At 48.2% G+C, this 539,351-nt stretch overlaps 8 protein-coding genes across 28 annotated transcripts; 6 read left to right on the forward strand and 2 right to left on the reverse strand.

The window, feature by feature from the left end:
- The first annotated feature begins 9,867 nt into the window (after positions 1 to 9,867).
- SF3B2 (splicing factor 3b subunit 2) lies at positions 9,868 to 25,879 on the forward strand. 2 transcript variants are annotated; one of them, XM_075938965.2, is made up of 22 exons: positions 9,868 to 10,177; positions 10,362 to 10,408; positions 11,836 to 11,913; positions 12,308 to 12,559; positions 13,503 to 13,562; positions 14,084 to 14,210; positions 14,395 to 14,495; positions 14,720 to 14,825; positions 16,652 to 16,737; positions 18,101 to 18,295; positions 19,074 to 19,211; positions 19,357 to 19,437; positions 19,982 to 20,209; positions 20,596 to 20,745; positions 21,068 to 21,157; positions 21,509 to 21,616; positions 22,711 to 22,818; positions 23,347 to 23,489; positions 23,608 to 23,709; positions 24,117 to 24,216; positions 25,213 to 25,398; positions 25,625 to 25,879. In XM_075938965.2, the coding sequence occupies exons 1-22, from the start codon at positions 10,063 to 10,065 to the stop codon at positions 25,694 to 25,696; spliced, it is 2,673 nt and encodes an 890-aa protein (XP_075795080.1). In that variant the 5' UTR covers positions 9,868 to 10,062; the 3' UTR covers positions 25,697 to 25,879. The 2 variants fall into 2 exon arrangements, with proteins under 2 accessions (XP_075795080.1, XP_075795081.1); XM_075938966.2 differs by lacking the exon at positions 13,503 to 13,562 and having other exon boundaries at positions 9,869 to 10,177.
- A 2,235-nt stretch (positions 25,880 to 28,114) lies between these two features.
- On the forward strand, positions 28,115 to 149,170 carry PACS1 (phosphofurin acidic cluster sorting protein 1). Of its 4 annotated transcripts, none has more exons than XM_075938962.2 (24): positions 28,115 to 28,574; positions 93,681 to 93,768; positions 102,641 to 102,730; positions 107,001 to 107,126; positions 107,415 to 107,559; positions 113,943 to 114,034; positions 114,628 to 114,708; positions 115,723 to 115,779; positions 116,776 to 116,936; positions 123,137 to 123,230; positions 125,644 to 125,724; positions 126,097 to 126,212; positions 128,622 to 128,760; positions 129,940 to 130,044; positions 131,122 to 131,228; positions 139,236 to 139,390; positions 139,964 to 140,074; positions 140,645 to 140,747; positions 141,238 to 141,280; positions 142,747 to 142,789; positions 143,578 to 143,713; positions 144,215 to 144,441; positions 145,804 to 145,923; positions 146,340 to 149,170. In XM_075938962.2, exons 1-24 carry the CDS (start codon positions 28,315 to 28,317, stop codon positions 146,450 to 146,452), a joined length of 2,793 nt encoding a protein of 930 aa, XP_075795077.1. In that variant the 5' UTR covers positions 28,115 to 28,314; the 3' UTR covers positions 146,453 to 149,170. The 4 variants fall into 4 exon arrangements, with proteins under 4 accessions (XP_075795077.1, XP_075795076.1, XP_075795079.1 ...); XM_075938961.2 differs by having other exon boundaries at positions 28,124 to 28,574; positions 115,720 to 115,779; XM_075938964.2 differs by lacking the exon at positions 28,115 to 28,574 and adding an exon at positions 58,723 to 60,936 and having other exon boundaries at positions 115,720 to 115,779.
- Positions 149,171 to 153,279: 4,109 nt separating this feature from the next.
- On the forward strand, positions 153,280 to 168,575 carry KLC2 (kinesin light chain 2). 3 transcript variants are annotated; one of them, XM_075938958.2, is made up of 16 exons: positions 153,280 to 153,408; positions 157,138 to 157,387; positions 157,901 to 158,131; positions 158,380 to 158,452; positions 158,530 to 158,752; positions 159,830 to 159,917; positions 162,234 to 162,335; positions 163,352 to 163,525; positions 163,970 to 164,069; positions 164,268 to 164,317; positions 164,419 to 164,486; positions 165,293 to 165,401; positions 165,800 to 165,955; positions 166,293 to 166,417; positions 166,642 to 166,699; positions 167,267 to 168,575. In XM_075938958.2, the coding sequence occupies exons 2-16, from the start codon at positions 157,148 to 157,150 to the stop codon at positions 167,348 to 167,350; spliced, it is 1,881 nt and encodes a 626-aa protein (XP_075795073.2). In that variant the 5' UTR covers positions 153,280 to 153,408; positions 157,138 to 157,147; the 3' UTR covers positions 167,351 to 168,575. The 3 variants fall into 3 exon arrangements, with proteins under 3 accessions (XP_075795073.2, XP_075795074.2, XP_075795075.2); XM_075938959.2 differs by lacking the exon at positions 153,280 to 153,408 and adding an exon at positions 153,442 to 153,568; XM_075938960.2 differs by lacking the exon at positions 153,280 to 153,408 and adding an exon at positions 153,842 to 154,045.
- A 5,387-nt stretch (positions 168,576 to 173,962) lies between these two features.
- RAB1B (RAB1B, member RAS oncogene family) lies at positions 173,963 to 198,518 on the forward strand. Its single transcript, XM_075938954.2, has 6 exons — positions 173,963 to 174,115; positions 193,787 to 193,859; positions 194,894 to 194,989; positions 195,550 to 195,645; positions 196,439 to 196,570; positions 196,971 to 198,518. The coding sequence occupies exons 1-6, from the start codon at positions 174,102 to 174,104 to the stop codon at positions 197,163 to 197,165; spliced, it is 606 nt and encodes a 201-aa protein (XP_075795069.1). The 5' UTR covers positions 173,963 to 174,101; the 3' UTR covers positions 197,166 to 198,518.
- A 9,332-nt stretch (positions 198,519 to 207,850) lies between these two features.
- Positions 207,851 to 228,567, forward strand: CNIH2 (cornichon family AMPA receptor auxiliary protein 2). Its single transcript, XM_075938955.2, has 6 exons — positions 207,851 to 208,101; positions 214,515 to 214,583; positions 224,422 to 224,469; positions 225,488 to 225,600; positions 226,839 to 226,982; positions 227,153 to 228,567. The coding sequence occupies exons 1-6, from the start codon at positions 208,021 to 208,023 to the stop codon at positions 227,178 to 227,180; spliced, it is 483 nt and encodes a 160-aa protein (XP_075795070.1). The 5' UTR covers positions 207,851 to 208,020; the 3' UTR covers positions 227,181 to 228,567.
- A 3,691-nt stretch (positions 228,568 to 232,258) lies between these two features.
- On the reverse strand, positions 232,259 to 240,270 carry YIF1A (Yip1 interacting factor homolog A, membrane trafficking protein). Its single transcript, XM_075938953.2, has 8 exons — positions 240,076 to 240,270; positions 237,164 to 237,381; positions 236,469 to 236,573; positions 235,893 to 235,971; positions 235,202 to 235,259; positions 234,593 to 234,748; positions 234,386 to 234,479; positions 232,259 to 233,808 (listed from the first exon to the last, which is right to left on the reverse strand). Exons 1-8 carry the CDS (start codon positions 240,104 to 240,106, stop codon positions 233,653 to 233,655), a joined length of 897 nt encoding a protein of 298 aa, XP_075795068.2. The 5' UTR covers positions 240,107 to 240,270; the 3' UTR covers positions 232,259 to 233,652.
- Positions 240,271 to 243,704: 3,434 nt separating this feature from the next.
- On the forward strand, positions 243,705 to 247,663 carry TMEM151A (transmembrane protein 151A). Its single transcript, XM_075938952.2, has 2 exons — positions 243,705 to 243,986; positions 245,715 to 247,663. The coding sequence occupies exons 1-2, from the start codon at positions 243,927 to 243,929 to the stop codon at positions 247,029 to 247,031; spliced, it is 1,377 nt and encodes a 458-aa protein (XP_075795067.1). The 5' UTR covers positions 243,705 to 243,926; the 3' UTR covers positions 247,032 to 247,663.
- Positions 247,664 to 259,132: 11,469 nt separating this feature from the next.
- Positions 259,133 to 457,353, reverse strand: WNK2 (WNK lysine deficient protein kinase 2). Of its 15 annotated transcripts, none has more exons than XM_075938942.2 (30): positions 457,072 to 457,342; positions 455,734 to 456,486; positions 397,485 to 397,657; positions 396,252 to 396,472; positions 392,716 to 392,873; positions 373,105 to 373,193; positions 371,810 to 372,029; positions 367,854 to 368,142; positions 357,511 to 357,707; positions 353,324 to 353,476; positions 346,609 to 346,800; positions 344,494 to 345,033; positions 337,416 to 337,721; positions 331,557 to 331,606; positions 329,154 to 329,319; positions 328,953 to 329,069; positions 326,699 to 326,866; positions 326,441 to 326,486; positions 324,994 to 325,107; positions 322,637 to 323,847; positions 317,643 to 317,694; positions 309,794 to 309,849; positions 309,039 to 309,715; positions 303,661 to 303,875; positions 294,692 to 294,907; positions 293,725 to 293,823; positions 286,259 to 286,303; positions 284,712 to 284,971; positions 268,903 to 269,014; positions 259,153 to 259,381 (listed from the first exon to the last, which is right to left on the reverse strand). In XM_075938942.2, exons 2-30 carry the CDS (start codon positions 456,391 to 456,393, stop codon positions 259,353 to 259,355), a joined length of 6,831 nt encoding a protein of 2,276 aa, XP_075795057.2. In that variant the 5' UTR covers positions 456,394 to 456,486; positions 457,072 to 457,342; the 3' UTR covers positions 259,153 to 259,352. The 15 variants fall into 15 exon arrangements, with proteins under 15 accessions (XP_075795058.2, XP_075795057.2, XP_089637310.1 ...); XM_089781184.1 differs by lacking the exon at positions 259,153 to 259,381 and adding an exon at positions 355,823 to 356,836 and having other exon boundaries at positions 267,152 to 269,014; positions 457,072 to 457,353; XM_075938943.2 differs by lacking the exon at positions 268,903 to 269,014 and having other exon boundaries at positions 259,133 to 259,381.
- Between the last annotated feature and the right edge of the window lie 81,998 nt (positions 457,354 to 539,351).

Here is a 539,351-nt window from a genome sequence, read left to right on the forward strand (position 1 = left end):
CACTCAGGAGAGATTAGCAAAGCACCCACAGCTAAGGTTTGGTTTCTATTGGGAGTGCTTAATGGCCACACAATTGCCCTTGCATCATGCCCATGCCCATGCCTCGCAGGAGGGGCATGGACACCACCCAGCCCCCACTCCACAATGCAGCCATCAAATTGCAGAGGGAGCCACCAAATGACAGGAGGAGAGGGAGGAAAAAAACCACCATCTGCCACCAGAGCCATTCCCAGCATTAGGGAGCCAGCCATTGAGGGTCACTGTGAGAGAAAACACTCCCTCCCCCACTGCAAATCTGTATGGTATTCCCATCTCACTGAGTAATTGGTACAGATCTACACCAGGGAACAGCCCAGAAACCCCAGCCCCAACCACTAGGCACGACTCCCCTCCCTATGCTAAAGATCGAACCCAGGAGTCCTGACTCCCAATTCTTCCTGCTAAACCCCACTCACCTCCTCTTGCAAGGCACAGGCTAAGCACACCTCACTTGCAGGGGCAGAAGCCGAAGGCTCGCTGCCACGGGATATGATAATGCTGTGCATGTACTGCCCTCTGGTGGGAGCTTTCAGACCGCAGTAGCATTGGCATAAAAACCTGCTCCCTGTGTGTACAGAAGTCGGAGGCAAGACAGAGGAGGTAATATCTTCCATTGGAATAACTTCTGTCGGTGAGAGAAGCTTTTGGGCCACATAGCCCTCTTCTTCAGGCCTGGGAAAGGTACGCCAAGGGTCACAGACAAATGCAAGGTGGAACAAGGTGTTTAGCATGATAGCACATATTCCAAGGGACCATTCAAGGTTGAATACCTGTAAAAGCTCTGCAGTCATAAATCAAAAAGGGGGGTTAGTGGGTGGCAGATTGTTGTAATAAGCCATAAATCCAGTGTCTCTGTTCAGACCTTGAGTTTAGATTTTGCCCACACTACAGAGTTTTATCAACACAAGTTACTCTGATGGTCAAACCCTGGTATAATTGCATTGCTTGTGCGTGTTCACACAATGCTCCTTCTGTACACAGTCATAGAATCATAGAGCTGGAAGAGACACCAGGAGGTCATCAAGTCCAGCCCCCTGTCCAAGGCTGGACCAATCCCAACTAAATCAATTCAGCCAGGGTTTTGTCAAGCCGAGGCTTAAAAATCTCTAGAGATGGAGACTCCACCACCTCCCTAGGTAACCCATTCCAGTGCTTCAACACCCTTCTAGTGAAATAGTTTTTCCTAATATCCAACCTAGACCTCTCCCACTGTAACTTGAGACCACTGCTCCTTGTTCTGGCATCTGTCACTACTGTGAACAGCCTCTCTCCATCCTCTTTGGAACCTCTCTTCAGGAAGTTGAAGGCTGCTATCAAATCCCCCTCACTCTTCTCTTCTGCAGACTAAACAAACCCAAATCCTACAGTCTCTACTCATAGGTCATGCGCGCCAGCCCCATAATCATTTTGGTCACCCTCCATTGGATCCTCTCCAATGCATCCACATCCTTTCTGTAGTGGGAGGTCCAGAATGTGGTCCAGATGTGGCCTCACCAGAGCCGAATAAAGGGGGATAATGACATCTCTGGATCTGCTGGCAATGCTCCTCCTAATGCACCCCAATATACCATTAGCCTTCTTGGCTACAAGGGCACACTGTTGACTCATATCCAGCTTCTCATTCACTATAATCCCCAGGTCCTTTTCTGCAGAACTGCTACTTAGCCATTCAGTCCACAGCCTGTAACAATGCTTGGGATTCTTCTGTGCCAAGTGCAGGACTCTACACTTGTCCTTGTTGAACCTCATCAGATTTCTTTTGGCCCAATCCTCTAATCTGTCCAGGTTACTCTGGACCCTATCCCTGCCCTTCAGCGTATCTACCTCTCTTCCTAGCTTAGTGTCATCTTTGAACTTGCTGAGGGTGCAATCCATCCCCTCATCCAGGTCATTAATAAAGATGTTGAACAAAACTGGCCCAAGAACAGATCCTTGGGGCACTCTGCTAGAAACCAACCGCCAACCTGACATCGAGCCGTTGATCACTATCCGTTGGGCCCGACAGTCTAGCCAGTTTTCTATCCATCTTACAGTCCATTTATCCAATCCATATTCCTTTAACTAGCAAGAATATTGTGGGAGACTGTATCAAAAGCTTTGCTAAAGTCAAGGTACATCACATTCACCGACTATCCCATATCTACAGAGCCAGTTACCTCATCATAGAAGCTAATCAGATTGGTCAGGCATGACTTGCTCTTCGTGAATCCATGTAGACTATTCCTGATCACTTTCCCCTCTTTCAAGTGCTTCAAAATGGATTCAAAACAGTGTGTGTCCACAGCTCTGAGTCTAGCATCCACAGAAAGAGCTGTGGTCTCTCTGGCTGTGTCCAGACTCCATGCCTCCGTCGACGGAGGCATGTAGATTAGCCAGATCGGAAGAGGGAAATGAAGCCGCGATTAAAATAATCGCGGCTTCATTTAAATTTAAATGGCTGCCCCGATCTGCCGATCAGCTGTTTGTCGGCAGATCGGGAGAGTCTGGACGCGATGCCCCGACAAAGAAGCCTTTCTTCATCGACACAGGTAAGCCTCGTGAAACCAGGTTTACCTGTGTCGATGAAGAAAGGCTTCTTTGTCGGGGCATCGCGTCCAGACTCTCCCGATCTGCCGACAAACAGCTGATCGGCAGATCGGGGCAGCCATTTAAATTTAAATGAAGCCGCGATTATTTTAATCGCGGCTTCATTTCCCTCTTCCGATCTGGCTAATCTACATGCCTCCGTCGACGGAGGCATGGAGTCTGGACACAGCCTCTGTGGGGTGATAGATGACATGCAGATCCCAATTTTGGCCCCAGATCACTGTAGGCAGAGGGACCAACAGAGTTGTCAGGCCCTTAGGAAAAGTGGTGAGGGTGACTCCGTGCTCCTGGAAAGGGTGGGGACTCAGGTGGAAGGGGAGGGGTTGGGACAGCCTGCACTCAGAGCTGCCTGGAGTGCAATGCACAGTGCTTCAGTAGTAGTTTAAAGGGCATGGGACTCTGGCTGGGACCCTGGGACTTTTAGAGTCACGAGGTCCTAGAGCAGTTGCCCTCTTTGCCCCTCCTGTCTGTCTGTGAATATCTATTCCACTATGCTACTCACCACCTACTGCAGCTAGGCATTTTGGGAAGGCAGAATGGATTGCAGTACATCATGCGGGCTCAATGTCCCATGGTGCAGTTTTTTCTATCCCATCTTTCCTTGGGCTTTCAGCTGTGATTTGTGGCATTTTTCAATGGCCCATGTACGGTGCACCCAATGTCTCTGTCTGAATGGATGGATCCTGCACTGCTCTCCATTGTTGTGGTCACTTTTATGAATACAGTAATTCCTCATTTAACACTGTAGATATGTTTCAGAAAATGATCGTGTTAAGTGAAAACATGTTATGCGGGGTCAATTTTTGCATTGAAAATAATGGAAAAGGTGGGGGTTGCATTTCAAGTGGTGGTGTCTGTTGGAAATGGGACATAAAGTTGGGGGAGAAAGGGGACTGGGTTACATCAGGGAGGGGAGGTGTTTGGCTCTGGGGAAGGGAAGGGGAGGGGGATTGGGCTGGGAGTATGCCCCTGTGATGGGTCTGCTGGGACCCGCACTATGTCTGGTGGGGGGGAGGGTCGCTGGGGAATGGCATGGCGAGCAGCGAACCCTTCGCCACTTTGCAGGGAGGGGAGGAAGCCCCGCACAGCCGCCGGCGACGGACCGGCTGGGGAAACCCAGCCACCGGCCTGCAAGTGGGGGCAGAGGAGAGGGGCCAATGTGTTCGGCGAGGGGGAGTCAGCAGGAAACGGTGCAACAAGCAGCAAATCCTCCGCCACTTTGCAGAGAGGCAGGGGAAGCCCCGCGCAGCTGCCATCAATGGGCCGGCTGGGGAAATCATGTTATACCGGGGACGGTCGTGTAATTCAAAAAACGTTCCAAAAAAAAATAGTGTTGTTGCGAAAACGTGTTTAGCGGGCACGTGTTAAATGAGGAATGACTGTACATCATGGATGGACATGCAGTGTATCCTGAGCTCCTAGTCTGAACAGGCATCCGAGGTGCCTGACCCCCTGTGTGCTGTGGAAAGAAACAACACCAGATTACTTTTGGCATTTACAGAGCATCTGCACATGGTGGAGCATCACTTTTGGGCTCAGGAAACAAGCACTGAGTTATGGGAACGAGTCCTTAGGCAGGTCTGGGATGACCAGTGGCTGCAGAACTGTCAGATGCAGGCAGCCACCTTCCTGGAACTGCATGGAGCTTGCCCCAGCACTCGGCACGAGGACACCAAAATGAGGGCTGCTCTCTTGGCGGAGAATCACGTGGAGTTTCCTGTGTGGGATCTGGTGCCTCCAGACTGCTACTGGTCTGTTGTGAATTGGTTTGGAGCCAGGGAGTCCAGGGTTCAGCTGCTTTAACTCAAGTGTGTAGGGCTGTTAATCAAATCAGCATCGTGCTACAGAGGATTGTGACTCTGGGCAATGTGTGGGAAATAGTGGATGGCTTTGCGGCAATGGGATTCCCTATCTGCAGTGGGGTGATAGATGGCACCCAGATCCCAATTTTGGCCCTGGATAATTTTGCAATGGAGCATGTGAATAGAATGGGGGTACTGCTCTATGGTACTTCAGGTGCTTGTGGATCACTGTGACCATTTCACTGACATCAACGTGTGCGGGGGCTGTCTGTCTGGGAAGGTGCATGATGCACACATCTTCATGAACACCAGCCCATACAGAAAGCTGCATGCAGGGACTTCCTTTCTAGACCAAAAGATTCCAGTGGGGAATGTTGGAAAGCTCATAGTGATCCCAGGAGACCAGGCGTATCCCTTGATCCCACAGCTCCTGAAACCTTACAGAGGAAACCTGGACAGCAGCAAGGAGCATTTCAGCAATGGCCTGAGCAGGTGCTGAATGACCATGGAATGTGCCTTTGGCAGATTAAAAACTCACTGGAGCTGCCTTTCTGGCAGGTTAGACCTAAATGAGGAAAATATTCCCATGGTCCCAGCAGCCTTGTGAAGCTCAGGGTGAAATGTTTCCCCCGGGGTGGGACACTGAGGCAGTCAGATATTAGGGCTACTAGAAGGGTACAATGGGTGGCTACTTGAATCAGGGAGGCTTTGACAATGAGCTCCAGTAATATGTATTTCTATCCAGCAGTCTGCCATGCTTTGTTAACTCGCCACCTTGCATGAGAATTTTGATTATTTCTGACCATTATTTGTACTTAGCAAATGATTAAATTGCCACTGTGTATTAATTCCAGCAGCAACCACTGTGTGCAGGCAACAAATAAAGGTTGGTTATCTTTCAGAGAGTATGTTTTTATTAAATACTAATTAACAACACACACAAAAGGCTTAGTGGAAAGGGAGATAACAGTGCTGGGCAGTGTAAGCTTTTATAGCTGTGTGTATCATTCTGGAAGCTGCCCAAAGGGGTGGAGTGAAGAGGTACTGTGCTGGGCTAGGAAGTTGCAAGGAACGTGTGGGAGGAGTTTGGGGAGGGCAGGGAAAACAATTCTGTATTGGCTGCTGCATCTGTTTGCTTGCTTCTGCATCACTTTTATTATCTGTTTCTGGCTCATTAAAATTAGCTCCTGGATCTCCTTTCTGTCCCATCTGTCTTGTTTATAGTTTTCTTTTAAAGTCTCTCTCCACACCCTATGTTCTTAGAATCATAGACTCATAGAGCTGGAAGAGACCTCAGGAGGTCATCAAGTCCAGCCCCCTGCCCAAGGCAGGACCAATCCCAACTAAATCAATACAGCCAGGGATTTGTCAAGCAGAGACTTAAAAACCTCTAGAATAGTGATAGAGATGCAGCCGTGTTAGTCTGGCGTAGCTGAAACAAAAGACAGAACTATGTAGCACTTTAAAGACTAACAAGATGGTTTATTAGGTGATGAGCTTTCATGGGCCCATCTTGTTAGTCTTTAAAGTGCTACATAGTTCTGTCTTTTGTTTTAAAAACCTCTAGGGATGGAGATTCCACCACCTCCCTAGGTAACCCATTCCAGTGCTTCACCACCCTCCTAGTGAAATAGTTTTTCCTAATATCCAACTTAGACCTCTCCTACTGTAACTTGAGACCATTGCTCCTGGTTCTGCCATCCGTCACTACTGTGAACAGCCTTTCTCCAGCCTCTTTGGAACCTCCCTTCAGGCAGTTGAAGGTTGCTATCAAATCCCCCCTCACTCTTCTCTTCTGCAGACTATACAAACCCAAATCCCTCTGTCACTCCTTATAGGTCATGCACTCCAGCCCCCTAATCATTTTGGTCGCCCTCCGCTGGACCCTCTCCAATGCATCCACATCCTTTCTTGTTTTATTCCTCTGAGGATTGGAGCACCTTGTGAAACATATCCTCCTTGGTTGCTTCCAAGGCACCCCACTAGTGTGTAGGTGTGACAGTGTTCCCAAGGGGCAACCTGAACAGTGATGTTGCTGAGCCCTCTGCCCTATCAACCTGGGCTCTCTCTTATACTGTGATGCCGTTTGCAAGCCACAAACCTCTGGTAGGTACTGCATGTACACAGACTTCCATGGACAGGACCATACCCACGCTGAGTTACATGAATGCTCCTGTCAGTCACTCAGGAACCAACAATAGACAGGTTCCAGCCAATTCCCCACAACTTTCCAGCTTCGAACACCATCTGTACCATCTTGCTCCGGTAGCCTTGTTCAGCCAAACCGCACTGTTGTAGGTTTATTAACTACAGTAAGGTAGATTTTCAGTGATCATAAGTGGTAGGCACGAGAGATCAGAGCTAGTTATCAAAGGAAAGAAAAGAAAACAAAACAAAACAAAAGAAAAGGGCACAAGCTAAAGCTTAACCCTGAACACACTAGGCAGTATTTAGATCTAGCAGTTTATAGGGATGTAAAATCCTGATTAATTGGTTAACTGGTTAAATGCGATGTTTAGCCAGTTAAAGGGGGCTGGGCTGAGCCCGTGCAGCCCCTGCTGCAGGCAGGAGCAGCCCCTGCCTGTGATGAACCTGGGCCTGCCGCAGACAAGAGCTGCTCTAGCTGGGCTGGAGCTACCCCTATCTGTGTGGGCCCTATTGGGGTGGAGCAGCCCCTGCCCACAGCAGGCAGGAAGCTGTTGCAGTCCCCACTGGTTAACTGGAGCCAGTAAGCATCAACTGTTAAGGGTTAACATTTTGGGTGCTTAGCAGTTTACTCGCCCACGGATGCTACACAGCTCTTAATACACAGGCTTCCCTCTCACTCCCAGAGCAGTCCCACATAGGATTGCCAGGTATCCGGTTTTGAACCGGACAGTCCAGTATATGAGCTTTCTATTCAATAAACAAATTGAGAAAATATAAAATTTGGAAAATCATGGAAGATGGGAGAGATTCCAGAAGACTGGAAAAGGGCAAATATAGTGCCCATCTATGAAAGGGAAATGAGAACAACCCGGGAAACTATAGACCAGTCAGCTTAACTTCTGTGCCAGGAAAGATAATGCAGCAAGTAAGTAAGGAATTCATCTGCAAATATCTAGAAGATAATAAGGTGATATGGAACAGCCAGCATGGATTTGTAAAGAACAAATCATGTCAAACCAATCTGATAGCTTTCTTTGATAGGATAATAAATCTTGTGGATAAGAGAGAAGTGCTGGACAAGTATACCTAGACTTCAGCAAGGCATTTGATACGGTCTCGCATTATATTCTTATCAATAAACTAGGCAAATACAACTTAGATGGGGCTACTATAAGGTGGGTGCATAACTGGCTGGATCACCATTCTCAGAGAGTAGTTATTAACAGTTCACAATCCTGCTTGAAAGCTATAACAAGTGGGGTTCCGCAGAGGTCTGTTTTGGGACCGGTTCTGTTCAATATCTTCATCGACGATTTAGATATTGGCATAGAAAGTATGCTTATTAAGATTGCAGATGATACCAAGCTGGGAGGGGCTGCAACTGCTTTGGAGGATAGGGTCATCATCCAAAATGATCTGGACAAATTGGAGAAATGGTCTCGGGTAAACAGGATGAAGTTAAATAAGGACAAATACAAAGTGCTCCACTTAGGAAGGAACAATCAGTTTCACACATATAGAATGGGAAGTGACTGTCTAGGAAGGAATACGGCAGAAAGAGATCTAGGGGTTATAGTGGACCACAAGCTAAATATGTGTCAAGAGTGTGACGCTGTTGCAAAAAAAGCAAACATGATTCTAGGATGCATTAACAGGTGTGTTGTGAGCAAGACATGAGAAGTCATTCTTCCTCTCTACTCTTCACTGATTAGGCCTCAGTTGGAGTATTGTGTCCAGTTCTGGGCACCACATTTCAGGAAAGATGTGGAGAAATTGGAGAAGGTCCAGAGAAGAGCAACAAGAATGATTAAAGGTCCAGAGAACATGACCTATGAAGGAAGACTGAAAGAATTGGGCTTGTTTAGTTTGGAAAGATGAAGACTGAGGGGGGACATGATAGCAGTTTTCAGATATCTAAAAGGGTGTCACAAGGAGGAAGGAGAAAAATTGTTCTTCCTGGCCTCTGAGAATAGAACAAGAAGCAATGGGCTTAAACTGCAGCAAGGGAGGTTTAGGTTGGACATTAGAAAAACTTCCTAACTGTCAGGGTGGTGAAACACTGGAATAAATTGCCTAGGGTCGTTGTGGAATCTCCATCTCTGGAAATATTTAAGAGTAGGATAGATACATTCTATCAGGGATGGTCTAGACCAGTGGTCTCCAACCTTTTTAAGCACGAGATCACTTTTTTAATTTAAGTGCAATCCAAGATCTACATCACACCCAAATACCCTTGCCCCGCCTCCTTTGTGCCCCTTCTCTGAGGCCCCGCCCTCTCCGCTCACTTTCACCCTCACTTTCACCAGTCTGGGGCAGAGGGTAGGGGTGTAGGCTCTGGACTTGAATTAAGGGATTTGGAGTGTGACAGGGGCTCTGAGCTGAGCTTGGGGCAGGCAGTTGGGATGCTGGAAAGGGTTCTAGGTGCAGGCTCCGGCAGGGCATTTGGATGCAGTGCTCCGGGCTAGGGCAGGGGCTTAAGGTGTAGGAGGGGGTTCATGACTGGGGCAGGGTTTCAGGATGTGGGCTCCAGCTGGGCTCTGCTTACCTCAGGTGGCTCCTGGGTGGTGGTGCAGTGGGTATAAGGCAAGCTCACCCCTGCCCTGACCCTGCTCGGCCAGCAAACTCCATTCCAAGCAAAAGCAGCCGGCAAACTCCATCCCAAGACTTGTTGTGCCCCCTCTATGCCCTTGGAGATAGGACACAGAGTGGGAGAGGGGGCTCCCTGACATAAGCATCCTCCTTTCCCTCCCCTGCCCAGTAAGCAGGAGGCTCCTGAGGAGACAGCTCCAAGACAAACGGCAGGAGAAGGGCAGCAGTGGGTGGAGGGCTGCTGAAGTGCCGGCACTTGATAGCTTCTTGCCCAAACCAGTCAGGATCCCCTGTCCGAGGCTCCAAGATCTACCAGTAGATCCGGATCTACTGGTTGGTGACCACTGGTCTAGACAGTAGTCGGGGACTGGACTCGATGACTCTCGAGATCCCTTCCAGTCCTAGTATTCTATGATTCTATGAGATGAGAAAATATAAATGTCTGGTATTTTCTAAAGAAGATGTAATGTAGAGTGTGGTGTAATGTAAAATGTGTCCGGTATTTTTGTTGAAACCATCTGGAAAATGGCTAGTCCCACACTGGCCACTCCATCTCTTCAGAACTACAATTCCCAGCATGCAAAGCTCTTTGAGGTGGGCGGGGTCAGCGCCTCCTTGCCTTAGAACTACAACTCCCAGAGGACAGCGCGGTAACTCGTTTCTTTTTACTGGCCACGTGCGCGCTGATGCTGCTTGCTGCGGAGGCGCTAAGGTCTACGATACCGAGAAGGCGGCGCGCGAGGCTGTGCGTGTTGACGTTCGTTACGCTGGATGCGCCGCCGCGGCGTACATTGCCGGAACGCAGCGCTTCTTCTGTTTAGCGGCGGGCCGCCCGCCGCGTGGTGACGTATGACGACGTCGCCTACGGCGGCTGTTCAGGGTCCGACCGGGCGGGAAGATGGCGACCGAGCACCCGGAGCCGCCGAAGGGGGAGCTGCCGCTGCCGGCCTACGGGGCTTGGGCGCCCGCCGAGCTGCAGGCCAAGCTGGCGGAGATCGGGGCCCCGGTTCAAGGTGCAGCCCCGCGGGGGGCGCTCAGGCGAGGGCGGTGCTTAGGAATGGGGCGGGAGATACCGGGGGGTCCGGCGGGGGTGCGGGGGGGGGGGCGTTGCTTGGCGCTGCCGGGGGGCAGGGGCGGGCGGGGCAAACGGCTGGTGGTGGCTCAGGGTGGCTCTGACGCTTCATCTGTATCCTCCAGGCAGCCGCGAGGAGCTGGTGGAGAGGCTGCAGACCTACACGCTGCAGGTGAGTTACTCGCATGGGGGAGGAGACCCGCTCTGCCGCCAGACATGGCCTCCCCTTGGCCGGGCCATTAGCGCCAGCCCTAACTCCCCCACCCCTCTCCTCTAGCTGAAAGGGATCTAAAGGGAGCCCCGAACCTAGGGCTGGCAACCTGCAGTGGGAGACTTTACTGCCTGGCGTGCACTGCGGTGTCACACGACCAGTGGGTATGGTAGAGGGGTCTTCCACCTTCACTGCCCCAAAGCCACATGCACAGTGTGAGCAGTAAACACACTCCACAGCCTTGTGATTAGTGACATTGACTAGGAACCAAGAGGCAAGCAGCCTGCATTCCCTGGCATTAGAGCAAATGAGCAGCATTAGGTAGTGAAACTGATGCAGTGGTTAGGGCATCAGCTGCGGCTCAGGAGACCTGGGCTCTAGTCCCTACTCTGCTACAGACTCCCTGGGAGACCTTAGGTGAATCACCCAGAGTCTTTGGCCCTTAGTTTGGCATTTGTATCATGGGGCTAATAGTGCTGCCATCCTGTAAGAAGAAACAAATTAACAAGTGGAAGGTGTTCAGATAGTGTGTTAACAAGGGCCAGAGAGGTACCACTCAGCTTCAACTGTAAGCTGGGTTGTGACCATCCCCTGATTGAACCATCATGGGTGCTAATGACTTGAGAAAGGAAATTGTGAATTTCCTCATAAGACTGGAACATGTGGGTGCTATAGCTGTGTGAGGTGGAGGACGTCAGTGACATAGACATCACTGTTCAGATGCCACGAGGGTGCTCTGTCCTAGTGAGGGTCCTTAAGGCTCCATCTGGGCTACTATATTCCTTCCTGTCACATGGTACAGCAGGGTTTGACTAGCCCACTCTCCCGCCCAACAGCAGAGAGATAATGGCAAGTGCTCTGTTGTGGCCTCTGCTCTCCACCCCAGTATGTCTGTGGATGTTGATAGTAATCAGCAGGGCTCACCGAGCTGCAGATCGCCCGAATCCAGCTCTTCCGGGATGTAATCTACTCGCCCATGACGAGTAGATTACATAGATAGTCGAGCCCTGGTAATCAGGACAACTATTCTGCACATTGGTGAGAGATGGGCTGCTGATGTTTGGACTACTGGGGGTGGTTTTATTTCTATCCCCATCTCTGAGTCACATGGCCCTGGGCCTTCTTGGCATCAGTATCCCCATCTGGATTTCTGTCTTGGTTGTGGTATTTTGTGTTGTGAAGGTCTTTGTGCAGCATCTGCAGGTTCCATCTTGCTTGGAGAGCTCCACCTTATTGTCTGTCCTTGTGGTGATGGAGAGTTGGTCTCCCCAGGGCCTGGATTTCCTTTCCTGACCCAGAGCATGTCAGTGAGGCCTCTAAGAGAAGCTCCCCAATGGACAGACTTTCACTTGCTTTGCAGCTATATTTATTGTGTCCTCCCTCCACAGACTGGCATCGTGCTGAGCAGGCCGTCTCTCAGGGGAGATGACGGTGACAAACCCACCCCGCCACCAATACCCGGACAGGTGAGTGAAGGGGTCATAGAGAGGAGGAATCTTGGCCTGGCTAAGCCACAAGGGCTTCCCTAGGGACTGGCTGTCTTGCTGTAGATTTCCTATGTTGAGAGGAGGCTGTCTGGGTGACTGACTTCAGTTGGTACTTCCTGCCAGGAGCTGTTGCTAACCCCAGCATCCTGAAGAGCAATACTGTTCTACTTTCATAAATCCATCCCACTCTTTCTGGGATCCAGGAGCTTCCTGCTCATGCTCACCAGTGCTGAGTGGCTCTTGAGCTGGTACTGCTGCATTTGCATTCGGGTGCAACAACTCGGTGCCGGGTGATGGATCTTGGTTTAAATAATCTGTGATACTTCACACTCTGTGTTGGTCTTTACCTCGTCATCTCTTCTCTCATTTATAGCTCTCTGGGATCCCCTTGCCCCCACCCCCCATGGGGATGCCACCCATGCAGCCTCCACCACCCCCACCGCCTCCCCCTGGCATCAGCCTCAACTTCCCTATGGCCGTGGGGCCCCCTCCACCTCCCCCAGGTATGGGGCCCCCCCTCCGCATGCAGAGCGTGGACCCTTCAGCGCTCTCAGAGGAAGATCGTCTGAAGCTGGCGCAGCAGCAGGCTGCCATGCTAATGCAGCAAGAAGAGAGGGCTAAACAGGTAAGAGCTGTACTGCAGGCAGTGGGGTAGTGGTTTTGTCCTTCAGTGCTGGCTCCAGGGTGGCTTATGGGGTGCTGTGCTGTAGAGGTTCCGTCTTTCGCTCTCCCCTGTCTCAGTGCTGACCTAAGTGCCCTTGTGTGGTGTGAGCAGGTGCTGTGCTGCAGAGACCTGGGGGGCAGTGAGTGCTGCAGTGTGGTTAGCCTTGTGCTGCAGGATATCTGCTAGGTTATGTAGAACAGCCACTTTGTTTGTCAAGAGCCTGGGCTTTTTAATCCTGGCATCTTGGTTGCATCTTAGCTACTGTTTTGCCATTTGGCCTCCTTGAATCCCCCCTTCCCAAGTGTGATTTTAGTTGTATGTGGAATCCTTCACATCTTGTCCTAAATTGTTGTGAAGCGCTAATGCTAAGTGGCCTACCCCAGAGGTGGCCATTTCTCAGCACTAGGTAAAGGATCCCAGTATATGTAACCTTGCGCCCCACCCTGGAGGCAGCTGTTTTTCAGCGCTGAGTGAGGGGGAAGTTCACTTTTAAACTCTGGTTTGTGTGATCTGTTCTGTCTGCCCATAGCCAGAGAATAGGGCGGGTGTTGTGAGTGAAATCAGGTATCAGAGCAGTGGGGTCTGTGTGTTCTGTTGGGGCCTGAAGGATCCTGATCCATTTCCTTCCCCCATCAAGTTGCGGAAGAGATGCTGCCTTCTCCTCTCTGACATTGAACCGAATTGGACCCGATTGCTCTCCTGTTCTGGCAGAGGACAGATACTGTGATCCATTCAGTGCCCTATGTCTCTCCCCCCGCCCTCCCCCTTATCCCCCCATTCCACACTCCCCATTCCCAGGTTGCTGCCTCTTTAGCTGGCCCTTTCCCAATGAGCTGTTAGGGGAAGGGTGCCACTTGGTCACAGCTGGTTCCCAGCACTCTGGCCTCCCCCTCACTCCTTGCAGGGGGAGCACGCATTCGGGGAGAAGCTGAAGGAGCAGGAGTTGCTGGAACAGCAGAAGCGGGTAAAGCCCCCTGCGGCGGCATCTCACTAGGCGTTCGGGGCCAGGATGTAGGTGTGGTGGACTAACCGGCGAGGCTTCTGCTTACCGGTGCTGTCTCCCTTGTCTGCACTGGTCCACCACACAGTAGGCCCCACCAGCTCTGGGGAGCCCTCCTAGCCTCCCCTCTCCAGCCCACTCTCTCTTCCAGTAACCTTCAGTGTCAGTGGCCCTATCGAGCAGCTCCTTTCAGCCACGTATCTGCTCTCCCCCTGCAAATCTCCACCAGGCCCCCCCCCAGTCCAGAATCTGCCCCCCTCCATCACTAAATGGGCCTATCTGGCCTGATATCTCCCCCACCAAAAGGCTCGTGGCCTCATGTCTCCTGGCATCCCTGTCCGTGATTATGGGGTGAGCCTCCAATGCTCTCATGCATGGCAGGGATGTTGCCTTCCCACCCTGAGGACCTCTTGTGGTGAGGAGAAGGGCTGCTGATCTTCCACACTCACCCATCTGTGACCTCTCCCCATATGTTCTTCTCTCAGGCTGCAGTTCTACTGGAACAGGAGCGACAGAAAGAGATGGCTAAACTGGCCTCCCCAGTGCCCAGACCCCCTCTGGATGTGGGCCCCGTAAGACCCATGGGGCCAAGGCCTCCAATGGTACCACGAGGTGAGACTATTTCCCCAGCTGGGATATGAAATCTGGGGTCTTTTTGCCTCTAGTGGGCTCTGGCTCTGATCCAGCCCCTGCCTGCTGCCTCCGCTTTGGGAGCAGGGCTTCAGGGAGATGGTTACTTCAGATCCATTCCTTGTGGGAACTCACCCCTTTGTATGTATGTCTCCTGCTCACCTAGGTAGTGCCCCTGTGGGACCCCCACTGCCTGGAGTTCCTATTGGTCCCTCTGGCCCAAGGCCACGGGGGCCGCCGCCGCCTCCTGGGGAAGAAGGCCGAGAGGTAAGGTTGCTAAAGGGGTGGCTGGAGGGTGGCCTGTTGGTGGGCAGCTTTCTGAGACATGTTGGAGGTAGAGGTGAAAATTCCTATCCCCACACATAGGCTGGGTTCGGTTCTATTGCTAGCTCTGTGAGTAGAGGGGAGTGGGGAGGTTGTTCCCACTGCCTGGCATGAACAGGACCTGTTGTGGTGCATCTCCTTGCTTAAGAAGTGCCTTCGTTTTGTAGACAGATGACTCCACCATTGGCCCCAAGATCCCTCAGGCCCTGGAGAAGATCCTGCAACTCAAGGAGATCCGGCAGGAGGAGCTCATAACAGTGCCTGGCACCACAGGTAACTAGCTCCTTCCATTCTGTTCCAGTGACGTTTGGGGCAGTTGCTCTGACTGCAGGCAAAACTCTGGCCTTTCGCAGCAGGAGATGCTGAAGGGAGCAAGGGCAGAAGCTCTGTAGGGTCAGGATCAACACCTGGGGTGAGGAGGAGAATAGCGTGTCAGCTAGGGTGGGAGGGGAGGGGGGGTTGGGACGCCTGGATTCCAATCCTGGCTTGTGCAGGAGTGGGGCCTAGAGATTAAGGAGGAAATTGCTTGCCTATTATCTGTACCCATCATTCTCAATCCTCTTGCTTCCCCTGCCCTGCTTTTTGGTTGTCCCTGGGCATAGGTGCCTGCTGCTGAGATTTGCCCAAGAGCTGGGTAAGGATGTTAAATTTAATCAACTAATCGACTAGTTGATGGAATTTCCCTCAACCAGTCAGTAAGCAGGGGAGCCCGCAGTGAGGTCAGCTCCTGGGGCCAGGCGCTAACCCCACTGTGGCTCTACCTTTTACATTTATTAAGAGCCAGCAGGCTCTATACATTTAAAAAGCAGAGGTGCAGTGTCTGGGCTTTTAAGTTGGATCCCCCCAGCACCAGCTCCTGCTCCCGCTGCTTGCTGCCTTTGACAGAAGCAGCAAGGGGTGGGGGAGCAACTAGTCAAAGGACTATTCAATAAGCTTATGGTTATTGCATTGTCGACTAGTCACTTACATCCCTACGGCTAGGTGCTATCTGTGTTGCACTTAGAGAAATGGAACTAGCAGGACGTTGTTTGGGGGATAAGGCAATATGCTGCATTTGTTTTGAATCTAGATTCATGTGTTGTCCCTAGCTACTAAAGTTATGCACCACACATTCATGCACATCATTCTACGGGTGGGATATAATTACTGGCCTCGGTTGTTCATGCAAATCCATTGGCTAGGTGGTCTAGACATGAGGAGGAGAGCTGGGTTGTGTCAGTGCGCACTGATGCTCCTGGAGGATGATCGTAGAACCGAAAGACCCAATCCAATAGTTTTGCACCCATCTTTTTACATGCTTTAATCCATAGATCCAGTCCTATCCCACTGCCCCAGGGTACTATATGACCATGAGTTCTCAGTTAACAGTAGGGATATAACTGATAAGCATCACCCTTACTGGGTGACGCTTACTGGTAACTGGTTAACTGGTGACACCCACTGCATTATGCCACAGTAGGTGGTGGGCCTGGCCTGAGCAGCCCCTGCCTGTGATGTGGTGGGCCCAGCCTGCCGCACTGGGGATGGGGGGCTGCTCCAGCCTGGCCAGGCCTGCCGTGCCATGAGATCTTGGGTAAGCGGTTAGCTGGTTAAATGGGGTTTTACATCCCTAGTTAACAGCAGATGCAACATTGATCTGTTTCTCGATGGGGCTTTTGTGTCTCTTCCTTGGATGGGTTATTCTGTATTGCATTGTATTTTGGCCATCCAAGTGGTGCTGGTAGCTGGTCACTGAGACTTGCTGGCTTCGGGGACTGATCCCATTACACGCACATCTACGTTCACACTTTTAAATACCACAGAGCAGAGACAACTAAGCCACCTGCATTGTTCTATATGCTTCATCGCCGCCCCCCCCCCCAAGTTACTTATGCATTGGGACAAAGATGGAGGCATTGATTGCCATGTGTTTACAGGAGGATTCAGGGGAACTGGCTTCTCCTGGAATAACTTAAAAATATGATTGGTTGCTCTTGCTCCCAGCACGTGGCGGAGGGGTCAGAGGGCTGTCCCCTCCTTCTCTGCCTTAGAGCTGCTGCAGTGGGTCTGACCTCCCTTGTCCCCCCTGCCGTCTTGCTGATCTCCCTGTATTTCTGTAGATGACGATATGGAGACAGATTTGAAGGCATTGGCTGCTATTTCTGCTTCTGAGACAGAGGAGGACATGGCTTTGTCAAAGAAAGAGGTGAGCTGGGTGTGTGCCATGCTTTAGCCCCCAGCTCCAGCAGGGGGTGCAAGTGGCTTAGAGCAGAGAGTTTGGGAGCCAGGATGCTTGGTTCCATTCCCAGTCTGTAGGCTTGCTGGGTAAGGTCTGTTCAACCACTTCATCTCCCTGTGCTTTGGTTTTCCCTTCTGTTAAATGAGCCTTGTTTATTTTCAGGGGCTGAGAGCTCTGATAGAGGCTGAAGTGGACACATCCCCCTAGTCTAACCTCAGTTTGGCTAGCGACTTGTAGATTTAAAGTGAGCACAGGCCCTGATGCTGAGGCTGAAAACTTTGGCCTGGAATGTAATAAATTCCTATGAATCATGTTTTCAGTGAGGGCATGTTTTTGCTGCCAGTGTGGGGAGGAATGGGAGTGAAACTGACTGCGAGCAACCCGTGAAATTCACCAGAACCTCTATGCATCAGAGATGCTAGGGGGGAAAGGAGGTGGGAGACCTTTCCCTTTGCATTCAGGGTAAAAGAGACTAGAAGCACTTCATAGTAGCTGGCAGGGCAGAGCCATCCCATCTATAGGACAGTCCGGGGCAGCTACCCCAAGTCCAGTGTTTTGGGGGGCCTCATGGTGGCCACCTCAACTGTCTTATGGATAGTGTCCTGGGGGATTACAGGGGTGCCTGGCACAGGGCGGCAGCAGGAGTCACCTCCCCGCTCCTCCACACTCACTACGGCAGCAGGTGCTCGAGTAGAGCTCCCAGCCCTGTGGCAGCAGGAAGCGATGCACCCTGGCTCCAGGGTGCTCCGCTTCTCGCCGCCACGGTAAAACAGCACGCAGCAGGCTGGGAGAGGGGGACGTGGTGTGGAGTAGGCTGCTGGGAGGGAGCAGAGCAGGCTGCAAGGTTGTTCTGATGCTCACCGTTCTGGTGAATGTGGTGGTGGACTCTCTGCTGCCATGCCAGCCCCCCACTCCTGCCCTCCGGGTAATCCCCTGGCTTGCATTGCTCTGGGGAAGGGGCTTGTGGAAAGGGTGGGGCCTGCAGGCAGTTGTCCCATACCCTGTAGCCCCATTGGGTTGGTCCTGGCTGCTGGGAGCTGCCGTGTAAAGCTGAGGCCCTGGCCAAGGGTGGCAGGTCTCAGAAGAGCTTCTGTGCCGAGTCCTGCATCCTGCGAGATGACTGTCAGAATTTTAGGGTGACAGCATGAAATGATCCTTTCTCCAGGATTCTTCTTCACATCCCCTGTGTATGGTGCAGCACTGGGGTGTGACTGCGTCTCCGCGCTGGGGAGGGTTCTCCGTATAAAAAGCCTCTGTGCTCTGCCCCAGAGGTGACAGCGTCTCACGTCAGGGGAGGGATGTGTAGGTCTTAACCCCCTTCTCTCGGCAGAGGAACCGTAAGCGCCGTAACCGGAAGAAGAAAAAGAAGGCGCGTGTGGCAGCAGAGGGCAAAGGGGAGAAGGAGTCTCCACGTGCTGAGCCCAAAGACGCCGAATCAGTAGTGGAGATTGAGTATGTCACTGAGGAGCCAGAGATCTATGATCCCAACTTCATCTTCTTCAAGAGGATCTTTGATGCCTTCAAGGTGAGCCCAGCGGCGGTGCTGTCCTTTCCTTGTGGTAAAAGGACCTCCAGCTTTTCAAGTGTCAGCATCTGGCCGAAGAGTGGGATCTAGCGGTTAAGCATAGGAAGGTGCCAAGACTCCTGGGTTCTGTCTCCAGCTCTGTTAGATCCCTCTCTTTAGTGGGACATGGAGAGTCTGTGTGTTCTCACTGGACAGCACTGAGCTCCAAATCCTGTGGTGGGTGGTCTGTTTGCAGTGGGCAAGGGAAGTATCTGCAAGCTGGATCTGCCATGGCCCTGGGGGCAGTGCTTTCTGCTGATTAGGCTACAGATCAGTGTCTGCCCTCTAGCATCATGCTCCCTGCAGTTTGGGAGGGGGTGCAAGTTGGGTTCCTATGTCTGCTGCTGAGTTGGGAGCCTTGGGTGACACCTGAGGTGGTGGATACCTGGTGGTGAGAGGAGGGGGGACTCTCCCTCCATAGATAAGTCCTTCCTCTTCTGTACGGGCCTGGCTTGCAAATCTTCATTCCCCAGGGCAGGAGCACCCCCATGAGGCCTGTATCCACTACCTGCTCTCTCTAGGGTTGTGCAAAGGAAGCATATACTCCCTAGCTCCTCTGGAGATGGGACAGGAGCTCCCTTTCCCCCAAGTCTTGTGCCTCTCCTGCTGTGGGGTCCCCAGCTATTCTTTGGGAGACATTGGCTCAGGCTCATGCACTCCTGCTCAAACCCCCCTTCCCCTCCCCCCCGGAATAGAGTCTCCAGCCTCAACCGCTGCTCATACTCCCTTACCCTCACAGCTGACAGATGATGTAAAGAAAGACAAGGAGAAGGAGCCGGACAAGGCAGACAAGCCGGAGAGCGCAGCCGTCCCCAAGAAGAAGGGCTTTGAGGAGGACCGGAAGGGCAGTGACGATGACAGTAGTGATGATGAGCAGGTGAGTTGGGGGTGAGCCCTGTTACTACAGTGGCCTACAGCTCAGGAGACTGGGGGTGGTGGGGGCACTGGGTCCAGGGGGCTGGAGTGGGGGATTTGGGCTGGATATGAAAGACCCATTGTGTGTGTTTATTTCTTGGGTCCAGGAAAAGAAACCCGAGGCCCCAAAACTGTCCAAGAAGAAGCTGAGACGCATGAATCGCTTCACGGTGGCAGAGCTCAAACAGGTGAGATGGTTGGTCACTCCCAGCACTGTGTGGGTGGCGGGGTCACAGCTCCTCCGAAGGGACATGGCCTTGGGGAACAGAGCTGGCCCTGCTCACGATGCTAAGGGAGGGATGGAACCAAATGGCTCCTCTCTGTTCAGCTGCTCATTCACAGGATTCTGTATCTGGATTGGTGCCTTCTGGGTTCATTGCCCAGCTTGACTAGTTGTGTGTTTGTTGTGTTTAGGCAGCAAGAGTGAAACTGACCAGGCTGACAAAGCTGTGACCCAGCTGGGTGCTGGGGCATGTTTTCTCTCTCTTAGGGGACACTGTACCAGCAAGGGGTCTCCCAAGATGAGCTTGGTTTGAGACATGCTGATCTCTGCTGTCTGGCTGGGATGGGGCGGATAAAGCAGGGGCAATTGGATGCAGTGACTGGGGATGGCAAGAGGGAAAAAAAGATGTTGGTGCTCTAAAAACTAAGCTTTTGGTCTGGGGCAGGAGGCAGTTGGTGGGTGGTGAACTCTGGTGCTTGGAAGGTTTAGCCTGTGCTGTCCTGTCCTAGCTGGTGGCGCGTCCAGACGTGGTGGAGATGCATGATGTGACGGCCCAGGATCCCAAATTGCTGGTTCACCTCAAGGCCACCCGCAACTCTGTGCCTGTGCCCCGGCACTGGTGCTTCAAGCGCAAGTATTTGCAGGGCAAGCGAGGCATCGAGAAGCCGCCCTTTGAGTTGCCTGAATTCATCAAGCGCACGGGCATCCAGGAGATGCGAGAGGCACTGCAGGAGAAGGTACCACACACATGCCCCAAACCTCAAAGATAGCTGCATCTCGGTGCCAGTCAAGGGATCCCTGAGTAAACAGTTTTGACACCCCGCTCCTCTGCAATCTCCATGGGTTTGTGTGATGCCTTTGAGGGGCTGGTGCAGTATGCCCCGGCCAGGACTGCAAGACTTGGTCCTGTTATATATTGCCATGCCCCTGCCTCTTGGTAGATGAGGTTTGTCCTGGCTGCCTCTTGGGGAAGGGTTTATAGTCTATGCCTTCCAAAGAGTGACATGAGGCTGTATGGGGCAGCACTGTGTGTCCGGGGTGGCCCTGTCTGTCCCTGCAGCCCGTCGGGGACCATGGCATGACTGAGTTGTCCCCCCTCACCTCTCATTCCTCTCTCCCCCAGGAGGAGCAGAAGACAATGAAGTCCAAGATGCGGGAGAAGGTTCGCCCCAAGATGGGCAAGATCGACATTGACTACCAGAAGCTGCACGATGCCTTCTTCAAGTGGCAGACCAAGCCCAAGCTCACCATCCACGGAGACCTCTACTATGAGGTGGGTGGGCTTGGGAAAGCCCTCTCCCCAAGAGACCCCCTTCAGATGGGGCAGTGGCTTTGTCTGGTCTGTGCCCAGGTCGTGTCCCATGTTGGGATTCAGGAGGGCAACCTCCCTCTCTGGATGCCTGGGGATTGTGGACTAGGAAGGAAAACTCAAGTCCTGGCCTGGCTGTGTATGACCCCGGATTTGTGATTGCTGGGAGCCTCTCCCCCAGCTGGGCGCTAGGCGGTGATCAGCCCATGTGGGGTACTGTCAGACCCCCTTGCATTGGGGCACCTTTTTGTGATTGCTCTGATCCCAAGACTCCCCTCTCCTCTAGGGCAAGGAGTTTGAGACGCGGCTAAAGGAGAAGAAGCCCGGGGACCTGTCGGACGAGCTGCGCATTGCCTTGGGGATGCCTGTTGGCCCAGTAAGTGCTCTTGGAAGATGCTTGTCAGAGGAGGGGAGTTGGCGGGACCCTCACCTGTTATCCTGTAGCCAGCCTTTGGGGAGCAGCTAGCCACGGTCACTGCACGGCTGGGCACCTCAGGGCCAGAACAGCAGGGCAGCTCTCGAGTGGGATTGTTAGGTACTGGCTGAGCTGTGGTGGAGAGGCAGATAGCAGGGGGCTGTGGGTTGGGATGGGGGCACCTGTGTTTGAGAGAAGTGTTTCTGCCACCTCCTTCCGGGATTCCCCACCAATGATCCTAGGAGGAGGTTAGCCTGGTCTGTGCAAGCAAGTCTGTCCTGTAGGCTAACACTATGTTTCTCCTGGCTCCAGAATGCCCACAAAGTGCCACCCCCGTGGTTGATCGCCATGCAGCGCTACGGCCCACCCCCCTCCTACCCTAACCTGAAGATCCCAGGCCTCAATTCACCCATCCCAGAGGTGAGTGTCTGTGTGTCCAGCAAGGGGCTGGGGAATGGTCCTTCACCCCAGCATGTACTCTGGTGGGGTGTCCGCAGGGCTCTCAAACTCATGGCCCACAGGTCATCTACGGCCCAAGCAGTTTCACAGTTTGGCCTGTGAGCCCCTGTGGCCATGGGGAGTGTGTCTGTGTCCATACCCTTCCCCAATGCAGTCCTTGCTCTGGTCCCACCCTGCCTTTTCCCTCCTCTGCTCCTTCCTTTCCTCCCCCCCATTGCACCCCTTTCCTCATGCTGCCTCCATTCCCCCCCTCCCCCCCGAGGGACGCAACCTCAGAGATTACCAAGGGCCTGGCATGGGGCAGTAGCAGGGGTCCCCCACCCCACTTTCACCGTGACTGCAGGAGCCATGGGAATGCTCAGTGATGTAGCAGCCTCTGTTCTGCTCTGCTCCCATCTCCCAGGCCAGCCTGGTTGCTGTGCTTCCCCCAGGCTCCCATTGGCCCACAAGGAGAATTTGAGGACTGGCCTAAAGTAAATTGAGTCTGAGACCCCTACTCTCAGGGTTGGGAGCCTACTACACTGGGGGCCTGGGAGTCATCACTCAGGCTTGAGCCTCTCCCTGTTTGGCACTTTTTCACTGGGAGGGAAAAAGGGGGCTCAACTTGGGGCAATGCTAGTGCAGCTGAGCCACTGGGCATCCCACAAATTCAACCTGCCAGTGCAGTGACTCTGTCCCTGGGACTCCCCTTTCGTAGCAAAGTCCAAGCTGGAGCACTGGCCTCTTTCCTACTCCTGAAGCCCCCCCGCTGTCAATCACTTTCATCCGCCACTCCATGTTGTTCCTTATGCCTGTGTTCCTCCATCACACCATCCAGAGCCCTGCACTCACCAGCCTGGGGTGAAATCTCCCCTTTCTTCCTAGACTGTAGAGTACTGGCAAGGGGTGTCCAGAGCATCAGCTTTGCTTCTCAACTGGAAGGTCAAGGCCCACAGATGGATGGTGACTTGGCCAGTGGCTGGATCAGGAGCAGAGCCCGGAAATGCAGCCTTCGTCACGCCGTGTCCCACTCCACTGTCCTCTGCAGCCTGACTAATCCTTTCCTCTTGTCCCAGGGCTGCTCGTTTGGGTACCATGCCGGGGGCTGGGGGAAGCCCCCTGTTGATGAGACCGGGAAGCCTCTTTATGGAGACGTCTTTGGAACCAACGCTACTGAGTTCCAGGTAGGCAGCCAAGTGGTCATGGCCTTGGAGAGCCTGCGTGGGGTGGGGTTGGGCACAGCCATGCCTGGGGGACTGGAGCTTCATGCCACTCTTGTAGCCTTTAGGCACAATAGGATGAGCTAAGGGCCACTCACTGGCTGGCATTCCCCCTCATTGGTCCTGCCAAGCAAGCCAGGGCTCTTCCCAGGTGGCAGCAGCCAAGATGAACATGCAGCCTGCATTGACCCATTACCTCCCATTGGGTGTCAGAAGGACGCCTGGAACTCAGTGGGGCTGTTGAACTGAGGCACAGCCAGGGGGCAGCAATGCTGGTGCTGGGGCAAAGATTGGTCCCCTGAACCTTACATATTGAACCCCCTGTTCCTACCCTCTACTGGGGCTGGAAGGGTGCCCCCCGGACGGGGAAGGCCCATTCCGTGCTCCTCTGTTTCCCTGCTTGGGGGCCGAGTCAGAGCCAGCACCGTCCAGAGGAGAGAGGCTGCTTAGCCCTACTCCTTCTTTTGTCCAACCCATCTGCCCTCATTTCAGGCCAAGGCAGAAGAAGAGGAAATCGACCGGACACCGTGGGGAGAGCTGGAGCCATCAGATGAAGAATCCTCGGAGGAGGAGGAGGAGGAGGAGAGTGATGAGGAGAAGCCAGATGAGACTGGCTTCATAACCCCCGCTGACAGGTTGGTGCCTACTTGAGGGAGGGAATGGGCTGGTGAGTGAGTCGTATGGGGCTCCTTCCTCCCTGCCAGCCATGTGGCTCAGCTGCCATGTCTCTAACCACTTGCCCTTCCTCACCAGTGGCCTGATCACGCCAGGTGGCTTCTCCTCTGTCCCTGCCGGCATGGAGACCCCCGAGCTCATTGAGCTGAGGAAGAAGAAGATAGAGGAGGCCATGGATGGGTAAGTCAGGCTTGTGCCATTCTACTTCTTCAAAAAGAGCAGGGGTAGCTAGGATGCTGTAGGATCACAAGGGGCACTGTCGTGTGGCACTAGGGTCTTAGTAAGGAGTGCTGACCCTTGTGCTCTAGTGTAAGCCTAGTGGTGCTGTTCATGCTGTTGTCGGTAATGCTGTTATTTAGGAGTGCTCTGTCATTCACCTTCCCAACTGGGGCTTTTAGCTCAATCTCAGCCTCGCTGTTTCCATTCTGCTTCCCAAATCCTGCTGCTCTTTTGTTAGTCAGACTCTCTTCTCCAGTTCCTGTCCCAAACTGCTTCTGGCAGCTAAACATCCTGGATGCTGCATCCCTGTCCCTTGGCAGTAGTGGCCTGTTGTGCTGATACTTTGTCTCTGCTCCCCTTCCCCACAGCAGTGAGACGCCCCAGCTCTTCACAGTGCTGCCAGAGAAGCGAACAGCTACTGTTGGGGGCGCTATGATGGGTTCCACTCACATCTATGACATGTCCACGGTGAGTGACTCAGGCCAGCCAGCTGTGAGCTTTGGGTCACTGATTGGTTTTAATCCAAGGGCTTGGCAGGATGGGGGCCGACACTGGTAGAACCCACCTGTGCCCTCTGGGTCCTGAAGTAGCAGTCCAGGAGCGGTTGTGGTGACAGGGCTTCCCCGCGTGGGAGGGGCAGTGGGGCGGGACTTCCTGTCCTTGGCATGAGGGTGGTTCTGTATTAACTAGTGGTCTGGAGCAGGGAGAGATCCAGCTGGGCAGAGAGTCAGGTACTGGGGCAGTAGGAGCTGGAAATCCATGGTGTGAGGAGAAAGGCAGGACTCAGTTGGCTTGACTGTGGGAAGGGGTTGAGCCCTTGGCAGCTGCTGAAGGTCCAGGCTGGAACTGTAGCTGGCTCCCTTGGATGCAGGGAGCCATTGGAGCATCCCATTAGAAATGGAGGTGGGGCTGGCATTCGAGTCTAGACAATCCCTGCTTCTGAGGGGAGAATGGCTCAGGCCTGGGATTAGAATGACCTGGGAAGAATGGCTCCAGTTGGGTGCTGCTGAGAGGGGCTGGAAGGGACATGCACCTGGGGAGTGTACAGGAAGGGCTCAACTGGGGCGGAGTGGTGGGATTCAAAGGTCCACTCTGAGGGGAGTGGTTATGCCAGCGCTCTATCACATCAACCCCCACAGTAAGGGGAGTTCAGTGAGACAAGTACAAGGCCCTGGCCTTCCTCACTCACTGCCCACAGGGTCTCATGGTGGCTGGGAGCCAAGCAGGGTGTTTCTGTGGGTACCCAGGCATTTGAAGCGAGAACACTAATGCTCAGCATGGGAGAGATTCTCCCGCCCCCCCCCCCCCCCCCCAAGTTTTCAGGAAAGGGATCTTACCTTGGGCACAGTCGGTGCTGTTTGGAGGCAAGATATATTGAACTAGCTGGGCCCTGGCTACGGGGCCCTGAGGGCAGGGGCTCCCTCTCCCACACTGTACTTGTCTCACTCTTCTCCTCCCCTACAGGTGATGAGCAGGAAGGGGCCAGTGCCAGAGATCCAGGGGGTGGAAGTGGCACTGGCCCCTGAGGAGTTGGAGCTTGACCCAATGGCCATGACCCAGAAGTATGAGGAGCATGTGCGGGAGCAGCAGGCCCAGGTGGAGAAGGAGGACTTCAGTGACATGGTGGCTGAGCATGCAGCTAAGCAGAAGGTGAGGGGGGGGCAGGGCTGGGGGAAGAGGCTTGAGGGTGGGATATGGGATGCCTTCTCCTATCTGGTCCCACACAACAGGGGCATCGATGGTTTTGGGGTCAGCAAATGGGATATGGAGCCTGTCCCCTCAAGGTGCTCCTGTCCAGTCCCAGGGTGGAGGGACAGGCTGGGTTGAGAGTAGTTTGCTGGCTGAACTTTCTCTCTCTCTCTCTCTCTCTCTGCAGCAGAAGAAGCGGAAAGCACAGCCCCAGGACACGCGTGGGGGTGGCAAGAAGTATAAAGAGTTCAAGTTCTAGCCCCATCCCCTTGTTCTGCATCTATTTTTAACCTATTCATTCCTGTCCCTGTGCTGTGGGAAGGAGCAGCTTGTTGGTGCCCCCTGCTGCTCTGCTTCCTCCAACTGTGTTTTGTGAGTTTTTTTTGTAAATAAAATCCTGGGTGCTGGGGCAATGCTCCTGCCTCAGCTTTGGCTCTGTGGATCCTGTCTCTGAGGTAAACACTCCCTTTGCCACTGGCTGTGGTTGCTGTTTTAGGAGCCCAATCAACTTTCCCTCATTGGCCAAGTGGAGACAAGGGGCTGTGCAGAGGGGCTCCTGGGAATCTTGACCCTCATGCAGTAAGCCATGCTGTGGAGGTTTGGGCAGTTTTCTCTTTCGTGGCTTTGGAGTGCGGTGGTTTCTCTGTACTGTGCTTCCAGTTCACTGCTGGCTCAGCCCCCTGGGCTCTGTGTGGGGCTCTGCCAGTTAGGTCAGGCTCTAGGTCTATTGTAAAAAGCCAAGGGGAATCAAAGGGGTAGGTTGCCTAGGAAGGCTGTGGTTTGAGGCCCTTCTGTGTTGTAGGAAAGCTGTGCTGTTAGCTGTGTTACTGACCTTACCCTTGCTGCTTTGGGACAAGGAGAGAAGGGGCAACTGCATATAAGCAGCTCTGCTGTCCAGACATCGCCCTGTGCTTGCTGACTCCTCCCCATGCAGCAGGCGCTGTCTTGCCATTGCAATACTGTGTGACTATGGCTAGGACTGGGGATCGAACGCAGGCGCCCTGCTAGACAGCCTTTGTGCCATAGCTGCAGGCTGATGGCCACCAGCTGGCAATCTAGGTGGTACTAGCAGTCCTAGAGCAGCATTGGCTGTGGCTAGTTGATAGAGGAGTCTTTTTTTTTTTTCAGGCCTCAGTACAGGTGATCTGTGTCCCCAGCCCTGCTGTGAAGTCTGTAGAGGGCTAGCTTCCCTCAGAGCCATGGGCCCCTCTGCCCAGCATTTCCCACTATAGCTCAAAGCCATGACCTTGTCCTCTGAAGAGGCTGGTGAGATGAGATCCAAAATCCAGTCCTTTCTGCTCTGAAGCCTGCACTTAGCTTCCCAGGGTTAGTCCTGGCAGCTGCAGCAGTGACTGACCCTGACTTGCTCATTACAATGCAGAGTAGTGGGCACAGCACAGCCCTGGCACAGGGTGGAATTCTGTTCAGATGGGAGCTTTTGGGCATGGGGGGGGGTGGTGGCAGAGTCCATTTCCTGCTGTCTGTCACCTTGATGGTGGTGGGGGGATGTGGAGGTTGGGAGTATTTCTCTAAAGGTGCTCAGGGTAAGGGGTGCTGCCTCCCTCCCTCCCCCCCCCCATCTCCAGTAAGAATGCAGCTCTGGACTGGCTGCCTGGGAGGTGGGCTGCCCCCTGGCATTTGAGAACAGAGCAAGGAGAGGTGCCACTTGACTGTCCCACCTACTTGCAGTAAGCCATGCTGCTAGCTGCAGCCTAGAGCTGGTGCTCAGGTGGCAGAAGCAGGTTGCAGGCTGGAGCTCTACCGATGTCATTCACATCTGCTCCCAGAGCTGGAGACAGGAGAGCTGAAGTCAGATAATCACCTTTCCTAAGTGCTGCCCTATGGTGTTAACTGGGCCCTGTGCAGTAGACTTGCTGCACAGGCAGGTGGGGTTCCCACAACTCAGCTAGGAGCCCTTCCCATGTCTTCTCTTCTGCTCTACATGGGGAAAGATGATGGAAAAGGGGCTAGAGTTGACCTCCAGCCTCCTGTCTCTAGTGGCTGCTTCCTTTTCACTCTTCAAGCTTCCTGGGAGGCCAGGGGCTGGGACATGTGCTTGGATCCCAAGCTGCTTTGGGCAGGGCCACTGGACCAGTTTAAACGGTGGAGGTGATGTGGTCTGGAAGCAAGCTAAAGCACGAATATACCAACCACTTCATGGCCGGGGGTGCAGGAGCTCCCCTAGTCCCAACAGCTCTGGCAGTGGGAGAAGTGCCCCCTGGGCCTCTTCCCTTGCTGCCATGGAGAGGTTGTGGCGCTTGGCAGGGCATTGTCCAAGCCAGCAGCAGCCTGGCCTCCCTGCACTACACAGTGGGGTACCAGAGGGGGCCAGTAGGGGGCGGCTGGTACAGGGGTCCTGATTAGCCCGGGTTCGTGGTTGGCGTGAGGCCGGGCATTGTGAGTAGAAGGGAGGGTGGGGTGGGGGCTGGGCAGAGAAGCGGGGGGGGTGTGTGAAGGGATGGGGCTGTGGGAGGGGGTTGGGGGCAGGATCAGAGGGAGGGGGGTTGGCCGGGGCAGTGGGGGGGGGGAGAAGATTGAGGGGACACTGGGGGGGGGGGTGAGGGCGGGGACTGGCCGAGAGAGGTGGGGGGGTCTGCACCTTTAAGCGGCGGGCAGGAATCGGGGGCGCGCGCCCCCATGCGGGTTCCCGCGGACCCAGCGCCCCCTCCTTCCGTTTCCCGCCCCTCCTCCCCGCGCGGGCACGAGCCCGGCCCTCCAGCGGGGTGACCAATCAGCTCGGCGCGCGCTCCCCCGTGCCACGCCCCCTGCCCTGAGGAGAGAGCAGCGGCGGCGGCGGCAGCGGTGAGGCTGGCGGGAGCGCGCTCAGGGCAACAGGCAGGGCCAGGCAGCGGCGCGGGTCCGGCTCGGCTCGGCTCCATGGCGGAGCGCGGGGGTCCCAGCGCGGGGGGGCAGCGCGCCCCCGCCCCGTCCGCCCTACAGCCCGTGACGGCCGCGCTCCCCCCGCAGCCTGCCTCGGGGCAGCCCCCAGCCCAGCCCTCGGGCACGGCGCCCCCGCCCCCTAAGCCGGGCTCCGGGCCCCTCACCCCCGGCGGGGCGGCCCCGGGTGGGCGCCCGGTGCAGATGAACCTGTACGCGACCTGGGAGGTGGATCGGAGCTCGCCCAGCTGCGTGCCCAGGTGAGAGGCTGGCGGGGCGCGGACCGGACCCCTGTCTCCCCTCCCCCCAGAGACCCCCGTGTCCCGCGTCTCCTTTCTAACGGGGGCCTCTGCCCTGCTGGCCCGTTTCCTCCCACCGGCGCTGCCACCTTTTGCGCTTCCATGTCCCCTGGACCCTGCTCAGCTTCGCAGCAGCCGGCCCCTTGGGGTAACCTCTGGGCCCTCCTATCGCGTGGTGGGCTCTGTAGGATACCAGCCTCCCCTGGAGTGGGGGCCCAGCTGAACCCCATTACCTGCTTGGGCACCTTTGTCTGCTTCTGAGCCCAGAGGAAGCAGCAGGGGAACCACCACCCCCATACTCACCGAGCAGCCAGCCATCCATCCCCATGGGAACCACCCCTTGCTGAGCAAGGTGAAACCTAAACTGTTCCCTCCCCCAAGTATCGAGGAAAGAGACCAACTTCCCTTGCCCCACATATCCCTGCTTGCCCCATCTTCTGGGTGTGAAATACCACAGGGGAAAGCACCCCTCTGTCTGCCAGGTGTGTGTCCAGTGCCCACCCTGTTCTTTCTTCTTGTGCCTGGACCGAGGACACACCCCCTTCATACCCTGGTTATGAAAGACCCGTTAGTGCTGTTGGGTAGGGGGCTGCTTACTGCCTGGCTAGGGAGAGGTGTGAAAGGAGTGTGTGGCTGCTGGGAGATAAGCAGCCCTCTCAGTTCATTGATTGTTTATTTTTAGCGCCGTTCCTTCAATACTGCCAGAGTCCAGGTGACTTGTCATTCTGCTCCCGTGCTGCTGCTGTTGTGACGGGGATCGTAATTGCCGTGCTCATCTGTTGTTCAAGATATTTTTCTGCTACCACCAGCACATCCGGCTCTTGCTGTGTTGTGGCAATTTGTGGTCATGGAGGCAGCTTCCTACATGTTCAAGTACACCCCGATTTCAAATAGGGTGACAGCAGAACATGTTAACATGCAGATTTCTCAGCACACAGAACATTTGCCTCAGACTTGCCTCCAACTGGTGTGTTGTGTTTTTTTTTTTAAGCCGGTTATTATTCATTTCTAGGATGTTTTGATAAAAAACAAAAAACCTGATTTCTTGTTTTTTGTTTTTGGTCCAGTGCATTTAGGGTCTGCTGTATATTCAAATGTATTCAACAGCTTTTTAAGAATTATGTGTAGCCCACAGATCCAAACCTGTTCTGAGATCCACCTCCAGTAAGCAATCCTGATTCTCTAGCGAACATTTTGCAGTGCAACCTCCAAGTTTCCCTGTCTAAATAGGTAACTGATTTACATTTTTTGCATTGTTTGCTCAAGACACTAATTCACTTGTATTTTATTCACTGGCAAACCACACAGTTAGTGATGAGTGAGGCTCACTGTAGAATGACAGGCTCCCTCAGGTAGCTTGTAGTCTGCCTTGGATAGGGCATGTAATGTTTGTTGTTTCACTGCCACCTTATGGGGTTTCATTTCTGAGGAGTGGCTGGCTATGTGACAGATATGCACAGTTTGGTGGTTCTAGGTGAAAACTACTACTAAAGAATAACAGGTAAAAGGTATTTTGTGAATATTTCAAGCTAAATTGTGCTTACTTGAGAACATAATTCAGTCCTGGGCTAGTGCCTTCGGAGATATGAGTTCAGTTCTTGTCCCCCCACAGATTTCTGACGTGTCCTTGGGCAATTCCCCTAATCTCTTTGGGCCTCAGTTTCCCATTCCCAATGTAGGGAATTACACATCCTAGCCCACCATATGTTGAAGACAAGTAATGTTTGAGGCTCTTAAATGTGATGGTCAGAAGGGCTGTATAATGGTTACTCAAGTAACAAAATTAGAACTGTAAGACTAAACTCAGTCTGTGCAGTGTTGTTGTAGCCATGTTGGACCCAGGATACTGAAGAGGCAAGGTGGGTAAGGTGATACTTTTTATTGGACCAACTTCAGTTGGGGGGCGGGGGAAGAGGGGAGAATACGCTTTTGAGCTACCCAGAGCTCTTCTTCAAGACAAAAGAGCTCTGTGAATCTAGAAACCATTTTCCTCTTACCAATAGAAGTTAGTCCAATAAAAGATTACCTCATCCACTTTGTCTCTCTTAACTGAGTCTTGACATTCCATAAGAGGTAGTAAAGTGCGTTTTCTTTTTAAGAGCTAACTACTGCTCTTTGCAAAGGATATTCCTGATACCTGTATGCCTTGAGATCTATAGATAGAAAGTTGTATATGAGAGCTATGTATTAGTATTGAGGAAGGGATTTTTATTTTTGCGAGGAGAGTCGGGGGACAAACACAGCTATTTTATTTTCTGACTCTGTCCCTCCCAGTGCCCCTATGAATACAAAATCATGGGTTCTAAATTAGCTGGTACCGCTCAAAAGAGATCTTGGAGTGATCAGGGATAGTTCTCAGTAACTCTGCTTGGTATAAAGCAGCAGTCAAAAATGTTAATGCTATTAGGAACCATTAGGATAAGACAAAATATAATAATGCCACTTATAAATCTATAGTATGCCCATACCTTGAATACCCTCTGTATTTCTGGTTACACCATCTCAAAAAAAAGAAAATTGAAAAAGGTGCCAAGATGGGCAACAAAAATAATTGAAGGATGGAGCAACTTCCATGTGAGGAGAGATTTAAAAGGGCTCAGACTGTTTGGCTTTTAAAAAAAGAGACTGCTAAGGAGAGAGATTTTAGAGGTCTATAAAATGATGACTGATACAGAGAAAGTGAATAAGGAAGTGTTATTTACTCAGTCTCATCACACAAGAACCAGGGGTCACCCAATGAAATTAAGAGGCATGGCAACAGCAGTTTTAAACAAAGAAAAGGAAGTATTGCTTCATTCAATGCACCGTCAACCAGTGGCACTTGTTGCCAGGAGGTGTTGTAAAGGCCAAAAGTGTAACAAGGTTCAGAAAAGAATTAGGTAAGTTCATGGAGGCTAGGTCTATCAATGGCTATTAGCTAAAATGCTTAGGGATGCAACCAATGTTCCTTCTACTCTTTTTCCATCCATGTTTTATGTGCACTGGGCATGTGCAAATGTGCACCACCACTAGAAACCAAGCATAGCTGTGGGCGCTCTGTTAATCAGCTGAGGGACAATTGAATTTCTCCTGAGCAGCTGCACAAGTTCACAGTTTACAGGAAATAAGGGATGCAGCCTGATGCTTAGGGTATTCCTAACCCTCTGGATGTCAGAAGCTGAGACTAACCAATGGGGAATGGCTCACTTGATAATTATCCTGTTCTCTTCATTCCCATTGAATCATCTGGCACTGGTCACTGTCGAAAGATGGGATAATAGAGCTCGATGGACTGTTGGTTTGAACCAGTGTGGTTGTTATGTTCATTTCAGCAAAGGTGTGTCCTTTACTGATAAACTCAAGTCTCCATGACTATTCCATCTTTGATGGCTTTGCTGCTGTGCCCTTTAGTCAAAGCCTGTCTAATTGCATATCCACTAGGTGTTCGGCCAACCCCACTTACTAATTGATATGAGGCCAACAGCCATATAGTACTGTTTGTTTATACAAGTGCTCAAAAGTGTACTGTGCGTTTTGTGTGCCAGTTCCTACCCCTTTGTAATTTAAATGTTGTTGAGTTCAGGTTCACGTCGGATTGTAGTGGTCCGGGTCCTATCTGGCCAAGATCAGGATTGTTCTAGCTGCAATGCTGTAGTCAGAACCTTGACATGGCTGCAGCTAGAATGACCTTTTGAGGGTGAGGGTTGTTTGTTATCCTAAACTGTTGCACACCAACAGGCCCACCGACAGGGAAGGCAAAAGGGACAGTTGTCTGGGGTCTTGTGATTCAAAAGGGCCTGGGGATTCCAGCCACTGCAAGAGTAATGGCCACTGGAGCCCTGGGCCCTTTACGTTGCTGTTGGAGCGCCATGCGGTTGTGCTCCACTGAGTTCTTGGGGCTGCCTGAGGTGGGAGGGGGAGCGAGGTGCAGCTAAGGTCAGTCATGCTTGCACCATGTACCCCCCTCCCCCAAAAAAAATCTGGCTGTTACATTGTTTCATCATGTGTACAAAAAGGAAGAAGATTTAGGACCTGTTTTTTTTTTTCCCAGGGGTTCCGAGCCACTGCTCCCATTCGCTTAAGGGGTGCTTACTGCTGCTGAAAAGCAGCCTCTTAGTGGAGGCCTTTCCAGTGCCCACAGACTGTTGATGGTTTGGTCCTAGTGTGTTGGAAAGGAGACTATGGAGCCCTGTTCTGTACTGAGTTTCAGCATGCTGATTGGCCTGTGCAGGATGAAAATGGACCATCCCTTTGTTGGAATCTTGGCTGTCTGAAATCTAAACGTCCTGGTTCAGCTTTGTGGCTGAACACTGAGTGCCTGTCCAAGTGGCTTCCCTTCTTCTCCCTTCACTGGGAGCTGTCTGCAGTGGAGAGCCCACTGTAATCTGCCCTCTCTTGAGTGACATTGCTAGATTATAAAGCCAGCAAGGACCCTTGTGATCACTTGCTCTGATCTCCTGTCTGTCGCAGGCCATATGACTTCCCTGGATGAGGGAGCCTTAAATGAGTGAGGATACCACAGGGATTAATTTAGCTTTCCACGTAAAGAGCAAATTGAAAACCTCCAGTCTGAATAAGGACTCTGAGTCACTGCTGACTGAGCTAGCCAAGCTTCTAGGGGCGCGCGCAGGAATGGGCCATGAACTCCTGGTTTCTTTGTCTCCTGGAGGGTGTCCATCTAAATCAGGCTTGCGGTATGTTGGCTAGGGGTGGTGCACACTCAGGGCCATGTGGCTAAACTGGGGACTTATTCTACAGGGCTATCAGTCAGCACTTGGCCATTCTGGTTGTTTTTAATCATTTCTGGTGAGAGTACTCCAGAATTGCTTTTACATTGATCCATAGATTCATAGACTTTAAGGTCAGAAGGGACCATTATGATCATCTAGTCTGACCCCCTGCACAGTGCAGGCCACAGAATCTCAACCACCCCTCTTAGAATAATCCTCTCACCTATATCAAAGATATTGAAGCATTCAAATACTTTGAAGGACCCAACATGCAGAGAGTCCTTCAGCTGTGATCTGTACTCCATGCTACAGAGGAAGGTGAAAAACCTCCAGGGCCTCTGCCAATCTACCCTGGAGGAAAATTCCTTCCCGACACCAAATATGGCGATCAACTAAACCCTGAGCATGTGGGCAAGACTCACCAGCCAGACACCCAGAAAGTTCCCTATAGCAACTCCTATCATCCCTCCATTGACCTATTTCCAACTGATAATGAATGGTCAATTAGTTACCAAGATCATGTTATTTCATCCAACCATCCCCTTATGATAGAATCATAGAACTGGAAGAGACCCCAGAAGGTCGTCAAGTCCAGCCCCCCGCTCTAGGCAGGACCAATCCCATCTAAATCAACCCGGCCAGGGCTTTGTCAAGCCGAGACTTAAATACCTCTAGGGATGGAGACTCCACTACTTCCCTAGGTAACCCATTCCAATGCTTCACTACCCTTCTAGTAAAAAAGTTTTTCCTAATATCCAATCTGGACCTCTCCCACCACAACTTGAGACCATTGCTCCTTGTTCTGCCATCTGTCACTACTGAGAACAGCCTCTCTCCATCCTCTTTGGAACCTCCCTTCAGGAAGTTGAAGGCTGCTATCAAATCCCCCCTCACTCTTCGCTTCTGCAGACTAAACAGACCCAAGTCCCTCAGCCTCTCCTCGTAGGTCATATGCTCCAGCCCCCTAATCATTTTGGTTGCCCTCCGCTGGACCCTCTCCAGTGCTTCCACATCCTTTTTGTAGTGGGGGGCCCAGAACTGGACACAGTACTCCAGATGTGGCCTCACCAAAGCCGAATAAAGGGGAATAATGACATCTCTGGATCTGCTGGCAATGCTCCTCTTAATGCATCCTAATATGCCATTAGCCTTCTTGGCTACAAGGGCACACTGTTGACTCATATCTAGCTTCTCATCCACTGTAACCCCCAGGTCCTTTTCTGCAGAACTACTACTTAACTGGTTGGTCCCCAGCCTGTAACTATGCTTGGGATTCTTCCGTCCCAAGTGCAGGACTCTACACTTGTCTTTGTTGAATCTCATGAGATTTCTAGTGGCCCAATCCTCCAATTTGTCTAAGTCACTCTGGATCCTATCTCTGCCCTTAAGCGTATCTACCTCTCCCCCCAGCTTAGTGTCATCTGCAAACTTGCTGAGGGTGCAATCTATCCCCACAACCCATGTTATAACTTCTTCCTTTCTTGCCTCATGGACTCCGGAATGATGGGTGCATTCCATTTTGATGGCCTTGCTATTTACTGTACATCAGTGTATCTTGGGCCCACCAATACAAAAGGGCTCAGACCTACTGGCCCTTTAAATTGCTACTGGAGTGTCATGTGGTGCGCTCCAAGCAGCACTAAGGACTGGCTTGGGAGAGTGGGGGCAGCACGCTCCAGCTCTTCCCGTTCCATCTGAGGCCCTGCCCCTTCTGGGAGCATGAAGGCTTCTCCCCCCGCCCCCCTAATTTGGCAAGGCTGTTGGCCCCACCTCTGTAGCTAATGTGATAATGAGTAAGAGGCTGACTTCTGTGTCTAGTGTGATTCTGGGTGAGAGGCTGGCTTCTGTGTCTCTCCTCTCACAAGACCCGAATGCCGCTTGGGTGTGTTTGTCTCTTACATCTCATCCATCTGCGAATCCCTGGTGTTTGGTAGATGTAACTGGAATGCAGAGAGTTCTGAGGAAATGCAGCAGGCCAAGCCTTCTCTTGTTGGCTGCTGCTGCTGTTAGAGTCCTGAGTTAGTTTTGAAACAGCTGTAGCAGAGATACCTTTAGGTGATCTGTTATATCTGCTGTGCAGAGCTCTGCTCACCTCGAGGAAGGGGTGTGTGTGTATAAATCCAAGAAATGTTTTTTCCCCATTATCCTCAATTATTGCAGTGAAGGGCAAAATCAGAAAATGTGCCAGCGTTGGAAAGTGTCCATGGTGATTTGTCATGGTTGTGTTTAGAAATAAAGACACTCAAGGATTTATCAATCTTGGTGGTTCTCTTCTCCCTCCCTTCCTTAATCTTATAACAAGAAAGCCTCCAGGGTTTTGTAACCTGTTTCTGTGTTTTGGTGGTAATTTGTTTCACATTTCATACCATCTGGAGGTGGCATTATGAGAGGAGCTCTCTGCTGTCTGTGAGCAACTTAACCATTTTTGTGACATGCTGTATGTATTGATGCCTGTGTGTGGATGGGGGAATTGAAGCCCTAAGAAGTAAAATGAAACAGGATTCCTAAGTTCCCTGCTCAAACCCTTCCCCTCAGAGTTGCAAACAGAACCCAGGAGTCCTGGCTGCCTCCTGCTAGTGCATGTTCATATTGCACAGTGTCTCAGATTTGCCAGCAAGGGAGGTTATAGCGGTATACTAGAAAACCTTTAATTTAACCTGTGCCTTACTTAATTATCATTTTAAAACTGCAGCATGGCTGATCATATTTCAGACTAGGAACAAAGTCTGAAAATAGCGTGGGAAAAGCAGTAGTCGTCAAGTCTTCAGCCTAGTGTGCAAGCAGCATGTTTCGGAATTAATTGGTAGAACACCAGTGGACTAAGAAGCAGAGGAAAGGAGGCCAGGATTTCGAGTCTTAACCCAGCCCTGCCACTAATTGTCACCTGAGGTAAGTCACTTTGAGTATGTCTACACTTGCACCCTCTTTTGAAAGAGGGATGCAAATGTAGAGAATAGAAATTGTAAATGAAGCGGGGATTTAAATATCCCACGCTTCATTTGCATAATCGCGGCCTGCCGCTTTTCCGCAATAGCGCTATTTTGGGACATCAAACTCGGTCCCCGCAGGGTTATTTCAAGAGAAAACCCTTCCCTCGAAATAACTGGTAAACCTCATTTTTTGAGGAGTAAGGGTTATTTCGAGGGAAGGGTTTTCGCTCGAAATAACCCTGCGGGGACCGAGTTTGATGTCCCGAAATAGTGCTATTGCGGAAAAGTAGCAGTCCGTGATTATGCAAATGAAGCATGGGATATTTAAATTCCTGCTTCATTTGCAGTTTCAATTCTCTACATTTGCATCCCTCTCTTGAAAGAGGGTGCAAGTGTAGACATACCCTTTGTGTCTGTTTCTCTGGCTTTGAAGTGGGATAACTTCTATATTTACCAGAGATTGTGAGGAGTAATGTTTATGAAGAGCTGGGGAAGTATTGTTGCTAAAGGATGCCATGAAAGTCCTTCTCTCCTGTGATGACAAGATACGCAGAATCTGAGCACGCTTTTAACCAGAGCAGAATCCTTTTATTTTTGTTGTTGTCCTGCTGCTCCATAAGACAGGAGCAGATGAGAAAAACACTTGCCTGGAAAAGCATTCTTCTAAGCATATTAATCTTAACAAATGTCCCATTTCAGCTGCTAACTCTCTCTCTACCCCACATGTTGCCTGGTGTAAATTGAAGAATAATATTGCTGTTCTCGGTCACACTTCTTTTTTTAAATCCCATGGAACATAGATAACATGCAAACTCAACCTCAGGCTCCAGGTATCTTTAGTTAGCAAACCTGAACAAGCTTTGGTTTCAAAGAAAACACATTTCTCAAACTTGAACTCTTCAAAAAATTGGGAAAAAATAGATCTTTGTGTTTAAAAAGAACTCAAAGTCCTCCAAAATCTTGTGCTTTGGGTAGATAAGTGACATTTAAAAAGGCCTATTAATGAAGGAAGATAACCAAGTATATTTTTCTTTGGGCAATGTATAGTGAGTTGTATATCGTCAATTTCATTATTTCCCTGCCTACTTTATTGGCTAGTCAGTTTCTTCTTTCCTGAAAGCATTAATAAGCAGAAAATTAAAAATCTGCAATGATTTCTCTCTGCCTTTAAGGTTCTGCTCTTGAAGGATAGAGAATAAGGGGAGAAACAGGCTGTATTCCTTTAAATGTGGCCCAAAATGTAAATTTAATTTTCAGATTGAGAACAGCCTCTTTTAATAATTGACACTTGTATATAATTTATAATTCTAAGATTTGTATTCCCTTAAGGTCTCAACTTTTAAATCAATATTGTTCCCAATAACTTTACAGAAGTATTTAAACAAATATTTGATCTTGTATTTAACAGCTGAAATGTTCAGAGAGCTGCTTTTCTTGCATTGTTTTGTGGCTAGTGAAGCTATCAGCTGTGAAATTCAGAAGCCTGAGCATGGATATTGGTATGATGGAAAAATATTTCAGTGGTAAAGTACTGATTGAGATTTAATGAAGCATTGTGAAAGTGCAACACTAACTTTGATGGCTTCTAGATTAATTGTAACCATTCAGAAAAGGATCAGAGTGTTCTGGTGAAAGGCTCAATAAAAACCTCTTACTGTGCGAGGAAGATTAAACCACCTGACAAGATCTTAGGACATATGGAAAGACAGATAATGTCAGAGCCCTGAGAGAGGTCTGGCTCACAAGGATAAGTAAGAGAAGACGCAACTGAAGTGAATAAAATTAATGGTGTTGAAAAGTTCAGTTATGCTCCTAATTTACCCTTTCTAATACAAGAAGAAAATACTGAATTAAATGAAAAGGTGGCAAATTAAAGCCGATAGGAGTAATAACTTTTAGTGCAGTGTATAATTAACCTGTGGAACATGCTGTCACATGATGTTGAGATAAAGATCTTAAGAGGGTTTGAGATGCTTATTTGAATACCACCCAAAGCTACGTTCGAGGGGATGAAGTAAGCCAATCTCCCACTGATCTAGACTTATCATGGGGCTGTTACTATTGACAGGAGCAGGTATTTATTTCATCTTCCACTGAAGTATTTGGTACTGGAGACAGGAATTTAGAGCAGATGGGCTGTTGGTTGGATCCAGTGTGGCAACTCCTTGATTTTTTTTCAAAATAATCAAATGCACTGATGGGGTCTGAGTGATGCAAAACACACTAATTTGGTTGCTACATCCCTGCTTAATAGGCTTGTTGTTCCTTTGATGAATTAGTTCTGTGGGTGCTAGAAAAGTAACCAGTGTGTTTTTTGAAACTTAATATTAAACTGCCACCCAAATATGTTCTCGCTAGAATACTTACCAGTTTTGCCCAGATCCTTCGGGGCTGGGAACTGGGTGTGATGGATGCAGGAGTCAGGTCAGGGGGTGGAGGTGGCCAGTGGCTGCTCCCCTGGGGCAGTGGAGTCCATGCAGCCCACCCACTGGTTGTTCCCTGGGGCTGGAGCACTTGCTGCCTCTCTTGTGGTCATTTGGGAGTATAACTGTCCCTGCTATCACACCCCTCCCTTTCCATCTGATGAGAAACAATCGCATTTCACACACATCCCATTGTCCTGGAACAACAAACTCTTATCTTGCTTTAAGTTATGAGGAAGTTGCATACTAAATGTGGTGGTCCTAGCTCTTACCATTTAGGAGGAGTTCTTGAACAAACAGATGGATGGACACACAGACAGATGCACAAACTCTCTCAAATATATAATAGATTACAGTAAACGTTTCATGCCTCTTGGGCAGTACCTCCCTGCCTTCCGTTGCTTGCTGTGTGACATCATTATAATGGTTCTGCCTTGAGGTGGCACCTCTTAATGAAAGGAACAGCAGAATGGATATTGGTCTGGTTGAGCTGCTTAAGGAATGGTGCAGGAATGACACTTTGTGTTTAAAAACATGCAGCATGTAGAATTTATGAGCAAGGTCATTTCAAGGGAAAAGCTGACAATGTAGAGGTCTCTGGTGTTAATGTGGGGAATATTTCCATTTAGTTTCACTTTGGACTGATCAGCACGTCTGTGCTTCCACTGTTACACGGGGAAATTGTAAATACAGCTCCTGCAGTTGCTATAAAATCACTTTGTGAGACAGTTCAGTGTTTGAAAATATGTATCCTGCAAATGTGAAACAACCTGGGTTAGTGCCTTATTAATAATTCATTTAAAAGCCTTCAGTGTTTTCTCTCTACTTGCCTTTATTTAACAACTATCAGGAATGTAAAGTCTGCACTAAGTGGGGTTTTCTGGAGGATGCTTGCGAGGTCTGACGTGAATTGTGAGGTTTCTCAGGTGTCAGATCTGTGACCAAGTTCCTTCTTTGCTGGATGTTCATGAGAAGCCCAGACAAAAACAATGTTTTCAATATTCTGGATGAAGTTGCTCCCTGTTATCTGAGAGATCCTACTTTTCCTTACAGCTTCCAGGACAAAAGACTAGAAGAGACTTGAATTTTTAATGTGTGGAACAATTTTGAGCCCTTTCTACATTATAAAGAGGACAAAACTCCTTTCATTTTACCTCTTGAGTACAGTTTAGGGACACACATTGATGCTGAAATTATAGCACTGTGGGTAGAGGTGGACTGATTTTGTTTGAAGAGAAGCTTTGTTTCTGTATTTCATGTATTTGCTGGGATAGGCTATGCCTCAGTGCATATTCCTAAGTGGCTCAAGTTGTTTTTCCACATGGTGAGCGAGAGAGAGAGCATGGGGTGAGGGGAAATCATGCCCGAAGTGCTGCAGTGCATCATATCTATCCCGGAGATTCTGATTCTTAAGCTATTTCTGTCCTTTATGAGGCCATGAGTAGTTGCAGTTACCTGGTTTTAGCTGTAGACACTGCAGAGGCCCACCCCCAATTATGTTCTTTGTGTTATGTTAGTGCCAGAACGAGTATCCCCTGAGATGAAGGGGTTAGCTTGCTGCTCTTGGAGAGCTGTTAAAAGCTCTGATGCTCAGGTTCTATTCAGAAGGCATTTAACAAGAAAGGTTCATTTTCTGAGCCTGAGCCTATGTCAGCCTGAATTTGAATCTGTCATAGGGCCTAGATAGATACCTCAGGTGGGCTAGGAAGTTAACCCCTAAGGTAGGCAGTAGAAGGGGCAAAAGGGGGAGCAATGGTGTCTTGAGGGACAGGCTGAACTCCTCTTCGTTCTCTGCCTATGTTCCCTTCACCGTCTTGCATTCCTCTTCTTGTAACTGGACAGCCTGCGTAATTAATGATTCATTCCAGGCAATGGCTTTTCTGATAAGATTCTGTGCGTTCAAAGGGAAGGAGTAATGCTAGACAGCTACTCCACAAGCTTTCTATTGACAGGACTTGATTTAACCCAGGGTGTTTGAAGGTAAACTCTGGCACAGATTGGACTGATCTTGTTAATGCCGTATGTTCTGTTAATTATTTTTATCGCATGGAGAAAAATGCCAGCCCTGTACTTGCAAGCTAAGCAGTGATCAGATCACTCTGGGGAGGAGGGAACCTGTATGGATATACAGAGTGGGTGACATAATAGGTAGTGTTTCTCCTAGGTCAATGGGTGTTGAAAAGGAGCACCCTGTGTTACTATGTGACTTTAAAAAAAGGTGGGGAATCCCATTTTCAAAGGGTAGAATGTTAACTCCATTATCCTAAACAAGTTTGTTCTTGCTCTTTCCACTGGAAATTTTTATTGAGCGTTTGTGTCCATTTGTAAATTATCATCAATGTGTTGTAGGCATCAATAAGTTACCCTGTGGAGTCTTAAAGAGCCTTAGTGGATGTTATGATTGGAAGCTATGATGAACTCATTCAAATGATTTTCTGTTAATGTATGTAAATGGAGGTACACACAACAACATATGAGAGTCCTTATCCGAAGCTCAGCACAAGATACTAGCCAAAGCAAGCCATTGGATTTCTTGGCCTGTGTGATTTAAAAAATGTCTGGGCCTGAACTTATTAGCCTTGTCACAAGGCTAACTAATTCGCACACTGAGATTTGCAAAGGAGAACTGGTAGGATCTTAGCTCCAAGGTCAAGCCCCAGGAATGGGTCTGCCAGGAATCCCCATCAGGTGGAAGATGCAGAATGAAGTCTGATTGGTGTGAATCAGTTATTAATTTCTTACTGGGCTACTGTTCCTCTTCCTCCACTCCAAAGTTTATTTATGTGATCTTATTTTTACTGCAATACATGGAAAAGAATAGCAAACCTTGCATTTGACAGTGAACTGACACCTAGAGGACAATCAGAGATAATACTCCATCTATCTTAAGTTTTCCATAGTGCTTCAATCTCTGTAGTGATGGGTCATATGTATATGCATCATGACAGTCTTGTCTTGCATCACAGAGAAGTTTATGGCACAGTCAGAAGTAGAATCAGCTGTCCTGGGTTCCAAACTAGTGTCTTAATCACACCATTGCTCTGGTACTACTCTTCATTTCCTGCAGCCCTCTGCCTTATTCCCTCTTCATCCTGTGCCCTGAAGCAGAGGTCCTGCAGAACAAATAGCGTGTGTATGTCATTGAAGACTGTTTTGCATCCTTGCTAAGGGGCCCATGAAGGTTGCTTGTACAACCTTCATTCTGTCACTTCCTAAAATCTGAGTCCATGATTTTGCAGCTTTAATGTGCTTTCAGTGTCTTTTCTTACAAATTTTTTTTTCCTAGGTTTGTTTTTTTAAAAACTCATCCTCAAGAACTATATTGATCCCTGCATGGATCAGCAGCAGGATTTGAACCTAGGACCTATTGCTTCACAGCATGGACCTCTGCCACCTGAGCTAAAGGACTAACTACTCTCACTAGTAGCTTGGACTCCAATGTGTTGATCCTCCCTTGTCAGTAGCAGACCTTGTCAGCATGAGTCCTGAATCGTAGGTTCTAATACTGTCTTTGAAGGGGAACATGGCTTGATGACAACACAGACAGATTGGAAGTGTGAGGTCTGACAGGCAACGTGACTGTTGATGAGATGTGGGTCTGATCTAATAGAGGCAGGATTGTGTTCCTATTTTGGCCTGAAGTGACCTTGTGTACGACCTTTCAGCTTCTCCATCGGTAACATGGGCTGAACAGTAGCTGCTTTGCTCGCTAATAAGAGCTGAGACATACACATAACTATTATCAGCAAGAGGAGAAGCTGCGATTAGATCTTATGGCATCCTGTTGGGGCTCACTCCACTTATTCTCACTGACCGTGGGCTGCTCAGGGTGGGGCCAGGAGCATGGTCAGGGAGGGTGGAAAGTTCAGAGATCTTAGCTGCAAGCTTCTGGCAAGCTGTACAGAGCATGTGCAAAAAGTGGGTTTTTTTTGTTTTTTTTTTTCCTTTCAGTTGCTTGTTGCTCTTCCAGATCTGGGTAGATGTTCTTGGAGCAGCAAAGGACACCTTGGAGTTCAGCACTGCCCCCCTCTGAGATGATCAGTTCCTGCTTCAAACCCTAGCTGTGCTAGAGCTCTTTTCAAAGGAGTGATGCTGGGAGGAAGTTTAACCTGGGCAAACCTACCTGTTACTTACTCCCTAACCTCATAGAATCATAGAACTGGAAGAGACCTCAGAAGGTCATCAAGTCCAGCCCCCTGCTCTAGGCAGGAGCAATTCCAACTAAATCAACCCGGCCAGGGCTTTGTCAAGCTGAGACTTAAACACCTCTAGGGATGGAGACTCCACTACTTCCCTAGGTAATCCATTCCAGTGCTTCACCACCCTCCTAGTGAAATAGTTTTTCCTAATATACAACCTGGACCTCTCCCACCACAACTTGAGACCATTGCTCCTTGTTCTGCCATCTGTCACTAATGAGAACAGCCTCTCTCCATCCTCTTTGGAACCTCCCTTCAGGAAGTTGAAGGCTGCTATCAAATCCCCCCTCACTCTTCGCTTCTGCAGACTAAACAGACCCAAGTCCCTCAGCCTCTCCTCGTAGGTCATATGCTCCAGCCCCCTAATCATTTTGGTTGCCCTCTGCTGGACCCTCTCCAATGCGTCCACATCCTTTTTGTAGTGGGGGGCCCAGAACTGGACACAATACTCCAGATGCGGCCTCACCAAAGCCGAATAAAGGGGAATGATGACATCTCTGGATCTGCTGGCAATGCTCCTCTTAATGCAACCTAATATGCCATTAGCCTTCTTGGCTACAAGGGCACACTGTTGACTCATATCTAGCTTCTCATCCACTGTAACCCCCAGGTCCTTTTCTGCAGAACTACTACTTAACCGGTTGGTCCCCAGCTTGTAACTATGCTTGGGATTCTTCCGTCCCAAGTTCAGGACTCTACACTTGTCCTTGTTGAACCTCATCATATTTCTTGTGGCCCAATCCTCCAATTTGTCTAAGTCATTCTGTACCCTATCTCTACCCTTAAGCGTATCTGCCTCTCCCCCCAGCTTAGTGTCATCCGCAAACTTGCTGAGGGTGCAATCCATCCCCTCATCCAGATCATTAAGAAAGATATTGAACAAAACGGGTCCTAGAACCGAACCTTGGGGCACTCCGCTAGAAACCGACCGCCATCCTGACATCAAGCCATTGATCACTACCCGCGGGGCCCGGCCTTCTAGCCATCTTTCTATCCATCTTACCGTCCATTTATCCAATCCACAATCCCTTAACTTGCTGGCAAGAATATTGTGGGAGATCGTATCAAAAGCCTTTCTAAAGTCAAGGTATATAACATCCACTGACTTCCCCATGTCCACTGAGCCAGTTACCTCATCATAGAAGCTAATCGGATTGGTCAGGCACGACGTGCCCTTTGTGAATCCATGCTGACTATTCCTAATCACTTTCCTCTCAGCCAAGTGCCTCAGTATGGATTCCTTAAGGATCCCTTCCATGATTTTTCCAGGAACCGAGGTAAGACTGACCGGCCTATAGTTCCCTGGATCATCCTTCTTCCCTTTTTTGAAGATGGGCACTACATTTGCCTTTTTCCAGTCATCTGGGATTTCTCCCGATCTCCACGACTTTTCAAAGATAATAGCCAAAGGCTCCACAATGACATTTGCCAACTCCCTCAGTACCCTCGGATGCACTAAGTCCGGACCCACGGATTTGTGTACATTTAGCTTTTCTAAATAGTTCCTAACCTGTTCTTTACCCACCACGGGCTGTCCATCTTCATCCCATCTTGCGTCACTTGGCGCAGAAGTCCCGGAGCCGACCTTGTCCGTGAATACAGAGGCAAAGAAAGCATTGAGTACTTCAGCTTTCCCCACATCATCTGTCACTAGGTTACCTCCTTCGTCCATTAGGGGCCGCACACCCTCTCTGATCACCTTCTTCTTGTTGACATGCCTGTAGAAACCTTTCTTGTTATCCTTCACATCCTTAGCCAGTCGCAATTCCATTTGCGCTTTCGCCTTCCTGATAACCCCCCGGCATTCTTGAGCTATACATTTAAACTCCTCCCTGGTCATTTGTCCAAGTTTCCACTCTTTGTAAGCTTCCTTTTTGTGCTTAAGTTCACCAAGGATTTCCCCTGTAAGCCAGTCCGGTCTCCTACCATGTTTGCCTCTCTTGCTACGTGTCGGGATGGTTTCTTTCTGTGCCTTCAATAAGGCTTCTTTAAAATACTGCCAGCTGTCCTGGACTCCTTTCCCCTTCATGTTAACATCCCAGGGGATTCTGCCCATCAGATCTCGGAGAGAGTCAAAATCTGCTTTTTTTTGAAGTCCAAGGTGTGTATTTTACTACTCTCTTTTCTTCCTTTGGTCAGGATCCTGAAATCTACCATCTCATGATCACTGCTTCCCAGGTTGTCACCCACCTCCACTTCCCCTATTAGTTCCTCCCTGTTTGTGAGCAGAAGGTCAAGCTGCGCACGGCCCCTGGTCGGATCCTTCAGCACCTGTGTCAAGAAGTTATCCCCAACATTCTCCAAAAACTTCCTGGATTGCCTGTGTACTGCCGTATAGGTTTCCCAGCAGATGTCAGGGTGATTAAAGTCCCCTCACGAGAACCAGGGCCTGCGATCTGGGAGCTTCGCTCAGTTGTCCGAAGAAAGCCTCAACTACCTCATCCACCTGATTCGGTGACCTGTAGCAAACACCAACCACAACATCAATGCTGTTGTTTGCTCCTTTAAACTTAACCCATAGACTCTCAACAGGTTTTTCTCCCTCTTTATACTGGAGTTCAGAGCAATCGTAGTGCTCTCTTACATATAGTGCAACTCATCCTCCTTTTCTCCCCTGCCTGTTGTTCCTGAACAGTCTATACCCTTCCATGACAGCGCTCCAGTCACGCAAGTCATCCCACCAAGTCTCTGTTATCCCAATTAAATCATATTTCTTGGTCTGGGTCAGGGCCTCCAGTTCTTCCTGTTTGTTGCCCAGGCTTCTCGCATTAGTGTACAAACACTTCAGGTAACCAATTGATCGTCCTATCTTCTCCATTCGAAACATGGGTCCTCCTTTCTTGCCCCTTCCTCTCTGCATTTCTTCCCGGTATCCGACTTTCCCATTCCCCTCAGGGTTTTGGTCACCGTCCCCCGACGAACCTAGTTTAAAGCCCTCCTCACTAGGTTTGCAAGCCTGCCCGCGAAGATGCTCCTTCCTCTCTTCGTTAGGTGTATCCCATCTCTTCCTAACAATCCTTGCGCCTGGAACAGAGTCCCATGGTCGAAGAAACTAAAGCCCTCTCTGTGACACCATCTGCGCAACCACACATTTACGTCCTCAATTCGACGATCCCTGCCCAGTCCTTTCCCTTCAACAGGGAGGATGGAGGAGAATACCACTTGCGCTCCAAATTCTTGGATCCTTCTTCCTAGCGCTACATAATCTGCAGTAACACGCTCAAGATCATTCTTGGCCGTATCATTAGTTCCCACGTGGAGAAGCAGGAAGGGGTAGCGATCCGAAGGTTTGATCAGCTTGGTAAGCCTCTCAGTGACATCCTGAATGCGAGCTCCCGGTAAGTAGCACACCTCTCGAGATTCCAGGTCTGGACGGCAGAGGGATGGCTCAGTCCCTCTTAGGAGGGAGTCCCCGACCACCACCACCCGTCGTTTCCTTTTGGGGGTGGTGGCCGTGGAACCCCCATCCGTAGGACTACGCATCCCATGCCTTCCAGTAGATGGTGTTCCCTTCTGGTTTCTTCCTTGTGAGGTCCCTTCCAGGGCTTTCAGCACTGCAGAGCCTGTGGAGAGAGCTTGAAAGTGATTGCTTACCTCTATAGCATCGGGGGATTCCTGTGCTGGCCTTTTTCTCCTTCTAGAAGTTACATGCTGCCAGTTCTCTTCTTGGTCATGTACTGCCCTTTCTGGCTCTTCTGCCTGCCGTGTTTGAAGGATTAAATGCTGTCTTCTATCGAGGAAGTCTTCATCCTCTCTGATCAACCATAGGGTCGACACTTGGGCCTCCAGTCCTCTAATTTTTTCTTCCAAAATGTCGAACAGCTTGCACTTGGTGCTGATGAAATCCGTTCTTTCTTCCGGGAGGAAGACAAACATGGCACACGCTGTGCAGGTAACAACAGCAGACCCATCACCAACCATCGCTGCTGTCCTGGTAAAGGGATTTAAAAAGAAAGGCAAGTGAACCTCCCGCCCTTCCCTCTCCCCTTCCAAACTCCCTCTCAGAACTCCCTGTTAGCACTCACCTGTTTGCAAGCTCATCTGTGCTCGTACTTACTCTTTCCCTCCCCTGCCCCCTTGCAGCAGAGAGCAAATATGGAAAGCATCAGTGGTGAAAGTTTGGCAAAGTTAGAAGTGGCGGAAAGCAAGAGCTTATATTGGAAATTGACAATATAGTTTCAGTACCAGTTCTGCATGTTGTGTGAAAAATTACAGTGCATAGGCCTGGGGTTTATCTTACTAAGGGGGAATGTGTGTGTGTCTGTCTGACTCTTATGTGTGTACATACATGGCAAGAGACTCCCTCTGGATCCTGAATGTGCTGCACCCCTGGTGTTATTCTGTAACAACCATGCTGTCAGGACAGATATTCCTCATTTCCCAACTGCCACATCTAGCAGTATGGTGTCTCCATGCTCCCACACCACCGTAAGCTTAATCTCCAACCTTATTAGCACCAATATACAGCCTGCCTGTAATAAGGTTTGCTGTCAAATAAAGCGGTATTTGTCCTAGTGTGTATTTGAGGGAGTCACACTCCTATGCAATACACCAGTCTGATTTCTTTTCTTATGAACTGGCAGAGTGTAAGCAGCATTCTGTCCTCCTGTGACAGGCACTTTGTCCTTGTGTGCCTAAAGGAGCAGTGTGTATGTGTCTCCTTCCTGTACTCTGCCTCAGCAGCTCCCCTGGAAGGGAAAGGAAGACTAATACAGCTAACTGAAACTGCTAGGGAATGTAATTTAGCAAAATAAGCCTGGACTAGGGAGAGGGGCAGACTCTTCCCTTTTCAGACACCGAAAATGATTCTAATTATATTCAGAGATCTTTGGGCTTCACTGTCAGTTACATTTTATGGCACTTTCCTCTGCCTGCTAATGAGACTGGGGAGCTGAATCCCTCGCAGCACTAACAGTGCCCCCAGCCTGTAACAGCCCAGAGCGCTGTTGATTGGGAGGGACTTTCTGGGACTTACTGAGTGTCCGTATCAGGGCAGAGTCAGTGTAATCTCCTTTAAGCCACCCTCGATGAATGGTGGATGTCTAGTTGGAGCTTTCACTCTGCAGTTCTGGCTACTCTACAGGTGTCCTTGGTAGCTGGTCCCTCTACCCCAAAACAAAGCAACTCCATGCCAGGCATTTTTATTATGGTATCTACTACAAACAAGGCTCAGCCGTGGCAGGTGCTAAGGGCTCTGGCTCCAATCCAGCAATGCACACAAGGATTCCATTGCCTCTAGTGGGATTTCTCGAGCTGTTAAAGTTGAGCATGTGCTTAAGCGCTTTGCTATAGGCATAATAATAAAGCAGTGATTTTCCTGTTGTGTTTGTCTCAATAACCACAAGACTTGTGTCATCATTGCAAAATCAATGTGAAAACTTATCTGCTGGGCTGCATGTCTAACCTAAATCTCCTCTGCTGCTCCTAGGCACTCATTTAGTCCTCCCTGGCGAATCAGAATAACCTCTCCCTCTTTTTCTCTCTAGCATCCTCTTGGCAGCATGTTGGCCTACATTTACCATGCTTCCCTAGCTGCAGATTCCATTATCTGTCACGGCAAAGGTGTGCTCAGCTGAAGAACTCTCCAGCCATGAATAAATGATGGGGTAGATCTCCCGCCAGCCTTAATGCACTGTTTATGAAACTGCAATTACTAAAATGTTTTATGAAATTATTATTACTGGATAGCAAGACTGACTCTGCGGAACTGGGCTCCTGAGAATTGGAAATGAGAAATAAAGCAAGATTTCAGCATTCTTTGTATACTTTGTGTAGTTTGTTGGGCTCCACGCTAAGTTGCTTCTGATAATCTTGCTTTCCCATATGTAGGGTAAATAGAACAACAAATTGGCTTTAGTTTCAAAAGCAGGAAGTGAGTGTTGATTTTTCTTCCTTGTAACTGTTTCACTTGAGGAGAAGGAAAGGGCCCTTAATCCCTAACTCTTCTGGAGCGGTTTTCATCAGTAGAGCTCAAAGCAGGGATGCAATAGTGTAGTCGATTAACCGATAAGCAATACTATATTTCCCTCCCCCTACCCTTGCCAGTAAATTTTTTAGCAGGTTGGCCAGCAGCCCAGCTCAGTTCCGGCTCTTGCCAAGTCCAGAACCTACTCCTGCTGCAGCTCTGCATTTAAAGTGTATTAGGAGCCAGGTGGGCAGGCAGCCCTGCTTAGTTCTAGCACGTACTGGGTCCAGGAGCTCAGACCCCCCGCCCTCCCTTAGACAGGGGCTGCTGCCCCCTGTGCTGCTGCCTCTTTATCAGTGTCAGCAGCATTGGATGACAGGCAGCTGGTCCACAAGGGGAGCTGGTTTTTAAACTGGCTCCCCTGGTGGTCCAGCTCCTGCCTGACATCCTGCGCTGCTGCCTCTGATATAGTGGCTGCCAGCCCCGCCCCTGGGTACTATAGACTAAGGATGTTAAAATGCGGTTAATTAACTAGTTGACTAGTTGTTAGGCACTTCCACATTTCTCCTTTGAAATGTACAAGAGTCCCTGTTGGGGCTCTTGTACATTTCAAAGAAGGAATGCGAAACTCCGCGTACAGCCAGGGGCCAGTGGAAAATCCCACTGCTGCCTGCTTTGAAATGCATAAGACTCCCCAGCTGACCCCAGGTTCCGGAGAAGTGCTGCACGGAGCCTGGGATCAGCCGGGGAGTCCCCAGCTGATCCTGGGCTCCAATGTGCCTTTGAAAGGTGCAGAGGCGGTAGTTTCAAAGGGGAAAGTGCCGCACAGCTGGGACTAGAACAAGCATCTCCAGAGTCCTAGATTAGCGCTCTAGCCAGTTAAATATAATTGTTCCCACTATGGCTCCAAATTGAACATGCAATTGGAGCTCTGGGCTGGGGTTTAAACTACCTACCTGCCCTGCCATAGACTCTGTAACCCTCGGCAAGTCACTTAATATCTGTGTTGTGTTTTCTCCATCTGTAAATGGGGATAATGGTTTGTCACTTTCCTCCTACGTTGCCTGTCTTGTGCATTTGGACTGTGAGCCCGTGGGACAGGGGTGCTCTGTACAGACATGACTTTGGTGCAGTTTCTTTGCTTGCCTCTTCAGCCATGAATATTTCCATCTCGCATGCTATGTTGCTGCCAGGAAAACCCAAATTTGAGTAATTAATCTTTCAGTCAGTCCTGGCCCCTCTCTCTGTTCCTGTGCCCTCTCCCCAGCACTCTGAGTATCAAGATAACAGACAGCAGGCAGTACCTACAGGGATAGGGATTTTGACCTTACATTACTGTGAAGGCTGAGACAAGGCTGGTATCTCTGAGATTAGATACTGTGACTCAGCTAATCTTTGTAGAGCTAACTGCATTCCCTAGGACCTAGGGAAACAGCAACTCTGCTACTAGTTTGGGTGGCCGAGCTTGTGCCTCCTCTTTGGCGGTGTCTACACTAGCATAAGCAGGACCTGTAATTCACCTCTGTGCCTGCTTCCCCCAGCCAGATGTGGTGTCAGTGGGGCTTGTGCATTTTTACTCTCCTGTCCTCTCACCAGGCTTAGTAAATTGCAGTTAGATTTGTAACACCCTTGAGATCATCTTGGCCAGTCTGCTTGTCAGTGCCTTGCAGTTTGCCTGTATTTTGTCTAGCCGGGTGTGGCATGGGCAAACACTGGTGCGCCTCTCAAGAAGGAGCCCCAGGCTCTGGTTTGGGCAGGCTGCAGTAAAAATAAAAATTGTGACTGGTTATTTGGTCTACCTGGGCCTGCCTTGCTCTCTTTTTGTAAAGCAGGGAGTGAGCTTGGCCTATAAGACTGCTGTGTAAGCACAGAGTACTATTAAACATGCTGTGCAGTAGGCCTCCCCAGGAGACGACACACTAGAACCCACGCCCCTGGCTAGGACGGCCGGCAGCCGAAGGAGGAAGCTGTAATTAATCCTCCTGGGGCTGCTTCGCTGATGTCTGTCCCTTTTGGTGATGGGAACTTCCTCCCTAGAGGCCTTCTGCTGGACTTGCTTTGGCTGGTAGAGAGGGGAGCCAGGCCACTGGCCAGCCTGTGTTAGGGCAATGCAAATCGAGCCCTGGGGCTCTTGTGTGTAAGCCCTCCCCCTGCTAACAACGCAATTTCACACTTCTTTCCTAAAATATTCGGGGGTTAGGGTACCAGGCAGGCGGTGGGTGAGAGCGGTTTTCTGGTGGGAAGGTGCCAGGAAGGCAGTGAGCCCACTTCAAGACCTTTTCCCTGACCTTGCGTCCCCTGCAGGGGGTGCTCTCCTGCCTGCAGCTCTCCCTTTCCTGCCTTTTGTGTCTCCAGCTAGGAGGCAGCAGATCAGTTGCACGGGAACTAAAGCCTTAAAGCTTTGTCACCCAGTGGTTGAAGGTGCCCTGCCTATTTCAGCAGCCCCATGCTGAGGTCTCTGGCTCAGTTGATGGTAGTCCAGCCTGTGTGCACTGCCTCCTGCAGAATGCCATCTGCTCCAGGAATGAGCTGGCATTGAAAAGAAACAACTGTGCTAGCCACACAGCTACAAAGAACACCTTTAAAAATGCCAGCAGAGCATAACCGGTGCAATGGTGTGAAACCTCAGCACCTGAAAGAGCTGGGAACTGCTCCTGCCTCTTGGCAGAGCTAAACTCTAAACCCTAACGCTGAGTTTAGATGCCAACATCTCACTGCTGATCAAAGCTCCACAGGAAGGGAGGGGCAATCAAATCAGGAAAGTCTGTTGTGAGCAGAGTATTAGTTTGCCATCAGGTGAGTAGAGGGCTGGTTTGTGAGAGCTGCTCAGGAGAGTATTTTAAATCCAGTTTGCCCCTTTCCCGCTCCCAGTACCAACCTCATAGACTCACAGACTTTAATGTCAGAAGGGACCATTATGATTATCTAGTCTGACCCCCTGCACAGTGCAGGCCACAAAATCTCACCCACCCCTCCTAGAATAATCCTCTCACCTATATCTCAGATATTGAAGCCTTCAAATACTTTGAAGACCCCAAGATGCAGAGAATCCTCTAGCTGTGATCTGTACCCCATGCTACAGAGGAAGGCGAAAAACCTCCAGGGCCTCTGCCAATCTACCCTGGAGGAAAATTCCTTCCCGACCCCAAATATGGCGATCAGCTAAACCCTGAGCATGTGGACAAGACTCATCAGCCAGACACCCAGAAAGTTCTCTATAGTAACTCCTATCATCCCTCCATTGACCTATTTCCCACTGATTAATGAATGGTCAATTAGTTACCAAGATCATGTTATCTCATCAAACCATCCCTTCATAAACCCATCATAAACCTGGTCCTCTTGAGCTTTGTGTGTCTCAACCATGGCAGGTGGGCATCCCTTATTCAAAGTCAAATGGTTTCAGAGCTGTCATACAAAACATCAAAAATAGCCACAGCGAGGGTTCTGCTCCCAGCCCTGCCACTGGCATGCTGGGTGACCTTTCGGTGCCTCAGTTTCCTCCTGTAAGGGGAGCAGTAATAATACTGATCTCCTTTCTAGAGCACGTTGAGATGTACTGGGCAGTGGTATGTGGCTTTTTATATCGTTATTTTAATATTTCTATAAATGTTTTGATGGCATTGCTCTAGAAGTGTAATAAAAATTCCAGTATCTTGTGACCCTTCTGATTGCCTTTCATGAGCTGCTTGAGAGCTGCCACCCACCAATTGAGACATACTGCCGTAGAGGAGGATAACCCCATATGCCTCTGGGCCACTAATGCAACACTGTGTGTGGTTCACGAGGATGATACTCCTTCCTAACCTATTGGCAGTCAGCTGTTGTCCTGAAGCATAATAATTTGATTGCTTCTCTATCAGGGAGCCCAGCTACCAACCAGGATGCAACAAACAACTTCCTGGCAGTAACTCAGTATGACTAATCTTGAGTTCATCAAACGTGTATGATGTTTGATGGCATGGAGCGGAACTTGCTGGGGTAATGAATTTGCAAGTGGTGAAAAGTGAAAGTCCTGATCAGTTGAGTTGCATTGCAAGGTGCATGGCACAGGTCTTGCTAGTGAGGCAATGATGTTGCTGGATGAGGGTCTTGCTGCCTCTGTTCAGAGAATCCATGTTTTTCAGGAAAGAGCCATGGGCCTGATCTCTCTGAGGTGCTGAGCACCCAAAGCTCCTATTGACATCAGCTGGATAAGTGGGTGTTCAACTCCTCTGAAAATTAATGTCAAAGGGCATTATCTTAGGCATGTGGCAACTGCCAGTGACCTGTGGCCATCTGAGTGGAGCAGGGCTTGAACAGACCATTGAAGAGTCAGATTAGCTCAGAAATCCGAGGCTTGTCAATCTCTGTTCACCACTTACTTAGGCGCAGAAGGGGTCTTTTGATTTCAAAAAGACCCTCTGGACTAGGGATGTTAAAATTAGGTTAATTTACTAATCGAGTAGTCAATAGAATTTTTATCTACTTCGATTAGTCGATAGGGGAAGGCAACCAGCTTAGTCCCTGCTCACACGAGGACCAAACCCCACTGCGGCTCTGCAATTTAAAAGGCAGTAGGAGCCGGGCAGTCTGCCCCCCCAGCTCCTGCTGCCTTTTACATTGCAGAGCTGCAGTGGGATTTGGTCCCAGCACAAGCCGGGGCTGAGCCAGGCTACCTGCCCAGACAGTAGCAGCCCCTGTCCTCAGGCAGTCCAAGTGGGGAGTTGGGACCCTCCGCAGACAGGGCTGCTGCCGGAGCAGCCTCTGCCTACGGCGAGCGTGGGCCCACCATGGGCAGAGGCTGCTTCATGATAGCTTCCCCTGGGCTGCTGCTCCCCGCACTTTGTCTCTGATAGAGGCAGCAGCGAGGGGTGAGGCCAGGCAGCACCATGGAGCTTTTAAACTGGCTCCCCCCAGCACTGGCTCCTGCTTCCCACATCCTGCTGCCTGCAGCAAATTGGGGGGGGGGGGGGGGGTAGGGAGAATTGTGAGTAGTCAACTACTTAGTCGACTACTTGCTTACATGCCTGCTCTGGATTTGAAAATCCCTCTTTGCTGCAGACTTTGCACCTCCTCCCATTATAAGTAACACAACAGCTTGAATTTCTCTGATGTTCGTTTATTATCAGTTTCTTCACATTACTCATGGGACTGTGTGGTTGCATAAATTCGTGGCTCCTTTATTGCATTCTTAGGGGACGGAAGATAGGTAGGCTCTTCTATGGAGGAACACTATGGTGGAATGGCATTCACACCACAGGACAGATGGAAGATCTAATTCTATAATAGGGTACGGTCAGTGCTAATTCCTGTGTTCATCTCCCTTCCCTTTAATTTTGCAATCCCCTCTTTTTGCACAGAAAATTTTTAGACTTCAGGAAGCTTGCAGTGAAATGCCCAAACTGCTGTATGCCTTTTAGATTCTAGTGAAGTGACTGTAATGCATTTCTGCGCAGTCTCTCCTGAATAACTCTAACCTTCAGCTTCAAGGTTGCCATGTCCTTAGATTTTTCAGAAGAGCCAGTGCAGAAGATAACTTCTGAACATAATTGATTGACAAACAAATTCAGCTCCCACACTAGTTAATAGCAGCAGAGAACAGGGCATACTTAGTCATCCACAACTTCATGACTAAATATTGCCAGAGGCAATTGCATCTAAATATTTAGTCTTTGTCTAATTAGTAGTGAAATATTTAGACGTCAGTTAATTAAACTAATTGACAGTTCTAATATGTCAGTATGTATGAAGACCAATGGTGATGTCAGAGGTACTCTTTAGCAGCAGCTGAAGGATTTAATTTTTATCTGATTCAGTGACAAATACCTGGAGCCTTATAAGGCAAGTTGTTCAGACAGGTGTGTATGAAAGACATCCTGCACTGGCTTATCAAGAATGACCTAACATTCATGATGAGCCACTGATGTTAGGTCGTTCCTGATGAGCTCACTTATTCCATTGTCCTTGGGGATGTGATCTTTGAGAGACTGGGATAAGACCCATTATTTTGTAAAAGGTATTCCCCAAGTTTGACTGTTAGCAATTGTCCCCTTCTTAAAGCTCTGAAAGGTTATTTCTGCAAAATTTCACTGAGAATTTCTAACAGCTAGTTTGAGTGGGGAGCAACTAAAGCTTTCTGTTCAGGGAACATACTGTAGAATTCTTATAACAGGGAAAGGACCTCCAGCGTTTGCTTTTGGCAAGAGGCAGAAGACAGAAAAATGGAACCTTGGGTAGAATTTTCAAAGGAGCCTAAGTCCCGTTTGCAGAAGTGATAGGTATTTGTGAGCCTTGAGACTTAGGCTGCTACATCATTGGGTTGAAGAGCTCTGTGTAAATACTATGGCTTGTTTCTCTCACCATCCCACGTTGGTCCAATAAGAGAGAGTGACTCATTCACTTTCTCTTTAATATCCTGGAACCAACATTGCTACATCACCACCCTGCACTGAGATCACTTGAGTACTTGTGAAGATCGTCCCTTATGCCTCTTGATCAGCTCACTCAGCTGAGAGCTAAAAATCTTGTGTGTTCTGACCCCATCTCTATTAGTGACTTGCTCATGTCTTAGTTGAGACCCTTAATCCATTTTCTTCAGCATCCCCAGGGATAACACACAGCTGTTTCCCAGGGGAGTGATTAGGACAAAAGCTGGTCTGCTCTGAAAATGGAAAAAGCACCAAGTGTTTGAATCCCCCAAATGGGTCAAATTCCTAGATGAAGAAGTGGGTTGTGCCCACAAGCTCATGATACTATCTACATTTTTTGTTAGTCTCTAAGGTGCTGCAGGACCATTCATTGTGTAAGGTTTTTTTTTTTTCCCCAGTTATAGACTAACATGACTACTCCTCTGAGACATTCCCACCCTGCGTGAGCTGCTCAGTTCTGACAGCTCTCGTTTAATTGCAGCTTGTGTCCTGCTGGAGTCATAGAATCGTAGAGCTAGACGAGACATCAGGAGGTCATCAAATCCAGCTCCCAACCCAAAGCAGGACCAACCCCAACTAAATCAACCCAGCCAGGGCTTTGTCAAGCCGAGACTTAAACACCTCTAGGGATGGAGATTCCACGACCTCCCTAGATAACCCATTCCAGTGCTTCACCACCCTCCTAGTGAAATAGTTTTTCCTAATATCCAACCTAGATCTCCCCCACTGTAACTTGAGACCATTGCTCCTTGTTCTGCCATCCATCACTACTGCCTCTCTCCATCCTCTTCGGAACCTCCCTTCAGGAAGTTGAAGGCTGCTGTCAAATCCCCTCTCACTCTTCTCTTCTGCAGACTAAACAAACCCAAGTCCCTCAGTCTCTCCTCATAGGTCATGTGCTCCAGCCCCCTAATCATTTTGGTCGCCCTCCGTTGGACCCTCTCCAATGCGTCCACATCCTTTCTATAGTGGGGGGCCCAGAACTGGACAGAGTATTCTAGATGTGGCCTCACCAGAGCCAAATAAAGGGGAATAATCACTTCTCTGGATCTGCTGGCAGTGCTCCTCCTAATGCATCCTAATATGCCATTAGCCTTTTTGGATACTAGGGTACACTGTTGACTCATATCCAGCTTCTCATCCACTGTAATCCCCAGGTCCTTTTCTGCAGAACTGCTACTTAGCCATTCAGTCTCCAGCCTATAACAATGCTTGGGATTCTTCCATGCCAAGTGCAGGGCTCTACTCTTGTCCTTGTTGAACCTCATCAGATTTCTTTTGGCCCAATCCTCTAATCTGTCCAGGTCACACTGGACCCTATCGTAGCCCTTCAGAGTATCTACCTCTCCCCTAGCTTAGTGTCATCTGCAAACTTGCTGAGGGTGCAATCCATCCCTTCATCCTGGTCATTAATAAAGATGTTGAACAAAACCGGCCCAAGAACAGATCCTTGGGGCACTCTGCTAGAAACCAACCGCCAACCTGCCATCGAGCCGTTGATCGCTACCCATTGGGCCCGACAGTCTAGCCAGCTTTCTATCCATCTTACAGTCCATTTATCCAATCCATACTCCCTTAACTTGCTCTCAAGAATATTGTGGGAGACTGTATCAAAAGCTTTGCTAAAGTCAAGGTACATCACATTCACTGACTTTCCCATATCTATAGAGCCAGTTACCTCATCATAGAAGCTAATCAGATTGGTCAGGCATGATTTATCCTTTGTGAATCCATGTTGACTATTCCTGATCGCGTTCCTCTCTTTCAAGTGCTTCAAAATGGATTCCTTGAGGATCCCCTCCATGATTTTTCTGGGGACTGAGGTAAGGCAGACTGGTCTGTAGTTCCCTGGATAGTCCTCTTTCCCTTTTTTAAAGATGGGCACTACATTTGCCTTTTTCCAATTATCTGGGATCTCTCCCGATCTCCACGGGTTTTCAAAGATAATGGCCCAAGGCTCCTCAATGACATTTGCCAACTCCCTCAGTACCCTCGAATGAATTAAATCTGGGCCCATGGATTTGTATATGTTTAGCTTTTCTAAATAGTTCCTAACTTGTTCTTTCTCCACCAAGGGCTGTCCACCTCCTTCTCATACTGTGTTGCCTAGTGCATTTGTCTGGGAGCTGATTTTGTCCGTGAAGACAGAGACAAAGAAAGTATTGAGTACTTCAGCTTTCCCCCACATCATCTGTCACTAGGTGACCTCCCTCCTCCAGTAAGGGCCCCACACCCTCTCTGATCACCCTCTTACTGCTAACATGCCTGTAGAAACCTTTCTTGTTACCCTTCACATCCCTTGCCAGCTGCAATTCTAATTGCGCTTTCGCCTTCCCGATAACTCCCCTGCATTCTCGAGCAATATATTTATACTCCGCCCTAGTCATCTGTCCAAATTTCCACTTCTTGTAAGCTTCCTTTTTGTGTTTAAGCTCACCAAGGATTTCCCTGGTAAGCCAAATCTGGTTGCCTAACATAGTTGCTTTTCTTGCTGCGCATCGGGATGTGTTTTTTCTGTGCCTTTAATAAGGCTTCTTTAAAATACTGCCAGGTCTCCTGGACTCCTTTCCCCTTCATGTAAGCATCCCAGGGAATCCTGCCCATCAGTTCCCTGAGGGAGTCAAAGTCTGCTCTTCTGAATCCAGGGTTTGTATTTTGCTACTCTCCTTTCTTCCTTTGGTCAGGATCCTGAAATCTACCATCTCATGATTACTGCTTCCCAGGTTGTCACCCACCTCTACTTCCCCTACTAGTTCCTCCCTGTTTGTGAGCAGCAGGCCAGGCTGTGCATTGCCCCTGGTCGGTTCCTTCAGCACTTGTACCAAGAAGTTATTCCAGCATTCTCAAAAACTTCCTGGATTGTCTGTGTACTGCTGTATTGGTCTCCCAACAGATATCGGGGTGATTAAAGTGGCCCATGAGAACCAGGGCCTGCGATCTGGAAGCTTCTCTCAGTTGTCCAAAGAAAGCGGCATCTACCTCATCCACCTGATCCGGCGGACTGTAGCAGACACCAACCACAACATTGCCCCTGTTACTTCTACCTCTAAATGTAACCTATAGACTCTCAACAGTCTTTTCTCCCTCTAAGTACTGGAGCTCTGAGCAATCATACTGCTCTCTTACATACAATGCAACTCCTCCTTTTCTCCCCCGCCTGTTCTTCCTGAACAGTTTATACCCTTCCATGACAGTGCTCCAGTCATGCGAGGCATCCCACCAGGTCTCCGTTATTCCAGTCAAATCATAGTTCTTCGACTGGGCCAGGGCTTCTAATTCTTCCTGTTTGTTTCCCAGGCTGCATTGGTGTACAAATACCTTTAGATAACCAGAACAGTGATAGAGATGCAGCCGTGTTAGTCTGGTCTAGCTGAAACAAAAGACAGGACTATGCAGCACTTTAAAGACTAACAAGATGGTTTATTAGGTGCTGAGCTTTTGTGGGCCAGACCCACTTCCTTAGATGAATTTGTGGGAGAAAATTGGCACGACCATATATATCAAAGTGATACAATACAAAAAAAGTGAACACATATGTTCTAAAAGCAGATTTGTCAATTTTATATGTGTAAAATTGACAAATCTGATTTGCAGGTCTGGATGGCAGATGGATGACTCAGTCCCTCTTAGGAGGGAGTCCCCAACCACCACCACCCATCTTCTTTTGGGGGTAGTGGTCGTGGAACCCTCATCTCTAGGAGTACGCATTCCATGCCTTCCGGTAGATGGTGTTCCCTTCTGATTTCTTCCCTGAGAGGTCCTGCCAAAGCATTCTCCACGGCAGTGCCTGTGGAGAGAGCCTGAAAGCGATTACTTACCTCTACAGGAATGGGGGATACCTGAGTTGGCCACCTTCTCCTTCTAGAGGTTACATGCTGCCAGTTTTCTTCCTTGTCCTGTACTGCCCTGACTGGCTATTCAGCCTGCTGTGCCTGCAGGATTAAACGCTGCCTTCTATCGAGGAAGTCTTCATCCTTTCTGATAGCATGCAGGGTTGATACTTGAGCCTCCAGTCCTCTGATTTTTTTCTTCCAAAATGGTGACCAGCTTGCACTTAGTGCAGATGAAATCCCTTCTTTCTTCTGGGAGGAAGACAAACATGGCACATTGTGTGCAGGTAACAAGAGCCGAGCTATCAACATCCATACCTTCCTTCCTTCTGAGAGTTCCTCGGTTATTATTAAATGCCTCCTTGAAGGGAAGGAGTGTAGTGAAAAGATGTTAAGGAACGGCAAGTGTATCTCACCCCCTTCCCAACTCCCTCTCCAAACTCCCTGTTAACAGCCCCTGGTCACTGACTCTTTCCTTTATAAAGCCCTAGGCTGCCTGATAGCCCCTTCCCCTGATTAAGGCTCAACCAATGAGCCAGAGTCTTCTAGATTTCAAACCCTGATTGGAGGCTCACAGTTTCCACCTGCCAGCCGCAGCACTCACTCAGGAGGAATGGAAAGGGGGGGGAACCCCCACCAATCAACCAAACACAAGCTCAGCACACAGCAAGAAAACCTCAAACACAAACACACACTACAGACAGACCACTTCCCTCAAGGGTCCTGTATTAGCTTCCTCCTTTATCTGGAGAACTCCCTCTCCAAACTCCCTGTTCGCAAGCCCCCACGGCCCAGGGAATGCTGCACCCACCACAAACTGCCACCACTGCCTCATTCCACTTGGCAGGGCAACTGTAGGGGGTTTTGGAACTTCACACATGGCTGAAGCCACAAAGCCTATGGCTTCCTCCCGCTAGTCAGCATCTGAGGCATGCCGTGATCTTGTCGTGCTGTATTGCTTAAATCTCATTAGCCTCTTAATTGCAGTAAATTTAAGATGATTCACAAAGTGCTTCAGCTTCTCACAGAGATGTGAGGGATCTTGGCTTGTTGGGATGTGCATGTCATGCCAGAAGCATGCAATGAGTTGAATGTGCACTACAGATCTACCCCGTAGAGTTTGCAGGGTGTGGATGGTGCTTTTTCCAGCTGGGATGCTGCCACTGGAGAACTGAATTTTCCCAGCTGAAACATTGTCAGTGGAATATTGGATAGTCTTGGTAGCTGGAGTATTTCTTGGCCCAACTGGGTCGCCGCAAATCCATTGGAGAAACCTCACGGTCTTTGGAAAGCAATCGGGAGACTGGTTTGGCAGAAAGGAATAGTGTGAAAGAAGGCACGAAGCTGAGAGCTGGTGAAGGAAACACAGGAAGCATGTGGGATGTTGGAAGATGCAGTTGGAAATGAGAGCTGCTGTGTTCCACTCTCAAGGTTTCTGCCCTGGGTGAAGCATTCGTTGTGTGTGCAAATTTAACACCGCTTTGGGCGGCAAGACAGTGAAACACATGGAGATGGGTTCTCTTTTGCTTAGGCTCTTGCATTCCTGCATCAAGGCAGCTTCCTTTGCTCTCCAATTGATGTCTGTTTAGTATTGCTGATGCTGCAGCTACTTGTGCTAACTACTCAGCTGATGAGAACTGAATCTATTGGTGCCTGCATGTACAAATCCTAATCTCTCAGGCAGGTGTGGTTTGGGATGGCTGCCAGGCCACTCCTTAGTGGAAATGCTGGCAGTCGAATTCCAGAATTCAGAGCTGGCCTCTCAATCATGCGAGACATATGAGAGCTTCTTAGTGCTGAGGAAAACGTGGTTTGATTTTTTTTTTTTTAAGAGCACCACATGGTATTTCTGTGTCAGTGAAGCTGTGTTCATATGAAGAGCCACTGAAGCTACTCACACAGAGGTTACTTGGCAATGTGAGTCCAGGGGAGTTATGGGAAATGGAGGATTAATGAAATTAACAGGGCACTGGGCATGGTTTAGAGTTCTCTGGGTGTACATAATGTCTCATTGCAAAGCCTGTGTCTTGATATAGACCTGGCAAGAGAAGTGATCTAAACTAGTAACTGGATTACTGGCAGGAAATGGCTTTCTAATCAAAAGTTAATATGAGTCTGGGACCAGAGGAGAAAACAAACCTTTGTATTCTGGTGGGGTGTGGGGGTTGTGTGTTGGGAAGGCAGCGTAAGGTCTTTTGTGATTCAAGATCTTTTCTGAAATCATTTGCACTAGTTCATAGAACTTGTATAACTCACTTGTACCTTCAAATAGTGATATGCTTTGGCTTTTCCCCTCCAGTGCAGCCTTATAAGAAGTTGAGGGGACTGTTTCACTCTGTTTTGCGGTATTGTGCTGGGCTATCTGGATCAGTCTTGGAGAGCCATTACTAATGCCCTTCCCTTTGGAAGAAATCCTGGAATGGATGAGACTCTTCTGTTCGGGAATGATGAGTGTAGACTCTCGCACTGTCTGAAATGGTCAGGGCTTGAAAACTTGCCAAGTATCAGTAGCCAGAGCAGGACTAAGCCTGCTAGATAGAGCTAGGTAAAAGGCCATATGGTGAATATTGTTCTTCATATTCTGCCTCCCAGAATTGGGTGTTCATTCATACGTCGATAAAAGGATGATACGGGTCTGGGATCAAGTCCTGCCTTTGTCCTAAACTGTCTGTGTGTCCTTGGACAAGTCACTTGGACTTTGTCTCCGTTTTCCATTTGTCAGATTGGGTTATGCTGCCTTATCGCCCAGCAGCGCTGGGAGGATACATTTATCAGTGTTTGGGAGCCATTCAGATCTGTGTGGGACCAGGGCCAGGAGAGGAGCTGTGTAGTTGGAAGGCTCTTAGCAAACGTTAGGGTTCAAAATGTAATTTTTTAAAAAAAATGGTAGCTGAAATTTACTAGCCAGCTGCTGGAACGTGGAGCAGGAGAGGTTCAGACTAGAAATAAGGGGCACACTTTTAATAGCAAAGGTAATTAACCATTGGAACAATTTACCTGCAGATGTGGTGATGATGCCATCACTCACCTGTCTTTAGCTCAAGGTTGGATAGCTCCATATCCCAGCCAGAAGTGCTGGTCTTGACTCAGGAATCTCGGGGGGATATTCTCTGGCCTCTGTTATGCAGGAGGCCAGACTAGATGGTTATAATCCTTTCTGAGATTATACCTCAAAACCTATGTATCTGTTAATTCTGGACTATAATGCACATCTGATAAGGAGAGCAGGAGCCATATCTTTGATTCTGTATCTGTGCATCAGAGAATATTAACTCCCCCATGCTCCCAAGCGTGGTGTAGCCTATCAGAGCTAAAATGGCTGCCAGATAAAGTGCTTGCGAGATCATCCTCCGGTTAGTTACTGCCGTGTCTGTACTTTTTGTACCATCGGGTGACTGTCCATAGAGCAGAGCTCCTCAAACCCTTGAAAAGGAAGGAGGAAGCTTTGTTGGATTGTTGAGCAATGACAGGCTTCCTGTTACCCTTGACTGTTGGCAGCCACTGAAAATAATCCTGTGGGGTATCAAGACATCACTTTTTCTGATGTCAGAACACGCAAGTCTCAACAAAGCTTCCATCTAGTATCTTGACGTGTGAATTTCCTGTTGCTGCTCAGAGCAGGTTTGGACTTGAGTCAATGTGGCTAACTGCCTCTGGCAGAGCTTGGAACACGGTCCGTTGCATTCAGCAGGAGACTTCTGCAATGGGCGGAAGAGTCCTTGAGACAACCTTGACTGACAGCTGTACTGAGTAAACCTTGCTTGGCTTTGAACAGATCCATGCTAGGGAGGAAAGGAGAGGGGATATGTTCTGTTGATGCTTAGCAGCCTGGGCATAAATTGGATACTTGTCATGATCGCTGTAAAGGAGTGATAGGAATACAGTTAGCATCAAACCCAAGTATATGCCTGGCAGATGGAACACTAACCTAAGGCTCCGACATTTCACAACTGTAGAATTTAGCTTTTCTGAATGGCTGAATGAATGGCTGGCCATCAGAGCCTTCTATGCTGTTAGGAGGGGATGGTTCCTTATGTGTAATTCTCCCTAAATTTTCAGTAACGCTAATCTACAGGCATAAACTTTTAGGAACTATGCCTGTTCCTCAGGAACTCAGGGAGTTCCATGAGTGGGATATAAAGCAGGATCCCACAACGTGTTACAGTGAGGATGCATATGTCTCACTTGGATGGATGACCTTCATAATAATGGCCTTCTGCATGCAGCTTAAATGAATTACTCCTTTTGCTGAAGTGATATGGACTCATGCATCTGGCGTTGAAGATTGAGTTGCCAGACTTAGATGTCTGGGGTGCTTTTATTGGCAGCCACAGTCAGGGCCAATAAAATTGTATAATTTTTGGTGGTGCCCAGAACGGGTCTAAGTCCTGCCCAGGGTTGTCATTTGTCAATACATTCATATAAAGTCTGTTTCTTTTTTTTTTTAAAGCTAAAATTGGACCTGTCTGTAAAATCCATAAAATATTAAGATTAGGAATGTAATAATATAGTTGATTAACCAATAAGCTTTTATTTATTGGTTAATGCTATAGATTACATGCATTTCTCCCTCCCTCCTTGCCAGTAAATTTTTAGCAGGCTGGCCAGCAACCCAGCTCAGTTCCAGCTTGCGCCAGGTCTGGGACATAACCCTGCTGCGGGTCTGCATTTAAAGTGTATTAGGAGCCAGGCAGGCAGGCAGCCTGGCTTAATTCTGGCTCGCACTGGGTCTGTGAGCTCAGACACGCCCCTGGACAGGGGCTGCTGCCACTCTATGCTTCTGCCTTTATCAGAGGCAGCAGCACAGGGCGACAGGCAGCTGGTCTGTGAGGTGAGTTGTTTTTTAAACGGGCTTCCCTCGCAGACCTGCTCCCACCTGGCACCCCATGCTACTGCCTAATTTAACATCCCTAATTTAGATATCAGTAAACAAAGAAAAAGTGAGCTTTGCAGTGGAGCTGAGGAGTCATTTCCACCCCCCTCCTCCTCCTTGGCCCTGGGGTAAGCTCCACACTGCAGGACAGCTCCAGGGAGTCTACAATTTCTGGGGCTGGGGCAGAGTCAGAGAGGATAATTTTTTTGGCTGGGGCTCCCTGTTGCTGCCAGGCAGGGGCTACTTTTGCCATCTCCAGCTTTGAAATGTTCAGCGTCACCACCTCAGCACAGCAGCAACCTTGCGGGGGTATGCATGCAGCACAATTTCCTGCTGGGCTTCTCGCGGCTACAGAGGGTGGGGTACAGCGGGCCAGGCACAGCAACCTCCCTGCCCACCAATAAGATATCATAGAGTGGTCACTGGTGGTGGCCCCCAGGCCCAGGGGGATGAGCGGCTCCTGTGCCTCTCCTCCCAAGGTGGGAAGGGGGATGGTTTGGGCCGGCGGGGGGTTGTAATAGGAATAGGATTGTGTCCACATGCCTTGTCAACATGTTGCGGGTCCAGCTGCCTGTGTTATGGGCTTCTCCCTGCCGCCAACCACCTGCTTGCTGCCCAGTTCAGTTTTCTGGCTGGAGTTTCACAGATACTATCCCTGTCAGCTCAGCTGAGAGGCAGGAGCGTTGTGATGTACGAATAAACACATTGAAAATTGTTCACTTTTGTCCCTTTACGCCATCTTTATATTCCATGATGCTGTGCCTGCAAAAATGTTTCATCATCTGTAATTTTTTGTCCATAAAAATCATTTTCCAGAGTTGGCAACCCTCGTTCTTCCCTCCTACCCCTACTTGCCTAAGGCTTTAGGAAGGAATCTGGGTTAGGGAGGGGTGCAGGTTCTGGGAGGGGGTTTGGGTGTGGGCTCTGGATTTGGACAGGAGATTTGGGTTCAGGAGGGGGTTTGGGTGCAGGCTCTGGCATGAGATATGAATTTGGAATGTGGGAGGAATTGAGGGGTGTAGTGCTTACTAAGGGTGGCAGGAGGTCTGGGGGAATGTGTCTCTGTGCACCACTGTCTATAGACACTGCCCCCACGGTTCTTAGCCAATGGGAGCAGTGTAGTCGACAGAGCTGAGGAAGTGCACAGACAGACTCTCATTCTCCTTTCCCCTCTTCCCTCTAAGGGCTTCAGGGACATGCCAGCTGCTTCCAGGTGTAACGCAGAGAAAAGGTGGGTGGGAAGCTGCCTTAGTGTTGCTGTACTACCAAAGGACTCTGGGCCCTTTTAAATTATCTGAGGACATCAGGCAGGGCCAGGAGATGCTCCAAGGGCCGCATTGTGCGGGAGAGACCTGGCCCTGAACATTGGTGGAGCCCTGAGTTTTGTTGGAGCATGGACACAATGGGCTCATATAACTCACTGCTCCTGCCCGCAGTTCATTAAAGTAACACTTTAATTAAAATAGCATTACTATCTTGGGTGTCAGCCTGTGTTGGTGTATCTGAACCCAGGGAAATCTGTTGAATGGAATTTGTATCGTCTCAGGTAGCTAGAGTTTCAATAAATCCATTATAACTAGCTACCTGTGTGGTTAGATTTAAAACTTCTTAGGCCTTGCCTATACTAGGAATATTGATGGAGATAGATTTATAATTGCTCTTGTAAGGATCTTTCCTTACTCTCTAATTTAAACAATTCCTTGCATAAAAACACAAGAACGGCCATATTGGGTCAGACCAACGGTCCAGCCAGTCCAGTATCCTGTCTGCTGACAGTGGCCAACACCAAATGCCCCAGAGGGAGGGAACACAACAGGTAATCCTCACATGATACCTGCCCTGTCAGAGAAACAGAGGCTAGGGACACCATTCCTACCCATCCTGCTTAATAGCCTTTGATGGACCTAACCTCTATGAGACTATCTAGCTCTTTTTTGAACCCCGTTAAAATCCTAGCCTTCACCACATCCTCTGGCAAGGAGTTCCAGAGGTTGTCTCTGCGCTGAATGAAGAAAAACTTCCTTTTGTTTGTTTTAAACCTGCTGCCTATTAATTTCATCAGGTGACTCCTAGTTCTTATATTGGGAGAATAAGTAAATAACTTTTCCTTATTCACTTTTTCCACACTAGTCATGATTTTATAGACCTCTATCATATTTCCCCCTTAGTCTCCTCTTTTCTAAGTTGAAAAGTCCCAGTCTTTTTAATCTCTGTTCATATGGGATTCGTTCCAAACCCCCTAATCATTTTTGTTGCCATTTTCTGAACCTTTTCCAATGCCAATATATCTTTTTTGAAATGAGGCGACCACATCTGTATGCAGTATTCAAGATACATGCATCTGACGAAGGGAGTCTTTGCCCACGAAAGCTTATGCTCCAACACTTCAGTTAGTCTATAAGGTGCCACAGGACTCCTTGCTGTTTTTGCAGTATTCAAGATGTGGGCGTAGCATAGTTTTATATAAGATATTCTCTGTTTTATTCTCTGTCCCTTTTTAATGATTCTTAACATTCTATACCTTCAGGCTAGTTCTGAACTCTTTCAAGCTTGAATAATTACCTTTCTCTGGCTTGGTACAGGTGACCATTAAAATGCTAAAGCTTTGAAACTGTGGGTACCTTCCTTTTTGATGCATGGAAACACTGCTTTCAAACTTTATTGCTGGAGCAATTGCATCAGCACAAATAGGAAAGCTCCACTTCCGTTGGATCAGCGTGGAGAAAAACTGTTTCATCATCTCTGCTTTGAAGACGGCTGGCTTCTATCTAAGGGTTTTTAAAGCTGCATATATTTGCAACATTAATCTTCATTTGAGCTTGTATCTCTCCGAGTGTGGCAGAATCCAAGCTGTGCTGTCTCAAATTTCCTTGCACTGAATATTTTCAGTGAAGTGAAAAATCAAGTGAGAAGGGCCCAAAGTGGGCAGTGAAAGCTGATTAGAAGCATAGAAAGGCTTCAGTGCAAGGAATGATATAAAAAAATAGGATTTACAATAACCTACCTCAGATGTGAATAAGAGAGGACGTAGGAGAGATGAACAAATACAGTAATATCAAAGTGAAAGTTGCAAGTTCCTAGGAAACTTTTCTTTGAATAAATCAACATTAACTTTAGCAATGCCTCTGCTCACAAGAATAGATCAGCGTGACAGTGGCCTCACTAGTAGATTGCGAAAATGGCTCAGTGAGGTTACCTGATCGTTCTTTCTCAGCGATGTTACATTCATTGCGACTGGCTGATCACTTTCTGTCTTAACTGGCTTTTATCAGAAAACTGGGCTTTCAGATAAACACAGTATTTTGCAGAAAGGACCTGCTTTGGGCCAAACAGATGCCCCAAACTCAAAATGTTATGATTCAAAATTGCGCCACCATGCATCCATTCTATTCTGAGCCAGACACCTTAGCCAGACTACATGTCCCATGATTCCAGTGAAACTATCCAACATCCCTCACCAAGAGGGGAGAAATAGGTGCATCATGGGAAGTGAAGTTCAGCCACAAAGCTGTGCCCATAGAAGAAAATGGGAGAACAAGGCACCTAAACTACAACTCTCATGAGGGACAGCAGTGCCATTTTGAAATGAAATTTTTTGGGGTTTTCAACAAAAATATTTGGTGTTAAATATTTCTCCAAAGTCATTTTTTTCCACAAGACTTTTCCCTCTGCCCCTTCATTTTCCTACAAACTGTAATCTTGTGCTCACTTTAATACAGCCAAAGGATTTGAACATATATCTGTCTTCACTCCCTTGGTAGTGATGTCCCCTAATCTCCAGTTATGGTCAAACTGGATGCTCAAGCTAGCTGTATTGCCTCACATAGGGCTCCTGTGAGCAAACTTTTCTCAGGAAACCTAGAGATATGACTTAAGACACAGGGTGCTGAGATATTCAGGAAAAAAGTGCCAATCTTTGCACAGTAATTTTCTGGCATCAAACACTTAAAATTGCTATTTTTGTTTAACAAACAGATGGAGCAGAGAAATAACTATTCAAACTTTCCATCTCTGGCACAGTCTTGCTGTGTAGCCTTTTAATCCATCTCCAGATTTGTGTGATTTGTCGTCTTCCTGCATCAGAATTGGAGTTTCATTTCTTTCTAGGGCATTAAATACTGGTGATTCCAAAGTACTGCCCAGTTCTTAGCCCAGCTGTCTCTGTTTAGTATTTCCTGCTTGATCCTCAGCTTACAGTGACTGAGGAAGAACTCTGATCAAACCCAGATTTTCTACCTGGGGCCACCATGTTTTATTTTTACAATCCTCAAAGGAGAAGAAATGAACAAGGATTCCAGTCTGGGCATGGTAGCTGGGCTGATTTAATTTGTTTAGCTGAAGAGACCATCTGTTTCAAGGACCCTTGCGGAGCTATTGCTGCTAAAGGGTTTTTATTAGTTAGGTGGCAATTAATTTAATCAGGGATAGTATAACGAGAGGTGGCCAGTCTGTGATGAGCATATGGGAGCATATGAGAATAAGCCATTTGAAAATATTGTATAGGTGTAGCTATTAATGGGCCTGGTGCTTTTTTTGTTTTGAAAGCACCTTTTCATGGAAGATTTTCAAAGAACCCGAAACATAACTGGGAGTGCTGATTTCCAGAGCCACTACTCCAACCTAAGACACCAGATATTAAATTGTAGTTCTAATCAATGTCAATCCAACACTGACTGCAACCTGGGGAAACAAAAGTTAACATGATGATGTGACCGGAGCTGTGGGTAAGGGTGCTGCGTTCATCCTGGCCTCATGCACTCTCAACTCCATCTGCCAACTAAGTGCCTCCCTTGTAGAATTTTTTCCTGATCTGTAAGCTGGAGGCAATTCAGCTCTCAGATCCCAGGCTGATGTGTAGGACTTCGGGTTACAAAATAAAGGAAAATAATTGTTCAGCCATACAGACTTGATCAGGAGCAACTGACAAAATTAACTGGGATCCCCTGATGCTGCTTTCCAAGTGAGGTGGCTGTTAATGATAAGGGATCTAGATATACTGTTGGGCTAGGTTCACTCCATAAGCTAGAAGAGCAAAGCTTGGGTGGGCCTGTAACTCCCTGAAGAGCAAAGATATCAAGAGGGTATTTTAGTGCCTGGAAAAGAGAGTTTATTTTCTTTTGAGCTCCCCACCCCCACTGTGAAGCACAGTTTACCATGCTGTAGAGGGGTGGAATGGCCGCCCTCTGAGCCGGAAGCAGAAGAAACCCTCTGGGAGCCATTTTGGGGCCAGCCTAGCTCCGCCCCCTCACCTGACCGGAAGTCAAAGGGCGGGGCTAGGACTATAAGAAGGCTGCCTGGGAGCTCAGTCAGAGGCCAGCCTCCGAGGGAGCCAGAGGCCTGGCTGGAGCTCCTGCCTGGGGAGGCTAAGACCCGGGGTAGGCCGCCCTCAGCCACCTTCCCAGAGGCGGGCCAGAGACTCCCTGCCCCGGCTAGTAAGGCCTGGCCCGGCCCGTCAGCTGAACCACTCGCGGACCCAGAGGACGGGACCGCACCGCTGGACCAGCTGGACCCCTGGTGGGTACGGGAACGCCGGGCTGGACAAGCCCCACGGGACACGACAAAGCTCCAACCTCTTAACCCCTGGATTGGGCCGCCAGCCCCTGCGGAGACGACGTGGGCCTCAACTCCCCGACAGGCCGCTGAGGCTACAGGTACTGGGGAAGGGGGGGGGGAGACGAGGAGAGGCCCAGGGGGTAGCATGGGCTGAGGACAGCCCTAGGCCAGCAAGTTGCGGGCTGGAGCCCCTGCTGAGCCCGTAGCAGCGGAACGGCTGCATCCAGGGCCCCTGGGCCGGGGCGCAGTGGAGTGGGTGGGCCTGCGCCCCCTGCCACCCACTAACCGGGTGGCAGTCTCCCACCCCCCTTGCCACTGCGACAGCTGCACTGCCGGCCCCGCTCTTGAACTAGGAGCTCCTACAGACCTGTGGGTTTGTTTGCGGCCCCGCCTTGCGTTGGGGTCTGGCCAGCAGTTGCTGCCCTGCCCTGCTCGAGGGCCTGGGCATCTGTATAAGGGTTTTGGCACCCGGCCAGCACCCGGACCGGACCTTTTTAAAGGGCCAGGGCTCGGACTACTCTACGGCACGGAAGGGCCATAGGACGGACTAGCCATCCAGTATACCAAGGCGGAGGATCCGCCTGCTAAAGGCCGGCTGGCCTATAACGAACCTTCCCCCGGAAGGGGGAAAAGCTCAGGCTATTGTGGACATTGCCGGAGGGCAGTGTCCCGAAGAGACCGCGCCACCTGCCGGCAGATATAATTCCCCGAGCAGACGGCAGGGGCGCTGTGGTGGAGCGGAAAGCCCGCTACACATGCCCTTCTGCATGTAGCACAGCTGCCCAACTCTGCTGCTGCTAGTTAGAAATATTGGAGCATAATGCATTGACATCTAAGCTATAGCTGAAAGAGCAAAACGTGAGAGGCCCAGAAGCATTGGAGAGTGAATGAATTGGATGATAAATATGTGTAAATGAAGAAAACATGGTGACACAGTGACACAGAAGAGACACTTTAATTACACCCATAGCTCTCCTTTGGCTTTTTGAGATCCACCCAAGTAACTGGCTGAATGACAGAAGGGGCCATGATGGTTGGAGAACGAAAGGCAAGTTCTATCCTTGGCCTGATCAAAGGAGACCCCTTCTGTGCTCCAGTTACTCCTTTTTTCATTTCCCCAGAATGATTCTGTTGCAGTGCAAAGGTGTTTGCTGCAGTTAAAAGGATCCTGTGAAATTTCCTGTGGGAGTTGTACCTGTGCATGTTTTGATTCCCATGGTCCTTGGGGGTGGAGGGAGCTGCATTTATCAAGGAATCTACAAAGACTTGAATGTGTGAGAAGCAGGAGAGGACAGTTTAGATTTTGGGGTGGCCAAACTGCAGCATTTCTAGCAGCATGTCCTGCCAGCTTCCAGACACCTTACTGTTGTATCCCAGATGGTCAGGTGATCCCTACAGCGCTACAGATGGTGGTGATACATCCCAGCCAAGAGGGCACTGAATCTAGTGCCCAGAGGCTGTGCTGGTTTGCAGGGAGCAGTGGGAGTAATTGGTAGGGCCATTGTCCTCAGGGTGGCAGTAGGGGATGCTATGCTGGTGGAGCACTCATCTTTGCGGTGAGGTGTAAGATATACATGCTGATTGCTTGGGTCAGGAGGGCATCTGGTGTTTTTGTAAGAGATGGGTACTAGGGGTGTCAATAAGCCTAGGATTATTGGTCAATCTTGTCGATCACACGCATTCCCCTTTCCCCCCTGCTGCTATCAGAGGCAGCAAGGGGGAGGAGCAGAAGCTGGTGCCCATGATGAGCTGGCTTTAAGCAGGCTCCCCATGAGCACCATATCTGCCTGCCCCTGTCTTACTCCTGTGCTGCTGTGTCTGATGGAGAGGCAGCAGCGCAGAGGGTGAGGGGGGCAGGCTGGAGCTGATATGTGCACAGAGCCAGCTTTCAAGCAGGCTTCCCATGCATGCCAGCTCCACAAACCCTCTTGCCCCCACCTTGCTGCCTCCTAAAAAGGCGTTAGGAGCTGGTGCTGGGCGATGGGGCAGCTTAAAAGCCAGGTCCCATAGAACCAGCTCTGCGGTGCCTTCTGTGCCCTATCAGAGGCATCAGCGTGGGGCTGGGGCAAGGGAGGCGGCCGTGAAGCAGACCTGTCTGTGGAGCGTCTGAGCTCCCCGTGTACAGGGATTGCTACCACCCTGCGCTACTGCCTCTGTATCAGAGGAAGCAGCGCGGGGCAGGAGGCAGCAGGCTTGCAAGAGGAGCTGGTTTTTAAACTGGCTCCCCTCAAGGACTGGTTCCCCACGCTGATGCCTCTGATACAGGAGCAGCAGCATGGGATGCCAAGGGGCTTCGTGGGAATGGGGCTGGGAGCACACTGGCTGCCAGCTTTGTTCCCGGGAACTATTGAGTAGTCATGTAGCCTCTAAGATTGCATGCGGTTATAGGACTATTTAATTACACAATATCTAACATCCCTAATGAGCACCAGGGCCTGAACCCAGCCAAATTCCAGTGTATGATTGCACTTGGCTTGGTCTTCCCCTTCAACCCACATGCAATTCTATATACAGAATGGTACTGCACTTCTGTCCTGCCCATGGGTGCTGTCAAGGAGGAGGATGCCCTGCAGAGTTGACCAGAGAGGGGGCAACATGGCCTAGAGGAGTGACGAAGTCTCCACTATAGGCAACTTACCCCATGATTGTCAGTGGTATGTGTTTAAGCTTCCTCTTGAAGCATCTGGTACTGGCCATTGTCAGTTTGCAAGACCAGATGGCCAACTGGCCTCGTCGCCCCCCGGACTATGAGGATTAAACAGCCATGCAGTATGTAAGTGGCTTTAGTATAACTTCAGGCTTACCATGAATGTTGTGAATAGTGCTCATGGCAGCTGGCAGTGTGTGGGAAGGCAGCCGGGGTATGTGTTGCTTTAAAAGGCTCAACTTCTAGATTGAATCTTGCTGATTCTTTCTGAACATCTCTGAGCTGACCTCTCCTATGCACCTGCACAGCTAAAACTGCTCTCTGGGGCAGGTGATCACTGCACCGTTCTCTGCTCTTTCCATCTTACCCTGCTTGAGACCATTCAAAATGCTGCTGCAAAGGTTCTGTTGCTCTGACAATGTCCCCCTATTAGCACATCCCTCCACTGGCGGCGGCTCCTCTATCATGTCAAACCTCAGCTACTTGTCTTCATTTCCATGCCCCTTGCAGCCCATCCCCACTCCACTGTCATCTCCCTTGCTACTGAGAGCTTGGGTCCAGTCTCCCTCACCTGTCCTCATTGCCCACTTGTAAAATCTCCCTTGATGCTTTCTCCCTGCTGTTCCTCACGCTGGAGATGCACTGCCACGCTGCCTCATTATATACCTTCAAATCCCTCCTTTGCTATGAAGCCTACAAGAAGCTTGACAAGGGTTAGACAGCTGGGCTGTGTCTACACTGGCCCCTTCTTCGGAATAGCCATGCTAATTTAGAACTTTGGAATAGGGAAATGCGCGGGGGATTTAAATAGCCCCCGCAGGATTTAAATAAACATGGCCGCCGTTTTTTTTCCGGCTTGGGGAAAAGCCGGGAAAGAGCGTCCAGACTGGCGCGATCCTCCGGAATAAAGCCCTATTCCGGAGGATCTCTTAGTCCTACTTTCAAGTGACTCGCAGGTGTGTTCGGTCCCTCTCTGTGCTGCATGCCCATCCCCACTGATCACAAAGCTCTGCTACCTGGCCAGGCCGGTCCATTTCAGTGGAGCATTGCTGTACTTTCCCGAATCCCTGAGCTGAGGCACAGGAGGGTGTGAAATGATTTCAGAAATGTCCAGTCCTTCCAAGCCATAATGGGAAGAGAGTTTGGAGGCGTGCCCAGCTCATCAAGAGTAGCAGAAGACAATAGTGTGTGTTGTGGGCACATTGAAGCAGTGTGGCAGTTAGTTCCTTTCATCTGGCCTAGTAATGTCCAATTAAGGAATCCCCGAAGCCCAAACACTCTGATTTGTAATTGCAATACTCAGCTTGGCTGCCTAATTGTTCAACACATTTTGGGCTTGGGCTTCCTTTTCAGCTGTGCTGAAAATACTCAGTGTTCTGCTGGATTGGCAGCCTCCACAGACCAGTCTTCTAGCTTCGGAACAGGTGATGCAGGGTATGGCTCAGTAGCATCGGAGTGTGCTGCTTAAAGCCCTGGCCTATTGGGAATTGGGGACACTCGGGCTGCGTCTACACTGGCACCCTTTTCCGGAAATGCTTAAAACGGAACAGTTTTCCGTTATAAGTATTTCCGGAAAAAGCATGTCTACATTGGCAGGATGCTTTTCCGGAAAAGCACTTTTTCCGGAAAAGCGTCCGTGGCCAATGTAGACGCGCTTTTCCGGAAAAAAGCCCCGATCGTCATTTTCGCGATCGGGGCGTTTTTGCGGAAAAGACTACTGTGCTGTCTACACTGGCCCTTTTCCGGAACAGTTTTTCCGGAAAAGGACTTTTGCCCGAATGGGAGTAGCATAGTTTTTCCGGAAAAACACTGACAATTTTACAGTAGATCGTCATTGCTTTTCCGGAAAAGCAAGCGGCCAGTGTAGACAGCTGGCAAGTTATTCCGGAGAAGTGGCTGCTTTTCCGGAATAAGTGGCTCAGTGTAGACACAGCCTCGAAGTATAACCCAAATCATAGGTGACTCCTGGTAGAACTCAGGAGGTGCCAAAATTTTAATTGCTAAATGGGGTGCCCTCACATGCCCCTTCCCTGCCACTCTGGGTGTCTGTCCTGGCAGGCACAAGTAATCCCTGACCAAAATGTTCAGTGAAAATATATCATTTACTTCGTGTGCCCTGTAGGAAGAGAGACCAGCTTCTGAGCCACCCAGCATGTCTGATCTGGGAAATGTCCTAAGTGTGTCACTGCTAAATACAAGCTCGAAAGGCTGGTTTAGCATAAATAGTTAAGTGCCCATGCACCATTCAAAGTGAAGTGGCCCATTGACATGTATAGTTATGGGGGAAAAAAGTGGGTTACAAATTGGGGTAATAAGCCATGAATCCGGGGTCTCTGTTCAGTCTGTGCTTGTTAGTGTCTAGCAGAGCAATGAGTTTAAGCTCCCAGGCTTGTCTTTTGAATGTGTCATGCAGATTTCCTTTATGAGTACCAATAGATGATGATGTTTTTTTTTAAAAAAAACGGCGAGGAGTCCTGTGGCACCTTATAGACTAACTGAAGTGTTGGAGCATAAGCTTTCGTGGGCAAAGACCCACTTCGTCAGATGCATGTTGTTGTTTAAGTTTTTCCTGTTACAGACTAACTTAGCTACTCCTCTAAAACTTTTTATCTACGTTAGTGTTAGTCTCTAAGATGCTGCAGGACTATTGTTGTTTTTTTAAGTGCTACGTCAGTCTCTCAAGGTGTGGCAAGCTGCATATTCATTAATGATGGACCATGCCACTATGACAGCCCTCACAAATTAACTCATTGTTACTTTCCTGGCAGCAAGCTAATGAGATTTCCATAATGAACCCCTTACCTATTCCATGGGTTGTCAGGCAGGCTAAGGGAGGCCTGCAGATTGGTACTTTTCACAGTCTTGCTGTCTCCCAAATCCTGCAGCACTTGATATGCTACTAGATGGAGGCAGCAAAGATCCAGGTTTACAAGGTGCACAGAGTCTTTGAGAGGGTTTGAGATATTGATGAACTTGGTGGGAAGGCTGAGCTGTGTTTCCATCCTGAACTGTGGCCTAAGTATCTGTAGCATGAAGCTGCCTTTTTTTGTCTGACTTCTTGGTCCTTTTTCATACTCTTGCTCTGGAATTGCTGCCAGGAGGCAAACTACTGAACTTCCTGAAACCATAAAGCAAGACTTTTGTGCTTTAGTGTCTTCAGACAGGCCAGAAGCACAAGGCCAGAAAGGGCCATGAGATCAATCTGACACCAGAACATCACAGACCAGAGAGAAGTGTACTCAATTACCTTGAGCCCAGTCACTTGTCTGACTAAAGCAAATACTTCCATAAAGGAAGCCAGGCTGGATGTGAAGAGAATAAGAGATGGTACAGTCGCTCCTTCCCTCAGGATTTTGTTCTAGTAGTTAAACACTTTCCCTGGGAGAAACATGTACCTTCTTTCTAGCTTGACTTTGTCTAGCCTGCTCCCGGCTATTGGATCTCAGTTTGAGAGCCCTCTGCTACTGGAAATCTTGTTAGATACTTACAGCCTGAAATCTGGTCACCACCTCATATTTGGTGAGGAGGTTGAGGCTGTAAATATACCATTGCTGTTGCTGAGTAAATGTAAACAAACAAAACTCTTCCTGTGTGGATAGGGTCATGCAAAATCCAGAATTTTAGTCTTGAGCTTGCTTTTTTGGTGCTCTGGCAACATCTGAGTAACACAAACTAAGGCCATGTCTACACTAGAGAATTTACAGTGGTGCAACTGGTTTGATACAGCTGCACTGTGGCGAAATCAGTCATGTAGCTGCACAATGCCGACAGGAACAGGCTGTCTTGTCAACATCATAAAACCACCTCTGTAAGTGGTGGTAGCCATGCCATGTTGGTGGGAGAAGTTCTCCCACTGACTAAGAGCTGTGCACTCCACCACTTACTCCGATAACACTTATGTCACTTGAGTGGGTGGCTTTTTCACACCACTGAACGATGTAATTTTTGCCAACATCAGTGGTAGTGTTGACGTAGCTTAACGCTTGTCTGTATGCACAAGGTTTGACAACACTGGTATTCCCTCTTGTGGGGATGCACCTAAAGTTGTATTCTGAAGGTAGCTATTCCTGTACAGGAAGAGGAATAAACGACACGGGTGTTAGGCTCTTTGATCCCGGTGTCACTGTCTCCAAACTAGGGGTTGTACTTATTTACATCAGTGGGAAATTAGTCACAGCCCTAATAGGCAGATTCCCATTAGTAGAAAATCTGCAAGCAGGCCCATACCCCTTTCACAGACTAGAATGAGCTGGTGGGGCTGTGGGGCAGCTTTGAGATGCAAACATTTGGTGCTAATTGGTGCAGGTTTGTTAGAGGTGCTAAAGGCTGACTCGTATCTGCTTCCTGTAGGCTGGCGGTGGGGTAGGTGGTAAGTGTGGCTGCTACCTTCGCTGTGTCTGTTCTGTGAATGGTGCCTGCACTTCACAGTGGTTATTGATCAGGCACCTTGTGGGTATAGCTACAAAAAGTCCTGCGTGAACAATTGCTTGGCTGCACAGTGCTGGGCTGTCATTCCTGTGAAGCCAGTCAGGGGATTTCTGCTTGTATTTACCTTTCCTGGTTTCGAAAGGAAAACATTAGATCAGTGGCTTTCAACCTTTTCAGCCTTTTTTTTTTCCATTTGGGGACCCCCTAAATATTTTTGAAAGGAGAAACAGACCTTTTTGACATGATCTGCAGACCCCCAAGGGTCGGCGGACCACTGATTGAAAACTACAGCATTAATCGATATGCACAAAACACCCCTCATACAAAGACTGTAGTCTGTCTTTGAGCAAAGTGAATCAGCAAGCCCAGCTGGTTGGGTAATAATGCTGCAGCCTGTGAAGGCTTTCTCCCAGCACAGTATTGATCTGGGGCTCCATTCTACATTTCTGACACTGGCATTTGAAAAGCTGCATGCCTTCAAAAATAATAGATGGGGAACATTTGTCAACTTGGAATCCTGGTGGAGATCCTTTGAGCAAAGCGGGACAGCGGTGGTATGCATTTCGTGGCTACGAGAGAAATAGTAAATCAGTTACATAATCATATGTATACGCACGCGCGCACATACACACAGATGAGGTATCCCCTTTCTAGTTCTGTATGTATTTTCATTCTGCAAAAATCCACAGTGAAACACATTGGAAATGCAAGAGAACCTCATCGCTGGTGAGGCTAAGTGTCTGCTAGAGAAAGCAGCTTTATTTGGAATAATTATCTCTCTCCCCCACCCCTCCCAACCATCTAGAGCCTCAATACGTCCCGGTGTCCAAAGGACGTGAATCTTGTTTCTAGCAAATACTCTCTCTTGAGCTCTTTCCTCCGGCTGCTAGAGTTAATGCAGCTATTAAAACTGCTTCTTTTGAAGAGCTCGTTGCTGCTGCCGCCCTTCAAGAGTTTGAAGTTTTACAAGATAATTGGACTGTAATTTTCCTTTTAGATAAAAGCTTCCTTCAGCAGTCTTAAAAAATAATGTTTTTCCCTTTGTTAAACACTTGTCAGAGTTAGCCTGAGTCTGATAACTGCTTTAACCTTAGACAAAGACCAAGTGTGTCATCATACCCCTCCCACTCCAGTCTGATCAGTGTAAAACCTCATACCCCTGCCTTCTCGTGCAATGCTGCCATGTTAGGTAAAAGGGGTTTTGATCAAGTTATTAGTTAATTCTTGCTGCCAGGAAAGTTTTTTTCCTTGGCGAGTACTGTGGTTTTGCAGGCTTTCTCCATGTACGTCAAAGGCAAGGAGATGAAGTGGTTTAGTTGCTGTATGAATTCTTTGCCAATTTCCTTTCTTCTGTGGGAGTGGTAGAGGGCAGATTTCCTGTTATCAAGGCGTGCAGCACTTCCTCTGACTCCTCCCAGTACTGAGTAGTTGATTGCAGACGGGGCACATTGTCTGGCAAGTGAGTAGATGGTTCATTCGAGCTGCCTCTGTTATAAAAAAGAAAAGCAGCTTTTGCAAGTGTTTAAAACACCAGCAGGTGCCTTTACTCACGAGGGGTACCCCCTGCAGCTATGTATTTAAATGCTCACATTGCAAACAGACGTTCAACACAGTTTCCCTACCTTTAGGGGTGGGGATTCTCCTCCCCACTGCCCCTACTGTGCTAGAAAAACCATGACACTGCCAGCCCTCCTATATATCTGACTCTTGAGTAAAACTTCACTAGGAAGTTGGGGTGTGTGTATGATATTAGGGGGCCCTTTAGTTGTTCTGTACTGAATAAATTCCAGGAACTACATTGTACTTGCCCCCATTTGTCCTGCAGTTGAATTGTGTGATACCGTGGCCTAAACTGTTGTATAGTGTTGCTGTGAGCTATTACGCAGCTGCCATGTTCCACCTCAGAGTTGGCTGTTTTCCAGTGTTGAAAGGGTTCCTGTTTCATAAGCCCCTTGTACCTGGAGCAATATAAATATAAGGCTGTTATTCCAGGCATCTCTTAAGGTGGAGTTCTTCCAGAATTTTTGTAGTTTACAAAATTGATTTTCAGAGAAATTTAAGCTGTAAAAAGCTGATTAGTTCATCTTTATCTACACAAGGCAGAGGCAGACTATAAATAAATTCATTGTCTCTGTGTATATCACGTATTTATAGTTTTATAACCACCTAAGAGAGATTGTGACCATCTAGTTTGAGCTCTTATGTAAAACAGAGCAGAGAACTTCACTGAATCAATGCCTGTTTGAACTAGAGCAGAATCTTTTAGAATTCTTGATTTCAAAATTGCCAGTAATGGAGAATGCACCAGAACCCTTGCAAAGCTGGTCCAATGGTTCATGTTAAAAATGTGCACATTGTTTCTAGCTTGAGCTTGTCTAGCTGCTTCTTCCAGCCATTGGACCTGTGTAGAATTTTGTCTGCTGCCATATTGCCTTAACTGCAACCACCCACCAAACTAGACTACAGCTGATAGAACAATAAAAATAATATTTCTTATGTACAGGTTTAACTGTAAGCTCTTCTGGTCAGGGGCTGCCTTTGTTCTGATCTAGCACAGTGGAATCCTGGTCCATGAGTGAGTTGCCTGGGCACAACCACAGTGTCGATAAATAATACTAAAGCACCAAGCCAGGTGTGTCTGCGACACTTCCATAAACATATTACAGTTGCAGCTTATTTTCCCCTCCATCTGCGAAATAGCTAACTGCTATTCAAATGGGTGGTGCTAAATTCTGGGGTGGTTTCAAATGGGACTAAAAGCTGAGAGTTAATTAAATTCCATCCCAGTGGTGGATATGTGTATCTATTGCTCCTAGTATTAGTTTGTGTGGGTGCTGCCATATAGGTCTACAAGGCAAAAGGGCTCTGTGAATAGTGAGTGTCCTCATTAGCTGATGAAGCTTCTCTGTGGGTCCCTGGAAGCTTCTCTGTGGGTACCTTCTTCACATGTGATTAAACACTATTTAATAAAAGGGAATTGCAAAGTAGGGATGCAAGCAACTACACAACTAGTTGATTCCCCCCCTTTGCTGCCTCTATGAGAGGCAGCAAGTGGGGGAGCAGGTGCTGAGGGGAGCCTGCTTAAAAGCCAGTCTTCCCCCCCCCCCATCATCTCTGGGGTAGGGGGCAGAGGAGGCAGAAGTGCAGCGGGGGACCAGGCGTGAGCCAGGAATCAGATGTCCTGACTCGTGCCCAGTCCCAGAAGCTGTGCCTCTTCTTTTGAAATGTAGCTAGAGTCATGGGAGGCTCTTGCTATATTTCAAAGGCAGAGGCACAGCTATCAGGACCCGGCACAAGAGGGGACTGAAGCAGTCTCTGCTTGCCCTAGGTTCCTCACTGTGCCTCTGCCTCCTGTGTTGGGTTCCCCGCTGTGCCTCTGAAATGTCGCAAGAGCTGTGGGTGCAGGCTCTTGCTACATTTCAGAGGTAGAGGCGCAGTGGGTATAGGGAGTGCCCCCTCCCTCCTTATTGACTAATCAAGTAGTCTGATATTTTATCTGATCTGTGTCTAACAGCTTCTTTCCTGATTAGAGTTCTTTTCTTTCCAGGTTCTTTCATGTGTTCTCTTGAGGTGGGAAGTAATTTGTGAAACCAGTTGAAGACAATCGTTGTTTGCTTCCCGTTCATTAAATAGAATTTCCCCAGGATGAGAAGTTTTTATTCCATTCCCACCCCTCCCCAAGCGCCAGGTGGCCTTCTTATGTGTCTTGGTAGACCCAATCACAATCCAGGCTTACTGGGAAAACAAAACTATTCACTGGTCGTTGCCTTGAGCACCAGGCCATTAAGTTCCTTACGTACCACTGATGACTTTCATTAGAAGACCTGATTCAATAAACAGATTTACACTTTATACTTCTAACTTCACATACAAGAAAGATACATGCACACAAATATGCAGCTAGAATATACACAGGGGATTACAGACTCTTGCATGATACATTATTTGCCCCATTTTACATAAAGCATATTCAAGTTATGCATATTCATATTTGAAATCTATATTTGAAAATATATCTTCATAAAAATATGGGGGCATAGTGTCACACATGGTCCTTTTTGTACATCTGCCTTGATTGTCAGTCCACATGCCACTTAATCTGCATTCAGTGTGGCTGTTTCTTACCATACCAGGCATTTCTGTGCATTTGACTTTTTGAGCAGTGTTTGTCTTCCTGTGGGATTGTACAGCAGCTCACGCAGTGGGGTGCTGATCTAGAGTGGGAGCTCAGTGCACTTCCACAGCACTGCTAATCCCAAGCATTCAAAGATCAGAACCCAAGCTCCCCAAATGCCTGAGGTTTTTTACAGTTCATGTTAGGCTCTCTTTTGACACCCAGGTTTCTGAGTCGTCAGGCCACTTGTTCCCAAACTGTACCAAGGCAACCCACCGACTGCATTTTGTCATTTTTGCAACACACTAGTCCAGATATGCACCCTCCGCTCTGAACTGCAGCCTGATGTGTAGGGAAGGCCGAGGGGCATGATGGGGTTCAGAGATGACCCAGGCCTTTCAATAATGAAGGGACAGAGTGAGGGCAGCCAACTTCAGTGGTGTTAATGAGCATGCTCTGTACAAGCCAAACAGCAAATCAGGGGAGGCTTGTGACCCTGTATGACACATGCGCGCACACACACACACACATCACCTCCTGTGGGAATGGAAAGTGAGTGTGTGCCATAGCGGTAGCTCTTGCCCTGCAAAACCAGTCCCAGCCTTCTGCTCTGGGCTTTATGACCTGGTGCGTGGGATCACAGTGCCACTAGGTTTGTCCTGAGTGGCCCTTCAATCCTGTGTACTAGGTCATAATATCCAGAGCTGGGACCCTGGACCAACTGCTGCTGCAGGGTGAATACAGGATGGACTTGCTCTCTAGCTCCCCTGCATTTTACTGGACTGGGACAAATGTACATTTGCCTCAGCCAGGGGCCAGTGATAGGTTAATCTGGCCTTGCACATGGCAACCCAAGTACAACCTTCCTGTAACTTGGTGGGTCGGGGCCCACTGTTTGGGAAACCCTGCATTAGGGTGTCATAGTCTTTGAGCTTTTCTCACCTTGCTTTTTGAAAGCCGAAATTATCACAAAGTAACATGACTCCAGGACATTGAAAAATAGTATGATGAGACCAGAGGTTGGCAACACTATGCAAAAGAACTGTGCTGCTGATCTGCAGATGTGCTTTCTAAACGGGAGATAACTACCGTGACTGCAAGCTCGGGAGGATTTCTTTTCTGGGAAGACAGTTGGCATAATTTTTAATAAAGCCAGAGATGACAGCAAGTGATGCCTCTTCTTATCCTTCACTTCATTACCGTTAGCTGGAAACAGATGAGATACACCATTTCTGTGATCCGAGGGCTCCTTTACAACCGTTTTGGAGGAAACTGAACAGCCCCAAGCAAACACTTCCATAGCAGTATGGTCACTCACATACACAATAAGATTTGCCTGGCAGAATCACCACAACAGGGGAACAGGCCCGGTGACGGGGACGGCTCTCTATTTCCTCTCTGTCTCAGGGGCTTTATATGGGATGATCTTTCTGTGATGTTTGTGACATTGTGTGTTTAAAGAATGTGCACCAATAATGCGGAGATTTCTTTGTTTAGTTGCTACTGGAGAGCATAGCAGCAGAAGGCAGCTAAGACCATAAGGGATGGGCTGGAGAAAATAAGGATAATAGTAGCATGAATGGAAGGTGTGCAAGAATCATGGAATATTCTTGCCATGGAGCAGAGCAGGTGTGATATCTCAGAGCAGTCCGATCTCTGGATGGGTAGCTTCATCTGCAGCTTTCGTAGGGAGACTCTTGAACAGGCATATCCAACATTGCTAAGCCTCTTGTTGGCTCTGGAGATGCAGGCTTGCAGGGTGGCCAACTGTCAGTCAGTTCACGAACAGCCCATAAAAAAGAGCTAAAATTGGACCAGTCTGTAAAATCTGTAAAAGCATTTAGGTATCAGTAAAAACCAGTGAGTTTTGCAGTGGAGCAGAGAAATCCATCCCTTTTGGCCCTGAGGCAAGATCAGCGCCACGGGGCAGTTCCAGGCAGTCTACAGTTCCCTGGGCGGGGGCAGAGTGGGGAATTCTCCTGGCTCCCTCCAGCCTGCTGCTGGATGCCAAAAGCTTCTCTTCTCCAGCTTTGAATTCTACTTCAGCTTCACTAGCCTTAGCACAGCAGTAACTTTTGGTTGGCTCTTTGGGCGTGGGGGCAGGGTATAGTGGGTTGGATATAGTAGCCTCCCACAGGCTCCCTGCAGGTAAATCACAGCGGAGTGGTCATAGGTGTCAGCACCTCATCCCAGCTGAGCGAGCAGCTTCTGGGTGTCCTTGGGAGGTGGGAGGCAAGCCCACAGGGGGATGGGGATAGCTCAGTGGTTTGAGCATTGGCCTGCTAAACCCAGGGTTGTGAGTTCAGCCTTTGAGGGGGCCATTTAGAGATCTCGGGCAAATCTGTCAGGGATGGCACTTGGTCTTGCCATGAGGTCAGGGGACTGGACTCAATGACCTCTCAAGGTCCCTTCCAGTTCTATGAGAAAGGTATATCTCCATATATTATATGTATTATTATTTATATTATTTGGGCTGGCAGGAGGCTGGAATAGGATTGTGTCCACATGCCTGGCCAATGTGCCCCAGATTAACATACTCCCTATAGTATCTTTGCACAGATGCTCTTCTGCCAGTGTAAGAATGACATATATTGATTTAGCTGAGCTCAATCCCTGATGTGCTTAAGGTAAATGTTTCCAGGTACCAAAGTGACTTAGGAGCCTAGATCTCATTGCCTGGAGCTTCTAGTTGCTACTGTTGTACAAGTCACTACTAAGGTGTAGTATTTTAATGTTGGTATAAGAATAGAAGTATAATGATAGTAATAAGTCCTATATAACGATTTTCTTATCAGTTCTGTATGCTCTGTTTCACCCTGCCTCTCACAATTAGACGATGTTTGCTATAAGGTCTTGCTTCTTAGCATTAGAAATCAAGTTGTTTTTCTTAAGCATAACAAAGAGAGTGTTCAGGTCCCTTCTATTGCGGTATCTGTGAATGCTTTCCAAACAGCAGTATTGACTTGATCTGGCTGAGTCATATTGGTAGCATCTTGCAGTTCTCCCTAGTTTTTGAAAAAAAAAAAGCAGCAGCCCCCCCTTGTAGTCACTGGCCTCTCATACTTGCTGACATGAATGTAGCAGAACATGATGGCTTCTTGTGTCTTTTGTCCTTGAGCAGTGCTCTGTTTACACTGCCAGCACGCGCAGCTGAGCATCCCTGCAGAGGAACAGTATGTTTCTCTTTGTGCTCTTCTTGCATTTTCAGATAATCCCCAGTGAGTTTGTGTGTGCCCTGCTCAGCCGCTTTCTCTAGGAAGAACTGAATCTGTCTCCCTCCTGCTGACACCAGATAATGATCAAGCTGGGGAAGATTTATTTTAACGCAGCCTATTGCAGAGCTAAAGCTGAAACCTGTAGCTCCTCTTATAAACTGTAACATTTTAACTGTGTTAAATCAACATAAAAGGAAGAGCCATGTGGAATTATTATAGCAAACATATTGTTTTTGTTGTCTTTACTAGCCGCTGAAACATTGGAGGACTGGATAAAAAGCAATTGGAATAAAGATAGGGCCCTTCACAGTGGGGTGTTGTTTCTATATGACAGTCATATATCTTTATATGCGCAACCTATGTCAGCATCCATATCAGTACTGAGGAAGTGATGGCCCACGGGTCCCTACTCTGCCACACAGTAGATGATCACCATGAGAAAGCAAGGATTTTAACTCAAGGCATTATTTTGTTTTGCCCATCTGACCTCCTTTCTTCATGTAAATGGCACCAAAAAGGCTGTTAGCTGCCAGCAACACAGTGCGTGAAGACTTGTCGCATCCAGCCAGCTGAGGAAATCCACAGAGCTGACTGCAGTACTTTAGCACTGCTCCCACCAGTGCCATGTCCAAATATAGCTCTTTCCCTGCTCTAGATCACAGTGGCCCTCCTTGCTAAGCATCTCCCAGGGAGCTCATGCTAAGTTGTGTGTCCATCTAAGTATTCTGGGATAGTGGGCAGATCTGGGTATCACCACTTCCCCTATACCCAAGCTCCATAGATTTCTCCTATCCAAGCCTGAACATTTGTTTGCTCCATGCACCCTGCATGATTGTTGTTCACTGTGGTGTAATAATGTAGCCTGTGAAATTTCTTTGTCTGAAGCTTCCTTCTGGTTATCCTTTTTACATCAATATTTAACTTGTTTGTCATAGAGAGTGGATGTTTTCTGAAACTCTTTTCTGATTTGCTTCTGCTCTGTTTAACTTTCAGCTGCCCTTAAACATTACTGGCTGAATTCCAGGCCTTCCATATTCATGTACCAGTTTCACCATTTTCAAAGGAAAATAGCTGGCGTGCCAAGATTGTCCCCAGCTAGTGTCCTAATGAAGTGTGAAGACAAGTATGTTGCTTACATATTTTTTAGGTCAAAGCTGAACTTGGTCTGTTTTTATATTTGTTTCTCTAAACACAAGAAAGGATGGCTGGCTGATCTTTCAGTTAAAAGACAGGACTTGTGAGGTTTGGGCTCCATTCCCAGCCCCACCAGTTATGTCCTTGCTTTGTTTCCATAAAGTGTAAAACAAGAAGAGACCCTTCCTTATTTCAGGAGTGGTGGGTTACTTAGGTCAGGTCTACACTGTAACCGGAAGGTTGGGAAAAGGTACGCAATTCCAGCTATGTAAAATACCATCTTCACAGCAGGAGGCCAATGGAAGCAAATGCTCCCGTTGTCTCCCCTTGCACCTCGCAACTGCAAGGAGTGCCAGGCAACCAGGCTGGATTTGAAGATAGTCCACCACTTCCCATGGTAGGCTGCTCCAATGACTAATCACCTGGGCTTTTAAGCATTTGTGCCGTATCTCCAGTTTGAATTTGTCTGGCTTCATCTTCCAGCCATTGGTTCTTGTTCTGCCTTTCTCCCTGGCTGGTGATATACAGCATTTTCGCCCCATAAAGAGACTTTGATACCATGAGCGAATCACCCCTTGATCTTATTTTGGTTCAGTGCCTCCTTTCTATACCACCTCCCATTTTTCAACATCTGTTTTAAGATGTGGCCCCCTGAACTGGCTGGGCTGTTCCAGAATGGGTCTCCCCAGTGCTGAATACAGGAGTGATATCCCCTCCCTATGCCTACTCTCTTCCCCCTTGTTTACACAGCCACGGGTGATATTAGCCCTTTTTAGCGAACATGGCACTGGGAACTCACAGCCAGTTATTTGTCCACCATGACCCCTGAATTCTGTCCAGGCTCACTGCTCTCCATAGTACAGGCCCTGCTTTGTAGGCATGGCCTGTATTCCTTTGCATTTGGCTGTATTAAATACCATGCAGGAAATAGATTGGCCAGAAGAGTGCGTTAGCGGAAGTCCTGACCAAAGAGGCAGCTGGGGATATTTTGGCTCATCCCCTCTTTTTCCCCCATGAAGAATAAAAGCCTGCTGCTTAGCCATAGTAAGCAAAGGGATTCCATTAGCTCAGGGCAGAAGCTGGTGCTGAAGATCTGGGGTTCAGTTCTACTATAGATGAAAAAGCCCAGTGTGCTACATGTTGTTCCCATGCCTCTGAGCACCAGAGGATTGTAATTATCAAGCGTCTCTCTAATATTTTATTGTGCTAGCAGCAATGTAACTTTCACTCCAGAATCTTGGGGAGTTTGACAGTCAGCAATTGCTCCAGCCTGGTGGTGCTCCGATGAGATGGATGTTATCTAGCTGAAAGCTGGGGAAATTGAGGCACAGGTGGGATTTTCTAAGCATTGGAATGTGAAAATCGCAGCTGGAGTGACTTTCCCATGGTCAAAGTGAAAGTTGGTAGTAGCACAGATAGAAATAGAACCCAGGTATCCAGTCTCTCATGCCACTACTCACAGTTATTAGGAGGAGGAGGAGGCTTTATCTTGTGGCGAGGGCAATGGCCTGGGTACTAAGGCGTGCATTGCATTCCCACCTTGGTCCCAGACTTGAGAGCTTGAGAAGCTGCTTATCCCTTCAGACTTCAGTTTTGTCTCCTTAACATGGAAACAGCCCCTCCCTCCCAGGGATGCTGAGTTCCTTAGTGCTGTAATAAGGATCTGTAGGGAAAGGACAGGTGATGCTGGACGAAGCTGGTAAAGAGCTAACTGCATTATCCTTGTGACCTGCATTTCCAACTCTTGTAGCTTTCAGGGGGGTTGTTCATGGGGATCGAGTGCAGACCAGTCCCGTGTGGGCCTGCTGTCTCACTCCTGACCCACGTGATTAAGTTGTGAAAGCTTCAGTGATGCTGACTGGAGCTTTCTCAGGAACTCCATCATAAGTTTTCTGCCTGACAAAGCTATATGCTTTCCCAAAAGATTTCACAGTGATGGATTCCAACAACAGCCCCCAGTACATCAGGAACTCCCGAGTTTGCAACATATCCTAGATCGTCCTTTAGAAATCTTATCTCTGATTCTAGGTAATTCTTTCCCCCTGTGGTGCATGTAGGGTTATTACTGACAGCTGGCTGCTAAACTTAGCAGGGTGGGGAGGGCATTCTGAATGATCACAGTTCATGTTTGCAGTCCTTCCTGGCTGATGTGGGGCAGCTTGCTGGCTGCCATAGGCCAGAGAAGTGCAATGCATGAGGTGGCCTGGATGATGTCACCTGAGTAATAATTTTTCCTGAATTTGCAATTACCGGTATGTCTTGGAAATGGCCTGTGACTTTCTCCAGGGTCCTCTTAGGTATCGCTTAGCATTGTGGCAATAAAACTTGTTCTGTATCTGTCATGGCTCCTTCCCCACGTTGGCACGATATATGCAATAGTGGGGGCCAGCAAAAGTACCCCAAAAACCTTATCTACCAGGCTTTGATATAAAACTTACCCCCAAAATCTTAACCTAGATTTTGGGGGTAGAATCTCTGCTGCCACCACCCAAGTATTGATATAAAAATCAGGGGAGAGATCACTTGGGCAATTTCACCCCTAAAGTACAAACCAGGACACAAGAATTAACCAATACCAGATTAATAAAAATAAAAGAGAGAGAACTTTTATTATCACCACAATATTCCTGTTGCAAGCATAATAACTAGATGGAAAAGTAACAAAATAATATACTCATGGAGGAAAATTTTACCATGGGCCAGGAACTTAGTTACAAAGGAGAGCAAAACCCATTTTTAAATACATAGACATCAGATCCCATTTCCCAAACCATAAAACCTAACAGATTTATCTAAACTTCCCCCTTACAAAGGGAAGAATGGTTTCTTGGAGAGAGAGACATGTCTGTCTGTCTGTCTCTCTCAGTAGCTGGAGAGGAACTGCCCCAGAGACAAAAGAGGGAAAAACCCAAAAATTCCTTTGTCCCAGTTTGAAATTGCTACCTACATTTCTATTTGTTGACCTTGATCTTTATCTGCTTAGGTTTAAGTACCCATTCTCCAGATACTTAATGATGCCTTCTCCCCCTCCCCTCCACTTCCCCCTTCCTTTTTCCTGTCTCTTTCCCTCTCCTATTTATTTCCGGTTTTCATATCCCCTACTCATAACTCCAGTCATCTGAAGAAGTGGACTGTGCCTACGAAAGCTCATGATACCATCTACATGTTTTGTTAGTCTATAAAGTGCTACCAGACCGTTTGTTGTACATTTCTATTGGCTGCCTGCCACCTGGTTTAGGTAAGGGACATAGGGACATAGGGACATGCTGGCTAACCCTCATGATCATGGCTGAATCTAAACACGGCTCCTGTGAAGGAACAGTCTGCCTGTGACTCTCGGATGGAAAAAGAGGAGCTGCAGAAAGATGCAGGTTGAACCTCAGACTTAGGAGGGGTGACTGGGACAAGTCAAGCCTAGGTGAAAGGGCAAGGAAAGGATACAGACTGGGTGAGAGAAGATGTGTCTAGGTGCTTATTGCTTTAACCCTGTCTCAGCTTCAGTTTCTCTGGCCCAGTAAATCATACTTGGTTTTGAAGATGCTGTCCTGGGTCACTGCAGATTCTTACTGGCCACAGGCTCCCATAGAGAGGTCTATAGCTAAACCCACACCCAGTTGGGCTAGCTGAGGTAATCTGGTTGGTGAACAAGAGGTGTTGTAGCCTGGTGATCTTATCTAAAGTGAGGTGAACCACAGGGGTTCCCATTCGGGAGAAGGACAGGTAGAAGCACTTGAAAGACATGGCCAAGGAGAGAGCAAGGGAGAGGCACAGCCCATTTCAAGCTGTCGCGTGGGAGTTAATGGTAGCTGGGCAACTCTGAAAACCAGGCCACTTCTAAGCTGGCTAACTAGAGACATCCAAATCTGCAGATTTTATCCTTTGTTTCTAAAAACAAAAACAATGATTCCCTCATCCTGCTTGATCTGTTTGGTGACAGCACTGATCATTATTCTGACTAAAATGTCTTCAGTTAGCTCTCCATGTGCTGGGAGCTCAAGGACAGTATAGGATAAAGGTGGGGGTGTGGTATCTGCGCACCCTAATCTCCCTTTTAACAGAGGTTTTTTCCTGGGAACTGCCTTTTGTGTATGAAGTTTTTCCAGAGCATGTGGAAATCCAATTGCCAGCAGCTCCATGCAAGCAGAGAATACATGTAACTGTACTGAGCATCTGTGAGGTTCCACATTGTGCAAAGAAGCTTCTGGCTTAGAGTTCCCTTGTGCTGGTCTCTTATCTGTCACAGCAGCTATGCAGATAACAACAGATATTCCCACATGGGGCTCCACTTAGCCCCTGTGGCTCTCAAAAGGTCATACTGCTTGAAAGAGATAGTTGTTTAGGAAGTGGAAGCAGCAATGTTTCTTCAGTAAGCACCTGTTACGTATTTGCTATAAGCTGGCAGCAGGGCCTTACCCAGTTTTTCTCACCAATGCCTCCCTGAGTCCCCGGTACTTGCCTGGCTCCTTCCAGAGCTCTGGCATTTGCTACTGTTACAGGCGCGTTCATCCGTGCAGATGAACAATGAGCCATGGATGACTTACCATGTGCCTGGTACACATGCTGCATCTCAAGAGGTTTCTCTTTGCAATTAACCAGTTCTGGCTCCATCTGCCTTTTATTCTTCTTCTGCTTCTTGATTTCCAACTGCTAGAGATTGGGATGGGCTTGGTGGTAAAGTACCAGACTTTTCTTGGGAAATCTGGGTTCAGTTCCTGGCTCTGCTACAGATTCCCTGACTGACTGAAACATTAGGGCCTTGATACAGCTTTCCCCTAAGTCCCAAGCTCTGATGACTTCCTCCTCCCTCCCCCCCGACCTTTCTTAATAGACCATGGCAACCTGATGCGTGTTTGTCTGGCCTGGCCTCCTTAGTTTGTCCACAAACAGCACAGAGCTGACCTATTAAACTAGTCCTGGCCAAAAAGTTACTGGGGTGTTGGCGCTGACGTCAGGTCAAAGCGTGATCTGGAGAAAACTTTGTTTTCAGAGGCTGCATGCTACTCCCAGAGTTTTCACAAGGGGCTTGCTGTGGAAGGAACCCTGGGCAGGAAGACATCTCCATCTACTGCCTCTTGGGCTGCCACAGTGGGAGACCATTGAGAGGCAGCAGTGGCAGATACTCACCAAGAGGTTCATATTGAGGAGTTACTGCTGTGGGCTGATCACAAGAGTCTAATGGCACTTCCAGTGCTTCCCAGTAGGAGGGACTTTTCTGCCGTCACCTCTCTGGTGGCTGAGGAGTGATAGATCCTCAAATGGCCTTCTCATATGCAAGCTGGAGAGCACCTGCTGGTGCCATCCAAAGATTGTAGCTTCCACCTGAGGGGAGTGACCAGTCCTGAGGCTTGATCCTGGGAGAGGAGGCAGGGTAGAGTTGAGTTATAGGATTTTAAAAATAATAATATTATTTTAGCTCTTTATATCTGAAATTTCATGGTGTTGTAATTTTAGGGGTCCTGACCAAAAAGAGTTGATGGGTCATGAGCTTATTGTAAGGGTGGTTGTAGTACCCTTACTTCTGCACTGCTGTTATTGCCAGCTGTGCTGCCTTCAGAGCTGAGCAGCTGAAGAGCGGTGGCTGCTGGTCGGAGCCCAGCTCTGAAGGCAGAGCTACCACTAGCAGCAGCTCAGAAATAAACATGGCATGATATGCTATTGCCACTGTTACATCTGTGCTGCTGCCTGAAGAGCTGGGCCCTCAGTCAGCAGCTGCCCAGCTCTGAAGGCAGCAGTGCAGAAGTAAGGATGGCATGGTATGGTATTGTCATCCTTATGTGCTTCTGCTGGGCACCTGGTCAACAGTTGCCACTCTCTGGCCACACACTTCCGAAGGCAGCACAGAACCACCCTAAAATAACATTGTAACCCCTCTGCAAATATCTTTTGGAACAGGACCCCCAATCTGAGAAATGTTGATCTTCCCTATAAAATCTGTATAGAAGAGGGTAAAAGCACAGACCAGACCAGATTCATAGTCTGTGATGCATTTTTGATGGTTTTGAATTTGGTAGGGCTCTAAGTTATGTGGCTAATCCCAGATCTCACTGCCCGGAGACAGTGGCGATATATAATTGGAGGAAAATCGCATGTGTGCTAGGGGGTGATTTACAGAATGTTTTCTCCCTTTGCTCCAGTCTCTGTTCCCTCCATTACAAAGAATGGAATTATTGGCCATGCACCTAAGTGATATGCTATTGAAATGGGACTTGTGCTCCTAAGTCACTTCAGCACTTTTGGGAACCCTGCTCAGTCTCTGTACATAGGCAGTCTCCCTCCCTGGGTCCATACTGCCTTTACAGTCCCACAGGAATGAATATTAGCACTTTAATGGGAAGGAAAGTAGGAGAGTGTGTCTGAGCGACCTGAACATTTCCTTTGTGTAGTGAGGTCCACAAATCCAGAAGGTTGCTGCAGGATCTGGTGCACGGTTTGAGTCAGCAGGAAAACAAGTCGGTTTCTGTTGAGCTCAGTACAGGCAGTCCCCGGGTTACGTACAAGATAGGGACTGTAGGTTTGTTCTTAAGTTGAATCTGTATGTAAGTCGGAACTGGCATCCAGATTCAGCCGCTGCTGAGATCAGTTTCAACAGTGGCTGAATCTGGACACCAGTTCTGACTTACATACAGATTCAGCTTAAGAACCCCAGGCGTCCCCAAGTCAGCTGCTGCTGAAACTGATCAGCAGCTGATTCCAGGAAGCCCCGGGGCAGAGCAACTCTGCCTCGGGCTTCCTGTAGTCAGCCGCTGGTCAGTTTCAGCAGCGGCTAACTTGGGGACGCCTGGGACAGAGCAGCTGGGGTGCTGCTGGGTTGGTCCAGTAGCGCGGCTGCTCCTCGGCACTACTGGACCAACCCAGCAGCACCCCAGCTGCTCTGCCCCAGGTGTCCTGATTCAGCCACTGCTGAAACTGATCAGCAGCAGCTGAATCAGGACTCCTGAGGCAGAGCAGTTGGGGTGCTGCCGGGTTGGTCCAGTAGCGCCAAGGAGCGGTGCTGCGGGACCAACCGGCAGCGCCCCACCTGCTCTACCACAGGCCCCGGGCTTTGCTCCATGTCTCCCTGGTCTGCTGGGGGGGTAGGGGGCACTAGCTGCGTTCCCCCCCAGCAGACCAGGGAGACGCGGAGCAAAGCGGCGGAGGACCCGGGCCGGACCCGCGGCCGCTTCCAGATCAGCTGGAAGCGCCGCTGCTCCGGCCGGGTCCTCCGCGGCTTTGCTCCCCGTCTCCCTGGTCTTCTGGCTCCCCCAGCAGACCAGGGAGACGGGGAGCAGCTTTTCTCGCCCCGGAGGAGGCGGGCGGCGGGACCAGGCGTCCCACCGCTCCAGTCCTCCGGGGCGAGAAAATCTCCGTTCGTAACTGCGGATCCGACGTAAGTCAGATCCGCGTAACTCGGGGACTGCCTGTAGTTTGTAGCTGTTGTATCTGCCTAGAGTTTTCTTGGAAGCAAATTCTGGGGGTCTTGCCCATCAGCCAAGCAGGTAACTTCCACAGAGTGGGAAGGTCTTCGGCGCCTGGGCTGCCTGATTCCTGGTAATGACTGGGAGGTCAAGTTTGGTTCCCCCCAAAGCTGTAGAGCCATTGTAATGGGAGTGCAGAAGTGGCTGCTCAGTGAAAGAGCATCTCCCAATTTCTCTGGGGCAGGTCTGGCTGTTGGCAAAGTACAAAGTGTCTCTCAGGATGGGCATCCTTTGAAAATCACTTTTGAAAAATCCTTTAATGGATGGCTTGCATTTCCCCATTCCCTGCTCACGATAGGACACAGGCAGTGCAAGCCAGTGAAGATCACTGGTAGCCAAAAGCCGCATTATTGAAGGGTTTGGCATGGCCCTCTGAGACCACTGGCTAATTGGGGCTTTACAGTGTGTTGGTCTGTGTGCCTTCCACGCATTCACTGCATTTCATAGATATGATGGCCAGAAGGGCCTGTTCTTTTCTCTTCTGATCTCTTGTTACCTATCACAGTCCATAGCACCTTGCCCTGTAACTTCTTCTCCAGGCTCTGGCTGAATGGAACAGGTTTGAGTTGCCTTCAAAGTCTGTAAGTTCAAAGCAGGTCATCTGCAATGTTCTTCGACTCCCACCCCAGCTTCCTTTCCTTTTTCCTGAGTGCTCTTTGTTTTGCAGGAGGCTGGCCGGGCCAGGCACGTGTCTTGGAAAAGATTTGCACCACAGAAATGCACAAGAGCATGTAGACAGTCTTGGGGAGTGTCTGCTCCAACCTGCTTGTAGCCCGAAGAAGCACAAAGCTCTGGGGAATTGGACTAGGAAGCCAGGAGTAGATTGCATCAGTTAGGGAGGGGAACCTTTTTTGGGTCTGGGGCCTCTGACCCACAGAAAAATCAGTTGGGCCACACACAAGCGAGAAGCAAAAAAACCTCCTCGTTGAAGTGGCCCCCAACTGAGGAGAAAGATGCTTCCCACATTTCCCTTGCCCACCAGAGTCTAGCAGGGCCCAGCCTAGTAGATTTTGGATGCTCCGGTCCTATAATGAGGCAGCATAGGGACTGGAACACCAATTCAGTCTCCCCAATGCTGGGGGTGCTGAGCCTTGGAGGGCTGGATGCAGGTAAGCCAGGAGCTGCATCCGGCCCCCAAACCTGAAGTTCCCACCCCTGATTCCTTGTTTAGCTTCAGGAATGCTTCATCTCTCTCTGCATCTCCCCACTGCTCTGAGTCCAATTTCTGACTTTCTCCCTACAGGTTGTTCAGCTTGACCCTGAAGAAGCTCATCATGTTGAAGGAGATGGACAAGGATCTAAATTCAGTGGTGATAGCTGTGAAGCTGCAGGTCAGTGTGCTGAGTCAACAGCCTGAAGTTGGTGTGCATTGCACGTGAGCGCAGGATGGAGGGCTCCAAGCTAGTCACCACTGCTGCCTGCCTGGGTTCTCACTTCTCACGCTGATTTTTCCCTCCCCCCCCCCCCCCCCCCCCCCCCCCCCCGCCTGGTGCCTGTTTCCTTACCTGAAAATGAGGTGAATTATTCCCACCTGTGTAAAGCACATGGAGAGTGACAGATGAAGAGCTCTATGCAAGAGCTAGGTAGAGGTTTCCCCTCTATTGTATGTAATGTTCTGGGTCCTTACCATCCGGAACAGCAGTTATTTTGCCAGTCAATCTATCCTGCCCCCAACGGGGAAGTGCTGACAAGGGGCTGCTATCGTGAGGAGGTGGGAGAGGGGGTAACAAAGCAGAAGGGGGGTGATTGACTCGTCATGCATTGAGGCGCAACCCTGCAAGGCACGGATGTAAATCAAACAGGAATGTCTAAAAAGGAAGGTCTCTAAGGTGTCATGAAGGAGGCAGGCCTTAGGAGGGACGTGACTGCTGGGAGGAGGAATGGCCTGGACGAGGAGCCCCTTGCAGACCTAGGGGAGGGGACTTGGTTAGACAGGCTGTTGACAAGCAGGCAGGTGACAAAAGTGACTGAGTGAGCGATGGTGGCGTTCTGTAGAGTCAGAGCCATGGAGAAAGAGGAGCCAGTGGCAGGGTCAGATGACTCGTGACCCTAGCAGCTGCATTTTGCCAGGCGTTCAGTGGATCCTGGGTGTGTCGGGGAGCCCAGAAGAGAGAAGGTTATGGCTGCCATGCCAGAAGATGAGAACTGGAGGGAGAGCTGGGCTCCCTGACTGCTGGCCCTGGGGATAGGGTATCTGCTGCAGAAGGCCAAGAGGTCAATGTTGTCCCTGCTCCAGTTAGGTGGATGCTGGTACAGATGTAACATGCGGTGGTCTTTCTGGTAATCCTCTTGCATTGGGCACATGAGGAACCAACATTGACCGTCCACTGCTTTCTGATCTGCTAATGTGCCGGAAGCCCTGTGCGGTCACTGACATGTATAACCCAGGCTGTCGTCTTGCATCTTTTCTCTGCAGCTTTGTGAGGTGATGCCTGGGAGCTCTTCCTCCCTGCTCCCCCAGCTGTAATGAGTCTCGCTGAAAGCTGTTGCTCTTGCCTGCAGTTCAGGTTGTTAGTTTTGCAAGAGATCATTGGCATGCTCGACACGCATCGCCTACCGCTGTCTCTCCACTGTTGTCTGGAAGAGCCAGCCTCCTCCAGATCGCTGGTTGAGGTGCCCAGTGGGGATTCCCTGCAGCACTTGGAGAGGAGGTTGAGGGCTGAATCACTTTGGGTTAATAAGTGCAGCTATTTCTGCACTTGAAAGGGCAGGAAGAAATTAATCTCCCCTTTCAGGAGCTCAGGGGGGTTAATTCAGGCAGTGTCACTGTGACTGCAGCCCTTTAGTTAGAACGCTTGTGTCGTTAATTATGCGGGGAGACAGGCTCACTCAGAATTTCCATTACATGGTGCACCCGGTACAGGGAACCTCTGGCCTGCTGCCTAATTTCATCCGGCCTGCGGCAAATCATTGCACCCCAGGCCACAAGCCCCAGTATGTCCCAGCATCTCCTATGTACAGGGGACATAAGAGAAGCTCCCCTGTACTGCCCCGTTGTTGACTCCACAGCTCCCATTGGCCAGAAACCGCAGCCAATGGTAATGGCATGGAGGGTGCCTGTGGGTGTGGACAATGCACACCATGCAAAGTCACCTGGCTCCTCCACCTAAGGGCTGGACATAGCAGTCACTTCCAGGAGCAGTGTGGAGTCAGGGCAGGCAGAGAGCCTGCCTTAGCCCTGCTGCACCGCTGACCAGGAGCTTCCAGAGGTAAGTGCCAGCTGGCAGGAACCTGAACCCCCTGCCTCAGGTCAGAACTTCCTCCCACATCCCAACTTCCTCCCAAACCCTGCACCCGAACTCCCTGCCCCAGCCCACTCCTGTTCTCCAAAACCTTGGCCCAGCGTGGAGCCCCCTCTTGCTCTCCAAGCCCCTCATCACCAGCCCTACCCCAGAGCATGCACCCCCCTTCAGAGCGCTCACCCCCTGCAACATCCTACCTCAGGCCAGAGCCCCCTTTTGCATCTTGAACCCCTCATTCTGCCTTCACCCCAAGCCTTTGTGCCCCCCTCCCTGCAGGACTGGAGCCATGAGCATCAGCTTGCCCTGCTGCAGGGTGAAGCTTCGAGCCTCTGCACCCCTCTGCAGGACTAAATGTGGTCCATGATTGACTTTTTCTGTCAGTGGCTCTGTTTAAAAAAAAAAAAAAAAAAAAAGGGTTCCCCACCCCTTCATTATACTCCACATGTGTAAGCCATCAAAACGAGAATCCAATCACAGTATATTGTCCAGATTTTCAAAATCAAACTGTTCCTCTACATTAGTGGTGGTGTTAGGACCCAGAGTTAACATTCCACTCGATGAAAAGTAGGGCAGAGTCTCACCTCATATAGCTGTTGTTTTAGGCTGTTGCCAAGCTTGTGTAGCGTAGACTCTTCTGACTCCTGCTGCGCTCACACTCTGAACTTAGCCTACAGCCAGTAAGAACTGGAGGATCTGGTTTCTGTTCCCACTTTGGATCCTGCCCTTTGAGGCCTTCTGCTGATCATTTATTTCACCTTTTTGTGCCTTACGTCCCCATTGTCAAAGGGGCTCCTGACTGCCCCCCTTTGCAAACTGCTCCGAGATCTTTGGGTGCAAAGCCTGTAGAACAACAGGCAAACTACAAGTTGTCTCCTTAGCTTTCCCTTTGATCTGACCTACGCTCCCAGGGTTCCTCTGCAGGATCATGGTAGCAATCATATTAGCTTTAGGGAAGAAGAAGAAAATTCACGTCATCTTTTCCTGGACAGCTTTTCTGTACTGGGAGAAAGCTGAAGCAAACGTGCAAGGGGTGTGGTTCCTGGCAAGTCATGGCTTCTGGACAAATGCAGAGCCCTGGTATTGGGAAAGTCAATCATAAGCTAGATCTTGGGATCAGTACTAGAGGTACACGGTCTGCTCACAGAAGATGAATGATGCTGGCCATCCAGGAAAACAAGTGGGGTATCAGAGAAATTATCCAATTCTTATTGGAGCCTACGGAGAATTTTGATCTCATAGACAGACATGCATCAGTGATTCTGGCTTCATGTGGAGTCATTCTGGTATCCCCTCCACAACTCATCCTTTCCCCAATCTTGCTCCAATTGTATATTCTCCCCATCCACAACTGGAGAATGCAGAAATCAGGAAAAAAAAATGTAGGGGATCTTCCTCATTCAGTTCAGGGCACAGGAAACATCATGCGAGTAGTGCATATTTCAGCTGGAACAGAGTGATTCATTGAGGTCTCTGAGCTTCCAGGCCTGTTCTGGTTGTGACAATCAGTGTGTATGAAAATCCCCTCTGCCCTTCCCCAGAGAGAAACTCTCCTGTGCTGGGCAGTGCAAAGTTTACTATCTGTATGTACATTGCCTACCCAAGGGGAGATGAAGTGGCAGAAGTCAGATTAGTAGAGTAACTCCTACACCCAGAAATATCCCGAGTTGTAAAGCTGTTTGGTGGGCTGGTGATTGACTGCCTTGTCTCTGGAAGCTGTAAATCAAGTGCCCTGCAGCCTCTGTGTGGGAATGTAAGGTGGTGAATGGCATCTTGCAAACCTGGGCAAGAGCCCTGCTTTGTTTTCCCACCTCTGCCACTGCTCCCCAGGGCATTACAAAAGCTTGTGAGGAGATAGAGATCCTGATTCTCTTTTTTTTGCCTTTCTGGCTGAAGACACAATGGCACTCAAGCTTGATTAACTGAGTGCTGGCTATTGTCTTCAGTGCAGAGGGGAGGTCTGCTTTTGCAAGACCAATCCCCCATCCAAGACCAAGCCGGTTAGAATGAACCCAGGCTGGAGTGATCACTGTTCCTGTGGACCCCGAAGGGCAATTCAGCAAATAAAATTTATTCCAAGTTCCTGGCTTAGCTGCCATGCTAAAGTGGTGAAATGTAAGCATGAGAACCTGCAGGAGAAGGGTATCCGTGTGCAAACAGGAAGGTCAAGTCTCTGCAGTGCAATCTTCTCACCATGCTCCAGGAAAGGATGTTTTGTGCAAATCCCAATATTAAATGCTTGTTAGGGTGTTAGCTTTAGTCCAACCTGATAGGTCACAGGGCACGGCCTGGGAGCCGCCTCCTGCTCCTGACAACGCTGCCCAGGCTGGATCCCGGTGGGAGATGTCATCATATTTCCTGTCCAGTAGAGCAGGCCTCCTGTTAGCTGCTATCTCTAATCAGATGACATTTTTATCTGAAGCCAAGAGCTTTCTCTAACCTGTTTTAGACCCTGTGGTGTTCTTTTAATGTAGACAAGTAATTTCATTCCTTAAGTAAATCAAGAAACAGCCCTCCTTTGGGTAAGCATCCAAATCCAGTTCCCAGGAGAGCAGATGGCAGAGCAGTGATTCCTCCTGAATTGAGACTGGCTAGACAGCCACATGACCAATACATAAGTTCACCAAGTTCTGCATCTTAGCCGGTGCTAACTCTTCTTTCTGTCTTAACACCCTGGGGACGACTGAGGAAATATAATTTCTCTCTTCTTGGGTATCTGTACTGAAAGGATGATTCTGCTTCCCACTCGGAGGGGCACACTGCTCTGAGAAGCCCAGTATAACAGATCTTGTGTCTGGATCGTTGATCGTAGCCTCAGCATGAAGAATAAGAAAATGCATCCTTGTTGACCTGAGAAGTTCCTTTCTCCAGGAATGGATCCACCGATCCAGCCCACCCAAAAGACACATGCATGGCTTATTCGGGCTAGAGATGGAAATTGACATCCAAGGATTTGGGTTTGTTGTCATTGAAATTTTCCATGCTATGTAGTAGGAGAAATTGTGCTGTGTCCTCGGGGTATATTTACCACTGTCTGCAATTTAGGAAACTAGATCTGAATTATCCTGGCTGTGAAAGCTCTCAGCTGGAGGAGACTTGATGTAGTGTGGCATTCTGCTGCCAGTGCTGGTTCTGGAAGCAGATAAAAGCCCCCACTGTAATGGAACTGGGCACTTGATGCTGATTAAAAGGGGATTTTCAGGTAAGCATAGATACTTTTTTTTTGTTTCATCTTCCAAATTCTTTGCAAACAATAATTCTCTCATCCCCATCCCACCCCTCAGCCACAGCCAGCCCCAAGAATCTCATCCCCTGCTCCCACTGAGGCATAGAGATTGAAGGCCAAAGACTTGGGGAGAGCCAGGATTGGAACTGGAATTGCTGCTCCTAGTTCTGTGGCATTTTCCTCGCAGCAATAAGCTTCCTAATGGTGAGGTCTGCTAGGCTGGGGAGTCATCTGTCCTAAGAAACATCCCAGGAGATGGGGTAAAACCTTAGGAATTTGTTCCATCGTTCACAGTATCTTCACCATCTTGTTAGTCTTTAAAGTGCTACATTGTCCTGCATTTTGCTTCAGTATCTTCACCTGTACTTCACTCCCTATCTGCCCCTTCTCCCCTGCACTGTGCCCCCTTCCCGTCAGTGCCCCTTCTCCCTTCACTTTCCATTTAGCAGATCCCCTCTGAACTAAACCCACCTCCAAAAAGAAAGAAAGAAAAAAAATTGTGGCACTAACATCCTGTTTGCTGCCATCCTATAGTTCCCTCTGCTTGTGTGTTACATCCCTTCCCACCCTGGGTCTGTCTGGTCTGTTTAGAATGTCAGCTTACCAGGGGAGGGCCGCTTGCTACTCTGTACAGTGCCTAGCACCACGGGACTCCACTCTTGGCTGGCCCTTCATCACAATGGCAATAAACATCATAATCAAAGTGGGAGCCCCTTTGTGTTGCTGGGGGCACATGGAGCTAATCTAGCAGGTGTAACTAGCATGACTGTGAAAGAAGAACTCGTTTTCCTCCATCAGCCTAGCCGTGTCTGGGAGAGAGACCTGGAGATAGCAGAGCCCTGCAGTAAGGTGCAAACCAGTGTTGCACTGGGGGCATTTCCAGCAGCTCCTGTTGGACCAGACAACTCTTCAGTTCATTCAGGCCACGTTTCTTGTGTAAGGCAAAGAGAAAACAAATATGTCAGGCTGAGAGCTCATCTGTCTAATCACAGGAGTGAGGGCATGACCCGCTCCATCCTCGCTCCTGCCAGAGAGCCCTGCGCATTTAATTAAAAATTTATCCCAGTGTGAATTAGTTACAGCTGAGACGATGGGCTTTTATTACCAACTGACTGCTGGGGTTTGGGCTTTCCACAGACTCTACGAATGGTCCCATGTCATAGAAATGCCCTCCCTTCCCCTTTCTCTTTCTTCTTCTCTCCCCCCCCCCCCCCCCCCCCCCCCCCCCCCCCCCGCCTCCACATCTCACAGAAAGTCCTTACCAACCAAGGCTAGGGGGGTTAAATCAGTATTTTGTGACCAGCTACAGGGCGAGCTGTTACCAAGACAAAATTTCCTTGTATTGCTGTCTGCTTCCTGCTGTTTCCCTACCATGTTCTGCATTGTTAGTAACTTGGGCTTATTACGTTTTCATCCAGAAGAATTTCAAAGTGCTTTGGGGACTATAAATAGTTCGCTCTGCCCCTGCTGAGATGCAGCCACCTCCACAGCACGCGCAGCCATTTACCAGTGCGGATCACAGCGCACGGCAAGTCGGGGGTTAGGTAGCCTGCTTTTGATTGCAAGCGCTTAGGGGCAGGTGGGCACATCCCCCATAAACTCTGCTCCCTTGGAGGTCCAGAGAAGAGCTTCCAGAGGAACTCTCACCTCAGGCCAAGTCTGGGGACGTTCCCTCGGGGGACATGTATGCAAATTATTGTATGAGCTAATTAGTATATAACTGTAAACCTCACCTTGAAAACCTTTGTGTGAATTGAATTCAACTCCTGCCTGCCCTCAGAGAGGAAGCATTATGGGTCTGGGGGTTCCTGGCTCTGGTGCCGTGTGGGATTGCTCCTGATGGCGAAGCCAAGAGCACACACCTGCATATTCACTCGGAAAAGCTGCATGGCTCAGGCAGACCAGGATTCGGGTCTTTCCTGTTAGAGATCTGGCTTCTGTTCCCAGAGAGCAGTGCAGGCAGCCTGCAGAAATAGTAACAGGAGGCCATGGAAGTGGCAAGTCTCAGACTCATGGTCTCCTGGCTTGCAACCTTGTGCACCTTCCCCTAAGCCTAAGAGTGTCAGCTGAGGTGTGACAAGCCTGCTAAGGTGCAGGTAGGTGCTTGATGAGATGCAGGATTCATGGCAGGTCTCTGTACAGGAGACTGTCTGAGCGAGGCCTTGAACATCTAAGCATCGCTTACTTGGAGGCCTCACATATGGACCCCTCTGCTTCTCTCACAAGCACCATCTCAGACTTGGTTGCCACTGCCTGCCCATTGCAGGGTTCTTACGTCTTTTTCTTTGCAGCACCTGGTGCTGGCCCCTGTCAAAGGTGAGGTTCTGGGGTAGACAAGCTGTGGATCCAACGAGTCTGGGTGCTCCTATGTTTGCTCATTTTAGGCAGCATCAGTCTGAGTCTTACCACAGGTCATCAGTGGGAATAGATGCTGCAAACCCCCCCCCCCCCCCCCCGCAGTAAAAGCACATTGGATCATCTGGTCTGACCACCTTGATGGCCCAGGCCAGAGACTGTCACCCTGTTCCCCCTGCTCGGAGCCCAGATGTTTGGGTCTGACTAAAGCATCTTCTCGAAAGGCAGCCAGGCTGGATTTGAGACAGAGATGGGGAATCCCCCTTCCCTTGGCAGGCTGTTCAATGCTTGTGCCTTGTTTTAGTTTCAATTTTTCTGGCTGCAGCTTCTAGGCATTGGCTCCTGTTACCTCTTTCTCTGCTAGAGATAGTCTTATTTTGCTGTGTGGATCAGCTCCCAGAGCGGGACCTGCCACATGTAACCATCATCTTCCACCATCTGTAGTAAGAGCAGGGGGCAGCTGAAGGCAGGATTCCTGTGGGGCACAGTGACAACAGACTTGGGGGTTTCGAAGGCGAGGCTCTCCCACTGAGTGGGTCTGTGTGCTGTGGGAGGAGTGGTTGGAGCAGAGGATTCTGGCTCCTGGCTCTGCCACTGTAGCGGGTGACTTCCTCTCTGCCACGACAGGGAGAATCCCCAGAGCCTGCCTCTGTCAAAGCAGTTTGAGACCAGAGGAGGGGGCTGCTCCCATGGCTGGGGTGCTAGCTTGGGACTGGGAGACCCAGGCTCAGCTCCCTGCTCTGACAGACTGGGTGTGTGACCACGGGCCAGTACAGCGGAGATAATGCTTCCCTAGCTCCCAGCAGAGATTGTGAGGTGCCCAGATGCTGCAGAGCAAGGGGCTGGGTCAGTGCTAAGAGATCTCGGCTGAGCGGCACCAGGAAAGTGTCCGTGTGCTTGGGCTGTGGAAGTTACTTCTTATGTGTGTGCTTGTGTCCGTCGGGGTCTCCCTCGGAGCGCTCTGCCTGCCGTTGGATCCACAGCTCAGTACCTGGGGGATTTCAAGTGGTGCTGAAAGAGAAACAGCAGCAGGGGAAAGCTGCTTCTTACAGGGCACATGCAGGTGTGGTGCCACACTCCCTCAGAGATCAGTGCCTTGGAGAGCTGGCCCCTGTGACAGGAGCTGAAGGCTGGATTTCAATCTGTCCTTGCCGCCAAGGTCTCTTCGCAGCTGTGTCCAAGGAGCAGCATGAGTAGGAGGAGGCTGTGATACTTTTGCTCCCTTTAGCTGGACCCTCCAAAGCAGAGTTGGTGCAGGATGATGGGGGCAGGGCGTGCTGGGCAAGGTTGCCCTGCTGGTGCTGCTTTGGGTGCTACCTTACACCTACCCTGATCCTGAACGTGGATACACATGTAACACTGTCTGCTCTGTACTGATTACAGGGCTCAAAGAGGATCCTGAGATCCAATGAGATTGTCCTGCCGGTCAGCGGGACTGCTGAAACGGAGCTTCAGCTGACCTTCTCACTCCAGGTGAGTGCGCTGTACTGGAGCAGCCTTTTCCTTGACAGGTGAGAGCGCCTGCCTGGCACCTGCCCATGGGTATGTGTCTTCTCACACACCTGAGCTGGCTTTTAGAGAGAAACTTCCAATTCCAATTGGAATCCCTCAGCAGCTCAAATAGCCTCTGCACGCTTTCAGGGCCCTCTCTGCCCACAGGCTCTTAGCAAACTGAACACTTAACACCGGTTTCCTTGAAACTCCCAGCAATGACAATTCCATCACCTCCTGTTTGACATTCCCCTGCCTAACCTCTGCTTACCAGGCTAACAGTTGGAAAACTAAAATTATTTTCCTGCTGTGATGCTGGGCAGCTCTGTACATCAGTCCTCATCTGTAAAATGGGAACATGCTTAGGAACGCTGGATTGGACTGAATTGCCTGGGTCAGTGAGTCCATTCCCGTGATGTTGCAGCTGTCCCTGCCATTATTGAGGGAGGGTTCAGATACTCCAGTGCTGAGACCATACAAGTACCTAGATCAGTGATGGGCAGCCTGTGGCCAAATTGGGGTTCTGTGTGTGCCCCACAAGACCTTTTACTTACCATTTCCCATGCCCAGGGTTGCCAGATTCTGCTGGTTTCTCTCTGTGTAGTTTTTTCCTTCCGGTGTTACTAAAGTGACACGCACGTAAAACAAGGGTGCATGTGAAGTGAGATGTGTGCTGGTTGCACACAACATTGACTGTGAGCACTGTGTGCTCCCTCTGCATCCAATCAGAGTGCTGCTACAGTTCAGTCAGCACAGCCTGAAAATTCGAGGCAAATCACAAATGCCGTTAGCAAAACAACCCTCTTGTGGGAGACCATCTTCGTTACGGCAGTCTTGCAGCCATCTGAGATAGAGGGCCACTTGTGCGGCCCGCTCGTTAGCCTAGGTTGCCCGTCACTGACCTAGATTGAGTAAGGCAGCAGTGCCAAAATCAGTGGCTTATGCTACGCTCTCCACACGTTTCTTCCCTGCTGCTTGACCCCTTTGACAACTCTCTCCGCCTTTGTTAGATCTTGGCATCAGAGAAGCAACCATGTGATAGTTTGAGCCCCAAATATCAGCCTTGTACAATAGGACTTGTGTTTTTCCTGATATGCTTTCTATCTATTTTTGGGAGTGACCCTTCCCCTTTCATGTGGGGAACCGACCAGCATCTCTAGAGTACACGAACCACTATCGTTGATTACAAAGTGTAACACTCCAGCCTACTGTAACTGTCTAAGCTGAGTGATATGCACAAAGCAGACTATCTTCTCCCGCATCACCAGCTTTTTGCTCTCCAAATACACCCAAATGTTGCTGGTAACACAGCATAAGGGGATTTCCAAATGACTTCTAATCCCGCAGGGAAATGTGCAGTTGGTAGTAATAAGAATTGATTAATTAAACTGTTTGGCAGTTTCCATCTCTCTTAGCAAATGGGAAACATTTGCAGCCTGTCCTGGCCTCGGACAGTTCTGAATGGCCCTTTCTTCCCTGCGCTCAGCCAAGAGAGTGACATAGAAAGAGCCTGGTTGTTTCTGTTCTTCTAAATACGGGCTCAAAAGGGCAAGGAGGTGTTTGCCCCACCTCATTTGCTGGTGAATGTAAAGTGCTGCCCTGGGCTGGAGCCCTGGGGTGTGCTCAGATATTGAGCATAGCACATTTGTCATCGTGAGTGTTCATGACCTGTCTGGTCCCTTCCTTGAAGTGCCTCTTGTGTCATGTACAATAATGGCTCTTTTGGGAGCTGCGGAGTGCTCAGGATGGCAGCCAGGATACAGCCCCTTTCAACGATAGGCTCCTGGTGTCACCAAAAGGTTTGGGGGAGTCACTGGGCCCTGCATTCCCATCTGCAGTTAGATGTTACTCTCAGCCAGCAGGTGGAACAGAAGGTTTATTAATGACAGGGACACAGTGTACAATAGACTTGTCAGCACAGTAACCAGAAGCAAGTCCGTACTATCCATCTTTGGGAGAGAGGGCCCAGGCCCTTACCCTCCTCCTGTACCCCAAGCCAGCCAAGACTGACCCTTTCCCAACTCCTGGTCCCAGGCTCCTCCTCCTTTGTCCTGCTTCCCCTGCAAAATGTGTCAGCTGATCGCCACCTTTCCCCGGGGCACGTGGGGTATTGGGCCATTGTGTGCATGCAAGCCTCCCTCAGTAGGAGTCACATCTGAAATTCTCACCATCTAGGTATTGGTGCAGTGCCCTGGAAAACTGAGGCACATATTTGGGGTTACAATAGGACAGGAGATAAGGCAAAAGAACCCCCTACTTTGTCACACTCAGCACTTCTTGAAATTAACTTGTTTTCTTTCAGGGAAAAAATATAATCAGTGGGGGACATGGGAGGGCAAAGAACTATCAGGCAGGACTCCTGGGTTCCCTCTTTGGTTTTTGGAAGGAAGTGTGAGCAAATGGGTAGAACAGGGACTGAAATCCAGGAGCCCTGGACTCTAGTCCCAGCTCTGCTATTCCCTGTTTGTCCATGGCTAAAGGGTAAAATCACTGGCACTAACAATGCCATTCTAAAGACCATTTTCAAAAGTGATTTAGGGTCCCAAGTATGAGTCACTGAGGGATTTAGGCTCCTTAGTCTAATGCTTTTGAAAATGTCGTCCTCCAGTACTGCCATTTTGCCTTGTGTAAGATGGAGACAACTCACCCGCCTCCCCGGGGGAGAGGGTTAGGATTGGGATTCCTGGAGGAAGAACACTACAAGGGGGCAGAATGATGTTCCCCCTCCCTCTGCTTGGTCTCCCTGCACACTGCTAGTTCCTGTCTGCAAACTGAGCTTTCCACTGCTGCTCCCACTGTTTCTCATGCAGGTGCTGGGCTTAGATTTCCCCACCCTCTTTCCCTGCCAGGGAGCTGCAGCCACCCTGCCCCTGACAGGATGCTCACCCTCTGTGCCTGACTCTCTGCTGAGCTGCACAGATCCCTGCGTCCCAGGCCAGGCAGTTGGGAGCTCTGGGATTGTACATGGATGTGCCTTTGGCCACGCAAGCTGGATCCCACTAGCAGGCTTATCACCAAACAGGTGTGGATGGGCTCTTCGATCCCATTTCCATGGCTTTGCCATACCAGTCCACATAGCCTGGCTGCTTGCCTTTCTGTGCCTGGAAGGCTGCTGTTTGGCACCTGGAAGGAAGATGTGTGAGGCTTTGCTGCCCAGAGTTGTCCATGGAGGAGGGACGGGATAGAGAGATGTCTCCCTGAGCACCACAGCTCTCCTCTTCCATCCATCATAGCATGGCTAATGGCAGGGTCTCTCCGGAGCCTCAGAGGCTTCCCAGGACCTGACAGCTCGTCCTCCAGTGAAAGCCAGAGAGTGTATTGCTTACCCTCTGCATGTCTGCCGTCAGCAGGGCCGTCCCTAGGAGGGTGCAGGGCCCATGGCAGCTCTGCCCCAAGCCCAGCCCTGCCTCTTCCTACCCTTGCTCTGCCCCCACCCTATTACGCTCTTCCCCCAAGCCCTGCCCCTGCTGCCCCCATCCTTCCCCCATTGCATGTCTTCCCTGAAGCCCCCTTCCCCCAAGCGACATGACCTGGGGGATTCCAGGGGACCTGGTGTGGGGTACCAGTTGGGGTCGGTCACTATGCTCACTGCAGTGGTGGGAAGCAGAGTGACCCACTGGCCGAGCCTGGGTCGCTCGGGGGAGCAGAGTGGGCTGGGTCCGTGGCGCTCAGCTTCTCACTTCCACAGTGAACCCAGAGACATGGCTGGGAGATGGCGGCAGAGAGGAGCAGGCTGCTCAATCACCCCACTTTCTGCAGCTCCCGCCGCCACCACCAGGGAGTGCCGGGGGGGTGACCCCTGCTGCTGCCTCACACCAGGCCCCCCAGGTAATCCCCTGGGCCCCTTGGCTAACATCAATATGGAGGACAGTCCCACCCATAGAATGGTTGAGGCAGCCACTGCGGGGTCCCCCAAAGCAGGGAGGCCAGGGTGACCACCCCAACCATCCTGTGGATGGGATAGCAATGGCTGTCAGCAGGGCACCATGTGTCCTCCTGACTCCCTGCTGGCCAGGGCCAGCCAGGGCCTGGTAGGCCAGTCTTCAGCAGCATGCCTGCACTTGCCATCACCACATGAGGCGCCTTGGGAGAGTCTCTCCCTAGCATGGATGAACATGGGATTTTTGGCAGCCTTCCTGAGCACCCCAACCAGATCTCTGTCGCTCACACCTTCACAGGCCACCTGGAACCCCAAATGTGCTGGGCTCTCGCGCTGCCCCATGTCGCTCTTGACTGTCATTTGCCCTTGCAGTACCCCCACTTCCTGAAGCGAGATGCCAACAAGCTGCAGATCATGCTGCAGAGAAGGAAGAGGTACAAAAACCGAACCATCCTGGGCTACAAGACTCTGGCTGTTGGGCTCATCAACATGGCTGAGGTAAGGAGGGAGGTGCCAGCCTCCTGGTCGTATGGCCATGGGGAAGAAGTGGGTAAATGTAACCTCTCCCCGCTTCAGCTCAGCCCAAGACAGGGCACTGTGTGCCTAGGCTGGGACCTAGCCAGAGGCACCTGGACAATCCTGTGTCAGCTTGGGTCCTCAGGTTAGAGCTCCTTCCTTGGTCCATGTGGGGCCCAGGCTTCAGTGCTATTGACTGGCTTGGTGTTCTCAGCAACCTCCCGTGGGGCACGGTGGGAGCATACGCCGTGTGGTGTCTCCCCTGCACAGGTCATGCAGCACCCCAGCGAAGGGGCTCTGGTGCTTGGACTCCACAATAACGTGAAGGACGTCTCTGTGCCCGTTGCTGAGATTAAAATCTACTCCCTGTCCAGCCAGCCAATTGACCACGAAGGGCTCAAGTCGAAACTGTCTGGTAAGGAGGGGACTAGGTCGGGTGGGGACTGGGGTGTGGGGTCTCCAGAGGGGGGAACCTCATTGGCTGCCCTGGAGTCCACATCACTAGGCAGGTGCATAGCTCAATAATACTGTAGCGATTGTGAAGATGGAGCAGAGCTGGAGGGCTCAGGTGCTTCTGTCAGAAGCAAAAACCTTCCAAAGTGCATCTGTCCCCTTCCATCCCCGCTGTGGGTGGGGTGGGAGGCTCCCTGGTTGGGGACAATGCGCTGGAGGCAGTGCCTCCTTCAGCTGAAACAAAACCAGCACCCTCATCACCATGGTTTTCACAGTTCCTGCATCATTGGCCATTTGCTAGAATCAGGGTGTTGCAGCTGGTGTCCTGCCATATTCCACTGGGGGGCAATTATGTGTCACCTCCCTAAATTCCCTCCCTCCTTTGTCTTTTCCCTATCACCGAGAATTTTTTCCTTCCTATGCTGAGCCATTTAGAGTGTGGCTGTGTGCTGACACACGGTTGCCACGTTCCTCCCCAGAGGGAGCTGCATTCCCACACTGTGGCAAAGCCATTTTTCTCCAGAGACTTGGCTTGACTAGTTTCAGAAGCAGAACAGATTTTTCTTTGTCCCTGAAACCTACCAGCTGTAAAAGCCACATGCCTGCTGGTTCCACTCGGCATTGTACAGCTCTGCTTGTGTCTTGTATGCATGGCTGGAGGCAGTGCCTGAGAGAGCACACGGAGCCTCGTCAGCTACGTTCTATCCCAGCACCGCTGCATGTGCTCCTGGTGCTTCTGTGCAGGAGCCCAAGTGAGAACAGAAGCCAGCTGGGTGTCAGCCCCCTCTTGGTTGTTGCCTGTAGGGTGATTTGATCTTGGTTTTAATGCATTAATCTGCAGGAATGGAGGCAAAATTTTGTTCTGGGCCCAGTTTCATCACATCCATTCTCATCAGCTCTTGTTTGGACAGTGGAAGCTTATTCCTTCCAACACGGCTATATTTAGCTCCACGTCTTGGAATCCTTCCGTTTATGATACGGTCGCGGATGGCTGCCGAGGCAGTAAATCTTGTTGCCAGGGAAACCGATGGAGATGCAGGCTTTGTGTTGGATTTATTTTCATATTTGAGTTTATTACCAGTAACTGCGTGACCTGACAAGGAAAGGCAGCAGGGTGCTGACAGGAGACACCGGTTGATCTGGAAATATGCACCTTTTCCATTCTGGCATGTTGAGGCAAATAGAAATCAGTCCAGGTCTCTCATAGACAGAGCCTATGTTCCTCTGTAGTGGCAAAATATAGTCCTTGCCGTACAATTGTACTTTTTTATCTAGCTTTCATGAAAAACAAATCTATGCAGCTTTTAGGGTTGCTAAGTAAACCCTATGTTTGAGGGATGTAGTAGTGTCTGTCTGAGTCTGCAGGGAGACTGAAACAAGCATCATCAAATGGAACTTTATTCATCTCAACATTATGTTAACGCTGAAGCATACTGATGGTTATTTCATGTCAATATGATTAACTGTTTAGCTAAGGAGCATATAGTGGAAATGCCCCCTAGTGTGTATGAGATGTGTGGGCTATGCCCACTGGCCCTCTCTTCTAGGAAGCCTGGGGGGTGTCCATACTTGCAAAGTGCTTCAGAGCTTCCAACGAAAGGCACTAAAGAGGAGTCCAGGCATGTCGTAAAGGGAGAGGTGGTTCTACTATGCTAAATTCCATGAGGAAACAGGAATGTAAATATTTTGAACCATGAAATCCTCTCTCTTCAACTCCAGCACCAGCTGATCTTTGTCTCTGAGTGGGAATTTAAGCAATGATTTTATTTTAATGAACTGGCCAAGGATAACTCCCAACCCCACAAAGATTCTAACCAGATACAAACAATTGTCTGCCAAATGACAGGAAATACCAGATGGTCCCAAAGGGAGAGCAGGGAGTGGTTTGCAGCCCAGTTCCCAGGTTCGTCCATCCGTTCACGGCCAGCTCATTGCAGATGTTGGGCCTGCTCCATGTTCCACACTCCTCCATGCCCTGCATAGGGCGACGGTTCTCCAGTCATTGGATGCAGGCAGTGCTGTGTTCTGCAGGCCCAGGAGCTGCTATGGGGAGGCTGACTTTGGACATAGCTGAAGAAGAGGGGCAGAGGATAATTGATGGGGCCTGTGCTAGTTTATTTGCTCCCTTGGGGCATTTGAAAGGATTATTCCGCTGTTTATGTTAGATATGTCAGGGATGGCTCTTCCCTGGGGCATAGAGACCCCTGAGAACTGCCTGGGAGCTTTTTCAGCACTTAAATAAAGGGGGGGGGGCACGTCAACAGATTTGATTTACTACCAGCTGTTCATCCAGCTGAAGACTGGCCTTGCGGCCCAGCACTTGCCTAGAACTGAGAAGACGTGGCAAGTCCCTTAGGGTAACTGTGCCTAAGGCTCATATTCGCATGTGACTCATGAGCTTGACTCTCACTGAAAGTTGCTGGGATTGAGGTGCCCGAGTTACTGTGAAAAGAAGGCCTTGTATTCTGAAATAAAGGGTTTGGGTACAGGCCTTATAGTAAGTCTCCAGGAGCTCAAGCTATTTAGCTTAACACAGGGAAGGTTCAGGGGTGACTTGGTCTGTAAGTACCTATGCAGGGAACAGAAATGTGCTAATTAGCCCGTCAGTCTCACAGACAATGGTCTCACGAGACCCAGTGGCTGCAAGATGAAACTAGATGAATTCAGCCTAGAACTAAGGCATAAACTATTCCTAGGGAGGGTAATTAAATCTCAGAACAATCAGCCTCAGGCTGTGGTGGATTCTCCATCTCTGGTAATTGTTAAACTGAGGTTGCCTGTTTTTCTAAGAGCCTCTTCCCTAATCCAGCCAGTGGTTAATGCAGGGAGGCCCTGGGGCCTGTGCTGTGCAGAAGCTCAGACTGAATGACCACAATGGTTCTTTCTGCCACTCAGATGTGGCCCTACACCCCCGGTTGGGTCACTGCTGCGGCTGGCTTTCCTTCGGCCTCTTGCCTGTGGACTGTAAGCTTCCCCGGCTGCCTGGGCCAGTAGAGCAGGGCATGGAGGCACACTGCAGTGCTACCCAGCTTCCAAAAAAGTCTGCACAAAAGCAGGCCTGTTGTGGTGGGTCCTTCTGTTCTCCAGTCACCCAGCACAGTCAGGTCTGAATTTCTAAAAGAAACCCAGGCCATTACAGCCTCTCTCGCCTATATTGTGCCTGACTAAAAAGGGGACAAGCTTCTTTTTTGGCTCCCACCATTAAAGCCGAGTCCTGACTGCTCTGTGGCTACATATGACTCATGAGCTTGACTCTTGGAAATAGTGACCATAATGTAATAAAATTTAACATCCCTGTGATGGGGAAAACACCTCAGCAGCCCAGCACTGTGTCATTTAATTTCAGAAAGGGGAACTACACAAAAATGAGGAAATTAGTTAAACAGAAATTAAAAGGTACAGTGACAAAAGTAAAACCTCTGCATGGAAACTTTTCAAAGACAACATATTAAATGTATACCCCATCTTAAATGTATACCCCAAAAAAACGTAAACTCAGTAAGAGAATCAAAAAAGTGCCACCATGGTTTAACAATCAGGTAAAAGAAGCCGTGACAGATAAAAAGTTATCTTTTAAAAAGTGGAAGTCAAATCCTAGTGAGGAAAATAGAAAGGACCATAAACTTTGTCAAATTAAGTGTAAAAATATAATAAGAAAAGCCAAAAAGGAGTTTGAAGAACAGCTAGCCAAAAATTCAAAAAGTAATAGAAAAATGTTTAAGTACAATGATCGAGATGCTAAAGGAGCACTCAAAGATAATAAAGTCATAGCGGAGAAGCTAAATGAATTCTTTGTTTCAGGATATTGGGGAAATTCCCAAACCCGAGCCATTATTTTTAGGTGACAAATCTGAGGTATTGTCCCAGGTTGAGGTATCATTAGAGGAGGTTTTGGAACAAATTGATAAACCTAACAGTAACTAGTCACTGGGATGAGATGGCATTCACCCAAGAATTCTAAAAGAACTGAAATGGGAAATTGCAGAACTATTAACTGTGGTTTGTAACCTATCCTTTAAATCAGCTTCCATACTTAATGACTGAAAGATAGCTAACGTGACGCCAATATTTAAAAAGGGCTCTAGAGGTGATCCTGGCAATTACAGACTGGTACATCTGACATCAGTACCAGGCAAATTAGTTGCACCTATAGTAAAAAATAAAATTGTCAGACACATGGATGACACATAGGGAAAGTCAACATGGTTTCTGTAAAGGGAAATCATGCCTTACTAATCTGCTAGAGTTCTTTGAGGGGGGTCAACAAACATGTGGACAAGGGGGATCCAGTGGATATAATATACTTAGATTTCCAGAAAGCCTTTGACAAGGTCCCTCACCAAAGGCTCTTAAGTAAAGTAAGTTGTCATGGGATAAGAGGGAAGGTCCTTTCATGGATTGGTAACTGGTTAAAAGACAGGAAACAAAGGGTAGGAATAAATGGTAAGTTTTCCGAGCGGAGAGCGGTAACTTGGGGTCCCCCAAGGGTCTGTCCTGGGACCCATCCTATTCAACTTATTTATAAATAATCTAGTGAAAAGGATAAACAGTGAGGTGGCAAAATTTGCAGATGATACCAAACTGCTCAGGATAGTTAAGACCAAAGCAGACTCTGAAGAGCTTCAAGAAGATCTCACCAAACTAAGTGATTGGGCAACAAAATGGCAAATGAAATTTAATGTTGATAAATATAAAGTAATGCACATTGGAAAAAAGAATCCCAACTATATATACAATATGATGGAAACTAATTTGGCTACAACTACTCAAGAGAGATCTTGGAGTCATTGTGGATAGTTCTCTGAAAACATCCACTCAGTGTGCAGCGGCAGTCAAAAAAGCAAATAGAATGTTAGGAATCATTAAAAAGGAGGTGAGTGAGGTTCTGGAACGGCCTTCCAAGGGAAGCAATGGGGGCAAAAGATCTATCTGGCTTCAAGATTAAACTAGATGGGTTTATGAAGGGGATGGTTTGATGAGATAACATGATCTTGTTAACTAATTGACCATTCATTATCAGTGGGAAATAGGTCAGTGGAGGGATGATAGGAGTTGCTATAGGGAACTTTCTGGGTGTCTGGCTGATGAGTCTTGCCCACATGCTCAGGGTTTAGCTGATCGCCATATTTGGGGTCGGGAAGGAATTTTCCTCCAGGGTAGATTGGCAGAGGCCCTGGAGGTTTTTCGCCTTCCTCTGTAGCATGGGGTACAGGTCACAGTTAGAGGATTCTCTGCATCTTGGGGTCTTCAAAGTATTTGAAGGCTTCAATATCTGAGATATAGGTGAGAGGATTATTCTAGGAGGGGTGGGTGAGATTTTGTGGCCTGCACTGTGCAGGGGGTCAGACTAGATGATCATAATGGTCCCTTCTGACCTTAGAGTCTATGAGTCTAAAAAAGGGATAGAGAATAAGACAGAAAATATCTTATTGTCTCTATATAAAACCATGGGACGCCCACATCTTGAATACTGCGTACAGATGTGGTTGCCTCATCTCAAAAAAAGATATATTGACATTGGAAAAGGATCAGAAAAGTGCAACAAAAATTATTAGGAGTTTGAAACGGGTCACATATGAAGAGAGATTAAAAAGACTTGGACTTTTCAGCTTAGAAAAGAGGAGACTAAGGGGGAATATAATAGAGGTCTATAAAATCATGACTGATATGGAAAAAGTGAATAAGGAAAGGTTATTTACTTATTCCCACAATATAAGAACTAGGGGTCATCAAATGAAATTAATAGGCAGCAGGTTTAAATCAAACAAAAGGAAGTTTTTCTTCACTAAGTGCACTGTCAACCTGTGGAACTCCTTACCAGAGCATGCGGTGAAGGCTAGAACTGTAACAGAGTTCAAAAAAGAGCTGGACAGATTCACTGAGGTTAGGTCCATCAATGGCTATTAGCCAGGATGGGTAGGAATGGTGCCCCTAGCCTCTGTTTCTCTGAAGGTGGGTGACGGGAGGGATCACGTGAGGATTACCTGTTAGGTTCCCTCCCTCTGTGGCATCTGTCACAGACAGGATCCTGGGCTAGGTGGACCTTTGGTCTGACCCAGTATGGCCGCTCTTATGTTCATATGGCCGTGTGGTCCTACTACAAGAGAAGGGGTGTGCTTGTCTGATGATGGGGAGGCCCAGTGCCACTGCCTACTATCCCGCTTGTAACATAGCCAGGCTATCCAGAGAGCAGGGCCTGGGCTGGCCGGCACTGCACTGGAGAGCCAGTCTGCACTGCACAGTACCCTCTAGCCTACCAGGCTGTGACTGGCAGGTGCACTTGGACCCTACACAAATCCCGCTCCCAAGCTGGGCTTCCTGCCTAACCCCAGCTGTGTCTTCCAGATCGGTCCCCTGACATTGACAACTACTCGGAAGAGGAGGAGGAGAGCTTCTCCTCAGAGCAGGAGGGCAGTGACGATCCCCTGCATGGACAGGTAAACCCCCCACCACCCGCTTCCCAGCCTGCTGCCCCCTCAAAGCACTCAGGCCAGAGCTGCATTGCAGGCATTACCAGGCAATAGGCTGGCTGAGCCAGGCTGCCTCCATTTGCAAGCCCCTCTTTCCATGGGCTCAGGCTTTCCTCCAGTCCTGATCTCCCCTCTGGGGAGGGGGGTGCCTTGACCTCTCCGTTGCCCTGTGAACTGCAGGGGCAAAGGGAGTGAGCGGTGCAGGGCAAGCTGGCTCTGTGAGCATCCCCCTTTGGGAAGGGAGGGAAGAGCCAGATGCCCTGCAGAGCAGCCTCCCTTTGGGATCTAGCTGAGGAATGTGGCCACTGGGCCACTGATCCCTTGTCTGGCTTTGGGAGCCTGCCCCGAGTGGTCACCTACGACTGGGCTGCTGCCAGAAGCACCCTGCATGGCACTGTACTAGCCTGGGGCTGGGCTGCTGTGCTCCAAGGACTAGGGAGATCCCGGTTAAGATGAGTCCTAGCTATAGGCAGCTTCCTGGCAGTGTGGTGAGGTGCCCATGTCCCCAGGGAGCAGTGGTGCCGTTTCTCTGAACGTGCTGTCTCTCCCCGCCCCACAAGGATTTGTTTTACGAAGACGAAGATCTCCGGAAGGTGAAGAAAACAAGGAGGAAACTAACGTCAGCCTCGGCGATCACTCGGGTGAGTATATTCTGAGGGTGTGCTGGCTGGCTGCCTTGTGGCTCTAGTCTGGGTTGGATGTGAGGCCTGCCACATGCCAGTGGGGCCAGAAGGGTTTCTGAACAGGGCTGGAGGGCTGTAGGATTTGGGATGGAGTGGGAGGGGGGGGATGACAGAATCCCCAGGTCCCTGGGCAGGCGGGGGTGGGCCTGGAAGGGGCAAGGCCTTGGTGGAGAGGGCAGGGCTGGGGCAGCCAGCCCTCAGCATTCCCTGGAGTGTGCTGCACGGCGTTCCAGTGTTGATTTAAAGGGGGGAGCCCCAAGCCCTTTTGAATCACCAGGTCCTGGGGCAGTTGCCCTCTTTCCCCCCTCTGCCCCTTGTCATTGGGCCTGGATGGAGCAGAAGGAGCCGATCCCCTCTAAAAGTGACCTCTGCTCAGCAGATTCGGACACTGCTGGTAGGGAAGAGATTGCTACACAGCTTCTATCTCCAAAGCTGTCTGGCTGTCCCCTTTCCACCGCACTCACTCATCCAGGCTTGGCCCTTTGACCTAAGCTGTGGCTGGAAAGCTTTGCCCAGTCTCCCAGGAAGTAGCCCGCACTAATGCTGCCTCTCACCTTGCCCTGCTAGCCTGCCTGTGATGAACAGCGTGTGGAGGTGCTGCGTGGCTTCAGCCTCACCATCTCCAGCAGCGAGCGTGGCTGTTTTGCAAGATAAGCAGGCTTGCTCTGGGCTAGTGTTTGGAGGGGAGACTTGGCGCACGAGCCAGAGGTGTGGGTGATTCAGGAGGAGGAGCACTCTCCTCTGGTTTGGTGCTAACCAGTGCCTGGGGCTCAGGGACTCTGTGCTTGCAGCCCTGCAGCAGGATTGGAAACTCTAGTGGACTTTGAACAGTCACTGGCACGATCTCTGGGGCAATATGAGAATCTCCCTCCATTGGCCCCTCAGTCCCACACACAGCGAAGGCCGGTGCCCTGCCCCTGATTCCTGTTCACTTCCTTGTAACGAGTCAATGGTACCGTTTCTTCACAGCAGCCAAATATAAAGCAGAAGTTTGTGGCGTTACTGAAGAGGTTCAAGGTGTCGGACGAGGTAGGTCCTGCCCTTTGTTGTCTTGTTGCAAAGGTCTTTGCTCGTTCAATGGTCTCTTGGTAGCTGGTGTGCTAGAGGGGCTGTGATCCAGAGCAGGTGAGAGGCCATCCCTCATCACTGTTCCTCCCTCCTCCAGTGACTGGCTGTGCGTGGCCAGACCTCAGGTCTTTCAGCGGGCTCAGCTCATTTCAGTTGTGGGAGGGGAGTAGGATCTAGTGGTTAGAGCAGCGATGGGCTGGGAGCCAGGACTTCTGGGTTTTGTCCTAGCTCTGTCACTGAGTCGTTGATGGACTTTGACAAATCATGTCACTCTGTGCCAGGTTCTCAATCCCCTGCTTTAATCAGAGGAATGCCTCCCTCTTGGCGCTGGGAATAAAACCCACCTCTCCCTCCCCCATTGCCCTTCTAGAGCAGGGAATGGGACTCACCAATCCAACCTCTGTTGCCAGTTCCCTCCGGCTCCAGCCACTGGACCCCATTTGTCTGAGAGTTGGGGATAGAACCCAGGAGTTCTGAATTCCAGCCCCCTGTTCTGACCTCTAGACCCTACTCCCCTGCACCTCTTCTAGCGACCAGAAGATGAGGAGGCAAATGAGACTAGGCAGGGGCTCCTCCTGCTTCATGGGCGAAAGCAGCCACATGTGGCTGGAAGTTACACATGCCTGTAAGAGGTGGTGTAATCCCTCCTCTGCCTCCGGGGGGTTTCTTGTAACTTTCTCTGACCCTCTGGTGACAGCCGCTCTCTGAGGTGGGAGCTAGCCCTGGCCAGGCCATGGCTCTGGGGGTGACTCTCCATGGTCTCTGGGAGATGTCAGACTGATAGCTGACTGGCAGTGTGTGTTAGACCTTTGAGGTACCATTGGCTGGGGAAGGAGAGCAGCATGAGGGGACCGTGAGGCCTCTTCCAGTGCTCATTCCTGTGGGCTTCCACAAAAACCATGGTCTCTGCTCTGAATTGCCTCGCCCCTGGTCTAGTCTGGAGTCTCCTGCCCACAGGTTGGCTTTGGTCTGGAGCATGTCTCCAGGGAGCAGATCCGAGAGGTGGAGGAGGACCTGGACGAGCTGTACGACAGCCTAGAGATGTACAACCCCAGCGACAGTGGCCCGGAGATGGAGGAGACAGAGAGCATCCTCAGCACGCCCAAGCCCAAGCTCAAGTGAGTGCTGGGAGTGGGGCAGGATGGTGAGCGACGGCTGCAACCAGGAGCAAGCATGGGCTGGTGGGACCCATGGGACTTGGCAGCCATTTCCAGGTCTGCCACTGCCTTGCTGGTGAACTCGGGCAAGTCACTTCCCTTCTCAGTGCCTCAGTTTCCCCTCCCAGCTTCTCTCTGTCTTGTCTATTTAGACAGAGAGCTCCTCAGGGCCATGGCTACTCTCTTGCCACGTGTTTTGTGCAGCACCTGGCACAGTGAGGCCCTGATGTTGGCTGGAGCATCCAAGCACTCCTGCAATGGTGTGAGCTGGAGGACTAGGAGTCAGGCTCTGGAGTCTCTCCCCATAGGACACTGACACAGCAAGTATCTGCAGTGCTCTGTGACTGTCTGTGCAACTCTTTTATTTACCCAGGAAACAACCCAGGAAACTACAGACCAGTTAGTTTAACTTCTGTGCCAGGGAAGATAATGGAGCAAGTAATTAAGGAAATCATCTGTAAACACTTGGAAAGTGGCAAGGTGATAGGGAACAGCCAGTATGGATTTGTAAAGAACAAATCATATCAAACCAATCTGATAGCTTTCTTTAATAGGATAACGAGTCTTGTGGATAAGGGAGAAGCAGTGGATGTGGTATACCTAGACTTCAGTAAGGCGTTTGATACGGTCTCACATGATATTCTTATCAATAAACTAGGCAAATACAACTTAGATAGGGCTACTATAAGGTGGGTGCATAACTGGCTGGATAACTGTACTCAGAGAGTAGTTATTAATGGTTCACAATCCTGCTGGAAAGGCATAACAAGTGGGGTTCCGCAGGGGTCTGTTTTGGGACCGGCTCTGTTCAATATCTTCTTCAACAATTTAGATATTGGTATAGAAAGTACGCTTATTAAGTTTGCAGATGATACCAAGCTGGGAGGGGTTGCGACTAATCTGGAGGATAGGGTCATAATTCAAAATGACCTGGACAAATTGGAGAAACGGTCCGAGATAAATAGGATGAAGTTTAATAGACACATGCAAAGTGCTCCATTTAGGAAGGAACAATCAGTTTCACACATACAGAATGGGAAGCGATGGTCTGGGAAGGAGTACGGCAGAAAGAGATCTAGGGGTTATAGTGGACCACAAGTTAAATATAAGTCAGCAGTGTGATGCTGTTGCAAAGAAAGCAAACATGATTCTGGGATGTATTAACAGGTGTGTTGTGAGCAAGACACGAGAAGTCATTCTTCCACTCTACTCTGCGCTGGTTAGGCCTCAATTGGAGTATTGTGTCCACTTCTGGGTACCACATTTCAAGAAAGATGTGGAAAAATTGGAGAGGGTTCAGAGAAGAGCAATGAGAATGATTAAAGGTCTAGAGAACATGACCTATGAGGGAAGGCTGAAGGAATTGGGATTGTTTAGTTTAGAAAAGAGAAGATTGAGGGGGAACATGATAGCAGTTTCAGGTATCTAAAAGGGTGTCATAAGGAGGAGGGAGAAAACTTGTTCATCTTGGCATCTGAGGATAGAACAAGAAGAAATGGGCTTAAACTGCAGCAAGGGAGGTTTAGGTTGGACATTAGGAAAAAGTTCCTAACTGTCAGGGTAGTTAAACACTGGAATAAATTGCCCAGGGAGGTTATGGAACCCCCATCTGTGGAGATATTTAAGAGTAGGTTAGCTAAATGTCTATCGGGGATGGTCTAGACAGTACTTGGTCCTGCCATGAGGGCAGGGGACTGGACTCGATGACCTCTCGAGGTCCCTTCCAGTCCTAGTATCCTCTGATTCTACCCTGTGGTGGCTCCCTGGGCCCAGGTCCATTGTGCTGGGTGCTGTATGAACTTGTAACACAGACGTGCTTCCTGCCCTGCAGAGCTCACAATCCACCCGTGAGATAAGGGGAAAGGAACGCAAGGTGTCCCAGAGGTGCTTGAAAATGATTGTAAGTCTCCATGAGAATAGGGATGTTCAATATCGGTTAATTGAATAGTCAATTAACCTCATGAATTCTTATGGGCTAGTCGACTGTTCTATAGTCCCAAGGATAAGGCAGGCAGCCATTGCGCTCCAGCCTCACTCCTGAGGAGCCCCCTGCCACTCTGTGCTGCTGCCTCTGTGCCAGAGGCAGCAGCATGAGGTGCCAGGGAAGAGCTGGTTCGCAGGAGAAGCCAGTTTAAAAAACAGCTCCTCTCATGGAACAGCTGCCTGTCGCCCTAAGCTGCTGAACTGAGCTGGCTGCCTGCCTGGCTCCTAAAACACTTTAAATATAGAGCCGCGGCGAAGATAAGTCCTGGACCTGGTGCAAGCCAGGACTGAGCTGAGCTGCTGGCCAGCCTGCTAAAAAATGTACTGGCGGGTGGAGGGGAGGGAAATGCGTGTAGTCCATAGCATTAACCCTATATGCTTTTGCTGGTCGGTGAATTGACTACACCATTACATCCCTACATGAGAGAATGTGCAAGTCTCCACAGTGCTTTTGGAACCAGCAGCACTGAAATGCAGCTAACTCTGGGGGAGAGCACAGCAGCCAGTGGGTCAGTGACATAAGGGTGCAGGTTGGCTAAGGGCACAAAAGGGGAAAGGGCCCTGCATCTCATCTGCACTTTCAGCCACTTCCCTCTTCGCCATGGAAACTATCCAGGTGGGCTGAAACCAGCGATCTCTGTTAGTGCCTCCAGCCCAGGTGGAACAAGAGCACTGTGGGGTGTAGTGGGGTTGCTGTCTGCTCTGTGTTCCGGGGTCCCGCTGTGATGTGTGATGCCCACTGACTCACTCACATGTTGTGATGTAGTATCAGTACTTCGCTGATTGCTGTGCTTGTGCTGTGGGCTGTGAATGACCCTTACTGGCCTCTGCCTGTGAGCACTGCCCAGCAGGTGGGCTGCCTAAGTCAGGTAGACAAAGACCCAACCGGTCAGACGAGTTGGGGCAGCAAGGGAACTAGGGAACAAAAGACAGGACTATGCAGCACTTTAAAGACTAACAAGATGGTTTATTAGGTGATGAGCTTTCGTGGGCCAGACCCACTTCCTCAGATCTTTAAAGTGCTGCATAGTCTTGTCTTTTGTTTTAGCAAGACCAGACTAACATGGCTACATCTCTGGAACTAGGGAAGTGAGTGTTTGGGGGGAAGGGGCAGTCTTGGGCTGGAATCATGAAGGAGCCAGTCTAAGGAGGGGGATGGAATCTAGGGGCCCAGAGACCCCATTTCAAGGGGTCTGAGGCATCCTGGCCCAGATTCCTGTAGACATATCGGCTGTGTCTACACTGGCATGAATTTCCGGAAATGCTTAAAACAGAATAGTTTTCGTTATAAGTATTTCCGGAAAAGGAGCGTCTACATTGGCAGGCTGCTTTTCCGGAAAAGCCCTTTTTCCGGAAAAGCGTCTGTGGCCAATGTAGACGCGCTTTTCCGGAAAAGAGCCCCGATCGTCATTTTCGCGATCGGGGCTTTTTCCGGAAAAGACTACTGGGCTGTCTACACTGGCCCTTTTCCGGAACAGTGTTCCGGAATAAGGACTTATGCCCGAGTGGGAGCAGCGTAGCTTTTCCGGAATAGCGGCTGATTTTGTACAGTAGATCGTCAGTGCTTTTCCGGAAATTCAAGGGCCAGTGTGGACAGCTCGCAGCTTATTCCGGAAAAGCGGCTGATTTTCCGGAATAAGTGGCCCAGTGTAGACACAGCCATCACGTTTATGCTGTGCTGTATCCTGGAGAAGCAATAAACCCCCCTCTATTCTACCGGCTGGCGGAGTCTGTTCTTGCTGCTACGGGGGTGCAGTGTCGGGGGAACCCCGACTGCGCCATCACACACTGATGCTCTGCAGCTAAAGTGGCATCACATACCGTGCCCTGGGAATTGAGGATTAATTAGGGTTTGTGCAGCCCTTGGAGATGCCTGGATAAAAGGAGGAATCTATCCAGCTGGGGTATTCTCACCCTGTGTTGCTCATGCTTGCCAGCTGCCACTGCTGCAGACCGCTCTCCTGACAGCACCCCCCGGCACCCGAGTCAGAACCCAATACCACACCTGCCTTCCGAGCCCGTGGGCTCTCAGTCAGCCTGAGCAAGGCATCTGGCGTATGCAGTATTCCTGCCACCTACCTTCACAGACTCCAGCAAGGGTCTCATTCCTTTGCTCTGACCATTAGACATACCTCTCCTCCCGGACCTGGGAACAGTGCCCAGGGTACCAGCACTCTGCACTACCCACTAGACTCCCCTCCCACCTAGAGGTGGGAATAGAACTCGGGCATCTTCATTGCCAGCTCCACCCTGTCTAACCCGCTAAGTCCCAATCACTTCCCTCAGTTGGGCAGAGAACCCAGGAGCCCTGAGTCCTCGCCCTGTGCCTTACTCACAAGGCGGTCTGTGGGCAGTGCAGTTCCATGCAGGGCACGCCAGGACCCTTCTCCAGCACTGCCAAAGGGGCTGCGAGATGCTATTGCTGACAGGTTGATCAGCAGCTCCCTATATCACAGGCCATAGTCCTGTGTGAGTCACAACCAAGGCCAGGTTCATGTGTGCTTAATCACACTGACAGCAATCTGATCCTCCCCTCTACCCCCCTTCCCAAAGCAAGTCCAGCCCTGGCCATCACAAACCACATCCTCCTTCCTCAGGGGCTGGGTTCTGTCCCTCTCCCCCCTCCAAGTGGAGCCAGTGATCTTGCACCCCCAAACTCTGGTGCTTGCTGTCCCTGTGCTGCCGAGCTCTCCTCTCCCTCCAGCCCTTGGGGCCCTGCTCTGCTGGCAGGGATGTCACTGCACCGCAGCCCTGGCGAAGGTCTGCATGGCTCTCTGAAAAGCCAGCCTGGTTCTGATTTGTCCTAACTGTGCCCTTGACACCGCGCCACTCCCTAGGGCTGCCACAAGCCAGAGCTTGGCATGGACCTGTTGGGGTCAAGACCTGGTGGGGGGGGGGCGGGAGTTCAAATGTCAGACCAGGAGCACAGAAACTTCCGGCTACAGGGGTTCAGTGACTACAGTGTGCTAAGACTCCTGGCTCCGTCCTGCCCCAGTCTTGCTGCCCACGGGCCGTGGCAATTGCACCCTTCTCCCCTGTGTAGCTTGGCTCCCTCTTTGAAAAGGGGGAAGGAGTGTGGGACTGGTGGCTTGTGTAGCTGGTTTCTCGCAGAGACGAGTGCAAGTGAAGGTGTGAGTTGAAGCCTGGGCATAAGGACCCCTGGATGTAAAAGAAAGCATCGTTCCAGTTTAGCTGTAACCCCTTCCTAGGGGCTTGTGTATAGATGTTGCCCTGGGGTGAGCGAAATCACTGCAGCTTGTGTGTGCAGACTCACGCTGGTGCGAGAGGTTCACACACCTATGATGTGATCCGATGCAAGTCGAACAGAGAGAAGCCAGGCTTAGCCCAGACCAGGCTTCTGTGTTGACTGAACTCCTGCAGGGTGAAACCAGTCTTCATTGAGGTGCTACAGCTGTGGGGCCTGGGATAGGCTCCTCTGGTATGAGAGTGAGGCTGATTGGAGCACTCGTGTGCGTGGTGTAAGGGAGAGCAGTGCAAATACCCACACAGGCACTCTCTGATCTGCCTGAATTACCCTGTTCTGTCAACTTGAGCTGCAGTGTCCCCAGGGCCTTTGGCACCAGACCGGCTAGAGTGGTTTCAGTTCCGTCTGAGGCCAGCTCAGCTTTCTCACCCAAATGAGGCCTGCTGTGTGTCTGCCTAGTCCCCAGCCTTCCCTGCGTGGTGCTAGGAGAAGGCCTGGCACACTGCAGCATTTCAGGGGTGGGAGTGGTCCCAGCAGAGAGCCCTTTGTGGAGCTGGGCTGCAGGGACAGGTGAGCCTCTTGCTCCCCATCGCGCTGGCGTGCTTGATGCTCGGTAGCTGCAATGGTGCTGGAGAACATGGAAGCCAGGACAGGGAGCCCTGTGCTAGTGCCCATTGCTGGGCTGTCCTGGGCCAGTTAGGAGGGTCTCTTGGAGAGCAGCGCAAACTATGAGAGGAAATGGCTTTAAATAGCAGCCAAAGCTACTGCCACGCAGGCTGGCCCACACGCGCTGCAACAAGCCCAGGATTTTCGCAGGCTCTGAGTGCTCCAGCCTTCACTGAGGCTTGAGTCCCTCTGAGAACTCAGGGTCTCGTTCCCCTCGGGATGATCTGGAGCAGCTTGCTCCTTCTCTCCTAGGCCAGGGTCTTCAGCAGCACTTTGTTCCCTGACCCATTGCGTCTCTCCCTGCCAGGCCTTTCTTCGAGGGAATGTCTCAGTCCAGCTCCCAGACAGAAATTGGAAGCCTTAACAGCAAGGGAAGCCTGAGCAAAGATGCCACCAGCCCGGTGAGTAATTGCAGAGGGAGGGAGTGGGTCCTGTATTCTAGTGGGGGTGCTGGATGTAGGCCCACATTAGCGTGCCCCAGGGCTGGGTTAACATTTTGTGGGCCCCTATGTAGTCGGCGGCGGCCCCTGCTGAGTGTGGGCCTGGCGTGGTAGTGCTATGGTATACCCAGTACTGACTCTGAGGCACTTTTCATTTTGATCACTCACCCCGTACGACTGTATGTGCTGCCACACTCAGCTTCCTCAGCCCCCAGTTGTTCTCAGTGAGCCATGTGCCCATGTCCACAATGAGCAGGAATTTCATAGTGATCAGGGGAAACTCCCCACAGATTTATCTCCTTTCTCATCCAGACATGCTATAGCCATGTCTCCAGACCCCCTATTTCACCAGCCACTGTATGTAGCCCGGGTCTCAGCTCAATACAGTTCCACAGCTGGCAGCTACCCGATCAGTTCTGACAGCTCCCTCCTCCAGCCCTCCAGCCTTCCTTTAGAACAAGCCACTTGCAAATACATTTCCCCAGAGTGAGCGCACAGCCCCTGGGAACCTGAAGGCACCTGCCTTTCTCCCTTCGCTCCCATCTACGTCCTGTCACCATCACCTCTCCTCATACTGGTTTCCCTTCTGCCTTTGCTCCCCAGCCAGCTGGGGCTTTTCTCCCCCTGTAAGCCTGACTTGCTTCCTCTTTCCCTGCTCCCCTTGACGTTCTTTTCCTACTGGTGGCCACTGTTCCGTGGGGTTCATTCCAGTTTCTTTATCTGCTCTTAGCTTAATGGCTCAGTAGCCACAGAGCCACCTGCAGCTTCTCTGGCTATAGCCATGAGGCCAGTTGCCAGAAGCCGGCCTTAGACAGCTGCAGCTGCTAGCCATGGGATGGTGGCAATTCCAAGGTTGAGCAGGCTTGAACCTTGCAGTGGCAGCACTTGGGACTCTAAATCCTCAGCGCTGGCCCTAGACAGCTGCAGACTCTGCAGTTCAGTGCTTCCCTCCTTTAGGCCATGGCTTTCAGTACCTGAGATTCCCATCACCTGCAGCTCCCGCTGGTTAACCATAACCAGCAGGCATCAGCTGGTAAGGGTGATGCTTACCAGTTAACCATTCACATCCCTAGTTCACATACCTCCCTTGCTAGGCTTCAGACAGGGGTGCATTGAGTGCACTCAGTTCACCCAATTCCTTCTCTGAGGGCAGCGAACCAAGGCCACCAGCACCCCAATACAGTCTGGGAAGGTTTCTGAGGGTTAGATGTGGGCCAAGCCTTCTACTGCCTCTGCACGTTTCCCATTCACAGCGCCACCCCCTCCTAACAGCCATTCCCTGCAAGTGCTGTGCAAATCCCCTCCCTTTCCTGTTGCTAGCTGCCAAAGGAAGCTGGGAAATGTTCCTTCCCTGTTCTAGGGCCAACTCTCTAGGCAGGGAGCTGGCCAAAGACTTGTGTCTCCCAGAGCACCGTGGACTCTCAGCTGTGAGTGGGGAGGCAGAGGGAGATATGGGCCCCTTCTGAGCGTGGGACCGGTGCCATGCAATGGTTGGCCCAATGGTAAATCCAGCCCTGGGTACCCATGTAGTGATTCACAGCTGGTACGTCACATGGACTCAGGCCTTGACCGCCAACACATACGAATACCGTCACAGGGTCCATGGTGTCTGTAGAGTGCCAGGTGGGGGCAGGTCACAACTCCTTCCAGAGCACTGCTGCTTTCCCCTTGGCCTGGCGCTGGCTCCATGACAGAGGCTGAGCAGTGTGGCCCGTCAGTGCAAGGAACAGCTGCCCATGCCTCATAGTCCCGAAAATCTTCACCAGCACCTAGCTGGCCAGTGCTCCCACCCCTCCCTCAGTTCAGGTAGTTCTGGGGCACAGAAGGGCGTTGAGGTCTCCCCTTTAGCACCGCATTACTTGCCAGCTCCTAGACAGAGTTTGCCCCCTGGGGCCTGGCCACATACACACTGGATTTTCTAACACTGGTGTTTGTAAAAGGTCAACCTGCTGCTTATCAGCATGTGAGTATCTGTATTTGCCAGCACACAGGATCCCCCCTCCTAGCCCAGCACCTCAATGCACTAGGCACTGTACAAACACTGAGAATTACCAGTCCAGTGTCAGCCAGGAACTGGCAGATGGACAGTGACGCCCAAGGATGCAGTGAGACATGCTTGCCCAGCACAGTGGCAGTGTGGCCAAGGGATGCCTGGAATGGGCCTGGCTCTTCGTGCCCTGCCAGAAGAGCTTCATTGTCTCAGTGGATCACCCAGCCGGGGGAGGAGAGGGCAGGACTCTAGCGAATGAGCTGGGGGGCATTTCCTGTATCTCGGCTGGGCCAGTGGCTCAGAGAGGGAGTGAGCCCAGAGGTCCATTAGCTGCTCCAGACACGTAAACACCCCAACCTTTCTGTCCTGGGCTGTTTTCCTCAGATGGATTCTGCCATCGGGGACAAGTTGAGACCATCGCGGAGTAAAAACCTGGATGAGAGCCTCAGCGAAGCAGACACCCTGGTAATGTGCCCTGGCTGTGTTGGAGCCTGCTCTCCCTGCAGCACTTCACCTGGGGCAAGAGGGGCAGGACACATAGAGGCCTGGCCCTTTCTGGGGAGCTTTAGTGTCTCATGCGCCCTGCGCTGATGCCTGTTGGCTCCAGGAAGCAGCATGGTCAAATGGGTAGAGCACAGGAAAGGCTGAGCTCAGGATGGGGAAGTGGAGGCACAGCTCCTCCAGCAGTGGAGCCCAGCTTGTCTCAAGTTGGCACCTACAGTCAGTGGCCTCTTGGAGAAACGTAGTCTGTGGCTTTGGGCTGCGAATTGCCACCCCTAGGGCTGTTGATCACCAAAAAGCGCTCTGGAGCCTCCTTTTCCTCCCCCGTGTCCGCAGGAAGCGAGCGAGCAGGACACGCTGGGAGACTCCAGCACTACATTAATTATCCCCGAAAAAGTAAAGACGCCCATGAAGAGCAGCAAGGGGGAGCTTCCGAGCATGGCCTCACCCAGGTAAGCTCCAGCTTGGAAATCAGACGGGAGGCAGTGGGTAGCCAGGCGCCAAGCAGCAGGGGACCGACTGCCTCTAGGGGGCATTGGCTCCAGGCTAGCCTGGGCAGGGGGCTTGGCTGGCTCAGGGGCAGAGAATAGGACATTTCCCTTTCCCCTGCAGTGAGTTGGCTCCTAACAAGGCTGATAGGTGCTCCCCTTCCGTGGCTTGTCATGATGGAGCTCTTAAAGGACAGGTTCCACCTCCTTGTCCGTTCCCAGGCAGACAGCTCTCTGGCCGGATGGGGTTCAGATCCTACCTATCACCCAGAAGGAAGGCTCCTAAAGCTCGCAGCTGGTGCAACTCATTTCTCTTGTACAACTGGTTTGCTGAATTCTCCCTCAGCACAGGCTTCTGCAGGCTTTACTCGAGCAGTCGCTCCAGCCCCAGGGGCATGCGTCCCTCACTTGTTACCGCTCCCTAAGGCTGTACACTGGGCCAGGATCACCAGGATCAGTGGGGTTTGCCCCCTAACAGGCAATCCCTGCCTTGTGCTCTCTCGTGAACTGACCCTGAACTGGAGAGGTTTGAAACAGCCCTGCCGAGATTCCCTGCCAAGGTTTGAAACAGCCCCCCACTTCCCCATCCTGAGCAACGTTGAGTGTTGCGCCTGAGCTGCCAGACACTGTCCCAGAGAGAAAGGGGATGTTGCAGGTTCCCGGATGTGTCTCTGGCTCTGCCCAGGTATGAGTGGTTCTTGCTAAGTCATCTCAGTTTCCCTGTATCAAGTGTTTGGTGCTCAGAGGACTGTGGCTTTTCACAGTCAGTATCCGGCATTAGGCTCTTCCCTCCCCTCCCCCCCAGCCAGGGGTTTCTGGTCTGCCCGTTCCATCCCCAGCCAGGGAGGGAGGTGCTGCCGTGAGACTCTGAGCCTCCAGCACTAGATGGACTGTGGACAACCACAACCGGGTTGAGCCGTGATTGCATAGTGTCCGGCCCCTCCCCCAGTCTTGTGGGCGCTGGGCCTTTCCTGCTGCCAAGGCAGTGGGGCCTTGCTGGAGCTGCACTGCATTAACGATTGTATCCACGTCCCTGGTGTGTTAAAATGCTGCCTCTTAGCCCCTTCTGTTCCCATCGGAACCCTGCACCGTGCTGGTGGAGCTGAGTCTAGGAGCAAGGACTAAAACCATGTTCTAGTCCATGGCGGAAGAGCTGGGCCCCCAGTACCCGAGCTGGGGCTGTCTGAGACAAGGTCACCTTTCAGGGTAGTGGCACAGTCTATTGGCCTGAGTCCATTCAAAGGGAATGGTCAAATAGTCCTTAGCAATGTAGTGGTGTGGTCTAGTGGTTAAAGCAGGGAATTTGTGCTCAGGATTCTCATGTTCTGCCCCAGCTCTAGGAGGGGAGTGGGGTCCAGGACTGTTGACAGGGCAAAGAGGGCAACTGCCTGGGACCCACTGATACAACATGATGCGGAGCTCCTGGCTGGAGCCTGGGCCCTTTAAATCGCTGCCGGAGCATTGTGTGTCGTGCTCGGGACAGCACTAAGGGCTGCGTAGCCCCAACTCCATCCCTCCCCCACTGAGGCCCTACGCCTTCTGGGGCATGGAGTGGCTTCCCCCCTCCCCCCTCCAACCTTGCCCAGGAGCCTGACCAGGCTGTCTGCCATGCTGGTGTTCTGTCCCCTGCTCTGTAGGGGAGTGTAGGCCAGAGCGAGCCCGTGCCAGCTGCTTCCCCTCAGGTCCCGGTGCTGGAGCGAGCACCTGCCTGTCTTGCCCTACTGAGGAAGGAGCTGTGGCCCGAAGCATGGAGCCTTGTGCTAAAAACTGGCCATGTTGTGGGTCCACCCTCATGTTGCTTTGTCATCTGGTTTGTAAGCTCATGCAGCCTCCAGGGTCTCCATGCTCCAGGAGAGATGCCAAACCTGCCAGCTTTAGGCAGGCTCTGCATTCCTGTGGGGATAAAGCCCCAGCACCTAGCACAGTCCCTTCTGCTGCTCTGGAATTGCCAGAGAAATCCAGATCTCAGTGGCTAGCTCTCTGAAGCTTGGTGAAGGGTGGGCACCTTCCTGGCTAGGACCCCGCCTTGACACAGCCCACCCTGGGGGCCTGGGCTGGCTCCAGACTACGTGGGCTCTCCCTGTGTCTGCCATGTGCTGGCTGATCAGTCCATTCAGTCCTGTTTGTACCCAGCAGTGTTGCCGCGCTCCCACTCTGGACGATGTGCCAGTCACATGGCCATGTCACCCTGTCCCCTTGTCAGCTGACAAGCATTGGCCTGGCGCAAACGCTCACAGGAGCCCCAGTGTGTGGCTCAGACCCGAATGGGGTCTGTGTGTATCTGCAATCAGAGACACTGAGGTGTGGGGGAATAAAACATGCTGTGCCATGCTAGGGAATGAGGCCAACAATGCTGTCCTCTGTCTGCTGCAGCAAAATGGAAGGGGCAGTGCACACGCCCCGGCAGAAGAGAAGCACCCCGCTGAAGGAGAGACAGCTGTCCAAGCCCCTGAGCGAACGCACCAACAGCTCGGACAGCGAGAGGTCCCCGGACCTGGGCCATAGCACACAGGTGATGTGACTGCAGCCCCAGGCAGTGCTCTGTGGGGGGAGATGCCAGCCTGCACCCAGAGCTGGTCTCAGATCTAACCAAACACACTTGGTTGCCTGAGAGCCCTGCAGGAAACCAGGGACTGCAATAAGCAACGTTAATGGGGAGCTTCTCTAACTGTACTGAAGGACTGGCACCAGGGGGCGCAGTGCTGCAGGGGATGGGGCACGCTCTCATACCTCTGTGCAGCACTAGGGGGCGCAGTGCTGCAGGGGATGGGGCGCGCTCTCATACCTCTGTGCAGCACTAGGGGGCGCAGTGCTGCAGGGGATGGGGCGTGCTCTCATACCTCTGTGCAGCACTAGGGGGCGCAGTGCTGTAGGGGGTGAGACGTTCTCCCATACCTCTGTGCAGCACTAGGGGGCGCAGTGCTGCAGGGGATGGGGCGCGCTCTCATAGCTCAGTATATCATTACGGGGCGCAATGCTGGGAGGGCTCAGTATAAGGCACTCTCCCTTCAACAGTGCTGGCTCCAGTGCAGCATTAAGGGGCACTTTGTGCTGTAGCTTTCCATCTTCCAGACTAGTGGTTCTCAGCCAGGGGCCTGGGCTACAAGCAAGTTTTGGGGTCCTCCAAGCAGGGCCAGCATTAGACTCACTGGGGTGCAGGGCAGGAAGCCTTATGGGGCTGAAGCCGATGCCTGAACAACGTAGCTTTGCTGGGGCCCCAGACTTGCCCTGCTTGCCCATGTTTTTACAGCATGTGCGGGACTCAGAAAGAAAGCAGCTGAGAACCCCTGTTCCAGATGACCTGTACCATTGTGCCTGGCCCGCTGGCGCTGGACACATCCCAGGGCACGGTGTATTGCAGAGCTGGCTCCCAAGCCTTGGTCACATTTTAGTTCAACTATAATAGATCTACCTCCTGAGCCGCTCTCCCTTCTCCCCAGCCAGCACAGACCTTGCCAGGGGGTGGGGGGCGGAGGGTGGGGGCAGCAGCGATTGGCTGTAGTCGCAGAGCTGAGGGAAAGGCAGGGGACCGGCTCCTGATGACAGCACCACAGGAGAAGCAGTTCACCAGGTGAGTGGCTAGCATGCTACCAGGGGAGCTAGCCCCTGGTGAGCGTGCAGGCCCAGCCCAGCGTGCAGAGCCTGTGCCTGCCCAGGCTTAGCCCTACCTTCACTCTCCCTCCCCTCACAGATTCCTCGCAAGATCGTCTACGACCAGCTGAACCAGATCCTGGTGTCGGACACAGCCCTGCCAGAGCACATCGTCCTGGTGAATGCAGTCGACTGGCAAGGCCAGGTAGGGAGGGTGGCTCTGGGGTGAGGCCTTGCAGGTGCTGCTGGGCAGGACTGGCAGTGACCCACAGAGATGAGGCTCCTCTGTTTCCCTGGCCTGTGCTGCTGTGTCTCAGCCCTGCCCTGGGTGGGGTGGGGTGGGGGGCAGCGGCCCTGCCAGTCTGTGGGCTCTGTGGCTCTCACAGTGCCTGCCTTGTCCAGTGCAGACTGAGCAACAGCTCGGGTCACCCAGGCCCTCGGAGCCCTGCTGAGCTGGGAGCAGAACTGGCTGCTCCACAGAGGGGCCAGTGGCTGTTGCCCAGAGCAGGCTCTGCGGGGAGCTGTCCAGGGCAGGAGGGCCTGCAGGAAGGGGCTGTAGTCTGAGCAGTGGGGGAGGGCAAGGCGCTGCCTGGGAGCTCTGGTGGATGCTGATCTGTCCTGGGCCGGAGCAGGGCAAGCGTGTGATCTGATGGCCCTGGGTCTCTGTGTGTCCTGCCCCAGCCCTTCTCACTGCACTGCCAAGCACCTCCCGCGGCCAAGTCCTCCCGCCCCACACAGCATGCGCAGCGCACTCTGAACTGCCGCTGACCGGCCCACTCTCGCTTGCTCTCAGTGGAGATACCAGGGCTATGGAGCCTTGACTCCTCTCCCCTGCCCCAGCGGGTCCCTCTGCCCCTCCCTGGCACCCGTTGCGCGGACATTGTGGGCACAGGTCCCTGAGAGCCAGGAAGGGGAGTCTCGAGTGCTGTCATTTGACGCTTGACTTGTCTTGATCTCATACCTGAGATTGCCAAGCCCCCCACAAACCAGCTTCTGCTGCCCCGCAGCTGCCTCTTCCCACTCACCAGGCAGCCACTGTGCTCCCGGCAGCCTGGAATGAACACGCCATGGCCATTGCCACCTGTTCTGCTTGTGCCCTGGGCAGCCTGCCGACCCTCGGCAGGAGGAGCCACCCAACACAGGGAAGCGCACCCTTACTCATCGCTCCCCAGAGACCCTGGTTGCTAAGCACAGAGGAGGTGTCTGGCAGGTGTTGTAGAAGATCTCTTCCCTCCCATGTGCACGGGCACGCAGTGCTCAGCTTTCCTCCTCTCCTTGCCAGTATGTGGCCGATCAGCTTCGGGACCAGAAGAAAGCCGTCGTGTGCACGTGCTCCACTGTCGAAGTGCAGGCTGTCCTGTCTGCGGTCCTCACCAGGATCCAGAGATAGTGAGTAAAGGGTGGTGGCCTTTCATTCCCTGCGTCAGGCATAGATGGGTCCCGTTGGTATGGGAATGGTAGAGTTGCTCTATCACAGGGGTGGGCAAAGGGCTCTCCACGGGCTGGACCTGGCCCACCAAGCCAGTGGATCCAGCCCACGGCCGCACTGCTGCTCTCCCACCCCCAGGCCAATCAGGGCCTGGGAACAGGGGAATGTTCAAAGTTTCTTCGCAAGAGCATGTGGCAGCTAGAGATAAACAGCCAGCGTGTGTCTCTAGCTGCCACGCGCCTTAGGCGGCACGGGAGGGAGCGTTGCATGCTTCCCACCCCCAGACCAATCAGGGCTTGGGGGCAGGGAGCATGTGAAGCCTCTCATGTCCTATCCCTGCCCTGCCAGGGGTGTGCAGCAGCTAGAGAGACACTCCAGCTGTTTTAAAACAGCCAGCGTGTCTCTCTAACCACTACATGCTCTTGCAGGGGCAAGGAAACTTTGCATGTTCCCTTGCTCCCAGGCCCTGATGGGCCTGGGGGTGGGAGAGCAGCAGGGCAGCTGCAGGCTAGATCCTAATTGACCTGGGGACAGGGAGAGCACATGAGGTCTCCTCCTGCTAGTCCCCTAGAGGGAACCGCCAACTGTTTTAAAACAGCTGGTGTTTTTCTCTAGGGGATGGGGCGGGGGAGTGAGAAGAAAGACTTCTCCCGCTCTCCCATCCCAGGCCAATCAGGGTGGTGGGAAACACAAGCTGTCTCCTGACCCGACCCCTTCCACCCGATGCCCCGCCCCTTCTGGGGTGGCCCCCTTTTAAAAATTATTGCCCACCACTGCAGGGTGGGACCAGGTTCTGGCTCTGGCTCTAGCCCAGCTTGGAAGAGGAGGCCTCAAGCCAAAACTAAGGAGTGGCAGGAGTAAGGGCCCACTGAATTCATGGCTGTGAAAAATGCCTCATGGACTGTGAAATCTGTCCTTTTGTGTGCTTTTATCCGATCCAGCACAGATTTCACAAGGGAAACCAGCATTTCTGAAACTGGGGGTTCTGACCCACAAGGTGGTTGTGGGGGGGGGGGGGGCAGATGTCAAAAGGTTATTGTGGGAGGGGTCGCTATATTACAACCCTTACTTCTGAGCTGCCTTTGGAGCTTGGTGGCTAGAGTGCAGAGGCTGCTGGCCAGACACCCAGCTCTGGTGGCAGCATCCCACCAGCAGTAAGGCAGAAGTACGGGTAACAATACTAACTCAGGCCAACCTTCTTGGCTGCTGCTGGCTGTAGCTCTGCCTTCAAACCTGGGCTACCGGCCAGCAGCAGCTGCTCTTCTGCTACCCAGCTCTGAAAGCAGCCACTGCCAGCAGCAGCAGCACAACAGTAAATGTGGCAGTACCGCAACCCCCCTACAATAACCTTGCGAGTTTTGACACCCTCCCTTGCAAGCCCCCCAAACTCTCTTTAGGGTCAGTTTCCCTACAACATTGAAATTTCAGATTTAAATATCTGAAATCATCAAATGTCTGATTTTTAAAATTGTATTGGAGACAATTTCTTATTTCAGAAGGTTGACAGAGCTACTGGGGGGAAGCTGTTCTTGATTTGATTTTAGCAAATAGGGAGGAACTGGTTGAAAATTTGAAAGTGGAAGGCAGTTTGGGTGAAAATGATCATGAAATCATAGAGTTCATGATTCTAAGGAATGGTAGAAGGGAGAACAGCAAAATAGAGACAATGGATTTCAGAAGGGCAGATTTTAGTAAACTCAGAGAGGTGGTAGGTAAGGTCCCATGGGAAACAAGACTAAGAGGAAAAACAACTGAAGAGAGTTGGCAGTTTTTCAAAGGGACATTATTAAGGGCCCAGAAGCATACTGTTCCACTACGTATGAAAAATAGAAAGTACAGCAGGAGACCACCTTGGATCAACCAGGAGATCTTACATTATCTAAAAATCAAAAAGGAGTCATATAAAAAGTGGAAACTAGGTCAAATTACAACGGATGAATATAAGCAAACAACACAGGTATGCAGGGGCACAATTAGAAAGGCAAAGACACAAAATGAGCTTAAATCTAGCTAGAAACATAAAGGGTAACGAGAAGACATTTTACAAATATATTAGAAGCAAGAGGAAGACCAAGGACAGGGTAGGCCCATTGCTAAGTGAAGAGGGAGAAACAGTAACAGGAAACTTGGAAATGGCAGAGGTGCTTAATGACTTCTTTGTTTTGGTTTTCACCAAGAAGTTTGTTGGTGATGAGATGCCTAACATAGTGAATGCTAGTGGAAATGAGGTAGGTTTATAAGTTAAAATTTTAAAAAGGGCAAGTTAAAAATTACTTAGAAAAGTGAGATGTCTTCAAGTCACCAGAGCCTGATGAAATGCATCCTAGAATACTCAAGGAGCTGATAGAGGAGGTATCTGAGCCTTTAGCTATCATCTCTGAAAGATCATGAAAGTTGGGAGGGTTTCCAGAAGACTGGAAAAGGGCAAATATAGTGCCCATCTATAAAAAGGGAAATAAGAAGAACCCAGAAAACTACACACCTGACAGTTTAACTTCTGTGCCAGGGAAGATAATGGAGCAAGTAATTAAGGAATTCATCTGCAAACATCTGGAAGATAATAAAGTGATAGGGAACAGCCAGCATGGATTTGTAAAGAACAAATCATGTCAAACTAATCTGATAGCTTTCTTTGATATGAGAACGAGTCTTGTGGATAAGGGAGAAGTGGTGGACATGGTATAGCTAGACTTTAGTATGGCATTTAACGTGGTCTCGCATGATCTTATCAATAAACTAGGGAAATACAACCTAGATGGGGCTACTATAAGGTGGGTATATAACTGGCTGGATAACTATTCTCAGAGAGTAGTTATTAACGGTTCACAATGAATGAATTGGGTTTGTTTAGTTTAGGAAAGAAAAGACTGAGACGGGACATGATAGCGGACTTTCAAGTATTTAAAAGGATGTTACAAAGAGGAGGGAGAAAAATTATTCTCCTTGGCCTCTGATGATAGGACAATAAGCAATTGGGCTTAAACTGCAACAAGGGAGGTTTAGGTTGGTCATTAGGAAAAATGTCCTAACCATCAGTGTGCTTAAACACTGGATTAAATGGCCTAGAGTCTAGATCTAGATTCTAGACAGTGTTTGCTCCTGCTGTGAGGGCAGGGGACTAGACTCGATGACCTCTTGAGGTCCCTTCCCAGTGTAGTATTCTCTGATTCTGTGATGTTGGAGGTTCATTAGAGGGCACTCTCCCCTCTGTTAATACCAAAACAATGCTCCAACATGCTGCTAGGGGGCGCTGTGCTGCATGGATCTGGCTGTAGGATTCAGTAGGGAGTGCTCTCCTCTGGGCTAGTCCTGGATCCAGTAACTATGGGGTAGTCGGCAGTGTAGTGAAGCCGGTGGAAGGGCTGTTCCAGTAGGGGGAGCTCTTTGTTCAAGTCCAGGACTGAACTTTTGCCCGGAGGTGATGCTAGTCCTGGGCCACTTGAGGTGCTGTTTTCAGATGGGAAATAAAACCAAGATCCTGGCCACTTATGTTCATTCAATGGCTCCTGACAGTGTAACATTCCTGCCTGTTAGTCCCCAGGGTCCTGTCCAGAGTCCAGCATGGTAATGATATTCCACCTGTTTAAAACATCCCTGGCTGCTTTACTTTATGTGCTCTGTCAAATGGCTGCTGTGTTCCACACCAGAGCTGGTTGCATCTCAGCCCTGAGCAAGAGATCCCTGTACAAACAGCCCCTGTGCCCAATAACGGAGGCATTTCATTGCTGGGCAAGCATTCTCTCTATAACTCGCTTCCCCATCTCTCCAGAGCTGGCTGCATTTGCTTGCTAGATGAACTATCTCTGTGTCAGTGCTGCTGTATTCCACCTCAGAGAAGGCTGCATTCCAGTAGTAGATGACTGATGCTGTGGGGTGTAGCACCTCAGGGTGAAGGTAGCTGCCACAGAGTTCGTAATGCAGGAACATGAAGGCTGGTGTCTTTCCATCATTCTCTTGCACATGATTCTGAATATCGTGGTATTGGAGGGACACACCCCAACCTGTTCCATGCACAAGTGGAGCTGCCTAGGTCTCCTCTGCAGTCCTCAGCAGCTCTGTACCTAGCCTGGTCCAACACTGGGCTGCTTCCTTGCAGCTAGAGGTGCTCTGCAGATGCTGCCAACAGGGCAGGTACACAGGCTTTTCCATGACTTCCGCAGCCCTGACTCAGCAGCAGCTGGCTGGCGATGCAGCTGGGCTATTCTTAGACACTCTTTCTGCCCATCATGGCACTTTAAAAAGCTGTCTGTTCCCTGGGGTGGTTTTCAGGTGAGCTGATTGTAATGCAGGCGGCTGACTGCCCCACACAGCCATCTCCTTCCACCTGCATGGCAGAGACAGGTGCTTGGGGCTTATTTCAGATATAGAAAGATTTTCCCTTAAAGAAACCAAGCCAAAATGTGATTGTTAAAAAGTCATGAACCATCAGCCTTGTGTGTCTCTAGGAAATTCTATGGACAACAGGAGAGCCAGTAAAAGAATTGCCAGTCCAAACTAAGGATGTTAAAGACTAGTTGATTATCCAATAAGCATTTGCTTATCAGATACTAATGTCGACTAGTCAATTTCCCCCCTGGCTGCCTCTCTGAAATAGAGGCAGCAAAGTGGGGCAGGGAAGAGGTATTTCAAATGCTGCCATTTTGAAACCCCAAGGCGACAGCTGATCCTGGGATCAGCTGTGCGGCAGGCTGCCCCTTTAAAACACCGCCTCTGCAGGGATTCAAAGGGGCAGCCCTGGAGCCCGGGGTCAGCTGGTGATTCCCAGTTGATCCTGGGCTCCCCATGGCATTTCCACAGAACCTGGGGTCAACTGGGGACTCCCCAGCTGACCCTGGGCTCCTCTCCTGCCCCTTTGAATTGCGTGGAGGCAGCGTTTCAAAGGGGCAGCCCCACCGCCTCCACGTGATTCAAAGTGGCAGCTGCAGTTGAGCTCGCTGACCCCGGGTTCCAGGGAAGTGCTGCATGCAACCAAGGGTCAGCTGGGGACTCCTAAGCTGATTCCAGGCTTGCAGGGAGCCCGGGCTCAGCTGGGGAGTCCTCAGCTGACCGCGGGCTCCCCTACCCCCTTCTGAATTGTGTGGAGCAGTTTCAAAGGGGCAGCTGCCGCACAGCTGTGTAGCAGCTGCTCCTTTGAAACTGCTGCCTCTGTGCAATTCAAAGGGGCGGGGGGCCCATAGCATGGAGCCCAGGGTCAGTGGGGGACTGAGAGTCCCTCGCTGACCCCAGCCTCCGTGGCTTTGAAATGCACAAGAGCCCCTGCTGGGGACTCTCTTGTGCATTTCAAAACAAGCACCAGCAGGCAGCCCAGAGTGAGCAGGACTTCCCCCTGGCTCCAGGCTGTAGGCAGAGTTCTGCATTCCTCCTTTGAAATGTACAAGAGCCTGCTGGGGAGAAGTGTGGAAGTGCCTATTGATTAGTCAATTAACCGCATTTTAACATCCTTAATCCAAACCCTAGGAAAGGTGCAGGCTGTATTAGGACGTAATAACACCTGCAACTTAGATACTCTTTAGACAGCTGGGAGGAAAGTTCTTTGCTGACCCCATCCATTCACTAGAGTGGAGTGAACTCCCAAAGTACCTCTCCTGCGTGCCCAAGGAGACCTCCAGGAATGTTCTGGTTTGACTCTTCGAAGTAAATAAATGAAAGTCTGTGTCACGTGCCTGCCTGCAGGAAGGGTGCTGAAACCAGACCTGGCTGGGTAGATCATAAAAGGCAAGAAATGGAAGCTGATTGTTTGCCTCAGCAAATCACCCTCTCCATGTCAACTGCCAGCCCTCCCCCTCTGGAGGTCTGTCTGAAAGGATAACGTGGGCCAAGGCTCCTTTCCCCGGGAGAAGCCAACCTGAGTGTGAATATTGCTGCCCTCTTTTCATTCGGACATAGGACTAGAGAAGGGGTGGGCAATAATTTTCACAGGGTATGTGGTCATGGGCCATCTCCACACCAGGAAAGTGTAGTGCCTGGGATGGGAAGGGCGGGGCTGGAGACTAGCCTCCCTCCAGAGTTGTCGGGGGCTGGAGGATTTGTATTAAAAACATAGCAAAGGGCTCGCAGCTCCTGGCTCCGCTGCTACTGCCATTGCTTTGCAGCCGCCCAGGGTTGCTGCGACTGTTTAGAAGGCTCATGGCTCCAGTCCCTGCATGGAGAGAACCGCAACTGGGAGCCAGGAACCATTTAAATAGGATCCTGCTGCCTGACCCAACTCTTGGAAATTTGATGGCACAGGCAACAGGATACAAATAGAAAGCAGCCAGATGCAGTCTGCAGGCCAGATCCAAGTGTTAGGCAGGCTGGAGCCAGTCCCCAGGACACATCTTGCTCAGCCCTGTACTAAAAGGTGCCCCCTGAGTCCTGTTTCTGCTGGCACAGGCTGTTAGCAAATCCACTGCATCCCACAGATTCACTCCCCTGCCTTGCTGTCATGTCCCCCAAAAAGGGGATTTGAGCGCTGATGTTGCAGCAGCTGGCTGGCATCTGTCCTGTGAGCGGCTTCTGAAAGTGCTGAGCATAGTTAAAGGGCAGAGGGGGGAAGAGCCAGTGCCCTAAGCACCGTCAGGGGAGATGGGGAGGAGCAGCAGCGGAGAAGTTCTTTCACCAGCAGAGCCACGTGGGCGAAAAGGGGAACAGAAGAGCCATGCTAGTGAAATACAGGAAGAGGATGAGAGCTGGGGGCTCTAGGATGGCATAGCTGGGAAGGCGTCACTGTACCAACATGGCAGGATCTTCCCATCACCTGGCAACAGGCTGTCCCAAAGTAATTTGGTAGCTCCTTTCTTTGGCCCTATTAGCTGCCTCGAGGAAGTCGGTGGTTCTCTGATGCCCTCTAGTGGTGGCCATTGTGCAGCATGTTTAACTGCAGCTGCCCAAGGTCAGCTAGAGCGGTGGTTCTCAAACTTTTTGGCCCACAGCCCATTCCACCCAACGCAGACCTTTGTGCAGACCACCAACCTGCCACCCAGGATGACAAAATGGGTGCAGGGTCTGTCCAGGATGTTGGGTGCAGAAACATGCTGAGGATGGGGGGGGGGGGAGGTTGGGTAGAAGGGAGGATGCAGGAGCAGCATGGCTGGGTCTGGGAGTAAGGGTACATGAGGAGAATGGGGGTCTGGGAGGGATGGTGCCAGGTGGGTGTGGGGGAATCTCAGTGAGAAGAGGTGGCATGAGGGCAATGGGGATGCAGGGCATTAGGGGATGTGGAGGCACTTACTCTGTGCTTTCTGCTGCTCCATTGACTGTGATTCTGGCCAATGGGAGCAGTGGGGAAAGCCTCCAAGTGAGCCGTTTCCTATGCTGCTTTTCCCAGCAGTTGGGAACCGCTGAGCTAGAGGCATAGTGCTGTGCTATAGGGCGCCAGGCCCATGGACGTGCTGGGCATTAGCCATGAGGGGGGGAGAGCATGTGCCCTGGGTCTGGCAGGGGGTGGAGCTATTAGAAGCTGCTCCAAGAGCCACCTTCACAGCTTGATGTGCATGCACTGGGTCCCAGAGCTGAGACAGGATGCTCCACGTGGCAGAGAGCAGCTACGCCAGGCACTGCACGGCCTCTACCAGCTCAGAGGGGCCCTTTCTCAGTGCGACATCTACTGTATTTTGCCGGTGGGTTGCTGGTGTCACTGCTCTGGGCAAAGCACCTGAGGGCTCTGCTAGGATTTACTACACACTCCTTCGCGGGGTCATTACCAGCTGGGCACAGCAGCACCAGAGACAGCAGCCACTCATCAACTCAGTGCCTGCCCCTGTGTCTGGTGAGGGGCCTCCGTTGTCTTCCTCATTGGCCGAGGGACTCCTGTGAAAATAGCCCCATGTCCCACCCAGGAGGTGGCTGCATCTCAGCACAGGGTGAAGGATCCCTGTATAAACAGCTCCTGTGCCCCAGCCCAGAGCTGCTCAGTGTCAAGCGTGTTTACGTTTCGTACGCTGCAAGCAGAGGGTGCAATAAGCACATTCATTCTCCTTTCGTTTCAGCTGCAACTGCAACTCCTCGGTACCGCGGCCAGTGAAGGTGGTGGCTGTGGGGGGGCAGAGTTACCTCAGCGCCATCCTCCGGTTCTTTGTGAAGCAGCTGGCAAACAAGACCCCAGACTGGCTTAGCTACATGCGGTTCCTCATCGTCCCGCTGGGTAGGTGACCATGCCCACCTGGCCAGCTGGAGCCAGTCCTGCTTGTACCCCAGCAGCCAGAGCATGGCCAGCTGTGCTGACCTTGCTCTAGCCTCTCCCTGTTAGTGTGGCTGAGCTGCAGGGGCAGGGCTGCTGCGGGATCTGATGCTGACACCCAGGGGTGTGCAGAGAGACTGCTGAGCAAAGCACAGCTGGTCTGTAGCGGGTGCTTCAGAGGCCAAGCAAAGCCAGCCTTGCTGCGGATGTCAGCACAGCAGCTGGGAAGGGGGTCTGAGGCAGCCTAGCCTTTGTGTTGCCATGGAGCTGTCTGGGCTGGGTAAAGGCCTTTCAGGATGGGGTGAGTGTCTGGGGTGTGGCAACCACAGGGCAGCAAGACCATCACGTTCCTGTCACAGGCCATGCAGAAGGTTGCTTTCAGAGGAGCAGAATAGCCGCACCGCTGGGGCTGCAGGAGGTGCTGCTCTTAGCCCCTGGAAGCACCCCACTGAAGAACCCCTCCTGCAGGCACTGTAGTGCCCAGCTAAGAAACCCCCAGGGGGCGCTCTAGCAACACCCGCCATCTCTCCTCTGCAGGCTCCCACCCCGTAGCCAAGTACCTGGGCTCGGTGGACAGCAGGTACAGCTCCACGTTCCTGGACTCTGCCTGGAGGGAGCTGTTCAGCAGGGCCGAGCCCCCCGGGACAGGTGAGTGGCCATTGCTCGGAGGTTGTGCAGCACCGAGTGCTGCAGCATTGGACAGGGAGGGTTGTTGGTCACTGTTGCCCAGGGACTCATGAGGGAGCAGCCAGAGCTGTGCATGGTCCATGGGGTAGGGGTAGGGGTGGGCCTGGGCTCCCCTGTGGCAATGGCTGTTCTGTCCGAGCCCTGCTTTATCCCCAAGGGCCTGCCCCCAGCACCACGGTCACAGCTCCAGCATGATGTGCAGTAAGGGCGGGGGGTCTCCGGTGGGGCAGGCGGCGCTTTGGGCAAGAACGTGCCCTGCCCCTTCCTTTCTTACTGCACCGTAAGATTCAGCCCTGCAGCCTTGCTGCTGAGCCATAGGCTGGGTCACCTGCTTCTCCCTTAGTGCCCCTGCCTGGAGCAGAATCATCTCAGACCCACGTACCCCCTTCCTCACTGCCACAAGAGCACCCTCTCCTGTACTGCGACCCAGCCAGCAGGGGGCTCCCTGGCTCTGCTGTGTGGCTCACAGGGAGGCAGGGAGCAGCTCCGAGGGACTTGCTGGTCACTCCCCTCTCTCCCCTTTGCCCCCAGAGCCATTCGACGTGGTGGGCCGCATCACGCAGTACGTGACTGGAGCCAGCATAACCCACCAGCTGCCTGTGGCCGAGGCCATGCTGACTTGCAAGCATAAATTGTAAGTATCGCCTAGGTGACTGACCTGTGCTGGGAAGCTGGTCGCATGTTACAGGCACCCAAAAGCCCCTGTCAGTCGGATTAGCAAAGCTATTATAGGTCCCTGTTCTGGGAGTGCGGACTGATGGTGAGAGCAGGCTGCAGGAAGCCAGGACTCCTGGGTTGTGGTCCTGGCTTGGGCACTGCTCAGCATGTGACCTTGGACACTTGTCTTGTTTCCATTTCTCTCAAAGCTGCCCCAAATCTGGGTGTTTCTGGACTCCGAGTTCCCTTTTCATCCCAGCCCCTGGGGCCTGGAGATGGGACTTTCCTGCTTCATTCGGTGGGAGCCAGGCTGTGGTCACTGTCAGTAATGTAGGAGCTGGGGGCTCATTCAGCCCAGTGAGCTTCGGGTGCCCCTCCTCTGTGCAGGGCAGGGCATTGCCTGCTGGGCCACGGGGCACTGGCCCCTCCCAGCAGACTCTAACAGCTGTCTCCTCCTCTCCTCACAGCCCGGACGAGGACTCTTATCAGAAGTTCATTCCTTTCATTGGGGTAAGGCTGCCCCCTTGGGCATCTAGCTCTATGGGGCCATGGGAATGCTGCTGTGCTGCTGAGATGGAGCCAGGCCCATTGTGAGCCTCCATGCTGAGCCCTGCCTCACTCAGGGTGGGGCTCCCTGCCTGCAGCCCAGCAGTGCTGGAGCTAGAGCAGGCTGAAATTAAGCCCTGGGGTCTGGAGAATCCCTGCCCTCAGCCCTTGGTCAGTTCTGGGGTTTAATCCCCCTCCCTGGTCAGCAGGTAGCTCTCAGTGCTTCTCTAGGTCTCTGTCCATGTGGACCCAGTGCTGTTGTGGGATCCACAGGAACAAAACCTCTCAGGCAGCCTGGCTGTCCAGGTGTGCCAAGCCCATTGCATCTCTGACCCCAGTGTACCATGTAAGCTGCCACTTGCGCGGCTGCTCAGGAGAGATTCAGATGCTGCCCAGCTGATTAGCAGAGCACCATGGCCAGGGTTTTGGTTCTATTGGTGGTGCACATTCCCACATGGCGCAGTGCACATACAAATGTGTTCCACACATGGGTGGCAGAGATTGGAGAGAACATTGTCCGACCCCCAAAGGGGCTGAATTGTGTTGCTCAGACTCTCTACAGCGGCTGCAAGGGACATGAGCTGGGCTGGCCACTGGGGGAGCCCATGAGCAGGGAATGCAGTGACTCCCTGCAAGAGGTTCTCCCACAGAGAGCCGGGACGGCCAAAACCAAGGGCCTCTGCCCAGGCCGCCCACAGGAGAAACATGCCAGGGGCATGGGCCTATGAGGGTTAAACCTCTCTTAAACCTTGGGAATCACTAGCAGTGATCAGAGCCGCTCTGCTGAGTCCGTCCTCCAGAGGTCTGCTTGGAGGACTGGAGTTAGTGCTACCAGCCCTCTGCTATCACACAGCAGGTCGAGAACTGTCCTGAGCTCTATTTCCAGCCCTACCACTGGATGCCTTGGGCAAGTACGTCCCTGCTCTGTGCCAGTTTCCCCATCTGTAAAATTGGATAATGCTTCTGCTGTACCTGCCGGGCGCTCTGTAGAGATCCGGGGGCATCTGGCTGGGTGACGCTGTCTGAGCAAAGCGGCAGGACAGCCCCCATTGCCTGGAGGGGCTCACTATTGGCCAGATACTCTTGGAGTGATGGAGGCTCCATGCCCTGCCATTGTAAACACCCCAATGCAACATCCCAGGGTGGGGTTGCAGTAGCTTTGGGCACTGGGGCACCAGCCAGGGTTGATGGCTAGGAGAGGCATCCCCCACTTGCTGTCGTCCCAGGGGTGGCTGGTGCTTGGGATGGGGGCAGCCCCGGTGAAGGCTCATGCGCGTCTTGCCCACCTCGCTTTCTCTGTGGAGCTGATGGAGTGTCAATGGGGATGTGAGCCCTTCCCACGGGGCTCTGATAGAGCCGGATCTCCAGGAGGAGCAGGTGAGGGGCTGTCCGAGTGCAGCCTGAACGACTGATCTCTCTCCCCACTGCAGGTGGTTAAAGTGGGCCTCATCGAAGATTCCCCTGCAGCCTCAGGTACATCCCTTGTGGGCCCCCGGCTGGGACAGAGCTGCAGAGCTGGTGCTGTGTCCCAAGGCCGGCGACACAGTTCAGTAGCTCACAGAACTGCTTGTAGGCTCCTTGCAGAGCTGGGCAGGCCCAGAGCTTCCACCACAGCCAGCAGGGCCAAGAACACGTTTGCCTGGGGGCCTGGCTGAGACACTCCCCTCTCCCCCCTTTTTCTAGCCTCCTCTTCCCCTCCCCTCCCCCCAGCACAACCTCAGCTGAATGGGACCTGCTTCCAGCTGGGCTTTGACTGCAGTGGGAGCTGTCCAAACCCCAGGCTGTGCTCTGGGATCCCCTAGCACTAAGCTGCTCCTCCTTTGCCTCTCGCTCCCCTGGGCAGGGAGAGCTGCCAGACCCCCCAGGGCGGCTGGGGACTGAATCAGGCTGGGGGAGGGGAGTAATGCAGTGCGGGAGCTCAGGCACTGAAGGGGAGTCTCTGACCTCCAGTCACTCAGGCTGTGGAACCAGCCCAGGGAGGCATCAATGGGTGGCACCCATTAACCTGGTGTCCCCAGAGCACTGTACAGGGCCTCTGTGGGGCAGGCCTGGGAGCTCCTGGGAGCAGCAGCCACCAGTGATCGTGCTTGGGCCTCCTCGGAGCTCGGGAAGAGAAATGCCCCAGCCTGGTGGAGCGGTGCCTGCCTGTGGGGGTGGGGTGCTCTGTGGATTATCAGGAGGTCTTCCCCTGGAGCAATAAATCTGAGTGGCATGGCCAGGACCCTGCCTCCCCCCAACCTTCCCTTCTGCTCTCTTGGCAGGAGATGGAGACGATGTGCCTCTGATCAGCCTGACTGTTCCCTCCACGTCTCCCCCCTCCTCTTCCGGCCTGGCGAAGGACATCTGCGCCACCCCCCCGTCCTCGCCGTCCATGAGCAGTGGGCTTGCTGTTGTGGGGTGAGGCAGCCTTGCCCTCTGGCCATTAATAAGGAACCATGAGCCCCTGTGAGCAGGGCTTCAATTCGGCATCCCGCAGGGCAGAGCAATGTCTGCCATGTTCCTGCAGGCGAAAACAAGGCCTGGGTGGTTTAGGGGTGAGCTGAGCCACGCAGGAGTCAGCAGCAGCCGGGGGAACCTGCTAGACTGCTTGTGTCTGTCTCCTGCCATCCTGTCCCGGGGCTATGAGCTTAGTAACAGCCACTCTCATCGCAGAGCCAGAGAGACATCAGCCCAGGAGTCTTAGATGAGTTTGCTCTGAAGGACCCCCCTATCCTAGCAGTGGGAGCTAGAACTCCTGGGTCCCTTCCAGCTCTGCCACTGGCTTGTTGTAGGCCTTTGGGCAGGGACTTCCTCTGCCTCAGTTTCCCCATCTCTGGGAGGTGGGTGGTACCATCCTGCCCCTTGGGCACCAACCCCTGCTCTGCCCAGCTGCTGCTGATGCATCCCTGCTCTCCCCAGGCCTCCCAGCAGCCCCTATGGAGACGTCATTGGCCTGCAGGTGGACTACTGGCTTGCCCATCCCTCAGAGCGCCGGAAGGAGAGCGAGAAGCGGGACGCCAGCTCCAAGAACACCCTCAAGAGCGTCTTCCGCTCGGTGCAGGTGTCGCGGCTGCCCAGCGGCGGGGAGAGCCAGCCCTCGGGGACCATGGCCATGACGGTTGTCACCAAAGAGAAGAACAAGAAGGGTGGGTGCCCAGGGTCAGACGCCCTCAGGCTGGCAGAACGGGGAGAAGCTGAGTGTGGGTGTCAATGGGCACTGGCTGGCTTGGATGTTGCCTTTCTCCCGGTGGCCAGTGGGGAGAAGCAGAACATACGTGAGGCTTGTCCCTGGCAGGGTCCTGGGCTGACGCTTGCAGGAGGCTCGATCACAGGCTGCCGGTACTTGAGTGGGGAGCAGCTTTTGGGCAGAGCCAAGGCCAGAAGGGGCCAGTAGATCATGTATCCTGACCTTCTGGATGTCCCAGGCCTGAGCCTCCAGCACTCAGCCCGGGTGCTTGGGTTCAACTAAAGCACCTGCCCACGAGGCAGCCAGGCTGGATTTGGAGACAGGGGGAACGATCACCCACACTGTGTATGTTGGTGCCTTATTTCCACTGTGAAGGTGGCTGGCTTCAGCTCCCAGCTATTGGTTCCTGCTCCCCCTTCTGTGGTCGGGTAACGAACCTGAGCCTGGCGGGGGGGGGGGCGGCTTCTCCTTGGGAAGGTCCTTTCAGGTCCGTGCCTCCCACTTGTGGGGTTAGTGGGATTCTAAGCACATGACGAGGAAGCTGAGTGACCAGCAGAAGAGAACAGGAGGCAACTGGAAGGTCTGGCCCACAAGGCTAGTTCTCCCTCCACAGTCCTCCTGGCAGCTCCAGGCTGGGCCAGCAGCAACTTGGCCAGGCCTAGCCCAGGAAAGTGGCTAATTCCTGGCTGCTGTTGCAGTGGGGGGCCTGCCCCACATGAAGAGCTCAGCAGGAAGGAGACAGGTGAGGCCACTTCAGTCGGCTTCAGTTTCCAGCCCCCCAGCCCACAGCTGTTATCCTCTGAGCTGTGAGCCAAAGGAGCCAGGTCTGAGTCACTGCCCTGAGAAACACCTCCGGGTGCACTAGATGGGGTCCTGGACTCCTGGGTCCGTTTCTGGCTCCACTCTTTTGGCGTGACCTTGAGGGCATCACTACTGTCTGTGCCTCAACTGCCCCCGGCCCATCATGCGATGGGGTGCAGGCTCTGTAAGTGCCCTGAGAGCTTAATGTGACCCACTGGTACCCACATGGGTCCCCTCAGAGAGACTGTGCTGACTACAGGCCCCACGGCGCTTCTAACAGCGCTCAAATTGTACCCTGCTGGGGACACTCCCACTGCCATTCCCGGCACTGAAGCTTCTGCCATGGGGCAGAGAAGCTGCTGGTGCCCCTAGAGGCTGGGCACTGAGTGCGAGGCCCAGCTGCATGGATGCTGTTCTAGCCTCACCCTGCCTCTTGTGCGGCTGCCCTCCCGTCAGCATGCTGGTGAGAGGCTTATGCTGACTTCTGTGCTAAGCTGGGCTCCCCTGCCTCTCGTTCCAGTCCCCACCATCTTTCTGAGTAAGAAACCCAAAGAAAAGGAAGTGGATTCCAAGAGCCAGGTGATTGAGGGCATCAGCCGGCTAATCTGCTCTGCCAAACAGCAGCAAACTATGCTCAAAGGTAAGGCCTGCCACTGCAGTGCAGCCATCTCTGGAGCAAGGCGGCTTACTCAGGGGTCCTTTGTCTGGCGCTGAGATGCAGCCACCTGTGGGATGGGACACAGGGATGCTGAGATGCACCCAGCTCTGAGGTGAGGCAGCTGTTAATCCAGAAGACCCTTGTGCAGCGTGGAAATGCAGCCACTGCTGGGGTGGTGCAGCTCTTTCATCACCACCCCACAGCACCAGTGCTGGGGAGGCAGGTGGAATTATCCAGTCTGTTCAATATCACTTGCCATCCTGCTGGGGTAGCAGAGGCAGGCTGAGGGCACGGGAACCTTGGAGGTGTAGCTCAGTAGGGGCTAGCTGCCCCAGGCCCTGCTCTGCACCACCAGCCAGCGGCTAGGCCCTGCTCTCACCTCCCCCGTTTCTTCGCAGTGTCCATTGACGGAGTGGAGTGGAGCGACATCAAGTTTTTCCAGCTGGCCGCGCAGTGGCCCACCCATGTCAAGCACTTCCCAGTCGGACTCTTTGGCTCAAAGCCGGCGTGACAGCACCCTCCTTGCCCCACGGCTGGGCAGCGCCCGCCAGCCTGGCCAAGCCCTCAGCCAGTGGGAAGCCTCTCGCCTACATCCTGCCCTCCTTGTGTAACTGTTGGTATGTTCTGCACTGGAAGGGCTGGAAGAGAGAGCACCCCAGTGCCAACCTGCCATCCCCCTCATCACCAGCTTTGTCTCCAGCTGCCACCGACCGCTTCCGTGTGTGTGCATGTGAGAGAGAGCGAGAGAGAGAGAGCGCGCGTGCGTACATTGCATTGGACCCCTGTGGCCAGCGAGGAAGGACCCCTGCTGGCCCCTGCAGAGAGATGGGCTAAAAGGACTGAATTCAATGGAGAAACACAGACTCACTCACTCCCCCTCCCCCCACCAGTTTGGACCAGGTGTGACTCACTGAACAGCCAAGCCCAGCAGTTTAGTTTAGTGCATGAGAAGGCTTGTCTCTGGCACAGCTGTCTAGTGGCTCCGGCCTTGCCTGTGCCCCCACATCCTACAACCCCTCCTGTAGCCACTGGCCGGGTCACTAATGCTGTGCCAGGGCCCAGAGCCTGTGGGCACGGGGACCCGTTCCACCACTGTCTGCTCCCACCTGGAGCTAGTGGGCACTTGCTAGCATCTAGGGCCCTTGTCTCACAAGTGGTGGAGAGCCCTGGCAGGTGGTGGTGATGCTGCTGCTGCTGTTCTAGCCTCTGATGGCAGCATGAAGTAGGAGGTGGGGGAGTGGGATTTGGAGAAGGGGGAGGGGAGTCTGTCTTGCCAGGCCTCAGGTAGGGGCATGCTGGGACCTCCAGCTGTGCATAGCCACCCCCTGGCCCCTCCTGTTTTTCTGTCCTAAAAGTTTGCCAAGACCTAACTCCTAATTCAGCAGGGCCCGGTTGTAGCAGTGCTCCACCACCTCTGCCACATCCCTGATGGAGCCAATGCCCCAGGACAGCAAAACCTAGTGCCAGAGCAGCCAGCTCTGTCTCTGCAGGCTGGGCTTTCTCACCGCCCCCTTCCCCCATCCTATGCTCAGCTGCTCACACTTCCCTCCTCCCCCCCAAGTCAGGCAGCTGCTAAACAGTTGGATTTTCCCACTCAGGTTCACTGGGAGCTCTGCCCTTGTCTCCCTGAGTGTCTGGCAGAGAGCCACAATCCATGCATGAATGGTCCAGGAACTCCCATTGGTCACTGCTGAGTCCTGAGCTCAGTGATCCTGCCTTTGCCAAGTGTGAGGCCCACGCAGGCCCTGAGCAGGGCACCCTAGGCCCCAGCTGAGTGCTACAATTATCAAGAGAAGGCAGTGACTGCCTCCCTCTCTTCCCTTTGCCCCCTGGAGTGCCACTGCCTCTGCCAATGGGCACCCCCACTCTGTCCTAAAGAGCCCACCGGCACCCAGCCCTCATGGCTCAGAGCAGCAGACAGGAGCAGGGCAATGAGAAGCCAGATGATCTCCTCTAGCCACCTGCTAGCAATAAAGCCAGTTGTCACTGGCAGCCAGGCAGAGCCCCACACACGCACCACCTGCCAGGCCACCTCCCATGAATTTCCTAGTGCCCTCCATGTTGGCCTGACTGGGTGAAAAGGAAAGTCATTGGGCTAGGATAGGTGGCACCCACAGGCCTGCCCAGCTTCCCCAGGAAGATGGTTATTTGCTGGCTGAGTGTGTCGTCGCTTTGCTTCCCCTGCCGTCACAGGGAGGCTGCAGAAGGGCCCCTGAGCCACGGCCACTGGCTGCCGCAGAAGTGCTGCAAGCAACAGAGTAAGTGTCCAAGGCAGTTCCTGCCTGTGCAGTGGGTCGCTCATCTGGTTGAGCCACTTCCTTGGAGGGTCTCAGGTAGCGAGCTCCAAACAACTGGTGCTTGGGGGCCAGAAGTCCTGAGTCAAATCGCCATGGCAGGCAGGTGCCCCACTGCAACACCCCCAGCAGCCCAGCTGTTCCCTGCAGACCTAGCCTGTCCCATCCATGCTCAGGCCTGCCCTAGGCCGGCATCTCTCACTCCTTGCAGTCTCCCAAGCACAAAGAGCTGCAGCCAGCGCTAGCGCCACAGAGGAATCTTATGTTTGCTCAGCACTTTCTACCTTTGCATTTCAACGTGGCCTGTTCAGTCCTGGCTCTCCCCAGAGCTCCCTGGGCTCTGAGCCTTGCAGCTGCAGCAGGCTGGAGGTGGCACCTAGGCAAGGTCTGGGGGCTGGGCATGGATTGTCTCCCAAGCATGCACGCTAGGCACACCAAAGCTCTGGTATCCCCTCAGACTGGGCCGGCTGCCCCAGGAGCATAAGGATGAAGGGAGCTGCCCAAGGCCCATGTGATCCCAACACACATTTCCATAGCCAGAGTCAGAACATTCTAGGCCACCCCAATCCCCATGGGAGCCTGTGGGGTCCCCATCTCTCTGTGCCCCCACAAATAACTCCCCACACCCCCCCAGCTGTGTGGTGCCCCAGGGAGCTCTGTATCTATGCTGGAGCTGCACGAGCAGGACTCTGTTCCAGTACATGAGGGATGGAAGAGGCCTAGGCCTGCCCTCTGGGCACACAGGGCACTGTAAATAATCCCTGGTGTGTTTAAGTGCGTGCCTCTCCCATTTGGTTTGTGCACACTGTCCATGTTGGGATCATTGTCTGGGGTTGGGGAGAGACCCCTGTTGTATTTGACACATTTTATTGGGGGAGCTGTCCCCCCTTTTTTTGGAGTTTTTTCATTAAATAAACTGGTGTTATTTCTTAAAAGGTGTTTATTTAATCAGTTCGGGTCTGTTCAGTCAGATCCCTGCAGAGGCTCCCCAGGCCACGGTATAAGGAGTAAGGGGGGGTCAAAGCTGGAAGCCAGGACTCCAGGGTTCTCTTACAGCTTGAGCCCCATTAGCCCAAGTCAGCTAACACGCGCCAGATATGGGGCTACGTCTACATTGGTCCCTTTTCCGGAAGGGGCATGTTAATTTCAGCGATCGTAGTAGGGAAATCCGCGGGGGATTTAAATATCTCCCGCGGCATTTAAATAAAAATGTCCGCCGCTTTTTTCCAGCTTTTAGAAAAGCCGGAAAAGAGCGTCTACACTGGCCCCGATCCTCCGGGAAAAGCGCCCTTTTCCGGAGGATCTTATTCCTACTTCAAAGGGTGCTTTTTCCGGAGGATCGGGGCCAGTGTAGACGCTCTTTTCCGGCTTTTCTAAAAGCCGGAAAAAAGGGGCGGACATTTTTATTTAAATGCCGCGGGAGATATTTAAATCCCCCGCGGATTTCCCTACTACGATCGCTGAAATTAACATGCCCCTTCCGGAAAAGGGGCCAATGTAGACGTAGCCTGGGTGTTTCACTGTGGCATAGACATACTCTGTGTGACATGGGCCATTGTGTCTCACCCTAATAGACATGTTCTCACAAGAGGCTCCTGGCCCTGCTGGGACAGGCAAGGAGGAAGCTGGAATGAAGAAGTCTCTTCTCTTGGGGTGCTAGAAGCCATGGATCTAAAGTGTGACCCCCTCTATGTGATGGATGCCAGGCACTTGGTTGCAGTTATTGTTCAAGCTGGGGGGGCTGCAGTACCCCAAGCACCAGAGCCCCTGCCCCAGTTGGTGTGAAGGGCCTGGCCTTCCCCCACATCCACCCCACGGTATCATCCAAGCACCATCCTGCTGCTGGGTCCCATTACCAGCTCTTGCTCCTTCCCATTGTCTTAGGGCTGCTGCCATTTTTCAGCCACATGTGCTGGCTGCTATGTGATGAGGCTGCTGCTCTGAGGGAGGTGAGACTGACTGGGCCTCAGCTCCATGGCCTGGGGCAACTCAAGATAATCGTTCCAACTTGGCTGTGGTGGAGAATTGCAGCTGAGGGAAAGTGCTCCCCTCTGAGCCAAAGTGAGAGACTCCCCTCCAGCTGCAAGAGAGCCTGCCCCTCCCATCATACTGTGGCACCCACGCCCACCTAGACCATGGTGGGCCATGTATGGCAAATGCCTTGGGAGCTGCTGCAGCCTGTTTTGTCCCAGCCCAGAGCAACATTAATCCCAGCCTGCCCCAGGGGCTGCCAGTTTGGGCCCTGCATCTTTGCTCATTCTACCATCACACTAGCCCCCTGCATGTGAATTAGGGGCTGTCAGAGAGACAAATGACTTGGGTGCTGGTAATGTAGTCATGGGGACAAACCATTGCTGTGGCAGTACAGGCCAGTGTAAGCCATGGGTATATAAACAGAGGAGCCAATAGGAACAAGGAGGGGATTTTACTGGGAATCTGGCATTGGTGACACCCATCCTGGAACAATGTGTCCAGTTCTGAGGGTCACACTTCAAAAAAGGATGTTGAACAATTGTAGAGAATATAGAAAAGAGCCACACAAATGACTTGCCTGGGGGAGCTGCCTGGTTGAGAGATGACTTGATTCAGGTATATAAACACTTTCCTGGGAGAAAATACTGGGCACAAAAGGGCTCTTTAACCTAGCAGAGAAAGGCAGAACAAGAACCGTTGGCTGGAAGCTGACTCCAAACATATGAGAAATAGGGAGCCAGGGGATTAACAGAGTGAGTGGTGGATTCTTAATCTCTCTACGCTGGCATGATCTTGCGCAAGAACTCTTCCAGAAGAGAGCGTCTACACTGGCATGTGCGTTTGTGCAAGAGATGTGCTTGTGCGCAAAAGCATCCATGCCAGTGTAGATGCTCTCTTGCGCAAGAAAGCTCTGATGGCCATTTTAACCATAGGGCTTTCTTGTGCAAGAAATTCATGTTGCTTGTCTACACTGGCCTCTTGTGCAAGAACAGTTGCGCAAGAGGGCTTATTTCTAAGCAGGAGCATCAGAGTTCTTGCACAAGAAGCACTGATTTCATACATTAGAACGTCAGTGTACTTGCGCAAGAACTCGCGGTCAGTGTAGACAGGCAGCAAGTTTTTGCACAAAAGCAGGCGCTTTTGCACAAGATCACGCCAATGTAGACACAGCCTTGATGTTTTACAAATCCAGACTACCCCTTTCTGGAAGATGCATTAGTCAAATACAAGTGAGTCCCTGGTTTGTGCTGTACATGAGGTCAGATTAGATGGTAACGTGTTCTCCATGAGTAAGAAAAGAGGCAGCAGGGAGGAAGTCAAGAACTTGGTTTTAGCTGTGGAGAGTTAGAGAGTCACAAGGTGATGACAGAGACAGGCTAGGATTTCAGAGGAGACAGGGCAGGAGCAGAGAGGTAGATCCATGAGTCAGCAGCACAAAGATGACAACTGAATTTGTGTTTGCAGATGAGATTACCCAGAACAAAGGCAAAGAGGGCCAAGGGCAGAGCTCTGGGGAACACCCACAGCTAACTAGAGAGGTGGAGGTGAGGAGTCTCTTCTTAAGACACACAAGGAATGGTTAGAGTTAGGAGGGGAGCTGGGAGAAGACATTCATGGAACACAGAAGAGAACAAGATTTCAAGAAGAGGTACATGGCCAATGGTTTTGAAGGAGGCTGCTAGTTGAAGGACAATCTGGCAGGAATAATGGTTCTGCATTTTGGCTAAGAGGTCCCTAGAGACTTTGGGTGAGAGCAGTTTCATGGGAGTATGTGGGGTGGAATGGGATTGGAGAGGGTCTAGATCACTTGGGTACATCTACACAGTAGCATGTACCTTGAAATAAGCTATGCAGTTTGAGCTATGCAAATTGCGTAGCTTAATTTGAAATTTGGCGCTGCCTACACAACCCTAATTTTGAAATAAATCACTATTCTGGCATCTTCCTTCATCTTCATGCAATGAGGTTTACAGGAAGATGGAATAAGAAGCCCAATATTTCAAAAGCATTTTGAAATAACAGGCATGCTGTTAGACACACATTACGCTATTTCGGCTTAACAGACATACCCTTGCAGAGGAACTCTGCACAGTGAAACATGGCCAGGGACTGACTTGTGTGGGGGAGCTGTCTTCTGCCACCCCTGGAACATCTACTCAAATCTGGCTACATAATGAACCTTTGAAGAATCCCAGTTTGCACATGAAACTTCCTAGAAGCTTTCCAGCCCTATTCTGGGTGGATTCTGACCACACTGAGCATGATCCAAATGCGGGAGGGTTCAGGCCTCTCCTTACTGGAGGCTGCAGCGCTGGCAGTGAGAGCAAGGGACCTGCCTTTCTTGTGCTCTGAGTGACCCCCACACCCCAGTCTACCCAGGCATCACCCGGGAGGAAGCTGCTGATGCGAAGGAGCCAAGGGCTGGGGTAGAGAGCAAGGAGGACACTGGCCCAGTGAGCTGGGCTGGAGGGAGTCTTGGGACTGGGCCAGCACGTTCTGGTTTCTGCTTCTGGAGCCCGCATGGAAGTCCCCGGGCAATGGGACGGGGGGGGGGGGGCTCTGTTGAGAAGCCGGAGAGCGGCCCGGGCTGGAGGAGAATGGTACCTGCACGATGGCCCGCGGCTGGGAGAGAGACAGGCCCGGGCGAGCCGAAGGGATGAGGCTGGTCTGCGCCCCCTGCAGCACCCCCAGCGCCCCGCACCGTTTGTCTGGAGTCTGAGCCGCGTCCCGCAGGCAGCACCGGGCGCGTTACCCGTGCGGCATCCCCGGGCCCCCCGCCCCGCCCCGCCCCGCGCCGCGCCGCGCCTGGAAGCCCCAGTGACGCGGACATCGGCCCGTGCTCCAGGGCAGCCTCCCCGGCCTGAATCATCAGCCCCGCCCCGCCTCACGCTGCCGGGAGGGGCGGGGCTAGAATCCTTCGCACCCCTCGGCCCGGGGCGGCACCGCCCCTTTCACACCCTCTCCCAGGAACGTTCTGCGCCTCCCCTTTAAGGTGCGGCGTTTCTGCCCGCCGGATACAAAGTAGCCCCAGGCCGCTTCCCCTTTACGGTCGCTGGCGGGAGGGGGGGAGGGGAAATCACGTGGTGTTACCGCAGGGGCTGCCGGGTAGCGATGGGGCGGGGCGGGATGGGGCCGGCGGCAGCAGCAGATCGGGACTGACACCGGGAGAAGGGAGAGAAGGGGGCGGGGCCTGCTGCAGGTAGGGGCGGGGCCACGGGCGGGAGGACTCAGGGGGAGGGGGGACTGTCAAGCGGGGGGCTGGGCCCGCCCCTCTTTGCCGAGCTGGGGGGCTTGTTGCAGGGCTGCGGGGGCCCGAGTCCGGCGGGGCCCTGGAAGGGCCCGGGGGGCGTGTTGCGGAGGTGGCTCATCTCGCGCGGCGGAGCGGGCTGGGGGATATGACAGCGGGGAGGGGGCTCTGACGTAGGCGGGGGGAAGGGGCTGCACATCTGGCCTGTCCCAGTGCTCTGAGCGGAGGTGGCCCGGTGTGGGGCATGTGTCTGGCGGGGCAGTGGGCATGGGGCCTGGCCCCGCCCCCGAGCTGGCTGCGGCGGAGGGGACCCAGAGGTTACCTGCGATCGGGGGGGGGGGTATGGTGCACATCTGGAATGGCCTCGGGGAGGGCACTGGGGCGGGTTCCCACGCAGCTGGCGCGGTCCCGGGCAATGCGGGGGGGTTACTGGGCCGGGGAGTGGGGGCTGGCCCAGAGGCCCCCCCGCACCATGGCTGCCCGGCCGGTGCCGATCCCGCCGCTCCGCTCGCTCGGGCTGCAGGGGAGGCGGAGCGAGCGGCGGGCCAGTGGCGCGGAGGGCGCATTGCGGACTTGGGCAGCCGGGCAGGTGAAGGACGGGACGGGGCGGGACCGGGGCAGCGAGGGGCGCACGGGGTGCGGTGGCTGGAGGGGCCGTGCCCGGGTGGGCGCACGGGGTGCGGTGGCTGGAGGGGCCGTGCCCGGGTGGGCGCACGGGGTGCGGCGGCTGGAGGGGCCGGGCCCGGGGCGCTGGGGTTTAAGGCTGGAGGGCAGGCTCAGGGCCGGGCGAGTCGGATTCGCAGGGGAAGCTCGTCCGGCCGGGGGGCTCCGGAGTGCGCTTGGCGCGGGGGTGGGGAGACATGGTGCGGTCTGGGAGGAAGATGCAGGATGCGTTGGGGCTGTTTCCCCGTGCATTGGAGGGGTTGGGAGAGATGCGGGATGCAGTGGACGGGGGAGCTGGAACAATTTGTACAGTGGGGGTCCTGAGAGCTGAACTGTAGACCCTCTGTATGATAGAAACAACTCCAGGCCTGGGGGTGCAGCAGCACCCCACCAACCCCTAGTTACAGCACCTGTAATGCTGGGGCAGTTTCAAGGTGCAGTGGGGGTCAAGGATGCAGGGTGGGCTAGGACTGTATCAAGGTGCAGTGGGAGTGAGGGGATGCAGGCTGTGCTGGGGCAGTTTCAAGGTACAGTGGGGGTCAGGGATGTGGGGTGCGCTGGGACTGTATCACGGTGCAGTGGGGGTCAGGTTTTGGGGTGCGCTGGGGCAGTTTCAAGGTGCAGTGGGGATCAGGAATGTGGGGTGCACTGGGACAGTTTCAAGGTGCAGTGGGGGTCGGGAATGTGGGGTGCGCTGGGACAGTTTCAAGGTGCAGTGGGGGTCGGGGATGCGGGGTACGCTGGGGCAGTTTCAAGGTACTGTGGGGGTCGGGAATGTGGGGTGTGCTGGGGCAGTTTCAGGGTGCAGTGGGGATCAGGAATGTGGGGTGTGCTGGGGTAGTTTCAAGGTGCAGTGGGGATCAGGAATGTGGGGTGTGCTGGGGTAGTTTCAAGGTGCAGTGGGGATCAGGAATGTGGGGTGCGCTGGGGCAGTTTCAGGGTGCAGTGGGGATCAGGAATGTGGGGTGTGCTGGGGTAGTTTCAAGGTGCAGTGGGGATCAGGAATGTGGGGTGTGCTGGGGCAGTTTCAAGGTGCAGTGGGGATCAGGAATGTGGGGTGTGCTGGGGCAGTTTCAAGGTGCAGTGGGGATCAGGAATGTGGGGTGTGCTGGGGCAGTTTCAAGGTGCAGTGGGGATCAGGAATGTGGGGTGCGCTGGGGCAGTTTCAGGGTGCAGTGGGGATCAGGAATGTGGGGTGCGCTGGGGCAGTTTCAGGGTGCAGTGGGGATCAGGAATGTGGGGTGCGCTGGGGCAGTTTCAGGGTGCAGTGGGGATCAGGAATGTGGGGTGTGCTGGGGTAGTTTCAAGGTGCAGTGGGGATCAGGAATGTGGGGTGCGCTGGGGCAGTTTCAGGGTGCAGTGGGGATCAGGAATGTGGGGTGTGCTGGGGTAGTTTCAAGGTGCAGTGGGGATCAGGAATGTGGGGTGTGCTGGGGCAGTTTCAGGGTGCAGTGGGGATCAGGAATGTGGGGTGTGCTGGGGCAGTTTCAAGGTGCAGTGGGGATCAGGAATGTGGGGTGTGCTGGGGTAGTTTCAAGGTGCAGTGGGGATCAGGAATGTGGGGTGCGCTGGGACAGTTTCAAGGTGCAGTGGGGATCAGGAATGTGGGGTGTGCTGGGGTAGTTTCAAGGTGCAGTGGGGATCAGGAATGTGGGGTGTGCTGGGGTAGTTTCAAGGTGCAGTGGGGATCAGGAATGTGGGGTGTGCTGGGGCAGTTTCAAGGTGCAGTGGGGATCAGGAATGTGGGGTGTGCTGGGGTAGTTTCAAGGTGCAGTGGGGATCAGGAATGTGGGGTGTGCTGGGGTAGTTTCAAGGTGCAGTGGGGATCAGGAATGTGGGGTGTGCTGGGGCAGTTTCAAGGTGCAGTGGGGATCGGGAATGTGGGGTGTGCTGGGGTAGTTTCAAGGTGCAGTGGGGATCGGGAATGTGGGGTGTGCTGGGGTAGTTTCAAGGTGCAGTGGGGATCGGGAATGTGGGGTGTGCTGGGGCAGTTTCAAGGTGCAGTGGGGATCGGGAATGTGGGGTGTGCTGGGGCAGTTTCAAGGTGCAGTGGGGATCGGGAATGTGGGGTGTGCTGGGGTAGTTTCAAGGTGCAGTGGGGATCAGGAATGTGGGGTGTGCTGGGGTAGTTTCAAGGTGCAGTGGGGATCAGGAATGTGGGGTGTGCTGGGGTAGTTTCAAGGTGCAGTGGGGATCAGGAATGTGGGGTGTGCTGGGGCAGTTTCAAGGTGCAGTGGGGATCAGGAATGTGGGGTGTGCTGGGGTAGTTTCAAGGTGCAGTGGGGATCAGGAATGTGGGGTGTGCTGGGGTAGTTTCAAGGTGCAGTGGGGATCAGGAATGTGGGGTGCGCTGGGGCAGTTTCAAGGTGCAGTGGGGATCAGGAATGTGGGGTGTGCTGGGGCAGTTTCAAGGTGCAGTGGGGATCGGGAATGTGGGGTGTGCTGGGGCAGTTTCAAGGTGCAGAGGGGAAAAGGAGGTGGGGCAGCAGAGAACAATCTCTGTGTGGACGATTGGGAGTCCTACCACCCCGCCCCAGCGCTGTGCAGGGAGCCGCTGGCTGAGTAACTCCTGAGGCCTGGACCGCATTGCGTCGCTAGGGTTTGAGCTGTCGGCCCCCCTGGTGGGGGAAGCTGGAATAACATCCTGGGAATCAGAGGTCATTTGAGAGAAATGAGGGAGCCCGTGTGCCCCTAGATTGCCTTGTGCTCCCCTTTCCCCTACTTCCCCTACTCGTCTCACCAGCCAAGTGAGGCCCGAGATGAAAGGGACATGGGGCAGCATCAAGGATTGATGTCTGCTGGTTACATTTGAGGGTGCAGGGGAGTCACAAGGCGGGTTCGAGTCCAGCTTTAGGAGGGCAGTGAGTTGTAGTGGTTTGAGAGAGTTGGGAGCCAGCACTTCTGGGTCCCATTCTGAGGGGTGGCTGTGCTGAGACCCTGACTGTGTATTGTGAGGTGGGGGGAGGGTATCTGGTTGTGCCGGGTTCCTGTCTTATAGCCCACTCCCCACCACTGCAGGAGCCCAGCCATGGCGACCATGGTGTACCCGCGAGAGGAGAAGCTGAGCCAGGATGAGATCGTGCTGGGCACGAAGGCTGTGATCCAAGGGCTGGAAACGCTGCGCAGTGAGCACCACTCCATTCTGGCCACCCTGCTGGACCCCAGGAACTGCCTGGACAAGCAGCATGAGCCCAGCACTGTGCAGGAGAAGTCCAGCCTGCTGCGCAAGTCACTGGAGGCCATCGAGCTGGGGCTGGGGGAGGCCCAGGTAAGGCCTGGCTTCCCTCCCCAGCTCAGGGATGTGATTGGTTCCAGTTGTTAGCAAGAGCCAGGACACCTGGGTTCTATTCCCAGCTCTGGGACAGGAGTGGGACCTTGTGGGTTAGAGCCGGAGTGAGGCTTTGAACCAGGATTCCCAGGTTCAGCTCCTAAATCTGTCATTGGAACGTGACCCTGGAGACAAGTCCAATTTCTCTCTGAAAAGGAACAGTGACTCCCCCCCCAGGGGCAGCTCTGTCCAGTGTATATATAGTGTTAGGGCTGTTGGAGGGTGGGGAGGGCAGGAGTTCCTGTGAGGGAGAGGGAGGCTGGTGTTAGGGCGAGGGGTGGGGAGGCTGGGGAATACAGGGAGGCAGTGGCTGGCAGGGGGTCGGGAGGTCACGGGACAGTGAGGGCCAGGGCCAGTGGGAGAGCGGTGGCTGTGGGAAGCAGTGGGTGCCGGGGGGCAGGGAAGGGCTGTGGTTGCCTGGGGGATTGGTCCCCATCTTGCACCTCCCCACAGGTGATCATTGCTCTGTCGAGCCACCTGAGCGCGGTGGAGTCCGAGAAGCAGAAGCTGCGGGCCCAGGTGCGGCGTCTGGTGCAGGAGAACCAGTGGCTGCGGGACGAGCTGGCGGGGACCCAGCAGAAGCTGCAGCGCAGCGAGCAGGCCGTGGCGCAGCTTGAGGAGGAGAAGAAGCACCTGGAGTTCATGAACCAGATCAAGAAGTTTGACGAAGACATCTCCCCCTCGGTGCGTCCCCCGCCCAGAGCCTGGCTTCTTGGCCTCATGGGTTCTCTCCCAGCTCTGTCACAGGACCAGAGTTTGGTGGGTTAGTGCAGGGCAGACTGGGAACCGGGACTTCTGGGTTCTCCCTGCTGTTCTGGGAGGTGTGGGGGGGATCTAATGGTCATAGTGGTAGAGTGGGGCTGGGCGCTGCCCACATGCTCCCCAGGCTGACATAGGAGAGCTTTAGCCCTGATCACCTTCTCCCTGCCCAGGAAGAGAAGAATGGGGAGGCAGCCAAGGATTCGCTGGATGACCTGTTTCCCAGTGATGACGACCAGGGCCAAGGTGAGCTGCCCAGCTGAGTGCGGCAAGGCGGGGCCATCTGTCTGCCCACCGCCCCTCACTACCTCTCTCCCCCACAGGGTCGGCACCTGGCAGTGGGGAGGCCGCGGCCCAGCATGGGGGCTACGAGATCCCAGCACGGCTGCGCACACTGCACAACCTGGTGATCCAGTATGCCTCCCAGGGGCGCTACGAGGTGGCTGTGCCACTCTGCAAGCAGGCACTGGAGGACCTGGAAAAGACCTCAGGCCATGACCACCCCGACGTGGCCACCATGCTGAACATCCTGGCCTTGGTATACAGGTAGGGAAGGGGACCCGGGGTCTTTCCCATCTCCGGGGCACCAGCTCTGATCTGGGAGCATGGCCTTGCTGAGTCCAGGGACAGGGAATAAATCATGGGACCTTTCCCTTCTACTCAGATCTGACACCAGGGAACAGAGATTGGCTGGCTTAAGGGGCCAAGGAATGGGATCAGGACTGTCCTTAGTTGCCTATTTTGTGTATGCCTATTTGGGGCACCCATGTGTCCCAAATTAAGTGATGCACTATGGTGCGTATGCCTAGCGCTGGCTGAGGGCAGTGCCAGCTCAGGTAGCCCTAGTTCCCTGGCCTCTGCTCCACCTCCCAGCTTCAGCAGCCCAATCCTCCACCCCTCCAGCCCTTGTCCTGCCCTCTGACCCCAGCAACCCCAGTCTCCAGCTCTGTCGGCTGCACCACTTCTCCTTCCGCCTGCTCCCCACCAATTCCTGCCCCCACAGCCCTGAGCACAGCGCCCCCTGCAGGATTCTGCCTCCTCTCTGGTGCTCTACATGCATAGGGCACCAGAATTCATATGGACAGCACTGAATAGGACACGAGGCGTTTCCTCTCTAAGGGGCACCTGAGGGCAGGGACTGGCTGGGGCAGGGAATGAGACATGGGGGCCTTTCCTGTCTAGGAGGCATCAGCTCTGATCTTGTGCCAGTGAGTAAAGGCCCTCCCCCACAGAGCGCCAAGATAAACGGCCATCGAGGGCTTTGGAGACAGGGGCACTGATCGCATGCCAATCGCGCCAATCGCGCATTTTGCCTAGGGCGCCAGTTGCCGGCAGCTTGTCTAGGGCCGCTCCTGCTCCCCCACCTGATGCCTAGTTTGACTGGAGCTAGTGGTCTCAGTTCCTGCGATACCCACCTCCCATCGCCCTAAATGACCACCTGGGTGGTAGCCTCAGTGGGGACGCAACGGCTGGATGGGCCTTGGAAATGGGGGGTCCCTGCTAGGTTTGGACAGCGAGAACCTGCCCCACCCCAGGGCTCTGCTCAGGCCCCCCTACCTCTAGGGCTAGGCCCAGATGCCCACAGCACATGGATCTGACTGGGATCTTCTGCCCCCACAACAGGGACCAGAACAAGTACAAGGAGGCTGCTCATCTTCTCAACGATGCACTGGCCATCCGGGAAAAGACCCTGGGCAAGGACCACCCTGCTGTAAGTGTGCCGTGGGTGGGGGTGAGACTTTAGTAAAGCACTTGATACAGTTTCTCATGACCTTCTTATTGATTAAACTAGGGAAATACAGTCTAGAGAGGGCTACTATACAGTGAGTGCATAACTGGTTGGATAACCCTTCCCGGAGACCAGTTATCAGTGGTTCATAGTCATGCTGTCAGGGCATAACAAGTGGGGTTCCACAGGGTCAGTTTTGGGACTAGTTCTGTTCAATATCTTCATCAAGGATTTAGATAAGGGCACAAAGAGCACACTTATAGGCTGTGTCTACACTGGGCCACTTATTCCGGAAAATCAGCCGCTTTTCCGGAATAAGCTGCGAGCTGTCTACACTGGCCCTTGAATTTCCGGAAAAGCAATGACGCTGTACTGTACAAAATCAGCCGCTATTCCGGAAAAACTATTCTGCTCCCGCTCGGGTATAAGTCCTTATTCCAGAACACTGTTCCGGAAAAGGGCCAGTGTAGACAGCCCAGTAGTCTTTTCTGGAAAAAAGCCCCGATCGCGAAAATGGCGATCGGGGCTCTTTTCCGGAAAAGCGCGTCTACATTGGCCACAGATGCTTTTCCGGAAAAAGGGCTTTTCCGGAAAAGCAGCCTGCCAATGTAGACGCTCTTTTTCTGGAAATACTTATAACGAAAACTATTCTGTTTTAAGCATTTCCGGAAATTCATGCCAATGTAGACACAGCCATAAAGTTTGCAGATGATACCAAGTGGAGACGGTTGCAAGTGCTTTGGAGGATAAGGTTGTAATTCGAAATGATTTGGACAAACTAGAGAAATGGTCTACATTAAATAGGATGAAATTCAATAAGGACAAATGCAAAGTAGGAAGGAATTACACTTAGGAAGGAATGATCAGTTTCATGCATAAAAATGGGAAATGACCGGATAGAAAGGAGTACTGCAGAAAGGGATCTAGGGGTTATAGACCTAAGCTAAATATGAGTCAACTGTGTGACCTTTTTGCAGAAAAAGCAAGCATGATTCTGGGATGCATGAACAGAAGGGTTTGTGAGCAAGACACAAGAAGTAATTTTTCTGCTGTCCTTCATGCTCAGTAGGCCTCTGTTGGAGTATTGTGTCCAGTTCTGGGCACTACATTTCAGGAAAGATGTGAACAAATTGAAGAATGTTCAGAGAAGGGCAACATAAATGATTAAAGATCTAGAAAATATGACCTATGAGGAAAGACTGAAAGAACTGGAAAAACTTTGAAAAAAGTATTTCCAGTTACAGACTAACTAGGCTACCTCTCTGAAGCTGAAAGAATTGGGTTTGTTTCATTTGGAAAAGAGGAGACCTGACAACAGCTTTCAAATACATAAAAGGCTGTTACAAGGAGGAGGGAGAAGTATTCTCCTTAATCTCTGAGGATAGGACAAGAAGCAATTGGCTTAAACTGCAGCAAGGGAAGTTACTAACTTTCTAAACTATCAGAGTGGTCAACCACTGCCTAGGGAGGTTGTGGGATCTTCATCATTGGAGATATTTAAGAGCAGATTAGATAAATATCTATCAGGGATGATCAAGATGGTACTTGGTCCTTCTGTGAAGGCAGGGGACCGGATTTGACCTCTCGATGTCTCTTCCAGTTCTAGTATCTATGGGTATGTCTACACTGCCACCCTAAGTTCGAACTAGGGTGGCTAATGTAGGCATTCGAACTTGCAAATGAAGCCTGGGATTTAAATATCCCAGGCTTTATTTGCATGTTCCCGGGCGCCCCATTTTTAAATGCCCGTGGTTCGAACTACCTGCCTGTGGCTACACGCAACACAGACTAGGTAGTTCGAATTAAAGCTCCTAATTCAAACTACCGTTACTCCTCATTGCAGGAGGAGTTCGAACTACGGGCATTTAAAAATGGCGGCACCCAGGAACATGCAAATAAAGCCTGGGATATTTAAATCCCGGGCTTCATTTGCCAGTTCGAATGCCTACATTAGCCACCCTAGTTGGAACTAGGGTGGCAGTGTAGACATACCCTATGATTCTATGATCTTGTGGATTAAAATATGAGGAGTTGGAAGCTCCAATTCTTCCGGATTCTGTCGCCAGCTTTGGGAGGGCTGGCAGCCAAGACTCCTGGGTTCTCTCACTGGCAGAGGGAGTAGCATGGAGCAGGGGACTGCCTCTTGTAGGTTGGCTCAGGTCTGTGCTGCACTGTTACCCCAGACTCATCCCAGAGGGGTTGGGGGACTGAAAGTGCCACCAAGCTTGAACTCCCCTGGACAGAGCAGGCAGCCGCTGGGTGGGCTGGCTGGACAGTGACACACCTCTTTCCCCGCAGGTGGCTGCCACCCTGAACAACCTGGCAGTGCTGTACGGTAAGAGGGGCAAGTATAAGGAGGCCGAGCCGCTGTGCAAGAGAGCATTGGAGATCCGTGAGAAGGTGGGGGCGGTGCATGGTTGTGAGGGATAGGCCACAGATCAGCAAGGGAGGTTGGCTGGGGGGTGGCCATTGGAGAGTCTGTGAGAGTCTGGGGGTGGGGACAGGCTGGGGGTGAGTGGTTGGTACGTGTGGGGTAGTGCAGGCGGGGGATGCAGTGTGAGCAGGGGGCAAGACTAGGTGAGTTCCCAGGGTGCTTTTCAACCCTCTTTCCTGGATCCATAGGATCCAGGCTGCACCTCCCAGCTCTTGAATAATATCTTGGAGTGTGCCTTAGTGTGCCAGACCCCAGGGGCCTCACTCTTCCTCCAGGGCAGGCCCCATAGCCTCCCCACCTGCTGACACTGACTCCTCTGCCCCGCACCGTGAGCAAGGCCAGCTGGACTAGGCTCGTGGTGAAGACTTGCCCGCTTGGCAGGGGCTAAGGCCCTGACACCAGACCGCCAGGTTCGTGGTCCCCAGCAGTGCAGCGTGAGAAGCCCCCAGGTTAGCACGGGGAAGGGAAGGTAGCGCCTGGCGCTGAGTCCAGCCCAGGGCCCAGCCAGGCTGCAGCCACCCCATTGCCAAGCTGTCGCGCTCTGACAATCAGTCCCCAGGCATGAGTGCCCAGGCTCCTTCAGCAGCCAGCCCACCTCTGGCCCCCCTCCCCCCCCCCCCCCCCCCCCGTCCTCTGCTCTCCAGCTGGCATCTGTGCTCAGCTACCCTGCAGAGAGGCGGGGGACCCCTCCACTCTGGGTGTGGGTCGCTGGGAGTCAGTGTCCAGGCGATCGGTTTGCCGGCTTCTCAGCTATCCCTCCGGTTGGTCTTGCACGGCCATTTTAATGACCCATTCAGTCCACTTGGACAGCTAGAAAATGTGCTCCCACCCTTGTGTTGTTTAGCCTGCCCCGAGAGCCAGCTTCATTTCTTTCCACCACCATGTGTAGCCAGACAATGAGCTGGGGAAACTGAGGCACTCACAGGCTTTGTAAAATCTGTTACCAGAGCTTCCCACTTTGTCAACAACCCTCTGCCCCCAGGTGCTGGGCCGGTTCCATCCCGACGTGGCCAAGCAGCTGAACAACCTGGCGCTGCTGTGCCAGAACCAGGGCAAGGCGGAGGAGGTGCAGTACTACTACGGCCGGGCGCTGGAGATCTACGAGAGCCGCCTGGGCCCTGACGACCCCAACGTTGCCAAGACAAAGAACAACCTGGTGAGAGCTGGTGCTACGGGCAGGTAGGCAGAGAGCCCTTGTGCACACACGCCATGCGGGGAGTGCGGACGCCTGGGTTCCGGCCCCCCCCGTGACTCTGTGGGACTGTGTGGAGGTCCCGTCCCTTCACGGTGTCCTTGTTTCCCCTTTCAGATGATGACGACAGCATCTGCCCTTCCCCAAGGCTGAATATGGGCTCTGGGTTCCTCAAGGGAGGGGCAGGTGAGGGTAAAGGGCCCGCTGCCCCCATCTCAGGACTGCCTGGCTCAGCCTCGCCCCCTTGTGGCCAGACTAGGCGGTTCAGGCCAGAGCAGTGTTTTGTGTGTGTCCAGCTGCCTACAGTGGACAGACACCCCTCTGTGCCGGACCCTGCTCCTGCCCTTGAGGTCCCTGAGCAGACCTTATGCCCATGCTCACCATGTTGACCCCAGATCTGCCCCACAGGCATCCTGCTACCTGAAACAGGGCAAGTACAAAGAGGCTGAGGCGCTGTACAAGGAGATCCTGACTCGGGCACACGAGAAGGAGTTTGGCTCAGTCAATGGTGAGTCTGGGAGCGGGGGTGCTCTCCCCTCGCCGTCAGGGCTGGCCGCAGTGGGGGTCGGGGGCAATGTGCTGTTGGGAGTGGGATGGGGCTCTCTAGGGGAGTCTCTTCACCAGCCCCACTCTGGTGGTGTATCCGTCCCAGTGCAGCCAGGAGTGTGTGGGGCGCTGCTGTAACCCGCCCTGTCTGTCTCTGCAGGAGAGAATAAGCCGATCTGGATGCATGCAGAGGAGCGCGAGGAGAGCAAGGTACCCAGACACGAGGGGACTGGGGTCTCATTGGGCTGCGGGGGGTGTCCCTGCTTCTGCGCTGTGACTGGGGCTCTCCCGTGTGTCTGTGCTTCCTACAGGACAGGAGCAAGGACGGTGTCCCCTATGGGGAGTACGGCAGCTGGTACAAGGCCTGCAAGGTAGACAGGTGAGTGCTGCTTGCGGAGGGCAAAGCACAGGGCCCAGTTGGCGGGTGGCTGTGCTCTCCCACATCCGTCAGGCCTCGCCCCTTCACAGCAGCTGTCTGGGAATTAGAGCAAAGCGGGCCAGGAACAGCGTGCCCTGTAGGCTGAGCACTTGGGCAGCCGCCAAGGAGAGATTCAAATGCTGCCAGGGTGATTAGCCATCAGCATGGGTTTCTACTGGTGGTGTGCATCTGCACATGCCTCAGTGGTCACCACAAAATTTATTCTGCACATGGATTGAAAAAAAATTGAAGGAACATTGACCGCACAGGGAGGGGAAGGGGCCATACGGGTGCGCACAGCCCTGCAGGTGTGAGCATCTGCCCATGGTGCACACCCTGCTCTGCCCGGACACGTCTCTTCCTGCTGAGCCCTTGTCAGCACTGACTGTCCCAGCCTGTCTGCCCCAAGCCCCACCCCAGGGCCATGCCTAGCTTACAAGCCCACATGCCCTCGGGACCCCAGGGACTCTCCCTGAGTGTCCCCCTGGATCTACGTGGTGGGGTGGGAGACGAGACAGGTGTCACAGGAGCCACCTCCTGCCTCAGGAGTCCTGGAACGGGAGAATGACAAGGCCTAAGTTCTATCCCTGCTCTGGGAGTCTAATGGCTTGGGGCGGGGGGGGGAAGAGCCAGGACTCCTGGCTGCAGTGCCCAGATTTGTCCCTATTTGGTGTTGGTTAAGCCCCTCCCTCTCAGTCCATTTCCTTTGTGCACATGGGGCACTGAGCAGGCTATTGGCCCCTGTGGGTCCCCTCCCCTTCCCACAGCCCTACAGTGAACACCACCCTGAAGAGTCTGGGGGCTCTGTACCGGCGCCAGGGCAAGCTGGAGGCTGCTGAGACTCTGGAGGAGTGTGCCATGAAAACCCGCAAGCAGGTACCACTGGGCCCTGGGGGGGGCGGCTGCGCTGGTTTCCTCAATTCCCTCCGCACCCCACTGCCAGGGAAGAGGGGTCCAGTGGGTTCAGGCAGGAGGATGGGAGCCCAGACCCCTGGACACTCTCTGTATTGCCGTGTTCTGATTTCCTCCCCCTGGGTTTAATGATTTTAATTATTATTTAAATCAGGAAGCAGGAAAACCCTCTCCCAGAGCTGTGGATGGAAACCAGGCATCCTAGCTCCACTCCCAGAGCTGTGGAGAGTGGAGCTAAGCTCCCATCCCACCATAACACGGGTTGTCAGGATGTCCAGTGCCCTTTGAAGTGGGTTGATTTTGGCCGAGGACAGTGTGTTTCGTTCCCTAAACACTGATGCTGATGCTGCATCTCCCCACAGGGTGTGCACGCCATCAGCCAGACCAGGGTGGTGGAGCTGCTAAAGGATGGGGGCCGGCCGGAGCGCAGGACCAGCCGGGAGAGCCTGCCCAGCAGTGCTGCCAAGACTGAGAACGGGCCCGAGTCTGAGGACGGGATGGGCACGGAATGGGCTGGGGTGAGAAGCTGCTGCAGGGGGCAGGGATCGACAGGCAGGGCCAGAATGCCAGGGGCCACTTAGCTAGGTATCCCCTTGCCCCTGGGTCGGCCCTGGGGTCCAGTCCCTGCGCTGGGCTTCCCCTTCCCCATGGGTCAGCCCCAGGATTCCCTACTCTCGCCCCGAGCTGAGCCATGGGGGGGAAATCGGGTGTGTGGGCTATCAGAAGGGTCACATGGACTGTGGCCGAGCCCTGCCCCGATTGGGTGAATTTTTGGGGGTGTATCCGGGGGTCGTTCTGGGGGGGTTTCAGGAGGTTCTGTCAGGGTGTCCCCTTGCGACTTGTCCTGCCCCCCAGGATGGCTCTGGAGCCCTGCGCCGGAGCGGCTCCTTCGGGAAGCTGCGGGATGCCCTGCGCCGGAGCAGTGAGATGCTGGTGAAGAAGCTGCAGGGGAGCAGCCCTCAGGAGCCCAGGAACCTGGGGTACGTTAACCCCCATGTCCAACTGTCTGTCCATCTGTCTGTCTGTCTCTCAGGCGTCCCCCTCTTCCTCCCGGCCCTTTCTATTGAGCTTGTCCCTCACCCACCTCCTCCTTTGTGTATCTCGGAGGGGTGAGGGCAGGGTCCTGGGCTCTGGTTCGGGGAGGAGAGGTGGGGAAATGCCCAGACTCCTGGGTTCTGCCTGACGCTCTTCTCTTCCCCGTCAGAATGAAACGGGCCAGTTCGCTGAACTTCCTCAACAAGAGCATGGAGGAATCGAGCCCGGTGAGAAGTGGGCAGGGGAGGAGAGGTGCAGCTTGGGCCCCTCCCCTGTAGCTCCCCACCTTTCCTGTGCCCCTGCCTGGCTGCCTCTGCCCTCATTCCCACCCCAGGACAGCTCGAGCTCTGTCCCCCTCCATCTACGTGCAGGTGCTGGTCACAGCTGAGGGGAAGGAACCTGGTTGTGCCCGTGAGCTGGGCCAGCCATAGTGGGCCGATGCCAGGCCTCCCTGCATGGGCGGGGGGGGGCGGTGAAGGGGGAGGGGTCGCATGTTTGCACACACCCCTGCAGGTGCGAGCATCTGCCCATAGTGGGAGCCCCCTGCTCTGCCCAGTCATGTCCGTGCTGATGTCCCAGCCAGTCTATGCCTAGGCGACAGCCTCACGTGCCGCCAGGGGCCCCCAGGGACTCTCCCCGAGTGTCCCCTGTACGAACGTGGTGGGTGGGAGGCGAGGCAGGTGTCACAGGAGCCATCTCCTGCCTCAGGCCTTGTCCTCCTCCCCTGTGCAGCTTCATCCCCTCTAAGGAGCTGAGTCTTGTCTGACATTCACCCCCCGCCCTGTTCCCTGCAGCCAACGAGCAGCAGCTTCTCCGAGAGCCGGGGCCTGAGTGCCAGTACTGTGGACCTGTCCAGACGCAGCTCCCTGCTGGGGTGACCCCCTCGGACACCTCCACAGACACCCCCACAACCCCTGTGGGCCAGAGTAGAGGAGACAACACCTGCTGTTACACCTCCATCGGCTGGCTCCCCGCCCCACCCAGTGTGCAGTGACTGGGGAGGGTCGTGCCCCGTGCACAGAGACTGGGGGCTCCCCATCCTCCGTGTGGCTTGGCCTGGCCCCTCCTACTCTGGAAACTCACTCCCATGCTGCTGTATGGACAGTCCCCTTTCGGAGTGGGGACACCACCCCTTTAGCCCCCAGCCCCACTCCCTCAGCTGCACTGAGCTGTCCTCCACCCCTCAAGCTGTGGATCTGATGCTGGGCTGGGGAGACACTTCTAGGGGGCTGGTAGGGGGTGTTCAGGGGAAACCCCTGGGACTCAGCTGCTGGGTTGGAGAAGGGGATCCAGAGGTGAGTCACATCACCCCCCTTGCTGCTGAGTGTGTGATCACTTCTGTTTCCTTTGTATTTATATTTTGTTCTCAGGGAGTCCCCTGCAGTGGGAGCCCCTCTTTGCCCCATGCTGCCCTCAGACCGGCTGGGAAACCCCTTCCCCTATTTCCGTTCAGATGCTGCAGCCGCTGCTGTTGCTTAGTATCTAGGTTCCCCCCCCCCCCGACTGCTCTGCACCCTCCACCTACCCAGAACCCTCCCTGCCCCTTGCTGAAGGAGGTGGTGCATGTAGTCACTATGGTCCCCCTGGTTTACATGGTCCTGGTGCAGGCTGGTGAATTCCCCCCTCCCCAGCTCCTGCACACCCCCAGCAGTGGGGTTGGCATCTCATTGCCTCCGAGCTAGAGCCTGCGCCTTTCACTGGAAAACACTAACCCCTCTGGGGCCTGGGGGATGGGAATGGAGCTCGCAGTGTCGCACAATTCATTTCCTTTCACATCTCTCTACAATCCCACCTAACACAGGAATAGGCCCCAACCACTGCTATGCCCCGGAGTGGGAAGCAGGGGCTGTTACCGCCCTCCGGGGAGGTGCGTAGGGAGGGCTGGCCAACAGGGGAGAGGCTGCTATGGAAAATCTCCCCCTATCCTGAGAGCAGCTTAGCTGGGTCCCTCCTGGTCCCTCACCTTCGTCAGGGCTCCTTGAGCCTTCACTGCTTCACCCATCTATCTGCCCCCCTGTGGGGGAACCCATTGGGGGGTAGGGCACCTGCTGAACTTGCTCTGGATTTACCAGTGTTGCTGTAGAAATAAAAGGTACTTCACAATCTCTGTGTGGGGCTCTGCCTTCTTGGGGTCTGGGGCCTTCCCCTCCAGGGGCTGCTGGATCTAATCTGACCCCCGCACCGTGGGGAAAACGGCCTGACTCTAGGATGGGGAATGGGGCTAGTCCCCTCTAGGGGCCGCAGGCTCTGACCCAGCACCAAGGAGGTATATTAGTAGGGAATCCCAGTCTGTGGAATTGGCCTCTGTCAGTGCACCCTTGAGCCAGGTGTGGCAGCCCCTGCCCCCCCATACACTCACAGACTGGGGGTGCTGTTTGGGGGTTTAAGACCCTGGATTATCTCAGCTGCAGTTTCAGTTCTGAGCTTAGCTGCTGGGAGCAGCTCGCTGGCTGCAGCGCTGCGCCACCATGAGCCAGGCTGCACAGCAGGAGTTCAGCTGAGGCCACCGTGATCTCTGAGAACTAGCACCTATGGGACCATACCGAGGGCGTCTCTTCCCAGCATCTCTCCACTGCCAGCACAGAAAGATGGGCTGTGATTAGCCCATTGGCCCAGGGCTCTGGGAGCTGGGGCTGGAGGAAAAGCACCACCTGGTGCGCCCCTGCCAGCAATTTGGATACATTTGCATATGGACAATGCCTGTCCCCACCCCAAATATAGATACTTCTATTCATTTCTCATGTCCCTGTCCCCTGTTGTCTCTCCGTTACTGTCACTCCAGCCCATGCTGTTGTGAAGCTACCTCTGATTGGCTACCTTTTCTGGCCGCCTGGGGAAGGGCAGCAAATCAGAGCTGCTGGATATGCTGATGGACTGGAGTAGTCCCACCCGTGTGCCCTCAGTCCTTGTAATGGTCTTGGAAGCTTTCCTTCCTCCCTGTCCCTAACCCTCCAAAGAGCCTGGCTGACCCTCTCCTCTAAACTTTGGGGGGAGGACCCAGTAGCCTCCCCCATCCCGCAGAGGCGTCAGACTATTCAGGAGAGGTGCCCCTGCTCAGGCAGGCCCCGGGAGAACGTATCCATGACTTGGGTAGGGGAGTGCCCAGCAATGGGATTCCCAGGACAGTAGCCCCAGCGTGAGAGCACAGCGGTGGTGCATTGAGAACCGTGCTGGAATTGCAGCAGCGTGCTATCGCTTGGGAGGCTGAACACGGGTTCCTGGTTCTGCTTGCAGGCTAGAGGGCTCTGCAGTAAAGCCTACATGCATTTCAGCAGAGTTGGTTTGCAACCAGTCAGCCTACGGCAAAGTGAGGTGAGCTGGACCATTCTGATTTTTAGAGAGCAAGGGGCTTTCTCTCTCGCTAGCTGGGTTGCTATGTTTGTATTGTGATTTCTCAGAAATAATATAGCATTGTGGTTCAGTCGTTCAACAGGAATATGTTGTATTTTGGCTCCTTCTCTGTATTCTATGAAATATCATGGGTGCCAGCCTGGAACTCTGCTATTCCTTGCTATGTTCTTTATGATGCCCCCACATGGACGGCCAGGGCTGGAGTAGCCAGAAGTCCCCTCACCCTGTGGGTCAGGCCCCACAGTTCCTACTTCATACCTACAGCACTCACTGCTAGGAGAAGCTGGGAGCTCCTCAGCCAGCTCCCCCTACCCCGAGTGTTTCCTGCAGGAGTATCCTAGAGTGGAGTAGCCCAGAGCTTCCCCCATGCTGTGAGTGCTCCTCACTGGGAGAAGCAGGCTGTGGAATGGTCAGGGAGGAGCTCCCCGCGTAGCTAGTGCTCCTTTGCTTGTCCTGATAGTGTCATCTGCTAGAAGAGGCCAGGGATGGGGCAATTGTGAGCTGCCCCTGCAGCCAGTGTTCCTGTCCTGCTCCCAACAGTATCTGGACAGACTCTTTCTTCTATACCCCTGCTCTGGATGTGCCCGATGGACCCTTCTAGTGGGACAACTATATGTGTCAGGGGTATTTATTGCATAGAGTATGGTGCTCTTGAGCATCTAAAACGCTGTCCACATGGGGGCTGCATGAGATCCCCGAGGATTATAGATGAACAGACAAAATCTATCACCCAAGCCAGCGGGCACTGCTCCCCATCATTTCTGCAGCCAGCCTCATAATTAAGTTCTAGATCAGGGCAGGGCAAGATGTAGCCCCGGGGCCTGATCCAGCCCGTCTAACGCTTTGATCCGGCCCCCGAACTGCATCTGGTTGCTCTCTATTTATATCCTGTTGCCTGTGCCACTGAATTTCCATGTGGAGACTCAGGCAGCAGGATCCTATTTAAATGGTTCCCTGCTCCAGGTGGCAGTGCTACCCTGGCAGAGGCCAGAGCTGCGAACCTTTTAAATAGCCGCAGCAACCCCAGGCATCTACCAGGCAATGTGGTAGTGGCGGGGCAGGAGCTACAAGCACTTTGCTGTAATTTTAATTCAAAGTTTCTGGCCCCAGACAGTTCTGGGAGGAGGTCAGTCAGGCAAAAGACCACCTTGGCTTCACCAGGGGATCTTGAATGATCTAAACATCAAAAAGGTGTTGTATAAAAAGTGGGAACTAAGACAAATTACAAAGGATGAATATAAACAAAGAATACAGGAATGCAGGGGCAAGATTAGAAAGGCCTAATCAACGCAGAGTAGAGAGGAAGAATGACTTCTCATGTCTTGCTCACAACACTCCTTGTTATTGCATCCCAGAATCACGTTTGCTTTTTTTGCAACAGCGTCACACTGTTGACTCATATTTATCTTGTAGTCCACTATAACCCCTAGATCCCTTTCTGCAGTACTCCTTCCTAGACAGTCACTTCCCATTCTGTATGCGTGACACAGATTTTTCCTTCCTAAGTGGAGTACTTTGTATTTGTCCTTATTAAACTTCATCCTATTTACCTCAGGCCATTTCTCCAGTTTCTCAAGATCATTTTGAATTATGACCCTAGCCTCCAAAGCAGTTGCAACTAAGGATGTTAATGACTAGTTGACTAGTCGATTCCGCCCCCCACTTGCTGCTTCTATCAGAGGCAGAAAAGTGAGGGGAAAGAGGGAGTATTTCAAAGTGGCGGTGCCTAACAGCTGACCCCCTGCTCAGCAATGTGGTGCTGCCCCTTTGAAACGCCACCTCAGTGTTTCAAAGTGGCAGCTGCTGTATGGTGCCTGCGGTCAGCTGGGGACTCCCCAGGTGACTCTGGTCTCTACGTGGCATTTCAAAGTGGAAGCACCCTTATGGAGCCTGGAATCAGTGGGGGACTCTGAGTCCCATCCTGGGGACTCTTGTACATTTCAAAGCTGGCATGCCCACGTTCAGCCCAGAATTAGCAGGACTTCCTGCTGGACCCGGGCTGCACGCGAAAAGTTCTGCATTCCTCATTTCAAAGGAGGAATGCGGAAGTGCCTATTGACTAGTGAATTTACTACTTGACTAGTGAATTAACTGATATTTAACATCCTTAGTTGCAACCCCTCCCCGCTTCGTATCATCTGCAAACTTAATAAGCATACTCTCTATGCCAATACCTAAATCGTCGATGAAGATATTGAACAGAACCGGTCCAAAACAGACCTCTGTGAAGCCCCACTTGTTTTTCCAGCAGGATTGTGTACCGTTAATAACTACTCTCTAAGAATGGTTATCCAGCCAGTTATGCACCCACCTTATACTAGCCCCAACTAAGTTGTATTTGCCTAGTTTACTGATAAGATCATGCGATACTGTATCAAATGCCTTGCTAAAGTTTAGGTATACCACGTCCACCGCTTGTCCCTTATCCACAAAACTCGTTATCCTACCAAAGAAAACTATCAGATTGGTTTGACATGATTTGTTCTTTACAAATCCATGCTGGCTGTTACCTATCACTTTATTATCTTTCAGGTGTTTGCAGATGAATTCCTTAATTACTTGCTCCAATATCTTCCCTGGCACAGAAGTTAAGCTGACTGGTCTATAGTTTCCTGGGTTGTTCTTATTTCCCTTTTTATAGAAGGGCACTAATTTGCCCTTTTCCAGTCTTCCATGATTTTTCAAAGATGATAGCTAAGGACTCAGATACCTCCTCTATGAGCTCCATTTCATCAGGCCCTGGTGACTTGAAGACATCTCACTTTTCTAAGTGATTTTTAACTTGTTTTTTTTTAATCTTCTAAATCTACCCCATTCCCCTAGTATTCACTATGTTAGACATTCCTTCATCATCAGACTTCTTGGTGAATACCGAAATAAAGACGTCATTAAGCACCTCTGCCATTTCCAAGTTTCCTGTTACTGTTTCTCTCTCCTCACTGAGCAATGGGCACCACATTTCAGGAAAGATGTGGAGAAATTGGAGGTCCAGAGAAGAGCAACAAGAATGATTAAAGAGCTAAAGAACATGAGCTATGAAGGAAGACTGAAAGAATTGGGCTTGTTTAGTTTGGAAAGGAGAAGACTGAGAGGGGACATGATAGCGGTTTTCAGGTATCTAAAAAGATGTGACAAGGAGGAGGGAGAAAAATTGTTCTCTTAGCCTCTGAGGACAGGACAAGAAGCAATGGGTTTAAACTGCAGCAAGGGAGGTTTAGGTTGGACATTAGGAAAAGCTTCCTGTCAGGGTGGTTAAACACTGGAATAAATTGCCTAGGGAGGTTATGAAATCTCCATCTCTGGAGATATTTAAGAGCAGGTTAGATAGACATCTGTCAGGGATGGTCTAGATGGTACGGGTCCTGCTGTGAGGCCAGAGGACTGGACTCAATTACCTCTCGAGGTCCCTTACAGTTCTAGAGTTCTAGGATTCCCCAGCCCCACCCCTTCTGCCCAAGCCCCGTCTCTTCCAGGTGTGGAGCATGGCCGTGACCATATACCAAAATTTCCTTAAGTGCCCCCCCCCCCCCCCCGGCCAAAATTATTGCCCACGACTGTACTAAATGCAGGTCCTGTTCTGTAGCACTGGGTTGCACATAACCCTAAGAACGGGGCATTTGAAAGATGGATTGGGAGTGTCACTTTCCCCTGTCCCGTGATGCAAGCACAAGAGTGTGTTTCACTGAAATTAGCTTTAGAGGCAAATGCAACACAGGCTAAAGGTAACCATGACCCATGCAACCAGTGGTTTACTTGTGCACCTCTAGAGTCCTAATTCCTGGTTATAACCGCTAGACCCTCTCCCCTCCCAGAGCTGGGGCTAGAACCCAAAAGTCCTGGTCCCAACCCTGGTGCTCTGTAGCTCATGGGTTCTGAAGTTAGCTTGATCTGGTGAAGAAACTACAGGGCCCAGGGGCTTTTGCGGCTGTAGGCTTAAGTGAAAGAGACACTGAGCGTCCGGCAAAAAAACTACATATCCCGTCAGGGATTGCGTGCCTGACGCAAAGGGCGGAGAATCTGGACGTAGCGCGCGTGAAGCCTGGGCACGAGAAACCACGCCTTTGATGAGGTCATGAGTTCAGCTGCGGAGGAAAGGGGCGTGGCCAAGCGCAAGCGGAGATACTACATATCCCATGGTGCCGGGGGGCTGTACTCCGCACTTGCGCATTGGTAGAGCCACCCCTTAGAGGGGAGGGGGAAGGACCGAAGGGGGGGAAGCCGCAGGCCGCCGCCATCTTGTGAGTGAGGAGGAGCCGAAACCATCGCGGGGGCGCCGCCATGAACCCCGAGTAGTGAGTGCGAGGGCAGGGGCGGGACCGGGACCCCCGTGCCTCAGGCGGGCTGAAGCCCCTCGCGGCAGCTTCCCTCACCCCGGCTAGGACCCCCGAGGCTCCCCGGAGCCGCCCGCCCTCACATCCCCGTGGCCCCGCCCCTGCTGCCCTTCCGTGCCTGCGGGGCGCCCCCCGGCCGGGACCCCCGCCTCCTCTGCCCGGCCCGCCCTGGAGCTGCCCCGTCACGGGCCCGTCAGTTCCCCTCTCGGCCCCCCAGCGCCGGGTGGGGGCGGGGGAGACCGCTCCAGGGGAGAGCGGCCCCGGGAAGCGCAGCTCCCTGCGGGGTGGCTCCGTCTGCCCCAGCGCCTGCCGAGAGGCGGTCGGGGGGGGGGGGATCGGGCCCGTGGTCGCGGCGCGTCACAAAGGCCTGGGGGTGGGTGGTTCTGTCCCAGGGTGGCGGGGGGGGGGGGGGGTTCTGTCCCAGTGTGGGCAGGGTTACTCCGAGAACACGCTCGCCGCTCGCCACCCGCCCTCCTTGCGGCCCGGGGTAGCAGGCGCGCTCCAGCGGCAACCAGGCTGGGGGCAGCAGAGCGGGGCTACGTGTGTAAATGAGACCCGAGCCACTGGCCCATGGACAGGGAGTCTCTGAGCTGGGTGCCCCGTGTCTAGGTTGGTGGCCTAATCAACGGCGCCAGCCTTTCTCTCAAGGGCTGATGTGTCTGCACCCATTCAGGCCTTGGCAGAGGGTTGCATTTGCCCATTGCCCTCCTGTAACCTGGGGGGCTTCACCCCATGTGTTTCGGGGGGTGGGCTTTCCACCACAGGGGGGTGCCCTTACAAACTGTTGCATTTTGATGCAATGCTTTGGGACTTGAACCTTCCTCTCTGTGGTGATGGCTATACACCACAGCATCTTGTTTTAATGAAAGGGACCCACTGCTAATTATCATAGCTGCTTCTCAGTAGTAGAGGGGAAGAGTCCAGTTTGTGATTCACAGGCCTGCTTTAAATCCTCCACTGCTGCTTCCACTGCAAGGGATGTGGAATGCCCTTCCTACTAGACCAGGGCTACTGAACACATGTCCTATTTGCTTGAGGCCCACGGTGTGGTTTTGGTTTACGTGGGGCTCAACATGTGGCTTGTGGGTGGGATCCTTTGAACATGGCCTCTACTGAGAACACACTGCCCAACAGTGGGGCATCTCCCAGTTGGGGTGAGCACTGAAAGACGCAACTGGACAGGCTGGTTGGAACAGATGGGTACAGGGTGTCGGCATTTCTAGCCTCCAGAGAGGAGGTGCTGTGAGCCCCAGGGCATTGTGAAAAGTGTCTTGTACTCATGCCCGTCAGTGTGAACGAAGCTGTTTGCATATATTTACGTGTGTGTGTATATACAACCACACTTAAGTTGCAGCCCTCAGCATGTGCTTTGAGGCATTGTCGTCGTCGTCCCCCACCCCCCGCTTCCAAAGTTGAGTAGCCCTGCACTAGACTGACCTGCACTGACTGAAGTGGGAAGTGCTCTGACTGCTTCCAGAACTTGTTTGTGACTGTCGTTCTGGGGCCCTTGAGAGAGCTCAGGAATGGCCTTTTTGGAGCCACATCAAAGTGGGCACATAGGGAAGCTGATTCTTGCTAGCTGTTGGGAGACCTGGGCAGAAGGCCTTGTCCAAATTGCCTGCTTGCTGGAGGAAGGCGGTGAAAGCAATAGCAACTCAGATGGTTCTGGGGGTCTGGCCCTGATCAGATTAAGCTAGGAGTGTGGCCTCTCTGAGCAGCTGTTTAGTACTAATGGCAGGTGGCTTTGTGAGTGAGAGGAGCTTTCTGGGAAAGAAAATGTCCATCAGACTGGCAGAACTCCCTATTGAATTGTTGGGGCACACCAGACCCTTCCCCTATTTCTCAAGTGTGCTGGCTGCCTTTCTGAATGCAGCTGCCCTCAAACTTTTCATAGCAGCTTGTCAGAGCCAAGATCTGGCACTCTGGTTCCTGTGATTCTGCCTTTCAAATAAGAATCTGATCTCATGGAGCCCAATGCCCTTTTTCTTCTCAGCCATTCTTGGGCCATTCTATTTTGTTACCGTAAGACCCCTCTCTCTGCAGTTTCAAATGGATACAGGATTGTGCTCTTGCTAGTAGCTTTGTTGGCTGTTTAACAGTTGCTATTTCCCACCCCAGAAGTGGCTGCTTTACAGGTGTGGGTGAAGTGTCTGAAATGCATGAAGATGGCTATGGCAGGGAAGGGCAACATAGGGGCCCGATATGGCCCCTGGCTTGCCTGGATCCAGCCCCTGAGGCTCAGGGCTCCTCCCCAGCACTGGGGAGTCAGCATTGGTGTGCCAGCTCCTCCCCTTGTGCCACCCCCCCCCCCCCAGCTATCCCTACATGGGGCTGGAGCACAGAGTCTACTAGTGTAGTGCTCCCTCCCTTCCTCCCCCCCAGGTTCTGGTGTGTGAGGTGAATGTGGAGAATGTCTTTATTCTTCTCAATCAGGGGCTGCTTCAGTGAGGGTTTTGGTGTGTTACTTTTCATTTGTGTGCAGCCCCTGACTGACTCTTTTTCTGTGGGTCAGCAGCTTCTGACCTAAAAATAGTTCCCCACCCCTGAGGCTATTGTGTGAAAGGCACCAGGAGTATGGAAACTCCAGAAATAGTGGGTGGGGTTTGGGCAGTCTCAAACTGAACCAGCATTTGTTTGCTGAATTTTTGACCTGTAGGGGTGCATTTTCTTGGCTAACTAGTCGTGCTCCCCCATTGAAGTCAGGTTGGGACCATCCCAAAACCTCTATCTATGCATGTTGAATCAAAGGGAAAGTGACAGGAGTTAGCATGAGTCAGGGCTTCCTGTCCTCTTGCCACTAGCAAAACACACTCAGGAAATGGGGTGTGTGTGCATTGCCTACTGTCAGTTTAACTTGCTTGTGTGCCCAGGCTAGTTGGGCCAGTGAGGGATGATGCAGCTGGCATGGTGAGCTACATTGGCCTGTTGATTGTTACATCAAGCCCTCCTATGCCAGAAGCAATCAAATGCCTGATGATTGATTGTACTAATCCCACATGAATCCTTGGAAGTATCGGGGGATGGTGCAAAAGATTCTAGGGCAACTTGAAGCAGCAGCACTTGAAAGGCAGCGTGCATATATCTGGTAATCATGGAAAGGTTTGTTTGTCTTGCAGCAGCATCAAACTGGTGGTGATGGAGATTTGTTACACACCCTGTGGCTGGACTTAGTGCTCAAAGCCTGGCATCCTGCTGTGAAACTACAACATTGGCTATGCCTTGGCCTCTTTGCTCAGTGCCCATACAGGCCTGCCATGGGGTTTGAACATCCTGGGGAACTCTTCTGTAAGAGCGTCCATTACCTTCCCTTGCCTTAAGGGAAGCTACAGCTCAGCACTAGGAGAGGGGTACAAGTGTAAACCTGTGACCCACCCTCCCAGGCAAGCTGTATGTCAGTGCTGGGCAACTGGTCCCTGTATCAGCAACAGCTGTATCTTAGTGGCACCTTCTGAGTAGAGTTCTTGGGTCACAAGCACTAGGGACCTCTGACTCTTTCCAGTGCAGTGGTGACAGTGCTCGTGCCTGCCTGTTGTGTGGGGAAACTAAGAAGTGTACTGACAGCATGATGGCAGGAGCAGGATCCAAGGGAGATGTTGTCATGATAGGTGCTGAAGGGCACTACTGATGGTCTGGGTAGGGATGTCAACATGTGGACTATCACCATACAATTAACCAATAAGTCTAGACTTATTGGTTAATTTTGTCCCCCAGCATTGGCTCCGCAGTGCTGCCTGCCCCCTCAGAAGCAGCAGCTGGGGGGGGGGGGAGAGCGTGGATGCTGCTGTGAAGCAAACCCTGTCTGCAATGGGGGGGGTCTGAGCTCCCTATGGACGGAGGCTGCTCCGTCTCCCATAGAGCAGCCTCAGTCTGCAGCAAGCCTGGGCCCACCGCACACAGAGGCAGGTCCCTGGCAGCAGGTCCTGTCCATGGGGGGGGGGGGGGGGGGGAAATGGGGATCTGAGCTTCCTGCAGGCAGGGACTGTTGCTGGACCAGCCTCTGTCTGTAGCCAGCCAAGGCTGTCACAGACTGCTTCGCCACTCACTTCTATCACACTGTCTGTATCAGAGGCAGCAGCATGGAGCGGCAGGCAGCTGGTCTGTGTGGGGAGCTGATTTTTTTTTTTTTTTTTTTTTAAACTGGCTCCCCTCATGGATCAGCTCCCACCTGGCATTCCATGCTGCTGCCTCTGATACAGAAGCAGCTGTGTGGAGTGGCAGAGGGCTCCCCAGGAGTGGGGCTGGAGCACATTGGCTGCCAGCCCTACCCCAGGGACTATCAAATAGTCATGTAACGATAAGAATTCATGCAGTAACATGACTATTCAGTTACCTGATATCTAACGTCCCTTGCTCTGGGTGGGAGAAACTGAGCTACAAGATTCAGTTTGGGCTACTTCTGTCCCTGAGCAGTGCTGGGGGCAATAGACTCTCACTATGTGGTGACAGCTGAATGTTGCCTGAGTGCGATGAAGGGATATATATGGGTGGAGTGAACACTTGGTGCTTTAGAAAGCTTGGTCAGTATGTTCCTATATTGCAGAGCAGGGGAACAGGTGCAATGGCAGAACTCAAGCTAGAACCTAGGAGTTGAGTGCCAGGGCCTGAACCTTACCTATTGCTCTGCACTGTTGCAGATGATTGCAAATTGCCCCACGTTTGAAGGCTGGGGACAGTCAGCAAGGGAAAGCATTGTTGAGGGACATGCAAGGGGCAGATGGATAAAGCCAGGAGAAGCAGGAGCTGAATAATGGGATGCCCTTCCTGATGGTGGGTTCTTTGGCGCAAGCAGTCTCCTCCCAAGGGCAGCAGTGGCCCCATCAGTACAGGGAGGGTATTAGCAATACTGTGCCAAACACTAAGGAGCCATTCTGCGTGGCCTGGGAGAGGCTGAATGAGGTAATAAGCTCTTCCTGTCAAACTCCAGCTCTACACAACAATGCAGTCACTCAGCCCCTGTGCTCTTGTGCAAGCAGTGTCATCTCTGCACATATGGAGGGCTTTGGAGAGCAGAGTGCTGGGAGGATGAACCCTCTTAACTTGGGCTGGATCCATTTTTCCATATCTCTTGTCTCTTGTTCTTGGGTAGCTTAAAGAGCTTCTCAAAACCCTATCTCTGCTTTTGGACTCATCTATTTAAAACATCCATTCTGGCTGGGCATGAGTATTAATCCTATAACAACTGTTCCATGGAACTATGGTGCCCCTAGATGCCAGTGAGGGCAGGGTTGCCCTAAGAGTCCCATGGGGCTTCAACATCCCAGCAGGTGGGGCTTCCTTATCTGTCCCTGGACCTGTGACTGGTCTGAGCTCTCATGGTGATTGTATCCTCTTTCAGACCTGTGTGCTTGCTCCCCTCCCCCCCCCCCCCCCCTCCCCCGCAACACCCAGAGGAAAGGCTGTCCACCAATTCCAGTTTGTAGATCTTAGCTAGTCCTGGCCACTGTGGCCTTCAGTAATCTCTCTGCTCTCCCCCTCTCCTGCTATTTATCCAGCAGAGCAAAGCACCCCGTGCTGATGTTGGTGCTGAAGCAGGGTTCTCTCCTAGCTTGCCTGTTGGACAGAATCATCAGCTAGGTTCCAGTGTGCAGGGTGAGCTCCTGCTGACTACACAGCCCTGAGAAGATATCAAAAGTGGAGGGGTTGCCTGTGGACACTTGAAGGCAGCAGAGGGTGTTGTAGCTGAGGAGCAGGGCAGAACTGTCAGTTTTGATGAAATGGTATAGGCTAAAGGTGCTAACAACCCAGTCACTGTCCAACCTTAAACAGTGGTAAACAAGGGACTGGATTAGGGATACGATAGTGTAAATGTATAACTGATGAGCCTGACCTCATAAGTTAACCTTCATGTTACATGCAGACCTCCACGCTGCTGCCTCTGTATCAGAGGCAGAAGGGGGGACAGGTAGGAGCCAGTGTTCTCAAGGAGCAGGCTTTTAAGCAGGCTCCATGCAAGCACTGGCTCCCACAGTCATCTAACCCACATGCCCTTGTCCCCCCCCCCCCACCCCCCACACGTCCATATTGCTGTATCTATTAGAGGTAGCAGCATAGGGGGCAAGTGGGAGCTGGCACATAGTTGGGGGGAGCCATATTAAAAGCAACTCCCTGCACACATGACTTTAGCAGAGCTGACACCCCCACCCCCCATGTGTAAATATGTGCCTGCTGAAAATTTCATTGGGTATGCATTTACCAAAATTAACACTTTTTAATATCCCTCGTAGGTATGTTAAATATCGGTTAATTGAGTTGTCGGGTAACCTCATGAAATTTTATCGGTTAGTTAACTATTCTATAGTCCCTGGGGGCAAGGCCAGCAGCTGCTGTATTAGAAGCAGCAGTGTGGGGTGCCAAATGGGAGCTGGTCCACGAGGGGAGACAGTTTGAAAAAAAGCTTCCCTCGTGGACCGGCTGCCTGTCGCCCTGTGCTGCTGCTTCTGAGAGACAGCAGTGCAGGGTTGAACTCCTGGACCCGGTGTGAGCCAGACCTGAACTAGGCTGCCTGCCCTCCTGGCTCTTACTACACTTGAAATGCACAGCTGAAATGAGGGTAGGTCCCGGACCCAGTGTGAGCCGGGACTGAGTGAGCTGCCTACCTGCCCAGCTCCTAATGCATTTTAAATGCAGAGCCGCAGCAGGGATAGGTCCCAGACCCATCACAACCCAGGACTGATCCAGGCTGCTGGCCTGCCTGCTAAAAAAAAAAATTACTGCCAGGGAGAGGGAAATGTGTGTAGTCTATAGCATTAATCTATATTAAGTCTATAGCTTTTGCTTATCTGTTATCTACTACACTATTATATCCCTAGTCTGGATTGGGCATTGCGTAGACCTACCTTGCTTGGTATTGTGATGTTAATACAATCGCCATTCTTTAAACCTATTACAAATACAGAAAAGGTAAAAGCAGTTAATACTTCACATGTTAAAGGCTTTTAAATATTTTAACAGCAACCCTTGCTCATCTTTATCTGTAGAGTTTCTAGGATCTAACCACCCTGTGACAGTCTCTTACATGGTATTAAAGAAAACTGCCCTTGGGTGGGAAGGAAACATTAGTTAGGCTAGGGCTGTCATTGCTAAAGCAAGATCCTGTTTCCAAAACAGAACAAGACAAACAGGCCAGGGGAGAGAATAAAAGCAAAATTAGAAAATGCAGCTTCTGTTGCAAGTTGACTTTCACTTGCAACCTAAGTGCTGGTGAAACACAGGCATGGCACGTGGTCTTGTTGAGCAAGTCTAGCGGCAGCTTGTATCCTCATCAAGCTATAAGGGCATTGGTTTAGTTGACATGGAGGAAGCAGTGTTTGAGTCCCTCTCTCTGACCCACTCTAGTCAGGACATCTTCCAGGTTAGGATGAAGGTCAGAAGATCCCCAGAGATGGTGGGAGTGACAGCCATGACAGTGAAGTTCACACATTACACTTCTCTTGTCTGTTAGCTAGTGCCAAGGTAGCCTCTTCCAACTTTTTCCTCAAGAGTATTTTAAGGATAGCAGAAGGGCATGTGGATGGAATAACCTATTTCTCCATTACTTTGTCCATGAAATACTGGAGGCCTGACTTCTGACACCAGTTATGGTTCATGGATATCCAGGCTAATTACTATGTTTACCAGGGAATGATCTTAACACTGTTTTAGTTATATCAGTGCACCTCTTCTTTTGGACTAACTCTTTCTGTCTCCTTGCACCTTTCCTATCAACATTTGTTATAGGTGATTGTGATGTTTTGTGAACTCACTTTTCACAGCTGAGTTCAAACTGGGTAAATTTGTAGGCAAGTTGTTACAGCAGAACTCAGCTTGGCATGGATCTGTGGAGCTTGCTGCCCTAGTGGAGTGGTGGGCTGTAGTTTTGAGGGAAGCCTGAATGCCCATCCTAACTGATCGCTGTGACAGAAGGCTTAGGCACCTGTAGTGGGGACTGCAGGGAGAGGCAGAGAAGCAGTTGCAGAGCAAAGATCTGCCTGCAGGGGTGCTGCCAAGGTTCTGTATCCGCTCTGTTCACAACAATTCTACCCCTCCGACATGTTGGTGAGGCAGGTGAAGGACACTGCCCTTGCTGCCCCCAGAAGGTGGGGGAGGGGCTGGGCACCAGTTTTCAATAAGTTAGTTGGAGCAATCTATCTGCAAGAGCAGTCAGAAAAGGATGGATGTTGTATGTCACAGAGGCTAGATTCCTTAGCACCTGTTAGCGGAGGATCTTGCAGTCTTTAGTGCTGCTAAGGAGAATTTCCCCTTTCTGTAGGTGGGGAAATCAAGACATGGAGGCAAGCCCCCTGCCCACAATCATGCAGTGTTGATTGAAGAACTAGGAATAGAACCCTGGGCTTCTGTTAACCACTGAACTACACTCTGCAGAGTTGGGCCTGCTTTCCTGCCCATCATCCCCTAGAGCTTGGGGGAAGAAATAGTGTTCTGGCTCCCAGCTGTTTTTATGAAACATCTGTTCCTGTACCCTCCTGAGTCACTTGAAGTGTGGATGTCCAGTCTGAGTGTGGAACAAATTACTTCCATGCAGAAGTCACCTCTTCTCTCTTCTCTGCTCATGTGCAGGGGGGCTGTGGGAGATAAGAGCTGTCAGTGAGTCAGGGGCCTCACTCAGGTTTTTATGCATCTGCATAGAACCCTGCAGATCTGCCCAGTATGTGGGAAAGAGGCTATCAGCTGATAGGGCTAGAACTAGGACACTTGGGCAGGGGCAGGCAAAATACAGCATCCAGGTTGGATCCTCTGGGCTACCAATGTCCCACGGCCCAGCAGGACCCTCTGACAGGCTCCCTGCCTGCTTTGCTCTCAAGCTGCTCCAAGCAGTCAGCCGTTGAAGCCATCACATGCCTCTCTGCAGCACACCAGGAGGGGAAGGTGTCTGGCCAATGGGAGCTGCCAAGGTTGTGGTGGAGGCAGGGATAGCACTTGGTGACCTCTCCTCCCAACCCCAAGGGATGTGTGCCATGCAGACAGGTCCCAGCTGCTGTCCACTTTGACCAGCATGTGGGAGCATGGCAGGCAGGAAGCCTGCCCGAAGGTCCCACTGGGTCACCAGCCAGGAGCTGCCTAGGATAAGTGCTTTCAGTCAGATCCTACCCTAGGTCACAACCCAAACTGCCTTCACTCACATCCCATCCTGCACCCCAATTCCCTACCTCAAGCTCCTTTCTGCACCCATGCTCCATCCCAGATACCATACCACCTTCATTAATATCCTAGAAAAGTTCAGCCCTTGACCACTTACAAAATTCTTGGAGTAATCCCCCATCAACAATTACTGCCCACCCCGGCTCTTGGGTTTTAGTGGGAGAGCTGGGGTAACTCATCAAGCAGCTGTGGTCAAGCTGCTTCCCTCTGGGCTTTTCCTCTGTATTTAAACCTGGGCAGTAACTTCATGGGATGTTCCTGCTAATCTTTTCCATCCAGGTGTCTCAATTCACATAAATTATTCTGCATGTGTGAATGTGCACCACCAGTAGAAACAAAACCTAGCTGTGGTGCTCTGCTTAATCCTCTGGGCTGCATTTGAGTATCTTGCGAGTAGCTGCACAAACACACAGCTTATAGGAAACGCTGCTTAGTACCCCTTCATGGACAGTGCAGTGAAACCTTGTGTGTCAGGTTCAAATCCAACATAGGTCTGTCACAAACAATCTGTTGCCTTCTGCACAAAAAATGCATTGGTGGGTATGAGGTCTATTGGCACCACATTAACTTGAGCCCCCTACCTTTGGAGTTGGCCTCATTCAAGAGATAGTGACTACCCTGCAAAATAACACTGGCGCGCTGTGGCCATGTGTTCCCTTGTGTTTGACAATAAGACTTCTTGGGGTAAATCCCATGGTTCTTAGAACATCTCCGCTGACTCCAGGACTGAGTTCTTCACCAGTGACTTGTGGGAAGGATTCATCTGTCCTTTCTGGAAAGGAGATCCACGGAATGGTGGCAAGGCATTGGACTTGTGGCACTCAATGGAACAAGCCTGTACCCATGTTGCAGAGTGGCTGAGCTGTGCTCGCACAAGGGGTAGTCTTTGCCCCTGCAAGATGGCCAGCTCAAGTTGAAACCACCTCCACATTTGAGGAAAGGTGCTTGTTTGTGAACAGGGCTTGCAGTCCCTAATAAGCCAAGTTAACTGTCAATGAAGAGGAGCCCTCAGTCCAGCTGATAGTGTAAAATCCTCCTGCTTGTGGCAGTGCCTGGACATGGTGCGTGCAATGGACCACGTTCTTGCTGAATGGGTCCTGCTGCTTCAGCTGCATCAGTTTAACCCAGTGGTTCTCAAACTTCATTGTGCTGCAACCCACTTCTGACAAACAAAATTACATGACCCTAGGTGAGGAGGGGAGGCAGAGCCTGGGCCCTGCTGCCCCAGGCAGGAACCACCAGGTTTTGGCTTCAGCCCTGTATCCTAGCAAGTCTAACACTGGTCCTAGCAACTGGGGATGTAAAATCCCATTTAAATAGTTAACTGGTTAAATGTTAAGTTTAACTGGTTTTAAATGATGAAACAGGGGCAGGTGGGGGTGTGCATTCCAGCCCCGCTGCTTCCAACCATGTGCTGAGCTGCTAACTCCCAGTCAGCACAGACTGAGTCAGCAGCCCTCCACCCATGGTGGTCCACGAGCAAGGAGTTACTCCTGGATAATAGTTAAGTCATCTGTTAAGGGTGATGATTACCATTTAACTGGCTACCTATTCACATCCCTACTTTCAACACCATTAAAATGTGATTGCAACACACAGTTTGAGAACCTCTAGTTGAAAATAAGTTTAAGCTAGTTTTGTCTAGCCAGCACACATCTGTGTGGACTGTCTGGTATGTATGTCACATAGGAGGCCAGAGACAAGGGAACACAATCTATGGATCTTTAATGTGCAGCAGCAGTCCAAGAAAAACCCCTGCAATGTTAAGAATCATTGACAGGATAGAGAATAAGACACATCTCATTGCCTCTATACATCCACAGTATGCCCACATCTTGAATACTACGTGCAGATGTGGTTGCCTCCTCACAAAAGGTCTTGACACTGGAAAAAGTTCAGAAAAGAGTAACAAAAATGATTAAGGGCTTGAAAAGGCTGCCATGTGAAGACACATTTCTAAGCTGAAAAGACCCAGTTTTATTAAAGAGGAGACTGGGGGGGGGAAGGACCCTATAAAATCATGACTGGCATGGAAAAAATAAATCAAGAAAGCTATTTGTGTACCCATAATACAAGAACTAGGGGTTACCAAATGAAACTAACATTGTGAAGGCCAGGACTTCAAGAGGGTTCAATAAAAGTATTAGATGATAAATTCATGGAGGTTAGGTCCATCAGTGCTATTAGTCAGGATGGGTAGGGATGGTGAACCTAGTCTCTGTTTATCAGAAGTTGGGAATGGGCAACTGAGGATGGAACACTTGATTGCCTGTTTTCATTCCCTGTGCGGCATCGGTCGCTGTTGGAAGACAGAATACTAGGTTAGATGGACCTTTGGTCTGACCCAATATCGCTAGTCTGAGAGTGATAACATAACATGCTAACTTCAGATGATGCCTAGTGACTGAAGCCGAATTTAAGATTCAGATTTAAGGCCAAAAAGGACAATTAAATGATTGAATCTGATTTCCCTTGTGTATCACTGGCCAGGTTGTCACTCAGCGATCCCTATATGAAGTTCAATCATTTGGGTTTGGTCTTCCAGAAAAGCATCCAGTCAGGATTTGGAAGCACTAGAGGGTAGAGAATCCATCGCTGCTTTGGCCATAAAACTAGTGTGTCACTTCTTGGCTGGTCAGGATTTGATTTTGATCTAGAACTTCCAGTAAATGTCTTGCATCTGATAAACTGAAATCGATAAATCAGTTGATGTGCCTTAAGGGGTAGGGTCATGTGTATGTGAAGCCTTCTGCATCCCTGCTGTCACGGGAGTGAGTGGGCTGGTCTGTGACTGAGCTCTGCTTCCTCAGGGTCAGTGACACCTCATCTCTGCAGCTACAAAGGCCAGGAATGCTGCAGTGCTCCTAGCCCAGTGGAACAGAGACCCTCCTCTAGGACTGCAAGGAGGAAGACAAGCCCCCAGCTGTGCATGGAGGCCCATCCCCTCCTGAACAACTCCTGCCTGAGGATGGCTCCCATGCTCCTGACTAGCAAATGGGTGAGTGTGGTTGCTGATGCCTAGTCCTGGAAGGCCCAAGGAATGGGAGAAGTTATTTCTGCTCACCAAAGAGGCTGCCCCAGGCAGGAGCTGTTCAGCTGTAGGGTTTCCTCCCCTAGAGTTGGTCACAATAACTCCTTAAAATTCTGGCCAGTGATTTCTGCTGTGCCCTCCATGACCCCAGCTGTCCTCCGGTCTTGGGCCTGCAGGAATTGGGCATCTCTAGCGAAGAATGTGGGAACTGTCTCTAGGCAGGAACTGTTTAGAAGTGGGATGTTTCAGAGGGGTAGCAGTGTTAGTCTGTAACTGGGGGGGAAAAAACCTAAACAGTGAATAGTCCTGCAGCACCTCAGACTTAACAAATATAGATGATATCATGAGCTTTCATACTTTCTACATCCTGATGACAAAATGCTTAGAATACTTATAGCGCACTCTATTAGCCTCATTTAGCATGGACACTCTAATTGACGACAACTTCTTCACTTTTATTCCTTCTCCTTCCCTCCCCATCCCCTCTGCTAGGGTATGTCTACACTAGCTCGTTAATTCAAGCTAGGTAGGAAAATCAGGCAACCGGACTTGCAAATGAAGTCCGGGATCTAAATATCCCGGGCTTTATCTGCATGTTCCCATCCGGCCGCCATTTTTAAATCCCCCTTAGTTCGAACAAACTGCCCGCGGCTACACTCGGCAATTTAAAGTTAATCCCGACTAAATCCTTAGTTCGGATTAACTGTTACACCTCGTGGGATTTAAAAATGGTGGCTGCACGGGAACATGCACCTCAGCTTGAGAATAAAGGACTGAGGGAAGTGAGGTGTGGGAGAATAAAACTGAGCTCTGGAGAAATGTTTGGCTAGAGTTTCCCCTACAATATGTACCAGTTCCGACTTACATACAAATTCAACTTAAGAACAAAGTCGGAACTGGTACATATTGTAGGGGAAACTCTAGCCAAACATTTCTCCAGAGCTCAGTTTTATTCTCCCACACCTCACTTCACTCAGTCCTTTATTCTCAAGCTGAGGTGTCTGCTGAGAAAAGCCACTCCGTCTCCCTGGTCTGTTGGGTGGGGCGCTAGCTTTGTGTGTCCCTGGTCTGATGGGGGGGGAAAAGCAGCTAGTGCGGGGTTGCCTCACCCCGTTTGTAAGTAGGGATCCGATGTAAGTCGGATCCATGTAACCCGGGGACTGCCTGTACTTAGCTTTAATGTCCAGCAGTCTAACCAGCCACTTCAAATCCAAATGTCTGGATTGGGATTTGCACCAGTTTGGTGGGGGAGAGCCCTGGACATAGACCCTGTTGTGCCAGGTGTTGTACAGACAGTATTGGTCTGACTGGTGTAAGCTACTCATCTGGCTGAGGCTTTGTCTGGAGATCATACTCCAGTTTACCAGCAGCTCATCTGAGCATTCATTCCCGCAATCTTGCTCTCTGTCCTGTTGCCAGCACCAGAGCTTCAGGGCTCACGTTTTTTATCAATTGCTCACTAATAAGAGTGGGTGGTGTTATGAGGAATAATGGGCCTTGATAGCCCAGCTTGGGTACTTGTCAAGCCTCACAGGCCCTTGCAAGGACTAGTGTTAATTAGGCCTTGTGGTGAGCTGTGGGGGTGGCTGGCTCTGCAGAGCCTGATGTGTATTCAGGACTACCCTGGACTAGCTCTTAATGAGTCTTTAGAAAAGCTTTGCACTGTGTGCCATGTAAAGTAGGGGTTGAATGTATCAGGTGTGCCCTGCAGCCATGCAGCCTCTCCAGAGGCAAGTGCTAGATGTTTACCAAGAGTGTGGGATGAGAGCTGGAGTCTAACTCTGGTTGTGCAACACGTTGTGTGTTTCTATTTTTACTGGCTATAGGGTGGCTACAGTATGGAGTCAAACTACTGCAGAATGATGCAGCAGTGCAAATACTGCAGGGTGACTGCATGGACAGGAGACCACCATGGAAAACCCAAGCTGCCAATGGGGTAGTGGCCTTTCTGTAGGGAACTCTCTCCCTGAGCTTGCACTAGATCTAGCAGCCTGGTGCTGTGCTCTAAGGAAGGGGCTTCGCTGGGGGTGCCTTTTTTTCTCTCCCCCCCACCCCCAAGATGTTGGCTAGGAAGGGGCTTCGCTGGGGGTGCCTTTTTTTCTCCCCCCCCCCCCACCCCCAAGATGTTGGCTAGGTAGCTATTTCCCTACCGTTCCCCCAAATAGTAACTATAATTCAGTTTCTTCAGCAGGTAGCCAAGTTAGTCTGTACAGCCGTGGTCCCCAACCCGGTGCCCGCGGGCGCCATGGCGCCCGCCGGGCTCTTCACATGCGCCCGCGGAGCAATCTGGGATGGCCCTGCCCCTGGGCATGCGGCAGGTGCCAGCCCCGGGCGCATGGCCGGTCCCGCCCCCGGGGGCGTCGCGTGTGCCCTGGCCCCGGCCTTGGCCCCACACCCGGGGGCGCCGGCCCCGCCCTTGGCCCCGCCCCCGGGCGCGTGGCTATGGGGGGGGGCCACCCCGGGCGCGTGGCTATGGGGGGGGCTGCCCCCGGGCGGGCAAGTGTCCCCGTCCCCTGGCACCCGGCGGGCGAACGGCCACGCCCCCTGGCGCCCGACAACCTGAAAAGGTTGGGGACCACTGCTGTACAGGATAAACTGTGCTACCAGACCATTTGTTGGTTTTTAACTTTATAATTCAATTGTCTGATTAACCTACACTTCTGCCTGCATTGTCATGCAACACTGAGCAGGGACCAGGCCAAGGCTCCTGTGTAATGCCCCAGTAGCGGGTCATTCTGCACCCTGCTTTGGGGTGAAGGATGCTGTAGCTCTAACTGCTGTGCATAAGCATTGCATCCTAGCTTTGTGACTGTTGCTCTTCAGCTGGCCAGAATGAGGTGGAGGGAGGCCTGTACTTGGGATGGGTGCTGCCATGTCTGGAGTAATGACACCAAGGTTTAGGCAAAGACCTTTTAGCTCCTCTTAGCTTGCGGGAGGAAAGCAGATGAAGGGCCCTGCTCTTGCTGGTGCCAAGCTGGGCTGTTAATGGTGTCCAATGGCCAGGAGCTTAGACAGGCTGTAAAGGGCTGAACATTAGCCTAGAGCAGAATAGCCTTCTCCATGACAAATCAGACCATCTCTGCAGATGACAGCTATTCTGAGAAACACTGCACTGGCATCCAGGATGGAGTTGAACAGAGGGCTAGGAGCTAGGGATGTTAAAATGCAGTTAACTGACTAGTCAAGTAGTCAATGGAATTTCCATGGACTAGTTGATAGGCACTTCTGCATGCCACATGGAGCCTGGGGTCAGCTGGGAACTCCACAGCTGACCCTGGTTCTGCGCGGCATTTCAGCAGAGCCCAGGGTCAGCAGGAGACTACCCAGCTGAACCCTGGGTTCTGGGGAAATGCCACATGTAGCCTGGGATCAGCTGGGGAATCCCCAGCTGACCCCGGGCTCCAAGCGGCATTTCCCCAGAACCCGGGGTCAGCTAGGGACTCCCCGGCTGACCCAGGGCTCCACTGCCCTTTGGCATTTTAAAGGGGCAGCACTGCTACACAGCTGAGCTTCAAATCAGCTGGGCCCAGGCAGCTGCCCCTTTGAAATGTGGCTGCTTTGAAGTACCCCTTTCTTCCCTCCTCCCCTCCCCTTTGCTGCCTCTATCTCAGAGGCGGGGAGGGGGATCAACTAGTCAACAAACTATCCGATAAGCAAATGCTTATCTTTAACATCCCTACTGGGATCCAAGGTGCCTCTATTCTTTCCCCAGCTCTGGGAAGGAAATGGGACCTAGTGGCTAAAGTAGCCCAAGGCACAGAATGGGTACTCTTACTTATCCCTTCTAACACTTGGGAGGAGAATTCCAGAGTCCGAGTTCCCGGCCCCCTCCTGTGCCCCATAGACCTATGTTCTATGACTACCTCAGTGCTCTGTAGCTTCTAATTTCCAGAGGCTTCTGAACTTTTGGATGACCTGGAAGTCTGCTCTGGCTTTGTAATCCTGATAAGGGCTCTGGTGTGTTGGAGCACGGGCAGTTTGTTGCTGGGATTGGCTCAGGCTGCCTCGAATGTTTCATGAGTCTGTTCTCTTCAGGAATTTACTGATCAATGCTGCAATAATGGCAGTGGGAGCAGAAGGTCTCCAGCTGGGGCTAAGCTGCCTTTAAGGCCCAGTCACTCTGCCTGTCTGCCCATGAGGTCTGTGGCAAGATTGGGCATTACAACCCGTCCTTGGCAACCCTGGGTCACTGTCACCGTATGGGAAGTTCTGCTGGTGCCTTGGGTGTAAGTGATTGAGGGTGAAATGCTGCTGTGCTGGGCAATCTCCTTCCTATGCAGGGAGGGATGGGTGGTGCCAGCTTCGTTGCATGTGGCATTGCCATGGCAATGTATCAGGCTGGTGATTACGCTCACAGTGACTGGGATCAGGTTGTTCTGTACAAATGGGTCTCTTCCCTTGCTGTGGCTGTTCGCTGGCTCCGTATGGTGTGGGAAGCAGAGTCACTAGAGATCAGATCTCAGCTGGCGTTTGAGGGGCTGAGGCTGTTCAGAGTGGTGGGTGACAGCAGCCCATAACACTCCCAGAGGGAAGGGCTGAAGTGGGTGGTGGTCAGCTCACACTTTTCTTAAAGGTTAGACCCAGAGGCTTTGCTTTATTTACCTTGTCCAAAGGGAGTTCTGACAGTCTGGGAAATCTCCAGCTTGGTTTAGAAACACCTTCCTCGCTCTAGCTGTGTCTTGGCTTAAGGTCACCACTGTCCTCCACGGAAGTGACTTTAACAGCCTTGTTAGTGCAGGGCAGTACCCAGCTCCCTAGGATGGGCAGGGCTGAAGCTGTCATGCCCCAGATCACCTGAATCCTGTAGAAGCCCAGCCCTAGAGGCCAGCCCAGCTTTGCATGGTGGTGCACCATCCATGCAGGACTCTTATAAAAGATCCTCTTCCTTCCCTCTCCCTGGAGTTGACTGCCATATGGGATGTCTGCAGTGCTGCAGCTTCCCCAGAGCAATGGGGTGAGGGGCTGGCCACAGCCAAGTGGCATCGCAAATCTCTAAATATGCAGGCCCTGACTCTGCTCAAGAGCGTAGAAAAAAGCCCTGGTGCTCAGGGTCTACCCATGGAGCTGGAATGTGACTGGGGGTGACTCCTTGAATCCCAGCAGAGCAAACAGCCAGAGCAGGTATGTGGAGGTTCTCACGTGGCTGTGTGGAGATCTAAAACCTGGCTTAAAAGCAGGCTTTTGCCTGGTAAACTCTAATCCTTGTGCTGTGGCTTCATTTCAGGGTCTCTGAAGGCCTTTATGCTTGTCGAGTTCAGAGTGGGGCTCAGATCTGCCAAACCACCAGATCCATCCTGCATCCTAGTGGGAGCCTGGGACAGGCTTTATGCCTACTGCACCCCTGCATGCTGCTCAAAGTGTCCAGCTGTAGGGGGTCACACATCTCTGACCCCGCTTCCTGTGCTGCCACTGCCCTCAGATATTTGTGGTTCCCATTGGCTGGAGCTTCCTGGGCTGTGCTTGCAGCGCTGGCCGGTCATGGAGGCCCATTCTGCCCCACTGCCTTGTGTGTTTGTGAGCCCCATGGTCCCCACAGCCAGACACTGAGTGGTGTTTGGGGGTGCAGCTCCTGCTGGCTACTGTCCAGGATCCACATAAGTTAAACACCTCCCAGGTCCTGTATGTGGCACCCCACCTCTTCCTGCCCCAGGTCACAACCCCCTCCCAAACCCTGCACCTGCTCCTACACCCCCAGCTCAGAATCCTCTCCAGCACCCCCACCTGGATCTTGCATCTTAATGTCATGCCCTAGGTCACAACCACTTCCTTCACCCAACCTCCATCCCAGACCCTGCACCCCCTCAATATTATGGAAGAGTACAACCCTTGACCACTTTCCAAATTTTTGGAGTAGCCCCCCCATCAAACTATTGCCCACCCCTGGTTTGGCTGAAAGACTGTAGGATGCACAAGTAGCTGGGTGATCAGAACAGGCCTTTCTGGCCTCCAGCTCAGTGGCTTCATCTTGTTCCTAGATTCTTAATGTTTCCAGGATTATGAATGTCTTAGTCTCTGAGCTCCCCTGAGCCCACAACAAGACTTGTCTTGAGGGTCCTGTAGAGAGCCTGCCTCATGAGTGGGGGCAAACCAAAACCAAGCACTCCATGCCATTCCCCCTGCTCCCTTATACTTCTGACCTCCCACTTGCCAGGGTGCAGCCCATGGTGACCTCTTGAAGTCTGAAGGGAGGGTGACCCTGCCTATAAGCCAGGGCTTGCTACAGTAGCAATATTCACCTGACCTGAGTGTAGGGATCCGATCGGCAGGCTAAGGCAAGGGAGAGGTTACCACTCTGGAAGGGGAGTGAGCTCAAGTGCATAAAGCGGGAGGGCTGGAGCTGAGGTTTGTAAGCTCCTATTCCATCCTCTGAGGAGCATCTGATGCTCCCTGTTATCTTTGGAATGCTGTGGGTGGCAGAGAGCAGAGTCCTGCTTGCCCAGGTGTCCGGGAGTGATTAGGGATCTCTGTATGAAGAGCCCCCGTATCTTACACTAGTTGGCCAGCACATCCACTTACCCTAGTGGTTCTCTGTGTGGTCCACAGGCCACTTGTGATCCATGACGGTCTTGCAGGTGGGCCACAGATGTGGGGCTTATCCCTCTCCTGCACTGAGGAGTTAGCACTGGTGCTCCAGCCCCCACCTCCTGTGAGGATGGCACACTAGTACTGGCTTCCCACTGCAGGGAAGAGGGGAGCCTCACAGGCTGGATCTGGCTTGGGGTGTGGGGAAGCAGCTCTCCACGCTGTTGGTTCCCCTCCCCTCAGCTGGGGGGATGGCAGCACAGGGAGCTGCTTGCCTGGAGGCTTCTCCCCTGCTCCCATTGGCTAGAATCAGTCAATGGCCCACCCTGCTCAACACAGACCATTCCATGGATCACAAGCCTATCGCCATGAAGACAAAATGAGCACAGGAAGGAGTGAGGGTGCAGGAGTGGATTAAGGGGGTCTCTGGGTGGTTGGGACAAAGGGTGCAGGAGCAGGGAGGTGCAGGGTCTCAGCAGGAGGAGATGTGAGAAATGGGGGTTAGCACCTAGGAGCAGACAGGCACAAAACCAGGTAAGCGCTTCATCTCCCTCCTCCCCCCACACACACACACCTCCTCCTGCCAGGACCCTGCATCTCCACCCTGCTCCCTCCCTCTCAAACACCCTCTCCTGCACCCTACTTCCTGGCCAGGACCTCCCTCCTCCTCCCCCGGTCTTCATGGTTGGTTGGCTGTGGTCCACAGAAAGGTCTACCTTGAGCAGGATAGGCCAAAAAGTTTGTGAACCACTAACATCCCCATTCCAGATTCACCAGCCTTTGTCTGCTGGGGATGGGAGTGTGATCCTCTAGTCCTCTTCCACCAGAAACAATCCCTGCTCTGGGCAAGGGAGAGGTCTCAAACTATCCACACTTGATGACGTCAAGGCATAAAGTCAGGAATTGCTCTTCTCTCCTCATTCATCATCTGTCTGTTTCAGCGATTATCTGTTCAAGCTTCTGCTGATTGGAGACTCCGGTGTGGGGAAGTCCTGCCTCCTGCTGCGATTTGCTGTGAGTGTCCCTGCCCTGTATAGAGCCCCTCAGCTTCACACTGGATCCTACCTAGCTATAGGGTGACAGGATGACCACATCTGTAGCAGCGGGGCCAGGGTATCTGACATGTGGCTTCTTGCGGCACATCACCCTAGAGCATTTTTATCAAACCTCAAATGGCTAAAGAGGTTATGCCTTTCAGTGCTTGGCTGGGAGACCTTCATGTTACAGAGAACAGTAGGGCTGTAATAGCATACCCTCTTCCCTCAGTTTGATCCCAGTGCCCCAGCCTCATGCTGAGGAGGAGGGTGCTGAGCTGCAGAGAAGGCTCAGTAAGGATCTCCTTGCCCTCAGTCAGTGTTGCCCCAGTGTCAGCTTGGGGACGTTGCTATTGGAGGTGCTGCTTTTTGCAAAAGACTTAACTCAGGTCCTCACCCTCTAAGGGTCCGTCAACACCCATGACATTGTGCCACAAGGCTCAGTAATCACTTTTTTCCTGGTCCGTTTCCAATTTGATCATATTTGGCCTCCTGTATCTCCAAATCTGCTTATGGGCTTCACTTCCTGTCCTAAACTTGCCCATCACTATGTGTTGCTTAATGGTCCCCATACCTCACCCAGTGGTGGCTGTGCATAGTCTGTATCTGCCCATAAAGCATTTTGGGGTGGGAGTACCAAACATCACAGGGCAGCTGAGTGCCAATGGGCATTTAGCACCAGCCAATATGTGTTTACCAACAGGCTCTCTTGCAGAATGACAGTAGATTGAAACAGGGTTTTTAAGTTGCAGAATCTTCCTAGGAGCTGCTTAGCTTCTACCAGGATCTCCAAACTCCCAAGGCACTTTAGCCCCCCTGCTCCAGAGGAATCCCAAACCTTCCTCTCTGCCCAGCAGTGGGCTGGCATCCATTCACCTTCAAGAGGTGGCTGTTAAAGAGTGTCTAGATCCAGGGCGTCAGATCTGCCACTAGAAATGGGTGATGAAGGTTCCCTTGCCTCAGCATTAAGAGCACAGGCCCCAGCTGCCCTGGTAACTCTGTCTCTATCTCCAGGATGACACCTACACAGAGAGCTACATCAGCACCATTGGGGTGGATTTCAAAATACGGACCATTGAACTGGATGGCAAAACCATCAAGCTACAGATTGTGAGTGTCTGGGCCCTGCCCCAGTGCTGCATTGACCTCTGAGGTCTGGTTCTGAAGTGCAGGGAATGGTGCACCCCTCTGAGGGTGCCAGCTCCTGTCCTACTCCAGGGTCAGGGACTGGCTGGCTCAGTGTGGGGAATAGAATATGGGACCTTGTCCCCTCTAAGGCAAGGCTACTCAACTTTGGAAGTCCCAGGGGGCCACAATGATACTCTCAGCACATGCTGAGGGCCTCAACTTAGTGTGGTTTCATATATATGCAAATAGCTTTTCACACAATGCCCCAGCACTCCAGGCACCTCCTCCCTGGGGGCTAGAAACACCAATACCCTGTAGCCGTCTGTTCCAGCCAGCCTTGCTGTTGTGGAGCGTGTTCCTAGTGGAGGCCATGTTCAAAGGATCCTACCTGCGGGCCGTGTGAGCCCCTGTAAACCCAAACCACACTCTGGGCTGCAAACAAACGGGCCGTGGGCCGCGTGTTGAGTAGCCCTGCTCTTGGGGGTACTGTCCATCTCTGGAAGAAGATAAATACAAGGTCCAACCCCTCCTGTCTCTTGCAGTGGGATACTGCCGGTCAGGAGCGGTTCCGGACCATCACCTCCAGCTACTACAGAGGGGCACATGGCATCATCGTGGTATATGATGTAACGGATCAGGTAATGCTGCCCGGGGCACTCTGGCCCTGCAGGTCCTCAGCAGCTTCTTGACCTTCCTGCATCCAGGGCCCCCTCCAGGTTTAGGCAGTGGGCCTCCTGCTGGGCCTCTCTGGAGCCAAGACCACTGGGTTCTATTCTGATTCCAAGAGGAAAGTCTAGCAACTCGCGCTACCAACAGTGAGACTCCTGTAGGTGCTGCCTGCTGTGTACACTCCCAGAGTTGTGCTGGGGAAGAGTGGTCTTGATCAGTGTTCCCCAGTGACCATCTATTCTGTACCTTTTATGTTGGGCACTGCCCCTTCCTGGGGCGATGGAGCATTGCATTCCTTCTGCATCTGCCCCAGGCATTGCTGACATGGGTGTCTCGCACAGCTATGGCAGCAGCTATTCTGCTCTGTGCTTGCAGCTGATGTACCCCTGTCTGGCCCATAGAGCAGTTAGCAGAGCCAGGCCCAGAGGGCTGCACTGCCTGAGTTTCCATAGTGACCGTGACTAGAGGGAACAGGTCAGTTTCTGAAGATGGCCAGACTGGCAGCAGCTGCCTGGAGTAGGTGGGAAGGACATCAAGAGAACAGCTGCTTAACGGGGGAAGGGCTGTGCTGGTGGAGCAAGCGCTGGGAGCAGGACTCCTGGGTTCCCGACTCACTGATCTGGTGCCAGTTGCTTGCAGTCTGAGACAGCAAATGGAGACACCCCCCCTTTCTGAGGGGGGTGGGGTTGGCTCCCCAGCAGCAGTTGCTGGAAGTGTGCTTGCTGGCAGGGCCTGGGGTTGAGCCCATGTTCCCTGTTGCAGGAGTCGTACAGCAACGTGAAGCAGTGGCTGCAGGAGATCGAGCGCTATGCCAGTGAGAATGTCAACAAGCTGCTGGTGGGCAACAAGTGCGACCTCACCACTAAGAAAGTGGTAGACTACACCACTGCCAAGGTGAGCCAGGCCCAGCAGGCCCCTTCTGTCCACCACCTGCAGATGCAGACAGCCCCATGTGAGAGTTGCTGCCTATCAGCTTTGCTGTCCCTATTGCAGCAGATTCCTGTAGTACCCAGAAGCCACACCAGGGGGAAGCACTTGTCCTGTCAGCAGCTTCCTCCCCTTCATGTCTGGCTCAGAAGGGCTTGCTGTTTCCTCATCTACAGTGGGGGCTAAATGAAATGACTGACCAGACCTGCTGCCTGGGAGCCAGACTGTCAACATTCAGAAACAGCTGGGAAGTGCTTGAGATTCTTCTCAAGATGAGCCCTCTTGGAGAGGATGACAGCCCTGCCCCTGTTAAGCCACAGAGTCCTTGCTAGCCTGTAACCCTTTTTCCTCCCTTGTTTTTGTGCAGGAGTTTGCAGACTCCTTGGGCATCCCCTTCTTGGAGACCAGCGCCAAAAACGCCACCAACGTGGAGCAGTCATTCATGACCATGGCTGCTGAGATCAAGAAGCGCATGGGTCCTGGTGCCACTACTGGTGGGGACAGACCCAACCTCAGAATCGACAGCACTCCAGTCAAACCAGAGGGCAGAAGCTGCTGCTGAGGCCCAGGACTGAAAGATGGGGTGGGAAGGGGAGGGGACCGTCCAATCTGGTGCTGTCCAGCACCCTCCTCCTGTGGAGTAGCAACTTTCCCGGATGATGCCGTGCAGGTGGACGGGACCTCTGTGGTGGGGTGATGGTTTGGGTTCTCTGCCTGTGTTTAATTGCTTACCTTGTTGAGTGTGTGGAGGGGGCAGACCTGCAAGGGGTGCTCTCCCACCCATGAGAACTTCCCTCTATGCAGCCTCTGTTGCCTCAGTCCTTGGGCCCAATGCCTGGCAGGTTTCCTGGCTCCTTCTCATGGGTTCTTTGATGCTGCTTCCCTCTTCCTGCTGGGTGCCTAGGGCTGCCCCCATCTCCACCCCCGCAGCCTCTCCTGCCTACAGCCCCCTTTTCTTTCGTTCCTGATGTGGGGGTCCTAAGGATGAGCCTGTCACCAAACTTCTGTCCCTGTGCAATTAACTTTGAACTAGGGGTGGCTGAAGCTGTTTTGCTGCCTGGTCTCCAGGATGCAGTGGCTTGTCCCTAGCAAAATGGAGGTCGGGGCATAGGCCTCTCTGAGCTGTTCAAGCTACTCTCCAGGGCTGTGGCTCCTGCCTCCACTGTGTTGTCCTTGTTCTGCATCTCTTCTCATTCCTCCTTGCCTTCAGGGGCACAGATTTTTTTTAATTCCCTTTCTGCTGCACCTTGGTCCACCTTCATCCCCCTGCCTTGCTCTAGGTCGATATTGATACCTCTGCTGCAGAGTGGCTGTGATGCAGGGTTGGCCCGGAATGCTGAGCTGAGCTTGATGCCACTTGTCCCCCTCCGTCCCTTGACCTGGCCCCTCACTTTCCTCACCTAGTCCTGCTGAGGCTAACAGCCCTTCCCAGCCAAGAGGGGGTAGGTGGATAGCCCTGGGCCGGCCCATGCCAGGCCCACTGAATGTATTCAGAGTAACACAGTGAGGGGCCTTAGAACTGGCCACAGGGGTTGTTTGTAGAGCCTCTTCTCCAGGGCTCAGGGCCCCCAGCACCTCAGCTCTCAAGGGCTAATGCACTGAGCAGCTGTCTCCTTCCCTCCAGCTGGGAAGTTCTTGCACTTTGTGGGCAAATGTGGGGGCTGTCCTCTACTGCTCAGCTCACCCCTCTGCAGCATCAGCCCTTCCCCTCGTGACCTACTCCCAACCCTAGCAAGAAGAAGCTGGGGCCCTGAGCACGTCCCTTTACTGTACCTACGCCCCATTGCCTGGCTCTGCCCCTATTTAGGGGGATGGGAGGAGCCAGCTGGATGGTTCATTTGTTGGCTCTTTTTTCCACCAGTGACATTATTTAAAAAAAAATAAAGGTGAGTGCCTCTGCGGGGAGGCTCCTGTAGCCTGCACCCTTGGTTCTGTGTGCAGGTGTTCTGGGGTGTGCACAGCTAGCAAGGGGGAAGACAGACAGGCTGGGCTAGATACCACCTGCACCCGGATCAGCCAACACCTGCCTGGGTTACCCCAGGTGCACCAAGCCCATCATAGCACCTTCTGGTCTCCTTTGACTAGCAAAGCCCCCACTCAGTTGGCCAGGCCTTGCAGTGTGAGAACAGCCCCCCCCAGGATACTGCCCCCGTTCCTTTGACTACCAGGGGCTGCCTGCAGTGCAGCTTCCCTTCCTGGGGTGGCTGTCCTGAGCACTCCTGCTGTTTTGGAAGACCCAGAGTGGGGGGAGTGGAAGATTGCATCTTGCCTCAGCTGTGGGCTCAGCAGGGGGCAGGGAGGCATAGTTGCCAAAGGGATGGGGGAAGCAAAACTCCAATCCAGGCCTAGACTGCTGTAGTAGCAGGACAGAGCAGGGGATGTTTTGTAGGCAACTAGCTTCCCCTAGCACTGGGGCAGCATCTTGAAAGAACTGTAAGTCTCTTACAGCCCAGGGTGGCCCTTGGAGACCAGGAGTAAGAGGACTGGATAATTCACCTCCTATGTGACAATCCTCCCTCCCCCCTGCCAATTCTGTTGGCTGTGCTGGGACATCCTGTGACGACGTTCCTGCAAGTTTGGGTAGGTGGGAGGAACTGACTCCAGGCCATGCTCTTAGCCACACAATTTGGCAAGGCCTGCAGTAGGCCATGCTGCCCTCACATGGATTTCCTTGGGGCTATGCCTCCATTTTGTAGCAGTGCCTAGCTCTTCCTGGCAGGGAGGCCACCCAGGCACTAGCCTGTCAATAGGCAACCCCCTCATCTGTCCATCTCTAGGACATGCCAGATATGCTGCCTGTCTCATGAGTTACTAAGTAGTGCACCAAGCAGCTTCTCATACCTCCCCATGGTGGGTAAGTCCAGAGGGCTGCCCTGCTGTGATGCCTGGTAGTACCCTCTCTGGCCTCACTTGGGGCTCCCTGTCAGCCTGCATTGCCATTGTGTAGACTTGGACTACGTGCTCAGCACTAGACCTCTTAGTAAGAATCCCTGTACTGTCTGCCCATCATGTGCCCTGCTCTGCCAGCTCCTCAGCTCTCTTGCACCAGTCTGACCCTAGCTGTTTGTGTGCACAGGTGTGCAGTCAGCTTGCTGGAGCCCCGGTCTCTGAGCCAGCACCAGCCTGGGAAGATGTGACAGTGGAGGTTGGGGAATTAGGTCAACAATGGAGAGGGAAGGGCGGGACCTTGCCCAGACATGTTCCTCAACCTGTCCCCTCTCGGAGGGGGAGCCTGCAACCCAGGGTCAGTGCAGGTCCAGCCTGGCTAGCTGTCCTCCATGGTGAGGTGGGGTGCTGCTTCCCCACATGGGTCAAAGAGTTGGGCGGAGCCTGGCATGGACTCAGATCTGCCAGCTCATGCCACCCCCACAGGATAGGAGCTCAGCCCACTCAAGGGGCTGCTCCTGATTTGCAGGTTTGAAAGTAAAGGATGGATTCCAGCTGGAGCATGCCAGTACGGGCCAGGTGTGTGTGTGCTGCTAATGCGCTGAGGGAATGGGGGGCAGTGGCCTCTGAGGTGGGGGCGGGCTATTTCTGCTGCTCAGAATGAGCCATTGTGTCCTGCTCCCAAGAACAAGTCACTATTTTAAGCCCTTTGCTGTCAAGAAATAAGGTCAGTGTAGGGGAGAGAAAACAGCATGAGCTTGCCTAGCAGCAGGTATTCTTCCTCCTCCCTCCCAACACACCTGGGAGTGTGTGTTCACCTCTCTTCTGGCTGCATCTCTGCAGTAGGAGGGGGATCCCTGCACAAGCACCTCCATTTGTTCTCTTCCCCAGCCCCTGGGTGGTACCCCCTCAGCTGGTTGCATCTCAGCACTGAGCAAGAGATGAAAGGCTTTAGAAAATGGAAAACTTGCTGTAGAAGTGTCTGAATGTAGCACTGCTATCCGTGCAGGTGGCTGTTGTGAAGCTATCTGCTGCTCAGCTCTTTACTAAAGGAATTCCAGTGGCCTTTCTGAAAAATTCTGAGATGTTGCTGATGAGTGCACCTGGACTTTGAGATCAGGCTCAGGGTAGTCCTGAAGCCAGGGGCGTGCCTTTTGATGTTCCAGGGAAACTGGTGCCTGTCTGACTGAGGTATAAGCTGCTGAAAATGTCTTTTGGCAGCATGATGAGATTCAGTGGCCTTGATGGCACCTCTCCTCTGACTCTGCTTGGAACACAGCAGCAATGGATCATCTTCACAGTATGCTTGGGCTCTGGAGAATAGGTGCTGAGTAGGGACCCTGCTATCCTAGAGTTGCTGCTTGATAGCTGTTACTAATTCTGTGCTCTTCAAACAGCCCCTAGTTCAGCAGGGAAGAATTGGGTTGTATCTGTAGCTCCAAATAGTTGTGAGTCCTCTCCTAGTGCTCACCATGTTCTGCTTCAGACCCTGGCTAAACCAGCTCTGTGGCTGGAGCTAAGCCTGCCATGTTGGGTGGAGTTAGTAAACTTGGTGAGTGGAATCCTGGGGTCACAGGTGGTTCCTTTGCGCCATGCAGTTTGCACAGAGCAAAAAGCACAGATGCTTGTTATTAAGGACCCACCATGAGGTTCCACAACCTGTTTACGGTACCCAGACCCCAACCCCCTGCCCCAGCTTTGTGCATAGCACCCCCTAGCACTGTGCTGGGGCATCAAAGCCAGCACTGACTGCTCTGGGCAAGCCCCCTAGCTCTGCTCCCTCCAAAAGTGCCTCTCGGGGGCCAGCACTGACTGCAAGGAGGAAAATGCCCCCTCCTGAGCCCTTGCCCCTCTCCCGGCAGTACAGTGTCCTCTAGCCTCATACTGAAGCAGCACTGACTGGGAAGAGAGGGGTGGTACTATTTGCTAGAGATTGGTCACAGGAAAACAGTCTTCCCTTTCTGCTGGCTCAAATGGTAGCAGGCTGGATGACCGTGCTGAAGAGACTTGGGGGAGGGGCTGACATCCCACAGAGAGGACACAAGTGAGCAGTTTACGGTTGCGTGTGACAATTTTATTTTTTTCTTCTCAAAAAGAAAAACTTGGGAAATAGCCTCCCCACAGGCCCTTAATAGCAAGGCTGGCAACTCATGCCTGCTGGAGTTCAGAAATGTTACAGCAAAAGCTGCCCCATTTATTCTGAACAACTGTGCCAATGCATTGAAGTCCAGCTTTGGTTGCAAACTGCACTCATGCCAGTGAGGATCCTGGGGGGTTAAAGATACTCACTTGGGAGGTTCTTTCTCTTTCCTCTAACTCCCTGGACCTTTCAGGGTCATGTTTATAAACTCTTCTCCCCTAAAACTGTTACCCCTTGCAAGCTGACACTCTCCCAGCCTGTTTGTGAGCGTAGGAAACATGCCAAAGAGTGAGGTGTGGGATAGAATTCTGAGCCTGGGCACCATTGGATATTGGCCCCTGGCCATGCCTCGCTCATTGCTTCGGATGACTGGTATGAAGGAATGTGTCCCTGTTGCTACCCTGTATGTTCCTATTCTATGCACTGGCAGCTCCTAGACACTGTGGCAGATCCAGGTTCAGAAATTTCCCAGGAGGTTGCTTGAAATTTCAGGTTTGGAGGGAAAAATAAATGCCTTTTCGGGGACAGCGGAGTAATGACTTTGAAAAATGGAAAATCTTGCTGTAGAGAAAGATGTCCATCTTCTCAAACACATGCGCATTTCTCATTTTTCCAATACTTTCCAACAATTTTTACCAAATGTTTTAGCAGAAATAACATTTTCTCTTCACTGCACCCAAAACACAGAAAGCAATAATCAAAGTGGTTGGCTGGAAAATGTGACAAAAATAGGGTCCCCTTTGAACCTCACAAAATGGAAAATGATCAAATTGTTTATTCCATTTCTGTGGCATTTCCCTCCTCCCCTAACTCTGAGCTCCACCAATTGCCTCATCCCTCGAGGGTCCTTTTCAGGGGAGGCCCTCACCATGGCCTCTTGGAATTCAGTATGGTCTAGTCACACTGCTGGGAAGGGTTCTAAGCCAAATTGTATCAATGGGAGGTTGAGATGCACAGATAGTCGGTGTCTTGCTCACGGTCACCCAATGTCTAGACTCCATTGCTTTTCCAGGATACTGCAGGTATCTTGGAAAAGCAATGCCGTGTCCAAAGAACGTGTCTGCTTTTCCAAACATTTTTTCAAAAAAGCGGACATGCTCTTTCACCATCCCTGTAAACCTCGTTCTACGAGGCATAAGGGATGTGTCGAAAGAGCACATTTTTCCAAAATGTGGTGCCGTGTAGACGTGCCAAATTTTGGAAAAGCCTCTTTCAAAAGTAAGTCAGAAAAAGATGTAATTTGCACACTGCAAATTGCATATTTTTTCCTGATTTAACTCAGCAGTCTAGACATAGCCCCTAGGGATTTGTATCATTCTGCTTCCAGTTATCTTTCTGGGAGAGTAGTGTGATCCCTGTTTTACAGAAAGGGACCTGAGGCCCTGACTCAGTCAAGGCCACCCAGTGAGCCAAGGCAGATGCAGGATTCAAACTCAGCCCTGCAGATCACGCAACCTGACAGCTAGAGCAGCCTCCTCCTATTGATTCAGTTGCAGTGGGGAGCACTTCTGCAAATCAGACCTCAGGGGCTCAAGGTAGGTACCAAGCACGAGGCACTTACACAATGATTGAGCATTTTGGTCTAAGTGACTTGCCAGGTGCTACCGAGACAGGGATTGATTCCAGTTCTGCTTCCTTAACCATGAGACTTGCCTTTCTCTACAGTCCCCTGCCTCATTCACTGCTCACCAGCCAGCTTCTAATCTACAACAAATGAGGCAGAGGCCAGAGAAGGGCCAGCTTGCATACTGAATGAGGCAGGGGCTGGGAGTGTTATGGGAAAACTGATAGTACTAATAAAGCCTGTTGTATGATGCAGGAAAGCTAGAAATGTATAAATGCCTGGCCTAGCTACCTGCCCTATCTCCCCATGTGGAGGTGAGGCACTGGAAATAGGGATGCAGTAGGGGTGGCAGCACCCTCTGGCTTGAAGTTGCTTCTGTTGTACAGAGGGTTTAAAGTTGTAGTGAATGGCTTTCAAGCATCCCCACTATACACATTGCTCTAGTGCCATTGCTTGGAACCCTGCAATCATTTCAGGGGCATCAGCTGAGCTGGGGGGCAGAGGGAAGGGGCAGGAATAGCAGCAGGCTGGGCAGGTGACTTTGAGGGGCCCCTGTGGAGCTGCATGTGTATAGAGAGGGAACTCAGGGCTGGGCTAGCAGGCAGCTGTGGGTCACAGTCAGGTGTCCCAGCCTGCTCCACACTCCCATTCCCCTGTCAGACAGGGCGGGTGGGTTGCTCTCATGCTGTCACAGATTGTTCTGTGCTGTGTTGTAGAGGGGAAGGCAGCCATCCGGGCGGGCGTTGGGTGTAAAGAAAAACAGAACTCGAATAATACATTTCATTCTAATTAAAATTATTGCTCATATGAATCATCATGTAATTACACCAGATTATGAATATTTAATTAATCCAAAAACATGCTCAGAAATCTGCAAACGGATTTCCTACCTCCATATAAGGGAAATTTCTCATCTCGAGGGACCTGATGGCTTTTCAGTGCCCATGGCCCTCAAGCTCTTCTCACGGCTCAGAAGGCTCAGTGTTGGGCTCCCCTCAACTCTGCCAGTGCCCCTCAACCCCAACCCACAATCAACCAGTGGCTTTCAGTTCTGACTCAGAGCTCCCTGATGCCCCAGCCCTGGGTGCCCCACCCTGCAGCTCTGACAGTGCCCCTCAAGCTGCAAGAGATTGGGAGTGATGAGACCAGGCAGCTGAGAACAGCCAGGCCTGGTGCTGTGTCAGGTGTGTGCTTGCAGATATGGCTGGTGTGTGTACAGGGTACATGTTTGTTGGGGCAGCAGAGGTGTATTTGTGTAAGAGTGCTGTGTATATTTCATTGGGGTGTTTGTGTGTTTCCAAGCAGAGTAGCGCTGTTAGCCATTCGTCTGGCTCTGTGTCAGTGCACCATGTGTATGTATAGGGGTGGTTGTGAAGGGGGGGTGCTTTGCAAGGGTTGGGTGTTTAGCTACGATGGGAGTATTTGCAATGTGCGTTGCAGGTGTACGTGTAGATGGGTACATGTGTACATTTGAGTATAAGGAGTTTTTATAGGGTGTGTGTGTGCATGTGCACATTCCTAGTGTATAGGGCCAGAAAGGACACTGTCATCATCTTGTCTAAGTGGTCACCAACCGGTAGATCGGTGTCTACTGGTAGATCTTGCTGCCTCTGATAGGTGATCCTCACTGGTTTGGCCAAGAGGCTATCAAGGGCCAGCACTTCATCTGCCCCTCTCAGCACTGCCATGCTGCTCCTGCTCTTTGCCTTGGAGCTGCCCCCCCACCCAGGAGCCTCCTGCTTTCTGTGCAGGGCAGGGAAGGGGGGGTGCTGATGTCAGGGCGCCCCCTCTCCCACCCTGTAGTCTATCTCCACAGAATAAGGGAGAGAGATAGCATGACAGGGCTTGGGATGGAGGGGGTTTGCTGGCTGCTTTTGAGAGTGGGGCAAGGCCAGGGCAGGCATGAACCTGACTTAGCCCCACTGCACCACCACCCAGGAGTCACCTGAGGTAAGCAGAGTCCAGCTGGAGCCAGCTCTGAACCCCTGCCCCAGTCACAAACCCCCTCCTGCACCCCAAGTCCTGAGTCCCCTGGACCCAAAATCCCTTACAGAGTTTGTACCCTGAACCCCTTCCTGCACCCCAACTCCCTGTCCCAGCTCAGCTTGGAGCCCCTCTCACACTCCAAATCCCCTGGCCCAAGACCAGAGCCTGTGCCCCAAACCTCTGCCGCTGCCTGTTGCAAGGGAAGGAGGATGGAGTGAGCAGGGGCAGGGCCTTGGAGAAGGGGCACAAAAGAGGTGGAGCCAGGGTATTTGGGTTAGAGGTAGATCTTGGATTGCACTTAAATTCAAAAAGTGATCTTGTGCTTAAAAAGGTTGGAGACCCTTGATCTAGTCTGACCTCCTATGTGACAGACCAAAGGCTGCCCTGAATGAATTCCTGGCTGAACTACAGCAGATCTCTTGGGAAAAAACCCATCAGGTCTTGATTTAAAGATTACCAGTGATGGATAGAGCCCTGCATGGATACAAAAATGAGCTGCGAATATCCGCATCCATATCTGTGGCTGCAGCTACCCATGGATACAAAGCAGATATCCACGGATTTGTGGGACTCTAGTGATAGAGACTTCACCGCAACTCAGGTAAATTGTTTCAGTGGTAAAAATGTGGGCCTTATTTCTAGTCTGAGTTTGTCCAGCTTCTATTTCCAGCTCTGGGCTATAGTTAGACCTTTGTCTATGAGATCTAAGCACCCGTTATCAAATTTCTACTCCCACTGCAGGTACTTACAGACTGTGATCAAGTCACCCCTTAGTTTTGCTTTGTTAAGCTTAATAGACTGAGCTCCTTGAGTCTCTTGCTATAAATTTTCAAATCCTTTAACCATTCTCTTGGCTTTTCTCTGAACCCATGCACACTCCTCTCCAATTTATCAGCCTCCTTTCTGATCTGTGGACATCAGCTCTAGACACAAGGCCCCAGTAATGTTCACAACGGTACCACATGTGGGGATGATAGAATTCTCCTTCTGCTACTGGAGATTTTCCTGTTTATACAGCCGAGGATCCCATTAGTCCTTTTGGCCACAATATCACACTGGCAGCTCATTCTGCTAATTAGCTTCCATGATCCCCACATCTTTTCCAGAGTCACTGTCCCAGGAACAGAGGCCCGCAGCCTATCAGGATGGCCTACATTCTGGATGCCTAGATGGATAACTTTTCATGTGGCCATATTAAACAGTGTATTTTTGCTGTGCCCACTGTGTGAATGTATGCACTGTATTTGTGTGTGTGATCTATGTAGTGTGTGTTCCTGTTCATTGGTAGAGTGTGTACAGATCATAAAGAGGGACAGGTGGGTGGGGCTGTGTGTGTCAGTGGTGTAGTTTGGTAGCCAGTTTCTTCCACAACACAGCCCCCCCTTCCTATGTCAATCCCACTAACCCTCGCTCCTCCTGTGGCTTCCTGTCTTTTCCTTCCTACCCCTGTATCCTTATCCCCTCAGGAACCATCTCTCAATTCTCCAACTCTCTCTCCCCCTCAGGGATCCCCTCCTTTATTCCTGCTCCTCCTGGGAACCCAAAGCAATTGATGAAATAATGGAGAGGCTCCTGCTGGTTTATGATGGGCCACACCCCAGCAGCATTGACATAGGAGACAGGGACTACTCCCACAAGCCAGCACAGACAGTCTGTAAGTGCTCCCCCCATGTTACACAGTCCCCTAGCACAGGTATCCCCTCACCCACTACCTGCCCCCATAGAGTGGCTGGAGGCCCAATGGATGTGTGTGAATGGGTCTGGAACTAGGTAACTAAAATGCGCTGTCCCCTGGATATGGTTTTCTAAAGCACAGCCCCCGCCCCCACCCATCTCTGTTTCCTGTCACACTCATTCCTCTCCCTGAGCCTCTCCTGAACACACCCATGTCTCTCACACAAACCCTGTGTCACACACTCCACTCTCTCCCCAACACACCCATCCCTCTCGTACACCCTCTGATACACACTCCTCTCCCCACCAGCGCTTTCACACGGGCTCAAACACCCCCCACCCCTCCTTTGCCTCTGTGTTTCTCACACACACACCTACCCCCTCTCACCCACCATTTGTCCCACACACCCCTCTCTGTCTTGTGCACACTCACATCCTCGTTGAGTCTCTCACTCCCCCCCCCCCACAACACCCACTGTTGTCTCTCAGACAACCCCTTTGTCTCTCACTCTGGCATGCTGCTGCCATCTCCTTGCCCCCCACACACTCACAGCTTCCCCATCCCTCTTTATCTCATACACGCCTCTATTCACACACCATTGTAATCATCTCTGCATCACACCTTCTATGTCACACTCACAGACCCCGTCTCACACCCTGCACCTCCATGTCTCACCCATGCCCACCATCCATTGTCTCTGGCTCACACTCCTACCCCCCTCTACTCACACCCCTCCGTCTCACACCCCTCCCTGTCTCTCACACCCTACACCTCCGTGTCTCACCCCTGCCCACCGGCGTCTCTGGCTCACGCCCTCCCTGTCTCACACTCGTAGTCCCTCACACTCCCCCCACCCCCGCCCGGCTCACACTCACACCCCTCTCTGCCACACTCACACGCGGTTGCGCTTGCGCCCCGGCTCCTCCTCCCGGCTCGTTGCGAGCGGGGCCGGGGCTGCCAGTCGCGGCGGAGCCGGTCGAGGACCGGAGCTGGGAGCTGAGCGGAACTGAGGCGGGTCCCGGAGCGATGGGGGCCCGGGCTGCGCTGCGCTCCTAGGCGGGCGGGTGCCCCCGATTCCCCGCGGCGGCGCCCTGGGCTCATGGGCGGCCGCACGGGCTGAGACCCCGCGCCGGACGGGCTCGGAGGGACCCAGGCGTCCTGGCACCATGGCGTTCACCTTCGCCGCCTTCTGCTACATGCTCACCCTGGTGCTGTGCGCCTCGCTCATCTTCTTCGTCATCTGGCATGTGAGTGGCGGGTCGGGATGGGGGGAGCCGCGCTCGGGGATGGGGGGACCGGGCTAGGGAATAGGGGTCCGCGCTCGGGGAGGGGGGGGTCCGGGCTGCGGGATGGGGGGGCGGTCCGGGCTGCGGAAGGGAGATCGGGAGGGGGGATCCGCGCTGCGGGATGGGGGGATCCGGACTGCGGGAGGGGCGTGCTGGGAGGTAAACGTGTCCCTGCCAGGCCGCCTCCTCTCCCAACCATTCCCCCCCCGGAGACAGGCCGAGGGGGACATTCACCCCATTCACTCTGCCCCGTTTCTGGAGCTCGGGCTTGGCTCGCTACTTGCTCCCCCCACCCCCGCGTCTCTCGGCCCCCGACTGACAGTCTGGACCCGCTATCATTCCGCAAGGAAAGAGACAGACAATTCCCCTCTGCCCCCCTCAGCTCCCTGCCCCGGCGTGCCCACCCCCGCCCCGTCCCAGCCCCACTTCCATCGCTCCGCGTCTCCGGCCTCCATCCTCAGACCCCTGGCCCCGTACCCTGCTGTCCGGTGCCGGCGAGGGCTTGCTCCCGACACCGGGCTAGTGGGAGGCGCTGGGCCGGACCGGGGCTCCCGCCAGTCCCTGGGTGCGGTGCTGTGGTGGTGATTTGGAGCCGACGTAGCTAAGAAACTCAGGGGTGGGGGGAGGGACTTTGCCTGCGCTGCCCCCAGATCCCCCAACCCCCTTCAGTCGGGGCTCCCCATTGCGTCCCAGCTCCCCCGGGTCTCCCCAACGGCCTCCCATCCCCCTCCTGGCCGGGGCTTCCCCAAGCTGCCCCCCAGTTGGGCCCCTCTTTTACCAGCCCCCTGCTATGTAGGATCCCCTCCCTACCCCAGCCAGATCCCCCGTCGATCCCCCAAATTCCCCTCCGCTGGATCACACCCCCCCCCCCGCTTTGTTCCACGGCTGCTGCGTCTCCCGGGCTTCCCGCGATGTAGCCCCCCTTCTCTCTCAGCCGTAGCTAGGGAACCTGGCGCTGGTTGCCATGGGAACTACATCTGTTTACAAGATGGGCTCTGGGTATCACTAGCTGGGTGGTGGGGCTGGGAGGGAGGGCTCCTCATGGCTCCTCTTCCTGGCCTTGCACCCCCAGCTCCACCAGTGCCCTCTCAGCTCCCCTCCTACCCTAGCCTCTGTGCCCCTCAGTCCCCACCCGCAGCTCTCTGCTGTCTCAGCCTGGGCTCCCCTCACATGGACACTGTGACCCTGTCTGTCCTGTGTCCCAGATCACTGCCACCTCACCCCTGCCCCCAGCATAGCTGTGCCTTTCCCCTCCCTCCCCCCAGAGCCCTGGGCACCTGCCACTGCTGTGGGAGGGCTCCAGCCACAGGAGTCTGGGGCAATACTCTGCAATGGACAAGGATGAAAATGTGGTTATGGGTGTTGGGAGTGAGAGGCAAGGGCAGGGCTGTGGGAAGCTTAGGGCTGGGATAGCAGGGGGCTACGGGGCAGGAAGGAGGGGATCCAGCAATGTTTGCCGCATAAGATGTATTTGAACCCGGAACCATTCTTGACCCCTGGCCAGAAGGGTCTGTATCTGGCAGCAACGATCCAGGTGGGCCTGGGGGCTGCCAGCTGTTTGAACAGAGATTCCTTCTCTGGCACTGAGATGCAGCCCCTGGGGGGCCGCGGGTGTGTAATAACAGGACAGTGTCAGTCACACAATAGCTTAGGACAGGAAGTGCAGCAGGATCCAGTCTGTCTGAAGAGTGCTCTAGGCTAGAAGGGCACAGAAAAGCTGGGAGTGAGCTACATTTCCCCTTTCATAGCAAATTCCATATTTCTTCTGGAACAGAAGCAAACTATTTTGAAATCTCCCACAAAAGAAAAAAGCTTCACCCCGGCACCCCAAAGGCATTTGGGGTTCACGGACGCGTCTGGTTCTCATTTCGCTCTTTACCAACTTTTAATGTTTTTCTACACAAAATCCAATGGGGTTTCGTTCTGAAAAGTCATTGTGAATCCAAATGCCAAACCATTTAATTCCAAACCCGTGCAAACAGGACAGTCGGGTTTGGACAGAAATTACATTTTATCAAGAACCAGTCTGATGAAAAATTTCAGCTCCATTCGGAAGGAAAAGGGAATGTACCAAACAGAAAGTGACCAGAGCCCCTGACACGCAATGGTTTTGCCCTTTCCCACGCCCTGCAGCACAGCGCCCCCTATTGAGCCCCAATGTTCCTTGTAGCACAGCGCCCCCTGCTGAGCATCCTGTTCTGCCCGGCTCCCAGTGCCACACCAGTGGGGTCAGTAATGACTGCAAGGAGGCAGTGTCCCATACTCAGCTCTGCTTCCTGCAGCACATTGCCCCCTATTGAGGTGTTTAGGGAGGGATGTGACCGGGACTGAGCTCAGGATGTGGCTACTCCAGAGGGCTGTGGGGACGGAGGTATAGGTTGCTCTGGGACTTGCTGGCCCTTCCATCTAGCCCCCAGGAGTCGTGACAATGAAATTGTGTCACTGCCACTGCTTCTGGGCTGGGTAATTCATAGCCCCAGGACCTTTGGGCTGGGCAGTGCAGAGCCTGGCACCTCTGTGCTGGACAGTTCAGAGCCCGGCACTGCTGAGCTGGGCAATTTAGAGGCTGGCACCTGTGTACTTGCTGCATCAGTTATGAATGTAAAGTAATTGCGTGAGCCTCAGCATCAAATGACTTGAGACCGGGCACCTCTTCCATTACAAATTAAACACTGTTCACTGCCCTGGCATTTCCCTCCACCCTCCCGCTGGTCCATTAACACCCTTCTCTGTGCTGCCCCAGAGCCACACAATGACTCGTCCAGACTAGCAGTCCCAGGGTGGGCTCACTGTGGTACCCTCCCTTTCATCCTCTGTTGGGGGACTCGGGTTTGCACTGAGTGCCAGCACCCCACAGGTAAGTGATCTTTCCTCCTGAAACTGGCACATCCTATAATACTTCATGTGCTGCCGGGGAGAGAAGGGGCTGCCCCATTCGCTTGCTACCCCACTTGCAAATCCTAGATCCCCAGCTCTAGAAATTAAACTGAGAAAAAGGGGGCAAAGGGCTTGCACAGCAGCACTATGCAGAGGAGCCAGGAACAGAGCCCAGGTATCCTAAGCACCAGCCCAGGACATCCGCTTCCCTGACAGGACCTTGGCCCCAGGGGCAAGCCCGGGTGTTTGCACATTGCTTTGCTGGGTCTCAACCAAACTCCTGGCAGGGATGGACCAGCCAAGCCTCCAGTGGTAAGCAGCCCTCTTGCTAGCAGGTAGCTCAGGGGCTGAAGAGTTCCCTTAAACTGTGTCCATGGGAGCTCCCAGCCAGGGCCCTGCTCTCAGTAGGAGTGAATTGCTCTGGCTATCTGCCAGCCACAGAATTCAGGCCATTGGGGAAGGCGGGTGCCTGGGGATTAGGGTGAACTCTGGGAGCAGTAGGGGAAAGTTCCTTCCGCGCACTCCCCCCTCCCACTGGAAACCATCCCGTTGCCCCGGCGACCAGCTCCCAGGCAGCCAATAGCAAGGGGTCGCATGCTGGTTTCTCTCTCTCCCATTCTGGGCAGGTGCTGGGTGTGGAGGCGTTGGGGGGGGGGGGGCACACCCTCACTGGCAGCCAGATCCAGGTTCTGGGGCACAGAGGGGCCTGGCAGGGGCATGTTCAGCCCGACACCAATTAGGCCCCGCTAAGCGCTATCACCCGTGTGGAGAAATGGAGATGGAGTTTGTAATTGTGCAAAGCAGGTGCCCCTCAGTCCTTGCCCACAGCCCCCCAGCTCTGCCAGTGCCCTAAGTCCCATTCTGCAGCCCCCAGCTCTGCTGGTGCCCCCCAGTCCCAATCCACAGCCCCCCAGCTCTGTCGATGCCCCTCAGTCCTTGCCCACAGCCCCAAGCTCTGGCGGTGCCCTAGGTCCCAATCTATAGCCCGCCAGCTCTGCCGGTGCCCCTCAGTCCGTGCCCACAGCCCCAAGCTCTACCAGTGCCCTAGGTCCCAATCCACAGCTCTCCAACTCTGTCAATGCCCCTCAGTCCTTGCCCACAGCCCCAAGCTCTGGCGGTGCCCTAGGTCCCAATCTATAGCCCGCCAGCTCTGCCGGTGCCCCTCAGTCCGTGCCCACAGCCCCAAGCTCTACCAGTGCCCTAGGTCCCAATCTACAGCCTGCCAGTTCCAATGGTGCCCCTTAGTCCTTGCCCACAGCCTCAAGCTCTGGCGGTGCCCTAGGTCCCAATCTACAGCCCTCCAGCTCTGCCGGTGCCCCTCAGTCCCAACCCACAACTCTCAATTCTGCCAGTGCCCCTCAATTCTTCAGCCCTGAGCTCCCCTGCCCCACTTCCACACAGCTCTACTGGAGCCCCTCAATTCTAACCTGTAGCCCCTGCTAATTCAGCCCTGAGCTCCCCCCACTTCACAGCTTTGTTGGTGCCCCTCAATCCTGGCTCACAGTCCTATGATATCCCAGTCCTAGGCTCCCCTTGCCCCACAGCTCTGCCAGTGCCCCTCAATCCCAATCCCCTGTTATCGCAGTGCTGGGCTTCCCTTCCCTGCCTCCCTGCTGACACACACTGACCCCTAATCTCCCACACTGTGTCTGTCACCAATTTATATTTGGCTCAGCTCAAGCCGGAGTGTTGGACCCTTTCTAGGTGCTGGTGAGTGAGGTGAATTTGTAGGGTCTCAACTTCATTCTGTGTGGGGCAGGTCCCACGCCACAGAGCACTGCACTAACTGCTCCAGCCAGTCACCTCGTTACCCCAGTCCTTGCACCCTGCTCCCCTTAGCTGGCCTGGCAGGCTGTTCCCAGGCTCAGGTTGTGGGGGGAGGGTGCTGGAGCGGCATCCCTCCCCTGCTAGGCAGAAGAGCCACGTGTGAGGGTTGCTAAGCAACCCCCACAGGCGCCTGTAGCCTTCATTGTTGCTTTGACAGGTACCAAGTGCAGCTCAGATCTGATTGTGACTGGAGAGGAGCCCAGAGCTGGGCTAGCAGGGGGCTGTGTGTCAGGATTGAGGGGTACCAGCAGAGCTGTGTGTCTCTGCTCATTTCCTTCGTGAGTCTGCTCTGAGAGCCCAGAAACTGGTGATGGGAGTAGCTGGAACTGGGGCCAGTGCTAGGAAGCCAGGGGGCTCTGGGTGCTGATAATTGGGCCTGGGTCTGATGGACCTGCATATGCTTCCTGAGGGGTGAGCCAAGCTCAGGAGGTGGTTCTGCGGGGAAGGGAATCCCCCCCAGACAGACAGACATGCTGGAGACCACAGTAGCCCGACTGGGCTCAGGCTCCTGACAGAGGTATCTTAATTTGGGGAAGCTGGGAATGGACACAGGCTCTTCCTTTCTGGGGGGCATCTGCTCAGAGCCAGACGGGGGTATCACAACAGGGACCGTCCCCCACTGTCTGACACTGGATCTGTCCCAGCCCCCGGAGCATGGGGAGGCGGTGGCTGAGTCACCCCATTTGGCTGGGGCTGGGTGTTCCGGAGCCGGCTGTGCTGGCAGGAGCCCAGGAAAAGCCATGTGGAGTCGGGGGAGGGAGCTGGACCCCAAGGGAAGCAGGGTCCCTCCACATCCTGCTGGGAGTTAACTTCCTTGGCAACGCTTGGGGGAGGATGGATCCGGGCTCCTCAAAGGGCAGATACAGGTTAATGGGGAGCTGGGAGCCAGAACTCCTGGGGTCTATCCCCAGCTGTCAGGGGAGCGGGATCTAGTGGTTAGAGCAAGGGGGCTGGGAGCTAGACTCCTGCTCTGATCAGTGGTATTTTTATTTTTGAAGTGGAAATGCAAAGTGGCTGAGACTAGTCGGCTTTGCTTCCAAATGGGGTTTATCAAGCAGGACTCTTAGCAATGAAAGGCCTGTCTATGCCTCCCCACATCTATCCAGCCTGCCCCTGGGGCTGAATTGGAGCCAGAGGCCCATAGACGGGAAGGACCCATGTCTCATTCTTGGCCTTGGGGCTAGAAAGGAAGATGACAGAATGGGAAATAGAGAAGAGGTCTGACTGGGTGCACCAGTGGGTGGGTTTGGTACATGCTCCTCTGTGGCTTCATCAACCTGAGTTGGGGTCTCCCTTCCAAACTGGCAGAATGGGCTCTGATTTGCATATGTAAATAAGTTTGTGTGGGATGAAGCCAGACATTGCTGAGGCCATATCATGTACTTAGGCAGCCCCACCGTGGGCCTGTGTGACTCTGTAACTTTGCTTCCCACATGGCCCTTCCTGGGAACTCCCTGCCCTTCCCCCAAGGATTGGGGAGCCCCATGGGCCAGGTGGAGAAAGGCTCCTTCTAAAAACAGCCGCTGTGCCCCACCCCTGAGACAGCTACCTCTCAGCACCGGGTGAGGGATTCCTGGATACACGGCCCCCATGTCCCACCCCAAACTCAGCTGTGTCCAGGGCTGGGCAGGGAGGTTCTGTCTCTGACCCTGCTGTCCCCCACCCCACAGATCATCGCCTTTGACGAGCTGCGCACAGACTTCAAGAGTCCCATTGACCAGGGGAACCCGGCGAGGGCAGTAAGTCAATAGATGTGGTGGGAGAGGTGTGTCTGTCTCTGTGTCTGTCTGCGTCCAACCCTTCCCCCCCCTGGATGTCACCCATGTCATTCCTATTTTTCTGAAAGGTGGTGTCTCCTCACTCGCTCTGTGCTGTGAAGGAGCGACAGTGGAACATGAGGGGTGAGCTCCTGGACTTCTGGGTTTTATCCCAGCTCAGGGAGGGGAGTGGAGGCTAGTGAGTTAGATCAGAGGGCTGAGAGCCAGGACTCTTGGGTTCTCTCCCACTGGTTGTGCTGCTCTGAGGTTTTTCTGAAGGCCCCAAAATTCCCATCAGCTTCCATAGCTCTGCACCACCCCCACCGGGAAATTCCCCTCTCAACCCCCCTTCCTTTCGCTCCCCAGTGCCCACTCCCCGCTTCCCTCTTTCACACACCCCGGCCTAGCCCCGCTGCCTGATGCCGTTTAGTCTCTGCTTGGTTAATTCAATCCAGCTGCATTGGAGAGTCAGAAACAACTCTCAGTGCTGGGGCCTCTTCAGTCCCAACCCGCATCCCCCCATGAGCCCAGCCCTGGGCGCCCCCATCTGTGCCAATGCCCCTCAACCCTGACCCACAGCCCTGAGCCGTGTGCCCTCCAAGCTCAGATGATATTTTTTAGTCCCAGCCCACAACTGCAGCCCCAATGAGTTGGGGCCCAAGGAGGGGGTTGGGCTCTGGGGGCTGGTGGTGCTCAGTGAGTGGGTTGAGGAGAAGCTGTAATTCAAGGTGCTTCTGATAGTCACTAGCACCCCCCCCCCCCCCAGGGGATAGCACTCTGGGGCCTCAAGAGGGGAAAGGCCTTGCCATGGGTCACAGGGAGTCAATGGCAGACCTGAGGCTAGAACCCCACTCCCCTCCCAGAGCCAGGGATAGAATCCAGAAGTCCTGGCTTCCCCTCCCCTCTTCTGCTCACACCCCCTAGCCCAGGGTTTCTCAGCCAGGGGTGGGGTGTGACCCAGAATGTTTCAAAGGGTAGCATGGCAGCTCCGGTGGGTCTGTCCCATGGGGCTGGCTGGGCTCTCCCAGCTGCAGGCACTTCCGCCTCTGGGGTCCCAGCCCCGATCTGCTTTGGCCCAGCGGCCATGATGCTGGGAGTCCGGGTAGGCCACCTCTGAGTGAGTGGCCCGGTAACCAGACATTGCTCCCTCCACACACATTTGGTCCACTCAGGTGGGCAGGGCCAAGCTGGGCAGCGCTGCAACAAGAGAGGGTGCAATGCCCAGCCCGGGGAGCTACGCCCAGCCAGCCCCGCAGCTATAGAGTGAGAGCTGGGCAGTGCCCAACCCCCTGGGAGTAGGATCCCACTAAAACCACCCCATGGGCTCCATCCCCAGACTATTTACTGGGTCACAATAGGCCATAAACCTGTACAAATGAGTCCTGCTGAGCCCCAAAAGGTTAAGAGCCCTGCACTAGACCCCCTCCCTGTCCTGAGCAGGGCTAGAACCCAGAGGTCCTGAGGGATGGCTGGCAAGCCCTGGGCACTGCCTGCATGGCAGTTGCAGTAACAGAGCTGTTGGCGGAGGAATTCAGGTCACACTGAGCTGTTCATTCTTGGGGAAATGGAGTGGGAGTGACTCCTGACTTGGGGCCCCCTTAGGCTGCTGGGAATGACTTGGCCTGGCCCAGGCTCATTGGAAGGGACAGCTGGGCCAGATGATGGAATAACTCCTCGCAAGGCCGGGTGCACCCTGTCTGCACAGTCCAGAACCCAGGAGGAGTGCTGGAGTCAAACCTGCCCCCCCTCGCCCACAGCATCTGCCTCACTGATGTGAAACTGAGGCACAGATGGGAGAGGGAGTGGGTCAGGGTCATGCAATGAGTAGGGATGACAAAGAGAAATAGAACCCAGGAGTCCTGCCTCCCAGACCCCCTGTTCTACTTCTAGACCCCCTCTCACCCCAGAACTGGGGATAATCGTGATTCCCAGCCTCCTTTTTCCCATTAGATCCCATTCTCAACCAAATTCTATTCGTCAGCATTTGCGTATGGGAATAACCTCATTTCACACTTGAGATCAGAATCTGGCCGCAACCTCAGTGCAGTCAGAGGTGACTCTGGATATATCCTTTGGGCACAGACACCAGAATATGGCCCTGGTCCCAGTGGGTTCAAGGGTGACTCCAGATATATCCTGTGGGATCTGACATCAAAATCTAGCTATGATCCTAGTGCAGTCAGGGGTGACTCTGGATATAACCTTTGGGCACAGACCCCAGAATCTGGCTCTGATCCCAGTGCCATCAGGGGTAATTTCAGATACACCCTCTGAGCACTCCAGATATACCCAGGTGAATCTGGCCCTGACCGCCACACAGTCAGGGGTGGCTCCAGATATACCCCGTTGGTGCTGACACCAGAATCTGACCCCGATTTCAGTGCAGTCGGGCTGACTCCAGATTTATCCTAGATAACCATTGTCAGAGACTGTCTCTCATTCCATCCCAGCGACATGGCGATTTTGGATTTACTCAGGATCTCAGCTAACTTGGTGACTCTGGTATCAGTACTTAGGTTGTGCCAGGGCAGAGCCCAGCACCTCTGGGCTTGCTGCATGAGTTTATGAATGTAAAACAATTGCTTGAGCCCCAGCACCTCTTTGGTTACAAGAATACACAGCTCTAATTGACCAGATGTGGTTGCTTCATCTCAGAAAAGACATATTGGCATTAGAAAAGGTTCAGAAAAGGGCAACAAAAATGATTAGGGGTTTGGAACGGGTCCCATCTGAAGAGAGATTAAAAAGACATGGACTTTTCAGTTTAGGAAAGAGGAGACTAAGAGGGAATATAATAGAGGTCTATAAAATCATGACTGGTGTGAAAAAAGTGAATAAGGAAAAGTTATTTATTTATTCCCACAATATAAGAATTAGGGGTCACCAAATGAAATTAATAGGCAGCAGGTTTAAAACAAACAAAAGGAAGTTTTTCTTCACTCAGGGTCCGTCTAAACTACATGGCTCCATCGACAGAGCCATGTAGATTTGTTGTTTTGGCAAAGGTAAATGAAGCCGTGATTTAAATGATCGCGGCTTCATTTACATTTACATGGCTGCCGCGCTGAGCCGACAAACAGCTGATCAGCTGTTTGTCCGCTCAGCGCGCTAGTCTGGACGCTCCCCTGCCAACATCAAAGCCCTTTGTCGGCAGCCCCGGTAAACCTCATCCCACGAGGAATAACGGGGCTGCCGACAAAGGGCTTTGATGTCGGCAGGGGAGCGTCCAGACTAGCGCGCTGAGCGGACAAACAGCTGATCAGCTGTTTGTCGGCTCAGCGCGGCAGCCATGTAAATGTAAATGAAGCCGCGATCATTTAAATTGCAGCTTCATTTACCTTTGCCTATGTGTCTAATCTACATGCCTCTGATGACAGAGGCATGTAGTCTAGACACAGCCTCAGTGCACAGTTAACCTGTGGAACTCCTTGTCAGAGGATGCGGTGAAGGCTAGGACTTTAACAGAGTTCAAAAAAGAGCTAGACAGATTCATTGAGGTTAGGTCCATCAAAGGCTATTAGCCAGGATGGGTAGGAATGGTGTCCCTAGCCTTTGTTTATCTGGAAATGAGTGACAGGGGAGGGATCACGTGAGGATTACCTGTTAGGTTCCCTCCCTCTGGAGCATCTGGTATTGGCCACTGTCAGCAGCCAGGATACTGGGCTAGATGGACCATTGGTCTGACTCAGTGTGGCCGTTCATATGTTCTTATGCACCAGGGCAGCTGGCCCAGAGTCCAGCCCTCATCTCATTGCTGTTGCTGGGTGATTGGATTTACTACAGGGGAACTGAGATCTGGGAACCTTTGGGGGATGGGGGAGAAGAAATGTGGTTGAAGGAAGAGGGGAGAGAAGGAGCTGGTGAAATTGATGGGGGTGTCTGTGCTCAGGTTGGGGGGTCACAGGTTGGGGGGCTAGTTGAGCTCAAGAGGGGGTGGGGGAGTCGATCAGGTGGAGGGTACTTGCAGTGGGAATCTTGCCTGTAAGTTTGCCTTTCCTGTAACTGATCCAGCCAGGGTTTGGGGTTCACTGGGTGGCAAAAGGGCACTGAGGTTTCAGTCCCCCAGAATGAAGTTCGAATTGCTTCCTGTTCTCTGCAGGCTCAGTGGCAATGTGGGGAACCCAGGACCAGATAGCAAAGGGTCTGAGTTTGAGGGGCTCTCACAGAGCTGTGTGGGGAGCCCAGGGCTGGGCTGGCAGGGGCTGTGGGATGGCACAGGGACACTCGGGTGTCCAGGGCTCCAGAGCTGGAATCCTCTCAGGCTGAGTCTCTGTTGGAAAAAGCTGCCGTTTGAACCCCCTGTTGCCTGGTCGCAGGATTTGATCATGATGTTTGGCGTCTTGGGTTATGTCTACCTGCAACAAAACCTCCAGGCTGGTTCCTGTCATCTGACTTGGGCACATGCATCTCCCTCCCTGCATGTGGGATGCCACAGCCCAGACTCCCATCCCAGCCTAGCTGTGTGTGCTTTATTGCAGGATAGACATATCCTTAAATCCCTACCTCCCACAGTCCTGGGATCTTCTGAAAATCAGGGCTTTGATATGTAAACATATCAAACAGCAAGTTTCTCTTGTGGGGAGAAGCTGGGTTTTGGAGTCACTCCGCAGGCACCAAGCCAATAAACACAAGCCCAAAGGCACATGATTTCAAAGCCAGTTTCATTGGTTTTTGAGACCTCTACCCTTGGAGTCCATGCTGCAGACACTGGAAATGTAAAGGTTTCCTTTCCCTTCACATGAGCACAAACGGAGTCACTTCTCTTAAGATTTCTGTCTATGTTGGGTCACGTTTTTGTGTTTCTCTGGTGTTTATGTTTGTGTAGGGTTTAATGTCTGGTGTTCATGTAGAGTCTTGTCTATGTTAGTGAGGGTTTACTCTCACTGTTTATGTAGGGTCTTACAAGAGTCTTGACTTGTGTACTGTACGAACTCTAACTAAGGCGGACAGAGTATCAGAAAATGATACGTCCTGAATCCTCTCTATGGCAGGGGTCAGCAACCTTTTCAAACCAAAGAGCCAAACTACATCAAAATTCAGAACAAGCGGTCAACAAAGAGCTGTATAAGAATGCGCATTTGTGTGACAGAAAATATCCAACTTAATATGACATGATGATTAATGACAGCATAAACGAAACGTTGTATTCACAGACTTTATTTAATGAGCCTTCTGCTGCAGCATCTTTTTGCACATTTCTTTGAAGTTTACATCATATCTGGTCAAATCCAGCTTCATGCAGGCATTCAGGTGGTCTTCTGTCAATCTTATGGCAGGGGGCTGGGGATATGGAGGTGCAGGAGTCTGGGTTGGGATGTATGAGGGGCTCAGGGCAGGGGCCTCAGGTGTGTGATGGACTCAGGGCACAGGGGTGGGGTGAAGATGGAGAGGATAAGAGAGCAGCTGAAGGCAAGGTAGAAGGGTGGGACCTCCAGTGGCGCAATGACCAAGGCCCTAGGGCTGTAGGTTTGAGTCTACCTACCCAGGATGGGCAGCCCACCCTGGAGCCACTGTGAGCACAATAGAGCAGCCACCCCATAGGTCACCGTGTGCCAGAGTCAGTATTTTTCATTTTAATTAAAAAAGGTGCATGTGTTTTGGGAATGACAAAAGAGCCATATTTGGTTCCGTATTGAGCCATATTTGGCTTGAGAGCCATAGGTTGCTGACCCCTGCTTGGTGGCTTTGAGGGAAAGAAGAGGTGCCCCAGAGTCCCTGGGATTTGTGCTCCATCTTCCCTTTGGGGCCTCTATATAAGGGCAATGAGGTGTCTTTGTGGCTTCTTGCACCCCAACCCTGACCCCACCTCCAGACAGACCCCAACACTTACTCTGCCTGTACAACCTGTTCCAGTGACCAATGACAGTTCGTAAAGCACTGGAATCCCCATCAACAGAGGTTTTTAAGAACAGGTCAGACAAGCCCCTGGCAGGGACAAGTCAGATTTACTTGGCCCTGCCTCAGTGCAGGTGGCTGGCCTAGATGAGCTTACTAGGGCCAATCCATCCCTATATCACTATGATTAGATAAGACAGGCCACAGATTTCTATGAATTAATTCCTGGCTGCACTAGACTGGAGCAGATCTGTTAGAAAACCATCCACATTGCCAGTGATGGAGACTGCCCCAGTCCTGCATCAATTGTTCTAATGGTTAATTGCCTGCATGGTTAAACATGTAGGTATATTAGCCCTAGTCTGAATTTGTCCAGCGTCGACTTCCAGCCCTTGGCTCTTGTTAGATCTTCGGCTTCTGTATTGAAGCTCCATTTTACAATTTCTGTTCCCCACGAAGGAACTTCTACCCTGCAATTGTCACCCCTTAACTTTCTCTTTGTTAAACTAAACACATTGAGCTACTGGAGTCTCTCACTGTGAGGCACATTCTCTAAGTTTTTAATCATTCTTGGGGCTTTTCTCTGAGCCCTGCAATTTATCAGCCTCCCTCTTGCATCATGGGCACCAGAGCTGGAGGCAGGATTCCAGCAGCAGCTGCACCAGTGCTGCATAAGGAGGTACCAGAACCTCCCGACTCCCCGTCGAGGTCCCCTGTTGATGCCTCCAAGGATTGTATTACCCCTTTTAGTCACAGATTCACACTTGGGAGCTTGTGTTCTGCTGATCATCCTGCATGAGCTCCAAGCCTTTGTCAGAGTTCCCCGTCCTGAAAGTACGGCTCTTTGTTCCTAGATGTGTACGTTTATACTTGGCCATATTGCAGCTCACATTGTCTGCTTGTGCCCAGCTTACCAAGCGAACCAAGTCGCTCTCTACCAGCAACCTAACTTCATTATTTATCACTCTCCCAATCTTGTGCCATCCGCAAACCACCTTTGATTATTTTCTTCAAGGTCACTGATACAAATATTAATGAGTGTAGGGCCCAGGGCTGATCCTATGGGACCCAAATAGAAACACCCACTCTGTGTCCAATTACATTTTGAGACCTCGCACTTAAGCAGTTTTAAGCCATTTTGTGTGTGCTTTGTTAGGTTTGTACTCTTCAGGTTTTTTAATCACAATATCAGGCAGCATAAGTCAAATACCTTCCAGAAGTTTAAATATACAGGCAGTCCCCGAGTTACGCGGATCCGACTTATGTCGGATCCGCAGTTACAAACGGGGATTTTCTCGCCCCGGAGGACTGGAGCGGCGGGACGTCTGGTCCCGCCGCCCGCCTCCTCCGGGGCGAGAAAAGCTGCTCCCCGTCTCCCTGGTCTGCTGGGGGAGCCAGCAGACCAGGGAGACGTGGAGCTAAGCGGCGGAGGACCCGGGCCGGACCCGCGGCGCTGATCTGGAAGCGCCGCGGGTCCGGCCCCGGGTCCTCTGCCGCTTTGCTCAGCATCTCCCTGGTCTGCAGACCAGGGAGACTCTGAGCAAAGCGGCGGAGGACCCGGGGCTGGACCTGCGGCGCTTCCAGCTGAACTGGAAGCGCCGTGGGTCCGGCCCCGGGTCCTCTGTGGCTTTGCTCAGCGTCTCCCTGGTCTGCAGACCAGGGAGATGGGGAGCAGAGCCGCGGAGGACCCGGGCCGGACCGCGGCGCTGATCTGGAAGCGCCGCGGTCCGGCCCGGGTCCTCCGCCACTTTGCTCCGCGTCTCCCTGGTCTGCTGGGGGGGGACGCAGCTAGTGCCCCCCCCAGTAGACCAGGGAGACGTGGAGCAAAGCCCGGGGCCTGTGGTAGAGCAGGTGGGGCGCTGCCAGTTGGTCCCGCAGCACCGCTTCTTGGCGCTACTGGACCAACCCGGCAGCACCGCAGCTGCTCTCCCCCAGGAGTCCTGATTCAGCCGCTGCTGATCAGTTTCAGCAGCGGCTGAATCTGGATGCCAGTTCCGACTTACATACAGATTCAACTTAAGAACAAACCTACAGTCCCTATCTTGTACGTAACCTGGGGACTGCCTGTAGTACCTCAAGTGTATTACCTTTATCAACCAAACTTGAAATTTCATCAAAAATATACCAAATTAGTTTGACAGACTCTATTTTCCATAAACCCATGTTGATTGGCATTCCTTATATCACACACCTATAATTCATTATTAATTGGGTCCCATCATATCTGCTACCCTGCATCTTGCCTGAGATTAATGTCAGGCTTACAAGCCTGTAATTACTCAGTCCACCCTGTTTAATTTAGTGTTCTCCCACTCTGGACCTTCCCCAGTGCTCCAAAACATTGAAAAAAATCAACCCTCATGGTCCAGAAAACTCCTTGGCCAGTTCTTTTAATACATTTGGGTGCAAGTTGTGGAGCCTTGCTAATTAAGAAATGTCTAAATTCAGTAGATGCTATTTAACATCATCTAAATTACTATTGGAATAGGAAGTGTTTCATCGCCATCATTATCATAATTTGATACAAACACATTCTCAAATACAAAATAGAAATAGTTACTATCTACATTTGCCTTTTCTGCATTATTATTGACAATTTTGCCATGTCCACTTAGTAATGGACCAATGTCATTGTTGTTTTGTTCTTAATATTATTGAAAATAATTCTTATTGTCATTAACTGCTGGCCAAACATCACTCCTTATGTCCTTTTGCTTCCCTTATTAATTTTTTACAGTTCCTAGCTTCTGATTTATATTCATTGCTATTGACTTCCTTTCTCTCCCATTTGTATCACTCTCTCCCTCTCTCTTTCTCTTGCATCTAACAAAGCGGGGTTTGCCCATGAAAGCGTATGTCAAAATAAATTAGATAGTTAAGTAGATGTATCTGACAAAGTGGATTTTTGCTCACAAAAGTTTATGCTCAAATATATGTTAGTCTTTATGGAGCCAGAGGACTGCTTGTTTTCGCGGATACAGACTAACATGGCTACCCCTCTGATAATCTATCTATCTATCTATCTATCTATCTATCTATCTATCTATCTATCTATCTATCTATCTATCTATCTATCTAATTAATTTATTGTACAGATGTCCTCCCTTCATCTCTAAGATCGGTGGATTCTTTCTTGATTGTGGCTTTTTGGACTTCTAGTAAAATACTCTTAAACAATTCCTAATTAGTATTCACATTTTGCTCATTAAATTCTTCCCCCCAGCTGATTTGGTTCCTTTTAGCTTTCAGCCTTGTGAAACTAGACCTTTTAAAGCATAAGTTAATATATTGCTAGTTTGGACTTAATTCTGTTTATACATAACAAATATGATCAAGTCATGATTGCTTGCACCTAAGCAACAACAAATTTTTAGTTCTGTGTCAATTCCTCTTTATCTATCCCAATGAGGTCTCATATAGAATTCCCTCATGTTGAATGCAACATGCTGAGTTAGTAAATTGCCCTTTATATTCCAATCTATAATATATAGACATGCCAAGGATGTTTTAGCACTGACAGCATGAGATCTCCAGCATATGTCACTCAGACTGAAGCCCTCATGATCATACTGTTTATTCCCCCGGCCTCTAGGCATTAAAAATAGGTGTGAAAGGAGTGGATTTGGGGACACACAGAAAACACCGTCTAGTACCCAATCAATTGCTGTATCCATTAGGACATTGATTCATAATTATGGTAGTTCATTTCCTTTGGAACTGTCAGTGACTCAGACACATGTAAAGAGATTTGACACACCCCTTGCCTTTTTGTTGCTTGATCCTTCCTAAATAGGTTATAGCTGTTGATTTTTAACATTCCCACCCCACTCCTGTCACAGAGCCAGGTGTAAAACCCAGGAGTCCTGACTCCCGGCACCTCCCCCCCCACACTTGAACATCCCTCTCTGTTCCTGCCTCACTCCCTTCTCTCAGCCCTCCCCTCTGCCGACTCTGAATCTAATTCCCTGTTTTTTCCCCCCTGCAGCGAGAGAGATTGAAAAACATTGAGCGGATTTGCTGCCTCCTGAGAAAGGTGCGTCCATGTTTCGCTGTCCCTGCCTCATGTGTCTGTGTCCCTCCTGTCCCGTCCATGGTCCCCATAATCCCTGTCTCTTATGTCTTAGCCATTCCACTCTCCAAAACAGTGACCGAGCAGTTCTTAATGCCCAACTGGCAGTGCCCCCTCAACTCCTGCACCTCTCCCAGTCTCTCTGGACACCTGCATGTGCTCCCTATAGCTTCTCACTGCATCTGGAACCTAAAACTCCATCCCTTCCTGGGCCCCTGCACTTCCTTCCCACAGCCCCCCTTCCTTCTCGCCTGCTTGTGCCTCCCTCCATCCTTGGATCCTTGGACCTCCTCCCCACAGCTCCTCACAGGCCTCACTTGCTCATGTTCCCTCCCCACCTAGACTCCCTCCCCTCCTCTCCACAACCTCCCACTCCTTTCCCCATGGCTTCCTAAGGCTCCCCCCACCCTTCCCCTCTTAGGCTTCTGTGTCTTCTCCCCACAGCCCTTACACCTCTTCCTATAGCCCCTCCTCAAAAAAATCTCTCTCTTCCCCCAGCCAGCCAGTCCCTGCCTTAGGGCCAAATCAGAGCCCCCTCCCCTCCCCAGCCAAAGCCCCCTTATCCTAGTCTCTGCTACCCTGAGCCAAACAGTTCCCCGGATGGGAGCTGTTGCCTCTGGGGCGGTGCTGTGTTGTTTGTGTCAGTTTCCTTGGTGTAAGTTGCCCCCTCTCCACCACCGCCACGTGTTTTATTTATGCCTGGCTGCTGGCAGGACAGGACCCAGACACATCACAGCTGCAGGCTGCGGACTATTAATGGGGTGTCTGTGGGAGCTGGGAGCTGAGGCAGCACCCACTGCCACAGGAGCAGGCACCAGGTTAGGGTTGCCAGTTTTGGTTGGATGGATTCCTGGAGGGTTTCTCACACGATATTAATTACAGATTAATTTTAAATTCCTGGAGACTCCAGGACAATGGCAACCCTAGAGCCAAGACTCCTGGCTTCTGTTTCCCCATTGACAGGGCCTGCTTTCCCTTCCAGCTCGTGGTCCCTGAATACTCCATCCATGGACTCTTCTGCCTCATGTTCCTGTGTGCAGCCGAGTGGGTCACCCTGGGCCTCAACATCCCTTTGCTCTTTTACCACCTCTGGAGGTGAGCAGCGTCTGTGCCAATGTTTCCTCTAATTTTTTGCCATCCATGTGTGGAATAATTTTTGTGATGTGCACTGAGGCATGTGTGGATGTGCACCACTAGTATAAACACATGCTGCCAGCTGTGGGTGCTCTGCTAATCAGCTGGGCAGCATTTTAATCTCTCCTAGGTGGTCACACAAGCATGTGCCTGGGAGTTTGCCCTCCTCGAGGTGGCAGCTTATGGGGGCAGCATCTGGGGGCAGTGAGCAGGGATTAAGGAACATGAACAGAGCTGGGGCAGAGGTGCTCACTGCCCAAGACTGGGCTGGCAAGGGGGACTGGCAGAGCCGTGGATGTGGCTGGGCTAGCAGCAGGTTTTTTTTCCCTAAGCATGTTCTACAGCAGTGGTCTCCAACCTTTTTAAGCACAAAATCACTTTTTAAATTTAAGTGCAACCCAGGATCTACCTCAAACCCAAATACCCTGGCCCCACCTCCTTCGTGCCTCTTCTCCGAGGCCCTGCCCCTGCTCACTCCATCCTTCTTCCTTTCATCAGGCCAGGGGCAGAGGGTTGGGGCATAGGCTCTGGTTTGGGGCTAAGGGATTTGTAGTGTGAGGGGGGCTCTGAGCTAACCCTGGGGCAGGGAGTTGGGGTGCAGCTGGGGGGCAGGGTGCAGGCACTGTGAGTTTGGATCCAGGTGGCTCATGACTAGGACGGGGGCTGGGGTGCAGAAGGAGGTTCATGACTGGGACTGGGGTTCGGAGCTGGCTCCAGCTGGGCACTGCTTACCTCAGGTGGCTCCTGGGTGGTGGTGCAGTGGGGCTGAGGCAGGCTCACCCCTGCCCTGGCCCTGCATCACTTTCAAAAGTGGCCAGCAAATTCCCTCCATCTCAAACCCTGTTGTCCCCCCCCCCCCCGCATTCTGTGACGATAGAAAATAGGGTGGGAGAGGGACAACCTGATATCAGCACCCCCTCCTCTCCCTTCCCTGCTCTGAACAGCAAGCAGGAGGCTCTCCGAGATGGGGGGAGACAGCTCCAAGGCAAAGGGGAGCTGCACAGCAGTGGGGGGAAAGGCAGCTGAAGTGCCAGCACCTGCTAGCCCCTTAGCCAGTCAGGATCCCCTGTCAGAGGCTCCAAGATCTACCAGTAGATCCCGATCTACTGGTTGGTGACTGCTGGTCTACAGGAAGCCCCCTTGTAGGTGAGGTTTGGGAGGACAAAGACGCCGTGTGAGCCCTGCCCTTTGTTCTCCAGGTATTTCCACCGCCCAGCAGACGGGTCTGAAGTGATGTATGACGCTGTCTCCATCATGAACGCTGACATCCTCAACTACTGCCAGAAGGAGTCATGGTGCAAACTGGCCTTCTATCTGCTGTCCTTCTTCTACTACTTGTACAGGTAGCGCCTTGGCACGGTCTCTGGGGAATCCTCAGGGGCTGAGATGCAGCCTCCTCTGACATGGGCCATGGGGAGGTTGGACAGGGATCTCTCCCAATACAACTGTCTCTGGGGCAGGCGCAGCATTTCAGGGTGTCTCTTTCTTTTTCTCTTTCTCTTTCTCTCCCCAGTATGGTTTATACTTTGGTGAGTTTCTAAGAGGACTGAGTGGGGGACCCCACAATTATCTCAGTGGCTGCTCCCGGACTCCTGGGTTCACCCCCGACCGGCTGTTTCTAGGAAAGTGCCAGAGATGCTGGGAACACGGGGGGAGGCCCTGAAAACCCAGTCCCCCCATGGGTCTGATGCTCTCCCCCCATGGATTTGCGACTCTGCCCCATCGCTGGACGACTCGCAGGATCAGACCTTGGGCCTCCCCATATTAGGGCTGCCCTGCATTTTGAGTGACTTGGTGAACCCTGCTGCAGCGCCTGTGAGGAGAGGAGCATCGCCTCCCAGACATACCCTCCCCACTTCTGTGATGGGGGCCAGGGCAGGCGTGACCCCCCACTGCTGCTAGAACCCTCCCCATTGCCACACCTCATTGTGAGCCCATCTGTTGGGGGCCAGCAAGGGGATGGGCACCCTACCCCACAGTGAATCCCTTTTCAGGGGGTGGGGAGAACTGAGTACTGGGCACCCCTCCCCTGCAGTGTCATAACGCAGGGGTAGGAGCCCAGCACAGGGCCAGGGCGATTATTCTGTTGGGATGTTTACATCTAATCCAGGGGGTGGAACCCACCTAGGATCTTCCCACAACCTACAGGGCACAGCCCCTGGCCCCCACCCCAGGGTGGGCTCAAACCCCACACACCCCAGGGCATGGCAGGGTATTTCTGTGTGTTTATAGTGTTGAATTTGTTACCTGGAGTTATTGTCTGGTGTGGGGCTGGTGGCCCAGGGGGTACCTTATCTAGAGCCCAGGGAGAAGGGGATAAAGCTGAAAAATGACACCCCCACACCAGGTCACCCCTCCGAGGTCAGGCACCCCCCATCCCTACGTCCTTATTACCAAGTTGGGGGGGGGTACTCAAATTTGGGCCTTGGGCCCAGAAAAATTGGGGTGGGGTGCTGGTGTGTGCAGGTGCCCTGTTAGCCTGAATAGGGGTGTGTGCGCGGGTGCCCTGTGTAGAGCTCCCCGTTAGCCCACTTGGGAAGCTATTCTGAGCTGGGTGCTGGGAAGGGGAGCTATGGCTCAGAGGGAGGAGATTCCTCCCTCCCCCAACCTGGGGTAAGACCCACAGAGAAAGGGACCTGGATGCCAGAGACATCTATAGGTGTTGGGGGGCATTGCCCCCCCGGTCCTCCTATCCCCCACAGGGCATTTGTGTATAAATGAAACATTGGATAAAATATCCTCAACTTTGTGGCTAAATAAAAACTTGCAAAAAACCCAAGCGCCATCGCCCTCCTGTGTCTGTAAGTGGGACGTGGGGCCAGCAGGAGCTCTGGTGCCAATCTGGCCCCAGGCAAACTGAGAGGGAGGCTTTTCGTACTAAGGGGGCTCCAGCACCAAGCCAGTCCCCTGCTCCAGGGCTTCACTCCCCACCCCACCCGAAGCCACAGGAGGCTGCCTCCCAACTGGCTGCCTCCCAAGGGCATGCAGCACATTGCTGAGGGACAGTGTGATGCTGGGCAGCCAGTTCCCCAGCAATCCTGGCCTCCTGGGGTCATGGCTATGGGCACTGGGGAGCTGTGTTGCACTGCAACCGTGTAGGAGCCTTCAAGAGGTGCCACCACTGTGTTTCCAAAGGAAGGGCCTGTTTTCCTAGCCCTCCCGCCCAATAGCCTTATTACTGGTGTTCTCAGCAGGTGGCAATAAGAAGCCGCATTCACTCCCCTGTGTGTGCCGGGGCATCGCTTGCAGCTTTTTGCAGCACTCAGCAGCTCCCGCGTTTGTTGTACAGAGATGAAAAATAAAGGTCTTGTAATAAGGAACTGCTGGCAACCCCTCAGCTATGTGGCCCTTCTAAACCCTCTAACCACAGGCCCCCTCCCCCATACTGCCAGGATGGGATGTGTGCCCTCAGCCCAGGGCTGGGTACTGCTGGTGGCTGTGCATAGCCCTGGAGCACCACGCACACACGTCTCAGATTGGCAGCCCTTCTGGCCAGGCCAAACCCCTACACCCACAAGTCCCCCCGTGCACTAGTCTCACACAAAGCCTGCATCACTCTCTCTCACACTCACACCTCCCCCCCCCCCCACCGCTCCATCCAGGGTATGGGCTAGCCCCATTATTGGAATCTGGCCTGGGGTGCTTTCCGCAGCAGGACAAAGGGGCATGAGGGAGGTTGGGGTTGGGGTCGAGTCAGGGCAGGGCAGAGGGGGAAACTTGTGAGGACTCAGTCATGTCACTGAGAGCAGAGTGGGATCAGAGATGCCGTGAGTGGGGGGAAAGAGAGGGGGGGGTGTTAGGCAGGCTTTCCTGGGTCCGCTCTGCTTCGCTAACGTTTCCCCTCTGTTTTGAGATCAGTAAAATTCTCTCCTGGGGCAGCTGTATGGCTGCAAAGTGCTTTGAAGCGCTAGAGAATAATCAGCAGCTGCTGTTTTCTGGGCCATTTCTCCAACATTTTTCATCAGGGAAATTCCTGTCTCAGATCAAATTTGTCACTATGCTGCTAGGGAGCGAATGTGAACACGCGTGAGAACCCTCTCCTGGCCAAGTGCTACCTCCCCCAGGCTTTGATCTGCTGGGAACGCGATCCAGCACAGCCGTGAATGTAGGGATACCGTGCCTGGCGCTGAGTGGCAGCTGGCTCTGGGGTGGGGCATGGAGGCTGTTTATACAGGGATTCCTGTGCCTAGCAGGGCACGGCAGCTGTCTCTGGAGTGGAGTGCCAGGACTGTTTATATGGATTTCCCCCTGACTGGCGCTGTGACATGCCCAATCAGCCTTTTGGGGTGTAGCTGCAGTGGTAGGAGCCCAGCCTCCGCAGGTTGGGAGCTGTTATGTAAAGGCCATTGCTCACTACCCTCCATTTGCTTCAGCACATTATCCATGAGTTGTGGTACTGACAGATTTAATCTGCTTAGGTGAGTTGCCACCTGACACCCCCCTCAATCCACAGCTGGCCCCATCTCCAGCCACAGAACCCCAGCTGCCTGCCCTGGGGCTGCTGTCAGGCCCCCATGCCCACTGGAGCCCTCCCCCAATGCTAGTGAGTTTGTCCTCAATTCGCTCCATTTCCCCATTAAACAAAGGACAGTTAATGTATGCATGCCTAGACTGGGCTGGAGGAGCAAGAGTGTGTGGTTGTGTCCTACCCATTGGGGGCAGCATAGCCAATCCTGCCCCAGGGCAGGGGAAACAGACCAACAAGTCGGGGGGGGGGGGGGAGGGAGACAGGGCATGGCACATACGGTCATATCCCTGCCAGAGGAGGTGGGGCTGGCTTCTGGGCACAGGCGTGAATGACGGTGCTTGTGCAAGGTATGGCGGGGAGCAGGAAGCCAGGCCTGTGAGGCGTCTGTTCCCAGCTGGGGAGGGAGTGTCCCGTGGTGGGAGGTGGGGCCTGGTTGGGTGTCAGGCATTCTGGGTTTTAGTCCTTGCTGCGGGAGGAGCAGTGGCAGTGAGGGGGGTCAGAGTGGTGGGGTCAGTCTCACCTCCCTGAAGATGAGAAGCTCACACCACAATCATCCCCACTCCCAAGATCTTGGCTTATTTGGAAGAATCAGCACCCTCCAAATCTTCCAGAAGTAGGGTGAGTGGAGGGTGGGAGTTGGTCAGAGCTGGAGGAGGGGGGAATAGTTCTGGAGGAGGAAGAGCACTTATTTGTCTCATTTACCTTCACCCAGCCATGCTGAGGTGCTAGATTCATTGTGAAAGGGTATGATGGGGAAAGGAGGAACAGCAGAAGTCAAATTACAGCATTAATTGCTCTGGGGGGCATGGTTGCAGGGTGATGACGCACTTGTCTTAACAGAAACTGAGAAGGAAAGGGGCGCCCAAGGCTAGGCTAGTAGGGAGCTGTGGATCAAGACTGAGGGCCACTGGCAGAGATGGAGGGCGACCTATAGCTGCTCTGGGCCACATGAAGGTCCCTGGCTCACAACTGGGTGCCATCTTAAAGTGGTCCATCATATTTAGGGGTTACAGTTTGGCTTAATGGCTCTCGGCCACACCCCCTCTTACAAATTGTTCCTCAACCCTTTTAACTGGGGGCACCTGCAGAGAAAGATTGTGGGGATCCAATAGCATCTGCCTCCATTTGCTCCCCCGAGCAAAGGGCCCTGTGTGCTTGGGTCTTGCACTGACACCTGGTGGCAAGAGGCAGAATGACAAGGTCAGCCACCTGGAAGGCAGGATGAGCCAGACCTGCACTGCCATGGAGACAAGGGTTAAGGTGCTGGGCAAAAGGGCACAGACCCTGCAGCAAATACAACTTCTGCCACTCTCACTGGTAGCTTGAGCCCAGCCTAGGAACACCGCCCTCTGATTGGCTGCTTATACCCCAAGAGGTGATGCAAGCAACCAATCTGAACTGCTGCAGAGCTCGTTCCCAAAGCAGCAGTGGGAAGTGGGGGAGGAGGGCAGGGGTAGAGTTAATAAGGGAATGAGTGGAGGGGCAGGCAGCTGTGAAGTCACTTTAATAGCTGTGAAAAATTATAGATGAAATCTCTCCTCCCGCACTCCTTTCTCAGGCTACTTTAAACGCTGCAGGGAGCGGGGCTTGCCTGTACTCGCCCCCCCACTTGGGTTCAAATCCCCATGCAGCCACACACTCAGCCCTGCACCAAATCCTAATGAACCTCCCACCTCCATCACTCCAGAGCACAATAATGGAATGACTGACACAATACATTCAATTAATAAAAGAATGAAAGCAGTCTGATAGAATTAAAGCCAAACAACATGGGCTTATGGAAAATAGAGCCTGTCAAACTAACTTGGTATTTTTGTTGTTGTCAAAGATTAGTACTGATATTGTACACTTAGATTTTTGTATGGCACTTGCCTTGGTGTGCCAGGACATCTTAAGAAATCAGATCAATATTAAATCACCACAGCACACATGATTAACTGGATTAAAAATTGGCTTATTGATCTCACACTGTACTTGTAAACAGAAAATCATCACTGGGTACATATATTTCTACTAGGAGCCTATAGTGCTTGGTTCTTGGCCCTATCCTGTGTAATATTTTTAATGACACGGAAGAAATCTGACACAAAGATGGGAGGAACAGTGAATAATCTGGAGGACAGGTCAGTGATACGCAACAACCTGGTAAACTGGGTTGAAACAATATGTAATTTAATATGGCAAAATGCAAATCTAGGATGTATAAACAGGAAGCTTGAATGGAAGAAGGCACATTCTGTTACCTCTGTACATGGCACTTATGCGAATGCTGCTGGAATCCTGTGTTCAGTTCTGGTGGCCACAATGCAAGAGGGATGCTGATAAATTGGAGGGCTCAGAAAGAAAAGGCACGGGAATAATTAAAGGCTTAGAGGACCTCATAGTGAGAGACTCCAGAGGCCTGATCTATTTAGTTTAACAAAGAGAACGCATGACTTGGTCGCACTCTAGAAGTACCTACATGGGGAACAGCACTTGGATAACAGAGGGCTCATCAGACAAAGATCTAACTCCAGCTAATGGCAGGAAGTTAAACAAATTCAGACACATTTTTAACAATTTAATAATTAACTATGGAACAATGTCCTAAGGATTGTGGCAGATTCTTCATCACTGGCAATTTTAAAATCAAGATTGGATTTGTTCCAAAGTATCTGCTCTAGCTGACACAGGAATTAATTCAGGGCAGTCCTATGGCCTGTGTCATACAGGAGGTCAGAGCAGATATCCCAATGATCCCTGGTGTGTTCAGTCCTGCCTCAAATCAGCAGGCTGGTCTAGGTGTCTCTTCTGGCCCTACATGTCTTTGCTTCTGTGATTTATAATCTATGGTTCTACAAATGGGACTAACTGCATAGTGGCTTCAGGTTGGGATTGAGGGGAACTGCTAGTACCATGTGTAAGGGTGTCAACAATGCTTGCAAGGGTAGAATGTTTCCCTGCGCCCTCATCCTGCTTCTTGCTGCACAGCCTGCTCTAGTACCATGCCTGGGCACTGGGATCAGGGCTGCAAGGGCAAAGTGCCCCCTACTCACACTCCCTGCTGTACAGCTCCCCCTAGCACAGTGGGTCCAGCACTGACACACACACCGTGGGCTAGTCAGGATTGTTTATTCCCTGCTCCCCCAGACCTGGGTTTCAATAAGAGTTTTCCAGGAAAACACTGATCTGTGGGAAACACTGATTTTTGAGGGGACCAGATACCCAACAGTACAAGGGAGCGGGGAGGGGAGGGCACTGCGCCTGAGGTGATGTGGCTGGGTAAGTCCCAGAGAGCTGGTTAGTGTTATCATACTTCCTTCACAGTGAGGGTGAAACTAAGGCATAGGGGGAATGGATGCACCTCAGGTTACCCAGCCAGCTGGGGACAGAACCCTGGAGTTTTGGATGCCAACCCCCAAGTTGTCCAGGCTTCAGAGATGTGTGTGGTCCCAGGTGGCCATGCATTGGAGGATAGAGTCCTGGGTGCCTGTATGTCTGGGGAGGTCCCAGGAGTCCATGAGTCCAGGACGGACTGCCCCCCGGGCACCGCACTGCCCCCCATCTCAACGGACCAGGTGGAAGGTGAGCCAGTAGACGATGAGTGGCTGGCAGGCAGCAGCCCCCAGGGTGACATAGGTCTGACCACGCCCACTGCCCCTGGGATGCCCCATCCCATCTGGTGCCAGTGATGGGTGCAGCTTCATTCGCAGGGAGCGTGCCTGGGGGAAGACAACATTAGATTTAGGGGGAAGTCTGATCTGGTAACCTACCTGCCCTGTCTCCTCTCCCTGTCCCCACCTCACCTGTGGGAAGACACCATTAGACCAGGGGGATGAATTGATAGCCACCAATCCCTACTCCCTCGCCTCATACAGCCCCATGCCCAGCCCCCACCTCCAGGATTGTGGGGACTGCACTGCCTGCATGGGGTCAGTTCTACATTGCAGCGACAGTCGCTGAAGGAGCCATTATCAAGTCTTACGATACCCTCAGACTGATGCCCCACTTTCAAAGACCTACTGTCCCCACTACCCTGCAGCTAGGATTGGCAGATCCCACCTCCTTGGGACTGGGAGATGAGCCCATGGGATGGCCTTGAAGGGACCAGAGCCTCACTCACTTCTGAGACTCTTCCTCTAGTTGCATTCCCAAGCACCTCCCCTCTGTGATCTTACAGAGGCTATAGCTAGTGTAGAGGGGTGACTCCCATTCCTCGGTGTCAGGGCTCTATCTATATAGGGGCTGTTCCTAGGGCTTACAAAAATTATAGGTGCCCCTTTAGGGCCCTGCACTCACCAGGAAGTACATGAGGGCACAGGATGTCCAGGCAAAGGCCACGTAATACCCATCACTGCCAAAGAGCAGTCCCCCCAGAACAGCCAGGATCATCCTGGAGGAGACAGAAATTAGGGGAAGGCAATGAGGAGGGCTCCCCAGATTTTCCCTCCCCCTCCAGCACGCCATCCAGCCCTCCACGCCATCCAGCCCTGCGTGCAGACTCACCCCACGTATTTGTATCCACTGTAGGCCAGAATGTCGAAGGGCGTGAGGTCGCTCTGCACCGTCACTAGGTACAGACTGAGCAGCAGGGCGAGGACTTCAATAACAACCCACACAAAGGCAGTACTGGCACACATGCCTAGCACCTCCGGAGAGAACCTGCCAAGGAACCATGATAGCAAACCAGCCTTAACTTCTGCCTCTGGGATGAGGTACAGGTGCTATTTATACAGGGATCCCTTGCCTGGTGGCTGAGATACAGCCATCTCTGGAATGGGGCACGGGGGCTGTTTACCAGCACATAGCAAAGATATCCCCAAGTTGGAGAGAGGAAGTGAGGGAGACTCCTGCAACTGACAGGAGCAGTAGCAGGGAATTAGAGAGAGGTGGGAATCACCCAACCTGGAACTTGGCGAGGAGGACACCGGGTTCACTCTTCAGCTTTTGGCAAAAACACCAGAGGACACTCCACACCTGGGAATCACTGGGAGAAAGGACCCACCGTGCTAGGGCATTGGGGTGAGTGCTGCCTGCGAGGGCAGAGCATCTCTGACAAAGCCTAAGGGGGAAAGGTGGCCTCAGAGGTTGGGGGTACAGGGAAGCAGGACTCACCTTTGCTGCAGACCAAGGGCCATGCCGGCCAAGAGAATGTAGGTGATAAAAGCCATGCCTGAAACACACACATAGTTGACGTGTGAGCTAGAGCTTCTGCTGAGGGAGAGACATGGCCCATAGACAGGGCAGAGAACATGAGGGGTGGGGATCAACCTCCTGGGAGCAGGGCTAGCCATGTCTGCCTGCCTGCCTAAATCAGGGGTTCACACACTTTTGCACTAATGACCCTTTTCACACTGCAGATCCCAGAGTGTGTCCCAGTCAGACATTAAAAACACGTTTTTATATTTAACGCTATTGTAAATGCTGGAGATGAAGCATGGTTGAGGTAGAAGCTGACAGCTTGTGACACCCAGTTTGAGAACCCCTGGCTTAACTGACCGAGCAGTCTGTCCATCCACCAACACCCGGACATTCCCATTCACTCACCCCTGCATCCATTCTTCCCCAACACATCCTCTCTGTCTGTCTCACACCAACTGCTCTCGCCGACACCAGATACAGACAGAAAGAGGGGGTCCTTAGACTCTAGCTACCAGTCCTAAGAGAAGGGTCATTGGCTCTGGCCTCTGGAGCTATGAGTGGATGGGTTGTCAGAGTGGAGGGCATCAGACTTGACTAACCTGGACTAGGAGACAAGGCCCCTCCCCATCACTATTTGCAGACCCCTCTGCTTGATCATACTCACTGGGAATATACAGGTCGGGTGCGTTGATGTCCTGCCGGGGGGTGAGGGGTATGTCCCTGCTATACCGAACCTCCCAGTTCTAAAGAGAAGGGAGAGTGATTGGATACTGCAAAAAAACAACAAGAAGTCCTGTGGCACCTTAAAGACTATGCCCTAATAAATCTGTTAGTGCTTAAGGTTCCACCGGACTCCTCAGTGTTTTTGCAGATACAGACTAATATAGCTACCCCTGACATTGGATACTGAGACCAAGCCTGGCAGATTCTTATCTGTGAAACAGGTGAAATTGAAGCACAGACAAGAGCGTCATCATGGAGCTATGCCAATGGCAGAAGCCAGAGCTCTGGCTGCCCTGGCACCCCCTTCCCACCTCCACCCTGCACTAGCCCACTAAACCATAATTGCCTCCCAGAACAGCAAACAGAGTCCACAAGTCCTGGCTCTCACACCCCTCCCCTATATCCCATTAGATCCCACGCCACTCTCAGAACTCAGAGGTCATGACTCTCAACCCCACAGCCAGCTCCAAGACCCCATAGCTTGTGCATCTAGGTGTGCAGCAAGGACTCCCTGTACCTGGTGTGCATAGGGGAAGAGTAGCAGTGCCAGCTTCTTGGTCACATAGGCAGTGTCCACAGCGAAGAAATACTTGAGTTTGTTCACAGACATGAACCTGTGGATCTGTGCAGGCAGAATGATGAGGTTATAACACTGGAAAGAGGTCACGGGAGCTATTGTGTCAGGAAGAGCAGGTGGTTGCACTGTAGAGGGCTATCATACTGGTTAATGGCAGGGCTATCACAGCAGGCTGCAATAGGGGGTTACTGCACTGGGTAAAATGGGATGTGTGTGACAGAGGGTTACTGAATTGAGGGGTGCATACTGACAGGACAACGCCTATCACTAGTCAATCAGTGACCTCCCCATTCTCCTGTGGGAGCCAGATCCAATTATAGAGAAGAAACTGAGGCAAAGAGACAGGGAGGGAAACAAGGAGTCCTGGCACCCAGTGTCCCCTTCCCTTCTACAGCCTAGCAGTCCTGACTCACAGACTGCCCACTGTAACTAGCTGACTGTGCTTCCCTTTTGAGGGAGTCATGAAGACTCAAGTTTCCTCTACCCTGCAGCGGCGTACTGCCAGAGAAGGTTTTCCCCACTATTAGGGCACAGGGTATGGAGACTCCAGGAGCTGTAGAGCATTCATCACCCCCAATCTGCCTCCCCTCCCCAATTCTAACCCAGTGGAGTACAGAGGTCCTAATCCTCCCCACCTCCTTGTGGACAATGTCCTTTCCCTGGCTGGCGATGGAGGACCCATAGGCCACGGCCACATTGGCCACTGGGTCAGTCAGAAGGGTATTGAAGCCCATATCGATTCCCGAGGCAGGGGCCCCTTGTGAATGCAGGAAGCCAGCACTGGTGTCGTCGAAGAGCTGGTGGGGGTCTGGGGCAGGAGGAACCAGGGGGCCCCGGCCTCGGTGCTTGGAGCCTGCAATACATATGAAATCAACATTGATTAAATGTGCAGATGACATGCAGGTTGGTAAGCAATGGCTGGGGCAGGGCTGTCGTAGAAAGCGATCTGAATTGGGTGGGGGGGGGAGGGGGCCAGAGCCCATTCAGACACAATATATTTTAATACAGCCAAATGTTCAGTCACCAATCTAGGAACGCTGGCTGGGGTCAGGCCCTGAGTTGAGACTATCCCTGGAGAGCAGGATCCAGGGGTCATAGTGGACAAGCAACTAACCACAACCTCCCAGTACAATGCTGTGACAAAAAGGACTAAGGTGACCCCTGGAGTCACCCAATCCAGTGGTTCCCAATCGCTGGTCTGCAGACCAGTGCCAGGCTGTGAATCATTGGTTGCTGGGCTGCGGCATAGTGCCAGGACGCGCCCTTGGCTTGACAGGCCTGTACCATTGGTTCCTGTGCTGGTCTCTCCCACAGCCTGACAGGGGTGCCAAGCCCTTTGCCCAGCTCAGCAAGGGGCAGGGGCTGCCAGGGGGAGTGAGGAGGCCAGCTTGCAGTGCCTCACCTGCCCTGCAGAGCACTAGCTGCCCTGGCTCTGCCCCTGCGGCCGATTGTTTATTCTGGCTCCTCTGCGTGGGACGGACTCAACTGTTGCTGGGGGAGCCACGGAGGGACTGTCAAGGGACCCTGGCTGCTGACAGAGGCCCCCAGCGGAAATGCGAGACCTTTCCGCCTGCCCCATGTGCGTTCCGGTCATGGAGGCGGGTTGGAACATTCTGGCTTCTCATACTGCAGCTGCTCCTGACTTCCCGAGGGATGCCAGGTAGACTGGAGCTGCTCTGCTCAGTTCATGTGTGGGGCGTGCAGGCTGGGGGGGAGCTAGATGTCCGCCTTTCCCTCTCTCCAGGGATGAGGACTAGTGCAGTTAGGTGGGGACAGAGAGGAGTTTGGGTTGTCTAACTCAGTGTTTCTGAAAGTGTACTGTGGAAACACTTTCAGAAACACATTAACTGGCTGCCCTGGTTTGTTTATGTCATGGCCCCCATTGGCTCCGTTTTGTCCTTTGCAGCCATGACTGCGGTACATAAACAAACCAGGGTGGTCAGTTAATGTGTTTCTGAAAGTGTTTCCACAGTACACTTTCAGAAACACTGGTCTAACTTGTTTCCCTCTGGGTTGCAGGCAGAACAAAAGCCCTAGCTCACGACATTTGCATGATTAAATTTCAGACAAATTTACATAGGAGTTAATGGCTCAAGAGAAGAAAGGACAGGATTCTTGTAACAGAATTTTTTTAGCGTTGTAGATCTCTGCAAACTTTGATCTATTTCAACATCATGTATTGTGTGGGTACAGATGCGATGTAAAAGAACACATGACCTCTTAACATTAATTACCATGATGAAAATGCAAGTAACCAAAACAAATGCTACCAGTCCACCAAAGGTTTGTGAATGGGTTTGCCAGTCTGTGGTATAAAAAAGGTTGGGAACCACTGACCCAATCCATAACCAGGGAGGATGTAAGTAGGAGCATGAAGCACTGGGGAGATCTTTACTGGAACAGTGCATGCAGTTCTGGGGCAACAGGTTGAAAAAAAAGTGGATGTGGAAAGGAGGAGCCATCAAAGTGACTTGAGGGCTGGAGAATAAGGTTGTGTCTACTTTTATGATTAAAACTTATCAGGGTGCGAGAAAATACCCTCCTGACTGACAACAAAAATGTAATGACAGAACACACCGGTATGGACACCACTTTGTTGTTGGGAGGGCATCTCCTGCTGACAAAGCTCCTGCCCCTTGCTGGGGGTGGCTTTAGGCTAGGTACCTTATCCCGGCAAGGCCTTAGCCACACGCTGTGCTGCTCAGTGTAGACAGCCTCCGCGCTCCCTCCAGGGCTGTGTCTAGACTGGCAAGTTTTTCTGCAAAATCATCTGCTTTTGCAGAAAAACTTGCCAGCTGTCTACATTGGCCACTTTAATTTCCACAAAAGCACTGATGATCTCATGTAAGATTGTCCGTGCTTTTGCAGAAAAACTATGCAGCTCCCGTTCGGGCAAAAGTCTTTTTCCAAAAGACTTTTGCGCAAAAGGGCCAGTGTAGACAGCAGAGATTTCTTTTTCGCAAAAAAGCCCCGATCGCAAAAATGGTGAGCAGGGCTTTTTTTGTGGAAAAACGTGTCTAGATTGGCCACGGACGCTTTTCCACAAAAAGTGCTTTTGCAGAAAAGCGTCCTGCCAATCTAGACGCTCTTTTCCGAAAATGCTTTTAATGGAAAACTTTTCAGTTAAAAGCATTTGCGGAAAATCGTGCCAGTCTAGACACAGCCCTGCTGTTTAACTTACCCAAGAGCACGGCAAGAGGCGACTCACTCACCGGCGCTCTGGAGAGGAGCAACTAGGAGAATGGGGAGCAAGTGGGAATTGAGGCGGCTCTTTTCTTCCCGGCTTGGGGCGGGGGCGCCTTACAGTAACTCCTGCCGGGCCCCGCGCTCCCTTCCCCAGCTCGTGCCAGGATGGTGCGAGGGGGGGGGCGAGCCCCGCTACGACAGGCGCTGCCCCACAACCACGCCGAGCCCCCCGAGAGCAGGGGGGCGGGACGAGCAGGGACAAGCCAGGCCGGCGGGGGGGGGGGTGCAGCCCCCTGCCAAGCTGCGGGAGCCCGAGGCCGGGGCCAGCGCGGGACGTGGGGCGAACGGGCCCCGCACTCACCTTGGCCCCCGTAGCCCTGGGGATAGGCCATGGCGGGCGCAGCGCGCGCCCGGCCCCGCGCGCCTCGCTGCCTAGGAACGACAATGAGCCGCGGGCGCGTTCACTGGCCCCTCGATCGCGGCGGGCGCCCAGGCGCAGACCCCGGGGCACCCGGCAGCGGCCACGTCTCCAGCCACACGCCCTCCCCAGCTCCGATTGGCCGCCTGCTCACGTGGTTGGCCAACACGTCACGCTGATTGGGCCAGGGGAGATCGATCCAGACGCAATTGGTCCAATGGAAAGTCGGAAGGCGGGATGAGCGGCAGTCGTGAGGAGCGCATGCGTATTTCTTGCCGATGAAGTTCTCCAGGCCAGGAGGAAGGGAGCGGGCAGGTGCGAAGGAGCAAGTGGCGTGGGCGGGGGAGGCGCTCCGCCGGGGAGCTGCAGACTAGAGTCGTGCTCCGTACCGCGGTTAGCGGCTCCCGGCAGCTACATGTCAGAGCAGAGCTTCTCAGACCTCATTGCATCCTAACCCGCTTCCCACAGCAAAAATCCCAGCACGACCCCAGAGTCTATCCAATCCCCGCCGGCGGAAGGGGGGGGGGGAAGCAAAGTCTAAGCTGCTAACCTGAGCCTACTCAGGGCTGATGCTGATTCCTGAGCTTGACTGCCCTGGACTGAATCTCTGGGGCTTCCACTTTGGCCCCAGGCCGTGGGTCCCAGATTCCAGCATGTCTGATGTCAGCTCTGGTGACCCCATTAAAAGAAGTAACAACCCACTTTAGAGTCCTGACCAATGTTCTCTGTAATTTTGTCCATCCATATGTGGAATAAAGTTTGTTATGTGCACTGAGGCATGTGTGGATGTGCACCACCAGTAGAAAGTGGTTGCAAATGATAAGAGACTGATCAAAGTAAGTTACTAAACAAAACATGACAGCTTAACAATAGTTCTAATTATCTTTTTCACAAGCCAGGCATCCTCCTAGCTTGGGCCTGATCCTTCTCCCTATTCAGTCTCAGATGTTTCCAGCAAGTATCTTGGGTGGCAAGAGAGATCTGATAACTGCCTCTATTGTTTGTTTTCCTACCTTAATATCCCTTTTGCCCAAGCAGCAATTCTTTGTGTTCAGTTCAAACTTTTCTCCCATGAGTGGAAAAGTACCAGATCCAAAACAGGTTCCAGCATCACTGGCCAAACTGTATGTCCTGGCATGACCAATCACAATCCAGGCTAACAGGAAATACAAGACTATTCACAGGTCATTGGTTTGAGTACTGAGTTATGTTTCTGGATTCAGGGAAGTAGTCATGTTGGCCTGTTTCAGCAAAAACAACAAGGAGTCTGGTGGTACTTTAAATAGTAATATATTTACTAGGGCATTGATTAGAGCATAAACTTATTGAGCTACAACTCACTTCCTCAGATGCTCAAGAGAAAAAGAAAGGGGGGGGGGGAGGGGAGGAAGGCTAGAGATGGGAGTGCAACATGAGTGCTAATAAACCAGAATGGATGTGACTCATCTCCAACAGCAGTGGGAAGGCAAGAGTACCTGAATGGGAAATTACCTATTGTAATGCGAGAACCACTCCATGAGTTTATGTAGACCTTGGCTCAGGGAGTCAAAGTTTGCATATGAATTCCAGCTCAGCAATTTCTCTCTGCAGTCTATTTTTGAAGTTTTTCTGTTTAACCGCAGCTTGCTAGTCCAAAACTGTGTGCCCAGGGTAGGTTAAAGTGCTCCCCCAGAGCACGTCTAGACTACCCTTGGCTTCCAAAAGTAGATATGCAAATTCGGTGCAAATTTGCATGTCTTCTTTGGATCCCTTTTTGAGAAGAGGTTTTTTTGAAAAAAAAAAAAAAAGCAGTCTAGATGGGTTTTTTCATGCAACCCCCCCCTTTTTCGAAAGAACCCTATAAACCTCATTTTGGAGGAATAAAGGTTATTTAAAAAAGGGGGGGGGTGCGTGAAAACCCCCTTTCTAGCCTGCTTTTCCTGAAAAACCTCTTCCGAAAAAGGAATTGGAAGACGATATGCAAATTCACACCAAATTTGAGGGTAGTCTAGACATGCCCCCACTGGCTTTTGGATGTTGCCATTTGTAATCTGATTTGTATCCATTTATTCTTTTGCGTAGAGACGGTCTGGTTTGTCCGATGTACATGGGAGAGGGGCATTATTGGCACGATGGCCTATCCTAGTGATGCTATCAATATCATGGACCTAACCACAGCGGTGATACCATCAAAGGATTGTTCATGTGCATATCTACTAATGTAATATATGTTCCACATTTCCATCAGGTGCACCTACACCACCAGAAAAATATCAGGAATATGAGTGCACACCTCCTTTACAAAATACTCTGAGGAAGGTGCACTCATCAGCTAGTGTAAGGATCCTGATTTAATTGTGCTGTTCTAGCCAGGGGAAATGGAAAAATAAATACACAGAGAAGAGGAGGGGCCCAAGGCAGCCACCTATGGGGCTTTTGCTGGGGAAGAGTTTGTGTCTGAATAATAATCAGATACATTTTTTTAAACAGAGCCTGCAGGAACTAGCCAAATCTCAGCTCTCACTGGGAGACTGAGCCCATTGGGCCCCATCTGGATTCCACAGCACACACACCCTCCATACACACATTTTGTGTCAGTAGCTCCTACCTTCCCTGAGAGAGACCAAGACTGGATCCTGCATCCACATCCAGGTTCCACACTTCCAAAAGCTGGTGACAAATCTAGAGGAGCTCAGAGAAGAGCCACAAGAAGGATCTGAGACTGGAGAACCTGCCTTCCAGAGAGAGGCAGAAGGAGCTCAATTTAGTTTATCCCAGAGAGGGGCAAGATCCCAGTCTCACAGCATCTCCATGGGGATGAGATTTCTTGGAGCAGAGGGTTCTCAATGTCACAGTAAAAAGATGAGCTAGAGCCAAGGGCTGGGAACCAACACCAGACACAGCATGGAACTGAGGGTCACATGTTCAATGGGGAGAGAGGACTTACATTTGGAGCACCTGCTCTAGGGATAGGGGAAGGGGTTCTCCATCATGTGGGGTCTTTCTAAAAGCTCAGGGCCTGCATTACCAGCAGCTGTGGGTGGGGTGCAGGAAGCCCTGTTGGGAAATACCCAGTGTGGATGATACAGGAGTCAGAATGGAGAATCAGAAGGCCCTTTGGCCTTTTGAGTCACCCCCCTCCACCCCCGGTAAATCCTGAGGCAAGGGAGTTCTGCTGCTCACCCACTGAGGCTAGGTCTAGACTACACTCTTTTATGGGAAAAAGCCATGCAAATTGTGCTCCCCAGTTTGCGTATCTTTTTCCGATTGCTTTTCTGGAAGAGGCTTTTCTATCATTTGACGCCATCTAGACCGCAGAAGACATGAGGGAGCAGAGGTTTGGGGGATCACAGGAGCAGGTTGTGGGGGGGGGCACAAGTTTCCCAGGGCAGGGTGCCTTTGAGGTGGGTGTGGGTGGAGCACCACGCTTCTGGGGCACAGGGAAGGGCCAGGAGACTCCAGAGGTGCAGGGGACCTGAGGCCCTGGGTTGGGTGGCAGGGAGGGGGGACACTTGGGGGCAGTATAGGGTGGGTGGGGGCAGGGACGGGGCGCCTGGGGGCCCAGGCGTAGGGGCGCGGAAGAGGGCGCAGCGCGGGCAGGGCAAGCGGGCACTGGGGCAGGAAAGAGGCTCCGGGAGGCGGCCCCGGCGCCGCGGGCAGGGCCCCGCCGGGGGAGGCGGAGCAGGCGCACGGAGCACTCGGAGCGGGGCTCGCAAGATGCACCAGGCGGGGAGGCGGCTCCGCGCTCCGGCCGGGGGTCGCTGACCCCGCCATGGTGCCCGCGATCCCGGCCGCCGCAGCCCCCAGAAGCAGCCATGCTCGGCGGGGGGGCGCTGCCCAGCCCGCCCCCCGCGGGGGACCTGCACCGGGAGGAGGTGAGCGCTGGGCCCGATCCTGGACTCCCCCCCCCGGGATGGGGGTGGCAGGCGGGGGCCGCGCTGCGCTCTCCTGTCGCCTTCGGCCCCCGGGCAGTCGGTCAGGGCGCGGGGCATGTTTGCGGCGGGTGGGCGTGAGGCGGGGCGCATAGGCCGGGCTGGGGCGTGTGGGGCGCCCAGGATCCCCCTGCCCCGCCCCCCGGCACTGCGGTAACTGGCTACAGTGCGGGGCGCGATGCGCCAGAATCTCCGCGGCTGAGGCGGGACCGGGGGCCCCGTTGGGCGGGGGGTGGGTGGTAGCGGGCTGCTGTCGGGCCCGTCGCTGGAGGGCGGGTCCGGTGCCGAGCTCTGCATTGCAGCAGAGCGGCGGGGGCTGGTGGCGGCGTCGCTCAGTGGGGCTGGGTGTGTGTGTGAGGGGCGCGATCGGGACAAGGGCAGGGATGGCAGCGGGGGGACCTTGCTGGGGCTGGGATCCCCCCGGGACAGGGGTGAGGAGGGGTAGAGAGCGATTGTTTTGCTCGCCCTCCCCCCCCCATCTCCCAGCGCTGCCCGCTGGACTGGAGAGATGGGCCCACGGATCCGGTGGGGGGAGGCCTGCGGGTCAGTCCTGGCTTGGCTGGTTCTGTGCTGTGCCCATCCCAGCCCTTCCCCCACCGGATCCGTGGGCCCCTCTCTCCAGTCCGGGGCTGGAGGTTGTGGGGGTCCAGTGGTTAGAGAATGGGGCGAGAGGGGAGGGGGGCTGGCAGCCCAGATTCCTGGGCCCTGTTCTCCACTCCTGGGGAGGCCTGGAGGCTAGAGCAGCAGGAGGCGGTAGGAGCCAGGACTTGGGTTCTGCTGTGGGTCTGGGCAAGTGGGCTCTAGGGAGATGGAGGTTAGCTGGGGTCCAGCACCACTGGGCTCTATTTCCCTTTCAAGGTGGGATCTAATGGGTCAAAGTGGTGGGGCCAGGACTCCTGGGTTGTCTATCCAGCTCTGTGAAGGGGGGCAGGGTTTGCTGGGTACTTTGTTCCTGAGCCTTCTCATCCCCCAGTGAGCTCATTGGTGTTGATGCATCTGCATCCTTAGCCCTGCCCAGCGCCCGGGAGTCCATTTGGTTTTGGCGCTTTGCCGGGTGCCCATGAGAAGCTGGTGAGGTGTGTGTGGGGGGGGAGGTTAGATACTCCCTGCAGCAGAGCTGGGAACTGTGCTGGAGAGGGGTCTTGCTGTCCATGCAGCCCCGTGCCTGGTGGATCCGCTCTGGAGCTGGCTGGGAATCCCCTTCCTGGGGGATGCTGGATTCTGTGTCACACTGAGGCTGTTGTTGTCCTTAGCCAGCCTGGCTTGCTGCAGCCAAGGTTGTCCATGTGGCCCAGGCCTGGCACAGGTGGGATTCCAGGCTGGGATCTTGGTGCTGAGCCACAGAAGCGGGGTTGTTCTGTGACTTCATCCAGCAGCAGTGCAGCCAATTGACTACTCACGGACTTACTGCTGTCTGGCTGGGGCAGCCGGTTGGATGTTTGGCGTTTGGACGGTCGGGACCTTTCCCTTGGATGGGGCAGCAGCTCTGACCTGGCCTCTGGGAGACTGGCTGGCTTGGGAGGATGGAAAATGGGACATGGGGCCTTTCCCCTTTGAGGAGCATCAGCTCTGATCCAGCCACAGGGGTAGGGGACAGGCTGGCTGGCATGGGGCAGGGAATGGGACCCTGGACCTTTCCCCACTAACTGTGTTTCTCTCTCTCCGGAGCAGCAGCGCCCCCTCAAGCAGTCCCTGAGCAGTTCCCTGTGGCGTGAGTCACACTGGCGGTGCCTATTGCTCACCTTGTTGATGTATGGTTGCTTTGGTGCCGTGGCCTGGTGCCACCTCTCCACTGTCACCCGCTTGGCCTTTGACGGGGCCTCCCATGGAACCTCCACTGTCTACCACGCCAGCCCCTGCTCAGATGGCTATCTGTACATCCCACTGGCCTTCCTGGCCATGCTCTACTTGCTCTACCTGGTAGAGTGCTGGCACCGCTTCGCCCAGGCCCAGCGCCAGCCCCGGGCCAGCACTGCCAGCGTGCACCAACTGGTGCAGCACATGCAGCAGGCAGCACCTTGCGTCTGGTGGAAGGCGGTGAGTTACCACTACATCCGCCGGACGCGCCAGGTGACCCGCTATCGCAATGGCGACGCCTACACCACCACGCAGGTGTACCATGAGCGTGTCAACACCCATGTGGCTGAGAGCCACTTTGACTACACGGCCCACGGCGTGCGCGACGTCTCCAAGGAGCTGCTGGGCCTGGCGGAGCATCCGGCCACCCGCTTGCGCTTCACCAAGTGCTTCAGCTTTGCCAGCGCTCGGGCCGAGGCTGCCTACCTGGCACAGCGGGCACGTTTCTTCAGCCAGAATGAGGGGCTGGACGACTACTTGGAGGCACGTGAGGGCATGCGGCTGGAGGATGTCAACTTCCAGGAGCAGCTGATGGTCTTCCCTGAGCCAGGGCGTCCTCCCTGGTTCACCCGGCACTGGTCCTTCTGGGCAGCCTCGCTGGCGCTTCTGTCCTGGCCGCTGCGGGTGCTGGTGGGGTACCGCACAGCCAACGTGCACTACCACGTGGAGAAGCTCTTCGGTACTGAGGATGGGCCCGGCCCCCTGGAGCCCCCTGGCTATGGGCGCCCTATCCCACGTGTGGCCACGGTGGACATGACGGAGCTGGAGTGGCACATCTGCTCCAACCGCCAGCTGGTGCCCAGCTACTCGGAGGCCATGCTGATGGACCCTGTCGTGGCAGGCGGTGCCTACCTGCGGGGCTGGCAGCGCTGCCGTCGCACGCTGAGCAGCAACTCCCTCCCCTCTTGCAGCACCCGGGCCCTCTATGCCCGCCTGCCCTTCAGCCGCAGCCGCTTCTCACTGGGCCGAAGCATCTTCCGCAGCCTGAGTGGGGGAGGGGCAGAGAGAAGGCCCCTGGGGAGCCCACCGTGCTACCATGATGCCCTCTACTTTCCGGTGTTCATCATGCACCGGGGGGAGGGGTGCTCGTCACAGAGCACCCCGGGCATAGCGGGTGGGACGCCTCTATGAACTCATTGCACATCCAGGAGCCTGAATGAACCATGGGTGCCCGGAGAGAGGAGAAAAGCAACTAAGCTGCCCCCAGGGAGCAAAGGTGCCCCCTTCCCGGGGAACCCCAGTGCTCATGGCACGCAGGCTCTGGTTAACTCAGAAAAAGCAAAATCAGCATGTGATCTCAGCTGCGGAGCGGTCGATCCGGTCACCCACTGAGGGCTATGGGGTCAGGACTGGATTCTGATCTCAGCTGCTGTGGGTGGAATGAAGCTTGGTGAGGTTAGACTGAGCCCAGAGCTGGGGTGGGGGCGTTGCCAGACCTGTGCACAGGTGGTACAGGGGCTGAGGGCAGGGGGCAGTCATCCCCAGGTGTGCCAGATGTGCAGGAGGGTGTGGGGCTTCCCTTGGATGTGACTGGGACTTTCCTAAGTCCCTGATGCGCTGGGACCCCCCCCAGGGAAGAGTGCGGTTGTGAGATGGTTTAATTTCCTCTCAAACTTCCCCCTCAAATATCTATTTTGCCCTAGAAACACCCTCCTCCCCCACGACTTGGGGCCTGAGGCTGTGCCAAGGGGCTGGTGGTTAAATTGTGCATGCCCGGGCAGGCCTGGCTGGCGTGAGAGAAAATAAAGTGACACAAACCCACAGCAGAATCTGTGTGTGTGGCTGTGCTGCCTGCGTCCAGAGGGGATGAGCTGGGCTCTGTGTCCCCGCTGCTGGAGGGCACAGCTCTGCTGTGTTTGTCTATGACCTCTTGCTGAGGAGGGGGGATGAGCCCTGCTGGGCATTGGCATCTGCTGCCCCCTGGTGGAGAGGTTGAGGCTGGCTGTGAGGAGGGTGCAGGCCCTGCTGGAGGAGATAAACCCAGACGGGGGTGGAGGGTGTGCAGCTCTGCTGATCTATGTGTGCACCTGGGTAGCTCCCTACTGCATCTCAGCACCGGGTGAGGGCATCCTGCATCAACTCTTCCCAGGCCCCACCCAGCAGCAGCTGGTCTTCAGCTCTGTGCAGGAGCTTCAGAGACTATTGCTGACCCACCTGGGGTAGGCCCATCCGGGGTCTTAAAGCTGGTGGCATCTCCCAGGCCTGGGGGTAGCAGGAGCCACTCTAGCAGGAGCAGATGGGATCAGTTGCTTGGAAACCAAGTGCCTTGCCGGAGGGTGCTGGAGCCATGAGCTGATCCATGCTGGTGGAGGCGTGGACCAAGCAGTACAATGCAGCCAGGGAGATGGAGCCAACTGATAGGGCAGGGCAGGGCAGCCCTGTGGATGCCCCTTACAGCCAGCCTGCAGCCCCCTGCTAACCCAGCCCTGAGCTGGCCTGCACATTACAAGTGACCCAACAGCAGCTGCTGGAAGCATTAGTGTTTATTGAGCCACTGAAGGACACAGGTGCATCTGGAACGTCCATGCTGGCATGGTGGGGCCCAGGACCTGCTTTCCTGGAGTGCAGGCTGCGCGGGGGGGGGAGGAGGGGGCAGAACAAGCAGGTTAGGGCCCTGAGTCAAGCCCCAGCTGAGCCCTGTCAAAGCCCAGGGCTTCTCCATTCCTGCTCAGACACTGCATGGTCCCAAACAGTCCAGGTCCTTATCCTGCTGGCTTCAGCAGCTCTGGGAATATGAACAAAATCAGCTGAGCCTCTGTTGAAGGGGCCTAATCCTCAGTCCCTGCTGTTCTAACCCACTGGATCCTATGCCCCTCTGGGCACTCCTAAGGCCCGGCTCTCAGCTACTGGAGGGAAATGGCCCAGTGTTCTCGGCTGGATGCTCTTATACGCTAAAACCTGCTGCAGATTCACCTGGACTCTGATTCTTGGATGAGCCCTGAAGAGCCCCCCGACATCCTCTCCCTGCCGCTGCACCGCTTACGCCCCCACGAGGGGGCCAGGTCAGCCGACCAGCCTGAGTGCTGGGGCTGTCAGCAAGGGGGCAGACTAATGCCTACAGGCAGGGCTGTGTGTTGAACTGGGCAGAGGCCTTACACAGGGTGGCTGCAGACTAGAACTAGCACCCCCTGGAGGGGAAGAGCCCTCTGTCCCATTCCCTATGCACTGGTCTGGCACCACTTGGGAACTGGTGCTCCCTAAAGAGGAAAGGTCCCACACCTCAGTCCTAGACCACCCTGCCCTGGAATGGGGTGGAGCCAGCACCCCCTGGTCTTTCAAAGCTCCTTGTTAAATCTCTTGACTGTCCTGTTGCCCAGATGCCTGCCCTGGGCTTGTGTGCTGAGGCTGCAGCTCTAGCTGCTTCTTGCACTGGGGTGGGGGCAGATTTACCTGGTGTATGGTGTTGGGACATGGGACTTTGAGTGGATCTCAGCCCCCTGAGCTGTCCCTCTTACCCCAACTATCTGTTGGCCTTTGCTGCAAACCTGGCATCCACCAGGGCCCTGGCCTGTTGCCTCAGGGGCAGTGCCCATGGCCTGGCAGCTCTAGGAGCACTATCCCATTCTTGGAAGCCCTAGAGCCAAAGGAGGCAGGGCTTAAGGAGGTAGGGCTTGGTGGGGAGACTGTGCTGCACTCCTGTGCAGGCTGGGGCAGGGCTATGCAGGGTCCATGGGCTCCACCACGATGCACTCCATTGCTGTCTGTACCCACCCAGCTCCCACATGCAGGTGGGAATCACATCTCCCTGCTCAGGGACCCGTCTGGATCACATTCTTCCGCTCAGGGGAGATCCCAGACTCCTGCCTGCCCCCAGCCAGTTCCTGGTGTCTACTGTTCATTAGCTTCTGGCACCATCTCTGATGGCAGGAGTAGGATCCTTTGGCAGGCTGGGAGGGCTGCACAGATGAAATGGCCTCTGGAGGGAAGGGACAGCACTCAGGCCCATGCTGGCCTGGCCTGTGGCCACATTGGCTGGGATGAGGGATACTTCTAGAGCCCAGGAGGGCAAATCGTAAGAGAGCCAGAGAAATTGAAGCCCCATTAATGGCAGAGGCTGGACTAGAACCTAGGCATCCTGAGCCTCAGCCCAGCAATTGAGCTGCCAGACACCAGGCTCCCCCAGCTCAGAGCCAGATACCAGTTGGCAGCCTTTATTCCTAGAAATGAAAGGGTCCTACTGCCCAGCACTGAACTCAAGTCAGCTCATTGCCAACCCTCAGCTGTGCATGGGCAGAACAAGGAAACCAGTGAAACTGCACGGCTGGTTTCAATGCAGCTTTCAGCCCCACCTGGGGCTTCTCCCTGCAGCCTAGTGCCCCCCACCAAGACCTGCCATGCTCCCTGTAGCCTAGCACCGCCAATAAGCCCCCTGCTCTCCTCCTTGTGGCCTAGCGCCCCCTACCGAGCCCCTGCTCTGCTCCCTCAGTCCGGTGCTCTCTACCGAGACTGGTGTGCATCTCATGGACATCTCCCATCCAGGGCAGGAGCCTATGCTAGTCCCCTCACTTGTTCTTGGTTGAGGCTGCCCACTCCTGCTGCTGGTAGTTCCTGAACCAGTTTCCTCACATGGGTGGGGATGACACCATTGGCGGTTTGGGGGTCCTGCAGCAGGTTCCGGGTCAGCTCCTGGGGACAGAGATGGGGATGGGTGTCAGTGCAGAGATGAGGTTGGTGGGGCGTTCCCAGAGCTCTACCTTTATGGACAACTCCAGGCAAGACATGGCCCCCTACAGTGTATTCCCTATCCTGGGTGGGGATCATCACCTGCAGCCTGCCCTCTCTTGGGGGAAGGAATGGGGAGGGAAGTTTCATCCCCTAGTGTGATGGCCAAAGCACAGGTAAGTGCTTTTAGCACAGACTTGCACTAGCAGGGCACTTGTAGTTTTACTGTTAATCAGACAAGCCCCATTTGAACTGGGCAAGGATAGTCAAGACTAATCTAATTCATAATTAACTTGATTCATAGTGCACTTTTCCTCTATCAGTCGCAAATAGCTCTAAGAAAGAGGAGATGATGCCTACGCCAATGCCCCAAAGAGGAATTGGCTGTCAGGGATGAGCCCACAGGATAAACATGCACATTTTCCAGATTGGGTCTTAATGGTCAGATGTAAGTAATCTGCCCATGGTTACATAGTGAGTCAGTGGCAGAGTTGAGACTCACACTCAGGTTTCCTGACTGATGCCCTGTGTGTTTAGGACAAAATGTCATTGGGAAGAGTGAAAATATGAATTAGGACTGACCTCTCCTAATAAAGCCAATTAGGCCATGCATATGGGCAGTAACAATGGGGCTTTCCCCGTTCCTCTTCTGGCTGGTCCTCAGAGATTTAAGTCAGCTATGATGCTTGAACTTATTGTATTTAGACCGAGCAGCAGAGGTTCATACTTCTAGAGCCAGTTCACTTGCTTCGCTGCTGGGTGTCATATTACATGTGCATTGAACAGCAGGGCAATGAACACATAGTGCAAGACAAATGCCGACTTCTGCCAATGCTTCCTACTTTGGGCCAGGTGCTCACAAACAATTAAAAGGAGCAGCCCCCTAGTCAGTGGGTGCTGTGCAAAGGTGGCTTGAAATGCTCATGTAGACTCACTCCTGAGACTGCTTTGCACATGCTTTTGAATCCAGGTGATAGGAGACTGTTTACCCGTTCGAGTCACATATGGCATTTCTACATGATTTTGACCCTACATCGTAAATATTTCACAGCTAGGCCACTTCCAGATGGATTCATATTACATCTTTCCTCATCAATTGCAAAAAAGCTCTAGGGAGGAGAGGATAACTCCACACCAACACCCCATAAGAGGAATTGGCTGTAGGGGATGATCCTATAGGATAAACATGCCCATTTTACAGTTTGGGACTCAATGAACAGATGTAAGTGATTTGCCCAAGGTCACATAGTGAGTCAGTGGCAGAGTTGAGACTAGCACCCAGGTTTCCTTCCCTCCAAAGGGTCAGTAAAATGCTGAGTTTCCAGTCTCTCCCAAGCTTTCCTCCTCCCAATGCAAAAACCTAATCTAATGGCACATGCATACTAATGAGGTCTCCTGCACCACAATGTTAAGTAGGGCCTTACATGCCCAGTTTCCTAGGCAGCATTGTGAGAATGATTCTAATAAGGAAAGGTGGCTTCTTTCTACAGTAAGGGCCCAACTGGTCTAGGGTGTATCTCTGGTAAGAACTGGGGTTGCTTGGGGCCCTAGTACTGTACATGAAACCACTAGGGTGCCCACAGCATGCCAAATGTAGTGCCATGCTGAAGCATGCAGTGTAGGTGTACAGCTTGGGCAGGTAGGTGCTAGCTCTGCTGGATCCCAATAATCCCTGAGCCCCATGGGTGAGTGAAAGTATTTTACTGGGGCTGGCAGAAAAGGGGACAGAGTCCACACTCCTTTAGCAAGGAGGCTTACCCAGTTAGGCTATGTCTACACTGCACACTTATTTCAAAATAACAGAGTTTCAAATAACGGCATCTTACTCTGACTTATGGTAACCCGCATTTCACGAGGAGTAAGGGAAGTCAGAGTGCTCTTCCTTTGACTTCCTGCTGTGTAGACAGCGCCAAAAGCCAAGTTAATTACATAGCTGAAGTCAAAGTACCTTAACATTGCTGAAGTTGAGTGAGTATCTTAACTCGACGTTAGCCCGCAGTGTAGACGTACCCTTACATTTCAAAATGAAAAACAGTGGGTGGTCTTTGGGCCCGAGGGGCAGTCCAATCCAGTCAGGACCTGGGGTGTCCTCTCCAGTCACATCTCTCATTGGGCTTTTCTGCACTGGCTCCCTGCCCTCTGCTGCTGCCCCGTGCAGAACGACACCCAGCTGTAAAGCTGGCAGCCACAGCCTGTTTGATGAGATTCCACTCTGCACCCAGATTCTCTCCAGCTCCTTGCTTTCCATATGGCCCATGGTCCTGCCTCCCAGCAAAGCCCATCCACTTGCTAGTTCAGGTTTTTTCCCCTAACTTGTCCAGGAGACAGAGAAGTTCAGTGGGGAAGGATTGAGGAGAGTTATGGTTCCCTACTTACCAGCTCCATCAGATCTTCTTTCAAGGCAAGCTCCTTTGCTATTTAACTTCTGAAAGCAAAGGGAACTTTTCTCACAAATGAGTGATGTCTCTCCCCATCACTGAGGAAACAGTCATAACAAATCAGCTGGCATGTGCTACATTTTTAGATTGTTGTGCTGGAGGCTGGGGGAAAGCTTGTGGAAGCTGGTGGGTGTGACAGCTGCCTTTCATACAGGATAAACACAAGAAGCAAGCAAGCTCCTTTTGGAGAAAGATAGCTGAAACAATAGGAGTCACTCCCCAAAACACAGGACTTTGCATGCATTCTTTGTACATACTCAGGATTGACCCAAAGAGATACCTTTATCCATCATCCATTTATCCTCTTCATAGAAACAACCCACAAGACCCTGCATGTTGGCTAAGCACTTGGGCCAAAAGGGTAACACTATAGTAAATTCTTGTTACTAAGGACTGACATGATTTTTTAAAACATAAAAATGGCTCCAGTCTACTGGGTCAGAGCAATGGTTGATCTAGCCCAGCAACTAGGGAAAACTACATCCTTGGATCTGAGCTGCTCTTCTTTCACCTCTGCAGAACAAGGGGTGTACTTGTTAGATAGTCTAGATACTTACAACAATTAGCACAAACATCTAAGGATTAATTTGCTCTCCTTGATGCTTTAAAACTGATTTGACAGCCCAATTTCATTTGTGTGCGCGGACACCAACAACCCACGTAGCAATTCTGAAACATCTAACTTTCTTTATAGCCTCCCTCAGAATCCAAACCTTACTCCAGCAAATTCACCCCTTTCCCCAGGACATTTCTTTTTCTGAGATTGCTAGAGTGCCTGGCATCAGTCTTGGGAAGAATGGAGCACAGAAACAGCATTTGGGACAATCCATTTTGGCACAATAGTGCTGATTCAGCAAAATACTTAAGCACCTGCTTAACTCTCATCACAGTACAACTCCAGAAAGGATTTGAAGTCTTTTTTCCCCTAAGGTTTGGGTATGTTTTCTCTTTAAGTGAACATATTTACCCCCTTGTTCAAGTACTTTGCTAAACCAGTGGCTTGCTTGTGTGTATTAAAATTTTAAAATAGTATCTCCTCTTAACTGCCACCAAAAATCCATTTGCTCTCAAATTAATGCATTGGTCCTTCCCAATCCACTGCTCTCCTTCCTCTCTGGTATTACACACAGTACTTCTATGTCCAGTTCAGCACTGAAACCCCCCCTCCCCGCAATTCCAAAAGGATGAGCAGGAAAAGTCTTTTAAATAACAGGGCACCATTTTGAAAGATGAGGATGAATACAGAACGGTCTATAAGAGTTTATGTCCAATAGACCCCCTACACATTCCCTGTTTTCCTTCCATTGAATCCAACGATCATCCTTCCACCTGAGAGCTCCCCATGAAACACATCAGCAGTTGTATCTTTTCTCCTGCTAGTCAGGACAGCAATATTCTTGAGCCATATGCTTATGTTAAACTCTAAAATGTCCACACTTGCCTGCGTTTGTGAGACTCAGGCTATGTCTAGGGTTTTTTGGTATCCTGGAATTGTGCAGAGCGTAATTTGCGTACCTTTTTCCAATAAAGCCCTGTACTATAGACATAGCCTCAGAGCGTGCGAAGTAGGAATGAACAGTCTCATCCGAACATTGGGCTGTATCCAGGGAAAGACCTCAAGCCCTGGGAATTACTATCAGGACTGGCAGAAGCAATCCAGAAACCATATGCTCCATCCAGACTTGATGGGGAACTATCCAATAACTATTTGTGTAAATGCCTCATGAGGCTGGTGGTATGTGGGGAGCTTTTCAAAGAGCCCCACTTTTGAGGCCAGTTATGGGACAAAGCATTTTAACAGTGGGCTGCTAGCCAAAGGAGTTTGCTGGAGTCCAACTTGGGCAGCAGGAAAGGTTCTAGGAGGAATTCGAACCCAGGTACATCAGCTCCATGGCAAACATGAGGGGAACATTGTTCTGTACAAGGCAGAGAAACTAAGAATACTGGTGTGACACCCACCATGCTTTATGAAAATTGGCTTATGAATATAAATATGCCTAACTTTGAGATGCTTTAGACAAAATACCTCATGTAACCTATCAATTTTAAATGTTACAAGCTGCTGGATCTGTTCTGGAGCATATATCATTCTTGTATGTGAAATTAGAAATAGGAAATATGAGACTGTTTGTAGTTTTACATGTGCTAATGAGAGCCATTACTGGTGCCCCTCCCCCCCAGCCTTAATGACTTGGTGATCAGTTCAACCACTTGTAAACAGCTTTGTTTATCCTTTAAGTCCAGAAGGTGGTTGGTCCTAGGAAAACATGTGACTAGAACACATGGTATTGGGATTCCATTTTGACCTGGTATTTTTTCACAGACAGGCAGGGGGGAAATGTAAAACAAAAGATTCTCACCCTTGGGGAAGAGTCTATTTAAGTAATGGGAAGCTATCAGCCCTTGGTCTGTGGTTAGCCTGGGGAAGGGCCCAGCACACAAGGATGCAAAGAGGGCTGGGTCCCCAAGTCAGAGTAAAAGAGTTTGTCTCTGACTTGAAGATTATGCCTGAAATAAGAACAGCTCTAGGGTAAGAATTTGTATGCAATAAAGTTTTGTAGTGATTTAGAACTAGCTATGCGTTTTCTATTCATTTTCACTTAGTAACTTACTTTGATCTGTCTGTTTTCACTTGCAACCACTTAAATCCCCACTGTTTTATTGAGTACAAACACTTTTGTTTACTATCAGGTCGTGGAAATAATTCTAACCTTGGGGAACAACTGTTGTGCATATCCCTTTCATTGATAAAGGGGGTTTGCCAGATGAGCTTTTACTGTGTAAAACAAAGGAAGATGAATTTATCTGGGGTTTTTTGGTCCCATTTGGGGGTTGGTTTTCTGGATGCTGTGATCTAGAACTGCATCCTCCCAGAGCTAATGTGGTTCAGTATCTGCATTGTTCTGCAGGGGGGACGGTTACCCCAAATCTGTGCTTTGTCTGGGGGAGACCAGAGGATCTGTCCCAGCTGGACAGGGTGGTAGGGAGCCCCAATGAGCAAGAGAGCAGGTGTCAGTGGCATGATCAGCACCCCAAGGAACAATTACAAGGGGACTTTTGTGATTGGGTCATGTGTCACAACTGGGTCATGTGGCACCACTCAGGAAACTCATTTTTTCACAGGGACTCCAACATAGTGAATCAGATGGCATGAGCTTGGCTATTCATTTCCATCTGGGGCACTTTTTACAATGCCTCATTTCCTACTGTAATAAAAGCGACAAATCCATGAGCCATTCTGTAAAGCTCTTTGATACAGCAGTGCCCTGTATAGCAAGCAAATGGTAGGAGGAGACCAGCATTCCCAGCCAGCCCTGCTACAGGAGTATTAAGGAGCCAGTAGTAGGGAGTTGCTGCTCTCCCAAAGAGGCAGGGGCTGGTAGGCCAGGGTTTCCTCCATGAAAGTTCTGAGAATCCCTGCTCAGCTCAGTGGAGTCTAGAAGGAATGTGAGGGCAAAAGAAGGTCCTATCACAGGGACACTGCTGCAGGGAGCACAAGAGGGAGGGGGTTAAGCAAGGGCTCCTGGGCATTTGTGCAGTGGGGAGGCTCAGCCCCTGGAACGTTGCAGTTGCCAGATGGCCAAGCCATTGGGGAGAGCACCCGTTAAAACTATAAAGGGTGAAAACACCCAGCAAGATTATTGTTCAGTGACATGTTGCCATGGAAAGCTGAGTCATGACGGAAAGGGCAGGCCTGTGATAGACACACTCATCTTGTGTGGAGCAGGCCGGCTACTCCCACAGCTACTCCACGGACTTGCATGGGAAGGTGTTTCTTATTTTCACTGCTTGATGGAAATGAAGAGGAAAACTGCTGGAGGCCCAAAATCAGAAGTGAGCCATAAGAATGTGTAAATCAGACCACTTGGTTTTCAATGAGACTTTCACAGATATTTACACCACCCACCCGGGCAAGGGAGTCAAAGGTGACTGATGTCCACACAGACAAGCTAGAAGCAGGTAAGAACAGGTAATTTAGAAGCAGCCCCCACCCTCTTACAGCTTCCTGGTGTGAGCCTCAGATCAGCTTTGATTCCCTCAAACCCACGCAGAATGGGCATATCAGCCAAGTATTAGGATCTTCCCTTTTCAACTGCAGTGGTTATTTGTGACCCTGATTTTGCTGAGACTTATTATTTACGACATGGTAGTGTTTGGCTTTAATGGTTTCTTGAGCCGGTGTATCTAAGTTCAGGTTGATTTAAAGGAACTCCTTGTACCTGCCGTATCCCCATAGCAGGACTGTCCCCAGTCTGCAGAGATTCATTTGCCTCCTACAGACGAGATACCTTACAGAGCTTGGACTGGAGGGATGTAATGGCTTGGAGAATGATGGCATCAAAATAAGGTTTTATTGTTGAGAACTGAAGTTTGGAAAGGACAGACATAGCAGGCGACCACTACTTCCTACACACCAGCCCGCCTGCAGCCTTATGAGGGGAGATGACAGTGAGGGCAAGGTGTGTGGAAAATCGGGACTGCATCCTTCCATGGTATCAGAGGAAAGGAGGGGAGAGGTCAGGGAGTGTATTTAGAATACAGACAGCTGGAGGGTGGAAGAGTTTGGGGCCCTGAGATAGCAGCTATACCAGCATTTAAGGGGCCTAGCAGAAGTGCCAGGCCGTTGGACAAGATGGAGGGACCTCATGTGGAGATGGGACTAGCCCATCCCGCCCCCGTCAGCCCTTCAGAGCTGGTCAAACCACGCTGGCCGGTGCCAATTTAAGGGGTCGAAGGCTCCGGCTGCCACTGCTGCTACACTAGTGGGTGTCGGGGAGCCCTGGATCTCCCCTTTTCTCTCCACCCCCTAGGTGAGAGGGCCTGCCAGCATTCTTTAGCTTTCCCCATGAGAGCAATAGAAAGACACCCAGTTCCTAAGCACTTCAGTGGGAACCCACAATCTCATGAGATAATTGCAGCAAACTCATTTCTACATCAACTTCACCCAGGGGACAGTAAGAAGCTGTCTTCTGCAATTCAGGAAAGAGAAATCACCCACTGCATAATTTCAGCACGTCTTCTGGTGAAGGCACTTTTAAAGTATTTTATAAATTGCTCCAGTTACTGGTTCTCTTTCAGAACATTTTTAGACTTAAAGTAGAAGAGACATGACAACTGTATTTAACTCTGTCAAGAAAACGTGGCTAGTCTAACTTAAAAAAAAAAAAAAAAAAAAAAGCAGCCAGGTAACAAGCTTATTCTCCAGCAAAGTTGCCTGTAAATTTCTCTGGCTGGATTACACCAGCTTTAAAAAAAGATTAAAACATTTCTCTTTATGACGGGGAGAAATAGAAATGGTTCTCATGCTAGTAGAATTTGAATAAATATGCTTATTTTTGTGCCTTTTGGAAACTAATTGAATTATGATGAACTGTAGGAAGCAAAAAGAAAGTGAAAGACAGACCTACGTGCCTCCATGGGGCATGCCAGGCATTTGTGGCTCTCCTGCTGGAGCTGTGCCCCTTTGCCCATCCTATCCCACTCAAAGGGGGCCTTTTTGGCAACAAAAAGCAGTGATCTTAGGTCTCCTAGAGTTGCCCAGGGAGGTCACCCAGGATCAGCTGTGGCAGAACTCAGAGAATTGGTTCTCCAGCAGTTAGAAGGGCTGGGAGGAAACAGAAGCCTATTAGGGCCTAACCAAGCAAGGTAAAAAAATCCCAGAGGTGTAGCCGTGTTAGTCTGTAACTTGAAAAACAACAAGCGTCCTGTGGCACATTAGAGACTAACCAAAGTATATAGAATCATGAGCTTTTGTGGGCAAAATCCACTTCATCAGATGAATTGGAGTGGAAATAACAGAAACCAAGAGATAAGGCCTGGCAGCTTCTTCCAAGTCCCTTGGACTAAGTGGGCAGTTCTGGGTGCATCAGGAAAAGGTTGGCAATCCAAACGCCCAACCTGGGCAGGGCTTAGCCCCGCGAGCTCTTTTCTGAGTCAGCGAAAGGTTGGCTGTTCACACTGTGGAATGCAAAGCCCAGGTGGCCTCTGAGTTAAATACCAATCTGAGTGCTGTCATGTGATACAAGAGATGCTCGGCTGGTGCAGGCCTATGCAGGGCCTCACCCCTTCTCCTCGCCAGCTGCTCCTAAGATCTCAGATCAGAAGTCACAAGAGAAGGGAACAATCTCAGAACAGAATTCTTTTCCCCCAAAATATTTTCCATTTATTTTTGTAGAACATTTGTGTTTCCACTTACAAATAAAAAAATGCTTAGAAAGACGTTACAAAATTGTGCAGAACAGACCAGAGCGGTACAGCACTTCTCCTGCTGTATCATTTTGCGTCCTTCTCTTCCTCCTCCTTAGCTGACGTAGGCCCTCGTGCTTGGCACTGCAGCTCAGCTGGTTCTGCATCAGCTGGTGGCACTCTCATGTTCAGAATCTAAAAAACAAAACCGCCACATCAGATTACAGACCCAGAATATTAGGAATAAAGCTTCATTAGAAGGTGCCTGTCTGCTGTGGGCACTTGAGGTGCCTTGTGGAAGCAGAAGTCAATCACCCCCCAGAGGAGCGACAATGTCCATTTGTGGCCTGCAAAAAGTTCTCTCCAATACCAGGATATTTTAAAGCTCTTATATAGGGGCCATCTGAGCACGTCTAAGCCACTCAGTTGGGACCCAAGGTTCGGGGTGCAAGCTTTCCCCTGACATCTCACACTGACAGGGGGAGTTCCAGTCCCTCAGGAGATGGTGATGGGGGAAACCAGAGAATGGATCCAGAACTGGTGTCAATGGATGGCAGGAGAACACTGGATGGAGATTTCTTATTGTATTAGGGAAGCAAGGGGGAATCTAGCCTGGGCCCTGGTTGATATTCTGAGTCTTGAGTTACGCCACAGAGATCTCAGTCAGCTCAAAGCTGCATGAACCCGGCCCAATATCTTGCTGCAGCACAACCCAGAAACGGAGCTTTTGCATTGGTGGGGCTACCCATGAACAAAGGGGCTCTGCAGGTTTGGCCGGATTGTCCAAACTGGCCCTGCTTGTTTAAAAGAAAAAAGGCCAAGTCCATGGCCCACTGAGGACCTGGACAGCAGAGACACACAAGCCAGGACATCAGAATGCCAGGTGTGAACAGCATCCTGCAGCCCCTCCTGCCTGCATGCCGTACAGTGCAAGAGGCTGGGTAGGATATAATACGTTTTGTAGGGACCTCGAACCAAGTTCACTGAGCTTTAAAATGTCCGCATCAAAAGCTCAAGTCATGCACCTCCAGGCAAGCACAGAGCAACACACAAGCAGGGACATCTTTTCCCACGCCCTCCTCATGCTTCCACAGAGTCTGCGTTAGCTGCAGTCACAGATTAGCTTGTTTCGGTAGCCCCCAGCAAGGTGCACTGAAGTCCTCCCATCCACATCACAGAGGCATGCACAATGGTGATCGGAGCTGCAAGCACATTGGGTTTATACAAGGCAAGGCACAAAGTTTGCTAGGCTCCTACAGTATAAAATAAAATGAATTGCTCTCTTTGAGCCCATAGGCTCTTCGGAGCAAAGCATGGATAAAGGGGAAGGATGTTGATGTTTGGTACAGATGTGGTGTTTGATATTAAATCCAATCCATCTTTTCTCCCTCCCATCACTTCAGCTGCACTGCCCTGCCCTGCCTGCACGTGTCACTAACCCACTTGGAAAGGTAGTAGAAGTTGCCTTGACTGACTTCTACTGTCATTCTTCCACTTGCTTTTGATCAAAAAGTCTAGTCCTGCACAGGCTTGGCTCCTCCACAACACTCAAACAACTTCCCATTAACAGTAATGAAGGCCACTTAGTCCTTCTATGCCACTTTTCAGCCACAGAGCTTAGAGTGCTTTAACAAAAGGTGGGTGAGCATTATGTCCATTTTACAGATGGAAAATAAATCCAAGCTCCTCTCAATCCCCAAGCATTGACATCGACAAGATGAACTCTCAGGGGTTTCAGTTACAGACAATATTAACTTAATGCTGCTAGAAGCTTCCCAGGCATGCCAAATGTTTGTGCTTTGCACAGAGATGATCCAAACACTTCAGATACTCGGGGCTGGAGCCTGGAAGTCACTCTAGAAGAAAAGTTCCTCAGCCCCGGCCAGACCTAAGAGCGGACAATCACTGCACCTTCACTGCATTGCAACTGGCGCTCTGAAAAAAGCAAGAGGGCCCAGCAAGGTCACAAAATAGGGCCACGTCATTATCCCAGCCAGGTTTTGTATGCTATACATGCTAGAGCAGAAGAACTGTCCAAGGTTAATCCCAGGCTCCTCTACCGGAGCTCAGTCCAAAGGGAGAGCCATACCACCCTGGCTTCATAATTGCAAGCCAGAGTCTAGGGCAGGATTGACAACCATCGGCAGGGAGCCCCTCGGGGTGATCCGCTGGAGGGCTGCGAAACATGTTGTTTACATTCCCATTTGCAGGCATGGCCCCCCGCAGCTCCCATTGGCCAGGAATGGCGACCTGTGGCCACTGGAAGCTACAGGGGGCTCCTTCCTGCAAACTGCCACATAAACAAAATGTCTCATGGTCTTTGCAAGCCAAAAGTTACTGACTCCATGTCTAGGTTAAAAATAAAACATACAAAAATCTAAGACTAGAAATAGAAGAAAACAAAAAACAAAACGAAGAAAACAATAGTAATAAAACAATATTGCAGGTTGAACCTCCTTGGTCCGGCACTCTTAGGACCTGACTGGATTTTGCCAGACCAAGGGAGGTCATTTCTGGCTCCCCTGCTGCCAGACCCTCCCCCCCCCATCCTGTCCCCTCCCCCACAGGCTTCCTGGCTCCCGCCACAGCCCAGCAGAGTTGCATGCCAGCTCCAAGCCTTCCTGCAGCCCAGATAAGCCGTGCACTGGCTCTCCACCCCCTCAGGCTCCTTCCTGGCTCTCGTCCCACCACGCAGCCCATCTGGGCTATGTGTCGCTCCTCCCCTACCCATGGCATCACGCCAGGCTGCCAGCCCCCTGCAGCGCACCAGGATTCTCTGATCCTGGAACATTCTTGGTCCTTCCAGACCACAGTTGTGGCCAGAACAGAGAGTTCCGGTTTATAGAGATGCATCCTGTTGTATCAAACACCTTTGTCCCTTTGCTAGCTCCCCAATCACATAGCAAGATACACATCCCCCAAGGACAATGGAAACATTTCTGTGTATACACCTATGCACACAGACCTGCTACCCAATCCATTGCTCACAAACTACTGCAGCTCTCAGCATCTTCTACAAAACAGAGTGACGAAGTTTAGAGTTGAAAAGGGAAGACGGATGCAGAACCTTCCCAGTTAGTATTTAGGGCTCTGCCTTGAACTATTTAGTTTGTGACCCCTCCCTCTAGGCCAACTGCTTCAATAAGAAATGTCTGCCTGATCTCAGCGGGCTGGCAAGGATTCAGGAGCTCTGCAGGTTTTTGCTATATACTTTTCCATACAAAAGGCACCTAAACCCTGCTGGATAGGACCTAGAACCTCTGCTTATTTTGAGAAAGAAAAATCTCCTTGACTCAACACATATAAAAACTGAGAAATCAGATTAAAATTGTCAATGGGCAAATTGCAAAGATGCTGGCAGGATGGTCGCTAGTCTATGCAAACCCCACCTACATACACATGCTATTGGGGGGTTTCATTCCAAGTCTGTGGGGTTTATTTTGTGGGTTTAACACATCCCACTGGTTTCTGCAGTGAGAATACTGCACAGGACATTCTTTATCTTGCTGAGATCAGGACATTTAAATCTCCAGTCTGAAAAGAATCAGCAAGTCCACAAATCTGACCCCACAGGTTTGCTGGTGGGCACCAGAAAATGAGCACACAGCTGTGAAGTCACTTAAACCTATCAAGTTTGATTTAAGGATCTTTCTGGCAGAGGCACAATCCAGTTCTCCAAGGCAAGCTTCAGATACCTGAGTCACAAAAGACCATCCTCTCTTTTCCTACAACTCCCTGCTTCATTCACTAAATAACTAACAACTCTGACCTCATTCCTGTGCCGGTTTTCTCTTTCGCTGTCCCTAGTACTCAGTTGTGACCTAGGCTTAGTGGTTCCTCCCCTTAGCTGAGGGGATAAATTTTTAGTCTCGGGCAGGCCTGGGCTTGCCTGTCCCACTCCTGCCAATAGTACACAACAAATTTCTGCTACCAGTGATGCAAAGGTCGTACAGATGGCAGCATGGTTCACTACACAACCCTGACGCATTCCTAGAACAGGGCTGTCACGTGCCCTTAATGAGGCAGGCGTCTTGTGGACCAAAATAGTATGTGATCCTGTAAGGAAAGCCTGTCATAATGCAAACACACAAAGGAACTGGGTTAAGGTTGCCCTGGCAACTTAACAGTGGTGTTTGCTAACTGGTGAGTGCCTGAATGCTTTTAACTTTTAAAAAAATATGATCTCCTAAGCTTGCCAAAGGTTAAACATAGGAGAAAAAAAGAATTAAGAGACAAAAATGCCATCATGGGGAACCATGCTGGCTCCTCACATGAGACCTCAGTACGGCTGGGCTCTTTAGTCTCATGGCACAGTCTCTACCATAGGAGCCAGCAGAGAAATAGATAGTAGAAGGCGGCTCTTATCTTCTCTGTTGGCCTGGCATGGAAGGGGGATAAGACACATTATGCCAGGGGGGTTTAAAGATACTTGCCAGACAGAGGTGGAATGGTGAGCCAGAGGGATAATGGGTTCCCTCCCAGGTTCTGCAAGGGGGTGTTCTCTCGTGGGCACAGACACTTCTACTTCTATCCACCACCTCAGTTCGTGTCCCTGCCACTTTCCCTACTGCCATCTCTCGCAGCTACTGCCCTGGGCCTCCCAAGGACTCCTGGCCCCCTCCCTCCTACACTCACCTAATCCTGCCTCTCTCCACCCCATCTTTTGTCCACTCTGCTCCAGCCTGAACTTCCAAGTTCCTGTCCTCACTCCCTTGCTTCTCACCCTTCTGCATTGGGGTCAGTTGGCTTCCCCTTTCTCCTTGCTGTCTGAGCCCTGGCAGGCAGGAGTACTAATGGGAGAATGTCTCCCCACTCTCCGTCAGGTGCCTAGCACCACAATGCAGGGAAAGTCTTGCTCAGCCCCTAGTGCCCTGGATGGAGCATGCTCTGTCACTTTCCAGGGATGACACATGCAGAGTCTAATCTTCAGAGAGGAGCTGTGCAAGGCTGGAGCATTGTCAATGCAGACGCCATCTTACAAGAATTTAGCTGCTAAATTCCAACACATCTCTATGGAGCACGTGCAAGCGGATTTTTCAGGTTTATAATCTGGGCAGATTTTCATAGGAATGACAAATGGCACATTCCTGACCTCAGGAGCAAGCGCCCCGCAAAATGCAGAGTCTCTGCTCAAAAGGAGGGAGACACTGGAGTTTCTCAAAGCATTGAAAGGATCCTCCCTTACCTCAACATGAGGGAAATATTCCCCTCCTAACCTTATTCTCTGGTGAGCTGAGCTGCTTTATCTGCAACACTGTAGAAAGTTCAGTCTTAGGCGAACACACAGTATGGAAAATTTCAGCCTGATCAATTTAAGTTTGGCAAAATTATAATCAGCTGATATCAGGGTTTTATAATGGAAAATGCCAGGTAACTAATGATAGGCAGCAGATAATGACAGTTACAATATAGATAGATACAGATACACACAGTTTCCTTTCCAAAGACTTAACATGAACACATGCAGCTAGCTAGAAACATTTAAGAGAATATAGGCCTCATGTCTTGATTCCTCCCACTATTTATATTGAAATGTTGGGAGAGCATTGTCTAACAGAGACAAACAACAACTTTGAGTACAGGTTGAACCTCTCTAGTCTGGCATCATAGGGACCTGAATGGTACCGAACCCCAAAATTTTCCAAACCCTGGAAGGTCACCATTTTGTCTTGCAACATTATCAACACTTCCACTGCTTACTGGGCTCTTAGAAGAGATTTAGGGGTAAAATAGGTAAATAACAGCACAGAACACTGAGAGCGGGGACTGAAGGGCATAAACAAACTTTATGGGACCACAGAAAACTTGGCCACACCCATGGTAAGTGGACATGTGTCTAACTAAAATCATGCCTGACTATGGATGTTGCTGGACCAGAGTGTGCCAGACTAGAGAGGTTCAACCTGTAACTGCAAGTCACATGTACAAAGAGTATAATTCAGCGGTTGGTGCACACAAAGGATTTTTTTTGGAAGTCCTTACATCCTCTAAAAGCTGTGAACACACTAATATGGGCCAGACTTGGATCCCCTTGCTGACAATCAGGAGTGCCTGGCTTGACAAGAAGGATCACTGATTTCACTGGAAAGAATCAGGACAAGGCATTACTCGCCATGAGGAGCAGCAGCAGAATTTAGCCCTAAGTTAGTAGCGTGAGAGATTTCCACCCTAGTGACGATTTGGATATTAAAAAAAGATTTAAAAGGGAATATCTATAAAAAGATATTTTCAGTAAACTGTTAACTTCTATCTCCACTACTCTCCACCCCTCTCTCTAGTTTGTACATCACAAATCATTTTAAAAGCACCATTGTACAGAGAATGTTCAGGAATAGTACTACTATATATGCCTCTCACTCAACATTTACTTCTGATGGCAACATTAAGTTATCTGGGCCAGTACTATTTGTGTAAACACTATTATTGACTCTTCTTGGACATGCAATAGATGACTGTATACCTGTATTAATGCAGTTACAATGCTGACAGATCCTGGTCGTCTGCAGGCAGAATTGAACCTGGGACCTTTGGAGTTTAGTCCATCAGGCTGGTACCTAAGGCTGTATAATGGACTCATTCTCTCTGTGAATGATCTCAGTGCCACTAGTGAGGACAGGGCACCACACCCAGAAGGTGCGTGGGTTACACAGCAACTACTCATTTTAGAACTTTAAGAAAAGCTGAATTCAGGAGAGTCTTGGATCTAATGGCTGCCCACCTCATATACACCAGGAAGCTGAAAAATGGAAATAGGTGCATCAAATGTCTGAACTACAGTTACTCTCCTTCTGTCGTCTCTGCAATGTAGTCTGAGTGAAAGTCTTGCACGAGCGTGTATGGTGCACACATAAGAACATAAGAATGGCCGTACTGGGTCAGACCAAAGATCCATCTAGCCCAGTAGCCTGTCTGCCGACAGTGGCCAGTACCAGGTGCCCCAGAGAAGGTGGACTGAAGACAATGATCAAGCGATTTGTCTCCTGTCATCCTTTTCCAGCCTCTGACAAACAGAGGCCAGGGTCACCATTTCTATCCCCTGGCTAATAGCCTTTTATGGACCTAACCTCCAAGAAATTATCTAGCTTCTCTTTAAACTCTGTTATAGTCCTAGCCTTCACAGCCTCCTCTGGCAAGGAGTTCCATCTACTACTTCAGGGCTGATCTCCATGTGATTGTCACATTTAAATTCTAATAGGCTGAGTTACAAGGGGAGTCTTGGTACTTCATCAAAGGAGAGTCACTCAAATTCAAGTGTCTCTTCCCATCACCGGTCTAGCTCTGGTGGCTTAATGGCTCTATGTAGTGTTGCTGATGCTACAATTCACTCAAGATAAGCATTGGAATTTCCAGTTGGGTTTGAATCCCAGTCGAGATTCAATGTAGCATCAGAAAAACTGAGGCAAGAGATGCAAGGAACACAACTGAAGAGGCATATGCTGTGCTGACGGCTGCATGCCCTGGGACAGTGGCAGTTACAGGCAGCTGCCAAAATTGGGAAAGGCGGCATTAGCCTCTTAAAAGCAAGAAAAGGAGAGATGGCTTGGGCGGGCAGGTGGAGGAGAGTTGTCTAGTGCCAATAGAGAACAACACGTTTCAAGGTTTCAGGAAAACACTAAGTTTTCACGCAGTTTTCAAGCACAAAATGTTTATTTTTTGTAATATATACAATCTCTTGGGGTTTTTAGTGCCACTGACTTTGTCAGTATACAAGGGGTGGACTATACATCAGGCAATAGCAACAAACTGTAAGATCCAGTGCAAGCTGAAGGAGAAATGATGTGAGAACATATTTTCCATATTTGCTCAGGAAGCATACAGACATGAATCTAAAGAAATAAATTAAGGATACATGTTACAGAGAACAGAAATCTCTTACTACAGTAAGTATTTTGCCCAGGCAGAAGACTCTGCATAATTGTCTATAAAATTCAATTCTAACTGAATTGATGGAATAATATATTTAAAGGGTACCAATCAAATAATGTAGACAGTTATAATGTTCAAAGTACAACAGAACTATACAATTCACAGCTTGGCAGCACAAGACATCTCCACCCTTCAGCAGGTAGAATAAAATGTCATTGCAGTAAAGAAATCTAGAGCAGTGTGCCTTCAAGTTTGACCATGTAATGCTTTGTTACCGGTGCCCATAATGATTTCCCTTAGTGCATTCTATTAAAATGAAACTTACCATCCACAAAAGTCAGTTTTAGTGGGTTACCGTGTGCCTTTTGACTGAAAGGTGAAGATGCAGATTCTATGCACAGTAAAATGGATAAAAAGCAACTGTCAGAAAGGAAAGGGGTGTCCTTGCACCTACAGTGCAAACTTAATTAAAATTGAAAAAAAAAAATCAAACCACAATCAAACACCAAAACCGAAGGATTCATTGCTCCCATAAGAAAAAAATAAAAAAGAGCTTTGCACTTAGTTCCATGTCAGGGGGAGTACTATTAGCACTTCAGTGACAAAAAATACCATTCTTAACCAATACTGCTGGTCGAATTAAAGGGAGAGTACATGCAAGTACTATACTTACATAGTTCTTATAGTAACCGGGAGATGGGTTGTCCTATAATCAAGATTTCAGTTAGATTGTTCGGCTATGAAACATGCATCGATTCATAATTGAATTGAATTACACAAGCCCGTTGGGGGGGGGGGGGGAATAAAATATAACCAATTTGCTGCTGAACTAAAAGAAAGCAGTATTTGCCTGCCTGCTCCCTGTAACAAAAATAAGTTGTCGTCTGCAACAAATTTACCAACGACTGCATAACGGAATGAATTGCACTGCCCAAAAGGTATTCCCTGTACTTATATACAATGTACTTCCGCTGATCCTGTAAATGCTTCTATTTTAAAATGCATCTTTCACTACTCATTGTAGAAATGCAAATATATTTAGATCAGTTTCTCAAACAAATCTCACCTTGCAAACTTACAAATTTAAATTCAATCCACTACTTATAATAAAAGCATTTACAGTAGAAAATGGAATGAAACTAATCAAGAGCTTCAACTGTAAACCTTCAGTATATTTGCAAATTGAAACAAAATTTAAACTCAGAAGCCGATTGTAAATAAAATACACCTTTCAAATATTTTTACATTTCTTTCCAGCGGGGGCTGAAAAGCTTAAATTCAAGGCACTGTACTCCTGCAAGGGTTAATACAATTTTGTAACCTTCAAGTACATTAACTTTAAAGATTGCAAGTGTGGAACACCGGAACACAAGAGAATAAAGTGTCTTTAGCAATGAAATTTAAGCAAATATTGCCATAACAAACCACCTATCTTTCGTGAAAACATTTCACAGTGATTGCTTGATGCAGTGTATGGCTGTGTATGCTATTAGGCCTGTACTGGGTGCCAGCAGTAGAACCATACCTCTTCAAACACATGTGGCATCTATAGGCTCAAACACTCAGCATTCCAATTTTGAAATCATCCTCCTCTATCAAAAGGCGACAAAGCTATGTTTTGTTCATGTTAGGGCCAGGTGGATGGACAGCAGGCTGCTGCAGTGACACTGGAAACATCTGCAAGGCAGTTTTGCCAAGAGCTGGAAACTGTGCAATACTCTGAGTTCCTACAATCCCAGGTTGTGCTGCTGTGCCCGACCACTGCACTCCATAAACTGGTGTAGGGAAAACTCCTCCATATTGACAAAGAGGCATCACATAAGGCGTTACTGTGCCAGAAAGGGTAGTACCTGGCATAGGCACTGGCATGGATGGCGAAATTCCAGAAGTTAACGTGGCTGACATAGGACAAGACACTGGAACAATGCACTTTTTCCCCACTCCTGTTCTGACTGAATTAACCTATAGAAAGACAAATAAAAAAGCAAAGCTATTAAGCTGATCCTCTCCTCACTGACCAATGCAGTACTGTATTTTCTGAACTATGAAAGTGGTGTAAAATTGGTCATTTTCACCCTAATGACGGTAAGTGATCCAGCTCTTATGAGAGTCTCACGCTGTCAAGTGGCAAAGATTTTGACTGACAGGGGGAGTAATACCCCACTCTCGCCTTCCAAACAGAAAGCACCTCTGCGAGAGACAGAGATGGGAAAGGATGCAAAGAATAATCTTGCCCCAAGTTCTTTGGCCTCGTCATTATTAAACAGCTACCAACAGAGACTTCCTGTAGCCTCCAAGTCAGAGAACATTACTTACTCCTCCTCAGCCCGTGCAAGAACGGGAGAGATACTATTTATCCTCCAACTCTCTAAGGACTGGGCCAGATTAGATCATTACAAATACATTTTGATGCAGGAAAAAACGCAGATGCCTGTATTTAGCTGCGTCAACTACTTAGCCAAAAAAGGGCAGGGCATGCCACTGAACAAGGGAGAGAACTCAACAGAGAAAGCCACATAGCAATGGTTTCTTTAAGTAATCTTTATGGGTATGTCTACACTACCCTCCTAGTTCGAACTAGGAGGGTAATGTAGGCATACCGCACTTGCAAATGAAGCCCGGGATTTGAATTTCCCGGGCTTCATTTGCATAAGCGGGGAGCCGCCATTTTTAAAACCCCGCTGGTTCGAACCTCGTGAAATGAGGAGTAACGGTAGTTCGAACTAGGAAGCCTAGTTCGAACTACCTAGTTCGTGCCCCGTGTAGCCGCGCTGCATGGGGTTCGAACCAGCGGGGTTTTAAAAATGGCGGCTCCCCGCTTATGCAAATGAAGCCCGGGAAATTCAAATCCCGGGCTTCATTTGCAAGTGCGGTATGCCTACATTACCCCGCTAGTTCGAACTAGCGGGGTAGTGTAGACATACCCTATGATCCTCCAACTCCAACTGGCCTTTATGCCTGCCCAGGACAAACAAAATCTTAGCTGAGTCTCCCATTGAACTTCCCCAGGTCTTTAGAATCCCAGCAAAGGGGCAGGACTGGGGGTTAGCCTCAGTAGTTCAACCTCATTGCTCACTGAAACAATAGTATCTGGAGTTTCCATGGTGGTGTGACAGAAAGGGCTTTTTCTTTTCTTTGTTTGGCTTCATGGGAATGATAAGATTAATAAGAGAACAAACACCACAGGAATGATTATAATACAAGGCATAATCTGGTCTCCCTGTGGACTGGTTTAGTTTTTAAATGGATACATAATTTACAACTTCCAGAAATGTTTGCCCCACATCAGCACCTGTTCCTGAAACAAAGATACCAGTGTTTCTTTGAGTTTGGAAATCTCAATATGGAACAGGTCAAATGGATAAGATTGGTTCAAGTGGGATTTTTGAAGGACAAAAGCAAATATGAGTAAGAAGGGGTGTGTGGTGATGGTGGGGTTACTTTTAAAATATAATATAAAAAAAACCCCATCAGTGATGTCACTGAGGGACTTTTGGCTGTGGGGATGGAACATCTAGTTGCAAAACAAAACCCTAATTTTTAACCACTGCAGAAATATTTAATGGCTTTTTGTTTGCTTAACTTTATCTCAAGTGATGTTTGAGTCTGCCTGTGTGTATCTATATGGTGGTTTTAAAATCAGTGATGCAGCAACACCCCGCCTCCCCCGCTAAAAATAATGGCATAAACCAAGGTTCTTTTAATTTTTTGATTCTTTTATATTATTAATTTTGTCAAAACTATTGGTATATTTTATAGCAGTCAGAATATAGCTAATTGAAAAGTAACATGAACCAAGGATATATCTATAGGACAATGATTTTTCAAAACTGCTATTTAAGACCATGTTTTAAGATTCTAAAATGGTGTTTTCAAGAAAATTAGATTGTTTTAAGTAACAGACAACAGACTTATGGTGCACATGCTTCATTCCAATTTACAATTATGCTGCCCCCCAAAGCAACAGAGTATACAATATTACTGGAAGTCATTAAATGGCACTATTGCAGATAGTTTTGTTAGCTCTGTTTTTCTGAATGTGTAAGAATCAGACCTTGGAGAAATGCTTATTGTCAGCTGTGATACAGCCCCTTTTAGATGCTGAGAAGTATGATTCTACCTTGGTGTGTACATCTCTTGCACTCTCAACTCACTCACTCTTGGGCACAGTTGCTTCTGCCAGAAAATGACCAGTTATTGCCTCTTTCCCCATATATAGGAGGTTGACAAACTAGTTTTCAGCAACTTTTTTTGTGATCCTCCAGCTGTACCTTAAGACATCATTTCAACTTATATATTCAGAGATAATCCTCAAATATTTTCAGCACATGATGAGAACTCTTGCATCTCTCAGCATCTTCTGAGTGTGACCTCACAGCCAACACCCACGCCACGGCCTTCAGAACGGTGCTGAGAAGTGGAGAAAGTGATTCTGGATTTCCACATTTCAGTGATGCCACAGACTTTCATTCTCTCTGCTCGCTTAGTGCATAAAGTTCAAGGCGAAACCTGGACAAATCTGAAAGGCTTGTCCAAATACTGAGCAACAGCTTGAATATCTCTGTGTTGTGAGGAAAGGTAGGGCTGCAAAGTCAGCTGGATATATCATGCAATCAAGATCATCTCTACTTTCTGTCTGAGCTCCTGGCAGGTATTCCCACTGAAGCACACTTGAGGAGTTTTGCCAGGCTCAAGACAGCAAGGCACTGCTGCAATTTTATCAGATAAGGCACGCAGGCTTATCTGTAAACATATGCCAATTGTTCCCATTTCTTATCATTCCAGTGCCAATTTCAGAATTAATTCAACCTCAGCTGTCAATCTGTGTCATCATTTCCCCCCTCACGTCAAGAGATGGCCAACTCCATGCTGACAGAATGAGCCATTTTCAATCACTAGATATAGACTGGATCTCCCTGGTCCAGCACCCTTGGGACCTAACCGGTCTTGAATGAGGGAATTTGCTGGATTAGGGGAAGTCCCCTGCCACTGGTTGGACACTGCCCCTCCCCTCCTGCTGGCTCCGCTCCAGTGCTGCTGCTACAGAGCATGGGGCTTTCCTGGGATGGCACTCCCCAGCCTCCCGGCCCTGCTTGTTCCCGCTGGCTGGTGCTTCCCGTGGTTGTGGCCCTGTAGCTGCCCAGCTGGTCGGAACGCCATGGCTTCCTGGCTGCTGCCTCACCCGGTCAGGGTTCTGTGGCTGCCCTGCTGTTCCATGCCGGGTCAGGGCTCTGCAGTTACCTCACTGAGCAACACCCAGCTAGGGCTCTTGGGGCAGGGCTCGCCCATCCCAATGGTAAGGCTCTGTCATTGGACTCTTCACCAGCTTGCACTCTCGGGCTCTCTGGTCCAGTAACATCTGTGATCTTGCTGGACCACAGATGTTGCCAGACCAGAGAGTTCCTGGATTGAGGAGGTTCAACCTGTACTTGCTGAATCAGATGTCCTATTCTTTTGGCTAATTTCTTGTCAGCAAGGCTGGCAACCACATCCGTTCATGCCAGTTACTCATTTGGAAAGAAGTTCCAGTGAAGGCTCATTTTTCCACATATCATGACGACTCTTCGATACACATTGCTTATCAGTGATAAGTGTGTGATACACAGTGCCTTCTGTCTTAGCAATTATAGGCAGTCTTTTCATTTGCAATAGCATTTCCTGATACCAGCATCTGCAAGGTACCTTGAAATACTTGTGGATGGCCTGGATCATCTATTTTACACTGATGTTGTCTTAGGAGATGTAGGAATAGCAGAGGCTGGTGTTCTGGCACAGGTACCAGACTCTTATGTTGCCATCGGGGCGAGGGAGGAGGGAGCAGAGGGAAGGGGAAGGGAGAAAGAGAGAGAGAGAGAGAGAGAGAGAGAGAGAGAGCGCGAGTGAGTGAGTGAGTGTGTGTGTGAGAGAGAGAGAGAGAGAGAGAGAGAGAGTGTGTGTGTGTGTGTGTGTGTGTGTGTGTGAGAGAGAGAGAGAGAGAGAACACCATAATAGTCTTTGCAGAATTGTTTACAGTTGTGTCTTCTAGCTCATTGACAATACTTCTGAAAAGCTAGATTCTCTGGGATGAGAGAGAAGACATTTCTACTTCTTTACTTCCTAGCTGATTCTTAAACACTGTACAAGGAGAGGCGAATGGTACTGAATCACTTGGCTAATCATATGCTGAATAGACTTGACATGTTGCCCTATTGGTTTCCTTTTATGTTTCTTTCTACTATAGGTTCTAGACATTTTGTTTGTTAAACGAGCCTGGGCTTAACCATGTTGGGTAAACAAAGACACAATTCTCATCATGAATGGATCCACCAGATGTGTTGTAAAATTGCATCTGAAGTCGCACACGGTACAAATATCTTCCTAGGTACAGAAATTTAGAAAGAAGTGAATTATGCTAAACTGAATTAAGGCCACTTAAATTCTGAACAAGAATGTCCCCAGAGGGGTTTACTGCAGTTTAATGAATCCTCTTTAAATTTACACCTTTAGTTAGCTCAGATTAATTTTCCTGAGTGGTCCTTGTAGACAAGCCCTTAATAAACTTTTTAAATATGCTAAAAAGCATTTCAAAAATAAAATATTTGCGTGGGAAGGAGGTGAGCAAGTTATTTTTTTTCTTCCTCCTTTGATAATCCTTCCCCATCACATACCCTATACTTATCTTACTTTAACCACATTCATAACTATACAAACAAGAAAAATTACACACTAGGAAACTGAATCCGAATAGATGATATGTCCATGTGATATATAAAGCTACCTGGCCAGCAGTAGGGCAGACCTTAACTATGATGGCCAATGCAACCAAGCTATAGAGAACAGAGTGAAAAAACCGATCATAGAATCATAGAATACTAGGACTGGAAGGGACCTCGAGAGGTCATCAAGTCCTGTCCCCTGCCCTCACAGCAGGACCAAGTACTATCTAGACCATCCCTGATAGGCATTTATCTAACTTACTCTTAAATATCTCCACAGATGGAGATTCCACAACTTCCCTGGGCAATTTATTCCAGTGTTTAACCACCCTGACAGGAACTTTTTCCTAATGTCCAACCTAAACCTCCCGTGCTGCAGTTTAAGCCCATTGTTTCTTGTTCTATCCCCAGATGAACAAGTTTTCTCCCTCCTCCTTACAACACCCTTTTAGATTCCTGAAAACTGCTATCATGTCCCCCCTCAATCTTCTCTTTTCCAAACTAAACAAACCCAATGCTCTCTAGACCATTAATCATTCTTGTTGCTCTTCTCTGGACCCGCTTCAATTTCTCCACATCTTTCTTGAAATGCGGTGCCCATCCAAAACCCACTTCCTCTGCCAGAAAACATCATGCCCTGGTTCTCTCCTATGGAGTAGTGGAAGCACGGTGTCTCTCCACTGCCCCCACCGACAACTCAAACCCACTCAAAATGCTTCTGGTGAGTAGATCTCCCTTCCCGGGTGTCAACTCTGCCAGCGCCCCTCTACTCTAATCCCTCCGAATTACTATTTAGCAGCTACACCTCAAGGTTATGGGCAGCTCCACTCCTGTCCACATCTTAACTCTTCCTTCCACATACCTTCCCTTTGCCTGCTACACCTTACAAACTCCTCTGACCTCAATACACCTGGGGTCTCTCCCATGGTGCTGGAATTACAGGTGGCTAGTGGTGCTGCTGCATCCCACAGCTTGATGTAGTAATAACAAACACCACATACATGGCTTCCATCAGCAGCACCCCCAAAGTAAAAACTGTCCCAGAACCTCTAGGTCTCTCCTGTGGCTTCTTCATACTTTCCCTTATACCTAGAACAATAGCCATACTCCTGAGCACCCGATCACTTCCCTCCTCTTCAGATCCTTCCTTCAAGCACTACTCTTCTGGCTAGACCTTTACTGCCCTCCCTCTTTCTCAACAGCTATCCTCTCCTCTACCTGGTGTACTCCTATGCTAGGTCTATACTACAGCTTTTCCCATTTTTTTTGGAAGAGGCTTTTCCGAAATTTGGCCTGTCTACACTGGGCCAAATTTCGGAAAATCCCCCTCTTTCGAAAGATCCCTTCTTCCTCATGGAATGAGGAAGACAGGGCTTCTGAAAGAGCACGTTTGCACTTCCTTTTTTTGTGGAAGAGCAAACGCGTTCCCTGGATGTGGCGCAGTGTAGACATACCCCTAGACATTAGCCTGCCAAAGCCATCAACACCCAGACAACCAACACAATGGACAAGCTGCATGAAAGTAGGCAACAGTTGTCTTTTTCCTGCTCCACCTCTTGTTTCTATTCTTGCCAGGTTAGGCCTAATGTGCCAGTCATACCGAGTAGAAGTCGCTACATCGGTGTGTGTATATATCCTATTTTCGAGAGGCTAAGTCTGGTCAGTTCTCACAGTGAAGCCCAAGAAGAGTTTGAATTCAACCAAACTTGATGGGGTGAGTATGATCACTGTCCTGTCTACAATACTCCAACAGTAATAATCTAGCAGTATAACCAACACCAAACAGGATATGATCAGTGCTGGTGGCTAGGATGCACAGAAGTGGTCACTCAGGCTACGTCTAGACAGCAGTGCTTTTCCGGGATACTAGAGGTATCCCAGAAAAGCAATGCTGCATCCAAGGAACAAATTTCAGAAAAATTTCAGAAAAGCGGATGCATTCTTTCGCCATCCCTATAAACCTCATTTTATGAGGAAGAAGGGATGGCTTAAAAAAGCAAGTTTTTCTGAAGTTTGGCACCACGTAGATGCACCAAATTTTAGAAAAGCCTCTTTTGAAAGAAAAGTGAAAAAAGATATGGAAATTGTGGTTTGCAATTTGTGTATCTTTTTCCAACTTTTCTTTGTAGTGTAGACGTAGCCTCAGACTCCACTTTCCTCCAGTCACTGGACAAAGAGATTGAAACACCAAGGGGTATGAAACAATTGTGAATTGGTACCAGAAGGTCTTGCCAATGCAGCATCTATACAAGTGAGATGTAGGGAAAGCCAGTCTGACAGATGGAGGAAGATCATGAGAACTGGAATCCGTTCAAACACAAGTTTCATCACAGTTCTATTATTCTTCCAACCCAACCAACATGGAACACAGCAAAACAAGTGCTGACAATCCTCTTTCCCTGTCCTTGTCCCTACACCAACTTCAGAATTTTTGCTCTGAGACAGTCAATTAGCTAAACCAAGTATCAGAGGGGTAGCCGTGTTAGTCTGAATCTGCAAAAGGTGCCACAGGACTCCTCACCACTTTAGCTAAACCAATCATTCTAGTGATGTATGCACGATTGGTAACAGACTCCATGACACATAACATGCCATTGACAGGAATAAGGCTGCACCTTTCACAGGTCGATCACATCAGACTCAAACATTTTTTTCTGCTCAGTTATCCATTGTGGCTGTTTCTCTAATAAGCAGTTAGAGCTCATGTAGTGACAAGACAACAAGAAAGGCCCTAGTTAGTGAATTCCTTGGTCCCCTGACATTTTCAGGTAATTCATTTATCCAAAGAACATTCAATGCACTTGATACATAAGGAAGTTTATGTTACTTGCTGCATTCCTGTGTTTTTGTGGTGCTCACAACTACCTACCTGAATTGGTTATTTTAGTATTTGTCCAAAATACACTAGCATCGGTGAACATTCTCTTATTAGGTGGTTTGACATCAATACCTACTAGTTATCTCCTTTTACATTTCTATATGTGCTGTTGGATGGTCAGATTTCATGCATATTCCCTGTCTGGAGGTGAAGAAGTCACCTGAAAGCTCATATGAAAATGCCCTGCCAGTATCTGGGTGTTCCATAACACCACTGAAAAATGGAAGGCACTCTTTAAAAAAAAGATAAAGGATAGTGACTATTGCATACTCAAAATGACAGGCAACATGACATGGGTTTACTGTAGGAATTGTCATTTCAATAGGAACACCATCGAAGTTGTTCCTTTTCCCCCTTGGAAAGGAAAGTTAAAATCCTCCTATGCTAGCCCAGTCCCATATACTGCCTACTATGCTTCCAACTATGGAGAGGGAAAAGAAGAGAAAAATGCTATACATCTGTATGCAACTGGTCAAGCACCTCCACCACCATTTTGAAGAGCTGTTAATTGACATCCCCTTAAAGAGGAGCTTTCACTCGTAAAATAGTTACCTGTAATACCTTGTACTCGCAAAGCAAATAATTTGCTCAGGGCAATAAAAGGACTGGAAGGGCAACACATACGTTCTTTCAGAAAAAATACACAAAGTTTGCTGACAGTATCATAGGCTGAGGGAGAAGTGGATCGCGAGCTTTAGGATCGTGTGTGCTACTCCTATTAATGTTAATGGCAGTTCTGGGCAGAGAACTGGCAATGCAAGTTTCTCCCAAAGTTACACCAGGATTGCTCTGCCCAGTTTAAAAAAATCTCAGATAACTAGACTGACTCAGCTGCCACTACTTTCTTTAGAATTAAGACAAAATACAGGACTATGTAGCACTTTAAAGACTAACAAGATGGTTTATTAGATGATGAGCTTTCGTGGGCCAGACCCACTTCCTCAGATCAAATAGTGGAAGAAAATAGTCACAACCATATATACCAAAGGTTACAATTAAAAAAAAGAACACATATGAAAAGGACAAATCAAATTTCAGAACAGAAGGGGGATGCGGGGGGGGGGGGGGGGAGGGAGGTAAATATCTGTGAGCTAATGGTATTAGAGGTGGGGAAAGGTAAATGTCTGTGGGCTAATGGTATTAGAGGTGATAATTGGGGAAGCTATCTTTGCAATGGGTAAGATAACTGGGGTCTTTGTTGAGACCCACGCGTAGAGTGTCGAATTTTAGCATGAATGACAGTTCAGAGGATTCCCTTTCAAGTGCAGATTTAAAAGGCTACCCCAGACTAACACGGCTACATTTCTATCACTATTATTTAGAATTAAGAACAGCCATGCTGGGTGAGACCAATGGTTCATCTCACCTGGTATCCTATCTGACAGTGGCTAATGCCAAATGCTTCAGTAGGAATGCACAGGACAGGGCAATAATTTAGAGCTCCACCCTTTGTTATCCAGTTCCAGCATCTGAGAGAGAGGGCTGGCTGATGTGATTACAGAGTCATTGGCTATTATCATTGAAAACTTGTGGCAATCGGGAGAGAACACAGGTGATTGGAAAAAGGCAAATATAGTGCCCATCTATAAAAAAAGGGAAGAAGGATAATCCAGGGAACTACAGACCAGTAAGCTTCACCTCAGTCCCTGGAAAAATCATGGAGCAGGTCCTCATGGAATCCATTATGAAACACTTGGAAGAGAGGAAGGTGATCAGAACAGTCAACACGGATTCATCAAGGGAAAGTCATGCCTGACCAACCTGATTGTCTTCTAGGATGAGATAACTGGCTCTGTGGACATGGGGAAAGTGGTGAATGTGATGTACCTTGACTTTAGAGGATGCGATGAATTGCACCCTCAACAAGTTTGTAGATGAAACTAAATTGGGGGGGAGAGGTAGACATCCTTGAGGCTAGTGATAGGGCTCAGAGTGACTTATACAAATGGGAGGATTGGGCCACAAAAAAGTCTGATGAGGTTCCACAAGGACAAGTGCTTGCACTTAGGACGGAAGAACCCAAGCACTGCTACAGGCTGGGGACCAACTGGCTCAGCAGCAGTTCTTCATAAAAGGCCCTGGGGTTTACATTGGATGAGAAGCTGGATACAAATCAGTGTACTCTTGTTGCCAACAAGGCTAACAGCATATTGGGCTGATTAGTAGGAGCACTGCCAGTAGATCGATGGAAGTGATTATTTCCCTCTATTTGGCAACGGTGAGGCCACATCTGGAGAACTGTGTCCAGTTTTGGGCCTCCCACTACACAAAGGATGAGGACAAACCGGAGAGTGTCTGGGGAGGGCAATGAAATGATTAGGGGGCTGGGACATATGACTTGTGAGGAGAGACTGAGGGAACTGGGCTTATTTAGTCTGCATAAGAGAAGAACGAGCAGTGATTTGATAGCAGCCTTCAATTACCAAAAGGGAGATTCCAAAGAGGATGGAACTAGTGGTTGCGGTAAGAAGCAATGGCCTCACGTTGCACTGGGGATGGTCTAGGTTGGATATAAGTTAACACTACTTCACTAGGAGGGTGGTGAAGCACTGGAATGGGTTACCTAGGGAGGCGATGGAATCTCCATCCTTAGAGGTTTTTAAGGCCAGGCTTGACAAAGCCCTGGCTGGGATGATTTAGTTTGGTTTAGTCCTCCTTTGAGCAGGGGGTTGGACTAGATGACCTCCTGAGGTATCTTCTAACCTTAATCTTCTATCATCTGGCAGTCAGGTGTTTACAGACACTCCTGTAATAGTTGCATCTCTGACACCCGTTCCCCCCTCAGTTCTTGTGCTATGGGAAAGGTCAAACAAGCATTTCCTAATTCACTTTAACCACACCACTCATGATTTTATAGACCTTTATCTTATCCCCCCTTAGTTCTCTCTTTTCCAAGCAGAACAGTTCCAGATTTTTTAATCTCTTCTCACATGGAAGTTATTTCATATCCTTAATTTTTGTTGTGGTTCTGTCCTTTTTCCATTTCTAATATATCTTTTTTAAGATAACAGGGCAACAGGGCTAGAACTGCATACAGTATTCAAGGTGCAGGCGTACCACGGATTTATATTGTAGCATTATGTTATTTTCTGTCTTATCTGTTTCCTAACGTTCTATTAGCTTTTTAACTGCTACTGCCCATGAGCACATTTTCAAACAACTATCCACAATGACTCCAAAATCTTTTTCTAATTTAGAGCCTATCATTTTGTATGTATAGTTGGGATTATGTTTTCCAATATGTATTACAGTAAAACCTGTGTTATCTGGCATGCTCGGGGATTAGGGCATTCCAGTTATCTAAAAATTCCGGTTATTTGAGGGTCCATCTTTCTGTCTCCTAAAAAGAGCCTCCTTTCCTCCCCAGCTCTGACTGCCAGACCACATCCCCTCCAGAGCCATCCATGGAACCCAGGGGTCCTGGACTCCAGACCGCCACATTAATTATGAAGCCTCCAAAAGGCAAGGCTTCCTTTCAGTACCACAAATAGAATACTGGGGTCTGACTGCCAATTCCCTACTCCTCGAAGCCTGAAATAGAACCCAGCTATCAAAATGCCGCGTGGCCACGCCCAGCCTCTGGCCGGCTGGATCAAAGCGCCACACCGCATGGCCACACCAAGCCCCTAAGAAATTTGCCGGTTTCTAAAGTTTTCTGGATAGTTAAGTGCCGGATAGCGCAGGTTTTACCGTACTTTGCATTTATCTGCCATAAATTTCATCTGCTATTTTGTTGCCCAGTCACCCAGTTTTGTGAGATTACTGTGTTGCTCTTTACAGTCTGCTTTGGACTTAACTATACTCAGTAATTTTATGTCATTGGCAAACTTTGCCACCTCACTGTGTACGTCTTTTTGCAGATTATTTATGAATATGTTTAACAGTGCTGGTCCAGTACTGGGGATGTTAAAAAGCAGTTAATTAGGTAACCGTGTAACCGCTGAAAATCTTAGTGATTACACGCAGCAGTATAAAGCTTATACTGTGGAGCAGTTGGTTCCCTGGGTGTGGAGTCGTCAGCCAGCGTCAACAGGAGCCAGCTCCCACCTGCCGGTCCTCCTCATGGAGAGCTGGCTGCTACCCCATGCTTCTGGCAGGATTTCATCAGTTACTGTAACAGTTATATGCAAGCTTCTGGCCCCACTCCCAGGGATCCAATTGCTGCCTTGCACTGCAGGCTCCAATACATCCCTACCCAACACAGATCTTCTCTTCAATTTGAAAACTTACCACTTATTCCTACTCTTTGTTTCCTGTCTAACCAGTTATGGATCCATGAGAGGACCTTTCCCCTTATCCTGTAACTGCTTAGTTTGCTTAAAAGCCTTTGATGTAGAACTTTGACAAAGGTTTTTTGAAAGTCCAAGTACACTATATCCACTAGATCCCTCTTGTCCACGCATTTGTTGACCCAATAAACAAATGCTATGTTGAGTCTTCCCTAACAAACTGTGTTCATCTATACGTCTTATAATTCTGTTCATTATAGCTACAATCAATTTGCCTGGTAACGGAGTTACACTTACTGGCCTAGAAACTTTTTAAATAAATGGGCGTCACATCAACTATCCTCCCGCCATCTGGTGAAGAGGTTGGTTTAAGTGATAGGTTACATACCTCTCTCAGTAGTTCTGCAATTTCACATTTGAGTTGCTCCAGAACTCTTGGGTGATACCGTCTGGCCCTGATGACATGTTACTGTTTAATAATATAGGACCATTCCTCAGTCTTCTCACCTACAAAGAATGGCTCAGGTGTAGGAATCCCTCATATCCTTTGCAGTGAAGACTGACACAGAATTCATCTAGATTTTCCGCAATGGCTGGGTCTTCCTTGAGTGCTCCTGTAGTATCTCAATCGTCCAGGGTCCCCATTGGTGGTTTGGCAGGCTCCCTGCTGGTTCTTACAATTTTGCAGTTAGTTTTTGAGTGTTTTTGCTAGTTGCTTTTCAAATTCTTTTTTGGTCTGTCCAATTGTATCTTTACACTTCATTTGACAAAGCTTATATTCCTTTCTATTCTCCTCTGTTGGATTTAACTTCCAATGCTTAAAGGATGCTTCTAACAGCCTCTCTTACTCTGTTTAGCCATTGCAACTCTTTTTGGATCCTTTCCCCCTCCTTTAAGAGATTTGATACAGAGCCCTATATACCTTAGAAAGGCAGAAGGGCTATTGGTTCATCTGGTCTGATATCCTGAACATCACAGGCCAGGGAATTTTACCCATTTATCCTTGCATTAAGCCAAATAACTGATGTTTGACTAAAGCACGAAAGGAATTAGCCGTGAACTGAGGATGTCAAGAGAAGTTGAACCCACACCCTTCCCGTGGGAATTTGTTTCAATGATTAATAACTTATTCTTCAAAATGTGAAGCTCATTCTGATTTGAATTAATTGAGATTGAAGTTCCAGCCCTGGGTTCTTGTAATACTTTTCTCCACTAGGTTGAAGATCCACTTAGCACTTTATATTTTCTCCCTGGGAAAGTATTTAGTCACTATAATCGAGTCAACTCTCAATCTACGATTTGGTAAGAGCAACAGATAATAGCTTTTAAACCCTCATGTAATTTTGTGGCTCTTTCCTGCATTCTTTCCAATTGCCCAGCCTTGTATTGGACTCCCCAATGCCATATGTAGAAGTCCCTGCTCCCAATGGCTTCTGTGACAACAGTGGGCCTTTTCTCCTGTTGTCCAGATTAAGTGTCTCTTGGCTCAGTTTCATCCCTCTTCTTCTGGCTATTCCTCTTCGAGTATCACAAATCATCCTGGTCTCCTTTAATTTCAAATCCACCCAAACATTTGTAGATTCAGGGAAAATTTTAACACCCAATGCTACTTGTACCATTGGAGACCTCCCCCTTAAATCACATCTGTTGCCCTGGTTTTGTCAGCAACAATTAGAATTCTGTGTTGTGTCTCTGGTGCCACAGGCCAGAATCAAGGACAATTGCAGGTAAGGTGGCCGTGAACCATCTCTGCACCTGCAGGATTCAAGGCTGCTCTAGAAGCCAGTGTGGACTCCAGGAGAATCAGCGTGATCAAAGGATGCTCCAGTTAATGGCAGTTGTCCCAGGGCTGCATGTGACCTGCTCTGCAGGTGCAACATTCAAAAATCCCTGGAGTGCTGTAGGGACTCACCACCTGCCCTGGCCTTGCCTCTGGTGTGATCCCTGTCTTAGGGCACATAGGACAGCTTGCACTGGGGAAAGCTCTCTGGTCAAGCACAGCAGGGCTTCACAGCTCCTGTGTATCTGTCCAGTGACATACGGGGTCCTGGGTATCTGGATTTTAACTTTGCCTTCATTTCTTCTAAAATCTCAGTCAATTCTCTAACTTCCATGGACAATAACCTTGCTGTAGGAGGACACCTATCCCCACACATTTTGCAGACTGTATGTAGAATATCTTCCTCCTCATCCCCCACAAGAACTCTACTACACTAGAGGTGGAATATGGGAGCTCTCAAGCTGTGCACATCACTGAACAGTCTTGGATAGGAAACAAAGACAACTGCTCAATGGCTGTTATCAAGAGAGTTAGGAAAAAGACTCTGTCATCCCCTAAACTGGAGCTTGAGCAGGACACCAGGACTAACAACTCTAACATGCCAACGTCTCATCAAGGACAGTTTTCCAATTGCAAAGCCCCTGTCGTGGTGTGGGGGTTAGGATCTGGTGAAATGACAGCTACTATATCCCCCAAAACACTTCCTGAAGCATCTTTAGGGATCTCCCATCCAAGAACTGACCAACCAAAAGTATGGTTAGCTTGCAATAATGGACAGGATCTACAGACAGATATGGGTAGTGTTGTAAAACAAATTGCTCATTTATTACATATCTGGGCAACAAAACTGCATCATCACTACGTAGACAAAAGTTATGACTCTTCCCCTTCTTGTTACAAAAAGTTCTGTTTTAAACAGCTTCACTGTACTGTAGGCTTGTTTTCCCCATTAAACCTGCCTGCATGCTGCAGTGCCACAGATTTTCACTTTGTCCCATGAAAGAGATCAGCAAGCTCCTAAGCACTTACGTTTGTACAGCACAGTTCAACAGGGATGAATCTCCTGCCACTACTGCAGTGCGTCTTTTTTTTAAAAAATAGGGTTTTTCTAGGTTTTTGTAATTGTTTGCTTGGAGTTTTGTTTATTTTAAAAAAGGCAATGATTCCCTGTCACTGTTTAGTTATTCTGATCGGAAAAGACCACTGTACAATTTTCACAGTGTTCCCCACCCCTCATCATCTTTATTGATATTTTATTTCTTCTAGACTCAATTCTGAAAAACAAAACAAGGCAAAAATTACTGGGCAAGGAGTCATGGAGTCCATAAGAGGACACTATAGGCCAGGAAGAATTGTGGGGCTTATGTGAGGTGTGACTGGGCTTCATGGTTTGTCTCTCACCTTCATTTTTGTGTCTGCAGGGATTTAGTGTAAGTTCTTCACCTCAGCCATGAAGTGTGAATGTGTGCACATAGGTGCACACCCATCTCACTCACCAGAGAGGAGCAGTGGGTAGGACATGCTAGTACTGCCACACCTCAGTGTATTCAGGGTCACATTAGTGACATTTTAGAAGTGCCTCTAAGGTAGATGTGATTAGTACGGTACAGTTCAACCAGCACGGGCCAGCTAAATGCCCAGTTCACAGGCATCTTCTCTTCCAGCCAGAGAATTCACAAAGCATCTGGCAGAAAGAGACCCTGCAGCATAAGACACCAAGCTTCTAGTGCAGCCACCATTCGATAGGAGGAAAATTAACATTAGAAAGGAGAGGGATTTTAGCAAAAGTAAAACCGTGTTTAAGCCAAGCAGTGTATGGATCACCAGTCAGCGTGTTGCTGTTTATCAACGGTTAATTAGCAGTTCTTAATTTAAAAAAAAAAAAGAAGAAGATATATTGGCCCATAGGTTGCTAAAATTATCGCCAAAAGACCAAAAACCATCAGCTATTTTAGTACTTAGAGAAGTGAGATGGACATTGCAGTGTGTTTTAGTTTATGTCCTCCTCCTCCTATGAGTTCTGCCATGGCTGTCAGACATTCAGCAAAATGTATGTTCTTCAAGGAGCGCCACTTACTCCACATGTCTCATTCTGTGTCTGCGTGGAATTAGCCTTTGGCTCCATGTCTTGCCTTTTTTGGTTCTGCTTCAGTTGGTTCAAAGAAGGTTTTGACTGTGCTGCACCAACAGTTTTGCTTGTCCACTGATCCACCAGTTTGTGAAGATCGTCTGTGAATGTTCCTTTCTTGTTGTTACTGTTGTTAGCTTGCACCTGGACCTGCAGAGTTGGCGGCGGTAGAGGCTCAGGACACGTTACAAGACTGTTTGTGGAGGATCCTAGAAAGTCACACACAAAGAAGGGTCAGTTCTGTCACCATTAGTGCACCACTTTGCTGCTTGGTTTATGTTTCTCACACACTATCATTCAAAAGTTGATTTTGTCCTTTCAGGGCCTCATTGCTTTCTAAAGAACATCTTTGCTTCGAGAAATGGTCTATGTGCCCACATTTATAGTTCTGTAATGGTGCAGGACTTAATTTAGTAGTGTTGATGTAACACCACTTACGAAACCATCTCCATACTAACACTAGACTAGAATTTGATGCAGCTATTAGCTTTTGCGAATTAGGATTTTACTAGATCAAAAAGAAATGCACAAATGATGTGCATTTTTGTTAACCTTTATGAGTTTACACAAGAAAAATAAGCTTAGCAAGTATAATGCAGATTTCTAGTGTAAAGAGAGGACACTGTCAAGTTGATGAGGCTTCAAAGACTACAAAAGCGCTCTAATACAGTTATAGAAATAACTGTCCCATGTACGTGATGGAATGCCACTTCCTGGGAATCTAGTACTATGTCAAAAACAGCACTGAATGGGAAGTGACAAAGGTGCAGATATTTTAATGCCCAGGGAAAAATTCAGTGAAACCATTTTAACAGGATATATTTAAAATACAATTTTAAGCAAAGACCATCTCTCCAAGCAAAAAGTTCAGATAACTGGCGTGAAATGATTCATTTACAAACACCAACACAGTCTTTTTTTTCTAACAACATGAATTTTCCAGCCAATAAAGTGCATTGTGAGTAGCCCTACTAATGTTCCTCTAATCACATAAAATACCTGCATCCTCCTTTAAATGATCATGCATTAAACTTCTGTTCTGGCTTCTATGACTCCTGCTCTGATTCTTTCAGGACAGGGACCAGGGAGAAGGTGTGTATTTTGAGGATAAAACTGTTCAAATAGTGTTCAATATTTCATGCATCTCAACAGGAATGAGGTAGCATCAAGCTATAGGGTCAGCCAGCAGCAAAATGGCAGTTTTATAAAAACTGTACACAGAAGATTTGACACAAGCACTGTACTGTTCTCTCTCACATAACACACACACACAAAAAAATCACAATCATCTTGCAGCATGCATGCTTCCCAAAGCATCACAGGACATGCACTGTAACTAAAGAGATACCTGCTCACAAGTCATATGCAGCCTAATTTAATGTCAGCAAAGGTACAACAGCTGCTATTAAGTAAACAACTAGATTTTAGTCAAAAATAAATTTTAAAAAATCCCATGCTATGAAGGAAATACTGAGAAACAAAAATGGGATAGTTACTACTACTGTGATCTTTGCCTAGACATAGTCGTTTCAGGGTGGACCCTACAAGGTAGAACAATACAAAGACACACAGAGTTAGGCAAGACTAAACACAACAGATCTGATGGACTAGCTTCTGTACTTTTAGGCAATTAAAAAGTAGTAATTATGCAAGGAGGAGCAGACAGAAAGTCAGCAGTTCAGGCGAGTAAAGGAAATCTAAATAACTGGGCAGCCCAAACCTACATTAATGTGCAACCATACAAAAGCTTTAGAGGATATAACTGTGTGCCAAGAACAAAATTCAGTAAAGTTTAAAGTTTTTTTTAAAAATCACCTTGGCTTCCAAATAGGGCTTTTTTGATTCCTACTCTATTTATGCAGGAAATGATCTTAATTCAGGTCATGATAGGATGCCAAAAAATGATTTCACTAACAAGTAAAGCTAGTCTGGCTGCAAAGACTAACTGTAAAATAACTACAAAAGTCTTGTTTTACCAGTCCAAAAAGATACATTGTTCTGCAGGTCTGAGGCCAATTTTTTTATCCGCTTTAATAATAAGAATGTGTCAAATTGCAAAATTCTGAACTAAAAAAAGCCACACACGAGTTTTCCTTTCACATCATTTCAAGGTGCACAAAGTTCAGCACTATAGAAGAGGTCTCATTTTTAACCAGACTGTGTCTTTTCAGTATTGCCTTATTGCTACATTCTCCATCATTATTTTACAAGCTCAGCAGCACATGTACTATTACAGATCACGTTGTTGGAGCGTAAGGACTTGCCAGGCAGCACTAGCATTCCTTATCAGAGTATCACATTTTCTGAAAGATATTTTGGATTTTGGGGAGAAGAAAATCTGATGCTGATGTGCCAGGCAGGGGTTAGGAGGGGTAAGGGCATAGCTGGGAAGGTTTAACCTGCTATGTAGCTGCCACTTCAACCTATAAGCAAATCAGAGGGCACAGCAGAACTCCAGACAGTGCAGCTCCCCTGCTTGGCAGCATGACACCAACACACCATGAGACTCTGGAGCTCAAGGTTCTTAGTTCCAGTTCTGAATGAGTCTTAGAAAGAGAAAGAGGAGAGACACTCCAGAGTTAGAATGAGAGGAAAGAGACAAGTTGTGTGTTGGCATGGGTGGCACAAGGGAAAAAAAGGATCTGGAAGAGAATATTTTTATGCTGTCCCCCCTGTAAACAGAAGGACCTCACTAAAGTGTCATGCTTGATTTGTACGTGAACAAATCCCAGTATTTCAGTATTCAGCTCTTTACATTTAAAAGGCAGATAGAGGCACACACAATAATAACCGGAACTGAGTTTGGGTTACCTTAGACTTTTTTTTGGTCCTTTTTCTCTCCCATACCTCCTACATGTGCCTTACCCTGTCTTTCCCCACCCGACAGTCATGCCTCTTTTTACAAATCTCTGGGTTGACTAAAATTAGATGGTGGTTTTGCTATCTATCTTGCAAAATACTGAAAAATGTAAATAGAAGTGTTTGGCTCCATCAGCAAATGTACACAGTGAAAAGAACTTTTGCCCAGAAAACATAAAAGCATGCAGCAGATTACTGCACACACTCAGATCACTAAGTTTAACCCCCCCCCCCACACAAAACACACACAAAATTGTGCACATCATTTTGTGTCCTGTGTCAACTAGGACCCCAAAGCTATATATAAGCATTTCAGCATGAGTGGTTAGCCATTTGAGTAGACTCACTGAGTATAATGGTACCACTAGTTAGTAAAGTTACTCAGCCACCAATGTGTCTATAAGAAAGGATCCTATTAAACAAAAACATTAGGAAAGTGAACCACCAAACCAGGGCTTACTTTTTCAAACAATATCTTTGTAGAATATTGCTTGGAAGACAAAAAAACATTACCTTGATTGAGATAACTTCTGAAGTTGAGCACTGAATCAGTCTGAGAAGTTATTTTTTTAAAAAAGCCTTCAGGTAATATTTACAGCAGTTGAACTTAAAAATTGAGGCACTTTTTTATAAAGGTAAATCCAATTTGTATTTTTGTTATCACTTCTGAAACAAAAGGAGTGTAGGAGATGGAAAGCTATAAACAGAATGTAAGTAATTAATATTTGAAATCTGACTTCCTGACGGTACTAATAGTAAAGGGGAAGAGTGTTCCTCAGATTTCAGTTATCCTCATTGAGAAATTAGGCAGCGTCCATATTTTCCAGGACCCACAAAGTCTACTATTATCCTACTTATTCATCAACAATTACCAAGTAGATTGTAAGCTAAAAATCAAACTTTATAAATTTCTATAAACTGTTGGACCATTTTCCATCAGATGCTCTGATATTTTAAGTCACTGATACATAGACACTTGAGATAAAAACATTTTGGGAAGAATTCATAAAAGCATCAAATTTAGCAGCACATGTTCTAATGGTACTTTATAAAACCCTTCCCAAAGATCTATGCAAGATCTTTCATTGAATGTCTGATTCTCATTGCACCTAATCAGGCTTGGCAGAATTGGGTTATTTTTAATAGTTTGACAAATAATGTCAATGGTAATTTTAAAACATTTAAAATATTTTCATCAATATAAATTTTTCTGTGGGAAATTATGGAGGGTCAGAAATTCAGGGGAGGCATGGTCAAACAACTATTTCATGACAGTAGATGTTGAGATTCAAAAAGTTAAAGCTTTATAACTATTAAAACATAAGTGATCAACATCATTTGCCCAAAACAAAACTAACAGCCTTAAAACTAAGTCTAGTAAGTTTAAAAGAAGCATTTTTCTTCCTTTGCCCATCTGTAAATTTTGATAAAAATTGATGGAAATATTTTCTCATTGCTTTGTATATGTACAGTGAAAATCAACATGAACTGACATTTTCAGATAACTGAATCCTTCCAAGCCTCTATGTAACCAGCAGAGGGAGTATAAGTTAACAACATTTCTGGAACTATTCCAACATTGATTATGCTAAAACCATTCCATCCTATTAGAAATGCAAAGAAAGATGCAACACTGAACAAAATTACTCGGCTACCCTGCTGAGACTTTATATCAAAGAGCAGTTTGGGAAGTGTTCAAGCTTTGGGGTCATGTAAACAGCAGAAGAGAGGGAAAATATGGGGGAAATAATAACCCAACATTTTCAAAAGCAGCCCTTGATTTCTCGTAGCCCAGTGGAGATATTTGCTATGCCTGATTTTCAGATCTTCTGGCCTCAATTGCAATTATGGATTCTCAGCACTTCTGAAAATTTGGCCCAAGTTTTCCCAGCAGTTTCGGATTAAAAAAATGAAGGTACCCAAAATAAGTGGCTTACAATTAAATAGGAAGGATAGGGAGTTAGTCTAATTGGCTTTGATCCAGCAATTTACATTACAGAAGCTGATTGCTGGGCATGCAAAGAGCCACATTAACTTCAATAGGGCTCTGTGTGAGTGCACACCACCATCTATACATAATTTGCAGGATTGGGAGCTAAATTTGTAGATCTAAAGCATAAGTAGCAACAACTCTTAGCATGGACATAGCAGTGAAGCACTGACGAATGCTCAGCTAACTGAAACCACAGAACAAGCCCAGGCAGAAGGGCTTGTTGATAGAAGCAAGTTGCACTGAGGGAAGGGGGTTACTTTAAACCAGTGTAATCAAATCTCTTCAAACCCCTGGCTGGAAATGTCAGTAAAAAGTGCCCTTTTCTGCTCTTATCTTAAATTGACTCGGGAAAAGATATAAGCTAAGTTGAAATAAATCACTCAAACGGAAATTAAACAGTTCCCACATGGGTTCCTACAGTGAGTAAAAAACAAATGTAAGTGTGCCTTTCCTTGGTAGGTGAGGCCTGAACTCCTACATCCTTGAGGAAAGTTTGTCAATTTTGTGGGAGGTTCATAAAAAATGTGTTGAAGTATCATCTGAAGAGACATCATAATTCATCATATTATATTGTATCTGATGCTACTTGGTATTTTAATGTGGCTACACATTAATTTCAGATGAGAAATGTTAATATTCACTTCACTGATCTCCCAACCTGCCTAATATTTTTATTATAAATACACTCAGCTGATGTGACCTTGCAAAGTGTTCAGCGCACCTCACTCTTAAGACAGTGGAAGGGCAGGCTTGTGAGTGTTCAGTACTGTGCACAAGCACTCAGGGACTTGTAGAAGAGGACTTTCAATTAACTGTGCTGGTGAAATGAGATGGAAATTCCTTTTAACCTTCTGTGGTTACTTTATTTTGGCCCACTCCAGCAGACAATTTTAAGAGTTTTGATTATGACAAGATTTTAAATAATGCTATTTTTAGTATAAACAATTTGGTGCCTTGTGATTAAGGAATGCTATATACTGGCAATGACAGAGAAATGGTTTAATAAACCACAAAGCATGAACTCATTTAACATTAGTCTTTTTATGAAGTACACATTAGCTAAGCAGAATCCTTTCTAATCCTTAACTGAACTGCTTTCACCACCTGAAATACATCTTTTCTTATGCATAGATCACCCATGTTACCTAATTATTTAGCAATTATGAATGATGAGTGGGAATATTACAACTGTTTCATACTTCAGTACTAGCAGGCAATGTGCCAATTTCTAATCTGGAGAAAAAATGTTTAAGAGTTAAATATGTCAGAGTACTCTCAGTAGTTTCCTGACATATATGTCTATTCTTGACAGTAAGCGCTAAAACCAAAAGGTATACTAGGAAATTGATTAAAGGGATTATAGATTTCCACTGAAGATTGCTTCTGCTTATCAATGGAATTCTGGCTTGAGGTGATATTGTTTAAAAGATGAAGTTTGAAATTTAAGACTTCCAATAAAAGCTTCCAACTGCTTCCACTCAAAGGACCAGATTCTGATCTCTTATCCAATGTGCATTCACTGTGTATCTCAAAACCTTGGTTCCTACAAATGCTACATACACCTATGGTCATGGGCATAAGGACTAGATACTACTCCAGTTAGATGGATCCAGTAGCAAAATGTCCATTCCTCTCCTGGATTGAGTGCACAACAATCTCTCCTGCTGCTGGCCTTAGGGGCAGTTCAGGACTAGATCCAAATTGTTCTCACACTATGGCTAGTCTACACTATAGCCTTTTATTCGGAAAAAGCTACACAATTGCGCCCCACAATTTGCGTAGCTTTTTCCGATTGCTTTTCCAGAAGAGGTTTTTCTGCCATTTGGCCCCATCTAGAGTGCCCTTTATCCCACCAAATGGGGCCAAATGACAGAAAAGCCTCCTCTTTTGGAGGAACCTTTATTCCTCGTAGAAAGAGGTATACAGGGTTTACGTTTGCTCTTCTGCAAAAAAAAAAAGCAGAAGAGCAAAAGCATTCCTTGGATGCGGTGGAGTTTTTCTGGAATACCTCTAGTATCCCAGAAAACCCCTGCAGTCTAGACGTACCCATTACAACAACATGGTTTTCTGCTATTGACCTGCTAGACCCAGCAGGAGAACAGCTCAAAAGAAAAGAAACTGAAACATTCAGGGCAGCAGAAAGTCCGACAGCTTCAATTGTGGGAGTCCATGGAGCAGCTCAAGCGATAGGTAATTTCTAAAATTTAAAAATGAAAGGTCTGGTTTCTGAACTGGCATGGTTCTGGATGGATGTGTTTGTGCTAAGGTGTTTAGAACTTAGCTCTCACAGATGGGGCAGTACAATTGTTGTCTCAAAACACTTCACTCAAAAGACACACAGAGAAGACCATGTGGGCTGAGTGACAGAAAGTTCATCCACCATACAATTCATTTATTTAAGCACTGGGAAACTTAAAGTAACTAAGTACTGACGTGTTCTATTAAGCCATGACTGCCACAGACCAAAATGTTTTTTGTTTTAGACAAAAATTCTCCCCTCTATTTTTGCAGCATTGAATAGTAAACCTGTGATAGAGGAATTAAACCCTTTCTGGGAATTACTTGTGCAGATAAGGCTATAGCTATGACCATAATGCTACTGACTGATGGAAAAATTGGGTTAATAAGAATTCCTCAGGTTCTTTGGATAAGTTCCTATATGCAGAGTCTCTTGAAACTTGAATGACTGTTAAAACCTTGCATACCACAGGCTGAGAGTTAAACATCACTTTTAACCAATTTAGATGAGTGGAGTTCTGGGGATCTTAAAATAAATGAAAAAAAAATCAGTATTTTTTTTTAAAAAATACTGTTTATTTAGAAAACTGGAAAAACATATTGGAGTGGTCTTGTGCCTTTGATCTGCATCACCTGGATAATGATGAGCAATGTATAACTACAATGGGGAAAGTTCGGTATCAATGCAAATGAACACTGAGTTGACTGAATAGTTCTTCAACGTTAGCCTTATGAACATTATATGTTAAGTGGCCTATAGTACCTGATCAGTACAACATATCTTTATTGTACAAGCAAAATCTGTCTGTCCAAAAAGCAGCATATTTGTTTGGTGGAAAAAATTGTATTTTACAATTAAAAAGTATTATTAAGTTTTGCTGAACTGCCAATTACTTTAGAGACCATGCAAATAAGATACGTGGTTCATTTGAGCTGGTGCACAGTTATTTGAAATAAAAAAAGTGCTGGATCTTGATAATCCATTTCAAAGTATCATAAGGAAGTCTGATAATGCTTTTTACTTATTGGTGCTTTGATGAACTGCTAATTGACTTCATCTCTGGGATCATATAAGGTCAGAAGAAAATAAACTGAGTAAAGTGCTCCAGCCAGGTTAGCTTATTCGAAAAGGTAAATGAAGGGAACTCTTCTTTGAAGTAATCAGATCTTTACACTACTAATAATTATAACAACAAGAGCTCACTTACACTAATTAAAAGCTCTTACTGTGGAAGAACACACCACCTAGAAAACAGACTTCGAAAGAACTAGCTGGAGCACTGTCATCTCAGCATTTCCACATGCAAGGAGCAGGAGAAAAAAAGTGGATATAAACAGTACTGTATGTTGTTTTAATACAGCCCTTGTATGGAAGTTATACCCTTCAGTGACCTTCTAGTATTGTATCAGCTTGCTACATGCATGTCTTCGTAGTCCAAACATGTGTGAAAGAGACCATTCGTCTACAGAAGGTTGGATTTCTTTTTGTTGTCGCTGGAACTGGGACAGCAGACGTGTATATTTGCCACATTGCAAATAAAAATATTACTTCAACATAAATCACATAAAGGACAAAAGCTTTGATATGCCCAGGGTAAAATTTACCATAAGGCTATATAAGAAATGATGAGATCTTCCACACATGCTCTTGGTACCCAGGCATGAGCCAAAAGCAGTGCACAAAAGCCTTCATGTGAAAAATGAAAATAAACTAAGGAGTGCCAATGATGATTACTTAAATGAAAGAAAGAAAAGATGGTGTAGAAGGAAGGGCACCCTGCCAAACATATTAGAGATATAAAGGATGAGTTTGGAAAAAGGGGGACAAAAGAAAGATGGGTTGTGATAAAATACAAAAGAACAAATACAAACAGATGGACAAAGACACAGGTCCACTGAGGAATCTGGTACGAGGTTTGCTACTAGATTTATAGGTCACTCTCTCAGACGTTTGGTGGAAAACCGTCCAGCCTGCAAATGAATATAAAGGGAAGAAAACAAAGACACTTATAAAGTACAAATAACTGTGATCAGATGTCCTATACCATCAGTCAAATCAGCTTTGTTAGTTAATCATCCATATCTCCATTTTAGCCTTGTCCAGGAGGAGTAAGTTATATGACCATATACCAAAGGATGCAATAACAGCAGAAGAGAACAGATATTCTGTTGATTAGTTTGGCAGGATTTGCAATGTTGAGCAAGGTATTTTAATCATCATTATAATTTTCAATACATATGGCAACAAGTTCAGTCAAAGTCTAGGGAGCTGTGCACTGCTAAAGAGCTGTCGGAACTCAGGATTGGACTATGCAGACTCGAATTACACCTCTATACCTTAGACATGATGTTAAAATCATGCAGGAATTAACTCCTCTAATGCTGGTGGCTTAGCTTTCCCCACTTAATTATTTTTTTTGTTGACCCAGATGAATTCGTACTTTATAATGGGGAGCTTTAGGGCCACCAGTATCAAGGGGTTAAAAGAAAATAGTATGAACTAGGGGAAACAGAGTTAATCTTCTACCTACTATGGCATTTTTTTCAGATTTCACAAAAGGTTAAATCTGTATAAGTCACTGTTTATAAAAGGCATATTCTTCCCTAAGGACAAGGGACGCTCTTGTAGTTGAATTCATTTTATGCTTTGGATTATTTTTGCTCACCTAACTTTATGCTATGCCTACTTTTTTAACGGTAAGTCAGGAACTTGCATTTATAAGCCTTGCATGCCTACATTGTTAGTAAAGCTCCTCCTAAATCATTTAAGTTTTAGGTGATATGTACTAATTTTGGCATCTGCTGAAAGACATGCTGAACTGTAGGTACATAAAATCACCTTGGCCAGAACTTCCATGCGCATTGCCTCCTTCGGTGGCTAAACCGGAGCAGATGTCAGAAGACAAAGAGGCTTTGACTGAGCAGGGTTGCTGTGTCTGAACTGACTTTCCAAATGTGGCCGAAGTGGAGGAAGTTACTGCTGCTGCTTCAGTTGAACCAGCAAGAATGTTAGTTGTTTGACTGGGGGAAGATTCTTTGCAGTCTGACAGATTACCTAAAAAACAAACAAAATTGCAAATGCCACAATTAAAGAAACTACTACAGAAAAATCAACCTCAGCATAACTGGTAGTTCTTCTTCAAGTGGTTGCTCGTGTCCATTCGAATTAGGTGTGCGCACTGCATGCACCACGTCTTCCGGAGCGTTTTCCCTGGCGGTACGCTGGCAGGGCGCCCCCTGGAGTGGAGGGGCATAAGTACCCGTCAGCGCTGCCCTACCTCAGATCCTTCTTACCGCCCCTGACGGTCATTGGAGCGTGTCTCTCTCTCAGCTTAGTTAATGGTTCCCGTTTCTCTTAGCATTGTAAATAGTTCAATTAGTTAGGCAGTTAGTGTCTACTTCATTCTTTGTTCTTCCTCCCCCTTCAGGGGTGAGGAATGCCAGGGCCGCAAGGCTTCAAGGCGTGCGCTGTCTATGCAAAGTTCATGCCCAAAGGAGACCCACACAACAGCTGTCTGAAGTGTCTGAGTGAGAGCCACCTCACAGACGCCTGTAAGATCTGTAAGTCTTTCAAGCCACGCACTAAAAGGGAGAGAGTCTCTCGCCTAAAACTTCTCCTCATGGAGACGGCTTTACAGCCGGCACCCTGTGGTGCACAGTGCACCGGCATCCACACGGGATGCCCTGCCTTGGGCCCGGGCCTCGGCGTCGAGAACCCGGCACCGGTCTCACTCTCTGGCATCGAAGAGGGTGAGAAAGTCTCGCGGGAGGTCCCCGTCTCAGAAGATCATGCCGGCCCTGCACCGTGGTGCCGACTCACTGGTGCACACATCCTCTGTGGTACGGCGTAAGCGAGCGGAACACCCCTCTAACCCAGGGCAATTGCCCCCGCACCGCCCGTCCACGCCGGACACCTTTGAGGCGGTGCACGTCCTCATCAGTCTCACCACCTCCCCTCCGTCGTCGGTTGAGGCGGAAGGGTCGAGGTCGCCTACGCCAGAGGCCGTGTTGACTCCGGCTTCGTCTCCGCACCGGCATGACCGGCAGGCTCAGGCTCCTTATGTGTCGGGACTGTCCCCGGTGGGACCAGTACCGCTTGCCTCGGCATCGATGCAGTTCTTGACGCTGGCTCCTAAGCCTCACTCGGCACCCGACTGGGCTCGACACCCATTGTTGTTGGGCTCTCTCCCGGCCCCTTGTTTGGCTGCACCGGTGCCGTACCACCCTAGCCTTGTGGTAACGTCTGCGGCACCGGCACCTTTGACGCCGGCTCAGAGTACCTTTCTGGGACTGTGCCTCCAATCGTCGGCACCAGGCTCTTCAGCACCGACGCACGTCTTGGCACCATCGCAAGCACCAGCACCAACCATGTGGACCTTGCCGGTGCCCCAGCTGACGGTGATGTCGTCCTCCTTGGGGTTTGTCTTGGCACCGTCATGCTTTGTGCCGGAGATGCAACCGACACCGTGACTGGGCCTCCCGGCACCTCTTTCGGCACCAACACCACTTCGGGCACTGGGCCTGGGTCCCCCAGTGCCACAACAGCCATCGGTTCCCCTGGTACCGCTGCATGATTCGGCTCCCTCGGTGCTGCAACAGCCTACTGTTCTCCCGGTGCCGCAACAGCCACCGGCACCGGCACGTCCCTGCCGTGTACATGCTGGCAAGCCCGAGTCCATGGCCAGGTTTGCCACTCTGTCGGTTACAGGTCACTCCTCATTGGCACCTCCCTGGCCAGAGTCCGATTATTCGTCGGATTCCAATGCAACATCCCTCAGGTCGGGATCTTTGGGAGCCTCTTTGGCCCATAGATCCTGTTCCCGGCATCGACGTGACCGTTCACAGGTGCAGCAGCCTTGGCCGCCTCATCCACAGTGGCCTTTCTGGACACCGTGGGCTTACTACTAGTGGCAAGTGCCCGTGCCCCCCTCTGTGGTGTCGGATGCTTCGGGTCGCCGAACGCAACCATCGGCGTCGTTGTCGCGACCTCCTCCTTCCCCCTAGAGGCTGCCTAGGTCAGACCTTGCAGCACAAGCACAGGCCTCGGTGCCGGAAACGTGCCCACAGGCGGTGCCCTATGTCCAACCGGTACCGCACGCGGCTCCTGCGGTAGATCCGGCACCGATACAGGAGTCGTTGTCATCATCATCTGCTGACGAAGCCCTGGCGGATCCTGCACCAGCCCTGCCTACTATAGATGCCTGAGTGCATCAGGAGCTGCTCCGGCATCTGGCTTCCAATCTGGGTGTCCCAGTGGAGCCCGTAGTGCAGGACACAGACCCGATGATTGATATTCTTTCAGATGACGCGCCCACCCATTTGGCTTTGCCACTTAATAAAACGGTGGCAAAAATTACCAATGCCCTGTGGCAAACACTGGCGACCCTGACCCCTTCCTTAAAGGGTGTTGAGAGGTGCTACTATGTTCCCCAGTTGAGGCACGCGCACTTGTACTCCCAGCCTGTCCCTGGGTCCTTGGTCATCCAGGCAGCAGCCCAGAGGGAAAAGCTCCCCCAGCCGGGGCCATCCCCAAAAGCTAGGGAACCCAAACGCTTTGACTTAATGGGCCGGAAAGTTTACGCCACTGGTGGGGTGCAACTCCGCATAGCTAATCAGCAAGTGGTGCTAAGTCGTTATGCTTTTAATACCTGGCAGGCCATGGATAAGTTCAAGGATAAGCTCCCTGCCGAGTCCCGTCAGGAGTTTGCGGCCATGACCTCTGAGGGTACTGCCATCGCCCGTACAGCCCTCCAGGCTTCCCTGGACACGGTCGACTCTGCAGCCCGCACCATGGCGTCAGGTGTGGTCATGTGCCGTGGTGCCTGGCTGCAAGTCTCTGGAATACCTCCTGATGTCCAGTCTACTATCCAAGATCTGCCTTTCGACGGCAAGACGTTATTCTCGGAGCATACGGACTTGAAGCTCCATACGGTCAAGGACACGAGGTCTACCCTTCGGTCCTTGGGGATCCACACACCGGCTCCTCAGCATCGCCAGCTGCCCTACAGACAGCAGGGGAGACTGCAGTCCCAGATCCCCCGTGGGGAATACTGGAGACGCCGTCCTCGTGCTTCCGGTGGGGTTGGTCAAGGTCCCTCCCAACAGCACAAACAACAATTTTGACAGGCTCCCAGAGAATCACGCACCAGCCTCCCACCCTGGCCCCCCGTTTGGGGCCAGGTTATCCCAGTTTGCTCAAGCCTGGGCAAAAATCACAAACGACGCCTGGGTCTTAAACATAGTCAAGAGTGGCTATACCATCCCCTTTCTGGGCTCGCCCCCTTCCAACTCTCCTTCTCCGTCCCTTTTCGGGGACATTTCTCACAAGGCGGTCATGAAATCCAAATTCAGAATGGTAACCCTGGCTTCTGTCATTCCAGTTCTACAGTTAGGAGACTGGTACGCCACTCTCGATCTCAGGGATGCTTACTTCCATGTGGCGATAAGACCCAGCCACAGGAGGTTTCTCCGTTTTATTGTGTCCCGGTACCACTTTCATTTTACTGTGCTCCCATTTGGCCTTTCTACAGCACCCAGGGTTTTTACAAAATGCATGGCAGTCGTGGCGGCGTTCCTCCGCAGATCAGGGGTACATGTGTTCTCGTACCTGGACGACTGGCTAATTCGTGGTCGTTCCTTCGAACAAGTAGAGGCCCATGTGTCCCTCACAAGGGCCCTCTTCGTAAGGCTGGGACTCATGCTGAACGAGGAAAAGTCATCGTTGACCCCCTCTCAGCACCTCGAATTCGTGGGTGCCCTCCTGGACGCCAGATTGGCGAAGCGCTTCTCCCCAGGGCCAGATTCCTGGCCATAGTGGAGCTGGTCTCCAAATTAACTCGGTCCCCATCACGACCGCCAGGGTCTGCTCGAGGTTGCTGGGGAACATGGCGGCGTGTACGTACATGGTCCGCCATGCTCGGATGAGGCTCAGACCTCTACAGGCTTGGCTGGCAATGGCATTCAACCAATCCAGGGGCCTCTGGGACACGGTTCTTACGGTGCCCCCAGAGGTAATAGTTTTGCTGCAATGGTGGACTCAGGAGTCTGTGGTGTGCAGCGGGGTCCCCTTCTCTGTACCTCCCCCCTCGCTCACTCTGGTCACAGATGCCTTGGACCTGGGTTGGGGTGCACACCTGGGGTGCCGCAGGACCCAGGGTCTGTGGTCCCCTGTGGAGCGCACTCTGCACATAAATGTACGGGAGCTCAGGGCGGTCAGGACAGTGTGCGAGACCTTCCTGTTGAAGCTCTCTCACCGCTCTGTTCTAGTCTGCCTGAACAACACGGCAGCTGTATTTTACATCAACAGGCAGGGGGGTGCCCGGTTGCCTCCCCTCTGCCGCGAGGCCCTGAGCCTCTGAGAGCTGTGCGTTCAGCACAACATAGCTTTGCAGGCAGACTACCTGCCAGGGTGCAAAAATTTGCTAGCCGATGCTCTGAGCAGGTCCTTCGGAGCCCACGAGTGGTCTCTCAAGGACTTGGCCCTTAGTCAGATCTTCCGCAGGTGGGGCTATCCCCTACTAGACCTGTTTGCCTTGGCACACAATACCAAGTGTCAGAGTTACTGCTCCCTGTTGGGGCTGGGGGAACACTCCTGGGGGGATGCCATGACGTTTATGTGGCCGGCGGGCATCCTTTCCCCCCATTCCCCCTAATTCCCAGGGTTCTGACCAGGGTCAAAACCTGATAGCCCCCAGGTGGCCCAGACAATTCTGGTTCCCCATACGGGTGGACATGTCCACAAAGGAGCCTATAACGCTCCCACCAGCCCGGGATCTCCTGACCTAACCGTGGGACAGGGTGATCATGGTTCACCCAAATCTCAAGGCTCTACACCTAACAGCCTGGTTTATCCATGGTTGAACCAACCAGAAAGGGAATGTTCCCAAGAGGTACAGATGATGCTCCTAAGTAGTAGGAAACCTTCTACCAGACGGTCGTACGCTGCCAAGTGGCGGCGCTTCTTGTCTTGGGCGTCCCGAAGGGGAGTGCACCTGTCCTGTGCCCCTGTCCCGTCCATTCTGGAATATCTTTTTGAACTTAGATCTAGTGGCCTCTCTATCTCCTCTATCAAAGTCCATGTGGCATCTCTCTCTGCCTTCCATGTTGGTTCGGCAAGAGTTTCTCTGTTCTCTGACCCTGTGGTCAAAAGGTTCCTTACGGGTTTGGATAAATTGAATCCCTCGGTTAGACCCCCTCTCCCCGCTTGGGACCTCAACCTCGTGTTGTTTAGACTTATGTCACCCCCCTTTGAGCCGCTGGCTACGTGTTCTTTGAAGCACCTCTCCTGGAAGGTTGCATTCATTGTGGCCATTACGTCGGCTCGCAGAGTTTCCGAATTGAGGGCTTTAACTATAAATCCGCCCTACCTGGTGTTTTCTGACAACAACATGAGGCTCCGCCCCCATCCGGCTTTTCTCCCCAAGGTGTTGTCACCGTTCCATTTGTCTCAAGAAATCTACCTCCCGGTTTTCTTTCCATAACCCCACTCATCCCCCAAGGAGCAGGTGCTCCATTCCCTGGATGCTAGGCATGCACTAGCCTTTTATATTGATAGGACCAAACCCTTTCGCAGGTCTCAGCAGCTGTTTATTGCTGTTGTGGATAGGGTGAAAGGGCTCCCCATTTCAACCCAGGGGTTGTCCAACTGGGTCGCAGGGTGCATCAGGGAGTGTTACGCCCTGGCCAGGAAGGTCCCGCCCCGGGTTACAGCACACTCCACCAGGGCACAGGCGTCCTCTGTAGCTTTTGGGGCACAGGTTCCAATCACTGAAATTTGCAGGGCGGCCACAAGGTCGTCACTCCATACCTTTACGGCGCACTATGTGCTAGCGCAACAGGTCAGGGAGGACGCAGGGGTGGGCTCTGCAGTCCTCGGCTCTGTATTGTAAATATGTTTGGTTTATCAGTGTCACATTGCACTTTATACAATTTTTTCTGGGTTTGCTTGGTTGAATAAATTTGTTTGGGTTGTTCAAATTTTTTGTGGACTTCTGACTGCTCCGACCCCTCCTCCTTGAAGTGGGGTTAGCTTGGAAGTCACCTAATTCGAATGCACATGAGCAACCACTCGAAGAAGAAAAGAACGGTAACTTACCTGTAACTGTTGTTCTTTGAGATGTGTTGCTCATGTCCATTCGACTCCCACCCTACCTCACCTTCATCGGAGTGTCTGGCAAGAAGGAACTGAGGTGGGGCAGCGCCGGCAGGGGTACTTATGCCCCACCATGGCGGCGCCACTCCAGGGGGCGCCCTGCCAGCGCTATGGGTACCGCTAGGGAAAACGATCCGGAAGAGACGGTGCACACGCTTAATTCGAATGGCCATGAGCAACACATCTCGAAGAACAACAGTTACAGGTAAGTAACCATTCTTTTTGCTACTGAGAGGAGCAGCAATGAAACATTCCAAAGAACTAGTAGAAACATATGCACTTTCATGGGTAAAACTGCATCTGAAAAGAATTTACATGTCCCCCCTACATGCCCAGAATCTGCAAGATGAAAAGCCATCCCATTCAATATACGTAATTTTGATGCAATGTCCTTAGTGCACTTTTCAGAGACCAAGATGTGAACTCAAGAAAAGGATTGTTTTAAAAGGTCAGATTTGCAAAATGGCCTTGATAGAAGATGGAAGACGACAGAAAAAAAATGGAGCAGGATTTGAGAGACCCTATACTCATGTGAAAGGGAGTGGACAAAACTGGAGAATGCGTGAGTGTGAAGCAAAGGGAGATGGACAGAAAGTCAGAACTGGGTAAAATACCAGGTTTAAAAGTAGAAGGACTTTTAAATTCACTTGGGAGATGGAATGGAAACTAGCAGAAGTGCCTGAGGCTGGGAAGAGATACAATGAGAGTATGTCAGTAATAACAGTAGAGACCTCCTGAAGCTGCAAAAGGATTTAAGAAGGCCAAAGCTAAAGCAATTTCAATAGTCATGAGAGAGAGAGAGAGAGAGAGAGAGAGAGAGATTAAGGCAGGAATAAAAGATTTGTTGAAAGACGGGACCTACAGGTTAGCAGGGAAAGGGAAAATGTCCACAGATAAAGAAGATGCATGAGGGAAAAAGACAAACAACTTAAAGATGAGCAACAGTGGAGTCAGAATTCTAGTCAGGAACAAGCTCTGACTTTCTGAAACATTCAGGGAGCGAGTGAGGTGTTATGCTGATGTGAGCCAAGTCAAAGAGAGAGGTGAGAGTGGTTTAAGACAGAGAGGGGTGTTGTTGGCAAAGAAGGGAAGGAAAGGGTAGAACGCACCCAGCCGCTGCCCACACGCTAAAAACAGATGGACACGAGGGTTAGATATCATCACAGGGAACTCCGTATCAGAAGAGTGGCGGAGGTAAGGCATCCAGCAGAAATAAGCAAAAAGTTGCTAGAATGGGAAGGTTTAAAACAAAAGAGGAATTTGCCAGAGACACTGACTGACACAAAGTGGATCATGGCATGTCAGTCTTAACTCCAAATGTCCTTGTTTCTGCTATCTTTTCTTTTTTCCTTTTACAAAAAACCTCCAGAGTAATTAAAACTGACAATGTGATTCACACTGGTACAGAACTGCAGTCAATGGAAAGAAGACATAGAATCTGAAGTAATCCCCAAGAGAGGTAGAACTAGTCTGCCGTCATGGACTTCACATTAGCTAAATTCAGCAGGAATTACTCACTTGCTGTAGCAGAATTGGGTAATGACTATCTAAGCTTCCTTACTCAGTTACTATTTCATTACTTTTCCAAACAGATAATGTCAAACACCTACTACTGTTGGTCTTGCAGTCCTGACCACAGATTTCACATTCATATTAGCAAGTATTGGAAAACCTCTCAATGCCTTTCTGAAGTAGAAGGCATCAATCACTGCTTTACATTGTTCTTTGGCAAGTCCAATCCAATCTTATAGAGCATCTTTTAGAAAAGAAAGATCACGAGATGCCATACACTTAATGCAGAATAACAGTATCTTCAGTGAATACAAACACGAATAAATTACCTTAGGGAGAAAGATGGGAAAGCTTAAATGGATGGAAATTCTATTCTAAACTAAACTAAATTGTGACATTTTATTTGTCAAGCACTGACAGTGTGCTTGATACCTACACACAGAATACTAACTGCTTCCAAACATGAAATCTCCACTAGGTGGTATGGAACAGCTGATGAATAGGGAAACCCATTTTTTCCCAAACCTTAGTCAGAGGTTAGCTTGTGCCCAGAAGCATGAGGGCTGGTATCCCCTCTAAACCTCTTGCATATTTTTTTTGTTTGTTTTCAACCTTTCCAACTTTAATGCTGGGTGGGATTTTTATCCATATAAATGTACAATGCTTTTTTTGGAATCCTTCTGAGAGTATCACCCATTATAGTTATTTTGTTTTCATCTTATCTTATTGTTGGCGGAATATTATCTTTTCATGTAACTACATACTACAACTAATGCTGGGAAGCCATGACATCAGTACTGGGCAGCTTCAATAGGAGGAGATCATGGAAAGATCTCTTAAAAGTCGTCTACAGTATGAAAGTTTCAGTTACAGTAATAAAATTATTATTTAACCTTTCACTGTCTTCACTTGAATTCTGTATACCTACCTAGAAAGTCAGGGGCAGAAAATAAAAAATAAGGGCACTCTTTATATTTACATGAATCTGACGAAGTCGGTCTTTGCCCACGAAAGCTTATGCTCCAACACTTCAGTTAGTCTATAGGGTGCCACAGGACTCCTCGCCGCTTTTGCAGATTCAGACTAACACGGCTACCCCTCTGATACTTTATATTTAATTTTTTATTAAAATCAGTGGGACCTACTTGTGTTAGAAGGTCCCGTTTTGAGCTGGTGAACCAGAGGATTCAATAGTTTCCCAGTTTTTAATTTATTTTTGCTGGTTCTCCGCCGTCGGCCACTTGGTGGGGCAGAGTGAAGAAAACCCACGTTGGGAGGCAGTGGTTTGCCCAGACGGATGTACAAAGCCTCTATTTCATTCTTCTGTTGACTCTGCAGTTCAGCAATTTCTTTCATGTGCCTAAATAAAAAAAAAAAAAATCATGTTAGCAATTATCTGAGAAAATGCCAGACTCATATGGCACTTACAGTTACCAACAAATCTCACATTACACAGCAAGCTGTTCTTCATACAAGAGTGTGTACATGTGTAATAGGGATGTACAAATCCCATTTCATTGGTTAACAGGTTAAAGGAGTAGCCAATGGGCCGTCATGGCCAGGCTGGAACAGCCTCCCTGCTGCAGCCTGGCCAGAGCAGCTCCTATCTGACCAGGCCCTGCGGAGCTGGAACAGCCCCCTGCCCACACACAGCATGTGGGGAGCTGCTTCAGCACCCACTGGTTAACCAGAGCCAGTAAGCATCACCAGTTAAGGGTGATACTTACCTGTTAACTGGTTAAGTTTTCACATCCCTAATGTGTAAACGCTCTACATAGAAAAGACATCTGATCTTAGATGCACAAACATGAAGAACATGAGTTCCAAAGCTCTGTTGTACATTTATTTAAGAAGTAGGTTATATAGACTCGTGTAAAAAGAGGATTTTCAGAATTCCCCAAAAGTGAATGTGATTGGTTTGGACACAAGAGCTGAATTTAACCTAAATGGTTTCTAGAACTTCTGTCCCTTCAAACCAGTGACAAAAAAAGTTGCCTCTAAAAGTACAGTTAAGTTACCAGGAAAAAGTGCTGCATGAATAAAAGCAAAAGTGAGTGTTTAAAACAACCCAATGACATTAACTAGAATATAGAACTATTTCTTAAAATGCAAGATGGATTGTATCTAAATTGTCTCTGAACACACACTGAATTGTTTTCTATAATACCCTTACATCCCCTGTTAAATTCTAGCATTATAGTAAGATTCAGAACCAGTGCTTCCATTTTCCTCCCATCACAGGCTTTGAGAAGAAGAAACATGAATAAATGGGCAGGTCTAGGGACTAGTAATTTGACCATATCATTTCAGGCACAATCCAAGTCAGTAGTTGGGCAGTTTAGCATTTGACTGTTCAGATGAGCTAGATGTCTTCATCTAGTTTCAACTGTACAGGCATCTCTATAAAAATGGGAGTCCAAAAAGGCAAAGGTACAATCAAAATAAGCCTGAACTAGCATGTAGGGAAAAGAGCTACACTACTGCTACCTATCCCATACTAGGAGAATTCATTCTTTGGGGTTTGCAATCCAGCACCTTTCAGGGTTACTATATTTACTTTTGAAGGAGAACACTTACACTGAGAGGGAAATGGCACACATTTTGCACAGCACAGACTACTGTATATCTGGTAGGCTCATGACACCACAAGAGACTGAAGTCTTAGTATATGATTGCAGGAATTCTTTTTTTGCTGGTTACACTTGTTTAAAATTTGGTTGTTTTGTTCATATATTTTATTTAAAAAGCTTTTGGTTAAAAAATTCAGGTCTTAAATATTTCATAAAACAGCAAAAAAGGATACAAAAGCATTCCTCCCAGGCCTATTTTGCAGGTGACATTCAAAGCTAAATAGAAAAGACAATGAGCAAAAAAAGTTTTGCTTAGGGAGTGACCTAGATGGAACCCTGGTTACAGACATCGCCAAACTTTAGATAAAATTGAATCCAGATCCAAACTCTCCAGTTCAAAACATTGCCCCCTCCTATGTGACTATTTCTCCCAATTAAATCACAAATTATAATTATTATAAAAAAATAGTAAATGGGCTTAGCAACAAGGAATCTGCTTTTGGGATGGGGAAAATCTCATAAGGTCCAGCTAAGTGACAAGACTATTTCTGATTATCTTTGGTTTACACTGGAAGTAACATTCAGAGTGCTCTCGGACCAGGGCCTCATTGTCCTGGGTGCGGAAGTACCATAGGGACGTTTTCTGTTGTAAAGTTAACTGAATATTTTTGGTTAGGAACTTGGGGCTGGCTCTCTCAGTGAATTGGTTCTGTGCCTCACAACACACACATATAGGCTTTTGAGACAGTCTAGTATTTCTATTTCTATGTGGAGTTAAGGCTATGTCTGTGTGCTGAAGCTCTGATGCTACAGTGTAGACATTACCTAATCAGGGTGGGCAAGAGGCAGCAAGTGGACCACATCCGGCCCACCTACCCACCAGATGTGGCCTGTGGCTGCTTTGCCAACACCCTTACAACATGGCAGGGGCAGCTGCTTTAAACAGCAGGCTGCTAATTGCTCAGCAAGCTGGGCAAGGAGGAGAAAGCTTCACATGCTGTCCCCACCTCCTAGCTAAATCCCCAACCTCCTATTGGCCTGCTTCCGGCCTAGGAACTGAGAAATTTTGCTGAAGGCAGGGGCAGTGAATGAAGCCTCCTCCCTCCCTTGTGCTGGAACAGAGCCAGGTGGAGCAGCCCACAGGCAGGGAGTCTGCAGAGCTGCTGGCTGGGAGCCCTAGGTAAGCGCCTCCCAGCCAGAGCCTGCCTCTGGCACCCCACTCCCTCTCTCCCACCAACTACCTGCCCTGGGCCACCCCAAACCCTCTGTATTCTCCCCACCTTCTCCAGGTCCCAACTCCCTCCCAGACCAGGAGTGCCGTTTATGGGGGGTTCAAATCTGAACCCCTGGATTTCATTCTTGAGGTCTGCTTAAAGATGCATGCCCTGACTGCAGAGGCACTTCTTAAATGTAAATAGTCTGGGCTGCTTCCAGCTTTGCCTTTGGGGCAGGGAGTTTGTTATAAAAAGAGGGAGGGCAGGGTGATTAAGAATAACAAAAGGTTGGGCATTCAGGCAATTAAAGGATCATCAGATCATCATGAAAACATTGCCCAGTACTCCACTTAAAAATAGGGGGGGAAGTGTAGGAATGACTGTTGTGCTGCAGGGATTTGCATTTGGATCACTGCTGATAAAACTTCTCATAAATGTTCTTGAAAAAGGGGTAAACAATGACTAATCCAAAGCGGACTGCAAAGAATTACAAAGGGATCACACAAAACTGAGTGACTGGGCAACTCAAGGGCAGATGGAATTCAGTGTTGACAAGAGCAAAGTAATGCACATGGGAAAATATAATCTTAACTATAGATAGAAAAATGACAGGGTCTAAAATAGCTGTTACCATGCAAGAAAGAGATCTTGGAATCCTTGTGGATAGTTCCCTGAAAGCATCTGCTCAATGTGCAGTGGCAGTCTAAAAACCAAAAAGCGAACAGAATACTGGGAATCCTTCGGAAAGGAACAGATAAGATAAAATACCATACTGCCCATATATAAAGTCATTTTATGTCCATATCTTGAATATTGGTCACCCCATCTAAAAAGATGTATTGGATTTGGAAAAGGTACAACAAGACTGGAACTTTTCACCTTGGAAAAGAAATAACTAAAGGGCTAGGAGCTATGTTACAGGTCTAGAAAACCATGAATGCTGTGGAAAAATAGAATAAGGAAATGTTATTTATTCCTTCACTAACATAACACAAGAAACTGACCCAATTAAATTTATAGGCAGCAGATTTAAAACAAACAAAATAAATTATTTTTTCACAATCAACTGGTGAAACTTTTTGCCAGGAGATGGTGGAAATGCCCAAACTGTAACAGAGTTCCAATAAGAGCATAGTAAGTTCAAGGGGGATAGGTCCATCAATGGCTACTAGCCACAATGGGCAGGGATGGTGTCCCTAGCATCTGTTCTGGTGTCCCAGAAGCTAGGAATGGGCGACAGGGGATGGATCATGATTACCACCTCTTCTCTTTATTCCTTCTGAAGCATGTGGCATTGGCCACTGTTGGAAGACAGGATACAGGGCTAGAAGGACCTTTGGTCTGACCCAAGATGGCCGTTCTGATTTTCTTATATAGAGCTGAAATATATTTACCCCTTTGATATAACCCACTAAACCCCACTCTTTTTCCAGAGCTGAAAGAGAGTTCAGGAGTCCTGACAGGATCTCTCTCTCCCCCCAGAATTAGTAACAAAGAAAGAATATAAATTAAAATTTTAATGCTAACTAATGTCCCTTAAGTGACTTGTCACAAGACGTCAGAGTATGTTAGTGTTAGAGCTGAGTGGATCTAATATTTATTTAATTTTATTTATTCTATATAGGAGTTAGCTGACAGAAGCACTGTGTCTATCTGCTAAATTATCTGCCAAAAAAGCAGTTTTCCAGTGCCTTCGTAGCCCTGGGATACAGATGATGATGATGATGATGATGTGTGTGTATGGCAGGGGGGAGAGGGTGGAAGGAACTGGTTCCCCCGATTTGGTGCTTGGCTTGAAGCTGCTGTCTTTAGTCTTCCTCCAATGCTCTCACTCTTTCCCCCGCATCACGGCATGCACAGGTCACCGCCCCCCAATCTGAAATGGCGCCCCAGTCCCAGACCCTGCAACCCCTCTTGCACTCTTCCCCAGGCCTTTCCTTCACCCATACCCCTCCCTGACCCTGCACCCCATTCCCCTGCCCCACGTCACCACCCAAATCCTCTCCACCCCTTTCCCCCCCTTTTTCCAGGTCACAATTCCCTCCCAGACTCTACACCCCCTCCAACACCTCTCCCTCAGGCCCAAATCCTCTGCTGCACTCATAACCCCTCTTGGACCCTGCACCCCAAGCCCCTGCCACAGATTATAACCCCCTCCTTCACCTAAATTCCCTCTCAGACCCTAGTCCTCTAGCCCAAGCTCCCTTGTACACCCTACCTGCTGTCCCAAACACCCCCCCCTTCGCAGAACACTTGAACACTCACCAAAATTTTGGAGTGGCCCCCCCATTAAAAATTATTGCACACTCCTGTCCTATATCAACAGAAGGGATTTTTCCATCAATGTAGTTAACTCACCTCTCTGAGAGGCAATCACTAGGTCAACAGAATTCTTCAGTCAACCTAGCCATGTCTCTACCGGGCTTATGTTAATCTAACTACATTACTCAGGGCACAAAAATTTCCATAGCCCTGAGATGTGCAGCAAGGCCAGTCTACTCTGGAAGTGCAGGCCAGGCCTAAGAAATGCAAAGGTGTGTGAAAAGAAATATGAATGAAAAGTTTGGATTTTGTAACTGCCACCATTATGGCTTGGGGTCAGTATGGATTTTGCAGGAAAGAATGGTGTTTTCTTTGAATGAGTTTACTCATTGGTGCTACACTCGTCGTTTACTCTGTATGGAGATACTTTCCGGGTATTCTAAACATATGTCAAATATCCAGATTGTTTTAACATACTTCTCTCTCAGGTTCTGCAGTTCTTTCTTCATATCTGCATCTTCAAATTCTGAGTCATTATCACTGCTCATGTAGGACGACTGCGAGTGGAAGGATGTTATATTGATAGTGGGAATTTTTGTTCCCTGACCATTAGGTGAGTCAGGGCCTGGGGAACTAGTCTTTCCTGATCTTTGCAGAAGATAAGTGGCCTTTTTTGGGATGTCTGCACTGCTGCTCTGCGGGGATGGCTGAACAGCCACACACTTCCTTCGGAGAGACTCGTCACCAGAGTCACTGGAACCATGGTCAGAAAGGGCATCAAGAAAAGATGTTGTTTGCACTCGCCGTACCGATGTCTTCAGGTCCGGGCTTGAGGGAAGCTCATCCAAATATACATCGGGTGGTGCAGAGTACCTTATGCAATGTGGAGATGTTAAAGTTAATTCATCATGGGTACTGATCACTGAAAACCTGCCAATAGTTTTGGCTGGTGTACTATTATCCTGCACTTCAGGCTGTTTTCCATAGGAACTAGTATCTACAAAGTTGTTCCTTTGAAGGTCATTTATCTCCCTATCTGTTGTAGAAGTTTGTATTAAGTTCTCTTTAGGTGCAGATGAAGTTTTGATCTTTGACTCCTCAGTCCTTTTAGAAGTTTCCATTTGCTTAGCAATGGTTGATGTTGCAGGAGCAACCTGACAAAAGATAAGGAAGATTAATTTAAAGTGTAAGTGAAGCTGACAGGCATAAAACTGTTTATAGTTTCACATTACCTGAAAAAGACCTTTTGTTGTAACAGCAGAAGTTGAAGAAATGTTTGCAGCTGAACCTATTTCATAAATTGGAAAATAAAAAAAAATTAATGGAATACATGTCTGGATGGAAATGTTTTAGCCTAAAAAAGGGAAAAGCAACACTAGAGCCAATAGCTATAAATTTGCATTGGAACAACATGAGATTCAAAAGCAAATCTACATAATTTAGACTAAAATTAGGATATCAAATGCAAGATTTATTTAAATATTTTAAAATCCATTATGCAGGTACTATTAACATATCCCTTAACTCGGGTTCAGTGCAATAATTTGGGCAGACCAGAGAAAGATGAGCCTGAAAAAGTTCTGAAGACGAATATCAGAGGGAGATTTAATTGTGCATCGTGTGAAGAGCTCAAATTACAAATGTATTTCTGAAGTATCCAGGAATTGGAGCCAAAGGGAGCCACGGGGTGGTGCCTGCAGACAAGCACAGGGCAGTGTGAAGTCACTTGTCCCCCTACTCCTTCCCAAACAAGAGCTGCCCCGGGTAAGAACCCTAAAGCCCAACCACCATCCTTGAGCCCCGTCCTGCACCTTAACTCCCTCACAGACCCTGTACCCCAATCCCCTGCCACATCCTAAATCCCTAACTTCCTCCCAAACCCTGCACCCCAATTCAGAGTCCTCTCTCCTGTACCCTAACTTCTGCCCAAATCCTGTACCCCCACCAAACCTCCTGACCTGAGCCCCCTCCCACACTTCAAACTCCTTAGTTCTAGCCTGGAGCCCCATCTAGCATCCCAAAAGTCTCATCTCCAGCCCTACCCTCTCTTGCATTCATCTTCTTGCCTCAACTTGCATCCCCCTCCTCATTTTTGGCCCCACTGCTGAGCCTAGGAGACCCAACAATATCTAATAGCCCTGGACCCCCAGAAGAGTTAATCTGGCCCTGCACACAATAGAGAAATAAATGTCATTGAGCAGTGTACATAAGACAAGCAGGACTCCACCATAACTAGAGAGTCTTTTTTCATATCTTTCACCTGGATCTATTTTAAACAACATATTGCTGAAGGGGGTAACAACAAACTCAAATAATGGCAATTTGGACCACAAAAGTGGTACCCGAGAAGCAAAATGTTTTCCTGGTGATGTACAAGATAGAATTTAACCTTGGGGCCAGTATGCTTTTTCAAATTTAAACCACTGAATGGAAATCTTTCCAGAATGCAGAGTAAATATAAGGTAAACCTAGGGAAGTTACATTTTGATTAGCCAGCTAGTCGAATAGTTGATGGAATTTCAACTACTTGATTAGTTGATAGGAAGGGAGAGGGGGCACTCGCTATCCCCGCTGTGGCTCTGCCTTTGAAATGTAGTAAGAGTCACTTGCGGCTCTTACTACATTTCAAAGGCAGAGGCACAGCAGGGAACCCAGCATGAACGGGGACTAAAGCACTCTCCGCTCGTGCCGGGTCCCAATTGCTGCACCTCTGCCTTTGAATGTAGCAAGAAATGAAGCTGCTGCGCCTTTGCCTCTCCTGTACGCCCCTGCCCCCCCCCCCCCCACTGTGGAAACTGTGTTGGGGGGAACCAGCTTTTAAGCCAACTCCCCGCAGCACTGGCTCCTACTCTCTCCAACCCCTTGCTGCCTCTTCAGTCCCCACTTGCGCTGGGTTCCCTGTTGCACCTCTGATATAGAGGCAGCCGGGGGGGGGGGGGGGAGAGAATGTGAGTAGTCGACTCGATAGCCGATCAGCCTAGGCTTATTGGGTAGTCGACATTTGACTACTCTTTTACATCCCCAGGTAAACTTAGGACAAAATTCTCTTCTCTTCCTGGTTTCAGACTGGTGCAACTGAAATTTCTGATGATTTACAGCATTCTACGAACAGCATCAGGCCTCCTTAGTATTTAAGTTAGGAAGGAATTCTCTATTGTGATGGGGTTCTTTGAGATGCAGTCATCAGGGTAAATCCACTGCAGGTGCACACACGCCTCTCGCACATTTTTTTAAATGCAGTGCATCAGGGCCATGCATGTGTCTTGTGTCTCCTTGAGTGAGGACCTAGATGGTGGAGCAGCCCCAACCCTTCCTCAGCTCCCTCACAATTCAAGGCCTGCGATGAAGAACACACTGTGGGATTCACAGATCCACACTGATGACGTCTCCAAGAGGAGGAGGTTACTCACCTTCCTGTAATTGACGTTCTTTGATATAAGCTTCCCTAGGGGTGCTCCACAGTAGGTGTAGGTGCAGGTGCATCCCAGTGCCTCAGAGCAGATTTTTGATAGCAGGGCTTTGGGGCTGTGCAGTGCATATGGTCCCCAATACCACTGTGCATGCACAGCTACATCAGTTCCTTCTCTATCTGGAACCCGGCGTAGGAGAACAGCTTCTTTTCCCCCCCAAAGTAGAGGGGAGGAAGGGAGGTTAGTGGAGCACCCCCAGGGACGCTCATCTCAAAGAACGTCAGTTATAGGAAGGTGAGTAACCTCCTCTTCTTCTCCTTCTTCTTCAAGAGATGTCCCTGGGGGTGCTCCACAGTAGGTGACTGAAAAGCAATTTGTGTTAAGGAGGCAGGGACTTCGGATCAGGTAGGTAAGCTGTTTGCAGTATGGCTTTTGCTTTTCTTGTATAGTGGAGAGGTCCAGAGGAAAGTGCATAGTGCTTCGCGAAGGTATGTTCTGATGCCCATGTGGCAACAGCACATATGTTATCGATGGGAACCTTCCTGAGGTAAGCGACTGAGGTGGTGACCGCTCTAGTTGAATGTGCCCGTATTGATATAGGGGGTGGTAAATGGTTGGGCGAGTAGCATAGAGCAATGCAGTTGGAGATCCAATGAGATAACCTGTGTGTGATGATATCTGGCTTCCCTTGTTGCGATCAGCAATGGAAATGAAGAATCGTGGAGATAATCTCAAGGAGTTTGTTCTGTGGATATAGAAGGAGAGCGCCCTTCTAACATCAAGGGTATGCGTCTGTGCCTCGAAGGTGTTGGCGTGAGGCTTTGGGAAGAATACAGGTAAGTGTATAGTTTGGTTTAAATGAAAGGGGGAGCGCACCTTTGGTAAGAACTTAGGGTGTGGATGCAGCGAGACTTTATCCTTAAAAAAGATGGTAAACAGTGGGTCAGTCATTAGGGTGGCCATCGCACCCACTCTATGTGCTGAAGTTATTGCAACTAGGAATGCTGTTTTTAGGATTAGGTGGAGTAGAGAGCACATGGCCATTGGTTCAAATGGAGGTTTCGTGAGTATTGCCAGTACCAGGTGTAGATTCCATGGTTCCCAAGGAACGTTAATGTCGGGGTATAGGGCCTGTAGGCCTTTTAGGAAGCGCTTAGTTACTGGATATGCAAACACTGTGGTGTCGTCAACTAGCATGTGGAAGGTTGTTATTGCTGCCAGATGGACTCTGATTGAGCTCAGGGAAAGTTGTGAATGCTTGAGATGCAGTAGGTAATCTAAGATTGCAGGGAGTGGGGCATACTGCGGTGATATATTGTGGGAGGCTGCCCAATGTGTAAAGCAAACCCTGTGAAACTCTGGCAGGACTGGTTCTATGGCTCCTAGCTGTAGCAAGTGATCCACCTCTTGCTGAAGTATGATCTCATGAGAGGGGTCCATGAAGAGGGATGGGGCAGGTGGAGAGAGAGGAAAGGGATAGTGTATCCAAAAGAGATTGTCTGTATCACCCACTTGTCAGATGTGATGGTGTGCCATTTGTTAAGAAATGGCAGCAAGCGATAATTGAAGGGTTTGGTTGTATTTGGGAACTCTGGAGGAGGTAGTATGGTTTTCAGTCTCTTGACAAATGGCTCAAATTTGCTTATTTGGTTGGGATGGGCGGTTGGACATATTAGTTTGGGTTGATGACGTTATTGTCTACTACAGCCCACATTGCTGGTATGGTGGGTGGTCTTGCCTTTGGTAGTGGTATGTAGGTTGTGGTTATCTTGGCCTTTGGTATGGCTGATATCTGTACTGTCTTCTCCTTATTAAAGGTGTCTGGATTCCCAGGGAGCAAGTCTCCCTGGAGTTTTTCACTGAGTGGAAGACCTCACTGGTTTTTGATGAGAAGAGCTGCTCTCCCTCAAATGGCAGGTCTTCGACTGATGGTTGGATTTCTCAAGGGAAGGCAGATGAATTGAACCATAAGGATCATTGCATGACAATTGCAGTGACTGTTGTTCTTGTAGCCGTATCAGCTGCGTCCAAGGCAGCCTGAAGGGCTGTATGTAATATTGCCTGGCCCTCTGAGACAATCACTCTGAATTGTACCTTCTTATTGTCTGGTATATCATCAATAAAGGTGCTGAACTCTGCATAATTATTGAAATCGTACTTGCTGAGAAGTATGGTATAGTTAGCTACTCTCATTTGTAGCGTAGCTGATGCATACACTTTCTTCCTGAGTGAGTCAAGTCTCTTATTGTCCTTGTCGGATGGCGTGGAATGGTTTTGTTGCTTATTCCTCTGCTGAGCCGCATGCACTACCAGTGAGTTTGGTAGTGGGTGAGGGAACAGAAATTCTGAACCCTTAGGTGAAACATAATACTTGCCTTTTTACAGGTAGGTGGGATTGAGGCAGATGTTTGCCACATAGTCCTGCACTTCCTCCATGGAAACGTTTAAATCGGTTGCAACTCTTTGAAAGAGATCCTGAAAAGAGGAGAAGTCCTTGGTGGTTGTGGAGGAAGGTGGCATGACGGCCTTGTCTGTACTGGACGGTGAGTTTGTGTCTAGTAATACCCCTGGACCCGAATTCAGGGAGTGATGTTTGTCAGTTTCATTTCACCCTCCCTTCCCGTTTGAGGTTATTGGGTTAGGGGAGAGAGAGCTTTTGCCGTGTTTTTGATTTTGCGTGGTCTCTTCTTGTGTTGTTGAGGCCATGGGTTCCACAATTGCCATGGGGGTGGGGCGTAGGGCATTGGTGGTGGTGTCCATAGATATGGTGCCCAGGGAGCCATGGCTGCTCTAGTGAAGTCAGGCTGGCCAGAATTAAATGACAGTCCTGATGCCTCTGTACTTGGAGATAGCTGCGGTGAGAAAACCACTAAGTCGTCATCCCCATCAGTTGATGAGAGGAGGGTGACGCTGTGTAATTAGATAGTGGTGAATGAGGTTGTTTGTCATCACTCAAAAATGGAGAATTTAGGGTAGAAGTGATCGCTAGGTCTCTGTGCTCCCCATAGCTAATGGTAGGAGCGTGAGGTGCTGAAAGTTTTGTTGTTATGGAAGATGATAGTGCCTGTGGCACCAGAGGAGCAGAGCACGCAGCGTAGGGAGTTGATATGGGCAGCAAGGAGGGAAGGATGGTACCGTGCAGCTGCCCTGTCAGCTGCTGCGGAGTCATGGTAACCGCTTGGCGCGCCATTGAACTTGGCACAGTGGTAGTTGGCGTCGTGCTCGGTACCAGGCTTTGAGAGGCAGGCACGGTGCAGCCTGTCGCCTCTGCTTGGGCGCTCTCTGTGGCGCTTTTATGATGGCGGCACAGTGTGCCTGAAGTACCCGGTCTATTGTAGGGGCTGAGGCGCGGCTTGTCAGAATTAACTGACTGCCTTTCAATCGATCGCCATTTAGGCGAGTGCGAGTGATGCGGTAGTGAGGTAGCCCATTTCTTTGAGGACTTCGGAGGTTTATCCCCTATGGCTTTGGGGGTCTGCCTGGAGCCAGGATCTGAGGAAGGGTGTTTGCCCTTCTCTGTTAAAATCATTTTCAAGCGGAGTTCTCTGTGGGCACAGTGTGGGCAGTCCTGTTGGGAGTGTGAGTGCTGGAGGCACTTAACACACTTGCCATGGCCATCTGAGGCCAGCATAGCATCGTTGCAGTCTGCACAGCATTTGAAGCTGGGTGAGCCCATCTCACGGCAATGTTATCCCTTGTCCAAGGAAGCCTGAGGCGGACGGCATGGATTATTTCTTTTTTAAACATTAACAACTACAAGGGAGAAGAACTTGGAATGAACTAATCTATCTAATTATCTTCAGAACAGCTGAGGAACGAGGAGCACTGTGGAGGCCTGTCTGAAGCCGGGAGTGGTAAAAAGGAACTGAAGGGAGGGTGACCGCACATGCGGGATGGTACCGGGGGGGAGGTGGTGGGAAGGGCCCGCGCGCACTGCGCATGCATAGCCCCAATGCACTGCTATCAAAAATCTGCTCTGACATGCTGGAACGCACCTACACCTACTGTGGAGCACCCCCAGGAACATCTCTTGAAGAAAAAGAACCATGGCTACTGTAGGGTAAGTAATTGTCCTTTTTTTTGCATGTGGTCAGTGTGGGTTCCTCCATAGGCCACTGATGAGCAGAATTGCCCGGGCAGAGGGAGTAAGGAGTTGTAGCTGTATCAGTCAAATGTCAATTGAAGAACTGGCCTCTCACCCAACTGTCAAGTCATGGGGAAATGTTTCATGGGAGTCAGTGGGTTGTTCCATGCTGAATGATTTCAGAGGCTGGAAGATGTTGCTTATACACTAATGATTGGATGGAAAGGGTCATCAGCCATTTGAAGGCATTTGGAGATTCTCTCTGGTGAGAGGGCTTGGTATTTCAACGGACTGGATATAGTCACAATGAGACGGTGTGACTGCCTCAAGGGCTTAGTCTCGTTAAAGTAACAGAAAAATGCTCAGGACGTGTCCTTTCTCCTGGCATTGAGTGAAATTTGGAAAGAAGACTAGCAAGGTAATTCATTGATTCAGGAGGAATTTGGAAACCACCTGAGAGTAGAACATGGGGTATAGTTTCAACACCATCTTGTTCCTGTGGAAATAGGAATAAGAGCTACAAAGGCTTAGAGCCATAATGACAGGAACCAGAAAATCCATCTTGATGGTAAGTGTACCAAGCAGGCCTGCCAATGGGGGTGGAGAGTTGGACAAAAGGGGGCAACTGCCTCAGGGCCTGGTGATTCAAAAGCGCCTGGAGCTCCTGCTGCTAATTCTGAGGCAGTGGCAGCAGCTGGACCCTCAGGCTGCGTGCTCTGGGCAGCGCTAAGGGTTGGATTGGGAGGGGTGTGGCACAGTCCAAGTCCTGCCCCTTCAATCTCAGGCCCTACACCCTCCAGGAGCATGGATCCACCCCCTTCCTTGCCCAGAAATATTTTTGGTCTCTAGTACCGAGTGTTCCGACAGTGGTTCAGAAGGAGGTTCCATGAGTTTTAGGAGGACAGTGTTGAGTTCTCCATATGGAAGTTAGGTCTCTAACCAAAGAGCAACTATGCAGGAGGCCTTTAAGAAATTCTGATATTGTTGGATGAGAGAAGATGTTTAATTCTGTCCATGAGACAGTCTTTTTCTTGCAGGCCCACCAGCAGAAGATTAAAGGAGGCAACAGCCTCAGGGGCCCGGCCATTTAAAAGGGCCCGGGACTTCCAGCTGCTGCCGCTGCTACTGCAGCAATAGTGATGGCTGGAGCCCCAGAACCTTTAAATCACCACTGGAGCCCCACGTGGTACCCTCCAGGCAGCATGAAGGGCTTCCTGGGAAAAACTAGCCCCAGTCCTGCCCCTTCTTCCCAAGGCCCCGCCCCTTCCCGGGGTTCAGAGTTGCCCCACCTTTGCCTTGCCCAGGGGCCTGGCCAGGCTGTCGGCCCCATTGGTTTCTTGTGAGCTTTGACAAAAGCAGCGGGAATATGTGGTGTCAGATTTGTTATTTGTTTTCTGATTGCACCTAGCAGCCCAAATCAGGGTCAGGCCTCCATTGGGCTGGGTGCTGTTGGGAAAGTTTCCCAAAGAGAGTTGGTAACAAAGGGTGTGCGAGCAAAGAGGCCACCGGACAGGACAGAAAACACATTGACGTTGGCCCTTCCAACTAGCGGTCGTAGGTAACTACCTTTTCTGCTCACTGACCTACCTCTTGCCTCTGACGAGCTGACACTGACGCTGGTCGTTTCGGACTTTTCCAACTTGAAGTAAAAGGAAACAAAATATAGAAGTTAATTTCAGTGTAGCACCCCCCCAAACAGGGGAGCCAATAGACAGTCTCTGTCTCTGCAACGTGCTTCAGATTTATAGCATCTCTTAGCACAGTTATTTCACAGAGCAAGGGCTCTCAAAGTTCATTGCACCGCCACCCCCTTCTGACCACAAAAATTACTTTGTGATCTCAGGAGGGAAACTGAAGCCCAAGCCCATCCAAGCCCCCACTGTCCTCAGTGTGTGTGAGGGCAAAGCCCAAACCCCACCACTCCAGACAAGGGGCCAAAGCTGAAGCTGAAGGGCTGCAGCCCCTACTGAGCCCCACCACCAAGAGCTGAAGTTCTCAGGCTTTGGCTTCATCCCTGGGCAGTGGATGAGCTTCCGCAAGTCTAAGCCAGCCCTGGTGACCCCATTCAAAGAGGATCAAGACTCACTATGGAGTCTTGGCCCAGTCTGAAAACTGCTGTCGTATAGGAATAACTATTTTACATTCCTAGCAAAATTCGCCTCCCATCTTTTTCAGCCATTTTTTTCCCTGGGAGGGTGAAAGAGGAGTAAGACTTGATAATATGGAACACTTTAAAATATTCACCAAGTTTAGCTATTCAAGTGCACACTTCTCGTGAGACTTGTGCTTTTGCAACCAGATTACATCCTAATATATATATATAATTTCTATGAAAAATATGTTGCAATACCAAGATGTTAATGTATCTGTTCTATTCCATGGCACATAATCTAATTGGGACTTCTCAATATTACAATGTTATTTATAATCCCCTCTACAGAGAAACTGCTTTAATAATATACCAGCACTCTCGATTGAAGCATGGCATGTTTTTAATGTGTTGTACAGTGAATTCAATTGAAACTATATGAAGTGGGGAGCTTTATTTTTGGTTGAGGAATATAACTAACTCCAGAATGCTGCTTTAAATAGGTTAAACATCTCTGATCTAGGAGAAAGAGCTATGGAATTTACTATGATCCTAGAGCAGTGGGTTTCAACCTTTTTCATTTGTGGACCTTTAAAAAAAATTAAACAAGAGTTGTGGAACCCCTTTGGAAATCTTAAGTCATATTCTATGGGCCTGTCACATGATTGGATTTTAGTGAGAGCAGGCAGATCATTGTTGCACACACTGGTGTGTGTTTGCACCAAATTCTGTGTAAGATGGGCCATGTGAGGTATCAAATAAAAGCTTATTGTATGTTGACTGTCTATACATGTGTCTATACAATCTGTGTGTGTAAAGTTATGAATATGGACTTTCTATTTGTGTTTTAAATGTTTTCTACTGTGAGGGATGGTTGCTTGATGCTGTATGGACAATGACTTTTAAGGGTTGCCAATTGACACCTGAGGAACACACAATGGCTCCTGGCCTGAGAAAGGCACACCCGGGAACTACAGGACTCCTTGCCTAAGAAGGACAGAAACTGGTTTGTGGGTCATGTGATCAAGCCCATTTTGGGAAGCACCAGCCCCCAGAAGAGGAATGGGGTTTCCCTCCGCATGGGCAAGATTATAAAAGTATCATGAGGGTGCCTCCATCTTGTCTTCACTACTGCCCTCCGCTCCAGAAGCACAAGTGGTAAGGACAGAGGGCCCAGAAGCATATATTGATGCATTCTGACATAGGATGCACTCTAGAGACTTTTACGCTGGCAGTTTGTTACATCTGTGCTAAGAGCTGGCATCAAGAGCTTGGCCATGTATTCTCTTTATGTATGTCACTCTCAATCTTTTCTTTCTTTTATTAATAAACCTTTAGATTTTAGATTCTAAAGGATTGGCACAGCATGCTCTTCTGTGTAAGATCTGAGGTGTAAACTGACCAGGGACTGTGGTTGGTCCTTCGGGACTGGGATAACCTGTTTGGAGTTGGTGAGATTGGTTTTTATAACCTCTCACCTGTGTAAAGTGTGGCGCTGGTTGTGGCACAGGGAACACTGGGGCGTCTAAGGGGTTTTTCTTGTGAGACTTCTTGCTGGCTAGGGTGGCAGCTGAAGTGCTCTATGTGACTGGTTTGGTGTCTTAGAGGAGAACCCCAGTCTGGGTCTGTAAGTAACCCTGGTTTTAAGCAATTTGCCCTGAATAGACCCTCTTAGTGGTGCCCCACAGGTCCAGGTTTCATGGCCTCAGCGTCTCATCTGAATAAATGGACCTTTTCCTGCACAGGGTCCTTTGCTGGGACACTGAAGCATTAATGATTTAAATAGCCTACAAGGTCACGGGCACCTTGCAGCCTTTGGGCTTTTCCACAGTAGTCTGCCAATCAAGTGGTGACATGGCCTTCTCCTGCCGAGCTCATTAAAAGAGGCAAGATCACATCTAAAATTGGGACAAGCTTTATGCTACAGAGCACTAGCAAAGTGAATGCCCACTATATGGTTAAAGAGGGTTTTAAATGAAAACAAATTTAAGAAGGTAGTTATGATGCTGTGTACAAATGTCACCACTTCAAATGAAAACTACAGAACTGGCAGGCAAGCCAGTTCTGTGGCCTGTGCACTTTTAAAGCGATGGCACCATAGGCCATGTTCAGGACCCAAAGTATGTTAGCAGTCTGCTAGATATCATAGAATTAGTCACAGGGACACAATGAAAGGAAAGGAAAGATATTTATCAGTTTTAGTAGCAGGATAATGAATATAGTACTAAGCACATTTATATTTATGGGGCACAATGACACACCTGATTCTAGTTAAGTTATACATAGCTTCTCAGTTCCAGTTCACCTATAAATCTGGCATTTCTGTTACAACCCTATTGCTAGTAACTACATCCACTGAAAAAGAAGTGGGCAGAAGTGTTGGAGGGCAGGCAGTCCATTTAAAAGAACAGATGCAAAATGATCTTGAAAAATTGGAGTACTGGTCTGAATTAAGGATGTTAAGGACTAGTCGACTAGTTCACTATCCGATAAGCAAATGCTTATCAGATAGTCGAGTCAACTAGTCGATCCCCTCCCCTTGCTGCTTCAATCAGATAGAGGCAGCAAAGAGGGGAGGGGGATCAGGGTACTTCAAAGCGGCAGCGCCACACGAAAACCGTACATGCGGTGCTGCTGCTTCGAAATGCCGAGGCAGCATTTCAAAGGGCCAGCACCGCATGGAGCCTAGGGTTAAATATCGAGTAATTTACTAGTCGAGTAGTCGATGGAATTTCCATCGACTACTCGATAGGCACTGCCACATTCCCACCCCACTGGGCTCCCCAGCTGATCCCCGGTTCCAGCATGGCATTTCAAACCCTACTGGGGTTTCCCCAGCTGACCCAGGGTTCTGGGGAAATGCTGCACGGAACCTAAGATCAGCTGGGGAGCCCAGCGAGGTGGGAATGTGGAAGTGCCTATCGACTAGTCGAGTAGTCGATGGAAATTCCATCAACCACTTGACTAGTAAATTACTCGATATTTAACATCCTTATTCTGAATTCAACATGATGAAATTCAATACAGACCATCGCAAAGCACTGCACTGCAGAAGGAAAAAAAAAAATCAAATTCACAACTACAAAATAGAGAAGAACTGTCAAGACGGTAGTAAAGGATCTGGGGCTCATTGTGGACCACAAATGGAAAATGAGTCATCAATATGATGCAGCTTCTAAAAGGGCTGATATGATTTTGTATTACCAGGATTTGTATTTCCCATTGTGTGAAAAACATGGGAAATAACGGTCCCTCTCTACTCGCCACTGGTGAGGTCCCACCAGGGGCACCGTGTCCAACGCTGAGTACCCCAATTTAGGAAGGATGTAGACAAAAAGGAAGGAGTTCAGAGGAGATCAACAAAAACAACAAAGGATTTAGAAAACCTGGCTTCCGAGGAAAGGTTGAAAAAACTGGGCAAGTTAGTCTTGAGAAAAGAAGATTAAGGGGCGACCTACTAGTCTTCCAATTCACGAAGGGATGTTATAAGGAGATTGGTGACCAATTGTTTGCCATGCCCCCTGAGAGTAGGACAAGGAGTAATGGGTTTCATCTGCAGCAAGGAGATTTAGGTTAGATATTAGGAAAAGCTTGTTAACTACAAGGTAGTTAAGCTCTGCAATAGGCTTTCAGGGAAGGTCATGGCATCGCCCTCCTCAGAAGCTTTAAAAGCAAATTGAACAAACACCTGTCAGGGATGGTCTAGGTTTATTTGGTCCTGTCACAGGGCTGGAGGTAATGACTTATGGTGGTCCCTTCCAGCCTTACATTTCTAGGGTCAGGTCTACTCTAGGAGGCAAAGTCAAACTAAGGTAAGCAACTCCAGCTAGGTGAATAGCATAGCTGGAGTGGACATATCTTAGTTCAACTTACTGTGATGTCCCCACTGCAGGGACTTGAAGGAGAAACTCTCCCATCGACTCCCCTTACTCCTCGCAACTTGGTGGAGTACCAGAGTTGACAGTAGTGCCATCAATGGTCAATTTAATGCATCCTTATTAGACCCGCTAAATCGACCCCCAGGAGATCGATCTCCATAGCATTGGTAAGTGAAGGCATATCATTCTATGCATGAGCAAAGAACAGAGAATAATGTACAGATACCAGGCAGACATCACCCTCTTGCTCCTATCAAGGCTTAGCTAAATGCTCAAAAAGCAGTAAGCTCAGTTATCACCATTATGAATATATTTAACATTCTCAAACCACCCGACTTATCTTTTACAGAGCGCTTCCTTTAGAAACAGGATTTAAATAAAAAGCAGAAGACTGAATTAAAGGATTATACTAATTTTTGAACCCAAGAGCAAAGTTTCGTTTTCACTAATGAATGGCTACTGAAATACTTGTATTCTGATTCCTGCGACATGTGACAAATTGAAAATAAAAACCAGTGCTGCCCTATGGAAAGCACTAGACAGAGCAGAGACAGAAAGCAAGCGAATAGGACAACAAGCAATACAGAAGTGCTTATAGCATCTGCATATCCTACCATTGGCTCTCTGAGGCTAGACTCTGTTCTGCTGTGGCCAGCGGCTGTAACATTATTCAGCATGGCAGAAGCGTCTGTGGCTGCTGGCTTTAGGGATGGAAGAGGCACAGTCATAGTCTGACTAACCAATACATATGGTGGCATTTCAGAAGGGACATGTGACACAAACTGATCCTGAGCAGCATTAACTTCCTGACAGACATCTGGAACATTAAGGCCTGGTTCTCTTACATCCAATACAAGCGTGGGAATTGGTTCTTCATTAAAAGGAGGTAAGCTAGCAACCTCACTGTCACCCTGCTCTAAAGGTACGAAGCTGTCTGGAGTCCCTGCTGATGCAGAAGATGTAGGAACACACTCTTGGTACAGTAAATTGCGCAGTTTCTCATCAAGGCTTTTTATTGTGTTGTCAGCAAAATCCACTCTGGGTGGCCCTTCTCCATCTGACTCGACCGCACAAGGCTGCTGCAGCAGACCAATGCCAAGGCCAGTGCAGGTGACCGGCTGAGACTGGGTCAGCATTATATGTTGCTGGGACCCAGCAACTGAGAGCTGGGGAGGACTTTGAAGCTGAGAGCCTGTCAGAGTTAGGGAATCAGACACAACAGTTAGAGGAAGCAGCTGGGTCCCCAAAGAATGCTGCGTGACACCAGCCAGACTGGCCTCTGACACATGGGGGATTTGTGGTGCAGGCTGGAGCTCCAAAACCATATCGGAGGGAGCAGGAACGGGACAGAATTCTGCTTCTTGTGCAGGAACGGTCAGAATCGAGCTGGCTGGCCTGACAGTATAGCATGAGATTTCCACGTCGGGAACACCAGCACCTTCATCCACCTGCTGTAGCGTTCGCAGGGAGGGTTTTGGAACAAGCTGAGCATCAGAAGGCTCCTCTAGTGAAGCTGCATTGTGGGCACAAGTGTCAGGCTGACTGGGTATGACCAGCTGTAGTGGAGGATATTCCGGTTGACCTACATTAGCAACAAACTGTTCTGGGACATATGGAGCAGATCCCGGTAGTGTTGCAGCTAAAATTTCTGGTTTAGTTTGCAAAACAGCTGAAGACGCTGCGGTAGGAGCTTGTGCCAAAGGACCTGGCGTTCCACAGGGGCTGTCATATATGCTTGCTTGACTAGGAAGCTGGTGACAAAACAAAACACTAGGTGTGTCTGTCATTGCAGAGCTCGTTTGCTGATCTTCCGACTGTTCCGGCTCTATGAGAGGTAAAGACACTAATTTCATCTTTCACAGACTATACAGAATGAACCATTATAAAGTAACCACAAGATTTCTTAGCAGTTTCAACTTGATTAAATGTTTTCTATTAGAAAGCTACTAACCCAATATTTAAATAAGAACCTCAAATTGCAGTATTTCTTTAAAAGGATTCAGCCTAATACAGGCAGCTTTGAGTAGAACTTAAATTCATACCTAACTCTTAACAGAGTTGAAAAACACCGGGACTTTTCTCTAAATAATCAAAAGACTGTCCATATTTTATTTAAAACTATATGATCACATGCGTGATCTTATGGAAAAGCTTCCCATGCTGGATCTGATATATCCATTTTGAATAGGAAGCATATTGCACTCCATTGGCCATTATGAACGTGTTTCAGAAGTCTGATAAATCGAGATTAATAAATAAAATCCTGTAAATTATATGGCCAGTACTTCAGGCTTTATTCCCCCACCTGTACAAAGTTCTTAAAAGTTCAAAAACCCTTTGGGGCAAGGCTCCTATGCTATTCTGTATTGCAGTGGTTCTCCCTAACTTGCTATCCCAAAATCCATAGTTGATGAACAACTAAGGTAAATGCTGCCCTAAGCCAAGGCAGACACACACTTGAACAATTCCCTCCTTGGCTGTGGCCTCCAAGCGACTGGTGATGAAGAGGAAAACCAGAAAAGTAAGCATCATTTTTTCTGATAATTAAGATGCCATGTATGATTTATGAATAGCTTTTAGAAGAAGAAACTTATTACAGGCATTTGTTTGGCCACACAGCTTTGCTAACAACTAAAATCAAGCCATTGTACTTCCTTTGCAAGATTAGCCCATCTGGTTACCCACACACAGGCATTGTGGACTACACCAGTTTGAGGAGCAGGGAAGTAATTAACAGGGAACTAACAGTGCCAGTGTTAATATCTTTGGTAGTCACTGGTCAGCTCATGAAGCAACAACTAACACAATGCTTTTCACCCTCTGCCTCCCACCATGTTGCAGCTGAAAGAAAATAATCTTGATGAAAGCATGGGTGAGTAAAGAGCTGACACAGATGCCTCTAAGTAGACACAGCTGATCATCCACCCCCCTGCTCCCTTAGATAAATGAAAGCTTTAAAGTTCACAAGTACCTGGACCTTCAGCTTGTTTACTCTGAGGAACTGCTGGGGGGAATTCTGGTGCTTCCTCAGTCTCGTTTTCCACAACAGGGCATATAATAAACCATCGTTTTCCAGTGTGTAAAACTAATTGTGAAGAGCAAAATAAAGGGTTAACAGTTTGTTTTTGAGCTTCTATGCAGTTTTTTAAGAACCAGATATGATCTAAATCAAACTAATTTTTGATGTAATCTGAAACTGCCCCATTTTAGGAAGAGACACGAGTCTCAATGGTATTAATGGAGTTTAATAATAATGGCTCCTACTGGATTCTCACAGCAAAAAGTGATCTTCCTGGGATGGAAAAAGTTCCCTGACTTTCAAGTGACTGTATTGGAGTGGGATCCGAAGCCAGATCCAAAGCTCACTAAAGTTACTGGAACAACTCCCTTAGATTGAAATGATGTTTGTCTTAGGCTACAAATGAACTAACTCTGTTGTATAGAAGGTTTCTGTAATAGAAAAATTAGTTTTGGTAATATTTTATGGAACTTACATTGTCTACAATTCCTATATAGGTAGTGTTGTTTTACTACTGCCCTCCTACATTCATCTTGAACTTGTACTCCCTTCATTTGCGTGTATCAAATTACACAGTTTCCAAAATTCTGCCTACAAACCAACAAATGCAAACGGTATACTCTCAGAATGGCAAGCAAGTGTGAACTGTCTAAGAAGAGCCAGGCAGACTGTGTACAAAGCCTAGTTTTGGAGGGAGACCATTGTTTTTAGTCACCGAAGCATGCTGTGCAACTCCCAGAGAGATTTTCCACACACAAACTCGGTGAAGTGTTTGGGCAAATAGAGCCGTGTGCAACACATGAAGAGATACAGTCGGGAAAAGAGGCTTCCCCATCATGTGGTTTTATTCCTTTCTCCAGTTTATAAAGGGAGTGAAAGCCAACAATGATGCCATCCTTTCCTCTGGGAAAGAAATAACACACACACACACACATCTAAAAGAGTAAGACTTCTCACTGTTAAGATAGAGGTGGCTGAAACACCCTGGTTATCAAATTCAATTGTATCTGCAAATATTAAGGCTGGAAGAGCCAATCTCAGTTAACTTCCTCTTGCAAACTTAGTTATTGTTGAGAACAAAAAAATACATTTATGAAAGACTTGTCTCTTCCTGCTCAACCCCACATCCAGTTTGGAGGCAGTGCGGAATCACCGCCATTTTCTAAAATTCATATATTTCCTAGGCACCCAAATGCTTGTTTCATCTGTTTTAACCATGGCATTTCAAAATTGCTAATGGCAACTGTGGCTTTTATCAGGACTATATTTTCAGAACAACTTCACCAGTCACAGGAGACTGGAATATATCTTGAGACTGCTAAACTTTCTGAACAGTCTAATACTACCTATTTGCTGAATGAGGGTTCAAGATTAAATTTGTATTCAAAACCACTTTTACCATTCTGTTGATACATGGGGGTTTTCACTTGAGATTGCCGATTCTCCTGTTGAAAACAAACAAAAACATCTTTCTTTAGACAAGCAGAAGTGCAGGGACATATTTCTAAGGAATACTTAGGTGGCAAAACTTTGTTTTACAGCCTCTGCTCAACTAACTTAAAATAAAGTAACCAAATTACGAAAAAAAATCAGATTTGATATAAAGAAACCCCCATTTATTAATTTAAAACCAATACTGGACACACAAGATTCTTACTTCATTCATATCTAGTCTATAGGCATCTTGCTGGGGACTTGTTCCCTGATCAGAACTTCGTTCTCCTTCAGTATCTTCACTGAGCATATCTTCTGCTTTATCTATAATATCCTTCATTTGTTCAATGAATGTCTCTTTCTCAGTCTGCAATATGAATTCATTGTCTACCTGTAAAGAGCACATTAAGATTAACCATTGTAATGATTGTCGGTCAGTACTCATTGCATGGTCTTAACTAGCTGAAAGTTTGCATAAGTGTACAGACAGCATGTGTACTATTCTTTATGGGAACTAGAATCTAAAGAGACTGTATTCTTATTTGGCCTCTAGCCAAACTGAATTACTGCTCACATAAAAAAATTAGTCTTTCTCTGGGACTGGCAGGTTTGATGCAAAGTAATCACCTTGTACCTGTAGGGCACATCACCTTGTTTCTTAACTCCCAAAAGAAAGACCTAAACAGACATAAAATAGCTCCCCAGAGCTCCACACCTCCAAAATACTTGCAACATGGCTTGTAGGGAAGCTTACTGCCCTGCAGTCCGATGGATTTCATTTGGTACTGTGGAAGCTCAGCCCCTACCTGAAAAATCAGGCTCACTGCATCTATGATCCAGGCAGATCAAAGCCAGAGCACATTACAGGAACAGGTCTTCCAAATCATGCCACCTCAGCCGTGAGGAGGGTTAGTTGGGGCAAGCATAAGAGAGGAAAATCTCGGCCTTTTTAAGGACAGCATCTCCACCAGCTGTTTTTAGGGGCATGAAGAGCAAGGCACTGGGGCTGAAGGGTTTCACAGGGTGTGGCATAAGCCTCTAGGGGCTCATACATTTAAGGGAGGGCTTATAAGTTCTTCTCACTTCTGGGGCACCATCCTTCCCATATGCCCCCTCTGGGATTTGAGCAGCACTGGATTTAGGGTCTTTTTGGGGGCATCTTGCTAGTTGCCTTTTTGCAGCTGGGGAAGAAATTCTTCCTTGTTGCCCGACTGGCCTTGTGGGCCTCCCTCTCAGTGGCGTAGGAGGTTTGGTTGTAAAATATTTTGCAAGCTGTTAGGAAGCCAGTGCAGTTAACTGTTCAACAGGGGTCTGACCCCTGATAAGCCAGAACTGGAAGAGGATTAAGAGAAAGCATTTCCTAAAGAAGCCAGGGTCCCAAATCTTTGGTAGAGCAAGGTGATACCCCCTCTTCTGCACCCTCTTATTCCTCCAGCGATGAGACAGTGCTGGGGTCCCAGCCAGATGAACAATGGGAGGGGCTGATTAAAGTAGGAAGGAGTGCCTATGCTTGCTTGATATTCTCCAAATTTGTTACTAAGGAAAGCTGTGATCTGGATAAGACACATTTTTGGGGTCTTTTCTTCTTCCTGTAGTGTCCAGGACAATCAGGTGGGGCTTTACTTTTCAGATAACAAGCAGGACAGGTGGCACCGGCTGTTAAGGTTGCCTGACACTTCCTATTAAAAAGTTCCTGCTTTTAGTGTTGATACCTTTCCCAAACTGCCTGAATTGGGCTGAATTTTCCAAGCTGTCTCTCTTTTGGAAAAATTTACCCAAAACGGTCAGTTTTTCTAAACAAGGAGACTGGGACTTGGATGAAAAGTCAGGGTTGGGGAATAGCCAGGATTGGAGAAAGGACAGAGTGGAGAGGACTCGTGGCTAAAAAGTCTGTGTCCATTAGAGCACGCTATGTCTAGAGTTTGGGCTGGAACCCAAGATTCCTGAGTCTCAGCATTCTCCTGCTGCTAGCAAATATCGGGGAAAACCACTGGCAAAATGTGTCCCTCATACTCCTCTAGTGCTGAGATAAAGGAAGATGACAGCCTACTACTGCTACCAGTTATTCTAATAGCCCAAGTGGCAAAGATCTATGTTGTCAATCTAAAGGTGACCATGCAGGTTTTAACATGATGCCACATGATGGAATTCATTTTTCAGTTTGCTGTTTTTAAAATCTAGGAAATAACTATATTAAAAGAACATTATTAAGGTTGCCAAGTCAAGCACTCAGTAGTTCAGAAATGCCAGAATTGAGGTTGCCCATGCAACATGCATAATGCATTATGATACAGGCTTTAATTGCATCATCTCATGCTATTTTAACTAGCAATCTTAATTTTGGCATTCTCTTGCTTTTGAATGCTTGATTCTAACCTCAGTAATGGTCTTTTAACACACTGTGTGCATGTAACACAGTTTATGCAACTAAAAATTGTGAGTGTCTTTTGAAAGTTCCTTCACAAATAAGGTCTTACCATGTAACTAGCAATTTCTTCCGGCGCATCACCATCTAAATCAAATTTAAAAGTCACCATTTTGTGATTGTGTGTTTCCAGCTGACATTCCACCATCTTATCCCCTGTGTTACATACCTATAAGAAAAGAATAACATAGTTCATTATTTCTGGTGTATCCCAGAACAGAAGTTCAGCCTATAACAAAGAGGTTGTACTTGCATTTAGAATGGTCAGCTTTGGTCTGCTTGACTTCTCCTGGCGTGATCGAATGCGTGTAGATTTCTTATGTTTCTTTGAAGGCTTCCCTTCTTGCTTTCCACTACCAATCGCTCCTTCAAAGCTGTCGCTCATGTCTTTGCCTGAAGCTATGTCGGGACTCATGTAACTTTGTAACAGGGAAGGAAAAAACAATCATATGGGAGGAAGATGTGGAAAGAGAAGAAGAAAAACAGTGACTACAGGAAAACAGGGGATTTGCTTTGTAGTAAAAATTTTGAGAGGAGTATGGCTGGACCTAATTCAGCAAGGCCCTTGAGCATAAGAAAGTACATGATGTCCCTTGCACAATGAAATCAAGGCCTTAATTGCTACTGAGAATAGCCCCTTTTCTTCAGGGCCTTCATAGGCTGTCTTTGAACTGCAAGGGCCCTCTACTCCCCAAACTTATTTTATTATGCTTCTTCAGGGCAGGGGACTGGACTCAAAGGACCTCTCATAGAACCTTTCAGTTCTATGATTCAGGTTCTACTCTCCAGTGGGGAAGGTGCATATGCAGCCTTCTGTAGAAATAATCACTTTAAGTCAGAGATGCAGAGGAAGGGTCTCATAAGAGTGACATGAGATAAAGAACACAAGTTATGCAGCTGAGGGTCATTGTACTTGTTTTTTAGTCTTTGAAGGTGTAGCAAAACTGTAATGTTAATGGGAGTTATATGTGCACCCTATGGAGAGAGTGCCTCAGGGTATATTGCCTTGGGATGCGTTCTGATGCAAGCAGCTCCGAATGTTGCCATGGCTAGGAAAATTAGCTTTTCAAATACCATAGCTAATGAGGCAAATACAAATTTGAGAAAAATTAATCACTAAATATTTGATGTCCTTTCCTAGAAGAGACTAGAATAGCATGTTCACTAGGCATGAGTGAACTCACTTTGCCTAATTCAATCATACTCAAGAATTATAAGTACGAAAAGTTACTAGAGCCAGAAAAAGGTAAATTCTACTTTCCACGAAACAGAAAAAAGAATGGAGAGCACCAAAAAAACCCAACAGACACAGCGCTAGTGCCCCGAAGCCTTAAAAATGCTACTTTTCTGCATGAAGGGAAAAGTGGGTTTACTTTCCCTTCCCTAGGGCCTTCACGGTTTCTCCAATGGCATTCAGCCTGTAAAGCAGAAAACTCCTTGCAAGTCAGGTGCAGTTCTAAGGCTCTGGGACTCTATCCTCTTGTGTCACCCTGGCTTTTTTTGTGGGGTAGAAATACTCAGGGCAGGCATCCCCAGATCTAGAAAATATGTTCTTTTGGAAATCAATTCAGTTTTGAGGTGAAGCAGAGCCACACATACATACAGAACAAAAATACATCTACAAGATTGCATTTGGCAAATCCTAAAAGAACAGTAGTTTGAAGGGGAACATGAGCTTCAGCCCCAGGAGTCTGGTTCCTCCCTCAGGCCAATGGACATAAAGTCTGGATATTAAAACATTAATTAAGGCAGTCAGTCATCAAACAGCAGTATGATGATGGTAGTACCTCAAGGCACCAGCCTGGATTGTGCTAAGCATGCTAAAAGACAGAGTATACACATACACATTAAATTGACACAATTTTTGCTATATTGCTATACTTAAAGCAAGACAGTCCATCCCTAGCACGGATGCACTTATATATCAGTACAGAGGTGCCTGATACTGGTATTAGCTATGGCTGGGCAGAAAAGGGAATAACCCCTACTGGTATAGGGCACACTTCTGCTGATATAACTGTACCCACATTAGGACAGTGTCACTTTACCTACTTTGGTAGAAAAAAAAAATTATGCACCCAACCAAAATAGTAACAGCAGCACCATAGTTATATGTAGACCAAGCTTAAGACACAGTCTCTGCCCCAAGGAACTTAGGCAACATCTACACTGCAGTGTTATTTCAGAATAATTGACGTTATTCCGAAATAACATAGTCCTACATGCAGTTATTTTGACCTAGGGTCAAAATACTGTCAAGCTGGAGGACTTCTTACTCCGACTCCTGTAAACCTCATTGTATGAGGAGTAAGCATAGTTGGAAGAAGAGTGCTCTCTCCCAGACTTTCTCCTGTGTAGACAGCACCAAAAGCCGAAATAAGCTATTTTGATTTAAGCTATGCAATTGACATAGCTCAAGTTGCGTAGCTTATTTTGGCATTAGCCCTGCTGTGTAGACATGCCCTTAAAGTCTATACAGATAAGACAGACCAACTCAAATACCTAAACTTCACATAGGCAACTTGTTACTTCCCCCAAACCTCCAATCTGTCCATGCACTACCACCCTATACCCTGTCCCTACAATACATCCCCCAACAGAGCTTCAACTTCCAGAAATAACACATTTTCACATGCTAGAGAGATTGTAAGGATACCTTTCAGAGCTCAGTGTTAGTGTCTGCTGTTTTTCCTGTATTGCATGCTCCTAAAATACAAAAAGAAATAATTTAAATAGTGATATTTGGCAAAATTTAATATATTGTATTTGCATATGAAGAAAGTTGACACTTTGTTTTAGAAGTTTTTTTTGTTTTAGAAGACAGTTTTTAGAAGAGCAGTTCTGGGGCATTTAGAAGGATATATTTTTAAAACAAGATTTTAATCCCACACCATTTTGCTTAATTCATTCTCAGAACTTGGACTGTCACTAAATTATTATTTTCTATCTAAAATTGCTTTTGTCGCTAACATTTCTTTTATAGCACAAGCAAACATGGGTGGTGTTTGTGCACAAGTACTGATACTAATGCCCATTTTTGGAATAATGTTTGTTAATAATTTAGTTTTCCCATTGCTCACTTGGCAGAAGAAAAGCAGAAAACAGAGGTCTTACATAAATCAGCAGTTTAAAAAGGAGCTCGTGGCAACAGAACAGTTTTAGTATATTTAGAATCCAGATGTCATTACCTACCTGATTTTATTTAAATGGATTAAAAATTTGGCCTAACTTTATTTTTATGCAGTATCCTACAGTAAAGAAATACATACTGCAGCAACATTTCCAGTATATTTTACTTTAGGGATGTTAAATTGCAAGTAATTGACTAATCGAATAGTCAATGCATTTTGCATCCATTATTCGATTAGTCGACAGGGCGCTTCCACCTTTGAAGTGTAGCAACAGCCCTAAAGCTGTTGCTACACTTCAAAGGCGAAAGCACCGCTTGGAACCTGGGTTCAGCTGGGGATTCTCCCACTGACCCTGCGCTCCATGCAGTGCTGCTGCTTTGAAGTGCCGTGGGGAGCCCAGCGTCGAGCTCCACGAGGAATTTCAAAGCAGCAGTGCCACATGGAGCCCAGGGTCTGGCTCTGGGCTCTACATGGTGCTGCCGCTTTGAAGTATCCCCTCTTCCCCCCCCCTTTGCTGCTTCTTTCTGATAGAGGCAGCAGGAGGAGGGGGTGGAGGGACTAGTTGACGAGTCATTCACATTCCTATTTTGCTTAATCTTAAAAGGGCATTATGTATTTGGCATAAAGGAGAAAAGCAATGCTGACACACTGGGCTGCACACCACCCTCTTCTGCCTTTTGCAAAAAACTCTATTTTCCTTTAAAAGCCATTCCTCACTGTTGCTATCACTAGTTCAGCTGCACAGACGCCATGCCAGGTTTCATCAGGGTTCTAAGCATGTTGTGGTGCAGACCAATTCTGAACAGTTAGATGAGACGATGCTTAAAGCATCAATGGTTGCTGGAGCCCTCTGGCACTCCAACTGATGGTAGCTACAGCAAGATGTTTTGTCAAATAGGCACATATTCAAGAACAGGGTAAAACCAGATGGTACGATTGTCCCTTTTGGGCTTAAACTCTGTTACTCTAAGGTTACATCTAAACTACAGCCTGCATTGACATTCTTGAGAGTAAGGTTGCCAGATGATTTAACCAAAAATACCAAACACCTCCCCCCCCAAAAAAAACACTGGGGGGGAGAAATCTGTTGAGAAGAAAAAAAGGGGCGAGAAAAAAAAAAGACCCCAAGAATGTTAAGAAAATAAATAAATAAATAAAAACAGCATTAAAACAGCATGGCCCCTTTAAGTGCGTGCAGTCAGAATGGCTGTGTCTACATTGGCGCGATCTTGCGCCAAAGCGGCCGCTTTTGCGCAAAAACATGCTGCCTGTCTACACTGGTGAGGAGTTCTTGCGCAAGAACACTGACGTTCTAATGTGTGAAATCAGTGCTTCTTGTGCAAGAACTCTGATGCTCCCGCTCAGGAATAAGCCCTCTTGCACAACTGTTCTTGCGCAAGAGGCCAGTGTAGACAGGCAACATGAATTTCTTGTGCAAGAAAGCCCGATGTTTAAAATGGCCACCGGAGCTTTCTTGCGCAAGAGAGTGTCTACACTGGCACAGATGCTCTTGCTCAAAAGCACATCTCTTGCGCAAAGGCACCTGCCAGTGTAGACGCTCTCTTGTTTAAAGACTTTAACGCAAGAACTCTTGCGTTAAAGTATATTTGTGCAAGATCATGCCAATGTAGACGTAGCCAATAGGTATAGGAAGAGGAAAGGTTGAGCACTAAGACCCAGGAAGGCATTGCTTCCCATTGCTCAGGTCTTTAGGCTTTTTGTCGGCGGCCATCTTGTTTTCTTGGTTGAGCCAGAAGGGAGCTTCTTTGTGGAGCCGCGGGGACCCAGAGGGGGCCAGTTGCTGAGTGTGTCGTAGGGTTGGCAGGTGTCTGGTATTTTCGCCTCCTGGCAGGGAAAAACCCCCCAAAAAATACCAGACATTTTAGGTGTCCGGTATTTTCTGAATTTTTTAACTGGACAGAAGGCAAAAATACTGGACTGTCTGGGTCAATATTGGACACGTGGAAACCCTACTTGAGACTGATCTACCGGTGGTTGATTTATTGGGTCTAATGAAGAGTCAAACTGACCACAGATCACTCTTCGGTTGACCCTGTTACCCTAACCCAGATGAGAAGATTAAGGGAAGCTGACAGGAGAGTTTCTCCCATAGACTGTACATCGTGGGGCGAGGGAGATCAATGTTAACTCGACCTAAGGAAAATCAGCTCCAGCTACATTATTCACATAGCTGGAGATGTGTAACTTTAGTTGACTTTCTGTTGTAGTATAGATGAAGCCTAAGGGTACATCTAAACTACATGCCTCCGTCGACGGAGGCATGTAGAATAGCCAGATCGGCAGAGGGAAATGAAGCCGCGATTAAAATAATCGCGGCTTCATTTAAATTTAAATGGCTGCCCCGCTCTGCCGATCAGCTGTTTGTCAGCAGATCGGGGCAGTCTGGACGCGACGCGCCGACAAAGAAGCCTTTCTTGATCGGCACAGGTAAACCTGGTTTCACGAGGCATACCTGTGCCGATCAAGAAAGGCTTCTTTGTCGGCGCGTCACGTCCAGACTGCCCCGATCTGCCGGCAAACAGCTGATCGGCAGAGCGGGACAGCCATTTAAATTTAAATGAAGCCGCGATTATTTTAATCGCGGCTTCATTTCCCTCTGCCGATCTGGCTAATCTACATGCCTCCGACGGAGGCATGTAGTCTAGACACACCCCAATTGTATATCTGCACCACAGAATAAGCCTGGACTAGTGGATCTCAGGCTTGCAGACTTAAGTGTTTCCAAGCCAGCGTTGAACATCCACACTCCACTGTAAACCTGGTTTACAGTTGCTGGGTCTGGGCCTTAATTATTCGGGTCATGACTGCTCACTGACCTGAGTCAGATTGATGTGTGTGTGTGGACAGAAAGAGACTAGGGCTCAATGCAGACAAATCCAGAGCTCTCTGAATCCTGTATGACTGTTCACTATCTGCCCAGTGAAGTTACAAATCTGTAAGCTCATGGTGGTTACTGCTCATGGGTCTATAAAGCAATTGTGCCAAACCCCACTGCTTCCTCAACAGAATTACAAAGTGAATGAACAATGAGATCACAGACAACATATTCATACTGCAGTAATGCACTCAATCAAGTGTTTTACACAATCTTACTTGCCTGAACAAATCAAAATTGCCAGGTGTATGAGTGCTGTCATGTGGACTTAAATAAAAGGTAATGCCAGATGGCAATATTATGGCAAAATGGTAATGAAACACATTGTTTCAATTTACAATATGGGACTCTGACATGAAACTCTCCTTAAAAAGGGTTATACCTAAGAAAACCTTAGCAAAAATATTTCACAGTATGTGATATCAGCACAGTCATCAAGGGATATGTAGATCAATTTGACCCTTATGTGGATGGGGACTCACAGGCAGTCTAGCTCCAGTGGACAATGATTATGTTCAACCAAAATGAGGAGCTTCTTTGTCTTACATAGCAGATGGACAATCTGAGCTAACACATGGGCTCACCTGTGTCCTGCATGTAGAAAAGTGGAGCCACGTGATAAGGGCAAGTGTGGCTTTAGGATGGGGATTTTCCAGGTGAGAGCACATTGCAGGGAGTGTTCAAGGACATCTGCGGGTGTTTACAATCACTCAACTGGGCTTCCAAGCCTAAGCTTCAAGAATCAATGGGCAAATTTTCCCTCCAAACCATTCTTCTCCATCATATGGCGTGTGGAGGACCAAGAGAGCTGATCTCATGAAGTGAGAATGAAGGCGGCAGTTATCCTGAGCTGCTGTGTGTGGATGAGTGGGAGAAATCGTGGCTGAGTTTTTCAAGGACATAATAAAAAAGCAGAGCTATCCTTATGCCTCAGGAGTCTCTAGTGCCATTTCAGCACTCTCAAGAAGCTTGTACTCCACATCTTTACACTACAGCAGTACCCATTACACATATTTCAAACCTCACAGAGTGGTGTTGGGACTGCAGGTTTAGTAGCATCATCTGACCTGGTTCGGGTGCCAGGACCCAAAGTGGGTAGGAGCAGCAATACCCAGAATCTGGGTGGTGCTGGATACATTTGGGATTTTAGAGAATTTTTTTGCAGTTGGAATTTCACAGTTTTACTGATTCTGCTGCCCACAGTTGAGATTCAGGACTTGTGTGAATGCACTGAGCCAGAGGAAACGCTGCAAGTCTCCAAACTGCTCATTTCTCTAACAAGAAACACATGTGCTTCAAATCCTTAAGGTCCACTGCTTGATGGAGCAATGGACATTTATGGACATTGGAGGTGGTCTCTAGGAAGGCACTGTGACATTCGGCTGTGCATTCATTCTTAGTTAACATTTGTGCTGATGATCTGGAAAAGGGCATAATTGTATCTTACTGAAATTCTCAAGACTGTGCAGTGCCAAACTGGGAAGAAGCTGCAAATATCAGTGAGGACAGAAACACAAATTGGCAGCTGGAGAGAGACTGAGCCTGGAAAGATGAAAGCTGTTGCTTCAAGGGAGGAGGCTCTGAAAGAGTTGCTTGAGGCAAGAGAGAAATCTGGAAAGCAATAGTGCTCAGGGAGTTTTCAGGTTGGGAGGGGACACTGGTTTGCAATCTGATAACAGCCAAAATGCCAACGAACTTTGCTTTGCATATAGCATGCATTCCAGCACTAAAGGGAAGGCAATATACATCTATAAAACATTGTCATGCCTGGAAGCGGGTGAGTGAGATCATGCAAAGAAAAGCCAAAACCATGAGTAGCAAGCAGGAAAACGTAATTGTATTACAAAGAAAGATGACAAGAGCAAAATATACTCAGCCACATGACTGCTAAGAAGGGACATAATACTGACAAAATTTTGAAGACTCTTATCCATCAGGAATAGAGTGAAATTCAGGGCAGTGCAAAAAATATTTTGCTAAGAAGTACTTAAGCTAAACATTATGAAGCTCTTTTAGACAGAGTATGGAATAGTTTCTCAAGGCAAGAGGTGGAAGCCCCATTTACGAGACATTTTTAAACAAGACTGGACAACACCTTGAATGGAGCTGTATGGAACGCTTCCGCACTAACCCACGTGAGATGACCTCATAATCCACAAGTATAATTTTTTTTTACCAGTTTCTACACTTGCATACCCATTCAACTGAGGATGAAGAGAGGGCTTGATAGTTGAGTTGCCCAGGTGGCTGCTTATTCCCATGAATGACTCTAAGGACACATTTCAGAGGTTTCCAACTATAATATGTAATTTTCCAGTTGCTAAGGTGACGGCTCTTCCAATAATATATAATCTAAGCTAAATGTTGCCGTAGAGTGTGCTAGGATCATGTCTCTTGTGAAACAATTTTTCTTTTGTGAAACAATCATATATCTATAAAAGAGATAGGCAGCAAGATTGGAAAATCGTTTAGGAAAAAAATGTTCTACCTCTTGAGTTGATTCTGTAACCGACTGGATAGCAGAATATGGAGCCTGCTGCCCCAGAGGCTGGGAAAGATCTGGTTGAAGCTGTAGAAGACCAATAGGCTGAAGAGGCAGGCCATAATCTATGGGCATTGTGGCACTCACTGCAGCAAGGTTGCCATGAAGTTGTGAAAGATTTTCTGGCCCGAGGCAGGGAGGCAATATTTCAGGCTGCAACTGCAAAGGTGGTGGCATAACAATTGAAGGCTGCACTGGTATTACAGGCACCTGGGGTCCAATTTCCAAACCATATGAAGGATGTCCAATGATCTGTTGCAATACAATAGAAACCTATTAAAAACCCTCTGTGCAGCATGTTCATGACTCATTCAAGTCTAATGTCATATTTGCTTTTATAACCTTACAGCGAGAACATATTTGTATGGGCTTTTTTCTTTTGTTTATGGGGCATGGAAAGAGGGAAGCCATAAAGAGTTGTTTTCAAAATAATCAGAGTTAAAATAAAATCAGAAGCTTCTGCTTATAGAATTTTTGAAGGTAGAACAAAGAGCATGCATGCCTGAAGATCTACATACAGGTTGAACCTCTCTAATTTGGTACTCTCTGGTCCGGCAACATCCATGGTCTGGGGTGATTTTAGTTAGCTGGATATCCACTTATCATGGGTATGGCCAAGTTTACCATGGTCCCATAAAGTTTGTTTACAGCCACCAGTCCTGACTCTCAGTCTTCTATGCTGTTATTTAGCTCTAACTTGCCCCTAAACATCTCTAAGAGCCCAATAAGCAGTGAAAGTGTTCATAATGCTACTAGACAATATTGACCTCTTATGGTTCGGCACATTCTCTGGTTCAGCACCAGTCAGGACCCGAGGGTGCTGGACTAGAGAGGTTCAACTTGTACCACATGAGTGATTATAACTCTCCTAATGATATTTGTAGGAATCATCCAATCATGCAATGGATCCTATTTAGAATTTCAAAAGTCTGCTTAAATACCATTTCCTTCAAGATGTGGCTCTATTTTCATAAGCTGTGGGTATGTATGTGGGGCAAAATATGACAATATTTAGAGCAAACAATATTAAGTTGGTAGAACGAGAACATTCATCTGAGGATAATTAAGCAACTACCTGAAAAAAAAAACCCTCAGAATTGTGAGCAATGATCTCTGAGAACACATGGAAGATGGAGGATGTTCCCAAAGACTGGAGAAGGACAAACACAGTATCAGTTAAAGGGGAAACAAAGAGGACCTGAGAAATTATACACCTGTCAGCCTAAGTTTGACACCTGGAAAGATACTGGAACAATTACTAAATCAATTTGAAAGCATGTGGAGAATAATGGAATTATAAGGACTAGTCAGGTTGGATGTGTCAAACAAATCACACTAAAGAACCTAATTTCCTTCTTTATAGGGTTACTGGCCCAGTGGATGGAGGAAGGTGGAGAGATGAACATATCATATTTCTTGATTTTAGAAAAGATTCTTTCACAGTCCCACATGACATTCTCAGAAGCAAACTAAGGGCATGTGGTCTAGATGAAATTACTAGAAGGTGGCTGCTTGGCTAGCTATAAGACCACACTTAGAGTAGTAATCAATGATTCGTTGTCAAACTTGGAGAACAGATCTAGTGGGGTTCTGCAGGGATCAGTTCTGGGTCTAATGCTATTCGATATTTTCACTAATGCCTTGGATCACTGGATAATTTGCCTTGTTCTGTTCATTAACTATTGCTCCTCTTTTTGGTCAGGTTCTGGGCATGCAGCAAGAAGAGCTGAAAATGTTGGGGCTCCTGTGGGCAGAACTGTTTGCTTTTTGCTGCTGTATAAATCCCCCAAGATTTAAGGGTCATCCTTGAATCTTTTATCTCATTTGTCTTCTCTGAAAAGCATGAAGGGCATTCCAATGGAAGGTCTCAAATAGTTTTTAGCACCTCTGGGGAACACTTGATGACTGCAGCCAAGATGAAGACCATGTATAGATAGGCAGATGCAGAGCGTGCCACATCCAGGCTTAGTTGCAATGCTGTTTTGGCAAGTGATTTGCTCTCCTCAGGTCAAAGCAGGCGTTCACTGCTATGACCATCAGGAAACTTGTCTTTGCATTTCAGAGTATTATCCCATAGGCTGCAACCACAGTGACCCAGCAGAGTTTCTGATTCATGACCTCCAGGTGTGATCCTACTGTGAAACAAGACTTCCCCTCCAACGAATTAACTTTTTTGCTTCTTTTCCTTTTGGGATGAAGCTGGGTGTCCATGTCTGTCTCTCTAATCAGCAGCAGTGCTGATTACAAAGCCTGGAGGAAGATGGTTATAGAAGTGTTCAAATCCCTGTGATGGGAGATCATATCTTCTGTTGCCCCCTTCAACAGAGAGGCAGAAAAGAAGAGATTTGCTATAAAATCTTGACAAGTTCCAGGATAGCCTCATTAATAGGAAGAACTACCCTAGAGAGCCCTGCAGAGACTAAAGTGTCCACCAGCCAGTACAACTTTTCCTGCACCTCTTCTGGTTGGATAACCAGAGCTGCAACCAGTTTCCTCAAATCTTGATAAGTTCTGAAATCATCGGGGGAAGGAAAGAAGGGTGGGGAAAGCGGAAAAAGATTTAGACTCAGAGGGTATGTCTAGACTGAATCCCTCTGTTGGCAGAGGGATGCAGACTAGGCAGGTCGACATTGCAAACGAGGCAGGGATTTAAATATCTGGCACCTAATTTGCATGAAAATGGTTGCAGCGTTTTGCTGACTCGGCACTTTGTCGGCAAAAAGCGGCAGTCTAGAGGGGGATCTGTCGAGAAAGAAAGCCTTTTTCGACAGATCCCTTATGCCTCCTGCAAGCAGGTTTACAGGATCTGTCGAAAAAGGCTTTCTTTCTCGACAGATCCCCCTCTAGACTGCCGCTTTTTGCCAACAAAGTGCTGAGTCAGCAAAACGCTGCAGCCATTTTTATGTAAATTAGGTCCCGGATATTTAAATCCCTGCCTCGTTTGCAATGTCGATCTGTCTAATCTGCATCCCTCTGCCAACAGAGGGATGCAGTCTAGACATACCCCCACACTACCACATCACCAGGCAGTGAAGAGGTAGCTATGGGTTGTTAAGAAAGTCCCGCCTCTAATTCCTACACAGGAGAAGTCTGCCATGTGCTTCTCTCTGCATGATAGTAGCCCCAGTCCTGGGGAAGGGATACAGTGACTTTGCTGCAGACGCTACCAGAACCTATCCAATGTAGTGGGGTGAGAAAAAAAAGAGGCTCTAGAACATGCGGTCCAAAAGGACCACTGATATGGAAGCTGCACCCAGAGATGTGCAGGCCATTAGGTATTAGAGGACTGCGACTGCATCTGGTACCCCAGTGGCCAGGCGTTCCATCTCTGAGTCTGCTTCCTCAGACCATGCTTACTTATTCAGACTTTTCATGGCAGGGTGCAGGGATGAAAGAAGGGAGAGAAGGAAGCAAAAGGAAACAGAAGATAAAAGGTTTTATTTTTTACTTAATCACATGTCCTGGATTACTACATTCTCAGAAGCCATTTTTAGAAATCTTGTGATTCTGCATCTCATCATTGAGATATATTACAAAAGGATGTAAGAACAGCCACTCGGGGTCGGGCCAACATCCTGATTTCTGGCAGTGACTGGTGTCAGAAGACTTCAGAGTGAATGAACAGAATCCAGCAATTATCAAGTGATCCATTCCATGTCATCCAGTCTCACCTTCCAATAGGTGGTGACTGAGGGATACTTGGGAGCATGAAGTCGCACCCCTGACCACATTGGTTAATAACTATTGACAGACCTACACTCCATGAATGTATCTAATTCTTTTTGAGCCCATTTTTGCTTTTGAACTTCACATCAAATGGCAGTGAACACCACAGGCTGACTATGCAATATTTGAAGAACCAACTTTTTCTTGTTTTACATCTGCTGCCTATAGTTCTCAGCGGGTGATGCCTAGTTCTTGCAGAGTAAATAACACTTCTCACAAGGTGTGAGCATATTATGGATTTATATAGTGGCATCATGATATTTGTTTTATTACCTTCCCTTAGTTAATGGTTCCTAGTATTGTGTTGGCTTTTTGGATTGCCACTGTACACTGAACAGCCTTTTGCAGCGAAATATACACGATGACTACGCAATTTCTTAGCTGAGTGGTAACAGTTAATTTAATTTGCAGACAGAAATGAAGGCACAGCATCTTTACACTAGATGTTAGATATCGATTAACATCAATTTTTAGTGGTTACCTGATTATTTGATAGTCCCCGAGGGCAGGGCCAGCAGCCAATGAGCTCCCAGCCTCACTCCTGGAGAGCCTCCTGCCACCCTGCACTGTGGCCTCTGTATCAGAGGCAGCAGTGTGGGGTGGCAGCAGTCTCTGTCTTTGGGGGCTGTGCTTCCCGCAGACAGAGGCTGCACCAGCATCCCACAGAGCAGCCTCTGACCGTGGAGATCCTGGGCCTGCCATGGACAGGAGCTGATCCATGACAGCCTCCTGTGGTGTCAGGGGGAGGAGACGGCTCTGTGGAGCCAGTGCTCGTGGGGAGCTAGCTTTTAAGTCTGCTCCCCTGAGCACCGGCTCCTGCCTGCCCTGGCCTGCCCTGGGGGTGGTGGGAAGCTCCATGGAGCCTGTACTCATAGACAGCTGGGTTAAAAGCCAGGTCCTCATGTGTAGACTCCTGACTGCACCCACCCTGCGTTGTTGCCTATCAGAGGCAACAGCCTGGGGCAGGGCAGATGGCTCTGTGGGATCTGCTGCTTGTGGGGAGCCAGCTTAAAAGCCAGCTCTGCACAGGCACTATCTCCCACCTCCTCCATCCCCCTGCTGCCTCAGACAAAGGCTATGTCTAGACTGCAGGCTCTTTCGAAAGAGCCTCTTTCGAAAGAGAGCGTCTAGACTGCACGGAGAAATTTCGAAAAAGCGGCTTGCTTTTTCGAAAGAAAGCATCCAGTGAGTCTGGATGCTCTCTTTTGAAGAAGCCCTATTTACATTGAAGAACGCCTTCTTTCGAAGAGGAACTTTCGAAAGAAGGAGTTCTTCCTCGTGAAATGAGGTTTACCGCCATCGAAAGAAAAGCTGAGTTCTTTCGAATTAATTTCGAAAGAACATGGCTTGAGTCTGGACGCAGGGGAAGTTTTTTCGAAAAAACCCCTGAGTCTGGACACAGCCAAAGAGACAGCAAGGCGGGGGGGGGGGGTGCATGTAGTCAACAGGATTAATTGATAAGCCCAGGCTTATTGGTTCATCATGTAGTCAACTACATGTTGACAGCCCTACTTTACACCATGGAACATGGTCACAGAGGAGCCTTTGATACAGGTTATCTAGATAACAGTTTGGTGCGTGTTGCAGGGAGGGAGTATAATATTGCAAAGGCCGTTACTTAAAAATGTACAGTTAAACCACAGCACAATAATTTTCCAATTGTACTTTTGACCAAGGAAAAATGAGCAAACGAATAGCAGCCATTGCTATTAGTGAGGCAGTGACCATACTAGACTCTTAGTCATTCCCTTCTCCCTTAAAAGCACTTTAAAGACATAACAATGCGTTTCTGAATATTCTCCGGCCTAGGTTTCCTCTTCCATTTTGTTTCAATTAGCTACTGTTTCAGGACTTTGTGTCGGTTAAATGATGCCTTTGTGTCCCACGTGGGAATATCAGTTCATGGTGTTTGCCATGCATACTATGCATAAAGGGTCAGAGTCAACCCTCTTTAAAGCCAGTGAATATGTTGCCATTTCTCAGTTCAACTGAAGTTGTACCAGGCCTGAAATGAGCTAGAATTCTTCACAAACAATATTTACGTACCAAATATATGGCTGAAGACAGAAATTTAGATAAGATACAGCAAAATTTCGGACGCTATGGCGTGGTAGATTGAAATATGGGTACGTCTACACTAGCCCCCTAGATCGATCTAGGGAGGCTAATGAGGGTGACCGAAATTGCAAATCAAGCCCAGGATTTAAATAACTGCAATGAGGTGTACCAGCTAATTCAATTTAGGGGCTTTAAATCGGAATCCCGTTTCACTGCTGCATGTAGAAGCGGGCAGTTATTTCGGGCTAGTCAATTTCTAAAATGGCGACCGGCCGGGAACATGCAAATCAAGCGCGGGATATTTAAATCCCAGGCTTAATTTGCAATTTCGGTCGCCCTCATTAGCCTCCCTATGATATTAAGAATTTCAGTCCACATGCAAACAGATGTATTAGAACACTTTCTTGCTCAACCCTCATTTGTGAAGCAAGCCATTCTTAACAGACTTGCCCCTTCCTATTATTTCCTGCTTGTGTCAGTCACGCTGTGTTATACTTTATGTTGTCATATTATAAATGTGAAAATGGCATTATTTGAAAACTCAGTCACTCATGAACCACTGAGCTTATAAATAGTGCTAATATTAGAAGCCCTCCTTTATGCTTCATTGATTTTAACAAACAGGATCTGCAGCTGGTATTTATTTCTTTTTTTGTGGATATCCTCCAAGCAGTCTTCTGAAAGCATTCTCCAGCTGCCATTTCCCTTCAATTTAGAAACACACTATTTATAAACAGTTCTACATCAACAGTCCTGGTATAGTACATCCATATTCCGACATACAGACAGACTGTTCACACAGGATCATGTATGTACTGTACTACGGACATTAAAAATCAGTGGCATAGCATCCATTTATAGCTGACTGCTATGGACTACTTTTCTCCCTTCTGACTGAAATGAAAATGATCATTCTTTTTGTGTAGCCATTTTTCTTTCTTGCTGGGAGAAGGAGAGAAGAAACAAGAGTGTTCAAAAAGCGCTCCTGATCCCTCCTTCTCCAAAGCCATTAGACCTTTATAAATTTACTCCATAATGGGAGAAGACTTTGAGCAACAAGTTCAACTGCTTAATCCGTGTCCAGTCAATAGCTACCTCATACTGCATTCCTGGGCCAGCATCAATACGGACGAGTAAAACATCTAAAGTGCAAGTAACAAAAACCTGCCTGTTTACAAAGGAACAAGGTACAAGATCTGCTACCGTTAGTACCAATACAGTCCAATGACAAAAGGATTACCTCGTTACCAACCCCAGATGCAGACATAGTCTGTTCTGAAGGATGCATTATGCTTGCCTGCAGTGATTGAGATAGAGGAGGCAGCCGCTGCTGCGAAATTGCTTGCATGGTCTGAGTGTGGTGGGGAGAGGGAGCATCGCTCTGAATTATCTGCTGGAAGGCAGGCTGGTACATCTGTTGCTGGGAGAGCTGGGATATTGCATGATGTGTTGGCAAGGCTGACACTCCCGGTGGAGCCACAGTAAGTAATGGTATTGTAGCAGCCGACATATTTGGCACTATTGTTTGGCAGGGCAAAACCAAAGAAGCCACGGTAGTATGAGGAAGGTTGACTGTCTGCATGGGTAGGACAGGGGGGTTGGATGCCAGAGGCAGAGCAGGGTTCATGGAAAGGCTTGGTATAATCACAGCTGGAGTGAAATACTGAGAAGGAGCAGGTATGGGGGGTGCATTTGCAGCAGGTAAATCAGAGAGGCCTGGAGGAAGGTTGTCAAGTCCTGCCAGAGGAGTAACTGCAGGAATGACAGGAAGCTGAGGAATCTGAAAAAAATATAATACCACATAAATTGCAAATGTTTTAACTGATGGTACAAATTAGTTTAATCTGCCATCTAACCATTAATTCATTGGTGCCATGCTAATTATATCTATTTATTAGTCATTTCCTTCCATTTCCAGGGGTTTATCAATAGCAGCCCTTTGATAAATTGATTTAATTGAATACACAAGGAGAATTTTAAAGGTATTGGCCATTTTTAACCCAGAAGAATTCACAACCGTTTCAGAAATTATTTAGCAGCCACCAAGCACCCAATAATAAATAATCACCATTCCTATGATTTTGAAACAAATTAAAAATCACACTAGATAGCGCCTTCAAAAGGTGCATGGAAAATGAGTTGAGACAATTTTAATAATTCATATGGCAAATAAGTAGGATAGAAACGTGTTGGAATAGCTTGTATGCACATAAATTCCCAATGACAATAGAGCATAACTACTCTAGGTTTGCCAGTCCGCAGTTGAACATTTTCCTAGAATGCAGTGAACAGAACATGTCTTGAGGACTTCTGACTTCCCAATAGTGATCTCATGCACTATGGCCCTACTCCTGAAAATACTGAAATTTGTGACTATTCCCCTCCACTCACAGGCATTTGCAGGCTTAGCATCTACATTTTAAACTGCTATAATCTCACTATTTCCTTTTTAATGCACACACAAAGGAATTGTGGGTTAAGTTCTCATGAACGTTCTTTTGCGTTGACAACAAAAGTGGATTATAACACAAAAATCTCGAAAAAAAAAGTGTAAATGCTGGATATGCCAGTAATTTTATAGGTAGTCATAGTAAAATAATGTATCAGGTTAAGAAGTAGCAATATGCTGCATTTAAGTCAGTAGAAATTCTTTATAGTAAATGCACGTTTAATCTTCAGAAGAAATTTAGGCAGATACTTGGCTTTTGGAAGTGCAGGGATTTTATTTTGCAGCTGCACAATTTTTTAAGAGCAGAGAGTGAGAATTTTCTTCACTAACTCCCACTATCTGCTTTGGTACAGAGATCAGAAGAATACATCACTGACGCAGCTTGCTCTTCCCCCTCTTATTCCCTTCTATTAAACTGCTTCCTATCTGAAAAACCCTCACCAGCCAATCTACGAAATGGTGCTACAAAGAACTTTACCACTGCAGGCCAAAGAAAAGGTTCCATCGCAGCTACTGCTAATGGAAAGGGGCCAGAAATCTAGAAAGGGAAAGCCATAGGGAGAAGACAGTGGGGTGAATGGTGAAGAAAAGAGCTCAATAACATAAAATAGGCAATTGCTCATGCTCTTAAGCAAGGATGGGGATGAGGGTCCACCACGAAGGGAAAAAACGCAGAATTATAGTTATTGCAATTCAAGGAAGAGCATTAATAGGGTTAACTAGGCAAGACCCAGGATAACTGAAACAGGATGACTTTCTTTTGGCTCACCAAAACGAAAAATTTCCCATAGCCAGGTGAAAACGTGAGGGAGAGTGACATTCACTGATCACTGCCTAGAAAATGTCACTGGAATGGACATGCCTTTACATTTTTAAACACACCCCTGAATGCTCAGGACACTTTACCTGGGAGGATGGGACATGAGGAAGCTGCTGCACAGTGGAAATCTGTAATGGTGTGAGCGGTGTACTGGTAGCTGCCACCTGAGAAGGCTGGGTTTGATACTGGGGCAGCACATGGGCGGCAGGCTGTACTGCACAAACTGGCTGGCTGGCTAGAACCTGCGGTAGAGGAGCTTGCTGTGGCATAGACTGCTGCTAGAGAATAAAAAAATTGCACATTAAGAAAGATTTACTTCACTGGTATTACATTTCCAATTAAAGCTTCATGTCACTCCTATTGAGCAGCACTGGTTTAACAAAAACTGTCACTCCTATTGAGAAGCACTGGTTTAACAACAACAAAAAAGGGGGGGGAGGGGACTGACACTCGCAGCTCAAACATTGCACAAGGGCCTAGATTTAAATCCCATGTAAATAAAACCTACATTACCACAAAAGACATATTCTAGCTGTTTGTATTTTTAATGAATCGTGGAGGCTCTTTAAAGCTTGTCTAAGACAAAATAATCTCTATTTTCCAGCCAGCGCTGTAAAATCTCCCAACTGTGGACCCCACGTATTCCTATATGTAGAGCAAACCAGGGCAATATTTATGTAATAAAGCTACAAAAGCCAGAATCTCAGAAAGTATTTCCTCCCCCCAGGCAGATCTGAAAGTATGCAAAGGCTAGGGAACTGACAGTATTAGCAACTCATGTCTTACATGGACCAGCTCATAGCCCTTTAATAACTTAAAGTGAACTACAAGACAAAGAGCCCCCTGCACGATAATGCTTTTTGTGATTGATGTATAAAGACACTTCAAAACTATTGAAAAAAGTTTATTTTTTAAAAATTTGGGTTCAAAAAAAGAATAGTTTATTGATCCAATCTTCCCAGAAATGAACAGTGATGTCAAATGAATGTGTGACCAGAACTGGCTCTTTCACTGCCTCCAAATGAAGTGATGGCATTCCAATTCATTACAAGTCAATATTCAGCATCACTTCTCTGTTGGGTCAGGAGGTGAGATAGGAAAAATTCAAATCACAAACTCAGATAACATCACATACTGCATTTTCTAGTAACCTTGCCAAGAGGGGAAAGTAAAGACCTTACTTCTCATATAAAAGCAGCACTTTAAAAGATCATTGGAGAATGTTTTAAATAATCATTCAAGGGCAAAACAGGTTTTTCTGTTTTACAATCCTGCTTTAAACATTCAGATAAACTTTTAACAAGTGACAACTCATCTTTATGAGAGCCCTCAACTCTTGCCTGCAGGGACTACACTCTATAGTTGAAAGTTTAGTTATTGTCACAACAGTTTTAGAACTTTTCTTTGGATAGAGAACGTAGACAATGCCATATGAAACACCTCTACCCTTCTTCCCCCATAGTTAGCTTACCCTGCAGCAAATACAAAATAAATCAGAACCTAATTTTGTAACTCTTCACAGACAATAATTTAACAGCAAATGCAACTCAGTGTTCAGCCTCTTGCAGTTCAGCTGAACTCTGCTCAGCTCCTTTAATTAAATTTTACACAAGTACTCTTGTTCAATTGGAGAGCAAAGCAGCAGGTGAGCAAAGAAACTGGCATAAATCTAACATTTCGGCACCTCTCCCAGGAAGTCTCTAGATCTCTCAAGGGGGTCTCTAGTGACACCCCTGGAAACCAAGTTCAGGGTTCACAGATGTTAGGATATTGCTATTTGGGCTTGCCTGTAAAGACCAATATGTTCAGCATTTTGGTATTTTTTTATCACTTAGCTCGTTATAAAGGTGTAAAAACAAAGAATCAAAATCACAGTCTATCCGTATGTGATAGTCTGAGGCTTTTGGCTAAGCTGCAGTGGTATCCATCCATAAACTGGGAAACCTACAATCACAGTCCTGACACATTCCAAATCAGTCATATTGAAATAAGGCAATTCCAGGCTGTTAGAAAGGTGATTGCTTCTAGATAAAGGGAAGACTCAGGCTGATAGCTTTGTCTGGCAAGGGCCCACTTACCAATAGGTGGGGATGTGAAATTTATTGCTTTGTTATTATGCTCTCCACCTCTCTATTGTTTATCTGTATTGTCTCTTCTTTGTTTGTCAGCTGCATAATCAATTTTGTTGGATGTAAGCCAATTAAGGTGGTGGGATATAATTGGTTAGGTAAACACGTTAGGATGGTTAGTTAAGTTTCAGTAAAATGACTGGTTAAGAATAAGGTATACCTCAAAATATTACTGCATACATTGGGGATAAATAAGAAGTAAATGGGGAAAAACAAGCGAACAAGGGAAAAAAGGAAAGGAAACTGGATTCATGCTAGCTGGAAGCTAACTCCAATAAACATCAAATTGTTTGCATCTCTGGCCTTATTCTCTGTTCAGTGAGAAGGACCAGGTGAAATGGGAGGGTGAAGGAATAAGCCCTCCAACAGGGAAGCACTGCTTCGTTGGCCTGCCATACAACTGACCATTTGATTAGAATGATGGTTACCGTTCTATGGCGGACTTAATCATGTTTTCACCTCTAACCATCTGGTCTGGATGTAATTTAAGAGATAATACGCCGAGTGTTAAAACCTTAAAGAAAAAAAAATGAATAGGAACCGTAATGGTTGCTTTTCATCTTTGTTGCTCTTGAGGAATGACAACTCCAGAGCGCTGGATCTTTTTGTGCATTTTCAGTGACAGAATGCTTCAACAAGAGCCCTCACTTCCCTTTTTAAAATATATAAACACAGGAACAGGGATGAACCTGATTAAGATATCAGGTCGGCTTGCCCTTTTTGAAGCAGTTAAGACTGACGCAACTTGATGGCTCCCAAAACACGGGGTGACCAGATGTGTGTTTGGCTACTTGCATCTGGTAGCACAGGTTACAGGGCAAGTTTCAAAGCAACAGGATGATACGTTGAGGCACGAAAGATTCCTTTCACAAGACTTGAGTTAACCTCCTAAAGCTTCCATAACCCATCTCATTTATTTTGAACTATTTACTATAGTTCAAAATGCCCACAGCCTGAGTGCAATAAGAGGAGAACCAAACTCAACTGCATGATAATAATCATAGTATAAAGTCACCTTCTAAATACCTAGAAAGCCACAACATGACAATCATCTTCTCACCTGCTCACACAGCGTCTCAGGCCTAGCCTAACCTTCTTTTGTACTCTCACATACCAGCAAGTTTGCTTTCCAAGCAGAGACATGCACACATGGCCTGTATTTTTTGCATATGAAGGTGCATTATTCTGCGCACTAGTTTCTAGGGCACGGGGATGTGAGTGTACATAAAGAAAAGCCACTCTGAAGATGAGAGAGAGAACTATGGGCGGCGGGGGGCTGGGGAGGGGGTATTGACTGTGCAGTTCATCTTCTAAATCCTCTGAAACGTAAAGCTAATTTGATTTGGATAAATGATGGTTTCTCTCCGCAATTTTACATACTTCTGCTTATGTACCTCTGTAGCAGTGTTGTCTTCAAGTTGTCATTGTCAAGTCCAAGTCAAGTCTCAAGTCACTACAGTTCAAGTCTCAAGTTGAGTCTTGAGTCCCTAAAGTCACTTTCGAGTCAAGTCCCACGTCGAGTCTCAAGTCTTAATTAAAAAAAAATGTCAAGTCACTTTTGTACAAGCCATCAATATTGGCATTTTCGGATAATTTTTTCACCAAGTCAATTTAACAAAATTAGCAAGTCTCAAGTCACAAACAATGAACCTGAGTCGAGTCTCAAGTCGAGTCACCTAGGAGACTTAAGTCAGACTTGAGTTCAAGTCGTAGGACTTGAGTCAACAACTCTGCTCTTTAGCATTTGCTTTGACATGGATGAGTGATTTTCAACCTGGTCTAAATGACTGAGGCACAAATCCCACCGACTTTCGATGAGACTTACTCTCTCAAGTAACTTTAATGTTTTTGAAATTTTCATCCAAACAACTTTTAACATTCTAACCCTATGCACAACAATACACCTTGTATCTCATGTGGCCTGCATCTTGCTCACAATTTAGGTCCTGATTCAGCAAAGAACTTATGCACATGTAAAACATTAATTGCTTTACTGATGTTCAGGCTTAAACAGCAAGCCTTGGGTCTACTCTATCATACTCTGTGCAACCATTATTCCCATAATGTATGTAATTCACATTATGAACTTAGAGAAGGAAATTTCATGCTTTGATTCATCACAAAAAACAAAGATTGACTATATTTTAGTCCCATGCCCCCATCTGTGATGCTAGTATTTGAAATAATAGCTGTATCTCCATGAAAGGAGAAGGAAAAGGAGCTAGAAAATGAAAAAAGACCCTAATCCTGAAGCACCATTTGACACATGGAAACATTTGCAAATTTGGAAGTGTCAGCAGAAAGCTCATGAGGCTAATACAAAGATATCTGCAATTGGAGTTTATCCTAATTCTGTCCAAGAAGCAACAGTATTTTTGGCTAAATGAGAGAACATCTGAAAATTCTGCCCATTAGAAAAAAGGGATATGAAACAATAGTCAAGATATCCTAGTTTTAAACAGGCAGATCAAATAATTATGATGTTTCTTTCAGACTGTTTTCAGAAAGAAGAGAACATTTAATCCAATAAGAAAACTTGAGCTATTCCAGTACTGAATATTACTAAGACTAAAGATATTTTTAGATATGAGAAAAGTAAGGACCAGCTACACCAACTTGTTAGTGTTAGACGTATGGCATATTTTGACAGTCTAAATCAGTGGTCTCCAACCTTTTTATACCCACGATCACTTTTTAAATGTCAGAACAAGCCAAGATCTACCGCCCCATACTTTCCCCAAGACCCCACCCCTTTCTTGAAGCCCCACCCTCTCTATTCTCCTCCTCTCCATCACTTGATATCTCCAGCCCTTATATACTGCTGCTTTTTTCCCCTGATCCTTCTGTAGGAAGAGGTTTATCCAACATTTGGCCTGTCTAGACTGGAACAAATGTCACAGAAACCTCTTCTTTCGGAAGCCCCCTTATTCCTCGTGGAACGAGGGATACAGGGGTTACCGGAAGAGCATGTTTGCTCTTCCACTAAAAAAAGCAGAAGAACAAACGCATCCCTGGATGCGGAAGAGTTTTTTTGGGATATCTCTGGAATCCTGGAAAAACTCCTGCAGTCCAGCCATACCCTCACTGGATTGAGACAGGATATGTGCGCTCTGGGGTGGGAAGGAGGGATTTGGGTGTGGGAAGGGGTGAGAGATGAAAGCTCTGGGAGGAAATCTGGATGCAGGAGGAGGTGAAGAAGGGGACGCTGGCTCGGGGAGGGGACTTCAGGCTGGGGATTGTTGGGATCAGATGGAGGGTTGGGGTACTAAGCAGGCCACAGGCTTGTGGATGTGAGGGTGCAGGAATTTGGGTTGGGGTATGTGCGGGGCTCAGGGCAGGGGGGTCCAGTGTATGATAGGTTCAGTTTTAGGATCAGTGGGGAGTGGTGGTGGTGCAGGAGTGTTATGATGCTGTGGCCAGATGGGGGCTTGGCCCCAATTGGGGGTTTGTTGGCCAGGCTTCATTTTTAAATAAAATACTATATCAAACACAAAAGTTTCTGCAGTGTATGTATTAATGAGAAGGGCAGGGAACCTGTTTTGAGTCAGAGGTCACTGACCCACAGAAAAGTTAGTTGGGGGCCAAACAAGTGAGATGCAAAAAAATAACTCCTCCAAAAACTCTTCATGCCTCACTAATATGGCCCCAACCGTGCTGGTGGGAGCAGGGATCATGGTACTGGGAAAGGGTGCTAGTGGGTGCTGGGGTAGGGGACAGAGTTCTGCGGCAGGGGACAGGGTGCCAGTGGGGGCAGGGACAGGGTGTGGCTGGGGGCAGGGAGTCCCTCCGCACTTGCCTCCTTCCGGGACTCCTCCCCTCTCCCCCACGCAGAAGAGGGAAGCCCTGGCGTGCGCCTCCTCCGGGGATGACTCCTCCCTCCTGCAGAGCAGGGAAGCCCCGGTGCGTGCCTCCTCTGGGGCCTTCTTCCTCACCCCCCCCCCCAGTTCCCAGCACGTCACAGATCTGGGGGAGGGGAGCAGCCAGCGCACTTCCGGAACCCCCAGAAGTGGCACGCAACTGCAGGACTTCCATTCACCCCGCAGGAAGCCAGCACTACCTCCACTGTTGCTGGAAGTAGATAGTGGGGCTTCTTGGGGGTGAGGGAGGGGGCCAGAACACCTTGTGATTGACTGGTCGAGCCCACAGTTGACGGGTTGGTGACCACGGGTCTAAATGGTGAGTTGGAACTGGTGAGACACAAAGACATGTGTTAATAAGGCAATAAGTTCTGCTGCCCTGTGTGCACAGAGAATGGAAGGACACTCCTCCACCCATTCACAGATGCTGCATTTTTGGTAGAATCACAGAAACAGAACAGGTCTTTATTTGTGTTGGCCTGAGATACACTGTCAAAGTTCTGCCTAATGTGCTAAGTGTCCACCCACTAAAGTCACTGATGAGCCAGGGCAAAAAAGTGCAAACACCGATGTAATCATGAATTTTAACATCTTTCTGGATATTAACACTTGTGCTTAGAAGCAAGATTTCAAAACTAACTATGGCCTTGAAATGGTGGTTTAACAGGTTCTCAGTACAGTAGTTCCACTCATTAAGCAGACCTGATCTCTCAGCCATCTTCAAACAGACCTCAGTCAGTAGTTTTGCTAACAAAAAAGATCATTTATAAGAACTGAAATGGAAGAGATGGGATCAGATAGTTTTAGCTTCTCACCTGCTGGCTGGCTAACACAGGCTGAGATGGCCCCATCTGCAATGAAGCACCTGTGATTGGCTGTATTACTGGGAATGTCATTGCTGGCTCTTGGTAATGTTGTGGTCGCTGAGAGACAACAGCAGGTGTAGCCTGAACCACTGGTAGTCCAGGCTGGAAGGAAGGAAAATAAATTTCTTTAAAAGAAGCATCAAAAAAATTGTCTACAGCTGATTTTTAAGAACATGCTTGCCACAAAATATTTAATTCAAAACAAGGAAAGAGAAATGAAAAACACAAGCAAAGGAAGGTAAATTTTACTGTAATCCTTAAAAAAAACAAGGAAAAGAGTGCTTTTCAAGGGGAGAATGAGAAATGCCATAGTTTGGTTTTCTTATTATTGGAAATAGACCTACAACCTAGAGACACATCTACTTGCCCACCAACCCACCCACCCAAAAACTTCAGGTAGGTGAGTAAACTCCAGTTTGTATCTTAAAAACAAACAACAACTTTTATTGCCATGTACTGGAGGCAATGAGATTGTTATAGTATTTTAAGAAAAAAACCTATGTATGATAAATAAAATAAGGTTCTTAATATGCAGTCTCTCAAACTCCAGTTCAAGAAAAAGGATAGGTATGTATAATAAAGAAAGGGCCAATAGACTAACCCTATTTACTAAAAAGGAACACCTCTTGCTGCATGATGCTACATTACCACATCAATGTATTTAGTAATTTCCTACTTAAATCTGTGAGGAAGAATCCACTGTTTAAAAGTCAAGTAAAATCTTAAAAAACAACAAATAGTCTAGTAGCACCTTAAAGACTAACAAAACATGTACAGGCAGTCCCCGACTTACGTCGGATCTGCAGTTATGAAAGGGGTTTGCTGCCCATCTCCCTGGTCTGCTGGAGACCAGCAGACCAGGGAGATGCGGAGTAAAGCCGCGGAGCATGCGGGCAGCAGGACAGCCCAGACACGCCACAGCTGTCCCGCTGCTGGCGTCCTCAGAGGCTTTGCTCCCCGTCTCCCTGGTTTCCTGGTCTCCAGCAGACCAGGGAGATGCGGAGCAAAGCCACAGAGGACCTGGGCGGCAGGACCATGGTGCGTCTCGGTCCCCCGCCCGCGTCTCCCTGGTCTGCTGTGGGGGGGAAGGGGGGAGGGGGCAGCTAGTATCCCCCCCCCCCCGTCCTCCCAGCAGTCCAGGCTTTTCTCCGGACGCCTGGGGCAGAGCAGCTGGGGTGCTGCTGGGTTGCTCCAGTAGCGCCGAGGAGCGGCGCTACTGGAGCAACCCAGCAGCACCCCAGCTGCTCTGCTCCAGGCGTCCCCAAGTCAGCCGCTGCTTAAACTGACCAGCGCTGACTACAGGAAGCCCGAGGCAGAGGTGCTCTGCCCCGGGCTTCCTGGAATCAGCCGCTGATCAGTTTCAGCAGCAGCTGACTTGGGGACGCCTGGGGTTCTTAAGTTGAATCTGTATGTAAGTCGGAACTGGCGTCCAGATTCAGCCTGTTAAAACTGATCAGAGGCTGATTCCAGGAAGCCCGGGGCAGAGCAACTCTGCCTCGGGCTTCCTGTAGTCAGCCGCTGGTCAGTTTCAGCAGCAGCTGACTTGGGGACGTGGGGTTCTTAAGTTGAATCTGTATGTAAGTTGGAACTGGCGTCCAGATTCAGCCTGTTTAAACTGATCAGAGGCTGATTCCAGGAAGCCCGGGGCAGAGCAACTCTGCCTCGGGCTTCCTGTAGTCAGCCGCTGGTCAGTTTCAGCAGCAGCTGAATCTGGACGCCAATTCTGACTTACATACAGATTCAACTTAAGAACAAACCTACAGTCCCCATATCTTGTACGTAACCTGGGGACTGCCTGTAGATGGTATCATGAGCTTTTGTGGGAAAAACCCACTTCTTCAGATGACTGGAGTGGTTCTTTTAAATCAAGTGTTCTTTTAAAGCTTGCAACAGTTTATACCTATGTTAGATGAAAATGCAGTCACAACTAAGTAGATGTGAAAGATCTAGGAAAAACAATAATTGTGACAAAATAAGTGAAATACTTTCTGCTGTTTTACCCTTTGCAACCCCTTACTGAGACTGTACCAATGAAATCAATACACAGAATGTCTGCTCTAAGGCACTTTATTGCATTGCTCAGTTTTTTAAATCTTCTGTAGTGTACTACTACACTCAATGAAAGCTGTTGTTTCTTCATGTGAAAAATATATGAGAAAGATGCAACCAACACAACTACATTCACAGGATAGGTGGTTTCATAGTGGAAGGAGCTTGTTACAGAGGTCCAAGTCGAACAGGATGGTGATTCTATCCATTCATAGGATCATTCAAAAAATACACTTCACTTTCTGTTGCAAGCATTTTGGAAAACAAGAGGGAGAAGAGGGTAAGTGTGACAATTCTGAATCATCTGGGGAAATTCTGGACCAAATAGGAGACACTTGTCATTCTTGGATTTGGTTTTTCTAATTCCATACCAACTAGGAATGAAATGATTCAACCTACCATATCATTGGTGGTATTTTTACTAGCTAGGTTGTTTCCACTGCTCTGCACAGCTGGAGTCACAGGCTTGTTCTCTGTTAGTGACGCTTTGCCAGCGCAAACTTTATGGAAGGGCAGAGGTAGTCCAGGCATGTTGGCTTCACCATAACCGAAGGGCTCAGAATGCAGAACTTTTTCTGTGACTCTTGCAATTCTCATGGGTGTAGAACTGGTCTTTTGGCTAATTATGTGCTGCAGAGATTCACGTAATAAAGGCAGGTCTAAACTGCCGCAAGGCCTGCTTGCTTGAGGAAGAGGCAGAGACACTGATTTTTTTTCTAGTTTGTTACACAGGCAGTGAGGAGTATTTGTAGCACATTTAAGGGGCACTGACTTTTTTGGATCTTCTCCAGAATGAAGCAGATGGGCTAAGCATGCCTGACAACTGTGTTTAATGATCATTAACTCCGTGGTATTTGTAGAGATCTCTAAAGCCGCTAGCTGTGACTTACTTGTTTCCTCTTCTCTATTAGGTGAGATTTTTATGTTTTTCTCTATTCGTTCTGTTGGAAGAGAGGATGTCACATTTGGAGTCAAAGCCACTACTGAATCACTATGGCGACGATAATTGCTCTGAATGCTGTGAATCATGGGTAACGAATATTGGCTAACACAGGGGCAGCGTGCCACTGGAATTTCTGAAGGACACACTAGGCCTATATTGATTCTTTCATTGGAGAGAGCAGAAGGTTTATGTTCGATTGCACACTGTTGTTCTTGCAGTGACAAGTCCATTAATTCTTTCTGGCCAAGGTCATTGTAACATGAACACATGAGTAAGTGTGAGTATCTGTCTGGGTTACCAGTGTTGGGTTTTGGAGCCTCAATAACAGAAGTGCTTCTTCGCCTCTGTGCAACATTATATTTAAGCCAAGGGCTAGAAAGGCATTCAATGGACGCTTCACTTTTAGCACAACAGGAAGAAATATCACACCCAAGAGGCTCTTGAACAGATGAAGGAAAAGTAACAGGTGGCTACATTTACAGCAAACAAAAAACAAAAACGAAAAATAATTCTCAAACGAAAATGCTCATGAGGTTAAGACTAACCATGGAAAAACTATTAAAAACAACTCAGTGACATGAAAGAAAGATGGAGGCTCACTTAACAATGTTTAAATTAAAGTAAAGCAGGAAAGCATTTCCTTGAGCACAGGAAGTACAATTATGAATGAAAGATCTCTAAAGCTGCTAAGCTAAAGCTGGTAGCCAGCACACATTTTTAGGCAAAACTATGAAAACGTCTATTAAATAAATCAGCATTGGTAGAAACAGAGAGAAGAAAAAAGGGTGAAGACACAATATAAGGCTGGTCATTAAACACGGTCTAGTACAGTGGTCTCCAACCTTTCATGGCGGCCGGGTGCCCAGGGGCGGGGCCGCTCACGCGCCCTGGGCCGGCACCACGCATGTGCCGCACGCCCGGAGCAGGAGCCGCCCACGCGCCCTGAGCCCAGTGCCAGCACCACGCATGCGCTGCGTGCCCAGGGCAGGGGCTGCCCATGCGCCATGCGCCCGGGGCGGGGCCAGCCTAGATGTTTCGGCGGACACACATAAATGCCCCGGTGGGCGCCATGGCGCCCGTGGGCACCACGTTGGGGACCAATGGTCTAGTACATTCAACAATGTGGAAATAAAATGAGACTTACTCCTGAAGGCTGCTGGTAGTGACCCAGCTGCTGAAGGCTTTGAGGCAAAGCCTGGCTCTCGCTTAGAGGTGGACTGTAAACCCGTTGAATAGCAGGAGGTATGGAATCAGGCAGAGATGAGTAGATGACACTTTGCTGGCTGCTCTGGGAGTCTGAATAAACTGTGGACCCCTGACCGCTGTCAAATGTGCTGTCAGCTGCAAAAACAATCTTTTTTATTAAGAGCTTAACAAATCAAACAAAACGCTCAAGTAGTGACTTAACGGGGAGGCCTATGTGGGGTTTATGCAAATAGTATTTAAACTGCCCTAGCTATTTCCACCATATAAATAACTCATGACACAAATGCTGTTTTCTAGGAAGGGTTCATCTCTCCTCCCAGAAGCCAGAAGTAAATAGAGTTTCCTATGGATTTTGCATAGAGAAAGGCACATTGAAATACCCTTCAGAGGTCACAACAATGATGAGAAGAACTGCAGACCTTCTATGGGTTCTATAGCCCATAGTTCAGTGGGAGAACACAAATCTCAGCCCCCTGTAGGATGAATTCCTTTGGAGACAAAGCAGTTTTAATGATTATTTTAATTCCCTTTTGATTAGTGGGGTTGCAAATTTCAAATTCAAATAAGTTACAAATTATTGTTTACTGTGTGTTAGCCAATATAACATTTGTAATCAGCTGCACAGTGTCGTGCCACTGGGGTTGAGGGAATACTGACGAAAAAAGAAAAATTAGGGGAAAATGAACAACAGACAAACTATCAGAAAACAAATGCTGGCTTTTGACCACTATATATTAATTGTTGCAAGGCAGTGAGACATTCTTTAAAAACCACTCAAAATTATTAACTTGGTTTTGACTTGCCCTGCAATTTCAGACATTGCTTGCTATTGAAGCACAGCAAAGCTACATAAGAACAGACCCTTTGAAATTACAACTGAATTTGAAACAATTTTAATACATCCTGCTCTTTCCTGGTGGTGGTATTACAAACAGAAAGCACGATAAATAAATAAAACGAAATAATACAGCTTTGTATAAGCAGTCATCTTGATCCAAGTTTTTAATGATTAGGAGCACAATTCACCATTTTGTCAGTGCTAATAATGCTGACAGTTAGCTCAACTAATGTGAAAAATTGCACAACTCTGGGAACTGGGCAAAAACGACATCTTTGCCAAATAGAAATAAGGCTTATAATAGCTTTGCTCAATATTAAAGGCTTGAAAAAAGGCCTTTTCAAATGTACTGAAGCCTGTAAAATATATCTGCACTGTTAACTAGTTTCTTTTTCTATAGCTATTGTGTTTACCCTTGAACTAACCTAGGCAGTAGCCACTCATATATGAAGTTAAATATCCTGAGAAAGTTCCCTCTAAGCTGCGTGCCTGGGGAAAAGGTGTGCTCCTCTGGCTCCAGCAGGGAGCTGCAGCAGCCAGGACAGAGGCCTGCCGCTCTGCTGCTGGGCTGGATTAAGAAAGGGTTTTCAGGGGCTATAGTCCAAGGCCACCTTAGCTCAGGGTCCTGGGCTGCAGGCCGTGAAGCCCCAGTTTTCTCTGGCAGCCCTTCCTGGCAAGGGAGAGGTAGCTCCACCTGCTGCAGTTCCTCCTCCTCACCAGGCTGTGCGAGCGCCAGGGAGTGGTGCCTGCAGGTTAGTGTGGGGTAACACGGAGCCACCTGTTCCCTATCACCATCAAACAAGCGCTGCCCCAGGTAAGATCCCTGCACCCCCAGTCCCTAGCCCAAGCCCCTTCCCACAACCCTGGTTCCCTACTATACCCCACACTTCAACTCTGAGCCCCTCCTCCGCACCCCCCACACCCAAACTCCTGCCCAGACCCACCCCAACCACCTGCCCAGAGCCCACTCCCATACTTCATATCCATTGGTCCCAGCCTGGAGCCCCTTCCTGCACACCAAACATCACATCCCCAGTCCCACCCCAGAGCCCGCTCCTCCAGCCAGGACCCTTTCCCCCTGCAACCTTGAGCCCCCTCCCACACTCCAAACCCCTCAGCCCCACCCTCAGCACAGAATGTCCATGTGTAGAATGAATTTTTTTATGCGCACCAATATAGTGGAGATGTATCTCACATCATCCCTATATTGGTGCACAGAAAAAAAAATTAATTCTGCACATGGACATACAAAATTACACAGTCTCAGGGAAGAGTTAAAAATCTGGAACAACAGTAGACTGTGCCAGACTTGACCTGTAATTGTTTAAAGGATTTTAAATTAAAGGAGAAAGATATGGTAAAATAATCTAAAATCTCTCATGCTCCCCATCCCTCCAACTCCTTCATAGGGCTTGAAATATACATGGGTTTGAATAAAATGGGTGAACTCCATTCAAGTTTTCAGAAACTAACCTCGATTCTGTTTTGAAATAACTAAAACCTACCTTGAATTTTCATCATGACCCCTTTAAAAATCACATGCTGCCTATGGCAACAATGTATGTTTTTATAGAATGCAGAGTTTCGTCTCATTAAACAATCATTCAAGACCGCAAAGGAAGACAAAGTGTAAGTGAACAGAGCTAAAGCAGAAGCTGAGAGTCAGAACTAGATTTTCTTGGCACACCATGTTGTACACAGATATTAAATTATTAATGTCATCTTAGCCTCCCTTTTCTGAATACAACATGAACAGATAGGAAAGTGATTTATAGAGCTTTTAGACTCATTAGCAGTAAGCACGTATCCACCAACATGGGATACAGAATTGCCCCCCCCCCCCCACACACACACAGAGGGTATGTCTACACTACATGCCTCCTTCGACGGAGGCATGTAGATTAGCCATATCGCAAGAGGGAAATGAAGCCGGGATTAAAATAATCGCGGCTTCATTAAATTTAAATGGCTGCCGCCATCTGCCGATCAGCTGTTTGTCGGCAGAGCGCGGGAGTCTGGACGCGATGCCCCGACAAAGAAGCCTTTCTTCATCGACACAGGTACTCCTCGTGAAACGAGGCTTACCTGTGTCGATGAATAAAGGCTTCTTTGTCCGGGCACCGCGTCCAGACTCCCCCGATCCGCCGACAAACAGCTGATCGGCAGATCGCGGCAGCCATTTAAATTTAATGAAGCCGCGATTATTTTAATCCCGGCTTCATTTCCCTCTGCCGATCTGGCTAATCTACATGCCGCCGTCGAAGGAGGCATGTAGTCTAGACACACCCAGAGAGAGAGAGAAAGGAACAATTAAACTCATTTAGCTATTATGTTTAAATAACTTAGTATCTTTTATAAAAAATTCCTCAAAGGAGTCAGCTTATAAGAGTTAAGTACATGGTCAGAAAAAAAATATCAGATCAAATCATCATCTTCTAAAAGTTTTGAAAGTATTATAAATATTCTGTAAAGTTTTGAAAATACTGTAACAGTAAAACAATTGTATACCTTCCAAAGGCTTGCTGTTTTGTGCTGAGCTTGTTGAACTACTATGTTCAAACTCAAAAGCTAACTTACACACAATGCATTAACTATACAATGGGGAGGATTTTGTGTATGTATTTATAAAATACCTGAATGAAGGAATAAGCAAGCAGTCTCTGAGTGCCTAATAATCTTAATTTAAATAAAAAAAATGTTTATAATAAAATTCCAGAGCAACAAAAAAGTAGTGTTGGCTGAACTGTTTTGTAGAAGGACCTATAAATCAGTTTATTCTTTGGGCTATGCCCTTGTCTAAACCATGGGATAATGCACCCTATGGTGGTGTGATTTCTAAAGCACACTAAAGTCTCATGCATTAATTGGTCTGTATTAATACTGCTGGTGCCCACTAAAGGTTTTGAAAATTGCTACATTAACATGTGCTTTGAAACCATCAGTGTGCACCAAGAGGGTCTACCTGTACCAATTAATTTCTATTCATGAGTGTACTTGCGGAATCACTCCCCACCCCCATATGGGACATCACTATTTGATGTAGACAAATCCTTAGTAGAACAAGCAAGAACAGGGTTGCCCCAAACATTTTAGACTGGAAGCTCTAAATTTTCCAATATCGACTAAGTATTGGCGGTCTTCAAGTACACCAACAAAAGTTACAAATCCACTCACAATTCAGAGTGATAAGGGGAGCCTGTCTTATTGACACAATGTGTTCTGAAGGTTGATCTGAGGTGGAGAAAGGGAGACATGGTCTTAAGTTATTTTTGATTACCACGAGACTGAAATTTTTTCCCTAAACCACTGAAGAGAAACCTGAGGCTCAGAAATAGAAAAATGAAAATGGGATAAAGAACTGCCTAGCGGGGTATCTCTTCATCCAGAAACAGCAAAAACAATGGAATTTCTATTTAGAGAAAATCCATGGAAATAAAAACTCCATGGCAGGGGCTTTAAACAGATGTCTTACACTTTTGCCTGGCAATGGACCAGTGAGTGTTGAGAGCCAACACCATCTTGGTTGACAAAGGGTTATTGGTCCACCTTTTCTCCCTATATCCAGGGCCAGCAAGTAAAACAGCAACATAGCCCTGCCTGAAGCTTCTCCAAATGCTGACATTACAAGCTTCTGAGAGATCTCAACTGGCTCCTCAGGTTCTAAAATCTAAAACCAAGGGAAGGGAGCATCTCCTTTTTATGCTCAGGAAGACCACTTGCCGAGTTTTCTGATGAGTGCTTCCACACTGGTCGCACTATTCATCTTCCACCCTTTGGGAAGAGTTCAGCTTATCTTAGTGCCCAAAAGTCACCCAGGAAGGCTCAGTGGGCCTCCTGAGACAGGTTATTAAGAGAGTCAGCAAGGGAGTTTGCAGATCATTCAGAAAATCTTGCACTTCTGTTCTTTGTTAAAAGACTTGAGTTAGTATCTCACTATGTGAGAGGCACTTTTAACTCAGCATGAAGGAAGGCTGCTGGTGAAGCAAACCTATGTCATCCCAGAGCAATGCAAGAAGTCAAGAATTCTTTGAATGGCCTTGAAATGAACTTCACAACTTAATAGCATCATGAAGAATCAGGCATTTTCTTAATGGCAACAAATTGTCAGTATCAAGTAGGGGGCCAGGAGATTTTAGATGTGATCCATTTGACCAAATCACCACTTTTAGCTGCCATTTCCTGTTTCCCTGGCAACCATAATGCACTACTCCCACTGACTGGGGAAATCTTTGATTGCTTCTTTAGGTTTGCAGTATCAGCTCAGCTATCTTCTGTTATGCATCCAGGCACCAGCTTTACAATAGAACAAGCTTTCAGCAGTCATAAGACACATCACTCACCAACTGTGAGAAACAGCCACACCTTTGCTTTCAGAGCAGTTGCTCTTGAATAAACTCTTCTGTGTCACTAACAGAGTGAGAAGCAGAGACAACTGACAAGCTACCCTGGTCACTTTGGTAACTGAATCAAGCCCTGCAACTTTTGAAATTCCTTCAATTGCACAGTGAAGGAAACAACTTTCCTTGATGTTACACGATTTTCACAGCTGTGCCATTCTTGTCAACACCACATCAGAGACCTGAAGAACATTTGTGTTAACACTGCCAGTTTGAGTAGTCAAGTCTCATTGCTTTTTCAAGACATGACATTTACTCCAGAAATAAAAGCCTCAGGTTTAGACATTTGGCATCTAAAAATGTTCTGACAACAGCCAGGACATACTCCCTCCCATGCTGTCAAGTCACATGATGTACCACCATACATTATATATTTGCTAAACTTAAAAAACAACAAATGGTCTGGTAGCACTTTATAGACTAACAAAACATGGTATCATGAGCTTTCGTGGCACAACCCACTTCATCTCAAGAAGTTTATCCTGTACAGACTAATTCGGCTACCCCTTGAAGCTTCCATATATTTGCTATTATTCTGTACTTTTCTTTTTCCTACCGAGTCATCATTTGGACAAACTTAACACTTCACTTTCTACAACACAATCAAACTTTCTGAATCATCCCAAGGCAAACATGAACTGCAAACCCTGAAAGATGTGGGTAATAATGTCATGAGAGGCTCAAGCAGAGGCTTCGAGACATAGTAAATACAGCAACAGCTAAATACCTTGAGTGTTCAAATTCAATGGGTTTTTCTCATTACATTTTGCATGGATATTTTCATTTCATGTGGTACAGAATTTTAAAAGTAGGTGGGCGCTAGTTTGTAAGACCTTAAATTCAAGAGCACAGATTCAATGCTAGTTTGTTAAGATAGTGATAGAAATGTAGCCGTGTTAGTCTGGTGTAGCTGAAACAAAATACAGGACTATGTAGCACTTTAAAGACTAACAAGATGGTTTATTAGATGATGAGCTTTCGTAGGCCAGACCCACTTCCTCAGATCAAATAGTAGAAGAAAATAGTCACAACCATATATACCAAAGGATACAATTAAAAAAAATGAACACACATGAAAAGGACAAATCACATTTCAGAACAGAAGGAGGATGCGGGAAGGAAGGCATTGATTCTTTGGTGAAGTATCTGCTCCCAACTTAAACCTGTCCAACACATTATCAATAAATTACAGCCTATACTGGAACAGGACACTAAACTCGAAGAAGCTCTGGGAGACAGACCCATAGTCTCCTATAGACAACCACCTAACCTCAAGATGATTCTTACCAACAACCACAGGACATACCACACTAATACCAACCCTGGTACTTTCCCTTGCAACAAACCCCGCTGCCAGCTTTGTCCACATATTCACTCTGCTGACACCATTATTGGGCCTAACCAAGTGAGTTATAAGATCAAGAATACATATTCCTGTGCCTCCAGAAATATAATCTATGCTATCATGTGCCGAAAGTGTCCGTCTGCTATGTACATTGGACAAACGTCTCAGACACTTCGCCAAAGAATCAATGCCCACAAAACAGACATTAGACAGGATCACAAAGAAAAAACAGTTGCTTGCCATTTCAACCAGAAAGGACACTGTCTCAATGACCTACTCACCTGCATCCTACTTCAGAAGACATTCAAATCTGCACTTGAAAGGGAATCCTCTGAACTAGCATTCATGCTAAAATTCGACACTCTCCGCGGGGGGCTGAACAAAGACTCCAGCTACCTTACCCATTACAAAGATAGCTTCCCCAATTATTACCTCTAATACTATTAACTCACAGACATCTACCCTTCCCCACCTCTAATATCATTAACTCACAGGCATTCACCTCCTCCCCCACCCCCGCATCCTCCTTCTGTTCTGAAATGTGATTTGTCCTTTTCATGTGTGTTCATTTTTTTTAATTGTATCCTTTGGTATATATGGCTGTGACTATTTTCTTCCACTATTTGATCTGAGGAAGTGGGTCTGGCCCACGAAAGCTCATCATCTAATAAACCATCTTGTTAAGTCTTTAAAGTGCTACATAGTCCTGTATTTTATTTTGTTAAGAGTGTCTCTAGCAGCCTGAATCACAGTCTCTCATGTTCTGCAGTGGTCTATATAGTAAGCTGCTGTCTGGGCTGCTGAGGCTACAACACCACGGTGGCCATAAAGCAATGGTTTTCAAACTAGACGTCACGACCCAGTACCGGGTCGTGGAATATTAGGCACTGGATCTCGTTGCTGCAGGGTGATCAATGATGGTGGTAAGGTAGCTACCTCCCTATCCTGGCACTACAGACTGCGCTATGCCCCAGAAGCAGCCAGCAGTGAGCCTGGTTCCTGAGTGGGGAAGAGTACATAGGGCTTATCACCTTTTTATCTTCCAGATGTTTGCAGATGAGTTCCTTAATTACTTGCTCCATTATATTCCTTGGCACAGAAGTTAAACTGACAGGTCTGTAGTTTCCTGGGTAGTTTTAATTTAACTTTTTACAGATGGGCACTATATTTGCCCTTTTCCTGTCTTCTGAAATCTCTCCCAACTTCCATGATTTTTCAAAGACGATTGCTAAAGGCTCAGATACCTCCTCTATCAGCTCCTGGAGTATTCTGGGATGCATTTCATCAGGTCCTGGTGACTTGAAGACATCTAGCTTTTCTAAGTAATTTTTAACTTGTTCTTTTTTTATTTTAACTTCTAATCCTACGGCAGTGCCACTAGCATTCACTATGTTAAGCATTCCTTCATCATCAGACTTCTTGGTGAAACCAAAACAAAGACGTCATTAAGCACCTTTACAAGTTTCCTGTTATTGTTTCTCCCTCTTCATTGAGCAATGGGCCTGCCCTGTCCTTGTTCCTTTACTGAATGATCTTCTGCAAAACCCTGGATATACTATGCAATCCAAGAGTCTGTGAAGCCCTGAATTGGAAAAATGTAGAAGTGATGTAGAAAATTACTACATCTCTGGTAAAGCTAAAGCATACCAAAGAAGAGGGCTCAACAAGACTACAGAATCCTCAAATTACCCTATAAAAGTGATTTGACATTAATGCAGATATACTGTAGTAGGCTCTTCCTTAAATTATTCCAAGTATTACATCTTCCTAGTTTTACGTTTTCCCTTAATGTAAGCAGACTGTTAGCCCCTTACTAAAACTCAGTGGGAGTTTTTGGTTGGCCAGCTCCTAGTATCAAAGGGGAAGGGTCCATGAGAAATCAGGGCCCTGACACTGACAGACCCCAGGGTCAATGGTAAGAGGCCAACACTCCAGCTCAGCCTGATTGACAGGTTGGACAGATCAATGAGAGAATTAGAAGGCCAGGTCCTGTCCTCCATGTAAGCTGGGATTTTCTGGGTCTCTGTGAGAAAAGGGGAGAGAGCTGAGAAGAGCAGCAGTAAAAGCAAGCTGTGTGGAGAGAAAGACCTGCAGTGTCAGAGCCAGGCACACACAGCCCAAGGAGTGCAAGCTGCGCTGAGGGGCAGACCTGCAGCGACAGAGCCACACACACAGCCCAAGGAGAGCAGACCCTGTGCTGAACAGCAGATCTGCAGTGACCAGAGAGCCAAAGGGGTCAGAGAAGCAACACAAGGAGCTGGAGTCTGGCAAAGCAGCACAGTCTGCAGCTGGGTGTAGTGAGCAGCTGGGACCAACAAAATGGGAAAAAGAGGCTCTGGGCAGGGACACGCCACCAGCCAAGAGGCCCTGCAGGCCAGACTTGGAGAGGGATTGTAACTCCAACTGGGAGAGGGGTCCTTCCACCTAGAGCCTGAGGTCATGTGGTCATTGGCAGAGCAAACGTGTCCAACCTGCAGCCTCCCTGCAGCACAGCCAGGGCCTGAGAAAGAGCCCTGGGACCCATAAGGAACAGACTGTGAACTGTCCTTACACTCTGCAGACTGCTGTTTGTGATGTCCCCATGCTGCAGAGCAGGGCTATGTGTTCTCATTTAACTTTTCTTGTTTTTCCTTATTCTTTTCTTTTTCATCGGTTGTTGTTTAATACATTGTATTTGCTTTGAACTGTATGAAATGATCACTGGGTCAAGAAAGCATCCAGTGTGAAGAGAGCACCCCGGAGTGGGGACACCCTAGCCCCTGCCCCAAGTGACTACAAGGTTGGGGATTAAGCCCCAGAAAACCTGGGCCCAGCCTTGTTGGGATTTTGAGGACTCTGCTACTCAGGAGAGTGGAAGGGGAGCCCTCAGGATCAGGGAGGCCTTTGGGTAAAAGAAGTGGGAGCAGGGACTCAGATCCTTTGGCTGGTCCATTTCACCGGGGTAATATAGAAGCCAGGAAAGTTCCCCACAATAGCAGGACCATTCCCCTGCTTACATTAAGGATAACCATGAAAATAGTTACTAGACTATATAAAAATTTCATTATCATGAGAAAAATGCAGTGACTAAAATTTTTTATATTATGTGTAAAACCAGACATTATTATAAACTATATATTATATGTATATATGTTTTGAACTAGTGTGGCCAGGTGTCTAGTTTTTGACCAGAACGCCTAGTCAAAAAGGAATGGATGTGTTAGTACTGCTGACCAGGCTGCCAAAAGTGCAGCTGGAAGGGCAGTGGGGCTAAAGCAGGCTCCCTGCAGTGGCTGGCACATCCAGCTTCTCGGTATATCTAAGCTTCTATGCTGCTCCCACCCCAAGTGACAGCCCCGCAGCTCCTATTGTTCAGGAACCACGGCCAATGGGAGGTGCAGGGGCAGCACCTGCATTTGAGGGCTGATTTATTAATATACCTTAATCCTTCATATGTTTATTCACCATACATCTGTAATGTTAGTCATTAGGTAAAGGAGGTTCTGTAGACGTTCTCTTTCAAACTTAGAGTACTTCTAGTATTCAGAATTTAAACTTTATTTCTGGTGTTCTAGAATTTAGACATTTTTCTCCAGTGGGCAAAAATGTGTGCAATACTCCAAATGTTTAATTCAAAGCACTGATGGGTTGTGGATTTAATCATTTTATACCAGGAGCATCATACCTGCTCACACAAGAAGTAATGCAAACATGAGACTTACATGCAACAGATGTGACGCTGGTGGGGAGGTTATGCTGAAATAAATGCTGGTCAGCTTCTGGCTCCTCTATCTCTGACAAAGTTTGTTGACCAGTGTGGGAAAGGTACGTTACTTGAACCTGTTGTGCTTGTGGTACTTTCAATTTCTCCAAGCATTCAGAAACTTGACGGTCCTCTGATTGTATTATAGGCCAAATTCTCTCTCTTCTCCACTGTATTAATGCTACTCTGTCGCGTATTGACTTTGCAACTATCTTGACATCATTTTCATGAAAAAATCCAGATTCAACCTGCAGAGAAGGCATATAAATTTACTGAGTGCACGTACATGTATATTTTAATCTGCAGCTCTTCATAGCAAAGAAAGGATACATTTGAAATAACATGAATTATTTGTTCCTCTCAGAATCTAGAATTCAATACAGTTTTGAGTTAAATGTTTGGCACTGAAGCATTTAAGAATAATGACTGCTCTCCCTGTCCTTCTAGGAAGGACCTAGGCCACATCTCCACTTGCTGCACCAGATATCTATCTTCTGGCATTTGATTTAGTGGTCTAGTAAAGATGCGGATGCCCCGATTGGCGCTGGTACTCCTTGATTCGTGAGGAGTAAGGGAAGCCAACAGGAGCATTTGCTCCCAATCAATCACCTGTTGGAAACAGTGCCAACTCGGCTATGTAGCTGGAGTTGTGTACCTTTAGCTGACCTGCTGGGTCTAGTATAGATCCAGCCCCAGTAGCATTGCAAGAACTTTCAAGTGTTCTTCACAGGAGCAGAGGCACGTACCCTCAGAAAGGCACACTGGACGTATTCCTTTTCCCGCCCACCCAACCACAAAACCACTAGAGATTTACTTTTTTGCTGCTTGTTTGAAAAAAAGGCACAAAGCATGCAGGATAGCTGCAGACAGGCTCTGTGCAGTTAGGCAGTTGCAGACATTCTGACGGTTTCCCAGCCCATACTGGATTAGGGAAGTAGAAAGAGCTACTTGTAAAAACCTTATGGTGAAAATAGAAGCTTTGGGGGAGCTAATTAAAAAACCCCTCAGGTGATGAATCACAGGCTCACAGAGCCTTCTATAGCAAAAATTGAAAGTCGATTCTTTTATTCAAGACCAGACGGGAAAAGAACTGAAAATCTGTCATGTTAACAAGTTCTAAAATTATATTCATTCGTACTTCACACTTCCGTCCAAAGAATGCTAAACTTATAATAAAGACAGAATTTCTTTCAAAACCACCACTTGTAAAATGTAACCACAGGCGGTCAGTCCACCTTGTGAATGTACCTTATTTCAGTTCTTTCCTTCTTTGTCTACACAGACACTTTAAATGGGTTTGTTACTTTACTTCATGAGTTTTGAAGATTTAACTATTATCAGGGGAGCTGACAGCTATACCAGATCCCTGGACTAGGTGGGCAGTTCCATATTCCCAGAGGAGGCAGGATCAAGGGCGGAAGGGGAAAGGCTGAGGTCAGCTGCAGTGGCGGCCAGATCCCCAGGCCCCTTTGAATCACTGGGTCCCAGGACAAATGCCCCCTTTGACTCCCCCCACCCTCCCCATTGGTGAGCCCAACTATCAAATTTCATGTGCCTAACACTATCTTCTCCACAAGCATCTACTGCTATAGCGAACTAGCCACACTCAGCCGGCCAAATAGCCACATGTGACTAGTGTGTTGGACACCAGGAAACTACAGCAGGGCTGGGCAAAAGGGCCTCCGCAGGCTGGATCTGGCCTGCCAAGCGAGTTGATCCAGCCCACAGAGGCCCTGCCACTCCCCTGCCCTCAGGCAAATTAGGGTCTGGGGGGCAGGGGAGTGCACGGAACTTCCTTCCGCCCTGCGAGGAGCATGTGGCACTTCAAAGTGCTACGCGCTCCTCGCAGGGCAGGAGGAGACGTCACGCACTCCCCCACCCCCAAGGCCTGATTGCCTTGGGAGCGGGAGGAGCGTGGGAAGCCTCTTCCCACCTTGCCAGAGGCATGGGTGCCTAGTGGGGGCAAAGGGGCTCCCCCACCCCTAGACCAATCATGGTCTAGGAGTGGGGTAGCCCAGAAGCATCCTGGCCCCACCCCTTCTGGCCAGCCCAGCCCAAAATTATTGCCAACCCCTGATCTACAGCAACACACATTGGGAAAGCATAGGGTTTCTGCATTTACCAACAAGTCAGAATTGTCAAAAAGTCACTTACTTCAGGAATACATGTTGCTTTTTTAAATAGCTTAGGAGAAGATAAACGCCCCTTCCCTCTTCAAAGAAATTTAGCATAGATAATATAAGCAAATTGCAGAACTTGAAATCTCAACAATTTTCTCATGGCAACTACCATAGGGCAAATTTTAATAAGGTAAGTTGTGTCACAATATACACATGAACCTCTTTTATCCGGCAACCCTGGGCAATACAGTATGCTGGATTAAGGAATTTTTGGACCAGGGAGGGCACTGGGGTGGGGACTAAGAGAGGAGGAGGGTGAGTGAGGAGGTTCAGGTGGGGCATTTACCCAGGAGAACAGATAGCTCTGTGCCCTAACCCCCCAGCATCACATGGGAGCAGTGAGGGGAAAACCTCCAGACCAGCATTGTGCTGCTATTCCTCTAGCTAGGGGAGAAGGGGGTGGCAGCATGCAGAGCTGCTTCCCTTCCCCTCTCCCCACCACGGTCTGAACCATGGGTGTTCCTGGATCAGGGACACCCAGAATGTGGAGGTTCAGGTAACATTTCAAGCAATACACCTATCAATTTCATGTCAGAGTTAGAAAGCTAGAACAAGCCAATCTTCTTCCTTCAATGTATAGTGGAATGCTAAGTTATGGATAGAAGGGAAAGCTATTTTACATTATGAAAATGGTTGCCTTCTCAGAAGAACAGGAGCGATGGTAATACTGTCACTAAATAAATTCCCCTGGGAAAAAAGTAAAGCAATTCAGAGTCCAGATGAGATTTTTTTGTTCATCCTTTTTTTATGAATCATTACACAAATGTGTTTCATCATCTGGTCCACTGACCCAGTTACAAAATGAGAAAGAGCTCATACTTTAATTATTTCCATGTTTTTCTCTAAGAAAAAAGTTGCTTTAGCTTTAAGATACTATTATGAAATATATTTATTATTAATTTAAGATTGTTTTCCCCTTTGCAGCTTTAGACCATATCTTGGCCAACAGACAACCACGTAATACTTGGTTTTTCCTCATGAGTGTCTAATTAACTGGTATAACTTCACACCACACTTGTTAGTGACTTTCTTGGTCTCATCAATCTAATCTAAAAATAAACTTTTTTCCATCAAACTCAATTGCATTGAAGTACAGCCCAGAATACCTAAAATATTACTCTAAGAATTACATTGAGATATTAGAAGATAATTTTTTCTAAAACACAAACACCAGAACAGGTTACAAAGGAAAATATAAAAAACTCATTAAGTTAGATATATTATTAAAATTCTCCTCTACCATCGCTCTTTGTACTATATCAGCTACTTGCTTAATTTTATAAGCTCAATGCCTCTTTATAGACTTTTTCTTATCTTCCTTATTTTTCAATACCAGAAGAGCTTTTTGAAAGTATGGAACAAGTGTTTGTGAAAAATGTAATTTTTGGTTAGAATTTTTAACTCTTCCAACTCAGTTGCAGTCTGAAATCATCCTTGATTTAAGCAAGTTCCCAATAATTTCTGAAGACATATAATTGACAGAACTGGGTTACATAGTTTGTTGTTGTTTTGGCCTGTTCCTGGAATTAAACAACACACTTTCCAGATTATTAGTTTTCCTCTTTACAACTTTAGTTATTTTTCCACCATTCATTCATAAACAAGAGTCATCCTATTTAAATTAGACAGCCTGATCCTTTTGAGTAGAATTTACTTTACCAGATTTGCTCCTGCTGTCCTTTGAGATTTACGTACTACTTATATACATATTTTTGTCAGGAGAAGTTTATTTTACCATTTCTTGTGCAACATCATCAGGAGTTTCCTTCTCCAGATCAAAAGTAAACTCAATGGCTCCATTATCTTTGGGTTTTCCTTTCAGTTTCTTAGGATCTTCTACCCAGAGTCTTAAGGCAATAGAGGATTTCCTACCATGGTCTTCTTCTGCAAGTTCCACTCTTACCCCAGTATCTTCAGCAAAAAAGGCATGGCTTAATAAGTCTTTAATTTCATATCTGGAACAGATGATGTCCAAAAAGAATCTCAAATACTGCATAATTTAAACACTTTCAATTAAGTATTTATTAACATAAATAGAAAAGCCCTCTAAAGGCCAAGTTAACAACAAAAACAACACTGTCAACATGAATCCATAAGATATTTGTATTCTTAGTAGGCAGAAGCTGTATGTCTAGTATTTTTAGGAATCCTTGGGAATTGGACATTTGCTATTTGGCAGAGTTTCAGCATTATTCATTTATGTACCAAGTGCTCCAAAGTGCAGAGGGAAACAGAAATGCAGTCCCTTCCCCAGACTACTTACAAGTCTGGAGTTCAATATGACGCAGGTGAGAGGAGGCCCCTTATCAGGGACACAATTCTGGTCTACAGCAGGAATTCCCATGCTACAAAGGCCCCCAGAAGTTAAATTGTCTCGACTTTGGCTTCAGTCCCAGGGGGAAGGACTCAGGGCTCTGGGCTTCTGTCCCAAGCAGTGTGGCTTCAGTTGTCTGTCCTGGGCCCCAGTGAGTCTAACACTGACCCAGTTTGGTGGGCCCTCTGAAACCTGCTTGTGTTCTCCCGGGAGGCCCTGGAGTCATGGTGGAGAGCAAGGCCAGAAGGGACCACTATGAGCACCTATTCTGACCAGAGACTGGAACCTGAAGCTAGACAAATTCAAAGAAGTTGTCATTTGTTTGGTTGATTTTTAAACAGTGAGTCAATCACTGGAATAACTTATCAAGGTGTATGGTGGATTCACCATCACAAAAAGCATTTAAAGCAAGACAATCCTTTAGTTCCACCCTGAATGACTGTGCTCATAGCAGGAACTGTGGAATGACTTCTAAGACTTCTTCTTAGATGGTCAGAAGAAATCAGAATGGTCATTTCTGACCTTTATCTATAAAGGGGAGGGAAGGTCTGGCCAATTTTATTATCATGATCTTTGTTGCTTGTGATAGAAGCAGTCTTGTATCCTTCATATGGTGTACAGGTTTGTGTGCTTTCTTTTATATAATGGCCACCCAGAGATATATTTAATACATCTAAATATAAAAATGAATTTTCAGACAAAACTTTGAAACAAACCTTTCTTCTTTATTTTTGCAAATGCACTCCCCAATTATCTCCTTAATTTCAGGATCTGTAACTTTCTCAAAACTTGCTGGCTTGACACCCTAAAAAGAAAGGGAAAGTCATTAGTTTGATCAAGAATTGCAATAAGTCTGCAGGAATGTTAACCGTGGAAAAATTGTACTAAAACCCAAGATAATACTTTAAACCTAAAGAAGTGGTTAATTTGGAATGGAAATAAGAAATTAGACAACTTCCAAAACTAAATATATCTGTGTTTTGAAAGAAGCGGATTAATTTGTGTGTGCCAGTCTGCAATTCATCATAAAAATCTCCCTTGTCGTTATTACCAATACTTGGCAGACTTGCTTTATAACCCTGATCGGACTCTGCGGCCAATATAAGAGGGGAAGTGCCAATGTAATCCCTGCCTCTAAAGTAGGCAGCAGAAGCTGAGGTACAGGCTGCTACTCACAGAAAGCTCTAAAAGCTGGAGAGAGATAACAGAGAGGGTATGAGTTGTGGCAGGAAGAGAACACAGTGAAAAAATACCATGGCAGTCAAAGATAATCTCCCCGTGCTTGCTGATAACACGGGACCCGTCTCCAGCCAAACAACACTCTTTATAGGATGAACATATCCCAAGACTCTTACCTGAACAGAAAGACTGTGTGTGTACACGAGAAAATTCTAAGTCTCAATCTACAGTACAGTTTGCATGCTCTTTTGTCTTTTCTTGATGTCCCATGTGGAAACAAAATAATTAAAAGAAAACTGCACAGGTGATATGTAACACACAGCAGTATATTCCCAATACCTGCATAGGCAAGTATTTCTTACAAAGGAGACTACAATAAAGTGAGAAAAACTATGTTTTAATTCTTGTTTATGAGGGTCATTTCTAATGATCCAGTTTAAAAGAAAAAAAAATCCTTACAATGCCCTTGTCAAATCAAGCACAACATACTAACAGGTCCTCATGATTTATGACACTGGCCACTCGTCCCATGGAGCACAAAGTAAAGTTTTCCTATAATCGCTATTTCAAGACTGAGATGGGGAAAGTCTTCTAGTAGAACAGTTATAAGAAATCAACTTCTTGTCTAGAATGTAGTATTTATCTTTCCACTTAGACTTAATAAAATATATACATAAAAGGTGTTTACTGAATAGAAGTGGGCCAAGACAGATTCCAGAAAAGCAAGTTTTCTGCAGTTAAGCCTCACTTCAGTAAGGTTACGTCTACACAGTGCTATAGTTAGAAAAAAGATACACAATTTGAGCTATGAAAATTGTGTAACTTATTTCAATCTTATTTCAAAATAGCTTATTTCGTAATTTGGCGCTGTCTATACAGCGCCAGATTCTGAATAACTTGCTAATCCAAAACGTCCCTTACTCCTCATGGATGAGGTTTACAAGGACGTTGGAATATTGAGCCCAAAATACGGGCTTGCTGTTAAGACATGGGATAGCTATTTCACGATACTGTGGTATCCTGAAACAGCGTTGCAGTGTAGACGTAGCCTAAGGCACTCAAGGACATGCACACTCTCACTGAAGTCAGTGGGACTACTCATGCCCTTAAGTTTTTTACCATTTACCTAGAAGATAGCACAAGTCCCAAATTAAGTCAAGTTGAACATCTACCCCCTGCAGCTTCTTTTTAAAATCTCATCCTAAAAGAGCAATACTACTGTGCTAGACAAGGACACCAGTACATTGGACTTCAGGCTGTGACCAAGGCTATATTGCCTTGGAGATTAGCCGTACAACTCTTCAGAAAAGTTCTGCTCTTAGACGCTGATACAGCAAAGCAAGCAAGCACCCACAACTTCAATAGGACTTCAGCATGTTTAAGTATGCTGCTGAACTAGGACCAGGGCTACCAAACGTGGGGAAGAGGGGAGGGGAGAGCAGCTGCTCTGGGGTCTGGGGCTCCTAGCCACTGCTGCCATCGCCTTGACAGCAGCAGCAGCCAGAACTCTAGGCCCTTTAAATCATTGCCAGCATCATGCAGCTCAGAAGAACAGGCTAGGGAAGGCTAGCCCGCCACCTCACCCCTTCTGACTGAAGCCCCACTCTTTCTGAGGGGCCCAGAGCCGACTCCCCCCACAGCGTCTGGCGAAGACTCTAGTCAGCCCTGAATGGAACCTTCAGTAAATGTCCTGATAGAATTTCAGTGGAAGCTGGGCATCTAGCTCCCTGGAACACCTATGAAAATCCTACCCTCAGCCTTCACTTTGAAACAACGTTCAAGGTCTGAGGGCTCTTTAGCCTTAAATTTGGATTGTGACTGGTCTTTGTTTTCAGCCTGCCCACCTCACTTTCACCTTCTACTCAAAAGCTTCAGACATGTAATCTATGCTTTTTGAGAAATCATGGAGTGGTCATACAAAGAGATGGAGCCTTCCAGAGTTTTCCTCTGACAGCAAGGAGAAAGAATTGGTAAAAGGAAAATATTCTACAGGCAACAGGCTGCGGTGATCCATAAAACAAAAATACAAAAAAAGGACAAACTGAGTGTATGTAGCTCTGATTAATCACATCTGAATATTAATGATTAGACTAGGGAACTTTTGGGTATAATAAAAGGGGATGCCAAATGATATGCAATATTGGATCTGATCAAGGGTCTAAGTTCATTTTATTTAAACTACTGTGTCTCTCCCAGACTTTCCCTGGAAGGACCTCCAACTGGGCAATAAAATAAAATTTAAATTAACAGATTTTTAAGTATTAACCCTCTATGACCTAAAATGCTTATATTAAGCAATCATAAGCGCTTACGTTAAGGACAGGTCAGTATCTAGACTTCCTAGTGAGGATAACCTTGACAACCAGTGTAAAATGACCAACAGCTTGTCAACTTTTGCACTGACATTATGTGTGAAATATTTGTGGTCCTGCCAAGGGCTGGCCTTTGAGAACCCTGAGCAATTTGGAGCTCAGAGGTGGTTATAGCACCTATGATGGGCAGCTATAAACTTCTTTCTAGATAGCTGTCTACAACTATGCCTACTCACCCTGGGAACTATCATTAGCTACAGGAGTAGCTTCTTAACAACATGAGACACAGCTTATTAGAGTACATACAGCACAGAGGGAAGATACTTGTCTACAGTAGGATAATCACGGAAAGGGAAGGAGGAAGGAAGAAGCTTAACAGTCTAGAATGTATCTTAAAATGGGCCAATACTAAAAATAGGAATTATTTAATGTGCTGCAAGAGAACAAAGATTAGGTTCAAGAACTGAAGTTTCTGAAAGTCAGTTAACAACTGTTGCAATTTTATTGTAAGCCTCATGACATTTGTTGTTCTTAAAGCTCAAGCTCCTGTTTTATGAAAAAAATCTCAGCTTCTAGTTAAAAAAAAGTTTGTAAGACTTCATGGTTATAGGCCAAATTCTTGGAAGTGTTTCCCTAGTGTGTCTGAAAGGTTCAAAAACCAGAAAAAAATAAAATGAATCCAGTAGTATATATTTGTATACAATAATTAATTTCATTAATTTGGGGGACCCGACTCAAAGTTTTTGAACGCTTTGGGTTGGCAATATTGTAATGGGCTGTTCAACAGGCTTCCAAATGAACTAGAAGAATTATCGAAACAATAAAAACTAGATTGAGCAATACTAGAAAGTCCATGGGAGGAAACAATTTTGCATTTGGAAGATGATGAGCTGGAACAAAGATCTAATATTTACCTTTTATTTCTACATCTCTGACAATTGGTCTGAGACTAATGGTTAATTGGAACCAGTGACCTGGAGAATAAGAGACATTGCTCAACATGATGTCATGTTAGTTTTTAAAATAAATTAGTTTAAAAGCATTGCTTTACTGCATCAACATCTGAATCCTCCTGCCAATTTTGTGGTTTTACCATAATTTTAGGACTGTTTCTTTTTCCCTCTACAGGGGTGGAGAAGACTCAAACAGGGGGAAACAGCTGACTATACAATGGAAGAGAAAAACCGGAGGAAGGAAAAGTGCTGCCAAATACATCAAATGCTTTTAAAAAAAAGCATTTTTAATCTTTTAGTTATGGTAATGTACTATATGAAGTTTTTTAAGTTGACTATGTTTCTTTAAAATGTCTCTTGACTCTCTAGTCAAATATGCCAGATATTTTTAACTGTCTTGGTTTCTGAATGGTCTTAACTATCTAAGAAATTCTTTTTCAGATAGAATAGTGTCTCATTACAGTATGCTGCTACACATTGGACCTCCCTGGTCCGGCACCTTTGGGACCAGACTGGTCCTGGACTAGGGAGTTTGCTGGAACAAGGGAGGTCTGGGGAGGGTTGCCAGCCTCCCCGCTGGACTCCCCTCCCTAGCCATCTGGCACCACTGTCCCCAGATCCCAGGTGTGGCATCCCTGCCAGCCTTGCAAGCTCCTGCCAGATCATGTATGTTGCCAGATCAGAGAGTCCCAGACGGCAGAGGTTCAACCTGTATCTGACTTTGATGGCATTCAACTAGTCTACTATATATCTTAGAGAGTTTGTCTGTTTGTTCAAGAACTGCTCCTGAACAGTAAGAGCTAAGGCTAGGACCATCAGATTTGGTATACAGCTGTCTCTTATGATAGCTTAAAGCAACATCAGGGTTTGGTTGTGCCAGGAAATTAGGATGCGCCTAGAAAGGCATTGCTTCTCATAAAACCAAACAGAAAAGAGATACAACCACCAAATCAAGTACAGTCCTGAAAATTGACATAACTCAGCGAATGTTGAAGAGACTGAACCAAGATGAGCCAGAAAAATAGGATGAACCTGGAATAGAATTGCTTCTCAATAAACCTTACCAAAAAAAAAAAAAAAGAGATAAAATGGAAAAATTTGGAGTAAGAATGTGAAGGTGTAACTGTATACACGGTTAACTGATTAGTTAATGGTCACGGTTACACACAGGCTCCCGGTATACATGGGGATCCCGTCTGAAAGCTGACCACCCTGGCTCCCGAGAAGTCAGCTGATCCCCACTGCTGTCATCTCTACCCCTCCCTGGTGTGTAACCACTGAAATTTAATTAGGCACATTTTAACATCTCTAATTTGTAGTAGTGCTCTATTTTGGCACAGCTAAATCAATGCTTAAGATTTGAGAACCACAAGAAAATGTTATTGGAAACCAAATTGACTACAGCCCGGGTTTGTTAAAACAGTGAATGACAACTGTTCATAAGGATGAAGAAAAATATGCTTAATAGAATTCCCATTTAAAAATAAATGGAAAAATGTTAATCCTTTTTTTAAAGAAATCCCAAATAAAAGTTAACTTTATAAAAAAAACAAGCCCCAGAATCAAAGCTTTTGTTACAGAAAACTTCATTCTCCAACTCTTAAGATTGTGAAGGAATCCTTCCGTTCATGTACAAACTCAGTATTTGCGGATAGCCTGACAACTCTCAACTGCATTGCCATATATCTCAACAGGATATAAATGACAATACCCGCTATGGGTGTGTGCTGACCAGGGGCAGATGAGAGTGCCGCGGGGCCAAGGGCAGCGCCGCAGGACCCCAGGCAGCGAAATTTCATGGGGCCCCCCCCTCTGACAGGGCGCATGCACCGTGGCGCCACGGCGCATGAGCGGGGCTTTGGGAAGCACGGGGCCTGGGGTAGCCGCCCCGCTCGCCCTACCCTAAATCCACCGCTGGTGCTGACCAAAGTGCAGAAAGGGAGATTACGAAGATCAATTTGCAAGTGGCATCTCATTGTTTTTTGGGTGGGATGGCTACCATTTCTTCTTCCTCCCACCACAATCATACCCCTGGCCAGAAAGAAATATCACTGACTAATCTACCACACCAAAAGTTTGGACCCTCAAATGGTAGAACTGACCAAAACCAGAGGATGAGAACTGTGATTTAGTAAGGGAGCTGGTGTTTAGATAAATCTTTTCATTGCAATTTCATGGTGGAAAGCTATGTGACACAGATCGTTACACATTTTCAGCTACTGTAGTTTGCTAAAAGCCGTTAGCTATTTCTATCTTGATTATACTTGTCAGAAAGAATGGGTAATCAAAACCATAACATGTTACAGCTTACTGCTTTCTGGAGAACTCATGCGCACATATCAATATAATGAAAAGAAACTGACAATGGAGATAACTTTGGACATATTACCAAAGAACCTTTAATTAATTGGTATAGCTTCCCCAAGAGAAATACTTTGCTTACATATCTAGTTGGGCTTCCTGAGATTATTCCAGCTTCTTTAAGTCCCAGATTATCCCATAAGTATCATGACATGAATTAACCATGTGGGAAATGTAAGCCACTCCACAGCACAGCTCAGTTTAGTTCGGTTTTCCAGTCAGCATGAGCTTTTTACATTTATGCAATTTGTCTTGCATTTGGACATCCCGATGGAGTCAGTCATCTAGAGCAATGCTTCTCAAACAAGGCCTTCGGGACCCACTGATCAACTCCTTCCTTTTTTGCCCAACCCCAAAATTTTTAAAATCAAAATAGGGGTCCTCAATTTGTTAAAGTTTGAGAATTGCTGATCTAGAGAATAAATCTGCGGCTTTACAGAAAGTCTCATTTGACAGACAGCTCCATCGGACCGATAGCTGTGAGCATAGGACAAAATGAACAACATTGAACAGCAGCTGACTGAGTTAAATACTGCTTTGGAACCAACATTTCAAAAAGGCAGTGTCAACTTCCTAAATGCTGTGACACATTAATGCCTCTCATGCATGAAGATCCCCATGCACGTCTACAAAGCCACCCCCTTCGCTCCTTAAAACTCTTTGTCATGATGCCTACAACAGTCTCGACAAGCAGATAGGCAGCTGGCTGGATGAGATCACTGCCCATCAAGTGCTGTTTCATGGTTTCTTTCTGCTACCATCTGTCTCCACATGTTGTCTCTTGTTTCGACGTTCTTTGGGACAGAGGTCTGTTTGTACAGCAGCTAGCACAAGGGAGTCTCAGTCCATGTTTAAATAAAACAGCATGTCTCCTTTAAGTGCAGGGATAGGAACAGGGGAGATGTTGAGTACTAAGACCCAGGGAAAGCATGGTTTCCGCTAGGTCTTTTGGCCGGCAGCCTTTTTGTGCCAGCAGCCTTGGGGAACCAGGTAAGCATGGGAGCTGGGGATGTTGGGGGCCAGAGTGGGAAGGGGAGGGAGGCCGGGAGCTGAGTGTCTGTAGGGTTGCCAGGTGCCCAGCATTTTTGCCTCCTTGCCAGGGAAAAAAAAATCAGAAAATACCAGACATTTTGAGTGTCCGTTATTTTCTGAATTTTTTTTACCGGACGGGAGCCGAAAATACCGGACTGTCCAGGTGAATACTGGACACCTGGCAACCCTATCAAAAGGTCTCCAACTGGTTTTAAAACACTCCCTTCTCCACACAAGAGTGTATCCCATTTATAAGCAAATGTATGCTGACTTAGTACAATGATTTGTTCAAAAGCTCACAGTAAAATATACGTGGAGCCAGAAAAGGCAGCCATTAGATACTGGGTTTTCATGTCATTGTCACTTAGGGCAGGTCTCTGGTACAGGGTAATGTTGACCTCACTTATGCAACCCCAGCTACGTGAATAACGTAGCTGGTTGCTGCAGAGTCTACACTGTAATGAATGAAAAAGATAAACTCTCCTGTTGACTTCTCCCTTACATTTCTCATCCCATCTGAGGAAGTGGGTTTTGCCCACGAAAGCTCGTGATACTATATATATATATATATATATATATATATTTTGTAGTTGCTAAGGTGCTACAGGACTACTCTTTTTTGTTTTTTAAGTTACAGACTAACATGGCTACCCCTCAGACTATTTCTCATCCCAGTGGAGTACTATAGTCGATGAGAGAGCGATCAGAGGTCAATTTAGTGGGTCCAGATGAGGGATGGTAGAGTATAACCGAAAACCGTTTAACCAACAAGCTGATGCTTATCAGTTAATTGTGACGGTTACACTCAGCTGGCTGCAGGGGAGGTGGCTTTGCTGTGGCAGGGCAGCAAAGCCTCCACCCTGGGAGCCGGGTGGGAAAGAGCTACCTGCTCTGCTCCTGCAGAGGAGGTTTCAGTGCCTTAGTGAAGCCTCCTCCCTGGAAGCCAGGCTGGCAGGGACTGGCAGCCCTGCTCACAGGGAGGCTTTGCTGTGGGCTCTGCAGTATAAAGCTAAGCTAAGCTTTATACTGCAGAGCACACAGCACGTGTAACCACTAGGCTTTTTAGTGGTTACACGGTTACCCTATTACACAATTTTTAACATCTCTAGTCTAGACCCACTAATTCAGCTCCCGGGGAGAATCAATCGCCATGCGGCGATGCACCAGTACGTGTAGATAAGCCGGTAGGTGGCATCTCAAAAAGAAGTTTGGATACTGAGTAAAGGTACAGTACATGGTTGTGGTTTCATCAAGTGAGCAAACAGGTTGGCTCCCAAGACAGGGAAATTGCTCTAAATGGTCTGTCTGGAGACTTGCTGATAAGCAAATATAGAAAAAGCTAAGACCATTTTCCCATACTGAAAAAGTAAATTAAGGGCATGAACACAACAGCTGGGGTGTGTTCCAGTGGTTCTTCCCCTACCAGATCGCTCTTACCAAAATTTCACTTTTGCTTCTCTCTTCTTAACAGGGAAACATTCTTAAATTCCCACATTGGTGAGAAGCTCATTGGAGAAAACTAATCTACCCTCCTATGCCCAAACAAAAAGCTGTGTGCTGTGGACTGAGAACCACTAATTCTCTTTGGTCCAAAATAATTGAACTTAGGGTACGTCTACACAGCAGGGCTAATGTCAAATCAAGCTATCCAACTTCAGCTACGTCAATTGCGGAGCTCAAGTTGAAATAGCTTAATTTGGCTTTTGGCACTGTCTACACAGCAAGAAGTCTAAGGAAGAACACTTTTCCTTTGACTTCCCTTATTCCTTGTGAAATGAGAGTTACAGGAATCAGAATAAGTCGTCCTCCAGCTCAACATTATTTCAAAATAAAGGCTTGTAGTGTAGACACACACTATTCTGAAATAACGCTGCTGTGTAGACATACCCTTAGTTTTTTTTTGACACTTTGCAAAAGCCATTTACATTGCAGAAGGGAGGGGGTGGAGGGGTTGGAAAAGGATGAGGGAATCCACCTGGCTAGGACTGAAGGATGGACTGGGTGGAGAGAAACAGAAATAAGGGGCTTCTTCATATAGTCACCGGCTGAGGTAAATTATCTCCATTTCATTATGTAATGCCGATTGCAGAGTTTATTTATAGTTAGTATGGTGATTGTTAAGTTTGGCTCTTATTAGAGTGCACTCAGAGCTTTTTAAAATTGTTAAATCTAAAAAGTAATTAGAAATAATTAAAAATATTACCTTATAACATAGGTGGATTGCAGCACAATGCAATATCCGGTTAAAGAAAAAGTGTTTTTTTTTTAAATTTTGAGTTCTACTATTTTATTATTTTATTTTGCTCCACCCACCCATGTCTTCTAGTAGGCAGTTACAGGCAGTCCCCGGGTTACGTACAAGATAGGGACTGTAGGTTTAGTCTTAAGTTGAATCTGTATGGGTACGTCTACACTACAGCGCTAGTTCGAACTAACTTAGTTCGAATTAGTTAATTCGAACTAAGCTAATTCGAACTAACGCGTCTAGAACTAAAAACTAGTTCGAATTAGCGTTTTGCTAAATCGAACTAGCAAGTCCACATTGAGTGGACTCTGAACAGGGCTTAAGGATGGCCGGAAGCAGTGCCGGCAGGGCATCAGAGGAGGACGTAGAGCGTGGAGATGCTGTCTCAGGCTAGTCGAGGGCGGCGCTTAAAGGGTCCCGACCCCCACCCCGGACAGACAGTTCTAAGGGGTGCCCCGCTTACAAACCAGTCCTGGCTTGGAGTGCCCGAAGTACCCACACTGGGCACATCACAGCACTCGGCCATCAGCCCGGCTGCACTTGCCGCAGGCTGCCATCTGGGGAGAGGGGGCAATCGGGGGGCTGCAGGAGAGCTTCCACCCCCAGAAGCCCGCAGAGCCAGCCCAGTCCTCCCCATCGGGGGCTCGTACCCCATTCCTCCCTCACCTCCTTCCACTTACCCTTCCCTAGCCCCCCTTCTTATTGATGTACAAAATAAAGGACACGTGTGTTCAAAAATAGAAACTCTGTTTATTTAACAAAACTCGGGGAAACTGGGAAAAGGAGGTGGGAGAGGGGAAGAGAGAGGCTGGGAGAGGGGAGGGGGAAAACTGGGAGGAGGGAGCTGAAAGGGGGAAGCAAGGGAAAGGAGGGAGTGGGGAAACTGAAGGATCAGGGGTGGGGGTCTCGCCGGGCCGACCGCCTCCCAGTACGGTGAGGGAGGGGGCCTCAGCGTCCCCGGAGGGATGGGGTGGAGGGTGCGGAGGTTGAGGTGGGGGGTGTGGACATTGAGGAAGAGGTTGTGGGGGTTGAGGAGGGAGAGGTGGGAGGGGGAGCAGGAGTGGGAGGAGGGACAGCAGTTGGGGGACAGCTGGTGCAGGATCAGCACGGGGCACCATGCTCTGCAGCAGGAGCTGCAGGTTGGTGCTCAGCCCTCGGAGCTCAGCCAGCAGCTCGTGGCGGACCTGCAGGTCTTCCCGCATCCACGACCGTAGTGTGCGGTGCACGGCTTGCAGGGCCCCAAGGTGCTGGTCCCAGTATTCCTGCTCCATGCTGGCGGTCCGGAGCAGGCCGCGGGTGCGGGAGCATGTCCCGGGCGGGGTGGTGCGCCCTGCACGAGCAGCTGGTGCAGCTGTAGAGAAAGAAGAGAAGTGGTCAGTTCTCCCTGGGGACGCAGAGGATGATGCCCAGCCCCCTCCCCAACTCCGCAACGTGAGGGTGACCATGTCCTGCACCATCACAGCCGCTGTGCTTGTACAGAGGCCATGGTCAGGATGTCTGGCTCTCCCTGGGACTGGGAGCTGCCCCAAGACCGCACCCATGTCCCTGTGCCATGTATAGTGTGGCCGGGGCGGCGGGGGGGGAAGGGGAGATGTCCCCTGCCTCCGTGTAGAGGGGACATGTGAAGGGAAATCATCCTGCTGGGTCCTGCCCCGGGGTCGGGAGCATGTCACGTCTCTTTGCACAAGCATGTGCCTATTGGGCAATGGCCCCTGGGTGTCACGCAGCTGGAGCCACCTGCCCAAGGGTGGCATGGCACGTGCTCGCACGTGCACAGGTGTCTGCGTGATCCGTGGAAGGCATGGCCCACGCGCGCGGTCCCTGGTCTCCCTCCCACCTCCCCCCCGAACTACTTAATTCAAACTACTTACCTGGTACGGTCTCCCTGGATGACACTGCTGGCGGTGACCCTTCTGGTGTGCCCAGGTCAGGGCCCTCTGGTCCCGGCTCGATGTCCCCCGGGCTGGCACGGACCGCCCTGCCCCCAATAGTTGGTGGAGGGCAGTGAAGTAGGGGCAGGTGGCAGCCCCTGCAGCGGCGCCGCCTCTTGTGGCCCTGGCGTACGCCTGGCGCAGCTTTTTAATTTTAATGCGCATCTGCTCCTGGGTGCACCTGTGTCCCCTGCTGGCCATGGCGGCTGCTATGCGCCCATAGACGGCCGCATTCCTCCTCCTAGTGCGGAGATCATGGACGTTGGGGGCCTGCCCCCAAACCTCAATGAGGTCCATGACCTCCGCACTAGACCAGGAGGCCGCGCGCCGTCTACGGCCCCTGGCTGGCTCCTGGGTGCTGGGGGACTGGGCAGGGGACGTGTCACTGGCACTGTCCGTCTGGCTCATCCTGCAGCCACTGGTTCGGGGCAGAGACTCCGGGCAGGGCTGGCTGACTCTAGTGCCGTCTGGCCAGAGTCTACCCCTTTAAGGGCCCGGGGCTGGGGGAGAGGAGAAGAGTTTTCCTGGTTGTGCCCAGAGAGGCCACCAGGGAAAGCTGGGGAGGGCTAGCCTCCCACTAGTTCGAACTAAAGGGCTACACAGCCCTTAGTTCGAACTAGCTAGTTCGAACTAGGCGTTAGTCCTCGTAAAATGAGGTTTACCTAGTTCGAACTAAGCACTCCGTTAGTTCGAATTAAGTTCGAACTAACGGAGCGCTAGTGTAGCGCCTAGGAAAGTTAGTTCGAACTAACGTCCGTTAGTTCGAATTAACTTTGTAGTGTAGACATACCCTGAGTAAGTCGGAACTGGCGTCCAGATTCAGCCGCTGCTGAAACTGATCAGTTTCAACTGCGGCTGAATCTGGATGCCAGTTATGATTTACATACAGATTCAACTTAAGAACCCCAGGCGTCCCCAAGTCAGCTGCTGCTGAAACTGATCATCGGCTGATTCCAGGAAGCCGGGGGCAGAGCAACTCTGCCTCGGGCTTACTGTAGTCAGCCTCTGGTCAGTTTCAGCAGCGGCTGACTTGGGGATGCCTGGGGCAGAGCAGCTGGGGTGCTCCAGTAGCGCCAAGCTGCTCTGCCCCAGGCATCCTGATTCAGCCGCTGCTGGTCAGTTTCAGCAGGACCAACCCAGCAGCGCCCCAGCTGCTCTACCCCAGGCGTCGTGGGCAGAAAAGCCTGGTCTGCTGGGGGGGAGGGAGCACTAGCTGCCCCCCCCCCCCCCAGCAGACCAGGGAGACGGGGAGCAAAGCCTCGGAGGACACCCGCAGCGGGACAGCCCAGGCGCACCGCGGCTGTCCTGCTGCAGGCGTCCTCCGAGGCTTTGCTCCCCGTCTCCCTGGTCTGACCAGCAGACCAGGGAGACGGGGAGCAGCTTTTCTCGCCCCGGAGAACGTGGGCGGCGGGACCGCGGCTCATCTGGGCCTCCCGCCGCTCCCGTCCTCCGGGGCGAGAAAAGCCCCGTTCGTAAGTCGGATCCGCGTAACTCGGGGACTGCCTGTATAGTCAAACTGGTAGGGTTTTTTTTAAAGTAGATTTTTATCTTATTTAAGAAAATCTTATTATGTACCCATTTTCATGTTCTTTTTCTGGGCTGAAGTGTACCTGGTTTTCCCTTTGAAGAGTTAAATTTTTATTTAGCAAAATAGTTAGAGTGTAAAAAGAACCTATAATTTACACCCATATTTAACATTCTTTGATTTTGGGGTGTGTGTGTGTGTGTGTTTTTTAAACGAGATCAATGGATTTCTGTAGGCCTACAAAACATTTGAGGAAATAAATAATCACATTTCATAACAAGGCTACATATAATATACGTTAAACAAATAATGCTCACATCTAATTCTGTTGTTATTCTTGCTTCTTTTACTATAGGATTCACTTGAAACACTGCTGTTCATGTTCTTATTTGACATCAAAAGATCCCTCTCATCACTATATAAAAGCCATCTGTCTTTTCTCTCTTCTTCCCAAGGAAACCCTGCAGCAAAATTCTAAAGTATACCAACTAGAGCCCTCCTCATTAGACAGCAGTATGAACAGCTGTCTTTGTCAACAAAAAGCACACCCAGCTCCTCCACCTCTGAGAGAGTTACCTCTTTTCACCTCCTGGATAGGGATATTTCCTAATGATGATCTTAGCTGCTGAACTTCACAAGGCCTTAGAACTACACACAGGAAAAGTGAAAAACTTTTAAAGAGCCTCCTCACACTCTTCAAACATAGGTCAGGTTTGAAGAAGAAAACATGCTGAACTCTGGCATAAAGTCTTTGAACCTGCAAAGCCAAGCATGTTTTGGGTATTAAAGATTAAATCTCCAAGCCTGATTCTAAAGAAGTCATTTTTAGGTTTCCGTCTCTAAAAAAGAGATACAAGAACTTTTACACTAGGGAAATCACTCTATTGAAACAATAATAGTATATTTTCAGAGATGTATAGCAGATGCCAGACAAGTCACAATTAAACCTAAACCATATTAGGGTGAAAGATGGTATCTTTTCTATAATCCTTTCCTTGCTTTAGAAGGCAGCTTTAAGTGGGTCAGTGGTGGCATAATTCAGAGTTTGGGGAAAATAAAATTTTAAAAAAAATCTTACTCTGCAGAGCAGTGGAAGTGATATGCCAATAGAGGGTATGTTCTGCAATATTAATAATCTCGTGTTGGCACATGACATGTGGCAAGCAAAGGCTGTCTTGCACAAGGTGACTTGCTTTGTCTCACAACAGAAAGAAAGGAGGTGGTTTCAGTTTGATATGAGAAAAAAAAAAGATGTCCTTACATAGGATACTGTCTGAGAATCATACCCAGGGTGAATTGAAGCCTGTAGTTTATTTTACTTTTCCCCTAGAAAATAAAAAAAACAAGTGGGGAATATAGTACTCAGGCAACAGAAAACTCAGGTTCCTAGCATAGTGAATTGCATGGGGTTCCAGAGCTGCTGCAAAGGAAATACTCTCTTCATGCAAAACGGATGAAGTGTCAAGACTGTGGGGTTGAAACCGTGCCTCCTCCCCACATTGAATAGAATGGCAAAATTCCCCAATCAGGACAAATTTCATCCCAGGACTTACAGCAGTGAAGACCTATGCAATCACAACTCTACTTTGTTTCAAAGCACAAAAGTAGACAATTCAGCTAATCTGCAAGTCTAAGGTGGTCTCGGATATATATGAAAAATCTATGTAATGGGATTTATAACACCACTTGTCTGCTTCAGCAGTCTCTTACAGAAGATGGGTTACTTCAATTTGTGTAAGCCAAATGCAAATGCAGGAAAAACATTAAACCCATTAAGACTCATAAAAGGGAAAGGATGCAAACAAAGCGACTTCCACAGAGGAATGTTTTAAAATTATAGGTTATGTTCTTCAGACTCTTGCTTCTAAAGCCAACAAAGCATCTATTAAATCCCAATGAAATCAGGAACTGGAGTTTGTCTGCTGTAAATTCTGTAGTGCACCAATAAAATAAATATTTTGATTGGATCTGCAAGGGAAGATCACCAAGTTAGATTTTTTAACACAAAATATGCTCCATTGTCTTCATCAAAATTACTTGGCAGAATGATTAATCACAAAGTAAATCTGACTATGGGAAAAAAATCCAACAAGCTATGCATGAAAAATGAGATTACAGCATCAGAACTAAGGTTATTGAGAATATGCTGACCACAACATCATTTTAATGTTAGCTGCAATAATGCATGTTTTATATTTCCCCCTCTTCCTTTTTGCATCGTGCATCATTCAACAGGACAAAGTCCAGAATTCACTTTACTATTTTCATTAGCCTTCCCCTCTTTGTTTATACTTTGATTGCAAGCATTATGGGACTTTGGATCCCCAATGCAAAATCTGAGATCTTAATTTTGTTGCTACAGATAGGATCATAGGCATGTTTATAGTCTTTCAGTTCTTTGGGTTGTGGTGAGAAGCCCTCATGAAAGTCCTTGGGGAGAAAGTGATAAATGAAAGTGTGCCATTTTATTCTCTAGATTTACTCAGATGCTAAATCTGTACATGTACAGGCATGGGTTCATAGTAGTCTAATCTCACAAAGAATCTTTACCCTACTAAGTAAAACATAGAAAAAAGAAAGTAACTGAAGAAATGTGGTATCACTCTGGACAACTCACTCACATCTCCGCACATAAAGGATAAACAATGGAAAATTAAAGAAAGTTGAATCGCACTGTGGGTCAGGTGGGTGAAGATGTTTAAACGGGGGAAAGGGCTTAAATTGTACAATATTGTACTCTAGGGCTGAAGAATCCTCTGAACTAGAAAGAGAAAAGAGGAAAGTTTCAGAAAATAAGTTTTGCATGCCCAGAGTTTCTATCACTATGAGCAATAGTAAAATACATTATTTCAGCAGCATCTTACACATTCTTAACAGAGAAGAAGAGCTCACTAGATTTGTGACGGGGCAGCCCCTCCCCGCCCAGAGCCACGCCGAACAGGCGCTGCTCGGCGTTCGGGGGGGGGGGGGGGGGGGGGGGGGGGGGGGGGGGGGGGGGGGGGGGGGGGGGGGGGGGGGGGGGGGGGGGTCGGCATGGGATTGCGCGGCTTGTACGCAAGCCGCGCCGAGGTTTAAAGGGCCGGCAGCCGCACCGGTGTGCGGCCACGGCGCAGCAGGAGAGGAGGGGTTAGGGCGGGAGGAGTTCCCCCGCCTTGACAGGCCCTGACGGCCGCCAATCGGCGGCAAAGGCGGACGGACACTTCCCCGCCCCGACCTGGGACGTCAGGGGGGACGGCTACGGCGGGACATTTAAAAGCGCCGCCGCCATGACCAAAGGGGGAAGGAGAGAGCAGAGGGGCTGAGCACGGAGCCGTGGGAGGGGGAGATCGGGGCGACACCTCCGGGGCTGGCGGCAGCCCCAATCACGGACCACGAGCACACAACCCCAGCTAGGCGTGGGTCGCGGTAGGGCCGGCAGCCTGTCGGCCAGGTATAAGGTAAATACCCCGAGCGGGGAACGCCGGGGGTGGGGAAAGGAAGCAGCCCAGGGCAGAGCCCATTAGGGCTGGTGGGCTGACGAGTTACGGCAGGAGCCCCGTCAGCCGGACCGGAGCGAGGTAGTTCCGTGTCCTTAGGGCCCTGGGCTGGGGCCCGTGAGTGAGGGCAGGCCCGGGCCCCCCTTTTCCCCACCCCGCGGTTGGGGGGACTACAACCGTGCCAAAGAAAAAAGGTGAATCACCTAAAAGTCCGGCGGAGAACCGGAGTTACCGGCCAGAGACTAGGGTACAGCGGGGTACACCGGGGCACGCCGGGGTACAATATTGTTTTGCTGTTAGGAGTTGAACATCTGGTTGAAGAGGAGAGAAATATGAATAAGGAATTGAGAATAGCATGACCAACGTGTTACTCTCATAGGCACTGTGTTACACTAAGGCTAGATCATTATTGGCATACTCTTCTAATTTAAAGGACACAGAAAAGCAGTTCTATCTCTGGTGCATTGATTTTCTTATTATTCTTTATTTGTATGAGCATAGTGTCATAGACTAGGGTCTGACCATGCAAGGTACTGCACAAACACAGAACACAAAAAGCGATCCCTGCCCTGCAAGCCAATGTTTCGTACAAATCCAACGTAAATATCTGTATTCAGCATTGTTGAACCCATGTCAGTTCTAAGCTGAAATATTTAGTAGTGTTCAGGAACAAACCACATTTACACCATTTATTCTTCATCAAAGAAGTTTACAGACACATTGGGCTCGTCTACACTGGCCCCTTTTCCGAAAGGGGCATGTTAATTTCACAGGTCGTAATAGGGAAATCCGTGGGGGATTTAAATATCCTACTTTGAAGTAGGAATAAGATCCTCCGGAAAAGGGCTTTTTTTCCCGGAGGATCGGGGCCAGTGTAGACGCTCTTTTCCGGCTTTTCTAAAAGCCGGAAAAAAGCGGCGGACATTTTTATTTAAATGCCGCGGGGGATATTTTAATCCCCCGCAGATTTCCCTATTACGACCTGTGAAATTAACATGCCCCTTTCGGAAAAGGGGCCAGTGTAGACGTAGCCATTCTGTCCCAGTGAGGCCACTTCAAGGAGCAAAATTCATCTTATATTGTCCCGTAACAGAGCACCCGTCACTAACTATTCCCTTGCCATTGCTGTCAGACCGGCAGGCAAAGAGCCAGGTAGACCTGCTTGGTTTTTTACACTAAGTTATAAATGGCAACTTGCAATAAGGGTTACTGTTCACACAGGAGCAAGAACTACTTCATTATTCAGTTGTGGCCTTGTCCAGTGAGCATAGTGTCACACACAGCTCCAAACTCCTTTTGCTTACTTTGACAACAGTGCCTCCTTTTCAACTAGGGAATTCTGGCTCCTCCATTCTTCTCCTGGGGTTACCATCAAGCCCAGCAGAGCAGAAACTGGTCTATAAAAACAAGCAGGACTACCTGGCTCTTTGCCTGCCACTCTGACAGCAATGGCAGGAGAATAGCTCTATGTTACTGGACAATATTATATTAAATTGTGAAGGTCTATACAAACACTATAGTTTCATCAAGCAAGAGTACATAGCTGGGTACCAGATGAAGGCTTCCTTTGCTCTGGCAGGGATTAAGAGAAGTGGAGCAATTTGGGTTTTAGCATCTCCTGATTTGCCATTTCGGTGTTCAGCTTTCTTGGCAGTGGCCATCACATTCAAGGGACTGTACCGAAACCCATGTCATCCACCGCCTCTTGGATGAGGCTGCTGACCCCAAATGCATAACCAAGACTTGGCCAAATGGATGAACTGCCACAATACTGATTCAGCTCTGACCGGCAGCATATAGCGTTCATCAGAAGAAAGTGGAAAGAGACTAGCTTGTGCTTTTGGGACCTTGCTTTCAGACTGTAGAAGCAATCGGTTCAGTCCACATACCATGTAGATATTCACCACCTTACTTGGAGACAGCTTTAGAAATAAAAAGCAACACTGTCCATGGCTCAGTTCGAGCCTTCTCTCTCAGCATAGCTGCTTTTTCCTCCCAGCCCATTCTTGAGAGAAGGTATGCAACCATTCTCACCTTCCTTAAACCCAGGTGAACCACCTGTCTCAGGGAGAGAGACCCCAACTCATCTTTTCCCAGGGGGAGTAATCTGGCCAGAAAGGCTGGGTGTATTTCACTGCCAATGTGTTCCATTATGGAAAAAGTCACGGAGAGTGAAGTGATCTCTTTTATTGGACCAGTTTCTGTGGGTGAAAGAGACAAGCTTTGGAGTTTATACAGACTGCTCCAGAGGAACTATGTACTTGAAAGCTTCTCTCCTCCCATCAGAAACAGGTCCAATAACAGATTTGACTTCACCCACCTTGTGTCTCTAATATTTTGGCGTCAATTCAGCTACAACAGTGCAACCAACAATCTGTAGAAACCACCATATTAGTGGTTTCCTCTAACGGTAACATGCCAGGATAGAACTGGTACAAGTGGCAACTTCCATTTCCACATAGGTTTGATTTTCCACTAATTAGAGATCTAGAGGTCTCCGTTAAAGTCACAGAGCTTTTCTAGGTACTTTCCAGGTCAACTCACATAGACAAGGACACATGGGATTTGATCTCCAGTACAGGATCATATACAGTGGTATAAGCGATCGCTCCTGGCTCCCTTTCAGATCTCTTCTCCTCTAATCAAGTCAGTTGAGACAGTCCCCAGTGATATGCCTGGAGACTCACTATAGAGTCCCAGAGACACTTATAACACTATTAATCACGGACTCCTTCCTCTAAGTGACCTTCAGACAACGTGTTACACAGACGAGCAGTGACAGAGGCTGTTATAAGGCAAGAGGCTGAACCAGATTATATTCTTTGCCACAATGTAGGAAGATTAAGAGAGTATTTAGAGGCTGCAATGTGGGAATTACCGTGTTCTTCCAACCTAGAATGTGGAACAATTCTGGAACTGTGGGAAGTCCGGTTAAACTGGGTGGTCCCCATTTGGAAATACAGCACTCCCCCATTCTCATCTACTCTGACTGCTGTAGGCAAAAATCAATAAGAGTCACCCAAGAGCACAGAGAGATTATTAAAATTCATCTTATGCAGCCATATTAAAATCAAATGCTAGGTAACAATAATGCAATTTTAGACATTCCAAATAATCCTGAAAGTATCTTCTGCCTCCCCAAAGAAGAGATGTGTAATTTTACCCTGTCAGTATTCCGCCACAACACGATGAGTCCAAAACAGCATAGTGTTTAAAAGATTAGGAGAGTACTTTAACTGGCTTCAGATTGAAAGATCCAGTCTTTAAAAAACTCAGAATAAAAATGTACATGCACCTAGTAAAGCTCACTTACACAGGTCACTTTCCGGTAAATCTGAGCAGCATTCTGGCATTCTGAGTAGGGGTATTCTGAGGTAGCCATTTCCAACATGCACATTCCAAAAGCATATACGTCAACTGATTCATCATAGTGTTCTTCATACATTTCTGGGGCCATAAATTCTGGAGTGCCTAGATACAAAAAGAAGAATTTAAGTTAGACACAAACACTAAACATGTTTCAGTAAAGTTTCTTCTTGGTCTATAAAAACATACCTGTTTCAGCTGTGGCAAGGTAAATGCATGGTTATTTTAAAACAACAAAGTTAACTAAAACTCCTCCCTGCAACAAAAAATACCCCTAACATAACTGACTCTGCCCTCACCACTAATGATGTGAGAAATGCAGAGAATTCCAGAAGTAAATAGCAAATCCTGAAGTGAAACACAGTGTGTAGAGCTTGGACATAAATTGAAAGTTACATAATGATTGATTATGGGGACCGAGGGAGAGACAAGGGAAAGACATAAGAAATTTTACATCTGGTTTAAACTGTTCACAGTTCGTTTCCAGCAAAACAAACAGTAATTACTTAGCAAGTTGAACTTTTGGTGAGATGTGCAGTAGTCCAAGTTCTTATATGAAGAACGTGCAAGAAGAACACTAGCATTATGCCTGATGTTACCACCACTGCAGTGAAACCAACAGAACTAGAGGAAGGTCATTCTCAGTGGAGATTAGGATGGCAGAAACTTGATCTACTGTGATCAACCAAATATAAAGCTCTTCTTACTCTTTCATAACTGAAACTAGCAGCTTTATTACAAACTGCTCATTAGAATCCCTTCAAAAGTTCCCTTTTCTATACAGCAGATCAAGAACAAAGAGAGGTAGTAATGACATCAGTGCTAGCTGAGTAACTCCCAGGCTTAGCATCAAGACTTGGAAATAGTCACAGCAGTTGTCTAACTCTTGTCAAAGAGCCCCCAAATAACAATTATTTTGAACAGTGAAGTCAACAGAGCTGAACTGATTGATACCTTTAGCACTGAGGCTTGCTTCAAACAACTTATTCAAGGAACTGCATCTAGTCATGGAATAATTTATACTTGGGCTGTAGGAGTCTATAATACAGTATCATTTTCTTAACAAATAAATGCCAGAGAAGATGCAAGAGGAGTGAATAAGGCAGTGCTTAAGATGAAAAATACCTAGATAGGCTCAAAGATCTTAAAAAAAAAAAAAGAAAGAGTAATATCTACCAGCTAGGATACCAATGAAACAATAAGGAATCTTTGTTTTCTCTAGATACCTTAACCTATGAACAAAAGAGAAGTACTGGTAATTATTGTGGTTTCTGAAGGACTCCTAATGGCCCATGTCATTTTCTAGTCTTCATCAAGACAAGAACTCTGGGGTACTAGTCAAACTCACTTCTTTTCTGGGATTTGGCGTTATTGGCGTCTCAGTCCAGACCTACATTAAAAACATTTGCCAGCATAGCTATGGGTTTGTTTTTTTTAAAATAACTGTTTTATACCTGTAGAAAGCTCAAGGTAGACATGATCATCCCACCATAAAAGTGCTTTTGCTGGAAAAAAGGTACCAACTATATCAGTAAAAGCCCTTTCATGTTGGAGTAAGTAGAGCCCGACACAGATACAAAATTGGTGCCTGTATCTGTGGATGCAGATACGCACTGAGTAGACTGGATGGAGTAGGTGGGAAAATAGGAGGGGAGGAGGGTGCTGGCGTTGGCGAGGTGGGGGTAAGGAATGAGTTTGTGGTGTGTCCTCCTGACTCTCAGCAGGGTTGCAGCTGCTGCTGCCTGCAACTCAAGAGGCAGGATTCTACCCAAGCCCAAGGCTGGGCTAGGTTTGGGGAGAGCAGACTGCACAGGGTAGGTGGGGAAAGATGGGGTGGGAAGGTGCTGGGGAGGTGGGGAGTTTGTTTGGGACGTCCTGACTCCCATCTGAGCTGCAAGAGTCAGACCCTCTGTCTCAGCACAGCAGCTCTACCTGGGCTGCAGCTGCCTGTGCAGGGGAGGAACACAGGACTCTCTCTTGGACTGAGGGTCGGGGGAAGCAGGCTGCATGGGGGGAGGGTGCCAAAATTTCAGGTGGGTGATGCTGGTATGCTGGGCATGGGGGGGCATGTGGCTAAAGGGAAATGAGGTGCTGCTGAAGAAACTCCGTTGTCTCATTAATGCATCACAGGGAGCTTAGTCCAAAAGATCTTCCCTTCTCTTGTTGAGGCTGGAGTGAGGAGTTGGCATTAGTTACAAGATCTAAAATATGCCAGGAAAGTTATGATGCAGGGGAAAGAATAATGTAGTACCCTGCTACATGTTTAAATTTCAAACAAAATTTACATGGGTTCTTTTTTAACACCTTTTTCTTTTTGGCCGTAAGCCACTGACAGAATTTTTGGAATCTTGTAGATTTCTGAAAACTCTGATCTTAATGACTTTTTAAAAATCCTGTGTTACTAACTAATACATGGTAAATTGTTAAAACTGGAAGAACTTTACCATGGATCCTGCTTATGTATTTGGCCTTTCAATTAAAGATGGATTCTAGACAAGTGATTTCCACTAAGTTTTAGAATACGTTTGGGGAAGGGTACTGGCATTAAGACCAGATCTTTGCTATCTGGTATAGTTCTGGCTCTTACGAGTCAATGGGCATACTCAGAAGTAACAAGCACTAGGTATTTTGTAGGATGAAGACCTGATTTGCAAGGTCTTTGAAGCATGCATATATCTGAAGTCACGTGTTTATGTGCTCTAGGCGTTCTACTCTTTTGAGCCGGTGACACACATATAGTGTGAAAGTTTCAAACCAAGAGAACTTACTGTTTTTACAGATCTCTGTTTCACTTGTGACCTGGGGGAGAGAGGGTGCACAGGATTTGGGTGATGACCTGGAAAAAGAGGGGGTGGTAGCAAAAGAGGTAGGCTCTAGCCGGGAGGCACTTACCTTAATGGCTCCCAAACAGCAGCCCTACAGGACCCCAGAGGCACAGTCCCAGGCTGCTCACAATGGCTGGCTGAGGCTCTCTTCTCCAGGCGTGGAAGGAGAGGGGCAGGAAGAGAGGCTTCACATACTGTCCCCTCCCCAGCAAAATTTCTTAACTCCCATTGACCAGTTTCTAACCAGCAGGAGCTGATAGATTTTGCTGGGGGGATAGCATGCAAAGCCTCCTCCTCAAAGTGGTAGGAGCTGCTCTGTGCCTGAGGCCAGATTCAGTCTGTAGGTCATATCTTGTCCACCCCTGGTATGAATGTCATGTTGATGGGTGGAACCAAACCTGGGACCTCTAGAGCTTTGCCCATAAGCCCCTACAGCTTGAGCTATAAAGCCAGCTGGCTCTCAACTAAGGCTGTAGAGGAGACTTATTTTCTCTCTCGCCCTCTGTAAGTGGTCTAAGTGCTACTGCTTAGGAGAGTGAACCATGCCCAGAAGATATGTGGGTTACATAAACTAAAATCATACAAACAAACAGTGCAAATAAGAACACACCACCACCAAATCAGGACAAGAAGGGCAGAAATGCAGAACAGAACTTACCTATTACACTTTTGGCAAATGAAGCTCTTTTGAGGGTTGCCAGACCTAAGTCTCCTATTTTCACAGACCCAGTCGGTCCCGTAATAAAAATATTGTCGCATTTTAGGTCTCTGTGAATGATTGGTGGTGTTCTTGTGTGCAAGAAAAGTAGACCTTTCAGGATTTGTCGGCACCAGCTACGAAGAACTTTTGGTTTCATCACTTTGAATCTTTTCAGATACCTGCAGCAAAAACACACACACAGCAGTAGGTATAAAGAAAAAGAAAGCATTCTCTAAAACTCTAAAGGTTTTACAATGGACAAAATTGTGCACTTGTTTTGAATAAAAATTCACCTCAGATACCAACAGCAGTTCAAAACCAGCACCGTGGTAAAAGGAAATTGTGCTCTCTAAAGGAGGAACCAAGACATTTAATTTTTTGGAAATAAGTTAATTATTGTATTAAGCTTCCCAGGTACAAATACCACCAAAATTTAGGTGTATGAAAGTATAATAGTAAAGCAATTTATTTTATGCAGAGTTCTATGCTAGAACGTGTTTTAAGTATGCAGATCAGTACAATATGGAAATCTCCTTTGTACCGCAGACCTGCATTTTTAGCATTCGTTTGAAACACAGGTCTTTACTTTAGATATGGAAGGTATGTTCAGGTGGAACGTAAAACCTACTTGTGCTTGCAGAGTGGCACGTTGGAGATGTGCAGTGATGTGTATTACTCCCATCAGGGATGAAAATCTGTTCTGAAGTTTGTGCCAACTGCTTTATAGCCAACTGAACAAGTGTCAGTACCATAAGCTATTAATTAGTGCTGTTTATGAGATAACCTGGAGCAGCTCTTGCTTCAAAAAATGAAATTCCAGCTAAAGAGCTCTTTTATTGCAGTTTCATAATACAAACCACAAATACCAACCCCCACCCCCCAAAAAATCAAACCAAAACAAACTGCAACCTGACATATTCAAGCAGAGCTTCATGTGCATATTGGAAAACAAAGGCGAGAACTGCTGATAGTTACATAACTGAAACAGCAGATCAGGAGGGAAAAAACAAAAAGGTGCTGAAATTCTGTTTTCAAATCAACAGAGTGCAAACACAGGGACAAATGACTGAAGGGAGAGAACCAATCAGCTTTTGGTCTTCAAATGCCTTTTCTTCTAACTACCTATAGCTGTGTTTCCCCAAGAATGTTGGCAACTATTCTTAGATATGTCACTAGGAGTATAGTACTCACGTTTTTAGCGTTCCAGAGGTCATCAATTCAGTAACCAATACAATACATTTTTTTCCTTTTACACAGGATTCCCAAAAGTCGTAAAATCTAACAATATTTGGATGCTGAAGACCTTTCAACATTTCTGCTTCCTCCTTAAATCTTTGTCTTTCTATTTTTGTCAATTTTCTGTCCTACAATCCAAAACAAGCATTATTAGAATGGATTAACACTTTTTTTTCTTTTTTAAAACTCTGTAAGTCATTTACTATAGTTTTGATTATGCTAGGTTTATTTTAAGATCAGGTCAACCATGATTATTATAAAAATTATAACAACTTCAAATCTAGTGCTTGTCATCATTAAATTGTATCTCAGAGCTGAGCTGAAAGACAAGTAGCCCTGTCTCCAAGAAGTGTCTGTGCTGTGCAACATAAGTGCCTTTGATTTCCATTTTCACTTTCTAAGGCCCCCCCTAAAATCCCACAACTGAACCAAGTAAGTACAGTTAACTTGAAAGACTGGAGTCAGAAATGCAAGGCCTGATTTTCAGATGTGTGGAGTACCCCACAACTCCCGTGGATATCTTTTACAATTGAGAATGCTCAAGACTTTAAAGAGATCAGGCCTGTAATCTGCATATCAGTGAATAAAAAGGGTAAATTCCTCCTTAAGAATGTCTTTTCCATTGCTATGGAAACAATCTAGACAATGCCACCTCAAAAAAGAATGTGTCAAATTTTCTGCTAATCACAATTATGCATCTTCTTCCAAGCTATTTTTCACTAAATTTGATCCCCCCCCCCCCTCCAGCCCTTCCAAAAAAAACCAAACATTTAAAATGACTTTATGCCTTTATCTTTTGTGATGTAAAAAGGCACCTGAAAATGTTTGCCTGTTTTTAAGATCAGAAATATCAGGAACAACAAACTCAATCTTCCTGGAGAATCTGAGATGTCTCTAGGATGTTTAAAATCTGGCATCTTAATTGAAAAGACAAAGATATTTAATGGTTAGCAAACGTTTAGACCTTGAAGATAAACAGGTGCAAGAGTTTAAAGGAACGCCTTAATCTTAAAACAGTCACCATCTAGGCTCTTGGGGTGCTGTTAATTTACTAGTTCTTCAGTTCAACCTTCCAGCTTTTATGAAGTGTAAGTAGAAAGAAAAAAGGTAAAAAAGAAAAAAATCTGTTGGGGAAAAAGGTACTCCTGCAGTCATAAAGGCAGACGAGCTTTTGTTGGATTAGCAGGGGAAGAGGACTGCGGCTCCTTCAGGGATACCTAAACCAACCCACTTCCCATTGTAGGATTTCAACACCCTCATGTTTTTAGGATATAGATAAATTGAGACAGGGAGAAGAAGCATTATCCTATATGACAGGCCAGTTGGTGGAGGGAACCCACTGGCTCCAATGTACCCAAGGGGCAAGTCAGAGAAACCCTGAAAAAAATCTTTAGCGTCTCCTTCATAAGTCATAAAAAAGCCTAAACATTTACTCTAGCTGGGAGCACCCCTTTGGTACTATATGATAACCTGTGGCCAGTTTCTCTCCCATGGACTGTAAAGCAGATTAAGATCACTCCAGTTTACTGCCCTAGAAATAAAACTCCTTAGCTCTTTAAAAGGCAGAGCTGTCTCTTACTGACCAAACTCAGGGCTAACAAGCCACTGCATTTATCAGGCCCAAAATTAGTTCATTTTTCAAACTCAGACATTTTACTTTCCTCAGCAACCTTAGAGGCATGTAGATAATAATATGCACTTAGTGAATTAAATTGCCACTCGGCTTATTTTTAACTGAGACTCTGAAGGAGATAATGCCATTGACGTGTTGATACCGTCTCCCTGCATCTGCAGTGAAAACGATTCCACGCGGTAATAAGAATTCTCATGGCTAGAGACAAACTGGCTTTATCCTGGCAGAGATTTTTCAGAAAATCCTGGCCAAGACTTGCTTCATGTTTTAACTCATCTTATTGCCTTAGACAGAGAGAAGAAAGTCTACTTTCCAAGAGATGGAGAGGGGGAGGAAACACTTAAATTTTCCTAGGATTGCTAGATGTGCCAATTCAGCTGCTCAGCAGATTTTAATTCTCTAAATTTTACTGGGCAGCATCAATGTTACTACTCCTACTAATGTTGCCCAGGGCAACCAATCTTCTTCATGGGGGAGGGGAGAGATCCTTATTACAAGCTATGCTGCAGCCTCACACTCACGGCCCTTCTACCAGTGACAGCCGGACATCCACCACATTAACTACAATTGGCAGTAACGAGGCGCCCCTGCTGCTATTCCGTATCAAACCACTTTGAAAGAAAGCTAAAAAATGGGGCTCAGCAAGCCTGCGCTGAAGAGTCTGACAATTGCTTTCAACCTCACTGGTCCTTCCCCTACCGCTGAGTTTCCTTTTAATTTAAGCCCTGTAGAATAAATCAGCCACACTCCAATTAAAGAGGAAAGGGAGAAATTCCCTGAGAGTCAGGAAAGGCATATAAGGGAAGGAAGGTTCAAGCCGGGAGCAGAGAAGAGGACAGTAACAAAGCTGGCAATTTTACAAAACATTTCTACATTTTTAAAAACAAATCAGTGTTCTTTGAGTCTAACTTTTAGGTTTCTGAGAATCCTGGGGAATCTTCCACCCTTACATAGGTTGTGACTAAATTTAAGTGTTACCCAAACACGTGTCCAAGTGCATTGGAACAGAAGACTCAGTTAAAAGTATTCAGCAATGAACACTTAACAAAGAACCACACACATTTTGAATTGGACAAAAGAGCCTGACCCGCCTTTCTCCCTTCAAACCATCTCCATATTTCATGCTCTTTACAGAACATATTTTTAAATCAAAAGAAAACATAAGTTCTAATAAGCAGCAACACAATTTCTGATGCTTCCTGGATCTGCCTCAGCCTCAGAAGGGAGCCAGTGCCAATTTGCCAGCACTTGAACGGCAAGCGCAGTGATAAGTCAAGAACGCTCCGGGTCTGGGTCAACCAGTCCCACTGTGCGTACTTCAAACCGATATTGTGTACAGTCTTTGTAAGAGCTGCTCAAATTCCATCAGGCTCAAGTTGACCCACAAGTTGTTGGCAAAAGCACAGGATCTTTTTAAGAGGGCTTAAAAATTAATCTGTTTTCTACTTCAAGGCAGGAAAGAACCTACCCTAGTTGTTTTAACAATAACACTCACTCAAACTTCATTGGGAAGCCAAAAAAATCTTTACTGAGGTTGTAAGCACATATTCTCAGACTGTACAATCCACACAAGACAAAGTTTTAATTAAGGTGAAACTACAGTTTTAGGCTTGGTGTTTCAAGCTTTCAGAAAAGTCACATGATCAGAGGGAGGAGATCCTATGCTGAGGTGACGCTCGAGCTAACTAATTCTACAAAAGTGTTTGGAAACTACCAAAGCAAACAGAACCCTGGAATATCAGATATTAGGTCTCAAGTTGGGAGTCCAAAATCAGGGAGCATTTGTGACAAATTCGGATGTGAACTGAATAAACTAGGGTTAGGCAAGGAGTTCATTACAGGCAATTTACTCCTATCTAGGAGCCTCACATTGAGTGACTATGCAGCACTTCCCCTCAGACTGCAATCCTGTTTTCAGAGGAACTCTCTGCTCAGCGCACAGCCCAAGTTGGTGGGAAGAAGGCTAAGCAGACAGCCTCCTCAAACCTCCGTAGGCCCTTACAAAGTGCCCCTTAACCTCACTTTGAGGCTTAGTCTCACCTTCCCCTGCCCCGAACACCACTGTACAGAGAGTGCATGACCCTCTTATACTGCCAGCCACTTATTGCCTCAGTTCATCCTCTGCAGCCATGAGAGATGCAACTCGATTTTCCCTTTGCCTCATTTTATTCCAATCCCTCCTCCTTTCTTTAGCATCAGCTGCTACAAAAATGGGTACTGACAAGGTATAGTGATGCAAATAGACAAAACAGTCTGACAGCCCTCTTCGTACCCAACAAAATAGAAGAGTAATCCTGAGTTAAATACAAGCGCACTACTTCCTCTATTTTCACTTTATTGATTTTATCCTAGAGATTTGTACTATGAGTTTCCAAAAAATCACGAGACTCTAAAATACTTGGACAATGTGTTTTCAGTGTGAATTGGGAGACACAGATATGATTTTACACACAACTATACTCTTCATCTCCTTATAAGGTGTCTGAGTTTCTTGGCTCCTTCCTCCTTTGAATCTCACTATACTGGGACAGAAAATCTTGGCTCTGCAGGACAGAAGTTTAAAATAATTGAAAGCCTCTCAACACTCCTGCATAGCACCAATGTTTCTAAAATAACTTTAACCTTCAAAAGTTCAAAGCTATTACATACAGTAATCCTTGGTTCAACATTTCTAGATAAAATTTTAAATGAATCAGTAAAGCAAAATAACGTAAGAGTTCCTCCCTTCAGACTTGTTTTAAAAAGCTAAATTAGAGACTTGGCTAGATTCTTCTCTTTCATAGACTCTAAAGTATGCATTAAAGAGAGGCATTTCATACATATTTATCAAGAGATTATTCTAAATGATAAACTTACAATGATTCAAAGTAGAGATGTTAAATTTAATCAACTAATCGACTAGTCAATGGAATTTCCGTTGATTAGTCGATAAGCGGGGGAGCCCCAGGAGCTAACCATGCTGCAGGTCTGCCTTTTAAATGTATTAAGAGCCAACAAGCTCTTAATACATTTAAAAGGCTGAAGCACACCAGGGAGGACCTTCCCGGCTCACATTGGGTCCCCCTCACTGAAACCAGCCTTTTAAACGTATTAAGAGCTGACATGCTCCTAATACATTTAAAAAGCAGAGTCACAGAGTCCGCTGATTCCCAGCTCGCACTGGGTCCTCACTACCCCCCTGCTTCCTCTGCCCGCCTGCAGAGACGGTGCTGGGGGGAAAACCAGCTTTTAAGCTGGCTCCCCCAAGCACTAGCTCCTGCTCCAGCACTTCGCTGCATCTCTCTGATAGAGGCTGCAAGGGGGAGGGGAAGCAACTAGTAGACTATTTGATAAGCTTATGCTTATCGGCGGGGCTCGACAAGTTATACAATCTACTCGCCCGTGGCAAGTAGATTGTAACCCAGAAGAGCCAGGTTCCGGCGATCTGCACATGTGCAGAACGATCTGTGCATGCGCAGATCGCCAGACAGCGTGGCTGGCGAGCGGAGCTCGCCATAGTTTGGCGAGCCCTGCTTATCGGATAGTTGACTAGTCGCTTACATCCCTAATTCAGAGCAGAATTTGTTCCATAATCAGAGCTCCAGTACCATAGCAAGAGTAGTTACAGGCAGTCCCCGGGTTACATGGATCCGACTTACATCGGATCCCTACTTACAAACGGGGTGAGGCAACCCCGCACTAGCTGCTTTTCCCCCATCAGACCAGGGAGACACAAAGCTAGCGCCCCACCCAGCAGACCAGGGAGACGCGGAGCAGCTTTTCTCAGCAGACACCTCAGCTTGAGAATAAAGGACTGAGGGAAGTGAGGTGTGGGAGAATAAAACTGAGCTCTGGAGAAATGTTTGGCTAGAGTTTCCCCTACAATATGTACCAGTTCCGACTTACATACAAATTCAACTTAAGAACAAACCTACAGTCCCTATTTTGTACGTAACCCGGGGACTGCATGTATAACACAAGTTATCTGTTTTCTGTAGAACAGTAAATTTTCTTGCACATACAATGTAAGACACCTCTGTTTTAAAATAAACTCTGAATGCACAATCTTGAAACAAGTTTGCTGTTTAAACAAGCTTGTTTAACTGGTAATAATAGCACTGAAGATACTAAGCCTTATAAAACACAAGGCAAAAGCAAATTCCTACTCTTAGCAGAGATGTCCACGGAAACCAACACAAAACGGTATTGTACAGAATGATTTAAGACATCTTTGCAGGTGTCGTCTCAATAATCCATGCCTATCTACCTTACCCCAAGTTCACGATTTGTATTAGTTTTTAAGTATCAGAGGGGTAGCCGTGTTAGTTTGGATCTGCAAAAGCGACAAGGAGTTCTTTGGCACCTTATAGACTAACAGATTTATTGGAAGCATAAGCTTTCATGAGCAAAGACCCACTTCATCAGATGCATGTAGTGGAAAAACCAGGGGCAGCTATAAAAATACAGACATAAGAAAAGAGTACCAATCAAGAGTAAGGCTGGAGATAACAAGGTCAGTTCAGTTAGGGAGGATGAGGCCCACTTCTAGCAGCTGATGTGGAAGTGTGAACACCAAGAGAGGAGAAACTGCTTTTGTATTTGGCTAGCCATTCACAGTCTTTGTTTAATCCTAAACTGATGGTGTCCAATTTGCAGATGAACTGTAGCTCAGCAGTTTCTCCTTGAAGTCTGTTCTTGAAGTTTTTTGTTGCAGGATGACTACCTTTAAATCTGTGGTGTGGTGTATAGACAACAGAAACTCTAACTCTGGAACCAATCCATGCAACAAACCTCGGTGCCAACTCTGCCCACATATATACACCAGCAACACCATCACAGGACCAGGGAGGTTGTGGAATCCCCATCTCTGGAGATATTTAAGAGTAGGTTAGATAAATGTCTATCAGGGATGGTCTAGACAGTATTTGGTCCTGCCATGGGGGCAGGGGACTGGACTTGATGACCTCTCGAGGTCCCTTCCAGTCCTAGTATTCTATGATATACATCAGCCAAACTGGACAGTCCTTACATAAAAGAATAAATGGACACAAATCAGATACTAGGAATGGTAATATACAAAAACCGGTAGGAGAACACTTCAATCTCCCTGGACACACAGTAGCAGATTTAAAGGTAGCCATCCTGCAACAAAAAAACATCCTCCCTGACTGAATTGACCTTGTTATCTCCATCTTTACTCTTGATTGGTACTCTTTTCTTATGACTGTATATTTATAGCTGCCCCTGGTATTTCCACTACATACATCTGACGAAGTGGGTCTTTGTCCATGAAAGCTTATGATCCAATAAATCTGTTAATCTATAAGGTGCCACAGGACTCCTCGTTGCTTTTATTAATTTTTAATTATATATTTTTATTCTTCTCCTATTTTGCTGCTGCTAAATATTTATGGAGTGCCACTGCAGCAGTAAGCCACGACACAGTGTGCATAAATAGGCTGTTAGACTCTCTCAGGTGCTGTACCTACAATCACTTAATTATGATACAAGAGCCTATACAACACAGTGTAGTTTATTGTTTTTAAGAGTATGCTTCTAACTGTTAACTTCAAACTACTTAAAAGGAATGTATGTAATGTATCCTTCCACTATGAAACAAGAAAAAAAAAGCTAATAGTGAAAAGTTACAAATACCCTTTTCTATATTTATTTTCTCATTCTCTTTTTCCCCTTTAATTCTGAACATAACAAATGCACTTACATTGGCAAGATATGTCACTGAACAAGTGATCGCCATTTACCTTTCGGACAGAATACCCAAATTATTATTCTATTTATCACGTAGCACTTGTCAGAGTAGGCTCTGTTTCAGAGTAAGTTATCGGGGATTTAGACAAAATGCTGTTTTGAGTCATGGAACAAATTGCATTTGCTATTTGTAAATTGGATTTGTGAAAGTCAGTCAACCATTTGTAACACGTGTTACTCTCTCCTCCCAGACAATCATACTGGGCTTTCATGCCAACCAGGATTTCTTTTTGCCAACTTAACATTCACCATTATTAAATTTCCAAGTGCTGCACATTGGCTATGGTTGGAATTAGTACCAAACCCCATTAATAAAATTAAAGGACAGACTGAGTCTTACATATTAGATTTCTGAGAATGACACCCCAATTAACAGTAGGAAACCTTGTTTTGCTAGTATCTCCACCATCTGGAACACATAAGCTCTGACTAAAGTCCTCATATGTCATACAGGAAGAGGAGAAGGCTTTATTTTTCCAGTGGTGAAACTGAGTTCCTATCTGTCACTGTCTAATACTCATCCTAGAAAATGAATACGATAATAAATTGGTATATCTCAAAACACATTTATAAATAAGAGAGCATATTATCCGTGTTTTACAGATGGGGAAACTGCCAGAGAAAGTTTAAGTGACTTGCCCATGATTATTAAGAGTAATTGAAATATTTGGGAATAAATGACAAATCTCCAATTTATACTCCGCTGCCCCGTGCTCCAGCTGATCGGGCGGCTTCTCCTCTGTGCCTGCCCATGTGGAGCGTGGGGCATCCTGCCTGAGCGTCATGGCCAGCTGGCCGGGCAGACACTTCTCTTCGCTCCAGCCCGGCTGCCCTGCGCTCAGTCCGGGGGAAGCACGGGTCAGAGGTTTCCCTCTGTGGCTGGTGTAGGGAACTCCCTGCCCCCAACCTTGTTCTCTCTCCCCTGCCCCAAACCTGTCCCCCGCCCTCCTGTTCCCTCTCCCTTGCCCCCCCACCCCACTGCAGAAACCTGCCCCCCCCCCCCGCAGAAACCTGCCCCCCGGCATCCTGCCCCCCCTGCAGAAACCAGTTCCCTCTGGCACCATATCTCCTACTGCAGAAACCTGTCCCCCTGCCTTCCCCAGTACAGAAACCTGTCCTCCTCTTCCTCCTGCAGAAACCTGTCCTTCTGGCACCCTGCCCCTTTTCTCCTTCCCCCACTGGCACCCTGTTCCCTGCCCCAGAACCCACTAGCACCCCTCCCTAATACTGTGTCCCCTGCTCCTGAATGACTTTTCTATGGGTCAGTGACCCCTGACTCAAGGCAGGTTTCCTGCCATTCTCATAAATAAAGGCAATGCAGAAACTTTTTGTTTTAGTATTTTATTTAAAAATGAAGCCTGGCCAACAAACCCCCAGTTGGGGCCAAGCCCCGATCTGGCCACAACCACTCCTACATTCCCCCTTCCCCAGACCCTAGATCTGAGCCTATCAAACACTGGAACCCCCTGCTCGAGCCCCTCACATACCCCAACCCAAATTCCTGCACCCTCACATCCACAAGCCTGTGGCTTGTTTAGTATCCTAACTCTACATCTGACCCCAACAATGCCCGGCCTGGAGCCCCCTCCCCGAGCCAGCGTCCCCTTCTCCACCTCCTCCTGCATCCAGATTCCTTCCCAGAGCTTGCACTGCTAACCCCTTCCCACACCCAAATCCCTCATTCCCACCCTAGAGACTACACATCCTGTCTCAACCCAGTGAGGGTCCGGCTAGACTGCAGGAGTTTTTCAGGATTCTGGAGATATCCCAGAAAAACTTTTCTGCATCCAGGGTTGCGTTTGCTCTTCTGCTTTTTTAGTGGAAGAGCAAACAGGCTCTTTCGGTCACCCCTATACTCTTCTTTCCACAAGGAATAAGGGGGCTTCCAAAAGAAGGGTTTTTTTTCTGACATTTGGTCTAGTCTAAACAGGCCACATGTTGGAAAAACCTCTTCCTACAGACGATTTTTTTTTTAAAGCAGCAGTATAAGGATTGAGGATAGCAAGTGATGGAGAGGAGGAGAATTGAGAGGGCAGGGCTTCAAGGAAAGGGCGGGGCTTCAAGGAAGGGAAGGGGCAGTAGATCTTGGCTTGGTCTGTCATTTAAAACGTGATCTTGGTGTAAAAAGGCTGGAGACCACTGAACTACACCATTATATCCCTAGTTCAGGCCAGCTCTCAGTGGGCAAGGGCTCAAGTCGACAGCTGCCAGCCCCGCAGTATGACCCATTTTTTTTCCTTTGGAAAATATGGTCACCCTACTTCTTCCCTCACATCTAACGCACTCTGCAAGAGTGTCAGCAGATCAGCAGCCCCCTACCATGGCTCTTTCTGCCTTAGATTAGAGCAGTGTTTCTCAAAATCTTGCTAGTGACTGAAGCAGTGATGCAGAGGCTGTTATTTAAATAACTATAAAGTTCTATTCAGAAGCAGAAGAAAGATCCACCACGATCAGGAATCAACGTTTTAGCAATTGATTCACTGGCCATCAATTTATCATGCCTGTTTAGACTAGGGATGTTAAATTGCGATTAATCTGCTAATCAAGTAGTCGATGGAATTTTCATCGATCACTTGAGTAGTCGATAACGGGCGGGAGGGGAGGAGTTTGCTACCCCCGCTGCAGCTCTGCAGTTTAAATGTACAGCAGTCCGGCTCCTACTACATTTAAACTGGAGAGCCACAGCAGGGTTAGCCAGGACTGAGCTCGCACCAGCCCCGCCTTTGAAATGTAGGAAGAACCCAGCACTGCGCTTCTGCCTTTTAAATGTAGCTTCTGATATAGAGGCAGCAAGGGAGAGAGAAATGCAGGTAATTGACTATTCGACTATTCTTTTACATTCCTATTTAGACATAAGTCAATCTCCGAGCACGCTCCTCTCGACAACAATCTCTACCAGGATAAGAATAGTAGCTGGCATCAACAGGAGAGCAGGTTCTGCCAACCTTACCACACATAAGATAACACTGTAAGTATGTCAACTGCAGCAAGGCTATTTGCATAGCTGAAGTCACGTAGATTAGATTGACGGCAGGGGATATTGTAGAGCAAGCCCATGTTTAAAAAGAGCGTTCGTAATATTCTTCTTAGCCTTGAGATAAAATGGTCTTTTAACACTGATTGTATCACCTGCTAAGCATCATCGACTGGTATGACATCTAAGAATTTGCCATCTCATGCCTGCCAACATATTAGGAAAGATTCTTTGTTAGCTACTCTTAGACCAAAAGAATAGTGCACTGACTTGAAAGCCACATGTTCTGGTCTCCTCTGAAACGGAGTGTTAATATTTCTATATAATTCACAACCCTTATTAGCCAAGGCTTCATACCCTTACCTTTACCCATTTTCCAAATAAGATAACAAAGGTTGCATAAAATCACATCAGGCAAGACAGAGACAAGAAGCCAGAATCTAATATGACAGAATAAGTATCAGTCACACTGACTTTTAGAATGAATGTGCCAACCACTATGTAACCACGGCTCTAACCAGTGAACCACACACTCTGCTCCTCAGAGCCATTAAAGAGAACCCAGGAAATCCAATTCCTACTGTTCCCCCGCTATCTCTCAAACAGTTGCATAAACCATTGGGAAAATGTCTGTCACATGCTCTAAGGCAGTAATTTTTTATGAGGGGCCACTTCAAAAATTTGGTAAGAGGTCAAGGGCTGTATTCTTCCATGATATTAATGGAAGAGGTGCAGAGTCTGAGATGGAGGTTGGGTGCAGAAGGGAGCTTGGGGTACAGGAAGGGGGGGATCTAGGAGGGAGTTTGGGTAAAGGAGGGGGTTGTGACTTGGGGCAGGGAAGGGGGGTTGTGACTTGGGGCAGAGTCCAGGAGGAGGTATGGGTGCAGGAGAGGATTTTGACCTGGGGCAGGAGCACAGCAGGGGATGCAAGGCCTGGGAAGGTGTTGAGATCTGGGGCAAGTGTGCCAGGATTTGGGTTGTGACTGGGGCAGATGATTGGAGTACAGGGTCTTCAAGGGGATATGGTGCAGGAGTGCAGAAGGTTTGGATTATATGGGGTAAAAGTTCAGGAGAGGAACAGAGGGTGGAGGGAGGGAGTGGCTGGGGTGTCAGAGGCAGGCTTTGGTTGAGAGGCGCTTACCTAGGGAGCTCCTAGCCAGCAGCCCAGCAGCTACTTCAGGCAGGCTCCCTGACTTCCATACCCTCACATAATCTCACATAATGCTCAGAGCAGCCAGCCGTGGGGCCATGTTCTTCTTTGAACCCTGTGAGCCCGGGGGGTGGGGGAAGTTGTTCTGCAAATAGACAGCTCCCATTAGCTGGAAAGTGGCCAATGGGAGTTGTGAGACTGTGCTGGGGGTGGGAGTAGTATGCGAAGCGTTCAGGCTTGCAGCGTTCAGAGAGGCACGTGACCCCAACAGCCAACTTCTCTGAGTCATGTGGGGGGCAAGGCAGGCAGGGAGCCAGGCCAAGGCTCCCGCTGGGCCCATCCACCCCTGCTCTAAGGACTAAGGGTATGTCTACACTACCCTCCTAGTTCGAACTAGGAGGGTAATGTATGCATACCGCACTTGCTAATGAAGCCCGGGATTTGAATTTCCCGGGCTTCATTAGCATAAGCGGGGAGCCGCCATTTTTAAATCCCCGCTGCTTCGAACCCCGTGTAGCGCGGCTACACGGGGCTCGAACTAGGTAGTTCGGACTAGGGTCCTATTCCGAACTACCGGTACTCCTCGTGAAACGAGGTGTACCGGTAGTTCGGAATAGGCACCCTAGTCCGAACTACCTAGTTCGAGCCCCGTGTAGCCGCGCTACACGGGGTTCGAAGCAGCGGGGATTTAAAAATGGCGGCTCCCCGCTTATGCTAATGAAGCCCGGGAAATTCAAATCCCGGGCTTCATTAGCAAGTGCGGTATGCATACATTACCCTCCTAGTTCGAACTAGGAGGGTAGTGTAGACATACCCTAGTTTAGCACAACCTACTTCTGCTACTGGTTAATTCTTAGAGTGGGTGAAAATCAGAATTTCCATCTTACAGGAAATTCTGATATTTTGACATTTGGGTCCAAAATACCTAAATTTGGTACAGAACAAAGTTTGGAGATGTTGAACATTTTGTTTCAAAACATTAAACTTTATTGAGCTAAGAGACTGCAATGGCTTATGGGAAATGTAATTCAGATGCCTGCCTCTTGTTCTCATTCTCTGGTCAGACTGTGATGAACTGCCATCATATGTAGGGTTGCCAGGTGTCTGGTATTCACCCGGACAGTCCGATATTTTCAGCTCATGTCCAGTAAAAAAAATTCAGAGAATACCGGACACCTGAAACGTCTGGTATTTTCTGAAATTTTCCCTGAGTGGGAGGCAAAAATACCGGGCACCTGGCAACCCTACAAACACTCAGCACCTGGCCTCTTCTCTCCCCCCCACAGTCCCCAACACTCCCAGCCCCCCTGCTTACCTGGTTCCCCAAAGCTGCCAGCACAAAATGGCTGCCAGCCAAAAGACCTAGGGCAGTGTTTCCCAATTGGTGCTCCGTGGAACCCCAGGGGTCTGCAAAGCGAAAGTAAGGGTTCCGCGAGAATGCGGCATTGCCCCGCCCCCTCTTAAAGAGACAGAGTATTTTGCAGGTCTTTTTGCTCAACCAATTCTGGAGGGGCTTTCCCCTGGGTCTTAGTGCTCAACTGCTCTCCTGTTCCTATCCGAGCACTTAAAGGGGACATGCTGTTTTATTTAAATTTTATTTTTTTGGCTTAATAAGTCCTTTTCTTTTTTTTTTTTGCTCAACAACTTTGGTTCCCCCCCCTTTTTTCCCCTCTTCAACAGAATTCTTTCCCAGTGGGGTTTTTTTTGGGGGTGGGGTGGGAGGGTGTTCGGTATTTTTGTTTCAACAACATCTGGCAACCCTAGTCATATGTGACTTCTATGAAGCCCGTGCAGATAGATCAGAGGGGAGATTGTGGTGCATCAGGGGAGATGCAAACCAGTCAAAGAATCAAACCCACAGGAGAGAACTGGAGCATAAAGCACACAACTGGCAATCTAGCTGAATCCTAGCTAGATACAGTTTAATGCTCACCTATTCCAAAACAAACTGCTTCAGTTCAGTTCAACAAGCCAAAGTATTTTAACCTGAAACTAAATATTTTGTTTTGATTTTTCCTGACAAAAGTAAAAAGAAATTCGGGGGGGGGGGGGGGGAGAAATCAAACTTTTTGATTTTGTAGAATTTCTATCTCAGACTTCCTCACCAGCCCCATCATCACTGCACTCAAGCGGAAGAGATCTGTACTATGGAACTGCAGAACTTAGGTTCCAAGACTGCCACATATCTATGCAGGGGGAAAACCCAACCCTAATTAAAGGTGGGGTAAAGTTCTCAAAAGTCCCTAAGTGACGTAGGGACTAAAATAAGTTACCCTTAGATCTTTACACGTGGAAATGCAAAGTACTTAATTTTGCAACTTTTTTGCTGTAATTTTTTATACGATTCCCCTGCTTTAGTGAAAGGACCCTGCAATTATAAATATTTAAATGATTTTATACTGAAAAATATTTGCGTGTTGTTAAATAGTATTCTTGTTTTCACGGTGGTTAATGGGAGCTGTCCCTTTAACAGGGCAAGGCACTTGATTGCAACGTGTGGGAAATTTTACCTGTTTGTCCAGACTGAGTAAAAACCTGGCTATGTAAACTTTAACAATGTGAGACAACCGGCCTCCTCCTTGAAGGTAGAGAAACATTACCATTTGGGAGACTGGGAGCTTTAGGGTGTTGCTAGTGAACTATGAAGCTTTTCATCTAGAATATGTTTTAATTCAGCTTAGTTCAGTAGCTATTAAAAGTTGCTCCATTTCCATGGATGTTTAGTAGGCCCCTTCAAAGCTCCTACATTACAAACACACCACCAGGCTTTGTAGGGTTACCAGATGGCGTAACCCCCCCCCAAAAAACCAGACACTTGATCTCAGATGGGGGGAGGGAACCGGCTGGGAGGGGAGCAGGGCTGCCAGGAGGAGGTGGCCGGGGAGGGGGGAGAACCAGCCGGCGGGAAGCAGGGCTAGTCGGGAGAGGGTCGGGGGGAGCGGGGCTGGCCAGGGGAGATCAGGGGGAGAACTGGCCAGTGGGGAGTGGGGCTGGCCCGGGCACACGTAGATCCTGAGGTGCTGCCCGTCCCACGCATGGTCCCGATGAAACACGAGCGAGTCCAGCCCCAGGGATTCCATCCCTCCCTGGCCCCGCCCCCACCTCTCTACTGTGTAGTTGCGTACTACCTGGCTGGTAGACACGCTCACACAGTGTGAGCGTGTCTACCAGCCAGGCACTACACAACTACGTACTGATACTCATAATAATAAAACTTAATTAGAAAATACTGGACATTTATATATCCAGTATTTTCTCAATTTATTTCCTCGACAGAAACCTCAAATACCGGACTATCCAGTTCAAAACCGGACACCTGGTAACCTTAAGACTTTGCAGTAATTGACAGTGTCAGCAGAGGCCAAGAACTGCATGAACCTCAATACTGAAGCATTCCTTACACTCCTAAAGGAAGCCTCCCACCTCAAGCTGGTCACAATAGAAGCATCATAGCAAGGCAATGTAGGTGGGAATTTTGCCACTCCTCTGCAGAACAGAGGCTTTGTTCACCCCGACCGTCAGGTGAACCAAAGTAAAAGCTACCTGCTATAACACTGGACTATCATAGGGTATGTCTACACTACCCTCCTAGTTCGAACTAGGAGGGTAATGTAGGCATACCGCACTTGCAAATGAAGCCCGGGATTTGAATTTCCCGGGCTTCATTTGCATAAGCGGGGAGCCGCCATTTTTAAAACCCTGCTGGTTCGAACCCCGTGCAGCGCGGCTACACGGGGCACGAACTAGGTAGTTCGAACTAGGCTTCCTAGTTCGAACTACCGTTATTCCTCATTTCACGAGGTTCGAACCAGCGGGGTTTTAAAAATGGCGGCTCCCCGCTTATGCAAATGAAGCCCGGGAAATTCAAATCCCGGGCTTCATTTGCAAGTGTGGTATGCCTACATTACCCCGCTAGTTCGAACTAGCGGGGTAGTGTAGACATACCCATACTGATGAGTCACTTTCTCCTTTCCAATAAATACTAGTTTCAGAAAGGCTTTCGAAATAATTAACGAATGGGAAAGCTCTATTACAAATCAAGTGCACACCTGTTATGGAGCAGCTGCGATGGTTATGTAACAGTGCAGAAGATGGTTACTTTGGACAGCAATTCTGGGTTCCAAATGTCAGTCTGAAGGGAGAGCTGCCAGTGGCAGCTAGGAACTGGCTTTGATTTGCGTGCTTAAGCTTTGTCTACACTTAATGCTGCAAGTGCTGCCCTGGCAGTGCGTTAAGACAGTGTGGTCGCAGTGTTTTAAGGAAAATCACGTTCACAAGGGGAGGTGGCAAGTTACTGCACTGAAAGCTGCTGTGCTCGGAGGAAGGAGGGGTGGTTTTTCACACCCTTGAGGGAGAAAATTTCAGCACAGTGTCTTTCCAGTGTAGACGAGCCTTACGTGCATATAAAGTTACAAGTAAAGGAACTTGTTTAGCAGAAGTTCCCTTTGTGTTACGATGGAGAACACCCCTATATTGACCCTGCCAATAAGACCCATTCCCTGTGTTCTCTAGTGTTCTATTCATCATAGTTTTAAATGTTTCTAGGAAAAAGGTCCTCCCATTTTCTCCCAGCTTTTTAACCTTTCATCAAACATCAGGAAAAAAAGGTTCCTTATAGTTAAGCCTGCCTTCTACTTTTCAAAGTTTATGAATCAAGAGACACCACTATGAAAGAGAAACACCAATAATACACTACCAGTTTCTCACATTTCATACCGACTTGAAAAACATTTTGTTCACTATGAGCCCCCTTCCTCCTCCATTTGGAAACCCTAAGACTTTTTCCTCTGATAACATCACTGGGGGCAAGAGAAAGAGCAGACTCAGTGTTATGGCATCTAGGACTGAAGTGCCAGAGACATTTTGTACGTAGAGATGTTTTCAGGATGTGAATGTTAATCTAAACACAACTATACTGCCTCCCTAGCAAAAACTGTGCTGTTTAACACAAACATCTTTAAACGAGCTGCAAGCAGCATCTAGATTACTTGCTGAAATTACTTGCTAAACTGGCAGTAGAGTAAGTTCACACAAAGTAGTAAATGTAGATGGAATTCCAATAATAATTCACTTTAGAACCCTCTCGTCATCTGGCATACAGATCTTTCAAAGAAAACTCCCCATTAACAGGGATGTAAGAGTTTAACTGGTTAACCAATAAGCTAATGCTTATCGGTTCCAGTTAACAGTTAAATGCCCATGGAGCCAGCAGTGTTTAACTGTGTAACCGATCAAATTGCAGTCAGTTACACGGTTAGTTTAACCGTTTTTTGCATCCCTAGTCTGCAATAGCCAGGACTCGACAAATAATGTAATCTACTTGCCCGTGGCGAGTAGATTACAACCTGGAAGAGCCGGGACAGAGCGATCTGCGCATGCGCAGAACGAAGAACGGCCCGAAACCGCGTGGCTGGCGAGCGGGGCTCGCCCCCGCTTGGCAAGCCCTGGCAATAGCTAATACTCCTTGCAACAACATATCACCAATCTTCAAGCATTTGCATCTCAATGAAGGTAAAAAAATTACAATATTTAAGTCAGAAATATTTTGGGGGTTGACATGCAGATGGTATTTTCTGTCATCTACCTTGAAATGCAGTGTTTGTTAAAGTTTATGGAAACAGTTATTCCACTTTTTCAGGTTAGTGGTTACTTATCAGTTTGGTAAAATATTGAAAACATTTCTGCATCTAATTACAAAAGGCATCTTTATGGCACTCATTACCACCACATCTGGGCACAAGTCATAACATCTCCATAACAAATACCCATTATTCCTAGAGGTACTAAGGAACCCCAGCCCAGAGTAATGGCCAATTCTAACTCTACTTCCAGCTTCAAGCATCTTTATAGCAACAGATGCAGATTTTAAGACATAATGTGTCATACCTAAAGACTCCAAAGCACCTAGCAGGTTACCTTCCAATTATCATCAGTGTAGCTATAATGAATTCTTAATTTGATGCTATGCTAAATTACATGTCACACTCACCATGGAATGATCAGTGGGAGGGATTAGTAACTGTGAGCAAGGGAGTGGGACAGAATGCCCCTAGAGGCCGGATGTTAAACTGCAGCTGGTTCCCCCTCACATTCTCATAGCAGGAATGAGAAAAGAGGAGAGTTGTGAGCACTACTGCTCTTCAAAGAAGATTTGGGGTTGATGACAGATATGGTGGTCCCCAACTAGTCTGGGAGGCTTTTTGTGGGGCAGAGAGAATCATAGAGAGGTGTCCCTTTGTTTATGATATCAAAGGCAGCATTGTTTGTACCACTACACATCTCCAATGAAGCCGGTTATGGAAAGTTAATTTGCTTTTTCCTTCTCACATCCAGGAAACTCTAAACTGACTTATCTTAAAGTTGCAGAGCCCCTAGCATGTCCGCCCTGCCTCTGTGTAAATGGTTTTGTTTACTGAACAAGTTATGGAGAATAAAGTATTTCCCCCAAATAAGATCCTGTCCTACTTCACTGCAGCCCGTACACCACAGACTCAGAAGCACTGCTTCATAGTATTTGAACATGAAGTAAACATTCTGCTTCTCAACCTCATATTAAACAGAACATTTATAACATTTATTTATACAATGAGGTTCACCAGCTGAAACACACTTCTCAAAGAATGAGCAAAATAAATTAAGTTTCTTAATTTAGATTTGTCCCTGGACAAATTTAGTTTGGCATTGCCTCCTGTATAATATAATCCAGACTCTCTATCACAGTCAGAGTTAGATAATAGTCTCACATTTGCACAATTTTAAACTTCCAGTGAAAACATTACACCAATGAACAAACATTCCACTGCTGTATTTAAAGCCCAAATAGTGCAGCACTATAAACATGAAAAATGTTGTTGAGAAATCCAGGTTGAGAAAAATGCAAAAGTAAAAAACAAAGAGTGACCAGTAAATTGGATTTTAAAAGTTTGCACTTGTAATTATTTAAATAATATTGTTATTAGTAATTTAGGGTAATCAGAGTATAACACATTATTTTGAGAGCAACCTCTCAACCAAAAAATAACTGGAAGTTGATATGGCTGAAATGTCCCTGTTAGGTTTTCAAATTTAACCTTTTTTGCCATTCTGTTTAGCTGGAGGACTTTGCAAAGCTAGGCTATTCCAGGGGTTTTCAAAGCTGGGTCATAAGCCCGGCTGGTCATGTTCCCTCTAAGATGCAATGCAGCACAGCTTCACAGATGATTAATCAGCCCTGCCCAGTCAGCATGGAGCCCTGAGCCTCTGACTGGGCAGGGCTGATTAACCACGTATGAAGCTGTGCTGTTGCACAGCCTAGAGGGAACATTACCGTTGGGTAAGCTGCTTGAGGCTGTGAGATGCTTTGTGTATTAAGTGCCCAGAGCCTCGCAGCTCCCATTGGCTGTGGTTCGCTGTTTCAAGCCAAGAGGAGCAGTGAGAAGCAGAGGTTCCCACAGCTGGAAGCTCATTCCGCTTTTTGCAGCTCCTCTTGGCTGGAAACAGCGAACCACAGCCAATGGGAGCTGCAAGGCTCCGTGCCCACGGGCACTTAACTAAACAAAGCATCTCGTGGCCTGCCAGTGGCTTACTTGGACGGGCCCGTGATCCAACTTAACTGGTCAGCAGAATGCAGAACGTACTTTTAAGTGCGTTTAAGTTATAAAGTTCTGCAGAGACTTTAAAATGTCTCTGCAGACCTTTATAACTTAGGGGACTCCTCAGTTGGAAGTCTCACAGGAGAGCAGCCTCAGTGTGCTGATAGATCACAGGATGACAGTGAGTTATTAATGTGATGGCGCTGAAAAAGAGGAAATGCTTGGATGTATCCTAGGAGGATTTCCGAAAGGGAGTTAAATCCTGGAACACTGGGTATAATTCTGGTCACCCATGTTCAAGAATGATGAATTCAGAATAGAACCCGTAAAGGGAAGGAATACATGGATGGTGAGGGGAATGGAGAGCCTATTTTATGAAAATAGGCTGAAAGAGTTTGGCTCATTCAGCATAGCATGTTGAAAGCTGTGAAGGCATATGACGGCTCTCTATAAATAGACTGGGAGCATGGGGAAGGGTAAATACCAGGGAAGTGAAGAGCTATTTAAACTAAAGGACAATGCTGGCACAAGAACAAATGGGTAAACTGGTGAGGGACAAATTCAGGCTAGAAATCAAAAGGTTTCTTACCGTGCGAAATGAGGCTCTGGAACAGCCTCTCAGTAAGAAATGTGGGGTCAAACAACTTGATTAGTCTTAAGAGACCCCTGCACCAATTCAGGAGTGGGATGATAGAATAGGGTTACTTCTGATGGCAAGTGCATAGGTCGATAGCCCTGGGGGCACTTTCTGATTCATGTCTCATGTTCCTATAATCTCATGCATCAGATTTTCAGCCAGTCACCTTCAGGGATCATGAAGGGATTATTTCCTCCATTGTATTCTAGGGCTTTTTATTGGACGGGGAGGGGCATTGTCTCTATTGTTTGAATCATCAGAGATGGCCAGCGCTTCAGATGAAACACTGAATGGGATGGCAGTAGGAATGCATTCTCTCTCAGCCTGGCCGGTTCATGCTCTCAGGTGCAGTGTCTGACTGATCACTGTAGGCAAGTTTGGGTAGGAATTTCCCACCAGGTCAGATCAGTAGCGATTGGGAGTTTGTTTGCTTTTCTCTGAGGTTATAGATATGGGTCACTTACTGAGATTATCTGGGTATTTCTCACTTAATATTTCTCTGCCCCTAGAGGGGCCTCAGTCTCTGGTGCATTACAGTCCCTCCTACTGTCTGTCTGAAGCACACAAATAGTTACTTTTTCTGTGGGCTGTAATACTTTGGTCTAATTTTGGCCAATGTATTTAGTGTGATAGTGCTGAGTCCTGATTTTATGGTTCCTTCTGACATTGAACTTGTGCCTCTGTGATGTGATGCATTATATTTTGTATCAGAATTTTCCCAGGAACTAAGAGGTTTCTATCTTGCTTCGGATTTGGGGGGGCCTGGGCAGGGGGAGGGAAGAGAATGAGGACTTTTGTTTGTAGGTATACATACCCTCTGCTAAATATGCCAAGATCAGACAGCTTAATCCTTGTTCTAAGCTTCTTGGTGTGCCTATGTACAGATAATGTGCAGTGTGGAATTTAGTTGGGGGTCTCTCTCTCTATATGTGCTTGCCTACTGAATGTACAGAGACACAATGTTTCAACTGCATATTATTTTTAAACATGTTCCCCCAAACCCAGCAAGCTCTGATCCTTCTTCCTTATTGAGAAAAGATAAAAATATTCAACTTGGCCTCCATTTTAATGCCAATATCATGCACTTAATGAATTTTAGCTTCCAGAAGTCAAATGGTTTCAGAAAATAGACAGGAAACAAAGGGTAGGAATAAATTATAAGTTTTCAGACTGTAGAGAGGTAACTAGTGGTCTGTCCTGGGACCCATCCTATTCAACTTATTTATAAATGATCTGGAGAAAGAGGTAAACAGTGAGGTGGCAAAATTTGCAGATGATACCAAACTGCTCAAGATAATTAAGACCAAAGCAGACTGTGAAGAGCTTCAAAAAGATCTCACCAAACTAAGTGATTGGGCAACAAAATGGCAAATGAAATTTAATGTTGATAAATGTAAAGTAATGCACATTGGAAAAAATAATCCCAACTATACATACGATATGATGGAGACTAATTTAGCTACAACTACTCAAGAGAGATCTTGAAGTCATTGTGGGTAGTTCTCTGAAAACATCCACTCAGTGTGCAGCGGCAGTCAAAAAAGTAGAATGTTAGGAATCATTAAAAAAGGGATAGAGAATAAGACAGAGAATATCTTATTGCATCTATATAAAACCATAGTATTCCCACATCTTGAATACTGCATACAGATGTGGTCGCCTCATCTCCAAAAAGATATACAGAATTGGTATTGGAAAAGGTTCAGAAAAGGGCAATGAAAATAAACAGGGGTTTGGAACGAGTCCCATATGAAGAGAGATTCAAAAGACTTGAACTTTCAGTTTAGAAAAGAGGAGACTAAGGGGGGATATGATAGCGGTCTATAAAATCATGACTGGTATGGAAAAAGTGAATAAGGAAAACTTATCTACTTATTCCCACAATATAAGAACTAGGGGTCACCAAATGAAATTAATAGGCAGCAGGTTTAAAACAAACAAAAGGAAGCTTTTCTTCACTCAGCACAGAGTCAACTTGTGGAACTCCTTGCCAGAGGATGTGGTGAAGAATAGGGCTTTATCAGGGTTCAAAAAAGAGCTAGATAGATTTATGGAGGCTAGGTCCTTCAAAGGCTATTAGCCAGGATGGGTGGGAATGGTGTCACTAGCTTCTGTTTGTCTGGCAATGGGTGACAGGAGAGGGATCACATGAGGATTACCTTTTGTGTTCCCTCCCTCTGGGGCATCTGGCATTGGCCACTGTTGGCAGCCAGGATACTGGACTAGATGGACCGTTGGTCTGACCGAGTATGGCCATTCTTTGTTCTAATAATAATTGTGGAAAAGGGACCCTGCCCTACAATTTTGCTGAACAATATCTATCCTAAAACATCTCATATCACACAATGTTAAACTCTATACTCCAGAGTGTCCCTGTGGAAAATGTGAGAAGCTCTCCTGTCGGCATAGGTAACAGCTGTTCCAAAGGGTAGTTCTTTCCTGCACCGTGCCCAGGGGCTCAACAAGGCTGTTTCTCTCCCCCCCCCCCCCCTCCCCAGGTTACAGGACATTTTTGGTAGAAAAATCATTGGAGATAGAACTAAATCCACACATCTCTTCACTTTTTAGACAAGTTGCATCCAATCGGGGCACACACTCCCAGCCACTCCCAGCTTTTGCATGGGACCAGAGGCTCCCTGCGCCAATCATGGCCCACCTCTCAGCTGGGAGCCTCTGGTTGCAGGCAGAAGGCGGGCAGGGGGAGTGGCTCTCAGCCCCGCCCCTGCCCCGCTTCTGCTGGCAAGTAAAGGGAGCGCCTGCCAGGGGCACAGTGGCTCCCTCCCCCCCGGCCAGGTCAGCTTCCCGCCCCCTCTTCCTACCAGCCAGTCCTGCAGCCCCCGCCCCCTCCCCAACAAGCGAGTCCGTTTTTTTAGCGGGGTCTACCTGGCAACCCTAACCTCAAACCCAAATATCCTTGCCCCCCTTCCTTTGTGCTCCTTGCCCTGCCTCTCTCTCTGAGGCCCTGCCCCTGCTCACTCCCTCCTCCTCCCTCCCAACACTCACTTTCACCAGGCAGGGCAGCAGATTGGGGTGCAGGCTTGGTCTTGGATTAAGGGATTTGGAGTGTGAGAGGGGCTCTGAGCTGACTTTGGGGCAGGCAGTTGGGGTGCCAGAGGGAGTTCTAAATGTAGGCTCTGGGAAGGTATTTGGATGCAGAGGGGTCAGGGCTAGGGCAGGAAAGGGGTTCATGACTTGAGTAGGGGTTCAGGCTGTGGACTCCAGCTGGGCACTGCTTACCTCAGGTGGCTCCTGGATGATGGTGCAATGGGGCTAAGGCAGGCTCATCCCTGCGCTGGCCCTGCACCACTCCCAGAAGCAGCCAGCAAACTTGCTCTATCCCAAGTCCTGTTGTGCCCCCTCTCTGCTCTGTGGAAATACAATACAGGATGGGAGAAGGGGGCACCTTGACATCAGCACCCTTTCTCTCCCTTCCCTGCCCTGCACAGCAAACAGGAGGCTCCTGGGAGAACAGCTCCAAGGCAAAGGGCAGGAGATGTGCAGAAGTAGGAGAAGAGGCAGCTGAAGTGCTGGCACTTGATAGCCTCGTGGCCAAACCAGTCAGGATCACCTGTCAGACGCTCCAAGTTCTACCAGTAGATCCCGGTCTACTGGTTGGTGACCACTGGACTACACCTTTTTCTAAAGCAGCATTGGCCCACACTGTAGAAGTCACATATATCAATAGTCCTTCTAAAAGGGCTAACACTTGGTCATGCCATCCAGTTACTATTCTTCAGCTCATTCCAGCGCATGTTGGAGAGTTACAATAAATAAACAAGATCAATAGTAATATTGCCATTGTATTAAAAAGGGAAGAGAGAAAATTCCTAAAATTTTCATTCAATTAAATATTTACTCTGTTTCTACTAGGATCCTGGCATGGATTTAAATCTTAAGTTTGAGCCAATGCAGACCTTTCTATGAGAAGACTTTAATACGAACACTCTGTGGTGCAGTAGTGACTTTTCAAAGCCGCCTTTCACTCAAGGATCACAAAGTGCTTCAAAGACAATAATTATGCCTTAGCTCTCAGGGAAGGGGGATGACCCCATTTTGCAGATAGGGAATGTAATCCAGTGAAATCTTAGTGGTGTTCTAGAAGTCACAATGAGCCTGGACCAATACTAGATATAGGACCCAGGAGCTCAGAACCGCATCTCTGGCTGTAACAAGACAATGCTTATGACCCTATGACTCAGTATTTTGCTAGTATGCCAAGTAGCACCTCCTCTGATATATCCGTATTTGGGTTGTTTAATGACACTTGCCCTCATGCCTGATGGGATGAAGTTGATACTGAATTACTCTCCAGAAAAGCATCGGTGGAAATGATTCATGCATTTCCTAAATACTGCTCTCCTACAATATGAGAAACATAAAACCCTAATTTTCAGGAAACACTGTAAGGATCAATGGTCTAAATTTGTACGACTTTGACAAGGAAGCATACTGAAAATCATGCCTTGGGAATTGGTGATATTTTCCTGAACAGATGTTTTTGGCATAGGAAACACTCAAGAGGAAAGCAGGTGTACAAAGACAGTCCACATGTGCTAGAGCACATATTCCCTCTTTACCATCGCAGGAGCATAATTTCTAAACCATAATTTCGTAAATCATCTTCTTGATTCCAGAACAGCGAGAGGTCTTGCTTTCAAAATGCACCAAATGTGAATCCTCATTAGCCAAAATATATTTTTATAACCAATACTAAAATAGACAAGTATGATGCAAAATGATTTGATGTATAATAATTTGCTTGTAAGTTCTGTATGTTTCTATTTCACCCTGTTTCTTGTGATTAGACAATGTCTGCATTGCAAACTAAGTTATATCTTTTAGTAACCACGTAATCCTTTGAAGTACTCTGTACATTGTTTCAAGTGAGTGAAGAATGTGTGAAAAAGGCATCAGGAAGGTCCAGATGATCAAGAAGACTTGAGGCATTTGGAGATGATGAGAGAATATCCATGATGCCTGAGGGTTGATGAAGAAAGGCTGAAGAAATTTGCAGAATAGCTAAGCCCTTGGGACAGGCAGACACTCCCAAAGGTGAGACCACAAACAAAAGATAAGAAGCTTAACAATAACCATCAAAGAATAACCAAAAACCTAAGATTAACACCTTTTATGGATAAATGATTGCAGCATGACACTACAATACCCATAGACTCAAATGGGAATTTCCTTGTATAAGAAGGTAAGCTTTTGCCAGTAAGACTCTGGGTTTAGTCCTGCAAGCCAAGTCTTCAGAGCAACCCGGATTCCTCCCTCAGTCAGCCTTGCCTGGACAGCAAGATGGACTTGAGCTAAGACAGACTGGTAACTATGCGCCATCTGCAGGACCGGGGGGGGGGGGGGGGGGGGGGCACGGTTGTCTTTATGAAGCATATGCTAATTGCCTTTCTATTGTATTCTCAATAAACACCGTGTATTGCTTGTTCTCCTAAAAAAGATCTCATGTGCTTCTTATACGTATAACACTCATGGAAGTGAGACAGCTTCAAAAGAAGCAACCCTCCTACAAAAATTAGCCAGCTCCTAACAGTCTAAACTGTGAAAGCACTGGGCAAAGTCAATGGTATTGATTGGCATTTCTGGTACTTCAATACACCATTCACTGCAATTATTTTGTTGGTTACTATCCACTATGTGGAAAAGGCAGCTGGTGGGTAGAAGCTAGCATGCTTTACTAACAGCACTTTGCAGTCTGCTTCCCAGCTCCAAAGATTAAAATCATTTCATTTTCATTTTATAAAAAAGTTTGTTTTAAAAAAATCACTGCTAGTGTAGCATACAACACCAAGTTTCAGCTCCATTTCTGTAACCCCTCCTCTGTAATACAAACAGCAGCACTATAAATATTAAATGACAAAATACCAGCTTTATATCCCAGTCAACAGTAAACACAACATGGACACATGAGCATATATAGATACAGGTCTCTGCCAAGCCCCACTTAACAGTTCTCAAAAATATTTCTATAAATTCACATTAGGAGTTCATGAACTACTGTCATTGAACAGCGTTGTTTCCTGGAGGCATGGAAACTAATATCCCACATGCCAGAGACTCCATTCATTATTTTGACTCTGTAGCAATTTTTTCTTTTTCTGAAGATCAGATTCGTATCTGTGATTGCTTTAATTATTAAATTGTATTATGTTTATATTGAATGGAAAAAATAGACTTCCAAGCTTTTCATATACTCTCTGGAGCTGTAGTCTATGAAAGAGCTCATGCAGCACAGTTTAGCTATTCACTACAAAAACACAAGTGGTTGCATTGTGAGTGCATCCTTGTTCTGATTGCTTATCAGGCTTAGAGTTGTGCAACAGCTAATTTGGAAACACTTTCTATAAATCATTTTAGAGTTAAAAGTTTTCCCCTGGGAGATAGGTTAACATTTTTCTAGCATCATATTCTAAGCCACAATAAAGTCAATGATCTGTCAAAATAGGGCACGTACAGGAGCCCTGACAAACCTGCAGGAACCGAAGAGCTGCCTACAACCATAGCTGATTGGAGTCCTGCCCAGCAACTCAGGACATTGATCAACATGAAACAAGTACAGGTTGAACCTCTCTAATCCAGCACCTTGGGACCTGAACAGTGCCATACCAGAGAATTTGCAGACCCACGGGATGTCAATATTATCTAGCAGCATTGTCAACACTTCCACTGCTTACTAGGACTAGTGACTGTAAATAAAGCCAAGACTGGTGGTTGTAAATAAGCGTTATGCAACTGTGGGAAACTTAGCCACACCCATGAGAAGTGGTCATCCAGCTAACTAAAATCATGCTGGACCTGAGTGCCAGACTAGAGAGGTTCAAATTGTAGGAAAGGAATAACAGATAGTGATAAAGATTATCAAAACAGAAGGCCAGTAAATTGTGGAACAATATAAAAACACACACATGCACATCTTGGTTCCCTGACCCCTACAGAAAAGAAATATGGAAGAGCACCACATAACTGCTTCCTCTGAGTAAAGCTAGAACAATATAGGCCAATCCTATGTAGGGTTGCCAGGTGTCCGGTTTTCGCCCAGACAGTCTGGTAATTGCATCTTCTGTCCAGTACAAAAAACCCAGAAAATACTGGAAGGTCCGGCAGGGACATTTTTCCCCTGCCACATCTGGCGGGCGGGAGAAGGGAATTTAAAGGCGCAGTGACTATTTTTTTTTTCTCAACCAATTTTTTTCCCCTGACATGTTCGGGATTTTTTGTCTGGCAACCCTAATCCTATGCAATAATTCCACATAGCCACTCCAAAACCTCTAATTTCTGGTCTATAGTATTCCCTGGTTTTGCTGATCCTGGCTATTAAAAACCAAGGTGACAGGCTCTTTCAGGATACTGTACACCTGAAAGGAAGTTTTTAAAAAGGCTAACTTCTGTGGTGACAGCGAACTAAACCAGGAAGTCCAAAAGCTGCATTCTAACAGCTTTCCTAAGATTCTCTGGCTTTAAAAATTCAGGCAGTTAGAATATATTCTCTTCCCAACAGAAAATTAAAGCTTTCCCCACGGAGGATAGACTGCAGTCTGTCTGGATGGTGCCATGGCAGCAACAAGTGAGAAAAGGCCAAGTCATGCAGATCCAAACACACCACGTCAATGGCATTGGGGCTTTGCTGCTTTAGGAGTCTTAAGAAAGTGACTGGAATTCTTTACTGGGTCCTTCAAGAATCTTTTAAAGTAATGGATTTTAAGAAACCATCCAATAAAGTGTTGTCTTTTTGCATTGTTCTATGCTTACATAGGTGCCTCTTCGTCTGCAATCCCTCTCTTATGCTGAGTCAAAGTGGATCCGAACTTAAGGGATATAGCACAGGTTTCCCTGACTGATCCACAATCCCTTCTCACTAAGAGCATGTCTACACAGCAGGGCTAAAGCCAAAATAAGCTGCACAACTTCACCTATGTCAATTGCGTAGCTTAAGTCGAAATAGCTTATTTTATCTTTTGGCGCTGTCTACGCAGCAGGAAGTCTGAGGAAGAGCACTCTTCCTCCAACTTCCCTTACTCCTCGTGAAATGAGGGTTACAGGAGTCAGAGTAAGAAGTCCTCCAGCTCGACATTATTTTCACATTATGCTGAAATAACTGCTTGTAGGGTAGACATGGACTATGTTATTTCGGAATAATGAAATAATACTGCTGTGTAGACGTACCCTAACTTGTACCCCATATTGCTACATATTTGGATACAGAGCATGAATGCATTTAGCACAAAACATGGACATTTCCAATTCCTACTGTGAACTCTACATGATTTCCATTCCCCCCCCCCCCTTCTCCTTCCCTCCCCATCCTCTCTCTTTCTCTGCTATTTATTTGTACCCTGGACCCTCTTAACTCAATTCATCTGAAGAAGTGGGTTGTGCCCATGAAACCATCTACATTTTTTGTTAGTCTCTAAGCTGCTGCAGGACTATTCATTTTTTTTTTAATTTTTTCAGTTACAGACTAACACAGCTACCCCTCTGAAACTTATTAGCTAATGTGTTATTGTAAGCACTTTATCTCATTTATTATAGTGAAACTTTGCTCTGAGATTTCATAATGAGTCTTTCCTGGGTTGACTAAAATCATAAAGCTGGTACCACACACAATTAGGGTGAAAGGTCTTTGTGAAAACATTTTAATGCCAACGCGTTCGCCAGCTCTGCAGATGTGTGAAACCTTGCTATTTAGCATATCAGGAACCTACTTAACAGAATATCAAACCCATGCCGACAAATGCAGAAGTATACATTAATTAGCTAAAACAGAACCAGAAGAAAACAAGAGACTTTTGTACTGCCAATCAAGACCCATTTTGGAGAACATACAGTTTAAAGATAAACAGATGTTGACTCAGTACAGTAAACTAATTCAGTCTCAAACTATATGCACATGAAACCCCCAAAATGTCCTACTTTAGCTTCCAAGGCTGAGATAGAGCTACTACACAAATTGAATCCATGTTTCAGGACAACAGAAATGGGCTATCCATTCAGTGAATTCAGCATTCTATGGAATACATCAGTCAACAACAATTTGTCCCAAAATCCTGACAAGAACTTTGGCACAGGAAAGCAAGGCAAGAAAGCAGCTTTTGCATATGGCTGCTAAGGACTAATGACCATACCATACTCTGTCATTAGCTTAAAACAGTTTGAAATATGAGCAGGCATTGCATTAATAAGTGGCAGGATTTCATCAATCCTTTAATCACTAAGAGATCTGTAGATCATAGCAATTATTGTTTGAATCCCAAGAAATGCATATCTTGTTGTTCTCCACCAAAAGAGAGACACTACATTTCAGAAACCCACTACTTTTTATCGAAAGGGTCACAGGTTAATTTAAAAGATATTGTATTAGATAAAAGAAAAAAGGATGCAGCTAATAATTTGCTGCTTATTATGGCTTTTATGTGTTGGCCACCGTTCAAAAGAAATATGGATTAAAGACTACCTCCGTTTGGTCTCCAAAATTAAAAGCTTTACAAAAACATTTCATTCCCTACAGGTTTTTTAGGTTTATTAATTATATTAGGCAAGAATTGGACATCCTGAACAATACCCTGAAGAAAGATGATTTCAAATATGACCCAAGTAGGATGTGCACACTTCAGAATTAAGATCTATGCACTATAAATTTGGGGTTTAATTGTATCTGTGCTATAGGTTTCCATATTGTTTATATAGATCTAAGAACTAGTTTTCAAGGAGCTTTGAACATGTATGAGCCACCTGTGCTCCTGACATGCAAACCACAGAAGGTTATTCTTTGATATTTGTAGTGTGGCAGAAGCTCCAGGCCTCAGGCAGGTCAGGGCCCCATTGTGCTAGGCACAAACATAAATTACCACTCTGTGCCTCGAAGAGCTTACACTGCAAAAAGACAAGATAGCAGACGGATGAAAACAAGCAAGCAGAAAGTCAGGGTAATAAAATATTAGGTTGTGTTCGCATACAGGCAACATTTACCTTGATGTTTAACCCTCATAATTGGAAGCTCTTTGAAAGTCTCCTGGGATCAGGCTTTCGTGGGATTTTTTTTTCACAAGTACCTTCTGGTTTTGACCAAGCATGCCATGAGAACAGATGGCACATTCTGATACATTTGAATGACAGCGGAAAGGGCAGAGGTAAGAAAATGAAATGAAAATGAAATAAAAAGAGAGTATTTAATTCAGAAGAATGGACTAGTGTCAATTCTTCTTTCATTTCAAATGCATTTAGTCATTGTAGGAGTTAGAGAAACCCTAGCTGTTCCTAACATTGGAATTTAAAGAGAGCAAAAACACTGCCATCCACCTACATAACATGGGCAAGCTTTGCTAGAGATCAAGCCACTTTCACCATAAATTCTGCAAGGGGGAAGAGCAAATTCCCATCCCAATAATACACACATTAGAGTGGCATTAGGACTGCATTTAAACTTCTGTTGGTCTATATAAATAGCAGACAGCAGGCTGACTGTAGCTACTGCTATAGCAGATACATGGTCTATTGAGAAAAAAAACCAGCACAATGAACCACTTCTAACATTTCCATTTCCACACACAACCCATTTGATTTGAGAAAAAAATTTTCATCCCCTCCAGCTCTTCTCCTTCACCTTCTACTTCAGAAATGTGGCCAGTTAGTAGCAGGTTTGTTTATGCATCCCACAAATATCTAAACTAATGATTCTGCATGCACCTGATTTCAAATTTGGTTCCTTTCTTAAGAATCCTAAAGAATATTGTGAAGAGTGACACTCAAACTTGACAATACTGTGTGACAGCAAGGACATAAGAATGACCATTCTGGGTCAAACAAATGGTCCATCTAGTCTTTCAATAGTGGCCAATACCAGCTGCTTCAGATGAACAGAACAGGCAATTACTGAGTGACCCATCCTGGCATCTACACATAATTTCTGGCAGTCAGAAGTGAGGGACAGACAATGGATTTGCCTCTCTTGGCTAAAAGCCACTGGTGAACCTATTCAGAGCTCCCTGTAAGGTGAACGCTTGGGCAGCCACTTAAGAGGGATTCCAAATGCCACTCAGCTGATTAGCAGAGCACCCACTGCTAGTTTTTTTGTTTCTAGTAGTATTGAACATTCGCACATGTCTTAGTGCACATAAAACTTATTCTGCACGTGGCTGGAAAAGGGAAAATTGGACCCGTCCTCCAGGAACTTATCTAATTCTTCTTTGAACCCTGTTACAATCTTGAACTTTACACGTCCCCTGGCAACAAGTGCCACAGGTTGACTGTGCATTGTGTGAAGTACTTCCTTTTGTTTGTTTTAAACATGCTGCCTATTAATGTCGTTGTGTGACCCTTGGTTCCTGTGTTATGGGAACAAACACATTCTTATTCACTTTTTCCACACCATTTATGGTTTTAAGACCTTCATCATATCCCCTCTTAATTGTGTCTTTTCCAAGCTGAGAAGTTCCTATCTTTTTAATATCTTATCATATGGAAGCTGTTCCATACCGTTAATCATTTTTGTTGCCCTTCTCTGTACTTTATCCCAGTCTATCCTTTTTGAGATGGGGTGACAAGAACTGCATGTAGTATTCAAAGTGTGAGCATACCCTGGGATTATATTTTGTGTCTTATTATCTACCCCTTTTCTAATGGTTCCTAACATGCCATTAGCTTTTTTGTCTTCAAGGGACAAAAATAAGCAAATAAAAAATAAAAGAAAACCACACACAATCTACTAGCATTGATATTGATACAGTACTTTCTTTTTTGCAAGCAATGGAGAAGAAAGTGCTGTACCCTTGTATATCACCAGTTCTGTTAAGTGTGCTGCATTTCAGACATATAATTAGCAATATATCACTCTTCTATTCACTTCCCTCCCCAAAGTAGAAAGTTTTATTGCTACACCACTGAATAAAATAACGATGAACAATCTCTTGGAGGATACATGTTGAACATCTTATATATAAACTTAAAAAAACTAATAGTCTATAAAGTGCTACCAAACTAACAAAACATAGATGGTATCATGAGCTTTTGTGGGCACAGCCCACTTCTTCAGATGACCGATCATCTGAAGAAGTGAGCTGTGACCACGAAAGCTCATGATACCATCTACACGTTTTGTTAGTCTATAAAGTGCTACCAGACTGTTTGTATTTTTAAGTTTACCCTGTACAGACTATCTTGGCTACCCCCTGAAGCATCTCACATATAGTAAGCATTAGTGTCAGATACAAGGTTTTGTTCTAACCAGGCTTTTGCATGGAAAGATTTCAAATTCTTCTATTGTTATTCCATCTAGGGATGTTAGCACGTAGTCGACTACTCGTAAGCTTATAGGTTAGTTGAGCGGAGTACTTGACTACTTGCTCCCCCCCACCCCTGCTGCCTGTGTATGAGAGGCAGCAAGGTGGGGAGGGGAAACAGGAGTGGGAGATGGTGGGAGCCGGCTTAAAAGCAGATTCTCTCCAGCACGTCTCTCTGGTGCGGTCTGCCCCCCATCCCCATTGCCTCTATTAGAGGCAGCAGGAATGGATAGGGGAGGCTGCTGTGAAGCAGCCCTTATCCACAAGGGTCCCAGCCAGGAGCTACCCCCCTCAGACAGGGGCTGCTGCCATCAAGCAGCCCATTCACAGCAGCTGGGGCTGGCCACATACAGGGGCTGCTTCAGCAGAAGCCTCTGGCCTGGGCGAGCCCTGACCATTGTGTACAGCGGCTGCTGGACTCGATATGAGCCAGGACGGAGCAGTCTTGGCTTGTGCTGGTCTGGGATGCTGTGCCTCTGCATAGCTCTTACTACATTTAAAATGCAGAACCACAGTGCAGGGGGTGTGGCTCTGCAGAGCAGCTCCTTTGTAATTAATCAATTAGCTGATAAACAATTTAACATCCTTAATTCCATCACCAGTTTTCCTTTGTGATCAACCATGAACATGATGAATACCTGCATAATTCTCAAATTAATATCAAAGTCATACTGGAATTCTGGACATCTAGCAAGAATTTACTGAACAATGCTTTAGCTCTGCACTTACTCCTGCAAAAGTGTAGGTTGAGCAATTCTCATCACTGGGCCAATCCAACCCTTAAATGAAGTAATGGAAAGACTTTTATTGATTTCAGATAGCACTGGATCAGCTCCCCAACTGTATTTTCCATGCCTCAGACTGAAGCAGCAGGACAGTTAAGATTGAAGAGCATTTTGGCATTTTTTTTAAAATCAGGTTCAAAGTGATTTTTTTTTTCCTTGCACCATTTTTCAACACATACTCTTAGAAAAACTGATGCTAGTAAAAATTGCTTTTGAAAATACAACATAATATTAGAGGTGAAATCCTGACTTCAGTTAAGTCAGTAAGAGTTTTGACACAGTCTTTAGTGGAACCTGGTTTCAGTGCAGATACCCATAAATGACAAGAATGGCCATGATGCAATATCCGAGCATCACCACTTTTTTTAATATACAACCAATGCAAAAAGAAGAAATTAACTGCCAAGTGGACACTCATGGAAGAAATAGGTTTCGAAAAGTGGCTTTTGCTCCATAAGTGAGTGTTCCTTTGCAAAAGTCACATTAAGATTTTATATCTTTTCTTTGAGTCTTGTTTATAGTCATCCTTTCTCCTCACACCCTTACAAGGGGGCCCTCTGAGAATTTGCAACTAAAACTGGAAAACTCTTTGTATTAACTATGCTGTGTTGCCTAGTGAGAAGTTACATATTCTGATCAGCTTTCATTATATGAATGTCATGTATTCAGTTTAATTTTGCAGATCTATAAACTTAATACAGCTTTTAAAGAAACACTCATATTGCGATAAACGTATTAACATTTGCTAGAATTGAAACTGCTTCCAGCAATTTAATTGGCTGAATTGTACTTTGCCCGCACAGATGTTTTGTCCTTTCTATTTTAATTTAGTTACCTCATGCATTACGAAAAGTTTCTAATAGATGCTAACATCTGAGATGTATTTACCTACAAATAAGCAGCAGATTTCTTGTGATAGCAAGAGATGCTATGACAATGAAAATGAGACAGAAAAAACAAAAGGTGAGAAAACTAACATTTTTAAATTGTACATGCTGACCAGCCTATAATGCAGGGCTGGGAAAAATACGGCCCGGGGGCCAGATCTGGCCCAACAAGCTACAGGATCCAGCCTGCAGACGTAGTGGGGAGCCTCAGGCAGACTCCCTGCTTGACTCACAACCCTCTCACCACACCACTCAGAAAAGTGGCTGCTGCAGCTGTTTTTACTCTCTCAGCTGTAAGTCCAATGAGGGGGGAGTGGTGCTTCTTCACAGGCTGCTCCCGCCCCCTGCACAATCTCATTGGTAGATTTCTGGAGAATGGGAGCTGCCTGTTTGAAGAACAGACAGCATGGGAAGCACCCTCCCCATCTTCCCTCAGGCTCTTATTCACCAATGCACTTGGCCCATGCAGCTTGTGCTGGGCAGGCGAGGAAGCTACCTGAGAACTCTGTTGGGCTGTTTTCTGGGAATCACCCAGTCAGAGCCTGCCTCTAGCACTCCAGTCTTTCTCTTCCCCCAACCCTCTGCCCTCGCCCACTCCTGCCCCCCTACCTCACATAAGCCAAACCCTTTGTCCCCCTCCCAGGCCCAGCACCTCAATCCCCTGTCCAAAGTCAAAATCCAAACCCCTGACCCCCTGTAGCCCAATCCCCTAGGGCACAGAAGGGGGCAGGTCACAGACCACAACCCCCTCCTGCTCTAGGTCACTTTCCAAACCCCTGCCCAAGGTCACAACAACCTCCTTCACCCACTCTCCCTCCCAGGCCCCACTCTCCCTCCTGCACCCTAATCCCTTATCTCAAGCTCCCTTCTGCACCCAACCTCCATCGCAGACCCCTTACTTATAGAATCATAGAATCATAGAATAATAGGACTGGAGAGGACCTCGAGAGGTCATTGAGTCCAGTCCCCCGCCCTCAAGGCAGGACCAAGCTCCGTCTACACCATCCCTGACAGATGTCTATCTAACCTGTTCTTAAATATCTCCAGAGAGGGAGATTCCACCACCTCCCTTGGCAATTTATTCCAATATTTGACCACCTTGACAGTTAGGAATTTTTTCCTAATGTCCAATCTAAACCTCCCCTGCTGCACTTTAAGCCCATTACTCCTTGTCCTGTCCTCAGTAACCAAGAGGAACAAATTTTCTCCTTCCTCTTTGTGACACCCTTTTAGATATTTGAAAACCGCTATCATGTCCCCCCTTAATCTTCTTTTTTCCAAACTAAACAAGCCCAGTTCATGAAGCCTGGCTTCATAGGTCATGTTCTCTAAACTTTTAATCATTCTTGTCGCTCTTCTCTGTACCCTTTCCAATTTCTCCTCATCTTTCTTGAAATGTGGCGCCCAGAACTGGACACAGTACTCCAGCTGAGGCCTAACTAGTGCTGAGTAGAGCAGCAGAATGACTTCATGAGTTTTGCTTACAACACACCTGTTGATACAACCTAGAATCATATTTGCTTTTTTTGCAACAGCATCACACTGTTGACTCATATTCAACTTATGGTCCACTATGTCCCCTAGATCCCTTTCCGCCATGCTCCTTCCTAGACAGTCGCTTCCCATCTTGTATGTATGGAACTGATTGTTCCTTCCTAAGTGGAGCACTTTGCATTTCTCTTTATTAAACCTCATCCTGTTTACCTCTGACCATTTCTCTAACTTGCTAAGGTCATTTTGAATTATGTCCTCCATTAATATCATGGAAGAGTGCGGTCCCTGATTACTTTCCAAAATCTTGGAATAGCCTCCCATCAAAAATTATTGCCCACCTCTGCTATAGTGTCATGTGCAAAATGTCAATCATCTGCAAGATTTAATGGTGTATATTTGACAGAACTGCATCTCTGGTCATTTTCACCATCTTCCCTTTATAACCAGTCAGTTTTCCCTCTTGTTTGTTTGGGGGCTTTATACAGCACAGTGGAGGGAAAAATAAAATACAATAAAATAATCTTTAAAGGCACCAGATTGTCCCATGATTCTTGACAGGCCTAGTACTGGAAGGAGCATTTTAGTCATTTTGGAAAAGTGACCATTTAAAATTGACCGAGTCCCTTTCAAATAATACAAGTATTAGAAGAAGAAATAAAAAACACACCCAGTATAGCCTTCAACAGATGCATAACTCTAGCAACCACTGAAATTGATGGATCTTGCAATATCATACTAACTATATGATCTGCTCATGTGGGTAAGATCTGTATAATGCAGGTAGGGTTTGAGGCACAAATATAGGTCGACGTGGAAAGGTGGCTTTGTGATTCAGGCCCCGGTCTAATATGAAGGAGATATGGGCTCAGTGATTGTCTGTACTCATGACTGCCTGTGTCAGGACTCATGATTCGCTGTTCCTCAGTCCCTCATCTGTCAGAAGAGGGAGTTTGATCACCTCTTCTCCCAGCCTTTGTCTGTTCTGTCTAATAAGCTTATAAGCTCTACAGGGCAGGCCCTCTCTGTGCTTTTACAGTCTCCAGCATAATGGCCGTAAGCTTGGATTGTAGGCAACACTCTCTTACAAGTAATGGACAGAAGTAAGGATATTAAAAGGATCCGTCATTACAGAGGAATGTAACCGGTTACTATTTATACCAGATAGACTTTGTACCAGTGCTTCTGTTTCACACTTTGTACAGCCATTCTATAGTATCAAGCAAAATATGCCCCAATTTCTCTCACATAGGTTATATCTATTTCTGAGCTTGGCCTTAGAAATTACCTAAACATAGATCAAAGATAATGATAAACTGGGATTATTTCTATTTAGTTCATCCAAGTAAGGTAGCCAGATAGCTGAAACCATTTCCATTTCTGCTCAACCTAAAACACACAATTATACACAGACACACTACATTTTTACAATGGAAGATCTGGTTCTCAATAGATTAGCAGTGGGCCATACAACCCTATGGTTTCAGCCCTAGATAACTGATTCAGTAGCTTTCTGGCCCATGTAAGGTGAATTGGTGGGCTACTTATTAAATGCACCTATGTCCATGCTACTTTGAACTTTAGTGTGACCACTCCAAGTCATGGAGGTGGCCTATTTGGGGGAGTTATTGAGAGAGACATGCCCCCAGTGTGTGTGGAGCCCAGCAAGCAGGGAGGGCCCCAATGGGTAGTTGGGCAGGAGACACCTACTCGGTTAAGACCTCCCAGTCAAAACCAGCAACTGGCACCCTCTCCTCCTACCGTCCTTTCTTTCCCCACCCCCTCAACTCCCTGACCCAGGTCACAATCCAAACACTCTGCACCCCCTCACCCTGCCCCAAGTCACAACCCAGAGACTGGGAATCCCTCCTGTACCCCTGCCCCGGTCAAAACTCTCTTCCAGATCCTGCACCTCACATCAGAAACCTATCCTACACCCATACCCACTCCCAGACTGCACACCCTATCCCTTGTCCCCCGTCACAATCCCCTCACAATCTGACTGTGCACCCCATCCCTTGTCCCTCATCACAATCCCACTATAACTACAAAGTAGCATCATCAAATTTGTTAAGTGAAGCCAATTAAGTGGTGAATGTTTTAGCTGAAAGGTAGTGGAGTAGTGATGTGAGTTTAATTGGTTTACTGATAAACTGATGCTTATTGGCTCCAGTTAATGATTGAACTCCGGTGGGCAGGCAGCACCTGGAGCGCAAGGGGCTGGTAGCATTTAACCGTGTAATCAACTGAATTGTAATCGGTTACATGATTAGCAATTTTAACCATTTTTATATCCAACTTACCTTTAGGACAGAGAACAAGGTCAATTCAAGGCTGTTCTTATGAGATTTCAGTCCCCAAAACCTCAGTAATTCTATGACATCTCCTAAAGAAGAACGCAGCCCTTTCAATTTGGGCTAAGACCTGGACCCAAACCCACAGAAGCGGATTTGGACCTAGAAATCCAAATCTTAACTTTCTCCCCCCTCCCTCTCTCAAACTTAAAAGAATCTTGGATTGAAGAGGCTGCTTCATCCCTAGCATGGGTTTCCAGTGGCTTAGCGGGGGAAGGGTCTGCCTTCCCAAACTGCCAGCCTGGCCCCGCCCACGGTGTTGCTGCCCCTGGAGCACCTGCCCTCCCCGTGCTCTGGGTAGGTTGGAGCCAGATGGCCTTCTCCCTTCCCACTGCCCCCGAGGGCAGGGAGGCTCAAGCCTTGCAGCCTCTTCCCTCTCCGCTGCTCCACGGATGTTGGGGGGCACACGTGCTCTTCCCCTCCCCATGGGGGTGGAACTCATGCAATGCTCCTCCTCCCCTCTCCATAGTGGGGAGGGGAGGGCCTCGCCTCAGCATAGGGGGCAGGGCTGTAGGTGGGGTTGGGGGCCTTCCTCTCCCAGCCCCCGCTGCATCGACCACCCATGATCCCTAGTCCTGCCCTTCAGAGTGCTGTAGACACTTGACAATGATTTCCTTGAGTCAGTGAAAACTAAGTCAGCAGCCTCTAGAATAAGAGCCTTGTTTGTCAAGCTGACCAGCTAATGGAGAATTACTTTAATTGGCTCTGTTGTATCTAGTTCAGAATCTGAGGTCAGCTTTGAATTAGAGCTGTTGGCACAGAGGTGAAGTGTTCTTGGCTTCATACTTTTCCACCTATTCAATATCTTTATACACAGGAAACAAGAAGCCAAGTTTTTTTTTATTTATTCTGTTTTAACTGGTCCTGGACTGATGCAAATCAGACCTAATCATCAGGCAGCCTGCACAGGCTCCTGTATGTTCTCCATGCACATCCTGTACTAAGTTGACCCTGGAGGAGCAAAGAAACAGGACTTATGGTTGCAACATGAGTTCTCTCAGCTATGTAAGGAAGGGACTCTCTTTTTATTATATTTCTACAGTGCTTAGGACAATAGGGTTCTGATTCCTGATTGGAGCTTCTAAGCAAGGATGGCTGGTGGGAAGGAGTTTGCATGGGGTCCTCAAGCCTGCCCTATGCAGTGTCCCACTTCCCCTGAGGGAAAAGTGTGTCACCCTACAGTTACATAAAGCAATATCTTGCTGGATTAGTTTATGAAATTATAGGAAGAATTTTATCAAAGGAAATTTAAAAAAAAAAAATCTAAACACAGGCAAATGGCAAACATGAGACTTTTAGGGAAGTAATGATGTTGCAGTCCATGCTGTTCTTGTAGAAATTCTTCAATATTATTCAAATGTACTTATTTTTGTGCTTGCTGTTACATAGCAAGGTGTGTATCTGTGCTGTTTGAAATTAAAGAAATAGTTTTAAGTCCATTAAAGACTGCAGAGGGTGCATTTTTTTTTTTCCTAACGAAGATTCCCTGATAATGCATTATTCTGTTCCTGCACTCTATATACAAACATTCCTGAGTTAGTAGCAAGCCCGACTGTGGACCACAAACTCACTCCTCTCCCAGCCCGTGTGCCCGTATTTGTGCTCCACCATTCAGTTCACAGGGATTTCATGTCTGGATTTGCAAATTGTGTATTTGCTGTGGGACTCTCTGGATGTGGCACTAACTCTCCTTACTCAAAATTTCTGATCTGGTCGTATTGCTTTTATTAGCATCCCCCCATACCAAGAGACTACGTCTACACTGCGGGTTTTGTTGGAGGAGGCAATGCAAATGAAGCACTGATTAGCATTTTGTCATGATTTGTTTGCATAATCTAGTCCAAGCCATTTTTGCAGAAGGGGTTTTTGCGCAAAAACAAGCAGTGTGGACATGTCCATTTTGCGCAAAAAACCCTTTTTGTGCAAGATCCTTATGACCACGGCCACACTGCTTGTTTCTGCACAAAAATGGCTCAGAATAGATTATGCAAATGAAGCGTGACAAAATGCTAATCAGCACTTCATTTGCATTGCCTCTTCCAACAAAACCCATAGTGTAGACATACCCAGAAGGTTTTCCCCCTCTTGACCAGCTTTCCTTGTGGAAGTGCCTCCTGCCTATAAGTTACCCTTTAACGTGAAGGATGGTATTTTTATAAAGTGAACTGCTCAGCAGCAACTTAACCAGCTTGGTGGAGGGGAATGTGGGTGGTCTGCTGAGTTGAGCAGAAATGAATGCACGGTCCCAGTCTTGCAACAGACAGGGATGTGGATGCTCATGCACATGTGTAATCTCATGGATGTCAATGGATTACTCACACGTGCAAAGGGAAGCACTTGCAGGACCAGGGACAGAGACATTTAGAAGAAATAGTCTTAAATCAGCTGAAGAAAGTTATGGATGTGAATAGAAACTGGACTCTACATCAGAATAGATTCTCCTTCCTGTCCTCAGTACCGCTCTGTGAAAGAGAGGACTGAGAAAACTGAAGGGCACATTAGACAGTGAGTTCTTGCAACTTTCCACTGTGTGGGCCATGCACTGGCAGATCAACCCAACTGTAATTTATGTTTAAAAAAAAAAAACAAAAAAAACCACAAAACAAATCACAGGTTTTTGTTTTAAAAGCAAAAATGTAGACCTCATTTAGGAAAGCAGACAGCCAACATATGGCCACTCATGGTGTTTTTTATTTTAGTATTTTTAAACAGTTTGACCCTCTCAGGCCAAATATCACCATTATTGTGAAATATTGCACTCCCTTGCCTCTTTCTGTGCTCTGATTGTGTCCAGTTTTCTCTTCTTCATAGGTGGGCTACACAGACCAATGCTCAGTAGGGATGTTAATGGGTAACGGGGACTGGATGAAACCTTTGGCTTGCCTGGATCTGGCCCCCCAGCATTGAGGAGCCTGCACTGGTGCTACAGCCCCCCCCTTGCTGCCACCTGGGGGGCTGGAGCACACAAAATCTTCTAGGCTGCCCCTCCAAGCTCTGGTGTGTAAGAGAAATAAATGTGGGTAGCGTCTTTATCCTTCTCAGTCAGGAGCCACTTGTGTGTGGCCTGACTGATTTTTTTGTGAGTCAGTGGTCCCCACGCAAAAAAGGTTTCCCACCCCAAGTTAAACAGTTACATGGTAAGCATTACCCAGTTAACCAGTACCCGGGAGCAGCCAATGGTGGGTGGAGGGCTGCTCTAGCACCACCGGGTCCGTCCGTCCCCGGGCTGCCAGCTCCCAGCCTGTGAGGGGGCAGGAGCCGCAGCGGCAGCCCCTACACCGGGGCTGGGAGCAGCTGAGCTGCAGCAGCCTGTACCTGCAGCGGGGACCACTCTAGCCAGACCCTTTTAATCAATTAAACATCGTTACCACTAAGTTTAACCAATTAAACGGCATTTTCCATCCCTACTGCTCAGTATGGCTTTGTAGTCTATTTGCTCACAAAAGGGGTGTGAAAGGTTAACCAGTTAAACGGTAACTTCAGCTCCATTGCAAGTGCAGCTTACTGTTAACCAGTGGGAGCTGGAGCAACTCCAGCCCCGTGGGGAGCCCCCCAGTGGACAGGAGCAGCCCTTTTCCTCGGTGGGCCCAGGCACCCTATAGGCAAGGGCTGCTCCGGAATCCAATTAAATGAGATTTTATATTCCTAGCTCACAGTACAGGGTGATGGAGCAGCCAGAGAACTGAAGACTAAGGGACTGGTCAGCAATGTTCCCTCATCCTTCCCATCCATGTATGGAACACATTTATGTGCACTGAGGCCTATGAGAACGTGCATCGCCAGTAGAAACCAAAACCTAGCTGTGGGTGCTCTGCATGTGAATCTCTGCAGGTCAGTGAAAGGCTTCTATGGGCACTATGTCTGTTAAATTCACCCAAGTCTTAGAAGAGACAATGGAAAGCAACGCAACTGCTAGATACATATAACATTCCAGTTTGGGAGTTTCGTATAACTCAGCATCTCTTCAACCTCAGGGCCAGTTCCAGCTCAGAAGCTCACTAACTTTGAAATTTCATATTATTGAGAAGTTTGGTGTGGCCTGGGAGCTTAGTCCAGTGCTTAACATTTAAATACCAATTTCACAGGTATCTGTCAATTTAATGTACTTTCCAGGGGATCTTAGATTAAACACCTTAAAAATGGATTGTTCTGCTTTTCACTTTCCCTTTACTGCTTTAGTTTCTAACTTCCAGCTCTTGTGCTACAATTAGCCATGAGTGCAATTTGCTAGGAAGATTTTTAACATCTCACTATATCCATGAAAGATGGTGCATAAAGTTACTGTGCATGTTACAAACTGGAAGGGAATGGGATGAAAAGAGTTTGCATATCAAATGGGATGTAAAGAAGCCAGAACCACAGAGTGAAGATCTAAGTCAACTAATAGGCTACAAATATGCACTCCAGCTAAGCTTTTGCCAGCTCATTTTATTCCTCTCCACACACTCTGGTTTATATCATACCTAGTTTATACTGAGACAAACGATCACATCCATAAAAGCAAAGGAATAGTGATTGGTATGTTTAATGCATTTTTTTAAATATATAACCTTAACATTTTCCAAAAGAATATGGAAAAACATTAATGTATAGGATTGTTTTGTTTGCTAAAAAGCTTCATGTTCTTGTCTTCTATTAGAAGTCAAGAGCAGTATAGGCTTGTGTAGCAATTGACAGAGAAAAGCAAGTCTGTTTTACTGATGCAACACTTGCTTTATTATCTGCAATGCAATTTCCAAGACAAAAGGAAGCATTGTTATGAAATGGAAGAAAATCAAGTTCATATTCATGCAAAATGGCAATTTTCCTTAACTCAGTAATGAAGAGCAAAAACAATGCAAACACACACTTGGAATCAACACACTTTCACAAGATGTAAACATTGCCAAATATTTCAACAAGGAATAAACTAGTACAGTTCTGCAGCACAATACAGCATGTCAACTCTTTCGCATTCTTCTCCTACACAGTTCTATTTTAAAAGACAAAATTGACCCAGCTTAGCACTCAGTTCAGCTGTACTAATACCACTAAGTGCAGGGGTCAAGTCTAAATGCTGCTTTGATTGAACGATTTAAACAAATTGGAAAAGCCTTGCTAAAAGGTGGTTCATATGTCAAAATATCATAATTATAAGCCCCAAAGCATATGCCAGAAGAACAAAGAATACGTTAATTTCAAGGACACACTACATTACAGTAAAACACATTTCAAATTTTTTATGGCAATAAAAATTAGTTCTCTGCATTTCTGAATTGGCATTTGCTCCTTTTATCAAAGCTCTTTGTTCCATAAAGTGTAAGTAATCTGTTGCTTTTGACCAAAGAAAAAATGCCTTCAACTGTCCTTGCATTATTACTACATGATGCATTCTAATGTATTGTAGATGTACAAGAAACTGTGCTCAGCAGTCACCGATAGAAACTGCCTACAGTAAGTAATCATATCATGTCAAGGCCATCAATATACGAAGAGGTAAAAGGCAAAATGCATAAAAAAGCAATGATATTTTTTGTTTGCTGTGTACAACATATTTTTAGTACAACAGATTAAAATGTACTGGTCTATGTCTGAAAATCCACAAAGGTTAAAATTATTCCAAGTAAAATAAGAACTAGTTTTAGCTAACTTTCCCCCCAGAATTCAAAGTCAAGCTAGCAGAAATTGTATCAACTGTACATCAACCAATTTAAGGTGTTGCAAGAAGAATAGTTTAAGCAGAGGGATGCCTCATTTCCTTTTGATATCTTATTGAACCACTTTCTTAGAGTAAAATGCTCAGAGCTAGATGTGCTAAGGAACAGATTTATCTTACTCAAAATAAAAGTAAATTAACTCTGGTACCCTGTTTTTAAAAAGTCAAAAGAGACTACAGATCAAATACCTTTTCAAAGATGTATAATTTTCCATTTAGAAACAAATTTGGACATGGATCAAACTAAGTTTACCGAAAGTAGACAAAAAGATATTATTCAAGTCCCTCTCTCTCTTATCTATCTTCCTCAAGTTCCTGAGTAAGTGTTTTGTATCCCTCTCTAGCACAAAGAACTGATGGACAGATGGCATTAGGATTTAAGTTACTCTTGGCTTGGTAGCTTAACCCATAGCACGTGTATCCCCACAACCATGGCTGTCAAAGGAGTCCTCCATTATTCCTTACAATAACCAGAATGCAAAAGGTACGTTAAGCTGAACAGCTCAGCAAGTAATCATTTATTGTACGTCACCTCACCTTGTATACACCATTTGCATTTTAATAGTGAACATACCTACGCACAGACTATTTTTACATGGAAAGCAGAGTTTCAGAGAAGAAGGGCACAATTCCATTGATTTCAGAGCTGCTCTGATTTGGAGCAAGTCAAGTGACTGCTACAGACCTAAATACTAGTTTTTAAAAGTCTGTAGTCCAAGTTCTTGATGAGTGAGAACTTAGGCCAATCATTATGAAGGCTTGTTAGTGGCTGTTTTTCTACATAAAACAGACACCAGAACAGGGTAGGAAGCAACAAAGTTTCCATGGCTTCTCGCAAGTGGAAGCAACAAGATTCCTGGAGAATGGTATGGGAGACTCCCTCCCATCCCCGAAGCCCTTCTGTGATGCTTCCTGGGGTATACAAGGTAGTGAAGCTCCATGTTACCATCTGCCCTTAGTGTGAGGAAACCTCATCTGTGCCTATCCAGGGTCAGCTCTCCAACATGCCACAGACAACACAAGCACACCTCTCAAGGCCTCCCCAGGCCCCACTTTCCCTACAGCAGTGGTTCTCAAACTTTTTGCACTCCGGAGCCCTTTACATGCATAAAAATTTATGCGGAGCCTCAGCAGTCCACTGATTGTATGTGTTGTACCTATCAATGTTTCCAGTTTGTCAACCTCGCGGAGCCCATGGAGAGGGCTCCGCGGAGCACAGTTTGAGAAACACTGCCCTACAGGTTATGGAGAGGCATATTCCAGTCCTCCAGATCTCTGAGTATCTCCTTTCAATGCTTGGCCCCCATTTCACTGACCACTGGCAATACTCACACACCCACTGCTCCCAAAGAAGGAATACACCCCAGCTTACCAGTTCCACCTCAGATCACCACTTTGCTTCACACAGCACTTACTTACATGTTTAGTGCAAAAAAACAAGTGAAAGTTTACGTAACAAAAATAGAGATTCAAGTGATGGCAAGAGCAAGTACTGAAAGCAAATGGTTACACAGAAAGTAAAAATCATAACACATTCTAGAACCTAGGCTTACTTGGCTAGACACTTTCCTGTCTTATAGAGCAATGCTCCCCCCAGGGTCCTTCCAGCTAGGCTTGGCTGTGATCTTCCATTCAGGAGAAAAGTCATGCCTCCCATAAGAAAAATCCCCTCTGAAATATCTAATTCCTTGATCTTAGAAGCAGGACACACAAACATACCCCTGCTAGTTGTTGTTTTTTTCCTGGCTGCTTCCTTTTTTGTAGATCAGCCATAGGCACAGGAACTTGGGAGTGCAGGGGAGGAGGGATGCTGCAGCACCCCCAAGCTCCTGGCTACTGCCCCATGGATCAAATTGGCTCTGCTGCCAGCCCCACACAAATGGGGGTTGGGAGGGAGGGTGGACAGGAGTTGGTGAAGTTGATTTCAATCTCACACCTCTTTGAATGTTCCCGTGCCACTGAGGCTCAGTACACCAATAGGCACAGTGAGAGAAAGACAATGCACATCATATGCACAACTAATTAAAAGAGAGAAGCTTCTGCTACCTGCAGTCTAAAAGGAATCTGTCCAAGCAGCATCACCTCCTGGTTAGGGATGTAAGCAAGCAATCATCTAACAGATAAGCCTAGGCTTATTGGTTAGTCAAGTCAACGACTTGCATTCTTCCCCCCCCCCCCCCCCGACTTGCGGCCTCAGGCAGCCTGGCTCTTCCTGCATTTAAACTGCAGAGCCACAGCGGGGGTAGCTCCCAGACCTGGCATGAGCCAGAACTGAGCACCTTCCCTTATCGACTAATCGTGTAGTCAATAAAAATTCAAACTACAGGTTTAGTAAAATACCCACTTCTTAACATCCCTGCTTCTAGTGACCTGCCTCACCTTCACAACCTTAAGAATGTAATTTTCCGTACAAATTTGCAACTCCTCAGTATTTCCTGCACATGCATGTGCAATGATGACTACCACCAATAGGCTACTGGCTCTCAGAGAACTTATGGGTCATCCTTCAGTGAATGTTATCATAAAATATAGTACTGGAAGGGACCTCAAGAGTTCAGATAGACTCACAGCAGGACCAAGTATTTTCTAACCATTCCTAATAGGTATTTGTCTTACCTGCTCTTAAAAACCTCCAATGATAGAGATTCCACAACCTCCCTAAGCAATTTTTCTGTGCTTAACAGTTAGGAAGTTTTTCCCAATCCAACCTAAACCTCCTTTGCTACAACATAAGCCCATTGTTTTTATTCCTATCCCCAGAGGTTATAGGAGAATTTTTCTCCCTCTTTCTTGTAACTGTCACATCCCCTTTCAGTCTTCTCTTTTGCAGACTAAACAAACCCAATATTTTCCTTGACTCACAGATCACATTTTCTAGACCTTTAATCATTTGTGTTGCTCTTCTCTAGACCTTCTCCAATTTGTCCACATCTTTCTGGAAATGAAGTGCCCAGAGCTGGACACAATATTGCTAGTTTTGTGCATTTTTAATTTATTTTGAATTTCTGTTCAATAGGGCTTGACACTAATTTTTTTACTTGTGATTTATCTACTGAACAAGAAATGCATCATTTGCCATTTTCTACCATAATGAAACCATAAACATTAAGAATCTGAATAAAATGCAATAATGTAGATAAAGTGCATCCTCCTGGCTAGCAAAAAGAAGCATCACTCTAGGGAAGAGCTAAGTTTAGTTGTAAATTACATTTTAATGGTTGCCAACCAATGAGAATCAGCCTCTTTCCAAAAATAAAGTACAAATGCAAAACAAGTAAAACTGATTTTTTTAAACCAAGTTTTGTTGCTTGCTCCTTTAAATTGTGATGTAAATGGCTTTGAAATCAAGAGGTTCATTTCTCCCCATAACTCTCTTGGAGAACTGGATGGAAGCAAGAGATGGATGGGATGCTCGACCTCTAGCTCTGATGGCCTCCAAGTCATGTTGTAGCCACATTTCATACATATTTCAGGGGCACCCCAGACAGAAGGAAGTTGACAGGAAGAAGCCAGCCATCCTTGTGCTTATTAAACCCTACCATTCTTACAGGACTACATAGAATCAGAGCAGCAAAGAGCCAAAATTCCAGCTTCACTTTTACCTCTACAGTGAGTTATTAAATGAAAGACACCAACTCTGCATGCGTCGATGGCTACTTCTAGTGCTTTCCATACACCAACTAACCGAACCACTCACATTTCAGAGCACTGAAGGTCTCTTCTTCAACAAGGCTGCCAAGCATCACATCCCGCCTGACAGTCAAGCATTTGGCAGCTATATCCATACTCCCACGGCCCAGCTCAAATGTCACTCAGCCACATGTCCCGGCAGATCTCCCTTTCTGGATGATAGTGGGTGCACCTGGTGACAGCCTTTCCTCAATCCCAGCCACAACTGGGTGAGTAGTCAGCTGCACCCCAGCATTTCTATCATTTTCTCTAGTAGCTGTCCCAACACTGACAACCTTTTCACCTACACCCAACCAACCAGGAGTCCCTGCATTTACTACCTCCTTGCAGCAACTCCAACTAGTCTCACAGCCCCCTGACCTCGAGTAGTCATAGTAACTGCCTGTCCAGTGACTCTCTACCCTGACCCTCTCGTCCCTTTAAGTACAGGCAGTCCCCAGGTTACGTACAAGATAGGGACTGTAGGTTTGTTCTTAAGTTGAATCTGTATGTAAGTCGGAACTGGCGTCCAGATTCAGCCGCTGCTGAAACTGACCGCCAGTTCTGACTTACATACAGATTCAACTTAAGAACCCCAAGTCAGCTGCTGCTGAAACTGATCAGCCGCTGATTCCAGGAAGCCCGGGGCAGAGCAACTCTGCCTCGGGCTTCCTGTAGTCAGAGCTGGTCAGTTTCAGCAGCGGCTGACTTAGGGATGCCTGGGGCAGAGCAGCTGGGGTGCTGCTGGGTTGCTCCAGTAGCGCGGCTCCTTGGCGCTACTGGACCAACCCAGCAGCACCCCAGCTGCTCTGCCCCAGGCGTCCTGATTCAGCCGCTGCTGAAACTGACCAGCAGCGGCTGAATCAGGACGCCTGGGGCAGAGGGCTGGGGTGCTGCTGGGTTGGTCCAGTAGTGCCCAGAGCGGTGCTGCGGGACCAATTGGCAGCGCCCCAGCTGCTCTGCCCCAGGGTCCACAACAAAAGCCTGGTCTGCTGGGGGGGGGGCACACTAGCTGCGCCCCGCCCCCCCAGCAGACCAGGGACACGGGGAGCAAAGCCGGAGCGGCGGGTGCCTCGCCTCTGAGGCTTTGCTCTCGCGCGGGACCCGCTTTGCTCGCGGTGCCCCTGGTCTGCTGGAGACGGTCTCCAGCAGACCAGGGGCACTGCGAGCAAATCCGCCGGGGCTGCTGCTTTGCTCCCGATGCCCCTGGTCTGCTGGAGACGGTCCCCAGCAGACCAGGGGCACCGGGAGCAGCTTTTCTCGCCCTGGAGGTCAAGGTGGCTGACCGCTGCCTGTGAGCTCCGGGGCGAGAAAGCCCCGTTCGTAAGTGCAGATCCGATATAAGTCGGATCCGCGTAAGTCGGGGACTGCCTGTACCTATCTTAACCCTCAACACTGCTCAAGACAGAGCATATTGACCATAAGCTTTAGGTCATTTGCAGATTTGTAAATACACAAATTAGCACATTAAAAATTTGCATACAAGGTCAGATGCAACAGAACAAGCCTTGGCAGCTATGCTTTATCCTTAATAAAGTTTTTTCTTCCAACTATGAATAAGACATGAGCAAAGGGGGCAGAGTTCACTGCAGACAGAATTGCAGTAATTTCCCTCTTTTTCTCCCTTATCCATATTTCACCAGGCCAAATCTTAGGTACGTCCACAATATTTTTACTAGAAAAATACATAGCTGTATGTGGTGGTGTTTTAGCCATGTCAACCCCACAATGTTACAGAGAAAAAGCAGATGAAGCAATATCTTTTATTGGAACCAACTTCTGTTGGTTTGACAGACAAGCTTTCAAACTACACAGAGATGTTTCAGGTCTGTGACAGTTACTTTGTGTCACAGCTAAATACAAGGTTGAACAGCTAGAATATGAACAGATAGCTTATGCTAAACTAAGGGACCATATTATAAAGTGAAGTGGCCTATTTATACCATTGTAGTCGTAGGACCAAAAGGAGGGTTAGTATGTTTCAGAGTATTTTAATAAACCATAAATCCAGTGTCTGTTAAGACCATGATTTTTGGGTCTAGCAAAGTTATGAATTTAAGCTTCCAACCCACTCACTATATATAATCTATTAAAATATTTTTCAAGTGCAAAAGAAGTCAAATTTAATTAAATTCTAAGTAAGTATCTGAGATCTTGCTCAGCTCTACTTGCCATGGGTTCCAATTTTCTGGATTTGAGAAGCATTTAAAGTCAATCCAGTATATTGGTATTTTATTCCTATACTTCTACCTAGCTGTCCAGTGGCAAACAGCTATATCAGCATGTGAACACTTTATGCCGTGCAGCAGGGCTGGACGGAGGCATGGGCGAGCCGGGCAGCTGCCCAGGGTGCCTACGCACAGGGGGCACCTGATGGCAGCTGTAAGGGGTGCACAGCATCCCTTGCAGCTGCCATCAGGAGCCTCACGCCTGGCTCCCGCAGCACCAGCCCCATGGCGCCGGACAGCAGCGCCCTTGCCCCTACAGCTGCAGGGCCAGGCATGGCCCGGCATGTGTGCTAGCAGCGGTGGCTGGGCCAGGCAGCACATGCGCCGTGTGCCATGTGCCCTGGGGGCGGGACCCAGGCTGCACGCCAGCGGCCATGGCCAGTGTGCACATACGCCATATACCCCGGGGGTGGGCCCATGCACCCTGCGGGGGGTGGGCCCGCACCCCACAGGCGGGCCTGCGTGCGCCCTGTGCCCGGGGGCGGCACCACATGCCCAGGCCCAGGGCGCCAAAAGGGCTCAGGCTGGCTCTGCTGTGCAGATGAGTTTTTTTATTAGCATAGTAAATAAAAAATTTAGACAGTTCTTTCAAAAATAAAGTTCCACTAAATTAATTAACAATCAAAATTAAATAGAAATCACCTTTTTAAAAATTACTGTGAGGTTCAGATAAAGCTAATCTGGGTGAACACTATGTAATGTTATTAAGAAAGTCTTAACGCAGATTTAGAACTCCAAGATATGGGTTTCCCTACCTTTCACTAAGACCATGAAGAAGTCATTTTAATTGATATTACATTAGCCTATTAAATGTCTACAGCCTTTTTCTTCTGTCAGTAAGCTAAACAATTCTCAGCCTTTATGAGCTGTATGAACATCATGCTAATGCAACAATGAAAACCTGAAGTCTATTTGTTATAACCTCTATCCAGAATAGAGAAATGCACTTCAACTTCAATTGCACTTTCAAATAATGTAACAGTTTGTTGAATTACATCTGTGGTTGCTTGTTAATTGGGGACATTAGAAACACTTGTGATTCTTATTCACATGTCACTGAACAAGAATCATCTTACAACTATTAAAGTTGCCCATTCAACGAGCTCCTCCTTTGAACGAACAGGGCTTAACACAAACATAAGGTTCCACCTACATGATCAGTTTGTAGGATCCAGTCCTTGGTTAGCAACTGGAAGCCTAATTGGAACATTTACACTCAGCTCAGTATGTGCAGTGTTTTTCCTTTTGCATTTTAATAATTCAAGAGTGGCCCCATTTAGCATCATGCTGAATATTTTCTACTACACAGCACCAAATGTTTAAGTAAATGAAAGATAAACCTTAGGTCTTCCTTTCATTAAAAAGTAAGAAGCTGGCATTAATACATGATAGTGCTTGTGGGAGATTTGTTCCACTTAAGTAATTTTCAGTTTCCAAATTGTAAATTGAGCTTTAAAGACAAATATCACCCTTGGAAACACAGATTAGCAAGTGCATATGGATCCAGAGTTAATGGTCTGAATTAAAATCTTAAACCTAATCTTGTAACAGTAGAATATTGCAAAACACATTAAAATGAATTTGCCTTCAGCTAATATGGCACAAGCTTCTTATGCAAAGAATATGCCAAAAGGGGTACAAATTTAAAAATTAAAAATCAACACTGTTGGTTCTCAAAATACTGTAACTTGGGCTTATAGTTCTTTAATTCAGTCTAATACCCTAAAAGGCAAGTCATGGTACTGTGAATCACCTCAGTTATTTTTCTAATCAAGTCAATTATTTTAATAAGGCATGTATCTCCCTTCAGAATACAAGCAATGCAATCCAGATACAGTAGGGAGAAGAGGCTGGGCTTTTGACCAGTATCAAGATATAACTGATGAAATATTTTAAAGCACTACTTTATTAGAACAGTGACATAAACTAAAGACTTTAGGCCCACCAAAAGCCTTTGATAGACCCTAATGCCTAATTACAGAAAGCAATTTACTTGTCTGAAATATTTAAGCTCAGAAAATGCAGGAACACAATTAAATGAAGTTTTTTTAAAAAAGAAAAATAGTACTTTTAAAATGAGTTATTCCAGACTGAAGAATTACAGCAGAAAAGAAAAATGAAGTTAAACAAATGCATAGCAACTACAAAAGAAGAGTCATTTTTAAATGGATTTCTGATAAGCAGACCAATTCTTCAACCAGCTTAATGGATGTGAATCTCTTCTATTTTGGAGGGGGTGGAGGTTTAATAATTGAACCCTTTTCTCCCTCCCCTACTCCTTTTTGAATTCTCTCTCTCTCACACACACAGACACACACAATTTGTGCATCTGTCTATCTGTAAGTCTCTTTGTTCAAGAACTCCTAAAAGGTAAGAGCTAGAACCATCACATTTCATATGCAGCTTCCTTGTATCCTACCTTAAAGCAAAGTCAGGGTCAGGTTGTGTCAGGAAAATGGGATGTGCCTAGAATTCCATTGTTTTCCATAACATAAAAAGGAAGGGGCTGAACGCAGAGATACCACATTCACAGTCACCACTGGGGGCAACAAGAGCAAGGAACTGATATACTGCAAAGTGACCACTGGGGGCAGCCATCTTGCCTACCACTAGCCCAGGTAAGTAGCCCCCTCACCCAAAACCCCTACCCCACCCCCAGCACCAGACTGGATGGGTAAGGGGCAGGGAAGGCTCCCCCCCCCGCCCCGGAAACACCGCTGGAGCAAGGCAGCTCAGCCCTGGTCCTCACTGCAAGAGCCACAGCCCACCTCCCCCAGCACAGCCAAGCCATCCAGTTTGGCCCTGGCTGGCCCGTGCACACCTCTCCCCTCCTCCCCCACACCTCAGCCTCGTACCCCCAGCCCAGGCCTGGGGAGCACTGGGGGACGGAGGGGAGGGAGAGGACAGCATGGCCCCACCTTCACCCTTGGGCCAGAACCAGGAAACATCATGTAAGTCTCCTAATTTCTGTATATTTGTCTAATCAGTTTAGATTGTAAACTCTTGGGCTGGTACATTCTTCTCTCTTGTTTAATATGCTTTGTCAACAGCCATGTATATTGTACACTAGGCCACCAAATACATGCAATGTTCATTCTAGAAAATTACAACCAATCAAGACGCTCAACTTTCAATTAATTTACTTTTCCCCATCCCCCAACAAATGGCAATAGCATGCCGTAAAATGAGTGATCACAAACATTTAAGTAGGCTTGCTACAGATGGCATCTTGTTGCAGCCAAAATGAAAGGTTATTGACACCTACATCACAGCATTCTTGCTGGAATATCTGACCATATCTGACTGTGGTCAGATATTAGATGGTCAATTGATATTATCTGACCAGATAGCCAAGCCTATCAGTGGATTTTTTGAGGTTTACAAAATGTAATTAAAAGGGGGGGACACCCATGATTTTGAACTGGGACAATTTTAAGTGGGAGAGGGCACTTTAATAATTTAACTGGTGGTACGTAGAAACTGCTCTGATCCTTACATCTTTGAAAGAAGGACAAGCAAAGGATGCCCTCTTTCCCTTCTAATTTTGCAACAGCAGTGCTAATAATAAGAGCTCTAAATAGAAACCTCAGTAACCAGAATCATAATAGGAATTGAAGAGCATTAACAAGTATTAGGGATATAAAAATCCTGTTTAACTGACTAACCGGTTAAACATATTGTTTAACAGGTTAGCCGATTAAAGGGGGAGGCAAGCGAGGGAGGGCTGAAGTGTCTTTCCCCACCAATGGCCAGAGACAGGGGCTGCACCAGTCGGGCTGGGGCAGGCTCTGCCTGCAGCGGGCCAGGGAACCCCACAGGCAGGGGCTGCTCGGGCATCCCGGTTGGAGCAGCTGCAATCTACAGGGCACCTGGGCCCACCACGGATAGAGCCTCTGTCCGTGGTGCCCCACCCGCACCGGTTAATTTTAACTGGTAAGCCTCATCCATTAAGGGTGAGACTTACTGGTTAAACTTTCACATCCTGAGTGAGGACTACTCAGTTATGTAGTTTTGTACGTAGCCTCCCGCGGAATTTTTCTACTAGTCCCAAAAAGGGATTTTATTTTCAAGCTCTTCATCTTCCTAGCAGGCATCTATCGAAAAATAATGTTTAACCTGTCTACTGGCAGATCTTAACATCCCTTGCTCAGGAACGGAGATTACAGTAAGAAGGCATATTCTGAAATATGGCTGGTCTGAAATCTTGGAATACAGCTGCGATGTGTCACCAGTTAAATGGAGGAAAGCAAAAACAAGACCCTGGACCCTTTCAAATTTCAGCAAGCATACAAATACCATCACCAAGGTATTAAAAGTTCCAGACCAGATTCAACATAGTAAAGATGTCCTTTTTCTAGTTCAGACTTGAACAATGCCTTAATATCTTGGCTCAGGCAAATCTAAAACCTAATTTCATTGCAACTTTTAACCTGAACCTAACCATTATTTTAATTCTACATCTTAGTTCATCTCTTCATAGTTGCACGACGAAATAAATAATTCTGTGAAGTTAAGTTTCGTTAAAATCAGCTTCTTGAATAAAAAAAAAATCCAGTGGTGGAGCATTCAGAGTGGAGAGATCTCAAAACAGTTCACAAAGCTTTCAACTATTCTAGATTTAAAAAAACAAAACATGACTAGACTGAAAAAAAAAGCTGAGCAAAGACAAAATAGTGATGGCTGCTTGGACACTCAATCTATGAGAAGATAAACTGAAATGTATTAGGGCCTTCAGGGGTATTTTCTTATGGGTCACAGACTCAGAAAAATCAAGTTAAACATAAAGGCTACGTCTACACTGGCCCCTCTTCCGGAAGGGGCATGTAAATTTCACGAGTCGTCGTAGGGAAATCCGCGGGGGATTTAAATATCCCCCGCGGCATTTAAATAAAAATGTCCGCCGCTTTTTTCCGGCTTTTAAAAAAGCCGGAAAAGAGCGTCTAGACTGGCCCCGATCCTCCGGAAAAAGTGCCCTTTTCCGGAGGCTCTTATTCTTACTTTGAAGTAAGAATAGGAGCCTCCGGAAAAGGGCACTTTTTCCGGAGGATCGGGGCCAGTCTAGACGCTCTTTTCCGGCTTTTTTAAAAGCCGGAAAAAAGCGGCGGACATTTTTATTTAAATGCCGCGGGGGATATTTAAATCCCCCGCGGATTTCCCTACGACGACTCGTGAAATTTACATGCCCCTTCCGGAAGAGGGGCCAGTGTAGACGTAGCCAAAGAATGTTATTTACTGCATCACTTTAACAAGGCACAACTTTTTCCTTTCCTACTTATCTTCATTGAAAGCTTATCAAGTTACATGTAGCAAAGGTGTTTCATTGGCTCTTATTCTCTAAGCTTCATGTGTACTTGTGATAGAATCATGCCTTTAAAAGTCTTGTGCTATTATTTATAATTTTGGGGTGTGTATTGTAATCAGGAGTGAAGGATGCAACTGATCAGCATGGAAATGTAGGAATCTCACTAGAAAAAAAAAAAAAAAAAAGAGACAAGTGCACGTATACAGCTTTCCTAAAAGATTAATGTAACATTAAAATTCATCAGTGTAAAAAATTGCTTTCTGTGGTATGAAAATATCAGGAAATATCAGGATACACATTTTATGTTTTCATCTGTAGGTTAATTACAGGTTTGTAGGAGTCCTTTGCCACTTGCAACTGACCACATTTCTAAGAGAAGTAAAACAGAACCAAGTATAATTGACTTGCATGTTGAAATATTTCAAAATGTTGTAAATAAGCATGGTTTCTTTGAAATGTCAACCTTAGATATAAACTGCATGCAACTCAGGATTTAAAAAGTAATACATAATTCCATCAATGTATAATGCTGACTATTCGCTTCTCTTGCAAATAAAGGTTGAGAATGTAGTACTGACAATAAAAAACCCCACCAAAACCCTGCAGTCATCACTTAGTACCCTTCATTAATCCAAAACAAGTTTCAACAGCAACTTGAAAATTTGACATACCATCTCCTGGAATCTGACCTTTCTCCAACATTACCTTCAAATCTATACAACTAATTGACACAGATTTGTCAGAAGTGACAGTCAGAAATACTGTCGTGGAACGAGGTGTACAGCTAGTTCGGATTAGAAGCCTAATCCGAACTAGCTAGTCCGTGCCGCGTGGAGCCGCGCGGTACGGGGCCCGAACTAGCCGGCATTTAAAAATGGCGCTGGCCGGCTTCATGCAAATGAAGCCCGGGAAATTCAAATCCCGGGCTTCATTTGCAACTGCGGATGACTACATTACCCCCACTAGTTCGAACTAGCGGGGTAGTGTAGACTTACCCTTATAGATTTAATTATTACTCTTCACCAGTAAAGGAGAATCAAAGTGAAGTTGACAGTAAAATGAATTACAAACTGCTGTGACAGTGTTGTTCGGACAGTATTTGCGCAACACAGGCCAAAGTAAGATTGTCTGATGAGACTGGATGTAATGAAAGGCCAAACACTCACTCAAGAGAGAACATCTGGAAAATATTTAAATAAACTTTAAGTTATTACAATTTTTAAAAAGCTTACACATGCTAATACTTTTCATCCTCCAGCCTAACCCAACAGGAATAGCAAAGCAAGCTTGGGATGATGATGCTTTCTCCAGTCCTCCCCAACAGCTTGCAGCTTGACCCTGGTGCAAGTTTATCTTGAGTGTTACAGCCCCTCTTTCTGCTCCTCCTTGTTGAGATTCTAGCTGCACTTCTCCCCTCACCTATTACAGTTTAGCGAAATAACCTGCACCCATGTATAACATGCACCCATGTATAACCTGTGGTTTTTCTTTTTCGTGTAAAAGAACCCTTAGATTACCCACGGACATGTATAGCCCGCGGGTCCTGCATTCATCCACTCATGCCCAGGCCCCGGGCAACCACAGCCAGGCACAACCCACCCTCCTCCAGGCAGGGGAGCAGAGAGCACAGCCCAGGCATGCTGGCCGGCCTACAGGAGGGGAACCGCACTCACCCCCAGACCCCGTGCAACTGCAGCAAGGCACAACCCACTCTCCTCCAGGCGGGGGACTGGAGAGCCCCCAGGCCCCAAGAGTAAAAATAAATGTGTATACCCCGTGGACATGTATACCCCACCAGGGGAGGGGAAGGTTGTAAAAACGTGTATAACCCACGGGTTATATATGCTAATTTACGGGTAATTTATGTACACCCTATCCATGGCCCCACAAAGTCACAGGACCTCCTCATCAACCTCCTCCTGGCTATAGCCAAGATGGCAATTTATAAGACCAGGGAGCAGAGGTTAGCTGAGGGAGGGGCCTGCGACTGTGGCGTCTATTTCGGCTCCTGTATCCATTCACACATACAGGCAGAGTTCCACTGGGAGGCATTAACTGGCTCTCCTGAGGCCTTTGAGGGGCAGTGGGCGCTGTCTGGGGCTCTCTACTCTGTGTGTCCATCCAGTTCCCTAGTTTTAGCCCTTTGACCTTAACACCCATCCCTGTTTTCTCTTTATTTGTCCCCTGGAATCAGCTGGAGTCTAAGGCTTTTTAGATCCTCCCTGTACCACCTCCCAGACCCAATAAAAACATGCATCTTAACCTATTCTCCAATTACACAACTTTCTACCTTGTTTCTCTCTATATATAGTCTCCCCCATGTTACTGAGACCTTTTCTATCTTGCCTTTGCTCCTACTTCTCGTGCTGCAATATACCATGATTTTGATTCTTGCAGCCCCTTCAAAAACCCAGTAATACAAGTAAAGCAAGTTGCTTTTATTTCACTGGCTCTTTGACTGAGGTAAGTATTCCCTACACTTTTAATTAAGACAATATGGGGTTGCAATGGATTACAAGATACCATATACTAGAATCAACCAAAGTAACAAGACATACTGTACATCTACTCATCTGCCTATCACAGGAAATAAAGCATTTTGCATAGATTTTCAGATTCAAGGCTTCCATTCTATCCTTTACTAACTGTACTTCAGCACTACTACAGCAGGAGGGTCAATCCTGTATTCAGTGGCAGTTTCTCAAGCACAAGAAATCTAAGATTAGTGCCATGGCTCATTTTGAGGTAAAGATGTCAGTGCTCCAGCAAAATCTGTACACCACAACTAAGAGGTAGTCTAATAAAAAAGGTCTTACTAAAAGATAGAAACCTAAGGATTGGAAAAGTCACAACAGCTTAGGTCTCTTGTCAATTTATGTTAAGAACCTAGGTGGAGTCAAGAAACTGACACCAAAAACGTAAGGTACATCATGTTGCAATTTAAATGCATCACGTGCAGTATGGGTTATACAAATTTGTATGAAAAATATAAAGAATTACAAGAATTATTAAAAGAGAAGTACCCATGCCCAGAAACGGAAGTTTCTTCAATTAGAGTTGTATTAATATACTGCATCACCCTACAGAGATTTAAAAAAAGAGAGAGATAAGAGAGTAGGGAAAAAACTTAAGTTGTATTTCCTCAAAAAGACCTCTGAAGTCAGATATTTTTTACTTTGTTGAAAGACTAACTCAGATATGGCCAAAAATATGTAAGCCACGTTTGATTAGAAAGTTCTCCCTAAATTTCCATTCAGGAGTTTATGACGGCTTAATAACCCTTTCAAAATAGGGAGTTCCGGGAAGAAGAGACCCTTGACCTCCAACCCCCATTTGTAAAGGAAGCAAATCCATTTTCTGCAATTGTATTTTAAGATCTTGTATATGTGTAGGGGGTTTAAGTTACAGGCTGCTAGGCTCCTGCTAAATCAAGTTACAAATGTCTCAAGTGTCAGTTTGAGTAACTGATAACTACCCCCTGAAGGCTCTTCAAGCAATCTCTGGGCAGTTAAGTGAAGAACTCCTGACCTTTTCATCAGGCTCTCATCCTTAGCCCATTGCATTGCCAAAAATATCATAACCAAGGCCAGTGCCGAGGGGGTTAAGGCAGACAGCAGCCTACATAAGGTGGCCGATTCTGAACCAATGAAAATCTCGTGCTATAGTTAGACGCAGGAGAATCAGCAATGGGGACTCTGAAGGCTGCATTTGCTGAGGTCTGTAGATGGCACAGTCTGTCTCCTGGCCAGGGGCTCGGAGCAGGGCCGTGGCCACGAACAGCCCGGCTTACCTGAAGTTCACACCAGGCGACCTCCACCCAGGTCTCCGTGTCCAGCCCCTTGTAGACCGTTTTGAAGGACCCCCTGCCCAGCTCGATGTCAAACTTTAGGAAGCGGCCGTCGGGCGAGGTGGAGACGGCTTTCATGTCGGCCTCCTCCTCCTCCGGTTCCTCCTTCTTGGGCTTGCTTTGATCCTTGTCCGACGGCTCTTTCCTCTCCCCATCCCTGCCCGGCTCCTTCTGTTCCTCGGCCGCGGCCGGCTCCTCCGGGGCTGCCTGCTTGGGCTCGGGCGCGGGCTCAGCAGCCCCCTGCCGCTCCTTGGCCAGCTCCGCAATGAGCCGCCTGTTTTTGGGGAGCAGGACGATCCTGCGCGGCTCGGCCTCGGAGAGCTCCAGAGGCGGCTCCTCCTGGTCCGAGTCCACCACGCTGCGCCGCAGGAACCGCAGGTGGCCGGCTCGGGGCTCCCTGGCTCCGCGCCCGCGAGGAGGTGGGGTAGGGGCAGGCTCCGGGCCCCTCTCCGGCCCCGCAGCGGTCTCCATGCCTGTCCCGCTCCGGCTGCCGAGCCCACCGACAGCCGCGCTCCCGTCCGCGGGCGGGGGCCGGGCAGCAGCCGGAGACGCGCCGCCTCCCCCCCGCGGAGGTGCGGAGCTGGCAGCGCCCCCAGTTTCCATTAGCGCCGAGGTTCCGGCTCCTGCCGCCGCCGCTGTCCGCGGAGCGTGGAAGTCACCATGGTCCGTCCGCTTGCGGGGCCCCGGCCCGGTCACCTGCGGGGCAGAGCGCAGCGCACTGACGCACCCGCGGCCCTGGGAGAACCTGCGCGGAGCCCGGCCCACCCGGCCCCCTCCCCAGCCACGCGGCCCCCTCCCCTGCCCGGGATCCACGCTCACGCCAGCCCCTCCCCCGCGCAGCTCCCTTCGTGCACCCCCAGCAGGTGCCCCTCCCCCACGCCTGGGGTTCGCAAATCCCCCACCCGCCCCTGTTGCCCACTCCAGGGCTGCTGCAGGCAGAGCGCTCCTCGCCGCAAAGCCATATTGGGATTCTACAAAATAGGGGGGGGGGGGGATTAAGGCCAATGCCGCCGATCCAGCCCCTGGCAGCCTCGCCAGACCTGCCCATAGAGCCCGCCACGGCCACAGCGGTTGGGGCGAGGGTCTTCGTGCCTCTAAGCCTGCGTCCCGGCCGGGAAAAGCAGCGGCCCCGCATCTGCACCGCAGCCGGGGGGCGGGGGCGTCCTCTAGCAGGAGCAGGCAGCTGCCTGCAAGCTGGGTCCGCACGTTCCCACCGTGCCAAAGGCGCCAGCCAGGGCCGGGTGCCCCCGGCCGCACAATGGAGCACGGCCGGCTACTCACCTTCCAAGGGGGGACCGCCCCTCCTCGTAGCCATGGAAAGGGACGGGGGGCGCCCGGCCGCAACCCAGAACCGCCACCCGCTCCGCGCAGCCTGGAGCCGGTTCCGCGCCACACGCACTGGGGTTACACAAGCGTGGACCCGCCCCAGCAGCCTGCGCCCCCTCCCCGCCTGAGCGGCTGCAGCGGCGGTAGCCCTCGGCCCGGCCGCCCGGCGCTTTTGTCAATGGAACTCACGCTCCACTGAGCAGCCTGGCCCGAGCCCCGGGCGCCTCCGCCAGCCAATGAGGAGGGCCGGGGGCGTGGGTCGCCGGCTAGACCCGCCTTGGGGAACAATGGGCGGGTGGGCGCGCGCCTGCCCGCCCCCGCCAGGGCTCCCCTGAGCAGCACGTGGGCGTGCCCCTGGAGAACGGCAGCGCTGCCCGGGGCCCTTATCCCGAGTGGCCCGGGAGCAAGGGGGAGGCGGAAGAGCGGACGTGGGCGTTCAGCGGCAGGGGGAACCCGAGCGGGGTGTGGCGGCAGAGGATGTAGGGGAGCAGGTGCGGGGCATAATGGAGTAGGCCGGAGGTGAGGGCGGGAGTATCCGCTTCAGGGCTGCCGGAGCAGGTTGGGATGCCCGAGGGGGGAGGGAGCAGACTGGAAAACGCAAATGGAGAAGCATCCTCCTTCTAAAGGGAATTGGGACCTGCTGCCAGGTTCCACAGTATGATGCTCCCAGCCACCAACTCTCTGCTCTAGGGACGGGGGCAGAGATTTCTTCCCCTCTGGGCCGAGCCTGGTAGATATAGTCTCCAAGCACTTCCTCCCGCCTCCCTTAAAATCCCAACCAGCCCCTAAAGAATCTGCGGGTGACCTGCTGTGGGGGCCGGTATGAAATAATTAGCATAATGGAAATAATAAAAGAGACTACAGTGCAAGGGAGAGGGTGGGAAATAGATGAGCACTTTTGTTACAGTGCACTGCAGTATGTGGATGACTGTAGAATTACAAACGCACCTGCAGCCAGAGAGGTGGCTTCCCCCTCCCTGCTGGAAGAGTATTTTTATGTAGCTGGAGCAGGGATGAGGACTCCCCTCACTAGCCTGTGCCTTCATAGTGGCAGGCTTGTGTAAACACAGAGAAACAGGCCCTATATCCAAAACTGTTTACAATCTGATGTATAATTGAGACACATAAGAGAGCTGGAGGAGTGCTATATCATCTATTACCCATTATTTGAGCTACATCACATATTTAAAAAATGGAACCTACTGGAGTTAGTTTATAAGAATTCATGGTGTAGACAGACAGTGGGATAGAGAGGCCTTTCTGCTCAAAGCTGCTGGTTTGAATTCACCACATGTCAAAAATGACTGAAATCTCTACTTGCTGTTGGCAAGTCAGGAGTGACCAAAATAATTTGGTGTTCTCAGTCTTTGTGAATGTCATCACATCACGTAAATAGGTCACTACTACTGACAGAGGTATTGGCAGGAGAGATACAAAGCCCTGAACAGAGCTGAAGACTAAACTCCTCTCCCCTCTGGCATAGGTCCTTTTAAAAAAGTTTTGAGACAAGCACAGCCCTTTAGAAATGCTCACTCTAAGACTACATCTACACGGCAAGCTTCTTGCACAAGAATGACCATTCTTGCACAAAAGCTTGCAGAGCATCTACACTGCACATGCGTTCTTGTACAAGTAAATTTACAGTAAAGCGTCGGAACAGAGGGCTTCTTGCACAAGAGTTATTCCTCTCCTCACGAGGAATAAGCCCTCTTGCGCAAGAGCTCTTGTGCAAGAAGGCAGTGTGGACAGGCAAGAGGGGTTTCTTGCGCAAGAAACCCTTATGGCTAAAATGGCCATCATTTCTTTCTTGCACAAAAGTGTCCACACTGCCATGGACACTTTTGCACAAAAGCACATGGTAGTGTGGACGCACTCTTGTGCAAGAACTTTTGCATAAGAACTTTTGTGCAAAACATATCTTATGCAAGAACCCTGCAGTGTAGACGTAGGCTAGCAGTAGCTGGTGTGGTACTGTTGTGTACATAAATAAAAGTGGTTTCGGGCTCCACCATTGTCAAGCTTTGAGATCATAAGTAACACACACAGCAATTAAGTTAAAAACTTTAAAAACAAAGAAGGTCTAGCAATAACTCAGAGTGTCCTGAGGATGTTATTTCTGAATGTAAAGAAGCTGGTTACCGAGGAAATCACAGATAATTAAAATACAAAGATTATAAAAATATTTTAAAAATTACAAGAAAACAGATGGTATTTAAATTATGTAAGAACGGTGGTGCTTTCATTTTAAGAAATATGCTTAATGCCTTTGATAATTATAATTTCAGTGTTAATTGGTGTGTTGTAATTTTTTACTGAATTGCTTAAATGTATTACTTATAATTAATTATATTTGAACGACTTAAACCTGTACAACTGTACATTTGCAAGTGTATAAAATAAAAGGAAAAATTACTTACAGCTAGAGAAATATAGAAAGAATCAGCTCACAAGAAAGAAAGAAAGAAAGAAAGAAAGAAAGAAAGAAAGAAAGAAAGAAAGAAAGAAAGAAAGAAAGAAAGAAAGAAAGAAAGAAAGAAGCAGCAGCACACCATCCAACAGGGAGGGATGGTAGGATGAAAGAAGTCTGCCCCAAAGGCTCAAGTTTGGGATATATCAGTAACTGGAAGAGAAGATCAAGTCCTGCTGAGGGATTGCTCAATGAATCACTCTCTTTGAAACCCTTCTTAAATGGAGATATAAAGAAATGCAAAACATGGTAGGGGAGAGAACAAGGTAGGACAGTAGTACCTCTCTGGTGCCACACTAGACCAGTAAAATCTTCCAAATTTGAGAGTATATGTAAGGTGTGGAAAGACCTGCTCTGCTCTCCAGACAGTCTGGAACTTCAGTAGAGAAACCCTTGCTAAAGGAACTGTTCTCTTCAACCTTGCAGGAGCCAAGCTGTTAAGAAGCTGGTTGGAGAGCACGTAGGTGGCTTTTGGGAGATAACACAATTTATTTTTTCCCCCTTAATAAAAGAAGGAAGCTGTATTCAAGCCCCACTGAAGAAGAGCATAGTTGAAGGAGCCCTGTGGAAGCAAACAATGAATATGATCACCTATTGAATATCTGCACATTCTACAATGAGTGAATTCTCACATTTTAATATTGCCAGCTCCTATGCTCAGAGTTCACCTTGTAGGCAGAGCTTGGAAGGGCACCATCACCTTGCTTTCCCCCAAATCTTCTCCTTCATAAAGTTGTCGTATAATTTACAGGTAGATTTAAAGTTTGTATTTAGTTATTTATCTGCCTTGATTTCCATTTGAAAGACTTTTTGGTCCTTGCAATTGAACACAAATGGGCAAACAACAGAATGTGTGGACATAAGAATCTTCTGGTTCCAGCTGCAGGAGCAATGCCTCTCTTACTACTAGAGTACAGAAATAAGTATAATTTGCACACACACTTTGGTATCTACAGTGTTGTTGTAGCTGTGTTGGCCCCAGGATATGACAGAGACAAAAAGGGTGAGGGTTTCTTACCAACTCCTATCTAGTAAGCTCAAAACTTATTTCTCCTCCCAACAGAATTATTGGACCAAAAAGATACTACCTCTCCCACCTGGCCTCACATATCACTTTGGTACAGGATAAAATAGTTTGAAAGAATACCTCCCATTTCAGTCCCCCATGCAACTATTACCATTTATCATCATGAAAAATTATCCATGTCTTTAAAAGCCTTATCGTTTCCTTTTGCAGCTTGTATTATAGCCCTACACAGTTATGATAAACAATACAATTGAAATCAATAGCAAAATTCATATTCGGCTATGGAATTGTACTCATCAGCAAACCCATGTGCCTTAAAGAATTGAGGTCCACTGTGGAACAAAGTTGACAGGTTTGTCCAAGAGTATAGTAGCAATTTCTACCATTCCTTATTGTCAACTCTAGGTGTAGAAAATTAGGCATAATTTCTACTATAATTAAAAACTAGCAATACAATACAATATTGCTTATAGAAATTAGCCTACTGATACTATATTTTTTAGGGTCCACAGAAGAGATGAGACTGTATAAACTTGTTCCACAAAAACATTCCATTTCCAATGTAAATGATTAGAGTATGATATTTCTATGAGTAAATGGCACTGCTTTAGGAAGATAAAAAGGAACCCCCAGCTGTGCTATACAGACAACAGAGTATCTATTAGGGAAAAGTGACTGATCTAAATTTCAGGCATTTCCACAACAACATTTGGTTCACTAAACTAAACATACTTTCACAGGCAAACAATTAAGTAAAAACATATTGTGGCACAAACTAAAAAACAAATGAAAGGTAAGCACTACACTGTTTGAAGCTCTAGACTCATAATTCTAACTCTTCAGTTCCTGCTGAGGAATTGCAACATGCAGGATACACAAAGTAGCATCACTTCTTGTCACAGAGACCTCACACCCCAGAAACCCATTGAGAGATTGAGCCAAGTTAAGCATTCAGAAACAAAGTAAAAGTGGAGTTCCAGCTTCATGATGACTGAAGTACATGGACTTTGGCCTTTCAATGCTGAATGCAGCTGTGGCATGGTAAAATCCCAGTTTATCACAGTGTCACATTATCTTATCTCAATAGATTCCTCCTGCCATGCAGTTTTACCACCATGAATCTGAATTTGTGGAATACAAAAATGAACGTGAGAGAAACTTGAATTATATAAAACAGTTGATGTACATGTGCCAATATTTATATACAGTGTATATATTTCTACAAACCATATGATCATGTGCATGTCTCTTAATGACACTCAAGTCAGAAGAAGAGAGTATCAAAAGCCATATTAATGCTCCTGTACCAGCGATAACTGCTTTGTTTTTTTCTTGTAATAATTTTCAGTACAAAAAGACTGGGAATTGGAGCCAATGTGCTGCAGATACCTGTAGCAGGCTCTGAATATTCTTTAAATTATGTAACATCCATTCTTAGCATCAGTGGTGGAAAAAGTACCCCAAAAAGTTACATGAGTAAAAGTACTGGTACTTTGAAAAAAATGTAATTAAGTAAAAGTCAAAGTATCCTTCTGGAAACTACTTGAGTAAATGTATCGCATTTTAATTGTACTCAAGTATCCAGACATAAAAAATAGCCATCCTATGGAAATCTATGATTAACCACCTGAATTATTGTAAGGCATCCAAATTATCTTTTGGGTCGGGGCCACTAATCTACAGAAAAATCAGTCGGGGGGTCACACAAATGGGAAGCAACACCCCTCTCTCCTGTAACCCCCCCCCCCCAAAAACCTTCACTGTTGTGGCTTCTAACTGAGATGTCTCGCTCCCCTGGCACTCCAGCCCCAAGGCGGAGAAAAGGTACAGGGAGAAGAGGAGGCAGGGAGGACAAAGCTTCAGGGCTTCCCATAGGCTAGATTAAGTCTTTTGAGGTCCCAGGCTCCCAGTAGATTTTGTGAGCCCCTCAGGCTCTGGGGTGAGGCCAAAATGAGGGGTTCAATGTGTGGGAAGGGGTTTCCAGGGAGTGGGATACAGATGAGAGTGAAGATGGGAGTCTGGGTGGGAGGAAGGGTGCTGGAGCATGCTGGGAGTGGAGATGTGGCTGGAAGGGAAGTGCAGGAGCGGGCTAAGGGTGGGGTCTCTGGAAGGAGAAGGTGCAGGAATGGACCAGTGCTGGGACAGCTGGGCGGGAAGGGGGGGCACAGGGGACAGATGAAGATGTGGGGACTGTCCATAAAGGAAGTGGGGGGGGGGTGCTTACCTAGCTCCATGCTCTCCACTGCTCCCATTGGCCAAAATCTGACCAATGAGAGCAGCAGGGAAACCCTCCAATGAGTGGTTTCCAGCACCACATTTCCCCAGTGAGGGACGGTGAGCAGCAGCACTTCTCCCCAACATGCTGGATCCAGCCCGCAAGTCTTGAGCTCCTCACGCCTGCATATATACTGTTTTTTAATGAAAAGCTGTTGATGTACCTATTAAAAGGCTTCTTCGATGGCAGGGTCGTTGTGCTTGTTGATTGTTTTTTTTTAATGGTCACTGCATGACGATTGGATGTTTTGCGCATGCGGCTATGCTTTAGCAAATCAGAATGCCGACATGCGCAACTGTCAATGGGGTGCTGAAAGGAGTGAGTAACTAAGCACTTCCGGAAATAGTAGTGGTGTAAAACGTACAATATTTTCTAAAAAAAAAAATACTTGAGTAAAAGTCAAAGTATCACTGTCAGCCGATGGTCAGGGCAGTGAGTCCCTTATGACCGGCTGAAGTTCTTTTAAATTGTGCTTGGTTCTGTTACAGCAACTGAAGGAGTCAGGTTAAAGCTTAAACAATTACTATTTTATTGTTACAGGGTAAACTTAGTTGTTAAATGCTACTGCTGTGTTACAGATAACACAGCCACTACAAAGGACAGGACAGAAATTACACTAATAAGTCACTTACAGGTACCATGCAACCCTTTTGGTTCTCTGAGCTCTTATTAAATGCATGCAAAATAGACTCATAGCAGGTATATTCTCACCCCTGCATTCCAGACTTGGCGTGGCCAGTGTCTTTCTCTCAATCCCTCGGGAAGAAGTAGGGTGAGGTTGGGCGTCCCACAGACCTCGGGAGACAATCAATACCTGCCAGCAAGTATAGATGATTGGAGCTCAAATGGGGTGGGCTACTATACCCCTCTTATACCCCTTGGGTCATGTAGGCTTCTTCCTGGTCTCAAGTGGCCAATTAGGAAAAATGGCTTTGAATGCCAAGTTTCCCAGGAAGGGTGCAAAGCATAATTCACACCTGGGAAAATGCAGACAATGGGCACCTCTGGTATGTGATGGGCAAAGATTCCTCTCCTGGGACAGTGCAGGCATGTCAATTACTGGTACTAGCCATCAGGACGGCGGGAGGCCCCGGGTCGTCAGCTAGCCCATTTACTGTCTGGTTTCTGTTTATGGTAGAGTCAGGGACAGGCAGCACACCTACATTCCCAGGGCATCAAAGGCTGACTGCCTTTCTCTTGCTCTCTGGGGGTGGGGGGGGGGGGGCAGAAACCAAGATGGGGTTCGTGTCTGGCTACAATCACAAAAATAAATTACTTGTGTAAAGTACAAAAACCAAAAAAAGTACTTGAGTAGTGTAATGAAGTATTTCTACTTAGTTACTTTCCACCTCTGCTTAGCATGTGGCAAAATCAAATGATCATGTAAAAGCATCTCATTTACTTCTAGTATCTGATAAGTCCCATGGTAGGAACTGATTAAATATTAATTGGGAAACATTTAACTGAAAAAGTGCTGCAAAGTTTCTGCTTCCATTTTCTGAGAAGCAGCCGGAAAAGGCTTTGATCTGGCCATAAGCTCTATGTGGGCAGACACCTATGCCCACTAAGGATGTAAATGGTTAACCAGTTAACGGGTGAGGATTACTGGTTCCTGTTAATTGCTAGGGGCTGGAGCAGCTCCCCACGTGCCCCTGGCAGGTTACACGCTGGCTCCTTGGCAGCTGGGCCAGGAGGGGCTGCCTGCCCCAATTTCAGAGAGGCCTTACTGGAAGCTCTGCAGTATAACTTAACCCTAGGAGCAGGGCTGGCAGCTATATACAGCAGAGGCCACAGTGTGTGTAACCGCTAGGGTTTTTAGCAGCGTCATGGTTACATTTGTACAAGACTTTTTACATCCCTATTGCCCACATAAAACTGCTTTCTGGATGTTTTCCAGTTTATTTTCCCTCCACCTCCATTTGACCTTTGAGAAAGAGAGCTGCACATAGAAACTACTGTTTCTCTGTGAATGGGCTGAGAAGACATAGGTGCAGCAGATGGTGTACTGAATCTGGAATGAGTTTAGAGGATGATCGCCACTGGCCACTGACGATCAACACACGATATTAACACATTACAATGGACCTGCAGGTTGGTAGTGGGGACAAGTTTCACCTTTGGGGGTCAAGTCTTTCTAGATCAGTTAGGGTACGTCTACACTACAGCGCTAGTTCGAACTAACTTAGTTCGAATTAGTTAATTCGAACTAAGCTAGTTCGAACTAACGCATCTAGAACTAAAAACTAGTTCGAACTAGCGTTTTGCTAGTTCGAACTAGTAAGTCCACATTGAGTGGACTCTGAACAGGGCTTAATGATGGCCGGAAGCAGTGCCGGCAGGGCATAAAAGGAGGACTTAGAGCATGGAGATGCTGTCTCAGGCTAGCCGAGGGCTGCGCTTAAAGGGTCCCGACCCCCACCCCGGACACACAGTTCTCAGGGGTGCCCCGCTTGCAAAGAAGTTCTGGCTTGGAGTGCCCTGAGTGCCCACACTGGGCACATCACACCACTCGGCCATCAGCCCGGCTGCACTTGCCGCAGGCTGCCATCTGGGGAGAGGGAGTAATTGGGGGGCTGCAGGAGAGCTTCCACCCCCAGAAGCCCGCAGAGCCAGCCCAGTCCTCCCCATCGGGGGCTCGTACCCCATTCCTCCCTCACCTCCTTCCACTTGCCCTTCCCTAGCCCCCCTTCTTATTGATGTACAAAATAAAGATAACGTTTCTTCCAACATTGACTCTGTCTTTATTGAACAAAACTGGGGGAGACTGGGAAAAGGAGGTGGGAGAGGGGAAGAGAAAGGCTGGGAGAGGGGAGGGCAACTAACATGATCAGGGGTTGGGAACAGGTCCCAGATGAAGAGAGGCTACAGAGAAAAGAGGAGATGGAGCGGGGACAGGATAGAGGTCTCTAAAAGCAGGATTTGGGTGGAGAGGGTGCATTCAGAAAAGTTCTTCCTGAGTTCCCATAAAGAAGGACTAGAGGACACCAAAGGAAAGGAATGGGTAGCAGGCTTGAAACTAGTAAGAGAAAGTTGTTGTTGTTGTTGACAAAGCAAATAGTTAACCTGTGGAACTCCTTGCTGCAGGAGGCTGTGAAGGCTACAACTAGAACAGAGTTGAAAGGGAAGTGAGATAAAGTGATGGAGGTTGGGTCCATGGAGTCCTATTAGCCAGAGGATAGGAGTGGTATCCCTGCCCAAAGTTTGTGGAAGGCTGGAGAGGGATGGCACGAGACAAATGGCTTGGTCATTGTCTTCGGTCCATCCCCTCCAGGGTCCCTAGGGTTGGCCGCTGTTGGCAGACAGGCTACTGGGCTAGATGGACCTTTGGTCTGACCCAGTACGGCCATTGTAAGCTCAGGGCTCAGTGTCGGGGGTCTCAGTGGACCCCCTTGATTTTCATGCACACCTGGTCCTGGGTGGCCAGGCTGGCAGCTCTCCTGCCCTAGACGGCCACTTTCCTGTGCCTAGTGCGGAGATCGTGGACGAGGTCCACGATGTCCGCACTAGCCCAGGAAGGTGCCCGCCTCTTGCGGTCCAGGGCAAGCTCCCGGGAGCCGCCAGCCTGGTCCCGGCAAGAGGGGGTGGGCTGGGGGGCATCGGGTGGGTGGCTCTGTGCCGTGCCAGGTGCAGGGTCTGCTAGCTGGGTGCTGGCAGGCTTGCACCTGGCACGGGCACCGTAGCCAGCCCGTGCCCCTTTAAGGGGTCCGGGGCCGGGAGGGGGGCATAGAGTTTCCCTGGTGTTGGCCAGAGTGGCCACCAGGGAAACCTGGGGAGGGCTAGCCTCCCACTAGTTCGAACTAAAGGGCTACACAGCCCTTAGTTCGAACTAGCTAGTTCGAACTAGGCGTTAGTCCTCGTAAAATGAGGTTTACCTAGTTCGAACTAAGCGCTCCGCTAGTTCGATTCAAATTCGAACTAGCGGAGCGCTAGTGTAGCGCATAGGAAAGTTAGTTCGAACTAACGTCCGTTAGTTCGAACTAACTTTCTAGTGTAGACATACCCTCAGAACTTAGCTGATGTTAATTTTGTGTATTGATTGAGCTCAGATAAAATGTTAGGTAGGGATTAGAAACCAGGAATTAATAAGAGCTGTAAATCTCAGGAGTTAATGAGCTCTGTAGAGTGTATAATCTGTATTACACAACAAGGTGTAGAGAGGGTACCAGAATAAGAAGAGTAATCAAGGCTTGATCTTAGAAAAAGGCTCTAAGTTTAAGTTTCCCAGATGAAAATGTAACTAGCCTAGGACCTGACTCACCTGTCCTTTGAAGTGACTTGCTATTGATTTCAGTGGAAGCAGGATCAGGATTTGATTGTCAATTAAATGAGGGGGTTGAGTCTAGCTGTTCATTATTTAATTCTTTGGTTTGGTGGGTGAGAAAGCTTTACTTTGCTTAGAGAAAAAACAGCATTAAAAAACCATCACAAATTTGGAGTAATATAGAGCAAACTCTATTATACAAGATTCAAGAAAAGAAAAAAGTTCTTCTTTGCTAAAATCAATTCCAACCCACAAGATGAACCATACAGGTTGATCCTCTCTAGTCCAGCACTCTCAGGACCCGACTGCTGCCAAACCACAGGATGTAAATATTATCTAGCACAGTGTTTCTTGGTGTCCCTCAAACAAAAAAATTGTGTGGCATTACTCGGTCTTAAAAAGTTTAAGAAACACTGGTCTAGCAGCATTACCACCACTTCCACTGCTTATTGGACTTTTAGGAGACATTTAAGGGTAAATTAGAGCCAATCAACAGCATATAACATTGAGAGCCAGGACTGGTGTTTGTAAACAAACTTTATGGGGCCACAGGAAACTTGGTCACACCCACGGTAAGTGCACATCCGGCTAACTACAATCATGCCAGACCACGGATGTTGCTGGATCAGAAAGTGCCAGACTAGAGCGGTTCAACCTGTAATACTTTAGCCTACTATAACACTTCCCATCTGATGATCTGACAAACATTAGTATATTAATCGACAAACATCACTTATTTAAAAAATAAACACATACAGTTTATTTCTTTACTTTTCACAGGGAGGAATTATATTAACATTTGGGATTTGACACCTTCATCAGGCCTAGTTTAAAGTAAATTCTTGTTTTTGAATCTTTGACGAGTCTTTTTCCTTAGTTCTCCTGTTATAGCAACATGCCAGCTGTGTTTCTTTGTTCTCAGATTACAGGGACAATCTATCATTTTACAAGTAGCATCCACAGCCCTGGTTTGGAAAAGAAGGTTCATTGTGGCCTAAATCCCTAAACTCCACCAAGTGGCAGTACAGAGAACCTATAACTTGGAGAAACAAGAAAATGGTGCCTTCTAATGACTTCATGAGTGGCTCTTTGTGCTCTTTGCAGTAGGCTAAAACAATAAACTATTTGTGTGCCCTTGGTTTCTTAACCAAATGATTCCCCACCCCATATCCCTTGAGTATAGAGGGGATGAATAATAACAGCTGAGTAATGTCAGGAAACAAGGGACAAAAGACCTGCAATAAAATTTGAGTATGCAATGTGTCAGGCCCTGGTCTTGCAAACATGAATAATTTTACTCATGTCCTTTGACTAGGACACTAACTGTGTGGGTGAACTTATTCACATACATTGTTTCCAGTTTAATTTCCAGTTTAGAGCCTTAGTCTATGCATGTCATCCATAAATGGCAATCAAGACCATCTTATTTTATTTGTGTTGTGGTAGCATCTAGGAGCTACCACAGAACCCTTTGTGCTAGGCTTTGTGTACACACCGAATAAGAAGATGGTCTCTGCCCCAAAAATGTTACAGCCAAAGGCTATATCTACACTAGACGCTGGGAGTGTAGTTCCCCTGCTCACCAGTTCTCAGTGAGCTAGCCCAAGTATAAATAGTCATCTTGGAAGCACAGGGAGTGACAGCAGAGGAATAGCTGAGCCATGAAGAGTACAAACCTGCCTGAGACTGGTAGGTATGTACTCTGCATGGCTTAGCCTTATCTCCCTCCTGCCATTATCTGTGACACCAGCAGAGCCAACTGCCTTGTCAGGCCCCTGAGCAAAGTAGATGGGGACCAGCCCCATGATCCCAGAAGGGATGGGGCATTGGGTGGAAGGGCCGGGGCTGGGGGGAGCCAGCCCTCAGCATCGCTCAGAGTGTGCTGTGCCACCTCTTTCCCCACCTCTGGCAGGCCTCAGAGCTGCCCAGAGTGCACCGTGCAGTGCTCCCATAGCGATTTAAAGGGCCCGGGATGTGGCAGTGGCTGGGAACTTCAGGTCCTTTAGAATTGTTGTGTGCCAGGGTAGCTGCCTCTTTTGCCTCCTCCTGTTGGTGGGCCTGTGTGCTACTGCAGTTACAGTGATATTTATGCTTGCACTAACTTAATGAGTGTGAAAGGTGCCTCTTTAGCCTCTTTACTTGCCCCCATCTGGGGAGAAGGGGATGTGAAATCTGTGACTGCACCTCTGAACACTGGGTCTGCAGGAACTGTGAGTAGGATGAAGAGACGGTTTGGGCATGTGAGGGGAATGTTTAGGTTGTTGGACATAAGAACCTGAGGGGAAAAGGACAACCTACGTAGGGTAGGACTTTGATTCGTGCTTTAGCTTTATGAACCTTGTTTTCAGTGTTTTCCCAAATTAATGCTGTTACTTTCCTCCTTTTATTAAACTTTTCTTTTCTACACACAGAGTCTGTGCCTGCGAGTGACCCCTGGATATTGAATCCAGCCCTGGCTCCATCTAGCAGAAGCGTTTATGATCTTGCTCAGTGTTCCTGCACATTCTGTTCCCACCTTGTTGTTAGTTTGGCTTTTCAAAGATCCTACTGAGGTTGTCTGGCAAAAACAAAGAATTGAAGACATGGGGGCTGATTTTTAGCAGGTATAAATTATCTTTCCCCACTTCAGTGGAGCAGAGAACCTGCCTTCTGGTTTTTTAAATGTCTTAAGAAGCAAAGAGAACCCTCCCTCCACTACAGTTGAAAAGTCTGAAGTGTTCTTCGTGTGGTTTTGTTTCACAGATCGCTTTTAAGTTGGTGTAATCAGTTACCATTGATCCTTGAGTAGCAGATGTTTAACACTCTGGAGCAAAATTTCTTGGCAGGGTCTTTGCTCTCTTCCTGAGCAAAATTTTGAAACTTTTGACAGAGACAATTCCTGGAAAAATCTATCCCAAGGTCTAATATGGAACTAGAAGTAGTTAAATACTATTTATTACACATTGTACCATATTGATTCTTTTAATAAACTATTAATAATATTGACATTTATCAGATGATAACTTGTTTTGAGAACACTAGGACTATGCTGAATCATAGAACAAAAATTTTTTGAAGTTGTGATTATTTATAGATAGACCCACTGAACGGCAACATCTAGTCAATATAGCTTCAACTTCTTTAATACATTAGAGTAAAGTTGACAGTAACTTGAGACACACATAGCTTAACAATTTTTAAAAATCAATTATTTGTTAGAAATGACTGGGCAGCAAAATGGGAGATGAAATGCAATATTGATCAATGCAAATGCAAGAATATTGCACATTGGAAAACAATCCCAACCACACATACAAAATGATGAGGTCTAAGTTACTTGTGATAACTCAAGAAAAATCTTAGAGTCATTGCAGATAGTTCTCTGAAAACATCCATTCAATGTTCATCAGCAGTCAAAAAAGTTAGCAGAAATGTTAGGAACCATTACTATGTACCAAAGGGTAGCTAATAAGATAAAAATATCTTAACACCAACACATAAATCTATGTCATGCCCACACTTTGAATATTACATGCATGTGAAAATGCAAACGTTAAAGGCAGGGGAAACTGGCTTTGTAATATGATAACCAGTTAATAGCTTTATTCAAGCCCAGGGTTACTTGAACAATGATTAAGAGTATGGAACAGCTTCCATATGAGGAAAGATTAAAAGGACTGGGACTTTTCAGCCTGGAAAAGAGATAAGAGGAGATATGATAGAGGCTTACACAACCATAAAATGTGTGGAGAAAGTGATTAAGGAGGTGTTATTTATTCCTTTCCATCACACAGGAACCAAGAAATACACACACACACACACACACACACACACACACACACACACGGCTCTTCTGGGTTGTAATCTACTCGCCATGGGAGAGTAGATTACATAGTTTGTTGAGCCCTATATATATATATATAATTTTGTTTTTTTAAAGTTACAGACTAGTACGGCTACCCCTCTGATACTTTTGATACAGGAACCAAATGTCATGCTATGACATTAATGAGCAGCAAGTTTAAAACAAACAAAAGGAAGTACTTCACACAGTGCAGTCAACGTGTGGCACTTGTTGCCAGGGGATGTTGTAAAGGCCAAGTTTATAGCAAAGTTCAAAAAAGAATTATATAAGTTCCTATAGGAGAGGTCCACCAATGGCAATTAGTGAAGATAGTCAGGGAGGCAACCCCGTTTTCTGTTCCTAGCCTCTGAATGCCAGAAGCTAGGAGTGGATGATGGATGGGTCACTTGGTAATTGCCTGTTCTATTTATTCCATCTGGAGCACCTGGTATTGGCCACTGTTGAAAGGCAAGATATTGAACTAGATGGACCAATGGTCTGAAGAAAGTACTTCCTCACACAATGCATACCCGAGGAACTCATTGCCAGGGGATGTTATGAAAGCCAAAACTATAATGGGGTCAAAAAAAGAATTAGATTCATTCATGGAGGATAGGCCCATCAATCGCTCTTAGCCCAGATGGTCAGGGACACAGCTCCATGACTTGGGTGTCCCCAGACTCTGATTGCCAGAAGCTGGAAGTGGATAACAGGGGATGTATCACTTGAAAATTGCCTATTCTGCTCATTCATTCCGAAGCATCTGATATAGGCCATGGTTGGAAGACAGTATACTGGGCCAGATATAACATAGGTTTGAACTAGTATAGCTGTTCTTATGCTCTTGTCAATATATACAAGAAATACTATTACATGCCACATAATAGGTTTTGAATTTTTTTCAGTAAATGGAAGCCAGATCCATTTTACTATGAGCAGGCCTTTTGTATAGGCTATGTAATGCTCCTCAATCATTGTGACATAGCTCAGGAATTCCACATTAGACAACAGCGTCTTAATTTTATAACATTCATAGATGCATAAAGTTTAAGGCCAGAAAGGACCATTCAATCATGTAGTCTGATCTCCTGTATAAAACTAGAACATTACGTTTCACTCTGTTACCACTGAACTGAACAAAATAACTTGTGTATAACTAATGCATCTTCTGGAAAGCATGGAATGCAATTCCCATCTGAAGACATCAAGAAAAGAAGAATCCTCCACTTCCCATGTTAGTTTATGTCAATGGTCAACTAGCCTCACTGAATTATCCATTATTTTTAATTTGAAAATGTCTGGCTAACTAGTCTCATCTATTTGTAGGTCCTCCCACTGCAGAAAGTTTCCGTAAGTGCATTGTGAAATACCAAGCCACTTCCCCCAACTAAGGGCTAACTTACTACTCCACAAAACCCTGTTTACTGGGCCCATGAGAATTTCTACCTTCCACTTCCAGCTAATGGCATGTCATATGGCAGTCCCCAGAATGTGTTTCAAAATGAAAGAAGCTCACCCTTATTGGTTTGTTCTTCTTAACCCTAGGGGACAGGACAAAAAGGCTTAATCCCAGCAGAGGAGGTTTAGACCAGACATGAGGGAAAAAACGTCCTAACTGTAGGGTAGTTAAGCACTGGAACAAGTTTTCTAGGGATGTTTTTGAATCTCCATCGTTGGAAGTTTTTCAGAGAAGGTTAGACAAACACTTTTTGGCATGGTTTAGATAAGACATAGGGAGCGTGCCTGGGCCCACATCAGCACCTCTGGGTTTGGCACTGATGGAGATAGAGACCTCACATGCAGGCTCTACCAAAGAGTGTTCCTTGCCAGAATTGGCCTAATTTCTCATCTTCACACTCACCAATTATAGGTGTCCAAGGGAAAATCTTACTCGATTAGAGGGATCCCAGAGAGAGGGAGTCTGGCCTCAATGCAGGGAATTGGACTAGATGACCTGTTGAGGTCTCTTCCAATTCTGTGATTTATAGGTTGATAAACTACATCAAAATTGCAACGAAAGAAATTTAAACTCATAACAGAAGTGGAAGTGTTATATTCAGATTTTCATCTTTGCACAGAATAATCAAAGTTTTTCTCTCTCTGCTATATTGTCTAAACACAGGTATCAGAAATAACATTAAAATGACTTCCTCAACACAGAAAAAACAAACCCCACTACTGCAATGTTTCCAAGAGGTTCAAAGATGAATGTCTTGTAATACAAAAGTTTCCTAGCAACGTGTGTTCCTTAGCTAGAATTGATTCCAAAAATGGTGATGCTCTCAGAATTGTAACTGTAACCCTGTGTTTAAACCCCAGTGACTACGCTGTATTACTTTTTATTTGCCTTCACATCACACAGTATGACAAAGCATCTGTCTCCTTTCCCTGTCTCAGCTTTTTATTCTCTCTCATTTTAGTCCTACGCATGGAGCCTACAGTCCTTATCTACCAAGTGTATTTTCCGTCTTCCTTCAAAACCCTGTAGACACCGGTTCCTCTTTCTCATTAATAATACCTAGTAGCAGCCTTCTTCTGAATGTGTTGTCCTGTGGCTTGTTTTAGATTATAAATTCGGCAGAGCACAGGCCATGTTTTATCTCATGAAGTGATGTGCCAATTAACAGTGCTACAATAGTAACACAGTAATCAGAGTCTGCAGGATCGTTGTATCCAATGCGCTTTATGCTCAACAGTGAGAGCACACAGGGGTTTCTTATGCAACAGGAACAAGATCTTGCACTCAGAGGAATAAGAGCAGCAAAAGCTTTGTCAAGCCATTTTCCTCATGGCCTCAGGGTAGAACAAAAGGAAACAGAAGGATTGGCAATGTTTCTTGAAGCACAAATACTTCTTGCATAACAACAATGAAGCATCAGAGGAATTGGTTGCAATATCAACGGCACCCCAGAGGGCAAACACAGCATAGAAGTGACAACCACACACCCAGTTCCCCTTCCCGTCTCCCCCAGTTGGAGCAAACATATATAGTCCAGGCACCCTGTTTTATAACAATGTGCAGCTAAATCTACACTTACCCCCAATCCTCTTGAAAGCAGAGAGGAATAGACAAGCCAACTTCAGGAGTTCTTAAACATTTTTGGGCTTTGATCTTAATAGCCTCTCTCTCATGAACCACCTTCTCTTATATTCATGAGAAGTAAAAAGTGGTCGTAGGAAACAACACAATGTATTTTTTAAAGCTTCTTTTAATACCATTTAGCAATTGGAAGTAAGGAGGAAAGCCTGAAACCACACCACCAGCCAGGTCTTTACAGACCTCCAGCAAATGCTCCAGAGACCACAGCCTGCGAGCTGTTGTGATATTTTATTTTATTACACCAGCAATACAATAAAAGGGCAATTGCATGCAATGGTTAAAGATGTGGAGTCCATGGGTCACAGTAATCAAAATTATGCCTCACACAGCAAATGCTGTCTGGCGGTAGGGCCTGCAGCTGACCTTGGGACTTGCTTGTTCAGTCTCCTGGCAGACTAATAAGTCTAGATGGGGCTACAGCCGAACTGTCTGGTTGAAAGGAGTCAGCGGGCATACTCGTAAGCCCTGCAGCACTAGTATGTTGCTGGTTGCTCAATGCTTATGTCTGCAGCTGTAATTGCTCTGTGCCTGCCTTGTTCCAATTCTGCCCTGATCACTAGGCATGACTGCCCACACTCCAGTCCTGATAACCAAAATCTGACTGACTGTGCACATTAGATAGTAATGCTGTAATATGCATGTGCTTTAAGAGATTGTGCAGAGTGTGGTGGTGTATGGCTGAATAATAATTACTCTATTGAACATCATCTTGGTTTCTTAACTTTTTGGCTTTATGAACTCAGCCACAGCATAAGAACGGCCATACTGGGTCAGACCAAAGGTCCATCTAGCCCGTCTGCTGACAGTGGCCAGCACCAGGTGCCCTAGAGAGGATGGACCGAAGACAATGATCAAGCGATTTGTTTCCTGCCATCCTTCTCCAGCCTCTGACAAATAGAGGCCAGGGACACCATTTCTATCCCCTGGCTAATAGCCTTTTATGGACCTAACCTCCATGAAATTATCTAGCTTCTCTTTAAACTCTGTTATAGTCTTAGCCTTCACAGCCTCCTCTGGCAAGGAGTTCCACAGGTTGACTACACGCTGTGTAAAGAAGAACTTTCTTTTATTAGTTTTAAACCTGCTACCCATTAACTTCATTTGGTGTCCTCTAGTTCTTCTATTATGGGAACGAATGAATAACTTTTCTTTATTCGCCCTCTCCACACCACTCATGATTTTATATACTTCTATCACAGCAACGTATTGGTTGTACCTCCCTGGTCCAGCACCTTCAGGACTTGGCTGGTCCTAAACCAGTGAATTTGCTGGACCAGGGGAAGTCAATGCCAGCCCCTCCACTGTCTCCAGTTGTGGGGCTGCGCTCCGGTGGCAGCAGAAGGGCCGGCATTGACTGGCCAGGAATGGGAGGTGGGTGTGGGCTGGGGGATGCTTGGAGGAAGAGGCAGGGTGGATGCACAGTCCTGTGGCCAGGTGCCAGGAATGCAATCCTGTGAGAGTGCACTGAGCCCCACAGCTGCCAGGCTGCACTCCCAGCCCTCACCACTGGCTGTGCGGTTCCACAATTACCCTGTCTCAAGTGTCACCCTGTCCCTGCTCCTCCCACTCCCTTCCTGAGCTTGAGAGCCCCGAATGAGCTATTTGTGGTTCTCCGAAAGCTCTGGGAGGGCGGGGAAGGAGTTTCTGAGTGGGAAGGGGGGAGGTAAGAGAAGGGGCCTTTTTGCCTTGAGTACTCCAGCTCAGGAGCACCCAAGAGGATGCCAGACCACAGATGTTGCTGGATGACAGGAGTCCGAATTATACAGAAGTCCAACCTGTACTTTCCCTCGCACATCTTTAATTTCTTTATTTAAATAAAGTGTGCGCGTGCGCGCGCGCGCACACACACACACACACACACACACACACACACACACACACACACAGCTACCTACCCCAGAGTTCACTACCCCCTGCAGAAAATGTAAAATTGGAAGTCACAGAAGCCTAGGGCTCAGTGCAAAGGCCACCAAAGTAACCTGGGCACCATCTACCATCTCGGAGGGTATGTCTACACTACAACGTTAATTCGAACTAAGTTAGTTCGAATTAGTTAGTTCAAACTAAGCTAATTCGAACTAACGGATCCAGACTAAAAAACTAGTTCGAATTAGCATTTTGCTAATTCGAACTAGCATGTCCACATTAAGTCGACCCTGAACCGGGCTTAAGGATGGCCGGAAGCAGTGCCGGCAGGGCATCAGAGGAGGACTTAGAGCGTGGAGATGCTGTCTCAGGCTAGCCGAGGGCTGTGCATAAAGGGTCCCGACCCCCACCCCGGACAGACAGTTCTCAGGGGTGCCCCGCTTGCAAAGCAGTCCTGGCTTGGATTGCCCGGACTACCCACACTGGGCACATCACAGCACTCGGCCATCAGCCCGGCTGCACTTGCCGCAGGCTGCCATCTGGGGAGAGGGAGCAATTGGGGGGCTGTAGGAGGGCTTCCACCCCCAGAAGCCCGCAGAGCCAGCCCAGTCCTCCCCATCGGGGGCTCGTGCCCCATTCCTCCCTCACCTCCTTCCACTTACCCTTCCCTAACCCCTCTTCTTGATGTACAAAATAAAGATAACATGTCTTCCAAAATGGAATCTGTCTTTATTGAACCATACTGAGGGAGACTGGGAAAAGGAGGTGGGAGAGGGGAAGAGAGAGGCTGGGAGAAGGGAGGGCAACTAAAATGATCAGGGGTTGGGAACAGGTCCCATATGAAGAGAGGCTAAAGAGACTGGGACTTTTCAGCTTAGAAAAGAGGAGACGGAGGGGGGACAGGATAGAGGTCTCTAAAAGCATGAGTGGGGTGGAGAAGATGCATACAGAAAAGTTCTTCATTAGTTCCCATAAAGAAGGACTAGAGGACACCAAAGGAAAGGAATGGGTAGCAGGCTTCAAAGTAGTAACAGAAAGTTGTTCTTCACAAAGCAAAGAGTCAACCTGTGGAACTCCTTGCTGCAGGAGGCTGTGAAGGCTACAACTAGAACAGAGTTTAAAGGGAAGTGAGATCAAGTCATGGAGGTTGGGTCCATGGAGTGGTATTAGCCAGGGGGTAGGAGTGGTGTCCCTGCCCAAGATTTGTGGAAGGCTGGAGAGGGACGGCACGAGACACATGGCTTGGTCACTGTCTTCGGTCCATCCCCTCCAGGGTCCCTAGTGTTGGCCGCTGTCGGCAGACAGGCTACTGGGCTAGATGGACCTTTGGTCTGACCCAGGACGGCCATTGTAAGCTCAGGGCTCAGGGTCGGGGGTCTCAGTGGACCCCCTTAATTCTCTTGCACACCTGCTCCTGGGTGGCCAGGCTGGCAGCTCTCCTGCCCTAGACGGCCACTTTCCTGTGCCTAGTGCGGAGATCGTGGACAAGGTCCCCGATGTCTGCACTAGCCCAGGCAGGTGCCCGCCTCTTGCGGTCCCAGGCAAGCTCCCGAGAGCCGCCAGCCTGGTTCCGGGAAGAGGGGGAGGGCTGGGGGGCATCGGGTGGGTGGTTCGAGCCGTGCCAGGTGCAGGGTCTGCTGGCTGGGTGCTGGCAGGCTTGCACCTGGCACGGGCACCGTAGCCGGCCCGTGCCCCTTTATGGGGTCCGGGGCCGGGAGGGGGGCAGACGAGTTTCCCTGGTGGTGGCCAGAGTGGCCACCAGGGAAACCTGGGGAGGGCTAGCCTTCCACTAGTTCGAATTAAGGGGCTACACACCCCTTAATTCGAACTAGCTAGTTCGAACTAGGCTTAATCCTCGTAAAATGAGGTTTTCCTAGTTTGAACTAAGCGCTCCGCTAGTTCGATTTAAATTTGAACTAGCGGAGCGCTAGTGTAGCGCCTATTAAAGTTAATTCGAACTAACGTCTGTTAGTTCAAATTAACTTTGTAGTGTAGACATACCCAGAGGAAGGAGAACTTACCAGGGACTGACTACTAATTGGGAAATGTTGATATAAAATGAATGAAAGATGCAGCCTTTACTAGAGATTACCACAAAGCTTCAGCCTGCTTTCATGATTAGGGGCTCTATTACTTAGTAATACTGTTCTTACTTGCAGCATAGGAAACGGCTCGATTTTGTGCAGTGAAAGATGTCACATGGAAAAGTCAAAATTGCTCAAGAAAACCTCCCAAAGCTTTGAGAAGATACATAAACCCACTCAAACGATTTTGAGAATGAGAACTCAAAGTCCTAAGTGACAGAGGCAATTTGTTCAGTTTGCTATATAACAGCACTGCAATACCTTTATCTCTGATTGCAAGATGTACAAAGTACTAATAACTTTGGGAAGGGGCTTCCTTCCTCTTTGCAGCCAGGGAGGAAGAGATATATATCACTTGCCCCTACCCCCAATTAACAGAATCACCTACTGGGAAAGATTTCTAGATGCTTGCCAGCTCCAGTACAGATTCTCATTATTGATTGCCAAAATACTAAAAGAGCTCTCCCAGGAATACTTGGAAGATTATGGATTTTGTCAGCTTGTGGTGTACATAGCTACGATTCCATGGTTGTCTACCCTTAAATGTAGGAAACAGGTTCATTGGCTAGGGAGCTGGGAGGTGAAGAGTCATTGAGATTTTATATTTGTCCTTTTTCTTATTTCCTTTAATCTAAGTGTCATCTGAAATGAGAGTGGATGCTTTGCTATGTATGAAAAGTAAGATTTGCAGAGAAAAAAAAATCACAAGTAACCTATTGCAAGGAGAACAGTAGCATAGAGGATTATAGTTTAACCATGCCATGTATTTATCTGCTCTAGGGTATGTCTAGACTGCAGGATTGTTGTTGTTTTTTCAGAAAAATGGCCGTTTTTCCAAAAAACTTCACTTACATCCACACTGCTATTGCGTTCTTTCAAAAGAAAATCGAAAAAATGCATGTTTTTTTCCGACATTGGTAAACCTCATTCTACAAGGAAGAACACCTTTTCAGAACAAGGCATGTATGGACATAGAAGAGGGAGTTCATTCGAAAGAAGAGGCCTCTAGGAAAAAGCACAGGTGCCCTGGTGGCCACTCCATCCATAGTAAGCACAGCTTACATGCGAGAGAGTGTCCAATGAGTGTGGACACTCTCTTTTGAAAAAGCAGATCACTTTTTTGATGTGCTTTTGCTGTGTGGACGCTCTCTTTCGGAAAAAGTTTTCTTTGGAAGCCTGTAGTCTAGATGTACCCTTACAGAGCATCCTGTTCATATAGTCCACACCCTTTATACATACTGTTTCCACACAGCCCATGCTCCTTAGCGAGGCTCCTTAGCTGCCTCACTAAGCCACATACAGAACTGTCCTTACTCATATGCAGAATATGTAGCTGCGTAGGGCACCTGAACATTTGGAGCACCACTGGTTCTTAATGTCCACCCACCTACCTTTTCCTATTTCTGTTCTGTGGCTCTGCTTCCTCCAGAGAAGATCTAGTTAACCTAAAAGCAAAAACACCTGCCAGACATGTTAGTAGAACGCTGAAACCCTGAAAGAGCCATTCAGGTTTTAGTGAAGCCAGTTAACAGGCATTTGCCAACCCCAGGTATATACTGTCAGTTTCTGAATTTACTATGTTAGTCCACAGGATCTTAGTTTAATGAAATATTTTAAAAGCAAATTTTAGTGTATTGATGAAGATTATAAAATCACATTAAAAATGCTATCTCCTCCCCCAGGGTTGCCATTAGGCATAGGGGAACCAGTTTAATAGTACTGCATAGGGCTCCCTAAATCCTAAGGATGGTCCTGGCCACATGCCTGCAGCAGCTTTAACTCTGGCCTCCCGTCTGCACTGCAGGAACATTTGCCCTTTTATCTGACACCTCTGTGGGCCCGCTGCCCTTCAGCTAGAAAGTGAATGATAGCAATTACATCATTCTGTTTTGAAAACCAGCTTTATCCAAGAATTCATCCCAGGCCTGTAGCTATGCTAGAGGGATGAAGCTGTGTAGCGTTTTACAGGCTGTGAAGTAGTCTTGAACAAACTAGTTGAGATGACATTCTGAATTAGAGAAGAGGATCTCTGTGTGTTACAGTCCAGTCCAGTTAACATATATTTGATGAGTATCAGAGAGGTAGCTGTGTTAGTCTGAATCTGCATAAACAACGAGAAGTCCTGTGGCACCTTATAGACTAACAGATTTATTGCAGCATAAACTTTTGTGGGCAAAACCCACTTCGTCAGCTGCAACATGGAAGCATGGGATGTGTGGAAGGAGTATGTATACATCTGACGAAGTGGGTTTTTACCCATGAAAGTTTATGCTCCAATAAATCTGTTAGTCTATAAGGTGCTACAGGACTTCTCATGATATATTTGATGTTTATAATATTTAATAATCTGACTGCCTGACTGTGACAGGATGGATCACAGAAATCCCCTTGAGGTTGTCCCCCAGTGTGCTGATCAAGCCACTGATGCCCACCTTCATTCCTGCTCAGGCTCCCCACACCCAGTCCTTTTGGGCCAGAAGCCCTAGTCTCCCCCAACCAAGGCACAGAATTGGGGTTATTGCCCCCTGCAGAGCATCTCAGATACTGAACCAGTTTAGATCTGGGAGGGCTCAACTATAAGGGATCTAGGGAAACTAACCCTCAAAAGAGAGCAAAAACACCAAATAAATCCATCTTACTTTTTGAAAAATTTTTACACAGAGAAAGCTTGTAAGGTCAGCTTATCAGTGGAAGAGAGATATGCACAGTGTTTGTTCCCCTCCAGATTCCTTCTTGTGTATCCTCCTAGGATGGCTGAGGCAGTTTCAAAGGCCAGATGAAAACTAAGATATGATAGCTCTCCATTCCTTAAATAGCCTTTCCTCCTGGGTGGAAACCCTTTGTTTAGCACATCATATCCCCATGGAAAAGTATCACATCCAAGATGGATTCCAGCACCAGGTGGCATGGTCACATGTCTTTCTAGGACCAACCACAGTTTGGGCTTACAAGACAAACAAGACTAATCACAGATTATTGGTTTGAGTACTGAGCCATTATGTTCCCAGAGTATCCCTAATGTCCCTCATTAGCACATTCAGAATTAAAACCATATTCATGCTTCATATTTCTAACTCACATATAAGAATGATACATGCACAAAAATAGGGTATACACATTCCGTAGATTGTAACCTTAAAAATGCTATGCCACAAGATGCATTTTTCAAAAAGCAGGGGTGGGCAATCATTTTTTGCTGGGGCCACTTCAAAAATTTTTGAAGTGGCCCCAGGCTGCACTGGAAGGGGTAAGGCCAGGATGCTTCCAGGCTTCCCAACCCCCAGACCATAATTGGTCTGGGGGTGAGGGAGGCCCTTTGCCCCCCCTTTCCCACTAAGCACCTATGCTCCTGGTGGTGGAGGAGACTTCCTATGCTCCCCTGCTCCCAGGCCAATCAGGGTCTGAGGGTGGAGGAAGTGTGCGAAGCCTCCTCCCATGCTGCCAGGAGCGCACGATGCTTCTAAGTGCCATGCACTCCTTGCAGGGCAGAGGTAGGGTGGAGGAAACTTTGCGCACTCCTCCCGCCCCCAGGCCAATCCGGGCTTGGAAGCGTGCAAAATCTCCTCCCACTCAGCCAGGAGTGCACAGCAGCTCCTGGCAGGGTGGAGGAAACTTTGTGTGCTTCCGCCTGCCCCCAGGCCGTAATTGGCCTGGGGGCGGGGGAGCAACAGGGCCTCTGAGGGCTGGATCAATCTGCTCAGGAGGCCGGATCCGGCCTGTGGAGTCCCTTTTGCCCACCACTGTCATAAAGCGTCTTCAATTTATACATGTTCATAAGCTGATTTTCGTAAAGCATGGACGGGGCTCAGTGACACTGACTAGGGATGTTAAAAAGCATAGGGTTTTTTTTTCGGTAAAAGTGTAACCACTGAAAATTTCTAGTTAAGACCTTCAAAATCAACTGTAGATCACTCTCCAGTCAACCCCGTTAATCTATCCTGGATGAGAAGGGTAACAGAAGCTGACAGGAGGGTTTCTCCTGTCAACCCTCTGTGGTATAGACCCCACGGTATCTTGATTTATGGTGCTTCGCGTAAGTGGTCTTTCTGTTGCAGTGAAGATGTAGCCTTATTTTCACATTGGATAGTAAAAATTTAGGTTTAGATAATTTGGTCCCTGTATAAATTTTAAAAATACTTAGAAACTTTCTTCCATAGGGTGCTTTAATTGAGTGCTAGCAGATCATCAGATCAGTCAAAAAGTAGAGCAATCCAGCCAGAAGGCCTGAAATCAATTATTTCCATTTACTCTACAAACTGCAGTTATACATGTGATGCAGTCTTGGAAGAGCTGATTCAGTAAGTACATGGATATATAGTTTTGTGGGATGGAGACTGCTAGAGAATGAAAGATTTGATGAGATTTTGAACCACCATTGCCTTTCTGGACATAATGATATGGTTTCTAAAGCATGGTTGACTTTCCTAGAGTTCAGTGATGAGATACATTGTGTGTTTCCTGTTGCTTGTAAAAACCCAAAACAAAAAAACACAGTCCTTTCCACTTAACCCATCCCCCCATTTTTAGTTTATGAACTCAGATACTCTTGGGCACTGAGACAAAAAACATCTTTATTTCCATTTGCAATTTTCACCCTGCATTAACTTGCTTTATACTTTAGATCAAACAAGCCTACAATTAGAAATAGAGAAGGTGCTAAATCATTTTCTATCTGAATGCCATTAAGTTCCTATTACAAATTTAGAAATTACTTTCAACACCATCTTCAATGTTGTCTAAATATACAACATTAAAAAGCTGGCCAAAATTGAATCCTACATGTTCTCTGTCTAGCTTTAGCCTCTGTTTCCTGCTCTGTACCCAGACTCCAAGCTATAGAGTCTACTTACAGTGGTGTCTTCCTGGTGGGAAGTCAATAGCTGATGCTCTTCATCAACTCTGCTTACTCTTCTCATTATGGTGGAATAGCAGAGCCACTATGGGAGTGCTCAGCATTTGATTTATCATGCCTATAAAAGACATAATAAATCAACTCCTCCACCCCTGCTGGATTGATCACTGTTCCTCAATCTAGGGAGAATATGTCCAGAGACAAGTATTTGAATCACACAGAGCTTTTTCAGAAGAGCATCACAATTAAATGCAAGGAGAGACAGATTGTTTAGCATAAGTAGTTAACATATATAGTATTCTAAGGGAGCATTCAAGGCAGAGTCGCTGATTAACACTTACCACTCTATACTTGGAGTATCTTTCCCACACCTGAAGAAAAGCTCTGTGTGACTCAAAAGCTTGTCTCTTTCACCAACAGAAGTAGGTCTAATAAAAGAGATTATCTTACCCACTGTGTATCATTAATATCCAGGGTCCAACACAGCAACACTGCATATCCAACTTGGTAGTTACACTTGGAATAAATCAGTAATGGAGAATATTTTATTAAACAATGGCCACTGTTTTTCAGATGTTTCTTCATATGGGTGATAGTCCAAAATCTATTGAAGTTTAATGGGAGTCATTCTGTTATAAGAACAGCCATACTGGGTAAGACCAAAGGTCCAGCTAGCCCAGGGTGTCCTGGTGGCTACTCTGGCCTCAACCAAAAACACTGCTCTCCCTCCCCGGAGCCCTTAAAGGGGTAGACTGTGGCCACAGTGCCTGTGCCAGCTCCAAGCCTGCCAGCCCAGAGCCAGCAGTCACTGCACCTTACCCAGTGGCCCCAAAACATGAGCCAGCAAGCCACTGGCAGCCAGCCCTCCACCACTCCCCAGGAGCAGTCTTCCTGCTAGGTGCTTCCTGGTTCAGGGCGGAGATCATAGACCATATTCAGGTTTGGAGGGATGCTCCCAACATCCATGATCTCCGCACTAGATGGGGGAATGCCTCCATCTATGGCAGGATAGCTGCCAGCTTGGCCACCAAAGGCCACATGCGAACCCAGGAGCAGGTTCGCATGAAAATCAAGTTGGTCCGGCAAGATCCCCAACCCTGAGCCCTGAGCTTCCCTTCCCCCTTCTTCCCCTTGCTTCCCCCTTCCAGCTCTCTCCTCCCAGGTTTCCCCCTCCCCTCTCCCACCCTCTCTTCTCCCTTCTCCCGCCTCCTTTCCCCAGTCTTACCAGAGTTTCATTCCCCACCCCCCCTGCTGTCTGGGGGAGGTGGGGTGATGTCCCTTTAAGCACAGGCTTCAGATAGCCTCAGGCAGCAGCCACACAAAGTAACTCCTGACCTGATGCCCTGCCGGACCTGGTTCCAGCCGGCCTTAAATGCGATTCAGCGTCCACTCAGTGTGGACACGCTATTTCGAAATAGCCAAATGCTAGTTCAAAATGCATTTTGTGTGTAGACATGTTATTTTGAAATATCTTATTTCGAAATTAGATATTTCGAAATAACGCTGTAGTGTTGACGTACCCTTAGAGAGGAGATGAAAAGGTCACATTATAAAATTATGTAACAAAGGATGGACTAGAGAAGGTGAACTAGGAATGTCCATTCTCTCTGCTTAGGCTAAGTCTAGACTACAGAGTTTTATTGGAAAAAGGTACGCAAATTGCGCTCCACAATTTGCATACCTTTTTCTGATTATTTTTTCGGAAGAGGGTTTTCTGAAATTTGGCCCATTTACACTGGAAAAGTCACCTCTTTCAGAAGAGCCCTTCTTCCTTGTGAAACGAGGGAGACAGGGCTTCCCAAAGAGCTTGTCTGCTCTTCTACAGAAAATGTTGGAAGAGCAGACACATTCCCTGTATACCTTTGGTATCCTGGAAAAACTCCATAGTCTAGACGTAGCCTTAGTAACAGCAGACCAAGGGAACAGTCAATGAAATTAAAAGGTAGGAAAAATTTAAAAAATGGTAAGGAATGCTTATTCACAGAATAAGAAATGAGACCATGGAACTCATTTCATAAGAAATTAGACCACGGGATGTTACTGAAGCCAAGAATATAGCAAGATTCAAAAAGGTATTAAACATTTATATGGGTAATGAACATCTAGTTCTAATTAACAACTTTTTGAAAGGGATGTTAAATCTCCTGCCTTGCAGCTTAAGCCAGTCTGTAACTACTGGAGATCAGGATGAGAGCTAATGGAGGAGGCAGATTCTCCTACATTTGCTGCTGTGGGGTTGCTTATACTACCTCTGAAGCCTCTGGTGCTGTCACTGCCATAGACAGGATACTGGACTAGTTCAGTTTTGGGTCTGGTCCAGTCTAGCAGTTCCTATGTTGTTACCCACATTTCTAAATCCGAGTAAGGTGTGTTAAGCAATGTGCATTGAATGTACTTAATGGAAGAGAAAAAAAAAGAATGCCAAACCATGAAGATGTATAATATGTAAATAAAGAGCGAACAAACAAGGTCTTTTCAACTCTCTCTGATCTGGAGCTGAGCCCAGACCCATATTCCTCACTCAGCTCTTACAAAGATAGAACTATAACTGCAATTGATTTCCAACAGTTTTCACTGAATTATGACTTTAGGATGTAACTCTCGGAGTATATTCCTCCCCCACTGCCTGCCATCTTCATCTTGCCTTTTCCCCTTTAAAAATAGGGTGCAATTGCTTTCAAGCTATTTATATTCCACCTTTGATCCATTATTCTGATTATGGTAGTACATCATGTCCCCAACCAGAATCAGGACCCCATGTCCCCAACCAGAATCAGGACCCCAACGTGCCAGATACTGCACAAGGCCAGTTAAAAATGCAGCCCCAAGAAGATTACAGTTTAACTAGATGGAGACTGCTGGTGAATTATAAAAAAAACATTTGCATGTTTTACTATCATCATCCAATGCACAAGTTCTCTCTCATATTAGGTTACACCAGATATAGTGTCCACATTTGTCAGCTACAAGTTTCAGGTGTGCCATGTGAAGGAAAAACGTCATTTCCCTTGTTCTATTCAAAGCTCCAGGGAAGTTTGGTAGCAAAACTGAATTCTGTTCTATTCAGTTTCTTATAATGCCCTCTTCACTTAGGTGTCTGAGTACATGCACTTATTTCATACAAGCTAAGAAATCAGAACCCCCTCTCTGGTTTCATTCGTGCTATTAAAGTTCTACTCTGCCTACATAACCTGGCCCTCAGCTGTGCTTTGAATTATTACCCAACTGCCTCTACCATTTTGCCTTTAAGTAATCACCACAAAGTCCAGAACTTTCAGCAGCACATAGCAGACAAATTTGGCTTGAATGGTCAGCTGAGGATTCTCCTTGCATAGGGGAACCTTTCAGTGCTATAGAGCCATGTAGCTGGTCCTCTACCACTCTCTCCTCTGTGTTGCCATGATCTCTGGAAGATGTGGATAGCTTATAGCAGCCTTGATGTTACTCTAAATTGAAAAACAATGAGTAGTCCTGTGGCAAATATATATATACTAGCCAGTTAGCCCATCATAAGACGGGATTTTCAGGTCTCTCCTCCACGTCGGTTTTCTCTCCTGAGCCGTCTCTCTCTCTCTTGCTCTCCTTTGTCTCCGTTAGGGATGCACGCTCGTCCAGGCCCCGCCCCCTGGGCATGTATGTCACTGCCCTGCCCCCCTTTGCCTCCCACTGTGGCGCTCAGCTGACTTCTGCGCTGCTCAGCCGGACCACCGCACGGGAGCAAACGGCGCAAATGGCCTCTCTCTCTCTTCTCCTCCTACTGCCTCATCCTCTCTTTCTCTCAGCTCTGGTCTGCCTCCTGCCTCTCTCTCTTTCTCTTCTCCTCCTCTCGCCTCTCACTCTGTGTTTCTCTCCTCCTCCTCCTCCTGCTGTGTCTCTCTCACTCTCTCTCTTGCTGTCCTCCGCCTCCTCTGTTCTCCTCTCTGTCTCCTCCACATCCTCTGTGTCTGCTCCGCTTTCCTCTTTTTGAATCCAGTGCCCTTTGCTGACGTCAGAGACACATGCTCGTCCAGGCCCCGCCCCCTGGCTCTTCTCTCTGGGCGGTGCTGTTGCCTTCCTCCATGGCGCTAAGCTGAGTTCTGCACCGCTCAGTCAGGCCGCCACGCAGGAGACATTAAAATGGAGGCCAGACAGGAACATGCAAATAAAGCCCAGGATATTTAAATCCTGGGCTTCATTTGCAACTCCGGTTGCCTGATTTGCCTACCTAGCTCAAATTAACAAGCTAGTGTAGACATACCCTTACAGACTAACTCCTCTGAAGCTCTAAATTGCAGTGTGGGCTGAACAAACTACTGACCAACCCCAGCATTAGGAGGGGCATAAAGCACCTTTTCCTTCACCCCACTAGGTCCTGGAGCAAATACAGTTCAGACAAATCCAAGGACTAGGCCCAAGATGTCATAGTTTGTACCTTTCGGGGTTCAGCTTCACTGATCAGGGAGATAAACTCAGATTTAGACCCCTTAAATCGATCCTTATGTAATATAAAAAGAGTTCATGAGCTTAAATGTCTTGTACTTCTTTCTTCTCCCATTATGCATTCCAGAAACTTAAAAAATCATATGTTTGAAATCAAAGGAGTTTGATTGTATAAAGAACATAATTGTTGCTTCTTATAAAGCTTTATAGTTTGAACCCTATGGCTTTGGTATCTTTTCCTTATTAATCATACCCTGTAAGAACTTGTCTAAGATGTGGTGAATCTGAGCCTAAGACAATGTTACTTGCATCCTTAATTTCCCATTCTAATTACAGGTTTTGCCATAAAACCCCTGCTGTATCATTTTCTGCTCTCATTACAAATTAATAGGACAATGGCAAAACTCTCATTGACTTAAATGTGAATAGGACGGAACCCCATCTTTGCAGCAAGGCTGCCATATCAAAATTGTAGAGTTTAACGAATTCACTGCATTGCAGCTGCTTAAGAAATTGTTCTGATCATTTCAGTGTCTGTATTTTCATCAGTTGTCCATGGGGCTATTCCTTCCCTAGAAAGCAAAAACCTCTGGCTACGTCTACACTGGCACGTTCTCACGCAAAAACTCTTTTGCGGAAGAGTTCTTGTGCAAAAACTCTTCCAGAAGAGAGCGTCTACACTGGCACGTGCTTTTGTGCAAGAGATGTGCTTTTGCACAAGAGCATCCATACCAGTGTAGACGCTCTCTTGAGCAAGAAAGCTCTGATGGCCATTTTAACCATAGGGCTTTCTTGTGCAAGAAATTCATGTTGCCTGTCTACACTGGCCTCTTGTGCAAGAACAGTTGCGCAAGGGCTTATTCCTGAGTGGGAGCGTCAGAGTTCTGGCGCAAGAAGTCCTGATTTCATACATTAGAACATCAGTGTACTTGCGCAAGAACATGCGGCCATTGTAGACAGGCAGCAAGTTTTTGCACAAGAGCGGGTAGGCAGGACTCAAGCTAACAGCAACCCCAGTCTTACATAGGAAGGGGGCTTTGGGTGAGTGGAGAGGGCCAGCCCCATGAGTGGGCCCCCAGGCCAGCCCTGCATGGTCTCCATTTTCCCTTTGGGAAAGACGATTACCCTATGCATATAATATATTTGTATTGCTCTTTGGGTGTCTTAATGATCCTTCATGACATAAAGAATTAGATTTAAAAACAACACCAGTGTTCAGAATCTGACCCTGCTGTGTCAGACGATCTGATCACAATGGTCCCTCATGGCCTTAGAATCTATGAGTGTCTCTAATGCTCCTTTCTTCCACTGAAGACTGAAAAAATCCAGAGTCTAGAAAGACAAAATAACTGGACACAATTGAAAATGAAAACATGCCAAGAGGCCAATCTCCAAGTTGGTGTAAAAAATAAAAATCAATAGATATTAATCCTGAGTGGAACCCCAGGGAAAAAGGGAGACATCTGATTGTGTATTGGATGATAGATCAATGACTTGTGAGTTCATCATCTAGGATAAGCCAAGCTGCTGAGTCACTGATTATTTCACATTATTTCATCAGTCACCTAATAGAAGAGTGACTGCCTTCCCAAATGAGTCAGACTCAGAGCTCTCTCCCACCCCAGCCCCAACCCCCACACTCCCAGGCAAAGGAACAGGAGTCATGTAGCTTACCTTTGACAAAGTGTCATACAAATAACTTGAACAGAATGCCTGATAAGGTTCTGATCCTACAAACACTTACGCATCCAGCTGTCCCTACTCACAAGATTAAACTAAACATGGGCATGTTGGCAGGATCAGGATCTAAGACTGTAATCCCCTTCAGTGCTGCTGTAATTGAAATACAATGACACACAGAGGCAACATGTGGGAGCACGAGGGAGCACATGCACTGTGGCAAGGGCCCCTCTTACCCTGGCCACCTCTGGGCTGGTCTCTCACTCCTAATCCCAGAGTTTGGGGGTCACAGCAGGTCTCTTTGGTAGGGAGCCCAGCCACGCCTCCTCAGACTCCCTCCCTCCCTAGCTAGCTAGCTACCTCCACTTAATGCTGTTGTGGTTTTGTTCTCTTTCCCACCACTGCCCTTCCATCCTCTCCCTCCACCTTCCAACTGCTGATGCTTTAAAGACCCTCAGTCAGCCAGCAGCGGAGTCATCTGGACCCAATCAGCCTGAGCCAGTTCCCTCCCAGCTGCATCTAATTGGCCTGCAGCTCTCTGCTTCTACTTACAGGGTTTTTTATCCTTTGGGGCTGCCTTTTCCCTTCTCTGCAGCAGCTCCCTGGCCTGACCCTGTCACAGCACCTACACGAGATGGGTGGGAGAGACAAGGGGCCAGCCAATAGCTGGTGGAACCACTGTCACTGGATGTCTGAGGGGGCTACTGGGGATACTCACTGGCAGTGGCGGGGGAAGCGGAGTAACACGGCCCCAGCTCATTCTGCTCTCCTGGCTGCACAACTCAGTGGAGGAGTGGTCCCCCAGGTGGAACTGTTTGGGATGGAGCAGAGGTGGAACAAGGGTGGGGAAGAAGAGGGGAGGGAGCATTGAGGGGGCTGTTCTGGCCCTTCCCCAAGCTGTGTTGCGGGGTTTCTTGTGGCTAGTGGCTTCTGTAACCCCTCTCATCAAGATGCCCCTGATTACACAGGTCAATAGGGGTATGTCTACACTACCCCTCTAGTTCGAACTAGGGGGGGTAATGTAGTCATACGGAGTTGCAAATGAAGCCTGAGATTTGAATTTCCCAGGCTTCATTTGCATAAAGCCGGCCGGCGCCATTTTTAAATGCCGGCTAGGTCGGACCCCATGCTGCGCGGCTACACGCGGCATAGACTAGCTAGTTCGGATTAGGCTTCCTATCCGAACTAGCTGTACAGCAGCATGGTCCAGGCAGTGCTGGGGGCTGACTGCCCCTGCCCCACCTCTTCCATCCAAGGCCCTGCCCCCTCAGGGAGCACAGAGCCACCCCCCACATTGCCCAGTGGCCAGGAAATCCTGTCAGCCCTGCCCTCCCCCGATTGCAGTAGTGCCTAAGATCAAGGCCTTATTGTGTTCAGTGTTGTACAATTAAATCACGGATAATCCATGTCCCAGAGATCTTAAGCTCTTAATAGACAAGAGAGAGAGATGAAGTGACTGGTTCAAGGCCACACATGGATCCTGACAGCTTGTGGCAAAGCGAGGGGTTCAACCCACACCACCTAGGTCACAGCCTCATCACAGGACTCTCTTGTCAGACTCAGCACCTAGTCAAAGATACTGAAATGTAGAGAAGACATCAGTCTAGGACTCATGATTATTCAAAACACTTAAGGGAACACTGATGGCTCTGAGTATTTTTAGTCACACAAGTAGTGACACTGAAGACAACAAACTCACTGCATCAGTCCAATTACTCCTATGACTAAGGATGCGTTAGACCCTAGGCCTGCGTTCTTTGGAAATAGGGAGATTCAGTCCTGATCCTGAAAACACCAGATATACGTTACATGCACATAATGCTTTTTACCAGTAGATGCGGAAGACAGGGCTTCCAAAAGAGCGCATTGCACTTCCGCAAAAAAAAGCAGAAGAGCAAACGTGATTCCTAGACGCAGCAGAGTTTTTCCAGGATACCTCTGGTATTCAGACGTACCCTAAGAGTGGACCTTTCTGAGGCATAGACCATTTTACAGAGAACAGTTGGCACAATGGGGTTTGAGCTAGTGTCAGATCCAAGAACATGGGGATACAAAATGAAGTGAGGGGAGGCCTTTATACTATTCACCTGTGAAGAAATTCTCCTCCATTCTTTAAGCAGTTCCCTTAAGGCAAAATGGATCAAACCAAAGGATAGTTCCCAAGGATTAGTAAGAAGCTGAAGATGTGAAAGCCAGAAAACACTGGTCTGCAAATTGAAACAAAGTTTCAGTTGTTTTGATAAAAATTGGTGACTTAACATAATTTTGCTATGCTAATTTCAAAAATGGCATCCATTTTGCTGTATCACGTAAGGCTTTTTCACAAATCAAAAAGAAAAAATGAACATTTTTCATGCTTTTTATTCCACCTTATGCATTAAATACTTGGTAAATAGTAAGTTATAGTTCTGTTAGAAGGTCTGCTGTAAGTCCTTCTTTAAAGAACAAAGGAGCAAAGTGTGAAATTTAACTACTGAGTAATTTTAAATGATTAGATACGACTGAATCGATGCTTTTACAACTTTTTATGCATTTCACCATCGGTCTCTCTTTTCAGGGACCAGCAGTAATCAGACATCATATTGACATCCCAGCATCTTTGATATCTCTTTTCCATCATCTTGATATCCCAATGAAATCTTCCCCCTTGCTCTTCACTGACACTTCTAAGTTTTTTCAGGAAAATAATCCAGATGGGAGTGCAAAAAATGAACTTTCAAGCTCATGTTGCATCCAAGTCTTTCAAATTTGTTTAGCATGTTGCCAACAATGTTTTTATAATCAGGATCTTTGTTATTCCCTAAGAAGTTTCGTACGACAGTTCTGAAGGCCACCCAAGCATCTTTCCCTGAGTCATTCCTGGTTTCTTCAAAGTTAGTGTCAAGAATCAGTTTCCTGATCTGAGGAGCCACAAAGCCTCCTTAACTTTTTCGTAACTCAAAGCTGGGAACTTGTCGCAAATGTACTTGAAACAGTCACCATTCTTGTTTAATGCTTTCACAGATTGTTTCATCAAACCTAGCTTGATGTGGAGTGGAGGTAGCAGTACCTTGTTGGGCTCAATCAGTTTTTCATGAATCATATTCTTGGAGCCAGGAGTCAGACTCTCCCTTGGTGGCCACTGTTTCCTCACCCAATGAAGAGCTCTTGCTCTGCTATCCTATTTGCATAAAAAGCACGGCATTTTTGTGTAACCAGCCTCCTGACCAAGCAGCATACACAACAGCTTTACATCTCCACATACAGTCCATTCATGCGCTGGATAACGCACCTTTTCAAGGAGAAGCTCAAGATTTTCATAGGTTTCTCTTAAGTGAGCAGAATGGGCAATAGGCACAGAGGCATATTGATTGCCATTATGAAGTAGAACACCTTTTAGGCTGGTCTTTGGCAAGTTAATAAACAGTCTCCAATCACCTGGTTGGTAAGCTGTCCCCAAGCTTTCTATTAATCTGTCAATGTTATTGCAGCATACCAACAGACCAGACATAGAGAAATATGGAACAAACTCTCTCACGGTTCTTGTACCAAGCAAAACTTGTTCCAGGGGAAAGCAAATTCTTTGCTTGAAGTCTAGATCCCAAAACCTCAGCAGAATCTTTGGGCAGATTCAGGTCTCTCACTAAGTCATTCAATTCACGTTGGGTGAAAAGCTATGGCTCGTTACTGGCATGTTCTGGTCGATACTCAGTATCGCCTCCAACATTATCAGCATCGGTGTAAATTAAATGAAGCCAGATGGCATTCATTTTGACAAATTCAATCAATTTGAGATATTTTTGCATGCAAGTTCTTGAAAATAAGTCGCGGCATATAGTTTTAAGTTCTTGAAAATAAGTCACAGCATATAACGTATAACACATTATAATAGCATTTTTTTAAAAAGTAGACTCCAGTTTTCAAAAAATCTGTATGTCATGGGAAAAAATAGATATAACTGTTTAACTCAGCACCCCAAAATTAGTTCAGAACAGGTATTTGTTCTCAAACAATGGAACCCATGCATAAGGATGAAAGCAACTGTGTCACCAAGAGCCACTCACCTCAACTGGCCATCAGTCCCCAGAAATTGATTATCACTGTGGCCAATGCTGATATTAGAAGCTGAGCATTAAAACAAACAAACCCTCCCTGACTTTCCCAATGGGTGATGCAATTTCAACAGTTGTCCCCAGGGAATTTCAGAGTGCAGCACAATCCTCTGAGGCGCTGAGTTCCTTTTGTGAGGAAACAGGAGCTCAGCAGCTCAGAACTGGGCCCCTATTGTCCCACATATTAGCCAGTCTGTTTAAATCATACCATTTGAAGAACTTTATCATATACTGTACAAACTATCAAATGCACCAGTATAAGCTGTAGGTATAAATACATAACTGTCATCTATTTGACCAGAATAAGATCTTGTGGGAAACAATTGTTAATTTAAAGGACAGGCTGGATTTAAATGAGATTTCTGACTTCCTCCTGACCTTCAATTTTCTCTCTTAACAGATGGGCTATTTATGAAGCTTTATAGTTTGATATCTCCAGGAAGCAGATTAATTAATGCTTCTCCTATTCCAATTTCTGGATAGGTTTAAATCAACTTATTTTGCACTTTATAAATGATCCACTTTGTTTTCTTGAAATGGAACTTTTTTCCTTGAATACTTAGTAAACATGGCCATTCTGCAGCAAAACTAAAACTCTCATTATATACTTGGGAAGGCAGTGAAGGCCTGGAGCTATGAGGCCAAAAGTCAATACAGTTTTTCAGAATGGAGAGAACTGAAGGGCTTTTACAATTAAAATGTTTGATCACAGGGAACAACTCTTTAATTATCCCATTTCCGTAGGTGGTTGCACAAACTTAAAAAAAAAATTTTTTTGTACAAGAATTTCACCCAATATTACTGTCTGAAACTCAAACAGGTCTTCATCACAGGGCCTCACATAATATGTTGGTTAAGAATTTAACTCAAGAACTAAGGGTATGTCTACACTGCCACCCTAGTTCGAACTAGGGTGGCTATTGTAGGCATTCGAACTTGCAAATGAAGCCTGGGATTTAAATATCCCAGGCTTTATTTGCATGTACCCGGGCGCCGCTATTTTTAAATGCCTCGTAGTTCGAACTACCTGCCCGTGGTTACATGCGGCACAGACTAGGTAGTTCGAATTAAAGCTCCTAATTCGAACTACCGTTATTTCTCCTTCAAAGAGGTTTAACGGTAGTTTGAATTAGGAGCTTTAATTCGAACTACCTAGTCTGTGCCGCGTGTAGCCGCGGGCAGGTAGTTCGAACTACAGAGCTTTTAAAAATGGCGGCGCCCGGGAACATGCAAATTAAGCCCGGGATATTTAAATCCCGGGCTTCATTTGCAAGTTCGAATGCCTACAATAGCCACCCTAGTTTGAACTAGTGTGGCAGTGTAGACATACCCTGTGTTATTTGTATTTTATATTTTAAAAAATCCTATTTGGGTGGTATCAGCTACCACATGGTCTTTCATTGCCATAATTTTCAGTGCATTACTGCACTATATAGGACAGTAATTTAAACATCATAGAAATGACTTCTGCAAGCTTTGTTTTAAGCACTGATTTTCTTCAATGAAGACTTGTTATACTAGTTCTAATAATGAAGATCAGCTTACATGAGGTACTTAAATTGTTGTGTTAGACTGGATGTTCACCAGATTGAACACACTTGGTACAAACCATAAGGGAACACAAATGTATCTTTATGTACTTCAGTGGACTTATCTGGTAACTTTTATCTCTTTGGCTACTAAAGGCAGCTCTTCCTGATGATCTCAGTTGTGAGAGCATGGCTCAAACTCTGCAATCCAGTACAGAGATACATTCAGACTCACACCACTGCAATGAAAATAAAATATCATTAACCAAAAATATTGGCTATTTAAATCTCTGGACATATACATGACAGGCCTGTACTCAGGAGGGGTGCAAAGGGTGCAAAAGCACCCCCCATGTTTCCCCAAGTATCCATGGTCCGGCTGGCCAGGGAAAGGCCTGAGCCTCCCTCCCCCATGCTCTGGGCAGCCGGAGGAAGGCTGGGACTGATTTCCCCACTTATTTGAGGGACCATGGGGGGGGGGGGGGGATGAATTCACATCCTTGCAGTCCACATTTATAAAAAAAGCACCACCCCCGTAGAAACTCCTGTGTACGGGCCTGCATGAGGCTAGAGACTTTGTGTTAGAGAGAATTCATCATTTACTCTAGTTCGAGCCAGAAAATGACCCATATTGCAGAGGAAGGCAAAACACTAAAACCTTTCACTATCTCTGCTAATTTGACCTGGAGGAAAATTATTTCCAGACCCCAAACATGGTGATCAGTCAGACACTGAGCGTGTGGGTGAAACTTACCAGCCTGACATCAGACAGAATTCTATGTAGTAGCTTGGAGCCCTCCCTGTCTAGTATCCCACCCAGAGCTGGGTCTAGGCATAAGTAGACTAAGCAATTGCTTAGTGCCCCAAGCAGCTCCAGAAGCCCCTAATTAATTTTAGTATGTGTTGTGGGGTCCGCCAAAATATTGCTGCTTAGACATCCAATAGGTTAGTCTCACTGTCTCTGGGATTTAATGATATACCAGAGACAAAACAGTATCCATTGAATATGGGGTCATGTGAGTCAATCCTTCCAGGTGTTTATTCCCTTCCATGCTTTGGGATTGCTATAGCATAGGGGTGGGCAAAAGGGCTGTTTATCAAGCAGGTTGATCTGGCTTGCAGAGGCCCTGCCACTCACCTGTCCCTGTTCACAAGGGATGAAACCTTGTCCCAAGCTATTACTTGAAGTGGAAGAGGTCTTTTAAGTTTGTCTACTGTGTTCTGTGTCATAGAATCAACTATCCCCTTGTTTTCTTATTGTGAAAGAGTGAATAGGAGGCAAGGTATGCCTTCTCTAGACGGTTCCTTATTTTCAATACCTCTATCATGTCTCCTCTTATTTATCTCCTCTACCAACCAAACTGACAGAAGCTTTTCAGAGTTTCTTCATATGCAATTCTTTCCATGGCTCATCTTTGAGCCCTTCCTCTCACCCCTATTTCTACAGTGTCTCAGTATTATTTCCCCTCCCAGTCCTTATGAGGCTGAACATTTCGTTTGCTTTTCTGACAGCTGTGCACTGAGCAGAGGGTTTCGCTGAAATGATCACAAGGACTCTCACGTCTTTTCCCATTATAGTTACAGTTGATTTAGAAGTAATAGTTTATAGGTAGGTCAGGTTATTCTTTCCACTGAGCATTATTTTGCAGTTGTCATCACTGAACTTCATCTGCCATCATGCACGCAGCTCATTCAGTGTTAGGTTAGCCAAAACTACAGAAGGCTGAAAGACTTCAGAGGAACTCAGGTAACTTTATGTCATCTTCACGTTTTGCTACCTCACTGTTCGCCTTTCTTTTGTAGATCATTAACGCATGTTAAACATTGGTCCTGGCATGGAACATTAGAGCACTCGACTATTAAACTTTTGCCATATTGGCACTTTTTCCTGTTCATTGTTTTCTGGCCAATCCATAACACTCTCTAGCTGTCACCCTCTGACTACTTAGTACCTTTAACAGCTTCCTCTGAGGCCCTTTGAGCAAGGCTTTATCAGCTGATGAACTGCAGAATATTCTTACAGATACGCGCTCTCTCTCTCTGGCAATGCATTTTCAAACTAAGTATGTTTATCTCCAGACCCAAGCTTCCTTTTCAGCACCACAAGATAAATAAAGTAGCACCTTCTACAGAAATATCCAAATGAGGAACAGAGTTTCTTTTGTTCCATTCATGAAGTTAATTAGTAACTAGTTTCACAGGGAAGCTTATAGCTTTAGAATATACTGTCTTTTCTATGAAGAGTGTTCACATTCTCATGAAGGCATTTAAAGCCAGCTGTAGAGGAGAGAACAAACTGAAACAAAAATCCCAAACTGCCAGAGCAAAAACTGTACATTTTTAACCAATGAGAGGCTAGGACTCACTGGAAAATGTAGCAAGAGCTTGTTTTCAGGACGTTTCTACCCGATTTCTGGATCAAGGATTTTTGTAGAAGGAACCAAGCGTTTGATGTTTAGCTGTCACTAACTGTGACCTAAGGAGAAATAAATGAGGTTGCAGTAAAATGGGTCAGAATAAAGCAAGCCAGAGCTGATCTACAATACAGTAGGAGTAGAGTAGCCTTCCAAAGCCAATGAATGTTTTGCTGAAAATTAACTGGGCATATTTAGAAGCACAACATATTTGAAAGACAGCGATCTTAGGCAGCTAGATGAAGATGTAACACTCTGAGTCTTAAAATAGCATCCTAGCACCATTTTGATAGGATTAGGACACGTTCTGTACAAAACATGTCTTGAGATATAAAGCAGACCTTCTTAGGAGCCACAATGGGTTGTGCCCACAGAAGTTCATGATACCATCTACATGTTTTGCTAGTCTCTAAGATGCTTCAAGACTATTCATGGTTTTAAAATTTTTCCATTTACAAACTAACTCGGCTACCCCTCTGAAGCGTCTTAGGGTTCCTGGTAGCTGTGTTTCCTGTTATCAGTATGTGTTTCAAAGGGTAGAAGAAAGTTGCACACCCATTAAATAATACATTGGGGCAAGTTACAGGAAGGTAAATGGTGTTCTCTGCTTATACTCCAGGGCTTTATTTTCCGAAAGATCCCGTCTAGACTGGCGCTTTTCTCCGACAAAGCCCCGAGCCGGAAAAAAGCAGCAGCCATGTTTATACAAATGAAGTGGGGGATATTTAAATCCCCCGCTTCATTTGCAATTCCAACTTGTCTAATCTGCATCCCTTTTCCGGAAAAGGGGTGCAGTGTAGACACAGCCCAGGAATAAAATGACATTAGTGACACATTGATCCCAGGAGCAGCCTGAGGCCAGCTGTGGCAGCTGGCGCCCCAGGTGGAACGCACGATCGAAATCCCCGCCTGCAGGGCCATCAATGCACTGACATCATTGGTGGGCACCCCAGGTGCCCCTGTGACGTCATCATCGGGTGCCTCGAGCGGCTGTGCCCTAGGCAGCGGCCGAGTCCTCCTATAGCCACAGGCCGCCCCTGGTTGATCCCATAGCCCTTCATGATTGCTGGGCTGCTTACTATGGTTCTGAATTCAACCACAAACACTTCATTCACAAAATGAGAGAGTCTGACTTGCCAGTTACTAAAACTTGAGGATAAAACAAGTGTAACAAAGCTGTTTACCCCCTAGACCAGCGTTTCCTAAACTATGGGCCACGGCCCAATACCGGGCCGCGGGAAAAAAATACCGGGCCTCAGTGTGGCTGCCGGCAGGGGAGCAGAGGGCGGGAAACCAGCCCCCGGGAAGCAGGGCTGGGGGCAGCAGGGCTGTCCTGCAGAGATGGGTGGAGGCGGGCGGCCGGCAGAAGCAGGGTTCGGGACAGCAGGGCTGTCCCGTGAAGATCAGGGCCGGCAGACTGGTGACCAGTGGAAGCAGGGTTGGAGGTAGCAGAACTGTCCCACGGAGATCTGGGCAGGCGGGCAGCCGGCAGAAGCAGGGTTGGAGGCAGTGGGGCTGTCCTGCGGAGATCCAGGCGGGCAGCGGAAGCAGGGTTGGGGGCAGCGGGGCAGTCCGGCGGAGATTGGGGATGGCAGGTGGCGGAACCAGGGCTGGCCGGGGGGCAGGGGAGCTGGCCGGGGGAGATCAGGAGGAGGAGGACGGGAGAACCAGCTGCTGGAAGCAGACAGTCTGGATGCTCTCTTTCGAAAAAGCCCTGTTTGCATTCAAGAACACCTTTTTTCAAAAGAGCACTTTTCAAAAAAAGGCGTTCTTCCTTGTAAAATGAGGTTTACCATGCCGCATTCTTTTGATTTAATTTTGAAAGAACGTGGTGGCAGTCTAGACACAGGGGAAGTTTTTTTTTCCAAAAAAGGCCACTTTTTTCGAAAAAACCCTGCAGTCTAGACACACACAGTCAAACAGGATGATCCATTGTAGTAGAGGTGTGCTATTGAGACCAGTAATGCTGTGCCAAGTATTGTGCCACTATCCAACTATCACTATCTTGATTAAGAAGCAAGTGAGGGTTTTTTTATTACATTGATAAAAGGCTGGCAGAGAGAGTCTGCTTATTTTTGTTTCATTATTTTCCACTGAAGCCTTTTTAAAAAAACCAAAAATGGGACACCCTGTAGAGGATATTAAGAATTGCCTGAAGCCTCTTTTGGATGATGTGACATTTACCTGGTACTGCTATTGATTCATGTGATGACTTCTGGACAGAAGCTCTACTGCAAGTGGTACCTTTATGAACTAAAGCTACACTGGCAAAACAAAAATCATTGAGCTAAATTCACTCCAGTAGTCATGGAAGGGGAATAAACTGTATATCATCCTGTTTGACTTCCTTTGAGTTCCCATTGGGGGAAGAGCATCTGTGAGCTCCACCCAGGACTCCATAGGGACCTCTCCAGAAGAGCTGTGACTCAGGACATGTTGGATGAGTAGTGGCCAACATAAGTACATGGCAAAGCTGGCGAACTGGTGCTAGATGTGTCTAAACTCCTCAAAGGGGAGGTACGAAGGGAGCTGTGGTAACCTTCCTTCTTGTAGCTTCAGCTCCTATGAGCTCTCCCCTACAGCTAAGCAGGCAGAAGCTGGAAAGGGAAGAATTAGTTAAGGTCTATGCATTTTTCAGCAGACTGATAAATAAAAACCATCTCTGGCATCAGCCATACTATTCTGCTGTTTTTAAGTCTAGCTGCAAAGAAGCAAAAGAAGAAGCTCCTGTCAATGTTCTAATACAGCATGTTAGTCTCATGCTTCTCAGGTGAGCCTGGTTCTCCCCAAATAAGGAAAGTGTAACGCTAACATATATAGGTCTGAACCGAAGCCAAATTGCTAGTTTGGTATTCTGCGCGAAATGGTCTCAGTTCAATTCCTCTCAGTCACAAGAGCCATCACCGCCTTCGGCACTAATTAGAATCTTTGTTTGAATAGCCTGTACTCTCTTCCCCCAACCCAGACAGAGTCTAGTTGAGCACACAGGCTGGGCGGCATGGGGAAGTTTATACACTAGTTGCCCTTCTGATGCACACTGGAGAAAGTGTTGTCAATCTGCTATCTCTCATGGAGTATTAACTTGAAAGAAAAATAGATAAAATAGATGAACTGGCTCTAAACCGACCCCATAAAGGACCCAACATTGTCTGATTTTGCTCCAGATAGTCCTTAGTTAGATGATTAGACCTTAAATGGAAACTCGTGTTTTCATAAGTTGGGGGGCTCCTATTATGCTAATTCTCTGACAAGCCATAACAGTCTGGCACTTCATGTGTAGTGCATTCCTTTGCATTAGCATCAATTAATTCATTTAGCTACTGACAGATTCTTGCATCATGAACAAACAGAGCAGTATAAACTAAGAGGGTTTTGGTGGATAGACTTGTTCTGATTCCAGTTAACAAGGCAAAAAGAAAGAAAAGCTTTCTTTCACCTCCCATGAGGCATCATAACTAAACATGGTTCACCCATGTCAGAATGTATTTGAACAAGAAACTACAGCTCAATAGACACTTCACAGGTTATATTTTCCTTGCAAAACAAGAAAATCAGCATGTTCCTTTGAACATTAAAACAATCTTCCCAAAAGGGTTTTATTCAGTTTGGGAGCAAATTTAGCTTAGTATAACTTTTTTTAAATTGAATAACGTGCCTGTTTTTGTCTAAAACACCCAATTAATTCTACTGGGAACTGTTGCAATTAAAGGTACACAATGTTAAAAGTCAGTTTTCAAATTCATGTAAACTGATTCAGTATAATGTTTATGTAAATTTACTTAAGTCATCAATACAAAATCAGATTTAGGTAGACATACAAATATCTACACAAAATTTAACTAGATATATTTAAAACTAATTTAACTTAAACTGGTTCAACTTCCATGTGTTGACCAGTCAATGTCAAACCAGTTGTGGAATCATGGTACTCTACAATGGGTTATCATTAGGCACTTCCAAAAAAAATCCATTTTATTTTCACTTGTTTGAGGGATGTACTTACATGGCTTGCTGTATTTTTGTTTTGTTTTAATTTAAGGTCACCCACCACAGATATAAAAATCCAGCTTTACCTTTAAGTCACTGGAACTTTCTTGAGTTTCATCTCCAGCCACCACAATCTTTGCATGAACACAGTCAGTAGATACATAAGACACAGAACTGAGCAAATAAGGGATTAGTGTTCCCATTACAACTCATTGGGATTTCAATATGAATTTCCTTCACCCACATTATTTGCTGTCACTACTCATATGGCTGAGTTACAAATGCTCTTTAAGTGTGAATCTAACCTCACACACGCACAAATAATTCTAGAAAGTGAATTTAAAATCGCTCTCCTTGCTCATTCACACCAGTATTTGGATTATAAAAAGAAGAAGAGCAACTATGATATCAAGACCATTATAGGTTGTCATCTGTCCCAACAATATAGCAGATCAAATTCTGAACAGGCACAAAGCTCATGTGAATTATGTATTTGGCTCTTCGTACATCTATGCCACCTATCTGGGCACTGCATTCACACGCATACATCCTTGCTGCTCCCGTATTATTAAAAGCATTCATCTGTGGAGGGGCCTGACACCATGTAGCCCAACAAAACCTACTGGCAGCCCTTGGCAAGAAGCCCATTTCTTCTTACTTCACGCCAGCAGACACCAGAGCCATTTTGATCTTTTTAGTTGGGAACAATTCAGGCAACACCTGCTGTACTTTGTGCACAGAGAGAACAGAAGGCTCATTCCTTTTCCCTTCTATTTTCAGGTTAGAATGTCTTTTCATTGCAGAAAATAATGCATATTATGCGTATTTTATTATTATTAAAACTAACTTTATTCCAGGAGACAGTCTCTTTGGCTCTGGCAGGAAGCCATGTTTCTCAGCTGCACCTGGGACTTTGGTGTGTTTGCTTGTCATTTCAATTGCCTGCAGAAACAAAGGCAGCAATGCTTGCCAGTGATAAGAGTTTAAACTTAGAGGATAAGAGCCTCACTCCAATAATGGCACTTTTTTAGGCAAATACAAGAGGGCACAAGCAACACCCGCAGCATCAGCTGCTTTCTTTCGGCCTCACTTTGAAGATGCCCCATAATTTCCATCCTAGGAAAACACAATAAGATAGTCTCTGATGAATGCATTGAAAGAGACAATACAGTAATGATTTTTAAAATTGCTTCTCTTAGTCATGGGCTTAAAAAAATTAAAAAGAGGTGGGTGAAATAGTATGAGAACAGCGTGAAAGCCAAAGGAGAACCTGATTATAGACCATCTTTCACAGAAATGTGAGTCACCAAAAGAGAGTTTTTTTAAATAAATTTTTATTTGTTTAGATGCTCAGCTGGTAAAGAGAGGAAGATAGCTAATGTGACACCAATTTTTAAAAAGGGGGCTGTAGAAGTGATCCTGGCAATGACAGACCAGTAAGTTTAACTTCAGTTCCAGACAAATTGGTTGAAACTATAATAAAGAACAGAATTATCAGACACATAGACTAACTTTCATAGGCGCTACACTAGCGCTCCGTTAGTTCGAATTTAATTCGAACTAACGGAGCGCTTAGTTCGAACTAGGTAATCCTCATTCCACGAGGATTAAGCCTAGTTCGAATTTACTAGTTCAAATTAAGGGCTCTGTAGCCCCTTAATTTGAACTAGTGGGAGGCTAGCCCTCCCCAGCTTTCCCTGGTGGCCACTCTGGCCAACACCAGGGAAACTCGTCTGCCCCCCTCCCGGCCCCGGACCTCTTAAAGGGGCACGGGCTGGCTACGGTGCCCGTGCCAGTTGCAAGCCTGCCAGCACCCAGCCAGCAGACCCTGCACCTGGCACGGATCGAGCCACCCACCCGATGCCCCCCAGCCCTCCCCCTCTTCCCGGGACCAGGCTGGCGGCTCCCTGGAGCTTGACCGGGACCGCAAAAGGCGGGCACCCGCCTGGGCTAGTGCGGACATCGTGGACCATGTCCACGATCTCCACACTAGACACAGGAACGTGGCCGGCTAGGGCAGGAGAGCTGCCAGCCTGGCCACCCAGGAGCAGATTTGCATGAAAATCAAGGTGGTCCACTAAGACCCCCGACCCTGAGCCCTGAGCTTACAATGGCCGTCCTGGGTCAGACCAAAGGTCCATCTAGCCCAGTAGCCTGTCTGCCGACAGTGGCCAACACTAGGGACCCTGGAGGGGATGGACCGAAGACAGTGACCAAGCCATTTGTCTCGTGGCAGTCCCCGTGTTACATACAAGATAGGGACTGTAGGTTTGTTCTTAAGTTGAATCTGTATGTAAGTCGGAACTGGCGGCTGAATCTGGATGCCAGTTCTGACTTACATACAGATTCAACTTAAGAACCCCAGGCGTCCCCAAGTCAGCTGCTGCTGAAACTGATCAGCGGCTGATTCCAGGAAGCATGGGGCAAAGCGACTCTGCCTCAGGCTTCCTGTAGTCAGCCGCTGGTCAGTTTCAGCAGCGGCTGACTTGGGGACGGCCGGGGCAGAGCAGCTGGGGTGCTGCTGGGTTGTGAGAAAAGCCCCGTTCGTAACTGCAGATCTGACATAAGTCGGATCCGCGTAAGTCGGGGACTGCCTGTAGATTATGGGTCTGTTGCCCAAGTGGGTGGGTGAAGTTCCATGGCCTGTGACATGTAAGGAGTCAGACTAGATTATCATGATCACTCCTCTGGCCTTAAACTCTACAAGTCTAGGAGGTGGCCCAAAGTACTGTAATACTCACTTATGGGATCACAGAGATTTATTCAAGTGTCAACAGCAGTACTCAGAAGCAGGACTGAATTTATGGCCAACCCTCCAGATCAGATCAACTACTTACCATTAAGATAAGGACATAGCACCATCTACTGGTGGAGGTTCTGTCTACACTAAACATTACAGTATACAGGGCCCTCAAACTATGGGGGTGGGGGGGAGAGAGGTGACAACTCCTTGAGGGGTTGTGAGGTTACCACCTAAAGGTCAGATGCTGTCAGTCCTGTGCATGTCATGGCTTCAGTTGTTACTACCAGACTTGGGGCTGATAGCCCCACTTAAACTAAATTAAAATTTAATTTTTAAAAATTAAATTCCCCCACTTTGAATGCATAAGGAAAGGGTGGTACTCAGAGGCTTTCTGTGTGAAAGGGGGTGCTGACACAAAATGTTTGAGGACCACTGGTGTCTAGTATTATAACAAAAGGCCATCTATGAACCTAAGAGATAGTATGGTTTCCGGCCAACGGGAGCTTCCTGGGCTGTGCGAACCCTAACCCTAACCCCTCTCCCTCACGGTAACTTTTTCTTTGTCGTCAATTTTGAAACCCAGCAATCTCCCCAATTATACATAAATGTAGATGTAGAGACAGACAGATAGACAGATTGACCTGCATTTTCCTAGCATCCTCTTCTCATATGTGCTATTCCTGATGCTTATTGCAGCAAAATTGTGATAAAATACCCTGTCCCTAATTTCATTTAGATCATTAAAAATGTATATCATGGCATATAGACATGTAGCAAGTATGGCTGGCAAGTATCAGATATTTGCTTCAGCAGTAATATTGTATTCAAAATTACATTTGATACCATTGAACAAAGTACATACACAAAGCTATGTATAAGCCAAATGGCTCTAGAAAATACTCCTTGAAATTTGAAAAAACAAATATATAGTCTCTTATACATGCCCTTGTGAATACATCCCCCCATCCTGCAAAATAAGCAGATAGTGCTGTTCTCCCAGTTATACCTTCATTTTGTTGAAGAATCTACAATCTATTTCCTGCTTAGCTGCATCACTGAACAGGTTGAATCTCCATACATCTAAATGATCTAAATGTTTAAGCAATTCCATAAAGATATCTTTGAGATGTCAGAATTAATCTCTCTCCTATGCCCATTTCAGGATATTTTACTGTCAGCATTTTCTCTGTTAAGTTAAAATAGCGATTTCTTCAATATTGCTGTTCATTCTGTATGTAATTGAACCATCTACCTGACCAGGAGAAAATATTGTCTCTGTGTAGAAATAGACACATTAGAGCAAGTCCTGGAGTGGTCATTGCCCATTCTAGCAAGAGAGAATATATGCAGCTTGGTTTCCAGCTACATTTTGACTTTTCTGGTAAAGCAAGGAAGAATCTCACATAAAGGCTGTCCAATACTGGATGATAAAATTGATACAAATCAGCTGGAATCACTGTGAATTGACCCCCTTAAACCTCCATTTTTGTTCTGTTCTCCCCTTGACAGTGGCTGGAGGGCCAAAATAATGAAATCCTAGACTACTAAAGTTAATTACAAGTGATTTCAATGCACTCACAGGTTTATTCTGCATCTTTTTCATTGAATAGATTTAAAGACTAAAATTCTGCATTCATGTCAAAGCAGTAGGCAGGCATGTGTGGTGCGCACACTCACACATATGCTGTGGGTACGCACATATCTAGATAGAGATTATCAACAGAGTAAACCATTTCAGTGTACCGCAGATGGGCACTTTCAGCTATCAGCAACAGTCAAATTACTTAAGCTTAAAACAGCAAGCCAGTTAAATTTGTACAGTAGCTACTTTACATTGCGTGTTTTCCTTTAACAATAATTTTAGTCCAGCATTCACTAGAACAGAAATTACTGCAATTTCATGACTGAATCCAAACAAGTTTAGACAAAAGATCACATTATTGTGCCGTGTGGAATACAGCCTGATGCCAAATTGTAGAGATTCCTAGTTTACTGCAAAGTGCTGTCATTCCGTGGAGATGATGTTTTCATACCACAATATTATTACAACTCTGAAAAAAGATTATGGCATATTAATGTTCATGGTAAACTTACTATGAAAATGTAATATAAATGGAAGCCAGAAAACCAGACTGTTATTTTAGTGGAAAGGATTTTAATGCAAGTCTTTGGAGACAGCGCTACAATAAACAAAAACTAATAGCAGGATTAACATGAGTTAAAATTGTTGGTTTTTAATTCATTCTAAATAACAGTTTTTAAATGAAGTAAACATTCAAGCACGCCTAGAATTCAGCCGCTTGCTTAAACTCAGACCTTCAGACTCATCCATAGAGCAATGTGACAAAGCTAATTTGTGCCTTTGCCTAGCAACAAGCCTTCTGGTGCTTGATACCCTGAAGAGCGACAGTCTCATTAACAACAAGGATCATGAAAGTGCTTCCTTTAGGTTTCCTGTTTCAGGATTTGTTCTCCAGTGCTGCTAACAGTGGGAGGAGGTGAAAGGAAGCAGCCAACTCTACTGGGGCTATTTGAGCCTGGCAAAGAGTTGTAATTGCAAAGTAGACTGAAATACCATAACCTAATACTGTGCTAAGTGATCGGCCATTTCCATTTATATTCACTACCCAGTTGTTTCATTTCTGTTATCCAGCCAACATAATTTTCTATAATACAAAACTGACAGTGGAAGATATTTTTTAAACAAGAGTTTTAATTTACCCACTGTTACCACACAGTGGTACTCAAGATGCCAACTTGTAGTATAGAAAATGCCTGTCTGCAAAAAAGATTACTTTTTAGGTTGTGACCCTGACATGTGATGGCTTTCATTAACTATAGTATTGAACTAAAACCTTAGATCCAAGCCTTGCCCTTGAATTGCAAAAGGTGGCATTTTAATCCACAATCCAAGTCGGCCCTAATAGTTTTTCTTCAAGTCAGATCCAGACCTACAAGAACCTTGTTTTCTGGATATGGTTTGCATTGCCCCAAAACTCAACATTGCTTGATGGCAGTTCATGAGATTTTGGCCTAGCTGAATTGGAACCCCAGAGCTAGCTGGGAAGGATGAATGCCAAACCTCACTCTAATCCCACACCGAATCAAAGCGGTTCATTCACATATTTACCAAATGTGAGAGAAATGATGGGGGAGGAGGTTCCTCTTCCCAGTGCATATGACTCCCAACAACAATCAGGCCCATTGATGGGGGTGGAGGAGAAAGGGGTAATTGCCCCAGGGCGTGATGATTCTAAAGGGCCTAGGGTTCCTGGTTGTCACTGCTACAGCACCCAGAGCCCTGGGCCCTTTAAATTGCCATGGGAACTCTGCACGCTGCACTCCTGGACCCTGCTCCACATGCTCCTGGTGGCTCAGAGGGCTGGGGCGAGAGGGGGGCATGTGGTGTGGCCTAGGTAGTAATGAGGGCTGGCTGTCCCAATCCCATCCCTTCTGAGAGCGCACAGGGCTCCCCTCCCACATTGCCCATGGGCTCGGCAATCTTGTTGGCTCCTCTGTCAACAATAATTACATTTTAATCCACAATCCACATCTGCTAGACAGCACTGTCAGCAGATCTTCATTCCCTTTTGCCAAAACCCAGAGGGAGAGATGCTATCCGGAACCCCTCTCACTGCTTTAGTAGGGTGGGAAAAGAGGGCTGAAAGGAAGGAGGAACAGGGCTTCTTGACTCCTCTTCAGCCTGGGGAAAGAGACAGGCACCACTTGAACTTAACTCCCTAGGAAGTGAGGAAAAGTACTGGGTGCAGGGGACAGAAAATGCCATGATGCTGCAGGCACTCACTGTGAACTGCCAACTTAAATCTTTCTGCACAAGTGCTGTCTCTTCCCTGCTTCTTGATGTCACTTCATGGAGCTAAGATCATGTGAGACTGGGATGCCAATTAAGGCCATGCCCTTCCATGACTCTTCTGTTTGTCCCCATTGCTTGTCTATCCCCATTGCTTGTCTATAATCAGAGCCTGGCAGTCAAAAACAAAAGCACACCTGGCAGTATTGACCATTGCAGCTTTAAATTCTATCAGCACAGACTGTATCATGCCCATTATTTAGCTGGAAGCCTTAGATGTGCTTTTACCTCCTCCACCCCTTGAGAGCCTCATTGGTTCAGAATCGGATAGTCAACAGCATGCTCATTTACCCTTAGTTACTTCTCTTCTGATTTTTCTATGCCTCTCTCCTATTTTGTCTTCCCCCATTTCAGGCTACGTGTGAGGGGTGAGGGGTGCGATCACCCCCTCCCAGCCAGAGGGGGGGGGTCTGCAGACCCTCTTGTCCTCTTTTGGTCCTTCGTTGTACCCCGGGTCCCTGCTCTGGGGCCCGAGTCCTTGGGTGTGATCACCCCCTCCTGGATGGAAGGAGGGGTCAGCGAACCCTAAATAGTTACCCGTCCTTGCGGGATGGGGCCGCGCCAGCCACTGCCCGGGGCCCCTCCCCTTCCGGCAGCGTGCTGGCCTCCGCCCCCGCTGCACGCCTGCCTCGCTCCGCCCCGCCCCTGCCCTGCGGGGCCTCGAGGGAGGGGCCAACGCTCCCCTGCCGGCGCAGGCGCGGTGGCAAGTGGTCCTGCCGGCTCCTCCGGCTTACGCCGGGGTAACGCTGGGGGGCTCGGGACTGGCCGCCAGTTCCCGGTGGGGGGTGGCTCTGGCCGGCCTCCCCCCTGGTCCATGACGGCCCGTCACACCACGGTTCTTAAAATTTCAGTTGTATCAATGCTGGTGTAGAAAATTATGTCAATTCTATACCTTGCATGTCATACAGAAAACAAAGATGAATGCTTTTGGCACTGAGCTACAAATACTACTTCTTGCTGTGTTAGGATACGACAATGGTGCTATTTCGGGATACAGGAAATATTCCGAAGTAGCAATTCTGCTTCTTTAAATGTGCCCATTATTTCAAAATATATTTTAAAATAACGGGCACACTATTCCAGTGTCTCTGTAACCCTCATTCCACAAGGGTTAAGGGACTTGTTGGCATAGTGCTTTATTTCTAAATTACCTCGAAATAACCTTGCATAGCTTATGTTGAAGTACAGGTGCAATGTAGATACACCCTTATATGACTGTTTCCCAGTGAAGAAGATCAGCTGTACTTCAATTTGGCATTTCAATATTAAAGTTAGCCTACTGTGACCAATAGGTATATCATATTTACTCTGCAGTGTCTAATATGTTTGCCCTTTCTTTTCACAGAGACAGCCTTTGTTCTCTATTTCAGTACAATGAATCCTTTTTCATAGGCCTGTTTACTCATGTACTCACTGATGCACCTATAAAAGAACAGGTGATCTGTTGCTTGCCATAAAATCATGAAATAAACACTCCAGAATACAAACAGACAAATGCAAGCAAGGCTCCATGGAGAGCTATAGAACTGCTAGCACAAATCACATACCAGCAAGGTCGCCTTCTCATGTTAGTTGATGGGTCATTAACCTCAAGATGATGAGCACTTTGTAAGGGATAAAGGAATCTGTCTTCCACTCAGTCAGGACAAACTGTGCATGTGCACGCACACACACAATGGAAATATTTGCATACAGCCCTACAAAAGGGAAGGTTCACTCTACACTCGTTTAATATGTGCTAAAGGATTTGAGAGTAGTGAGTGCACTGAGGACAGAAAGGAGCAGATCACAGGAAGGCAGAACAGAGAGAAGAATGAGATGTGGGACGAGAGATGCAACAGTACATAAGTGTTGTCATCCTGCGACAAATGGAAGCCCTGAAATACAAAATTGAGATCCCTTCCCTTTCTAATTAATGAAAGAAATGCAACACAGCACGGGACCTATGGCTTATATAATATTTTTTCTTTTGGCAAGGTCATAAGACTGCCAAGAGGGAGAATCAGTAGCAACATCCAGGGAGTGGCATTTTAAAAACATTATACAGTAGCACCTACAGATCCCAAACAGGAAACGGACCCTATGGGGCAAGGCAATATGGCTCTGATTCCCAAAGATAGTTAGGTTTTTCCTTGAGTTGATTTCCAGAGTAATCGGGAGACATACTTTGCCCTAAGCATGTGCAGGTACTTCTTTCATAGAAGTAACACCTAGGTAGGATTTGATTGTTGTGGGTTATTGCACGATCTAGATCCACTTTCTCTATACTTCTTATCTCACAGAGATAAAGGAGGCCAAGAGTAAGCACAGTTGTCTGGTTGTTTTGTTATATCTTTGATTAACTAGCATGATGCTGACAGACTCCAGTTGTCTGCAGGCAGAACCAAGCCTGGGATCTCTGAGGGTATGTCTATACTACCACCCTAGTTCGAACTATGGTGGTAATGTAGGCAACCGGAGTTGCAAATGAAGCCCGGGATTTGAATGTGCCGGGCTTCATTTGCATGTTGCCGGGTGCTGCCATTTTTAAATGTCCGCTAGTTTGGACTCCGTGCCCGCGGCTACACGCGGCACGAAGTAGGTAGTTTGGATTAGGCTTCCTATTCCAAACTACCTGTACTCCTCATGGAACGAGGTGTACCAGTAGTTCGGAATAGGAAGCCTAATCCGAACTACCTAGTTTGTGCCGCATGTAGCCGCGGGCACGGAGTCCGCACTAGCGGACATTTAAAAATGGCGGCGCCCGGCAACATGCAAATGAAGCCTGGGAAATTCAAATCCCGGTCTTCATTTGCAACTCCGGTTGCCTACATTACCACCCTAGTTCGAACTAGGGTGGTAGTATAGACATACCCTGAATGAGTCTCTACTGCATGAGTGAAAAGCCCGCTGGCTGGTAACTAAGGCTGTAGAGCAGACTCATTATTCTCTTTGTAAGTGGTCTTGATGCCCCGGATAGTGGTTCCCAACCTTTTTTATAACAGGGACTGGCAAACCCATTGGCTGTGTCTAGATTGGCAAGTTTTTCCGCAAAATCATTTGATTTTGCGGAAAAACTTGCCAGCTGTCTACACTGGCCGCTTGAATTTCCGGAAAAGCACTGACGATCTCATGTAAAATCATCAGTGCTTTTCCAGAAATACTATGCTGCTCCCGTTCGGGCAAAAGTCTTTTTCCGAAAGACTTTTGTGCAAAAGGGCCAGTGTAGACTGCATAGTACTGTTTTCCGCAAAAAAGCCCCGATCGCGAAAATGGCGATCAGGGCTTTTTTGCAGAAAACCGCGTCTAGATTGGCCACGGACACTTTTCCACAAAAAGTGCTTTTGCGGAAAAGCATCCTGCCAATCTAGACGTGCTTTTCTGAAAATGCTTTTAACGGAAAGGTTTTCCATTAAAAGCATTTTCGGAAAATCATGCCAGTGTAGACATAGCCATTGTGACAGGGCAAGTTAAAGGGTTTGATGGAAGGGGAGAGAGGCAGCTCAAAAAACAGACAAACAAACAAAACCAACCCAGCAACAGCCCTGGCTAATCATGGGCAGCTGAGACAGGGCTGCCATAAATCAACTAAGGGCCAGGTGAGCTGGTTTCAGGGCATTCTTTAAAAACCTTCCCTGGGAGAGCAGGTAGGAGAGAGTAGAGAAGGAGAGGAATGAACAACTATGAGGAGCTGATCAGAACAACATCAGTACAACTAAAGGCTGCAGGGGGTGGTGAGGGGCTCCAACAGGGAGTGTTTGGAGGCTCCCTTCCCCCCAACTAGCCAGACACTTCAGCCGGTGGCCAGGGGGTGGCAGGGGGCATCAGCCTCAATGCTCCTTTGTTTTGCCAAGGGACAGAAGGCCAAACACAGAGAAAAGGCAAGGGGGACTTGTACTGTGGCCCCTAAACTGTGGGATAGTTGGCAGAACAGGGGTCTGGGACCCAGGAGTGGGACTGACTTTGCCACACCGTTTACAAATTTTTGGTGGACTGATAACATTTGCATAATTAATATGCAAATGTTCAAATACAATGTTCTACCAAAAGTCCTGGCTTCCAGGGTCTGCTAGTGCCAGCCCTAACTCCTAGAGCTCCTCCACTATTCCCCAGTGCCAGCCACTAACCCAGAGTCCCCTGTACTCACGCCCCCCCAATCCCAGCCTTCTGCCCTCAGAGCCCCCCACTGCAAACTCCCAACCCCTTGGAGCCCCATCACCAGACCCCCCAGTGCCAGCCTCCTGTTTCCCGAGCCCCACTGCACCCAACCCCCCTGAGCCTCCCACCAGTGACAGCCCCCAATATTAGTCATATCTCCAGAGCCCCCCAGTACTAGCTCTGACCCCAGTGCCCCCCCTCCAGTGCCAGCCCCCTGTCTTAGAGCCCCCCATGACTCCTGAGCCCTCCAGTGTTAGCCCCACCCCCCTCACCTAGCCCTGTGCTGCCTCCCAGCTGCCAGATGAGTGCTGCTGCTCTAAGGCTCTGCATGGCCCTTCTGCTGTGCAGCAAAGAGCTCTTCCATGGCTTGGAAGACACCGCTGCCCTGCATTGCCACGGGATGGGCGGTGTCTGTGGTGGGCGCACGTTTCTGGTGGCTTGAGAGTTCGTCCCCAGGCCGTTAACAGTCAGGCCTAGAGGCACAGGGTCACTCAGCCCGTGTGTGTTTCAGGCTCGTAGCACCCACCTGACAGCCGGGTGGTACTAGCCTCCCTGACACCTGCTGCTTTGAGTCAGGGAGTCCGGCTCCCCCTGCACAACACCGAGCAGTGCTGCAGGCTGGGGCGCCCCAGGCTGTTGGGAAGCGGCCAGACACGTGGTGCAGGCCAGAAACGGCAGGGGAGACCCCGTAGGGGAAGCCTCCTACCCTGCTGGAGGAGGGGTGGAAATCACAGACACCCAGCACGGCTCCCCGGGCCCTCTAACCTGATCCTTCTTGGGATGCTTACAGCTGCAAAGGCTCCGCTTGCTGGTCCTGAACATGCTGCCTGCAACGGAAAGGAGACGGAGCAGCTGACCACCACCCAGCCCTGTCGGCTGGGCCGCGTAGCTGCCACCAGAGCTGGAATTGAGGCTGTGATGAGGCTGCCCCGCACTAGGGCAGCCCACAGTGCCACTCACCATGGGAGGAGAATTTTCAGTGCACGCAAGTGCGCACCTTATAGGGAACAGAGCTCCCCAGCGGGCGGAGCTCATTAGCAGCTGGGAGCATGACCTGGCAGGGTGCTGCAGGCAGGCAGGCTTTGCAGCTTGTGCACTGGTGGTTGGGAACCGCTGCCCTAGACGGGACAGTGCACAACACCCAGAAGGTGTGTGGGTTACACAAGCACTAGGAGGCTATGTGAAGCAGGGAACAATTGATGGCAAAGGTAGGAATTCCTAATTACTCAGACTTCCCTTCTTCATTTCCTGTGTCATGTAGCTGAGAGCTTGTCTGAGTACGAGTGGTCTATAGATCCCTGGGTTCGAGTGGGGAAAGAGGTTGTATTCATCGACATGGGTGCATGGGTCCACATGGATGCATGAAGAATAGAAGTACTTTTATCCTCTGCGTTTTTTAATTAAACAGCTGACACTGCAATAAATACAAGGAAACTATACAAGATAGACCCTATGAAAAGAAACCTCATGCCTTACGAGGTTACTCTGAAATATTCCCAAACTTATTGACTGCAGTTATGATCCATCTTCAGTAGAAGGCCGCTTCCACTAAGCAGTTGATTTTTATCTCTTGAGTTATGGCTGAAGGCAGATTTCAATGTACTCTTGATTTCAGGCTTCTCACTTACACAGGAAAGACGGAGAGTGGCTTTTAGTTTCAGTGCAGTTGAAGGCTCTTCAACAGGGACAGTTGTGTCAGAGTGTATCAGATGATCCCTGCATAAAAGCAGTTTATTGTGCTTGTTATCTATAAGTCATCTGAAGCTGATGGTACAAAAGCTCTTGCAGAATGGAAAGCTTGGTACAGGATGCTGCACCTCTTGTTTGTTTTTTTTTCCTTCCACAAAGCAGAATAGCACTTTATTGTGGAACTGGGCCCTGCTCTGCAAAAGTAACAGCACTTAAGCAGATGAGAGAGAGAGAGAGAAAACACAACCCACCAGCTTGCAGAAAAAGCCTACTCAAACAGCCTCCTTGGACTGGCGAATCCCTTGAACAATAATGGTCTCAGTGGCTGAGGTACCCAACTATTAACACAGCTTAGAGAAAACAATGAGGAGGACCCGAAGTGAGTCTTTGCCCATGAAAGCTTATGTCCAAACAAATCTTTTAGGGTGCATCTACACAACAGGGCTTAACTCGAAATTAGCTACGCAAATTGCGCTAGGTCAACTGCGTAGCTTATTTCGAAATAGGGAGCATCTACACAGCACTTATTTTGAAATAGAGCCCTCTTCCTCCGACTTCCCTTGCTCCTCGTACAATGAGGCTATGTCTAGACTGGCATGATTTTCTCCTCTTGTCCTGTCTTGAAGTAGTTCATGTCTGGGTACTCTTCTGGCTCTGTCAATCTGTTTTTTCACTTCTCCTGGTGGGTATTTTAGTTTTAAGAATGCTTGATATAGATCCTGTAGGTGTTTGTGGGATTGAAGAAAATCCGGTTGTGTCTTAAGGCCTGGCTATAAACAATTGATTGGGAAATGTGTCTTGGATGGAAGCTAGAGGCATGTAGGTAAGTGTAACAGGCAGTGGGTTTCCGGTATAAGGTGGTGGAAGTGTGGCTGTCGTGCAATTGTACTGTAGCATCAAGGAAGTGGAAGTTTCCTGAGCAGATTGCTTAGGTTTTTGTTTTGGTTTGGTTTTGTATTCTTTAGTGGGATCAGAGGAGAGAAGCCTGTAGAATCTGGTGTTGGTGAGTTGTCTGGCAGCCTCCTGTTCGTAATCTGTTCTGTTCATGATCACTACAGCGCCCCCTTTGTCAACCTCTTTGATTATAAGGTTAGAATTGTTTTTCATGCTGTATATAGCATTGTGTTCTGCATAACAGAGGTTATGTTACATGTTGTTTGCTGACTATGTCAATCTGTGCACATTTCAGCTTTAAATAGATGCATGCAGTGTGGATGTAGCCATGTTGATTCCAAGCTATTGGAAACACAAGGTGGGTGAGGTAATATCTTTAATATTAAATGTACTGAATATTATTTTATTAATATATTTTATTACAGAACTTGGTTCAATAAAAGATTACCTAACTCACCTTAACTCTTTAAATAGAGGACTGTCTCAGTAACTAATAAGAACTCTGGAGCAATTTAACTTCACACATTATGCATGCATCCTAGCTTTATATGAAACCATATAATCAAGTGAACAGAACATTTCTCCTCCCCTTGTGTACAGTCAGCTACATGGCAGAAGTGCCTGCAGGGAATACCTGGAACATTGCTCAATAATGAAGTGATTAATGTTTATCTCCAACACACTGAACATCTAGAACACTTTCTAAAGGAAAGTCGCAAATCACATTATGTAAATATAAATGAATTATTCATCACAACACTTATGTAAAAGAAGCTATTGTTACCATCCCCAATCTGAAACTTGGCTTTCGGTTAATTTCTCATTTAGCCATATGGAATAATGTTACACAAGTTAGTGTTAAACTGGGCTATCAAACCTAGGATTAAGGAGTCCATATTGCAATCTTCTTTCTCTATCCTTCTTGATAGGCTACTACTTCCATGCTGAAACACTGAAGCAGCATTTCCAGTTCGGGTTGAGATTATAAATTTCTTGCTCCTAAAAGTTAAAACCTGATTATCACATCTTTTTCATAATAACTCCCAGAGCTCTTATTTCGAAATAACAAGTGGAGCATCCACACTACCGTTATTTCAAAATAAGGGGCTGGTTATTTCAAAATAATAATTCCTGCTTTCCACGAGGAATGATGCTAATTTCAGAATAGGTATTTCAAAACAGCAGTAGAGTGGACACTTCACTGCTGCTATTTTGAAATAACTACTCTCCAGAGTCATTCAAAGTAATTACACCCCAGTGGTTTCTGGGGCTCTAAGTTGGGGTAGCATGTCCACATTAAGGGAGCCTGCCTCAGACTAATTTTGAGGCTTCCCTGTAGTGTGGACATGGTATTTTGCAATAGTTATTTCAGGAATTATTATTTAGAAAGAAGTTATTTTGACATGTGTAGACATGATGAGAGTGCTCTAGCTCTTTTCTCATCTTTCTAGAAGGTCAAGTTTCTAGAAGGTCATGTTTCCATTCAGCACCCCAAGTCTCTTCAAGAAGTCTCTTTAAAATAGCACACACTCACCGCAGCAACTTGGGACCAGGTGAGACATGCCTCTCCATGGCACCTGCAGCTCCAGAGGCCACATCTTGGGAAGGGAGACATATCGCCCAGCTGGGGCAGATCCAAGTTCATCTGCCCCCTGCACTCCCCACCCAGAGTGAGGAATGCAGAATACTGCACTTTCCCCTCTCTTCCTGACGGAGGGGAACAAAGATCCCGTACGAATGTTCCTATACAAATTTGGGGGAGAAATCAGTCTTCCCTGATTTTCTAAAGGGTGCCTGGAGGTGGGAGTGTCCCTGCTGATCAGCTCCTCCTCCTCCTCTCTCTCAGCGCCTCCCGCCCACCACAATGAGCTGTTTCACAGCATGTAGGAGGCTTTGGGAGCTCAGGGAAAGAGGAGGGAGAAGGGACGCTCAGGGAAAAGGCAACACTGGAAGAGGAGGAGTGGGAGCAGGAACTTGGGGGAAGGGACCAGGGAGGGGCAGGACAGAGGACTAAGCACTCTACAGGCCCAGAGGAAGCTGGTGCCTATGTAAGTAATATCACTCTGCAGTAGGTAGTAAGAGAGCCCAGCCCTGCCCTCTACATGGGGTTCCAGTCCAGAGCCCTGTAGCAACCATTAAGGTATAGGACTTCACCAACCTTACTGCTCTGTTCCCTGGACTGCTTCCTGTCATGATTCTTTAAGTTCCTCCTTCATCAATCTTCCTGTTACAGACTTCCTCACAAAACTAGGTGTGAGGGAGTGGAGAAAGGAAGGCCCAGCATTCCAGGGGTTAAAGCCAGTCCCACCCTGCTTTACTAGCAGCCAATGCCAGGCCTGGAGGAAGAAGAAAAGGAAGGAGACTGGCTCAGTTTGTGGCTGACTAACAAGGAGGCAGGAGCGTAGTTCAGTGGTCTGAGGACACACACAAGAGCCTGTCTGTTTGGCAGCCATGGGAGTACGTAAGCCCCCACTCATACCCCTCTGGGAAAAGGGTGGAACCCTATTGAAAAGCCCCAACTAAAGGGCTTTTGGGGCATCTGGTATAGGCCTCTGTCGGAAGACAGGATACCGGGCTAGATGGGCCTTTGATCTGACTCAATATGTCCGTTCATATGTTCTCCCTTTACACACAGAACCCAAACCCAGCTTGGCTGAAAAAGAGTCAGATGAGAGATGGGTTAAATCACATAGACAAGCACCAGTTTGATAGCACACCAGCAAAACAGTGCTATACGGCAATTTCTCCCCCAACAAGGCTACAGCAGGTTAGCAGTGCATCTACCCAAAGAAGCAGATCGGGGGCCAAGAGAAGATGCAGTCCAGTAAAAAAATTCAGAAAATACCAGACATCTAAAATGTCCAGTATTTTCTGATTTTTTCCCCCTGCCAGAAGGTGAAAATACTGGACACCTGTCAACCCTACACACACTTAGCAACCCGGCCCAACCCCCATCATCCCCCAGGTCCCCGGATATCCTGCTTACCTGGTTCCACAGGGGAGCTGCCTTCTGGCTCGGATCAGGAAAACAAGATGGCCACCGGCAAAAAGCCTAAAGGCTTTTCTTAAAGGGGCCATGCTGGTTTGTGTGGGTTTTTTTGTTTTTTTGCTTAATAACTCTCTGGGTCCTTTTTTTTTTTCTCTCAACAACTTTGGTCCCCCCCCCCTTTTTTTTCAATAGCATTTTTCCCTGGTGGTTTTTTGTGGGGGCGGGAAGGGGGGAGGTGTTCAGTATTTTTGGTTAAACTATCTGGCAACCCTGATGGCAGGAGTGAGGTAAGCAGAATGATATGTTCATCAACATAGCACTGTCTGAGGGGGGCTAGACTGGGGTGACTACATGGCAACGGGGTGTGCATTTGTCATATCCCTAAGCAATGGAGTTGGATTAGGCCTGCTGACAGGGGGTGAGGGTAAAGGAGGCAATTGTCTTGGGGCCCACTGATTCAAAGGGGCCCGGGGCTCTGGTTGCTGCTGCAGAAGCAGTGGAACCTTGAGCCCTTTAAATCACCACAGGAGTGCTGCACAGTCCGAACTGGGTGGTTCTTAGGGCTGCCTGGGGAGGTGGGATTGTGCCACAGTCTGGGTGGCACCAAGGACTAGCCTTCCCCTTCTTCCTGAGGCCTCGCACCTTCCAGAAACATGGAGCTACCCCCCACCTTGCCCAGGGGACTGGCGTGGCTGTTAGCTCTCCTGAGCTGGATCAACATTACTATTAAGTGTGGAGCTGGCTGGGGTGGGAAGCACTGGTTCATCTGCAAGCAAACAGCATTTGTCTCTTATAGCCGGTCACTTCATGTCATTATTCTTTGATTGTTTGGTACGATGATTATGGCTTGACATATTCAAATGCAATAATAGGGTTTCAATGGTAGGGTTATAGATGGATCAGACTGAACTCCAGTATAGAGGACAGAATAGTAAGTACTAGGTATCCAAGTAGGACTGAAAGGCAAGGCCTACAGGCTGAGGCCTGTAAGATTTCAGCTTAACCATACTGGGCCATAGCTTTAAGACATGATTGACATAAGTAAGTGACCAAAGAATGACTCATTTCCCGTTTGCAGGCTAGGCAGCATGTAAAGCGCCTCTCCTTCCCCCCCCTCCCCAGTTTACAATGTTTGCAGCAGCAAAAATGGCCTCTGTAGCTGTTGTGAGCAGTACAGGGGCGTGGAAGGCAGAGACCCTAGTTAAGAAACCTGCTGGGCTGCTGACTAGGAGCCACCCAGGTAAGGTCTCCCAGCCAGAGCCTGTATCTGGCACCCCAGCCCCTCCCTCTCCCAACCCTCTGCCCCCCTCATACACCCCTACCCCATGTAACCCAAACCTTCTGCAGCCCTGTTCCAGCCCCCTTACATCTTTCCCTTCTATATCCCTCCTCAGGTCACAATCCCCTCCCAGACTTTGCACCCCAATCCACTATCCCTGGTCATAACCCAATCCCTGCATCCCCTCCTGCACTCCTTCCCCAGCTTACAACCCCCTCCCAGACCCTACAGTCCCTCCTCCTACATCCCTCCCCCAGGCCAGAATCTTCCCAGACTCTTCACCCCAGTCCTCTGTCTCAGGTCACAACTCAAACCCCTGCACCCCTACCCCAGTCACACTCCTCTCCCAGACCCTGCACCCTCTCCTGTACCCCAGTTCACTGTCCCAGGTCACAATCCCTTCCTTCACCCAAACTCCCTCCCAGATCCTACACCCCAGTCCCTTACCCCATGCTCCCTTCTACACCCAACCTCCATCCCAGAACCCCACACCTCCTTCATTAATATAACGGACGAGTGTGGCACTTGACCACTTACCAAATTGTTGGAGTGGCCCCCTAGCAAAAATTCTTGCCCGCCCCTGCAATACGCTCTGTCACTGCAGGGTGCACTTTGGATGTAAATGCTAATGAGACTCTAACAACCTATAGAAAACAGGGCACCCCAATGTCCTTGGGGGACAATACAAATAAGGACAAAGAGGGTCGACAATGCCAGGCACATGCACAGGGTGTTAGGTGGAGTCAGAATCACCAGAGGAAAGAGGCTCCCAGATTGGGTCCAGTGATGCTGATGAGGAAACACCAGCAGGAACTGGCCCTCTTTCATGATCAGTTGGCCATGGCAGCCTTGAGGCCTTAAGAATATCCTAGGGATGTGAGTATGACTATATTCGTAACTTTTGCAGAGCGCTTGGTAGGGTTTCTATGTATGGGTCATCACAACCGTCATTGTAATTGTAATAAAACTGATAAACCAGTCTAGACTTTGTACTTGTCAATGTCTGAGCGGTCCCTCCCCTTGGTCTCCATGCCTTCCTAGGGGCTCTATATCCGAAGGAAGCAGGTAGCGGAGGTGACTTTCATTCAGTAGGGCTTGAAGCTGCGGCCACCAGAGCTGAGCCCACAGTCATGTAACACATCACCAGATTCATTGTGAATCAAAGAAAAGGACGGAATTGCTCAGGGCTTTAGTCTCTCTCATTCTCCTGGGTTCAGTAGGACCCCGCTGGGAAAGGGACAGACATCTGCCTAATGGGAATTAGCGTCCCGTTTTCCTCCCTCTCACAGCCACACAATTAGATCTACTTGACGTACAGCTGGCTGGAGTTTTGTCAGTTCTCTGGGTGTTTCCACATCCCTGAGCCTGGAGCACCACCCCCTGGCCACTGCACAGAGAAAAATAGTTTCTTTGCAGAGACACAGGAATAGGAAAAATACTAATTCCACCTTTCTTCTTAGTTGTGTTACTACTGGTAATAAGTAGAGAAGCATGTTATGAAATCTGATGTATAATGAAGAATCTTATGTTTGGTCATAGATGCGATTGTTATGAACGAGGCAGAGGAGAGTGGTGTTAACAGAACATGGAGTGTCATTTTGGGTATCAAAGAGTATATAGAGAGTTAAATCTTTGCCTTTGCTTATGTACCACCTTAGTCTCCATATAATCAGGCAAACTCAGTGGCTGGACAAACCTCACTGATCATGGGGGGGCAGGGGGAGAGATGCTCTGTCGCAAGGTTGAAATATGCCTGCTCCTTTGATCTGAGCTCTGGAGTTTGAGGTTTTTGCTCCAGGCTGTCTGGTTTTCTATGTGTGTAAGGTAACCTGGGAGCCTGGTGGGAAGAGATTTGGACCCCACACAAATCAGAGGAGTGGTAGCTGCTAGGATGTAGATAGGGCAAGTGGATGGACATACGCCAGCTAGACACATCCCATACTGAGATCCCCCTTTGCTCCCCACGCCACCAGCCTTCCCTCTGAGCAGAAACTTTGTGTTTTGCCAGATCAGGAACTGAATCCAAGTGAAAACCAGGAACCCCAACCACTAGGTCCAACTGCACTGCTACCAGCACCACCCTGGGCCTGGGGGAGCAGTACATAGGGGAGCTGCAGCCCCACCCAGGGAGGGAAGGGAAAACTGTACCATGCATCCTTTGGGGGCTGAGGTTTGCACTGATACCAGTGACACTCAGCAAGACCCCAAAGGATCCTCCAGCTGAGCTCAGGCCCCCAGCAAGGATACCAAGGACACATTCTGCAGGGGTCCCAGCAAAGGGAACTGCCCAGGGCCACCTCTGGCTCTGTGCTCATTGGAGTTTCCTCTCCAAGGGGAAGAGCCACTTCTGGGCATCTTGCCAGCCCATGAATGTGGGGGAGATTGGGCATTGCTCTCTTGTATGCATTGTTCCCCAGGCCTCGCCTGCCCTGCACTCCATGGGGTTACCATCAACCAACACCAGCACTGCCAGGGCCTCATGCCCTTGTGGCTCTGGGGTTTGACGGTCACGTGGGGTGAGGTGCCCAGTCCCTTCATACTGGAGTGGCAGCTATTATGCCTTTCTCGGGCTTGTGTCCATGGGGCCTGAGAAGGGCAGCTTGTGTCTGGAGTGTGCACATCAGAGGAGCCAGGAAGCAGCAGGCTCTGTGATAAGGTTTGTTCTGTTGGAAAGATTAACACATTTGTCATAAAAAATAATAACAAAGCGTTATGTACATTCTTTATTCTGTGTTGCAATTCAAGACAATCTATTTGACACTGTGTGAAACAGCCCAAAATATTTCAATAAATGGGATTCTGTTACAGTTCCAGAGTGCGATTAAAACTGCGATTAATTGAGATTATATTTTTTAATCTTGTGATTAAGCAATAGTAATTTTTTTGTCATTTCACAGCCCTACTTTTTATAAAACTCTTCTTGTGCTATTGGGAAAGACTAAGCGAAAGAAACAAAAGGCCCAAATCTTTCTTGGGCTGTGTCTAGACTGGCAAGTTTTTCCGCAAAATCAGCCGCTTTTCCGGAAAAACTTGCCAGCTGTCTACACTGGCCACTTGAATTTCCGGAAAAGCACTGACGATCTCATGTAAAATCATCAGTGCTTTTCTGGAAATACTATGCTGCTCCCGTTCGGGCAAAAGTCTTTTTCCAAAAGACTTTTGTGCAAAAGGGCCAGTGTAGACAGCACAGTACTGTTTTCCGCAAAAAAGCCCCGATCGTGAAAATGGCGATTGGGGCTTTTTGGCAGAAAAGCGCATCTAGATTGGCCACGAACGCTTTTCCGCAAAAAGTGTTTTTGCGGAAAAGCATCCTGCTAATCTAGACGCGCTTTTCCGAAAATGCTTTTAACGGAAAACTTTTCCGTTAAAAGCATTTCCGGAAAATCATGCCAGTGTAGACGTAGCCTTGGTGTTGGGAGCCAGGTGTGCTGCTCATCCTCTGAACTTCACCAATTTCCAAAGTCTGGGCATACCTGTTGTATCATGCAAGCAAGGTAGTAACAAACTTCAACAGGCCTTTATTTACCAAATGTGAAACCTCTTTACAAAGCTGCTGCTGCTCCCCTCTGTAGCTCTAACTCAGCCTGGCCCATCTCCTCTCCCCTCCTTCCTGTTTCCTATGCTTCCAGATTCCCAACAGCCAGTGCTCCCAGTTCTAATAATTACAAGCAGCATCTAAAACACCACAATACCCAAGACAACCATTTCCAATGGGAAGGTGGCTGCAGGGCAGGCATGCTGGAAATTTGAAGACATCATCTGGGCACTCATAGGAAATGAATAATACTATGTGGATCAGCTGGGAAATTTATCTGTAGAGGCAAGGTTTGTCTCATTTTTGTTTCATGCTATAGGGTTATTTGGAGGAATCAGCAATTAATTTTCATGTAAATAACTAACCTCTAAATTTTAAGAATTCGTCACAAAATAGCATTGCCTTTATTTTCCCGTTCTTTGCAAGAATGAAGTGAAGTTTGTACCTTTCTGGGAAGGGCCCTGAGATTACATTTGAAGAATTCAGTCACTGGATTTATGAGTCAATGTTTAGCTTTACTTTCAGAACACAACTTAGTATTTCAAGAGAGACCTAAGGACTGGTCTCCACTGGGAACTTACACTGGCAAATCTTTGACTCTCAGGGTGTGAAAAATCCCACCCCAGCCAGCCCCTGAGTGGCATAGGTTAGCTGTAGTATTTGAATTACAGACAATCTAAGAGTCAGATTGCACCTGGCCCTGGCTGGCACCAAAGATGCTCAGGCACTAAAACCTCTGCCATGACGGCACAAGACTCCAGCTCTTCCATAACTGGGAGGATTCAAACCTCCATGGGAAGACCCCAATGGATTCTAATCCATCCCTCAGCCAGTCAGTCACAACTCCTATGGTCTGGGCTTGTATGGCCCTGTTCTCACTGACTGAGCCTTTCCAATTGTTTGCTCAGCCTGCCTTCCCCAGCACACTCACTGCGGTGTGGGTGTGTGCGGTTATAGACGTGACTGCAGATTGTTGTTCATTCCACAGCTTGACAATTCAGACAGTCTCTTTCCCAGCCATATCACAGAAGGTGGGAGGGAAAGAAACATGCCAGAGGGAGGCGTCCCCCCCTTCATACAGTCCCTAGTGTCATCCAGAAGGGGCAATTCTTCCTTGAAATAATCTACAGGATTGTCAGAGGTCTCAACCCCTGCACTGGCTGCAATTGGAGCTGGGGGTGCCCAGTGCCTGGGAGATCATCCCAGATTAGCCCTGGCAGCTGTTTGCCAGGCGGTTCCTTTGCACAGGGGAGAGTTTAAATTATTATTTTTTTCTACAATTCCTGAGTCTGTTGACAGCAAATTGCTTTTCTCTGTGCAATAGTGAGGAGGTGGCCCCATGGGCGCAGGGATGGGACAAGTTGCACGGAGAATGGATTGAAATGGGATTGTGCTGCAAATAGAGCTATTACTATTGTGAGCAGGGTAATGATCCTGTTATTGTGAGGAACTTTTCTGGCTTCTACACTGCCCCAGTGTTATGTGATACAGGACGTTTCTGGGGGCACTGCTGAAAGGGTCAAATAAAGGTGAACTGCTCAGAGACAGGGTTACTTACCAGAGACACTGGAACTCATAGACGTTAAGGTCAGAAGGGACCATTATGATCATCTAGTCTGACCCCCTGCACAGTGCAGGCCACAAAATCTCACCCACCCCTCCTAATGCGTGTGGGGGTGCTACGGCGCCTTCTGGCTTGAAGTGGTTTCCAGTATGTGCCGGGTTTACAGTTTGGTTCAATGGCTCTCAGCACCTCCACTATCAAAATTGTTCCAGCACCTCCTACTTACGGCCCAAAAACTGAGGGTCTACAAATCAGTTACAAAGAGCACTTCTGATTGCCACACTGGCTAACAAGAAGTCATACAAGAAATCCAGCATTGTGGAGCTTGTGCTGGTGCTCCAGCCCCTCTGCCATCCTCCCATGGGCCTGGCGCACACAAAATCTACTACCCCTCCCCCCCCCCCCCGGTTCTGGTGTGTGAGGGGAATATGGGGAGTGTCTTTCTCCTCAGTTCTCAGTTGGGGGCCACATCAATGAGAGTTTGGTTTCGGTTTGTTTTTGCTTCTTACTTGTCTGTGGCCGCCAACTGATTTTTCTCTGGGTTAGTGGCCCCCAGCCCAAAAAAGGTTCCCCACCTCTGCTTTAGCAGATGGTGCTACAGCACTCCTAAAATGAATCCATCTCCTGTACACTTTACAAATGGCACGGCAGCCCTTTCTATCCTTGAATGACTTTAGCATACTCTCCACCATGCAATTAAGGTAGTCATGTGTGCACAAACACAGCTTTTTTTAGCTGGCCACTCTATGAGCTTAGATGTGAAATGTACTATGCTTGCCCAATAACATTTCAAATTAGCATATGTTCATGAAGTCAATACTAAATTTCACTGGCGCACTCAGTAAGGGCCTATACTCATGTTGAACCTCAAATTTCTATCCTCCCAGGATTCAGCTGGTACAGTTTTTCCACAAGAAAAGGCAACATTCTTCTCAAATGGAGAGAGTGTATAAATATACACTAAGTTATATATTCATATTGCATGTAGTCATAGTACTTAGAGACACACTCAGCTGGTATGATTTTGTTGAAACTTAAAAAAAATGAATTTTCAGGAGCACAGACCATGCATAGAAAATGTCAACCTGAAAATGTGAAAGTTAAGAGTGTCTAAAAATGAGGAAAGTATGGAAAATGTTATGCTTCCTTCACAACTGCAGTCAGTGACAATGTTCCCTCTAATTTTTTCCAACTATGTGCAGAATAAATTTTGGTATGTGCACTGAGGCATATGCTAATCAGCTAAATTTCATTTGAATTTTTTTGGGGTGGCCACCCAAGCACTCAGCTTACAGGGAATACTGTTGACCTACCCTTCTAATTCAATCAGCATTAAAAAGTTACTAATTGCCAGAAGGTTCTCAAACCACTAGCAAAATTATTTCCTATTTTAAGTAAAGGATTAAGAATTGAGGTAACACGTGCAAATTCAATACTATCAATTTAGGCTTGAATAATGATCTTAACTGGTTAACACACTACAAAGACAATTGTCCCTCTTTTGATATCCACATTTCCATATCAACTGCTGTAAATGAGCCACTTCCATCCTGACTTGGTTATAGTTATTTACATAAGCACTCTCTTTCTTTTCCTTATATATACCCCTGCCTTTGTAAACTCCACTCCAATTCATCTGACAAAGTGGATATTACCTATGAAAACTTGTACTCTAATAAATCTGTTTGTCTCTAAGGTGTCATATAGGACTCCTTGTTTTTGCAGACACGGACTAACACAGCTGCCCTTCTACAGCTTTTCACCTAGAAAATGGTGAATGCTGTTATTTTATGAAAAACAGGGGATGTGATGGGGAGAATAGACCTCGCACAATAATTTTCCAGGACAGAGTTAACAGAAAGCCCTGCTGTACACCCCTAAGAAATCTGTCCCAGGAATAAAGTGGAATCACTTGACAGCCTGTAATCAGCTAACAGAAGGTGGAGGAGCAACAAGCTCTCTGGAGAGGAATGTAAATAATCTCTATAAAACAGAACTTTAGTTTGGATTAAGGCTGGTTGTTTGCTTCTGTCTAGTGTTTATAACTAAACAGCACATTGTTGTGTGAAGTTTGCCGCTGTTGCACAGATTCCTTTGTCTGGCTTCCAGCACTATTGCTTAGGCCGGGTGAGGTTTTGTTTTAGAATCTCTTTTACTGATGTGGACTGGAAAGACAGCTAGCAAGATTCTGAGTTCTGTTTTGAGACTAACTCGGTCCCTCCCCTCTTCTTTCATGGTGCGGGAGAGAGGAGTAACCTCAGTTGACACCAGGTCCAGCTAATATCTGAAATCCTGTCTCTGAAACACGGAGTAGTCCTGTGGCACCTTAAAGACTAACAGATTTATTTGGGCATAATCTTCCATCTTCATTTGCAAGTTCGAATGCCTACATTAGCCACCCTAGTTCGAAGTAGGGTGGCAGTGTGGACATACCCTGACTTTCATTGTTAAGCTGTTGCTTCTCTCTCTTTCTTTCTCTTTCGCTCACTTTTCCTCAAGGGGTGTTGTTTTGGCTTCCCCATTTGCTCTGCAACAACGCTTCCTGTACCCAAGCTAAAGATCCCTGTAGTGCCCAAAATCCTGTGGGGTTTGCTCATTGTGTGGTTAACCAGTGAATGACTGTGGTGTGAAAGTGGGGATGGGGGGTGCTGAACCTGGGGTCTTATGAGGATGGCAGCTTAAAGTGCTGTTTAATCCAGCCCACCGAGTCCAAAGGTTCATGAGGGTGCAGTGTGGCATTGCTGTTAAACCCAGCCTGCTGAATCCAGAGACATATGAGGGGTCAGCTTGTGAGGGCTGATTACCCAGTCCTCTCAGGCGTGCTCTATTAGGGTATGTCTACACTACCAAGTTAATTCCAACTAACAGACGTTAGTTCGAATTAACTTTGATAGGCGCTACACTAGCGCTCCGCTAGTTCGAACTTAATTCGAACTAGCGGAGCGCTTAGTTCGAACTAGGTAAACCTCATTTTACGAGGACTAACGCCTAGTTCGAACTTACTAGTTCGAACTAAGGGCTGTGTAGCCCTTTAGTTCGAACTAGTGGGAGGCTAGCCCTCCCCAGCTTTCCCTGGTGGCCTCTCTGGGCACAACCAGGAAAACTCCTCTCCTCTCCCCCAGCCCCGGGCCCTTAAAGGGGTAGACTCTGGCCAGACAGCACTTTGCAGAAACAGCCCTGCCAGCAGTCTCTGCCCCTGACCCAGTGGCCGCAGGATGAGCCAGGCAGCCAGTGGCAGTGACGTGTCCCCCGCCAAGTCCCCCAGCACCCAGGAGCCAGCCAGGGGACGTAGACGGTGCGCGGCCTCCTGGACTAGTGCGGAGGTCATGGACCTCATTGAGGTTTGGGGGCAGGCCCCCAATCTCCATGATCTCCGCACTAGGAGGAGGAACGCGGCTGTCTATGGCCGCATAGCAGCCACCATGGCCCGAAAGGGCCACAGGCGCACCCAGGAGCAGGTGCGCCTGAAAGTCAAGCAGCTGCGTCAGGCGTACGCCAGGGCCACCAGGGGTGGCACCACAGCAGGGGCTGCCACCTGCCCCTACTTCCCTGCCCTCAACCGACTCTTGGGGGGTGGGGCGGTCCGTGCCAGCTGAGGTCCGAGGGCTGAGCACAAACCTGCAGGTCCTGCTGCAGAGCATGGTGCCCCGTGCCACTCCTGCGCCTGCTGCCCCCCCAACTGCTGTCCCTCCTCCCACTCCTGCCCCCCACCTCTTCCTCCTCAACCCCCATACCCTCTTCCTCAATGTCCACACCCCCCACCTCAACCTCTGCACCCTCCACCCCATCTCCCCAGGGACGCCGAGGCCCCCTCCCTCGCCGTGCTGGGAGGTGCTTGGCCTGGTGAGACCCCAACCCCTGATCCCTGAGTTTCCCCACCCCCTCCTTTCCCTTGCTTACCCCTTCCAGCTCCCTCCTCCCAGTTTTCCCCCTCCCCCCTCTCTTCCCCTCTCCCACCTCCTTTTCCCAGTATCCCTGTGTTTTGTGGAATAAAGACAGTTTCTATTTTTGAACACGTGTCCTTTATTTTGTACATCAGGAAGGGGGGCTAGGGAGGGGTAAGTGGAAGGAGGTGATGGAGGAATGGGGTACGAGCCCCCAGTGGGGAGGACTGGGGTGGCTCTGCGGGCTCCTCGGGGTGGAAGCTCTCCTGCAGCCCCTCAATTGACCCCCCCCCCAGATGGCAGCCTGCGGCGAGTGCAGCCGGGCTGATGGCTGAGTGCTGTGATGTGCCGAGTGTGGGCACTCAGGGCTCTCCAAGCCAGGACTGCTTTGCAAGCGGGGCACCCCTGAGAACTGTCTGTCCGGGGTGGGGGTAGGGTCCCTTTAAGCACAGCCCTCGGCTAGCCTGAGACAGCAGCTCCACGCTCTAAGTCCTCATCTGATGCCCTGCCGGCACTGCTTCTGGCCATCCTTAGCCTCAGTTCAGGGTCCACTCAGTGTGGACATGCTAGTTCGAATTAGCAAAATGCTAATTCGAACTAGTTTTTAAGTCTAGATGCGCAAATTTGAATTAGCTTAGTTCGAATTAACTAATTCGACCTAAGTTAGTTTGAATTAGTGCTGTAGTGTAGACATACCCTCAGTGGGTATGAGTGTCTGTGTGTGTTTCTAAGGTGGGAAGAACCCCATCCTGAGGAACCTAGTTCCTGCAGGAGAGCTCCAGTGGGATGGGGAATTGGCAGCAGGGAGAATTCAGCTCCATATGAGAGCACAAGTAAGCACAAGCAGCACACCGATAGAATTGTTAACCTCCTCCCAGTCCCATAAGAGTAACCCTAATAAATTAGCATACCCCAGAGTATTGGGCAAATGTGGTAACAGTATGGCTGTTTTGATGTGTACTGTGAACACGATGCATTATAGAGAAAAGTGTCACTGTTTAAAGGTCAGCAAGCCCAGGGGAAAGGAATGAGCCATGCAAGTGCTACAGTCTGGAAAAGCAGTTTATGTAAGGACAACTTCCTAGGGTAATGCCAGCTACTCGCTGGGCAAACAAACTGCATTATAGTGCCTTGTTAAATAAATCAAATCAAATATATTTCCGTTGCAATTGTTAAGCCAGCTGACTGTCAGGAGCTCCAGACATCCATGTTTCAGTATTAGAGAATTCATCTGATCTAGGTCTAAGAATATGCAACACTGTTTGTTTCCCGTCAGCTTGTGTGATAGATAAGTCTGGCACAGGCTCTAGGCTGCCTGAAAAGCTAGTCTTGGTAGGTATTGAAGAAGGAAAGCTCAGAGAGGAAGCCAAGAGCTTTCCCCTCCCCTTTTTTTTATTTTAAAGACTTTAGTGGCAGATTTTCTGCTTTGAGTAGGAGAACAATATTTTTTCCTAAATAAAACACTACTGATTTTTAGCCTTTGTAAATTTTCATAGATCTTAAAGCCATAAGGGACCATTGTGATTGTCTAGACTGCCCTCTTGAACAACATGGGCCATTAAATTTCACCAGTGTTTCCTGCATCAGTCCTGTAGCTACTTTTAGATTAGTCTCTGAAAATGCAAAATATTTTAATTCTTTTCAGAATGTACTGACAGCAAAGGTAGGACAAACTAAGGCTTTGTCTACCCTGGCAAGTTTTGGTGAGGAAAAGTGCCTTTTAGTGACAAAACTGTGTGAGCATCCACACTGCAATGTGATGTTTGTCGGGAAAAACAGCCATTTCCGTCAACAAAAAAAGTCCAGCTCCACAAGCAGAGCCTTTCCGTCCATAGGATGGCTCGGGGGAGGGGGCGATGTTTCTCTCGGTCCTGCGCTTATTTCCTGAACCTGTGTACAGGCTAATGCTAGGGACCCATTTATGTGTATTGATCCCATAGTTCCTGCTAACAGTAACAAATTCTTTCCCCCTGCTGTTGCCATACTGACAATATTCTAGAAAATAACTGTTGTCCGAATCCTAATTTTGATAAAGATGCACTGACAGGCTTTCCAAACTCTTGTATTTCAGCTGTAACATAATTTAGGCTATGTATTGACTGCAGGCATCTTTCAGAAAAAGCTTTTCCAGAAGAGATCTTCCGAAAAAACTTCTTCCGGAAGAGAGTGTCTACACAGCAAAAGCGCATCGAAACAGCAATCTGCTTTTTTGAAAGATAGTGTTCACACCGAATGGACGCTCTCTTGCATTTAAGCTGTGATTACTATGGACAGAGTGGCCACCAGGGCACCTGTGCTTTTTCCTCTTTCCTCTTCTTTCAGAAGAACTCCCCCTTCTCTATCTCCACACACTTTTTTCTGAAAAAGCTCTTTTGGAAAAAGGCTTCTTCCATGTAGAAAGAGGTTTCCCAGTGTTGGAAAAACTCCTCTGTTCTTTCAATTTTTTCCCCAAAAGATCGCAATTGCAGTGTGGACATAACTGGAGGTTTTTTTTTAAAAAAAAAAACGGCTGTTTTTCTGAAAAAACTCTGCAGTGTAGACATACCCTTAATAAAATTGTTTGCCAATCTCTGTTAGTAGCATCCAGTACTCCAATTCCTAATCCAGTTCCACCCAAAACAGTTTCCAATACACCCCTTGGGGTTCTTTTTCTTATGGGTTTGTCAATATACCATAATTTTAGCCATGCTGCCCACTCCTTATGGAATGTTTGTACATATGGGGGTGCATTGACGTATGCCCTTGAACAAATTTAACCCAGTAAGAGCCAGCTCAATTGGATTTAGTGAGCATATTGATGATATAATGACTTGTTCTCTGTGATCCAGTTTTACCACGTGGTCCATTAATGGGTGTTATCTTGATTTTTGTAAGGGCTTCCCCCCAGAGCCGGATTAACTCCTCTGGGAAGCCGGGGCTCATAGATAGAGTGGGGCCCCTAGGCTCTGGGGTAGGGACAACAATAAAGGATTCAATATATGGGAGGGGGCTCTATGGGAATGCACTGAGGTGAGGGTGCAAGGTTTAGGCAGGATGCAGAGAACAGGCTGGGGATGTGAGGTCTGGGAGGACAGTAAGTGTAGGAGAGAGATGGGGAGTCTGGGTGGGAGCTGGGGTGCAGGAGCAGGCTGGGGATGGGGGTGCAGGATGTGGTTCTTGCCTCGGACTTTATGTTCTCCATTCTGTATACTAATGGAGTGATGCACATGAAGCTAGGGAAGCTTTCAGAGGGGTTTAATTTAGGGACGTAAGCGACTAGTTGACTACCCAGTAAGCCTAAGCTTATTTGGTAGTTGAGTTTGCTATTCGCATCCCCTCCTCCCATCCCTGTATCAGAGGCAGGAAGAGGGCAGGGGGGAAGCAGTAGCCGGTGGTCATGGGAGCCAGCTTAAAAGCTAGTTCCCCTCAACACCATCTCCGTAGTGCACCTGCCCCCCCATCAGAGGCAGCAGCGCAGGGGAAGGGAGAGAGGCAGGAGAGGCCATCAGGAAGCAGTTTAAGCAGAGACGGGGGTGGAGGGATGTCATTCATGAGTCAGATAGGCTAGACACTGTGCTTTCATTCCCCAAAAACACAGAGCTGGAAGCAATAGACCCAATAGAATAAAACTTGTGTTATAAAAAGAAAAAAAAGTAAAATGAACTCCAAGGTACAAATCAAAGTACAAAGACCACAGCAAGTGCTATAATAGAAACACAGATGGAATTGCTAAAACCAGTAACTACTAGTTATGTAAATGATTTTGAGTATAAGAACAAAAAAGCGGCCATGCTGGGTCAGACTAAAGGTCCATCCAGCCCAGTATCCTGTCTGCTGACAGTGGCTAATGCCAGATGCCCCAGAGGGAGTGAACCGAACAGGTAATGATCAAGTGATCTCTCTCCTCCCATTCATCTCCACCCTCTGACAAACAGAGGCTAAGGACAGCATTCCTTACCCATACTGGCTAATAGCCATTAATAAACTTAACCTCCATGAATTTATCTAGCTCTTTTTAAAACCCTGTTATAGTCCTAGCTTTCACAACCTCCTCAGGCAAGGAGTTCCACAGGTTGACTGTGCTGTGTAAAGAACTTCCTTTTATTTGTTTTAAACCTGCTGCCCATTGATTTTATTTGGTGACCCCAAGTTCTTATGTTATGAGAAGAAGTAAATAACTTTTCCTTATTCACTTTCTCCACACCACTCATGATTTTATAGACTTCGATCATATCCCTCCTTAGTCTCCTCTTTTCTAAGATGAAAAGTCCTAGTCTCTTTAAACCCTCTTCACATTGGACCCGTTCCAAACCCCTAATCATTTTAGTTGTCCTTTTCTGAACTTTTTCTAATGCCAGTATATCTTTTTTTAGATGAGGAGACCACATCTGTACGCAGTATTCCAGATGTGGGTGTACCATGGATTCATATAAGGGCAATAAAATATTCTCCGTCTTATTCTCTATCCTTTTTTTAATGATTCCTAACATCCTGTTTGCTTTTTTGACTGCTGCAGCTACCCTGCACTCCGGTGCTCTACAGCAGTGTTTCTCAACCATTTTTGTATAACGTACCCTTTTTTCAAAAAAAAAAAAAATATATATATATATATATAAGTACCCCCCAGTACCTACAGTTTTCAGACACACACATTTTTTTTCTACCATTGCAACACATTTTTTTAAACAACTTAATCGTAGCAGGGTTGGTGATGAAATTTTTGGGTGTAAAAAGTACAAAAATAATAAAGCACTGTAAACCTTAAAACAAAAGTCCATTTTTTTCCAAATTTCAGTTGTGTTGTTGTACCCACCAGACTTCTCTCAAGTACCCTTAGGGTACTCGTACCACTGGTTGAGAAACACTGCTCTAAAGTTTCGCCCTGAGAGGGGAAATAATCCCCCTCTGCCCTCCCCACCCCTGCCGTTGCACACTTGGCAGATGGCTTTGCCCCTTCCTGTATGGGGGCAAAACCCTGGCACAAGGGCTGGCAGTGTCTTCCTCCTCCCCCCGCCAAACTCCAGCTCCTACCCTCCCCCTGCCTGATTCTTCCCTTCCAGCCCCACTTCTGCCTCACCCTAAAGTTGCTTAACTCCTGAGCCAGTTAATTTCTGCTCCCTGCTCTCCCTCTGCCCATCCCCCGCTGCAATTTTCCCTGAACCTCTTTTTAATGCAAGCCAGGTACAGTGTGTGAATCCACCTGGATGTAGCAGCCCTAGCAGCTCTTACTGAGCTTGCTCCATTCCAGTGAGCATGCTCAGTACACTCTAAGCGCATTTGAGAGAGGCTGATTCTCTGCCTCATGTTTGGGGGATCTGGGAGACATTGGGGTGTATGTTTGCACCCCTCGCACACACACCCCATGTATGGGCCTGGATTCTGTCCCAAAAGTGCATCCACATTGTCAAAAATGATTCATTTTTTGGCTGATTGAGCTGTCTTTGAAGTGTGAGCACATCTTCTTCAAACAAATGTTTGTCCAGGCCAAGCGAAATGACAAGATCTTGAGAATTAGCAATGTGGAATTGAAATGGGTTTTCATGAATCGAAATGCCAACGGGAAGCTTTCAAAATCTGTAAAACACTGGCTGAATTTTATTGCCAGGTGTTCAAGTCATCTCACATAACGCTGATAATCATGCTCAAATTCATTATCTCCAGAAATTTTCTGCTAATTTGGGAAATGGGTGAATTCTTCTGCCTTCATTTGAATGATGGATAGCTGTAGCTTAGAAGTGCATTCCCAAATGTGCTGGACCATATCACAAATCAGCTTCCTCTTTCCCTGAAGTTTCAGACTGAGTTCATTCAAATGACAGGTAATATCTGTCAGGAATCTCAAATGAAATTGCCACTGCTTATCATAAATAGCAGAAAAACTGTCCAGCTTTCCTTTCTTGACAAGAAAGTCTCTGACTGGAGTAAGCAGTGCAAGGAACCACTCAAATACCTTTCCACAACTCAGCCATTGTACATTGGCAAAATAGATGATTTCAGAATACTCAGATTTGATTTCTTTCAAAAATTCCACAAATTGGTGGTGGTACACAATTTTGACCACAGTATCCATCAAAAATTTCAGAGTATCTGTTATGGACATCTGAGCACACAGATTTTCTTGATACAATGGCATGAAAGCAATTTGCTGTTCATTTTATTGGCTTGCAGGTACTCTTTCAGGAGAGACAAATACAGATTTTTTTCCCCATAATAGCTGGCACACCTTCAGTTGTAACAGAAGCCAATTTTGCTAAAAACCGAATCAAAACTATTTGAGATGCTTTTGAAAGCATTGAATATACCAGATCCATGGGGACGATCTCTCAACCCACACACTGATAGCAGTTCTTCATGAATCTTCATTACAAAATGAATCCAGAAGCTGAGCAGTATCACTTATGTCACATGATGCATCCAGTGCTAATGAGTAGGCCAAATACTGATCAAGTTCAGCGCGCAACTGGGTTTTGAGCTCAAAAGACAAATCTTTCAACCAACATGCAACTGTTTGGTGACTCAGCTGCAAATTTCGAATGCTCTGCCTCTGCAAGATGTTATTTCACATCTGTTCGTTATGATTTTCAAACAAGATTTCCATGGCAGAGAGAATAATTTCTTTCACCATTTCTTCATCTGAGAATGACCTCTTGCTGTGACCAAGTATCCATACTGCTTTATAGCTGGTCAAAGTTACCAGTTCAGGTGAAGATAGAAACTGCTTCAAAACCTGCTGCTTTTCAAAATCCAATTTCAGATGACCAATTTTATCAGCTCGTTTTTTGCTTCCAATAGGAAACACTGGATTGAAATCACTGTGCTGCCCTTGGAAATGCCTTTGTATGTTATCAATTTTATTTGCTGGTATTGTTGTGCGACACAGCAAACATGTTGGCTATGTCTAGACTGGCATGATTTTCCACAAATGCTTTTAACGGAAAAGTTTTCCATTAAAAGCATTTGCGGAAAAGAGTGTCTAGATTGGCACGGATGCTTTTCCGCAAAAGCACTTTTTGAGGAAAAGCATCCGTGCCAATCTAGACATGCTTTTCCGCAAAAAAGCCCCGATTGCCATTTTCGGAAAACAAATCTGAGCTGTCTACGCTGGCCCTTTTGCGCAAAAGCTTTGTGCAAAAGGACTTTTGCCCGAACGGGAGCAGCATAGTATTTCCGCAAGAAGCACTGATTTCAGACAGGAGGAAGTCAGTGTTCTTGCAGAAATTCAAGCAGCCAGTGTAGACAGCTGGCAAGTTTTTCCGCAAAAGCAGTTGTTTTTGCGGAAAAACTTGCCAGTCTAGACGCAGCTCTTGGCTTTTCATTCACCTCAATGACAGCATATTCCAATTCCCATTTCTCTTGAAATTTACATTTGATGTCCTTCTAATCTCTCTTTTTCTTTGCTGCAGTTTCTGGCGATGATTTGTTGTTTTCAGCATTGTTGACTCAGTACTAGTACTTTCACCTGTTTCAGAATTACGCTTTTTAATAACGAACTGATCTAGGGATGCAATTCTAGAAAAATGAATTAATATTGTTCACTTTTAGCACAATGCAGAAATAAGCAATAATGTTGGGGAGGCCAAAAAAGTACCCTAATTTTAAAAATTCAATAACTGTGGAAGTGTTAAACTTGTTAAAGATATTTTTTAATTTTCAAAAACATGAATAAAATTCAAACTGTTTTTTAAATGTGTGCTTGTATGATGGATTTTGTTGTTTTTTCAGTGGAAGGTGAAAAAATATCTCAGTATATAAATACCATAAAGTACCTGTCCCTAAGGTTCTCTGGAATAAAGATATGTTCATGGCTTGGGGAACATGGTACGTTGGATCTAAATTATGCATCATGACCTCAAACACACAGTGAGCTGCTCTGAATTAATTGGCAGTGTCACAGTTAGAAAATCATTGGACTGCTTGTGTTGAAATTAATTCTGTAAATGCACCATTCCATTCTAGCTGAATTCCTCCATTTCCAAAGGCTTTTTAAACGGAATGCTCATCTGGGCATGAGGCATGCAGCAGCTTCTGGAGTTTGAGTGAGCAAGGGGAAAGATGTAGGAAGTGGTGGAGGCTCTGTGCCAAAGCACTTTGGCTTGTCTTAGGAGGCCCAATATCACCTGCTACCACCTGCACTGTGTTTTTTTGGGATTGGGTTTTTTTTGGGGGGGGGGGGAGGGTAGAGGGCAAGGGAGAAAGCTTCCATTCTTCCGTTCTTAGCTCACTGCCTACTTTTAAAACAAGGTAAAGCGAGACACGTTATTTGTCCTTAATCATAAGGATTTCCCTCTTCTGCCTCCTGTTCTATGCTTTTAAGGGCAGCTGCATAGATTACAATTAAAACATGCCTTGTGAGGAAGTCCAAAACAGACCAGGAGAATAAAGATCAGGCTGGCAAGCTACAATGGAAGATGGCAGGAAAAATGACTATTTGGTATATTTTAATGCCACATTTTGGCAAAAATGGCAAGTTATGCAGCAATTTGTGAGATTACATACCTGTATTATACTGTGACGAGGCAGCCGGTCTCATCCCGCTGCCCCGCACTGTCAGGAGCGGCGGGGGAGCCGTGGGGGAGCCCGAGACTGCTCCGCCCACTGCGGATACGGCCGTGGCGGTGGGGCCGCAGCCCAGGCAGGCGCACTTAGATGACGTCACCCGTGACGTCACTCCGGGACTCCCAGGGAGCCGGGTGATGCAGCCGGGGGCGGAGCCTAGAGGGGACGCGGAATGGCGGCCCTTTCAAAAGGGTCAGGAGGGACAGGAGTCGGGGGGAGAAACGGAGGAGCCGAAAACCACTGTGGAGGCTCGGAGGCGGCAGCGTGCAGTGAGTCTCTCGCCGTGATGGGGGGTTGACTGACCCGAACCGGGGAGAGAAGGCCCAGGGCAGGGTCACGGACCCCGTGAATGGAGGGTTAAGGGGTCTCAACCCCCTCCATTGGCAAGGGAGAGCTTCCCCTGCCTTAGGGCCCTGGGCTGGGACTCGGAGAGAGGGAGGGCCCGAGTCCCCTCCCCGGTCCTCCTCGTGCAACCCACCTTGCGACTGGCCCCTGCCGCTATACCAAAAGGTGGGTCAGTGGTCCCTCGGTACAAGGGGACTTTATTGCCCCCCCCCGAACTTGGGCGGGGTGCAAGAGACCAGTCCATTACACGTGGTGGAGAATGTGGGCATGACCCCACCCCTGAGGTAAGGGACGTAGGGTGCCTCAGTAGGAGGCTGGAAAAAAAAAAAACGGGCTGGGCCCGATCACATTAACAAATCGCTAATTCCCTGAGCAGAAACATGGAGGTGAATAAAATCCTCAAATGGCTGGTGGAAAACCAGAAGCAAATGCGGCAACAGCAAACCCAGGCGTTGCAGCAAATCCTGGACAAATTTCAGGAGCAGCAGGGATGAATGGTCCAAGGGCTGCGAGAGGCCCCGACCGGTACGGGTGCTATGGGCAGTGGACCCCCCGGGATGGGGAGCGCAGAAGGTATGGTGGGCATGCAGCTGCCAATTTGACTGGCCAAATTGGGGCCGGAGGACAACCCCGAGGCCTTCCTTGTGACATTTGAATGGGTGGCCACAGCCGCCAAGTGGCCGCAGGAGTACTGGGCGACCCTCCTAGCCCCCTATCTGTCCGGGCCGGTGCAACTAGCCTACCAGGGAATGGCAGCCCGGGAGGCCTTGTGTTACTACAAAGTGAAGGAGGCCATCCTGGACCAGCTCAGAGTCTCGCCCGAGATGTATCGCCAAAGATTCCGGGAGGCTCACTACGAGCCACGGGAACGCCCCAGGGTGGTGGCCCAGTGGGTTAGAGAGGCGGGGATGAGATGGCTCGAGCCTGAAAATAAATCCGGGGTACAAGTGGCCGAGACGGTGATACTGGAACAATATGTAAAGATTCTCCCGGCAGAAGGCCAGCGGTGGGTGCGGCGGCACCTCCCCGAGACGCTGGAAGAAGCCATACCCTGATGGAGCATTTCCTCACCGCGGAAGGGTCCAAAGGGGCCCGGCCCAAGGCTGCAGCGCGAGACACCCAGGGGGGGTCTCCACCGCCACGGGCGGGAGCGAAATCCCAACCCGTCTCCGGCCGCAGGACCTCCTTAAGCCTTGGCCCGGAAAGGAGACGAGCCCCTCGGTGGAGCCACCCGGAGGGGCCGATGCCCAGTACAGAAAGATCTCACCCCGAGCCGGAGCGGAACCCAAGGCCCGAAACCGGAACCCGCGGGGCGTGTTTCCAGTGTGGCCAGGAAGGGCATTACAAAATGGACTGCCCACTCATGGACTGCACATTCGGACAAGGACCCGCAGGGAAGGTAAAGGGGGGTACCTGGGATAGAGCACAAATAACACATGGGATATGGGTGGACGGACGGTGGCTGAAAGCAGTGCTAGACTCAGGATGCGGCCAAACGATAATAAGGGCCGACGTCCTTAAGCCCCATAAACCTCGGGGCCCCCGAGTATACATGCGGTGTGTCCACGGGGACATCCACTCTTACCCCACAACACAGGCGGTGATCGACGATGGTCAGGTGAAAGGCACTTGTGAGGTGGCAATCGCGCCCAAACTAGCCTACCCCGCATTACTAGGAAGAGACTGGCCAGGGTTAGCCAGCTTACTGAGTGACTGGGGGTGAACGCTGGGGAACCCGAAGGGGAAAATACAAGATGGGCAGGTCCTAGTGGCCCACGGAGAGGAGGTGGCAGGACCATCGGCCGGGACTGGACCCCAGCCAGACACGCAGGCGACGACACCCCACCTAGGATTAGATGAAGGGGACTTCGTGTCTCTACAGCGGGAAGACCCGACCCTCCGGAACGCGTGGGCACAGATAGGGGCGGTGGAGGGAAGGGAAGGGCAGAAGATCCCAGGGCCCCGCTTTGAGGTACACCAGGACCGCCTGTTCCGCGTCACCCCCAGGGAAGCAGGAGGGGAGGAAAGGTGGCAGCTGATCGTACCCCAGCCATACAGGTGGAAAGTAATGGAGTTAGCCCATGACCACGCCTGGGTTGGCCACTTGGGAATTGAAAAATCGCAGCAACGAATCCTCCAGCGATTTTATTGGCCGGGGGTCTACCAAGACGTTAAAGACTTCTGTGCCTCTTGTCCACAGTGCCAGCAAACTTCCACATCCAAGGTACCTCCCACCCCCCTCGATCCTCTCCCCATCGTGGGGACCCCATTCGAGCGCATCGCGTTGGATTTGGTGGGACCGCTAGAGAAGTCGAGCAGGGGGCATGCATATATTTTAGTCATCATTGATTACGCAACCAGGTACCCCGAAGCGGTCCCCCTGAGGAAGGCTATGGCCACCGCGATAGCAGAGGAACTGGTAAGGGTATTCTCCCAAGTGGGGTTGCCAAAGGAGTTGTTGACTGACCAGGGGACTAACCTAACATCCAAAGTAATGACGGAACTATGTAGACTCCTCCAGGTGCGGAAGCTCCGAACATCCGTTTACCATCCTCAGACGGACGGGCTCGTGGAACGTTTCAACCGGACACTAAAAGGGATGTTATGTAAGTTCGTCGCAGACGATCCCCGGGACTGGGATAAGCTGTTGCCCGCTCTAATGTATATGGTATCACGTATCACGTAAATCTGCTAAAAAAGTGGAACCCCCGGGAAGCCCTCCTGATCGACCCTCGGCCCACAGACATCGAATTCGGGCCCTGGGGAGAGCCTGAAATAGCCAGCGATCAGGCCAGGATTGAGGAGACGCTTTCGGAGACCCAGCAGGAACAGGTGAAACACACGCTGCAACAATTCCAGGGGGTATTGACCAACCGGCCGGGACGAGCCCAGGGG

Source organism: Pelodiscus sinensis, chromosome 11 (genome assembly GCF_052426305.1).
Source record: "Pelodiscus sinensis isolate ZL-2025 chromosome 11, ASM5242630v1, whole genome shotgun sequence".
In the NCBI taxonomy this organism is placed as follows: Eukaryota; Metazoa; Chordata; order Testudines; family Trionychidae; genus Pelodiscus; species Pelodiscus sinensis.

Coding starts and splice junctions, on each gene's coding strand:
- SF3B2 (XM_075938965.2), top strand. CDS start 10,063: ATGGCGACCGAGCACCCGGAGCCGCCGAAGGGGGAGCTGCCGCTGCCG. Junction 14,826..16,651: donor AACAGTGCCTGGCACCACAG/GTAACTAGCTCC, acceptor GTATTTCTGTAG/ATGACGATATGGAGACAGAT. Junction 23,710..24,116: donor ATAGAGGAGGCCATGGATGG/GTAAGTCAGGCT, acceptor CCTTCCCCACAG/CAGTGAGACGCCCCAGCTCT.
- PACS1 (XM_075938961.2), top strand. CDS start 28,315: ATGGCGGAGCGCGGGGGTCCCAGCGCGGGGGGGCAGCGCGCCCCCGCC. Junction 139,391..139,963: donor GTTCCTCATCGTCCCGCTGG/GTAGGTGACCAT, acceptor TCTCCTCTGCAG/GCTCCCACCCCGTAGCCAAG. Junction 140,748..141,237: donor CTGACTTGCAAGCATAAATT/GTAAGTATCGCC, acceptor CTCTCCTCACAG/CCCGGACGAGGACTCTTATC.
- KLC2 (XM_075938958.2), top strand. CDS start 157,148: ATGGCGACCATGGTGTACCCGCGAGAGGAGAAGCTGAGCCAGGATGAG. Junction 163,526..163,969: donor CCAAGACAAAGAACAACCTG/GTGAGAGCTGGT, acceptor TCTGCCCCACAG/GCATCCTGCTACCTGAAACA. Junction 164,070..164,267: donor GGAGTTTGGCTCAGTCAATG/GTGAGTCTGGGA, acceptor CTGTCTCTGCAG/GAGAGAATAAGCCGATCTGG.
- RAB1B (XM_075938954.2), top strand. Junction 194,990..195,549: donor AAACCATCAAGCTACAGATT/GTGAGTGTCTGG, acceptor TGTCTCTTGCAG/TGGGATACTGCCGGTCAGGA. Junction 195,646..196,438: donor TATATGATGTAACGGATCAG/GTAATGCTGCCC, acceptor TCCCTGTTGCAG/GAGTCGTACAGCAACGTGAA.
- CNIH2 (XM_075938955.2), top strand. CDS start 208,021: ATGGCGTTCACCTTCGCCGCCTTCTGCTACATGCTCACCCTGGTGCTG. Junction 214,584..224,421: donor AGGGGAACCCGGCGAGGGCA/GTAAGTCAATAG, acceptor TCCCCCCTGCAG/CGAGAGAGATTGAAAAACAT. Junction 224,470..225,487: donor TTTGCTGCCTCCTGAGAAAG/GTGCGTCCATGT, acceptor TTTCCCTTCCAG/CTCGTGGTCCCTGAATACTC.
- YIF1A (XM_075938953.2), bottom strand. CDS start 240,106: ATGGCCTATCCCCAGGGCTACGGGGGCCAAG. Junction 234,749..235,201: donor GCCCTTGGTCTGCAGCAAAG/GTGAGTCCTGCT, acceptor GTTCCTTGGCAG/GTTCTCTCCGGAGGTGCTAG. Junction 233,809..234,385: donor GTGCCCTCATGTACTTCCTG/GTGAGTGCAGGG, acceptor GTCTTCCCCCAG/GCACGCTCCCTGCGAATGAA.
- TMEM151A (XM_075938952.2), top strand. CDS start 243,927: ATGCTCGGCGGGGGGGCGCTGCCCAGCCCGCCCCCCGCGGGGGACCTG. Junction 243,987..245,714: donor GGGACCTGCACCGGGAGGAG/GTGAGCGCTGGG, acceptor TCTCCGGAGCAG/CAGCGCCCCCTCAAGCAGTC.
- WNK2 (XM_089781184.1), bottom strand. CDS start 456,393: ATGGAAACTGGGGGCGCTGCCAGCTCCGCACCTCCGCGGGGGGGAGGC. Junction 326,487..326,698: donor ATAGACTAGATATGAATGAA/GTAAGAATCTTG, acceptor TGTTTTCAACAG/GAGAATCGGCAATCTCAAGT. Junction 294,908..303,660: donor AACGGGACCTTCTAACACAA/GTAGGTCCCACT, acceptor TTTGTTTTTTAG/GTAATCTGTCAGACTGCAAA.